Source organism: Loxodonta africana, chromosome 2, assembly GCF_030014295.1.
Source record: "Loxodonta africana isolate mLoxAfr1 chromosome 2, mLoxAfr1.hap2, whole genome shotgun sequence".
NCBI classification, from domain to species: Eukaryota; Metazoa; Chordata; class Mammalia; order Proboscidea; family Elephantidae; genus Loxodonta; species Loxodonta africana.
The window spans coordinates 2,441,049-3,017,764 of record NC_087343.1 but is presented as its reverse complement, the minus strand read 5'-3'; the positions used below and the strand labels follow the sequence as shown (position 1 = coordinate 3,017,764).

The 576,716-nt window shown below is 44.0% G+C and overlaps 1 protein-coding gene across 1 annotated transcript; it reads right to left on the bottom strand.

Moving 5' to 3' along the window:
• Positions 1-131,277: 131,277 nt before the first annotated feature.
• SEMA5A (semaphorin 5A) lies at positions 131,278-486,259 on the bottom strand. The gene is made up of 21 exons (XM_003407895.4): positions 486,069-486,259; positions 424,869-424,968; positions 396,893-396,938; positions 317,863-317,925; positions 306,692-306,790; positions 304,560-304,773; positions 289,464-289,749; positions 285,853-285,988; positions 279,792-279,996; positions 249,962-250,169; positions 231,878-231,995; positions 223,635-223,816; positions 221,121-221,264; positions 208,761-208,908; positions 166,358-166,583; positions 159,924-160,142; positions 153,661-153,831; positions 150,402-150,557; positions 148,393-148,440; positions 139,877-140,088; positions 131,278-138,992 (listed from the first exon to the last, which is right to left on the bottom strand). The coding sequence occupies exons 1-21, from the start codon at positions 486,187-486,189 to the stop codon at positions 138,873-138,875; spliced, it is 3,222 nt and encodes a 1,073-aa protein (XP_003407943.2). The 5' UTR covers positions 486,190-486,259; the 3' UTR covers positions 131,278-138,872.
• Between the last annotated feature and the right edge of the window lie 90,457 nt (positions 486,260-576,716).

Genomic DNA, 576,716 nt, shown 5'->3' with positions numbered 1-576,716 from the left:
TCTCAACTGGTGTCCCATCAGTCCCTGGTACCTTGTTTTTCAATAATGCCTCCAGTGCAGATTGGACCTCTTCCTTCAGTAATGTTGGTTCCTGATCATATGCTACCTCCTGAAATGTTTGAATGTTTAGCAATTCTTTTTGGTATAGTGACTCTGTGTATTCCTTCCATCTTCTTTTGATCTTCTTGCTTAGTTTAATATTTTCCCTGTATAATTCTTCAATACTGCAACTCGAGGCTTGAATTGTTTCTTCAGTTCTTTCAGCTTAAGAAATGCCGAGCCTGTTCTTCCCTTTTGGTTTTCTAACTCCAGATCTTTGCACATGTCATTATAATACTTTACTTTGTCTTTTCAAACCACTTTTAAAATCTTCTGTTCAGCTTGATGTCCTTGTTGTCATTCTACAACTTATCTGATCATTAGTGTTCACTGTGTCAAATCTATTATTGAAATAGTCTCTGAATTCAGATGGGATATACTCAAGGTCATATTTTGGCTCTGGTAGACTTGTTTTAATTTTCTTCAGCTTCAACTTGAACTTGCATGTGAGCAATTGATGGTCTGTTCCTTATTCGGCCCCTGGCCTTGTTCTGACTGATGATATTGAGCTTTTCCATGTCTCTTTCCACAGATGCAATCAGTTTGATTCCTGTGTATTCCATCTGGTGAAGTCCCTGTGTATAGTGACTATTTATGTTTTTGAAAAAAAGGCATTTACAGTGAGGAAGTCGTTGGTTTTGCAAAATTCTGTCATGTGATCTCCGGCATCGTTTCTATCACCAAGGCCATATTCTCCAACTATAGATCCTTTATCTTTGTTTCCAATCTCCCATTCCAATCACCAGTAATTATCAATACATACTGACTGCATTTTTGATCAATTTCAGACTGCAGAAGTTAGTAAAAATTTTCAGTTTTTTCGTATTTGGCCTTAGTGGTTGGTGCTTAAATTCGAATAATAGTCGTGTTAACTGGTCTTCCTTGTAAAAAAAAGACCTCCCTTGTAGGCGTATGGATATTATCCTAACAGCATTGTGGAATCCCTGGTGGCATAGTGGTTAAGTGCTATGGCTGCTAACCAAAGGGGTCAGCAGTTCGAATCCACCAGGCACTCCTTGGGAACTCTATGGGGCAGTTCTACTCTGTCCTATACGGTCACTATGAGTCAGAATCAACTCGATGGCACTGGGTTTGGTTTTGGTTTTAACAGCATTGTACTTCACAGTAGGTCTTGAAATGTTCTTTTAACAATGGAAGCAACGTCATTCCTCTTCAAGTTGTCATTCCTAGCATAGTAGACCATATGATTGTCTGATCCAAAATGGCCAGTAGCAGTCTATTTCAGCTTGCTAAAGCCTAGGACATCCATGTTCATGCTAGAGCTGCTAACCTAGTCTGGGTAAATGGAGATGAGAGAGAAAGGGCTTTATGGAGCAGCTGGGGTCCGAAATGACCACGGAAGGGAAGTTGAGATTCCATAGACAATTGGTGCAGCAAGCAGTGTTAGCTAGAAAGAACCCTGAGTGCGCAGTCATGGGGACAATAGATGGGGAGGGAAATCTGAGGGGAATCCTGATCCAATTTAAAGAAGCGTTTACCCTTTCAGTCAAAAAATTTCACTTCTACTCACTTAACAGAAGAAGTGCCAGAAGGCGCTCCCAGATGATCTCATTACAACACATTCCATCACAGCAAAAATTGGAAACAACTTAAATAGCTGTGCGTAAGAGATTGATTAAGAAACATTTTGTACATCCAAACCATGAAATATAATACCAGGCGTATGTAATAATAGATCTGTATGTAACAGAATTAAGCAAAAACTTAATAAACTTAGTAAAGAGCGTACAGAAGAGATGAGGCCTGAATACCTGGGAAGGTTGCTTGTTAGAGATTGTTACTTTCTCTGTGTGGACTCGAATTTTATTTCTTTATTTTCAGAAAAATGTATATTTTTATTTTGGAATAAAATAAGTGATGTGATCTTAAAAAAAAAGGAATATCAGTATATAAATATGAATTTTAGGTTGAAACTAGAAAACCTTCATGTAATGATAAAAATGGTCCATTTTCTCCCTGTGACTGTTTTCTAATTTTCTGTCTGCATTATACTGCTAAAGTGCATGAAAGATTTGTGGAATGCTGTTAGCTATGCTTAAGGAGTTACTTACATACTAAACCCTTGTTCTTAGCCAATTTTAACTTCTTGAAAAAAAAAATTAGCCTTTGGCCTAAAATTTCTCTAGCAGTTTTTTAGCCAATAATGAATTTTGTGTGGAAAGATGGGGGGGCAGGCGGGACCTTAGTTTCTTTTAGTTATTAATGTATAAATCAATGTGGTTTTTAATGTACTGGAAAAATAGGATTAAAATTTTTCAATTAAAAAAACCTGAAAATGTTTTCACTAAATTGTCTTCATCTTGGCATGATTGGAGACTGAATAAAAAAATCATGTTTTCTCTATTTGTACCTGCATCCAGGTGAACAAAAGTGAGTAGCGATAACCAAAGTATCACTGCCTTATGGTCATTCTGTTTGTTCATTAATTCTCATGGGAACCCACACATGTACAGAAGTATCTTCATGGAACCTGAATACGGTATAATCTTTTCTTATGCAAACACAATTCATTACATTTTTTTATTTTGGGCAGCAAACCAATACAGCCTTTCTTTTATTTCTCTCTCACTCTCTCATTTAATTTTATTTGGTCCTGAATAGGTAATATACACATATAGTACAAAATCCCAAAGTAATGAAAGAGCAAGCAATGAAAATTAAGTATCCTCTACTACCCATTCCCCAAGTTAACCTGCCCAGAGACAAATTGCTGAAACAAGTTTCAGTTGTATCCCTCCAGCAGTATTCGCTGCATCTTCGAGAATATGGATACATACAGGAGACTTCTCCCTTCTCAGGTATATATGTGCGTATTCTGCACTGCAGTCTTCAAGTTCAAAAGGCTTCTGCCAAGATGTCAGTTAAAAGAGAAGAACCAGTCATGTGTAACCAATCTGCTAGAGACTGACTTGTGTTTCATGAGTCAGCCTCAACCTGACACCACAATCAATGTTGTCGTTGCCTTAGAGTTTATTCTGAATAAAACGACTCTATTGACTTTCACCAAGCCTACCTGTTTACTCTGGAGGGAAAGGAGTTTGCAGTTACAGAGAACTGAATAGTCTTTTCTCTCATATTTATTCATCTGGTAAAATCTAGACAAGCTGTTCTCTGCATCTGTTCCCAACAGACTTTCTGTCATCTTCACCTACCTTCATCCAAGGCATTTCCTTTGCCTCTCTTCTGGACTCGACCTCCTGCATCCCATGCTCAGGAATTCCTTTTTGTTGGTTTACTCTTTCCTTTTGTTGGAGCACATCTTTCAGTAGTTTCTTCAGAAAAGGAAGGGGGGTAGGTAAGTTTTTTAGGTTTTACATCACCACAGATATCTTTATTCCACTTTGGCATTTGAATCATACATTTCTGGGTGTAGATTTTGTGATTAAAAACCATGTTTCTTTAGAATTTCAAGATTTGTTCCATTGATTTCCAGGATATGATGATTTTCTTGAGAATATAAAGCCTGGTTCCTTGTGCATGATTTTTCCTTCTCCTACTTCTACTCCGATACCTACTCCTCCTCTCTCTCCTTGTAGTATATGTTCTTTGATCCCAGTATTACTCATTATTCATCTCAAAATGACAAGCCTTGGTGTGAGTCTATTTTTGTAGGATAATATTAATCAGATTTCAATTGGAATTGCATCGATTCCTGGAGTCTTGTTTTTCACCAGTGCCTTCAGAGCAACTTGGACTTCTTCCTGCAGAAACATCAGTTCACAATCATATGCTACCTCCTGGAATGACTGAACATCAGTCACTTCTTTTTAGTACAGTGACTGTGTGTATTTCTTCCATCTTCTTTTGATGCTTCCTGCATCATTCAATTTCTTGCCCATAGAATCATTCAATATTGCAACTTGAGGCTTGAATTTTTCCTTCAGCTATTTCGGCTTGAGAGATGCCAAGTATTTTCTTCTGTTTTGATTTTCAACTCCACATTTCATTGTGATACTTTAGTTTGTTTTCTCTGGCTGCCCTTTGAAGTCTTCCATTCAGCTCTTTTATTTCATAATTTGTTCCATTTGCTTTAGCTACTGTATGCACAAGAGCAAGTTTCAGAGTCTCTTCTGAAGTCTGCTTTGGTTTTTTTCTTTCTTTTCTGTCTTTTTAATGACCTTTGCTTTCTTCATTTATGGTGTCTTTGATGTCACCCCACAACTCTTCTGGTCTTTGGTCATTTGTGGTCAATGCAAAAATATTATTCTTGATATAGTCTCTAAATTCGGGTGTGGTATATTCAAGTTCCCCCATGCATCTGTCAGTTTGTTGTACTGTGGGGACTTAATATTGCTGTGATAATGGAAGCAATGCCACCAGTATTCAAATATCAGCAGAGCCACCAGTGGCAGACAGGTTTCAGATGAGCTTCCAGACTAAGACAGACTAAGAAGAAGGGCTTATGGACCTAATTCTGAAAAGAGTTAGTTAGTGAAAACCTTATGAATAGCAATAGAACATTGTCTGATATTGTGTTAGAAGATGAGCCTCACAAATTGGAAGACATTCAAAGGTCAACTGGGGAAAAGCTGCCTCCTCAAAGTAGAGTCAGCTTTAATGATGTGGATAGAGTCAAGCTTTTGGGATCTTCATTTGCTGATGTGGCACTACTCAAAATGAGAAGAAACAGCTGTAAACATCCATTAACAACCAGCAAGCGGAATATACAAAGTAAGAATCAAGCAAAATTAATCATCAAAAATGAAATGGAATGCATAAACATCAATATCCTAGGCAATAAAGAGCTGAAATGGACTGCTATTGGCCATTTGGATTAGGACAATCATGTGGTTTACTATGCCAGGAATGACAACTTGAAAAGGAATGGTGTTGCCTTCATCAACAAAAAGAACAATTCAAAATCTATCCTGAAGTGCAACACTGCCAGTGATAGGGTAATATCCATAAGCCTACAAGGAAGATCAGTTAATACAACTATTATTCAAATATACAAACCAACCAATAAGGTCAAATATGAAGAAACTGAAGATTTTTACCACCTTCTGCAGCCTGAAATTGATCAATTATGCAATCAGGATGCACTGATAATTACTAGTGACTGGAACAGGAAAGTTAGAAACAAAGAAGGATCTGTAGTTGGAAAATATGGCCTTGGTGATAGAAATGATGCCAAAGATTGCATGGTAGAATTTTGCAAGACCAATGACTTCTTCATTGTAAATAACTTATTTGCTGAACCAAACGATTTCAAAGGAAATCTCCGGAAGACAAAATATATTATTATAATGACATGTGCAAAGATCTGGAGATAGAAAACCAAAAGGGAAGAACATGGTAGACTATTCTCAAGCTGAAAGAACTAAAGAAAAAATTCAAGCCTCAAGTTGCAATATTGAAGGATTCTATGGTGAAAAAAAGAAATGATGGGGGAAACATCAAAAGAAGATGGGAGGAATACGCAGAGTCACTATACCAAAAAGAAGTGGTCAACATTCAGCCACTTCAGGAGGTAGCATATGATCAAGAGCTGACGGTACTGAAAGACGAAGTCCAAGCTGCACTGAAGGGGCTGGCAAAAAATAAGGCTCCAGGAAATCAATGGAATACCAATTGAGATGTTTCAACAAAGAGATGCAGCCCTGGAGGTGCTCACTTGTCTCTGCCAAGAAATTTGGAAGAGAGCTACCTCAGCAACCTATTGAAAGAGATCCATATTTATGACTATCCCAAGAAAGATGATCCAACCAAATGTGGAAATTATCATACAATATCATTAATATGACATACAAGTAAAATTTTGCTAAGCATTATTCAAAATAGACTTCAGCAGTACATCAACAGGGAACTGTCAGAAATTCAAGCCAAACCGAGAAGTGAATGTGGAATGAGACATATCATTGCTGATGTCAGATGGATCCTGGCTAAAAGCAGAGAATACCAGAAGGATGTTTACCTGTGTTTTATTAACATGTAAAGGCATTGGACTGTGTGGATCACAACAAACTATGGATAACATTCCAAGAATGGGAATTTCAGAACACTTAATTGTGCTCACGGAGAACCTATACATAGATCAAGAGGTGGCCACTCGAGCAGAACAAGGGGACATTGTGTGGCTTAAAGCCAGGAAAGATGTGCTTTAGAATTGTATTCTTTCACCATACTTATTCAATCTGTATGGTGACCAAATAATCTGAGAAGCTGGACTATATGAAGAAGAATGTGGCATCAGGATTGGGGGAAGACTCATTAACAACCTGTGATATGCAGAAGACACAACCTTACCTGGAAAGTGAAGAGGACTTGAGGCATTTACTGATGAAGATCAAAGACCACAGCCTTCAGTATTGATTGCACCTCAACATCAAGAAAACAAAAATCCTCACAACTGGACCAATAAGCAACATCATGATAAACAAAGAAAAGATTGAAGCTGTCAAGGTTATCATTCTACTTGGATCCACAACCAGCACCCATGGAAGCTGCAGTCATGAAATCAAACAACATATTACATTGGAAAATCTGGTGCAAAAAACCTCTTTGAATTGTTGGAAAGCAAAGAAGTCACTCCGAGGACTAAGACACACCTGATCCAAGCCACAATATTTTCAGTCTCCTCATATGCATGTGAAAGCTGGATAATGAATAAAGAAGATGAAAGAAGAATTTATGTCTTCGAATTGTGGTACATTGAATATACCATGGACTTACCAAAAAAATGAACAAATCTGTCTTGGAAGAAGTACAACCAGAATGCTACTTAGAACTGAGGATGCTGAGACTACATCTCACTAATTTGGGCATGTTTTTTTTTATTAGGAGGTATCAACCCCTGGAGGAGGACGTCATGCTTGGTAAAGTACAGAGTCACTGAAAAAGAGGAAGACCCTCAATAAGATGGATTGACACAGTGGTTGCAACAATGGGCTTAAGCATAACAAGGATTGTGAGGATAGTGCAGGACTGGGCAATGTTTCATTTTGTTGTATATGGGGTTACCAACAACAATGACATATGCACATGAAAGGTGGACAATGGATAAGGAATACTGAGAAAGAATTGAAGTCTTGAAACTATGGTATTGGTGAAGAATACTGAATACAGCATGGACTTCCAGGAGAATGAACAAGGCTGTATTGTAATATGTACAATCAGAGTGCTCCTGTAATGATTAAGATTCTGTGTCAGCTTGGCTGGGCCATGATTCTCAGTGTTTTGGCAGTTGTATAATGTTGTGATCACTTCCCTGTTGAAATTTGATATGTGATCACCCCTATGATGGAATCTGCTGAGTGGTACCAGTAGGGGCGGGGCCTGTGGCAGCTCACCAGCCCCTCAGCCTACATCTCTCTTCCCTCTGCACCTACTTCCTCCCTGCTGGCCTTGCTGGGGGGCGTTTCTTGTTCTAGATCCTGCAGCTGGCACCTGCTCATCTGACCTCTGGTTCTTGGGACTTGAGCTAGCAGCTTGCCTGCCAATCTTGAGATTTGTCGATCTTCACAGCCTGTTACAGCCCTGCTCTCCAGCCTGCCAATCTTGGGTTCAACAGGCCCTGCAGCTATATAAATCAGCAGAAGTCTATAACAGCTCTGCTTACCAGCCTGCCGATCTTGGGTTTGCCAGTTCCTGGAGCTATGTGAGTCAGGAGAATTCTCTTTCCTACCTCATAGACTTGGGACATACAGCCTCTAAAAATCATGTGAGCCATTTACTTGATATAAAATCTCTCTATAGATAGATAGATAGATGATAGAGATTAGGTAGGTAGGTAGGTAGGTAGGTAGAGAGAGATGATAGACAGACAGACAGACAGACAGATAGATGATAGATAGATAGATGATAGATAGATAGATAGATAGATAGATAGATAGATAGATAGATAGATAGATAGATAGCTAGATAGATAGATAGATGATAGATAGATAGATAGATAGATAGATAGATAGATAGATAGATAGATAGATAGATAGATAGATAGATGATAGATAGATAGGCTTTACTAGTTTTGCTTCTTTAGAGAAACCAGCCTAAGACAGCTCCTTAGAAGCAAGGATGGTGAGACTACATCTCCCATACTTTGGACATGTTATCAGGAAGGATCAGTCCCTGGAGAAGGCCATCAGTCCCTGTGTCAGCAAAAAAGAGGAAGACCCTCAAGGAGATGGACTGACATAGTGCCTACAACAATGGGCTCAAGCATAATAATGACTGTGAGGATGACGCAGAACTGGGCAGCGTTTCCTTCTGTTGTACATAGGGTCACTATGAGGCAGAAACGACTCTATAGCACCTAACAACAATATATTCAAATTCATACTATGACTTTTATAGATTTAAGTTTCTTCAGCTTCAACTTGAACTTGCATTATAACAATTGCTGGTCTGTTCCAGAGTCAGCCCCTGGCCTTGTTCTAAGGACATTGAGCATGTCCACCATGTCTTTCAATGGATGTAATCAACCTGAGTCCTTTGTATTTCATCTGACAAGGTCCACTTATATAGTCATCGTTTATGTTGCTGAAAAAAGGTATTTGCAATGAAGAAGTCGTTGATCTTGCAAAATTCTATCAGTCGATCTCCAGCATCATTTCTATCACTAAGGCCTTGTTTTTCAACTACAGATCCTCCTTTGTTTCCAAATTTTGCATTTCAATCACCAGTAATTATCAATGCATCTTGATTACACGTTTGATCAATTCCAGACTGCAGAAGTTGGTAAAAATCTTTAACTTCTACACCTTTGGCATTAGTGGTTGGTGCATAAATTTGAACAAAAGTCGTATTAACTGGTTTTCTTTGTAGGTGTATGGATATTATCCTATCACCGACAGCATTGTACTTCAGGATAGATCTTGAAATGTTCTTTTTGACAATGAATGTGACACAATTCCTCTTTGATTTGTCATTCCTGGGATTGCAGACAATATGATTGTCCAAGTCAAAATGGCCAATACCAGTCCATTTCAGCTCACTAATGCCTGGAATATCTATCTTTAAGCATTCCATTTCATTTTTGACAACTTCCATTTTTCCTTGGTTCATACTTTATACATCCCAAACCAAACCAAACCAAATCAAACCCAGTGCCATCGAGTCAATTCCAACTCATAGTGACCTTATAGGACAAAGTAGAACTGCCTCATAGAGTTTCCAAGGAGTGCCTGGCAGATTCAAACTGCCAACCCTTTGGTTAGCAGCCATAGCACTTAACTACTATGCCACCAGTGTTTCCTTGTACATCCCACGTTCTAATTATTAATGAATATTTGTAGCTGTTTCTTTACATTTTCAGTCAAACCGCATCAGCAAATGAAGGTCCGGAAAGTTTTACTCTATCTACATCATAAAGGTCTACTCTACTTTGAGAACAGGCAGCTCTTCCCCAGTCAACTTTTGAGTGCCTTCCAGCTTGAGGGGCTCATCTTCCAGCACTATATCAGACAATGTTCCACTGCTATTCATAAGGTTTTTATTGAATCCTTTTTTTTTTTTTTTTGGAAGTAGAACACCAAGTCCTACTTCCTAGTCTACTTAGTCTCGAAGTTCCACAGAAACCTGTCCACTATGGGTGACTCTGCTGGTCTTTGTAATACCGGTGGTATAGCTTCCAGCATCACAACAACACACAAGTCACCACATTCAGACAAATCGACAAACACATTTTCACAAATGGACCAATAAACAACATCATAGTAAATACAGAAAATATTGAAGTTGTATAAGATTCAGTTTACTCAGATCAACAATCAATGTCCATGGAAGCAGCAATCAAGAAATCAAAGAATGTATTGCGTCGGGCCGATCTGCTACTGAAGATCTCTTTAAAGTGTTCAGAAACAAAGATGCAACTTTGAGCACTAAGGTGCGCCTGACCCAAGCCATGATGTCCCTACTGCTGCATATGCATCCAAAACTTACACAAGGAATAAGGAAGATCGAGGAAGAATTGGTGCATTTGAATTATGATGTTAGCGAAGAATATTGACTATATCATGGACGGCCAGAAAACCAACAAAACCGTCTTAGAAGAAGTGCAGCCAGAATGATTCTTAGAAGTGAGGATGGCGAGACTTCATCTCACTATGGACATGTTATCAGGAGAGACCAGTTCCTGGAGAAGGACATCATGTTTGGTAGAGGGTCAGCAAAAAAGGGAAAACCCTCAATGAGATGGATTGTCGCAGTGACTGCAACAATGGGCTCAAACATTGCAATGATGGTGAAGATGGCACAGGACTGGGCAATGCTTTTTTCTGTTGTACCTAAGGTCGCTGTGAGTCAAAACATACCTAAAAACAACATTTACCAAAACTTTCATTCATTCTTCCGTATTTTAGCCTCTTTGGCCCTGCATTCTGAGTTACCTGCTGATGCAGGTTTCTGAGCCATTTGAAAAATCTTTCAGGACAACTGAGTGGACTCTCAGCTTCTCTCACTGCCATCTTTGGGCATATACTTTCTATTCAAATCACAGCCAGATTTGGGGGTCCAGGTATCCTAGGCTAGTTCCTTACATCTGTTTCCAGCTTCTGAAGTTCCACTGCTATTCTTGCCTCTCTTATTCTCTCCATACTTGTGTTTTGTAACTCTTCACAGCTGGTCCTAGAGATGATTTATGAGGGAAGCAGATTTAATTATTAGAGCTTGAATTCCATCTGCTGACTTTTCCTGGATGCTGTGTGCAATCATCATTGTGAGTACAGAGTCAGTCTTTATTGTACGTGGCTCTGGAAAGCCAGAACGGTCACAGGAAATCCAGCCATGACTGCCACAGTTTATTCCTTATGGTTTTAAGGCAGAAAACAGCCTGAGCTTTTCAGAGCTATGTGTAAGGGAAAGAAGGGCATTGTATGTAGTAACGAAATAACATATCCAGAAGCAGCAGCACTCTGCATCTAAGTCCCTGCAATACCAAGAATGCTAAATGAATGTATCCTTTAATTTCTTACATATTAAGATTCACGATTCAAAACTAACCTATAAAATATACAAATCAAGTTAAAAGAGAATCATCTAATATCTCTGTGTCAGGAGGACAATTACTGGTAACTTTCCAGCTCTAAGGTATTCATGTTTTAAAACTTGAACTAGAGGAACATTTGAAGTGAGTATTTAATCCATTTTTTATTATCTAATTCAATTTCCCCTGAAAGTACAATTAGAGATTTATGAGGAAAGAATCAGAAATCATTAAAAAGTAAGCTGATATCAAATTTACTAATTTAAGGACGCTCAAGCTTTTAGCATTCTACCGTTTTTGTTGATTAAAACCCTTATTCTTTACTAATCCACACAAGCAAACCATTAAACCCTAGTTTCTCATTGCGAAGTGCATTTGAAAATCCTTATACATATCATTGGTTGATGTAAAGATGTAAATAAATCTAAAGAAGCTTCACTTTTAAAAGCTTTTTTATTAAATATCTATTTTTATATACCTATATGCCTATTGTAATAAAATAATGTATACCTATTGTATGTATGCCACTGAATCAATTCCTACTCTTAGTGACCCTATAGGACAGAGTGGAACTGCCCATAGGGTTTCCAAGGCTGTAATCTTTACGGAAGCAGACTGCCACATCTTTCTCCCACGGAGCAGCTGCTGGGTTCACACCACTGACTTTTCAGTTAGCAGCCAAACATTTAACCATTGCACTACCGGGGCTCCTTAACTATAATACCTATCTATATTTGACGATTTTTCTTGGACTTCCATTTCCAGCAATATGCACACTAAACACAATACAATTCGGTTCTGGATGAAACAAAATGAATACATTTTTAAATGTCTCCTGGATCTCCTGAATGTAAGGAATGTATCTAAAGAGCAAAAAGAAAGAAAATTTTCAGGGAAAACATATCTAACAAAATAAAATCTAGATTTGTCCTGGGAAAATGTCAGGTAATAGGAAAGTAAGCCTAGTACCTGTGAAAGGTGGAAACCTAAATGTGGGACCTTTCCTTTAAGCCTCATTACATTGCACCAAAAAACCAAAAACCGAGCCCATTGTAGGCCAGAATATTTTTAACAAACATCCATGTGTGTGAGGCAGGGACTTAAAACAAGGGACACTGGTCAATAAGATTTGAGGAGAAATGGCCTTCAATCTACGGCCTGTTTTATGAAAAGTGAGAGAGTTATGCTTTTTTTTTTTTTTGGCAAGTTACATAATGAAAATTAAAATTAATGTTTAGAATAGTATTTAGAATTAACCTGAACTCAGCATACATTGCTTGAATGCATTAAGCAACTATGAAACAGGCAAAGTGACTCAACTTATGCCCATGGTCCCCAAATACCCAGTGCTCCTGGGTTCCCAGCTCCTGGTACAGCTATGTGTAATTCTGTATCACATGTGGCTGGGTGAGGCCAAGGGACAGTCCCAAGAATCACCCTGAAATTCTCCAGGCTTCTCTGCTTCTAGAAGGGTGCATGTTCGGATTACATGGCCACAGCTTGGAGGATGCCCAGAGTGAACCAGGACATGGGCAAAAGTACTGTTAGATCACTGAGATTTGGGGGTCTGTCTGTCATAATGGCTAACATTGCTTATTCTAGTTGTTGCTGACTAATTATTGTTAAAAGAGCTGTGGTATCACAACAGTTAAGCACCCAGCTACTCACCAAAAGGTTGGTAGTTTGAACCCACCCAACAGCTCTGCAGGAGAAAGACATGACAATCTGCTCCTGTAAAGATTACAGCTTAGAGAAATTTATAGGGCAGTTGTACTCTGTCACATGGGGCCTCTATGAGTTGAGATCAACTCGACGGCACCTAACAACAAAAGCAATTATGGAGTCAGACCCTGATTCACGGTGACCCCACGCACAATGGAATCGGACTGTTGTGATCCATAGGATTTTCCTTGGCTGGTTTTCTGAAGTAAGTTGCCAGGCCTTTCTTCCTAGTCCATCTGAGTCTGAAAGCTCCAATGAAAACTGTTCGGCATCGTCGCAACACATAAGCCTCCAGTGACACGAGGTGCATTGGCTGAGAATTGAACCAGGGTCACCAGCACGGAAGGTGAGAATTCTACCTCTGAACGACCATTGTCCTCTAAAAAAACTCTAATACAAAACCTTACATTGTGTACTAAGAGTAAAGCCTGCCCCTGTTGCAACTACAAGCAAAAACATATCTAAAGGTTTCCTACCAGCCTGAAAAAGTACAAAGTGGTGCATTTTCAACTGGGTTTGTGCTATATGTATAAAATTTCCTTCAACAGAAAAAGTCTGCCTTTGTATTAGAAGTTAGAGAGTAGCTTTGCATAAACCTGCAGAGGCTAGTTCTTTAGTAGGACATGCATTATGGGGTGGATCTGACCCTGAGCCACCTTTCCAACGCCATTGCCAGCCCCCAGGACCTCCTGATCATGGTTCCCTCTTTCATGTGACTGACAGCATGCTGCTCCCCCACCTGGAATCTCCTATTCCTGCTTCTCCCACTCTACCCCTCCCACCCTCTCCCAGGAGTTCCACCAGGGCCCAACCTTAGGTGGATGCACCTCCCTAGCCCTGCACCCTGGAGCTCCAAGTCTGTGGTTGTCATCTCATTGGCCACTGGGCTGAAACCACCCTGCACCCTCACTGATGATAATGGACCACCAAACCTGTTGCTGTTGAGTCAATTCCAGCTGACCACGGGAAGAAGTAAATCGGAGAACATAACGGTGAGAAATCTTGGGGCTGATTAAGGGCAAGAGTGCACAGTGACTCACCGTCAGCTCTGGGAAGGGCAGAGAAGAAAGCAGGAGAGACGGGGCCTCTAGTGCACAAACAGGACCTACCCATGCACTGTGGTGCCCATGAAGTTTGCAGGCCCCAGAGTCAGGGCGTCCCGGGACCCACAGCCCCAAGACTACCATGGGGCACAGAGCACAGCGGGGGCTAAACCCAGGTCTGGGACATTCAATGTCCCAGTAGGTGCACCCAGGCCTGGTCCCTGGTCCTAGTTTGCAGTGGTCTCTCACTCAAGCATGGTCAGGCGTGGGACTTTCTCCTGCACACAGTTCAGGTGAGGAGTACTGTCCCTTCAGTGCAGGTCCTCTGGATGGACATGTGACCCTCCCTTCTGTCCCCCTCCCACAATGGGAAGTCAGTGTCCCAGGAAGAGGCTGGGCCAGGTGCATTGCAGGAGCTCGGTTGACATTCATCAACTGGTGGGACCCTCAGCCTACAGTGCTGCAGGAAGGGACCTGCCAAGGTACCTGTGCTCAAAGCTGGTGATGCTGAAACTGGTCCAGGTTCTGGGCTAGCGTTCTCAGGTTGACATGAAGGAGGATCCCACAGGATTGTTATGGGAGGACTTCCTCCTGTTTATGGTGTGGTGAGCAGCATTCTGGAGGCCTTCCAACCATACAGGGAGGGATTTCACCAATCATTCTCTGTATCCTGCTTGTATAAAAATACACCACATAAAATAAACCAAACCCAGTGCCATCAAGTTGATTCTGACTCATAGCGACCCTATAGGACAGAGTAGAACTGCCCATAGAGTCTCCAAGGAGTGCCTGGCAGATTTGAACTGCTGACCCTTTGGTTAGCAGCCACAGCACTTAACCACTACACCACCAGGGTTTCCACCACAAAAAATTCAAAAAAAAAAAATTTTTTTTTTTTTTATACCACATAAAATAGACCAGGGCAAATCACCTGTTGAAGAGTGACTTCACTTTCTAGATTAATTCGGCTCTCAATATATCCATGACCAAACAAAATCAGGTCTTCTTCACCTTTCCCCTGCTGGAATCATTATCTTGTTGCCATGACAACTTACACCACAAATTTGATGCCAGACTGCTGATAAAAATTAAAAAAAGAAAACAGAAGATCATCGTTACCTACAGGAGCTGGGATATAAGTTCTCAAAAGTACAAGTAAAGCAAAGGTAAACACCAACTCTGTAGCCAAAAGAAATAAAAACACAGCTGCCCTACTTACCACAATAGGGAAATGTATTAATGGTATCCCTAAATTGTTTGCATATATAATCATTACTGTTGCAAAAACAAGTGTTTGTGAATTACAACATAAAACAAAATTTTTTTTTTACTGTGAAGAAAGGAGGGATGTGCTCTTCATCTCAGGGGAGCTCACCCATTTGCTTCCTGATCCTGAATTGTTCCTGCTGCTTCCAAGTTGATCCTGATCCTGAGTTGTAGCCCGTTACTTCCCTAATAAACCACATAACTGAGTATAGTTTGTGAGTCCTGTGTAGCCATTGCAACACATTATCAAACCCAGCAGAGAAGTAGAGAGTACCGTGGGGGGATCTGCTGGTGTCGGAAATGGTGAAGAAGTTGGAGAGTGGAGATATATCTGAACTCCACTTCATAGGAACCAGTTTTTTGCTGACCCTGATTCTTATCTCTCATGAATGTAGAGGAGTCCTTACCCCTCATTACAGTTTCAGACCCACCCTACTCTGGTATGAACCCATTAACATAACAAATGAAAAATCCTATTTCCAAATAAGATCACAACCACGAGTTCTTAGAGCTGTCTGTTAAAAAATGCCCCAAAGTGGGGTGGCTTTAAACAACAGAAATTCATTCTCTCACAGTTCTGGATGCTGAGAATCTGAGACTAGGGTGCCAGTTGTGTTGATTCCTCTGAGGTTTGAGGGAGAATATGTTCCAGGCCAATCTCCTGGAATAGGGTAGCTCCAGACGTTCCTTGTCTTGAAGTTGTAGGATCAAATAGTGTTCTTTCTCTGTCTCCCTGTCTCTCTGTTATCTTCTCTTTTATTAGGATATTAGGACCCACGCTACTCCAGTATGAACTCATTTTAACCTGACTGATAACATCTTCAAAGACCTTATTTCCAGATAGGGTCACATTCACAGGTACAGAAACTAGGACTTAAATATATCTCCTTGGGGGATACAATTCAATTCATAACAGGTACAAATCTAAATATGTCCGACAGGGACTGCTTAAATAAATAGATTATATCCGTCAAATGTAGCTTTAACAAAATCATTTTGTACTGTATATCCACTTAAATAAACCCAAACCAGTTACTATCAAGTCAATTCTGACTCACAGTGATCCTACAGGACAGAGTAGAACTACTCCCATAGGGTTTCTGAAGCTGTAATCTTTACAGGAGCAGACTGGTGTATCTTTCTCCTGTGGAGCAGCTAGCGGGTTTGAAACACTGGCATTTCAGTTAGCAGCCGAGTATTCAACTACTACATCATCAGGGCTCCTTATACCATTTATATTTTGTGAACTTTAAAATCATGTGAATTTATCACACACAGAAAAATGAAACATAAGGCAACAAATCAGCACACTCCAAAAATTAGAATAGAGGAATATCTAGTTATGTTACAAAAGTACATTAATACTGGTTTCATTTTATTATAAAATACATTTCCTTTCAATATATAAGAGATACAAAACTCATTGCCGTTGTTGAGTAGATTCCAATTCATAGTGAAAGACTGTAAATATTTTTTTATTAATACTTACCTTCGTGTTAATTGGAATATGGGTAGTAAACACACTGAGGCTTATTGTGTTACAATTCCGACACTTCCCTTCCTAGAGCATTTTTTCTATTAGTATTATTACCCTGAGAAGTGGAAGCAATGAAAGAATCTCAGAAAATGAGTGAAATATGAGAGTTCCAATTACTCAACATCTTTGTCAACACTTGGTTTTCTCTGCTTTTTTTTTGGTTGTTTTGTCATTCTTGTAAGAATATGGTAATATCTTATTGTAGTTTTAATTTGCATTTCCCAAATACTAATTAGAGTCAAAAGACCAGACAAGTTGTGGAGTGACATCAAGGATATTATACATGAAGAAAGTAAGATCATTAAGAAGACAGAAAAGACTAAAATTGATGTCAGAAGAGAGTCTGAAACTTGCTCTTGAATGTCCAATAACAAAAGCAAAAAAAAGAAAGGATGAAGTAAAAGAGCTGAACAGAAGATTTCAAATGGCAGCCAGAGAAGACAAAGTAAGGCATTTTAATGACATGTGTAAAGACCTGAAGATAGAAAACCAAAAGGGAGGAACACACTTGGCATTTCTCAAGCTGAAAGAACTGAAGAAAAAATTCAAGACTAAAGTTGCAATATTGAGGGGCTCCACAGGGAAAGTATTAGACACAGGAAGCATAAAAAGAAGATGGAAGGAATATACAGAGTCACCGTACCAAGAAGAATTGGTGGACATTCAGCCATTTCAGGAGGTACCATATGAGTTCAAGCTGCACTGAAGACATTGGTGAAAAACAAGGCTCCAGGAATTGACAGGATACCAATTGAGGTATTTCAACAAACGGATGCAGCGCTGGATGTACTCACTCACCTATACCAAAAAAATTGGAAGACAGCTACCTGGCCAACTGACTGGAAGAGATCCATATTTATGCCTAGTCCCAAGAAAGTTGATCCAACAAATTCAGAGATTATCGAAAAATATCTTTAATATCACATGCAAGTAAAATTTTGCTGAAGATCATTCAAAAGTGGCTGCAGCAGTATATTGACAGGAAACTGCCAGAAATTCAAGCCAGATTCAGAAGAGGACATAGAACCAGGGATAAGAAGAAGAACCAGGGATACCATAGCTTATATCAGATGGATCCTTGCTGAAAGCAGAGAATAATGGAAAGATGTTTACCTGTGTTTTATTGACTATGCAAAGGCATTCTATCGTGTGGATAATAACAAACTATGGATAACATTGGGAAGAATGGGAATTCCAAGATACGTAATTGTGCTCCTGAGGAACCTGTACATAGATCAAGATGCAGTCGTTCAAACAGAGCAAGGGGATACTGCATAGTTTAAAGTCAGGAAACATGTGCATCAGGGTTGTATCCTTTCACCATACCTATTCAATCTGTATGCTGAGCGAATAATCCAAGAAGCTGGACTATATGAAGAAGAACAGGGCATGGGGATTGGAGGAAGACTTATTGATAACCTATGTTATGCAGATGACACAACCCTGCTTGCTGAAAGTGAAGAGGACTTGAAGAACCTACTGATGAGGATCAAAGGCCACAGCCTTCAGCATGGATTACAGCTCAACATAATGAAAACAAAAACCCTCACAACTGGACCAATGAGCAATATCATGATAAATGGAGAAAAGATTCAAGTTGTCAAGGATTTCATTTTACCTGGATCCACAATCAACATCTATGGAAGCAGCAGTAAAGCAACGAAGAGAGGCATTGCATTGTGCAAATCTGCTGACCTCTTTAAAGACCTCTTTAAAGTGTTGAAAAGCAAAGTTGTCACCTTGAAGACTAAAATGGGCCTGACTCAAGTCCTGGTGTTTTTAGCTGCCTCATATGCATGTAAAAGCTGAGCAATGAATAAGGAAGACTGAAGAATTGACGCCTTTGAATTGTGGTGTTGGTGAATAATATTGAATATACCATGGGCTGCCAAAAGAATGAACAAGACTGTCTTGGAAGAAGTACAACCAGAATGTTCATTAGACGCAAGGTTGGGAGACTACATCGGACATACTTTAGACATGTGATCAGGAGGGATCAGTCCCTGGAGAAGGACATCATGCTCGGTAAAGTAGAGGGTCAGCAAAAAAGAGAAAGATCCTCGATGAGCTGAATCAACATAGTGGCTGCAACAATGGGCTCAAGCATAACAGGGATTGTGAGGATGGCTCAGGATCAGGCAGTGTTTTGTTCTTTTGTGTATGGTGTCACTATGGGTTGGAATCAGCTTGATGGCACCTAACAAAGACAACAATTCGAGTCTCTGGGTGGTGCAGGTGGTTAAAGTGCTTGGCTGGTAACCAAAAGGTTGGTGGTCAGAGTTCACTCAGAAGTGCCTTGGAAGAAAGACCTGGTGATCTACTTCCAAAAAATCAGCCATTGAAAACCCTGTGGAGCACAGTTCTGCTCTGACACACATGGAGTTGTCACAAGTCTAAATCAGGTTGCCAGCAACTGGTATATGGTATATATGAGTTGGTATAGGACACGGTACTGAACTGGTGTTCATAGGATGGTAATGACATTATATCAAAAAACTTTGTTCATCTATTTTCTTTTTGTTGTTTTTGTTGGTTGGCTGGCTGGGCAGCTGGCCGGTCGGCCGGTCAGCCTGTCGGTTGATCGGTTGGTTGGTTGGTTGGTTTGCAATTTAGGAGTGATTTCCATGATCTGATTATCAATTCTTTATCAGTTACGTTTTGGAAATATTTTCTCCCAGTCTGTGATTGTTTTTGTTTTTCATTTTCATAAAAGTTTCTTTTTTAATTTTAATTTATCCCATGAATCATTTTTTATGGTTCATCTATAGTGTATCCTATCTAAGAAATACTTTTCTAACAAATTCACCATGATTTTCTCCTGTATTTTCCAAAAACTGTAATTTCAGATTTTACTTTTAGTTCTATGTTTCACTTTGAGTTAATTTTTGTATATGTTTCCAGGTATAATTTTTTTTGCCACACTTCTTTTCACTTTGTTTTATAGTGGTTGTTTTTGAGATTAGAATCAACATTGTTGATTCTTCACAGTCTACTTAGAATGCAAGGTGTATCACTTCACATAAAATGGAAAAATTTAGCATGGTAGAGTTCCATTTTATCACCTCTTAACCAATATTTATGCTACAGTTGACTTATGTGTCCCATAAGTTCCGAACGCAATATTATGGCATGAGTTGTTTTTAAAGTCATGTATTTTAAGGAAGAGAAACAATAGATATTTTTTATATCTATCACATTTTACCAATTTCGATGTATTCATTCTTTCCTAAATATTCAAGTTTTCATCTGATTTATTTTTCTGATGAATTCTCTTCATGATTTCTTGGAATGTAGCACTTCCGTTGACAACTTATTCATTGTTTTGAATGAGATGTCAGCTGTCTTTCATGTCTTTATTCTTCTTTCTGTTATGTGTCATTTTTCTCTGTATACTTTATCTTTGGTTTTCATTAATTTCACTATTTTGTGCCTGGGGTAGTCAATTTCTTTTTGTTTTTCCTACTCAGGGATTGCTAAATGTCTTGAATGTAAAAATCATATATTTTACCAAAATCTGTTATTATTTCCTCGATTTTATTTTCTGCTCCAGTCATTCCTTTCCTAATGGAACTGCAATCTCACAAGTTAGACTGATATTTTCCTACAGATCACTCAAGGGCAATTATCAATAATAATAATATATGGCTTATTGCAGTATGTATACTGCAATAAGCCATATATTATTATTTCTCTGAGACAATGGTATCTGTATGAACATATTTAAAATAGTCTCTTTATAGTTTCAGTATCTCTACGGAGATTTCTTCTCTGTTCATCCATTAAAAACATATTTTCTTTATATATTTGATTACAGTTATAACAGATGCTTAATATCTTTGTTCACTAATTCCAACATCTGGAGCATCTCAGGGTCATTTTCCTTTGACTGGTTATTCTCTATCTTATGGGTCACATTTTCCTCTTTTTTTTTTTTTTGGTTTATATCTGAATATTATGAATGTTAAGTTGCTGAAATTGGATTTTTTTTTTTTATCTTCTGAAGGGTTTTCTTTTTTCCTCCTTCTTCTTCTTCCTTTAGAAAGTTTTACCTAGGCTGAACTCAAACTCCAAACTCTGTCTCCCCTAACATTCCCAGAAGCAGAAATCTCTGTTCAGTTCTTTTAGGATTATCTGAGTTACTATGAGTCTGTCTATACATGCAAAATTGAAGGGACAACCAAAGATTTGAGCTGAGAATAGATAGAACTTGTAGCTCCTCTTTCATGGCTCTCTTCTTTGTTGAATTCCCTCCCTCACTTTCCAATTGTTTTGCCCCTTTTTACTCTGTCTTATGATTTCTCAACCAGTAACACTTCAAGTTTTATTAGAACTTTAGCCACTCTGCAGGCCAACTGGAGCAATAAGCTCCAAATTGGGAAACTCACCCAGCATCATTATCTTGCTGTAAACTTCAGCTCCCCTCCTATATGCTTTCAGTTGTTGTTGTTGTTGTTAGGTGCCGTCGAGTCGGTTCTGACTCATAGCGACCCCATGCACAACAGAACGAAACACTGCCTGGTCCTGCACCATCCTTACAATTGCTGTTATGCTTGAGCTCGTTGCAGCCACTGTGTCAATCCACCTCATTGAGGGTCTTCCTCTTTTCCGCTGATCCTGTACTCTGCCAAGCATGATGTCCTTCTCCAGGGACTCATCCCTCCTGACAACATGTCCAAAGTATGTAAGATGCAGTCTCGCTATCCTTGCCTCTAAGGAGCATTCTGGCCACACTTCTTCCAGGACAGATTTGTTTGTTCTTTTGGCAGTCCGTGGTATATTCAATATTCTTCACCAACACCACAATTCAAGGGTGTCAACTCTTCTTCGGTCTTCCTTATTCATTGTCCAGCTTTCACATGCATATGATGTGATTGAAAATACCATGGCTTGGGTCAGGCGCACCTTAGTCTTCAGAGTGACATCTTTGCTCTTCAACACTTTGAAGAGGTCCTTTGCAGCAGATTTGCCCAATGCAATGTGTCTTTTGATTTCTTGACTGCTGCTTCCATGGCTGTTGATTGTGGATCCAAGTAAAATGAAATCCTTGACAACTTCAGTCTTTTCTCCATTTATCATGATGTTGCTCATTGGTCCAGCTAGTTCCTTTAAATTCTTTTTATTTGCCCTCCCCTTACCACAGGGCTTATCATTATTACCTGTGGTACATTAAATTCAATATAAATTACTTTGCTATTACCTGAATTAGAAATCCTTATAGTGGATAATCTTTTGGAAATGAAATTCTACTATCAAGTGTGCTAAAAAGAGTTTGTTTCAGGAAAATTAGTAAGATAAGAGCAAGTTATTGATTGTTGCTGTTGTTGTATACTGTCAAATCAGTTCTGACTCATAGAGACTCTACATAACAAAGTAGAACTGCCCATAAGGTATCCTTCATTGCAATTAATTAGTAGCAAATAATGTAGGAACAGAGTAGCAAATAATGTAGGAGCAGAATGTAATGATAACTCTGTAACCAGCACTAATTTGTTTACCTAAATCTACTTGTGCAAAACATAACTAATGAACATTTCAAATGTGCTTTTAAAAAATCAGTTTGTATTCCTTAAAAGTGCATAACATGATGAGCTATTTCTGGGAAAAGATATGGAAACCAGAATAACAATGAAGGAAAGTATAAATTGAAGAAAAGAGAATTAAAGAAAACAATTTTACTTATTTCAGCTCTCTACTGAATATCTCATTTTGCATAAGCAGTCACATGGAAAATTAACTTAATACATGATTTAAAAATTGAAATGTTCATAATTGTTTTGTTCTTCACTGATTCCTAAAATACCTTATGATAATACAATTCATGGTTGTAACTATTATTACCATGCATAAGATGAAAAGAGATGTAATTTTCTTTGCCCTATCCAGAAACAAAATGGACTATTCTTAATCCTCCTAGGGCAGTTATTAGAAATATGTCTGCAGATTGTCAAAGTGTTTCTGCCTTGATATAATAATTATTCTTCTTCTCTACCATGACATAAGCTTTGAATTTGTTCAAATGGAGTCTAAATGTGAAAATGTCCAGATTTTTCCACATTCAACCAAGATAATACTTCAAGGTTTCTTAGTTTTATAGAACAGAAAGATTCCATTGTTTTTAGGGGATAAGTTCTTTTGACTATTAAAACTTAATTAATTCATACAGACACCATGGTCTCAGAGAAATAATATAATGGCATATTGTAGCATTTTTACTTATATATACTACAGTATGCCATAAATTATTATTTCTGAGAATAAGTATGGTGAACATTATTTCTTTAAAAATAGTGGGAGGACTATACCATGTTGTTTGGTACTCATGACAACGTTTCTAAGGCCCTGCAAAATCTTGACTCCCTAGCTAGATCAATGCTTCTCAACCTATCAGCTCCCACTAGAGTCCTAATTAAATCAAATTTTCTGAAGATGCACCTCAAACATCAATGTTTTAAAATTTCTCCTTCGTGACAATGTGCAGACAAGATTGACAATTTCTGATAAAGTTCACGTTATACACACACACACACTTTGTTCTTGTGAGATACTGTTGAGTTTGTTCCAACTCATAGCAATCCTATGTACAACAGAACAAAACACTGACCAGTCCTGCACCATTCTCAAAATCTTTCTTATGCCTGAGCCCATTGTTGCAGCCACTGTGTCAATCCATCTCCTTGAGGGTCTTCCACTCTTTCAATGACCCTATATTTTACTAAACATGATGTCCTTCTCCAGGAACTAGTCATGCCTGATAACATGCCCAAAGTATGTGAGATGAAGTCTCACCATCCTTGCCTTTAAGGAGCATTCTGGCTGTACTTCAAATAAGACAGATTTGTTGGTTCTTTTGGAAGTCGTAGCATATTCGATATTCTTCGCCAAAACCATAATACAAAGGTGTCAATTCTCCTTTGGTCTTCCTTATTCATTGTCCACTTTCGCATGCATATGTGGCAGTTGAACACAACGTAACTTGAGTCAGGCACACCTTACTCTTTAAAGTGATTTCTTTGCTTTTCATCACTTTGAAGAGAGCTTTTGCAGCAGATTTGCCCAATGCAATATGTCTTTTGATTTCTTACCTGCTGCTTCTGTGGGTGTTGATTGTGGATCCAAGTAAAATGAAATCCTTAACAACTTCAGTCTTTTCTCCGTTTATCATGGTGTTGCTAATTGGTCCAGTTGCGAGGATTTTTGTTTTCTTTTTGTTGAAGTGTAATCCATACTGAAGGCTGTGGTCCTTGATCTTCATCAGTAAGTACTTCAAGTCTTCCTTATTTTAAGCAAGCAAGGTTGTTTCATCCACATAACACATGTTATTAATGACTCTTCCTCCAATCCTGAGGCCACCTTCTTCTTCATATAATCCAGTTTCTCTCATTATTTGCTCAGCATACAGATTGAATAAGTACATTGAAATGATACAACCCTGAAGTACACCTTTCCTGACTTTAAACCATGCAGTATTCCCTTATTCTGTCCCAAGGACTACCTCTTGTTCTATGTACAGGTTCTTCACGAGCACTATTAATTATTCTGGAATTACCATTCTTCTCAATGTTATCATAATGTGTTATGATCCACACTGTCGAATGCCTTTGCATAGTCAATGAAAAACTGGTACACATTTTTCTGGTATTCTCTGCTTTCAGCCAGTATCCACCTGACATCAGCAATGATATCCCTTGTTCCATGTCCTCTTCTGAATCTGGCTTGAATTTCTGGCAGTTCCCTGTTAATGTACTGCTGTAACCACTTTTCAGTGCTCTTCAGACAAATTTTACTTGTGTATGATATTAATGATATTGTTTGATAATTTCTGCATTCTGTGAGATCAATTTTCTTTGGAATACACACAAATACAGATCTCTTCCAGTCGGTTGGTCAGGTAGCTGTCTTCCAAATTACTTGGCATAGGTAAATGAACACCTCCAGTGCTGCATCCATTTACTGAAACATCTCAATTGGTATTCTGTTAATTCTTGAGGCTTTGTTTTTTGCCAATGTCTTCAGTGCAGCTTGGACTTCTTCCTTCAGTAACATTTGTTCTTGATCATATGTTACCTCCTGAAAGGGTTAAACTTTGATCAATTCTTTTTGGCACAGTGGCTCTGTGTATTTCTTCCATCTTCTTTTGATACTTCCTGCATTGTTCAGTATTTTGCCCATAGAATCCTTCAATATTGCAACTGGAGGCTTCAATTTTTTTTTAGTTCTTTCAGCTTGAGAAATGTCAAGAGAGTTCTTCCCTTTTGGTGTTCTAACTCCAGGTCTTTGCACATGTCATTATAAAATTTTACTTTGCCTTCTCAGCCACCCCTTGAAATCTTCTGTTCAGCTCTTTTACTTCATTTTGTGCTTTCGCTTTAGCTACTCTATGTTCAAGAGCAAGTTTTCAGAGTCTTTTCTGACATCCATTTTGGTCTTTTTTTTTTTTTTTTTTCTTTCCTGTCTTTTTATGTCCTTAATGTCATTCCATAACTCATCTGGTTTTTGGTAATTAGTGTTCAGTGTGTTAAATCTATTCTTGAGAGGGTCTCTAAATTCAGGTGGGATATACTCACAGTCGTACTTTCACTCTCATGGAATTTTTCTAATTCTCTTCAGCTTCAAACTGAATTTGCATGTGAGCAATTGGTGGTCTGTTCCACAGTCAGCCTCTGGCCTTGTTCTGACTATGATACTGATCTTGTCCATTGTCTCTTTCCACAGACGCAGTCAATCTGATTCCTGTGTATTCCATCTGGTGAAGTCCACGTGTATAATCTGACTTTATATTTTTGAAAAAATGTATTTGCAATAAAGAAGTCATTGGTCTTGCAAAATTCTATCATACAATCTCCAACATCATTTCTATCACCAAGACCATATTTTCCAACTACTGATCCTTCTTCTTTGTTTCCAACTTTTGCATTCCCATCACCAGTAATCATCAATGCACCTTTACTGGATGTTTGATCAATTTCAGACTGCAAAAGTTAGTAAAAAAGTCTTTAATTTCTTCAACTTTGGCCTTAGTGGTTGGTGTGTAAATTTGAATAATAGTCATATTAACTCATCTTTCTTGTAGGCATGTGGATATTATCCTAGCACTGACAGCATTGTACTTCAGGATAGATCTTGAAATGTTCTTTTTGATGATGAATGCAAAGCCATTCCTTTTCAATTTGTCACTCCTGACTTAGTAGACCACAGGATTGTCTGATTCAAAATGGCCAATAACAGTCCATTTCAGCTCATTAATGCCTAGGATATCAATGTTTAAGTCATCAAGGTAGACTCTAGTTTGAGGAGTTAGCTCTTTTCCAGTCGTATTTTGAGTGCCTTCCAACCTGAGGGTTTCATCTTCCTGCAGCACATCAGACAATATTTCTCTGCTATTCATAAGATTTTCTCTGGTTATTTTTTTTTTTTTTCAGAAATAGACCGTTATGTTTTCCTTCCTAGTCTGCCTTAGTCTGGAAGCTCAGCTGAAACTTGTCCTCTACGGGTAACTCTGCTGGATTTTGAATACCGGTGACATAGTATCCAGTATCACTGCAACAAGCAAGCCCCATAGTACGACAAACGGACAGACATGTGGGGAATATAAATATATACATGAAGCTGAGGCACCAAGTAGTGGAGTAATTTGCCCGTGGTCACAGGACATGAAGGAGCTGAGACCAACCCAGGCAGTCTACTTCAGAGTCTGCCCTACACCTAGGGACACCTAAACACTTCTACTCTTACATGCAGCAATTCCTGTTGAAAAATAGCCCTTCTTGGAACAGCCATCCCAAGGATATCTCTCCTTTCTAAGACTTGTAGCTCCTGAGTTATTTTCTACTCTTATCTCTCAAGGTAACTAAGAGGAATTCTCTCCCCGTCCCCAAGGACAGTGTCCTCAGAATTTATGATCTCTCATTTGTATGTGTTGCTCTTTCTCTATCTACCATGTACACACAGTTCACCAGTAGGTCCTCAAAATACATTCTCTTGGCCAATATTGCCATGGAATATGTTTCAGGTCCCTGCCCATAACCCCTCAGCCCACTCAGAGCTTACCTACAGCTTTGGTGGAGAGGTTTCAAACACACCAAGGTACCATTTTTCACACACCCACATCCCTCCACCTAAGGGTCGTCCCTGGGTGCAGGGGTGTCTAGACATACAAAAGAGTCAGTGAAGGGAAGTTAATGTTTCCCAAACCAATCCTCAACCAATGAGGGGTGGAGAAGAGTGGATATGAAGCTCAGCTTCCTCAATCCTCAGTGGCAGAATCCTGGCTGTATTGATACACTTTCTTAGAGGTTTCTCTGTGAAGCCTGCCCTACTCTGTAGCCAACAGTGGTTACCCACTCATTCATGCATCCCTTGTTGGTTTTCTTCCCTCCTGTCTCCCTCATTGTGCTTTCTGGGGTCACCTTCAGATAAATAACATGTACCAAGTTCTTGATTCAGAGTCATCTTTTGGGGGAACCCAAACTAAGATGATAGCAGAGCACTCTCCTGGTTCCCCCCTTGAGTTCCTTGCTACTCCTTCTCTACCTTCTGTGAAAGCTCCACTTCTTCTGTCCATCACTTAAAGGTGGTATCCTCTGGACTCTTCGTGGACCCTATTCACATCTCACTTCCAGAGAGATCACATCTTTTTAAAATCCTAAATAACCGTCAATCTACTGATCATTCTTAAGTCATGAACTCTAGCACGCGTTTCTCCCTTCAGCTCCAAGTCCGTATTTTCAGTCCTATATTCCACAGTCTTTATCGTGCATCTATTTTGATATCAGCACTGTCTAGGCCATCAGTATAAGACCTACAAACACAAACCCTTAAACACGGTCACACATTCCTGTCAACAGACATAGAATACAGCAAGTAAATACATAGTGTAACTAGCAAGATTAACTATGATTGCAAAGGAAGTAAAGAAAAAATTGAGTCACATTCATGGGGGTGATTCCTAGGAGTGAAGTAGGCTTTAGCTGAGATGACCTAGAAAGGCCTTTCAGCAAAGCTGACATTTGAAATGAGACCTAAGCTTGCGTCTCTCCATTTAACTTCCCCTGTCATGTATCAGACTGTCTTCTAGAGAGCTCCACTTAGATGCCTACTATTGGAAATTAAGAACATCTAACACTAGATTTCCAATTTTTACCCAAACATCCTCCTCCTACAATATCTCCTCAGTCAAATCTATCATTCTAGTTTCTCTGTAAACCCAGCTCTTGGAGGTGTCCTTGACGTATCTCTGTCTCTTACCACATGTGATAAGTTAATTTTATGCATAAATATGGCTAGGCTATGGCTCCCAGTTGTTTGGCTAAACACTATTCTAGTTGCTGTTTCATAATGTAATCAGGGTGTGTTCTGCCTCTAGAATATAAATAGATATTATGGCAGAACTTCAGCTAGCACTCTTCCCATCACTTGATCTATGGATCTTGAGATGCAAGCCTGTGGGAATCACCTGTGTACCTGACCTACAGATTTGGGACTTGCCAGCCCCCACAATCTCATGAGCCAATTTCTTAAAGTAAATTAATCCCTCACTTACACATTTGTATTTAAAACAAATGGTTATGAGAAGAGTGTGGATTCAAGATATTTTCCGGATGCAAATTATAGAACTTTCTCTTTAGGTGGATGTGCTGTCAGGAGGGGCAAAGAAACCAAGGCAACTCCTTATTTGGAGCGATCGTCAAATGAGTGGGTGGGGATGGTGATTACTTGAAATGCAGAAGACTGGAGGAGCCCCTAATACTAATCCCTAGGTGAATGTTGGGTTTGCCAGGTTGACCAGAGGAGGACATAGTAGGAACATTTAAAAAGATGAGATTATCATTCTATGTTTACCACTCTTTGGTGAATAGACTACAAACTATGGAAATTCAACTTCATCGACTCTGCCACATCGGGAAAAGATGCTAAATTACATATAAGTAGCTTCTAAATCTCAGCTTAGGTTAAAAAAAAAAAAAAAGATAAGTTATTTATTTTCAAAGTTGTTGCCCACTGTGGCAGTCTATTAAGTGTCATGGGGCTGAGATTCTTGTCATCACCTTTGGACTTCAATAGGTCCTTGAACTCTTCAGATAAAAATGACCTTTTGAAATATCTCTCAAACACCAGAGCACACACAAAGAAAATTGACCAAGTAAGTGTTTGGTGTTGGATGGCCTGCTCTCATTCTGGTTACTTACCCAGAGTGTTGTAAGTAAAATGGGCAAGTACCTGCATGGTAGGACTGCAGAGATGCATCCGAATTCCCTCTGGAGTTCAAAAAGCTGCCCTGTAAAAGTCAGGGACTTCCTTTTGCTTCCAAGGAAATAAAATTTCATTTCGTGTGTACCTAGAGGCAGATGGGCTAGAGGAAAAAAAAGTGAATATGTGTAGGGTTGACTACGCTGGGTCAGGATTACTGGGATAAGCTTGAAGCTTAATAAAATCTAGCTCATATTCCAGGTACACAAATCCTTGGTGATTTCATTTTCACCATTCCAAGGAGTCTTAATCTCCTAGTGCTACTATAATAAAACTAGCACAAGTGGGTGGTTTTAAAGAACAGAAATTTATTTTCTCACAGTTTAGGAGGCTAGAAGTCTGAATTCAGAGCACCAGCTCAAGACGAAAGTTCTCTCTTTGTTGGCTGGGAGAAGATCCTTGTCTCAGCTTCTGTAGTCCTGGCATTTCTTGGTTCCTTGGCAATCGCCATATGGCATCTATCTTTCTCCCATTTGTGCTTTCTTCTCTCTGTGTCTAATCTGTTCTTTTTATATATTAAAAGTCTTAAGGTTTAAGATACACCCTACACTGATGTGGACTCATTAACAAAACAAAGGAAACTCTCTTCCCAGATGGGATTATATCCACAGGTATGTTGTTGTTGTGTGCCATCAATTCTGACTCATAGTGACCCTATAGGACAGAGTAGAGCTGCCCTATAGAGTTTCCAAAGAGCGGCTGGTGGATTTGAAGTGGCAACATTTTGGTTAGCAGTCAAGCTCCTAACCACTCTGTCACCAGGTCCCCATACATAACACCAAACTCACTGCCGTTGAGTCACTTCTGACTCATAGCAACATCAGGGTTCAGTACTTCCCTTTGTCCCCAGGGCATTGCTAAGGCACTGCTAGCAGGTCTGTCCCTCCCTTCCCAGCCCAGTTTATCCAGACTTAGTCTTCTATTCATTCCCCAAGGTTGGGTTCAAGTTTCATTCCTCAGGACAACTTTGGTGGCCTCACTAGAGCAGGTCGGGTCCTCCTACGTGAGACCCTACTCCCTCCACTGCCAAGGTTGGTCTTCATGTTGTGTTTTTATGGTCTGAGTAGTGAACTCACAGAGCCCAGGGGATGAGTCTTAGTCTCTGTCTCCCTGGTGCTTCAATAGTGGGACTTCGATGGATGCTTGGGGAAGCCTCTAATTAACAAACCCCAGTCCTTCCTGCATTCTGAGGAGGGGCAAGAGTTCACACCTTCAGGGTATGTGTTCCTTCCACACCAGCCCTGCATTCTCCAAGCATAAGAGAGCAATAGGCTTGGAGTGAGGGACCATCATGCTCTAAGGAGCACCCTCCATTTACCTCAGTGTATAATTGTACAAGGAGATGTTATTACACAACTCTGACTAGTAACAAATGGCTTGTAAGACACCTCTTGCCTGATTACAATTTATAGGTGTCCTACCAACCTTGAATACTTGGTGAAGCATATTGCACATACCTTGGACTGCCAGAACAATGAGCAAATCTGTCTTGAAAGAAGTACAGCCAGAATGCTCCTTAAAAGTGAGGATGGCAAGACTTCATATCACATACTTTGGGCATGTTATCAGGAGGGACCAGTCCCTGGAGAAAGGTATCATACTTGGTAAAGCACAGGGTCAGTGAAAAAGAGGAAGACCCTCGACCAGATGGATTTACATAGTGGCTGCAACAATGGGCTCAAACATAACAAGGATTGTGAGGATGGCGCGGGACCGGGCAGTGTTTCATTCTGTTGTACGTAGGGTCGTTATGAGTCAGACCTGATTGGGCGGCACCTAAAAACAACACCAAGCTGGAGGTAAACTCACAGTACCCTCAGATCAGGAAAGATAAAGTACTGCTGATCTCAAAGTATTCAGACTTCTGACATGGCACCTGGACTTCTCAACAAGTGGTCCAAGACCCCAACATGAAAGTTCTGCGTAGGTCTCCATAACTTTGGTGACAGAAATCATGGTGATTACTTCCATTACATGCTGTTGGCTACTTAGGATGAAGCCCACTCGCTGGGGAAGGGGCTGCACAGGGTGTGAACACCAGAGAGCAAACTTCCTGGGCATCTGGAAGACAAACTACCAGGGGGTTGACATTCATGCACTGGAGGGTGATGAGGAGAAGGAGGTGTGACAATGAAGGGGGTTAAGAATTTTGGTCTCAATTCCTTTGCCCCAAAGGGTGGTACATCACACCACAACCAGGTGCTGTGATAGCTCATGGAATAGACACCACAGAGGAAGCCAGTTTAATTAAAGAGGGAAGTCATCTATTACATTTTTAAAACATTTATTAACAGTATTTCAAGGAAGGGGAAAAGTAAGGTGGACACTGACCTTTTCTATTTGTTTTAAATAAAACATTATTATAACCTACTTTCCAGTAAAAGATTAAATAAATAAAATGTCTGTTGGAGTTGGCAGGTTGAATTTAACACTGGATGGAAATTTCAGGAACTATTGTATTATTGCCAGGGAATGAGAGGCTGGAGAAGTGCTGAGTCCAGTAGACCTTGAACAGCCCAGCAATCAAGGGAACCGCTGACTTTCTTACATAGAAACCAGAATTGCCATTTAACTCTGTCACAGATGAGGACATGTCTCTGTGAGACTCTGTGGAGCGTGCTGCCTGGTGCACATCATCTGTAAGTGCTCCATGCATGCATTCTACCGGGCTGCATTCTCTAGGTGCAACTGGACAAGAAGACTGGGAACTCTGCCAGATCCTCAGAAGCTCATGGCCTCTTGTAAAACCCCATGTGCATCTAAGGTCTCCCAGTTACCAAGCTGAGTGTCAAGGGAAAAGGGACAGTTTCAAAGATGGTCTAAAATAGTCTCCTTGTTTAACGCGGCTGCCTGACGGGTTTGTTTATCTCCAGCAGAACTAAAGCCTTTTCAGGGAATGCAATCACTGTTGATGAGCACAAAGTGGCATTGTAAGTAGGTTCAAGGCAGGACAGAAAACAATTATCCAACGGGAATCGCGGGAAGGAGACCTCAGTGGAAGTAGGGATGTGTTCATATTCTGGAGAAGGGTCGAGGTGCTGGCACTTGAAAACAGCAGGGTCAGATGCTCAATCTAAGAACTCAACCCAGGAGGGCCACTAACTGTGAGGCCTCAGACAATGGGGTTCAAGGCTTTGGAGGAAACTGCAGTTTGCTGCAGGCTGGACCGCCTACTCCCAGGGCTGTGCAGTGATGGGCACCAGGATGAGAGTGATGGCACACAGACTCTCAGAGGTGAGACCACCTGCACAGATGCTGCTTCACAGAACTGCTCTCAAAGGGTAAGTACGGCTGCTTGTGGAGCTGGATGAACAGGACGAGCCCGTGAAAGCGTCAGCCTACCCACTTCCACATACTTAAGAAGTTGTTTTCTTGTTGTTTGTTTCACTGGCCCTGGATATCTCAAGTATGCCATGTTCATAAATTGTGTGTTTCCAAGGACTCTATCTTGGGGGTAATTTAACAAATAAGAATAGACAAAGGCTCTTTGAACAAAACTTACTTGAAGGAGACGGTGCTTCACTGGGCCGATTAGTGACTGACAGCAGTGCCTGGCAGAGCTGAACCAGCCCGCAAAGAGATGGTGGAGAGATGGCAATGGAGAGGCCTGATGGCAGAGAGGTCTGCCCAGCAGAGAAGGCAGACACCTGGCAGAGAAGCTGCACCTGCTGATTGCTGGCTGAGGGCAGTGGTGCTGCCTGAGTTCAGAGTCTCAGGATTGTTCCAGCAGAGAGCTTGTCTTCTCCATGAGCCTTTTTGCTCTGAGAGCTGTCCTGGTTGGAAGCTTTCCTGAGCTGATAAAGGGAAGGATGTGCTCTCCATTTGGGGGAGCCTTCCAGACCTTGCCTGTGTGCTTCCTGATCCTGATCCTGAGGTGTTCCCAGTTACTTCCAAGTTGATCTTGGTCCTGAGTTATGTCTGTTACTTCTCTAATGAACCACATAGCTATGAGTATGGTCCGTGAGTTCCACGTGGCCATTGCAATGATTTATCAAGCCCAGGAGAGAAGTAGAGAGTGCCATGAAGGGAGCAGTTGGTTTCAGAGGTAATGGAGACGTAGAAAGGTGGAAACATACCTGACCTCTGCCTTGTAGGAGCCAACTTGATGCTGATTCTTACTCATAAAGTTATGCGTTTCACCTTCCATCTGGAATCTGTCCTCCTCAGACAGAACAGGGGTTTGGACTCACAGATCTCTACCTTCTGTGGCTTTCAGATGAGGGCATGTTTGATCATAACATAGTGTCAGAATATTGTTGCTATTGTTCACTCAACATTTGTTTATCCCTCAGGTGCCTTCTGAGGACTGATGCACACCTAACGCTGGGATTACAGAGATGACACACCAGGGCTCATTGCCTCCAGCGGTGCCTCATCATGAAGAAACAGAGACATGATTACCATAGATTATGATGCATTGAAGACAAAGTCTATTAGAAAACATGGCCTCTGTCAGATGCTTAACAATTTGACATCATTCGGGACCACTGCCATGAAAAATTTCCATCCACAAAGTGCTTGTACTAAGGGCTGGGTTGTGAGCTGTCTTCTCACAGCCCCTTCTGCCTAGTACCCCCAGGGGAATCGATAGTGTAGTTTATCTTATGAACAGACAAAATTAAAATCTTATTATCTTCCCTGTCACACTTGTACAGGCTACTAAACCCTGAGATAATTAGAGTGTCCAATTCAGAAATCAAGATGTCCAAATTTTATCCTCAAACCTAGGACTTTAACAAAAGCACAACACACACTTTATGACACTCAGCATTTCCCCAGCAGCTGTCATGTGGAACATCGTGTCCCATCATCTCAAAAGTGTGTGAGGTACATGGGTATTATCCCCACTTGACAAATGAGGGAACAGGCACTCCAGGAGCTTAGCGATCTTCTCAGATTTTCCCAGCTGGTAAATGGTATCGATTAATTCAAATCTAGTCTTTTAGGCTGAAATCCTGTTTGCTGAAACAAAGGACACCACCCCAGTTTGGCCTTCATTCAGTCAGTGGTTTCACTGAGGGCACATTATATTGGAGTGTGCACCATATTCCCAACAGAGCAGCTTCTTGGAGTAAAACAGCTGTCTACCCGTGGTGGGTTCTTTACTCTTATATCTGTAATTCACTGGCATCATGGCTTTTTCCTTGTGTGCCTGTGTCCACCTCTGGGTTTTCAGCTGTTCTCTGTGGGATGCTCTATGCCTGTTCCTGCTCCTGCTGTCAGAGGTGGCAGCTTTGTTCCCTGTAGGCTGTTCTGTTTCTAATGCTGTCCCAGTTGGCAGCTCTGCTCTCTGCTGGGCTGTTGTTTGTGAGTGTCCATGTGCGTGCCATTGTGTTTGTGAGGGTATGTGAGAATGTGAAGGTGTGAGTGTGCCCTTGTGTGTGAGTGTGGGGATTTAAGTATGGGTATGAGTGTGTGTATATCCATGTGTTTCTGAGTGTTCATGTGTGTGCGACTGAGATTGTATGTGAATGTGTGTTTCAGTGAGTGTGTGTGAGTGGGTTTTGTGTTTGTGTATGGGAGTGGTCGTGTTGTGTGAGAGTGTGAATGTGCTCTGTATTCTGGAAGACTGAAAGTTGCAGTAGAAAAGGGCATAGAGGAAGCCTCTTGGCACTTCCGCAAGGACTGTGACACGGATTTCTCCTGGTCCCTGCATGTGTGTCTGGCTGAAACTTCATGGTGCCCCCCAAAATCAAACCAAACCCATTGCAGCTGAGTCCATTCCAACTTATAGTGACCTTCTGGAACAGAGTAGAACTGCCCCATTCAATGCATCTTGATTGCATGTTCGATCAATTTCAGACTACAGCAGCTGATAAAAATCTTCTATTTCTTTATCTTTGGCCCTAGTGGTTGGTGCATATATTTGAAAGATAGTCGTATTAACTGGTCTTCCTTGTAGGTGTATGGATATTATCCTATCACTGACAGCATTGTACTTCAGGATAGACCTTGAAATGTTCTTTTTTGATGATGAATGCAACACCATTCCTCTTCAAGTTGTCATTCCCAGCATAGTAGACCATGTGATGGTCCAATTCAAAATGGCCAATACCTGTCCATTTCAATTCAGTAATGCCTGGGATATCAATGTTTATGCGTTCCATTTAATTTTTATGATTTCTAACTTTCCTAGATTCATACTTCGTACATTCCAGGTTCCGAATATTAACGGATGTTTGCAGCTCTTTCTTCTCATTTTGAGTTGTGCTGCATCAGCAAATGAAGGTCTCGAAAGCTTTACTCCATCCACATCATTAAGGTCAACTCTACTGTGAGGAGGCAGCTCTTCCCCAGTCATCTTTTGAGTGCCTTCCAACCTGGGGGGCTCATCTTCCAGTACTATATCAGACAAGGTTCTGCTGCTATTCTTAAGGTTTTCACTGGCTAATATTTTCAGAAGTAGATTGCCAGGCCCTTCTTCCTAGTCTGTCTTAGTCTGGAAGCTCAGCTGAAACCTGTCCTCCATGGGTGACCCTGCTGGTATCTGAATACTGGCGGCATAGCTTCCAGCATCGCAGCAACACATAAGCTCCCAGTACGACAAACTGACAGACACGTGGGGGATAGGAGGAGATGCTACTAGATCTTAATTCTCTTGTACAGCTGTTGGAGTGGGTTGATAGATCCAGCATTCAGTCATGTAACAGCACTGGCTACTGATTGGGCTATCCTTACAAACACATTGTTTTCTATGCATTAATACGGATTATAAAATTCAAAAGAATAGAATTCAAAAAGGACCTCATAATGTAAAACTAACATGTAAAATAACACAGCAAGGAATAATACCATAATGATACAGCAAGGCAAATATAAACAGAAAAATTATGATTATGAAGAAAATTGGAAAATATCGATAGTCAACATGGAAACAAACAATAGTAAAACTTGTTTTAAGTAAAGTCTAGACAATAAAATGGATCAGGCTTAGAACCCTATCCCCTTAGGCAACCAAGTGAAGATGTCTAAAAAAGGGAGAGTCAGCTTGTTCAAGAATATGGAGCCAGGTTGCCTAGTATAAAGAAATAAAATAACTATATCTTATTAGTATATAAAACAAGGCTACTTCAAATGAAAAAGAAAAATGGTATATACCCTGATTGCTAAAATAAAGCTATCTTAAAAGGCAATAAGCCTCTAAATAATGGTACAGGGTAAAGATTATACCAAGAAATAACAAACCTACTATAATAATCTCATGTGCTAGCATTAAAACAAGGGGCTTAGGACCACAGGGGAAAAAAAGAATATCAAAGAAAGGTACAATCCCCCAAAGTTGTAACCCAGTGATAATGAACTAATGGACAATTATAACAAAGAATGTTGTTGTTAGGTGCCATAGAGTTGGTTCCAACTCATAGCAACCCTATGTACAACAGATTGAAACACTGCCTGGTTCTGCACCATCCTTACAATCATTGTTGTGCTTGAGCCCATTGTTGTAGCCACTGTGTCAGTCTATGTCCTATAACAAAGAATAAGAGTCCACAAATGTCAGAAGAATGCATGAGCCCAAGATACAGGCCTGGTCCAGAGTGTTGGGATTGCAAACTCTCTACTCAGATGTCGTCTGCTTCTGTCCTCCAGTTCATCTGAACTTCAGTTTAAGTCTCTCAGTTGGCTGGACAGTCCACTTGGGAGTCAGAGGTTTCTTAAGTTAAGGCAAGTGAATCCAGTCTTTAACCCCCTACAATTTTGCAGCACAGGAAATTGTGAGCAATAAATGATAAGGGCCTTCCCATCGGGACTCAAGAGAGTCTTTTAACTGGTGCCTTCTCCAATAAACATAATCTCCTGGCTGTAGGGTTACCTCAGTAGCCTCTATAGGCTTTTCCTAGTCAACAGACTCCTTCATCAATGTGTCATATGTCTTTGCATAATACATGAGGGCTTGGCAGTGCTTCGTGAAACTGGCCTGAATAAAATTTGAGTCTGTCCAAGCTGACCAGTAAAGAAGGGATAAGGGTTGCCGTGTGATAATTTTATGGGGAGTCAGCTTGTATGAACCAAATGGTGCGGATCTTAAGCTCAGCAGCACCAGAGTTAGCACCTGGACCCAGGGTAGCTGTAGTTCATGAGACAATTTTTCCAATTCTCCCTTTAAGATCCCATTAGTCCTTTTGAATAAATTAGATGACTGGGGATGGTAAGGAAGATGCAGCTTCTAGAAGATGGGGAAACCTTGCAGAGGTCCTTCACAACTTTCCCCATGAAGTGTGTGCCCCAGTAACTACAAAGAATTTTAGGGTCACCCCAGGTGGGAATAATGTTTTCTAGAAACTTTTTAGCCACAAAAGTGTCAGTAGCACTCTCACTAGGAAAATCTTCCACCCAGTGTGAAAATCATTACCAAAACATACTAGTAGTCATTACAAGGGTGGAGTTGTATAAAATCAACTTGTCATTCTAACATGGCTCCAGCATACAGATTGAATAGGTATGGTGAAAGAATACAATGCTGATGTACATCTTTCCTGACTTTAAACCAATCAGTATCCCCTTGTTCTGTCCGAACAACTGCCTCTTGATCTATGTAAAGGCTCCTCATGAGCACAATTAAGTGTTCTGGAATTCCCATTCTTTGCAATGTTACCCAAAATTTGTTATGACCCACGCAGTCGAATGCTTTACATAGTCAATAAAACACAGGTAATCATCCTTCTGGTATTCTCTGCTTTCAGCCAGGATCCATTCAATCTGTATGCTGAGCAAATAATCTGAGAAGCTGGACTATATTAAGGAGAATGGGGCATCAGCATTGGAGGAAGACTCATCAACACCCTGCGTTATGCAGATGACACAACCTTGCTTGCTGAAAGTGAAAAGGACTTGAAGCACTTACTAATGAAGATCAAAGACCACAGCCTTCAGTATGGATTGCACCTCAACATAAAGAAAACAAAAATTTTCACAACTGGACCAATGAGCAACGTCGTGATAAACGGAGAAAAGATTGAAGTTGTCAAGGATTTCATTTTACTTGGATCCACAATCAACAGCCATGGGAGCAGCAGTCAAGAAATCAAAAGACACATTGCATTGGGTAAATCTGCTGCAAAGGACCTCTTCAAAGTGTTGAAGAGCGAAGATGTCACCTTGAAGACTAAGGTGCGCCTGACCCAAGTCATGGTATTTTCAATCACATCATATGCATGTGAAAGCTGGACAATGAATAAGGAAGACTGAAGAAGAATTGACGCCTTCGAATTACGGTGTTGGCGAAGAATATTGAATATACCACGGAATTCCAATTTGTCTTGGAAGAAGTACAACCAAAATGCTCCTTAGAAGCAAGGACGGCAAGACCGCCTCTTACATACTTTGGACATGTTGTTAGGAAGGATCAGTCCCTGGAGAAGGACATTATGCTTGGCAGAGTACCGGGTCAGCGGAAAAGAGGAAGACTCTCAATGAGGTGGATTGACACAGTGGCTGCAACAATGAGCTCAAGCATAACAAGAATTGTAAGGATGGCTCAGGACCGGACAGTGTTTCGTTCTGTTGTGCATGGGGTCGCTATGAGTCAGAACCGACTAGACGGCACCTAGCAACAACAACAACTAGCAAACCAAGACAAGGCATCAAAGGTGTGCCTTCCCTAAAGGATGTGACATTTTTTTCTATATTTTCTGTGAGGACTTCTTTCTCTTAAATAGTACAAAACACAGGGAGCTTGGTTTGCCAAGAATGAGATGACAGGTGTTGCAGCAGGTCAATCTTCCCCCACCGGGGGCAGCAGAGAGCACAGGAGCACGTGAGAGAAGGCAATGGGAGTTGTAGTTGACATTTACCCGTTCCCTTTAAACCTTCCCAACAATACAAGGATATGGGGTTATTATTCCTCCTGTCAGTCTGTCATACTGTGGTGGCTTGCATGTTGTGTGATGCTAGAAGCTATGCCATCAGTATTATTTCAAATACTAACAGGGTCACACATGGTGGACAGTTTTTAGCAGAGCTTACAGACTAGTATAGGCTAGGAAGAAAGGCCTGGAGATCTCCTTTCAAAAATCAACCAGTGAAAACCCTATGGATCACAACAGAACATTGTTTGATGTAACGCTGGAAGATGAGCCCCCTAGGTTGGAAGGCACTCAAAATACACAGCAACCTCAATAATTGTAAAGATGGTGCAGGACTGGGCAATGTTTTGTTCTGTGGTACATGAGGTCACCATGATTTGGAGCCAACACAATGACAACTAACAACAAGAAGGAAAAAATCGTGAGTGAGAAGTGACCTTTCCCTGAGTCACACAGAGAGTACACACTGGATTCAGAATTAGGTTCTTTCTGAAGACCCTGCGTTTCCCTGGCAAAGGAGGGGCCGGCTCACCCCAGGAACCTACACACCTACATGTGATATGAAGGTGGACGTGGGGACAGTTACTCTGCAGGCCCACACAGCTAGTGGTGGGGTCAAGTGTCTCCTTTGCTGGGATGTGCAAAACAGAGATTCCCTCCTTTCTGACAAGGCCTTCCTTCATCACTCCTCTCCTCAGCATCTTGGGGCCCCCAGAGGAACCAGAGCCAACAGTGGGTGCCCAGCTACTGTAGTTCAGAAGGACTTCATACACTTCTCATTTGGAGGAGAGGAGTGTTTGATGAACTGGCCCCTCAGGCCCACCCATCCTCCTGGTAAAGCGCCACCTTCCCCACCATATGCTGCGCCTCAGTCTTTGCCAGCACATCTCCTGGCCGGACAACTGCGTGTCTTTACTGCAAAGACACTTTTGTCCTTATTGAAAAGGAACAGAATCATTTCCTGAATTCAAAACTACAGAAAACAGGAAAGGAAATTGCCTGATTTAATAAAATTCATGTCAACATTTATCATAGAGCAGCTGAATTTATTCTGGGTGTTGCAAGAGAATGTGGTTATGGAAAAGTGAACTTTCTGGTTGAAATTATCTTCTGTACAGCATGCATTTGTTGGCAGTGATCAAAACCAAGAATATAATGGTTTGCAACCTGGCCAAATTCAGGAGTCCCAGTTCAGTAAGATGCAGTCAAGGTCTGCATTTCGGTTAGATATTATGCCCCCAAATGGCTTACAAACCAAAACAGACAAGCAATTTTTCATCCGTATATTGTTATTACTAAGCATTTATAATTGATTTCTTTATTTAAATGCATTTTAGTTGCAGATAATTGAGGAATACTTCTCATAGCTGAGGAAAAATAAAAATGACACAATTTGATATTATGGCATAAATGTTTTCACAGATTTTCTTGAATATTTTGATTTCAAAGAGATGGCATTTATAGCTTCATATAAATTCTGACTTTAAACCACTCAGTATCCTCTTGCTCTATCCCAACAGCTGCCTCTTGATCTATGTACAGATTCCTCATGAGCACAATTAAGTGTTCTGGAATTCCCATTCTTTCCAACTTTATCCATAATTTCTTACCATCCACAGAGTCGAATGCCTTTTCATAGTCAATAAAACACAGATAAACATCCTTCTGGTATTCTCTGCTTTCAGCCAGGATCCATCTGACATCACCAATGATACCCCTGGTTCCACATCCTCTTCTGAATCCAGCTTGAATTTTTGGCAGTTCCTTGTCGATATACTGCTGCTGCCACTTTTGAATGATCTTCAGCAAAATTTTGCTTGTGTGTGATAGTAATGATATTGTTCTATAATTTCCACGTTCAGTTGGATCACCTTTCTTGGGAATAGGCATAAATATGGATCTCTTCCAGTCAGTTGGCCAGGAAGCTGTCTTCCATATTTCTTGGCATAGATGAGTGAGCACCTCCAGCGCTACATCTATTTGTTGTAACATCTCAATTGATATTCCACCAACTCCTGGAGCCTTATTTTTTGCCAATGCCTTCAGAGCAGCTTGGACTTCTTCCTTCAGTACCATCGGTTCCTGATCATATGCTACGTCTTGAAATGGTTAAATGTTGACCAATTCTTTTTGGCATAATGACTCCGTGTATTCCTTCCATCTTCTTTTGATGCTTCCCCGCATCATTTATATTTTCCCCATGGAATCCTTCACTATTGCAACACGAGGCTAGAATTTTTTCTTCAGTTCTTTTAGCTTGAGAAACGCCGAGCGTGTTCTTCGCTTTTGGTTTTCTATCTCCAGGTCTTTGCACATGTCATTATAATATTTTACTTTGACTTCTTGAGCCACCTTTTGAAATCTTCTGTTCAGTTCTTCTACTTCGTCAATTCTTCCTTTTGCTTTAGCTGCTTGACATTTGAGAGGAAGTTTCAGAGTCTCCTCTGACATCACTTTTGTTCTTTTCTTTCTTTACTGTCTTCTCAATAACCTCTTGTTTTCTTCATGTATGATATCATTGATGTCATTCCACAACTCGTCTGGTCTTCTGTCATTAGTGTTCAACACATCAAATCTATTCCTGAGATGGTCTCTAAATTCAGGTGGGATATACTCAAGGTCGTATTTTGGTTCTCTTGGACTTGTTCTGATTTTCTTCAGTTTCAGCTTCAACTTGCATATGCGCAATTTATGGCCTGTTCTACATTTGGCTCCTGGCCTTGTTCTGATTGAGGATATTGAGGTTTTTCATTGTCTCTTTCCAGAGTAGTCAATTTGATTCCTGTGTATTCCATCTGGCGAGGTCCATGTGTATAGTGACCATGTTGGTGAAAAAAGGTATTTGCAATGAAGAACTCATTGGTCTTGTAAAATTCTATCATTCCATCTGGCGCTATTTCTATCACCAAGGCCAAAATTTCCAACTACTGATCCTTCTTCTTTGTTTCTGACTTTCTCATTCCAATCACCAGTAATCATCAACGCATCCTGATTGCATGTTCGATCAATTTCAGACTGCAGCAGCTGATAAAAATCTTCAATTTCTTCATCTTTGGCCTTAGTGGTTGGTGCATATATTTGAATAATAGTCGTATTAACTGGTGATACTGAGTGGTTTAAAGTCACTGAGTGGTTTAAAGTCAGGAAAGGTGTACATCGGGGTTGTACCCTTTCACCATACCTATTCAATCTGTCTGCTGAGCAAATAACCTGAGAAACTGGACTATATGAAGAAGAATGGGGCATCAGGATTGAAGGAAGACTCATTAACCATCTGCGTTATGCAGATGACACAACCTTTTTTTGCTGAAAGTTAAAAGGACTTCAAGCACTTACTAATGAAGATCAAAGACCACAGCCTTCAATAGGGATTACACCTCAACATAAAGAAAACAAAAATCCTCACAACTGAACCAATAAGGTACATCATGATAAACAGAGAAAAGATTGAAGTTGTCAAGGATTTCATTTTACTTGGATCCACAGTCAACACCTATGGAAGCAGCAGTTAAGAAATCAAAAGATGCATTGCATTGGGCAAATCTGCTGCAAAGGACCTCTTTCAAGTATTGAAAAGCAAAGATGTTACCTTGAAGACTAAGCTGTGCCTGATCCAAGCCATGGTATTTTCAACCACGCCATATGCATGTGAAAGCTGGACAATGAATAAGGAAGACTGAAGAAGAATTGATGCCTTTGAATTGTGGTGTTGGTGAAGAATATTGAATATACAATGGACTGCCAAAAGAACAAACAAATCTGTCTTGGAGGAAGTACAGCCAGAATGCTCCATAGAAGCAAGGATGGCAAGACTGCGTCTTACATACTCTGAACATGTTGTCAGGAGGGATCAGTCCCTGGGAAGGACATCATGCTTGGTAAAGTAGAGTGTCAGCAGAAAAGAGGAAGACTCTCAAAGAGATGGATTGACACAGTGGCTGCAAGAATAAGCTCAAGCATAACAATTGTAAGGATGGGGCAGGATGGGGCAGTGTTTTGTTCTGTTGTACATAGGGTCATTATGAGCTGGAACCAACTCAACCTAACAACAACAACAAAATAAATTCTGAATGCAAGTCAGCCATATGTGTGAGACTGGAGCTTATACACTTAAATATCAATCTAAGGTGTGCGATACCAGGTAACAGGAAGAACAGAGGAAGGTGTACCAAGGGGAGTAAAGCTGTGACACAGGAAACATGAAACACTTTCCATGGAAGTCATGCAGAAATCACGCTGAGTGCATTGGAGAAAGGAAAGAAGCAACCCTTGGATTTTCATGAAAAGGATGCAATAATAGCATACAAATTTGAGTATTTAGCATGCACCAGGCACGGCGCTGAGAGTTCTACTTGAATGTCTCATTTAATTTACAGGACTTCTCAAGGAAAGAAAGGCAGGGCTGAGCAACAGAGAGAAGCCGTGAGGTGGTGACCTGGTTTAATAGGGTGGTATCAAAAGCTACCACACTATGACTGGTGAGGAGCTTCTCTGCTTTCTGGGAAAATGTTCTGCTAAGTGAGAGTTTCTTGGAGGACAAGATGCATGAGTCCAAGAGTTTCTGTTATCCTGAACAACCTGCAAATTGTTGTTATTGTTGAGTCCCATCAAGTCTGTTTCAACTCATAGAGACCCCATGTACAACAGAACAAATTCTGCCAGGTCCTGTATTAGGACCTGTAAATTAGTAGGTGTGAAAATAAGGAATAAATGGGAAAAATGTATTCAGGAGGAGGGTGGGGGTTGAACAGGTCAAGGTCATAAAACCAAGCTGAAGACCCCTCTGCTGCACCCCATCAAATCCTGAAGTCCATCCAAACTCAAGAAGTTTCATCTCACTCATCTTCCGTCAGCCATTGCACTGGGTCAATGGTCAACTGAAGCAGAAGCTGAAGGGGAAAAAGAATTTCTTTAATTTAGGTCATAGAGTGTATCTGTGCACAGCAGTTGGAGCTTGTTCTGGGGACAGTTAAATGGTGCATGGCTCTATGTGTTTGCATCCTAGAGGGAACGGTGTACTGAAGATGGAATCACGATTGTGTCTTCAGTGATTTTGTTAATATTATAAACAATACAGAAAAAAACAGCAAAACAAACCCAGTGCAGGCTAGACAAAAAATAAAGCTGTGTCATTTGCTCACCTCATAATCCTACTTGTGTGACTTCCAAATACTCAGTCTTTGGGGCTCGCTTTCTTAGTCTACAATTTGTTGTTGTTGATTGCCGATTTTGACTCATAGTGTCCCCGTGTGACAGAGTAGAACCGCCCCATAGGGTTTCCTAGGCTATAATCTTTATGAGAGCAGATGGCTAGGTCTTTCTCCTGCAGAGCTGCTGGGTGAGTTCAAACTGCCAATTTTGCAGTTAGCAGCTGAGTGCTTAACCATTGTACTACCAGGTCTCCTTTCTGCGTTATTAACAAGCACTAAATTACCTCCCCTCCAGTGTTATCCACTCTCACAGGCCTCCATTTCAAGGAGCTTGGCGGGAAGGGAGGGTGCCCTCTCCCTGAGGTGCAGTGCTGAAGCCGTCTGCAATTCCTCCTCTTCACCATGATTGCCTCACAGTGAATGCTTCCATGTATGCCTCCTTTTCAGCTTGTCTAGCGATTGATTCTCTCTGGAATGCATCTTCGTTCACCCAGGCACATATAAAAATAACTTATAGTCTCCTCCATGGCATTAACAATGGGAACACCACTATTGCTTTTTGCTGATACCGAAGATACTACGTATCGGCAAATTGATGTGAAATACATTGACAGTAAAAACAACAGTGGTGGATTTTATGTCAGCTTCATGTGTCCTCGAAAGATCTTGGGATGTGGCCAAAGCACTAAATAATTAAGAATCAATTGACTCCAGGGAGATTAGTGATTTTCCACTTACCAGGAATCTCATAAATCCCCCTAAGGGATAGGAGAGGAAAGCTTCCCCAGTCCCCAAGAGCTCCAGTCCACAGCTTTGTTGAAACACTGAACCCTCTATGAGATGCCTTTCTGAGAAGACAGAACCGGTATATGAATTATCTTTGCTTCTCTGAGATGTTCCCAGACTGGTCAGAACCTACTGCTTGGAGCTGTTGGTGCCAAAGGTGTTTATTTTCTCCCTGAGCCCGTTACATTTATGTAGCTTTAAATGCTGGAAGAAAAACAGGGCATTTTAAGTAGCCTTGGTTCTATAAATAATATAAAATCATTCAGGAAATAAATCATTTTGTTTCCTCTCATAGTTCTCTCTGTCCTCTCCACTGAATAACACAATTATGAGGCGAAACCATGTATTTTGCTTTCTACTTCAGGCATAAATCTACTGAAGGCATAAATTAAGTTTATAAATCCCCTTTCCATAAGCCTAGAAAGTTTATATAAGCCTCCTGTCAGTCTCTTGTTTTGATTTTATCCACATAGCAATATTGTGGGGGAGGTAGAGTAAGTTATTGGCTCAATTTAACAGATGAGACAGAAAAGTTATGTGATTTCCTAAAGGTTTCAAAGCTTGGAAGTGGCAGAGTCAGATGCCAGGAGGTCTGGCCCCAGTGCCGGTATCCTCCACAGGAATATGGCCATCCTTACTGCCCACTGGCCCACATATTTGATGCTGGGGATGATTGTCAATTCTGCTGGGTTAAGAAATAGAGATACATAACAATAATGAGTTGATACAAATGATATCAGTACCCTCCTTTATTGTACTGCTCTACACCGACCTAACTATGCTCCTAGCCAGTTACCAGGGAATTTTCACTCTTCTAGTAGTTGCAGATTACCTTGTTGCCATCCAACCCTCCCAAAAACAACCAGAAATGCTGGACAAAATATCAGGAAACATCTGCCTGAAGGCTTTGCAGAACCAACAGGGGAGTAGAAGCCAAAATCGAAGAGAAATTCAGAAAAGGAAATTCACCGTAGGGCACCATTTTCCCTCTGAGCCATTTACAAACGAAAAAGCCAGTGTCCAATGGCTCAGAGGCCAATTAGGATGGTGAATCTGAGAGATGGGGAAGTGAGCAGAGTTTCCAGAAGCCTCATTCCCCTAAAACCAAAAAAAAACCAAACCCAGTGCCATCAAGTCGATTCCGACTCATAGCAACCCTATAGGACAGAGTAGAGCTGCCCCATAGAGTTTCCAAGGAGTGCCTGGTGGATTCAAACTGCCAGCCTTTCAGTTCACAGCTCGTGGATTCAAACTACCGACTCTTTGGTTAGCAGCCATAGCACTTAACCACTACACCACCAGGGTTCCTTCATTTCCCTAGAGAGACCAAAAACAAAGTTGAGGTCCCAGCTAGAAGGAAGATACTAGACAATTAGCCCAGGCACTCAGCGGGAACCCAGTAAGTAAGGGCAAACTGAAGTGCACCAACCCTCAAGCCCACCCTCTGGTCAGTGAATCCCTAATCAGATCCAATTGACTGCAGAGCCATTGGGCTGTGAACACTTAATTTACAAATACGTTAACGGTAAATTACCTGCCTGTAGGGAGTAAAAGTAGATCCTCCATATGAATGATAACACCATTAAAAGCCTCAAATGATCTTTACAGCTTTTAAAATATATGTATGGAATTAAGTATATTTTGTTTACGGTGTTGCAAATTATAGTGTTGGCCAAGAATACTGAATATACCATAAACTGCCAGAAGAAGGAACAAATCTATCTTGAAAGAAGTAAAGCCAAAATGCTCCATAGAAGCAAGGATGGCAAAACTTTGCCTTATGTACTTTGGACATGTTATCAGGAGGGACAGGTCCCTGGAGAAGGGTATCATGCTTGGTAAGGCAGAGGGTCAGTGAACTGATTTAAAATCTATTATATTTCTATATCATCAAAATAAAGAAATAAAAATAAAATTTAAAAACTAATATTATTTATAACATTATTAAAGCCATCAAATACCTGAGAATAAATCTAATACAATTTTTCTAAGAACTTTATATAGAAAAATGGGTAAGATTATTGAGAAAAATTAAAGAAGACAAATGGGGGTATATAACATTCATATATATAATGTAGAGGGTTAGTGAAAAAGAGAAAGGCCCTCAAGGAGATGGATTGTCACATGGCTACAACAATGGGCTCAAGAATAACAACAATTGTGAGAATGGTAAAGGACCAAGCAGTGTTTTATTCTATTGTACGTAGAGTTGCTATGAGTCAGAACCAACTCAAGGGTACCTAACAACAACAACAAATACGTGTGTGTGTGTGTATATATATATATATATATATATATATATATATATAACCCACTGCCATCAAGTCGATTCCGACTCATAGCGACCCTATAGGCCAGAGTAGAACTGCCCAGTAGAGTTTCCAAGAAGCGCCTGGCAGATTCGAACTGCTGACCTCTTGGTTAGCAGCCGTAGCACTTAACCACTATGCCACCAGGGTTTCCATATATATATATATCTCATTACTTTGGACATGTCATCAGGAAATACCAATCACTAGAAAGGACATCTGGTTTGGTAAAGTAGAGGGTCAACAAAAATGAGGGAAACCCTCAGTGAGATGGATTGACACAATCACCACAACGAACTCGAACATACCAGTGATTGTGAAGACTTTGCAATGTTTCCTTCTGTTATGCATAAGGTCAAGGAGCCCCCGTGGCACAATGGTTAAGGTGCTTGGCTGCTAACCAAAAGGTTGGTGGTCTGAACCCACAAGTGGCTCCACAGGAGAAAAGACCCGGTGATCTGCTTCCTAGACGATAACAGTCTAGGATGCCCTATGGAGAAGTTCCACTCGATCACATGGAGTCAGTACGAGTCAAAATGGACTTGACTGTACCTAACAACAACATACATAAGGTCACTATGAATAAGAGCTGACTTGACAGCACCTAACAACTACATACATCCGTTTAATGACTAGAACACTCAATATTTAAAGAGTCCTCTTTTCCCCAAACTGATTTTCAGATTAAAAGTAGTCCTCGTTAGGAATAGAGAGTGGAGAGAAGGAGTGTGCCATCTCATTAGGAGGACAGCAGCTAGAAGTACATAGCAAGGTGTGCATGAGTTTTTGTATGAGAGACTAACTTGATTTGTAAAATTTCACTTAAAGCACACACACACAAAAAAATACTTCAGGAAATCTCTGTGTGGAAATGGAAATGATAATTCTAAAATGTATATGGAAATGCAAAGGGTAAAGAACAGCCTAGATATAATGTTGAAGAAGAATAACAAATTTGAAGGATTTATTATAAGCTGGAAGCCAACACATGGATAGAGAGAGAGACCAACAGAATGAGATACAGTCTAGACACAGCCCCACACAGAAACGGACACCTAATTTATAGAGGAGCTGACACTGCTTCGCAGAGGAAGAATGACTATCTTCTGACTAAATTGTGCTGGGTCAACTTGATATTCATACTGAAACACCCAAACATTGATTCCAATTTCACACTATAGGAAAAAAATCAATTCTAAGTGATTTTAGCTCTAAATGATAAACATGAAAAACCGTTTCTATAGAATAGCATGTAACGGTATTTTTTGACCGTGAGGTAGCTCTGACTCATGGTGACTTCACGTATAACAAAGCGAAACACTGCCCGACCCTGCGCCATCTTCAGCATTGTTGGTATGTTTGAGTCCATTTTGTGGCTATTGTGTCAATTCACCTCTTAGAGTGTTTGTCTCATTTTCATTGACTCTTTACCGAACGTTATATCCCTTGGGGCAGGCAACATGTTTCTAAACAAAACATAAAAAGCTCTGACCATGAATGAGGATACGGATAAATTGGCTTACAATAAAATTGGAAAATTCTGATCAATACATGACACCATGAAAGCAATGAAAACAAAAGCCATTAAGTTAGAAAATATACTTTCAGATTTTTAAAAAACAAAATCCTACAAATCAATAAAAATTTGGTAGAAACCCAAAAGAAAAATAAGCAAAGGAATTTCGATAGGGAAATACAAAATTAAAACACAACATCATACCACTTTATTCCCACCAGGATAGTTATTATGCAAAGACTGACAATATCAAATGTTTGCAAGGATACGTAGTAAAGGGTAATCCACTGTTGATCAGTGCAAATTGGTACAGTCACTTAGGAAAATTGTTTGGAATTACCACTAAACTTAAGCATATGCGGGCCCTGTGATCAAGCAAGTTTACTCCTAGATTTATAGCCAACAGAAATGTGTACTATGCATACCAAAAACTATGCAGAAGAGCGTTACAGCAGCATTACGTGTAATAGAAAAACAGTAAAAACGACACACCTGGTCATCAACAGCAGAATGTCTCAGTAAATTATACATGCATAACTCACTATTCATTCCTACAGTAGAAGACTCTATGGTCATGAGGATGGACACACAAGGACATATCAACATATGAAAATGATTCTCGTAAACACATAAGAAGCTCTGAATGGTAAACACATACCCCATGCCTTTCCTTATAAAGGTTCAAAAATGGTCAAAGCTTAGCTTTGGAATTAGCAGTGCAGATAGTGTTTTCCAGCTCAGGGAAAAGAGGAAAGAGAGGAGCTCTGGTGGTGCGACAGTAAGTGCTTAGCTGCTAACCGAAAAGTTGGCAGTTCAAACCCCCTCCACCAGCAGCTCCATAGGAGAAAGGCCTAATGATCTGGTCCCCCAAAGATTACAGCCTAGAAAACCCTAAGTGGGGGTTCTACTTTGTAACACATGGGGTCACCATAAGTCAAAAATTGACTTGACAGCACCCAACAACAACAAAGTGATTGGGACGAACACAGGATGCTCTGTTTCTTGGTCAGTGTTTACATACCCCCCAAAACCAAACCCATTGCCATTAAGTCGATTCCAACTTATAGTGACCCTATAGGACAGAGTAGAACTGCTCTATAGGGTTTCCAAGGAGCAGCTGGTGGATTCAAACCACTGGCCTTTTGATTAGAAGCTGAGTTCTTAACCACTGCCCCACCAGGGCTTTGGTGTTTACATAGGTGTGTTCATTTTTTAGGTGGAACCTTTATGATTTCTTTTCTCCTCATAAGGTACACTTCACTTAAAAAGGAAGAAAATATGCCAGTAAAAATGAGCAAGTAATGAAATCAGTGGTCCCTGATGCCCAGACTAATATCTAGTGCCCTTTTCAAAAAGGGACCAGACTTTGCACCAAGCTTGAAACTATGCTGAACTGAAACACTTGCTTTTGAGAAGCTCACGCTGGCATGTCACCTGAGTTTTCCCAATGTTGGTATTGTACGTTCTACTGAGGTGTTGGAGGGAAGGACAGGGTGGGTGAGCAGCAGCAAGATCTTTGAGGGGCTGTATAAGCACAGCTTTTTTAGAGAAGTGACCTGTGACTCACTCCTCAACTCACTCGTGTCTCTATTTTCCAACGCAAAGTTGAAACTACTGTATGTAAGGCACCCAGGGAGGTCCCCAGTGAATGGTTTTATGTCAGCCTTCCAAACTTGATCCTTCTTTCACAATGCCATCCTGTTCTACCGAGCTGTTGGAGCCAGAAATCCAGCCAGGTGTGCCATGGGCTGGGAATCATGACGAGACATCACCTCTCATTTTATCATCCACTTTTTTTGAAATTCTGCTCTTTTTATGTGTGAATTAAATGCCATACAAACCTTTATACTATTTTGTCAATTATCAACAAAATGTTGTGTTTGTTTTTCATTCTTCAAGGAGTGTACAAGAGGGCTGTATTTGACATTATGGAGTGTCATGGATTGAATTGGGTCCCCCAAAATATCTGTCAACTTGGCTAGGCTATGATTCCCAGTATTGTGTGAATTGCCCACCGTTTTGTTATGTGATATGATTTTCCTATGTTTTATAAATCCTATCTCTATGATATTGATGAGATGGGATTATCAGCAGTTATGTTAATGAGGCAAGATTCATTCTACAAGATTGGATTATGTTTTAAGCCAATCTTTTTTGAGATATAAAAGAGAGAAGCGAGCAGAGAGACATGGGGACCTCATACTACCAAGAAATAAGTGCCAGAAGAATAGCTTACCCTTTGGACCCTGGTCCCAGCACTGAGAAGCTTCTCGACTGGAGAGGACTGATGACAAGGAACTTCCTCCAATACTAACAAAGAGTGAAAGCCTTCCTCTGGAGCTGGCACCCTGAATTTGGAAATTTGGCTTATTAGACTGTGAGAAAATAAATTTCTCTGTGTTAAAGCCATCCACTTGTGGTATTTCCGTTATAGCAGCACTAGATAACCAAGACATGGAGATATTTTTTGTTTTCCTTCATTTTGACCAACTTAGTGAGTGAGATGTGGTATTTTGAATTTTTGAAACTCTATAATGCTTGAATTCTTTTCCATTTAGATATTAGCCATTTGTGTTTTTCAGGATTTTCATGTTTATCTGTGGCTCATTTTCTTATTTTGTCACTTTCTTTTTGGTTGGTAAGCACTCTAAAAATTGATAGAACTCTTTTGAAAAATTCTGTTTACCAATGAGATGTACCCAAATTACACATTACATTGAGTCTACCTACATATAGATACACATACAAAAATATAATCAAATAAAAAGCAACTCAAGATATGGCAGAAAATTGCAATATTGTCATTAAGGAGATGTCAGTGTCATCATAGATCCAGCTTTTGGCATTGGGCAGAGACTAATTTGTTGTTGCGTGCCCTTGAGTCTATTCCTGCTCATATCAATACTACAGGACAGACTAGAACTGCCCCATAGGGTTTTCTAGGCTGTAATCTTTACAGGAGCGGATTGTCAGGGCTTTTTGCCCTCAGAGCCACAGGTAGGTTCAGAATGCTGACCTTTTGGTTAATAGCCAAGTGTTTAACTATTTTGCCACCAGAGGCTAATAGGACTCATGAGTTATGGACTTGCTCAAGCTGAAGAGAAACCTTGAGTGATTTACTGCTTCATCCTACAACAGACACTAAATTGCTTCTCAATGAAGCTCAAGTTATTGATTTCAGTGAACCTTCAAGGCAACAAGATTGTTGTCTTACTTTATGGTGAACCATGAAGCGCTGCCCCTTCCTCCCTTCTGTGGATCCATCACTTTGACGAGTGCCCTCTGCTCCTCCCCAGGGCTCTCTGGGGACAATATTGGATGGGGGCAGCCAGGAGTGAGCACATAGGCCCCCTCGTCCATTCCCTTCACCCTGCAAAGCCCGTGAACACCAGCATTTACACGTTTTGTACAATTATGTAGTTCAGCTGCTTACAAAGAATCATCATGTAGAAATCTGGACAAAACCAGAGCTTATTTCTTGGCTCTCTCCTTTACGGACGCTGCTGCCCTTGTCCAGGTCTCTCCGCCCTGGAAGGTGCAGTGGGCCCTGCTCGCTCCTGCCTTCTACCCCTCCACACAGCCCTCTGACAAATTTCCCTAAAACTTGGCTTTGGCCAGATCACTCTCCCATTATACATACTGAAGAAGAGCAGGTTTAAGGCACCCAGTTCAATGTCTGGCAGCTATTACATGAAGGGAACTTTAGTTCCTTTCCCAAATTTTTAAAAATAATCACAATTCATGGAATTCCCAGTCTACAGAGCAGGCTGAAGCACCTAAGTGTGCATTCCAAGACTTCCACACCCAGGTGGTCATGCCCATCCCTGTTGGGACATGCTGTCCTCCATGCTCCAGCTGAAGGACCCGGCACCCCCTGCCCTGAGCAGAGTCTGAATTCCTCAGGGCCTGGACCTCCCAGGATGCCCCTGGCCCCAGCCATGTCACCTGTCTTCTCTCCACCTCTGTCTCCAGCGCTGCTTCTCCTCCAGCCTGGAGGTCCCGAGGACCCCACCCTTGCAGCCTGATCTGAGAGACAGCTGAGCATTCCCAGGGTATGGAAACCTGGACTCAGTCCCCCCAGATCCTGAGCCGGCATTTCAGCAACGTCGCCAGGCCCATTGATGCTGATTCAAGCCCAAGAAAAGCTTTTAGTCTCCCCACCCTGGAGGTACACCTGGGCCCGACTTAGGACAGGTCTGGGCCCACCTCCCCACTCGCCTAGGGCTTCCCTTGGATCCTCCACGTCCACCTAGGCCTGCAGAGCTCCTCCTTCCCACAGTGTCTGCTGCTCCATTCCTGCTGGCCTTTATCTCCTCGTGTAGCCCTGCCTGTCCAAGACCCCAGGCTTCAGCTCACCTCCCTCCAGGTGAGTGATCAGCAAATGCAGCTTCACTCCAGCGTCTCCAGGGTCAGGGCCACCGTGACTGGCCACCCTGGAAAGAAGGAGCTCTCTCCTGTCCTTCCTGCCCGCTTCCACCCCGGCCCACACTGGCTTCTGTGGAGGCAGCAGCCAGGGAAAGTAGAAACCCCAGAGCTTAATCTCTGAAACTCATCTTCCTGTATCAAAAAATGGAACTTAAAAACAAAGTCTGAGCTTAAATTTGGAATTGTGATCATCCAGTGATGGAGAAAAGATTGAAGTTATCAAGGATTTCATTTTACTGGGATTCACAATCAACACCCATGGAAGCAGCAGTCAAGAAATCAAAAGATGCATTGCACTGGGAAAATTGACTGCAAGAGATCTTTTTAAAGTGTTAAAAAGCAAAGATGTCACCTTGAGGACTAAGGTGCGCCTGACCTAAACCATGATGTTTTCAATCGCCTCATATACATCTGAAAGCTGGACAATGAACAAGAAAGACCAAAGAAGAATTGATGCCTTTGAATTGTGGTGTTGGCAAAGAATATTGAATATACCTTGAACTGCAAAAAGAATGAACGAATCTGTCTTGGAAGAAGCACAAACAGAATGCTTCTTGGAAGCAAGGATGGCGAGACTGCATCTCACAATACTGACTTGACGGCACCTAACAACAACAGCGCTGGGTTTTTTTTGGAGAGGCAAATGATCCCCTCAATCCTTGGTTGGGGTTTGCAAAAGGAGGGGTGTCACTGTCATTTGCTCCCAAATGCCCCTACCATCAGCACAGACACTGAGGGGTGTACTTCTCTTAGAAGTCTACAGGGCACAGCCCAGCTCCTTGGGGTGCAGGCTGCTCCCAGCTGTCCACTCCAGCAGGAGCTTCCAGCCTCAGCACATGCTGGCTGTTATCCACATTTCGGGCTGGAGAAGGGAGTGGACTTGGGCTTCCTCTGTTTGCCTTACCAGGACTCCACCACATCCAAAGTCCAGATGGGCAACACGGCCCTAGAGGGATGAATGAGTATTCTTAGCCAGGCACTTATTATCCCTCAAAACAGACTTGTGTTAATGAAAAAGAAGAAAGAAAGGGACATTAGGTAGGCAGCAAGCAGAGATCTCCATGTGGCCTCCTTTCCTCACCCACGTTGAGAAAAATGGAGCCTGTTCCTTTGCAAAATATCACATTGCCTGTGCTACTAATTTAAATATATGAATACTGTTGTATTTTCTCTGTATGTGCATGTGTCAGATAATTTTGCAAATCTCCAACCTTTAAATTTAGTCAACGGCAACAACATAAGAAATGGCAGTTCTATTTTTTCAGACATGTCACACATGTAGCATTTCCAAAGTAAGACATCTATTTCATTTTCTATTTCTTTCATTCTTGATCCGGGATTATGCTTACTTTACCTCTGGACTAATGTCATCCTTTCAATGGCTCTAATTCCAGCTCTGTGTGTTTACTGAAAGGCTTAAACTTCTTAGAAGGTTGAGCTACAGTTTTAAATACATATCTCATCAAGTGCCAAAGCACAGGTCATCATAATTGAACAGCTTCCTTTTTGGTTTTTTCTGTGACTATTTTTAATTTTTGTTGTTCATTGACAATTTGTCTCTCCACAACCCTTAAGCTTGTTATTTTGCACGTCTTTCTTTTCCCTGAACAATGATTGTGTTTGTGATTTCAACAAAAAAAGAGGAAAAAGATCCTCCACTTTGCTGCTATACATCAACACCCGCGTTATGCAGATGACACAACCTTGCTTGCTGAAAGTGAAAAGGACTTGAAGCACTTAGTAATGAAGATCAAAGACCACAGCCTTCAGCATGGATGACACCTCAACACAAAGAAAACAAAAATCCTCACAACTGGACCAATAAGCAACATCATGATAAATGGAGAAAAGATTGAAGTTGTCAAGGATTTCTTTTTACTTGGATCCACAATCAACACTTATTGAAGCAGCAGTCAAGAAATCAAGACGCATTGCATTGGGCAAATCTGCTGCAAAAGACCTCTTTAAAGTGTTGAAGAGCAAAGGTGTCACCTTGAAGACTTAGGTGCACCTGACCCAAGACATGGTATTTTCAATCGCACCATATGCATGTGAAAGCTGGACAGTGAATAAGGAAGACCGAAAAAGAATTGACACCTTTGAATTGCGGTGTTGGTGAAGAATATTGAATATACTGTGGACTGCCAGAAGTATGAACAAACCTGTCTTGGAAGAAGTACAACCAGAATGCTCCTCAGAAACAAGGAAGGTGAGACTGCATCTTACATAATTTGGACATGTTGTCAAGAGGGATCAGTCCCTGGAGAAGGACATCATGCTTGGTAAAATACAACGTCAGCAGAAAAGAGGAAGACCCACAATGAGGTGGATTGACACAGTGGCTGCAACAATGAGCTCAAGCTTAACAACAATTGTGGGGATGGCGCAGGACCAGGCAGTGTTTAGTTCTGTTGTGTGTAGGGTCACTATGAGTCAGAGCTGACTGGACGGCACCTAACAACAACAACCTTGCTGCTATACATTTGTTATGGATTGAATCATGTGTCCCCAAGAGATATGTTGAAGTCCTAATCCCTGTACCTGTGAATGTGAGCTTGTTTGGGGAATAGGCTGTTTCTTTGAAGATATCATCAGTGAGTCATATCAGAGTAGGGTGAATCCTAGTCCTTCCTGAGTGGTGTCTTATAAAAAGGGGAACAGACATGGAGACAGAGTCACACAGGGACTCTCTCCTGAGTGGTATCTTACAAAGGGGGAACGGACACAGACAGTTACACAGGGGAGACAGCATGTGAGGATCAGTCTACAAGCCAAGGAACACCCAGAAATGCCCAGGACTACTGACAAGGGTAAGGGAGACCTGGTCGCCCAAATAGTTAACGTGCTCTACTGCTAACCAAAAGATCAGTGAGTCGAACCCACCGACAGCTCTGGGGAAGAAAAGACCTGGCAATCTGCTTCCATAAAGATTACAGCCAATGATGCTCTACAGGACAGTTCTACTCTGTCACGTGGGGCCGCTATGAACTAAACAGCAAAAAGAGCTGATAAGGAGGGATCCTCCCTTAGAGCCTACAGAGCACAGCCCTGGTGAAGCCCTGAATTCTGAGTTCTAGCCCCTAGAATGTGAGACAATAAATGTTTTTTTCCTTTAAAGCCACATGCTACAGCAGCAGTAGGAGACAAGGCAGAATTCTTCCTTCTCTGCCATCACACACCACTCTTAGAAAAGAAAAGGTACATGAGTGTAAAAATGAAAGGCAACAAACATGGCAAAAGATATCTTTGTCTGGTTCATATTGTTTTCAGGATTATAAATACTACTTAGATTGTCCAAAGGAAACCCTGGTGGTATAGTCTAGGTTAAGAGCTGTGCTGCTAACCAAAAAGTTGTCAGAATCCACCAGGTGTTCCTCGGAAACCCCATGGGGCTGTTCTACCCTGTCCTATAGGGTCACTATGAGTAGGAATGGACTCGATGGCAATGGGGTACAGGTAGATCATCTGACTGTAGAAGCTACTCCAATGAGTTTCTATGTGATTTTACACTTAGAACACTGATACATTTAGGTGACGATTTAAAATATTAAACATTTATAAAGACATATTCATAGAGATCAATTGCTATTGAATTCTTGTGAAGTCTGATTACCCAGATCAACTGAGGAGGAAATTTTGTAATTATGCAGTTACTGTCAAAAATGATAATTTACAGAATAGATAATTCAGGTTAAAATGGTTTCCATTTCCTGCCTCAATTATCAATGCTCACTAGTCCTTGCAATTTTCCTATAAAAGGACAAAGTAGAAAAACCATTCAGTGTAGCCTTTTGGCAATAGAGATAACTGCTAAGGAGGCTAGTTATTCCTAATTTTGGCATGAATCCAAAGTTTGTTAGAGACTTTCAGAGTCGTTTCTTCCATTTCCTCTAACATCAGGATAGGTAGGTATGTTTACTTTTTTTTTTTCTCCCATTCTCATTTCCTTTTGTAAAACTTGTAATCAAAGTAACCAGCGAAGCATGTTGAGGCTATTATATCAATAGAAACAAAAATTGTTATGGATTGAATCTGTCCCCCCCAAAAACACGTATGTCAGTCCTGGCCCCTGTAGCTGGGAATGTGATCCTGCTTGGGTGGTGGTGCCTAGTTGACAGGAGGATTGGGGGGTAAGCAGGAAGGAGGCGGTGTGTGTGCCGGCTGCAGTATGTATCGAAGGGACACAGAGCCCGTGGTGAAAGCTCACTCCCCCACGCTGCTTTTCTGTACATTTCCTGAGAGCCTGTATCACAACGACATCTGATTTCTCTATATGACACCATGGGGCCCCACAGAGACATGTGGTGATCACTTTAAACACAGAGCACTTCCGCCATCCACCCAGCTGCTGAGTTGTACTCCACACCGATGCTTCAGGACGTGCTGCAGGGGAGGGAGGGGAAGGTTCCTTGTCTGGGTATCTCATTTACTCTTTGATGCCCTGTGAAGCAGAGATCATTAATATACTTTACACACAGTATCCCAAGGACCATCCCCTGGCTGTGACTGGCGGAGAGCAGTCTAGGGATGGCTCTTACCAGAGGGCAGAGAGACAGAAGACAGAGGAACCCACAGTCAGTGTTCAAGCTGCTCAATTCAGCCGTGCCTGAAAGTGTCTTGATCTGTGATCCTCTTAGGCTTGTTTCAGTTGAGTTTCTGTGTGGGCGATAATCCTTTCAACAACATTCAACATGCATCTTCCCTCCAGGATTGCACGCGGACCACCAGCTGTCCGTACTCATTGAGGAGCCTTCTTTGTTTCATACAGGGGTCCTATAAGCTGCCCCCAGAATACGGAAGAATACAAGTGCATCTAATACAAATGTGCACAAATGTGGCAAAACACGGCTTCCCACTGTCAGAGAACTGCCCTGCAGGGAGCTGCAGAGCTAATTTTGGAGTCATGATTTGGAAAATGGATTTGTACTCTTTGTAGATGTAAAATCAACCTGTTATCTTTCTCTTCGAGGTATCTCCTCAGCATGGTGTTCTCTATCAATGCAAAGCAAATTTTGATATTTAGAGGGGCACTTGATATTCCCAGGTCATATTAAATTGGTTTTTCTCAGAAAAATAAACAGATTTCAATCTTTGACATACATATAATCTTTCATGTGGCATTCCTGATACAATCAGGTCAAATAGCTCTGATTCCATCCCACAACTGCTATACTGATAACACCCTAAAGCAATCTCTTTCTTCCTGGAGGAGCTGGGAGCCCTTGCATTTAGCTCACCATGACACTCCTTCACTCATTTCTACCCCACTGTGAGTGAGAGCTCAGCTTTCTCGGTGTGTCCTCTCACTTTAAAACACAATCTGTTAATTTTCTCTTTAGAAAATCCACTTAGAAACAAGTGTGACTCCTGGGACTCACCGACCACCAGCTGTCTGTTCACAAGAAAACTACCTAGTTATAGATGCAGCCATCTTCCATAAAAAAACTAACCCATTGTAATCTTCAGAAGCTAATTCAGTAGCATAAACTGGGGACAAGCGAATTTCCACATCTAGAAATAGAGGTCGAGTTCTTTTATTCCTTGACTAATGTCTCAGTCATCTCCAGACCAAAAATCCATTGCTGTCGAGTCAATTCTGACTCATAGCGACCCTAGTGCTGCCATAATAGAAATACCACAAGTGGATGGCTTTAACAAAGAGAAACTTATTTTCTTACAGTCTAGTAGGTTACAAATCCAAATTCAGGGTGTTGGCTCCAGGGGAAGGTTTTCTTTCTCTGCCAGCCCTCTCGTCAACGTTGCCCCCAATGAGGACCTTCTTCACACAGGGACCCTTGGTCTAAAGGACACGCTCTGCTCCTGGTGCTTCTTTCTTGGTGGTATGAGGTCCCCAACTCTCTGCCTGCTTTGCTTTCCTTTTATCTCTTGAGAGATAAAAGGTGGTGCAGGCTACACCCCAGGGAAACTCCTTTACCTTGGATCAGGGAGTTGACCTCAGTAAGGGTGCTGTTACAATCCCACCCTAATCCTCTCAACATAAAATTACAATCACAAAATGGAGGACAACCGGATATTACTGGGAATTATGGCCTAACCAAGTTGATACACACATTTTTGGGGGGATATAATTCAATCCACGACAACTAATTTTCCAAAATTATTCTCCTTATGTCCCAGAATCTTAAATCTAATGCAATGAGCCTCATCTCTCCTTCCCATACCTCTGTTTACAAGGAAAAGCAACATACAGCTTAAATTCTTTTTAACCAGTTGCCACCCCCATATATGTCAGAGTAAAGCTGAGCTCTGTTAGAAATAATCAAAACTCACTGAAATTTGAACATGAGGTTTATTCCGAGCAGTTATTCTATATGCATTTAGGGAGGCCCTTATGATTCCAGAAAAAGCAATTGGCTCTAATAAACTAGGAATGATGGGGCTTATAAAGAGAAGGGGAGGGAGAAATATTGGCTAATCTTCACATGATTGATTGAACCCTGCTTTCGCCCTTTACTGAGATCCACTGATATCAGGTTACTTCTGGCCTGTTGTTGTTAGGTGCTGTCTAGTTGTTTTCAACTCATAGTGATCCTGTGTACAACAGAATGAAATACTGCCCAGTCCTCTGCCATCCTCAAAATCTTTGTGATGCTTGAGCCCATTGTAGATGTAGGTGGATGGATAGCCACCATGTCAATCCATCTCATTGAGTGTCTTCTTCTTTTTCACTGGCCCTCTACTTTACCAAGACTGATGTTCTTCTTCAGGGACTGGTCCTTCCTGATAATATGTCCAAAGTGTGTGAGATGTAGTCTCAGCATCTTTGCTTCTAATGAGCATTTTGGTTGCACTTCTTCTAAGACAGACGTGTTCGTTATTCTGGCAGTCCATGGAATATTCAATAGTCTTCACCAACACCAAAATTCTAATGCATAAATTCTTCTTCAGTCTTCCTTATTCACCATCCAGCTTTCACATGCTTGGGTCAGGCGCACCTTAGTCCTGAAAGTGACATCTTTGCTTTTTAGCATTTTAAAGGGATCTTTTTTGCAGTAGATTTGTCAATGCAATGCGTTCTTTGATTTCTTGACTGCTGCTTCCATGGGTGTTGATTGTGGACCCAATCAAAATGAAATCCATGACAACTTCAATCTTTTCTCCATTTATCATGATGTGGCTTATTGGTCCAGTTGTGAGGATTTTTGTTTTCTTTATGATGAGGCATAATCCATACTGAAGGCTGTGGTCTTTGATCTTCCTCAGTAAGTGCTTCAAGCAAGTTTCAGCAAGCAAGGTTGTGTCATCACATAATGCAGGTTGTTAATGAGCCTCCCTCCAATCTTGATGCCTGGTTCTTCTTCACAGAGTCCAGCTTCTCAGATTATTTGCTCAGCACACACATTGAATAAGTATGGTGAAAAGATACAACCCTGACACACAGCTTTCCTGATTGAACCACACAGTATCCTATTGTTCTGTTCAAATGACTGCCTCTTGGTCTTAGTGTAGGTTCCTCGTGAGCACAATTAAGTGTTCTGGAATTCCCCTTATGATGCACACACCCAAATGCCTTTGCATAATAAATAAAACACAGGTAAACATCTTTCCAGTATTCTCCGCTTTCAGGCAGGATTCATCTAACATCATCAATGGTAACCCTGGTTCCAAGTCCTCTTCTGAATCTGGCTTGAGTTTCTGGCAGTTCCCTGCTGATGTACTGCTGTAACTGCTTTTGAATGACCCTCAGGAAAACTTCACTTTTGTGTGAAATTAATATTGTTCAATAACGTCTGCATTCTGTTAGATCTCCTTTCTTTGAAGTGGGTACAAATATGGATCTCTTCCAGTTGGTTGGCCAGGTAGCTGTCTGCCAAATTTTTGGCATAGATGAGTGAGCACCTCCAGAACTGCATTCATTCGTTGAAATATCTCAGTTGGTATTCCATCAATCCCTGGAACCTTGTTTTTCGCCAGTGCCTTCAGTGCAGCTTGGACCTCTTCCTTCAATACCACTGGTTCTTGATCATATTCTACCTCCTGAAAAGGCTGAATGTTGATCAGTTCTTTTGGTACACTGGCTCTGTGTCTTCCTTCCATCTTCTTTTAATGATTGCTGCGTCATTTAATGTTTTCCCCATAGAATCCTTCAATATTGCAACTCGAGGCTTAAATTTTTTCTTCAGCTCTTTCAGTTTAAGAAATGCTGATAGAACTGGCCTGGTTGCTAATAATTTGATGCTCCACCCACCTGTAGCCATGAGGCTTTTTTGATATTTAAATTAGGTTATGGTTTGACAACTATCCTATTCTAGCAAGATAAGACATTGACATTGCTATAGAGCAGTTTCTGGTAGGCTTTTGCAGTTTGGGTCTGCCTTTTTATGGTTAATATTTGGTTTCATAGAAAAGAAAAGCCTAAAAGTCAAAGTAAAAAAAAAAAAAAAAAAACTCATTGCCATCAAGTCTATTCCAACTCATAGTGACCCTATAGGACAGAGTAGAACTGCCCCATAGAGTTTCCAAGGAGCGCCTGGTGGATTTGAACTGCTAACCTTGTGGTTAGCAGCTGTAGCACTTAACTACTACACCACCAGGGTTTCAAAGTAAGATGTCTATTATTAATTTTCCTATTCTACAGCTCTAGAGGGTCTTCGATGCCTCATTTTGGGGGATTAGATTGAGTACCAAGCCTTTTTTCAGAGAGAGTTCTGGGTGGACTTGAGCCTACAAACTTTCAGTTAGCAGTGAGTCTGTTAACTGTTTGCACCATGCAGAGACCCTATGTTATTTTCTCAGAAGCATGACCACCTCTCATGGCCTCTCCTTCAGACCAGGGCGTCCTCTCTCCAGACCAGAGCGCCCTCTGCTGCTCTCAAAACCTCTCAAGGTGGAAAGTAACAGCTATCTACCAGGCCACAGTATTCTCACTGCTATCTAGCTCTGGGCTGGATCATTTAGAGCCACTTAAGTAAATTACTGCTGCAAATTATCAACATTACATTGACACCGTTAAAACCAAGGATTCAAACCACAGTTGGGGATTTGTTTTGGTTTCTCTTGTTTTCCTTTGGGCTTGGAGAGGTAGAAAAAAATTTTACATAGATTAAATGATAACCAACATGTTCTTCCACCTTCTTTCCCATGAGAGTGGGGGTTTCAGGTGGTGGTCAAGGATCAGAGGTCTGGAAGGTCAGTTTGATACAGTGAAGCAGCCTTATTCAGGGTGGAAAGTGTTGGGCTTGGGTGTCCTCTGGATCTTGTGCATCTGTGTTTCACCTGTGTGTGCTCAAGGGGTGTCAGGGAGCCCCCAGTGCACACTGACAGGTGGGGTAACCTCAGGGTTTGCCAAGAATAATAGCAGTAGAAATGTCATTGTGATGTCTCAAGCAGCTATGTTTGAAAAAGCAAGTAGGGTCCATGAAATTGCTAAAGTGTGGAAAAATAAGCATTACTTTTCATAAGAGAAAAGCCAAATGGCTAAGAGAAAAACTAAAATATTTTTGTGCCTTCAAAAATCTAAGAATTAAATAGCCCAAATTCAATAACCATAAAAATCCTGGAATAAATCACTGAAGAATCAATTTGTGTGCATTTCCAAAATCATAGGGGGATCTCCAAGAAACCCTGAGGGCTGTCTTAAAAGCTTGCAAGCAGGCATTTAAGTTATGACTATCAGTCTCTACTCATCAGGAAAAAAAGAGAATGAAGGAAATCAAAGACTCAAAGAAGAAACTAGTCCACAGGACAAATAAAGCTCACATGAACCAATTCCTCGTCTAGCCTGAGACCAGAAGAACTAGATGGTACCTTGCTACCATTATCAACTATTTTGACAAGGGACACAGTAGAAGGTACAGACAGAATGAGAGAAAAATATGAAACAAAACCCAAATTCCTAAGAAATGTCACACTTACTGGACCAATAGAGACTAGAGGGATCCCTAAGACTATTGCCCAACATTGAATTTAAGCCACCTGCAAATGGTCATCTTTCAGCCAAATAATAGATTGGCTTATAAAACAAACAATATCACCCATGAATACTTATTAATAATCAACTATATGAGACCATATCAATTTGACCATGTCAGTTTGTCATACTGTGGGGGCTTACATGTTGCTGTGATGCTGGAAGCTATGCCATTGGTATTCAGATACTAGCAGGGTCACCCATGGTGGGCAGGTTTCAGCTGAGCTTCCAGACTAACACAGACCAGGAAGAAGGACCTGGCAGTTTGTTTATGAAGAGAATTAGCCAGTGAAAACCTTAAGAATAGCAGCTAAATATTATCTGATATAGTGCCTGAAGATGAGCCCCCCAGGTTGAAAGACACTCCAAAGACGTCTGAGGAAGAGCTGACTCTTCAAAGTAGGGTCAAACTTAATGACATGGGTGGAGTCAACCATCGGGACTTTCATTTGCCGATGTGGCACGACTCAAAAGAGAGGAAACAGCTGCAAACATCCATTAATAATCAGAAACTGGAATGCATGAAGTATGAATCTAGGAAAATTGGAAATCATCAAAAATGAAATGGAATGCATAAAAATTGTTATCCTAGGCAGTAGTGACCTGAAACGGACTGGTATTAGGTATTTTGAATCGGACAATCATAGGGTCTACTATGCCAGGAATGACAACTTGCAAAGGAATGGCATTGTATTCATTGTCAAAAAGAACATTTCAAAATCTATTCTGAAGTTCAACTCTGTTAGTGATAAGATAATATGCACACACTTAGAAGGAAGACCAGTAAATATGACTTATTCAAATTTACGCACCGACCACTAAGGCCAAAGATGAAGAAACTTAAGATTTTTACCAACTTCTGCAGTCTGAAATTAATTGAACATGCAATCAGGATGCATTGATAATTACTGGTGACTGGAATGTGAAAGTTGGAAACAAAAAAGAAGGATAGGTAGTTGGAAAATATGGCCTTGGTGATAGAAATGATACTGGAGATCACATGATAGAATTTTGTAAGACCAATGACTTCTTCATTGCAAATACCTTTTTTCACCAACATAAATGGTGACTATACACATGGACCTCACCAAATGAAATATGCAGGAATCAAATCCAGATCTGTGGAAAGAGACAATGGAAAAGCTCAATATTATCAGTCAGAATAAGGCCAGGAGCCAACTGTGGAAAAGACTATCAACTGCAAGTTCAAGTAGAAACTGAAGAAAATTAGAACAAGTCAACAAAAGCCAAAATATGACCTTGGGTATATCCCACCTGAATCTGGAGACCATCTCAAAAATAGATTTGATGTGTAGAATACTAATGACCGAAGACCAGATGAGTTGTGGAATGACATCAAGGACATCATACATGAAGAAAGCCAGAGGTCATTAAAAAGAAAAGAAAGAAAGAAAGGACCAAAATGGATGTCAGAGGAGACTCTGAAACTTGCTCTTGAACATCAAGAAGCTAAAGCAAAAGGAAGAAATGATGAAGTAAAAGAACTGAACAGAAGATTTCAAAGGGCCTCTCGAGAAGGCAAAGTGAAGTATTATAATGACATGTGCAAAGAGCTGAAGACAGAAAACCAAAAGGGAAGACCACACTCAGCATTTTTCAAGCTGAAAGAATTGAAGAAAAATTTCTCAAATTTGCTCAAAAATGCCTCAAGTTGCTATATTGAAGGATTCTGTGGGGAAGATATTAAATAATGCAGGAAGCATCAAAAGAAGATGGAAGGAATACATAGAGTCATTATACCAAAAAGAATTGGTCAACATTTAACCATTTCAAGGGGTAACATATGATCAGGAACCAATGGTACTGAAGGAAGAAATCCAAGCTGCACTGAGTGCCTTGGCGAAAAACAAGGCTCCAGAAATTGAGAGAATATCAATTGAGGTGTTGCAACAAACAGATGCAGCACTGGAAGTACGCACTCCTCTATGCCAAGGAATTTGGAAGACAGCTACCTGGCCAACTGACTGGAAGAGATCCGTATTTATACCTATTCCCAAGAAAGGTGATCCAACCAAATGCAGAAATTAGCAAGCAGTATCATTAATATCACATGCAAGCAAAATTTTGCTGAAGATCATTCAAAAGCAGCTGCAGCTGTATATTGACAGGGAACTGACAGAAATTCAGGCTGGTTTCAGAAGAGGATGTGGAACCAGAGATATTGTTGCTGATGTCAAATGGAACTTGGCTGGAAGCAGAGAATACCAGAAAGGTGTTTACCTGTGTTTTATTGACTATGCAAAGGCATTTGACTGTGTGGATCATAAAAAGTTATGGATAAGATTGCGAAGAATGGGAATTCCAGAACACTTAATTGTGCTCATGAGGAACCTGTACATAGATCAAGAGGCACTTGTTTGTTTGGACAGAACAAGGGGATACTGAGTGGTTTAAAGTCAGGAAAGGTGTGCCTCAGGGATGTATCCTTTCACCAAATTTATCCCATCTGTATGCTGAGCAAATAATCCAAGAAGCTGGACTACATGAAGAAGAACTGGGCATCAAGATTGGAGGAAGACTTATTAAAAACCTGCATTATGCTGATTACATACCTTGTTTACAGAAAGTGATGAGGACTTAAAACACTTTCTGATGAAGATCAAAAACTACAGCCTTCAGCATGGATTGCACCTCAATATAAAGAAAACAAAAATCCTCACAACTGGACCAATAAGCATCATGATAAACAGAGAAAAGATTGAAATTGTCAAGGATTTTGTTTTACTTGGATCCACAATCAACACCCATGGAAGCAGCAGTTAAGAAATCAAAAGACACCCTCAATGAGATAGATTGACACAATGGCTGCATCAATGGGCTCAAACATAACAACAATTGTGAGGATGGTGCAGGACCGGGCAATGTTTTATTCTGTTGTACATAGGGTCGCAATGAGTTGCAACCAACTCAAAGGCACCTAACAACGATGCATAACCCTGAGTCCTCTGGTGACTTATTATACAATGACTGATTTTATACTTTAATGCAATGATTATTTTACTGTTATTATGATTCACAATATGTCTTGAATGCTACTCTCTGCCAGGCATGGGCATTTAACATTCATTATTTTAGTTAATCTCAGTTAATCTCATTATAAGGATCCCTGGTGACACTCCAAAATGTTGGTGGCTCAAACTCACCCAGTGGCTCCAAGGGAGAAAGACCTCACGATCTGCTTCTATAAAGATCACAGCCAAGGAAACCTTGTGGGACAGTTCTACCATGTCACATGGAGTCATTATGAGTTGAATTCAACTAGACAGCACCTAACAACAACAACAATGATCTCAATATAATAGTCGCAATAATGGACTCAGACATACCAACAATCTTGAGGATGGTGAAAGACTGGACAATGTTTTATTCTGTTATACATAAGGTTTCCATGAGTAGGAGCCAACTTGATGGCACTGAACAACAACAATCTCAGTCTGAAGCTGTAACAACTTATATTTTGTGAGGAAGGAACTACAGCTCACTCAGTTCACGTAACGTGTCCAACCCACAAGGAGCAAATGGTGGAGTCAGTGTCAGAGTAGAGCTGTTTGTTCCAAGCTCTGGACAACTACAGGTTTCTGCCTCCCAAATTCCCATTACTTATTATCCTAGGATTTAAAAATTGAGAAGTACCTCGAGACCAAGATATCACCTAGGTCTCTAATTGCACCCTCACTGGAGACTTTGCCTACGTTTTATTGTTTTTAGGTGCTGTCGAGTCAGTTTTTAACCACGGCGACCCTATTTACAACAGAACGAAATGCTGCCCAGTTCTGCGCCATCGTCACAATTGCTGTTATCCTTGAGCCCATTGTTGCAGCTACTGTGTCAATCCATCTCATTGAGGGTCTTGCTGTTTTTCACTGACACTTTACTTTACCAAGCATGATGTTCTTCTCCAGGGACTGATCCCTCCTGATAGCATGTCCAAAGTATGTGAGATGTAGTCTCTCCATTCTTGCTTCCAAGGAGCATTCTGGTTGTACTTCTTCCAAAACAGATTTCTTCATTCTTTTGGCAGTCCATGGTATAGTCAATACTCTTTGTGAACACCACATTTCAAAAGGTTCAATTCTTCTTCAGTCTTCCTTATTCACTGTCTAGCTTTCCCATGCATAGGAGGTGATTGAAAACACGATGACTTGGGTCAGGCACACCTTAGTCTTCGAGGTGACAGCGTTGGTTTTTTAACACTTTAAAGACATCTTTTGTAGCTGATTTGCCCAATGTAATGCATCTTTCTGTTTCTTGACTGCTGCTTCTATGGGTATTGACCTTGGGGTACCAGATCCGACAGCTGCTGCTCCTCCTCTTTCATGTAGCCACTGATCTTGGCTTGTAGGCAGAGCCCCTCTCCTGCCCAGGAGGAGTTCGCCAGCTCTGCAGTGGGGCTGCACCCCACACTCTTAACTGGATAGTTAAGGAAAATTCTCCCTTCGAAAGTGCCTTTCTCTCAAAACATGTAGATCAGCTTTTGTAGCAGGAGCTTAAGCTAAATGTACACACACACACACACAGCATGGTAGGCATTCAAACTCACTTTTGTAACATGCCATGCTGACCACAGAAAAGCTTTCTGGAGTCCAGATTACACTAAAGGGTAGGCGCCTGTAACTCTAGTTCTAATGTCTTCTGTAAAGTCAAGTGAGAAAAGTGTTCGGTTAAAAGTTTGCCCAGTCAGTGCACAACTGGTTAATAAAACTCAGAATTTGAGGCACTTTTGTGAAACTTCTAAATATGTGAATTCCAAATGAGTATTTTTTTCACAGGAGTAAAAAGAAAATATGGGAATGCAAATAAAAGTGGGACATGATACCGAGGAGTAGAAGAATAAACATTGGGCAATATGAATATTTCGATTATATGCATTTTTGTTGTCTTTACTGTCATAGAATTCTAAGCTTTCAGAGGTTAAAGTTCTTTGTTCTCATCTGCTGTGGAAAGTCAGCAGTTGTTACAAAATGAAAAATTAAGGATGCCAAAATGGAATTTCCCAATTATGCAAACTACTTCAACATTTGAATCTATTCTGCAGCATATTTACAGAGAAAAATTACAGAATCGTGCTTCTATAATTTATCATGGTTTAAAATTGTAAAATATCCTGAGGCTGCATCAAAGACGACTGGAAATTGTATTTTGATGGTGTTGGAGAGTATTAATGTGCAATGTAAACATGGGCCTAGGATTGGAATGTGCCGTGATCACCAGGCTACTTTACACTTTGTACTGTACCTACCCCTGGAATTATTGTTTCATAAGGAATAACTTTTTCAATTTGGATTTTGTTTTTTTTTTGTGTGTGTGTGCCTTAGATCAGCACAAAACATTATGTTGACTGCATGAATTCATACCAAATTTCCACTGTACATGGACAAGGAGATATAAAAAGATGTTAGGTTGTATTAGACTCAAGCTTTTAGTCCCTCTGGTCCAGTAATGAACGAGTTATATTTATGGAAATAATTCTTATCAGCCTTGTAGATAGAAAGTCCTGAGAAGATGGATAGGAAGTTTGGACAGACTCTACATTCACAGGAAGGATATGACATGGCACATATAATGTAAGAGAATGCTGGTCTCAGGAACTGCTTTGAGATAGGGTTGGCCAGGGAGGGGCACACACAGCTCTTCCAGAGAAGGTATATGAATGCTGAATTGGGGACATCTACCTGCATCCATGGGTAATAGTAGGGGAGAACTGGAAAGAACCTCATCTAGGTAGGGTAATCACTATTCCATTTGCCCAAGACATTGCCAGTTTACATCGGTGGTCTTGGTGTAATCATTAATACCACAATTTTAATGCTCAAAAATGCCCCAATTTGGATGAAAAATTATCATAAACACATTCTATACCATGTACCTAGCCAGCCATGACTCATTTTTAATCCCAAGCATTCCTTTCCTTATGTAAGTGTGAGTAGTAAATACAGAGATTTAATAAGTGAAGTGAATAGCATCCTACTATGAAATGGTAATTTTTAAAAATCTCTGAGATACAAAAGATGTATAGACCATGAGTTCTTAGCTACAGTCTTGGAAAACTGGTTGCTTCCATTCTTAGGTCATGTAATCAGCTTGTGGTGGCTGAATTCCAAATGACATAGAAACAGGGAGCAGACACTCAGAAGAAGGGAAGAGGATAGGTTGAGTTCTCATCTTTTAGAGCTCTTGCCTGAGGTCTGGCTTCAGTCAGGGCCACGCTGAGCAGCTAAAACTCAGAAACACAAGCTCTTACTAGCTGGAGATATCAGAGGACAGAGTTCAGGGTGAACATGACAGCTGGAAAGAGGAGGGAAATCATGACATTGAGAAAGCAGCAGGGAAGCCCCAAAATCTGAGTATAAGCTCTGCCCACATTTCTGACTGACCCCTGAACTGCCCATGTATAGAACAGGCTCCAAGTTAGCTAAGAGTAAAGGAACTGAACAGAGATTTTAGCTATTGCCCATTTCAAGGGAGACAGAGCACGGAGTTTGAGGTTAGCCAAACCAAAAACCTGCTAAAAATAAAGAACACTCTTCAGAGGTACCTAACATAATTAATGGTTTCCACAACATCTCGTGCATAATGTACAGGATACAATCCAAAATTACTCGACATTCAAAGAAATGGACACTACTACCCATACTCAAGAGAAAATGAAGTCAATGGAGACTTCATTTTCTAAAGCTTTTGGCAGAGAAAGTGAGAAGTGGAGAACACAGCTAGTACTGTGAATGCACTGGTATAAATCATCTGGCCAAAGCCTTCTACATCAGAACATGACATGAAAATTTTCCTGTTGTTCTACTACTTGACTTGGAGTCATTAAGAAATGTGTTATAACAACAAAACAAATAAAAACAGAAGAAATATTATGAATCTTCCCCGATCTTGTGTGGGCATGGGTTTATGGCTCATTACACAGACTTTTCAGTAAGAGGGAGGCTTTTAAAGTAGAGTGTACTTCTTAATGTTTTTTACTCTCCCCATGTCCTCTGGCATTATTTCTTGATCATTAGTAACTTATTCAACCTGTATTCTCAGAAAATAATCCAAGAAGCTGGTCTATATGAAGAGCTCAGGATCAGAACTGGAGGAAAACTCATTAACAATTTCTGATAAGTAGATGACACAATCTTACTTGCTGAATGCGAAGAGGACTTGAAACAGTTACTGGTGAAGACAAAAGGCCACAGCCTTCAGTATGGATTGCACCTCAACATAAAGAAAACAGAGAGGCAGGGCCAAGATGGTGGAATAGACAGACACTTCCACGGAGCCCTCTTACGACAAAGACCCCCAAAAATAAGTGAAACAGGTATATTTATGACAAGCTAGGAGCCTTGAACGTCAAAGGCAAAGTTAGAAAACAAACCAAGGGGTAGGGGGAGGAAGAGGTAGTTCAGAAGTGTGAAGGAGTTACCGGACCTGAATGGGCCCTCAGGCACCATTCCCTGCAGTGGCTGCGGTGGGCTGATACTAACGTTGGGCCACAGTTTCCTCAGGGAGAAGTGGCCAGCTGGAGAAGGAATAAATTCACAGTTGGGGGACATGATAATTTGCCAACTCCACTAACCAGGGGAGCTCAGAACAGAAGCAGCTCCTGTCCAGGCATAAACAGTCTGTGGACGTTGAGTAAGTACCTTTTCCCTCTGCATGGACCTGTGTGGGCCTATTTCAGGAGAATAGGTCTTTGTAGGCAGGCTACAACCATTTCAGCTGTGCGGTGTAGAGGTGGGTATTTGATGCTTGACACCGCTTTGCCTATTAAACAGGGTCCTCACCTACCCACATCAGGGGCATAAGGACTGGTGGCTCCTCTCAGGTCACCCAGACACCTGCAACAGGGGTCCAAGGATACCTCCCAGTCCTTACAACCAAAAACATTGGGTGCCCATGGTCCGTCTGCAGAACCCACCCACATGTATGCTCTAGGGAACAGGGACACGCTTTCCTCAGAGACACTTGGGGGATGATTCTCAGCCCCCTGCCTTGTTCAGACGGTGACCCCCTGCTACAACCAGATACCAATACCTACACCAATCACCCCTGCCCCTAACAGAGCCTGTAACACATTTGATGATCAGCTACCTGGATACCTGAGATGAATTCATACAAGAAAACTGAATGGACTCCTAGACTGATAGACCTGATAACAGCTCTAGGCATCTGGAGACAGGACGCCAGAGCTCCAAAGGAGAAAATAATCAAGCTAGCACACTCAAGCAACCCATTTGGGCATATGTAAACAAAACGAAGCAAGAAGTTACGATACCGAGTAAGCAAACAAAATAAACTAATACAATAACTTATAGATGGCTCAGAGGCAACAGTTAATATCAGGTCACATAAAGAAACAGACCATGATCGCTTCATCAAGCTCTCAAGCAGAGAACCAAAAGATCTTCTGGATGAAGGTGCCTTCCTGGAATTACCAGACGCAGAATACAAAAGATTAATATACAGAACGCTTCCAGACATCTGGAAGGAAATCAGACAATACTCAGAACAAGCCAAGGAACACAGAGATAACGTAGTTGGAGAAATTAAAAAGGTTATTCAGAAACATAATGAAAAATTTAATAAGCTGGAAAAATCCGTAAACAGCAATCAGAAATTCAGAAGATCAGCAATAAAATTACAGAATTAGACAACTCTATAGAAAGTCAAAGTCAAAGGAGCAGAACTGAGCAAGTGGAAGGCAGAATTTGTGAACTTGAAGACAAAGCACTTGGCACCAACATATTTGAAGAAAAATCAGACAAAAGATTTAAAAAAAATGAAGAAACCTTAAGAATCATGTGGGACTCTATCAAGAGAAATAACATAAAGAAAACAGAAATCCTCACAATTGAACCAATAAGCAACATCATGATAAATGGAGAAAAGATTGAAGTTGTCAAGGATTTCATTTAACTTGGATCCGAAGTCAACACCCATGGGAGCAGCAGTCAGGAAATCAAACAATATGCCGCACTGGGCAAATCTGCTGCAAAAGTCTTCTTTAAAGTGTTGAAAAGCAAAATATCACTTAGAGGACTAAGATGCACCTGCCTCAAGCCGTGGTATTTTCAATCACTTCATATACATGTGAAAGCTGAAAAATGAATAAGGAAGACCAAAAAAGAATTGATGCATTTGAATTATGGTGTTGGTGAAGAATATTGAATATACCGTGGACTGCCAGAAGAATGAACAGATCTGTTTTGGAAAAAGTACAACCAGAATGCTCCTTAGGAGTAAGGATGGCAAAACTCTGTCTCAAATACTTTGGACATGTTTTCAGGAGGGACCAGTCCCTAGAGAAAGATGTCATGCTTGGTAAAGTACAGGGTCAGTGAAAAAGAGGAAGCCCCTCAGTGAGATGGCTTGACACAGTGGCTGCAACAATGGGCTCAAGCATAACAATGACTGAGGGTGGCACAGGACTGGGCACCTTTTTGTTCTGTTGTACATACAGTCATTACAAGTAGGAACTGACTCAACAGCACCTAACAACAGCAAAAACAGTAACCGTGGCAGATTTCATTTTCCAAAGATCACCACATTAATATCTTCCATTCTCCATACTCATCTTACAATGTGATGAGTACTCTTTCCAGGAGAGGGAGGTAGGGGCTTATGCATGCTCCAAACAACAGAGTGTTCAGAGTGACACTGTGTGACTTACAAGGCCAGATCATAATATTTCACCTCTTTCTGCTCTCCTCTCCTCTCTGTTACCACTCCCCTACTCTACCCTCTTCTCCTCCCTCCTCTTCTGGTCTTCTCTCCCTCTCTCTATCTCCCTCTATTTCTATCTCCCTATCAAAAAGGCCCTGGTGACACAATCGTTAAGTGCTTGGCTGCTAACCACAATGTTGGTGTACAATTCCAACCATCATCTCTGTGGGAAAAAGACTAAGAAATCTGCTCCCGTAAAGATTATTGTTGTTAGACAGGGTTGAGTCAGTTCCGAATCATAGTGATCTTATGTAGAACAGAACAAAACACTGCCAGGTCTTGTGCCATCCTCACAATTGTTGTTATCCTTGAGCTCATTGTTGCAGTCACTGTGTCAATCCATCTCCTTGAGGGTCTTCCTCTTTTTCACTGACTCTCTACTTTCCCAGGCATGATGTCCTTCTTCAGGGACTGATCCCTCCTGATATCACACCCCAAGTATGTGAGACATAACCTTGCCATCCTTGCTTCAAAAGAGAATTCTGGCTGTACTTCTTCCAAGACAGATTTATTCTTTCTTTTGGCAGTCCATGGTATATTCAATATTCTTCAACTACACCATAATTCAAAGGTGTCTTTTTTATTCATTGCCAAGCTTTCACATGCATATGAGGTGATTGAAAACACCATGACTTGAGTCAGGTGCACCTTAGTCCTTAAAAGTGACAACTTTGTTTTTTAAAACTTTAAAGTGGTTTCTTGCAGCAAATTTTCCCAATGCAACGTGTCAATTCATTTCTTGACTGCTGCTTCCGTGGGTGTTGATTGTGGATCCAAGTAAAATGAAATCCTTGACAACTTCAATCTTTTCTCCGTTTATCATGATGTTGCTCATTGGTCCAGTTGTGAGGATTTGTGTTTTCCTTACGTTTAGGTGTAATCCATACTGAAGGCTGTGGTCTTTGATCTTCATCAGTAAGTGCTTCAAGTCCTCTTCACTTTCAGCAAGCAAGGTTGTGTCATCTCCATAATGCAGGTTGTTAATGAGTCTTCCTCCAATCCTGATGCCCCATTCTTCATATAGTCCGGCTTCTCAGATCATTTGCTCAGCATATATTGATTAAGTATGGAAAAAGGATACAACCCTGACACACACAGTTCCTGACTTTAAACCACGCAGTATCCCCCTTGTTCTGTTCAATACTGCCCCTTGATGTATGTACAGGTTCCTCATGTGCAAAGCTAAATGTTCTAGAATTCCCAGTCTTCAAAATATTATCCATAATCTGTGAAGATCCACACAGTTGAAGGCTTCTGCATAGTCCATAAAGCACAGGTAAACAACTTTCTGGTATTCTCTGCTTTCAGCCAGGATCCATCTGACATCAGCAATGATACCCCTGGTTCCACTTCCTCTTCTGAAACCAGCCTGAATTTCTGGCAGTTCTCTGTCGATGCACTGCTACAACTGCTTTTGAGGGATCTTCAGCAAAATTTACTTGGCTGTGACACTAATTATATTATTTGATAATTTCTGCATTTATTTGGATCACTTTTCGTGAAAATAGGCATGAATACGGATCTCTTCCAGTTGGTTGGCCAAGTAGCTCTCTCTAAGTTTCTTGGCATAGATGAGCTGGCACTTGCAGCGATGTATCTATTTGTTGAAACATCTCAACTGATATTCTATCAGTTCCTGGAGTCTTGTTTTTTGCCAACGCTTTCAGTACAGCTTGGACTTTTTCTTTCAGTACCATCAATTCCTGATCATACGCTACCTTCTGAAATGGTTGAACATCAACCAACTATTTTTGGTGTAGTAACTCTGAGTATTCTTTCCATCTTCTTTTGATGCTTCTTGCACCGTTTAATATTTTCCCCATAGAATCTTTCAATATTGCAACTTGAGGCTTGAATTATGGTCTTCACATAAAGATTACAGTCTAGAAAACCCTAAGGGATGGTTCTACTCTGTCACATGTGGTCTCCATGAGTCAAAAACAACTCAACAATGTCTAACAACAATAAGATCTCCCTATCTAGGTCCTGTTGCTTGGGCTATCTAGGTCCCTGGGTGGTGCAAATGGTTTGTGTCCTACTTCTAAGTGACTACTAAACGTTGGTGATTCAAACCCACCCTAGTGGTACCATGAAAGAAAGGTCTGGTGATCTCTTTCTGTAAAGATTACAGCCAAGAAAACCCTGTGGAGCACTTCTACTTTACAACACATGGTGTCACCATAAGTCTGAATAGACTCAACGGCAGCTTTTTTGTTGTTTTTTGTTTTACTCTCCCTATCTATATCTCCATCTCTCTCCCTCACTCTGTACGGTGGCCCTTGGAATCCAGCAAGGATGTTGTGAGGAAGCCCAAGCTAGATTACACAAAGAGGCCACCTTTGGTAGAACTGCAGCCCCAGCTGAAAGCCAGCATCAACCAGCAGACACACGGGTGAATGATTCTTCAAAGGACACCAGCCTTTGTGGCTTCCATAAGATATTTAGGAGCAGACACCAGTTGTCTCTGCTGTGCCCTGTTTTAATTCCAGGCCAGGAGGGTCCCCGATCATAATTAATGTTTGCTATATTTGGGGTATTTGTTAAGAAGCCTTAGAAACCACTCACAATTTATCTCTTTATAATTTGCTTAATGTTGATTATTTTGTCCTCCAGAGCTCAGGACAAGAATGTAATTTATTACTTTTCTTCCAAGACTTTCTTTTATTAGGGAATAATGTAAGTAAATATATCCCTGCTCAACTGATCTTTTTCTTTGGTGTCTTTTGACAATATGTATTGCTATTTAACTGTAAATAAATGGTAGCAAGCATCTCTATATCCAGAGCTTCTCGAGATAATTTCTCATTAAGATTTATTACATCTATTAGGTGCAGATGAGGTGGGAAGGGTATTTTTTTCTTACACAGGCTCTCTTATTTTCCCCACCTCCAAGGTGTAATTAGCCTCTGCTTTTGGATGTGAGCTTCGAAGGCACTTGACAAGTACACACTCACTGCAATAAGGCTACACTACCATTCACACACACAACCTTGTCTTCAAAATAAGTAAACCCCCAAAACCAAGTCCAAGAAAGTTCCACGTTAACCAGAAATTAGGATATGTGGAAAGTTAACTCCAGTCTGAATACATAAATCTGCTTTCTTATTTACATTATTTGAAAGTAGGTTTTTATATAAATTCTACAGTCACATAAAGACATATTACAGGCTGTTCTTTGGTTACTCTTATTTCCATGAATAAATTAGTACTACTGGAGTCATTTAGCATTTTGTCAGTGTGCCCTTTCTCCTGGAGCCAATATTAGCAATGCAGTTGTCTAAATGGCAACACAACCTGCAATCATGTAGGTTACTTCTCTACTGCAGCTGGGGGCTGTGTCTTCTTACCATGCCATTAGACCTGGATTTCTCTTTAACTATTGACTTCACATGTCAAGGAGATTTGATGTCTTCACTTGAGCTGTCAAGTATGCAAGTTCATAGACACAGATGTAAGATAGACACAGACATAAGATTTCAGAGTGGACTTCAGGGGGTATATTTTAGAGATGTGTTAAAGTGACAGTCCTTAAGGGTTCTGCTAAGGCCAATTTAACTTCACAGTGTCATAATTTACGTCACTGGTTGAACATCTGCGGGTGTCTAAATAGGGTGAGGAATCAAGGTGTCCTTGGTATCGGTGGAATTTGGACATTTAGTTCCCCAATTAGTGTGACGAAAAGTTTTTGGGAACGTCTACTAGCAACATGTCTATTGTGGATTTTTTTTTGTTATTTTCAATGTGCGTTCTTCCTGAGCAAGCCCTTCAGAGCTACCTGCCTCACTGTTACGTAGTTCTACCCTCAGTGATAAATGAACAAATATTTTCTTTAACTTTCTATACTGCATATTGTATCTTTTGCTGTCACTTTTCTTTATAGTCAATTAAACAAAAATCCAAGACTTAAAATATCAAGACTATATTCCATTTTACTTACACAACATCAAGACCCTGCCCACTGCTACTCACATCAATGGCTATTCGGTTCAGTGTTTCCCCAGCGTGCTGATATATGGCTGTTGAAAAACATCAAGCTGTATTTTGTGTACATTTAAGTTATGTGGATTTAGGGAATTTTATAATATAATTCCAGTACACCAAATGGTTCCTTATTAAAAGTGGGAAAGGCAAAATTTCCCCTATTAATTTATTTATTGACTTATTTATTTTATTTCTTTTAATCTAGCTTTCAGGGGAGAGCTTCTGGGTGCCATGGGCCATATTCGATGTGCTGGGTATAAAATGAGTAACATTAAAAATATTTTCTTTGCCAAAGAACAGAGTCTTAACGATGAAAAAAGTAGATATTAACAGAGAGAAAAGGACAATCTACAAGCTAAAACTACCTGGTGTTATCTCCCCTTCATCATATAGCTGTTTCATTTTTAAATTCTGGGGTAACGTTGGTCTTTGGCTCTAACACAATCAGTGTCTAAAGTGGAAATGAAATAAATATCACCATAGTGGTTTGGGGAAAAGATTTTTTATGGTTGAAAGTGGAAGACACCAAGTCATTATTTTAAAATTCAGCTCAAAGTTTAAAACCGTAAAAGTTTAAAAATGTTTTAAGTATGTTAAAACATACCCCCTGACTTACAGAACTAATTATATATTTACTTAAAAGTATTCTAATTTTAACTCTAAGCCTCTAGTTCCAATACTGATAGATTCTATGGGCAAAATACTGGAAGTATCAAAAGGAGATGGAAGGAATACAGAGTCACTTTACCAAAAAGAATTGGTCGATGTTCAACCATTTCAGAACATAGCTTGTGATCAAGAACCAATGGCACTGAAGGGAAAAGTCCAAGCTGCACGAAAGCATTGGCAAAAGACAAGGCTCCAGGAATTGATGGAATACCAACTAAGATGTTTCAATAAACAGATGCAGCGCTGGAAGCTTTCACTCGTCTATGCCAAGAAATTTGGAAGATAGCTTCCTGACCAACAGACTGCAAGAGATCCATACACATGCCAGTTCCAAAGAATGATGATCCAATAGAATGCGGAAATTATTGGACAATATCATTAATGGCACATGGAAGTAAAATTATGCTAAAGATAATTAAAAAATGGTTAAGCAGTACATCAACAAGGAACTGCCAGAAATTCAAGCCGAATTCAAAAGAGGATGTGGAATGAGGAATATCATTACTGATGTCATATGGATCTTGGCTACAAGCAGAGAATGAAAGAAAGATGTTTATTTGTGTTTTATTGACTATGCAAGGACATTCTAATGTGTGTATTTTAACAAATTATGGATAACATTTTGAAGAATGAGAATTCCAGAATTGTGCTCATGGGGAACCCGTCCTTAGACGAAGAGGTAGCCGTTTGAACAGAACAAGAGGATACTGTGTGGTTTAAAAGGAGGAAAGGTGTGTGTCAGGGTTGTATCCTTTCACCTAACTTATTTAATCTGTATGCTGCAACAATGGGCTCAAGTATAACAGGGATTGTGAGGATGGAGCTGGACCAGGCAGTGTTTCATTCCACTGTGCATAGGATTGCTATGCGTCGGAACGAACTCAATGGCGCTTAACAACAACAATGCCAAAAAGTCCTGGTGATCTACTTCTGAAAAATCAACCACTGAATACCCTATGGACACAGTTCTTTTCTGACACATATGGGGCTGTCATCAAGTCAAAGTTGACTCGATAGCAACTGTTCTTGTTTTGTTTTGTTTTAAGATGTGGGTTTTTCTCCTAACACTGCCCCTGAAAAATTGCGTGGCCTCTCCTGCCTTGGTTTCCACTGGGTGGAATGAGAAGGTTGTGACTGGATTAGTAGGTCCCTGAGTGGTGCAAATGGTCTGCACTCGACTACCATCCTAAAAGTTGGCAGTTCAAATCTGCCCAGTATCGACATGGGAGAAAGGCCTGGAAATCTGCTTCTGTAAAGATTACAGCCAAGAAGACACAATGGAGCAGTTCTACTTTGTAACACATGGGGTTGCCATGAGTTGGAATTGACTCAAGGGCAACAGGTTTAGTTTTGGGTTAACTGGATTAGCTCCAAGAGCTGTCCAAACTTTAGCAATTCGTTCATTCAAAACATTAGGGCAAACTCAGGTCTTCTTGAAATCTATAAGAGAGCCAAGCATTTCATAATATTGTAAAGGATGAACCTCTGTCTAAGGAGAGAGAGAAAATGAGATTTCCATAGCTGCAGCCAGGAGTTTCCTGTGATTGAGGGGTGAGTTGATGATTATAAATGATTGCATGACTATGAGAAAACACAGCATCTCCAATGTCTCAGCATTTCTGTTTTCTCCAAAGAATTTACAGAAGCCAAGGCCCATAGATTTTATTCTTACAGGAGACAAATGGTGAGACGCTCCCCAACGCAGTAAAATCTGAGGGGTTAAGTGGTTACTGGAAGAGACTAGTGAATGGGTTTTCTGGGCCTTTTTTATTTTATGAGGAGAAAGGTTTTCCATTACGATAAATTGTACTACACTGAAAGCCAGGAGAAAAACTGCAAGATGACAGAAATCAAAGAAGCATTATCAAAATTTGTTTATTGTAGACTTAGTCAGCTTAAGGCACAGAAATGTTTTACATTGATTTTGCTAGAGCTGTCACTCTTACTAATGATTATAAAATTTTTTGTCAACTATAATTTTGATTTTCTTTAAAATTACCAATTCTTAAAATGTGTATGTATAAACTATAAGTCCTATTAAATGTTAGATGAAGCCAATTTTTTGTAATATTCTTTTGTTTCCTTACCGATCCAGTAGATTGTAATGAAACCCACAAATAACCACAGAACAGTGCACTGAGAGGTGACAACATTTAAAAGCATCTCCTGGGGTGGGGCCAAGACTGCGAACCGGTCAGAAGCTTCTGCTAAACGCTCTCGCAACAAAGACCTGAAAAAAACAAGTGAATTGCTTACCTATACGACAATCTACAAGCCCTGAGCATCAAACGCAGAGTTAAGGAACTGGTCTGAGTGATGGGGGAGGGAGAGATGGTGCAGAAGCAGCGACAAGTTGCCAAGCCCACGCGGTACCTCAGCTCCAGTTCCTTGGAGCTGTTCTTTGGCACAACGGCGGCAGGGCTGATGGTAGTTTCCTGAGACATGGCAGTTTCAGCAAAAGAAGGCAAGCAAAGTGGTGCACCCCTGGCCCTGTGGCATGTCGACAGTGGGGTTGGCCACGGCATTTAGGAAGTGGCTCCTTCAGCAAAATGAAGCAAACGAACTGCTGGCACCCTGACACCCCGGTGTGACGGCCATGGGACTGGCTGTGCAGTTTAGGACAAAGCTGCTCAGTGAAAGAAGGCAAGCACTGGACACAGCCCTAACCCCCTGTGGCAATCTCATTGGGGACCCAGCCAGTGCACACAGGTTACACACGCCTCTGGAATCTGAGATAAAACAGTGCTCTCCACACAAGACAAGTGATTTTGTCTAATTTATCATGTGGCTCTAATAGTTCCTTCGTCTGAAAGCACTCTCTCCTATCTATCTAATCCCTCCCCTCTCTGCCCCAGCCAGCTTTATTAATAGTTGATTTCCCTGGACCTGAGATAGAACCTGCTGCACTCCCTCTGAGCCATTCTCCTGGCCTGGGAGAAGGAGCAAAACAACAAACGGGAAAAATACTTTCCCAGCTCCCCTAACCTGGAAGCTCAGAGCAGAGGCAGCTCCAGTCCAGGCATAAGCGATCCACAGACTTTGGCTGTCACCCTTACATGGATCCAGGTGGCTATTATAACGCACGGGCAAATCTGTTAGTCTGACTGTAATTGTTTCCACTGTGCGGTGGAGAGGCAGGTTTTGGAGGTCTGATACCGCTCTGCCTATTAAACAGAGCCCTCACCTACCCGCTGCAGGGACCTGAGGGCCAGAGGCTCCATCCACACCATCTAGCCACCCGCAAAAGGTGTCCAAGGATAGTGGTGCCTACCAGTCTTTACAGGTATAACCATTGAGTGCCCAAGGTACAGCTGCAGAGCCCACACCCAGAGCGCTCTAGAGAAAAGAGACGCTACTTTGTCACTGATGCTTGGAGGAAGGTTGTCAGCACCCTGCCTTCCTCAGACTGTGACCCCCTACTGCTACCAGAAACCGGTACCTACAACCATCACCACTGCTCCTCTTAGATAGTAGGTGAGAGCCTACACCACACACTAGGTGACTGACTATCAGGACACCTGAGCTGAATCTATACAAGAATAGTGAATGGACTCCTAGGCTCATATACCTGGTAACGGCTCTAGCCATCTGATAACAGGACATTAGTGCTTCAAAGGCTCGAATAATCAAGTTATCTCACTCTAGTAGCCTATTTGGGTATATCGAAACAAAACAAAGCAAGAAGTTAGGACACAGTGAGCCAACAAAAAATAAATTATTACAATAACTTATAGATGGCTCAGAGACAGCAGTCGATATCAAATCACATAAAGAAACAGACCGTGATTGCTTCTACAAACTCCCAAAACAGAAAATCAAGGACTCTCCCGGATGAAGATGTATTCCTGGAATTGCTAGATGTAGAATACAAAAGATTAATATACAGAATGCTTCAAGACACCAGGAACGAGATCAGGCAATACACAGAAAAAGCCAAGGAGCACACAGATACAGCAGTTGAAGAAATTAAAAAGATTATTCAAGAACATAATGACAAACTTAATAAGCTGCAAGAATCCATAGGGAGGGAGTTGGAGCCAAGATGGCGGAATGGACAGATGCTTCCGGCAAGCCCTCTTTACAACAAAGACCCGAAAAAAACAAGTGAAATGAGTATATTTGTGACAAGCTGGTAGCCCTGAGGTTCAAAGGCAAGCTTAGAAAATGAACTGAGGGGCAGGCAGGGAAGAGACCGTTCAGAAGCGTATAGGAGTTACTGGACCTGAATCACAGACAGCCCTCAGGCACCATTCCCGGAGCCGTGGCAGCGGCAGGGGGTACTAGCATTCGGCTGGAGTTTCCTCAGGGAGAAGCAGCCAGCCACACAGCCTACTCACACCTCCGGAACCAGAGAAGAAGGGTGCTCTCAGCAAAAGTTAAGTCCTTGAGAATATTTTACCACGCCCCCCACCCCCCACCCCCCACCCCCAAGCTGGCTTCAGTGGTTGAATTCCCTAAGCCTGAGATAGGCACTGTTGAGTACCTAGGGCCAAACTCCCGGCCTTGGGGAAGAAAAAAATTTGCAGTTAGGGGGAAAAAGATAATTTTCTAGCTCCACTAACAGGGGGAGCTCAGGACAGAAGCAGCTCCTGTCCAGGCATAAATGGCCCATGAACTTTGAGCTCCTTTGCCCTCTACATGGAGCTGTGTGGGCCTATTTCGGGAGAATAGGCCCTTGTTGGCAGAATCCAACTGTTTCATCGCTGCGGTGGAGAGGTGGGTGTTTGATGTTTGACATTGATTTGCCTGTTAAACAAGGTCTTCCTCTACCCACACCAGGGACCAAAGGACTGATAGCTCCACTCAGGTCACCCAGTCACCCGTGACAGGAGTCCAAGAATAACTGGTACCTTCCAGTGCTTACAACCAAAAACTTTGGGTCCCCACAGACCATCTGCAGAACCCACTCACCTGCACACTCTAGGGAACAGGGATGTACTTTTCTCAGAGATACTTGGGGGTTGGCTCTCAGCCCTTGCCTTGTTCAGAGGGTGACCCACTGCTGCAATCAGATACCGGTATATATGCCAATCACCCCTGCCCCTCTAAGACTGTAGGACAGAGCCTATAACACACACTTGATGATCAGCTACCTGGAAACCTGAGGTGAATTCATACAAGAAAACTGAATGGACTCCTAGACTGATATACCTGATAACAGCTCTAGCCATCTGGGGACAGGACGTCAGAGCTCCAAAGGTGAAAATAACTAAGCTAGCTCACTCAAGCAATCCATCTGGGTATATCAAAACAAAACAAAACAAGAAGCTACAACAGAGTAAGCAAGAATAAACTAACACAATAACTTATAGATGGCTCAGAGACAACAGTCAATATCAAGTCACATAAAGAAACAGACCATGATCACATCAACAAACTCTCAAAACAAAGAATCCAGGGATCTTCTAGATGAAAGTGCATTCCTGGAATTACCAGAGCCAGAATACAAAAGTTTAATATACAGAACCCTTCAAGACATCAGGAAGGAAATGAGGCAATATGCAGAACAAACCAAGGAAAACACAGATAAAGCAATTGAAGAAATTAGAAAGATTATTCAGGAACATAATGAAAAGTTTAATAGGCTGGAAAAATCCATAGGCAGACAGCAATCAGAAATTCAGAAGATTAAGAGCAAAATTACAGAGTTAGACAGCTCAATAGAAAGTCAGAGGAGCAGAACTGACTATGTAGAAGCCAGAATTTCTGAACTCAAAGATAAATCACATGGCACTAATATATGTGAAGAAAAATCAGATAAAAGAATTATAAAAAATGAAGAAACCTTATGAATCATGTGGGACTCTATCAAGAAAAATAACCTACGAGTGATTGGAGTTGCAGAACAGGGAGGGATAGCAGAAAATACAGAGAGAATTGTCAAAGATTTGTTGGCAGAAAACTTCCCTGATATCGTGAAAGATGAGAAGATATCTATCTAAGATGCTCATCAAACTCCACATAAACTAGATCTGAAAAGAAAGTCACCAAGGCATATGATAATCAAACTTGCCAAAACCAAAGATAAAGAGAGAATTTTAAGAGCAGCAGGGATAAGTGAAAATTCATCTACAAAGGAGAATCAATAAATAAGTTCAGACTACTCAGCAGAAACCATGCAGGCAAGATGGCAATGGGATGGCATATATAGAACATTGAAGGAGAAAAATTGCCAGCCAAGAATCATACATCCAGCAAAACTTTTCTCAAATATGAAGGTGAAATTAAGACATTTAGAGATAAACACAAGCCTAGGGAATTTGCAAAAATCAAACCAAAACTACAAGAAATACTAAAGGGAATTCTCTGGTTAGAAAATCAATAATATCAGATATCAACACAACACTAGAACACAGAACAGAGCAAACAGATATCAACTCAGATAGGGAAATCACAATAAATAAATAAATAATTAAAAAAATGCTCAAAACAGGGAATCAGTGATGTCATTATGTAAAAGACAACAATAATCAATAAAGAGGGACTAAATAAAATAGGCATAGATACTACATATGGAGAGGAAGACAAGGCGATATAGGGAGATACAAGGTAGGTTTAAACTTAGAAAAATGGATAAATATTAAGGTAACCAGAAGGAAGACTAACAATCCTACACTTCAAAATAAAAAACAAGATAAACGTAAAGACTTCAGCAAAAACAAATTCAACTACAATGAAAAAGAAGAACGCACAATTTACAAAGAAAAACTTCTCAGCACAAAAAAGTAAGTGGAAAAATGAAACTGTCAACAACACACAAAAAAAGACATCAAAATGACAGCACTGAACTCATACCTATCTATAATCACACTGAATGTAAATGGACTAAGTGCACCAATAAAGAGACAGAGTTGCAGAATGGATTAAAAAAAATCATGATCTGTCTATATGCTGCCTACAAAAGGCATACCTTAGACTCAGAGACATAAACAAACTAAAACTCAAAGGATGGAAAAAAAATATCAAGCAAACAACAATCAAAAAACAGCAGGAGTGGCAAAATTAATTTCCGACAAAGTAGATTTTAAAGTTAAATATACCACAAAGGATAAGGAAGGACACTATATAATGATTAAAGGGACAATATACCAGGAGGATATAACCATATTAAATATTTATGCACCCAATGACAGGGCTGCAAGATACATAAAACAAACTCTAACAGCATAGAAAAGTGAGATAGACAGCTCCACAATCATCCTAGGAGACTTCAACACACCACTTTTGGTAAAGGGCAGGACATCCAGTAAGAAGCTCAGTAAAGACATGGAAGATCTAAATGCCACAATCAACCTACCTGACCTCATAGACATATACAGAACACTCCACCCAACAGCAGTCAAGTATACTTTCTTTTCTAGGGCACATGGAACATTCTCTAGAACAGACCACATGTTAGGTCATAAAGCAAGCCTTAGCAGAATCCAAAACATTGAAATATTACAAGGCATCTTCTCTGACCATAAGGCCATAAATGTAGAAATCAAGAACAGAAAAAGCAGGGAAAAGAAATCAAATACTTGGAAACTGAACAATACCCTGCTCAGAAAAGACTGGGTTATAGAAGACATTAAGGATGGAATTAAAAGTATCTCTTGGTCCACATGGTTCATTTTTAAGTATTAACTTTGTGGATCTTCTCCACAAGTTTGTGAAAACAGACGAATGGTTGATATTATTCCAAATTTACCAATGAAGATGTAGTAAGCTCAAATTACCCAAGGGCATAGTCAGCTAACTGAGAAATCTGGCATTTGACTTCTTCCTGCTACACCAAGCCATTCTTATGATCCAGGGGAGAGAAAGACTGTTCTGTGCACCTCTCAAGGTTAGTAGTCAGGGGAAGTTTTGCTTAGGGTCAGGAAGAACAAGTATGAGTTTTCTTACAGAAGTTGAGGATGCTAAGCATTTGAGATGGAGGACAGGTCATGAGCCAAAGAACAGTCTCAGTGAAGAGTAAGGCAAGCTCAGTTTGCCAGAGTATGAGGCTCCTGCCTAGGAACATGGGGAGAGGAGGGTGGAAAGAAACCCCCATGAGGTGTACTAACACGGTGGCTGCAACAATGGACTTAAACGTACAATCATGAAGATGGTGCAGGACCAGGTAACTTTTTGTTCAGTATTACATAAGGTTGCCATGAGTTAGAGATGGCTCCACGACATGGGTTATGAATAAGGACTGCTAAAATTATGTTGAATTTTTACATAAAGTATTATCTTATCAAAAAGTCTTAGGACTGGTGGTTTAAAAAATATAATATTTTGTGTTCTTTAGACATGAGGTTCCAACTTATCCTAGAGTGACGGGGAAAAAAAATTTACTGGAAAACTTATTTCTGAATTAGCCATTTTTTTGTCCCTTAGAGAATTCCCGGTCTTGACGTCCCTCGAGGCTCAGAAAAGTAGAATGACAAATTGAGCTTTAAAACTGAAATGATTGAAACTACCAGATACCTTTGAAGTCTCAGGGTCTAAAATACCACCCTCAGCTTTCATGGCCTTCCACTATTCACCCTCAGGAATTTATATATTATCTCCCTCTGAACTGGCTACTGGCAGGCCCATTTCTTGAGAAATACCTCCACCAGTACTCAATTCCAGTATTCTACAAGCTGATCTAGCTAAAATGAATAACAGTATGTATACTCGGTTCTACTATCAACAAGTACAGGCTCCCTTCTTTGCCAATCATCTCATCAGGCCCTAAATGACCTAAAACTATATGATTTGATGATCTAAAGAAAAACCTTCTCTCAAAGACTTTGTCCAGTACTAAGGACCATGCCCAGTACTCATGATAACCAGAACAGCAGTGAAATTACCAAAAACTGATCTTGAATGCATGTTTCCTGACATCACCCATTCTCAAATGAAAAAATAAGAAAATTGTACCAATTAGAGATATTAAACTGAGGTTCTCCAAGAAATTCAAAAATCAAATGGTCCATGGAAGTTGCCTGTTAACATAAAACCCCCAGAACAAGCAGACAACTTGTGAAATGGACAGTTTTTGCCCAACACCATTAGGAAAAAATTCTTTATATTTCTGGAACTGCAGATTGTCACTTTTTTCTTTGTATAAGTTTTTTTTCTTTTAGTCATATTTTTAGCAGTTTAAGTTATGCACTTCTGAATGACCCCATCATATTCCCATAACTAATGATAACAACTTTCCTAAGTCTACATTTTACTGCACACAGTCACCACCTCAAATTTATAATTCAGATTTCACACACCGTTGCTAGAACAAAACAAAGAATTGCTGGACATAGTACCCCTTGCCATCACCTGAGAAAACTCAAATAATGGCCATCAATGCTATTAAGTCTATATCAAGGCTAGTCTGATGATTAATAAGCCTTAGTATGTGGTGGGTTTGTGTACACTGATAAATACTTGGGATAAGGTTGCTATAAACTTATGTAAAGGCCAGAGTACAACAGTACAACATAATTTTATCTAGCCCCAACCGTACTTTTCCTTTAATAGCTGGTTGCTCATGGTATTTCTTTTGAAGTGTTGTCATCGTTAGTTGCCATAAAGTCAAATCCAACTCATGGCAATCCCACGTGTTACAAAGTAGAAGTGCTTCACAGAGTATTCAAAGCTAGGGCCTTTCTGAAGCAGATCACCAGACCTGTCTTCTGAATCATCTTTGGGTGGGTTTGAACCACCAACGTTTTAGTTAGTACTCAAGTGCTTAGCTGTTTGTGCCTCCCAGGGACTCCAAATTAAATGCTACAAATAAAATCCCAAAAGAGACTCAAATTTTGAACCATGTTTATCTCTATAAAACAAGAGAAAGTTAAAAATGTTCAGATCTACAAAAAATGTAAAGATATGTTACACCAACTTTACCAATTATGATACCATTTGTAGCCAACACATAAAGAAGGAGATTACTCTTAAGCTCAAAGAAGGGAATACAAATAAACTTTAAATGTGAGATTGACACTTATTCATGACAACACCAATGGATAATATACTTAAATGTCCACTAATGTCGAACAAGCAAATCTGTCTTGGAAGAAGTATAGCCAGAATGCTCCTTAGAAGAGAGGATGGCGATACTTCGTCTTATGTGCTTTTGACATGGTATCAGGAGGGACTAGTCCCTGGAGAAGGACATCATGATTGGTAAGCAGAGGGTCATCGTAAAAAAGCAAGACTCTTAAAAATGGATTGCTACAGTGGCTGCAACAATGGGCTCACTCATAGCAACAGTGGTCAGAATGGCACAGGACCAGGCAGTGTTTTGTTTTATGTAGGGTTGCTATGAGTTGGAACTGACTTGACAGCATCTAACAACAACAATGTTAATTACATCTCTTGTTCACTTCCTGAATCCTCTTCCCTATGTGGGAATTAGGCTCTTCATTGTCAACTACGGACCAAGATTTATTGTTCTGTGGGGCTAGTCGATTGACTGTCCCAAGAGTATAACTCCTCCGTTATTCAATGGACTATTTCAACTTCTAATGAGACAAAAACAATAAAATCTTTCACAGCTGTATGTGAAGGAGCCCTGGTGGTAGGTGGTTAAACATTTGGCAGCTAACTGAAAGGTTGGTGGTTCGAACCCACCAGCCATTTGATAGTAGAAACGTGTGGCTGTCAGCTTCTGTAAAGATTACAGAATTGGAAACCCTATGGGGCAGTTCTACTCTGTCATATGCGGTCACTATGAGTTGGAATCAACTCCACGGCAACAGGTTTTGTGTTGGAGTATACGTGGTAACTGGTGGAATTAGCTTTCGGATTAAGGTTTATATATATTGTTATTGTTGTTAGGTGCCATTGAGTTGGTTACAACTCATAGCAATCCTATGTACAATAGAACTAAACAATACCCAGTCCTGTGCCATCCTCACAATCCCTGTTATGCTTGAGTCCATTGTTGCACCCACTGTATAAATCCATCTTGTTGAAGGTCTTCCTCTTTTTGATGACCCTCTACTTTACCAAGCATGATGGCCTTCTTCAGGGACTGATCCCTCTTGATAACATGTCCAAAGTATGTGAGACGTAGTCTTGCCAACTTTCCTACTAAGGAGCATTCTGGTTGTACTTTTTCCAAGACAGATTTGTTTGTTCTTTGGGTAGTCCATGGCATATTCAATATTCTTCACCAACACCACAATTTGGAGGTGTCAATTCTTCTGCAGCCTTCTCTTCATCATCCAACGTTCCCACGTATATGAGGTGATTGAAAACACCAAGGCTTGGGTTAGGCGCAGCTTAGTTTTCAGGGTGACATCTTTTTTTTTTTTTTTAATGTTTTAAAGAGGTCTTTTGCAGTAGATTTGCCCAATGCAATGCATCTTTTGATTTCTTGACTGCTGCTTCCATGGGTATTGATTGTGGATCCAAGCAAAATTAAATCTTGGAAAACTTCAACTTTTTTTTTTTTCCATTTATCATGATGTTGCTTATTGGTCCAGTTGTGAGGATTTTTGCTTTCTTTAAGTTGAGGTGTAATTCATACTGCAGGCTATGGTCTCTGATCTTCATCAGTAAGTGCCTCAAGTCCTCTTTACTTTCAGCAAGCAAGGTTGTGTCATTTGCCTAACCCAGGTTGTTAATGAGTTTTCTCCTTCTTCTTCATATCGTCCTGATGCCACCTTCTTCTTCATATCGTCCAGTTTCTTGGATTATTTGCTCAGCATATAGATTGAATAAGCATGGTGAAAGAATACAACCCCGATGCACACCTTTTCTGAATTTAAAGCATGCAGTATTCCCTTGTTCTGTTCAAATGACTGCCTCTTAATCCATGTACGTGTTCCTCATGAACACAACGAAGTGTTCTGGAATTCCCATTCTTCACAATGTTATCCTTAATTTGTTATGATCCACACAGTCGAATGCCTTTGCATAGTCAATAAAACATAGATAAACATCTTTCTGGAATTCTCTGCTTTCAACCAGAATTCATCTGATGTCAACAATTATATACTTGGCTCTATGTCCTCTTCTGAATCTAGCTTGAATTTCTGGCACTTCCCTGTTTATATACTCCTGTAGCTGCTTTTGAATGATCTTCAGCAAAATTTTACTTGTGTGTGATATTAATGATACCATTCGATAAGTTCCACATTTGGTTGGATCACCTTTCTTGGGATTAGGTGTAAATATGGATCTCTTCCAGTTGGTTGGTCAGGTAGCTGTCTTCCAAATTTCTTGGCATAGATGAGTGTTTACACATAGGGAAACGAAGAAATTGAGGTTGGTACCAAAAAATGCACTCCTTGCTCTGGTTTGATTTGTAAATAATTCAGCCCATGACCTTGGTGCACAACAAACCAGTTTAAATTCCTTCCCAGTTAGTTATGACTACAAAAGTAGATTTAGTAAGTGGATTCAGTGTTTTCCGTTGTTCAAATCTGAGCCATGTTTCTGGAGAAACTTTCTAGTCCCCTCCTATGATTCTTTTAGTTATTTTTGTTTCTTACATTCTTTTGGTATTTGTTGCTTTAATCTTTTGTATGAGTCTGTTGTTTAGGTCATTTGAGTCTTAAATGCTTCTTTGCAACCATTGCCTCTATAGATGGGTCAATAAATGATTCAAAGACAAACGCAGAGTGAAATATCAACACTCAAATGATAAACCAGACTTGTGCAAACAAACCCTCTACTCTGAGGAGAATCCACAACTTTGGCTGAAACTTTGGGTGAGAGAATGACCAAAAAGGGACATTCTGAGTAAGAGTTATCTCACTCTCAGGAAGAGATAGATTGTCCTATAACCACGACAAAAAGTAACCATCAGAACCAGTTTTAATGGTTCTAATGGATCAATTACATCCATGGAAGCAGCAGTCAAGACATCAAATGACATATTGTCCCTGGGACAATCTGTTGCAAAAGACCTCTTTAAAGTTTTGAAAAGCAAAGATGCAACTTTATTGACTAAGGTGCACCTGACCCAGGCCATAGTGTTTTCTATCACCCATACACATGCAAAAACTGGAAAAAGGAAGACAGGAGAAGAATTGACACATTTGAACTGTGGTGTTGATAAAGAGCACTGAATATACTGTGGACTACCAGAAGAACAAACAAATCAGTCTTAGAAGAATATAACCAGAGTGCTCATTAGAAGCAAGGATGGTGATACTTTGTCTTCCTTGCTTTGGACACATCACCAGGAAAGACTAATTGCTAGAAAAGGACATCATGTCTGGTAAAGCAGAGGGTCAGTGAAAACTAGGGAACATTCCATGAGATGGATTCACACAATAGCCAGAACAATAGACTTGAACATGCCAGTGATCATGAGGATGACACAGGACTGGGCAACATTTCATTCTGTTATACATAAGGTTGCCATGAGTTGGAGTTTAGGAGGCTAGAAGTCCAAATTCAGAGCACCAGCTCTAGTGGAAGGCTTTCTCTCTCTCTCTCAGCTCTCTCAGTCCTTGTCTCTTCAGCTTCTGTTTCTTGGTTCCTGGGAGATCTCCATGTGGGTTGGCATCTGTCTTCCCCCATCTCTGCTTGCTTAATCTTCACCTTTTATATCTTGTAAGAGAATGACTCAAGAAACATCTTACACTAATCCTGCCTCGTTAACATTACAAAGACAACCCATTCCCAAATGGGATTATGACCATAGGCATATCGGTTAGGATTTACAATACATATTCTGGGGGGACACAATTCTATCCATAACAGCATTCTTCTGAAACTTCACCAGCTGGCAAGAGAAAAAAAAAATCAGAAGTTACCCTTGTGAAAGTCAACCAGTCAGCAACATGTACACAGCAGTAACAATGGTTACTCAGCCAAAAATAACAAATGTCTAAATCTTCTGACTCTCAAATTTCCCCAATCTCTTTACTCTGAAATTCTCAAAATCCTATATACGATCATCTCCTTGTTCTGCGGGGAGAAACTGTTCCTGTAGGCATACCTCTCCTGGGCTTAACCATACAATCATTAACTTTATTGGTTGGTAGCCTCTTTCTTAGAAAATCTAATAAAAGATTTCAATGATTAATTTAAGGTTTTATTAGGAAGGTGTGTTTGTTTGTTTTCTTTTAAAGACAGTAGAGAACTTTCCCAGTTGATAGATCAATCAAATCATCTGAATTTCATAAAAGGAAAACCTTTGGCTATTAAGGAAAAAAAAAGAGATAAAGATTTTATTACAGAAGGTTTAGAAGCATGTTCCTGGGTTTTCATTAATACAAACCAAACAGCAAATATTTCTCAGAACAGTCCTATCTTCAGGGAATATTCAGGCTAAAGTGATGCCAGCCCTAAGTCCTTCCTGATATCTTGATCTGTTTTCTTCACCTATATAAATATTGTGAACTCAGCCTACCTCCATTTTCGGCTTTGCCTGAGTTTATAGGAGAGAAAAAGTAAATAGTAAGCCTTTCATATAAGGAATGCTATACATACGATTTTCACTGGCTAATTCTTTTCAGAAGTAGCCCACTGGGTCCTTCTTCCTAGACTGTCTTAGTCTGGAAGCTCAGTTGAAACCTGTCCACCATGGGTGACCCTGCTGGTATTTGAATACCGGTAGCATACCTTCCAGCATCACAGCAACACACAAACTCCCACAGTATGACAAACTGACAGACACTTGTGAATAGCAGAGAAACATTGTCTGATATGGTGCCAGAAGATGAGCCCCTCAGATCGAAAGGCACTCAAAAGACAATTAGGGAAGAGCTGCCTCCTAAAAGTAGAGTGAACCTTAATGAAATGGGTGAAGTCAAGCTTTCAGGACTTTCAGTTGCGGATGCGGCAGGACTCAAACAAAGAAGAAAGACATGCAAGTATCCATTAATAATTAGAACCTGGAATGTATGAAGAATGAACCTAGGAAAATTGTCAAAAATGAAATGGAACACATAAAGATACATATACTAGGCATGAGTGAGCTGAAATGGACTGGTATTGGTCATTTCGAATAGGACAATCATATGATCTAGTATGCAGGGAACGACAAATTGAAGAGGAATGGCATTGCATTCATTGTCAAAAACAGCATTTCAAGATAGATCCTGAAGTACAAAAATAGGATAATATTCATACACCTGCAAGGAAGACCAGTTAATACAACTATTATTCAAATTTATGCACCAATCACTAAGGCCAAAGATAAGGAAATTGAAGATTTTTACCAAAATCTGTGGTCTGAAATTGATCGAACATGTAATCAGGATGCACTGCTAATTACTGATGATTGGAACGTAAAAGTTGGAAACAAAGAAGAAGGACCGGTAGTTGGAAAACACAGCCTTGGTGATAGAGATCACATTGCGTGATAGAATTTACCAAGACCAATGACTTATTCCTTGTAAATATCTTTTTTTTCACCAACATAAATGGCAACTATGCACACGGACTTCACAAGATAGAACACACAGGAATCAAATCGACCACATCTATGGAAAATCTCAATATCATCAGTCAGAACAAGGCCAGGGGCCAAATGAGGATCAGACCATCAATGACTCATATGCAAGTTCAAGCTGAAACTGAAGAAAATCAGAACAAGTCCACCTGAGCCAAAGTACGACCTTGAGTATATCCCACCGGAATCTAGAGACCATCTCAAGAATAGATTTCACACATTGAACACTAATGACCGAAGATGAGACGAGTTCTGGAATGACTTCAAGGACATCATATATGAAGAAAACAAAAGGTCATTAAAAAGACAGGAGAGAAAGAAAAGACCTAAATGGGTGTCAGAAGAGACTCTGAAACTTGCACTTGAATGTCCAGTAGCTAAAACAAAAGGAAAAAATGATGAAGTGAAAGAGCTGAACAGAAGATTTCAAAGGGCAGCTCAAGAAGACAAAGTAAAGTATTATGATGACATGTGCAATGCAGGAGGTAACATATAATCAGGAGCCAATGGTACTGAAGGAAGAAGTCTAAGCTGCACTGAAGGCATTGGCGAAAAACAAGGTTCCGGGAACTGACAGAATAACAACTGAGATGTTTCAACAAATGGATGCAGTCCTGGAAGTGCTCACTTGTCTATGCCAAGAAATTTGGAAGACAGCTACCTGGCCATTGACTGGAAGAGATCCATATTTATGCCTGTTTTCAAGAAAGGCAATCTAACCAAATGCAGAAATTATTGAACAATGTCATTAATATCACATACAAGCAAAATTTTGCAGAAGATCATTCAAAATCAGCTGCAGCACTATATAGGCAGGAAACTGCAGAGAAATTCAAGCCAGATTTGGAAGATGTAGAACCAAGGATACCATTGCTGATGTCAGATGGATCTTGGCTGAAAGCAGAGAATATCAGAAAGACATTTACCTGTGTTTTATTGACTATGCAAAGTCATTTGGCAACATGGATAATAACAAATTTATGGATAACATTGTGAAGAATGAAAATTCCAGAACACTTAATTGTGCTCTTGAGGAATCTGTACATGGATCAAGAGGCAGTTGTTCAGAAAGAACAAGAGGATACTGTGTGGTTTAAAGTCAGGAAAGGTGTGCATCAGGGTTGTATCCCTTTACCATACTTATTCAATCTGTATGCTGAGCAAATAATCCAATAAGTTAGACTATATGAAGAAAAACGTGGCATCAGGATTGGGGGAAGACTAATCAACAACCTGCGTTATGCAGATGACACAACCGTGCTTGCTGAAATGAAGAGGACTTGAAGCACTTACTGATGAAGATCGAAGACCACAGTCTTTAGTGTAAATTACAACTCATCATAAAGAAAACAAAAGTCCTCACAACTGGACCAATGAGCAACATCATGATAAAGCGAGAAAAGATTGAGGCTGTCAAGGATTTCATTTTCCTTGGATCCACAATCAAAACCTATGGAAGCAACAGTCAGGAAATCAAGACTCATTGCATTGGGCAAATCGGCTGCAAAAGGGCTCTTTAAAATTTTGAAAAGCAAAGATGTCACCTTGAGGACTAAGGTGTGCCTAACTCAAGCCGTGGTGCTTTCAATTATCTCATATGCATGGGAAAGCTGGACAATGAATAAGGAAGACTGAAGAAGAATTGACGTCTTTGAATAGTGGTGTTGGAGAAGAATATTGAATATACGGTGAACTGCCAAAGGAATGAACAAATCTGTCTTGGAAGAAGTACAACGAGAATCCTCCTTAGAAGCAAGGATGGTGAGGCTATTTCTCACTTACTTTGGACATGTTATCAGGAGGGATCAGTCTCTGGAGAAGTACATCATGCCTGGTAAAGTAGAGGGTCAGCAAAAAGAAGATGACCCTTAACATCATGGATTGACACAGTGGCTGCAACAATGGGCTCAAGCATAGCAACAATTGTGAGGATGGTTCAGGACTGGGCAGTGTTTTGTTCTGTTGTGCTTAGGAATCGGAACCAACTTGAGGGCACCTAACAACAACAACATAAGGCAATAATCACATATAATATGGTATGTTATGTTACAGATATTTTATCCTAGAATAGCAAACTCTGTTGAAAAAAAATTAATTTTCTCCCATGGTAGTGGAAGAATTGAGAATCGTTCAGCTGAAGTACAAACCAAGACACGTTAATGCACTATTTCCTCTAAGTAAGTGTAATATGGTCTTGAACATGAAACATTTCCATAAGTGTTATACAATTTTAATTATGGCCACTTTTATCCGATCTTTAAATGATTCATAATAACTGATTATGTGATATAAGCACCACTGAAATGACTTTTTCTATACTGGCATAATTTAAGAGACAGTAAATGCACTTAATAATTTGAAATGTTTCTTTAATACCCTAGTTCACATGTTTGTTGCTAATAAGCTCTTTTGAAATTTCATTACTCCTTAGGGAATATGCTCAATTATAGTTTTTTCATCAAACTTTTGGTCATGATAGTTTTGTTGTTGTTGTTAAGTGCCTCAAGTCAGTTCTGTCTCATAGCAACTCTGTGTACGAGAGAATGAAATGCTGCCCAGCCCTGAGCCATCCTCACAATCTTTGCTGTTTGAGCTCATTGCTGCAGCCACTGTATCAATCCATCTTGTCAAGGGTCTTCTTCCTTTTTGCTGATCCTCTGCATTGCCAGGCATGATGTCCTTCTCCAGAGTTTGGTTGCTCCTGATAAGATGCCGAAAGTACATCAAAGTCTCGCCATCCACGCTTCCAAGTACCATTCTGGTTGTACTTCTTTCAAGACAGATTTGTTTGTTCTTCTGACATTCCATGGTGTATCCAATATTTTTCACCAACATCGTAATTCAGATTTATCATTTCTTCTTTGGTCTTCCTTATTTATTGTCCAGCTTTCACATGCATATAAGGCAATTGAAAATACCATGGCTTGGGTCAGGTGCGCCTTAATTCCCAAAGTGATATCTTTGCTTTTTAACACTTTAAAGAGGTTTTTTTCCAGCAGATTTGCCCGACGCAATATGCCCTTTGATTTCTTGACCAATACTTCCATGGGTGTAGATTGTGGATTCACATAAAAGGAAATCCCTGACAACTTCAGTCTTTTCTCCATTTATCATGATGTTGCTTATTGGCCCAGTTGTGAGGATTTTTGTTTTCTATATGGTGAAGTACAATCCATACTGAAGGCTGTGGTCTTTGATCTTCACCAGTAAGTGCTTCCAGTCCTCTTCACTTTCAGCAAGCAACGTTGCGTCATCTACATAACGCAGGTTCTTAATGCGTCTTCCTCCAATCCTGATGCCCCATTCTTTTTCATATAGTCCACCTTCTTGGATTATTTGCTCAGCATAAAGATTGAATAGGTATGGTGAAAGGATACAACCCTGATGCACACCTTTCCTGACTTAAATCAGCATCCCCTTGTTCTGTCCAAACAACTGCTTCTTGATCTATGTAAAAGTTTCTCATGAGCACAATTAAGCATTCTGGATTTTCCATTCTTCAAAATATTATCCATAATTTGTTATGATGCACACAGTAGAAAGGCTGTCCATAGTCAATAAAACACAGGTAAACATCCTTCTGGTATTCTCTGCTTTCAGCCAGGATCCATCTGACATCAGCAATGATATCCCTGGTTTCACATCCTCTTCTGAAATCAGGCTGAATTCCTGGCAGTTCCCTGTCAATATGCTGCAGCCATTTTTGAATGATCTTCAGCAAAATTTTGCTTGTGTGTGATATTAATGATATTGTTCTATAACTTCCACATTCGGTTGGATCACCTTTCTTGGGAATAGGCATAAATATGGATCTCTTCCAGTCAGTTGGCCAGAAAGCTGTCTTCCATATTTCTTGGCATAGATGGGTGAGCACCTCCAGCGCTGCATCTGTTTGTTGAAACATCTCAATTGATATTCCATCAATTCCTGGAGCCTTGTTTTTTGCCAATGCCTTCAGAGCAGCTTGGACTTCTTCCTTCAGTACCATCAGTTCCTGATCATATGCTACCTCTTGAAACGGTTGAACATCGACTAATTCTTTTTGGTATAATGACTCTGTGTATTCCTTCCATCTTCTTTTGATGCTACCCGCATCGTTTAATATTTTCCCCATAGAATCCTTCACTATTGCAACTCAAGGCTTGAATTTTTTCTTCAGTTCTTTCAGCTTGAGAAACTCCGAGCGCATTCTTCCCTTTTGGCTTTCTATCTCCAGGTCTTTGCACATGTCATTATAATACTTTACTTTGTCTTCTTGAGCCACCCTTTGAAATCTTCTGTTCAGTTCTTTTTTTCATCATTTGTTCCTTTTGCTTTAGCTGCTTGATGTTCGTGAGCAAGTTTCAGAGTCTCCTCTGACATCCATCTTGGTCTTTTCTTTCTTTCCTGTCTTTTTGATGACCTCTTACTTTCTTCATGTATGATGTCCTTGATGTCGTTCTACAGCTTGTCTGGCCTCCGGTCACTAGCGTTCAATGCGTCCAATCTATTCTTGAGATGGTCTTTAAATTCAGGCGGGATATACTCAAGGTCATACTTTGGCTCTTGTGGACTTGCTCTGATTTTCTTCAGTTTCAGCTTGAACTTGCATATGAGCAATTGATGGTCTGTTCCACAGTCAGCCTCTGGCCTTGTTCTGACAGATGATATTGAGTTTTTTCATCCTCTCTTTCCACAGATGTAGTCAGTTTGATTTCTGTGTGTTCCATCTGGCGAGGTCCATGTGTATTATCACTGTTTACGTTCGTGAAAGAAGGTATTTGCAATGACGAAGTCGTTGGTCTTGCGAAATTCTATCATTCTATCCAGCATAGTTTCTATCACCAGGGCCATATTTTCCAACTACTGATCCTTCTTTGTTTGCAACTTTCACATTCCAATCCATTAGCTTCAGCTACTCGATGTTGAAGAGCAAGTTTCAGGGTCTCTTCTGACATTCATTTTGGTCTTTTATTTCTTTCATGCCTTTTTAAATTATCTATTGTTTTCTTCTTGTATGATATCCTTGATGTCATCTCGTAGTATTTTCTAATGTCCCTAGTAATTTCTCCTTTGATCCATTTGTTGTTTAAAAATATGTCACTTAATTTCATGTATTTTTAATTTTTCCTGTTTTCTTTCTGTTGTTGATTTCTAGCTTTATTAATCGTGGTCACAGAAGATACGTCATATGATTTGAGTCTATTTACATTTATTGAGGCTTGTTTTGTGACTTAACATACGGTCTATCCCACAGAATGCTCCAGTGTGCTTAAGAAGAATGTGTGTTCTGCAGCTGTGTGGTGGAGTGTTCTGTACATATAGGGTATGTCTGGTTGTTTTACAGTGTTATTCAAGTTGTCTATTTCCTTCCTGATATTCTGTTTAGAGGTTCCCTTCATTATTGAAACTGGTGTATTAAAATTTCCAATTATTATTTTAGAACTATTTCTCCTTTCAATTCTGTCAATTTTTGCTTTATATAGTTTAGGTTTCTGTTTTTTTGTGTGTATATAATTACAATTGTTATATATCCTTTAACAGTGATTTTATCAGTATACAGTATCCTTCCTTGTCTTTTGTAACAATTTTTTTACTTTAAATCTATTTTGTCTGATATTAGCAGAGCCTCCTCAACTCTTTTTTGGTTACTATTTTTTGGAATATTGTTTTCCATTCTTTCACTTTCATTTGATTATGTGTTTTGGTCTAGAATGAGTTACTTCTCAGCAGCATATACTAGGATTATGTTTTTATATCCAACTTGTCAATTTCTGTCTGTTAATTGTGATTTTAATTAATGTTTACTTAAAATGATTGCTGATAATAAGGGACTTACTTCTACTGTTTTGCTAATTTTTTTCTCTATATGTCTCCTTTCCTTTTTGCCTCTCAATTGCTCCAATACTGCCCTGTTTTGTGGTTGATTGATTTTTTTCTAGTGTGCCATTTTGGGAGACTCATACTAAGCAGTAAAAATTATTCTCATTTTAAAGATGAGAAATTGTGGGTTCTAGAGGATGTGAAAAGCATCCTATGTCTCTCTACAGCTTCTGGTGGCTGCTGGAAATTCTTGGTTCCCTGACTTGTAAATGGATCACTCCAATCTCTGCTTCCATCTTCATATTACCTTCTTCTCTGTGTGTCGTGTGTCTCTCTGTTTCCTGCCCTCTTATACAAATAGGAACAATTTCACCTGAAGATCCTTAACTAACTTCATCTGCAATGGCCCTGTTCCAAAATAAGGTCACATTCTGCGGTTCAGAGTGAATAAGAATTTTGAAGGGTCACTATTCAACACACATGAATTCTGTAAAGCAACAATTTATGAATCCAAGTCCATTTTCCTTGCTTTCAACTCTATAAGTTTTTCTAAGTAACTTACGTATGGCCTCTCAGTCTTTGGTCTCTCGGCCCTTTCTTCCTTTCCCAGAGAACCTCAAAACCTCTTTATCATGCATTCCCTTACCTGGGCATGTCTTCAGACACATTCACTTTCTAAAGTGGCATTTTTATCAAAAAAATTTTCTCCCAACAAATTCAGTGTGATGTTCCGCTCATTGTGATTGTCAGTGAATGCTAATTTGCAGAAGAAATAACAGTTAACACTTATCTAGAGCCAGTTCTTTTTAAGTTAACTCATTTAATTCTCATTAGTAACCCCATAATTGGTAAAATTATAAACCCATTTTATGAGATGAGAAATTATATATAATCAGGTAATTATTCCCATTGTAATGAATCAGATTGGCTTGGCTTAGCCTGGGTCAATCACCACCAAGAAGAATGGAATGGCCTCATTTGGTTTGGCTGAATCAAGATCCATTCCAGCTACCAGGCCAATGAAAATCCATGCTGCCACTGGCTGGTGCAGGAGTAGAATTAACACTGAGAAATAAACTCAAACATGGAAGTGGCAAGTGTAAGGGCACAGTGGTCAGGAATATCAACTGCGGGGCAGATCCTGGCTCCCTTGCTCACTAACCATGTGACTTCGGGTAAATTACTTCAGCTCTCTGTGCCTTAGTTTCCTCATCTGACAGTGAAGGTGATGATGGAGCTTTGGTGAGAGAGTTAAATTAGCTTAAAAAAACCCATTGCCATCGAGTCGATTCTCATAGCGACCGTATAGGACAGAGTAGAAATGCCCCATAGAGTTTCCAAGGAGTGCCTGGTGGATTTGAACTGTCAACCCTTTAGTTAGCGTCCATCAGAGTTTCCTAAATTAGCTTAGGTAAGTTAATATTGAAGAAGCAACTTACAGCCTTAAACACAGTAATCCCCAAACTATATTTTATTCACCGAACGTTTATATAACATTTACTGTCTCTGTATGTTAAAGGTTGAAGGAGAGATATAGCTTCAGGCTGGTAATAAAGTTTCTCAATTTTTACACTTCAGGAGTCTACAATATTTCCCAGAGAGGGGGGAAGTGAAAATAAAAGTCAGGACAAGACAGCTTGGGAAAACGGTGATGCGTGAATCTAAAGACTAACAACAAAGTGTAACTTCCGTGGACATGGACCTCCCCTCAACAAAAGAACCATCAACAGCCCCAGGGTGGTCAGGCTGAAGTCAGGAGACATGGGGAGAACATGTGACATCATGAAGACGAAGCAGCCCAGGTGGGACAGACAACAGACAACACAAAAGCTGGTCCCTGTGCAGTGCGAGGGCTGAAGTTCCGAGGACAGAAGCAGAGACTTGCCACTTGAGATTTGAAGGACACAAGGAGGCAGAGACCATGTGACAAGCGGAGTTTGGCACCTGTTTTGGGAGAAGTGTGGCCAGAGTGTTCCTTGGAAGCGAGGACGGCAAGACTTCGTCTCATGTGCTTTGGACATGTTATCAGGAGGGACTAGTCCCTGGAGGACATCACACTTGGTAAGGTAGAGCGTTGGTGAAAAAGGGGAAGACCCTCAAAGAGATGGATTGACACAGTGGCTCCAACAATGGGTTCAAGTATAGCAATGATTGTGAGGATGCCGCAGGACTGGGCAATGTTTTGTTCTGTTGTACACAGGGTCGCTAAGAGTTGAAACCGATTCAACCACACCAAACAACCACCACCACCATAGGAAAATGTTAAGTTCCACAAAGAAGACAGCAAACCATGTGAAGATTGTACCAGGAAAAGAGGGGCAGGAAGCCTAGGCTTATTGATTTTTCTAGTGGAGAATCAGCTAAAAATAATAAATCTGCTCCCATAAAGATTACACCCAAGAAAACGCTATGGGGCCATTCTATTCTGTCACACGGGGTCACTATGAGTTGAACAGGCTCAACGGCATACAACACCAACAACATCCCGTTATGTGGAATAACTGTTGATTCATTCACTCTTTAATGGACATATCAATTACATGCAGTTTGGAGAAATTATAAACAGAACTGCTATAAACATTTGTGTACAATTAGTGCAAATGTAAATTTCATTTCTCTAGGGGTGTGATTGCTTGGTCATCTGGAAAAGTATCTATGAAACTTGACAAGAAAGTGCTGAACTGTTTCCCAGAGTTGTTGCACCATTTCATGTTCCCATATTACTATGGCCATTCCAGGGTTAGATATGGGTCTGCTGATTTCTGGTCCAAAGATCTTTCTTCAAAATTACCTCCTCCCAAATTACTAAATATGCATGCTCAGTCTGCACGTCTATTTTAATCCAATATTTTAATATAACTCTACTAGATAAATGTTGTAAATCGAGGCCTTCACATTTGTCCTTAGTTTAATGTACGTCCACGCTAGGGGCATAGCCGTCTTCTCCCTGCGAGCTGTGATTAGCGTCAGTGCTATCTTGCCTAAGTTAGAGGAATGTCAGTCACATTTACAAAAACAAGACATAAAAGTAGATGCGCGAAGGCTGCCCAGCTCCCAGTGAGTGGAAACATGGTGGAGCTTGCTAAGGTTGCTATAAGGTCCTATAAGTTGGAATTGACTCGACGGCAACAGGTTTTCTGGTTTGGTTATGCTGTTGGCGGAAGGAGCCCTGGTGGTGCAGTGGTTAAAGCAATCGGCTGCTTATCAAAAGGTCAGTGTTTCAAAACCACCAGCAGCATCACAGGAGAACGACGTCTGCTTCTGTAGAGATGTACAGCCTGTCTATGGGGTTGCACTGAGTCAGAACCAACTCGATGGCAGTGTTTTCTTTTCCTAGTGCTGTTGTTAGCTGTTGTCGTGTTGGCCCTCAACTCATGGTGACCCCATGCGCAACAGAGGCAGATTATTGTGGTCCATAGGGTTTTCACTGGCTAATTTTCAGAAGCAGATCACCAGGCCTTTCTTCCGAGTCTGTCCCAGTCTGGAATCTCCACTGAAACCTGTTCAGTATCACAGCGACAGGGAAGCCTCCACTGGCAGATGGGCGGCGGCTGTGCATGGCAGAGAATACAGACAACCCTCACCTCCGCGAAACCCATCAAACACGTCGCCGTAGAGTTGACTCTGACTCACGGCCACCCTTGTAAGGGTTACTAATTGAAGTTTCTAAGCCTCAAATCATGGCTTCAAGCTTTAGAATGTTTTTCTCCCTGAAGGTACTTAAAATCCCTTATCTCCTTACAGAATATTGAAAATTTATATGTTTTTCATTTCTAATCAGTGCATAATGTCTAAGAAGCCAAGAGTGATGTTCACAGGGGCTTGACCTCAAAGAGTTCTAAGCCACACCATACAGTTTCTGTCTCTTCCAAAAATGACAGCTATTTTCTGTAAAGTACTTTCATTTTTCTTTGCGAACATTTGGAAAAACATATATCGTGTAAGTTCAAGGTCTTCTTATGAATAGGAACCATTTTTAACATCATTAATTCCTGATGCTACAATTGAGGAAACTTGCCGAAAAACAAAACAAAGCAAAATACAAAAAAACGAACCCATTGCTGTCAACCCAATTCTGACTCAAAAAAAATTCCCTATACGGCAGAGTAAAACTGCCCCATAGGGTTTCCAAGGAGTGGATGGTGGATTCAGACTCCCGACTTTTTGGTTAGCAACCAAGCTCCTTAACCACTACACCAAGTCTTGAAAAATGCTATAGCTATTAAAAAAAAAAAAAAAAAAGTGTAACTAATATGAAGAATGTATTTCTACAGAATTATAGAAACATTTTACGTGCTGTCTCGGTACTGGTTAGGGTAAGTAACTGCTTTAATAAATAGATCTCAAATTGCATAATGGCTTCAACACCAAGCTTTGCTCATATAAATCCTTCAGATAAGTGAGGGGAGGAGCAACATTGACACAAGCAGCAATGTGGGCGGAAACCCAGGTTGGAAGGGCTTCTGTCTTAGTCGGCGTGTGGCCTTCCAGCATTCACTGAGCATGTCCACCCAGCACACGAACAGAGGGGGAGAGGCTCCCACCAGAAGGGACATGGGTGGCTCAGGTTCCGTTGTCCAGAGTCAGCCCCCTGGGGACACTAGCAGTGGGAGAAGCGCTGGCTGTGCAGCCACCTCGTGGGAGGAAGTCTAAGCTGGGGATGGGGCCGCAGCCATCCTGGGTGGACAGTAAGCTTTCTTTGACAAACCGTTCTTTGAAGACTTTGTCATTTGTTCTATTGACTTGGAGGATACCCTGGGAGGTTCAGATATGGCCCTCGGTCTGTTCCTCTCCGTTTTTCCCAATGTCTAACCCTTCTCTCTCCATTAAATCTCGGCAGTGTAGTACACGCTGGCACCCAGCGGTGCTTTTGAACATTGCTGCTTCCCTTATTCTCTCTATTCTCACTTTCGGTCTTAGATAAATGTGACAACATTCATTTGTCATGACTCTTCTATTTTGTATTTCATATATGTGAGGTAAACTCCCTGGTGGCACAAATGGTTTGTGCTTGGCTGTTAACTTAAAGGTTGGAAGTTCAAACCCACCCAATGGCACCACAGAAGAAAGAGATGGTGATCGGCTTCCTTAAAGATCACAGCCAAGAAATCTTACGGAGCAGTTCTACTCTGTAAGACACAGGGTCGGACTCGATGGCACAAGACCACGGCAACAACAATCCGTGGCGTATTTTGGCTAATTTTCTCAGTTCTGTTTTCTAATTACTGTCAGTAATATCTAATTTACAATTCACCTCTTTAAATTTTTTCCCCAGTGATCATAGTCTATTTCATAATTCTGCTTGTTTCTCTGCACCTCTTTTTCCATGCATCATGCCCTATACAGATTCTCTTCTTCTCTTTATCTTTTTGAACTTCTCAAACATACATATTTTCAAATCTTTCCCTAAGAGGTGAAATAGCTCCAAAGTGGAAACAATAGACTTATACATCCTGCCCTTCCTTCTCTAATGCTACTGTCATCGATTGGGTATTTTTGGTAGAACTTTCTGGATAGTAAAGAGTTAGGCAACACAATTCTGTCATATGTGCCTATATATATTTATTTCTTTAGAGTTACTCATTGAGTCTGAGTACAGTGGCCTCCAGGGGCACTGGGTCTTAGCTCTACAATACACTAGTCACAGTACTCTACACATCTTACCCTAAAAGGGAAAATCCAATATATTATAGCAAATATGATAACCACCCTCTCAAAGAAGACAAAACCTGGCAATATTCACTTTAATGAATCCTTTTGTGAGTTCCATGAGTTAGCTTTCTTTTTAGCTTCAGGCTGTCAAAATTTTGTAAATAGCAATGCCCAGGTCGGGCATGATGAATGCAGGACTGCGACTTGCCCTGGGTTTTTTTCCTAAATCTCTCTCTCCTTTGTTTCTGAGAATCTAATTCTTTTCTTTCCATCAGTACCATTAAACCTGGGCAAGGCGTGTGAGCGGTCACCCCTAGGGGTACTAGAAACAGATCCCAAGGGTGTGTGGGTTGGGTAGCATCTCGTTCTCTCATAAAGAATGGCCTTCACAAGCCCACAGTCACCGTGCAGTCCCACAATAGAGGTACTGTTGCCTAGCTCCCATTTTTACTTCATTACATCGTTGAAACTTGTTTTCGGAAAAGTTTCCGGAAAATAGCCTGGCAAAGTTCTAAAGCTAACAGCCCTGGTTTTATGATAAAAAAAAGACACTTGGCTGTTTCCTAAGCACTGAGAGCTCTCTCCTACACCCTGGTCTTTCGCCTTAGCGATCTGGCATTTGCAAATTGCCAACAACAGAGCCGAAAGTGCCAGTCCTTTGACCAAGAGATTTTTCATTCTCTCAACACCTATCGTCTTCTTTCTTGCACTCCATAATTCAGAGCCCTTGTCCCGGAGTTGTGCTGTATTTATTGTCTAAGAGCAGACCATCACTTTTCTTCCCGAAGCAGCAATTTGATGTGGAGGATTAGACTAGTGCTAGCAGCCACTCATCTATGGGTAATAAGACAGAAAGAACAGAACTGCCCTGTCCACGCCACCCACACACAGCCAGGACTCTGCACAATGTTCACCTTCCTCCTCAAAAGCCATAAAAGGCATATAGACACACACGCACAAATAGTCGACTCTGAGAGCCATCTGTATATCTGGCCCTGGCCTCTGTTCTCGCTCTGGCTGATGTGAGTGTCCAGGCTAAGGCACCTCCCGCCATCCTCCACCTCACCACCCCTCTCTGCTGACCCGGCGCCTCAGCTGTCCTGAAAGCGTGGACCCTTGGCGTCTCCTCCCTGATCAGCTTGCCCCCAGCTTAGGGGCACCAGGTCTCATCCCAGCAGACTCAGGACGCTTGGGCCCCCACGACTTCCTGCACTGGCAGAGAGCACGGGACCTGTGCCATCCTGGCCACACTAGACATGGAACTCCGCATTCTCGTGGCTTCTTCCTGCTGAAAAGTACAAGCACTGCTGTAGCAATAGGACTCATGTCCCAGCCTTAGCCCGAAAGGGAGAGATGAGAAGGAAAATAGTCATGGATAGCTGGGAAAGGAAATGCAAACTAAGTTATTTCAACAGTACTGTTCCCCTTATGCTCTCCTTCAAAGCAACCGTGAAGCCCCTTTCTATGCACGGCATCAGGGGTCTGATCCTAAAATTCCACCCTATTCTCCCCAACCCACCCTCCTTTTAAAGTAACCTCATCCCTGAGGGTCCTGGCATCTACCCGAGGCCTGCTTAGATGGCCGAGGCTGGACTGGAACCAGCTCTGCTGCCCAGGTTGGGGGTGCCGCCTCCGCACCACCTGGGACGGATCCTCGAGCAGGGCCTGCACACGGCGGTCCTCAGGAGAGAATGGCATACATCGGGGAGCCTCCGTGCACTCAACCTTGGCAGGTCCCGGATTTCTAGTCTTTTCTTTTGTTGGTGGCTCTCCCATGGGACTGACTCACAATAGGCAAAAACACGTTTGCATTTATTGTTGTTTTCTGTGAGATTTTCTTTCCATCGCTCTCAAACACCAGACTCTGGCAAATGCTACTTTGTATCTATGATTAAAAAAAAATTTATTGCCATTAGCCCAACTCTGACTCCTAGCGACCCCATGTGGTCAGAGTAGAGCTGCTCTCCATAGGCTTTGCAATGGTTGCTTTTTGGAATAGATTGCCAGATCTTTCTTCCGCAGCACTGCTCAGTAGACTTGAACTGCCAACCTTTCAATTAGTTGCCAAGAGCCAACCGTTCGCACCACCCAGGGACATCTATGTTGGTGAATGCAATCAAAATCCTCCCAGCTGCCATCGAGTCGATTCTGACTCATGGTGCCCTATGTGTGTCAGAGTAGAACTGAGCTCCATAATGTTTTCAAGGCTGTGACCTTTCTTAAGTAGATCACCAGGCCTTTCTTCTGAGGTGTCTGTCGGTGCAGTGAGCCTCCAACCTGCTTGTTAGCAGCATCTGCACCACCCAGGGACTCACTTTTAGAGCCTTACTGTGAACAGAACTCGTGACCTTCGGCTCTGGCTCACTTCACTTTTGATACATTCTCCTCTACCTGGATCCCCTTCCTGTCTTCCCAGGAAAACATTGCTGGGAAATTCTAGGATCTGTACTGTCTGAATTTTGGCATACTTTACTAACTTTCCCGTTCCTAATTTCCATAAAGCTTTTGAAAACAGAAAGCACTGAACAATCAAACTAAGACTGAATGAGACAGCTCATGCCCTGGTCAGACAGTAGTTGTCTGCTTCTCTTCCCACAGCCTTGGTTGGATGATGACCTTGGTCTCCATTTTCTGAAGGGACTTTCCATCATAATCTCTTTTGCCAAAAGAAAAACAGATGAGAAGCAACAAAACAGAAAAATGACAAGTGACCTGCCTTATAAAGGCTCTTTTCTTTCTCTGAGTATCTCAAAGGCAGAGAACCCAAGTTATTGAGCAATCTTGACTTATTGAGTACAGAGAATCTACCTTTTCTGTAATTCGTGGACAAATTTAAGTAACTTCCACCCTGTTTAAAGAATACGTGGCAACAATGAGAATATTGCCTTAGAGGTGGAGAAAGCCTCTGTCCAAAGAGCCGTGAGGATATTCTGTGTTTGAGCAGGGCCGTTGTCATAACGTGAGGGTAGGGATGGCTTTGCCTTGGCATGTTTCTCTGTATTTCCCCAGAACAGAGCAATGGAGAATCTGTCTCCCTTCCTATGGCACCTCGTAATGACTAGTCACAACTCGCTTGTGTTTGGCTGAACCCTTAAACAACCCCCAGTGTATACTCCAAAGAACTTGAGGCACTGTTTCCCTGTGACGGACACGCCTCTGTCCTGATAGTCACTCAGTCTGAAAGCACATCTTTCCTCTTCAAATGCTGTGGATTTTCATTTTTCTTTTTAATCGTACCACATGTCATTTGCCATAAGGAGTGTTTGATGAAATATTTCTTCTCTAAATATTACTGCTGCCAACTGCCTGTCAGTGTGTCATACTGTGGTGGTTTGCATGTTGCCGTGATGCTGGAGGCTATGCCACTGGTGTTTCAAATACCAGCCAAGTCATCAATGGAGGACAGGTTTCAGCAAATCTTCTAGACTAAGACAGACTAGGAAGAAAGTCCTGCTGATCTACTTCTGAAAATTAGTCAATGGCAACCTTACAGATCACAACAGAACACTGCCTGATACAACACTGGAAGATGAGCCCCCAGGTTGGAAGGCACTCAAAATACCCGGGGGCCACAACAACGGATTCAGGCATGTCGGTGATTACGACAGTGGTTCAGGACTGGACAACTTTTCGTTCTGTTGGACCCAAGGGCGTTATGAGTCAGAGTCAACTTGACAGCAGCTAATAGTGAATATTACTTACATTATGCTCAGCCTTGTGGTAATAGCAGTAATACAAAGAATGGTCATTTATTGGACGTAAGTTCCTATGTGGCCAGGCTCCTCCTTTATATGTGTGAACTCAATGAGTCATGCACGAGAATCTGGGTGATTATAGATGCTGTAATCATCCTCTTGTTACAGGTCAGAAACCAAGGCAGAGAGAGGCAGTGGATATGCCCAAGGTTGCCCAGCCTTTGCTTCCTCTCTGTCATCACCATCTCCAGGGTCTCAGGCCCTTTGGGAAGGAGTCACGTCCAGAGCTGTCTTGGTCAGTTTGCCTTCCCTTGTCCAGCACAAGCCTGGTACAAGTGGTACAGAGGTGGAGAGCCTCGGAGCTAATGAGGTGAAGCTTCAGGGGCCCTAGGCACTGTTGGATGGCTGTGGGCATTTTTGGAATCTCCTAAGGGGAAATTGATGTGGGATACATTTAGTTAGGGTTGTTGTTGTTGCTAGTTGCTGTTGAATGGGGTCTGACTCATGGTGACATGATATATAACAGAATGAAACATTGCTCGGTCCTCCGCCATTTTCAGGGTTTTTGATATATTTGAACACATTGTTATAGATTTGGTGTCAATCCATCTCACTAAAGGTTTCCCTCATTTTTCCTGACCCTGGTGGTAGAGTGGTTAAGTGCTCTGCTGCTAACTGAAAGGTCTGTGGTTCAAACCCACCGGCTGCTCCTTGGGATAAAGATGTGGCAGTCTGCTTCTGTAAAGATTTACACGAATCCCTTCACACTGACAACCAATGCCAGCACATGGATGACACAGAGCATGGAAACCGTATGGAGAAGATCTACTCTGTCCTATAGGGTCACTAGGAGTCAGAATTGACTCGACAGCAATGCATTTTGGTTTTGCTGCTTTACCAAGCATGAGATCCTTTCTAGGGATTAGTCTTTCCTGGTGATGTGTACAAAGTAAGCTTCTCATGAGCATTAGGTTTTGAGAAATGTATTTATGTAGTGTGCAGTCAGTTCAATATACAGTGAAGGTGTCATAGGTCATTCTGTTGTGGACGTGGCTTCCAGAGGGACTCGACCACACTCTGCAGCGTCATGTCATCCATGTGCTGACAGTGGATATCAGAGCCAAGGAGGGTCCCACAGTACGTAGTCCCAGGGTATGTGAGGGGTGGAGGGGAAGAAATGTATGAAGGCATGAAGCCAGAAGCTAGCCTGTGGAAGTGACTGTCTAATCTCTCAGCTTATGCATGAATGAAGTTGATAGAAGCATTCAAAACTTGACAAAAAAATAAAAATATAAAAACTTACATGTGGTTACAAATGACAAGGGGTTATCCATAAAAATCAATGAATTATGATTAAAATTGTTCTGATTTCTCAAAATAGGAAATGCTTTTTCGAAAATGATTACCGTGTTTTATGCAAATAACGTACACCTTTTATGTTTGCCAACCACATCTTCCCCCCCAAGGTATTTTTGTAAGTTCTTGTTGTTGTTGTTAGGTGCTGTTGAGTTGGTTCCGACTCACAGCAACCTTATACACAAGAGAATGAAACACTGCCTGGTCCTGAGCCATTTTCACAATCTTTGTAATGCTTGAGCTCATTCTTACAGCCACTGTGTCAATCCACCTCCTTGAGGGTCTTCCTCTTTTCTGCTGACCCTGTACTCTGTCAAGCATGATGTCCTTCTCCAGAGACTGATCCCGCCTGACAACATGTCCAAAGTATATAAGACTCAGCCTCGCCATCTTTGCCTCTAAGAACATTCTGGCTGTACTTCTTCTAAGATAGATTTGCTCGTTCTTTTGGCAGTCCATGGTATATTCAATATTCTTCACCAACACCACAATTCAAAGGTGTCAATTCTTCTTCGGTCTTCCTTATTCATTTTCCAGCTTTCATATGCATATGATGTGATTGAAAATACCATGGCTTGGGTCAGGTGCACCTTAGTCTTCAGGGTGACATCTTTGCTCTTCAACACTTTGAAGAGGTCCTTTGCAGCAGATTTGCCCGATGCAATGCGTCTTTTGATTTCTTGACTGCTGTTTCCATGGCTGTTGATTGTGAATATAAGTAAAATAAAATCCTTGACAACTTCAATCTCTTCTCTGTTTATCATGATGCTGCTCATCGGTCCAGTTGTGAGGATTTTTGTTTTCTTTATGTTGAGGTGCAATCCATACTGAAGGCTCTGGTCTTTGATCTTCATTATCATCAGCCCAATATCATCAGTCAGAACAAGGCCAGGGGCTGAGTGTGGAGCAGACAGTCAATTGCTCATATGTAAGTTCACGCTGAAACTGAAGAAAATCAGAGCAAGTCCACGAGAGCCAAAATATGACCTTGAGTATATCCCACCTGACTTTAGAGACCATCTCAAGAATAGAGTAGACATATTGTACACTAGGTGACCGAAGACCAGATGGGTTGTGGAATGACATCATACATGAAGAAAGCAAGAGGTCATTGAAAAGAAAGAAAAGACTAAGATGGATGTCAGAGGAGACTCTGACACTTGCTTTTGAACGTCAAGCTGCTAAAGCAAAAGGAAGAATTGATGATGTAAAAGAACTGAACAGAAGATTTCAAAGGGCATCTCGAGAAGACAAAGTAAAGTATTATAATGACATGTGCAAAGACCTGGAGACAGAAAACCAAAAGGGAAGAACACACTCGGTGTTTCTCAAGCTGAAAGAACTGAAGAAAAAATTCAAGCCTCGAGTTGCAATAGTGAAGGATTCTATGGGGAAAATATTAAACGATGTAGGTAGCATCAAAAGAAGATGGAAGGAATACACAGAGTCATTATACCAAATAGAATTAGTCAGTGTTCAACCATTTCAAGAAGTAGCATATGATCAGGAATTGATGATACTGAAGGAAGAAGTCCAAGCTGCTCTGAAGGCATTGGTGAGAAACAAGGCTCCAGGAATTGATGGAATATCAACTGAGATGTTTCAACAAACAGATGCAGCGCTGGAGGTAGCCACTCGTCTATGCCAAGAAATATGGAAGACAGCTTCCTGGCCAACTGACTGGAAGAGATCCATATTTATGCCTATTCCCAAGAAAGGTGATCCAACCGAATGTAGAAATTATAGAACAATATCATTAATATCACCCAAAGGAAAATTTTGCTGAAGATCATTCAAAAACGGCTGAAGCAGTGTATCGACAGGGAACTGCCAGAAATTCAGGCCGGTTTCAGAAGAGGACATGGAACCAGGGATATCATTGCTGATGTCAGATGGATCCTGGCTGAAAGCAGAGAATACCAGAAGGATGTTTACCTGTGTTTTATTGACTATGCAAAGGCATTCGACTGTGTGGATCATAAGAAACTATGGATAACATTGTGAAGAATGGGAATTCCAGAACACTTAATTGTGCTCGTGAGGAACCTTTACATAGATCAAGAGGCAGTTGTTTAGACAGAACAAGGAGATACTGATTGGTTTAAAGTCAGGAAAGGTGCGCATCAGGATTGTATTCTTTCGCTATACCTATTTAATCTGTATGCTGAGCAAATAATCTGAGAAGCTGGACTATATGAAGAAGAACGGGGCATCAGGATTGGAGGAAGACTCATTAACAATGTGTGTTATGCACATGACACAACCTTGCTTGCTGAAAATGATGAAGACTTGAAAAAATTAAGATTTTTATAAGTGCATTATGCTAATCTCTTTACAGCAACACGTACAAATAAATTGGCAAAGCAGTGCACACAAAAATATCTCAAAGGGGGAGGGGGAGGTGGCAAACAAACATAGAAGGTGCATGTTATTTGTATAAAACTACGGTCTTCAATCCAAGAGTTTGTCATGAGAGATATGAGGAGGGACTATCGTAGAGTCTTGTGTGGTGACTGACAAAAGTTCTCTTATTTTTCTTGAATTTATTGGATATGTTGTTTCTATCAGATTTTTTAAACTTGAATTTAAATTTGAGGGTTTCCCTCATTTTTACTGTGCCTGGTGCTTCAGGAAAAAAAAAAAACAACTTTTTTTTCTTTTTTGGTGCTTCAGTGGTTAAGCGCTTGGCTGCTAGCCAGAAGGTCTGTGGTTAAAACCCACCAGCCACTCCATGGGAGAAAGACGTGGCAGCCTGCTTCTGTAAAGATTTCCAGGATCCCCCCACCCTTGTATCCTTTACTAAATAAATATTTACTTCCATACCTAATTTTGTAGTATTAATTCCTTTTTTTTAAGTAACCAATTGAGGTAGGTGGGGCCAAGATGGTGGACTAGACAGACTCTTCCGGCAAGCCCTCTTACAAAAAAGACCCCCAAAAACAAGCAAAATAATTATATTTGTGACAAGCTAGGAGCCCTGAACATCAAAGACAAAGTCAGAAAACAGACTGAGGGGGAGGGGGAGGGAGAGACGGTTCAGAAGCAGAGAGGAATTACCAGACCTGAATTGCCAGGAGCTCTCAGGCACCATTCCCTGGAGCAGCTGTGATGGGCTGATACCAGCATTCAGCCACAGTTTCCTCAGGGAGAAGCAGCCAGCCACACAGCCTACTTATACATCCAGAAGCCCAGAAAAATGGTGCTCTCAGCAAAAGCTAAGTACTTGTGCATATTTTAATGTGCCCCCTCCCCCTCAAGCTGGCTTCAGTGGCTGCTGATTTCCTTGAGCCTGAGATAGGCACTCATGAGCACCTAGAGCCATCTTCCTGGCCTTGGAGAAGGAAGAAATTCTCAATTGGTGGAAAAGTTAATTTGTCAGCTCCACTAACCTGGGGAGCTCAGGACAGAAGTGGCTTCTGTCCAGGCATAAATGGTCCGTGGACTTTGAATAGCTTTCCCCCCTGCATGGACCTGTTTGGGACTATTTCAAGAGAACAGGCCTTGTTGGCAGACTACAACTGTTTCAGCTGTGTGGTGGAGAGGTGGGCGTTTGATGATTGACACTGCTTTGCCTATTAAACAGGGTCCTCACCTACCCACACCAGGAGCATAAGGACTGGTGGCTCCACTAAGGTCACCCAGCCACCCGCAGCAGTGATCCAAGGATAACTGGTACCTCCTAGTCCTTACGATGAAAAACACTGGGTGCCCGTGATCCATCTACAGAACCCACCTACGTGTACACTCTAGGGAAGAGTGACATGCTTTCCTCAGAGATACCTGGGGGATGATTCTCAGCCCCTGCCTTGTTCAGAGTGTGATCCCCTGCTGCAACCAGGTACCACTACCTACACCAATATTCCTGCCCCTCTAAGACTGTAGGAAAGAACTTCTACCACACACTTGATAATCAGCTACCTGGACACCTGAGCTGAATCCATACAAGAAAAGTGTACGGACTCCTAGACTGATATACCTGATAACATCTCTAGCCATCTCGGGACAGGACGTCAGAGCTTCAAAAGCGAAATATCAGCTAGCTCAGTCCAGCAACCCATTTGGGCATGACAAAAAAAAAAAAAAAAAGCAAGAAGCTAGGATACAGTAAGCAAACATAAAATAAACTAATACAGTAACTTATAGATGGCTCAGAGACAACAAATATCAAATCACATAAAGATGGACCATGATCACTTCAACAAGCTCTCAAAACAAAGAATCAAGGAATCTTCTAGATGAAAGTGCATTCCTGGAATTACCAGATGCAGTGTACAAAAGATTAGCATACAGAACTCTTCAAGACATCAGGAAGGAGACAGGCAATATGCAGAAAAAGCCAAGGAACACACAGGTAAAGCAGTTGAAGAAATTAAAAAGTTTTTCAGGAACATAATGAACAATTAAATAAGCTGGAAGAATCCATAGACAGCAATCAGAAATTCAGAAGATTAACAATAAAATTACAGAATTAGGCAATTCAATAGAAAGCCAGAGAAGCAGAATTGAGCAAGTGGAAGACAGAATTGGTGGATTTGAAGAAAAAGCACTTGGCACCAATATACTTGAAGAAAAATCAGATAAAATAATTTTTTAAAAAATGAAGAAACCTTAAGTATCATGTGGGACTCTATCAAGAGAAACAACCTACGAGTGATTAGAGTACCAGAACAGGGAGAGATAACAGAAAATACAGAGAGAATTGTTGAAGATTTATTGGCAGAAAACTTCCCTCATATTGTGAAAGATGAGAAGATATCTATCCAAGATGCTCACTGAACTCCACATAAGGTAGATGTTAAAAGAAAGTCACCAAGACATATTATAATCAAACTTGCCAAAACCAAAGAAAAAGAGAGAATTTTAAGAGCAGCAAGGGATAAATGAAAAGTGACCTAAAAAGGAGAGTCAATAAGAATAAGCTCGGACTACTGGGCAGAAACGATGCAGGCAAGAAGGCAATGGGATGACTTATATAAAGCACCAAAGGAAAAAAATTGCCAGCCAAGAATCACATATCCAGTAAAACTGTCTCTCAAATATAAAGGTGAAATTAGGACATTTCCAGATAAATAGAAGTTTAGGAATTTGTAAAAACCAAACTAAAACCTCAAGAAATACTAAAGGGAGTTCTTTGGTTAGAAGATCAATAATATCAGGTATAAACCCAAGACTAGAACACTGGACAGAACAATCAGATGTCAACCCAAACAGGGAAATCACAAAAACAAATCAAGATAAAAAACACTCAAAACAGGGAAACAGCTATGTTATTATGTAAAAGACATAAAACATTAAAACAATAAGGGGTACTAAGAAATATAGTCATAGAACTTTCATATGGAGAGGAAGACAAGGCGATACAAAGACATAAAAGTTAGTTTTATATTTAGAAAAACAGGGGTAAATATTAAGGTAACCACAAAGGAGACAAACTACCCTACACATGAAAATAAAATGCAAGAAAAATAGAGATGCAGCAGAATAAAAATCAACAACAACGAGCAAGAGGAAAAGACAATATATAAAGATACTCTACTCAGCACAAAAATTTAAGTGAGAAAAAGAAACTGTCAACAACACCCAAAAAAAGACATCAAAATGACAGCAGAAAATTCATACCTATCCATAATTACGCTGAATGTAAATGGACTAAATGCACCAATAAAGAGACAGAGAGTGGCAGAATGGATTAAAATACACTATTCCTCTGTATACTGCCTACAAGAGACACACCTTAGACTTAGAGACACAAACAAACTAAAACTCAAAGGATAGAAAAAAGTATATTAAGCAAACATCAATCAAAAGACAGCAGGAGTGGCAATATTAATTTCTGACAAAATACACTTTAAATTTAAATCCACCACAAAGGCTAAGGAAGGACACTATATAATGATTAAAGGGACAATATACCAGGAGGATATAACCATATTAAATATTTATGCACCCAGTGACAGGGCTGCAAAATACATAAAACAAACTCCAACAGCATTGGAAAGTGAGATAGACAGCTCCACAAATATAGTAGGAGACTTCAACACACCACTTTTGGTGAAGGACAGGATCCCCAGAAAGATGCTCAGTAAAGACACGAAAGATCTAAATGCCACAATGAAACAACTTGACCTCATAGACATATACAGAACACTCCACCCAACAGCTGCCATGTATACTTTCTTTTCTAGTGCACATGGAACATTCTCTAGAATAGACCACATATTAGGTATAAAGCAAGCCTTAGCAGAATCCAAAACATCGAAATATTAAGAAGCATCTTCTCTGACCATAAGGCCATAAAAGTAGAAATCAATAACAGAAAAAGCAGGGAAAAGAAATCAAACACTTGGAAACTGAACAATAGTCTGCTCAAAAAAGACTGGGTTATAGAAGACCTTAAGGATGGAATAAAGAAATTCATAAAATCCAATGAGAATGAAAACACTTCCTATCAAAACCTTTGGGACACAGCTAAAGCAGGGCTCTGAAGTCAATTTATATCAATAAATGCACACATACAAAAAGAAGAAAGGGCCAAAATCAAAGAATTATCCCTACAACTTGAACAAATAGAAAGAAAGCATCAAAAGGAACCCTCAGGCACCAGAAGAAAGCAAATAATAAGTATTAGAGCAGAACTAAATGAAATACAAAACAGAAAAACAACTGAAAGAATTAACAAGACAAAAAGCTGGTTTTTCAAAAAAATCAACAAAATTGATAAACCACTGGCCAAACTGACAAAAGAAAAACAGAAGAGGAAGCAAATAAACCAAATAAGAAATGAGATGGGCAATATCACAATAGACCCCACTGAAATTAAAAGAATCATATCAGATTACTGTGAAAAATCGTATTCTAACAAATTAGAAAACCTAGAAGAAATGGATGAATTCCTAGAAACACACTACCTACCCAAACTAACACAAACAGAATTAGAACAACTAAATAGACCTATAACAAAAGAAGAGATTGAAAAGGTAATCAAAAAAACTCCGAACAACAACAAAAAAAGCCATTACCCGGATGGCTTCACCACACAGTTCTACCAAACTTTCAGAGAAGAGTTAACACCACTACTACTAAAGGTATTTCAGACCATAGAAAAGGAAGGAATACTCCCAAACTCATTTTATGAAGCCAGCATTTCCCTGATACCAAATCCAGGGAAACACGCCACAAAAAAAGAAAATTACAGACCTATATCCCTCGTGAACGTACATGCAAAAATCCTCAACAAAATTCTAGCCAATAGAATCCAACAGCATATCAAAAAAATAATTCACCATGACTAAGTGGGATTCATACCAGGTATGTAGGAATGGTTTAATATTAGAAAAACAATTAATGTAATCCACCACATAAATAGAACAAAAGACAAGAATCACATGATTTTATCAACTGATGCAGAAAAGGCATTTGACAAAGTTGAACACCCATTCGTGATAAAACCTCTCAGCAAAACAGGAACAGAAGGAAAATTCCTCAACATAATAAAGGGCATTTATACAAAGCCAACAGCTAACATTATCCTAAATGGAGAGAGCCTGAAAGCATTCCGCTTGAGATCAAGAACCAGACAAGGATGCCCTTTTTCACCACTCTTATTCAACATTGTGCTGGAGGTCCTAAGCAGAGCAATTATGCTAGATAAAGAAATAAAGGGCATTCAGATTTGGCAAGGAAGAAGTCAAAGTATCTCTATTTGCAGATGACACGATCTTATACACAGAAAACCCTAAAGAATCCTCAAGAAAACTACTGAAACTAATAGAAGAGTTTAGCAGAGTATCAGGATATAAGAAGAACATACAAAAATCAGGTGGATTCTTCTACACCAATAAAAAGAACATCAAAGAGGAAATTACCAAATCAATACCATTTACAGTAGCCCACAAGAAGATAAAATACTTAGAAATAAATCTTACCAGAGATGTAAAAGGCTTATACAGAGAAAACTATAAGACACTCCTACAAGAAAGCAAAAGAGTCCTATATAAATGGAAAAATATACCTTGCTCATGGACAGGAGGACTTAACATTGCAAAAATTCTATTTTACCAAAAACCATCTATAGATACAATGCAATTCTGATCCAAATTCCAACGGCATTTTTTAATGAGATGGAGAAACAAATCACCAACTTCATATGAAAGGGAAAGAGGCCCCGAATAAGTAAAGCCTTACTGAAAAAGAAGAACAAAGTGGGAGGCCTCACTGTACCTAGTTTTAGAACCTATTATACCACCACAGTAGTCAAAACAGCCTGGTAGTGGTAGAACAACAGATACATAGACCAATGGAACAGAATTGAGAATCCAGACATAAATCCATCCACACATGAGCAGCTGATATTTGACAAAGGCCCAAAGTCAGTTAAATGGGGAAAAGACAGCCTTTTTAACAAATGGTGCTACCGTAACTGGATATCCATCTGCAAAAAAATGAAACAAGACCCATACCTCATACCATGCACAAAAATGAACTCAAAATGGATCAAAAACCTAAATATAAAACAATAAAGATCATGGAAGAAAAAATGGCGACAACGTTAGGCGCCCTAATACATGGCATAAACAGTATACAGAACATTACTAACAATGCAGAAAAGAAACTAGATAACTGGAAGCCCCTAAAAATCAAACACCTATGCTCATCCAAAGACTTCACCAAAACAGTAAAAAGATTACCTACAGACTGGGAAAAAGTTTTTAGGTATAACATTTCCGATCAGCGCCTGATCTCTAACATCTACACGATACTGCAAAAACTCTATAACGAAAAGACAAATAATGCAATTAAAAAATGGGCTAAAGATATGAACAGACACTTCACTAAAGAAGACATTCATGTAGCTAACAGATACATGAGGAAATGTTCATGATCATTAGCAGAGAAATGCAAATCAAAACTACAATGAGATTTCATCTCACTCCAACAAGGCTGGCATTAATCCAAAAAACACAAAATAATCACTGTTGGAGAGCTTGTGGAGATACTGTAACACTTATACAGTGCTGGTGGGAATGTAAAATGGTACAACCACTTTGGAAATCGATTTGGCACTTCCTTGAAAAGCTAGAAATACAACTACCATAAGATCCAGCAGTCCAACTCCTCGGAATATACCCTAGAGAAATAAGAGCCTTTACACGAACAGATATATGCACACCCATGTTTATTGCAGCGCTGTTTACAACAGCAAAAACATGGAAGCAACCAAGGTGCCCATCAACAGATGAATGGATAAATAAATTGTGGTATATTCACACAATGGAATACTACGCATCGATAAAGAACGTTGAGGAATCTGTGAAACATTTCTCAACATGGAGGAACCTGGAAGGCATTATGCTAAGTGAAATTAGTCAGTTGCAAAAGGACAAATATTGTATAAGACCACTATTATAAGAACTCGAGAAATTGTTTAAACAGAGAAGAAAATAATCTTTGATGGCTACAAGAAGGGGGTGAGAGAGAGGTACTCACTAATTAGATAGTAGATAAGAACTATTTTAGGTGAAGGGAAAGACAACACACAGTACAGGAGAGATGTGCACAACTGGACTAAACCAAAAGCAAAGAAGTTTTCTGAATAAACTGAATGCTTCAAAGGCCAGTGTAGCAGGGGCGAGGGTTTGGGGACCACAGTCTCAGGGGACATCTAAGCCAATTAGTATAATAAAATGTATTAAGAAAACATTCTGCATCCCACTTTGAGGAGTGGCATCTGGGGTCTTAATCGCTAGCAAGCAGCCATCTAAGATGCATGAATTGGTCTCAACCCACCTGGAGCAAAGGAGGATGAAGAACACCAAAGACGTAAGGTAATTATGAGCCCAACAGACAGAAAGGGCCACGTAAACCAGAGACTATATCAGCCTGAGACCAGAAGAACTAGATGGTGCCCGGCTACAACTGATGACTGCCCTGACAGGGAACACAACAGAGAACCCCTGAGGGAGCAGGAGAACAGTGGGATGCAGACCCCAAATTCATGTAAAAAGACCAGATTTAATGGTCTGGCTGAGACTAGAAGGACCCTGGTGTTCATGGGTCCAGACCTACTGTTAGCCCAAGACAGGAACTATTCCCAAAGCCAACTCTTCAGACAGGGATTGGACTGGACAATGGGATAGAAAATGATACTGGTGAAAAATGAGCTTTTTGGATCAAGTGGACACATGAGACTATGTTGGCATCTCCTATCTGGAGGGAGATGAGAGGGCAGAGGGGGCCAGAATCTGCCCGAATGGACACGAAAAAAAAGAGTGGAGGGAAAGAGTGTGCTGTCTCATTAGGGGGAGAGCAATTAGGAGTATATAGCAAGGTGTGTATAAATTTTTCTGTGGGACTGAATTGATTTGTAAACTTTCACTGAAGCACAATAAAAATCCGTGTAAAGAACATGAAGAACATTCGACCACATACTTCTCACGTGACCCTGAGTAACATATTTTGCCCCTTATAAGCCTGTTTCTTTATCTGTAAAATGAGATTGTGGCTGAGCAAAGTCTTGAAATATTAACTAAAAAAAGAAACCAGTTGAAACCAGTTGCTACTGAGTAGACTCTGATTCATGACGATCTCACGTGTGTCAGAGCAGAACTGTGCTCCATAGGGTTTCGATGGCTGATTTTTTGGAAGTAGATTGCCAGACCTTTCTTCTGAGGCACCTCTGGGTGGATTCGAACACCCATGAGGACTAATGGGAAGGAGAAGGGCCGAGTGCTCCTGAGGGGACTTGCCCTCTCTCTGTCTTTATGCTTCCTCATGCAGCATTTGTCTCCCTTTCGCTCTTGAGCCCGGAGGGTCTGCTTCTCCACCTGTGTGTCTGATTGTGTGTGCCTCTCTGTCTGTCTCTTTCTGACTCTGTCTTTCCATTTCTCTCTCTCTCTCTTCATCTCTCTTACCGTCTCTGTCTATATATACATATATATATATATATATATATATATATATATATATATATATATATATATATATATATATATATACACATATATACCAAAAAAAAAACAAAAAACTGTTGCTCTGGAGTCTATTCCGACTCACAGTGACCCTACAGGACAGAGTAGAGATGCCCCACGGGGTTTCCAAGGAGCTGCTGGTGGATTCAAACTGCTGACCTTTTGGTTAGCAGCCAAGCTCTTAACCACTGTGCCAGCAGGGCTCCTTTCTCTCTGTATGTGTGTGTGTGTGTAAATTATATGATTTTGGAAAAAATATATGATTATGTAAAGCAAAAGCTTGGGAAAAAATGTTTCAGAATATGTGATCTTACTTATCTCGAACTCGTAAAACGTGAAATATTCCTCAGGCATGAATGCGTTTCAAGGAGCAGAAATCGCTGTCAGCACAGGGGACACCTCACGCCCCTCTGGGCATCCCACAGTGGAGAACCCTGACCACCTTGTGATAACATCCCCAGGGTCTCTTTCTTGTCTTAAGTGCGCCGTCAACTTCCTGAGCACAGGGAATTGTATCTTTCCCTCTTTCTGTCACCTCTGACTCCCAGATTAATAAAAGTTGTGGATTTGAGCTGACTCTGTCTGCCACTCCCTGGCGCACCCCAAGCTGGGAGCAGCGAGCTTTCGGCTCTCAAATCACATTTTCACGACGAGTTGATTCTTGCACGCGCATCTGCATTTCTACCGCTCCAGGCATATCTGATCCCAAACACGCTTAAATTCTAAGGACAAACTTGAAGTTAAAAAAAAAAAAAAAAAAACTCCAAATGCTTTAGAACTACTGTTTATATACTAGGAAAAAGCCAACAACTGTTTTAACATCTTTCTAGAACTGGCAGACGAATTTTCTTAGCAGTTTTCTACCAGGAATTGATATTTGAAACCTTAGATAAAATCAATGAAGCTGTGTTTTCCGTAGCTTGGCTCAGTTACCAAAGAGGGAACCAAAGTGAGAGATATTTAAATTTGATAAGTGGGCTTCTTCCTTTGACTTAGCTAATCAATTACTGCTAAGCGTACAATATTGTCAATCACCGCTAAGTGTACACTATTGTGTAATTACTGAATTCAGGTATTGTTTAAAGTATGAAATCATCGAGGCTTATATTGTCTCTTAGAACTCTGAAAATGTACGCTCAAAGTCTTCAGAACACAACCACCTCACTTAAAATGTAAGTGACTGCAAACCCTGTAGAAATGTGTCATAATGTCAACCTTGAGCTGGATATTATTTTATCTTGGGTTCATTATTAAAAAAAATGTGTATTTTCTTTAGGAAAACAGATTTAAATCATCTTAGCTTATTTTTATCATTATTAAAAATACACACACACACACACACACACACACACACACATTGCCATTGATTCCAATTCATAGGGTCCCTATAGGACAGAGTAGAACTGCCCCATATGGTTTCCAAGGAACGCCTGGTGGATTTGAACTGCTGGCCTTTGTGATTAGCAGGGGTAGCTCTTAACCACTACGCCACCAGGATTTCCTTTATCATTATGTTATAGAATAATTTAATACTTTGAACATCTTAGGGAAAAAAAATGATGTAGAATTCCATAGTCTTACTTTGGGAACCCAGGTACGATCTCATTTTGCTCATTTCCACATGTCGTGTTACATCCGGGGAAGTTTTGGGGCCTTCACCACCAATTAGAAAAATAAAGTAATTTACCTTTTGCATGAAAGCAGCTCAGAAGTAGGTATTACACTTTTCAGACAGAAAATGAGAATGACTGAGATTCCGCATTGCACTGAACAAGATAAAACGACCGTCCTGGGGGCTGATCTGACTCCCTCATGTTTCTTCTCCACCAGCCCCCTGGTGGTACAGTGGTTAAGTGCTCAGTGGCTAACCAAAAGGTTGGCGGTTTGAGCCTTCCATGTGAGCCGCAGGAGAAAAGTCCTGGCCATGTGCTCCTGTAAAGATTACAGACTTGGAAACTCCATGGGGTCGCTGTGAATCAAAATCGACTGGATGGCAAAGGTGGCTCCCTCAGCAGTGGGAACAAAGGAAGGAGGATCAGGGAGCATCTTGCAACCACCATTTCACTTCTCTCCCGACCCAGGTCATGTCCTCTCTGATACCTGCTGTCTCCTTAGCCCGCCGCTCTACAGAAACCTCGAGAAATCCCTCGCCCTTCCCTGAGGGCTCCCTCAGCCTGTACCTTCACTGACCCCAGGGCTCACCTGGAGGCCCTTTTTCCCCATCTTGAAGGGAGAGTTCCTTCCTCCTGGTTCCCCAAGAATGTTTCCCAGCTTCTTTCCCACCCCTCTCTGTGGTTGCCAGTGCTCCAGGGCAGCACCTCACTCTCTCTACATCACCGAAGTTCACCCTCAGTTCACTCCCCTTCTTGTCTGGAGACCACCCTGCGTTCCACCTCCACTTCATTGCCTCCAGGACCAGAGTTCCCAGCTCCTCCACATTTATGTCTCATCAACACCTTGGTGCAAGGCCCCTCAACTCCAGCAATATCACCTCCGGGTAAGACTGTCTCCAAATGGTGTGGTCACGCCCCAGTGGTGTCATTGTCCAGGACAGCTCTACCCTGAAAGGTCAAGGTCTCTGCTGACAATCCCTCCCTGGACCTCTCCCCGTGTGGCATGTCCACTCTCGACTCCCACAGCTGATGCCTTCACATTCTGCAGCATTCGCCCTCTCTGGATGTACCTGTCTCCATTCACCACCTGCCCCTCAACTCACCTCCACTGCATGCTCTGAAAGTCTGCATCTGCCTCCCTCACCTGCGTTCCACGCCAGGACTGACAGGCCTCTCCTCCCCTGCCCTGCCCTGCTCCTCATCTACCCTCAGCTGCAGGGAATTCCTGTGATCCGGCCTCCCTTCTCTTCCCCCAGGGCTTCACGTTCTCTCTTCAGTTTTATCTTCTTCACGTTGTTAATTATCGTCTGTACGCTGGTAACACCCGAAGCTAGACTGCACGTCCTTAGCTGATCAGAGTTTTATCGGGTCGGTATTTGAAGGCAACACATCCTCTCGTTATGATTTCAAGATTTTGTTATTTGCCTTATTTTTAGTAGCTTTACTAGAATATGCGAAGGCTGGTTTTCTTTGTTTTTGTACTGCTTGGGGCTCAAAGGATTTCAGTAGTTTTAGAAAATATTTTACTAGTTTTATAAAATCCTTGGCCATTGTAACTCCAAACACCACTTCTCCCCATTCTTTTTCTCTCCTCTCCTTCCATATCTCCACTACAAGTACGTGAGATGGATTTAATGCAACATGTCTCCGAAGATCTATTTTGTATCCTGTGTTCTTTTTTCCCCTCTGTTTCGGTCTGCATGGCTTCTACTGGCTGTCTTCTACTTTACCAATTGCATCTTCCCAAGTCGAATCTACTGATAAGGCCATTTATTAAGTTCATAATTTCTGATGTATCTTTCAGTTCTAGAATTTCCATTTATTTATATACATTCTAGCTTTTTGTATAATTGTTGGGAGATAGTTCTCCACAGGACTCTCATATTTCTGGACATCTTTTGAAAGAGGCACTGGCCGCTGCTTATTTCATGCTATATTTTCAAGGATGATTATATAACAAACGGCCTTGGAAGCTACAGTGTCTTCCACTGTAGCAAAGGGCAGGCATGTTCACTGCACATTAGAAAAGCTCAGGGTTTCAAAGCCCAGGGTTTCTCTCCTACGATGCAACCCACTGTGTGTGCACGTGTTCTGTGGCTCTCTTCAGGCTTCCCTGTGGGAATTGGGGCTCTGGTACAAAAACGCAGATATTCTGGCTCCTGTTATTGTTGTAATAACATATCCTTTGTCTCTGACCCAGAAGCCTTATGTATTCAATTAAAGCCCATGAAACCGTCTCAGGCTAATTTGTTAATTTGTAAGAAGGATAAAAATCTCAGACCTTTCAAATTCCTTACAGAAATCTCTTATTTGTTTTCATACGTATATTGTTATGTGGTTGTTGTTACGTGCTGTCAAGTTGGGTTTTGACTCACAGCGATCCCATGTGACAGAGCAGAATTGTCCAGTAGGGTTTTTTTATCCTGTAATCTTTACGGGAACCGAGTGCCAGGTCTTTCTCCTGCAGAGCCACTGGGTGGGTTCAAACTGCCAACTTTTCAGTTAGCAGCTGAGTGCTTAATCATTGCGCCACCAGGGCTCCTTATATACATTTGTCATGGTTACTTAAGGTCCATGTCTAATAAATCTAAATGTGGGTAACCTATATATCGGTTTCTACTATCCATTTTTTTATTATTATTTATTCTTGTCATGTGGCAGGGCTTTTTTTTTAATGGAATATCATACATTGTGTATGAAAAATTACAGAGGCTCCAGATATTCCTACGTTTCTTAAGAGAGGTTTACTTTTGTCCTGGCAGGCAGTTGGAGTATGGGAAGATAATTTGCTCCAAATAAGGATTAGGATGATTACAACAAGTTCGAATGAGGATGTGGAGAAATTGAAACCCTCGTTCATTTGCTGATGCAGTGTAAGATGGTGCAGCCCCTTTGAAAGTTTAACAGTCTTTTAAAAAGTTAAGCATAGAGTCCCCATACAACTCAGCAACTGCACTCTAGATGCCTACTCAAAAAAATTAACAATATATGTCCGTGTAGAAACTTGTACCCAAATGTTCATAGCAGCATTTGGAACATAGCAGCATTTGGAACAACCCAAATATCTATCCACTGATGTATGGATAATGAAAACGGTCCATCCATACAATGGAGTGCCATTCAGTCATAAAAAGGAATTTAGTGATGATACAAACTACAACATGAATGAACCTTGAGAACATTATACTGAGCAAAAGAGGCTGGTCACAAAAGGCCACATGTTGTATAATTCTATTTATAAGAAATGTCCAGAATAGGCAAATTCATACAGACAAATAACAGATTAGTGGTTGGGCGTGGGGAGGGGGGAAGGGGCTGGAGGTAGCAGGGGATGCGGAGTGACTGCGAATGGGTACTGGCTTTCCTTTTGGGGTAACGAAAATATCCTGGAGTCAGATGGTGATGATGATTACACAGTCTTATGAATACATTAAAAACAATTGAATTGTACACTTTAATATGGTGAATTAGAAAGATTTCATGTGAAAAAACACAAGACGTTCAGGTTGGAATCACGGGTGTTTGTTAGGATTCCCAGGAGCTATGCACCACATTGAGTTGGTGGTTTGTTGAGGCGGTAGGCCTCATGGGGGAGACCTTGTGTGCTCCATGGGAGAACAGACACAGATCAGAGGGCCTGACCTCATCAAAGACCCCCTATTCCCTAGGTAGAGCTGGCAATATTGAATGGACCATGTTGTCTTGGTCCTTGAATGTCTTGGTGGTAATCAGTGTTACCCAAGGACTAATGCCAGTGATGTCCCCCGCTTCCCAATGGCTTTGTCTTCTTCACACCATGGACACTTTGCACCATCTTAGGACAGGGATTAGGGTACTCTGAAAGTAACTGAGGTTTGGTTTTCTATCAGGTAAGGCTGAGTTTTAACTTATTCAAGGAGAATAAAAAATGAGATATGTCTTGTATATCTGAGTTTGTTGACTGAGAGTCTTACCTTACACCTCTTCACTAGACACTGAGTTGGCTTTCTTGGAAAATTCTGAAAGAGGTATAAAAAAATTGTTTTTAATGATCTTCTGTTACAGTTATGGCTATTAGTACTGAAAAAAACAAACAATTGGGACTGGAGGAATTAATTTTTGTCCCTGTCATTGCTTGGAACAAATTGCCAGGTAGGTCAATTTGCTGTCAACCAGTTTGATTCAAATTAAATTATATTTAAGCAAATCATGTTCCATCTATTTCCTCTTATACCTTCACTTTTCCCAATGTGCCCTTTGCCCCTGTGTCCTCACATTTACCCCTGCCATCTTGATGCGTCTACTCCCTAGTCCTGTCTCTGGTAGGTTTAATTTAGTCACCTCACGGGGGTTGACACTCCTCCTCCTTTTGAACGGCTTAGATGCCTGGGTTATAATAGCCAGAGGGAAAGACCTTACACCGTCCCACAGAAAGCCTTGTGGAATAAGCAGAGTTACTTGGCCCAACGCTTGTTTTCCTGGTGTGTATATTCTTTAGGCCTTGGCTACCCTGCCCCACATTCTGGCCATCATTCCCAGAGACAGAAATTAGTTTACGCACCTTCTGTCCTTCTCCAGGTGATCTTTAGCATATTGTGCAAAGCCAATTCCAGCCCTACACGTCATCAATTTAGGCTCCATTTCAGAATTTTTGAATGATGAAATGTATGTGTATTTAAATGTGAAATATTTGCTACCATTAGACAACTGCATTTCTGAACTTCTGTTACACTTCCGCCATCTTATCTGAGATAATTCTTCTAATATGAAAACATGATACACTATTGAGGTCTTTTCTCAAGAGTTAAGTGGCAGAAGAAAAGCTTAAACATTCAGAAAGAGTCCTCGAGAAGAAACTAGCTTTTCATATGAAACATCCGAGCTCCAGGTTTTTGACATGTTGCTGGATTCCATTTCTCAAACTCGCTTTTTCCCAGAGGAGACACAAAATAGTTATTCTGAAAAAATGCTGCCATTTACATCCCCTGAGCAGGTTGCTTTAGAAGCACACAAAACTAGGGCTCTGCAGGTAAGAATTAAGCAGAAATCTTATCCACTTTTCCATAAAGAATCCATCATTTCTGTCCTCAGAAATGAGGCATAGTTTGAAGCTTACCCATTTTCATGGGTCAGCCTCTCCAGTCACAGATCTATAACGCATTTAATTGTAAAAAGTTCCAATCCTGGTTAGCGATTGCTGCTTCCAGAATATACCGCTTGCCTCCCAGGCAGCCATGAATTCACCCCCGGGTCTCCTATCAACCTTATCCTACTCCATCCAGGGCTCCTAGGCTCTGCAACCATTACCATTAATTTGAAAATTGGTTCACCTACAACTTCAGAGTCTAAAGATTAAAAAATGGTCTGTACTACTTCCATGAAGAGATGTGAATCCTTGAGTGATGATAATAGCTACTACCACCATTTATTGGGAACCTACTATGCATCAAACACTGAACCAAGCACTAAAGGAATATTTTTCAATTTTATCATCATAGACGTTTGCCTAGATGTTACTGCTCTATTTAGATGATAAGGAAATCGAGGGCCAGGGAGCGGATGTAAGGAGGAGATGTGGTTGAACCATTTAGCACTTTCTGGATCCCCAGCCTTGGTCAATTCCATGTTTTTTTGGATGAAGCCCTTGTCCTCTCTCCCTTCTCCATGTGTTTTCCTCTGAAGCTGCAAGCTGCTGTTAGTCGCCGTTGAGTCAGCGCCACCTCATGGTTACCCCAAGTACAACAGAACAAGACAGCTCCCGGTCCTGCACCGCCTCCACCATCATCGGTGTGTTTGAGTTCACTATTGTGGCTGCTTTGTCAATCCATCTCATTGAGGGTTTCCCTCGCTTTCTCCTACCTTCTACTGTATCAACAATGACATCCTTTTCTAGTGATTCATCTTTCCTGAGGACATGTGCAAAGTAAGTGAGGTGAAGTATCACCAGCCCCACTGCAGGCTAGGTGGAAGCTGTGGAAGCTGCAGGTTAGGTGAAAAGAAATGCCTCTCAATAGAGCAAAATTTCCTTTCATGAGCAGATTAGATGTTCAAGCAAAACACAGCAAAATCTTTCTAATTTACCTTAACTTTGCAATCTTTGTGAAATGTCTGATTTGATACAAAAAACTTTCCAAAAAAAATAATGGTTTAACCATTTTCAAGTACAGGCAAGAGCACTGCTTACAGAAAGAGAATGACAAGCCTTGCCTGGATGTCCTGTTCTGAAAACCTTGTTAGATTTGAGCATAGTGATGTTCAGTTGTAACAGGTTTGTGTCTGTCTGTGTGCTACCTGCTGCTGAGGATAGCTGGCTGGCCTTTGCTTTAAGTGGGATGAGCATTTCCTGCTTATAGGATTAATTGGAGTCCCTGAGTGGTGCAAATGATGAATGCGTTCAGTTGGCAACAGAAAGGTTGGAGGTTGGAGTCTATCCACGGATGCTTGGGAGGAAAGGTCTTGGTGGCAACTGTTTTTTTAAGGAATTAATTGGCTTAAAATGCCACATTTCAATTATCCAAACTTAGACTACATGGAACATGCATTGAGATCATTGCCAGGATTTGAGAAAAGGTAACATCCAGTGGGGACACCCTCCTTTTCTTCTGAGAAATGCCTTCAAACCCTATATCCCGTGATGGATTTTGGAAAGGATCTCAGGAAAGGGAACACTGGGAATGGATTTTTTTTTCCCCTTGGGATTGGGGAGGGTGCTGAATGTGAGATATAAGGCTGCTGGGTGGGAAGGGGAAATAAATGGAAGCAAAAGAAATACTCACATTTTCCCTTGCTTCATTTTCTAGCTTGAAATTAAATTTGGGGCCACCAGGTGATCTTCTGTCTCAGGTAGTTGACGATCTCTGGGGAGGTCAGAATACATGCATGAGCATCTTCCCTAAGCTCATGCATGTATTCTGAGGAGAAAGACATTTAAAAAGCAGGGACCGTGACATCCATTTTGCCCCACCTCTTAGCACAATGGTGGAACACTGTAGGCTTCCCCCACTATGTGTGAATGTCTTATTCAAGTCTTGTTTATCTTTAGACTACCTCTAGATTCTAGACTAGAATGGAAAAGCCTCCTCACTGTGGAATCAGGACAGGTCTCTAAGCAGAGTAAGTCGGATGAATTATGGTACTTTCTAAAGAGTCTGTATGTTCACTTAGTTTTTCCAGGAACAGGGAGCACTGCAGAAACAGAGGCTGGAAAGGAAAGCTCTCTTGTGGGGAGGTGCCAATCTGGGTTGAAACCAGGCTCTGCCCCTCACTTGCTTGTCATGGCCTTCTTTGTAAAATAAGGGGATTTAGCGACTTTACCTCAAGGTAACGTCAGTCTCAAAAGCCCCAGTGACAGGATATCGAGAATGGTTGCACAACTCGAAAGAATATAATCAACGTCACTGAATTGTACATGTAGGAATTGTTGAGATGGTCCATGTTTTGTGATGTATGTTTTCACAATAACAATAATTATAAAAGCTCCAGTTGTTCACACACACACAATTTTCAGGACTTGTACTTAGAAAGGAAATAGAGAAAGGAGGTAGATGTGTTAGGATGGTCGAGAAGGATGGTGTGTTCTGTGGCGCTGGGTGAAGGAGGCCCTGTGAGCTGTGGTTTTTCCGTGAATCTACTCAGAACGGATGCCCGTTCACCCTCCTGTCTCCTGAGGGGGATTTTTCTGGGGAGATGTTGGTGCTGCCCCATTCTCTTCTCAGGGTGAGCGAGGCCTGGCCACCAGGGGCCACATGATCTCAGGAGAGGGCACACAGAGAACATGCAATAGGCATCTTCTAGCAGGAAACAGGAAGTGACCCAGAGGGATTCTGTGGTTGAGGAGGCCAATGGAAGAGTAAGAGAACTGTGGGCAGGTACTTGCAAGGTACTAGGATGTCGAAGTCTTCTCCACTCTCCACTTGCTAAGGAAAGATGGTCCATGGAAAGAAAACCACCAGCTCAGAGCCATCATTGCCATAAACAAGTAGCCATCAACAAAGGCCATCCCTAACACCTGACCGATAAGATCAAGCCACATACATCTAGATTAAAAGCCACAATTCAGCAAGGCTTTCTGTGCACTGTGGTAAGACCAGTTTCATAATGTTATAATCTGTTTTCTCAACTACAGATGAGAATACACACCGTTCTTGTGGATTGTACAAGAAGCAATTTCACAAAGGACTCTTTTAACTTTATTTCCTCTGTGATTCTTTTACAAGCTACAATCCAAAAATCCCTGCACCTCCAGAACCATGTTCATCTAACGTGCCCTTTGGGTTTCCAGTGCTAGTTCTGGCTGTGATCGCAGGGGTGAGGCCAGAGCTCTGGAAGCTTCCACAGGACACGGATGCCAAGCGGAGTAATGACAGAAGAGCAATTTCAGACTCACCTTCTGTTTGATTTTATAGGCAAACCCATAACCACTGTAAAAAAAAAAGTAAATTTAACCAAGTATAATTCCAGAAAAGGAGTACTGTTTCAGATATTTTAAGGATGATTTCCTCTTATATAAATAAATGTCTACAGTTGTGCAATGAATACACACTCAATCATTCCTATTCCTCACAAGCTGGGTTCCAGGAGATCCTTTACATAGGAATCACATTATATATTCCAAGTAGGTTCAGAAAGATATTTTAAACTGTACTTCAGCTTTTATTTTGTTAAGAACAAGTGAAGTAGATGCTAAGAAGAGGACCTAGATATAGGAGCACTGTGAGACCATCTAAATGTTTTTTGTTTTTAAATTTTTGGCCTCCATACAAAGAGGGCCCTTTGGCTTTTTCTGTGGAAGAAAGGCCTGAGGAACTGCTTTTGTAAAGATTACAGCCAAGAAAATTCTATATATACACAATCTACTGCTGTCGAGTCAATTCCGACCCATAGCGACCCTATAGGACAGAGTAGAACTGCCCGTATGGTTTCCAAGGAGCACCTGGTGGATTCAAACTGCCGACCTTTTGGTTAGCAACCATAGCGCTTTACCACTACACCACCAGGGTTTTATATATATATGTATATATATGTTCTTTACCGATCCTTTATCGATCCATCTAATCATTAGGACAGAAGTATTGCTCTTACTCAGTAGAGTGGCTTCCCTGGATCAGGTGTCTTCTAGTTGTCTGTGCTCGTGTGTTCATGAAACCACCATCAACTCCACAGGAGAAAGATGTGGCAGTCCCCTTCTGTAGAGATTTACAGCCTTGGAGAAGCTGTGGGGTTGCTGAGTCGGAATCCACTCTGCGGCAGTGGATTTGTGTTCATGCTGACTCGCAGTCAGCAGTTCATTCTAGGAAAACCTGGTTTTATGCATCAAGGAATAGAATGTGGTGTGCTGGAGAGAGGATGAGGATGATACAACCAAAAGAAACAAGCAGCTTATATACCAGATCCTAATTAACTGTAAATGGAAAAACCAACTGGCCTTCCTTTCCACGTACGCCCCATTGCACATGGAAATGCACCTCAAAGTTGTTCAGGACAACCCAGACTTCGTCACGTGCCTGGCCCTTCCGGTCCCGGCCTCCACGTGGGAGGCTGTCTGTGGTCTAACTCTGACCGCCGCAATCCTGGAGGTTGAACTGGGCTCCGAAGCAGCGAGACACCTCAATGCATCAGGAAGACGGGTCTTTGAGGCCATGCAAAAAAGAAACCAATAACATGTTCCTAAATGGTAGGGTTTATTTCAATGCTCACGTACAATCAAATGAGACAAACTATTTACATAGAACATAAGTACAAAAAATATAATACAATTTATACTGTACATAATCAGGACTTTATCTTTGCCCCTAAAAACGTTAGCAGATAGAGATGAGGGAGGAGTATTACTAAAGGAAACATTGCTGAGTGTTCCTCAGGATCACGCTATGAATTTTTCGTTTACAAAAGCTGGATGGGTCTGGCAATAGAGACTGGTGAGACAGCAGGCAGGGTGAGTGGACACCGCTTTCACTTCCATTACATCGGCCACATTTATCACATATTTGTGAGACTCAGAGCTGAGGCTCGAGCAGGTGTGGGCGGTTTCCTCGCTGCCCTTCTCTGAACTTCCATAACTGGTCCCATGTCACAGTTAATGAGCACCTGCCTGGGCTGCCACCTCAGGGTCTTAAGCTGATTTTTAAAGACAATGTACCTGTCAGGTGTCATTAAGCAACAAGCTGAGATACAGGCCTTGGTAGCTCTCAGGGGAGCCTTGAAGACTGTCACACTGATGGAAAGATAAAACTGCGGACGACTGGAAACTTATATTTCAAATGTCAAACGAGGTTTAGAATGGCTGTGACTGTCGGGATGTGTGTACTGACAGAACGCACAGCGAGTTCAATGACCCAGTGAGGGAACACCCAGCAACCCACGGAGTCCCAAACAGGTACCAGAACTCCATCTGCTCATTAAGATGACAGAAAAGGCAGAGCCATCTCCAGCAGCTCCACTGGAATTCATATAGACTGCATGTAAAAGGTGGGGTGAGGTCAGTAACTTCCTGCAAGTTTGCCAAGGGCTGACATCGCTACGGAGATATTCAGTGACAACATGAAACAATGCCAAATCAGTTTATTTTGTAACACAAAATAGGCAACAGCAAATTAACAGAGAACGAGGAATTCAACACTCCATAGCATCTTCAGGAGTCACATCAAGTGGTGTAGCTCACAAGTTTTTTCATATACTTTTGAAGAATCCTATACTGGACAAAGTTTATACACTTTCTCTGCAGAGGTCAGTATTTCAGCAATGGGTCTAGATGTCTGGATTTAGGTCTACCCTGGGCTTTCACTCAGATTGCAGAAGTTCAAGTCTGGTATTGGACAAGTCATGGTATAAGGGACAAGAAATCAGCTTTAGTAGAAAAACACTGCTTTCCTAACCCAAATGAAGAGTGACATCCTTTGTGAACTTAACAAACAGTGTTGACTTTGATGTTCTAGGTGGTTTTTGCTGGACCACTGACTGTGTCTGCCAGCTGCCACCAGCCTGCCTCTAGTTGTTCTTTATCTGTGGATTCGCCTGAAGAAAAACAGTGACAAAACTTCTGAGTTCCACAGATTCCTATTATAGGGCAAGCCCCCTGTGTGTTTAGGAAGATGGGAAACTTAAGTGAAGTCAGTTTCTGGAAGGCTGAGCCTGGGTTAGCCTAAATCCTGAACACACCCTTGCATCAATTCTGGTGCTGCATCCAGGGGACCAACCTCATACCTGGCCGCGATGTCTTTCTTGGTCATGTTTTACTCCTGAGTTTAAAGGGGCAAGTAAGAGTGGTCTTCTTTACAGTATACCCAGTCAAGTCTCTGCTTTTAATTGGAACTAATAACATTTGGAAATGATAATTCATCATCTTAAGCAAGGCACTGGCAACTTTTATGGGAAATTAAGTGGCCCGTACTTGTAGCGAGGGCGGCTCATGATGCTCTTCTTGGCGGCATGATGTGAGGGTAGCTTGGATCTTCCCAGCCCCAGGTGCCCACTCCCAGCGTGTGAGTCTCTATCCAACATTTGAACTGGGTTAAGTTGTTCTAAGTGTTGGGCAGCATTAAATTGCCAAAAAGCCAAGCAAGTACGGAATCACGTTTGAACTACTGGCCTCAGATTTCTGCTACACAAAGAGAGATGAAATAAATTTGGTTGCCTGATGAACATTTTAGTTTAAGAAATAACAGTAATTTTCCACCTCTACTTTTCTCCTTTCAGGCCTGAAATTGTCTTTGGCCAATTATCTTTATCATGTCAATGTGGTATAACATGTTTGTTTGAGCAAGAATTGATATCGACTAGATTGTGAATAATAAGCTTGACTGCTTTCTATGGCAGAACTAATGTGATCTTTACTAAGATGATAGGAGATGGCTTTTACCAGGAACCATGCAATTTGCGTCAGGCTCTGAATTAGGTTTTTATAATGCTCTAAGTCCCTTCGCAAGAAGCCCTGGTGGTGCAGTGGTTATGCACTTAGCTGCTAACTGGAAGGTTGGTGGTTCGAACCCACCAGCCACTCCATGGGAGAAAAGCCTGGCAATCTGCTCCAGTAAAGATTACAGTCTAGAAAGCCCTATGGGACAGTTCTGCTCTGATCTATAGGGTCACTATATGTTGGAATCAACTGGGTGGTATACAACAAGTCACTTTGTAGTGCGAACTATATTTTCAAAAGAGGAAGGATTTCCATTCCTGATGCTTCTCTACGTGGTATGCACCAGATTTCTACTAATGAACTATACGACCAATGAAGAAAACTTCGATCCATTTGCTGAAAAGAGTATATAAAGCATCTTTGATATAAGTCAACGAAAAATGGGTATGGAATACTGTCATTTTAGAAATTACCACCAAGATTTAACATTGCATCTTGTTCATTATTTTGCAACATCCAAAAGAGAAAAGAAGGATCAGAGCAAAAATTCTTTTGTTTTATAGATTTAAAACAGATAACCAGAATGCTTTCAGTGTTTACAGTTATGAAACATTCTTAAATCTATTATTAATGACCTCAACAGATGAAAACCGAAGAAATCAATTCCAAAATGGCATTTGGGCTCCAGATACTTTACCTTACATGGCAATGCCTTGTGCAATATTTCATGTTCTCTTTATGCATTTCTGAGGTCAAAGTGAATATGGCTCCATTTCCTCCCATGTCACACCCACTGGCCAGAGCTAAGGGCTTGGACAACTTTCTGGGTCTGCCATAGATTACTCACTGTGGTGAATCAAATATTGGCTATGTCTTGCCAGCAGGAATCACCAGGTCCAGGAAGTAATGCAGACGTTTGACCGAATGCATGTGGTGGGCGTGGCCAGTGCAGTCATCTTAATAAGGCTGGTGAACGGTTTGCCCATGAGTTCAAGGTCACCATTTTAGTAATCTACACTCTTGGACATTGGTTATTGGAGCTGTGGGACGTGAAGCATGAGCCCCTAGAAGAGGAAAACTGCCTTAGGGCAGGCACAGTTGACTGCATCTATCCGTGATAACTGTTGCCTGTTGTTAGGTACCTCAGAGCCATCTTTTGAGACAGAAATGTTGGATTCACATATAAGCAATGGATTTACCCCCAAAATGCATGCATGAAAAATTCCAATGAAGCGTCAAAATGCCCTGGGGCTAAAGAGAGTGGACAGCCTTCCTGCAGAGTGAGGTGGGGAGGGGTTGGGCAGTGTTGGGGAGATGTTCATGGTTTATTCTAGAAGAAAATATTGTAAAGGATCCTAAGGGTGATTGTAATTCAAACGCAAACAATGCTGCGTGTTCAGGGTGCACCAAAGGAAGTGTCCAGACCAAATGATTAGCAGCATGCAGGCTTGATGTATTATCATTAAAATTCCCTCTGGGTGTTCAGTTACACTCTGGTCCCCTGAAGTGGCCACATGGGGACAGCAGATCTCTTGCGCTGACCTTTGTCCACACCTTTGAGGCCTGACCCACTTGTTCTGCCAAAGAATCCAGAGAAGGCACACGTCGCCATAGGCTTTGACCCCCCTAGTTTTCATCCCTTTGCAGATAAGAACACCCTCAGCTAAAACTCCTGCACCTGTGCAGTGGGCCCTGGAAGAGTTCGAGGATCACACCCCCCCCCACTAGGTCCTTCCATACACTGGGCTCGGAGTGACTGCCCTGCCTTTCCACTGTCACCCTGTTCATCTGACCTCCCCGTGGTTACTTCTCTTGTCTTTGTCATCACTCCATGAGCCAATGGGGCCAGACCCTGGTTCACCCAGCCACATGGACTGGCCCTTTCTGGGTATGGAAGTTTCTCTACTGCCGGGTCCCTTCATACCCTTTCACTGTCTTCTTCAATTCCGTTAGCATCTGACATACACACACCCCAAACCCTCATTCCCTACGATGTGAATGCTAATTCTAATCACAATCTACTTGGATAGTCTTAGGGACACATCCCTAAAGGAGGGGGAAATTCAGATGCCTCGAGCAAGGAGTAAATGGCAGTAGCAGAGAAATATCATTACAATGAAATGGGCAGTTTTGGAAGGAAATGCCCATGAGTCCGGTGACTGTAGCGGAGCCAGATCAGGTTTGCCAGGCTCGTATCACTCGGGGTGACAAAACCCTCCATCAACACTGCCTGTCTCCACTGCTGTCTGAGAAGGCTTATATACTGTGCCATGTGTGGGATTTCTGTGCTTTTTCCTTCCTGTACAACGCTAGTGCACTGTAGGATATTAGATGGTGACTAGTCTAGTCCAGGGAGGACCCTGAGCAATACCAGGAGTTACTTTCAGAGAATATAAATGTGAGACAAGAGCCAGCTTTCCAGTAAAAACCGGCAGAGTTCAACAGCATCTAGAATATCCCTAGGAGTTAAATGTCATTTGACATCGGGTTCCTTAGAGGGGTTAAAATACTCGATGCATCTCAAAAGTATTAGTCTTTAATTGTGCTTCTTTTACCAAAAAGAAAAAAAAAGGAAAAGTGGAAGAAAAGAAAGATAAAGAGAGAATGTAAAGTCATACAGAAATTGGAAATGTGGCAAGGGTTCCCCTACAAGGCTTTGGTGGGAACCTGGGAGACACTGCTGGATTAGCCCGCAACACGAGGGTCTGTGTCAAAAGGAGAGATATGGGTAATGTTAAGCATACACGTACATGCACAACACCTCTACACCAACAGAAAAAAAGGCACCACTTCACAGCTGGTTCAAATACTTAACGTATACTCGTTGCTGCTCAGTTGGTTCTGACTCACAGTGACCCGAGAGGACAGAGTAGAACCGCCCCATAGGGTTTCCAAGGCTCTAAGGCTGTAATCTTTATGAAAACAGGCCGCCACATCTTTCTCGTGCAGAGCAGCTGGTGGGTTCAAACTGCCAACCTTTTGGTTAGCAGCCGATTGATTAACCACTTCGCCACCGGGGCTCCTTACTTAAAGCCAAAATTATTCTAAACCAATTGTGGTTCTGTTAAATTAAAAAAAGAAAGAAAGGAAAAGAGGGAAGAAGGAAGGAGGGAGGGAGGGAGGGAGGGAGGAAGGAAGGAAGGGAGAGAGCAGCCAGAACAAATGAATAAACTATGACTTTAATTAATGAGAGAGAGAGAGAGAAAGAAGGAGGAGGACGAAGAGGAAAAAGAGAAGAATTTCCTTTTAAAAGAATGCAAGGAAGAAAACTGAGGGGAATTTTGGTGAAGACAGCCTCGAAAATTTGTATCATGGACAAGGGGATTCTGTGGTGGCATGTTTTCCCTAGCCATTGTGTAGAAGTGATGAATAGACCAGCTGGGATGCCATTTAGAGAGACTTTCCCATCAAGTCCGGGGAAATATTAACATCCTCGTTCCTAGGGGAAATAAAATCACCTTTTAAGCTTAGACAGTATCTGGGAGGGACAGGGAGGAGAAAACAGCTCTTACAGGGAGTGATGAGATGAGTTGTTGCGTCCAGGGAAAATCTAGCCCTGGAACAAGCAGGAACCCTCAGGTGAATTCCACCACTGTGTGTGATGTAGACTCAGCACAGATGAAGCAGCCTCACACTCTGGACAAGAACGTGGAGATGCAGCCTGGCTCTCCTCTGGGAGGACCCTGGGCGCTATCATTTCCACTTACTGGGCCTCCTGGAGCTCACCAGCCATTTTGTAATTTTGATACAAGCTCATTCCTGAAATTTGGGTATATAAGGATATTTTGAACTCAACAACTCTCACTACTAAAATAAGATTTTTTCAACATTTTCTGAATTTGTTTCTTTAAATTGTTTAGGATAGAAATTAAGATGTATGTATACCTCTTTAGTACCCATCCTGTATATTTCCCTTTATCAATACCAGCATGTTTTAACATCTACCCGTGCCTTAAAACATCCATGTCACAATGCCCAGAGGTATCAGACGAACATTTCCAATGTTATTCTTACTTTCAGTAATTATCCAACTGGCTGTCTTATGTTATATACCAGATGTGGGTACTCTATCATTTCTTTTTTTCCCCTCTGAGTATCCCCACAAATGGTATTAAAACACTCAGAGATGCTTATCAGTGGGCTACGCTCAGAGCCACAGGGATCACTGAGAAGCTCACTTTCAGCTGCCCTACTTCTCAAAGGTGCACCCTGAAATGCACTCGCCTCCACACAGAGAGAAACAGGTGGGTGGGTGGATGGCAGGGCGTCCACGAGAAGGCACCAGAGCTACGGGCTGCCCATCACCTCTTCCCCTGCTGGGAGGCGGAAACAACAGCTTGGTGCTCGGGTAGCACTTCATAAGCACAGGGATGGGCCACAGGAAGCCAAGGTCACCCACCAGCAATGCTCTGGATTCAGTCCCATCAGGGAGATGGAAAATAAAAAGTTGCTTTTCATTACATTTCCGTTTTCCCCATATTTTCCACAACACCGAGAATAAAATGTTGCTTCCAATGCTATTTCAGTACTTTCAATATTTCCCCTAATTGGTGTCATAAATGTTCAAGATTTTTCCTTGTGGGGGAGCGAAGGTGTGGTGTCTACTCAAGTCCCGCAAGAGAAGGAAATAAACATCAGTACAGACTTGCTCCTCAGGGCATTACCACAGGCCAGACAGGTGGGTGTCTGGGTCAACAGCTCTAGAATGGGTGAGATCCAGAAGTCAGGATACAGCTGGTCGACCAGCAGCCTGGAGAACACTTTGTTCTCATTGGGCTGTGCCTGTACTCTTACTGTCACCTCCCCCAGTGACAACATGGTGACCATAATAAGACCAAGGGCTGGGGTTCTCACATACCACTGTCATCTCTGCAGATGTCAGCCAGGTCGAACCCCTTGGCTTCCTCGGCAAGAATCATTCCAAGCCCAAACACATGAGTTGCTTCCAGAATTCCATAGTATGATTCAGATGAGGACCACGGGGGACCCACGGGAAAAACTCTATGGCCGCATTTACTTTCTTCATTTTATCAAATACTGTGGGCCTACCTATGCCTCCTTGTTGAGCAGGTGGATAAAGTGCCTATTTTCTTGAATTAAAACATCATGAACATATATGGTGCATTTACGAAAAAGCTCAAGGAAACAATCAGCTTGTTAGAGAAACGGGCTGCATGTAATCAAACATTTCACACTGTGGCACGCTCAACAGTGATCAAGAGCTTAGATCACATTTTCATGATGTTACATTTCAATTTTGGTTGCTGTAAAGAGATACGCATTTTTGGCAGCAATGGGATGCGCATGGCTTGAAATGCACTTGACATGTCTCCACACTTCGCCTCTGCAGCCACAGGAGCATGGGCAGTCGGGGGCACAGGCCTTGAGGAATGGGGGGGTCACAAGAGGCCAAAAACAGAGGGGTGATTAGTACTCATCATAGTTATTGAGATCTGTAAAGTAGGTGTTAGAATAGGTCTTTCCAGTGAGGTGCGGGTTGAAGTATTTGTTTCTTTCCTCTAGGATCAAGTTGTTTTTGTTAAATGCCTGTGAAAAATAAACAAATAAATAAAAATACTCATTAAGTAGCATTTCAGAGAGGGCAGCATTTGGAGACTATTATGCTGAACTTGCACTCTCGCCTAAAAAAGAAACCCATGGCTGTCACGTTGATCCTAACTCAAAGTAACCCTATAGGACAGAGCAGAACTGCCCCACAGGGTTTCCAAGGTGGATTCAAACTGCTAACCTTTTGGTTAGCAGCCAAGCTCTTAACCACTGTCCCACCAAGGCTCCTCAGCCCCTGTTATTTAGAAATGTGTTTGCTCACTTCTTCCTTCCCAGGTCATCTGTTGCGCTGAGGACTTGCCTAATAACTACACTGGGGTTGGCAGTGTCCCACTTCTCCCAGTCTATTTTTGAATTTGAACTTTAGGCAGGAATTTTCCGAGAGAAGCAGAGGGTGTAAAAAACCAAAACCCAACTCTCCAGAAAAACCTAACACTGTAATTAATAACTTAAAATTAACGGATCCTTCAGTTATCCCAGATAGCCAAGTAGATGTTTTAGTAGCTCTCTGATTACTATGGACAGATAACCAAGACCTTGGCCTGGAGTTCTCTGATGGAAAACTTCTCTTTGTATTCAGAAGGCACATCTGAGGCTGAGCTGGCCATTAGCCAATGACTCAATATTTTCCAGCATTTTCTCTGTTGCTGTCTTCTTTTTTAACCTACATCTCCAATATGAGATGTCATCTTTTCACAGGCAAAACAAAGCCAACAAAGGTAGTTATCATGAAAGGGACCCTTTTCCCTGTCCCCACCCTGTCTGCCCTGCCACCTCCACCACCTCGGAGCTCAGCTAACACCCCCAGGGCCCACCTGTGTGCTGTGCACACCTGGCTACAGCCATCCCTGCCGATACCTCACCTTGATGGCTTCCACAGAGTCATACTTGTCCAACTTGTTGATATGGTTGGTGACGCTGGTGTTGAGAGGGGCTGGCGAGACGGGGTGGATGACGGTGGCATCGTGGGCCTGCTGCTGGTAGCGCTGGCAGTAGGTATAGACGAGCAACGTGAGCAGGCAGCCGAGGATGGAGCTGCTCAGCCCCACAGCTATCATGTGGAACATGTTGAACTCTGGGAAGACAGGGCCAAGGGTAATGCTACACTTGGAAAGAACACAGTACCCAAGAGCACATACGCTTCGATGGAAGAAGAAGACAAAGTGAACATCTCCAAACCCATTCCAAAATTAAAGAAATCCTAGTACCTTCCCTTGAAATGCCGTGACCACCAAGAAGCTTCTCTACAGTGAGAGCAATGCATTTAATTTAAGGCTTATATCGATCAGGACCAGTTTTTGGATATGACTTAAACCTTAATACATTAGCAATACACTATTATCAGAAGGGACCAAAATGTGGAGAAGGACATCATGCTTGGTAAAGTAGAGGGTTGGTGAAAAAGAGGAAGACCCTCAATGAGATGGATTGATACAGTGGCTGCAACAATGGGCTCAGCATAACAATTGTGAGGATGGTGGAGGACTGGGCAGTGTTTTGTTCTGTTGTACTCAGAGTCACTATGACTCAACGGCACCTAATAACAACAACAACAACAAACTTTACTGTGGTAAAATATATGTAACGAAAATAGCCATTTTAACCATTTTAAGTGTTCAATTCAGTGATATTAATTACATCACCACACTCCATTTCCAAAGTTTTTCATCACCCCAAACAGCAGCTCAACTCCTCATCAGCAATAACTCCCTCCAATATATCTTTTATCATGAACCTGTACACATTGAACAACAGTAGAATGTGTAAATGTCCCCAGCCACACAATTGCCTTTCCTAGAGGCAAAGACTGCAGCCACTATCTCCTGTCACCTTCTAGAGATATTCTGCACACATATGACCATAGATCTGCTGAGGGAGTGTAGTGTGTCTATGTGTGTGTGCATGTGAGTGCATGCGTGTGCACATGAATGTTATTCTGCACACCACTTGTTTTCATATGCATTACATTTTGGAAATCTTCTAAAGAAAATGGCTTACTCCAAAGAAATAAACAATATGTCTTAAAGGCATAAAATAGGATCCTTTAAGTGGCCATGAAATGCTCGCTTTTTCATGTTGTTTTCCCATTTAGTGGCACCTGCCCTGATCCTCTGGGTTATTTTCCTTGAGTTATGAATATAAACCAGTCGAGAAATCCAGCTGACATGGACTTATGTCTCTAAAATAGGACTGGCCTGTGTGGCACAAGATAACCCAACATGACCTGTGTGAGGAACCACAGCAAAGAAACAGATGTTCATCTCATGGTGGTAACTCTGTCACGCCTTCCGGAAACAACAGTAGCATTGGGAGCTTGCTCAGGAAGCCAGGCTTGCTGGGAACCAGGCAGAGCAGAACGGGACCTTGTCTCTACATGTTGGCCGCCATGGCTGCTGGGTGCATTCCACCTGCACAGAATCTACCCCCAGGGCCTCCTACCCCCCCCCGCCATGGTGTCCCCTCCAGGCAGCACCATGGGTACAGTGCCACCAGGATGCTGGGGACTGTGCCACCCCCACCTGGCTGCCTAGCAGGACTTCAGGGCTCTCAGGGCTGAGAAGGAGCAGGGGTCCGTCCCTATACCCAGCCCAGAGTATTTGCCCTCTGTCCCCAGTCTCCACCATGGGGACCCCCAGTCTCCACCATGGGGACACTGAAAGTCCCCTTCACCGTGTGCTGTGATCGCTGTGTCCAGGACTCGAGGATCACCTCACAGATGGGGCTAGGATAATTGGAGTTTGGGTTCCTCATTAACCACTCAGAGAGAGAGACCAGGCCCTGGACTCTCGGGCCCTGCCTCATCCTCCTGGACTCACCACAGCCCTAGAGGTGGCCCAGGGTCCGAGCAAGGTCCCACTCTGTGCAGAGTATGAGCATCCCTTGACTGTCATCAAACGTGGAGTTTCACCCTCCCAGCTCTGCTCCTGGGCACCCCCGTTCTAGGGACTGGAGCCCGAGGTGTGCATGCTGTGCAGAATGGCTGCTTTCTCTGTGGTCCACCATCAGCCGTACTGGCAAGCTCCAAATGCATTCCCATTCCAAATGAACATGCAACTCCTAACGGAGGCAACTGGGGTGTGCGGCACTAAGGGCTGGGTAATCCAGGTGGATGTTGCTAGAACATTCTGCAGGTAATGATGGACTTCTTGACAACCACCTCATTTTTCCACGTCCAGTTTATTTGCTCACTGGTTTCATACAGGAAGAGAATCTCATAAAGCTTTTCTGTTTTTTTGAGGAAGCCTCTAGGACCACAGAGTCCCCAGCCTGTAGCAGTTTGAAAAGCATTCGGGGCAGCTGCTCAGCCTCTGGAATCTTTACTGGGACACCGACACTGTGTCTAAGATGGACCAGTATCTCACCTGTCGTTCTTTCTCTACTTTAGCGCTAGCACTACCCAGGGTCAGTGCCACGGGCCTATAAAATAATCTCTGCTCGTTTCGCTACCACATACCAAAGACACATGGTGCTTCCACATGCAGATGCTGTGTCCTTAGTCACAGGGATCATTCCTGCAGGTGCCCCAGGAGGGGGTCCAGCTGATGTCTTTGTGATGATTATATCCTCTTTATGTCTCATGCAGGTAAAAATAGCTCTCTAAGTGGAGAATCCCAGTGTGTCTGTCAGTTTGTCTTACTGTGGTGGCTTGCATATTGCTGTGTTGCCGGAAGCTATGCCACTGGTATTCAGATACCAGCAGGGTGACCCATGGAGGACAGGTTTCAGCTGAGCTTCCAGACTAAGATAGACTAGGAAGAAGGACCCAACAGTCTACTTCTGAAAACCAATTAGTCAGTGAAAACCTTGTGAACAGTAGTGGAACATTGTCTGATATAGTGCTGGAAGATGAGCCCCCCAGGTTAGAAGGCACTCAAAAGACAACTGAGAAAGAGCTGCCTCCTCAAAGTAGAGTAAACCTTAATGACGTGGATGCAGTAAAGCTTTCGGGACCTTCATTTGCTGATGTGGCACGACTCAAAATGAGAAGAAACAACTGAAAACATCCATTAATAATCGGAACCTGGAATGTACAAAGTATGAATCTAGGAAAATTGGGAATTGTCAAAAATGAAATGGAACGCATAAACATCAATATCCTAGGCATTAGTGAACTGAAATGGAATGGTATTGGCCATTTTGAATTGGACAATCATATAGTCTCCTATGCCAGGAATGAAAACTTGAAGAGGAATGGTGTTATGGTGTTGCATTCATCATCAAAAAGAACATTTGAACATTTATCCTGAAGTACAATGCTGTCAGTGACAGGATAATATCCATAAGCCTAGAGGAAAGACCAGTTAATACCACTATTATTCAAATTTTCGCACCAACCACTAAGGCCAAAGGTGAAGAAACTGAACACTGTTATCAGCTTCTGCAGTCTGAAATTGATCGAATGTACAGTCAGGAGGCATTGATAATTACTAGTGGCTGGAATGTGAAAGTTGGAAACAAAGAAGAAGGATCGGTAGTTGCAAAATATGGCCTTGGTGACAGAAACAATGCCAGAGATAGAATGATAGAATTTTGCAAGACCAACGACTTCTTCTTTGCAAATATCTTTTTTCAGCAACATAAACGGTGAGTATATACATGTATCTCACCAAATGGAATACACAGTAATCAAACTGACTCTATCTGTGGAAAAAGACAATGGAAAAGCTCAATATCATCAGTCAGAACAGTCAGAACATCAGGGGACAACTGCGGAAAAGACCTACAATTGCTCATATGCAAGTTTAAGTTGAAACTGAAGAAAAAATCAGAGCAAGTCCACGAGAGCCAAAGTACGACCTTGAGTATATCCCACCTGAATTTAGAGACCACCTCAAGAATAGATTTGCCATGTTGAACACTAATGACCAAAGACCAGATGAGTTGTAGAATGACATCAAGGCCATATTCATGAAGAAAGCAAGAGGTCACTGAAAGACAAGAAAGAAAAGACAAAGATAGATGTCAGAGAAGACTCTGAAACTTGCTTTTGAATGTCGAGCAGCTAAAGCAAAAGGAAGAAATGATGAAGTAAAAGAACTGAACAGAAGATCTCAAAGGGAAGCTAGAGAAGACAAAATATTATAATGACATGTGCAAAGGGCCAGAGATAGAAAACCAAAAAGAAGACCACGCTCAGTGTTTCTCAGGCTGAAAGAACTGAAGAAAAAATTCAAGCCTCAAGTTACAATAGTGAAGCATCCTATGTGGAAAATATTAAATGATGAAGGAAGCATCAAAAGAAGATGGAAGGAATACACAGAGTCATTATGTCAAAAAACGTTAGTCAACGCTCAGCCATTTCAAGAGGTGGCATATGATCAGGAACCGATAGTACTGAAGGAAGAAGTCCAAGCTGCTCTGAAGGCATTGGCGAAAAACAAGGCCCCAGGAATTGATGGAATATCGAGAAGTTTCAACAAACGGATGCAGAGCTAGAAGTGCTCACTCATCTATGCCAAGAAATTTGGAAGACAGCTACCTGGCCAAACAACTGGAAGAGATCCATATTTATGCCTATTCCCAAGAAAGGTGATCCAACTAAATGCAGAAATTATAGAACAATATCATTAATATCACAAGCAAGCAAAATTTTGCTGAAGACCTTTCAAAAGCAGCTGTACCAGTATATCAACAGGGAACTGCCAGAAATTCAGGCCAGATTCAGAAGAGGACGAAGAACCAGGGATATCATTGCTGATGTCAGATGGACCCTGGGTAAAAGCAGAGAATACCAGAAGGATGTTTACCTGTGTTTTATTGACTATGCAAAGACATTTGACTGTGTGGATCATAACAACTTATGGATAACATTGCAGAGAACAGGAATTCCGGAACACTTAATTGTGCTCATGAGGAATCTATACATAGATGAAGAGGCAGTTGTTTAGACAGAACAAGGGGATACTGAGTGGTTTAAAGTCAGGAAAGAAATGCGTCAGGGTTGTATCCTTTCACCATACTTACTCAATCTGTATGCTGAGCAAATAATCTGAGAAGCTAGACTATATGAAGAACACTGCATCAGGACTGGAGGAAGACTCATTAACAACCTGCATTATGCAGATGACACAACCTTACTTGCTGAAAGTGAAGAAGACATGAAGCACTTACTGATGAAGATCAAAGACCACAGTCTTCAGTATGGATTACGCTTCAATATAAAGAAAACAAAAACCCTCACAACTGGACCAATAAGCCACATCATGATAAATGGAGAAAAGATTGAAGTTGTCACGGATTTCATTTTACCTGAATCCACAATCAACAGCCACAGAAACAGCAATCAAGAAATCAAGAGATGCAATGCATTGGGCAAATCTGCTGCAAATGACCTCTTTAAAGTGTTGAAAAGCAAAGATGTCACCTTGAAGACTAAGGTGCACCTGACCAAAGCCATGATATTTTCAATTGCATCATATGCATGTGAAAGCTGGACAATGAATAAGGAAGACCGAAGAGGAATTGACGCCTTTGAATTGTGGTGTTGGCAAAGAATACTGAATGTACCATGGACTGCCTAAAGAATGAACAAGTCTGTCTTTGAAGATGTACAACGAGAATGCTCCTTAGAAGCAAGTATAGTGAGACTGAGTCTTACATACTTTGGACATGTTGTCAGGAGGGATCAGTCAATGGAGAAGGACATCATGTTTGGCAGAGTACAGGGTCAGCGGAAAAGAGGAAGACACTCATTGAGGTGGATTGACACAGTGGCTGCAACACTGGGCTCAAGTATAACAATGATTGTAAGGATGGTGCAGGACTCGGCAGTGCTTCATTCATAGGGTTGCTATGAGTTGGAACTGGCTGGAGGGCACCTACGAACAACAATAAGTTGAGAAATTTCAGTAGGGGCATGTTTTTGTGCCGACTAAATTTGCTCAGGGTGGCTCTTTTCCTTTGGATATGATTTTTTGCTGTTGTTCTGGTCAGTAAAACTAGATTAGAGAACAACTGCCCAGTTGGTTGATTAGTTGACTTTCTGTGCAGAGTCTGTTGATATTTCAACAAACATAAGATTCCTGCACACCCAAACCATCCTTGCGAGGTAACTTTTTACCCATCAGCCCCAAAAGAAGATCCAGCTGCTCATCTACCCATCTATGTTCACATGTCAGTGTCGGCCGCCAGGAGATCCATAGACTCAGTTCTGAATGTCGTAACTAAAGTTTCTGTAAGGTGGTCAATGGCTTTACAAGGCTTGCTTCTTGGTTGTACAGCTGTTGACACAGTAGTTCATTCACACAGAAGTAGCACTTTGGGATGGGGATGGATTCTACACTTTGTTATCCTGGGTATTCAAGGCCCGGGGTGGACCCCACAAATTTGAGGGCAAACAGGGGAAGGTGGTCTGTGAACCTTGGGCAAGCCAGGGTCATCTCTGCCAAGGCACCAGATGGTGACCCAGCTGTGCCTGGTCCCCCTTAGGATGGAAGTGTCCCTGTGAGCACTGCTCCACCCCTGACCTGGGCTGGGAGGGAGAAGCTGGGGCCTGGCATTGTTCAAGAAGGTCACCTGATCAGGACTGCCATGGGCTGTGTCCCCCTGGATGTCGTCCTGTGGCCCTGATGATCAGTCCTCACTCCCTGCAGTGTTGGGTTAAAGCATTTCTCAGATCAAACTGTGGGATCCAAACCTGGCCCCACTCCTAATGACCTCTGGGATCACCACAGTGATCTCACCTCTCTGGGCTTCACAGCTTCCTTCTGTGAAGCACAGATTACAATACACGGCTGCCTCCCTTTCTGCGTTCCCTATCCAGACTCTCCAAGCCATGACGCCCTATCTCTCAGGGGACTGCAACATGGTCTGGCCAGGCCATTTCCCTGAAGGACCTGGAGGGCACCACAAGGAGCACCCTTATCTTCACTGCGGCCTGACTCAAGGGGGATCATTGAAAAGCCTGGTTTCCGAGAGCTGCCTCCAACTCGGGGTGTTCCGTGACACACAGCACAGCACACGCTTCACATTAGCCATCAGTGATATGAGAAATGCGGACCTCCCAAGCTCTCCTGCATCTGTGTAGGCATCTGTGGTCCCTGCACTGCAGTGCCTCGTGAGGACCTAATACGGCGCTCCTGTCTACGGCCTTTAATACAATGTCTGACACACAGTGACTTGTATAAAAACACTAAGGGGGACTTTGTGTGCTGCTATGATGCTGGTTTTCCAAATGCCAGCTGGGTCACCCATGGTGGATGGGTTTCAGCAGAGCTTCCAGATTAAGACAAAGAAGAGAAGACCTGGTGATGTACTTCTGAGAATTAGCCAAAGGAAACCCTATGGAGCGCAACAGAACATTGTCCAGCATATTTTGCATACATCATCTGGAAGGATCACTCTCTGGAGGAGGACATCGTGTTTGATGAAGTACCAAAAAACCAAACCCGTTGTCATTGAGTCAATTCTGACTCATAGCGACCCTGTAAGACAGAGCGGGACTGCCACATACAGTTTCCAAGGAGCACCTGGTAGATTTAAACTGCTGACCTTTTGGTTGGCAGCAGTAGCACTTAACCACTACGCCACCAGGGTTTCCTTGGTGAAGTACGAAAATGAGGAAAATCCTCAGTGAGATGGCACTCAAACATGCTGGTGATTACGAAGATGATACAAGACCAGGCAAAATTTCCTTCTGTTGTAACTAAGGTCACCACAAGTTGGAGTAGACCGGACAGCGCTCATCCATCGACCTATCCACCCATCCCAGCAATCTAGAGAGTCGAGGCTAACTGCATGAGCTTGCAGTATAAATATACTGTAAATATAAACAAACTGCTTGAATTCTATTTTGCTCATGGGAAATCTAACGGTCACTAATATCAAGATCACAGGTTCATGAAGCTTAGCCTGCATCAGAATCACCTGGAGGACTCTGTAAACCACAAACTACTGGACTACCCTCCCAGAAGTTTTGATTCTGTAGACCAGGGGAGAGGGCCTGAGCCTGCATTTCTACCAGTCCCAGGTGATGCTGGCGATGCTGGTCTAGGGATCCCGTGTTGAGAACCACTGGTCCAGATGTCAAACACTGACCACTAACATTTATACGACAATGACATAAGGTGTCTGGGATCCAGGAGTTTCTCCAGTTTGTCATTCTTGGCCAACAGCAGGAACATCACATAAAAGTCATTGTTTGGGAGGCACTGAGTATCTGTTAATGGTGATAGAAAATTTAGCAACGGATGTTGACGATGGTTGCACAACATGATCAATGTAATCGATGTCACTGAACTGTACACTGAAAACTTGTGAATTGGAAAATGTTGTATTATATATCTTTTTACCACAATAAGAAATTAATTAGAACATATGGAAAGAAAATGATGGAAAACATCAGAAACCGATGAGAAGTTAGTCAAAAGGAAGCACTCACCTCCACACCTTTTCTCTTCCACGCTACGGGATCTGGCCACAGACACTTCTGAGAAAACAAACACCCAACCACAATGAGTACATGGTGCTGGGGAAGAAGATCGCATCAGTGCTTCACTCGAGAAAAAAATGTATGATTTTGATTTTCACATGAGTCAAGTTTCCGGAAGTCTGAAGTATTTTAAACCCTGATATTCATTTTTTTTTTTTTAACCAGCCTGAGATATAGCTAGTCGAGGCCACCTTGATTGGGAAGGGGTGAAATTCACAAACATAGAAATACAATTCCACAGTCCCCTTGGCTGAGCCCAGGCCACTGGCTTCAACCTAAGGCCAGGCTGTGTGTGGATTTTCTGCAACGATGCCATCTGCCTGCTGAGAAACCTGTTCAGGGCTTGCCTGTGGTGTTCCTGCCCAGATTCTTTGTTTTGTCAAAGCTAGTGTGGCCCAACCCCTGTAGAGGGACCAAGTCACGAGAGCTCAAAGGAAGCTGCCACAACAAACACGGTCACCATTCGGGAGCCCCTCCCTGCTCTCCAATGTACCACATGTCAAATCTACAAGTAAGATGCCAGTAAGAGCATGCATCTCCTGTTTGAACCCCCAAGGAGAAACACCATCCTGGGAGTCCAAACATTTGGCTCTGTCCTGTACTGATGTTTCATTACATTGTTGTTGTTAGGTGCCGTCGAGTCGACTCTGACTCACAGCGACCCCATGCACAACAGAACGAAACACTGCCCGGTCCTGAGCCATCCTCACAATCATTGTTATGCTTGAGCTTATTGTCACAGCCACTGTGTCAATCTACCTCATTGAGAGTCTTCCTCTTGTTTCATTACAAAGAAAGAATTAAAAATAGGTCCATGGTTAAAAAGAAAAACAAAGCACAGCACGTATTCCTAGAGTTCTATACCATACATGATCAGATGTCTTAAAAGTCTAAAGCTAATAATTTTCTCTAAAATATTAAATTTTCTACAAATAGACAAAAACAGAGCAAACTTGGCTCATAGGGTTAAGCCCTGTTATTGCTTGGTAACAAATTGGTGTTTGCTTTGGCACACATGGGCAACTGATTTATGGGAAAAGCACCTTGCCCACAGTGAGCATGCAATAGGTGATCCGCTATCACTAATACTTAGAACTGATTTTACTCTGGAAAGTCTGTGGCATGAGGGCCAATCAACTGCTTCCCCAAGATGACCATGGTGACTATTTTGGGTCGAATTGTGTTCCCAACGTATGTTGAAGTCCTCACCTCCATTTGGAAACGGAGTCTTTCTTTGAAGACTTTTTCAGTTAACAAAGTCATAGGAGAGTAGGGTGGGTCCTAGTCCTAATCCCTTCTGAGAGTGGCATCTTACAAAAGAGCAGGGCAGACAGAAATGGGGTCATACACAGGCAGAAGACAGCAGGAGACGATGTAGGCAGATGCACCTATCATCAGCGGAGGAACACCAAGGATCGCGGGTGGCCACCTGAGCTGGGAGAGAGGCAGGAGTAGTTCTTCTCTCAGAGACTCAGGATGAGACCCTGATTTGGACTTCTGGCCTCCAGGACTGTGAGAAAATGTATTTCTGTTCTTTAAAGCCACCCACTTTGTGGTATTTTAGGAAAGTAGGACAAGGGGTCTCCATTTTCCCCAATATGTTAAAGCTGCAGAGAAACAGAGAAGGGCCCTTTTTCTGTGCAGACACACACCCAGCACTGCCAGAGCATTGAACCCAATAATAAAATAACCCCTCAAATTTTTTTCATTCTTTCAAGCAAAATTTTGACTGAATTAGTCAATAAATTACAGAGGACATTATGCTTGAAAAAAACCTTAAGCTAATGAATGAAATTCAAGTCTAAACCTGCTGTTATATGAAACCATGAGTTGACAGAATATGGCTTTGTTTCACCAAATAAGGCCTCAGAGGACTGATAACTCTGACCTACGAATCATGTTCTCTCCCGGGTGTTGGAAATGACTTTATTCACATTGACAAACACGTCTGCCCTTACCTGGAATGAAGTTAGAATCAAAAGCGCATGGCCGGCTTTCCGTGGAGTTTCCGGAACACTGGCCACCCACAGGGAAGAGAAGGATGCACTGGCGGGTGCGGACCTGGACTCCAGACGCATCGCATTCGGACCAGTCCGACCACTCTGACCAGCTCTCTGCAGTGACCAGGCGGGGAAGAGGGGGCAGAACCGATCCGTTAATATCAATCAACCTGCAAACTCCAGCAAGGTCAACATGCTATTCTAGGTTTCAGATGATGGTTTTAAAGGTTCTGCATATAAACAAATGCATGGAGTCGTGTCTCCTGACCAGTCCAGTAAATACAAGTGAGAATGAATCAAAGTGTACGTAGATCCTAATAAAAACGAGGTTAAAATAAATTTTCTAAAATCCACAATTTTTATCTATGAAGTAATCAAATTTAGACATTCAAGGGGCTGATTTGTGAGGTCCACTTTTGCACAGACCATCACTTTGGGGCAGAAATATCAACACAGACATTTCCCTCCCTGGTGGCATGGTGGTTAAGTGCTTAGCTGCAAAATGAAAGGTCGGTGGTTCGAACACACCAGCAGCCCTGCAGGAGAAAAGGTCTGGTGATCTGCTCCTGTAAAGATTTACAACCTAGGAAACCCTGTGGGAGCAGTTCTACTCTGTCACATGGGGTCACTATGAGTTGGAAAAGGAGCCCTGGTGGTACAGTGGGTAAGTGTTTAGCTGCTAACCAGAAGGCTGGCAGTTCAAACCCATCAGCTGCTCTGCGGGAGAAAGACATGGCAGTCTGCTTCCTTAAAGGTTACAGCCTTGGAAACCCTACGAGGCAGTTCCACCCTGTTCTACAGGGTCACTGGGCCCTGGTGGTTCAGGTCAAGAGCTACGGCTGCTGACCAAAAGGTTGGCAGTTTGAATCCACCAGCAGCTACCTGGAAACCCTCCTGGGCAGTTCTGCTCTGACCTATAGGGTTGCTAAGCATTGGAATTGACTTGATGGCACACAACAACTACAATGTCTGCACGCTAAGGCAGAGTAGCCACCAGCCCTTAGATACTTTCCTGAGAAATTCTCACAGGCCTTGAGGCTCAAGTAGGAAAAACACTCACGTTTTGAGAAAGCAAAACACATGTGTTAATGAGAAAGTGCTCCCCCCGACTCCACACAAGGAACAGAAGTTTCAAGTTACCACAAACGTTCTCCTTCTGTTATAAAAACAATTCCGGAGAGTCAGTTCACCAAAGCCAAACTCTACATGGGTTAGAAGTCATTTTTCCCCATGGGGACTGTTGTTGAGGGTCATAAGGTCAACACACAAGCCTTGGGTATCCTGGGTCAAGGCAAGAAGATGAATAATGCAAAGTAACTTTGCCCTCAAGTGTCAGATTTGCTAGGATTTAAATCTACTTAGGAGCCCTGGTGGCACAGTGGTTAAGTGCTCAGCTGCAAACAAAAAGGTCTATGGTTCAAACCCACCAGCCGCTCTGTGGGAGACAGATGTGGCAGCCTGCTTCTGTAAAGATTACAGCCTAGAAAACCCTATGGGGCAGCTCTACTCCACCCTTAGGGTCGCTATGAGACAGAATCAACTCAACAGCAGTGGGTTTTTTGGTTTATGTCTATAAATGTTTGAAAAGAAAGGAATCATACTCATATTTAAGTTTGGAAGTTTAAAAAAAGGACTGTCAGTATTATTCATAAAATATTAGTAACCAACATTTTTAAAAGGTTTTCTTCTTCGCAGTTCCCATTTTTCCCCTTGTTATACTTAAGCATCATTTTTGTAGTGCAGCCACTACTTAAAACTGATCTTGTGCCTCGATCTGCGTGAACGGTTACACTTTTTCCTTAGAAATGTGTACAGCGCCAATTTCCAAAGTGACTGTGACACTTGGTTCCAAGGCAGTTTTCTATGTCACTGGAACTTTCTGGAAACATCTGCAAGAGCAAACTAAAAAAAAGTATGTGTTTCAAAAGCACCTTTGGGCTGAATTGGGGCCTCGAGTTCTCCTTGTAGAGGGAAATCCCTTCACGAAAGGGGCCTGCAGGTGTGCTGATAAAAGCAGGGGAGAAGGGGAATACCAGACCACACATTCCTCTTCACGGCCAGCTTGGGGGAGAAGAGCCCAATGAGATGAAAAGAATGGTGGGGCCTCCCAACAACCAAGGGAACCTGCCAAGTCTCCAGGTGCTGAAAGAAGACGTCTGGTCGTCCCGGCAGGTTGCCAATGCTGAGCAGTGAAATGGGCATAGGCAATCCCCCAGGCAGACCTCAGACCTGGGGGACCATCCGATAGCTAGTCCCTTCCCCAGCCCTTCTCTCCCCTTGGCACAACAAGGGCCCACTGAGTAACTGTTGTTGTTAGGTGCTGTGAGTTGGGGCCAGGGAAGAAGTGCCCCATAGAATTTTCTAGTCTGTAATCTTTATAGGAGCAGATTGCCAGGTTTTTTCTCCCACAGAGCTGCTGGTGGGTTCCAACTGCCAACCTTTTGGTTAGCAGCTGAGTGCTTAACCACTGCACCACCAGGGCTCCTGGTGGTCATTAGTGACTAATTATCAAGGCCAATTCCCCTTCTAACTGGGGAATTTGGATTTTATAATAAAATGTGATATATACTCTCCTGCTAGTGGGATAAAGAACCTGAACCCTCATGCTGAGCCTGCGGCATTGTGACAACTACTGTCTTCTACAACTATGGGGTGTGAAGTCACATCAAGAGTATTATGGACTGAATTGTGTCCCCCCAAAACAGGCTAAGTTCTGGCGCTGTATCTATGAATATGATCCTGTTTGGACACAGATGTTTTCTTTTGTTATGTTAATGAGGTTATACCAGAGTAGGGTGGGTCCTAAACCTAATCTCTTCTGAGTGGTCTGTTATAAAGGGAAGAACAGACACAGAAAGACAGACACAGGGTAAGACAGATGCCATGTGACAATGGAGGTAGAAGCATCTACAAGCCCAGGAAGCCATGATTGCTGGTGGCTCCCAGAAGCTGAGAGAGGCAAAGAAGAGCCTCCCTGTAGAGCTGGTGCACTGAATTTGGACTTTTAGCCTCCTAAGCTATGAGAAAATGTATCTCTGTTTTTTAAAGCCACTCACTTGTGGAATTTCTGTTATACCAGTGTAGGAAACTAAGAGGATAACAGTCAGGTAGATCTGCTCTCCCCTTGCAGAGCTTACTGTAACGTGGCACATCACTGTTACCTAGTGAGTTGAGGAAAGAGGAGTGTGTGGGATGGCCCGAGGCCACATGCACTCACCGGGGCAGGGCTGTGTGTTGCAGAGTGCCTCCTCTGTGTGCAGCCCCAGGCAGATGTCCCCTCCGTAGGCTGGGGCTGGATTTGAGCAGGAGCGCGTCCGCATGTAGTGTCCACCACCACACGTTGTCGAGCACTTGGACCAGGAGGACCAGCAGGACCACAGACCATCCACTGGGGAGGGACACAAAGTCACAGGGTTTCAGGTCCCAATCCCATCAATGTGATATCATTATACAGAGTCACATCATTTCAGATCCCAAGCCGCCAATGTAATGTCTACACAGAGTCACACTATTTCAGATCCCAAACCCCTAATGTAATGCCTCTACATAGAGTCACATCGTTTCAGATCCCAAACCTGCCAATGTTATGTCTCTACACAGTCACATCGTTTCAGATTCCAAACTCGCCAATGTGACGTCTCTACATAGTCACACTATTTCAGATCCCAAACCCCAATGTGATGCCTCTACATACAGTCTAACTATTTCAGATCCCAAACCTGCCATTGTGACGCCATTATACAGTCACACTGTTTCTGATCCCAAACCTGGCAATGTGACATCATTATACAGAGTCACACTGTTTCAGATCCCAAACCCGCCAATGTGATGTCATTATACAGAGTCACACTGTTTCAGATCCCAAACCTGCCAATGTAATGTCTCTACACAGAGTCACACTATTTCAGATACCAAACCCCCAAGTAATGCCTCTACAGAGTCTCACCGTTTCAGATCCCAAACTTGCCAATGTGACGTCATTTTACAGAGTTACACTGTTTCAGGTCCCAAACCTGCCAATGTGATGTAATTTTACAGATCACACTGTTTCAGATCCTAAACCTGCAAATGTGACATCTCTACACAGTCACACTGTTTCAGATCCCTAACTCACCAATGTGACATCTCTACAGTCACACTGTTTCAGATCCTAAACCTGCAAATGTGACGTCTCTACACAGTCACACTGTTTCAGATCCCTCCCTAACCCGCCAATGTGACGCCTCTACACAGTCACACTGTTTCAGATCCTAAACCTGCAAATGTGACATCTCTACAGTCACACTGTTTCAGATCCCTAAACCGCCAGTTACGTCTCTACAGAGTCACACTGTTTCAGATCCTAAACCTGCAAATGTGATCTCTCTACAGTCACACTGTTTCAGATCCTTAACCCGCCAATGTGACGTCTCTACAGAGTCACACTGTTTCAGACCCCTAACCCGCCAATGTGACGTCTCTAGAGTCACACTGTTTCAGACCCCTAACCCGCCAATGTGACATCTCTACAGAGTCACGCTGTTTCAGATCCTAAACCCGCAAATGTGACGTCTCTACAGTCACACTGTTTCAGATCCTAAACCCGCAAATGTGATGTCTCTTCAGAGTCACACTGTTTCAGATCCCTAAACCACCAATGTGACGTCTCTACAGAGTCACACTGTTTCAGATCCCTAACCTGCCAATGTGACCTCCCTACAGAGTCACAGTGTTTCAGATCCCTAACTCGCCAATGTGACATCTCTACAGTCACACCGTTTCAGATCCTAAACTTGCAAATGTGACATCTCTACACAGTCACACTGTTTCAGATTCTAAACCTGCAAATGTGACATCTCTACAGTCACACTGTTTCAGATCCCTAACCCGCCAATGTGACATCTCTACACAGTCACACTGTTTCAGATCCTAAACCCGCAAATGTGACATCTCTACACAGCCACACTGTTTCACATTCTAAACCCACCAATGTGACGTCTCTACAGAGTCACTGTTTCAGATCCCTAACCCGCCAATGTGACGTCTCTAAAGAGTCACACTGTTCAGATCCCTAACCCGCCAATGTGACGTCTGTACAGAGTCACGGTGTTTCAGATCCCTAACCTGCCAATGTGACGTCTCTACACAGTCACACTGTTTCAGATCCTAAACCTGCAAACGTAACATCTCTATACAGTCACACTGTTTCAGATCCTAAACCTGCAAATGTGATGTCTCTACACAGTCACACTATTTCAAATTCTAAACCTGTGAATGTGATATCTCTATACAGAGTCACACCATTTCAGATCCTAAACTCGTGAATGTGGCATCTTTACCCAGAGTCACACTGTTTCAGATCCCAAACCCGTGAATGTGATATGTCTACACAGTCACACTGTTTCAGATCCAAAACCTCAATGTGATGTCATTATACAGAGTCGTACCATTTCAGATCCCAAAACTGCCCAATCTCCAGGCAGGACTGCATTACAAGAATGCACCAGTGCCCGTAACAGCAAAGGTGTTGACCAGCCACAGGGAGGGCTTGGTTTTCCTCTTGAGGAGGGGTCCACTTTTCAGACACTAGAAATAAGTGGGCCCAGGCACACAGAGGTGAGGCAGCAGAGTGTAGGGTGGAGCTGGAACCTAAAGCTTGGCTACCTGTATGCAGAGCCAGGTTACAACACAGAGCTAGGGCATCTTAAGTTATCTACTGCAGCTGTAACAAAAATGCCACAAGTGGATGGCTTTAACAAACAGGAATTTATTTCTCACAGTTAGGAGCCTAGAAGTCAGAATTCAGGGTGCCAGCTCTAAGGGACGTTTCTCTCTGTCTGCTCTGAAGGAAGGTTCTTGCCTCTTCTGAGTTTCTGCTCCTGAGTAGTCTTCATGTGCTTGGTATCTCTCTTCCCTGTCTCTGCTAACTTGCTTGTTTGTTTAATCTCTTTTATATCTCAAAAGAGACTGACTCAAGACACACCCTACACTAATCTGGTCTCATTACCATAACAAAGACAACCTCTTCCCAAATGGGATTATAACCACAGGCATAGAGGTTAGGATTTATAACATATTTTAGGGGGACACAATTCAATCCATAATTTAGGGTTTCATATAACAGCTCTGCCATTGCATAGAATCTCCTCATAGCTAGGATCACCAACTAATTTATCCTGAGAATGGTAGATGAACAAATACACTAGACTGAATGCAAATTTCAAAGCAATTCATTACAGAAAATTATACTTGACCAAATGAAAGCTACGGATTAGGCAGCTCCATAGAAAAAGACAAAAATTCTTCTTCTAGACATTCTAGCTGAATGCCCCAACCCCTACAGTAAAACAAAAACAATGGCAATAACAGAAAGTACGACTGTTAGCAACCTAAAGAGCAAGGAAAGCTCAGACAACTCACACCTGCATGTCGGGAATCTCGTACGTGGTCCGTGAGGTGGTCCTGCATCGGACACCCCCTTGGGACATGGGCAGATTTGGTATTGGTTCCCTGGAGTACACACAGGTCTGCTGAGGGGTAGCCCTGCTCCTGGCTCCTGAAGGATCCCCTGCGATATGGATTGAATTGTGTCCCCCAAAAATGACATGTTGAAGTCCTAACCCCGGTATCTGTGAATGTGACCCTGTTTGGGAATAGGGTCTTTGAAGATGTCATCAGTTATTAAAATGAGGTCATACTGGAGTAGGATCAGCTCTAATCCTATAGGAGTGCTGTCCTGCTAAGAGAAGACACACACACACACACACACACACACACAGAGGGAGGGGAGGGGAGGGGGAGGGGAGGGGGAGGGAGTGAGCCAGCAGGTGAAGACAGAAGAAGGCACAGCCACAAGCACAGGAATGCCAGGAACTCTTGGAACTGCCAGGAGCTGGGAGAGACACATGGAGCAGTTCCTCTCTCAGAGCCCCAGGAGGGAGGAATCCATGCGGCCGACACCCTGACTTGGACTCCAGCCTCCAGAACTGTGAGACAATACATTTCTGTTCTTTAAAGCCACCCACTCTGTGGTACTTTGTTCCACAGCTCTGGGATACTAAGACACTTAACAGAAAGTTCCTGGTCCCACCTCCTGTCCCCCTCTCCTTCAGGACACATCATTGTCTCACCCTCTTCTAGGTCATTTGTAGTTTACAGAGCAGAACGGGGACGCCAGGATTTCAGGATAAGGAAGTACAGAGTGCCCCGGGCACGCTGTAGTGTCTAGGAGATGCTCTCTGTACAAAACACCCCTGTTCTCATTTCTCATCCCGATTCTAAGAGTCGGACCCTCCATTTTATCCACACTCAGTACACTTTCTCCCTTGAAGTTTCATTTTTCTCTTAACAAAGGGGAACCATGTTAGTTAAATCTGATTAAAGGAGTTTGTTTCCTGCGTTAGATTTTATGGGGTTGAAATAAAACTCTGAGGATGCTTTCACGTTATTTGAATATTGCCTAGCAACAAAGAAGCCTCTGTTGGTTCTGGAGTCCTCAGAGCTGAATCCAGCGTTAAATGAGACAGACAAGGGCTGAAAGAGAAAGGCCAAGCTAGTTCTCAATGATGGAGTTAATTAGATTAGTGAAGAAAGATAGAAGTTAGATAAAAACCAGAGGGTGAAAAAAAATGATCATTTCTGCACGGGCTCGACTTGAAACCCTTGATGCAGTTCATTACACGCATTACAATGTGGGGATCAGATTTCTCATTAATCAGGTGAAAGGGTCTTTACATTCATATAGTTTCTTAAGACTTATTTTTATATTTAATCACATGATAGAATTCTGTTTCAATAAAATGCAGTGCCCAGGTTTGAAGGTGTCCATAATTAAAAAAAAAAAACAAAAAACAGGGCTAATGACGAGTCAATTCTCAAGAAGAGTGCCTACACGAGGGAAAGTTGCCCAATAAGCTGGGCCTCCCACTGGGCAGTCCATTTGGCATCCACAGCCCTGGGGGCTTCCAACCCCTTCTTGCTGAGTCCCAGCCTGTCTCAGGTTTTGGAATGCTCTAGAAGGCGACAGAGGATTGACATCTGCACCCCTCAGCCCGGGCACTTGCCGACTCACAAGTGGGAAGTGGTGTTGGCCACTCTCAATTCCCAACACCCGATGGAAAACGAGGGCAGAGCTATTTCGAGATACTACGGTTATGCACACAGGGTCCTGGTCTGACCACCAAATCAGACGGTATGAAAACAACAGGCAGAGCATTTCAGTGGAGTGTCTCTGAGATGGGCTGTGACTCTATGCACTCTGGGACCCGCAACATCCCAGCATCTGTGAGGAATGTACATGTTCTACCAAGGCAGCGAGGAAATCTGTCTGCAGTCTGTGGAGGGTGCATGAGGGTCCCCCCATTCCCACGGCTCCCTCCTTCCTCCTATTTATAGGATGGACCCTAATGTAATGATGCAACCACTGGCCCCTCTCAGCCCCTGGGGGAGGATGCTCCACTCTCTCTACTGGGGGCTGTGGGAAAGAACCCACTCTTTGACCTCTCTCAGCTCTTCGGCATCAGCCTGTCCGGGAAGGCTGGGTAGTCAGAGGAGGAGTCCCCTGAGGCTGGAGGAATTCAGCAGAGGCATCCTAGGAGGAGCAGCATAGCCATCGGAGCGGGAACATTACAGGAACAAATCTGTCCTGGAAGAAGTACAGCCAGAATGCTCCTTAGATGTGAGGATGATGGGACTTCATCTCACCTACTTTGGACATGTTATCAGGAGGGACCAGTCCCTGGAGGAGGACATTATGCTTGGTAAAGCAGAAGGTCAGCAGAAAAGAGGAAGACCCTCAACGAGATGGACTGACACATGGCTGCGGAAGGCAGACTCACTGAGGGCGCACAGATGTCAGCCTTTTCCACAAGGAATCAGAGCTGAAGACCGGCCTGAAAAGAGGGTTGCACGGAGGGTCGTCACACATGGGGAATGACTCAGGGCTTGGCCGCAGGTCGGCTGCACTGAGGGAGGCACGAGGACGCCTCCATTATCCTTGTTTTCTCCTTTTTAACCACATTGGGTACTATGGATTGAATTGTGACCCCACAAGTTATGTGTTGGATTCCTGGCATTTGTACCTGTGAGTGTGATCCTGTTTGGAAATAGGGTTCTTCTGTTGTTACGTTAATGAGGTCATACCTGGGTAGGGTGGATCCTAAACCTAATCACTTCTGAGTTCTAAAAAGAACAGAACAGTCCCAGACACACACAGGTGCCATGTGAGGAACGCCAAGGAATTAATTCGCAGGACTACTGACAAGGGAGCACCTCCTCCTAGAGGCGGTACCCTGAACTTGACTTCTACTTCCTGAACTGTGAGACATGTTTCTGTTCTTCACAGCCACCACTTGTGGTGTTTCTGTTACAGCAGCACTAGGTAACTGAGACACTGAGTCAATCCAACGGTTTACAACATCACTGAGATAGTTATTAAGAGCACAGCACAGGGATCGCCAGGCTCCTGGCCCCCACACCTTCCCAGGTGCTCTCTGCACTCACCTGGGCAGGGCAGGACATTGCACTCCTGGTACTCCAGGGAGGGCCCCAGGCACGGCAGCCCCCCATACTTGGGCTCGGGGTTGTTGCACATCCGTTTCCGGTTCCGGATGCCACGGCTGCAGTCGCGGCTGCACTGGGACCAGGATGTCCAGGCCGACCAGGCGCCGTTGACCGTGTGGGCAGAGTACCTTCCCGCTCTCAGGAAGTCCCCAGAAAGGCCTGCGAGGACAGGGCGAGAACACAAATCCGTTAGGAGCTGCTGGGCAGACCGTTTGCCACGCTGACTTCCCTTTGTGTCTCCTGCCTGCTTTGTTTCTACAACCACACTCTCAAGTTCAGTGAACACTTTTTACATTTCAGAAGGAAAGAAAAACACAGTTGAGTGACAGAGTCCTGTAACTCTGCAGCCACTGGTAAACAAAGGTGCACACGTGGCAGAGTCATTACAAATAATCTGTCTCCTGCTACTAGTAGTTCACTTATCGTTCTGAGAAACCTTTCCTTACAAAGAAAATATAATCTCAGTACTACCCTTGGGAATTCTACAACAAACAAGCAAAAATCCCAGAACCTACAAATGTGTTCTGAAATACAGGTGGAATTTAGCAGCCCTTATACACTGTAATGGTGAGTGTCTGGGTGGTGCAAATGGTTATCGAGCTTGGCTGCTAACCAGAAGGCTGAAGGTTCAAGTTCACCCAGAGCACCTTGTGAGAAAGGCCTGGTGATTGCCTCCTGAAAAATCATCCATGAAAACCCTCTGAAGCATAGTTATACTCTGACATCCATGGGGTTATCATGAGTCAGAGCTGGCTCGACAATAACTGGTTACACACAATGAAGAAGTGTTCAGCGTTAAAGCTGTCCATCTGGATAACTGGAAACACGACCTGGACCTTTTCTAAACCTGTTCCTTCATCTTTCAAACTTTACAAAGTGAGTTAGCCTGGTGAAGGTGCTGGGCTAATGGCTGCCGAGTAGCAGCCATGGACGCTGGGATCTCCTCCAGAACCACAATGGACTGAGCCATTGCCCCAGAACCCAATGCGTCCCCAAAGACCCATGAAGCCCAGGGCACACGTCTGAACAAAATGTGCCTCCCTGGGAACGAGCCTAGGAGTAGAAGCAGCAGTAGCAGCAGTTGGAGAAGGAGCTGTCCTCGTGGGAGTAACAGTTAACCAGCTTTGAGGGCCTACCATGGGCCGGATTCTGTCCTGCAGGGTTGCTGTGAGTCGGGATCGATCGGATGGCAACGGGTTTGGTTTGGTTTTTACAGAATTAAGTCTCGTTTTGTGTGATCGGAGGCAAACAGTCCATTGCATTTTCAAGATATCAACACCAAACGTGTGCATGGTGTGGGGACTGGCCATTAGGACACATGAAGGCTCAAGTCCTTTTTCATGTGGCCCTGATACTCCATTAGAGGGAATGTAGGGTATTTCTTATAAACGTGTATTGAATTTTTCCTTAGTTTCTACAGTCGTCGTTGTTAGCTGCTGCCCAATTGGTTCGGACTCACTGCAACCCCGTGTGTACAGAGCAGAACAGCTCCACAGGATTTTCAAGGCTGTGACCTTCTGGAAGCAGGTCACCAGGGCTTTGTTCCAAGGCATCTCTGGGTGGGTTTGAACCACCAACCTTTTGGCTTCTAGTTGAGCACTTAACTGTTGGTGCCACTCATTACTAACCTTACACAAAACTTTGTTTTGGTTTTGTAAGTATCTGAGAATGGAAGGAATAAAAGAATACATGTTCAGAAGGTAGAATAAAGTTAGTGTACAGAGAATTAGTATCACTCATTTTCTTTTTTTAAACCGATGTCAAAAGAAACCAGATATTGTAGAACCTGCTTTGAAATAAGGAAATTAGTTGGTGAACTGCAGATAGGGTTGCCAGATTTAGTAAATAAAAACACAGAACACCCAGTTAAATCTGAATTTCAGATAAAAAACAAATAACGTTTTTAGTACAAGTATGTCTCAAGTATTGCATGGGACATACTTATACTAAAAAAAAAAAAGGTCTGGGTCAAACTCGTTCCCCCCTGCCAAAAAAAATTCTGAAAAAAATCAGAAATTCAAATTTAACTAGGCATCTTATATTTTTCTGGCAACCCTAACTAGCAATCACACAGGTGGGTCTTCAGTTATTTATCTCTGGACATTTTATGATGTATCTTTCCTTCGTACAGGCCACTCTAACTGGAGCAAGGAGTCAGGGAGATTGTAAGAGTGGGTGTCCTTCTCTCTTGATTCCGATGCGGTCTTCTCTATCAGTGCTGGTTCTCCTGCAGTATCAAATGGTAAATCAAAGGGCATAAGACACGGCTACCAAATTTCTCTTCAGTTTCAGATTAAAGTTAGTTTATTAAAAAAAACCCAGCCTGAACCGACCAGTTGCCATTGAGTCAGTTCTGACTCCTGGCAACCTCACGTGTGTCACAGCAGAACCGTGCTTCACAGGTCCTTCAGTGACTGACATTTTGGAAGTATATTGTCACGGCTTCCTTCCAAGGTGCCTCTGGGTGGACTTGAAGCGTCAGCCTTTCAGTCAGCAGCTGAATGTGTTATTGTTTGCACCACCTAGGGACTACGGAGTTATATTAATATAACAAAGTTATATTACAGCAGCCTTCAGACACTGCTTGGCAACCTGACATTCACCACTGGCCATTCTTAGCTAGTGCCTGAAGCTAGATCATTAAGGTACTACCCTGATTTCTACCGCGCGATTATTACAGCAAATAAGTAACAGTGAGTGCCATATGTTCTCAGTTCCAATTTTAAAAGAGTAGAGACAGAGAAAACATACTATGTGGCAGAAAATGTTAGAGTTGAAAAAAAAAATTCTTTTCAGAAATTCTCCCCTTAAGTGAGAGAAAGCTTAACATGACAGAAAACCCCTCACGGGCTTGCTTTATCCGAGATGCCTTTTCTGTGACGGGTGTCTGTCAGCATTCGCTGAGGGGGTGGGTGGGCTTCAGGGAGAAAACTGCCACTCCTCAAAGGAGGCCCAATAAAGAGTAGACTTGCCCTGAGATGACACTCAGATTTCCACCAGTCTTACAAATACAAACCAAAGGCTTTAACTGTGGCTGACAGGGGGAGTCTGAATGGAGAGGAGCTTATATAGAGCAGATCAAGCAATCTTTTCTAAAGGCTTTAAAAAAAATCAAAACATATACATTCTCTAAAAAATATAGAGATGCCTAAGTCAGATACCTAAACAAAAACCGTTAACACTAGATATTTAAGACCTCTGATTCAGAGGCAAGTGGGGACATTTTTCCTCTCCTCTCTTTCCAGAACTCCAAATACTTGTATTTTATAGATTTGGGTATTGCCTCAAAGTCCCTGAGGCAATGTTCTTTGCTTCCCTCCTTCCTTCCTTCCTGCTTTCCTTATGTCTTCTTTCTGTTCTTCAAACTGGATAATTTCTACTGATCTATTTTCAAGTTCAAGAAGCCCTGGTGGCACAACGGTTACGCACTTGGCTATAAACTGAAAAGTCGGTAGTTCAAACCCACCAGTGGCTCCATGGCAGAAAAGATCTCCTTATCTGCTCCTATGAAGATTACAGGCTAGAATCCCACTGGGAAGGTCTACTCTGTTCTGTGAAGTCCCTATGAGCTGGCATTGACTCAACGGCACACAATAACACCAAAAACAACAACATTTTCAAGTTCACTGACTCTTTTCTTCTGCTATCTCTAATTTGCTGCTAGGACCGCCTGGTGAATTCTACTTATTTCATTTATTATAGTTTTCACTTTTAAAATTTGGTTCTTTTTTTATGGTTTCTATCAATGGGTTGACACAATAGCCACAAGACAATGGACCCAAACATACCAACAATCGTGAAGATGGTGGAGGACCGGGCAACAAACACTTTTATGTTATGATAAGGTTGCCAGGAGTTGGAACCGATTCACTGACAACCATATTTCTTTGTTGAGATGGACGTCTTTATCATGACTGCAAGCATACAAAACAGAGTCAAAATAGCTTCTTTAAAATCCTTGTCTGATAATTTTGACTTCTGAGCCATCTTGGGTTGGCCTACCTTGTTTGTCTTCTTTTGAGTATGAAGCATGTATTTTTTGTTACCTATATATTGTTATATTAAAAAAAAAAAAAAAAATTTTTTTTTTTTTATATATTGTTACCTATATACTGGTGGCATAGTGCTTAAGAGCTGCGGCTGCTAACCAAAAGTTTGGCGGTTCGAATCCATCAGGCGCTCCTTGGAAACTCTGTGGGGCAGTTCTACTCTGTCCTATAGGGTCTCTATCAGTCAGAATCTACTCAGAATGAATTTGGTTTTATATATTGAAATATTTTTTATTATATCCTCACATTGTGAATTATATGCTGTTGTAGAGATTCTGGATCCCTGGTAGCGCTCTGGTTAAGAAATTGGCTGTTAACCAAAAGGTCGGCAGTTCGAACTCATCCAGCAGCTCCATGGAAGAAAGGTGTGGCAGTCTGGTTCCATAAAGATTATAGCCTTGGACACCCTAAGGGCAGTTCTACTCTGTCCTATAGGGTCGCTATGAGTTGGAATCCACTTGACGGCAATGGGTTTGGTTTGGTTTAGAAGTAGGTGGTCTTATTGCTGTAAATTTCTAACTTATTTCTTACACTAAACTCTTATTTGTAACCTTGGTGGCCCTTCTCATCAGCTCGATATGTTTCTTTCAGATCCTGAGGTTTGAGGTGCTCTCCAGTCTGTTGGAAGAAGATGGACATCTGCCACAAATCAAATACGTAACCACAATGGTGGCGTCAGTGCTGAGGTAATGGTGGAAAAGGGCGTGAACCCCGAGGAGGGTCGCGTGCTTTGAGTCAGCAGAGGAAGGAAGACGCTGCGTATTAACAATTAAGTGGCCCCTGCATTATCTTCATGATGTGAGGAGACTTGGCTTTGATTTTCAAGCAACATCACCTCTGGTACAAAGGTACTATGTGGGTTTTCACTGCCTTTCTCCAGGACACTGAGTGAGTAGCTGGAGACCAACAACGGGAGTGTAGATAAATTCACAATTCCTGCTTGTCTTAACTCTTGCTTATAGTCTTACTGCATAGCTGGTTAAAAAAAAAAAATTGCCTCAAACTAAATTTTCCAATGTTTTTTGTCAAAGCTTTTAGTGACCCAGTTTACCTTTAATACAGATGCAGCAAAAAAGCAAGAACTAAGATAAAAAGATTGTGTGCTTTCTTTGTGTTGGACAGGATTCCAAAGTTTTCACCTGTGCCATTCCTTTCATCTACAGCTTTTATGGTCCTCGTTTCACAGACGGAACTCCAGGCATGGAGAGGTAAAGTACCTTGCCTGAGGCCACACAGCCAGCAGGGCGATCCAGGCAGCCTGACTCTGGACCCCGAGACCCTAGACTTCCTGAGGTACTGACCCAGGGGTACAGCAGAGACAGAGGGGCAATGTCTCAACCTATACTGTTTCTGGTTACCAACTCCTTTTAACTAAGGTGGGTTTGGTTTATTTGGATTAATTAAGATTTCCTCTCGTAACACCCTTCACTAAAGCAGACCCTTTTATTGGTGTAAACACAGAAATGGGTGCCTCTGTCTGGGTTGCTGTCATTGTTGTTAGGTGCTGTTCAGTTGGTACTGACTCACAGGGACCCTATGTACATCAGAATGAAGCACTGCCCGGTCCTGTGCCTTCCTCGCATGAGCCCAGTGCTGCAGCCACTGCTTCAATCCATCTCATTGAGGGTCTTCCTCTTCTTCACTGACCTTCTACTTTACCAAGCATGACGTCTTTCTCCAGGGACTGATCCCTCCTGATAACATGTCCAAAGTATGTGAGACAAAGTCTCTCCATCCTTCCTTTCAAGGAGCATTTTGTCCACTTCAGAGATAAATAAACAAAAAAACATTTGCTGCTGAGCTGACTCTGACTCATGGTGACCCCGTGCGTGTCAGAGTAGAACTGTGCTCCGCAGGGTTTTCAGGGGGTGATTTTTGGGGAGCAGATCACCAGGACTTTATTCTGAGATGCCTCTGAGTAAACTCGCACCTCCAACCTTTCGGTTAGTAGCTTAGTGCATTCATTATTTGCACTACTCAGGGTCTCCAGGGATAAACAAAGGAAAAGCTCATTTGCAGCTTACACTTTAGTGCCAGAAGGGCTGTGGAAGATTACTGAATGTATTTTCTGATATTAAGTAAAGCTCACACAAACTATTCTGGACCTATCATGTTCCTGTAATTTTGGGGGTAGAATTCATAGGGCCATCTCCTTGCGTAACTAAAGGTCTACAGGAAGGGTGATCATCGTTATAAAGATGGCTGAGCAGTAGTGTATCAGAAGGAAAATGCCCCCTCGATCTTCTGTGAGATAGGAGGTGAGATCACAGGCTCCTGTGGCAGGGGCTGGCGGCCACCACTCAGCCCTGCGCCACGCCCACTCACCGTCCGTGGAGCAGCCGCTGGTCCCGTCACTGGAGCAGTAGCGCATCTCGATTCTCTGCCGGCCCACTTCCAGCAGGTTCGGATCAGGCAGGCGGGCTTTGCAGGTGTACCGGAACCGCTGCTCATAGTGGCCGCCATTGTCGGAGATGTTGACGGGTGTCCAGGGTGTCCAGGGTGTTGTCTTCTTCAGCTCAGGGCAGGGGTTGGTGTTGCAGGGCTGGTACTCCTGGGAAGAGAATGCAGGGAACTTGCTTGTCACAGATATCCACAGCCCAGTCCTGCAGGGCTGCCTTCCATGAGACCTCAGGGCTGAGAATCACCAGCTGCTACACGCTTAAACATGTAAGTGGACACAAGCCTGTGTCCACCCTGGAATGAATGGATACACAAAATGTGGTCCATCCATACAGTACAATATCACACAGCCACAGAGAGAAATGAAGTCCTACTAATACATGCCACAACATGGATGAACCTCGAAACCATTCTGCTGAGTGAAATAAGCCAATCACAAATGGACAGGCATTGTATGAAATCTCTAAAATAGGCAAATACATAGAGCCTAAAGTGTATCAGTGGTTACCCGGGGCAGGGGGAGGGGTAAATGATTGCTTAGGGGTACAGAGTTGGTATGTGGGGTGATGAATTACCCTTGTAAACAGTTAGTGGTGATGGCTGCGCAACATGGCGAATGTAATTAACATCAAGGATTGTACACTAATAACAACAACAACAAAAAAACTCAAAAAACCAAACCAAAAAGAAAACCCAGTTTTTATACTGATTACATGTTGGAGTTGAGTGAGATAAAATAGAATTAAAAAAAAAAAAAAACAGGCCAAGTGTCAGGGGCATCTGTGTGCTGCTGAGATGGCTGACTGGGACAGTATACCCTGGTGTCCCTTCCTTACAGTCAAGGTTGAGGAAGAACAAGCTCATTTGATCTAAGTCTCCAACATCTTCTGTTCTTATGTCCATTACTCCCTCATAGTGCAAAGCTTAACTCTTTAGTTACTATTGGTTTAACTGTATACCAGCCACTTTTTATGCCTCTGGACCTCATCAAAACCAAAACCAAACCCACTGGCATTGAGTCGATTCTGACTCATAGCAACCCTATAGGACAGGAGCAGAACCGCCAGGTTGGATTTTCAAGGAGTGGCTGGTGGACTTGAACTACTGACCTTTTGGTTAGCAGCCAAGCCCTTAACCACTGTGCCACCAGGCTCCAAGAGAAATAGGATTCTTAATATTATGGTGGAAAGTATTAGATAAGAATAGTTCTTAGATAAGAATAATATTATGATAATATTAAGGTGGAAAGTATTAGATAAGAATAGTTCTTGAACAATGTCATACAGTCCCCCAAACATGTTTCCACTGTATCCCCATCTCAGTCAACAGTGATAAAACCTTCCACCAAACATTTAATCCAGAAACCTGGGAGGTATCCTTGTTGGTTCTCCCTTACTTATATGCCAAGTCCTATAGATAAAAAAATATATATATAGATATGGACTCCTAATTATGTCTTGCCACTACCCATCTTTTAGCTTGTCATACTGCGGGGGTGTGCATGTTGCTGTGATGCTGGAAGCTACACCACCGGTATTTCAAATACTAGCAGGGTCATCCATGGTGAACAGGTTTTGGCAGAGCTTCCAGTAAGACAGACTAGGATGAAAAGCCTGGTGACAGTCTTCCCAAAATTAGCCACGGAAAACCCTATCTATCACAACAGAATATTGTTCGATACAGTGCTAGAAGATAAGCCCCCTTGGTTGGAAAGTACTCAAAACACACCGTGGCCTCAAGAATGGACTCGAGCATACCCATGATCATGAAGATGCCACAGGACTAGACGATGCTTCATTCTGTTATACATAAGGTCTCCATGAACTGGAGCTGACCCGTGGCATCTAACAGTAAGAACAGTGAGTCTCGTGGTCATTCTCTCCTCTCTGTCTTGACTGCCTTCTTCCTAATTAAGGCCACCATCTCTTCTGGCCTGTGGTACAGAATCATGACAAGCACTCACTGAAGCTGAATTGTCTGTATAATTCAGCCTTCCCCCACCCAGTGCCATTGAGTCAATTCCGACTCATAGCGACCCCATAGGACAGAGTAGAACTGCCCCATAGAGTTTCCAAGGAGCGTCTGGCGGACTAGAACTGCCGACCTTTTGGTTAGCAGCCATAGCACTTAACCGTGTGTGTATGTGTGCTTTATGTAGACATAAACCTACAGAGGAGGGGCCCTGTTGGCACAGCAGTTAAGTGCTTGGCTGCTAACTGAAAGGCTGGCGGTTTGAACCCACCTGGCAGCTCCGCGGGAAAAAAGACCCGGCAATGTACTCCCATAAGGATTATATCTGTATATCTAGGAAATCCTATGGGGCAGTTTTACTCTATAACAAATGGGGTCACTATGAGTCGGAATCGACTCAATGTCACCTAGTGACAACAAGAGATATAAAGATATCTGTATATATACAACGTTCCAAACTACGTGGCTCATCTTCTAGGGCTATATTGGACAATATTCTGTTGCAATCCACAGAGTTTTTATTGGCTCATTTTTGGAAATAGATGGCCAGCCTTTCCCCCTAGACTGTCTTAGTCTGAAAGCTCCACTGAAATCATGGATGGCCTTGGTGAGATTTGAAATACCAAAGCCATAGCTTCCAGCATCATTGGCGAGGAATACTGAATATACTGTAGACTGCCAGAAGAATGAATAGTCTTAGAAGATATACAACCAGAATGTTCCTCAGATGTAAGGATGGCGAGATTTCAACTAACTTACTTTAGATATGTCACCAGAAACACCAATTCCTAGAAAAGAACATCATGTTTAGTAAAGTAGCGCGTCGGTAAAAATGAGTGAAACTCTCAGTGAGACGGACTGACACAGTGGCTGCAACAATGGGCTCGAGCACAGCAATGGTCATGAAAATGGCGTAGAATCGGGCAACATTTTGTTCTGTTATACATAAGGTCGCCATGAATCGGAGCTGACTCAACGGCAACGAACATCGACAACAATATATACAACCGTAAGAAAAACAAGATTTAAGTAAAGAAATACTCTCTATAATCATGGGGTTTTGATGTGGTACTTCTGGTCCCACTTATGTGGCTAAAGTGGCTTAATTTCTTGGCAAGACGATGTAAAATCAATCTACAATAATGAAGTGATAATGGAAAATTCAGTCATTCAGTTATAAAGACAGAGGCTAAATTCAGGCCCCTAACAGACACATGACGAAATGCTCGTGATCATTAGCCACTAGAGAAATGCAAACCAAAACTACATGAGATACCATCTTACTCCGACATTATTGGCACTAAAAAAAAAAAAAACAGAAAACAAACGTTGGAGAGGCTGTAGGCAGAATGGAAGTCTTATGCACTGCTGGTGGGAATGTAAAATGGTACAATCACTATAGAAAGCAATACGGTGCCTTCTTAAAAAGCTAGAAATAGAAATACCATGTGATCCAGCAATCCCACCCCTACGAATACATCCTAGAGAAGAGCCCTCACACGAATAGACATACGCACACCTATGTTCACTGCAGCATTGTTCACAATAGGAAAAAGATGGAATCGACCTAGATGTGCATCAACAGATGAATGCATAAACCAACTATGGTATATACACAATGGAATACTACGCAATGGTAAAGAACGATGATGAATCTGTGACATAGTTCACAACACGGATGACTCTGGAAGGCATTACACTCAGTGAAATAAATCAATCACAAAAGGACAAATATTGCATGAGACCACTTCTATAAAAACCCAAGAAAAGGTTTATACACAGAAAGAAACAAGCTTCAACGGCTACGAGGAAGGTGAAAGGTAGGGAGGAGAAATCACTAACTAAATAGTAGACAAGTTAACTTTGGTGAAGGGAAAGACAACACACGATACAGGGGAAGGCAGCACAATTTGACCAGCAAAGTCATAGAAGCTTTATAGACATCGCCAAAGACCTCAGCGGACCGAGTTACTGGGGCTGAGGGCTGGGGACCATGGTCTTGGGACACATCTGGATGAACTGGCATAACATAGTTCATAAAGAAAATGTTCTACATCTGACTTTGGTGAGCAGCATCTGGGGTCTTAGAAGCTTGTGAGCTGCCTTCTAAGATACATCTATTGGTCCCATCCAGTCCGGAGCAAAGGAGAATGAAGAAAACCAAAGAGACAAAACACTAGTCGAAAGGAGTAATGAACCACAGCTCCAACCAGCCTGAGCCCAGAAGAACTTGCTGGTGCCCTGCTACCGCCACGGACCGCTCTAACAGGGATCTAAAAAGAAAAAAAAGAGGGTTCTGGACAGAGCAGGGCAAAATTTAGAAGAAAATTCAAATTCACAAAAAGACCAGACTTACTTGTCAGACAGAGACTGGAGGAACCCCTGAGACTATGGCCCCCAGAACCCTGCTAACTCAGAACTGAAGCCACTCCCAAAGTCCACCTTTCACCCAAAGATTAGACAGGCCTACAGAACAAACAATAATGTATGTGGACAATGTGCTTCTTAGTTCAATCAAGTATACAAGGCCTAATGGGAAACACCTGCCCTAAAGCAAAGATGAGAAGGCAGGAAGGGGCAGGAAAACAGGATGAAAGGACACGGGGAACCTGGGGTGTATACGGAAAGGGAGAGGGTGCCGACACACGGATGGGATTGCAAACAATGTCACAAAACAATTTGTGTATATATATAAACATAAAATATATACAAACACATACACACACACATATATGTAAAACATTAAAACTACTGCTCAGCAGCATAAAGCCCGTTGTTGCCGTTTAGTAAATTCCAACTCATAGCGACCCTATAGGAAGGATTACACCTGTCCCACAGGGTTCACGAGGCTGGAATCTTTACAAATGCAGAATGCCACATCTTTCTCCGGAGGAGCAGCTGGTGGGTGTGACCTTTCAGTTAGCAGCCATGTGCGGTAACCACTGCATCACCACACCTCCTTGTAGTAAAGATTTTGCAAAGCTGGTGATTAATCTATGTTTGATATATTGACATTTATTTTATAGATAAATCCATTTCTAAAAAAATTAAGTTTGAGCTTTTGAGAAATATACTGAGAGGAATGTGAGTCTCACGGGGTTGACATGCCAACTTGATTTCAGCTGCTAATTGACTGTAAGGAATTTTAAATACCATTTTCCTCTCTTAGATCATTGTGATGCCATTTTTTCTCTAATTCTGCTTTCAGTAACTAAAGAAACAGGACAAAACAGAGATGTAGCATCTTCTTCTATCTGCTTATTGAATCAGTAAAATTCCCAAACGTCTTACAAAGACCCGACCTTGGTGACGCTGGATGCACTACTCAGTGTTCTCCTGGATTTCATCAGGGATGCAGACCTGCGTGTCCTTGGGTGTCCTGTCCACTGGTAGCTTTGGAAGCAACGGGTCTGTTTTCCATCACAGTCCCTGCACCCCGTTCCTTGAGGATAATGCAGCTGAAGAGTACTTTGGCAGTAAACACACACACATATGCTGTGCTAGGTAGAATTCTAAGATGGCCCCAGACTGGCACCCCCTGGTGGACACGCCTGGTATAGCCCTCTCCCCTTGAGTGTGGCGGGTCCTGTGAGGATGCAGGGATGGTCACTGGCCTGATTAGGTTATGTCATGTAAGACTACATCCAAAACAACTAGAGAAAGCTCCTGACAACTTAGAGGAAGTTACCTGCCGTCTTAGTGTCCTGGGGCTACTATAATGAAACACCACAAAGTGGGTGCCTTAAAGAACAGAACAGAGGTGTATTGTTTCACAGTTCTGGAGGCTGGGAGTATGAATTCAGGGTGTCTGCAGGGCCATGCTCCCTCCATCAGCTTTAGGGGAAGATCCTCCCTCGTCTCCTCCAGTTTCTGGGAGCTCTGCTGTTTGTTGGTGTTACTTGGCTCGTCAATGAGTCTGCATATGGAGTGTGTCTTCCTTGCCGTGTGTGACTCTGTCTGTTCTCCCCTTTATATGACACCACTCAGAAGAGAACAGGATGAAGACCTCCTCTATTCTGGTTTGACTTAATTGATCAGATCTTCAGAGGAAAACCCTGCTTCCCCAAACGAGGCCACATTCACAGGTACAGGGGTTAGAAATTCAACAAATGGTTTGTTGTTGTTGCTGTTAGGTGCCATAGAGTCGGTTCTGACTCATAGCGACCCCATGCACAACAGAACAAAACGCTGCCCGGTCCTGAGCCATCCTCACAATCGTTGTTATGCTTAAGCTCATTGTTGCAGCCACTGTGTCAATCCACCTCATTGACGGTCTTCCTCTTTTCCGCTGACCCTGTACTCTGCCAAGCACGATGATCCCTCCTGAAAACATGTGAGAATATGAGACACAGTCTCACCATCGCTGCTTCTAAGCAGCATTCTGGTTGTAGTTTTTCTAAGACAGATTTGTTCATTCTTTTGGCAGTCCATGGTATATTCAATATTCTTTGCCACCACCACAATTCAAAGGCATCAATTCTTCTTCAGTCTTCCTTATTCATTGTCCAGCTTTCACACACATATCATGTGATTGAAAATACCATGGCTTGGGTTGGACGCACCTTAGTCTTCAAGGTGACATCTTCACTTTTCAACACTTTAAAGAGGTCCTTTGCAGCAGATTTACCCAATGCAACGTGTCTTTTGATTTCTTGACTGCTGCTTCCATGGCTGTTGATTATGGATTCAAGTAAAATAAAATCCTTGACAACTTCGATCTTCTCCGTTTATCATGATGTTGCTCATTGGTCCAGTTGTGAGGATTTTTGTTTTCTTTGTGTTGCAGTCCAATCCACACTGAAGGTTGTGGTCTTTGATCTTCATTAGTGCTTTAAGTCCTCTTCACTTTCAGCAAGCAAGGTTGTGTCATCCGCATAAGGCAGGTTGTTAATGAGTCTTCCTCCAATTCTGATGTCCCGTTCTTCTTCATATAGTCCAGCTTCTCGTATTATTTGCTCAGCATACAGATTGAATAGGTATGGTGAAAGAATACAACTCTGAGGCACACCTTTCCTGACTTTAAACCAATCAGTATCCCCTTGTTCTGTCCGAACAACTGCCTCTTGATCTATGTAAAGGTTCCTCATGAGCACAATTAAGTGTTCTGGAATTCCCATTCTTCAAAATGTTATCCATAATTTGTTTTGATCCACACAGTAGAAAAGCTTTGCATAGTCAATAAAACACAGGTAAACATCCTTCTGGTATTCTCTGCTTTCAGCCAGGATCCATCTGACATCAGCAGTGATATCCCTGGTTCCAATTCCTCTTCAACTTGAAGAGGAATGGTGTTGCATTCATCGTCAAAAAGAACGTTTCAAGATCTATTCTGAAGTATAACGCTGTCAGTGATAGGATAATATCCATAAGCCTACAAGGAAGACCAGTTAATATAACTATTATTCAAATTTACACACCAACCACTAAGGCCAAAGATGAATAAATAGAAGTTTTTATCAGCTGCTGCAGTCTGAAATTGATCAAACATGCAATGAAGATGCATTGATAATTGCTGGCGATTGGAACGCGAAAGTTGGAAACAAAGAAGAAGGATCAGTAGTTGGAAAACATGGGCTTGGTGATAGAAACAATGCTGAAGACTGAATGACAGAATTTTGCAAGACCAACGACTTCTTCATTGCAAATACCTTCTTTCACCAACATAAATGGTGACTATACACATGGACCTCGCCAGATGGAACACACAGAAATCAAATTGACTACATCTGTGGAAAGAGATGATGGAAAAGCTCAATATCATCAGTCAGAACAAGGCCAGGTGCTGACTGTGGAACAGACCATCAATTGCTCATATGCAAGTTCAAGCTGAAACCAAAGAAAATCAGAGCAAGTCCATGAGAGCCAAAATATGACCTTGAGTACATCCCACCTGAATTTAGAGACCATCTCAAGAATAGATTTGACACACTGAACACTAGTGACTGCAGACCAGACGAGTTGTAGAATGACATCAAGGCCATGATACATGAAGAAAGCAAGAGGTCATTGAAAAGACAAGAAAGAAAGGAAAGACCAAGATGGATGTCAGAGGAGACTCTGAAAGTTGCTCTCGAACATCAAACAGCTAAAGCAAAAGGAAGAATTGATGAAGTAAAAGAACTGAACTGAAGATTTCAAAGGGCGGCTCAAGAAGACAGAGTGAAGTATTATAATGACACGTGCAAAGAGCTGGAGATGGAAAACCAAAAGAGAAGAACACAATCAGCGTTTCTCAAGCTGAAAGAACTGAAGAAAAAATTCAAGCCTCGAGCTGCATTAGTGAAGGATTCTATGGTGGAAAATATTAAACAATGCAGGAAGCATCAAAAGAAGATGAAAGGAATACACAGAGTCATTGTACCAAAAAGAAATAGTCGATGTTCAACTATTTCAAGAGGTGGCATATGATCAGGAACCAATGGTACTGAAGGAAGAAGTCCAAGCTGCTTTGAAGGCACTGGCGAAAAACAAGGCTCCAGGAATTGATGGAATATCAATTGAGATGTTTCAAGAAACAGTTGCAGCGCTGGAGGTGCTCACCCGTCTATGCCAAGAAATATGGAAGACAGCTTCCTGGCCAACTGACTGGAAGAGATCCATATTTATGCCTATTCCCAAGAAAGGTGATCCAACCGAATGTGGAAATTATAGAACAGTATCATTAATATCAGACGCAAGCAAAATTTTGCTGAAGATCATTCAAAAATGGCTGCAGCAGTATATCGACAGGGAACTGCCAGGAATTCAGGCCAGTTTCAGAAGAGGATATGGAAACATATGGTTTGGGGGATGAAATTCAATCCATAACACCTGCCGTGTTGTGAGGGCACCACGTGGCTACGACTGAGGGTAACATCTAAGAGCTGAGAGAGACCTCTGCCCTGTAGAACAGTGACAGGGACTTTGGTGCTACAACCTCAAGGAACTGGATTCTGGCAAGAAGCAGTGAGTTTGGAAGAGAATGCCAAGGCTCAGGAGAGATCACAGTTCCAGCCAATGCACGAATTCAGCCTTTTGAGACACTGAGCAGAGGAAGCAGTCCACTCGGGCCCAGACTTCCAAACCACAGGACAGTGAGAAAACAAAGATTGCTTCAAGCCACTGAATTTGTGGTTATTTGTTACGTAGCCGTACAACATTAGCACACACAGATATGTAACTATATATTCATTTGTGTACATAAAAAGCAATCTATTGTATGACTCTGTTTTCCTTCCAATACTCTTGTGATGGTTAATGTTATGTGTCAACTTGGCTAAGCTGTAACTCTCAGTGGTTCGGCAGACACTGGACTAGGTACTCTTCCATTTGTGATATAATCACTTTCCATGATATGATCCTATTAAGCAGCCAATCAATTAAAAGAGGAATTTTCTTGGGAGTCATCTTAGTTATCTAGTGCTGCTATAACAGAAATACCATAAGTGGATGGCTTTAAAAAGCAGAAATTTATTCTTTCATAGTTTAGAAGGCTAGAAGTTCGAATTCAGGGCACCACCTTAGAGGAAGGCTTTCCCTCTCTGTTGGCTCTGGGGGAAGGTCCTTGTCATCAATCTTCCCTTGGATCTAGGATTTTCTCAGCACAGAGATGCCAGGTCCAAAGGAGGTACTCCACTCCTGCCTGGATCTACTTTCTTGGTGTTAGGAAGTCCCTCTCCTTTCTGCTCACGTCTCTCTTTTGTATCTCAAAAGAGACTGGCTCAAATTACAACCTAATCCTGTAGATTGAGTCCCACCTCATTAACATAACCGCCTCTAATCCTGCTTCATTAACATCATAGAGGTTAGGATTTATAATGCATAGTATAATCACATCATATCACAAGATGGTGGACAACCACACAATATTGGGAATCATGGACTAACCAAGCTGACACACATTTCGGGGGGACATATTCAATCTACACCAGGGGTGTTCTGGCAGAGCTCTCTCTCGACCCTGCACTCTTCTTGTCTCCTGACCTCCGGTTCTTAGGGCGTAAGCCTGCAGAACTCTCTGACCCGCTGCCTGACCTGCAGGTTCTGGGTTCCTCAGCCCCTGCAATCCTGTGAGCCAGCAGAGGTCTTCAACCTGTCGCCTGATCCGCAGATTTGGGACTTGCCAGACCCCAAAACTGCGTGAGCCATTTCCTTAAATTTCTAAAATATATATATATATATATATATATATATATATTTTATATATTTGTATGCTTCACTGGTTTTGCTGTTCTAGAAAACCCAGACTAAGACAGCTCCTAAGGATTCAAATAAAGCTGAACCTTTTTTTCTCTTGCCTCCTTTGCCCGTATAGCCTGGTCACCTAGCGATAAGGAACTTTCTTTCATGGAAAACTCATTATCCTCTTGCTATGATTCTCCTCCAATTCTTTGTTACAAGACGGTTTTAGTTAAAATTGTTCAAAAACCGAAAGACCATTATAAGTTATTGATGACATGTAGGAAATTCAAGGTGTTGGTCTGAGTCCCTCAGGTTATCTAGCAGTATCAGGTTCAAAAATACCTGTTGCCATCAAGTTGATTCCAACTCATGGAGACCCCATGTGCTTCAAAGTAGAACTGCTCCAAGGGTTTTCTTGGCTATAATCTTACAGGAGCAGCTTGCCAGGCCTTTCTTCCATGGAACCGTTGGGTGAATTTGAACTGCCAACTTACTGGTCAGCAGTTGACAGCAAATCATTTGTGCTACCAGGGACCTCAGGTTCAGGTTAGTTGTTACGATTCATACTTTTTTATGGCTCAGGATGCTACTCTGAATTAATCTCTCTGAATTCAGCTTCACAGAATATTGATGAAATAATCATTTCTTGACCATAGGTTTATACTTTATTACTTTATAGGCTTTTAGTCCTGTATGTCTGAGTGAAATGTGTTGGGTAAGTGCCTGTTGCTTTAAGGGCATAACAGTTTAAAATGGCAGCATAGTCATTCCATAAAAGAGCTTCTCCCAAGTTGAGTCTCCGTGGGATGGAAATGGGCCTCCGGTGCTCAGGGTTAAACAACGTTACGTGGGCATCTTTCAGTGATCAGAGCTCGTCCTGGGGGCCCTCCGTCTCAGACCCTCTTGCAGAACCACAACCGAGTAGAAGGCACGTTAGCAAATGCTGCAGAGATGGGAAGGAATAGTGGGGGAATCCCACAACAAAGTCCTCAGAAGAACAGAGCGGTTTCATATCACTGCTTCCCCAGCCAATTTCTTTGAAAACTGAGAATAGTGCTATGATGGATTGAATCTTCCAAAAGGTATGTTGAATTTCTAACCCCTGCGGTGCTGAATGTGACATTTAGGGAAATAAAGCTGGATTAGGCTGGGTCCTAACCCTAATCCCTCTGAGCCTTGTCTCATAAAAAAGAAGGACCGACACACAGAAAGAGTCACACACAGGGAGAAGCCAGGATGTGAATGAAGACCCATCTACAAACCTACAAATGCCAAGAGACGCCCAGAAGCTGGAGGAGGCAAGGAGGGAGTTTATTCAAAAGCAGGTGTTTGCTTCTTAGTGTGAAGGCGTCCGCTCATTTTCAAGTTGGAGGCTCTGCGTGAGAACCACAGAGCCCACCAGGGCCTGCCCAGGGCGCCACTTCTTCAGTTCCTTGGAGAAAGCTTTAAACCTCCTGCCTTAGTCTTCTTGTTCGTAAAACGGGGCTATTATGAAACAAAACATGACGACGTGGGAGCACTGAACAAGATAACGTGTTTACAGTGATTAGCATTTATTGACTGGAAACCGTAATAGGAGATGAGCAGCTCCCCCTAAAACATTCCATTGACAGTGGAGATCCCTCAATACGTGAACTAGCTACAGCCCGCCAGGCGGGTGGGGCCTCCCAAAGAAGCCACCAGGGGACACCTGGCATCTCAACCTGCCCAGGTGTGTATGGCATCTTTGGTCTGCACAGAGGACTGGAAGCAAAATTGGATGCAAAGCATGAAAATGCAGAAATTCTCCAAAGCTGGACACTGCCAACTTGAGACGTCATTCTCTCTCGTAGGAAAACACAGATGGTCATGATGGTCCTTGATCATCCTCCTACACCCAAAACCAAACCAAACCAAACCCATTGTCACAGTGTTGATTCCAACTCATAGCGACCCTACAGAACAGAGTAGAACTGCCCCATAGACCTTCTGGTTAGCAGTCAAAGCACTTAATCACTACACCACCAGGCTTTCCTCTTACACCAGCAGAATACATTCATCTAAGTGGTAAAAAAAAACAAACCAAACCCACTGCCGTCGTGGTACAGGGGTTTAAATTTACTTGCATTCAAGTTCCTGTGCACCATTCCATGTCCATCTAAATTCTAAATCTGCTCTCATTTGAGTTCACTGGAAGTTGACTTTTTATCAGCTCACATTCCTTAAATATTTAGTTAAGATAGGAGTAGGGACTTTTAGTTCATCTAAACCCTTACAGCATGTGTGATATATGTGGAACATTACTGCTAAGGCCAAAGGCTGTCTACCACCTCACCATTATAAATACTTGGAACTCTGGGGACTTTCTCAGCTCTCTGTGCTGCGATCCCATCATTTAACAGACCTGCTAAAAGAATGTATGTATGTTTTATCAACACCTTTTCCTTATAAATTAAATCCCAAGGAATTGTACTTTTGGGTTTTTTTTTTTTTTTTTTTACTGCCAATTTACTTAGGGAATTATTTTCCTCTTAAATAAAGATCTTTGAATAACATTCATTTTATAAATAAGGTTGCTTGGTTACATTCCTATTACCTCATGAATGTTTTCTACCATAACTTACGGGTAATGACAAAAATATCTTAATTCAAACATTCATGGATTTGAAATTAAAAGTCAAAGTAATATTGTGTAAATGGCATTTTCCATTAAAAATATATTTGTGAAAGCAGAAGTATCGTGATATCTATCCACCCACTCATCCACCATCTATCTTTCAGTAATCACTGTTGGCACATGAGCACCATGCGTAAGACACTGGGTTACGCCCTCAGCCCTCAGCCCTCAGGATCTCAGATACTGGTGGTGAGAGTAAGACCCAGGAAGTTCAAGGAGAACATAGGAAAGGGCCAATACCCCCCTCCCCCCAAACCACAACTAAAACCAAACCAGTTGCGGACAAATCAATTCTGACTCAGGGGGACTCTATGTGCGCACAACTGCTCCATAGGGATTTCAGTGGCCATCCCCTTTTGGAAGCAGATTGCCAGGCCGTTCTTCTGAGGCAACTGTGGGTGGGTGTGAGCTTTCAACCTGTCACTTAGTAGCTGAGCACTTAACGGCTTGGGGCACGCGAGGGCTTGTAAAAGCCCCACCGGCTACATATTATGGGAGCTCAGGTGCAGGAGGACGTAGTAATTGACATTCTGGTCAACGTCATGGACCATACGGCCGAGGATTCTGTGTCTGACAGATGGATGAGATCCATACAAGGGAAGTTTATCCTTCTCTAATTTTTTTTTTTTTTTATCACAGTGCCAGAGGTGGGGCTGTTAGTTGCCTTTAGCAATCATTTCTAAACGACTGGATAAGCTGGTACGCTGGTGCAACCTCAGCTGCCTTAAGAAAAGTTTAAAGCCCTGATCACTGAAAACAAAAGCCATGCTGGTGAGAGTACTGAGTGCCTTCTCAAGAGAGCTTAGTGCCTGTCCTGATTTTTTTCTTAATAAAGACATAAGAATCTTTGTGCCTCAGTATATAAATGTGCAAAACGTGTGCAGAGAGTCCTGTAGTGACCCCTGTGAAGAGTGAAGAACGAGGGAGGCCTGCCCAGGACATCTGGTCACCTAGTGACGGCCAAGGTTATTCCTGGCTGGCGACCTTGGGGGCCCCTAGCCCCCCTCATTCTTCCCTGGCCTTCCCTCTCGAAGCTGGGACACTGTTAACAAGAAGTCTTCAACTTCCCAGCAAAAGGGAAGTATTTTCAATCTGAAGACAAAGGCCTTGTGCTTTCTTGGGAGAATCACCATGTAAATGTGGTCGTGCAAATAGATGATGGCTTTCCTACGATCCTTCCAGAATGAACTGCTGCAGACGTGAATAACCTTGAAGATGGATAATGACAATGGCTGGACAACACGGTAAACCTCACTGACGTCACTGATAGCACACATGAAGAATGTTGAAAAGGCAAAAGATTTGGCACATACATTATGTGCCACAAAAATAAATAAAACATAAATTTAGAAAGTTAATATCCTGTCTAAGTGAAGCGATGAGATCCTAACAAGAGTTTGTATATGACCACTGCTGATGGATTTATTGCTAAGATATATAATCTTCTCTCTGAAACTTAATTGAATGGTTTATTTACATCTTAGGTTTATAATTAAATTTGACTATTACTGACAATATTACTGAGGCTTTAATTTTTTTTTTTCTTTTGGCCATAGCTGAAACACATTTCTACACGTTCCCTGCCTCTGAGGTGATTTTCTAGCCTAAGCTTCAGCGTGTCAGGCCACAGCTCAGCTGCTTCCTGTGGCGCCCACCTGGGTCCCCTCTACTTCCGTCTGTGTGATGGTCTGGAAAACAGATGATTTAGCTTGTTGCCCGACTCATGGCAACCCTATGCACGAAGAAAGTAAACACTGCCCGGTCCTGTGCCATCCCCATAATCGATTGTGGTTTGGACTATTGTGACTGGACTGTTGTGAAAATAGCTGGCTGAATTTCAGGAGGCAGGTCACCAGGCCTTTCTTCCCAGTCTGTCTTAGCCTAGGAGCTCTGCTGAAACTGGCCCAGCATCATGGCAACATGCAAGCCTTCACGGACAGGCGGGAGGTGCCTCAGATAAAGTACTGCGACAGGCACTGTGCCAGGCTCGTTACTGTTCACCGAGGAGTCCTTGCCACAGGTTATGGGACTGCAGACTCCACAGCACTCACCTACGTCCTAAAAGTGACCCTGGCTCTGGTTACCTTTGTTTATGTAGCTTTGTGCACACAAACAAGGACTGCGTTGGAATTCAAGCCCTCTAGATGTTTAAATCAAACTTACAAGTTAAAGCTAGACCTTAACCATTTATAAACTTTAAAATACTTAACATATAACAATAATAAAAGTCAGCATGTTTATCTAGAAGTTTCCTATACAATAAATGAGTAACTGTCGTCCAAATCAATGCTTTGAGGCCGCCCCACAGCATGGGTTTTCATCTGCTTAAACATGACTTGGAGCCCTGGTGGCACAGTGGTTAAGTGATATAGCTGCTAATGAAAAGGTCGGCAGTTCAAACCCACCAGCCACTCCTTGGAAACCCTATGGGGCAGTTCTGATCTGTCCTCTAGGGTGGCTATGAGTGGGAATCAACTCAATAGCAATGGGTTTGGTTTTTTGGTAAATATAACTTGAAAATTATCCTGCTGTAAAATCCTAAAACATAAGATGGTGATGAAGTAATCACACTAAAATCCACGTTTTTAGTCAGATATCTTTCTCGTGATGCATGTTTATCTATTGCTTCGTTTTAGCTCTATAAACCTTTTCCCTTATCTTCATTCCATGTCCAGCTTTTCCATACAGCAATTAAGGAACTTACCTAGGAGGTCACTAACTCAGAAGTGTACAGACGTTATCTAGGCCTACCAATGCAGCTACAAACCTCTGGCTCTAGACTGTTTCTTCTTTAATGAGGTGAAGGTGTTTCTTATTCAGAGCCATCCTCCAGCCTACACGATAACGCCCCGGTTAAAATGTTTAGAGTTCTGTGCTGTGGGTGACATTTTGATTTATTTTTCTCTTCTGGGAAATATTACGGAGTTCAGCAAGAGTTATTGGCTGCTTTTTACTTTACTTTCTGTTCATCCGGGGGAAAAACATTCTAGGGAGGCTGCATAAAAATGAATGTCCTTCCCAAATAGGACTGAAAAATAAAAAAATAAAACCAAACCTGTTGCTGTCAATTCCGACTCAGTGACCCTACAGGGCAGAACAGAGCTGCCCCACAGGGTTTCCAAGGAGCAGCTGGTGGATCCCAAATGCTGACCTTTCAGTTAACACTGTGCCACCAGGGCTCCAACAGGACTGAAGTGCTTCCAAATTGTTTAATTTCCCTACAAATATAAGTAAATGGAATAAACAACATGAGACAGGTCAGGGGCTCTACATTTCCCCGCACACTGTGAAAAGGACACTTTACCTTCTTGTTTTTGAACATTCGTTCCTCAGTATTATAGGGTATCCGGCCTAGTTAAGGACCCACCCCATGAATGTTCTGAGCCATGTTAGGACAAAACACGACAAACTGTCAGGGGAGTGAGATGTGGTGTTTGTGAAAACAGGATTTACAGAGGCAGGCAGGAATGACAACATTTACATCAAAAGCTTAGATTTGTGTATAAAAAAAGGAATTCTGCAAATGTATAATCAAAATCATATGGGCAGAGGCTCTACTACAAGAGATTCCACATGGTGGTGGAGGTCTGTGGCTGCTCTCCAAGGGTGCCAGGCTCATTACCGCTCACTGCACGTCTGTGGCCCCGTGTCACCCGCAGGATATACCCACAGCGCTGAGCTTCCTGACCGCCTGAACAACCGCATCGCCCAGCCCTTCCCACCCTCCTGGGCCGTGCACTAGCCACCTGGCACCAGCGGGATGTTGTTGTGTGCTGTCAAGTTGATTCCAACGCATAGCGACCCCATGTGACATAGCAGAATGGCCTCGGAGGGTTTTCTAGGCTGCAATCTTTATGGAAGCTGATCACCAGGTCTTTCTCCCGTGAACCCACTGCAAACCTTCTGGGTAGCAGCCAAGCACGTGACCACTGGGGCATCAAGGCTCTTTGATGTCATCTCAAAGACCCACAAACACACGCCTTTGCAGAAGGTGCTGCTTTTCTTTCTTGGAATACCCTATTACACTGAATTTACAATACTGCTGCACCCCAAAACACAAGTGGCTGAGGAGGCGACACCCCAGGGCCTGTTTGCACCTCTGTCTCTCCTGAAGAGAGTGGCGCCGAGTTCTCAGGGTTCTGTTTCTCACCTGCACTGACACCTGTGCTCTATCACTCAGCAGTCATCATACCTTGGAGCACCTCCGCGCTCAGACATGGCACCAATGTGGTCCACACACCATAAAACAAGCCACAGGCACTTGGAAAATATCTGTTACGGACTGAATTGTGTCCCCCAAGAATATGTACCGAAATCCTGGTTGTATGCTGTTATGTTCAATCATGTAATTAAATGTTAGCTGCTGTTAAGTTGACCCCCGACTCATGGTGACCACATGCACAATGGGATGAAATGCTGCCCAGTCCTGTGCCATTCCCATGATTTTTGGGGATCGGACCATTGTGATCCATAGCATTTTCACTGGCTGATTTTCGGAAGTAGATTGCCAGGCCTTTCTTCCTAGTCCATCTTAGTTTGGAAGCCCCACAGTTTGACTCTACCCAGAGATGTCTCAGAAGAAAGGTCTGGCAATCTATGTTCAAAAATCCAGCCACTGAAAACCCAATGGAGCGCAGTTCTATTCTGACTCACATGGGGTCACCAGGAGTTGGAACTGACAACAACTGGTTTATGAGCTCGAGGGTGACACCCAGACAATGAGGGCAGGAGATACCATGAGAAGGTCACACAAGACCTGTGCATCCAAGGAAAAGTTATGCTAAATTCCGTCACTAGGCCAGGAGCATGGAATTTCATCTCCTCAGCAGCCCCAGGAGCTGTGCTTTGCAAAGCAGAATGTCAACTAAAGGAGTAAGAAGTATTTGCATTCTGAGTTTAACATGCAGGCTAAGAGATTCCTCTGTTTCAATGAGTCCCAAGGCACATGGGAAAGCGAAAAAACAGACTAGAGACCCTCAGGCAAACCCTCTTCTGTGGTGCAAACAGGGAGGGCTACCAGGGGACATGACAAGCACCCAGCACCCTCCTTCCCATCAGGGCCAGAGGCAAGCTGCCCCAGTCATCCCACTTGAAACCCCAGAGCCTCAGGCCAAGTCCAGCACCAGCTGGTGAAGGGGGTGGAAGATGCAGGCTTGGTCTTCCCTACCTCAACCTGCCCCTATTGTTGAAGCAAACTGCTGGGATCGCCGTTTATATTAAAGCCCTACTGAGCACTGGTCTTCCTAGGTCTCAGTATCACCCACCCACCCAAAAGGCATCTGCTAAATGATGACCCGGTGCTTTCTGGAGAAACCCGTGCCATGTACCAGTAACCAGTTGCCATCAAGTTGATTCTGACTCACGGTGATGTAACCGTGTGTCATGGCGGCCTCCCATGTGTCAGAGTAGAACTGTGCTCCACAGGGTTTTCGGTGGTTGATTTTTCAGGAGTGGATTGCCAGGCCTTTCTTCCGAGGCATCTCTAGACAGACTCAAACCTCCAACCTTTCAGTTGGCAGCTGAGTGCCTTAACCATTTGCACCAGCAGGGACTCCATATAGAAGGGTCTTAAAGTTAGGGGCTTCCTCCTCCTGTTCCTTGAACACCTGTAGCTTGTATTCAATTATGGCTCCTTCTACCCAACATCAACATTATTTGCCTTCATGATTTTTTTCTCCTCTCATAGAGAGAGCTCCTTGAGGTCAAGGATAGATCAAGGTTAACCACATTCATATTCTACCCAGCCTACACCAAGCCGCGGCTCCTACTCCTAGTCTGAGACTTGTTTGTTGAGGGATGCATGGGGCTGGGCTAGGCCTAGCTTGATGAGCATGAAGTGTAAGGAATATAAACAACACATGATTAACATGGCGGGAAGTGATGGTCTGGAAAGCGCTCTGGGCCAGTACATTTAAAGTGTTATTTACAAGGAAAAGCTCAAATATTGAAATCCACGGCACTTTAGAATATTAAATTCAGATTTTCTTTCCTAATTAGGTGTTTGCATTAGTCATATGTATTCAAGTCTTGCCTATGGAGGCCTGATAAGGTCTTGGAAGGTCACTGCCAAGTGCAATCCAATATCAAAACCAATTTTAATTAATTTTGTACACGATTACTGCAGGCACAGTGGTTTTCAGTGCTAAATGTGTATAATTTGGAGCAGCCTTGTGAAGCTAATAAGAATGAATTTGAGAATAAGAACAAGAAATGAAATGTTCATAATCAAGTATGGGAAGAAAAAAAGTTAACTAAAGGCAGCTCCATCGGGGTGTGAAGAATCCCTAATAAGGTGCTGTGAAATGAGTTCCTTTATGCAGCCTTTTGCCTTGGTCCTTTGGAAACACAGCTTGAGACATTTTCCCCCTAAGCCCTGAGAAGTTACCTTTTCTTTGTTTTCTGCCACAGAATGTTTGTTACTTTTGTCCAGGTTGATTGACATTTCCTGGGTAAGCTGTAAACAACTTGTGGTTTGATACTTTTTATCTGGTCCTAGAGGGCATGCAGCCTTTCCTGTGACTGGTATGTATCTTGCAGGGATTGGCCAATATACTATGCAAATGAGGTGAATTACACCCCCACCATGCCTACTATGCAAACGAAGTATCTATGGCCTACCAAGAGGGGAACAGTCAGGTTTTGGCCCCCACTGGGAGGGACCATGCCTTAAAGTGGAAAGGGAGTTGTGTATACATATATGCAGCTAGCCCCGCAGAGGTTTTAGAGACAGAAAGAAACAGGAAGAAAGCATAAAGAAGCAGCAGAGAGAGAGGAGACAAGGATCTTTCTAAAAGAGTTGTAACAAGGTCAAGGGCTGTAACGCTCAAGACAGTGAGAGGCCTGGAAGGGGCTCAGTGGTAGAGCTGGCAGTGACAGACAGTGAGAGATGGCAGGGCCAAGAGGAGCCAGTCCTGAGGGGTCTGAGGGAGCCTGTGGTGAGGGAGCTGAGGGGAGCCTGTCCTGAGGGGTCTGAGGGGAGCCTGTGGTGAGGGAGCTGAGGGGAGCCTGTCCTGAGGGGTCTGAGGGGAGCCTGTGGTGAGGGGGCTGAGGGGAGCCTGTCCTGAGGGGTCTGAGGGGAGCCTGACCTGAGGGTGCTGAGGGGAGCCTGTCCTGAGGGGTCTGAGGGGAGCCTGTGGTGAGGGAGCTGAGGGGAGCCTGTCCTGAGGGGTCTGAGGGGAGCCTGTCCTGAGGGGGCCGAGGGGAGCCTGTCCTGAGGGGCTGAGAGGAGCCTGACCTGAGGGGGCCGAGGGGAGCTTGTCCTGAGGGGGCCGAGGGGAGCCTGTCCTGAGGGGGCCGAGGGGAGCCTGTCCTGAGGGGCTGAGAGGAGCCTGACTTGAGGGGGCCGAGGGGAGCCTGTCCTGAGGGGCTGAGAGAAACCCGTCCTGAGGGTCTGAGGGGAGCCTGTCCTGAGGGGCTGAGAGGAGCCTGTCCTGAGGGGGCCGAGGGGAACCCGTCCTGAGGGGCTGAGAGAAACCCATCCTGAGCCTGTCCTGAGGGGGCCGAGGGGAGCCAGTCCTGAGGGGGCCGAGGGGAGCCTGTCCTGAGGGGGCCGAGGGGAGCCTGTCCTGAGGGGGCCGAGGGGAGCCTGTCCTGAGGGGGCCGAGGGGAGCCTGTCCTGAGGGGCCGAGGGGAGCCTGTCCTGAGGGGGCCGAGGGGAGCCTGTCCTGAGGGGGCCGAGGGGAGCCTGTCCTGAGGGGCCGAGGGGAGCCTGACCTGAGGGGGCCGAGGGGAGCCTGTCCTGAGGGGGCCGAGGGGAGCCTGTCCTGAGGGGGCCGAGGGGAGCCTGTCCTGAGGGGGCCGAGGGGAGCCTGTCCTGAGGGGGCCGAGGGGAGCCTGTCCTGAGGGGGCCGAGGGGAGCCTGTCCTGAGGGGCTGAGAGGAGCCTGACCTGAGGGGGCTGAGGGGAGCCTGTCCTGAGGGGGCCGAGGGGAGCCTGTCCTGAGGGGCTGAGAGGAGCCTGACCTGAGGGGGCCGAGGGGAGCCTGTCCTGAGGGGCTGAGAGAAACCCGTCCTGAGGGTCTGAGGGGAGCCTGTCCTGAGGGGCTGAGAGGAGCCTGTCCTGAGGGGGCCGAGGGGAACCTGTCCTGAGGGGCTGAGAGAAACCCATCCTGAGCCTGTCCTGAGGGGGCCGAGGGGAGCCTGTCCTGAGGGGGCCGAGGGGAGCCTGTCCTGAGGGGGCCGAGGGGAGCCTGTCCTGAGGGGCTGAGAGGAGCCTGACCTGAGGGGGCCGAGGGGAGCTTGTCCTGAGGGGGCCGAGGGGAGCCAGTCCTCAGTGGAACTGAGAAGAGATGAGAGAGCTGTCCGGCACTGAAGAAGGGAGACTTTGTCTACAAGCTTCCTGATCCTGATCCTGAACTGTAGCCTCTTGGTTCTGATCCCAAGTTGTAACCTGTTCCTTAATAAACCACTTAACTGTAAGTATGGTCTGCAAGGTCTGAGTCACCATTGCAGTGGATTATCAAACCTAGAAGAGAATTAGTATCGTGAGAGGGATAGCTGGTGTCAGAATTGGTAACCAGGTTGGAGAGTGGAGGTATGTCTGACCTCCACTTCATGGGAATCAGCTTTGGGCTGATCCTGGTCATTCTCACCCGTGAAGTTAGACAAGTTCTAACACTGCTATTATTATTTCACTGTTTCTTAGATTTTATAGGAGAACTCTTTCATTATAAAAGACAGTAAGAAAGAACCAAAGAGTATGCAAGAATACTGTAACGCACGAAGAATAACCACTTCATTCAAAATATGTTGACAATATTTCCCCAAACCGCCATCCTCTTTAAAAAAATTGATATATACATTTAACACTATGTTCATTTGTTCACTGTCCAACACTTGTCTAGGTGTTGATAACACATGAATGAAAAAAATAGATATTGTCCCTGAATTTAAGATCTTATATATTTTTTGGGGGGGTATGAAGTTTAAAATATATATTCACCTCCTATTAGTATTAGTATTCCTCTTCAAAACCAAACTAACCCCAAGTTATTACAACACCCATTTCTGTAGGACACTAAACTTTAATTTTTCAAATTTAGAAGCACCTGCTGAGGTTAAAAAATTATGGTAAGAAAGACGTAACTAAAAATGATTGTTTAAAAGTAGTTTACATCAGGATAATGACTATACACACCCCACACAAGCACACACTGAGACACACACACGTGCACACATAGCAATATGTATATATCTATGTTTACCTTACTTCTTTTGAGTAGTAAAATCAACACGAATTTTTTTTCTCTGCAAAAAAAATTTTAAAATATAAAATTGCATTTAAAAATCATTTAAAATGTAAGTTACATGTTTGAAAACATTGACGGAGATATAGTATGGAAATATCTAAAGAAAGCTGAGGTAGCTATATTAAACTCAAAATGGAATTTAAAGAAAACATTTCATCAACAAAGAAGAAATCAAGCAATCTATATGATAAAGGGGTAAAGTCACTAAGAAGATAAAGCAATTCTAATTCTAGATGCACCCATTAACACAGCTTCAAAATCTAAAAAAGCAAAAATTTACAGAACCAAAAGGAGAAATAGAAACATCCACAATCGTTGTTGTTGTTGTTAGGTGCCAGTCAGTTCCGACTCATAGCGAGCCCGCGTACCACAGAATGAAACACTGCCTGGTCCTGCGCCATCCTCACAATCATTGTTATGCTTGAGCCCACTGTTGCAGCCACTGTGCCAATCCACCTCATTGAGAGTCTTCCTCTTTTCTGCTGACCCTGTACTCTGCCAAGCATGATGTCCTTCTCCAGGGACTGATCCCTCCTGACAACATGTCCAAAGTATGTAAGACGCAGTCTCGCCATCCTTGCTTCTAAGAAGCTTTCTGGCTGTACTTCTTCCAAGACAGTTTGTTAGTTCTTTTGGCAGTCTGTGGTATAGTCAATATTCTTCGCCAATACCTCAAGTCAAAGGTGTCAATCCTTCTTCAGTCTTCCTTATTCACTGTCCAGCTTTCACATTCATATGATGAGACTGAAAATACCATGGCTTGTGTCAGGCGCACCTTAGTCTTCAAGGTGGTATCTTTGCTTTTCAACGCTTTAAAGAGGTCCTTTGCAGCACATTTGGCCAATGCAATGCGTCTTTTGATTTCTTGACTGCTGCCTCCGTGGGTGTTGCTTGTGGATCTGAGTAAAATCCTTGACAACTCCATTTATCATCATGATGTTTATTGGTCCAGTTGTGAGGATTTTTGTTTTCTTTATGTTGAGGTGTAGTCTGTACTGAAGTCTGTGGTCTTTGATCTTCATCAGTAAGTCCTCTGCACTTTCAGTAAGCGGTCATAGTGGGGGATATTAACAATAATAACTAGTCTCCATAACTGATAAAATAAGCAGCCGCAAATCAGTAAGAATATAAAGACCTGAACATAATGCTCTACTGCTCAGAAACATATCTTCCTGGGCTTTTTGAGTGATGTATTCATGCCCTTGCAAGAAGATGAAGCAATTAAGAGCCTAGCTCTGTCTTATCAGGTTTCCTGGGAATAGGATGTCCAGAAGAAGACGCACATGCACATGCATCACCTAAGGCTTGTATTCTAGCCACGTGAATTATATATTTTTCCTCCTCTGCTAAAAAGTAAGTTCCTTGAAGCTATGCATTTTATTGAGCCCATCTGCATGTCTTCCACATGAACAGTCTAGGAGCCTCCCAGCATAGGAACTTCGGATTCAAAGGACATGCTCTGCTTCCAACATTGCTTTCTTAGTGGTATGAGGTCCCCATGTGTCTCTGCTCGCCTCTCCCCCCATATCCAAAAAGAGACTAACCCAAGACACACCCCAATCCTGTAGACTGAGTCCTGTGTCACCAACATAACTGCCTCCAATCCTGCCCCATAAACAACACAGAGGCAGGACCTACAACACATAGGAAAATCACATCAGATGACAAAGCGGTAAACGATCACACAACACTGGGAATCACGGCCCAGCCAAGTCGACACACATTCCCAGGGGTCACAATTCAATCCACAACAGGTACCATCTGTGGTCTCAGGCATCCATGGGGGTCTCGGAACGTATCCCCCACAGATAAGGGGAACCCCTGTATATGAACCCTAGGGGGCAGTTCTGCTCTGTCCTCTAGGGTACTATGAGCTGGAATGGACTCAACGACAGTGGGTTTGGTGTTTGGTACTGTATAAGAAAGACCTGAAAATTCTGCAGCGTGTAGGATGGCAGGCTTGAATCAGTAATTGAACTCACTGAGAATTTCCTTTTCTTCCGCATGTGGAACTATTTAAAAATTAATAGTATCTTAGAAGATCACAGCAAGCATTAGAAAAATTAATTATCAGAGGTGACGTGTGTAACGGGTCAGTTCCTTCCCTCCCCTTCACTTCCAGACGTCAAAGCCTTATCACTAAACCCTATCAGAAGCCGTGAGAAGATATGAGGAAGAAATAAATTAAATAAGCTTCATAATGAAAGCTGCCTGGTGAATATCAGAGGGCTCCTTTTTGATGTCTGGGTTCCATCTGTTTGTCCCGGCTATTTCTGTCTCTGTCTTCAATTTTGAGGGCTCGTGGTTCGTGTCCTTCTGGTTTCATATGCGAAGTCACAGCTTCCTCCTTTCTGCCACAGCGATTTCTCTCTCCCACACGATGACACTAGAGTTCTTTTGAAGATGGCCTTCTAATAGCCCCAGATGGTTCACTGCATGGGGTTAGGACAGACTGGAGTAAAAAAAAAAAAGCTGCTGAAAATGTTCCCCATTGGGACAGCAGTAAAAAGCCTAATAAGAGGGTGGGGAATGTTCCTTCTCACACAGCGTGGCTTAAAAACAAGGCAAGAACACTGCGTGCCGTGAGCCAATTCTACCTTTGAGAGTTTTCACCGCAACCTCTAGTCCATTAAAATCAGAGCCTCGTGTGATTCTGAAGTCACGTCGACCCAGAAAAAATATACCGTGGAGTGAAATGAAGAAAATGAAATGTTCTAAGAGGGTCAGGTATCACGGGAATATCACTGAACCCCAGAGCAAAACAATAAGCATTGTTTTCACTGATATCTCAAGGCTTCTTAGCGTAACCATGCATTTTTAAGGGGAAACACTAATGAAAAATCTAAATATGGCAGAAGCTGCTTGTATTCTTTCTTGCAATCTCATAGAAGAGTTCTGAACCAGGCCATAGGAGGAGTCCCTTGGTGGTGCAAGCAGTTAACACGCTTGGCTACTAACTGAGAAGTTGGAGATTTGAGTCCACCCAGAGGAGCCTCAGAAGAAAGGCCTGGCAATCTACTGCTAAAAAAACCAGCCACTGGAAACACTGTGGAGCGCAGTGCTACTCTGACATACATGGGATCACAATGAGAGTCAACTTGATGGCAACCAGTTAAAGGGACAGTCCATGGGAAAAGAGAAACCAGGGCATCTGTGAAAAATATTCAGTGTTTTAAAACCGTTTTTTTATGTTCCAACATCTGTTCCTCCTTCTTTAGTTAATTACAAGTTCCTTTGAAAATTATTATGTATGTGAATTGTTTTAACATCAGAAATTATACATGCTCAATAATAGCATGGAAGCTATACAGATGAAATAATAAAAAAAAAAAAAATGAGAACCGCAAATCTTAAGCAAAACACAAATTAAAAGAGATTGTTGATATAATTAAACATTTATGTTACTTCTCCAAAAGAATGAACTCCTGTCAAGAGCCAAAACTGATGAAAATTACAGTGGTCAAAACTTACTTTTATATCTTCTAGCTGAATCTGTATACTTGTAAACTCTCCCTACAACATACCCCATCTTTGTTAATCGAAAATCAGTATTAAAGGTAGTGCGAACAGTTAATCGTCTGACTACCAGACAGAAGGTTGGTCGTTCGAACCTATCCAGGAATGTCTTGGAAGAAAGGCCTGGCAATCTGCTTTCAAAAGACCACAGCCTTGAAAACCTACGGCGCACAGTTCTGCTCTGACACACGGTGTCTTCATGAATTGGAACTGACTTGGCAGCAACTAATGACAACACTAAGGAAGTAATATTAAATATCGATATTAAAGGAAACCCTCCATGAGATGGATTGGAATGGTGGCTGAAACAACGGACTCAAACATATCAACAATTGTGAGGATGGCACAGGACTGGGGAGCGTTCGTTCTGTAGTACATGTGGTTACCATGAGTCTGAGCCAACTTTGTGGCAACTAACAACAACAGCAACATTAAAGGTGTATTGTCTATGACAGCACCGACAAAGAAAGATCAGCCAAGGAAGGAACCAGTACGAGGAGTGTTCTGCTTTAAGCTTCACAAGTGAAGACTCTTTCCTGAGTTGTAAGCAGGGACCCTGCTTCTTTTATTCACCCTAGTATCCGCAGAGCCCATCCCAGGGTGGATGTTTAATACTTATTAATTAAGTGCTGTTGCTGTTGTTAGGTGCCATCCAGTCGGTTCCAACTCATAGTGACCCTACAGGACAGAGGAGACCTGCCCCATAGGGGTTCCAATGAGCGGCTGGTAGATTCGAACTGCCAACCTTTTGGTTAGCACCCGAGCTCTTAGCCACTGCACCACCAGGGCTCCACTAATAAAATGGAATGAAAATGGATAACAAAACAAGGCGCTCAGATTCTAGCCACAGAAGTGTGAGCTCAGACAAGCAACTATGAAGACTGTGACGTGTACAGGTTTTGCAAACCTGAGTAAACCAAATGAGGACTATACCCCCACCAGCACAATCGATTAAAGTAGATGACAAAGGCATTCGGTCAGAGTGACATCTTCCAGCGTCTTAGTCTCCTGGGGCTTCCAGAATAGAAACAAGTGAGTGGCTTTAAAGAACAAAAATTTATTATCTCACAGTTCAGGAGGCTAGAAGTCCAAATTCGGGCCACTGGCTCTAGAGGAAGGTCCTTCTTTTTCTATTTCAGCTTCTAGTAGCTGCCAATCCTTGGCGTTCCTGGGCCTGTAGATGTGACTGTCTCCGCTGTCCGTCTTCCCCTGTGTATGTCTTTGTGTCTGTTCTGCACTTTTTATAACTCACAGGTGGTTAAGACTAGGACCCACCCTACTTGGACAGGACCTCATTAAAATCACAAAAGACAAATGAATTCTTAAACAGGGACATATTTACAGGTATGGGGTTAGGATTTCAACACATATTCAATTCATAATACCCCCCCTCCTTTTTTTTTTTGATTGTCAATTTATTTGATTTTTGGAGAGGGTTTTAGAAATGAGGCACTATGTTGGCCTCTACAATGTGGCTCCCACAAGCCTCGTCCATACTTGGGTGAGCACAGTTACTATTCAGGTTAACTACAGGTCTCAGATGGGGACAGCAGGGCGGGCAGAAGGCTATTCTCACCTAGTCATAGCCCAGCTGCCACAAGGCATGGAAAATTCTTCTGGAACCATGGCCACAGCCTGGAGCAGCATGCCAGGTGCAACTATGATTTTAAAAAAGTAGAGGGAGACTGAATCCACCCAAAGATGCAAACACAGGTGCTCATGGCTGGTACCACAAACTGCATGCCAGGATGTGAAGTCCACAGCTCCATGTGAGAGGGACACCATCGCTCAGAGCCCACCACTGAAGAGTCAGCCTGGCCAGATGACCTACTCACTATAAATATATGTGAACCAGCAACATCACTCCAGGAGAATATTCCCTTTTATCTGCAGTGGCAAGTACCTGGTACAACCAGAGGTATATAAGGTATACTTCAGAAATGGATGAAATACCAGAGCTCAAATTGGAGGGAACATTAAATTCACAAAGTGGGCCACTGCACATTCTCTGTATAATTCATGATTAGCCCAGAACTATCTGCAGGACTACAACAAAATCGTTCTTGTTGTTAGGGGCCATGAAGTAGATTTTGACTCACAGTGACACTATGCACGACAGAACGAAACAATGCCCGGTCCTGTGCCATTCTCACAATTGTTGCAACCACTGTGTCAATCCATCTAATTGAGGGTCTTCCTCTTTCTCACTGACCCCCTACTTTACCAAGCGTGATGCCCTTCTCCAGGGACTAATTCCTCCTGATAACATGTCCAAAGTACATGAAATGAAGTCTCACCATCCTTGCTTTCAAGGAGCATTCTGGCTATACTTCTTCTGAGACAGACATGTTCGTTCTTCTGGCAGTCCAACACTATAATTCAAATGTATCAATCCTTCTTCGGTCTTCCTTATTTGTTGTCCAGCTTTCCCATGTGCACGAGGCAACTGAAAATATCATGGCTTCAGTCAGGCGCACCTTAGTCCTCAAAGGGACATCTTTTCTTTTCAATACATTAAAGAGGTCTTTTGCAGATTTTCCCAGTGCAATACTGATGTCTATAAAGCAAGCCTCAATAAATTTAAAAAGATTGACATTATAAGTATTTTTTCTGACCAAGGTGAAGTGAAATTACAAATTAGTAACACAAAGAAAGCTGGAAAATACACAAGTATACAGAAATTAAATAACACACCATTAAACAGTCAATGGGTCAAGGAAGAAACCAGAAAATACTTAAAGTCAAATAAAAATGAAAGCACAATATACCAAAACTTATGGGATGTAGTGAAGAAAATCCTCAGAGGGAAATTTATAGCAATTAATGCCTACTTGAAAAAAGAGGTAAGATATCAAATCAGTATGTTAACTCTCCAACTTGAGGAATTAAAAAAAAGAACAAACTAATCCTAAAGCTACCAGAGGAAGGAAACAACGAAGATCAGAGATAAATGAAGTAGAGAATAGAAAATCAAAAGAAAGAATCCACAAAACCAGAAGTTGGTTCTTTGAAAAGATGGATAAAATTGATGAACCTTTAGCAAGACTGACAAAGAAAAAAAGAGAAAAGATGCAAATAACCAAAATAAGGAATAAACCTGGAGACATTACAACCTATGCAGTAGAAATAAAAAGAATTAGAATACTATGAACAGCTGTACACAAACAAATAAATGCAGCAGTCGAGAAATCAAATGACTTATTGAATTGGACAAATCTGTTCCAAAAGACCTTTAAAAGCAAAGATACCACTTTGAGGACTAAGGTGTGGCTGACCCAAGCCATGGTATTTTCAGTCACCTCATATGCATGTGAAAGGTGGACAATGAATAAGGAAGACCTAAGAAGAATTGACGTCTTTGAATTACAGTGTTGGCAAAGAATATTGAATGTAGGTTCGCTATGAGTTTGAATTGACTCGAGGGCAACAGGTTTGGTTTGTCTCTTCTCTTTTATTTTTTTGGTATGGACTGCCAGAAGAATGAAGAAGTCTGTCGTAGAAGAAATACAGCCTGGGCACTCCTTAGAAGTGAGGGTGGCAAGACTTTGTTTCACGTTCTTAGGATGTGTTATCAGGAAGTTTCAGTTGCTGGAGAAGGACATTATACTTGGTAAGGTAGAGGGTCAATGAAAAAGGAGGAAAACCGTCAATGAGATGGATTGACACAGTGGCTGCAACAATGGGCTCAAACATAGCAACAATTATGAGGATGGTGCAGAACTGGGCAGTGTTGTGTTCTGTTGTACACAGAGTGGCTATGAGTCAGAACCGACTTGTCAGCACCCAACAACAACAATACACCAACAAACTTGGTAACTTATACCAAATAGACAAATTCTTAGAAGCACACAACTTGCCTAAACTGACTCCTGATGAAATAGAAAATCTCAACACACCCATAACAAGTGAAGAGATTGAATAAATGTTCTAAAACCTCCCAACAACAACAGAAAGTCCTGGACCAGATGGCTTCATTGGGGAATTCTTCCAAACATTTAGAGAAGAATGGATACCAGTCCTTTTCAAACTCTTCCAAAAGGTAGAGAAGAAAAATATTCCTTAATTCTTTCTGTGAAGCCAGCATTACCTTGATACTACAGCCAAACAAAGGCACCAAAGAAAAGAAAACTAGAGGTCAAAATTCCTCTTACGACTATAGATGCAAAAATTTGTAACAAAATACTAACAGAATCCAACGCATATTAAGAGTCATACACTGCAGTGCAATGGTTTATCTTATACACAGTCTTTCTGGCCCTGGCTTTGTAGCTCTGTCAAGATGATTTGCTAGGCCACAATCTTGCATAAGGATTATTTAGTCTACCATGCAAATAGGTTGTATAAAAACACCCAGTAGGATTAAGTGACCTTGTGAGAATTAGTCAATTAGTATGCAAGTTAAGTGACTGTGGTCTACAGAGGGGATTGGTCAGTTTGTGGTCCTTGTGGGAGGACCATGCCTTGAAATTGACAAGGAGTAGGCTTACATTCGAGCCAATTCCACAGAGGTTGAGGGGGACCTCACTACCATCAACAAGAGCCCGGAGCAGAGCGCATCTTTAGACCTGGGGTCTCTGAGCTGGGAACCTCCTAGACATAGGAGAAAGAGAGCTATAACACTGGAGATGACGAGACACAGCATGAGATGGCATGAGATGAAGATACGAAGTGGCAACCACAGTAGAGCTTGATGGCAAAGAAATGGTGGTAGCAGTACGAGTAATGAGAATGAGGAGACTGGTGTGACTGGCTGTAGTGGGCTTGCTGATCCATGGAGTGAGAGGAAGCTGAATGCCTTTCAGACAGAAGGCTTGCTGATAGAGGGGGGTGCATTCAGGCACTTGTCAGTGGACCTGAAAGAGGTGTAACCCTTGACCAAGGAGGGCAGAGGCCAAAAAGACGCTGAGGGCTATCTTGGTTGGAAGCTACCCTGATTGAAGAACTGTATCCTGTTACTTCCAAAGTTGACCCTGGCCCCAGGTTGTAGCCTGTTACTCCCCCAATAAGCCACATATTGTTGGTATGGTCTGGAGTTCTGTGGCCATTGCAATGAATTATGGAACCCAGCAGAGAAGATGAGAGTGCTGAGGGGATGACAGCTGGTGTCAGAAATGATAAAAAGGTTGGCGAGAGGAGGTATGTCCAACCTCCACCTCACAGGAATCAGCTTTGGGCTGATCCTGATTCTCTTTCCTCCTTGTGAATGCGGGTGAAGTGTGACGCTAGTAGATTACATACACCATGACCAAATGGGATTTATTACAGGAATTCAAGGATGGTTCAACATTAGAAAATCAATAAATGTAATGTACACATCAACAGAACCAAAAAAAGAAACACACGATCGTTTCAATCAACACAGAAAAAGCATTTGAAAAAATTCAACAGGTTTTCTTAAGAAAAGGACTCAACAAGATAGGAATGGACAGTAAGTTCCTCAATATGATTAAAGGTCTCTATGAAAAACCAACAGCCAATACTAAATGGAGAAAGATTGAGAGCTTGCCCCTTAAAATCGAGAACAAGACAAGGGTGTCTGCTCTCACTACTCCTACTTAATATTGTATTGGAGGCCCTAGCCTGAGCAATAATGCAAGAAAATGACATAAAAGTCACCCAAATTGGAAAGGAAGAAGCAAAATTATTGCTATTTACAGATGACATGATCCTGTATATAGAAAATCTCAAAGAATCTACTAAAAAGCTTCTAGAGCTAAAAGAAGTTAGCGAAGTTGAAAGGTACAAGGTCAGCACAAAAATAAGTTGTATTTCTATACACCAGCAATGAGAAATCTGAGAAGGAAATTAAGAAAACAATTCCATTTACAATAGCATGTAAAATAATAAAATACCTAGGAATAAACTTAACCTGGCATGTGAAAGACTTTTACAATGAAAGTCATAAAAAACTGCTGAAAGAAACTAAAGACTTAAGTAAATAGACACCCCATGTTCACAGATTGAGGGACTCAATATAGTTTAGATGTCAATACTACCCAAAGCGATCTATAGATTTAATGCAATCCTGATCAAAATTTCAACAACCACCTTTATAGAAATGGAAAAACCAATTCTCAATTTTATATGGAAAGGCAAGAAGTCCTGAATAGCTAAAGCAATTCTGAAGAAGAACGAAGTAGGACTTACACTCCTTGAATTCAAAACATACTATACAGCTAGAGTAATCCAAAGAGTCTGGTACTTATATACCAGTAGACACAGAGACCAACAGAACAGAAATGATAGTCGAGAAATAAACCTGTGTCCGGCCATGAAGTTTTCAACTGCCTCATATACATGTGAAAGCTGGACAATGAATAAAGAAGACTGAAGAAGAATTGACACCTTCGAATTGTGGTGTTAGCAAAGAATGTTGAATATACCATGGACTGCCAAAATAATGTACAAATCTGTCTTGGAAGAAGTACAACCAGAATGTCCTTGGAAGCAAGGATGGCAAGACCATGTCTCACATACTTCGGACATGTTATCAGGAGAGATCGGTCCCTGGAGAAGGACATCATGCTTGGAAAAGTAGAGGGCCAGCAAAAATGAGGAAGACCCTGAATAAGATGGATTAACACAGTGGCTGCAACAATGAGTTCAAGCATAACAATGATTCTAAGGATGGTGCAGGACGGGGAGTGTTTTGTTCTGCTATGAATAGGGTCCCTGTGAGTTGGGACTGACTGGATGGCACCTAACAACAACAACATCAGTGGTCAACCAATTTTCAACAAGTGTGCTGTTATGGATTGAACTGTGTCCCCCAAAAATGTGTGTCAACTTAGCTAGCTATGATTCCCAGTACCGTGTGGCTGTCCTTCATTTTGTGATCTGATGTAATTATCCTATGTGTTGTAAATCCTTACCTCTGTGATGTTAATGAGGCAGTTATGTTAATGAGACAAGCAGAATCTATACGATTATGTTGTACCTTGAATCAGTCTGTTTTGAGATATAAAAGAGCGAAGCAAGCAGAGAAGAGAGGAACCTCATTACCACGAGGATGTAAGAGCCAGGAGTGGAGCCTATCCTTTGGATCTGGGGTTCCTGCACTGAGAAACTCCTAGACCAGGAGAAGACTGATGACAAGGACCTTCCCTAAGAGCTGATAGAGGGAGAAAGTCTTCCTCTAAGGTGGTGCCCTGAATTTGGACTTCTAGACTCCTAAACTGTGAGAGAATAAATTTCTGTTTGTTATAGCCATCCACTTGTGGTATTTCTGTTATAGCAGCACTAGATAGGAATCCTAGAGCTATGACCACTAAGCAAAAGGTTGGCAGTTCAAATTCACTAGCTGCTTCTTGGAAACCCTATAGGACAGTTCTACTCTGTCCTATAGGGTTGCTATGATTTGGAATCGACTCAACACAAGTGTCCATCAACAAATGAATGGATAAACAAAATGCGGTCCATCTATACAACGGAATACTACTCAGCCATAAAGAGAAACGAAGTCCTAATACATGCTACGATGTGGATGGACCTAAAAGACAGAGGTCTGCCGGGAGGCGCATAAGGAAAAGAATAGTCTCTAAAATTTTTAAAAGTAACATCTATCAAGGCTTTGCGCTTAAAAAGCCAGAATGAATTACTTATTTTTTAACAGTTACATGTCTGGCATCTTTTCAAACAGACTTGGGTTCTTTCAGTCAAGTAAGTGTTATACCTATAAAGAAATCTGTTCTATAAAGGGTTTTTTAACTCACCACCATTTAGTGAAAGTTATTACGATTGAGAATACTGGTATTATGTTTCTGTAAGTAAATTTTAGATATTTTAATGTCAAGTATCGGAGAATCTTTATCATGTATAAAGGAAATATCTGTGTGTGGGAGGTCACTTGTCAGTTTAATAGCAGAAAACCACTATTCAGGAAAGCTTCTATCAATTCGCTTTGCAATCACTGTATTTTAATTTTTGTAAGCAGAAAAAAATATTTTTCTGTAAAGCAAAAGAAGTCTGTAGAACTTCTTTCAATAGTATAAATAAAACATTTTTTTGAAATACTCCAAATTTATGGCACCAATTGCAACCTTGGAGATTGTAGATGATTATTTATATGTCCTGGAGGCAAACTCTGGATGGATTAATTCCTATAATCCATCATTTTTCTTTTCTCTCCATCTGTGTCATGCATCATTTTTTACACTTGATTGCAGAAATGTCAGTGCTAAATTTCAGGAAACTTCCATTTTTGTGGCCATGCTCTATGCTGCCTAATTATACGTCCCGATATTAACTTTTCAAAACACTCAAGCCTCTTTTAACAAAATGTGGATTTTTTTTTTTTAATCTGACAATCCTTCATATCTCTAAGCTCTTCACTGAGACATCTCCCAAGAACAGAAAGCCAATTCTGCATCCCACCTTATGAAGATGCAATATCAAGTTTCACCTGGCAGACCAACCATTAATCATTGCCCTGGCAGAGGGAAATCTGGGAATATAGGTGAATGCATGCAGAGGCCACGGCGTGATGGAGCACGCCCACTGTGGCCTCCTTGAGGAAGGTCAACATCTCCTGTTTAGCTTTCACAGTCACCAAACAGATGACAATCCTTAGATCGGCTCCATCAGATACACTGCAACAACAACAGCATTGCTAAGGAAGAACCTGTCTTGCAATATCAGATGCTGCGTGCTATTTGCGCCACTTGTCTGCCAGATTTTCGTGCTGTAGTGGCTCGTGTGTTTCTGTGATGCTGGAAGCTGTGCCACTGGTACTTCAAGTACCAGCAGGGCCAAACATGGTGGACGGGTTTCGGCAGAGCTTCCAGATGAAGACAGAGTAGGAAGAAAGGCCTAGTGATCTAACTCTGCATGTCAACCAATGAAAATACCATGGATCACAACAGAGCATTCTCTGATATAGTGCTAGAAGATGGGTCCCTAGGTTGGAAGGCACTCAAGATACATGGTGGCCACAACAATGGACTCAACAATTCCAACAACTGTGAATATGGCGCAGGACCGGGTGGCGTTTTGTTCTGTTGTCCATGGGGCCGTCATAAGAGGGAGCTGACTCAATGGTAACTAACAATAACAACAAATGCTATTTGAGGTGCATCTTCCATTGAAGGGTCCCTATTCAGTTAATATCAGAGCCACTGACTCAGGAGGGCGCATTTTGAACAAGCCTGTCTACCTGTTTCTTGTCATTTTTTTCTTTAATTGACTATGTAAAGGCATTCGACTGTGTGGATCATAACAAATTATGGATAACATCGATGTCTTAGGCTGGGTTCTCTAGAAAAACAAAACAAAAACAAAACCACTGAAGCGTGTGTGGGGGGGTGTGCGTATACATATATATGTATATATATATAGAGAGAGAGAGATTTATATCAAGGGAACGGTTCACACAGTTTTAGAGGCTGGAATGTTCCAATTTCACAGGTAAGGATGGAGGCGTCCCTTGACTCACACAGCTGCAAGGGCTGGAGAACCCAAGATCGGCAGGTCAGACAACAGGCCTCTGATTCACAGACTGCAGAGGCTGACAAATCCCAAGATCGGCAGGTAAGCTGGCATGCCCATGGCTCACAGAATGTGGAGATTGACTAATGCCAAGATCAGCAGGTAAGTTGCTAGTTCAAGCCCCAAGAACCAGAGGCCAAATGAACAGCAGCCAGCTACAGAATTCAGAGCCAGCAAAACCCCACAAGCTTTGACAAAAAGTCCACCTCACTGGAGCCCTGGCGGTGTAGTGGTTAAGAGCTCAGCTGGTAATCAGAAGGTCGGCAGTTCGAATCTCCCATCCACTCCTTGGAAACCCTATAGGGCAGTTCTATTCTGTCCCTGTAGGGTTGCTATGAGTCAGAATAGACTCGATGGCAATGGATTTTTTTTGGATATTGGATGCAGGCCACAACCCCAAGGAAACTCCCTTTCAACCGATTGACTACTCATAGTGGATCCCATCATGGAAGTGATTACATCATTACATACCATGGAAACCCTGGTGGCGTAGTGGTTAAGTGCTACGGCTGCTAACCAAAGAGTCAGCAGTTCAAATCCGCCAGGTGCTCCTTGGAAACTCTATGGGGCAGTTCTGTCCTATAGGGTCACTGTGAGTCGGAATTGACTCAGCGGCACTGGGTTTCACTGGGTTTATGCCTGTCATACTATATCATAAGTGCCAGACCACTGAGAATCATGGCCCAACCAGTTGACACACAACCTTAATGATCACAATTTTGAAGAAAGGGAATTCCAGACCACTTAGTTGTGCTCATGAGGAACCTGTACTTAGACTAAGAGGCAGCTGTTCGAACAGAACAAGGGAATACTGCCTGGTTAAAATCAAGAAAAGTGTTTGTTAGGGTTGTATCCTTTCACCATACTTATTCAATCTGTACGCTGAGCAAATAATTCGAGAAGTTGGACTATATGAAGAAGAATGTGGCATCAGGATTGGGGGAAGACTCATTAACAACTCGTATTATGCAGATGACACATCTTGCTTGCTGAAAGTGAAGAGGACTTGAAGCACTTACTGATGAAGATCAAAGACCACAGCCTTCAGTATGGACTGCACCTCAACATAAAGAAAACAAAAATCCTCACAACTGGACCAATGAGCAACATCATGATAAACAGAGAAAAGACTGAAGTTGTTAAAGATTTCATTTTACTTGGATCCACAATCAACAGCTCTGGAAGCAGCTGTCAAGAAATCAAAAGATGCATTGCATTGGGCAAATCTGCTGCAAAAGACCTTTTTAAAGTGTTGAAAAGCAAAGATGTCACCTTGAAGACCTGACCCAAAAAAAGCCATGGTGTTTTCAATCAACTCCTGTGTGTAAGAAAGCTGGACAATGAATAAAGAAGACCGAAGAACAATTTACGTCTTCAAACTGTGGTGTTGGCAAAGAATATTGAATATACCATGGGCTGCCAAAAGAAAGAACAAATCTGTTCGTTGGAAGAAGTACAACCAAAATGCTCTTTAGAAGCAAGGATGGCAAGACGATGTCTCATATACTTTGGACTTGTTATCAGGTGAGATCAGTCCCTGGAGAAGGACATCATGCTTGGTAAAGTAGAAGGTCAGTGAAAAAGAGGAAGACCGTCAGATGGATTGACACAGTGGCTGCAACAATGGGCTCAAGCATTTCAGTGATTGTGAGGACAGCGCAGGACCAGGCAGTGTTTCATTCTGTTGTACACACGGTCACTGTGAGTCGGAAATGATTTGACAACATCTAACAACAACAACATGGTGACCCCATCTGTGCAGAGGAGAACTGCTCTGTAGGGTTTTCAACGTCTGTGACCTTTCACAAGCAGACCTGAGGTACCTCTGGGTAGGCTTTCCGTTAGTAGTTGAGTGTTTAACTGTATGAGTCACCCAGGACTACCTTTCTCTGTCTTTTCTGTGTATATATGTATTCATCTACTCATCCACCTACCCATTCATCCATCTACCCATCTATATCTAAAATCTTCAACTACGTAAGTTCATGAAACTCTTGAAGGCCCTGTAGCGTAGTTGGAAGGGGCCCGCCCTCCCTGCTTGCCCTGCCAGTGTCTTCTTTTTCTTTTTTATTGTGGTTTAAGTGAAAGTTTACAAATCAAGTCAGTCTCTCATACAAAAATTTATACACACCTTGCTATATACTCCTAATTGCTCTCCCCATAATGAGACAGTACACTCCTTCCTTCCACGCTGTCTTTTCGTGTCCATTCGGCCAGCTTCTGACTCCCTCTGTCCTCCCATCCCCCTTCAGACAGGAGATGCCAACATAGTTTCATGTGTCTACTTGATCCAAGAAGCTCACTCTTCACCAGTATCATTTTCTATCCCATTGTCCAGTCCAATCCCTGTCTGAAGAGTTGGCTTTGGGAATGGTTCCTGTCTTGGGCTAACAGAAAGTCTAGGGACCATGACCACCGGGGTCCTTCTAGTCTCAGTCAGACCATTACGTCTGGACTTTTTACAAGAATTTGGGGTCTGCATCCCACTGCTCTCCTGCTCCTTCAGGGGTTCTCTGTTGTGTTACCTATCAGAATAGTCATCAGTTGTAGCCAGGCACCATCTAGTTCTTCTGGTCTCAGGCTGATGTAGTCTCTGGTTTATGTGGCCCTTTCTGTCTCTTGGGCTCATAATTACCTTGCATCTTTGGTGTACTTCATTCTCCTTTGGTCCAGGTGGGTTGAGACCAATTGATGTATCTTAGAGGGCCGCTTGCTAGCGTTTAAGACCCCAGACGCCACTCTCCAAAGTGGGATGCAGAATGTTATCTTAATAGATTTTATTATGCCAATTGACTTAGATATCCCCTGAAACCATGGTCCCTAAACCCCTGCCCCTGCTACACTAGCCTTCAAAGTGTTCAGTTTATTCAGGAGACTTCTTTGCTTTTGGTTTAATCCAGTTGTGTTAACCTCTCCGGTACTGTGTGTTTTCCTTCCCTTCACCTAAAATATTCTTGTCTACTGCCTAACTGGTGAAAACCCCTTTCCCTCCCTTCCTCCCCCCCTTGTAACCTTCAAAGAATATTTTCTTCTCTGTTTAAACTATTTCTTATAATAGTTCTTATAATAGTGGTCTTATATAATATTTATCCTTTTGCAACTGACTAATTTCACTCAGCATAATGCCTTCCAGATTCCTCCATGTTATGAAACCTTCCATGGATTCATCATTGTTCTCAGTGTCTTCTTTTGTTCTGTGAGGAGGTGTCATTCCAGCTCCCTGTGGGACATGATTAAGTGACAGCCTTGGAATCTTGGACCGCAACTCAGTGAACGTGCAATTCACTTCCAACCAAATGTCTTATTTGCAAGAACGTGTTTTTGAATAGCTTTTTGAAATCTTGCAAAATAACTTTTGAAATAAAATCTTAAACTATCAAACAGTTTTTGCATCATTGAATTGCTCAAAATTAGAGAAACAGTATCAGTGTCAGAAGCTGGGGTCTGAAAAATTTCTTGAAATACAATTTGTCTAAGTGTCCTTTAAAATATCACCAATTTAAGAACGTAATTGGTTTCTATTTTTCCAAGTACAAAAATAAAAAGTAAGTGGCTTGGAGTTTTTAAAAGCCTTAAGTTTGATTCTGAACCCTAATTCTAAAAAAGAGCAGTGATATTAAGCCAGAAGAAGGCTTTTTAAAAAATGAAGGCTGTGTGAACCTAAAGAATGTTTTGGTTTTACTAGTGTGGTCCTTAGTAATTGAGCTAGCTCGTATGTTACTGGCCTGAGGCAAGCTGAGCTTTCTCAGAAAGACGACTGCAGACGAAACAAATGTACAATGCGCCTGTTTGGGCTTTTTAATCAATCAGGTAGTGAGGGTGTGGAATATTAGTGCTAGTAGGCTAATCTCACAATTCTCGTCCCTGTATTTCCCAAGGAGGCCACAGCATCCTGGATTTTTTATGAACCTTGGAGTCAGAAGACCTAGGCCGAGTGCTTGGCCTTGCCACCTGGAGGGCTTCAGGTACAGAGCTGGGTTTCTCTGGGGCTCGATTTTCCCATGTGAAAAACCAGGATTCCATGAGATAGCGTTTCCCAAAGCATCCTGCAAACCTTACTGAGCTAACAAAAACGAGGTAGTTGGAGGAGTCTCTGGGTGGTGCAAATGGTTAACTACCAGCTGGAAGGTTGGCAGTTCAAACCCACCCAGGGGCACCTAGGAAGAAAGGCCTGGAGATCTGTTTCCAAGAGGTCACAGCCTTAAAAACCCTATGCAGTGGTTCTACTCTGCCCACACAGGGTCACCATGAGTCAGAATCTACTTGACAACAACTAACAATAACTGGCTCAAAAATGAAGTACTTTGTAATACTGTCATTGTTTTATGCTTCATAATCTATTTAAACTTCTAACTGCCAGGTTTCCCTTTCTCCTAAATTTATCCACAGTGTCATTATTTTGACCCAAAATAATTGTAGGGCATCAATCCACTTTGATTCTTTCACGTAGAGTCCCCTGGGCAACGTGTATTGATTTTAATGTCCTTCCTCTTGGCCCTCAAGACTTCTGTGCTCTGGGTCCTTCTGTATCCAGGAAGCAAATATCTATCCCATCTCCCTGTTGATACCTTTAATCATTGCTTTAGGTCAACTATTTCATACTGGGTGTGATACTTCAAGAAGGAACACAGTGTTGGCAATATGAAATCTGTTCCTGTTCTTGAAACACCCTTGCTCTATCTGGTGCAGCCTTATAGCTCTGCTGTTTAACACAGCTGCTAGATCTTTGAGCAAATTTTGGCTCACATTACATTGAGAAGTAATGCTACTTAGACAACATTTTACATCTTTTTCCCTTTTGTGTGTTGCAATTTTCAACAATGAATTAAGATCCACGTTGCAAGTTTATCTTCAATTGATTTCTGTGCTCGTGATACTACACTAAATGGTACTCACATGTTGGCTGTAATTATATGATTGTGATGTTCTGAAAATCAAGGCTGCTAATGACTGAGAGGGAGCCCTGGTGGCACAGTGGTTATGAGCTACAGCTGCTAACCAAAAGGCGGGCAGTTCGAATACACCAGCCACTCCTTGGAAACACTATGGGGCAGTTCTACTCTGTCCTACAGGGTCGCTATGAGTTGGAATTGACTCGACAGCAATGAGTTTAATGAGTGAGAGAAGTCTTAGAGAAAGATGTAAGCTCTTCTTCCTTTGAAGACACACTTTGTACTAAAGAAGAGTGAGGAAAAGTCAGGTCTTATCGTTTATTACTCAACATTGAGCAGAGAAATTTGGCAAATAGCACCATGTCAGTAAAAGCACTGTGTTTTGAGGACCAGTCCTCTAGTCCTGGCCCTGCCACTCAAGAGCACTTAGAACATGTAGCATGCACATGCACACAGACACACACACAGTGACTATATGAGAAATATGCTGTACTCTTTCCTTAAAATAATTTTTTTCTTTCATCAGGGTGTTTTTAAATGTAATTACTGAAGTTAATTTATAACAGAAATTTGTGTGAAATGTTTTCTGAGCTCCTGGTCCTGTAAGAAGATCAGTGTAGTCTGGCCCCTCCCCATGGATTCCCAGTAGATGCAGCACGCCTCTACACACAGCTGCAAATCCCTGTCCTCAGACGCCAAGCCACCAGACCCAGAGGAGACAGACGTCAGCAAAGCATGGTCATTACGCTTGAACTGCTCTCCTAGAACGTGTGGATGTTCACAGATTCACCTTCCACATTTACAAAAATAACTTAGTCTGAGCATCTGAAAAGTCAATCAATGGAGCATATACCCTGCTCGGGAAGATTTCTCTTTGCCCAAAGTTAACTGTCTCTATCAACAATGACAGATTCTACTGAAGCTATTTTAACATCCTTGCCAGTGTGAAGGGGAAGAAATCTTGTCGCAAATCCCAGTAACAAACATCTCCTTGGGTCATGTGCAATATGTGACAAAAAACCTCATATTCCTCTTCCTGACTCTGTATTTCCCAAGGCTAGCTGGGCTGTACGGTTTTTGCAGCTGTTACAGACTGAATGGTGTCCCCCCAATATATGTGTTGTAAATCCTGACCCCTATACCTGTGCTTATAATCCCATTTGGTTGTCTTTGTTAAATTAATGACACAGTATTAGTGTAGGGTGTGTTTTAGGTCAATCTCTTTCGGGATATAAAAGGCAGATGAAGCAAGCAGAGATGGGGAAAGAGAGATGCCACACCACGTGAAGAACACCAAGGAACCGAGGAACAGAAGCTGGAAAGAGACAAGGACCTTCGTCCAGAGCCGACAGACAGAAAAAGCTTTCCTCTAGAGCTGGTGCCCTGAATTCGGACTTCTAGCCTCTTGAAGCATGAAAAAATAAACTTCTGGTACAGCAGCTCTAGATGACTAAGACAGCATCTCATGAAAGAGGCTTTACAGCAGTAAAAATCCCCACTGCTCAGCCTCACAACCCGGGGCTGAAAGGCTGACTCGAGATCTGAGGAAGGAGGCCAGCAGGACCTTCTCATGCTGGACTCCTCCCCCTAGAGCACTCTCCTCTGTCTCTCTGCCACCCCCTCTCTATTGTGCTCAGCACTGTAGGGACGGGGATGTGGGGAAAGTCCACTGGCTGGATATTCTCAGAGACAAATAGGGAGAGGATACGGGACTTTGAAAAGTACTTGCAGGGCTGAGTTTTTTTCTGAGGGTCAAAGTGTTAAAAGAAATATGACCTGCTAAGGCAGAAGAAAAGCAAAGCCATACATTGTCTTTTCTCCCCTCTGACATGTTACCAACTCACTCTGACGAGGGCTCCACCCGTTTCTCAGTCTTGAGAGTCTCAAGTTCACTCTGCATTCTCTGCCTTGGCGTGACCTGGCACAGAGGCCTTCCAGGGACTAGAGCGAAGCAGGCTGAAGTTGTTGTCATAGCTCAGAATTCAGAGCTGTAAAACCCCTGGGGCACTTCACCCCATGTGTGAAGAGTTAGTTCAAGACAATACCATCCAGTATTGTCTCTAGACGTTCTCATCAGCCAGATAAATCCACGTGATTCACAGCACAGAGTGTTTACATAGCATGCAACGTCTTGGCATGCCGTGTTTACAGAGCATTTACAAATTTTGCAAAGCATCTTGCACCTGTGAGAATCTAACATTTTCACCAGAATACCTAGTGTGTTCAGAGCACCTAGTGTGCAGAGCACCTAGTGTGTGCAGAACACCTAGTAAGGTACAGAGCATCCAGTGTGTACGCATGTTGTGTGTGCAGAGCACTGAGTGTGTGCAGAACACCCAGTGTGTGCTGACTCTGGAATCACAGCTCTGCACCGTGCTGTGGAGTGAGGAGGAAGCTACTCACCACGTTACAGCCTGCACAGTCTGGCCCATTCTCGCAGGTCCTGTGGCGAGCTTGAATGCCGCCCCCACACTGGGCCGTGCACCGTTCCCAAGGACCCCAGCCTGTCCAGAATACGTGTGGGGGGCACAGCAAATGTTCATTGCAGTATCTGTGATGAGGAAACCAAGAGGAAACAGAAACTGCTTAATGCAATGTGAGGCCACCGACCTTCCCGCTCCATCGCTTCACAGATGCTGAACACATGGGCATGCTCTGTGTGGGGGCTCTGTGTTCTGAGTGGTGGCACAGGAGAGGAGGCAGATGTGACATTGGCCATGCGCGTGTACACAGACAATGGGATGCACAGAAGACAATGAGGAAAATACTAAACTCACAATGCAGGATGGATCTTCCTGTGCAGCCAGTTAAAGGAGAAACAAACAAAACAAAACCCTTCAATAGACACCCAGAAATGACGGCATATAGAAAGACATCCCTACTGATCACGGGTCTCGTAGACATGTACATTAACAGATCAAGTGGCCTACAGATACACAACCAGCAAGGCGTTATTTGGAATTCATTTCTCTTCCTTGAATCGAATATGTCTTGGAGTTCTCTTAGCATAAGTTAAAGAAAAGTTAAAGCATGATTTTAGCATGGAGCATTTAGCTATATATGGCTTAGGTTCCTGCATTTTTATATTTTCTTGTGGGCTGTCAGAATGCTTTGAAAAAAACCTTAATTTGAAAGACCACAAGTTATACAAAAAGAGCCAATTTCCCATTTACAAATATTAGTCCTATTTCTCCATGATTAAATATACTCTGTACCTCTACATAGATACCAGATTGCCAATTTTTAGTCAAATATCCAAGGCTGCTTGCCCACATGATCAGTGAAAGCTCCTTTCAGTTTTTAATAATACAAATGAAATGAAGAAGAAAACAACAATAACGACAAGGAGAAAACAGCCTGCCATTCTACTGTTTGTAGCCATAGGGGCTGAGGGCTGATCTGAACAAAGTCAAATTTACTGGGACACCTTTGCTGATTGACAGGACAATTTAGATTCAATAAAAGCCAAAACCAAACCTGCTGCTGTCGAGTCGATTCCAACTCGTAGCGACCCTGTAAGACAGAGTAGAACTGCCCCCATAGAGTTTCTAAGGAGCACCTGGTGGATTCAAACTGCCAACCTTTTGGTTAGCAGCCATAGCCCTTAACCACTATGCCACCAGGGTTTCCTTAGATTCAATAGTCTCCTACTAAGCACTAACTTGAGAACATGGGAACAAATCTTTTTCTCATGTCTCAGGCCATCCTCCCTCGGAAAGAAGAGGTGGAGGTGTCCAGCTGCTCAGTGGAGTCAGTCCCCTTTAATGCCATCATGACCAACCCACGCTCAACCCTCAGCACACAGACAAGGGGAACTGGAAAGAGCTCTTCCCAGGTGCAGGGTCCACAATCTGAGACAGACACAAGGCCAGGGCTGCAGGACAGAAAACACTACCCGGCCACACAATGTTTCATTACACTGCACCTTACACAAGCCAAGGAAATGAGTTTCTGGAGTAGAAAATAAGGGCAAATTGTTACCGAAACCAGTAAAAGTAATTTGGGGGGTGTAGTTTCCTGACAAGGAGCCCCGGTGGTACAGTGGTTAAGCACCTGACTATTAACCAAAAGGTCAGCTGTTCGAACCCTCCAGCCGCTCCCAGGAGAAAGATGTGGCAGTCTGCTTCTGTAAAGATTTACAGCCTTGGGAACCCTATGTGGTAGTTCTGCTCTGTCCTGTAGGGTCACTAGGAGTCAGAATCAACTGGATGGCAATGGGTGGGGTGGAGTTTCCTGACAACAAAAGTGTCCATCATTTTTCCATCAAGCTGGGAAAACTTCCAGGAGAATGGGGGTGCTTCAGGAGCAGGTACAAGGATGAATGTAAAAGCAATGCCAAGATGAAGGGTGTCGATATGGTGAGGCATCTGGAGTGTCTGGTGGCATCTTGGAAAAGGATGGAAGGTAGAAACAGGAAGAAGAGAATACAAAAGGTGACAGTAAGTGGGACAACAGCTTTATGGAACAGAGTAAAAGAGCTTGAACTTTATTAGGAATCAAGGAGGTCCCACAGAGTTCCGGGGACACAACAGCACCGTTGGAGTTAGATTGTGAAGAGTCCCCTCCACTGGGGGTTGGGGGGTCATCTCGCTGGTAGCCCAGAGCCCACCGAGATTGAAGGAGGCCCCATGTCGTAGGGAGCGGCTGAGCCCAGAGACAGGTGAGGTCACCTGCAGGAGGAAGTGATAAACACAAGCCTGACCAGAGAACTTTCCACTGGTGGAAAGGAATTTTGCCCCAGGGTGGAATATGCCCAAAGGCTCACCCATATTTGATTGAGATGATTCAAAAGATGAGATTTTAGGCTCGGAGTTGATTTAAAATTTTTTGAGAGGATGTGATGGGGTAAATGTGTTTTGCATGTGGAAAGGACATGGATTTTGGGGGTCAGTGGGTGGAATGTTAAGGATTGAACTGTGTTCTCCAAAAATACATGTTGGAAATCCTAACTCCTATACCCGTGGATGTAATCCCCTTTTGAGAGTGGGTTTTCTTTGTTATGTTAATGAGGCCACATGAGGGTAAAGCTGGTGTGGCTTAATCCAATCACCTTTGAGATATAAAAGGAGCAGATTAAACAGAGAAGGAGCACAAAGGGGGAAGATAACTGCCACATGAAGATCACCAACGAAAAGAAGCAGAAAAGAGACTAGTACTTCCCCCCAGAGCTGACGGAGAGAGAGAGCCTTCCCCTAGAGCTGGAGTCCTGAATTTCAACTTTCGGCCTCCTCGACTATGGCAAAGGAGCTCTGGTGGCAGAATCATTAAGCGGTCCGCTGTTAACCAAGAGGACAGTGTTTTGAACCCACCAGTGTCTCTGTAGTATACAAGACTTGGCAATCTGCTCCCGTAAAGATTACAGCCTAGGAATCCCTATGGAGTAGTTCTACTTGTCCTAGATGGTCGCTATGAGTCAGAATCGACTTGACAGTACACAACAACAACAATAAACTACAAGAAAATAAATTTCAATTTGTTAAAGCTACCCACTTGTGGTATTTGTTATAGCAGCACTAGATAACCAACAGGGAATTTGGTGGCACCAATCCAAGGCAGAGAGATTCCAAGCTAGATAAGTATGATGGTAAGTAAGAGGGAGGAAGGGATCTTCACGGGGTTTGGAGATATGACAACAGTGTGAATGTATAGAATAAAAAAACAGACAAACAGTAGAGTCAAAAGTCCACATATCAGTGTGCAAGTCGGGGAGAGACGGTTGCTGTGTCATGGTGGAAGACGTCTCCAGAGATCCAGGAACCAACCAGGCAAATGGTTTCTCCAAACTTCCACGTTAAGAGCAGCTGTGGAATGGTTAAGGTCTCTGGGTGGTACAAGCGATTTATGCTCGTGGTGGTTTGAGCCCACCCAGTGTTTTGACCCATGAAAGAAAGGCTTGGAAATTTGCTTCCACAAAGATTACAGACAAGAAAATCCTATGGGGCAGTTCTACTCTGTCACATGCAGAAGCCATGAGTCAGAATCAACTCCATGGCAATAGGTTTTTGGCATGGAACGGTATAGTCAACACTCCTCTTCATTTTTCCAATTTCTAAGATAAAAGAAACATTGGACTTCCTTCTTAAGGTAGCAGATATACTCTCCCACTGCCTCAGCTCTGGGAGTGGAGGGCGAGTGACACGCTCTTCTATAACCAGGAAAAAGAAGGTGCACTTTTAATTAAAAGAGCATGGCCTCTGAAGAGATGCCAAAACAAAACTGAGAAAACGGTCTGAAAAAGTTTGACCTGTGGATGTACACGCAAACATGTAGACCTATAGTAAATAAGCCATACTGATGGCTCAGTAAATATTAACACATATATAGGTGCATGGAGTCTTCCAGGAGGAAACTGGCATTTACTTTGGAAATGCATTGAGAAAAAGTGGTCAAGAAAAGTCAGAACATCTGAACTCTCCACATTTCACTCAAATGTCCTGGGTGGTCTCCAGTGTCATCACTAGGCTGGTGTCACCCAGTGTGACAACTCATGGTGTCACTCTGCACAAGGACCTCCTCCCGAACCAGGCCATACAGGGTCCGCAGAAACGTTTATCACCAGTTTCAGTCACAGAATGACATGTGATATATATAGTTGTAAGTTGCTTAAATGTCATATGTCTTAGATTAGATGAATGCTAACAGCAGAATCGTTTTGTAAAATCTTTCTACATTGAGTTACATTATTAATAACTGAACATACGCCTTTTTTGATTTTTCTCCTTCTCCTTGAATTACTACTTCACTCTCAAAAAGTTATCGATATACATTCACAAATGCTAATTACCACAACATTGTAGCTAAAACCCCAAAAAAACTGACAAAATCAGTGACTAAAAACAACGGCAGCAGTGAAAACAACAGCACGTGCTTGTAGCGAGTGCAGATGAAACCACATGGTTTGAAGCGTCATCGTAATTGGGTAATTATGACAGCTGTGACCAGAGCACATTAGAAGGTTCAAAAAGTAAATTAGCATAGGGTTTTGGCCTTGTAGATACATTGATACATGTAAGCTGGGCTTATGAAAAAGTGTATTTGTTATTATAACTAACTACAAGGATGTTTTTATAAAAAATAATAAATTTCTTCTAAAACACTGCACAAGATTTTATAGACAGTCATTGTGGGGTCACCCTCTCTGGCAGGGTCACTTGGAACAGTCCTCACCCCCCTGCGCCACCCTAGCGATGCCACTGTAGGTTGGACAAGGACAGTAGGCTATGTGCCGTTTCCATGCTGACTCACACACATTTAAAGAGTATGAACTTTCCAGACGCCTTGACACTAATTTCAGTTGGAAAAAAACGGGAGGAGGCAGTAAGGGCAAAAGAAAATCTTAGAAAAAATGTTTATAAAACTCTTGACATTTAATAAAAAGCACAGCAGTTGAGCGACGTTTCCCCGGAGCAAAACAGACCACAGCACATGAGAACCTTCGCCTATTTGCCTAGAGAAGGCCACCTCTGAAAACACTCAGCATGTTTTCATAGCTTTGTCGTTAAAGATCTACTGCAGGTAATGCAGAGAACTACACATGGTGTGGAACTTCCAACCAGTTTTAATAAATGGTCTGTGTGGCTGGATCTCAAGGCTGCTGCCCCATTTTTTCACTTTTTCCTTCAAGTTCCTTTCCGTCCAGCCACCACTGTGTGGCTGGCTGTGAAGCAAGCGCACCAGGGCCTGTGAAGGGTCTCCAACAATCCACGACACCTAACAACAACAATGTGGCCCAGAACTGCTCATTCTCATTTTACATTTAAAGGCTAGTGACCCAGCATTGCTTCTCTGTAAATGATCCCTTCCCCTCCCCCACCCCCAATCGACAGTCTGTGAAAAGGAGTGCCTTTCCTAATCCCACATAGACTAGATTCTCAACCCTCTGAGTGCTATAAACCGTGTTTGGTTCTGCCTGGCTGTAGGCTAGCTCCTCGCTAAACCCATCATCAGGGCCCTCTTAGAGTCCCTCACTTCTCGGCTCCCAATAAGGCACGGCTATCCGAGAATAATTAAATCTTTTATGGTACCAGAGAAACTCTGCTGCCATTAACCCTTTTGTGCCTGGCGGTCCATATAGCAATCATGAATTTTTTCAGCCTCTGGGGTTTACTGGGAAGCTGCTGTACCGGTGACAGTGCACACTGCCACAAGGCGGGGGCCTTTATGGCTGTCTGAAACCAAAGGAACGGGCCTGTGTCACAAATTACTGTTTTCACAGGGTATTGCATGAGGTGTCTGAATTTTTGGTAGGAAAAATAGAGATTTGAAATTTTTTATTTGTTACACATCTGTAGCAATAGATCCTGGTGGGAACTCTGGGGTATAATTAGTGGTACTTCATATGTACCACTAAATGCTTAGGGTAGGCTTGTGGGAGATCCATACTACCTACCAAAAACTCAGACACACTCACTGATTCAGCATGCTTCCATTAATGAAAACACATGGTATCAACAAAAATTCAAAGCAGAAAATAACAGAGTCACCAAGAGGTTAAGTCTACCATGTTTTTAGTTTTTACCCCAAGAGGAAGCTAAGAACCCATTAGGACTGAATAATAACTTCCAAAGTGTATCACATCAACTCATCACAGGATGAAACAAACATGCTTACAAAGATAAAGAATAATCATATAATAAATAAAGTCATATTTGTTCTTGGGATGCTTAACCTCGACACTGTGGCAGACAGACTCCAGAGGGGGAAAGGTGGGGGCTGTCATTCTAACTCCTGGTACTCAAACCTGAGCAATCCCCTCCCCTTGGCAGAAATCCAAAAGGTCCCTAAAAACCAAAAACAGACAAACCCATTGCCATTGAGTCGATTCTGACTCACAGCGACCCTACAGGACAGAGTAGAAGTGCCCCGTAGGGTTTCCAAGGAGCAGCTGGTGGATTCAAACTGCCAACCTTTTGGTCAGCAGCTGTAGTTCGCCATGGCTCTTAACCACTGCGCCACCAGGGCTCCAAAAGATCCCTAGGTGGTGAAAATGGTTTGCACTTGCGTTCAACAACTAACCTAAAGATTGGTGGTTGGAACCTCCTCAGTGGCAAGGTAGAAAAAAGCCGTGGTGATCTGCTTCTGAAGGGTCAGAGCCATTAAAACCAACCGGTGCACAGTTCTACTATGTATAACACATGGGTTTGCCATGAGTCAGAATCAACTAAATGGCAACAGGTTTGGCTGAAACCCATGGAAGATCCATGATGTTTTCCCGAAAGTTATTTTAGCAAAAATACCACGTGCTTGGAGTGAAAGGGACAGAGACAATAAAATTGAAAGGAGGTTGATGGACCTCAAACTCTACTGGCAGGAAGCAGACTGATAAAGCTACCCAGCTGCAAACACACGCTACCTTTCATGAAAATGGAATGAAGCTTCAGGAAGTGGAACAAAGAGCCAGAGGACAGAGCTGAGGACCACAGGGAATTATGCTCAGGCCTCAAAACCTCATCACTTCTCTCCCAGTACTTGTCTGGCTGGACTTCAGAATTTGTACGGGGCAGTGATTTCTCTCCATCTTAAATCTTCCACCATTTTGAACAGAAACATCTTTGGCTGTCATTCTTTGCCTGTCCTTTCACTGCAGACTGGGTGTGCTCGGGGCAGACAGGAGTCCCTGCATGGTGCAAATGGGTTAAGCACTCCACTGCTAACTAAGAGGTTGGAGATGCGGGTCCACCCAGAGGCTCCTGGGAACAAGGCCCTGGCAATTTGCTTCAGAAAAATCAGCCACTGAAAACCCTATAAAACATTTCATTCTGACACACGAGTAGGGGTCAACTCAGCAGCCATGGGTTTGTTGTTGTTGCTGCTGTTATTATTGGGCAGATAACATGCTCGCTGATAACCAAAAGGTTGGCGGTTCAAGTCTACTCATAGTGACTCTCATGGATTGAATTGTTTCCCCAAAAAATATGTTTGTCAGCTTGGCTAGGCCATAATTCCCAGTACTGTGTGATTATCCACCATTTTGTCATCTGATGTGATTTTCCTGTAGGTTGTAAATCCTATCACTGTGATGTTAATGAGATGGTAAGTGGCAGTTGTGTTGATGAGATCTACAAGATTAGATTGTGTCTTAAGACAATCTCTTTTGAGATATAAAAGAGAGAAGGGAGCCAAGAGACATGGGAACCTCCTACCACCAAGAAAGAAGCACCTGGAGCAGAATGCGACCTTTGGATCCAGGATCCCTGTGCTGAGAAGCTCCTCGACCAGGGAAAGTTGATGACAAGGACCTTCCTCCAGAGCCAGCAGAGAAGAGAAACCATTCTCTGAAGGTGATGTCCTGAATTTAGACTTGTAGCCGACTAGACTGTGAGAAAATAAACTTGTCTTTGTTAAAGCCATCCACTTGTGGTATTTCTGCTATAGCAGCACTGGATGACTAAGACAGTGACTGTATGTACAACAGAACGAAACGCTGCCTGGTCCTGTGCCGTCCTCACAATCGCTGTTATGTCTGAGCTCATTGTTGTCACCACTGTGTCAATCCATCTTGTTGAGGGTCTTCCTCTTTTTTGCTGATCCTCTAATTTACCAAGCATGATGTCCTTCTCCAGGGACTGGTCCCTCCTGATGACACGTCCAAAGTATGTGATGCCATCCTCGCATCTAAGGAACATTCCGGCTGCACTTCTTCTAAGACAGATTTGTTTGTTTTTCTGGCAGTCCATGGTATTTTTTTTTTTTTTTCACATGAAAAAGTACTAGCATAGCACACAGGAAAATATCTTGTGGAGGGAAGGCTTAGGCTGGCAAAATAAAAATTTACAACACGCACATTATTTGCATAAAAATATGGTAGATCTCACTCGTGTGTGTGTATAATTGGTTCTAAGATAGGTGCTAATATTTGCACTGTGTTCACAATTACACACTTCTATTTCCTCCTCCTGGTCGGTGGCCTCCTCCATAAGCGGTGCTTCTACTCAGCTTCTGTTACTCAAGAAAACTTACTTGAGGAATTTTTAGAACAGAAGAATGAAGTGTTCACATCTTCTAAAGTATATGCAAAAAGTAAGTTAGATAATTTCTTTATTCATTACTTAAAAAAGAAAAAGTGACTATATCTGAGATTTTTTGTTGCAACAAAGCTTCCACTGAATTACCTGACACTCTGGAGAATTTGTTTCAAATGAAAGTTGACTACTTTTTATCCCAGTTTTACTTAGGTGCTTTTTTGGGAGAATTGGCTCATTCACTTGTGGCCGCCCAGGAGTGCTGCAGGGTCGATGGTGTTCATGATACGCGAGGTGATTTTATTAAGGACTCTGCTCCCTCAGCCCTGGTTCTCCTGGACCCTCCCGTGGAGACCAGGGCTCCTTTAACCTTGACTACAGCTCTCAGATGTCTCCATCCTCACCATCAGGATGGCTTTTCCTTTTTATCACTCATCTGGAGAAATCTCCTGCAGAAACATCCTGCAAAGAAATCTAGAAACTTTTGCGTGTGAACACTGACAAAGAGACATCATGCATTTGGTTTCTCTAGCTTTCGTCAACCTCTTGTTAGCCCCCTAGGAAGGGTGCTCCACAGGGAGGCACTGATTGTATAAAAATCTCCCACGGCCCCTGTTCTTCGGCCCGTCTCCTTGGCTCCTATTTATTATTTAATCCAACACTTCCTCCATTGAGAAAAAGATCTTCTAACCCAAACAAACGCTTCACATGTCAAAAAGAAGCTTTATAAACGTAAGTCTACCAAGTATGCCAACAACCCTGATCTTTTCCTAAAGAGGCAGCTTTCCCCACAATCAAACACGGACACAGAACATGCACATATAGTCATGGCATTAGGCAGCTGCTTCCTACCTGTGTGCACACCTGGGGAAGGTGCTAACAGGTGTTAGGTGTGCGGAAGTGTCCTAGTTCGAGGCATGGCTTTGAGCAGATGAAGGTGGCTTTGCCTGAGTGATCCTCATTATGTGAGACTTTACAGCATTTTAAAACTTCCAACCAGTCTTCAGTCTTACAAGGCTTGGAAATGGCAGGGAGATGACTCTGCCATAACTGGCTTTCCCATTATCAACTCGTGTTAAATTGAAAATGACAGACCAGCCCAGAACCATCTCAAGGGACTCCTTCGAACATGACAATCCTGTTTTGTAAAGTCATCTTTCATTCTCTGTTAGCTAAAGGGATGAAGTCTTGATTGCGACTTGGGAGTACAGTGGAGAAAGAAAGAGATGGTCCCCCTGGGTCTCTGTGGGTCGTGATATAGTAGCAAACTATATAGTAAGCCTGCGTCTGTGTACCTAAATATGAATCACACAGAAAACAACTGCATATAGTTTGCATAAGAGCCTCCCACTGAACCTACGTCACCTGACACAAGCCTTGAAAAGCAGAGCTGCCACGGAGTCGACTCCGACTCGCGACGACGCCGTGAGCGCCAGCACAGAACTGAGCCCCACAGGGTTCTCAGTGGCTGCAATCTCTCAGAAGTAGATCACCAGGCCTTTCTCGTGAGGCACCTCTGGAAGGACTCAGACTGTTCGCGCCGCCAGGGATTCTGATAGCAGCCTCACTGCAATTTAAGAAGCTCTGAAAGCTATTTTCTCTTCCATGGATCAATAAAACAAGAAGTATAGGTCAGTATGGCGGAATAAGAATCTCATGTTGTGGCTGACGTTGTTAGGTGCCATCAAGTCGGCTCTGACTCGTGGCCGCCTTATGTACCCAACAAGGAAACATTGCCCAGTCCTGTGCCATCTTCATGATGTTGCTGACGTTGTTAGGTGCCATCAAGTCGGCTCTGACTCGTGGCCGCCTTATGCACACGACAAGAAAACATCGCCCAGTCCTGTGCCGTCTTCGTGTTGTTCCTGACGTTGTTAGGTGCCATCAAGTCGGCTCTGACGCGTGGCCGCCTTATGTACACGACAAGAAAACATCGCCCAGTCCTGTGCCGTCTTCGTGTTGTTCCTGACGTTGTTAGGTGACATCAAGTCGGCTCTGACTCGTGGCCGCCTTATGTACACGACAAGGAAACATTGCCCAGTCCTGTGCCATCTTCGTGTTGTTCCTGACGTTGTTAGGTGCCATCAAGTCGGCTCTGACTCGTGGCCGCCTTATGTACACGACAAGGAAACATTGCCCAGTCCTGTGCCATCTTCGTGTTGTTGCTGACGTTGTTAGGTGCCATCAAGTCGGCTCTGACTCGTGGCCGCCTTATGCACACGACAAGGAAACATTGCCCAGTCCTGTGCCATCTTCGTGTTGTTGCTGATGTTGTTAGGTGCCATCAAGTCGGCTCTGACTCGTGGCCGCCTTATGCACACGACAAGGAAACACTGCCCAGTCCTGTGCCGTCTTCATGATTGTTGGTATGTTTGAGTCCATTATTGTGGCCACTGTGTCAAGTCATCTCACTGATGGCTTCCCTTTTTCACTGACCCTACTTGGGTTTTCTCCCAATAATCATAAACTGGAATGAGCTTTAAATACGTAAGAAAGATGCAATAAATCAAAACTGTAGGTTTTATGAGGCTGCAGCCTGATGTCCAATGCTACAAAAAGCAGCCGGTAAATCCGAAGCTGAGCTGGAATGTCGCCACGCCATGCGGAAAGCTCGGAACACGCGCAGAGAAGCAGCCCCAGCTGGGTTGTACCGCAGCTTCCTGAGGGTACCTGGTGACATGCAGCTTCCTGAGGGCACCTGGGGACAGACTGGCGCCAGTTACCCCACAGGTACTGGGAACAGACTGGCGCCAGTTACCCTACAGGTACTGGGAACAGACTGGCGCCTGTTACCCCACAGGTACTGGGGACAGACTGGCGCCTGTTACCCTACAGGTACTGGGAACAGACTGGCGCCAGTTCCCCCACAGGTGCTGGGAACAGACTGGCGCCTGTTACCCCACAGGTACTGGGAACAGACTGGCGCCTGTTACCCCACAGGTACTGGGAACAGACTGGCGCCTGTTACCCCACAGGTACTGGGAACAGACTGGCGCCTGTTACCCCACAGGTACTGGGAACAGACTGGCGCCTGTTACCCCACAGGTACTGGGAACAGACTGGCGCCTGTTACCCTACAGGTACTGGGAACAGACTGGCGCCAGTTACCCTACAGGTACCTGGGGACAGACTGGCGCCAGTTCCCCCACAGGTACTGGGAACAGACTGGCGCCTGTAACCCCACAGGTACTGGGAACAGACTGGCGCCAGTTACCCCACAGGTACTGGGAACAGACTGGCGCCAGTTACCCCACAGGTACTGGGAACAGACTGGCGCCAGTTACCCCACAGGTACTGGGGACAGACTGGCGCCAGTTACCCTACAGGTACTGGGGACAGACTGGCGCCAGCTACCCTACAGGTACAATCAGATCCCGGATGTGCTCTCCCAGGCGCATTAGCTGCTGATTTACTTCTGATGGAAACTTCCCTCGTCTGACCGATTGCACCTGGACCAACAGCACTAGGAATGGGAAGCTTTGAGCCTGGTCCAGGTGGACAGGCTAGAACTGCCTTCCCAGTGGGCCTCACTCTCCTGGGCCTCCAGGGAGCCGGAGGGCAGGGCATGCGGACCCTGGAGCTGGGCTGTTGGGAATCACCCACCTGCGCAGAGGATGCAGGTACCGTGGGCCAGGTGACACTCAATGGGAGGTTCTAGTCAAAGGTAAAGGATGTCAGACAAAGACGAGGACACTTCAGGTGGACGGAAAGGAATGTCACAGATGAACTAAGCTAGACCCGAAACAGCTGCTGGAGCGGGCACGCAGATGGGGAGGCAGGTGGGGCAGCAGGCGGCACCTACCTCTCCTCGCGGTTCTGCCCCACGCACACCCGGCCACCGTGGCGCGGCGTGGGGTTGCTGCAGGACCGCTGGCGCACCTGGAAGCCAATTCCGCAGGTGGTGCTGCAGGGGGACCAGGAGGTCCAGGGGGTCCAGCCTCCATTCCTGGGGGAGCAAGAGGGCACGCCGTCAGCACTAGCTCCACAGTCCGTCCCTCACTCACCCTGAGTTCCAGTGTTCCCATGTGGGCTGCCTGGTGTGGGGCAGGATGGGTGTGGGGAGCCCACGGGCCAAGCCATGAGGGGCTCAGTGGCTTTGCACTTTTCTTCCAGGTGTCTGATTTTACAGTCAAGATGGGAAGTTTGAGAATGATGTTTCTAAATGCATTGTAAATAACTTAAGATGGGCTATAATAGAAACTGCTAAGAAACAAAGGAAGAATAAGTGATGTGATTTCATGGAAGAACATTTAGAGACAAATCCTTAAACCTCTCAAGTTAACGGTTCTGTCTGACGTGCACTGTATCTGCTATCAGCTATGACAAAGGCACATTCTAGAACCTACACGCGATGCTGCCTTTAAAACATGGTGAACGCCAGTGCAAAGTTCTCTGGACGGCATCCACACGGATAAATAGTGCTGCAGTGTTCAAAGCTTTAAAACAAACTCTATTAGCAATGAGGAAAGGACATTTACGTCCAGATCTTTGACCCATTCCCTTGCAAACTGACAAAAGCATAAAGAACATAAATAAGGAGTGAAAATTTCATGTCTCTATACATTAATGTTGTATTATAAAACCACTAAAGTGACAGCTAGAAAAATCTTTTTTGGTTTAAAAGTATGTTGTTTTCTTAAAATGCCTGATCCAGAATATTTATGATTTAAATATCTTCCTAGAAGTTTGGTCAAATACTATTTGAAAAAAGAACCACAGGTTATTTAAAATACTTGAAGTGCTAAAGTATCTGTTAAATCCATTTTAAACTTCTGGGCAGACCATCCAATGCACGCCCGTTTTTTCCACTTCAGAAATCACAAGCATTTCCATGGATATCTGTTAGTCTCATCCATAGGGTTTAGATTTCCATGGGGGAAAAAAAAATCCACTCATTAATTTGCATTTTTACTTTTATACATTCTTTTAAAACCTGTAGTTCCATAGCTATGCCCTTGACGCTGGGTATAAACAAAAAGCAGAATGAATAATTTCTAAAATAATTTCAAATAAAAATTCTCCCGAGAAAATTCTATGTATATTTCATTTCATCTCCTTTATTTTCTGAGAGTAATGATATAATAAAAATATACAGTGATCACTTAATGTGTGACATTATAATAAAGCTGTTTTATCATAACAAACTAAATAACCACAAAATAAGATCCTTCAAAGCTTCCCATCAATTAGCTAATATCTTGCATTCTGCTACCTGTGTTTAAAAGTATCCAAGTAATTTATTGAATTTCATTTAAAAAAAAAAACTTAAAAATTAACTTCAACATAAATAAAGCAGCATTTCACTGTCGAAGTTTCTTTATATATGAACAAAAGTGTAATGTTAAAAAGATAAAAAATACTGCTTCCAAAACTGTCTGGATATGCTTGTCTAAATCTTTTACTAAACATGGCATTTTATGGTATGTTCTGTTTGCAAGATACGGAGCATGTTGTATACAGGGAGATAGATAATTCCCTAAACCCAGTCTTTCTCTCTCATCATCTCTCTCTCTCTCTCCTTGTCACTCAGAGAGGGGTTCTGATTAGTTCTTTTGGTCTGTAGAACCCTAAGAGAACTGACTTACAAGGACAGGCCATGAGATGGTTTTGTACGTGTGCCCAAATTTGGCCTGAGACTTGCTTTCTTTCATTATCCCACACCACCTAACGGCCAGGTCAGAAGGGAGAAGCCTACAGCTCTCAGCTGTTTCTAACCATCAGATGTCACTGATGTTGTCAAAAAGAAAGTGACAATTTGAAGAGTGAACTGGTTTAGGTCACTTTGGGACAAACATAATGCTTTAGCAATGAGGGACTGTTAACTATATATTTCACAAAGGGGTTTTAACATAGACCTTTCCTTACACAAGCCAATGATACATTGCCAATTAGAAATGTTTCTCCCAGTCCAATGACGAACGTATGACTAGGTTTAGAATTAGAATCTAATCAATATTTGAAGATCTCCTTTCACAGGTGGTGTGATTTTTAGCAGGTAAGCTCCCTGTGGAAGGAAACCCTGGTGGCATAGTGGTCAAGAGCTACATCTGGTAACCAAAAGATAAGCAGTTCAAACTCACCAGGTGCTCCTTGGAAAACCAATGGGGGAGTTCTACTCTGTCCTTTAGGGTTGCTATGAGTCAGAACTGACTCAACGGCAATGGGTTTTTGGTTTTAAGCTCCCTGTACCTCCCTCTAGAAAAGGAAAGGCCCATGTGATGTTTGGCTCCCCAGGCTTCTCCATGTCTAGGGTGAACACCTGGGCATGTCACCTGGGCACCCTGCAGGGGTCAGCTGGGAACTTTGCGGGACACACCTGGAGCAGTTGGTGATCTCCACACTGGGGCCAGTGCATGGCCAGCCGCCGCATTGTGGGGCCGGGCTGTCACAGGAGCGGGTCCGGCAGAGGCAGGAGCCCACAGCACTGCCATCTGTGTGTGTGCACGGCGTCCACGGGGACCACGGGCTGAACTGCCCATCCACGGTGAGGTTCCTGGTCTGGGAGCAGATGCACAGCAGCACGTCAGGAAGGGCCACAGGGAGAGAGAACAGGCGAAGGGTCTCTCACAAGACAGCGGAATGTGTTTGCAATGTTTTGTTATCACTTTCAGGAAAGGATGTAAGAGAAGTATTTCAGCGTACAAGCAGCAGAGGTCACTGGAAGAGATGATAATGGATGGGGAGGAGGAGGAGGTGAAGGAGAGGGAGAAAGAGCAAGAGGACAAAGAGGAGGAGGAGGAAAGAGAAGGAGGAGAAGGACAAGAAAGAGGAGGAGGAGGACCAGGAAGGAGAGAAGGGCCCTAATGACCTGGCGATCAAGCAGCATTGTCCCCTCACGTGGGCAATCCAAGGAGAGCACAGAGTACCACACTCTGCAGGACATGAACGCGGGCTTCATGTTTTGGCCAGGCGGCGGAGGGTGGGGGGCATCAAATGAGTTTGATGGGCAGTGTTTTCAGTTGGTTCAATTAAATTTCAGAGCCTAGGAACCTGCGAACTTCAGGAAAGCACACAGATCATCAGGCGAGGGCACTCTGAGTTGCCTTTAACCACCAGCTGCAGAATCTGCCTGGAACACAGACCCACGAGTGAGGGTGCAGGTTCTGCTGCTTTACTTTTCCAGTTAATTTATATATAATTTGTAACTTAACAATTTATATGTTGTTCTTAGGTGCCATCGAATCGGTTCCAACTCATATCAACCCTATGTACAAGAAAATGAAACACTGCCTGGTCTTCGCCATCCTCATCAGCGTTGCTATGCTTGAGCCCATTGTTGCAGCCACTGTGTCAATCCAACTCACTGAGGATCGTCTTCTTTTTCATTGACCCTAACTAAGCATGATGTCCTTCTCTGGGAACTGGTCCCTCCTGGTAACATGTCCAAAGTATATGAGAGGAAGTCTTGCCATGCTCATTTCCAAGGAGCATTCTGGCTGTACTTTTCCCAAGACAGATTTCTTTGTTCTTCTGGCCAGACCAAAAAACCAAACCTGCTGTCCAGTCAATTCCAATTCATAGCATTTCTACAGGGCAGGCCCTGCCTCACAGGGTTCTTCTGGCTGTCCATGGTATACTCAATATTCTTCACCAACACCATAATTCAAAGGCATCAATTCTCCGTTGGACTTCCTTATTCATTGTCCAGCTTTCACATGCATACAAGACAACTGAAAATACCACGGATTGGGTCAAGTGCACCTTAGTCCTCAAAGTGACACTGCTGCTGTTTAACAGTTTAAAGAGGTCTTTTGCAGCAGTATTTGCCCAATGCAATATGCCATTTGATTCCTTGACTGCTGTTTCCATGGGCGTTGACTGTGGATCCAAGTGAAATGAAATCCTTGACAACTTCAATCTTTTCTCCATTTAGCATGATGTTGCTTGCTGGTCCAGTTGTGAGGATTTTCATTTTCTTTATGTTGAGGTGCAATTCATACTGAAGGCTGTGGTCTTTGATCTTCATCAGTAAGTGCTTCCAGTCCTCTTCACTTTCAGCAAGCAAGGTTGTGTCGTCTGCATAATGCAGGTTGTTAATGAGTCTTCCTCCAATCCTGATACCCCGTTCTTCTTCATATAGTCCAGCTTCTCATATTATTTGTTCAGCATATAGATTAAATAGGTATGGTGAAAGAATACAACCCTGATGCACACCGTTCCTGACTTTAAACCAATCAGTATCCCCTTGTTCTGTCCGAGCAACTGCCTCTTGATCTGTGTAAAGGTTCCTCATGAGCACAATTAAGTGTTCTGGAATTCCCATTTTTCACAGTGTTATCCATAATTTGTTAATGATCCACACAGTCAAATGCCTTTGCATGGTCAATAAAACACAGGTAAACATCCTTCTGGTATTCTCTGTTTTCAGCCAGGATCCATCTGACATCAGCAATGATATCCCTGGTTCCACGTCCTCTTCTGGATGCAGCTTGAATTTCTGGCAGTTCCCTGTTGATGTACTGCTGCAGCCATTTTTAATTAATCTTCAGCAAAATTTTACTTGTATGTGATATTAATGATATTGTTCGATAATTTCCACATTCTTTTGGATCACCTTTCTTTGGAATGGGCACAATTATGGGTCTCTTCCAGTCATTTGGCCAGGTAGATGTCTTCCAAATTTCCTGGCATAGATGAGTGAGGGCTTTCAGCATTGCATCCATTTGTTGAAACATCTCAATTGGTATTCCGTCAATTCCTGAAGTCTCGTTTTTCACCAAAGCCTTCAGTGAGTTCTTGATCATATGCTACCTCCTGATATGGTTGAATGTCGACCAATTCTTTTTGGTGCATAGACTCTGTGTATTCCTTCCATCTTCTTTTGATGCCTCCTGCATTGTTCAATATTTTCCCCATAGAATCCTTCAATATTGCAATTTAATATATCCACTTGTCTGTCAGTTTGTCATACTGTGCTGGCTTGCGTGTTGCTGTGATGCTGGAAGGTAAGCCACTGGTATATCAAATATCAACAGCGGCACCCATGGTGGACAGCTTTCAGCAAAGCTTCCAGAGTAAGACAGGCTGGAAGAAGGACCTGGTGATCTACTTCTAAAAAAATTGGCCAGTGAAAATCTTATGAATAATTTATATATTTATATAAAGTACTTTATACAAATATATATATAAACATAAAAATTTATATTTTCTTAGTTTTCCTTATGCAGACATCAGAAATAAATCCATCCAGATGAAATCTCTTCAGCTTTGCTACCTTGTGGGTTTCTGCCGATGGTATGTGCTTTATCATATTAAACGTTAAATATTAAACCATAGCATAACATGTCGTTTTTGTAGTTTAGTGCATGCCAGTTAGTGTGCCGAGGGCTGTTGTACGTGTATCAACTTCTCGTATCTTTACAACATCCCTGCTATCTAGATTCTGTTTTACAGATGACAGGATAGAGGGTCAGATAGGGTACGTGGTTTGCCCAAAGTCACACAGTCCACAGAAGATCCAAGAATCAGCCCGGAATAGCTGAGTCTGAAGCCCATGAATGTTCCCGGCCACTTCATTCTATACTAGGGTTTTTCCATCCTTCTTTGGTGACAGTCTCAAGGAAATCAGCTTCATATAAGTTTACCCTCAGTTTATGTAAAAGCAAGGTTCTCTTCACCTAGGAGATAAAGCATCTCCCACAGCTACAGGAGATCAGATTTTGGTAGTGAACCTAAGCCATGACACCATGTTCCATGCATCCGTATTCAGTTCTATAATTCCCACTGGCCGAGGGTGTGTTTCATCTGGCGAGCACAGCGCCCTGGACCACAAGTTTAGACTCATTGCTGTACACTGTCACTTCACTAGGGCTACACTGGGGTCTTATGTATTTCACTTGGACATTTATTTCACAAGTTAAAAGACTGTCCATTTATTTTCAAAGTTTCACGGGAGTAGCTTTTGCTAGAGGATATTGAACATGTGGGACAGGAAGACCTGGCTCTCATTACGACATGCATTCAAACCACCGCTAAGCCTAGCTCTATAAACAGAGTACAGGGAGGAAAGAGGGCAGCTCCCAAGAGAACTAAGGCTAAGCCAGGCTGCCGCGTGGCCTCTGGTAGTGCGGGTGAGCAGGGGCACTTTAGTTAACGCCTCCGAGTCTCAGCTCTTCTACCTATAAACTGGAAGCGGTGGTGTCCATCACTGGGGTCTCTGTGAACGTTGAATGAGAACCCACTGAACGATGTCTAACATGGCCCTGAGCACATGGCACACACTCATGACTGGACATTCTTCCCTTCTCCTTCTCTGACGGTGGATTCCATCACAAGGCTCAGGAATGAGGTCTCCCTGCTCTTTGGCTATTATATGCAGGGTGATCACTGGGCCTCTGGGCCACCTACCAGCCACTGCTCTGGGGAGATGTTGAGAGCTGGCACCATCCTGTAGGTCAGCGAGTACATCAGAAACACTGGATTGAAGTGCTGTTTCTTTCCTGTTGTAGTTTTAGAGCCCCTCGTCCTCCAGAGTTTGGTCTGTGCTGTTGCCAGCACTAAATGGAGTGCTTTGGACTCGGCCACAAATAACACCTCTTCACACCAAACCAGCTGCTGTAGAGTGGACGCTGACTCCCGGCGACTCCACGAGTGTCAGAGCAAAACTGGGCTCCACAGGGTTTTCAACAGCTAATTTTTCGCGAGCAAATCATCAGGCTTTTCTTCCCAAAGTGGACTTGAACCTCCAACCTTCCGGTCAGACCCTGAGCACTTTCTTTGTTTGCACCTCCCAGGGCCTCCATTCATTCTACAGTGCCCTTTAAGCAGTATCTGAGGGAAGAATCCTGTTGTTGCGGGGGCCTTGGGTGTTTATCTGGCCTGAGTGTTTCGCTAGTGATTTCACGCTGTATTTTGGAAGAGGAGCTCATTATATGTTATGTGGTTCTAGTAATCACGCTCCCACAGACAACAGGGATGGTACCGTGCAGGAATAAGGCCCAGGTAGGCTCTTAAGACAATACTATCCTTGTGAAACAATGTTACAAGCTTTGCGGGCATATGTACTATCCAAATCATGCCAGTTAGCTCAATTTAGATCTTGCTCAGGCACTTCACACCCCTTAAACTGAGAGCAATGCCCTCCAGTCCAATTTTATAAGCAAACAGAACATGAATCAATATGTCCGCAAACTGCTGCCTTCTCTCTGGGACCACACAAGCCCATACCATTTTTAAACAGGGACCTTGGAGAGGAGACAGAGTCTTCTGTAAGCCCCTAAGTCCCTGGGAAGGTTTCTGGGGTTCTCGTCTCTGGCCTGAAGCGTCTCGGGAGCAGAGCATCTCACCCACAGATGGAGGCTGAGCTCACCGTCACCACCATCGCTGGAGCAGAGCATCTCACCCACAGATGGAGGCTGAGCTCACCATCACCAACATCGCTGGGACTCCTTGAGCTCACGGTAACAGGCCTTCCTCTTTCACTGTTCAACACGAGCTTTTACAGGCGATACGTGATGCTTTGGTCTTACTCAAAAATCCCTTGGCTTATAAAGCTTGAGTTCCTTTGCACTAAAGATATACAGGCAAGGACAGAAAAATATTTAACTGATTACAAGTTGACTTTTAAAATTTTTTTGGTATTTTAACATCTTTGAATTCAGTTGGCAGCACGCCAGCATGTTTTGTTTTTCCCTTGTTGTTGTTGTTTTTAGTCGCTGCTGAGTTGGCTCTGACTTACGGCGACCCCATGGACGACAGAACGGAATGCTGCCAGGTCCTGTGCCACCTTCACAATCGCTGGTGTGCTGGATGCCAACCTAAGGGGCTCATCTTCCAGCACTAGATCAGGCAACATTCTGTATGATCCACAGGGTTTTCACGGGCTAATTTCTGGACGCAGGTCACCAGGCCTTGCTTCTTAGTCTGTCTTAGTACATGAAACAATTGTCTATTTCATAACTAATGGCATCTCAGATTTGAGGAAATACAGCAGATTTGGCCAAAAAAAAAAAAATCAAGCCTTTCTTCCATTTTAGTCAAAAGCAAAAAACATAGAAGCAAGTTATATTTTAAAAACCTGTTTAGACTGCTCTGTATTAAAGTCAGTACATTTCATCCAGCCCATCTTTTTCTAAGAGACAGATCTTTAGAAAGAGATGTATGATAAAAATAATAATAGTTGTCTGCTTTCTATACGGTAGCTTACATGAATCAGAACAGAATATATGGTTTTCTTTTATGTGTTTTGTTCACAGGGACATAAGTTTGTTGTTGGAAGTTCTGCATATTTTTATCAAAAGTGTATCTTGATAATATGACAAATTACACTGGGTGAGAGAATATAGATAGTTCAATAAAATGAAATCACCTTGTGTCAGAAAAACAGATCCTGCTTTGTGCAGTTTACGAGACATTGGTGGTTCAGTGTAGAATCCCACCTTCTGTGCAGGAGACCCAGGTTCGATTCCCAGCCAACACACCTCACGTACAGTCACCGCCCATCTGTCAGTGGAGGCTTGCATGTTGCTGTGGTGCTGGGCAGGTTTCAGGGGAGCTTTCACACAAAGGCAGACTAGGAAGAAAAGCCTGGTGATCTACTTCTGAAAATCAGCCAGTGAAGATGATCCGGTCCACAACTGATGATGGGGCTGGGGCAGGACCGGCAGCATTTTGCTCTGTTGTGGGTGCAGTTGCCATAAATGGGGGGCTGACTGGACAGCAGCTACAACAATAGCCACGGTGTGTGTTTCACTGGCAGTAAGTCAAAGACCACGTGTCAGTTCTTAGTAAGCATAATGGCTGTATCTCGAAAGCACAGATGTGGGATGCGGCAGTGCCAACCCCAGGCAGGACCACAGGACCCTCTGACAACACTAGGCTTTAGAGCAGAGACTGTCACTGCAGCAGCAAATGTTCACTTGAGTGACAACACTCTGGGCACTTCAAACATATATTGCATCATCTCCATTTTTTTACTGCAGAAACATCCAACACATGGATTTGTCATAAACCCAGCGGGTGGGTGTGTGTCCCCTTTCCATAAGCAGTGTCCCTGAGACATAAACTAAAACAACCCCGGACCCAGACTGGCACTCCTACTGCGTGCGACAAACTGCCACCATCTTCTGCCCTTTCCATCATTCAAGGCCAAGGGCAAGGGTCTGAAGAAGATCTGCTGATTCCTCTAAAGGGCACGTCGCTACTTTAGGGCTACAGTTTGGATATGACACTGTATACTTTTCTAGCTGCAAAGAATTTGAGGTGAACAGCTTTCTGCTCTTCGTGTGTCACTGAGCAATGAGAAGAGACTTGGCACAAACATGGCTGTTTTTCTAACCAATTTCAAGACGCACCACAAAGAAGTTTCCTTCTAAAATCAGAGATCTGGAGTTCAGTAGAGGAAGGACCAACAGCCGACCCCTGCCCAGCTGTGCACTGCCTGACCAGTGATACTGAAGGTACTGTCATGAAAGACCTCTCGATCTGTCCCAATATTAGGGACATGATACTGGTTTTAACATCATAGCTTTCTCCGTTTCCTGCTGCCTGGCCTTCCTGCTTAGACTGTGAAGGGTGGGCTACTGCAAGGTCATGGTTTAGATCCTGGGGAGAGCAAGTTCCTTGATTAGAGACCAAGTGGCTCTGCTACGATGCCTCGGGCAGCCCTACTGTATTGTGAGACAGCAATGACATACAATAGTGAACGTGTTGCTTCTCTCTGCACCTCTGTTTTGCAGAAATACCAAAGACCTGGCCGTCACAGGGGCCAACAGTCACGTGCCCGCAAAGTGATTTGGTGACTTTTCAAAAAGTGGAAGCTAGTAGTTGTGACTTGTGTTTTCTAAGAGCAGAGGGGTTTGGAGTTACTGGATTAAGGATTCTGAAGACATAAAAAACTGTTTTTTTTTTTTTTATGAGTGAGGACCCAAACAGATTACCAATGGGAACTTTGGAATCTGCTTTTCTTGGATTCAGAGAGTGTGGATCGGAAAGTAGGGGCCTCCTCCTCTTTCCCCAGGGCTCAGTGGGGGAATGGGCATTGGGCCATTGCCCACAGACTTCCCGTGACCCTGAGCAGTGCCCCATAAGGCTGTCAGTGGTGATTCCTTCAGTTTATTCTTTTAAAAGCTCTACTTATCTCAGGGCTTGGGATTATAACCCCCAAGGGGAATTCGTGGGTGTAAATCCCTCTTATTAACGCTGCAAAGGGTGGGAGAGTTCACCCCAAGCTCTGGAGACAAAGGCCCAAGAATGAAACAGACAAAGGCCCAAGAATGTGACACTCCATCATCAAGACAGACGTGTCTCCCCCTAAGACACTGCTCTTCCAAACAGACCGAAACTTCACGAGCAGCTCCTTGCATGGTGCAAGCGAGAGCTCAGAGCTGAAGGGGTTTAGAGCACAGAAGGACATACAGCCAGGCTCACCGTGACTCACGGGAAAGTGTGGGGCACAGCACAGCGGGCTAGGGTAGCAGGAGAGATAAGTCCCAGTGAGAAGGTCTTGGGGCCTGCGGTGGGCACTTATAGGGCACACGGAGATGAAAGGCTCACCGTGAGTCATGGGAAAGCATGGGGCACAGCGCAGCAAGATGGGGTAGCAGGGCAGCGGGCACTTACAGGACACGCAGAGATGGTCTGCTCCCACTGCACCATGCTCAGGCTCTCCTCAAGGCTCATGCACTTCTTCAGCGCCACGTCCCAGCCACAGTACGGGTCCTGGGCCCCGATGCAGGCACTGCAAACACACACCACAGAGTCAGAGGGAAGAAGACCTACCTATTCCACACCCAGCTTTTGCACACCATTCTATACCTACTTCTATTTGAAGGAGGCCTGGTATCCAAAAGGTCAGAGGTTTGGACCCACCCAATGACTCCACAGGAAGAAAGATCTGGCAATGTGCTTCCATAAAGATTACAGTCTTAGAAACCCTATGGGACAGTTTTAATCTGACTCATAAGGTTGCTATGAGTTATAATAGGCTCAACTGCATTCAACAGCAACAACCTCTACTTACCATTATCTGATAGATATCTTCCTCCACGTGTCTGTTGGATTGTTGTACTGTGGGGGTTTGCATGCTGCTGTGATACTGGAAGCTATGCCACTGGTATTGAGATACCAGGAGGGTCACCCATGGAGGACAGGTTTCAGCTGAGCTTCTAGACTCAGACAGACTAGGAAGAAGGACCTAACAGTCTACTTCTGAAAAGCATTAGCCAGTGAAAACCTCATGAATAGCAGTGGAACATTGTCTGATATAGTGCTGGAAGATGAGCCCCCCAGGTTGGAAGGCACTCAAAAGATGACAGGGGAAGAGCTGCCTCCTCAAAGTAGAGTCAACCTTAATGATGTGGATAGAGAAAAGCTTTCAGGACCTTCATTTGCTGATGTGGCACGACTCAAAATGAGAAGAAACAGCTACAAACATCCATTAATAATCGGAACCTGGAATGTACAAAGTATGAATCTAGGAAAATTGGAAATCATAAAAAATGAAATGGAAAGCATAAACATCAATATCCTAGGCATTAGTGAGCTGAAATGGACTGGTATTGGTCATTTTGAATCAGAAGATCATATAGTCTACCATGCTGGGAATGATAATAAAAGAATGATGTTGCATTCACCATCAAAAAGAACATTTCAAGATTAATCCTGAAGTACAACGCTGTCAGTATTAGGATAATATCCATATGCCTACAAGGAAGACCGGTTAATATGACTATTATTCAAATTTATACACCAACCACTAAGGCCAAAGATGAATAAACAGAAGTTTTTATCAGCTGCTGCAGTCTGAAATTGATTGAACATGCAATCAGGATGCATTGATAATCACTGGTGATGGGAATGCAAAAGCCGGAAACAAAGAAGAAGGATCAGCAGTGAGAAAATACGGCCTTGGTGATAGAAACAATGCTGGAGATGGAATGATAGAATTTTGCAAGACCAACAACTTCTTCATTGCAAATACCTTCTCTCACCAACATAAATGGCGACTGTACACATGGACCTCGCCAGATGGAATACACAGAAATCAAACTGACTACATCTGCGGAAAGAGATGATGGAAAAGCTCAATATCATCAGTCAGAACAAGGCCAGGGGCTGACTGTGGAACAGACCATCAATTGCTCATATGCACGTTCAAGCTGAAACTGAAGAAAATCAGAGCAAGTCCACGAGAGCCAAAATATAACCTTGAGTATATCCCGCCTGAATTTAGAAACCATCTCAAGAATAGATTTGATGCACTGAACACTAATGACCGAAGGCCAGACGAGTTGTGGAATGACATCAAGGCCATGATACATGAAGAAAGCAAGAGGCCATTGAAAAGACAGGAAAGAAAGAAAAGACCAAGATGAATGTCAGAGAAGACTCTGAAACTTGCTCATGAACATCGAGCAGCTAAAGAAAAAGGAAGAAATGATGAAGCAAAAGAACTGAACAGAAGATTTTAAAGGGTGTCTCGAGAAGACAAAGTATTATAATGACATGTGCAAAGACCTGGAGATAGAAAACCAAAAGGGAAGAATATGCTCGGCGTTTCTCAAGCTGAGAGAACTGAAGAGAATATTCAAGCTTCGAGTTGCAATAGTGAAGGATTCCATGGGGAAAATATTAAACGATGCAGGAAGCATCAAAAGAAGATGAAAAGAATACACAGAGTCATTATACCAAAAAGAATTAGTCAATGTTCAACCATTTCAAGAGGTAGCATATGATCAGGAACCGATGGTACTGAAGGAAGGAGTCTAAGCTGCTGTGAAGGCATTGGTGAAAAACAAGGCTCCAGGAATTGATGAAATATCAATTGAGATGTTTCAACAAATGGATGCAGCGCTGGAGGTGCTCACTTGTCTATGCCACGAAATATGGAAGATGGTTTCCTAGCAAACTGACTGGAAGGGATTCATATTTATGCCTATTTGCAAGAAAGGTGATTCAACCGAATGTGGAAATTATAGAACAATATCATTAATATCACATGCAAGCAAAATTTTGCTGAAGACCATTAAAAAAACAGCTGCAGCAGTATATCGACAGGGAACTGCCAGAAATTCAGCCTGGCTTCAGAAGAGGACATGGAACCTGGGATATGATTGCTGATGTCAGATGGATCCTGGCTGAAAGCAGAGAATACCAGAAGGATGTTTACCTGTGTTTTATTGACTGTGTGGGTCATAACAAACTATGGATAACACTGCGAAGAATGGGAATTCCAGAACACTTAATTGTGCTCATGAGGAACCTTTACATAGATCAAGAGGCAGTTTTTCGGACAGAACAAGGGGATACTGATTAGTTTAAAGTCACGAAAGGTGTGCGTCAGGGTTGTATTCTTTCACCGTACCTATTTAATCTGTATGCTGAGCAAATAATACGAGAAGCTGTACTGTATGAAGAACGGGGCATCAGGATTGGAAGAAGACTCATTAACAACCTGCATTATGCAGATGACACAGCCTTGCTTGCTGAAAGTGAAGAGGACTTGAAGCACTTACTAATGAAGATCAAAGACCACAGCCTTCAGTATGGATTGCACCTCAACATAAACAAAAATCCTCACAACTGTACCAATGAACAACTTCAAGATAAACGGAGGTAAGACTGAAGTTGTTAAGGATTTCATTTTGCTTGGATCCACAATCAACAGCCATGGAAGCAGCAGTCAAGAAATCAAACAACACATTTCACCGGGTAAATCTGCTGCAAGGATCTCTTTAAAGTGTTGAAGAGCAAAGATGTCACCATGAAGACTAAGGTGCGCCTGACCCAAGCCATGGTATTTTCAATCGCATCATATGTATGTGAAAGCTGGACAGTGAATGAGGAAGACCGAAGAAGAGTTGACACGTTTGAATTGTGGTGTTGGCGAAGAATATTGAATATGCCAAGGACTGCCAAAGGAACAAACAAGTCTGTCTTGGAAGAAGTACAACCAGAATGCTCTTTAGAAGCAAGGATGGCGAGACTATGTCTCACATGCTTTGGACATGTTATCAGGAGGGACCAGTCCCTGGAGAAGGACATCAGGCTGGGCAAAGTACAGGGTCAGCGGAAAAATGGAAAACCCTCAACGAGGTGGATTGACACAGCGGCTGCAACAATGAGCTCAGGAATAACAACAACTGAAAGGATGGCGCAGGACCAGGTAGTGTTTCCTTCTGCTGTGCATATGGTCGCTATGAGTTGGAACTGACTCGACGGCCCCTAACAACAACAACAACAACAACAATAGATATCTTTAATTTTTGTGCATAATCTTCCTATTTCCTTTAAGTTTCCATGCACAGGTTCCATATGAGCAGAATTAAGTGTTTTGGAATTCCCATTCTTCAAAATATTATCCATAATTTGTTATGATTCACACAGCTGAATGCCTTTGCATAGCCAATAATTGAGAAAGAGACGAATATAACTACACAGATTTTCTTGTCGCCTCTGTATTGTGTGCAGTTATCTCAATCCATGGTGGTTGCTATGGGAACAGACACAGATACAAGAACCAAAGTGGAAGCCACAGACACTGCTGAGGAGCAATACTTGCACTTTAAACAACTTCCCCCAAACTGTGCAAAAGCCACATTTCAAACAGCCATATTTACTTCTACTACAATCACGACTGTAGTGGTAGCTATCAGGTTGCCTGTCCATGAATTACAGTTCCCTTACTTCCAGAAGAGTGAACAAATGAGTCTTAGAAAAAATACAACCAGAGTGATCCTCAGAAACAAGGATGGCAAGACTTTCCATCTCGCTTATTCTGGACAAGTCATTAGGAAAGACTGTTCTTCTGGTAGTGCATGGTATATTCAATATTATTCACCGACATGATAATTCAAAGGCATCAACTCTTCTTCGTCTGTTGCATCTGTTTGTTGAAGCATCTAACTTGGTATTACATCAATTCCTGGAGTCTTGTTTTTTGCCAATGTCTTCAGTGCAGCTTGGACTTCTTCGGTAGCACTGGTTCGTGATAATACGCTACCTCCTTAAAAGCAAGGGTGGTGAGATTTTATCTCATGTCCCTGAAGAAGAACATCATGCTTGGTAAGGCAGAGGGTCACCGAAAAAGAGGAAGACCCTCAACGAGATGGACTGACACAGTGGCTGCTGCAACAAGCTTAAACACAGCAACGATTGTGAGGATGGCGCAGCACCAGGCAGTGTTTCGTTCTGTTGCGCATAGGGTTGCTATGAGTCGGAACTGATTTGACATCACCTAACTACACCAGGAAACACCAATTGCCAGAAAAGGACATCATCATGTTTGGCAAAGTAGAGGGTCAGCTAAAATGAGGGAAACCCTCAATGAGATGGATTGACACAACAGCCACAGCAATTGATTCAAACATACAACGATTATGGAGATGGCACAGGACTAGGCAACATTTTGTTCTGTTGTCCACAGGGTTTCCATGAATCGGAGCCTACTCAACATCAACTTAACCACAATGACAACCCCAAAGAAGGCTGAGGTGTCTTATTCCCAAGCACCACATTGCCATATACTTCAGAATCGATTCTTTTACTTTAAGAGTTGCATTATCTTTCTAGAAATACGACTGAGAAATATTCCAAGAAGTAGACAGTAACATTCCCGAGGAACGCATCGGAAGACATCCACAAGTGCTTCCAGATGTAAATCTAACCAAAACATATACTTTCTTGGGTTTTTTCTTCTGCAAAACTGGAATGACACTGCCCAACTCCCAGGGCTGTTTTGAGGGTTAAATTATATCGTATACAAATAAGAATAATAAATTTCTTCACATGGGGAAGAATACAGCCATTTTAATTAATCTTTAAATGGAATTACAGATTACTACATGCCATAGACTTCTGGAGTGTGTGAAAATATTTAGCACGGAAAATGCTAATTCTGCGAATGTCACGGGCTTTTTATTTAATAAGGCAATGTCAAACACACGATGTATTTCATTAACTGGTGTAACGCATTTTGGTTATACATTTAGATGAATTAGTAAAGATTCTTTTGACTTCTGGTGTGCGAGGGGCAGTGGCATGCTAAAGACACAAAGAAGAACACAAATGACTTTCCAGTCTAGAGAGGGAGGAAGAACTCATTCATGAATGTTGCTTAACCACACAACATGCAAAAACCATACAACATGCAAAAACCATACCAGCTGCCAAGGAGTCAACTCTGACTCGTGGCAGCCCCATGGGTCTTACAGTACAACTGTGCTCTGCAGGGTTTTCAACCACTGATTTTCAGAAGTAGGTTGTCAGGCCTTTCTTCGAGGTGCTTTTGGGTGGATTCAAACCTCCATACCTTCCGGTTAGCAGTTGATCACCTTAACCATTTGCGCTACTCAGACTCCAATGATACACATAACGAGAAACAAATATTAACCAAGAATCCCAGACAATTGGTCCTATCAGAGTCGAAGGAGAGAGAGGTGACTCAGGAGGGGTTCCACGAAGAGGTGAGGGCTCAGGTAGCTTTCGAAGGAAGATTAGCATTTCTCTGAGTCAGGAGAACATCTCTGGCCGTGATGACCCCAGGAAGGACCGCACGAAGGTCATGTGACCATACCATGATCGGGGAGGTGAGCACAGCCATGTGGCTGGCTTTAGAGAAGTGTGACAATGTGAATAGAATGTTGGGGTGTTCCTTAAGCAACAGAAATGTGGCCGCGGTGTACAGGATGTGCCAGATAGTGAAACCTACTAGGGGTTCGATTTACAAACCCCACAAAGAGCTGAGGTGCAACCACAACTGTAATAACATCATTTTAAGGTGGATAAACAAAGACAGGATCACTAGTGAAAGACACTTGTCTATGCTCACCCTGAATATTCTGCTAAAGGCTTTTAATAATTCATGTTACATGCTATGCAGTATAGATGGAGTTCATGAAATACAGTTTCAATTAGTGACTAGATTTGGATATATTAAAAAGTCTATTCACTATTGTCTTATCATTAAGTGACAATGATTTTAAAATACATTGACCAATTTTCACATTTCAATTTGCTCTTAATATTAAGTTTAAATAATTGATATGTACTATAAATAATAATAAATGACTGGTTTTTAGTTAAAATCTTAGTAGGTGGATATAACCTTCAATGTTTCCTGAAAAACCTGTTCTAAAACTGAGTAAGATTGATATGAACTTTACAGTGAAGCACTTTGGGCAAAATTAATACAAAAAAGAAAAAATAAGGGAAAGAGTGGAGGGCATTTAAAGTAAGTAAACCAAGCGTGTGTTCTGGAATCTAGTGATTTCAGTTGGCTTGGGGTCCCAGTCTTGGTATGTGACCCAGTGCAGACAGCCCAGTGTGACCCATTCATCATGTACAGATTCCTGAGCTGCTTGTCTTGGATCCCCAGGGAACCCCGATCATCTGTCATAATCACAGTCATCTCTTCGTGAACTGCTTTCTAGAACATACAAGCTTGCTGGAGAGGCCAAATCTGCCCCCAGGATGAAGATCTCCAAGGAAGGTAAACTCGGCTCCAGTGAGTTTGCTACACAGAACCAGAACCAGAACAAAGGTGGGCCCAGGGAAGACCAGTGGCCAGTGTGAGCCCTTCACAGGTGAAAGTGGATGAATCCATCATGGAAGTCAAGAGCAGAGAAAGCCACGTCCGTGTGCAGACTCAGCAGGAGGAGACTCCCTGGTCATGTCATGCAGGAAAGTGCCCTCACAGAGAATACTGGTGTCTCATATTCTCTGTTCTATCCAAAGAGAGGTAATTATAAATACCTCCCATAGTTCACTCTTCTCCCCAGACAACAAAGGATAAAAATGAAGACACAATCTCGGACTGGTGTCATACGTCTTTAAAGGAAACTTACCCATGAAAGAGGTTTAGTGGACAGAATCTCAGGGGAGTGTTGAGGGTCAACACGTCAACAGGTGCATGGGGCAAGGGTGTCCAGGAATCTACTTTAATCCTTACACAAAGGCTTACAGAACAGTAAGTGCAGAGGAAAGGTTGTATTACCCCGTTTCATTATAATTCACCCAACTTAACAGTCTTCCCACAACTTAGTGGATGAGGCTTCAGGTCGAGGAGTCCTCCCTGGCGCAGGACCCACCCAGATGTCACCTGAGGCCAACTTTCCAGAAATCGTCATGGCAGGTGTGTTCTCCACTTGAATCTGAATCTCAGGTGTCCTCCCTCAGCAAAGGTAAGCCCTTGGCTCTCCTCACACCTGGCCCTGTCTGGCCTCCATCCACGCCTGAATCTCAGCCCCTCCATGTTAGTTAGACACAAGGTCACTTGATCTAGGCATGACTGAACATCCGCTCAAAGGCGCTCCGGCCAATCAGACAGGGCATGCTCACCCCACCTACACATGCACACAATGTGCTCACGGCAGTGTCACACAAACTGGCAGAAGACTTGTTTGTCCAGACAGACCGAAGCCCAGTGACAACCTACTAGAAGGAGCGGAATTCACCCAAGGGACCCTGGACAGTACAGCTAACATAGCATCTCTCAGACAGTGAGAAGATGTTTAAAGGCAGAAAAGCAAATTCTTGACAAATCCACTTGCCTTCGGTTTATCCAGAACCAGTTATCATAGTTCTTATTATTGTTAGGTGCCATCAAGTCGGTTCTAACCCACAGTGACTCTATGTGCAACAGAACAAAACACTGCCCAGTCCTGTGCCATTCTCACAATTGTTGTTATGCACGAGCCCACTGTTGCAGCCACTGTGTCAATCTATCTTGTTGAGGGTCTTCCTCTTTTTCACTGACCCTGTAGTTTACCAAGCATGACATCCTCCAGGGACTGGTCCCTCCTGATAACATGGCCAAAGTATGTGAGACATAGTCTTGCCATCCTTGCTTCTAAGGAACATTCTGGTTGTACTTCTTCCAAGGCAGATTTGTTCCTTCTTTTGGCAGTCCATGGTATACCCAATATTCTTCTCCAACACCACAATTCAAAGTTCTTCTCCGGTCTTCCTTATTCATTGTCCAACTTTCACATGCATGGGAGTTCTCATAGAGTCGACTCCAACTCATGGTGACCTCATGTGGGATAGAGTAGAACAATGCTCCATAGGGTTTTCAATGCTAATTTTTCAGAAGTAGATCTCCAGGCCTTTTTTACAAGGCACCTCTGGGTAGAATCAAATTACAACCTTTTGGTTAGCAGCTGAATGTGTTGAACATTTGCACCATCCAGGCATTTTTTAGTTGATCCAGTGTTGATGTGAAATGTACCTGAGCTATGTTAAAAAAAAAAAAAAAGGCAAAACACACGTACAAGAGCAGTTCAGCTTTTTTCTCTCTTCTTTCTCTGTTTTTGACTTCCATCTGGGACAGAAGTCTATTTTGAAGCCCAGCCTTCAGCTGAATGTGCGGAGTGAATAAAGAGTACCCACAACAATGCCACTCAGAGGCCCCTCTACACAGGGCTGTGCGAGTAGGAATAGAAGTAACCAGCTGGTACTCGATTCCCATCACATACCAGACCCGCTGCACAGTCTCTGTCTCTCGGCCTCTTGTAACACACTCGGGTGGAACACGCATGGGTGCAAAGAGATTCAAAGACGCTGCATCACTTGCTCATACCTACACACCAAGCCAAAGTCCCAGCCAGGACCCAGTAGAATGTAGGGCTGTCAACCCTTCTGAATACGTGCTGTTTCTCAGACACGTTGTTGTTAGGTGCTGTCGAGTGGATTCCAACTATAGCAGCGCTATGCAAACAGAAGGAAACACTGCCTGGTCCTGCGCCATCCTCACCATCGTTGCTATGCTTGAGCCCATTGTCACAGCCACTGTGTCAATCCATCTCGTTGAGGGCCTCCCTCTTTTTCACTGACCCTCTACTCTATCAAACATGATGTCCTTCTCCAGGGACTGGTCCCTCCTGATAACATGTCTAAAGAACGTGAGATGAAGTCTCGCGATCCTTGTTGTCTGTACTTCTAAGACAGATGTGTTCATTCTTCTGGCAGTCCACGGTATATTCAATATTCTTCACCAACACCATAATTCAAAGGCATCAATTCTTCCTCAGTCTTCCTTATTCGTTGTCCAGCTTTCGAATGCATATGAGGCGATTGAAAACACCATGGCTTGGGTCAGGTGCACCTTGAAGAGACATCTTTGCTTTTTACCACTGTAAAGAGGTCCTTTGCAGCAGGTTCACCCAATGCGACGCGTCATATGATCTCAGACACATGGAAATGACTGTTTCCTTAAGATTCACTCCATTCCTGTGGACTCCACTGCCAACAAACTCGCAGGGAAAGTCAGTATATGACCGAGTCCAAGGTGCCATGCTCAGGACGACTGCACTGTGGAGTCTGGAGTCGAGAAAACTGCTGTGCCCTGAGCTTTACAGAGATTTAAATCCAGGAGCTCAAAAGCAGGAGGCCTGTGAAGTAGATATTAAATAGTAAAATCTTGCCATTATGAGTTCTATTAGTTCTGTTTTTCAACTGAAATACAAAAGGTTGATAATGACACCTATTTTCAAGCTTTGTGCAAGTGACGGTTTAGAATACAGATTGCCATTTAGGGAACAGGAATACAATCTCTCAGGAAACAGATCAGAAAGCTGAACCCGAAATTGTTGGCTGGCTGGTGCACAGTTAAAGAAAGAATGACAAGAAGCTATGCTAGAGGATTTGGCCTATGGAATACTTTCAGTACAATTTCTTGTTCTTATAAGCTTAATCCCTATTGTAACAAAAGTATGATTATAATAAAATACCTGGCCAAAAAAAGAGAACAATGAAAGGCACCCATAGTCCCAAACAGAGGCCTAGGGCAGGGTTGAGCATTGCAGAAGGCTGGGAAGAGGGAAAGTTGGAAAGAATGGTACTGGGTGTCCCCACAAGATGGCGCTCATATGTTTTCTTCTATTGTCTCCTTGGATCAAAATTCATAATGTTTACATCATTGCCAGAGGGGAATTTACCAATAAGATTAAACTTCTTTACTTCATGAGACTCTCTAAGGCCCTGTGACTGGCCCTGGCAATTTCGTGTTCATTATTTAGTATTCTTTTCCTTAGCAAGGATCCCTCCCAAATTGTGTAAGCTTCAGACCCCACAAACCTACTTCTGCCCAATTATCAACAGCAAACAGCAGTATGGCTCATGTTTGCTAACTCATGCCCTGCCTCCTATGCCATCACGAGGATGCCTTTTCCACCCCTGCTAGGGTTGTTGGTGTCACCTTGCCACATGGTCCCTGTGGTAATGTGCTCTTCACAGTTGTAACTAGCATGTCAGGGTATGTACTCTCAGTCTTTTTCCTCTTCTATTTTTTAAGTTACTGTAACGATGGCATCTGTATAATGTGGAGTTGCTTTCTTCAATTAATATTATATCATAATATGTGTTCATAATCATTTATTGGTGCGATGGTTAATGTTATGTATCACCTGGGCTAGGGTGTGATTCTCAGTGCTTTGGCAGACACTGGACTGGGTACTCTTCTATAATGTGATATAATGTAATCACCTTCCACATTGTGATCTGATGCAATCAGCCAATCACTTGAAAGAGGAGTTCTCTTGGGAGTACAGTCTGCCTCCAGAGCATAAATGGATGTTCCAGCAAAGATTTCTCTTGACCCTGCACTCTTCTTGGTGGCTGACATCCGGTTCCTAGGACATAAGCCTGCAGAGGCCTCCAGCCTGCCACCTGACCTGTAGATTTTAGATTCGCCAGCCCCCTCAATTGCATGAGCCATTTCCCTTTAGTAAATTTCTCCATACATATATATGTATACATACACACACACACACACGCAAACACATCTCATTGGTTTTACTCCTCTAGAGAACCCAGGCTAAGACAAAGGGCCTCAGGATAACCCATTGAGTGAATAATCCACAGAGTGAATGTATCATAACACGCAGATGAATTCCCTATTAGAAATTTAAGATTTGGACACTGGTTCTGATTTTGATATAGCTTAAAAAATAATTGGGCAGGAACGTCAAGCTGGGAGATCAGCTCCTAGTGTAGTCCAGGATCAGACTTTAATGATACATTGATTTGGAGATTAAGTTGATTCTAAGCTATTTCTAAATCTCCTTAGCTTGAATCCACAAAGGATATTCAGGACATCTTATTTATTCCAGAATTTCACATTAGACTCTGAGCCCCAGGAGGCAGGCAGTGCTGCCCATCTGTCACTGTACACCCAGGGCCTGGCTTGGTGCTAGGCATGGATGAAGTTCAGTAAATACATGATGAATGAGTTCACTAAAGAGAGGCTGTGGTCTTTGAGAGGGTCGACCAAAGCCAATGCAAATGAAAGTTCAAGACACTGAGATCTGAAAAATATAAATTCATATGGAGGGGAGATTTACAGTGTTTGTAAAATGGGTGCCGTCAAAACACCCTTCTCAATGTTGATGCCCATCATAACTGGACATCCAAGGATGCTGTCTTAGTTTTCTAGGGCTTCTGTAACAGAACCACCTCAAGTAGCTGGCTTTTAAGATAGAAATTTATCTCCTCACAGTTCTGGGGACTAAAAGTCCAAATCAGGGTCTTGACTCCTTCTGTGGGCATCTCTCCTAGTTCCTGGTGTCTGCCCTCAGTCCCTGTGTCCCTGGTGTCCATCTTCCCCTGTGTGTCTCTGTGTCTAGTCTGCTCTTTTTATAACTCAGCGTGATTAGGTTTAGGACCCACCCTATTCTGATACAACCACATTAACATAACAAAAGAAAACTCTATTCCCAAACAAGGTCATATTTACAGGTACGGGGGTTAGGATCTCAACACATATTTGGGGGGACACAATTCAATCCACAACAGATGTCCTGCTGGAGATGAACCATGTGGGAATCCCAGCACTTCTCTCTAAGCTTTGTGTGTTTCTCCCACTGGGAGGATGCTGTCCTTCAAGAATACTTAATAAAGTGCCAATCTATTAACTCTACCATTTAAAACTTCGCCCTTTCAGATAGTAAAGGCTCTGAAGTTACCTAATTTCCATACTAATTTTCTCAATGAGGTGTTAATTTCATTGACCTAATGGCACTATTAGAGGCCAACTAAAAGAAAAAAAAAAATTTTTTTTTTTTTTTTTAGGTGCCTGTTCACTCAAATGGAGCCAAAACCTTTTTTTTTTTTTTTCTCTTAATGGTTTCATTTACCCCTCCAGTTTTGTAAAGCAAAATTTGAAAGCCATGACTCTTCCGCTTTCTATTTAGGCCGAGATTCTTCCAGTTCTCAGCTTTTCTCTCCACAATGCGTCCTGAGCACTTCTTGGCTTTCAGGTGTGTCTTCAATTGGTGTCTACAGACTGTAGCCAGGTCTGTCCTCCTCCTTGTAAGACACCACTCACAAGGGATTAGGGCCCACTCAATCCAGTATGACCTTGTTAACTGATAACATCTTCGAAGACCCTATATCCAAACAAGGTCACAGGTACAAGGGTTAGGACTTCAACATATCTTTTTGGGCGATATCATTCAACCCATAAAACCCACCATTGCATTGCCAATGCCCAGCAATGCCATGTCAATGAACACGCTCTACCGGACCCACCGCAGAGAAGAACAAAGGCCGTGGTGTGCACAAAGCAGCATTGAGAGGTGATGCTCACGTCACTGTGATGGTCATTGCTTCTTGTCGCACGATGGGGCGAAGGGCTGGGCCAGAACGTTCATTTGCTCATCTTGACAGGAGGTGGTGTTTATTGATAATGACAGCTAAGAATCATGGGCAGCGCAATGCCCCAGGGGCTGATGAAGGGTTATCATTAGTCTCTGTAATTCTTACACCTAATACCCGACAAGGTAGGAATTTATGCCCACTTTTTAGATGACAAAACTGAGTTATTGAGAGGTTGTCATTGCCTACAGAGCTCATGCAGCCCCATATACCATTCCATCCACTCCTCACCAAGTATGATTGGAATTAAAAAGGAAGGGAGGCTAGCTCGGAGAGGCTAGAAACTTACCCAGCTCACCCACTTAGAAAGAGATGACGTTAGAATTCAGACAGACTCACCTGACCACAGAGCCCGCAGGTATGAAAGCAGCTTTCTCCTTGTGTGGAACTGGTGTCATAACGTGTAATGGTTTTTCAGAGTCTATAGTTTTTTGTTTCTGGTTTTAGGTAACTGCAGTCACTTTGCAGGTAGGAAAACAATGAAATTTCACTTGCTCAAATTTGAGATTTTTGAAATGTTGCTCCAGGTATTTTGTAAAGTAACATTCAGAAATATCATAAATTCAGAAATATCAGAAATATCTAGAGCTGTTGTAACAGAAATACCACAAATAGGTGGCTTTTAAAAATGGAAATTTATTGTCCTACAGCTTTGGAGGCTGAAAGTTCCTAGCAGGGCTTCAGCCCTAGAAGAAGTCCCTCCTTGTTGGTAGCCCCCAGTGTTCCTAAGCTTTTAGATGGGTACTCCCCCATGGCCTCGCCCCCCTGTGTGTCTGTGTCTGTTCACCCTTTTCATATCACTCAGATGGGATTAGGTTCAGGACCCACCCTACTCCTGTGTGCCATCATTAACACAACAAAGGAGAACTTCTTATTCCCAGAGCCCCATCCATAGGAAAAGGGGTTAGAATTTCAACATATGCTTTGGGGAGGCAAATTCAATCCATGTTGTTGTTGTTGTTAGGTGCCATCAAATCAGTTCTGACTCAGTGACCCTATGAAAAACAGAACAAAATACTGCCTAATCCTGCGCCATCCTCACAATTGTTATGCTTGAGTCCGTTGCTGCAGACAGTGTGTCAATCCATCTCCTTGAGGGTCTTCCTCTTTTTTGCTGACTCTGTAGTTTACCAAGCATGATGTCCATCTCCAGGAACTGGTCCCTCCTGATAACATGTCCAAAGTATGTGAGACATAGTCTTGCCATCCTTGTTTCTAATAAGCATTCTGGCTGTACTTCCAAGAACGAATTTTTTGTTCTTCTGGCAGTTCATGGTATTTTCAGTATTCTTCGCCAACAGCATAATTCAACGGGATCAATTCTTCTTAGGTCTTCCTTATTCATTGTCCAGCTTTCCACACATGTATGAGGCAGCTGAAAACACCATGGCTTTGGGTCAGGTGCACCTTAGTCCTTAAAGTGACATCTTTGCTTTTTAATACTTTAAATAGGTCTTTAGAAGCAGATTTGCCCAGTGCAATATGTCTTTTGATTTATTGACTGCTGCTTCCATGAGTGTTGATTGTGGATACAAGGAAAACGAAATCCTTGACAACATCAATCTTTTCTCCATTTAACATGATGTTGCTCATTGGTCCAGTTGTGAGGACTTTTGTTTTCTTTATGTTGAGGTATAATCCATACTGAAGGCTGTGGTCTTTGGTTTTCATCAGTAAGTGCTTCAAGTCCTCTTCACTTTCAGCAAGCAAGGTCATGTCATGTGAATAACGCAGGTTGTTAATGAGTCTTCCTCCAATCCTGATGCCCCGTTCTTCTTCAATCCATAGCACTGACTAATATTGGGAGACCAAGGGTGAAACAGTGCTGGAGCCATTTCTCTGAGTGTGATGCCCGCGTTGTTCTAGAAGCCACAGTGTGAACGCAAAATCCAAGGTGGGCCCTAGAGTCATGTGCTGCAGGCTTTGAACCCTGGTTTCCCATCTCGAGCTGTGACCTTGGCGGGGTCCCTAAAATCTCATCTGAAAAGTGGAGGTGACATTCTTTTTAAACTCTCAGAGCTGCTATGAAGATTAAGGGAAACCGTGACAAGGTCTAGTGCAGCGCCAAACGCATAGGAGAAACTTGTGAAAGCCCAGGAATTGTTGTCACCTGTAAATATTTTAACAGGCATCAAACTGTGCCTTGCCTTGGGGGAGAAGATATTCAAAAACTAAATAAATAAAAAGTGAAAACTTGATTTTGAAGGAGACACAAGTAATGTAGTTAAGTTCAAATTATCTTATCACTTTAAAATTCATTTATAAAATTTATTCCCAGTTATAAATAACCTTATTGATATGTTACTATGGAAACAATAATTAGCAAAAAAATTATTAGTCAATTTTTATTCAGTTCCTATTCACTACAGTACTTTTGGCATATTTCTGGAAAATCATAATTGTTTTGGTCAAATAAAATGCCATCATTTCTCATAATTAATTTAAAAAACCTAGACATGCAAATATTAGGCTTTTTTAGAAAGGATTCTTTTCTCTAACCAGTTGCTGTCAGGTCAGCTCTGACTCATGGCACCCCCATGTTTGTCAGAGTAGAACTGTGCTTCATAGGATTTGCTGTGGCTGGTTTTTCAGAAGTTGATCACCAGGCTTTTCTTCCAAGGCACCTCTGGGTAGACTCGAATCTCCAACCTTTTGAATAGCAACCCAGTGCGTTTCACCCTTTGTACCACAAAGGGACTCCATGCTTTTCTGTAGCTAGTGTTAATTAGTGAGGTTTTCCTGCCTTTCTACAGGAGAATAAGTAAGAAATACATTGGAAAGAATCCGTAGTGATTCTTGGGTTGAACACTCTCTTTGCTCAGATAGCATATTTAAGGGTCTGACACAAATGAGCCCACTCCGTGTGTGGCCACACAGAAGACAGCAATGTCTCCATTTATAATAAGCTAGAGCTCTGGCTGCTTTCTCTGAGCATGTGGACAAGCAAACAGCAGGGAGATTCAGCTCTGGATAGAATGCGATACTCTTGTCCTCCCAAGAACCAGTCAAAACAGACAAGGGGCTTGTTCTTGAACAGAGAGAGGACACTGTGGGCTCCTCCCACTTCGATGCCTGGCACTGGTGGCCCCTGCAGACTCACTGTTGGGCTTGAAGGGCAGCTGCATGAGATGGGAGCTGGCAAGACGCCTCCTGTTAGGGACTGAACTGTGTCCCCAAAAGATGTGCTGCAGTCCTAACCTCAATACCTGTGAAAGGGACCTTGTTTGGAAACAGGATCTTTGACGATGTTACCAGTTAACATGAGGTCATACTGGAGTAGGGTGGGTCCTAATCCAATCTAAGTGGCATCTTATAAACGAGGAGAAAAGGCTTAGAGACATCCATGGGAGAAGGATGGCCATGGCACGATGGAGGCAGACACAGCTGTAAACCAAGGGACATCAGGGGTTGCCAGGACCCACCAGAAGCCAGGAGAGAGGCAGGGAGAAGATTCTTCCTCAGAGCCCCAAAAGGAATGAACATGGCCAACACTCTAATCTTGGACTCCCAGCCTCCAGAACTGTGAGAAAATAAATTCCTGTTTTTCAAAGACACCCACTTTGTGACATTTTTGTTCTGGTAGCCCTGGGAAGCTAAGACATGTCTTTTTGCTGGTCTGAAGCAGGGCTCTAGCTCTGAAATTGCACTTACAGAAAGCTATTGAAACTCAGGCTCCCTGAAGCAAAGAGACATGAAAAGGGCAAATTTTCTCATTTTCACGAGCCACACACTCCCGCTCTGCCCCAGAAACACCCTAAACACAGCACACTGCCTGAGTCTCCCCTTATGTTACCCTGTGCCTGCCCCCAAAGGAGTCATGGTTAGAACTCAGAGCTCCAAGGACACTGGCTGGAGCTGGAAGACTGAGCCCATCCAGCTGCTTCCACACTGTGATGAGCCTGTGGGCAAGACTTCAGCCCACTCTGTGCCCTGAGCTGTCTGCAACAGGGTGAACAGTTCCTGCTCTAGACTAGTACCGCTGAGAACACAAATCAGACAGAACTCAAACAGCCATGGTCACAGGAAATGGCGTCCTATAAAAGAAGCCCATTCCTAACCATCACTTGTTATTAATTCACATCTTGACAGTCTGCTGCGAGCAAGTGGGAGGCTACTCCTCGAGTCCCGTGATACCAAAAGAGGCATCATGTCTTAGACATCATTGCCTAGAATCACCCTGGAGGGAGGAGTCCCTCAGTGGTGCAAGCGGCTAACACACTTGGCTAATAACCAAAAGGTTGGAGGTTTGAGTTGTGATAGCAAACCTCTAAAACTGAGGTACGTGGCATAATTAAATGGCTGACTTGAGGTCTGAATCAAAACTCCATTTTGTTCCAAGCTCCTGAATTCCTGAGAATGTAGCCTTGACTTCTTCCCATTCATATGCATGTGGCCTTGGACCTCTGGCTGGATGGGATCAGATGACCCTGGCCCCTATGGATCATCTTGTTTAACAAACCTGGCTCTTGCCCCAAGCCACTCCTAGTAAATAAGGGTGGAGGTCAGAAATGTGATTGTAAGAGAAGGGGTTTACTCAAGATGTTCCAGGAAGAAGGTAGTTGCTGATGATATACCTATCCTGCGACCACATGACCATCACACACGCCCCTTCCCTGTCCTTCTATAAAGCACTAGTTCTCCCTCCATGCTTGGGGCACATGGCAGATTCCTCTCTGCCCTGTGTTTCTTCAATTTGCAAATTGTATTACCATCAATAAATCTCTTTGCTCTTAACTTTTACTTATTTAACTTTACTTATTCTTAGAGACTACTCAGAGGAGGCTCAGATGAAAGGCCTGGGGAACTTCATCCAAAAAACCAGCTATTAAAAACCCTGTGGAGCACAGTTCTGCACTGACACACATGGGGCACCACAATGTGGGGTCAACTTGATGCCAACTGGCCTTCTCAGCTCAGTGTCTGGTTCTGGGCCTCCCATGGGGTTGAGGTCCTGAGTCACTCAATCACAGCAGCCTCACAGCACTCGGGGTGGGTGCCTCACCAGGCAAGGCTCGTCCATCCTGCGGGATCACTGCCCCGCCGCCGGCCACCTACCTGCGTGTTTTGTGGAAGTGGCATCTCTTTAGCGGGATCTTGGCCACGTGCTCACGCAGGCCCACGAATAAGACGCTCCGGCTGTGCAGGATCCGGAGGCTGCGCACGGGCTCCGTCCGCCGCTCGGGGAACAGCTCCACCTCCTCCAGCAGGCAGCTGCCCGCGGCTGGGCCAAGGGGTGCCCGCACCTTCTTTATGGTGCCGTGATCTGGAAGGCAGCAAGCAGCGGACAGGACAGTGAGTGCCACAGCCAGGCTCAGAGACCCACGGCTCTGAGTCGAAGGGGCTAGGTTTACAACCCGCCCTTCTCAGACATGACCTCACTGACATAACGAGAGACAACTCCATTTCCAAACAGGGTCACACCCATGGTCTAGGGCTTCACCACATGTTTCTGGGAGACACGATTCAATTCATGATGACACACAAATGTTTTGTTATTCTTGCTTTCACGAGTGACTAACAGTCATAATTATACAGCAAATTTTACTTCAAGGAGATAAATTCTGAAACACAAAACAAGGATTTACCTGTTGCCATCGAGTTGATTCCAACTCATAGTGATCCTATGGGACAGAATAGAACTGTCCCACAGGGTTTCCAAGGCTGTAATCTTTATGGAAGCAGACTGCCACATCTTCTTCCCGTGGAGCACCTTGTGGGCTCAAAGTGCAGACCTTTCAGTTAGCTGCCAAGTGCTTAACCATTGTGCCACCAGGGATCCTTAAAATAATGATTAGGAATATATTTTTCCTTGGAATAGACTAAAACAAGCCAACAAAAAGGAGGTCTGAGTGGCCCTGCATGCTAGAGTGGGGGCAGGCACAAGAAGGGGCATGTCCGCAGCCAGAGCACTGATATGACAGGGCTCCATTAAGCAGAGACTGCATCTGGGGCATTGGAGCAGATACTTAAACCCCTGCCAGCCAGCAGATGGCTGGGAGGTGGTGGCCGGTGGTCCATGCCCATCGATGTCCAGCGGTGCTCTCTGCTGGTCACTCAGCAAGCGTAAGACTGAAGGGCTTGTTCTGCGAGAAGGTGTGGTGAGGTCATTTGTTTCAGCAGCAGAAATGGGAGTTCAGCCCATAAAATGGACCCAGAAATCAAGTGTCTACTGAACAGGAAAAGGGCACAGACGGACCCCACGCAGGCCTCAGGGCACTTTGCTATTGCTGTTTGATAACAGTTGTCACATCTGGAATTACAAATGCTCTTGTTTTGTAAGCTCTAGGAGGGTAGGCGCACCATGTCGGTGTTGTTCTGAGAAGTGCAGGTGCCCCGTGGATCATGGAGATCGGGTGCTTAATAAGCACATGTAATGTTCAAGACTCACCAACAGTTAATGCACTCGGCTGTTAATGGAAAGGTTGGCAGTTTGAGTCCACTCAGAGGTACTTGGAAGAAAGGCCTGGCAATCTATACGCAAAAGGTCACAGCCATTGAACACCCTGTGGAGCACAGTTCTACTGTGAAATACAAGGGGTCGCCAAGAGTCAAGGTCAACTCAAGAGCAGCTGGTGGTGGTAGTGGATGAGAGACTGGAAGTGTGAGTGAGTGATGAATGAATGCAGGATTGAACGCACATCTGCAGCAGGGATGTCATGTGTGTCACTGATTTATTTGCAGAAACAAGTCCTGATTGGTAAGACAAGAGTCTCGTGCAAAGGTGAGGCATAATCCACGTAGCTCCCTAATTCCCCAATATGGATGGACTTCACCCCAAAGTGTCATAAACAACATATCCAGGAAGAAAATTATTTTAATTGGCTCCATCCAATAAAACATTAATTCAGACAATTGGCCATAGGGAATAAAACCACACACACCTTCTACATAGCTGAGTATCAACACTCTAAGCAAAGTCAGTAGCAGGAAAATAGACATCAGAAACATGTAAAATGTCAATCCTTCTTTAAAATCTTGAGGTCAGTAAGAAAAGGAACTGGCACTTCCTATCAATAGCAGCTCAACTCTGCAGGGAAAGAGGAGGACACCTGGGATCATTCAAGGGAGCAGGGTGGTCCAAACTGGCTCTACTTTGGCAAAACCTGTCATAGTATCTGCTTCCACATGAACATGTCAACTGCAATTATGTTATGGACACAATTTGTGTGTCACTTAGAAGCAAGGACGGCAAGACTTCAACCTGATTATTTTGGACACATCACCAGGAAAGACCAAACACTGCAAAGGAAAAGATATTATGGCTGGTAAAGCAGAGGGTCTGCAAAAATGAACAAAACCCTCAATGAGATGGACAGACAGAACAGCTTCAATAATGGACTTGAACATAACAACGATCATGAAGACGGCCCAGGGCTGAGCAATGTTTCGTTGTTATACAGAAGGTTACCATGAGCTGGACCTGAATCAATGGCAACAAACAACAACAACGTATTTGTAGTTTATCTCTGAAATTGAAAACTATGGACACTCATCATGAAAGACAAAGAGCTACCATTGGAGTAATCAAAGCTGAGAGCATAGCTGCTATTCGAAAGGCACAAATAATTATAGTTACTTGAGAATATCATTAAATATTGTACTGAATCATTTATATCTGCCTTGTCTTTGTCTTAGAAGTAAAGTAAGCATAGGGTTGCAGGATTAAACACAGGATGCACAATTAGATTTGAATTCAGATAAACAATGATTTTTTTTTTTTAGTATTATTACTATGTCTGTCAGTTTGTCGTACTGTAGGGGCTTGGATGTTGCTGTGACGCTAGAAAGTATGCCACCGGTACTCAGATACCAGCAGGGCCACCTACTGAGGACAGGTTTCAGCTGAGCTTCCAGACTAAAGACAGACTAGGAAGAAGGACCCAGAAGTCTACTTCTGAAAAGTATTAGCCAGTGAAAACCTTATGAATAGCAGCAGAACACTGTGTGATATAGTGCTGGAAGATGAGCCCCCAATGATGGAAGGCACTCAAAAGACGACTGGGGAAGAGCTGCCTCCTCAAAGTAGAGTTGACCTTAATGACGTGGATGGAGTCAAGCTTTCGGGACCTTCATTTGCTGATGTGGCACGACTCAAAATGAGAAGAAACAACTGCAAACATCCATTAATAATCAGAACCTGGAATGTACGAAGTATGAATCTAGGAAAATTAGAAACTGTCAAAAATGAAATGGAAAGCATAAACATCAATATCCTAGGCATTAGTGAACTGAAATGGACTGGTATTGGCCATTTTGAATCGGACAATCATCTAGTCTACTATGCTGGGAATGATAGCTTGAAGAGGAATGGTGTTGAATTCATGGTCAAAAAGAACGTTTCAAGATCTATCCTGAAGTACAACGCTGTCAGTGATAGGATAATATCCATACGCCTACAAGGAAAACCAGTTAATACCACTATTATTCAAATATATGCACCACCCACTAGGGCCAAAGATTAAGAAATGGAAGATTTTTATCAGCTGCTGCAGTCTGAAATTGATCAAACATGCAATGAAGATGCATTGATAATTACTGGTGATTGGAATGTGAAAGTTGGAAACAAAGCAGAAGGATCAGTAGCTAGAAAATATGGCCTTGGTGATAGAAACAATGCTGGGGATCGAATGACAGAATTTTGCAAGATCAACGACTTCTTCATTTTAAATACCTTCTTTCACCAACATAAACGGCAATTATATACATGGGCCTTGCCAGATGGAACACATGGGAATCAAATTGACTACATCTGTGGAAACAGACGATGGAAAAGCTTGATATCATCAGTCAGAACAAGGCCAGGGGCCGACTGTGGAACAGACCATCAATTGCTCATATGCAACTTCAAGGTGAAACTGAAGAAAATCAGAGCAAGTCCACGAGAGCCAAAATATGACCTTGAGTATATCCCAACTGATTTTGGAGACCATCTCAAGAACAGATTTGATGGATTGAACACTGGTGAACTAAGACCGGACGAGTTGTGGAAGGACATCAAGGACATCATAAATGAAGAAAGCAAGAGATCATTGAAAAGACGGAAAAGAAAGAAAAGACCAAGATGGATGTCAGAGGAGACTCTAAAACTTGCTCTCGAACGTTGAGCAGCTAAAAGGAAAAAATGATGAAGTAAAAGAACTGAACAGAAGATTTCAAGGGGCTTCTCAAGAAGACAAAGTATTATAAAGACATGTGCAAAGAGCTGGAAATGGAAAACCAAAAGGGAAGAACATGCTCGGTGTTTCTCAAGCTGGCAGAGCTGAAGAAAAAATTCAAGCCTTGAGTTGCAATAGTGAAGGATTCTATGAGGAAAACATTAAATGATGCAGGAAGCATCAAAAGAAGATGGAAGGAATACACAGAGTCATTATGCCAAAAAGAATTAGTCAGTGTCCAACCATTTCAAGAGGTAGCATATGATCAGGAACTGACGGTACTGAAGGAAGAAGTCCAAGCTGCTCTGAAGGCATTGGTGAAAAACAAGTCTCCAGGAATTGACGGAATATAAATTGAGATGTTTCAACAAATGGATGTGGTGCTAGAGGTGCTCACTCGTCTATGCTAAGAAATATGGAAGACAGCTTCCTGGCCAACTGACTGGAAGAGATCCACATTTATGCCTATTTCCAAGAAAGGTGAACAAACCAAATGGGGAAATTATAGAACAATATCATTAATATCACACACAAGCAAAATTTTGCTGAAGATCATTCAAAAACAGCTGCAGCAGCATATCGACAGGGAACTGCCAGAAATTCAGGCCAGTTTCAGAAGAGGATGTGGAATCAGGGATATCATTGCTGATGTCAGATGGATCCTGGCTGAAAGCAGAGAATACCAGAAGGATGTTTACCTGCGTTTTATTGACTATGCAAAGGCATTCGACTGTGTGGATCATAACAAATTATGGATAACATTGTGAAGAACGTGAATTCCAGAACACTTAATTGTGCTCATGAGGAACCTTTACATAGATGAAGAGGCAGTTGTTCAGACAGAACAAGGAGATACTGATAGGTTTAAAGTCAGGAAAGGTGTGTGGCAGGGTTGTATTCTTTCACCACGCATATTCAATCTGTATGCTGAGCAAAGAATCCAAGAAGCTGGACTATATGAAGAATGGGGCTTCAGGACTGGAGGAAGGCTCATTAACAACTTGCGTTATGCAGATGACACAACCTGGCTTGCTGAAAGTGAAAAGGACTTGAAGCACTTACTAATGAAGATCAAAGACCACAGCCTTCAGTATGGATTGCACCTCAACATAAAGAAAACAAAAATCTTCACAACTGGACCAACGAGCAACATCATGACAAAAGGAGAAAGGTTGAAGTTGTCAAGGACTTCATTTTACTTGGATCCACAATCAACAGCCATGGAAGCAGCAGTCAAGAAATCAAAAGACGCGTTGCATTGGGTAAATCTGCTGCAAAGGCCCTCTTTAAAGTGTTGAAGAGCAAAGAAGTCACCTTGAAGACTAAGGTGTGCCTGACCCAAGCACTGGTATGTTCACTCGCAGCGTATGCATGTGAAAGCTTGACAGTGAATGAGGAAGACCGAAGAAGAGTTGACACCTTTGAACTGTGGTGTTGGCTAAGAATATTGAATGTACCATGGACTGCCAGAAGAATGAACAAATATGTCTTGGAAGAAGTACAGCCAGAATGCTCGTTAGAAGCAAGGATGGCAAGACTGCGTCTTACATACTTTGGACATGTTATCAGGAGGGATCAGTCTCTGGAGAAGGGCATCATGTTTGGCAGAGTACAGGGTCGGCGGAAAAGAGGAAGACTCTCAACAAGGTGGATTGACATAGTGGCTGCAACAACGGGCTCAAGCATAACAACGATTGTGAGGATGGTGCAGGACCAGGCAGTGTTTCATTCTGTTCTGCATTGGGGTCGCTATGAATCGGACTGATTCGACGGCACCTAACAACATGTCCTATATGTCAGTATTATTCACGGTTTATCTGAAATTCAGCTGTAACTGGGCATCCTGTATTTTATCTGCTCGATCTGGCAGCCCTATTATATCCACATCTCATTTAATCATCTCAGAAACCTAGTAAAGATGTAACCGATGCATGCATGATATTGTCATTTTACAGATGAGGGCATCGAGTTTCGAGAATAGAAAGGAACGGATAGATATTTTCTCTAGCTGTACTTTCAAAGTCCTGTAATGGGGTAAAATGTGTAATGACTTTTCACTTCGATGTTAATGAACAGGATAAAAGACTAACAAGAAATCCCAAAGAAAACATTCATTAAAAAGCAATTGTTGGGGATGCCAGTGATACAGAGGAAGATGTAATTTTACTTAAATTTTCTGCATTCTTTTTATTGCATGAGGTCTTCTGGATGTAATAAAACTTAACCAATGGCAGGAACAAGAAAGAAACCAGCATTCTCATCCATTGGAAGCTGCCCCTGCTGCCCAGCCAGAGGGCAGGTGGCTCATGGTGTTGCCTTCTGAAGGCGGTTGTCCTCTGGTAGCAGGGATGGAATCCTGTCTGCATGTGTAATGCTGACCTGAGTACACTATTGGCAGACAATAGAGCCTGACGTGCCACCTTCCCATTTCCATACACCCACTGCTCAACAGCAAGATACATGGTGAGAGAGTCAAACAACTGTCTGTGGAGGAGCAGAAATTCTGTGTAGGTGGGAAAAGTCAGTATTTCTGGGAATCAGAGAAGGAGACTACGCACTGCCTTACAAAGAAGGACCAGCCAGCTCACCGTCCTCAGAACCCTAGTCTAGCCCTCACCCAGGGCAAAGGTGTCTGCTTGCCGATGACAAGGGGAGAGCTCTCCTGGCCAGGAATCACGAGGCTGTGGTCCCAGCGATTTGTAAGGTTGATTTTTGATGGTAACTGATGAAGTCCTGGAGACCAGAAGGAAAACTGATGGTAGGAGGAAAATGCAGAGGGAAAACTGGATTACTATAAAACAGTAATGTCTCTGGGTGTTTCAAATGGCTAACATGCTTGGGTGCTCACAGAAAGGTTGAAGGTTTGAATCTACCCAGAGGCACCCTGGAAGAAAGGTCTGGCAATCTACTACTGAAAAATCAACCATTGAAAACCCTATGGAGTACATTCTACCCTGACACACATGGGATCACCAGGAGTTCACAGTTTTTTTTTTTCCCATATCAATCAAGCCCTCATTTCTGATTTTTAGTAGCATTCGTGTTTTGAAACTATGAAAAAGATCATATGCAATCCCTACAAAAGTGCAATAGTTAAGGAGTTGCTAAAAAGGTCAGTGAACTAAACAGGGTATTAAATAGCAGTTGTTACAAAAAATAAAGATTAATCTACAACCTTGGAAACTCTAAATCTACAACTTACAGACGTGTAATTATCACAGAATTTGCTACGCAGACAACTGATGTATAAGTGGTGCCAAGCCCGGGATGATCTGACTTCCCTGTCAGGCTTTGGGTTCTCATTATCATGAGCTCAGGAAGCAAACAGGAGAATAAACTTATGAAAAGGGGAGCACTTAAGGTGATAAAAGATTTGTTTAAACAAAAACTTACAATAAAAATAAGACTTTAAATCAGTATATGCTACACGCAGTGTAAGCTCTAATGTACATAATTCGATTAAAAAAAAATTAGCAGGGGTTAAATTCACCATGTTTTTGGTTGTGGGGGGGAAGTAGCTGATTTTTTTCTAATTTGCAACCTTCAGTTTACTAACATGGATTTAACAGTTTGAACAAGAAGCTATTTTGCATCTTGAAGTTACTGCCAGGTTCTGTTGAGTCAGATCTGACTCACTGCGACCCTATGTACATCCTCATGCCCGGTCCTGTGCCATCCTCACAATAACTTGACAGTGATGGTCAACTGAAACGAAGCCAAGCGTAACCATCTCTCATTTGGAATTCCAATATGCCTCATAGTAGGATCGGGACCCTGAGTCAACAGTGGGAAAAATAAGAAATAGATTTTGTTACCCACATAATTTGTTCACAGAAAGTTTAAAACTAGACTATAAATTCTTTTCTGTTTTATCCCTGATATTATGACTCAATATCTAACACAAAGGCATTATAAATTATATGTTAGATACAATTTTTTTTTTTTTTTTTACTTCGAATGATCATAAGACTATTTCTTTTTCAAATATTTTCATTTATTTCAGTTAATCTCCTGCATATATGGTTCTGGTAGAGACAAGGATGGCGGAAAAAAAGGGTTGCCACTGAGTCAACTCTGACTTATGGTGATCGCATGTGATCCAAAGGGCTTCAAGGGTTGATTTTTTTTGGAAGTAGATCACCAGGCTTTTCTTTGAAGTGCCTGGGGGTGGACTTGAATCACCAAACTCTGGGTTAGCAGTTGAGTACATTAACTGTGTGTACTACCCAGGGACTCCGGAAAAGTGGAAGGGGCATATAGCACATGTAACATTTTACAAAATTGATGGATTTTGATAAGCACCATAAATTAACTCATATAGAAGGTTCTGCTGTTCACAACCTTTCTGCTAATGTGTCTGCTGATCTAAATGGGCTCTCCAGAATGAACTTTCAAGCATGTGAGGAAAAGGTTTCCAATCATAATGAATTTCTTTTCTCAGGCATTTCTACAAATTTTTGTCCCATGAAAATTTCAAGGAAGGAAGGAGAGGGGGATGGAAGAAAAAAGATGGGGAGAGAAACTGGGTAATCCAATAGGACATTTACTATCTTTATTTCTCAGCAAGATAGACTGACACAGTGGCTGCAGCAACGGGCTCAGGCATCACAACGATTGTGAGGATGGCGTAGGACCAGCCAGTGTTTTGTCCTATTGTACTGTAAGTCGGTTGTACTATGAGGTCACTGTAAGTCGGAACTGACTCAATGGCACCTAACAAAAACAACATGATTAAAAATAATAATTTTCAATTTTTTACACTTCTGTATGATCAGGCAACCTTCTCTAATTCACTAAAGTTTGACTCATGGAGCAATTAATGCTTAAACAATACTTAAAGTGAAAGTCATTATGCCCGATGTGGACACTGGCTTAAATCCTGATAAACTCAAGAACCCTGGGCAATGAAAAAACACCGAGAGAGAGATGAATTCTTCCAATTAACAGCAGCCTGAAGCACTTCTAAACCACAGAATACAGTAGTATTTTCTCTAGGGCTCACCAAGAAACACTGAAGGTGGGGGTTTTAAAAGATTTGACATGCTTTATATTTTTTGTTTCATAAGAAAGGAAAATTAGTTGTACCAGGAAACTAAGACAGAACTAATTAAGAAAATGTGATATAAACATGGCAGGATCATTGCAAAGGCAAACAGTCACCATCAAGTGCAGCTAACCCTGACGCATGTCAACCCCATGAGTGTCAGAGCAGAACTGTGCTCCATATAGTTTTCAATGGCTGATTTTTCAGAAATAGTTAACCAGGCCTTTCTTCCGATGGGCCTCAAGGGTAGCCTCGAACCTCCAACTTTTCTGTCAGTGTCTGAGCACATGAACTGTTTGCATCACCCAGGGCCTTCAGGGTTAAATTTATTACCTTGACTACATTCTCCTTTTATTGCTTCTCCGGCTTTTATCATCTTTTATGGGAGTGTTTATGTTTTCTGTGTGGTGAATCCGCGGGGAAATTAAACCTGTGAATGAGACTATAGGCCTCTGACACTGGGCACCTATGCCAGGGCCTGGAGCTTCACTGCAGACAGGAGGCCGCGAACACAGGAGGCTCAATTATCATATTTCCAGCTGTGCTTTTGTTGTTATTTGATTTCTCACTGCTACATCCGAGAGCCAGTTTCAGCATCTGGCTCATCAACCCAGAGTCAGGGCAGGTAAAAGAAAACTGTTTATATTTAAGCTTCCCTTTCTGTTCCAAGCATCATCAGTGAAAAACCAGAAACCAAACCCGCTGCAGTCGAGTCAATTCCAACTCACAGGGACCCTATCATCAGTGAGGTGATGATGAAATGCCTTGTCAGGCTCGCTGGGCATCGCACTGCCATGGCAACAGGCCATCATGCAAAGTTCATCAATTCAGCTGGTTGTTCTTCAAAAGTAGCAGACAGCTGATACGTTACAAAAGTTCTTTCTTTTAGCGTGTAATTAAGTAAATTAATTAAATTCGTGCTGGACTGTGAGGTTAGCATTACATTTTACAGAGTAACGGAAAATTAAGAAAACAGGCCTACTTCTCTAGTGTATGCCTGAAAGGCAGAAGGAGAATTAAGACAAGAACACAGGCCTGCTTCTCTAGCTAATGTCTGAAAGGGAGATTGCCATGAACTCAGTTCCCAGATCCAGCTGTTAGCATAAATACGCCGCTGTTATTGTTGCTGGCTTAGGGACAGTTCCTGAGTTCTGAGACCTTGTTAGCTACCATCAAGTTCTTACTGACAACAGAACGACACGTTGCCCGGTCCTGCGACTCATCCCCGTGATCGCTGGCACGTTTGAGTCCATCCTTGTGCCCACTGCGGCATCTCACCGAGGGTCTGCCTCGCCTGTGCTGGCCCTCTGCTTCACAAACCCGATGCCCTCCTCTAGCAACGGGTCCCCCTGATAACACTGCAGTGAACTGCGGAGCCCAGAGGGGAGAATGAAGAGAGCTGGGGGAGAGGGAGTGTCTGGTGGCCAAGGCGGAGTGGTACAGCGGCTTGGAGAATATGGAACTCTGGGATACATTTAACCTTTGCCTCACAGGGACCAGCTTTGCACTGATTCTTATTTATGAAATTATTTGTTTATGGACTCATGGTGACCCCATCTGTGCAGAGCAGAATTGCTCCACAGCGTTTTCAAGGCTGTGACTTTTCAAAAGCAGGTCACCAGGCTTTTTTGTAAAGTGCTTCTGGGTGAATTTGAACAGCCAGCCTTTTGGTTAGTAGCTGAGTGCTTAACAGTTTGCACCACCCAGGGCCTCCGATGGAGTCCAGAGATATTAAAAAGTGCCAACATTGTATAATAGTAAAAATTCCAGTTGAATGAAAAACCTTACACCATAACTCAAAGCAGCACCCCACTCTGAAAAGGGCTCCTTAAAGACCCAATTTGCAAAGGACAAGTCAAGGCCGCTGTGGGTAAAACACTTTCACTTTGAACCAGTGTTCTTTTGGTAAGGATATTGTGGCGTTTCAGCAATTAATTAAATGATCATATCAACGAGGAGCTAAATAAAGCTCCCAGTCCTGCTAATTAATCTTAGAGATTACTTTCAATGTTAAGAGTGAGGATGCTTTTCTTTCCAAATTCATTAACGATATCTGGGTATTCAAAAATTAATTACTGGATTTTTTTTTTTTAATCTTTGGCATAAATACATGAAAACCGAGGCCCACAAAACCTCTAAGCTAGCTTTTGGGGTGAAAACCAACTTCTACAGCACTCAACCCAGATCACTTGCAGGGAGTCCTCATCACAGGCAGCAACCCTCAATATTTTAACTTTGTGTCATAACAATGCTTAACACATATTTTCTAGTGAAAGAAGTCTTTTTTCTTGAGCAAATTTTCCTTTCCTCCTTTCAATTCAATTTAAATTCCTCAAATATAAAATGCTGCATATTTAATCAGTTTCCGCTATACTCGGTGGGAGCTCAGAAGTTAGACTAATAATAGGTTGTAAGAACTGTGCTTTTGACCATCGTTTTAATTTCAAAACGGTTTAATATTTTCAAATACTTAAGCTTTTGTAACCTTCAGAAATCCAAAAAGTGGTGACAGTTATTCATTGGTGGTTCAGTAGTTAAGAGCTACAGCTGCTAACCAAAAGGTTGGCAGTTCAAGTCCACCAGGTGCTCCTTGGAAACTCTATGGGGCAGTTCTACTCTGCCCTACAAGGTTGCTATGACTTGCAATTGACTCGATGGCAACTTTTTTTTCCACAACCAAAAGAAGCTAATTCAAAGTAAACGGAGTGACAGGGAGAGGACTGAACTAAGGCTCCTGCTTGCCTCTTGGATGGACACTGGACTGTGCCAACAATGCCACCACAATGAATCACACAGACAGACTAGGAGGGCAAAAGCAGCAACAATTTGAAGTTGACTCATTACGGTATCTAAGCCCTATTAAAGCAAATACACAGCCATTGGGTAACTACGAGAGGCAGAGCTTTGAAGATGTCAAGACTTCATTCCACTTGGATCAACGATCAACACTCATGGAAGCGGCAGTCAAGAAGTCAAAGGATCTACCTCATTAGGAAAACCTGCTGTAGAATATCTCTTTTAATTGTGACCCAGTTATTTCTTCCTTTTAATTTCTGGTTGATTCTATGTGTCTTCAGTAATGTTGTGCATGCTGAATCACTGTGTCTGAATTTTTGGTCGGTTGAGAACATGGTTTGTGTTTTATGCCCCATTTCACAAACTGTATCCTTGGATTCCAGAAGTACATATGTGTACCCCTGGTGAACATAAATTATAACCCCAAAGTTCAGATGTACATGTGTACCAAATAAAAAATTTCAAAATTCATGTTTTTTCTACCAAAAATTCAAAGATTCAGCAACACTTCATATAATATCCTGTAAAAACAGTAATTTGTGGCATATGCCTGTTTTTCTCTGTTTCAAACTGTTATATAGGGCCCTGTCTGCCCGAGGCATATGCTGCCAGTGGGACTGCAGCTTCCCACTGAACCCTGGAGGTACAAAAATTAAGTGGTAGCTATATATACCGCCAATCCTGAAAGGGTTGAAGTGTTAAAAAGCAAAGATGTCACTCTGATCACAAAGTTGCGCCTGACCCATGCAATGATATTTTCAATCACCTCGTATGCACGTGAAAGCTGGACAATGAAAAAGGAAGATGGAAGAACTGACACTTTCAAATTGTGGTATTGGCAAAGAATACTGAGTATACCATGGACTGCCAGAATGAACAAATCTATCGTGGAAGTACAGCCAGAATGCTCTTTAGAAGTGAGGATGGTAAGACTTTGGCTTTTTTTTTTTAATTGTATTTTAGATGAAGGTTTACAGAACTAGCTTCTCATTAAACAGTTAGTACACATATTGTTTTGTGACACTGGCTGCCAACCCCACAACATGTCAACACTCTCCCCTTTTCAACCTTGGGTTTCCTATTACCAGCTTTCCTGTCCCCTTCTGCCTTCTAGTCCTTGCTGCTGGGCTGGTGTGCCCCTTTAGTCTTGTTTTGTTTTATGGGCCTGTCTAATCTTTGGGTGAAGGGTGAACTTCAGGAGTGACTACATTACTGAGCTGAAAGAGTGTCCAGGGGCCATACTCTCAGGGTTTCTCCAGCTCTGCCAGGCCAGCAAGTCTGGTCTTTCTTTTTGAGTTAGAATTTTGTTGTACATTTTTCTCCAGCTCTGTCCAGGACCCTATTGTGATCCCTGTCAGAGCAGTCAATGGTGATAGCCAGGCACCATCTAGTTGTACTGGACTCAGTCTGGTGGAGGCCATGGTAGCTGTGGTCCATTAGTCCTTTGGACTAATCTTTCCCTTGTGTCTTTAGTTTTCTTCATTCTCCCTTGCTCCCAAAGAGGTGAGACCAGTGGACTATCTCAGATGGCTGCTCACAAGCATTTAAGATGCCAGACACTACTCACCAAAGTAGAATGTAGAACATTTCTTTACGCATAGCGACCCTATAGGACAGAGTAGAACTGCCCCATAGAGTTTTCAAGGAGCACCTGGCGGATTCGAACTGTGGACCTTTGGGTTAGCAGCTATAGCACTTAACCACTACGCCATGTTATGCCAATTGAGCTAGATGTTTTCCGAGACCGTGGTCCCCAAAGCCCTAGGCCTGGTAATTCAGTGCCTCATGGAGTTTGGATGTGTCTATAGAGCTTCTATTGACCTTGCCTTGTACAAGTTATGCTGGCTTCCCCAGTATTGTGTATTTTCACCAAACTGACCACTTATCTATTGTCTATTTAGTGTTTTCCATCCCCATCCCTTCCCTACCTCATAACCATCAAAGATTGTTTCTTTTTGTGACTCACTTACTTTGGACACATCATCAGGAAAGACCAACTGCTTGAAAAGGATACCACGTTTGGTAAAGGAAAGATGCGGGAAACCCTCCATGAGATTAATTGACATAACAGCCTCAACAATGGGTTCAAATATATCAGCGACCATGGAGATGGTGCAGGACCGGGCAACGTTTCCTTCTGTTATATATAGGTCACCATGATTCAGAGCTGTACTGATGGCAACTAACAACGCTATCTCTCCGGAGGCCTGTTAATCTGCAGAACTGAGTTCTGGGTACAGGTTATAGACAATGAAGTGAGATAACAAGAAACACAAGATGACTGTTCATTCATTTAAAACGTTCTTCTATGTGCAGTTGAAACAATGGAAAACAACGGCAAACGATCCTTTCCCAGCTTGTTCTAGGTGCTCATGTGGGTAGGTTTTCTTCCTGACGTTTCTAACCTGAATATTTGCAGAGTCTATTTCTGGGGGAGCAGCATTTGTATTTTCTCCCATTAGACATTTTCTGCAATAAGCGCCTTGACTTTGCCTTCGCTGATAAGTGAGCATTCATCTTTGATTATAACACAGGGAGTACCAGCAGCGTTCCCACATGAAGCTGGTTCCTGAGAAGCTTCAGAAGCTGGTCTTCATTCATCCTGCCCCTGAGCAAGGTCCTGGTCACCAAGCATCTCTAGGAGACGTAGGCCTGAGCCTTCTGCCAGGTGACCTTAATCTGCCCCCTTGCTCTCACAGATTTCTACGGGTACATGGACTTTGATTTTAACACCCAGCCCAAATACCACATTGTTTTTGTTTTTGTTGCCATAGTCAATTCTGAATATTAGTGACCATATAGGACAGGGTAGAACTGCCCCATAGGGTTTCCAAGGCTATAATCTTTATGAGAGCGGGTTGCCAAGTTTCCTCCTGCCCCTACAGTTACTCTGTGGGTTCAAACCATTGACCCTTCAGTTAGTAGCCATGTGCTTAACCATTGTGCCAGCAGGGTTCCTTTATTTTATTTATTTATTTTAATATGTCTTTCTTAAACTAAATGTAAACCCATTACCATCGAGTTGCTTCCAACTCACAGCGACCCTATAGGACAGAGTAGAACTCCCCCAAATGGTTTCCTAGGCTGAAATCTTTATGGGAGCAGATTGCCAGGACTTTTCTCCCTCTGAGTAGCTGGTGGGCTCCAACTGCTGACACTTTGTTTAGCAGTCAAATGCTTAACCATCGTGCCACCACAGCTCCTTTATTTTATATATTCAGTTTAATATATTATACTGAATGTAAAGCCACTGCCATTCAGTTGATTCCAACTCACAGGGACCTTACAGGACAGAGTAGAACTGCCCCCACAGGGTTTTCTTGGCTGTAATTTTTACGGAAGCAGACTGCCACATCTTTTTCCACAGAGTGGGCAGTGGGTTTGAACTGCCAATCTTTCAGTTAGCAGCTGAGCACTTAAATGCTGTGCCACCAGGGCTATTTTACATCACATTAGGACTTTGGAACCGAGCTTGGAGGCAAGGGAAAAGACCACACACAGATACGCGTCACATTTAATCATTCAGCAGACAGGGTTCGTTTGGCCATTGGGCACTTTGTTTCTAAATGTTAATCAGCGTTTTTGGTCCCAGCTTTGGTATCCATGAATACCTCAGGAGAACTCATCTTGAATTTTAGCTCATATGAGGGTAATTCACATAAGTTAAAACATGTGGCTTGTCTCACTCAACACTCATAAAACCGTTAGCCTCGTAGTGGCAGAACTTAAATTTGTTCCTTTAAAAAATTTTTTGTTTTACTTTTTTAGTCAGTATGTTTTCACTATGGAGAAAATGGGAAAAACAAAAAATAAAAAAATCCATAATCTTACTATCTAAATCAAACACTGGTAGCATTTCTTCCTTCGAACGTTCAATTTAAGAAATGCTCATCAGACTCTATAACGGACATGGTTGTGTTCAGTCTGTACACTTAGCTCGTGCTACAGTGACTCCCAGAGTTAAAAACAAAATGCATAAAAGCACTTTAAGACATGCCAGTGTTTTGCATGGAGAGGAAGCATTAGCAAGGGTTAGTAATCATTGTAAAATGTGTTTTACTGCAGCAATGGAAGGAATGAGCAGGGATGGAGGAGCCATTTAATCAGATGTCTGTATTACCTGTGGAGACCTGTGGTCATAAGATGAACAAGGAAAACCCTTTCATAACTTCACTTGGAAACTCATCATCAGATTAGCAGACAAGTGTGTCTTCTCAGAACTGAATTACCCGGCACAAACTATTTGCTATAAAATCTTACACACGTACCTAAACTATCCACGTCAGTAACTGTGCCTCTGTGTGAGGCTTGCCTCACTAACTTCTCATGTGGAGACTTAGACCTGGCAAAACAAGAGCACCCAGGGCGCTGGGATTGTGTTGGGGTGACTTCACTGAAACCTCTCTGGAGGCAGGACATCGTCACTTCACACAGAAATAATAATGCACTAACTAGATTTTTGTATAAGCAAGAGGACAGTAGGCTTGGTAACAGGAGACGATTGTGCTTAAATTCCAGTCATTGCATCAAAGACAACCAAAAATGTGAATTGGGAGGCATTTTTATGAAAGGAAGAAGTATGAGACACAACCGGCATTTCCACAGCCCAGAACAAGATGTTTTACAACCAGGGGCGACTTGTAATCAACGGTGATCGTGTGAATCATGGAAAGGTAAGGTTGGAGGCTTACAGGGTGTCTCAGCCTCCCGGTGCGGCTGTAACAGAAACACCGTAAGTGGGTGGCTTATAGGAACAGAAATTTATTCTCTCACAGTTCTGGAGGCAAGAAGATCAAATCAGGGTCTTGATGGTGTGGACCCCTTCCTTGTCTGGAGCCCTGGGCGTTCTTTGGTTCCTTGGATTGAAGACAATCTCCACCTGGCTCCTGTCTCTCCGAGTCTGCTCTTTGTGTAGCTCAGAAAGGACTAGGTGTAGGACTCACCCTAAGCTAGTATGGCCTCAGTAACATAATAAAGAAATCCTATTTCCAAAAAGGATCACATCCACAGGTACAGGGTTAGGATTCCCACACTTTTTTTTTTTTTTTTTTGGTCTTTCAGGGTAGGGTGCACAATTTAATCCATAAACATGGATTTAAAACAAAGAAAGATACAGAAGAAAACAAGGCAAGGAGAAAATATTAAAATTGGCCACTCCATGAAGATGGGAGTTAATTACAACTCCTTTTGAATAAACAGGGATTTTTATTTACCAGTTAATAACATACAACTTCATACTATTTTTGTGGTTTTGGAATTAGGCATAAGCTACTGAAATTATTCAGAGAACATGTTTAAAGACAAACCACATTAAAACGCAAAAAGTAACGTTCCTATATTGAATCGAACAACACAATTAGTTGTTCTTATACCATTTTAAGTGGTTTGGCATATATTAAATTGTTTTCAATGGTTCACTTTTCCTTTTAATTGGGCCCGACATAAAATAATACTAAAAACCTGTTGTGTTCATCCAGTGTCTGGGAGGCAGGAGAAATCCAGGCTACACTTTAAATTTGGCTGTCAGGCCAGACAGATGCAAGGTGGAAAAGGTACTCCAATAATTACTGCTACCGTTTCATGCAATCGTCATTAAATTTAAAATTCATTAAATTTCATCAAATAAGCACTCAAACTACCCAATTTTCCCATTTCAGCTGGGGAACTCCTTATGTAAATGAGCACATATAGGTAAGTCTGAATTAGGTTTGGATTTACAACCAGTGAGAAGGACAGAATTTGAAGTGATAGCAAAGAATCTTTCCAAAGTGAGAATTTTCACAATTTAATGCTTGCTCTTGGCACTTGACTGTTACAAATTTCTAACAAATATTAAGGGAAATAATTGGTATTAGGAACAACAGGTCCATGGGTGGCACAAACGGTTTCCACCACATTACTAACCTGAAGTTTTGTTGACAGTTCAAACCCACCCAGCGGTGCTGTGGAAGAAAGGCCCAGTGGTCTGCTCCCATAAGATCACAGCCCAGAAAAGCCTGTGGAGCCGTTCTACTCTGCAACACACGGGGTCGTCAGGAGTCAGAATCGACTGGATGGCAACGGGCCTGGGTTGGCTTTGTTTCTGATTAATAACAGCAACGGCCAGTGGATCATTTAACTTTGGGGACCCCAAAGAGTCTCAGCGGGTAATGCGATAATTTCCTCCCGAGTCTCCTGTATTCAGTCAAGGGAGTGTCAGGGCTGGTCCCTCACACAGCAGCCTAATCTCTCTCTCTTTAGGACAGAAGCTGAATGCCTGGGTGCTGCAAGAAAAAGTACCGTAGGGAGATGAGAAAGCAGACGGAGTCTTGGGATTTGGAGATCGTTGCCAACTGTAACTCTTGAAGGTTAGAGTGGGAAGTCATGCTGATTTCTTACATTTTTTTATAGTCTATTTTACTGACTTATTTTGTTGCTGAGAACATACACAGGAGAATATACACCAAACCAACAATTTCTACATGTACAATTCAGTGACACTGACTATATTATCCAAGTTGTGCAAACTTTCTTGCATCATTTTTTAGTTGTTCCTCCCCCATTAATATAAACACACTGCCCTAACTGTCTGGAAACCCTGGAGGCGTAGTGGTTAAGAGCTACAGCTGTTAACCAAAACGTCGGCAGTTCAAATCCACCAGGCAGTTCTACTCTGTCATATAGGGTCGCCATGAGTAGAACTGATTTGACAGCAATGGGTTCACCCTAAGTGTCCTTTCTAACCTTTTTAGTTGCTGTCGTCAGTTTGATCACATGCAGATAGTTCTTAAAAAAGCGCAATGTTCAAGACAGATATTCTTTACTAGTTAAAACTGTTGTTCAATTTTAAGAAGACTTCAGAGGATATTTTTGGTTTAAGGTTTAAAGATTATCACAGGGCAATAGTTTCAGGAGTTTATCCAGTCTCCATGGCTCCAGAAAGTCTGGAATCTGTGACAATTTGAAATTATGTTCTACATTTTCCCTCTTTTGATCAGGATTCTTCTATAGAATCTTTGACCAAAATGTTTAGTAACAGTAGCCGGGCACCATCCAGTACTTCTGGTCTCACGGCAAAGGAAGCAGTTGTTCATGGAAGCAATTAGCCACACATCCCATATCCTCCTCCTCTTCCTGACTCTTCTTCCTCTGTTGCTCCAAGCAAATAGAGACCAATTGTTAATACTAAGTAGTAGCAAGAAACAATTAAACTTCCCAAGTTCTCTATTTAGAATCTGCTGAGAAGGGAGGAGCGGGAGGGCAGCATAGAGTCTCTGGTTACATTCTCCTTGGTGCTCATGGATAAAGCTCGGTGGAAAACAACAAGTGGGAGTCCTGGCCCCCATCCACACTGGCACCTTCTCCCCGCCTCCCCATGCTGCTCCTAACCCCTCATGCCCTCGGACCCTCCCCATTGAGTGGTTCCTTGCTCTTGCTCCCCCATTCCTCCTCTGTGAGGTGATTCCCATGTGCACCTGAAAACGTCACACAAGCAGACTCGTGGGGTCTCACCTGCACTGCAAACAGTCACTGTGGCACCTTCCAACAGGCAAGGTAATGACAGGTGGGTTCCTGCTCTACTTGCTCCTCTTGAAGACCGTTAACCATGATGGGTCCCGTTTGCTACCCTCGGAATAGTTTCTCTCATCGCTCTTCCTGCCTCCCTAGGGTTTGTTTTTTCCCATAAGACAGTCCCCCACCCACCACAGGAACAAACCATCCCCTCCTTCTCCAGCTCACTGCCCTCCTGGCCCTTGGAGTTGTGCCCCGTTTACTGACACGGCTCCCAAGCCAGGGCTCCCCCATCCCTGGGCGTCTCAGCATGGGCTCGGGGTCTGCATCTCAGAGGACCAGGAGAGGCCAGATGGAGAAGCTCTTCTCTGAGGCGGGGAGGGAAGAGGTGCTGACAGACAGAGACAGATCACCTTCGCTGAGTGCGCGAGGGCAACCACACGTGTGCTTCCCGTGACAGGTGCAACAACATCTGCACTGGCACTCTGTATTTACGGTCTCACAGTCCTGGAGGCTGCAAGTGCAAATCATGGTGTGTGCTGTGTTGATTCCTTCTGAGGCTCTGAGAGAGAAACTTCTCCACGTTTCTCTCCCGGCTTCCGGTGATGGCTGGTGATCCTCTGCTGATTAAGGTGCACCTGCCTCCACCATCTCATGGTGTTCTTCTCTCCCTGTGCATCTCTCTCCTTGTCTCTTCCCTTCTTTCATAAGGCAGCACTTGAATGGGATTAGCACTCTCCCTACCCCAATATAGGAGCCCTGGTGGAGCAGCGGTTAAGAGCTCAGCTGCTAACCAAAAGATCTGCAGTTCGAATCTGGCAGCCGTTCGTTGGAAACCCTGTTGGGGCAGTTCTGCTCTGTCCTATAGGACCACTACGAGTCAGAATTGACTCGACAGCAATGGGTTTTTTGGTGGCACGAAGGAGGAGCCCTGATGGTACACAGTAGTTAAGAGCTCAGCTGCTAACCAAAAGATCAGCAGTTTGAATCCACCAACTACTCTTCGGAAACTCTACGGGGCGGTTCTACTCTGTTCTATACGGTTGCTAGAAGTCGCAATTGACTCAACGACAATGGGTCAGGTGGAACAAAGGTTCAGCCCTCAGCTGTTAACTGAAAGCTTGGCAATTCAAACCCACCCAGTGGCTCCATGGGAAACAGACCTAAAGTGCTCTGCTTCTGTAAAGATTACAGCCGAGAAAACACCGTGGGACAGTTCTACTCTATCACATGGGGTAGTTTGAAGTCAGAATCGACTCGACAGCACTGAACGACCACAGCTACTCCAGTACGACCTCATGCTAACTGATAACATCTTCCAAGACTTTATTTTCAAACGAGGTTACTTTCACAGTTACGGCATAAGACTTTGATATACCTTTTTGGGGAAAGTGTTTCAATGCCTGAGTGTGTCCCTAGGTAAAGTCCTTCCTTGACCCTGCATTTGGCTCCGTATGTTCCAGGCTTCTGCCTGGCTTCTGTAGAGTTGAATTCCAGGTCTCCATCTCCCCACCTCCTGCGTACCCCTTCTCTCCCCTGTATGTCCCAAGGCCACCAGAAATCCAAACATAATGGACACCTTTCTGACCTCCACTTGCCTGACTTTAGGCACACTTAATTTTCTTCAAAAAGCTGGACAATGAATAAGGAAGATCAAAGAATTGACACCTTTTAATTACAGTGTTGGTGAAGAATATTGAATATACCAGTGACTGCCAGAAGAACAAATAAATCTGTCTTGGAAGAAGTACAGCCAGGATGCTCCTAAAAAGCAAAGATGGCGAGACTATGTCTCACACACTTTGGACATGTTATCAGGAGGCACCAGTCCCTGGAGAAGGACATCATGCTTGGTAAAGTAGAGGGTCAGTGAAAAAGAAGAAGACCCTCAATGAGATGGATTGACACAGTGGCTACAACAATGGGCTCAAGCACAACGATTGTGAGGATGGCACGGGACTGGACAGTGTTGTACATGGGGTCACTACAAATCAGAACCAACATGAGGACACCTAACAAAAACAACAATAATTTTCCTCTAATTTTTATAGATTTTGCTCTACTGGAATTCTGGTAATGTTCCACCGTTTCATTTTGTTTTGTTTTCTTCCTTCTTTTCATTCTCAAAGCTTCTCCATCCTGCGTTTGACTGAATTTAACTTAACCCCTGACTTACTCCTGTCGACTAAGTCATTACATTTGTTTAAAACAAAACAAAACAAAAATCAGTTGCCATTGAGTCGATTCCAACTCATGGAACCCCATGTACTACAGAGGACAACTGCTCCATGGGGTTTTCTTGGCTGTATTTTTTTTTTTTAATTGTTTTGATTTTTGGTAAAAATATACCCAGTATACCCAGCAAAGGATACACTGTTTCAGCAAATTCTACACTGCTTATTCTTTACGTTCTGAAACCATTCTCGCTATCCTTTTCCAAAGCATTCCACCACCACCAAGGCAGTCACTGCCCCCTCAGCTTCTCATCTGACCTTTCAAGACGCTCTTGTTGATTCGATCCCACGTAGACAAATCTTTGAGACAGCACACTGCTCAAGGCGGACAACTTTACTGATTAGGCTAAACTGTTGTTTGGTTCACAGCAGACTTGCAGGAAAAGGAAGTTTGGGTTTGAGGTTTAAGGTTTAAAGATCATCTCAGGGCAATAGTTCTAGGTGTTCCTCCAGCTGGCTGTAATATTTGTGGAAGCAGATCACCAGGCCTTTTTTCTGTGGGATTGCTGGGTAGCAGCTGAGAGCAACCATTTGACCACCCAATGACCCAGCCTGCCTAAAACGAGGTACCGGGTCTTTATTGCCTGGATTATCAGTGTGTGGGGTGCCTGCCTGATCCTTTTATTCCTGAGTACAACACTCTGGAGTCACATGTTCACGTTTCTCAGAATGTTTTGGAGCGTATTTCAGTCTTTGCAGCCAGAGGGTTTTCTGAGAACCCCTGTTTTTTCTGCTTGTAGTCCTCTGACCCTGCAAATGAATGTCTGAATTTCTTTATCCTTGGAATTTAAAAACTGGACTTGGCTATCTCTAATGATTAATTATTCAGAATCATTATTTCTCAAAAGTAGCGTGCTTTGAAACTTGCAGACTCAATTCTTTATTTCAGAGAACCACCCTTCAGTTCCGCCTCTGGGAGTCTTGCTGCCCCATCTTCTGGGTTCTTTGGTTCGGAGAAGGTAAGATGGTTCGAATGCTGCCTGGTCTGATGGGTCCTTCACATCTACTGTCTCTTTCCTTCTTAGTCCTGCGTTTGTTACTGCCATACTGCAAACATTTTGTTACTAACTTAGGTTTCAGCTCTGTTTCCATTCCCATGATACATGTAATTTAATTATTATCTCTGCAGTGGAAGAGAGGAACCAAGTTGTCTCCATCTGCTACATATTCCCTTATCTCTGCAAACTCTCCTTTCATACCTTTTTTTTTCTTTCATCATCTCAACTTCAGTTACTGATTTTATTTATGGTATCCTTTTTCTTTTTTTTCCTTCCCTATAGAGCAAAGGGGCTTTGTAGCTTTCTGTTCCCCGCTGCCTAGGTTACCTAGTGCTGCTGTAACAGAAATACCACAAGTGGGTGCCCGTAACAAAGAGAAATTTACTTTCTCACAGTTTAGGAGGCTAGAAGTCCAAATTCAGGGTGCCAGCTCCAGGGGAAGTCTTTCTTTCTTTGTCGGCTCTGGGGAAAGGTCCTGGTCATCTATCTTCCCTTGGTCTAGGAGCTTCTCAGGGCAGGGACCCTGGGTCCAAAGGACATGCTCAGCTCCTGGCTTTTCTTTCTTGGTGGTCTTGAGGTCCCTCTCCTCTCTCCTCACTTCTCTCTTCTATATCTCAAAAGAGATTGACTCAAGATACAACCTAATCCTATAGATTGTGTCCTGCCTCGTAACATAACTGCCTCTAATCCTGCCTCATTAATACCATAGAGGTAGGATTTACAACACATAGGATAATTATATCAGATCATAAAATGGAGGACAACCACACAACAGTGGGAATCACAGCCTAGGCAAGTTGACATACATTTTGAAGGGACACAATTCAATCCATAATACTTGGTGATATATTCTACTCACTTTTCTGTTGCCTGTAGTTTATATAATGGAAAAGCTGGACCAAGCTCTAGGGCTCCAACGCTCTTAACCTGACCTGGCTGCTCTCATCCAGGGATCAGCTTGACTTACTCCATGTGAGTTCTCTCCCAGACAGCCCCTCCCCCACCCCATGGTGGCAAGATGGTGGCTGCAGTCTGCACCGTCTTGGGTCCAGATGGGGGGAGGGGAAGAGCAGCCCCACCCAGGGGACACATCCCCTCTTGGCTCTGATTGGCCATGTGGGCTTCTATCCCTAAATCAATCCCTGTAGCTGAGGGCTTGCAATATGCTGATAATCGCTTTGGCCTGGGTCACAGATCCACCTGGAGAGAAGTTTCTCAAAAGGACCCCAGGGCATAGTCAGGAGCCAGAGCATAGTCAGGAGAGAGGATCCTTGGCTGACAGATACAGAAAAAACTCACTAACTCTTGTAACAAAGGGTTTGCAGTTCTGAGATGCTTCCCCTGGCGCTCGGCTGCTAACAGAAAGGCGGGCAGTTCTCACTCACCCAGTGGCTCTGGGGCAGAAAAGACCTGGTGATCTGCTTCTGTCAAGATTTCAGCCTTGGAAACCCTATGGAGCAGCTGTACTTTGTCCTATGGGGTTGCTATGTGTAGGAAAGGACTCAAGGGTACACGACAACAACGAGATGTCTCCATGTGCGTCTGAGTACGCAAAGATGTGTCGCGTCAGTGTGAGACAGTAAACGTCCACACAGGGACCCGCTCCCCCTGCATGGGTACTCGTCCTGCTCACCCAAGGACTTCTAGTTTTAATCAACTCTCAACCAACTCTGTGGTTCACTGGAGCGCTCTCCACCTTCCTGCTTGCCGGGGTGAGGTGAGAAGGGGACATGAGGGAGGGAGGTGGGAGGTAGGGGGTGGGGCCTTGAGGTGGACAACAGGGTGAGGAAGTACACAGGCGGTTAGCAGGAAGCTGGAGGGAAAGACAGAAACCACCTTATGGCAGTCCTGGCCAGATCTACTGTCCAAGTTCCCTGGGGTTATTATAACAAAATACCACACAGCGTGAGGCTCTGAGGAACAGGAATTCCTTCTCCCACAGTGCTGGAGGCTGGGAGTCCAGGTTCAGGGTGTCGGCAGGGCCATGGTATCTCCGAGGCTCTAGGGGAAGATCCTTCCTCATCTCCTGGCTTCTGAAGCCCCAGGAGAGCTTGGCGACCCAGGGCTTGTGGCAGCATCGTCACGTGGCGTCTGTCTCCCCCCACGTGACTCTGTCTCCCTGACTGCTCTCCCCTTTTACGGTTTGAACCACCAACCTGTCCGCTGGTAGTGGAGCGCTTCACTGATTGTAACACCTGGTCATGTGTAAACCGCCTGTGCCACCCAGAGACTTCCAAACAGACTTAAACACCAGCTACATGTCCAGCTTCTCCAGTGTGCCAGCCAGTCCCAAGTCCCTGCACCTGACCAGGAGCTGGCACCCACCTCTGGGACCCCACATGCCCACAGCTATTTCCTGCTGGACACTCAGCCCACTGCACACTCCTCTTCCCGTTCCACAAACAACCCAACCTGGGAGAAATGGGAACTGCAGAGGAGCCCGATGTAGGGCATGCCCATCAATAACCACCAATTTGAATCAGCAACCGCCTGATGATGCGTACCACGTAACTTCAGTGTGTGAACAGGCAGTGGACGGAAACAAGCAGACCAGGTCTGTGGAAGAGCAGAGTGAACCTCTGTATCTGCCAAGTGGCATGTGATACGTCGTTTTCATACTCAGACCTGCGAGGCTGGGTGGGTCAGACTCCAGGCTCCCTGCCGCCGGCCTGAGCTGACCCGTCCCCACGGCACACAGAGGAGGCAGCTGGCACTGTTCACCGCAGACTTTTCTAGAGGGTCACGCTGCTTAAAAAGCAATAGATGTTCACTCTAATTTCCTCTCAGAGTCTATAATTTACCTAGGTTGGTGTCTCGACTCGATTTATGTTCTGTTCAAACATACTGTCTGGGATAAAAATTCTCAACGATTTCTCCCCGTGTAGGCATGTTTTAAGTAGCGGTAGAGCCAGTTGCTCTGCAAAATTACAGTAGAAGCAGATTTCATTAGAAATCACCCAAAGCCCACTACACAGCCCTGAAGCATCGCAGAAGCCAATGTCACCATCTCGTGCCTCAGTCGTGGGTGGGTCAGGGGCCTGGGCTCACCCAGGACCAGCCCGTCCTTCCCCAGTACCCTCCCCTCCAGGGGCTGATGGAACACCACAAGTCTGAGAACTCCAAGGAGATGGCTGTTTTTTTGGCCTCATACAGAGTATTTGTGGTGACAAACCAGGCACCCACTTGGAAAGGTCCAGTCTGTGCATCCCATAACCTCCCCCATGCCAGGCCCCTGTGGGCATGAAGATAAAGATGAGGGATGGAGACCAGCACCTGGTAAGCAGGGCCACACTGCAGCTATGGCTGTCTACCTTCTCCTAAAGCAAACAGATGGACAGAAGCTCCTCCTTAGCCCCACCCACTCCACTTACCTCCTCACTCCTCTGCTCCCAGCCTCACTTCTGGAAACAGCACTGATGATCGGGAGCAGTTCTCCTTGCCTCCTTCCAGGGCTTTCCCCTCTCCCGCCACTCCTCCTACAGAGGGGCTGCTCAAAACTTTGGGGCCTCCCTTGTCAATGCCATGGTCACATCTCCTCCTTGTCTCCCCAGCCTCTCAACAGCTCTGCCCACACTGGCCACCCCAGCAACACAGCATGTCCGCCATGTCCCTCGTCATCACCTGGCAGCTCCTTCCTTGGACAGCTCTCAGCTTACATTTTGCCTCCTCAGGGGAACCACCCCACCACCCAGGCCAGGCATCTCCTGCTCTCATGGCCACATGGCTCTGCTTGTATTCTTTCTACTTGTATCTCCTGTTACACCGTCAGCTTGTTCATCACTTGCCTCCCCCGGTTAGAACCTGAGCTCCCCGACAGCAGAGCATTGCCAGTCTGTTCACCACAGGCTGTGGATCAAACTGTGTCCTCCAAAAAATATGAGCAGATTCTGGGGGACATGAGCCTGGAGGTGAGGTAAGCAACCAGGGGGATTCGAGTAGACATCACCACACCAGGGAGCCCAAGTGGCAACTGGGAGATTTTCAGTGTGTGTGTGTGTGTGTGTGTGTGTGTGAAGAGTCAGACAGACATGACGGCTGGAGGACCGCTCCGCATCCCTGTGTATGGTCCTCATGTGAGACCTAGACAGATACTTTGGATAGAAAATAGAGATATGAGGGCATGGAGAAGTGAAATTCAAGCCTACACAGATGGTATACAAGCAGGCAAAGGAAAGGGCCTGTTTTGTGCCCCTTGAGAACAAGGTCTCTGACCAGGCTTTCCAGGCACCGGGTTCTGGTGGTGGGAAAGGCAATGATGCGCAATTGGGGGACATCAGCACAACATGACCAAGGGAAATGAGGACAGTGAGGGGCACCCAGAATAAAGACAACTACAGTAAATGCTATAACATATACATAGCTCTGCAAAAACAGTCATAACCCACCCAAACTTTGTGAGTGGTTACACAGGGAGATATGTATGCTATATAGGTCAGGGAGGATATATGGGAGTACATGCATGTCGATATATATGTATAGTTGTGGGCATTTGTATGCACATATTTGTATGTGCTTCATATATATTCATATATAATAGAGCACATGGGGGCATGGTTATGGAAAATTCTTAGACAAAACCAAACACCTTGTGGGACTGAGTTACTGGGCCTGAAGGCTCAGGACCAGTCTCAGGGGACATCTAGGTCGATTGGCATAATGTAGTTCATAATGTTCTACATCCTAGTTCGGTAAGTAGCATCCAGAGTCTTAAAAGCTTGTCAGCAGCCATCTAAGATACAACTATTGGTCTCTTCCCATCTGGAGCAAAGGAGAGTGAAGGAAACCAAAGACTCCAGGAAGCAATTAGCCCACAGGACTAATGGCCTATACAAACCACAGCCTCCTGTAGCCTGAGACCAGAAGAACTAGATAGTGTTCAGCTACCACTACTGACCGTTCTGACCAGGGACACAATGGAACGTCCCAGATAGAATGGAATAAAAATGTAGGCGGGGGGGGGAGGGGGACTCAAATTCATAAAAAAAAGACCAGACTTACTGGACTGATTGAGACTGGAGGAACCCCTGAGACTATCGCCCTATGACAACCTTTTAATCTGGAGCTGAAGCCACTCCCAGAGGCCACCTTTCAGCCAAATAATAGATTGGCCTATAAAATAAACAAGAACACCCATGAGGAATGTGCTCCATAAAACAATCAACTATATGAGACCAAATGGGGCTATATTTACCCAAAAGGAAAGATGAGAAGGCAAGGAGGGCGGGGAAACAGGTGGGATGGAAACAGGTAAGACAGGGCGGAATGGGCAGAGTGCTGACATATTGCAGGGACAGCAAACACTGTCACAGAACAATCTGAGTACGAATTGTTGAATGCGAAACTAATGTGCTGTGTAAAATTTCACCTAAAATACAATAAAATGTTTTAAAAAAAAATGTCTAGAAGTCCTAACCCTGTGCCTGTGAACATGATCTTGTTTGAAAATAGGATCTGTCTGGGCAGAAGTTATCAGGTAAGAAAGTCATAGTGGAGTAGGTCAGGTCCTAAACCTAATCCCATCTGATATTTTATAAAATCGTGGGACAGATAGAGAGACAGTCACACAGTGGGCAGACGCCACACGAAGATGCATCTACAGCATCCAAGGATCACAAGGACTGTCAACAGAAACCAGAGGCTGGGGGAGAGGCACGGAGAAGTTCCTCTCCCAGAGCTCCCAGAAGGAATTGACACGGCTGACACCCTGATTCTGACTCCCAACCTCCACAACCGTGAGACCATAGATCTCTGTCGTTTGAAACTACCTACTTATTGGTACTTTATGACGGCAGCTAAGACACCATCTTACCCCCCAGTGCTCAGAATAAATTTGATAAATTGTAAAATTTCAATAAATATTTGAAGACTTGACGAATAAAATAAACCAACTGAAAAATCATACACCCACTCCTTACTTACTGACATGGTTAGGTTCCAAAGACCAGGTCATTATGCAAAAATCAGTATTATGCAAAAAGGGAAGAAAACCACATTAGATCACAAAATGGAGGATGGCTACATCATTACATAAGTGCCAAATTACATCATTACATAACTGCCAGACCACTGGGAAGAATGGTCCAGCCAAGTCAACATACGACTTTAACCACCACAGTCGGGGTTACTCTTGCCTCGAACCTCAGTGTTCGTTACTACCGGGCACACATCGTTAATGCACGAAACAGCCATAGGAGATTAATTTAATATTGTTGTAAAGGTGAAACGTCAGGTAACAAGACAGTCGGTAAGCGAGGGGTAGGTATAATTTGGTGAAGCATTCAGCTGCTAACCAAAAGCTCTGCAGTTTGAGTCTACCAGCCACCCCTTGGAAACCCTATGGGGCAGTTCTACTCTGTCCTATACGGTTGCTCTGAGTCAGAACTGACTCGATGGCAATGGGTTCGGTTTTTTGGAATGGGAGGTATAATTACAAAATGAGAAGCTCTATCAAGGCCAGGTGTAAGATATTTAAAAAAAAACAAAAACAAAAACCAATAAGTGCTATGGGAATTGTGTTCCCTGAGAAAGTGCCACTGGACGAAGAATGAGGGGAGGGGGTAATTCCAGCGTTCAGGGTGAAGGGGAAGACCAGAAGGCAGGAGGAGTCTGGGCCAGAGTGCAGACAAAGGTGGTCACTGGGGCTGGCCTTACACCTGGAGCTGTCTGTGGAATGTGCTGTGCGTGACACTCTAGTCTGCTGACAACTTGATGAGTGTCATTGCCTACATTGTCTGTAAAACACGCTGTTATTTTTGCCCAAGGAAACATTCCTAAGAGTGCTTGTCTGTACTGTCCTACAACAGGAACGTGTTGCTGTGAGCACTGTTTGTGAACAACCCGAGAAAACATGACCACCTCAGGATAACACCTCCCTCACAAGGCCCCATAACAAAGCCTGCTATGGTCTTGCCCTATCCAAGTCAAAACGCTCTAGCCAAGAAAGGACTTATTTATGAATAGTTCAGGAGCAACAGCTAGGAAAATGGTGTCTTTCCAATTGAAATTATGACTTAGGTTGTGGGAAAACAGAGTGACATTAGTATATCCAAAAAGACAAACAGGATGACAAAGGTAAGAGAACGCAGTGGGCTTGGCTGGTTCTTGACCAGAGCCTGAAACGACACGGCATGTTTACAATTTAACTCCTTGCAGAAGGGCAGCTCCTACCTGTGGCCAGGTACATGATGTGGACGAGCAGGTCCCTGCCCTGCACCACATCCACGGCAACGTGGGACAAGCGGCTGTTGTCCTCCATGAAGGCAGGGACTGCAGTCACAGGCTGTACCACCTCATGCATCAGGATGAACTTCTGGGCATCCTGCAGGTTCCTCTCGGTCAGGTTCACGTACAGACCCTGGTCCACGGTGCCACACTGCAAGGGGAGAGAGACAGGGTCACAGAAACACCCACCGCAACACCCACTGCCACGTGGGCAGCCCAGCCAGAGGACGACCGGAGACTGAATGATCCACACGCATCCTGAAGTGCACACAAGGCTTTGCTTCCTATTGTCCCCAGCTCCCCAACCTGGGAGTCCCTCTCATTTCAGACTTGAGTCCATCATACTTGGAGAGTCTCCAATTCACCCTAAGAGAAATGACCAGAAGTAAAAACAATACAGAGAGTGGAAGTCGTGGCTACTTTGATGTGAACAGCACAGGCACTCCTCAGCTTATGTGAAGTCACTTGGGAGCCATCTGGCAAGGTGCCTGCTAATAAACCAGACATGCAGATTGAAAGTGCAGCGATCAAGAATACTACACGGATTCACAGTCAGGCACTGCATAACATCTGTTCGGGCACATACGGCTGCTTATACGTCTCTGGTCTCGTAAAGCTTTGCTAAGCATACCAGGCAGTCTCCGGGTTACAAGTGAGACCCATTCCTCAGTCTGCCTTTAACTCACATTTGTAGGTAAGTCAGAACAGGTACACAAGGTTCTGAATTCGTGTGAGTTAGTCAGGTGTTTGTCTCAGAATATAGTATGTATTTTACCTTTCTGTGCATATAAAACACTTAAGAAACACTTCCAAACCACACACTGTTTCATGAGTGTCACAAAGTAGTGCCTGCGTTTGTTATTAGGATCCATTGTATTTATCTCAAATGTAAATATAATCAGCTTTATGGCAGTCAGTTCTTCAGTAAGAATTGTCTGAATGTTGGATGTTCTTAACCGGGGGGACTGCCTGTAACAGGGTGTTAACATAACTTTCAAATCACACACAAAATAATCAAACCCAGGGTTGTCGAGTCGATTCCGACTCATAGCGACCCTATAGGACACAGTAGAACTGCCCCATAGAGTTTCCAAGGAGCGCCTAGCAGATTCAAACTGCCGACCGTTTGGTTAGCAGGCGTAGCACTTAACCACTACGCCACCAGGGTTTCCGTTCAAATCACACAAGGTCCTATCTCACAGAACGTGCTGTAGATGTTATGTGATGCATGAATGTATTTCTCTTCCTGCTGGAGCGATGGGCTTATAAGTGAAACACGGACCCCTTGGAGAGAGAAGTATGCCATTTTAATCTGCAAACCCGTTAAACCACTGTAATATCACTCATGTGTGCTGTAATAAAAGTATACTGGCCTCTTTGTACTGGGACTCCAAGTTACATGAACTGTGAAGCATATTTAGAGTCTGCAGATCTGAGAAAGGGAATGGCAAATTTGCAGGAAAAGAGGGAAAGAGACAGAAGAAAGGAGGAGGGAGAGAGAGCAGGAAAAAGAAATGATGAAAAAGGAAAGATGCAAAGGAAAAGACGGGGAAGTACGGAAAACAGGAATTCTCTGACGGAGGAAATATCATGAAGACGAATCTGGAATATCAGGGAAAATCAGGCCTGAAGGCTGCTGAGGATGCGGTTCAGAGCTGTGCTGTGGCGAGGCTGGTGGGCTTCAGGGAGGTCCATCTCTGGCAAAGAGAGAAGAAAGAGGCCAAGAGAAGAAAGTAAAGCTTTCTCATGGTGGAGGATGGAATCAGACAACCCCGCCAACTTTCCTATTTCTTTTCCTAAGCTTTAAATCCTGGTACAAATGGTGACTGACGCTCGGCAGAGCTTCTTCAAAGCAGGTGTGACGGAAGTGAATTTCCCTGCCCGCAGCAGCTGAAAGCACCATTTATAACGTGTTGTTTCTAATAGTGGTTGGTTCATTACAGGTTAGAGGTGCACAAGTGTGAGAATGGAAATTGCTTTCTTAAAGAGGTGATATTTCTGTAGCCTTCTGGAAAACGCCCTACATGTTGTAAAATGACTGGCAGATTATAGAACTGCAGAATCTTGAGCTAAACGGATTTTACAGTCTAGCCTGGCGCTCCACTGAAAGTCATGTCCAGGGGCATCCCTGTGACTCCTGCATGGTGTCAGGGCAGTGTTCTACCTGAGCTCCATCACCTGGGAGGCAGGTGGCCCAGGGGAGGCGCTGCCTCTCAGCCTCTGCCTCTTCACCCGGAAAACGGCTACACAAATACTCTGTGTCCTTCACAGGCTGAGTGAGACCACTGAAAAATCATGAGAGAGGGGCTGGAAGTAACCAGAAGACTTTGTGCATACCCAGGTCAGCCAGGACAACACGCCTGGCACAGAGAAGCCCTTCAGCAAACCGCCAATGCATCTGGTCTGCAGCAGGGCAGCCCTTGTCCAACTCTTACCCAGTGAGCAGTGAATGAGCAAATAATGGAAGCGAAGGATCAATGAATGAAGACATGAGCAGCTGCTCTGGGGAGAGGCTGTGCTAGGGGGTTTCACCTATCTTCTTTAATAGGGAGGCTTGACGACAGGGGTACCACATGTCCGAATGTTTGAAAAAGTGGCAGTTAGCTCTCCTGGGCTTAGTCTGGAGTCCCTGGGTGGTACTGAAAGGTTAGAGGTTCAAGACCATCCAGAGGCACCTTGGAAGAAAGGCCTGACAACCTGCTTCTGAAAAATCAGCCACTGAACACCGTATGGAGCACAGACCTACTCTGACCAAGGTGGGGACCCACGAGTCAGAGTCGAGTCGCTGGCATCAGGTTCGGTTTTGGGCTTGGTCTGGGTCCGTCCAGGCAGTTTCTTGTCCTGAGAGTGGCGTTCAGTGTCGATTCTTCCTGAATTCAATGGCACAAGTGACAGCTCCGCCTGCCGGGGGGAGTTTGTGCCTGGGTTTTGTTTCACATATGAAGTATTTTTTAAAAAACGGATGTCAGGAAAATAAGGAGGCATAGCGTGACAGAGAGACCCTGTCTCTGTGCTTGAAGAACCGGGAGATGTAGCGGGGGGCAAGTGATAAATACAAGGAAGAGCTTACTGTCATTTTGGTTCTCGTTTTCCGATTGTGATTTTCATGTAGTATCTTAAAAAAGTACGTGATGTCCTGCTAAACCACGCTTCTTCCTCCTCAACCTGAACGCCTTTTGATACCTCTGATGAATCAGCAGCTTCTGGTGCAGAAGTGGGTCCCTGGATGGTGCAAACGGTTTACGCTCGACTACTGACTGGAAAGGTTAGCGGTTCAAACCCACCCAGTGGCAAAACGGAGGAAAGCCCTGGGGATCTGCTTCCATAAAGCTTACAGCCAAGGAAACCCTCCGGAACCCTCCGGAACACATCGGGTCGCGTGCGCTGGAACTGGGAACACACCGGGTCGCGTGCGCTGGAACTGGGAACACATCGGGTCGCGTGAGCTGGAACTGACTGGGTGGCAGTGGGTTTAGCTTTTTGTTTTTTAGTGCATTTTAAGTGCTGCATAAAATACCACATGTAAGTAGGACAAACAAGAATAAGGAAAGGAAACTCAGCCCTTCCTCCCGGCTGGTTATAGCAAACCTACAGGACTTCACACGTCTGATGGAGGAATCCTTAGTTCAAAACCTGTTCCTTCAATATGCAGTCAAGATGGTCTCAAGCCCATAAATGAGGGTAGATATCAAATACCAAAGACACTGAGCCAAGTGATAGGACTCAGTGCATATTTTACACAGAATTAACCCACCAGGAGTCCATACACAGAGCCACCATAGACCATAACTTCCGGTCTTGGCAAATCTTAAATTCTACCCAAAGTAGGCAAGCTCAGAAAAGCCAACTTCCTGCCCCAAAGGCCTCATTTCTGCGGTTGCACTCACCACACGGTATGGTCCTGCCTCAGGTCATAAACTCGCGTGGGCGCTCAGGGCGACACCTGCCTTCGACAAGGAGGGGTTTGCGGTGGACTACAAACATCTGCTGCTGTCTCCATTCTGACTCATGGTGACCCCAAGTGTGCAGAGCAGATCTGCTCCAGAGGGTTTTCAATGGCTGAATTTTTGGAAGTACATTGCTAGGCCTTTCTTCCGAGGCAACTCTGGGTGGATTCGAACTGTCAACCTTTCTGTTAGTAGCAAAGCGCTTAACTGTTTGTGTCACCCAGGGATCCTTTAAAAAATACAATATAAATATAGTAAATACCTATGTTAATTAAAATTAGTTCTTCAAGGTTTTACAAAGAAATCTTTTTAAAGGGAAAAGTAAAGCTGACCTCTAGGGTTTTACAAAAGTCCTCATAAAAGGGTACATTTCACCCTTTTTTGATGTAGAGATACAGCAAGTGGACTCTCTCTTCAGCTAATAGTGACACAAATTCTTCTGCCATCAAGCCAGGTTAGGACTTTCCTGCTCATTTCCCACTGGGCTCAGTAAGTGTGGGGGCTCAGGAAGTGCGGGTGGATGCGGACGCCCACTCTGCAGGGCTGCCCCGGGGAGAAATGAAGACAGAGTACATACAGCACCCACACAGCGCGTGACGCGCTGGAGGCAGGCATCAACACCCTAAAGGGCCGTCTTCCTCAAACACCTTACACAGTAAGCAAAGCGTACAATCGGTGCTACGCGGCCTGCTCCTACCACGTCCCGTTGTACTCCCTCCCCCATCCTGCAGCTGAGATGGAAGACGCTAGATAACCTACCCAGGGACAGCGCTCAACGATAAAGACGACTCGTAAACCAGCCAACTTGGCCCCAATCCTGTACTCCTACAGAAATTAAAATAAGTAAAAAAATAACTCCCCAAAGCAATTAGAATTTAACCTTCCCTGGAGTCCCTGGGTGCTGCTAAATGAAAGGTTGGTAGTTCAAGTCCACCCAGAGGCTCCTTAGAAGAAAGGCCTGGAGATCTACTTCCAAAAAATCAGTTACTGAAAACCCTATGCAACGCAACTCTACCCTGACACACAGGTTGGAGATGACTCGACATTGACTGGTCTGGTTTGTCCAGTTAAAATGTAAAATAATTTAACACTCTCCATCCCAGTTTTCTCGGAGGTACAGGGTTTTCTGCATTGGAGAAGTAAACTGTATCTGAAATCTGGGTACAGGCCCTCGTTCCATCACTGACTAGTTAAGGGATCCTGTGGGTTAAGGGTCACTTAGTGGGAAGGGAGGTGGCTTTGCTTGGGGGCCATGTGCTGGAACCCCAGTTGTGCCACTTGGCTGCTGTGTTGGCCCTGAGGCTGCATCCTTCTCTCCAGGAGGAGACAGCCTGGCTCATACCAGAGCTGCTGCCAGCGTGACAGATACTATGGGAAGCATCTCATGTGTGTCTCGAACTCAGTGCTGCTAAAAAACTCTGCCCACAAGGATAACAATCACATGAATTTTCTTGCAGAAAGAAGACCTCAAGGCAAGCCTGCTGGTCGACCCCTCGTGAGCAAACCTCATCGTCTCGTGGGTTCCAGCTCCTTCTGGACGTGGCAGCTGGGAACAGATGCTTGCAAAGCCCTGCAGAGCTGGAACACTCTGGAATTTAGTGATTTATGGATGAATGCCATCCACCCATCCATCAACCCCCCACCAACTGCCCCCATCACGCCTGGTCATCCAACAGGAAATCACGCCACACCAGGCAACTAGCATTCTAATTCTGATTGTGCGTCTCCATCGCTCTGCACCAGTCCCCATTCATTGAACCCCATTCATTAGGGATCACAGAGTCCACCATCATTAGCACTAATTGAAGCCTAGTTCCCAAACCTGCTGAGAAAGCTGGTCTTTTCCAGGCCAGTCTCCAGCGTCACAGTGGACAAAGGCGTCCTGTCCACCCCGGCGTCTCCAGGGACAAAAGGCTAGCCCTATTTACATTAGCAGGGCTGAATGCAGGGGCCTGGGCCGGAGGATGGCAGGGTCAGGCTGCGCTGGGTACACTGGGATCTGAGTTTCCCCAGCTTGTCTACACAGGGCTTGGAATTCTGCCCTCTGCCCCTGAGCCTACCTGGAAGTTGGGGTTGGGGTTGGGATACGGCAGCCAGGCAGAGCGCGAGTTCTCCTGGTACTTGAAGGGCCCGTTGAAGGCCTGTGAGATGGCGCTGAGGTTGAAGATGCACACGGCCGAGGCGGCGATGCTGTTCCTGGGGGCAGAGGGAGAGAGGAGGAGGCTGTCAGAGCCTGCAGCAAGGCTGCGGCCACGTGGACCCCCACTGGCCCAGCTGCGTGCTGACAGCACTGTCCAGAGACCCTGGGGAGCTCAGCCTCCTAACAGCCCCTAGAGCGTAAAGTCCAAGCAGCATTCCTGTGATTCCTTTGTAGGGGGAACGAACACTTGAATACAGAAATGGAAAGATTTGGCAGTTTTGTCCCTGGCTTCCTGCCAGGCAAATTCCTGCAGCTGCAAAGAGCGAGGCAGGGGGTGTGAGGAGCCCTGTGAGTGGAACAAACTGTGCTCAACAACTAAAGGCTGCAGATTTAAACCCCCCCAGCGGTGCTAAGGAATAAAGGCCTGGCAATCTGCTCCCATAAAGATTACAGCCAAGAAAACCCTATGGAGCCGTTCTATTCTTCCACACATAGGGTCACCATGAGTTGGAATCAACTTGAGGGCAATGGACTTTTTTTCTTTCCTTGGTTTTGTGTCCCACCTCTTGAATTCTGCACGAAACAGACTTATCAGTGTGCTGTGGCTCCTCTCCCACCCATTTACTGGAAAGGGAAAGGGAAATCTGGAAGGTTGGTCTCTGCCTGCATAGACATCGCACGCTGGTGACTTCTCACCATGACAGCCACTCGTGACACAAAACAAATAGTCTGGAATCCTCGGAAACCTATCTTCATAACTCTCTGAATTGACCATTCATGTCCTGGAATGGCTCAGACACGGTGCTTCTGTGACTTGTGAGATTCTTCTTAGCCCAGAGCCTGTGGAATGAGCAGCTGGCTTAGCCAGGCTCCCACTGTGTGTAACACTGATGTCAGCAGAGCGGCAGTGTGCTCATCTCATACGGCTCACGCTATTTCTTCCCTAAACCTCTGTTTATTTGGAAATGTCCTAATTTCACCTTCATATTTGAGAGACAGTTTTGCTGGATATATGATTCTTGGCTGGCAATTTTTCTCCAAAGCTTTATGTAAGTCATCCCATTGCCTCCTTGCCTGCACAGTTTCTGCCAAGTAGTCCGAGCTTATTCTTATTGACTCTCCTTTGCAGGTGACTTTTCCTTATCCCTAGCTGCTCTTAAAATTCTTTATCTCTGGTTTTGGCAAGTTTGCTTATAATATGTCTTGATGGCTTTCTTTTAACATCTACCTTACGTGGAGTTTGATGAGCATCTTGGATAATTCCTCATCTTTCACGATATCAGGGAAGTTTTCTGACAACAAACCTTCAACAATTCTCTGTATTTTCTGTTATCCCTCCCTGTTCTGGTACTCTAATCACTTGTAGGTTATTTCTCTTGGTAAGAGTCCTACATAGTTTTAAGTTTTCTTCATTTTTAAAAAATTCTTTTATCTGATTTTTCTCCAAATATATTGGTGCCAAGTGCTTTACCTTCAACTTCACCAATTCTGCCTCCGGTTGCTCAATTCTGCTCCTCTGACTTTCTACTGAGTTGTCTAATTCTGTCACTTTATTATTAACCTTCTGAATTTCTGATTGCTGTCTCTCTATGGATTCTTGCAGGTTATTAAATTTTTCATTATGTTCTTGAATAACCTTTTTTAATTTCTTCAACTACTTTATCTGTGTGTTCCTTGGTTTGTTCTGTGTATTGTTTGTTTTCCTTCCCAATTTCATTCCTAATGTCTTAAAGAGTTCTGTATATTAACCTTTTGAATTCTGCATCCGGTAATTCCAGGAAGGTACCTTCATCAAGAAGGTCTGTTGATTCTGAGATGAAGGTGGACTAGGAGAAAGGTCTGACAATCTACTGCCAAAAACTTGCCAGTGAAAACCCTATAGATCAAAACGGTCTGATCCGCAGCCCATCATGGGGTTGGCACAGGACTGGGCAGGATTTGTCCCGTTGTACATGGGGTCACCACGAGTCAGGGGCCGACTTCACGGCAGTCAACAACAACAAAAGCAGAGCAAATATCGCAGACTGACTAGCCACCCTGGATTCCCTGACACTGAGAGGCTTCTTGGGACACAGGATGTTCCTTGGTGCTAAAAACAGGATATTCTTAAACAAACCAAGACATTGGTCACCTCCTCCACCAGCTGACCCACCCAGATCAGGACCTTTTACTTTGGTTACAAATATTTAGTTTTGTCCAAACTGTTAGGCTGTCAGAGCAGAGATCTGAAGGGCGATCTACACCAGAACCCGTGGCATCCTAAGTCCCGTGGAGTCATCATCAGCCTGGCCAGTGTTGGGGGAGGTGCAGCTCGGCTTTCTTCATTTCTGGGGTGTGTGCGATCTTGCTGAGGCTCATCACAGCCCCACAGCTAAGCGGGAGAGTCACTGTGGGGTCAGCCCAAAGCCGAGTAAGTGAGAGAACAGGAAACAGCATGTGTTTCACCTGGCCGCAAGTGTCCACAGCTCTGAAGTCAAGAGTGCCCGCCCACGTGGAACACAAAACACTATGTAAGCTTTTCAAAACTACTTTAAAAGTGTAACTGCCATTTTACAAATAAGCGCCCAAGTCAGCCGCCTTCTAGGAGACTGGTTTAGAATGCAGCTACAGTGAAGTGAGAACACGGTGCGTAGTGTCCATCCAGCCTATTCCACATGGGGACGGGTCGGGGGGACTCACGGCATCTCAGGGATAGACTTTTGAGACAACCCTCCTTTCATTCCACACCAATGCTTGACTGTGTACAGAAAAAAAATGCATCTAATCTGCACTAAACCAAACCAAACCAAACCCAGTGCCATCAAGTCGATTCCGACTCATAGCGACCCTATATGCACCAGCATGTCCAAAAATGCCTGGAACACACAGGCCACTCATGAAGCAATAGTTTATAACAGACTAATTCAATACTATTATCACGTAAGGGGCCCTGGTGGCTTGGTGGTTAAGAGCTCGGCTGCTAACCAAAATGTTGGCAGTTCAAATCCACCAGCTACTCCCTGGGAACCCTAAAGGCAGATCTACTCTGTCCTACAGGATCACCGTAAGTCAGAATCAACTCGATGGCAATGGCTTTGGTTTCTTTGGTGGGTCAAGAGGGAGCTCTGGCAATGCAACGGTTAAGTGCTTGGCTGCTAACAGAAAGTTTGGAGGTTTGAACCCACCCAGCAGCTCCAGGGGAGAAAGACCTAGGAAACCCTATGCGGCAGGTCTACTCTGACCTATAGGGTCACTATGAGTTGGAATCAACTTGATGGCAACGTATTACATTACGTACATTACATACGCACAGACGAAATCTTTTCTGATTAGCGTTCTCTTCCTAACACCAGTCTTGGAAATCATGTGTCTCTGGGTAACATTTAAATCATATTGAAAAAAGTCCTCCCCCGCTTTTTTTCTGGCTGCTAGCCCAGTAAATAAAGAAAGATTTGCTTTAAAACAACTTTAAAACCTCAAAGGTCAGCGACCACAGGGTGCACTGCAGATGGACTAGTGGAGCGGCAGGAAGGGACGCTTTGGGCTACGCACACGTTGGTGGTGAAGATGCCGTAGAGGAGGTCCAGCTCGGGCAGGAGGAAGGTGCTCTGCAGCTCGTTGTAGTAGAACGGGACCTCGCCGGGGCGCGAGCAGTTGAGACGTGCCTTCATGAACGTGGTCCAGGTGTCCTCCAGAAGGAAGCGGCCCCCGAGGTCGTTCTTGCAGACCCGGGCTGCACGGGAGAACACCGTTTTCCCACAGTCATGTTCCACAGCATTTTCTCGGAAAAAGAAGTAGGTGAAATTCCCGATGTCGTAAGATGACACAAAGTTCGGTTCTAAGAAAAAGACAAGAGAAGAAATAGCTCAACAGCCATATGATTTTCCTTTTGTGCCTTGCCACTTGGCCTTCCTTCCAAGGGGATGTGGCTTTCTTATACACACACACACATAGAGGAAACCATTGCCATCGAGTCAATTCTGACTCTCATCGACCTCACATGTGCAGAGTACAACTGCTCCATAGAGTTTCAAATGGCTGCAACCTTTCAGAAGCAGATCGCTAGGCCTTTTTTCCAAGGTGCCTCTGGGTAGATTCGAACCACCAACATTTCAGCTAGTAGTCGAGTGCTTAACTGTTGGTGCCACCCAGGGACTCCTTGCTTTAGACAATGCCTGGTTTTTATTGGACAAATGGGAGGCCCCATGAGAAGCTTAATGATGCTCTCTGCTGAGAAACTCAGTGCTGCAGTACGTTCTAACTTATGGGGAATTGCTTCAGCATCCTGAGTGTAATCAGTGCTCAAGTTAGCCCAGCCCTGATCCCACGGAAGGTGCGCAGCAGAGGTGCTCAAGTTACCTCGGCCCTGATACCACAGAAAGTGCGCAGTGGAGGTGCTCAAGTTAGCCCGGCCCTGACCCCACAGAAGGTGCGCAGCAGAGATTTACCGGGCGTTTTGAGACAAAACTGCTTTCTGCCCACGCTCTTACAGAACCACCAGACAGAAAGGGAGAAAATAAGTACAATGATGATATGCGACTCAGAACACATCGCATCAGTATGTCTGTAAGACACCAAAATTCCTTTGTCATAGTTGATGTGCTTTAGGAAATGACTTTAGAGAGGTTTTTCCTTGTGAAACCTGAAACGATACACCTTTCTGTAAGGCTGGTGCCCCGAACGAGCTTCACAATTCCCATGGCATGGTGATGACGGTACAGTGAGGGGCCTTCCTGGTCTGGTTTCTGGGTGACTGGGGGTCCACTTAGAGGAGAGATGAGGTTTGGGATGGAGGCACTACCTAGCAGCATCCTCGTTCTGTAATTATCTTAAAAATGGGAAGACAGAGCTGAGCACATTCTGGCAGTGCCCGTTCTTAACCACCAAGCTCAGCAGGAATTACTTGGACCGTCAGCGGCGTTTTCTGTGAGGCATTTATTTCAAGCAGCGTCTTCCTAACATGCTGCTGAGCAGTGAAGAGGTCTGAGCCCATCGATGACAGCAGCATGCCCTTTCAGACACAAAAACAGATGTTTACTGTTTACAACTCCTATAAGCAGGTTTGACTCTTACTCGGCTCTCTGTCTCCAAGAGCTAGCCATTCAATCAGCCAGCATCTGAGTTTTAACAGATGCAATTAGGATAATTAGGGAAATAACCTTTGGTGGTCAAAATTAATGGAAGGATACAGACACCAACTGTATTCACAAAGACACATGTCTGGGGACAACTGGCTTTAAACCTGTGGTTATAATCCCATTTAGGAACAGGTTAAAAAAAAATTTTTTTTTTTTTTTTTTGGTTAAGTTAAGGATACAGTATTAGTGTAGGGTGTGTCTTGAGTTGATCTCTCTTGAGATATAAAAGGAGCAGATTAAGCAAGGAATCCAGGAAGCAGAGACAGGGGAAGAGAGATGCCAAGGCATATGAAGATCGCCCAGGAGCAGACAAGGACTTTCTCCCAGAGCCCACAGAGAAAGAACATCTTCACCTAGGGCTAGCACCTTGAATTCAGACTTCTAGGCTCCTGAACAGTGACAAAATAAATTTCCGTTGGTTAAAGCCATCCATTTGTATTTATGTCATAGTAGCACTAGGTAACTAAGACAGGTAGGTACTGTTATTCTCCCAATTTCACAGATAAGGAGGCTAAAGCCTAGAGGCTTAGTAGTAACTTGTCCAAGCTCACACAAGAATTAATGGGAGGGGGGAGGCATTTACTGAACCAGATAGTCCAACTGCAGAGCCTACATCCACCATTACACTAAACTGAAAAACAATGGTGCACAAACATAACAATAAATTATGCTAATGATATTCAAGACTAGGGTTGGGATTTCTGGGCAACACTTTGGAACTCAAATGGCAAGCTCCTGGTTAGGGAGTCACCACACTGCACTGAGAATGGTGAGAAGGTTTACTCGGGAGAAGCTGAGAACGGTTTTAAAACTGACCAGAGTTGAAGAAAATGCTCAGATGACATGATAACCTACAGCTATAAGAGACATCAGGAGCGATACAGAAAGAAGTAAAAAGTGGGAAGAAGGAGCCAACAGTTGTTGCTGTTGTTGTTAGGTGGCATCGAGTCGGTTCCGACTCATAGCGACCCAATGCACAACAGAACGAAACACTGCCCTGTCCTGCGCCATCCTTACAATCATTGTTATGCTTGAGCTCATTGTTGCAGCCACTGTGTCAGTCCACCTCCTTGAGGGACTTCCTCTTTTCTGCTGACCCTGTACTCTGCCAAGCATGATGTCTTTCTCGAGGGACTGATCCTTCCTGACAACATGTCCAAAGTATGTAAGACGCAGTCTCGCCATCCTTGCATCTAAGGAGCATTCTGGCCACACTTCTTCCAAGGCAGATTTGTTCGTTCTTTTGGCAGTCCGTGGTATATTCAATATTCTTCTCCAACACCACAATTCAAAGGCGTCAACTCTTCTTTGGTCTTCCTTATTCATTGTCCAGCTTTCACATGCATATGATGTGATTGAAAATACCATGACTTGGGTCAGGCGCACCTTAGTCTTCAGGGTGACATCTTTGTTCTTCAACACTTTGAAGAGGTCCTTTGCAGCAGATTTGCCCACTGCAATGGAGTCTTTTGATGTCTTGACTGCTGCTTCCATGCCTGTTGATTGTGGATCCAAGTCAAATGAAATCCTTGACAACTTCAGTCTTTTCTCCATTTATCATGATGTTGCTCATTGGTCCATATCTGAGGATTTTTGTTTTTTTTTATGTTGAGGCGTAATCCACACTAAGACTGTGGTCTTTGATCTTCACTAGTAAGTGCTTCAAGTCCTCTTCACTTTCAGCAAGCAAGGTTCTGTCATCTGCATAACACAGGTTGTTAATGAGTCTTCCTCCAATCTTGATGCCCCATTCTTCTTCATATAGTTCAGCTTCTTGTATTATTTTTTCAGCATACAGATTAAATAGGTATGGTGAAAGAATACAACCCTGACACACACCTTTCCTGACTTTCAACCAATCAGTATCCCCTTGTTCTGTCCAAACAACTGCCTCTTGATCTATGTAAAGGTTCCTCATGAGCACAATTAAGTATTCTGGAATTCCCATTCTTCGCAGTGTTATCCATAGTTTGTTATGATCCACACAGTCGAATGCCTTTGCATAGTCAATAAAACACAGGTAAACATCCTTCTGGTATTCTCTGCTTTCAGCCAGGATCCATCTGACATCAGCAATGATATCACTGATTCCATGTCCTCTTCTGAAACTGGCCTGAATTTCTGGCAGTTCCCTGTCGATATACTGCTGCAGCCGCTTTTGAATGATCTTCAGCAAAATTTTGCTTGCGTGCAATATTAACGATATTGTTCTATAATTTCCACATTTGGTTGGATCACCTTTCTTGGGAATAGGCATAAATGTGGATCTCTTCCAGTCAGTTGGCCAGGAAGCTGTCTTCCATATTTCTTGGCATAGACGAGTGAGCACCTCCAGCGCTGCATCTGTTTGTTGAAACATCTCAATTGATATTGCATCAATTCCTGGAGCCTCGTTTTTCACCAATGCCTTCAGAGTAGCTTGGACTTCTTCCTTCAGTACCATCGGTTCCTGATTATATGCCACCTCTTGAAATCGTTGAATATCGACTAATTCTTTTTGGTATAATGACTCTGTGTATTCCTTCCATCTTCTTTTGATGCTTCCTGCGTCGTTTAATATTTTCCCCATGGAATCCTTCACTATTGCAACTCAAGGCTTGAATTTTTTCTTCAGTTCTTTCAGCTTGAGAAATGCCGAGCGGGTTCTTCCCTTTTGGTTTTCCATCTCCAGCTCTTTGCACATGTCATTATAATACTTTACTTTGTCTTCTCGAGAGGCCCTTTGAAATCTTCTGTTCAGTTCTTTTACTTCATCAATTCTTCCTTTTGCTTTAGCTGCTCGACACTCAAGAGCAAGTTTCAGAGTCTCCTCTGACATCCATCTTGGTCTTTTCTTTCTTTCCTCTCTTTTCAGTGATCTCTTGCTTTCTTCATGGATGATGTCCATGATAGATGAGCCAACAGTACAAGGTCTTATTAAACATGATTACTGTCAGGAAGTGTTTGTCTCAGCTCCAGAGATGGTGTTTCCACTGGTGCCCACCATGTTCTCAGTGTGCCAACGATTGGCTATCAGGGAGTCTCTTCCATGCTCACTCTCCGCTATGAAATGTTGAAGATAGATATCTTAGGCATAAGTGAGCTGAAATTGACTGGTATTGGCCATTTTGAATCAGATAATCATAGTCTACCATGCTGAGGATGACAAATTGAGGAGGAACAGTGTCACATTCGTTGTCAAAAAGAACATTTCATGATCCATCCTGAAGTACAATGCTGTGAGTGATACAATAATACTCATATGCCTACAAGGAAGACCAGTTAATACTATTATTGAAATTTACGCACCAACCACTAATGTTAAAGATAAAGAAATTCAAGATTTTTTTTACCAACATCTCCATTCTGAAATGATCAAACATGCAATCAAGATGCATTGATAATTACTGGTGATTGGAATGTAAAAGGTGGAAACAAAGAAGAAGGATCTGTGATTGGAAAATATGGCCTTGAAGACAGAAATGGTGCTGGAGATCTCATGATAGAACTTTGCAAGATCAAAGAACTATTTATCAGAAATAGTCTTTTTTAACAACATATATGTCAACTATACACACGGGCCTTACCAGATGGAATACACAGGAATCAAACTGACTACATTTGTGGAAAGAGACGATGGAAAAGTTCAATATCATCAATCAGAACAAGGCCAGGGGCTGACTGTGGAACAAACCATCAATTGCTCATATGCAAGTTTAAGTTTAAGAAAATTAAAACAAGTCCACAAGAGCCAAAGTACAGCCTTGAGTATATCCTGCCAGAATTTAGAGACCGTCTCAGGAACAGGTTTGACCCACTGAGCACTGATGACCAAAGACCAGACGAGTTGTAGGATGACATCAGGGAAAGCATACATGAAGACAGAAAAAAAAAAAAAAAAAAGACCTAAATGGATGTCAAAAGAGACTCTGCAGCTTGTTCTTGAACATGAAGTAGCTGAAGTAAGTAGAAGAAATGATGAAGTAAAAGGGCTGAACAGAAGATTTCAAAGGGCAACTCGAGAAGACAAAGTAAAGCATTACGACGAAATGTGAAAAGACCTGGAGTTAGAAAACCAAAAGGAAAGAATACACTCAGCATTTCTCAAGCTGAAAGAACTGGAGAAAAACTTCCAGCCTCAAATTGCAATACTGAAGTATTCTAAGGGCAAAATCCTGAATAACGCAGGAAGCATCAGACGATGATGGAAGAGGATGGAAGGAATACACAGTCACTGCAGCCAAATGAACCGATGGATATTCAGTCATTTCAGGAGGTCGCATACGATCACGAGCCGATGACACTGAAGGAAGAAGTGTAAGCTGCACTGAGGGCACTGGTGAAGAACAAGGACACAGGAATTGATGCACTACCAAGTGAGAAGTTTCAACAAAAGGATGAAACCTTGAAAGCTCTCACCTGCCTGTGCCAAGAAAACTGGAAGACAGCTATCTGGCCAACCGACTGGTAAGGATCCATATTTGTGCCCATTCCAAAGAAAGGTGGTCCAGCATAATGTGGAAATTACTGAACAATATCATTAATATCACACACAAGTAAAATTTTGCTGAACGTGGTTCAAAAATGGTTACAGCAGTGTATCACGAGGGAACTGCCAGAAATTCAAGGCAGATTCAGAAGAGAACAGGGAATGAGAAACATCATTGCTGAAGTCAGACGGTTCTTGGCTGAAAGCAGAGAATACCAGAAAGATGTTTAAATGTGTTTTATTGACTATGCAAAGGCATTTGACTGTGTGGATTATAACAAATTATGGATAATATTGAGAAGGATGGGAATTCCAGAACATTTAATTGTGCTCATGAGGAACTCGTACTTAGACCAAGAGGCAGCCGTTCGAACAGAACAAGGGGATACGGAGTGGTTTAAAATCAGGAAAGGTGTGTGTAAGGGTTGTATTCTTTCAGCATACTTATTCAATCCGTATGCTGAGCAAGTAATCTGAGAAGCTGGACTATATGAAGAAGAACATGGCATCAGGATTAGAGGAAGACTCATCAACAACCTGCGATATGTAGAAGATACAACCTTGCTTGAGGAAAGCAAAGAGGACTTGAAGCACTTACTTAATGTAGATCAAACACTAAAACCTTCAGCATGGATTACACCTCAACATAAAAGAAACAAAAATCCTCCCGAACGGATCAATAAGCCACATCATGATAAATGGAGAAAACATTGAAGCTGTAAAGGATTTCGTTTTGCTTGGATACACCATCAACGCCCACAGAAGCGGCAGTCAAGAAATCAAAAGATATATTGCATTGCGCAAATCTGCTGCAAAAGATCTCTTTAAAGTGTTAAAAAGCAAAGATATCACTTTAAGGACTGAGGTGTCCCTGACCCAAGCCATGGTGTTTTCAATCGCCTCATATGTATGCCAAAGCTAGACAATGAATAAAGAAGATCGAAGAAGAATTGATGCCTTTGAATTATGGTGTTGGCAAAGAATACTGACTATACCATGGACTGCCAAAAAAGTGAACAAGTCCTTCTTGGAGGGAGTATGGCCAGAATGTTCCTTAGAAGCAAGGATGGTGAGACTTTGTCTCATGTACTTTGGACATGTTATCAGGAGCAACCAGTCCCTGGAGAAGGTCATCATATTTGGTAAAGTAGTGGGTCAGTGAAAAAGAGGAAGGCTCCACAAGATGGATTGACACAGTGCCTTAAACGATAGGCTCAAACACCACAGTAATTGTGAGGATGGCACAGGACAGGGCAGCGTTTGTTCTTTTGTGCCTGGGGTCACTATGAGTCGGAACCTACTCGACGGCACCTAACAACAACAACACTCTTACGGAAGCAGATCACCGGGCCTTTCTCCAGTGGTGTTGCTGGGTGGATTTGAACTGCTGACCTTTAGGTTAATAGTCCAGTGCAAACTCTTTGTGTCTTCCGGGAATCTCATAAGGTAAGAAGGAAGTCGGTCTCAAGTGAACTGCCATGAGGTTATGACAGTAGCCTTGGGGATGGAGGGTGCAGTGGTGGTCACCCTACAATCCCCTTGACAGGCTAACAGGTCCCCAGAGGAGAGCAAGAGGGTTACTAAGCACGATCAAGCTCATGTCATGCCAATGCTGGGTTTAGTCCCTTTGTTGTTGTTGTGAATTGTTATCCAGTTGATTTTGACTCATGGCAACCCACGTGTGCAGGGTAGAGCTGCTCCATAGGGTTTTCATGGCTGTGACCTTTCGGAAGCAGATCACCAGGCCTGTCTTCCAAGGTGCCTTTGGGTAAGTTCAAACCAGCAACCTTCTGGCTAGTAGTCGAGCCCTTAATCGTTTGTGCTGCCCATTGAGGTTTCATTTTTTCCAGGTTTCCACTGAGGTCTTACACTACTCGCAAGCTCGAGATTCTTGCAGAACTCATGGACTCAATTTGCAGGATTTAATTTGGAAATGCCACTTTTCCCTTTGTGATCTTATCCTTTGCCCTACTGGATGCCACTTCCTTGAAGTCAAATTTTACAGCTTCTTCATTTTAAGCACCATCCATTAAACATTCAACCCTCTGCCTTACAGTAATCATTTAATAGGTGTTATTAGTGATTAATATTTTAATGGAATAACGCTGTTAAGATGTTTCTCTAAACATGACAATTAGTTTTAAGAGTGATTTTGGCACACAGGGGAAATCCGATCTTGAAACTTATATTCATAGTAAACACATAACTCAATGTTCCAGGTCCCTCGAGAAAGTTATCCAATCAACTGCACTGCCTTTGATAACCGGCGGGATTAGATGATGAAATGACAGTGGGCAATGGAGACACGTGAGATCATGAAAGGAAGGTTTCCAAGTCAGCGTCAAACATACAAATACATTTAATTCTGTGTTACGGCTGTCGTTACTCTTGCAGCTGACCTGATCAGGCAACCACACGCACAACAAAATGAAATGCTGCCTGGTCCTGAGCCCTCCCCATGATGGATTGGGGACTGGATGGCTGTGATCCATAGGGCTTTCGTTGTCCGCTTTTCTGAAGTAGGTCTCCAGGCCTCTCTCCCTAGTCCATCTCGGTCTGGAAGCCCCACTGAAACCTGAGCATTGCAGCAACATGCAAGCCTCCACTGACAGGTGGGTGGTGGCTGCACGTGAGGTGCGTGGGCCGGGAGCCAAACTGGGTCTCCTGTGCGGAAAATGACAATTCCACCCGGACACACTACCGCCTCTACTGTTAGGACTAGCAGGACATTTTACTGTTGTTGGACAACACCATTCATATTTCTGTCATTCAGGAAGTGTGCTTAATGTTCCCTCACTCAACTGTCACTTCAGCTTCAACCATGGCTCAGGTGCTGAGTCAGAGGCTAAGCTTACAGACCCGCACGCCATCCCTGCCCTGGAGGAACTCACAAACTAGTGGGGGAAACACGTAAACCATCCATCCAGTCATTCATTGACTCCAAACTATGTACTGGCTGGTGGGCAGGTCTACAGGCAACTACAAATTAAAAATGAGAGATTTTAATTCTCTCTGACAAGAGTAAGGAAGAGATCCTCCCCCATACACACACGCACACACACACACTCACGCTTTTCTCTCAGCATTCACTTTAGAAAACTTAAAATGTAAGGTCCTTCTCCATCTCTTTGAAAACCACGTACATCACAGACGTTTCCCCCAGGCCCTGGGAGCCATCTTCTGAAATGTGATCCTCAAGGAGACTACACCCTTATCTCCCAGGTTCCTAAGAGGTCTGCATAAGTCCAGGTACCCTGCCTTAAAGATAACACACAATTTGCAATTTCCACTTGAGCCGGTTGCCCTCTAGTCCCCTGGGACTCAAGGCGACCCCACGTTGTCGGAGTGGAAGAGCGCTCCATGGGGTTTCCAGTGACTGATTTTTCTGAAGCAGATCACCGGACTTTTCTTCCAGGCACCTCTGGGTGGTTTCAAATTGCCAACTTTTGGGTTAGTAGGTAAGGACTTAACTGTTTCAGCAACCCAGGTACTCCTTTGTCTTGAAAACATGACTGTAATGGGTTGTAGCCACTTAGCTGTATAAAAATAGAGGGTTAGACTTCTTTCTGTCTTTGCATTCTCTTTAGCAGATTACATGGGCTGCATCACATTCTGGTTTAATCTTAAACCCAAAAAACCAAATCCATTCCCGTTGAGTAGATTCTGACTCACAGCAACCCTACAGGACAGAGTAGCACTGCCCCATAGAGCTGGTAGATTTGAACTGCCGACCTTTTGGTGAGCAGCTGTAGCACCTAACCACTACGCGCCGCCAGGGTTTCCGGTTTAATCTTACTCAAGTATAAAACTTTTCTTTCCCTCTTATTTTGTGGAGCAGGTTGCTGGTTTGAGGGTAGGTTTTGTTTTTATTTATGTTTCCCCAGCACAGGTGGGCTGGGCATTTGGGTGGGAAGGTACCCAGCACAGCACTGGCGCAGGGCTGGAACGGTGGTTCTTGTCACTTCCTGATTCTGCCCTGGAACAGTCAGCTAAGACAGCAATGAGGAGGGCCCGCTGCAGTGAACAGGCAAACCGTCCTCCACATGATGAGCTGGAAACCTGGGAACCCCAAGGCTAAAACCTCCTGACCAAGGTTCACCGGCATCTCTCTTGACGAGACAATTTTCTTTTCTCAGCATGAAGAGGTTGGAAAAAACTAGAAAATGTCCAAGATTAAGAAGCGGGTTCTGTTTATCACAATTTGTGAGCAGCTGTTAGCTGAGTGTTAGCCCCAGAGGCCCTGCCCAGTTGTACCAGCATTGGGCAGTGGTGGGTGTGGTCCCAAGTAAGCCTGGGGCCTGGATGTGCAGCAGGACAGGAAGGATAAGAAGACCAGGTGCTACCAGCAGGGCTGGGCAAGGGGTGGGGGTAGGAGGAGGAAAAGAAGAGGAGAGAAGGAAGGGGCAGCAGGTGGTACGCCAGGTGGCCCAGGGGAGGCTCCTCAATGCCATCAGGGAAAGGACAGAGGAAGCTGCAGGTGTCGGGAAATCAGGCACCAGAGCCCAGAACGTTCACTCACCAGCATCCATCAACTGGCTACCACATCAGACCCCCCCTCCATCTGTCACTGTGCTGTACTGTGGTGGCCTCTATGTGGCTGTGATGCTGGAAGCTATACTGCCAGTATTTCAAACACCAACAGGGTCACCCATGGTGGACAAGTTTTAGCAGAGCTTCCTAAGATAGACTAGGAAGAAAGGCCTGGCAATCTACCTCCAAAAATCACTGAATGAAAACCTTAAGGCTCACAATAGAACATCATCTAATACAGCGCTGGAAGATGAGCCTTACAGGTTAGGAAGGCACCCAAAACACACAGGGGCCACGACAACGGACTGCAGCACACCAACAGCTGTGAAGATGGCACAGGACCTTTCAGCACTTAATTGTTTCTTTCCGTTGTATGTACAATGGAAAGGCCAACCTAGAGCAACTAAGAACAGGTCAGATACTATACGGACTGCGGGGCTCACAAAGATCACCTCCATCTGCAGAGTGCTTACTGAGTACCCGACACAAACGTTCATTATCTTCTCACTGTCTCACTTCATTTTCTGAAACAACTGGCCAGGCGGTTGTCTCCAGTTTGCACGTGCAGAAACAAGACTCAGAGACAAACCGATGTCCCAAAGGACTGAGTACCAATTCAGCCTCTGATGTGCTAGCCTCCAAAGCCTCTCCCTTCCATCACTACAAATCACACCGCCTCTAACACCCGCTGGCGCACCCCTAACCCTTGGGGTCTGCGATGCAGCAGCAGAGGAGATGGGAATACAGACAAGAGAGCCGAGGGATGAGGATCTGTGTTTGCAGCCACCCTTCTCCCCACAGGGCACCTCTCTCCAGCCCCCTGGCCTGTCAGGGGTGACAGCAAAGGGGAGGTTGGGGGCTGGGGCAGGGAGGTGGGCAGGAGAATTCAAGGTGGCAAGAACTGAGAAAAGTGTGTCTGTTGGAGAGCTGATGGCGCGCAGGTGTGGGAGAAGGGAGGTCCCGGCATCCAGGCTCTGCAGGAACGGAGCAGAGCTGGTAGGGCCAGAGGCCAGCACCTTCAGGATGGGGGATCAATCAGAGCAAGACCAGGGCGGGGCAGCTGTGAAGCTGCACCACTTACAGCAGGAAGCACCACAGGGCACGTGGTGGGGCAGGGAAAAATGCTCACTCGAAAGGGCTTGGGACCTGGGTCAGGGCTCTCTCCTCCCTGCCCCTGGGTGAGCAACTTCTTGGTGTCGCCAGAAGGGAGGAGAGACATGCTGCCCCCAGAGAGAAGTAGGACTTGGTGCTGGCCGAGAGAGGCTGTGGCCATTGTATGATAGCGTATACAAACCACGACACAACCTGGGAATCAAGCACATTCGGGTCTTGGTTCAACATTAACCGTGGCCTACCTGCCACACCTCCTGTATGCACTGGGCGGTTCTTCTACCGTCTTTACCGCACCACCTGTCACCCACATGGGACAGACCCTGCTCAGAGAGCGAGACCAGACCATCTGACTAGCTGGTGGGTGCCTCAGTAACATGTAAGGAAGCAGTGACTGTCAGTCATGCCAGGGCCTCAACTGTTTTTTCAGGGGACTCTGTCACCTTTGGAAAGACCGTACACCTAATATTTTTCACTTTGCTTTTGGAAGACTCTAATTATGGTGCCTTTGGTTGGTGAGTGTTGTTCTTTTTTTTAAGTGGAGATTTTGCTTGGCATGTAAAGTTAATACATACATAGAAAGAGCAACTTACAGCTACAAAATTTAAAGTTTTGGGGCCAAAAAAAGGTTCCATAGGAGTCAATGGGCTCACGGAAACCAGTTAAACAGAAGTAGTCCTCATGGGAGAAATTAAGTCAATGCTTTCATTCGTCAAAACCATTCAAATTGCCCTTTGGAACAAATACGAGTAAATCAACTTAATTGACGAAGAAACTTAACGAGAGCATTCTCTTTTCTACAAGGGAGCCCTTCAGAGGCAAACCACAATGACCAACTTGACTACATTCTTTGGAAAAAGACTTGTGCTGTGCATACACACACACACACACACACACACACGAGTAATGGTCTGAACCAATGGTTCTCAACCAGGGAGGATCTGTTCTCCAGGTGCCATCTGTCTATGTTTGGAGACATTCTGGTTGTCACACTGAGGGAAGGGTCTGCTAAGGTCATCCAGTGGGTGCTGTTGTTGTTAGGTGCCATTGAGTGGGTTCCTACTCATAGCGACCCTATGTACAACAGAACGAAACACTGCCCTGTCCTGTGCCATCCTTACAATCATTGTTATGCTTGAGCCCATTGTTGCAGCCACTGTGTTAATCCATCTCGTTGAGGGTCTTCCTCTTTTTAGCTGACTGTCTACTTTACCAAACATCCGGAGGGCAGATGCTGCTAAACATCCTACAGTGTACAGAACAGCACCCCCCGCACAAAGAATGATCTGGTCCACACTTCAACGTGCTGAGCTTGAGGCCCTCTGTTGTTGTGTTGTCGTCTGCCATCGAGTCAATTCCGATTCACAATGAGGCACTCTAGCGTCCACAATCAGTCTGTTCTTGGCAAAAGACCACTAGATGTTTGTAGAACTTGAAAGCTCTTAATAGTAAATTTCACAAAAACCAACTCAAGATGATATCTATGTGCAAACTATCAAATAAATGCTTGAGGGAACGGATTCTATATCAGAATAGATGTATGTGTGTGAGTGTGTGTGTGTGTGTGCATATGTGCACACGTGTGTATAGTCATACTAAGAGAAGGACACAGTTATGGATTGAATTGTATTCCCCATAAATAGATATTAGAACCCTAAGCCCCGTACCTGTGGATGGGATCCTGTTTGGAAACAGGGTTTCCTTTGTTACGTTAATTAGATCATACCGAGGAGTAGGGTGGGTTCTAAATCTAATCCCTCCTGAGTTACAAAATGGCCAGGACACAGACACACACACAGGGTAAGACAGATGCCATGTGAGGATCCTCTACAAGCCAAGGAACCAAGGAACACCAGGGCTCCCAACAAGGAAGGAACTGACACGCAGAGACCCTGATCTGGACTTTCAACCTCTAGGACTGTGAGAACATGTATTTCTGTTGTGTAATGTCCCCCACTTGGGGTATTTCTGACACAGCAGCATCAGGGGACTAAGGCAAACTAGCACACACACAGGGGCTGCGATTCAGCTGCACCCATCCGTACAACCACACAAGTGTACACAGCCAACATCCATTATGGAGGTAGCTCCACTGTCTGATTGCTTAGTGAGCAGGTGACCAAGGTCAGGCCCAAGATTGAAGGTAAGTTTCTGGGACAGGTTTCTTCAGGAAAAGGGACCCAAAGAATGTGGCTCTCTGCCAATGGAGATTGTAATATTTGGATGCAATAGCTGGAATCTCAGCAGTCATTTTGCATTCATGAGTTGGGGGGACCAGAACAAATACCAGCTGCTGTCCAGTTGATTCTAACTCATAGTGATCACATATGTTGCGGAGAATTTCTCCACAGGGTTTTCAAGGCTGCGACCTTTTGGAAGCCAACACCTTTCTTCCAAGGTGTCTCTGGGTGGTTTCAAGCTGCCAATCTTTAGTTAACAGCTAATCACCTAACCATTTGTACCACCCAGGGAGTCCACGGTGAGGACCAACCTGATAAATTGTGAATGCCAGAGAGAAAGATGGACAGGGACTAAGTCCTTATTCAGTCTGCTGAGCCACTGACCTAGCTGGCTCTGAAGACCAGCCCAAACTTCTAGTTATACGATGCTTTTTTTCTTACTGGCGAGCTACCTGGAGTCACCTGTAGCCAAATGCATTCTGTTACAGAGTGTCTGGAAATTTCATAAAACTGATAATTACCCTTTTTCAGATGTATAATATAGAAGATAAGAAAGAATGGGCATCAGTCTACAAATATCCTTGACACAACTTGAAATTACCTGTACTTCGAAGAGTAAATAAAAAAAAAAAAAGCTTACCTCTGACAAATGGTCATATAAACATTAATGCTAATATCATAGACAGCCTGAAGAATAAACAAATAAGCCTAAGAAGAAATACAACCAGAATGCTGCTTAGACATAAAGATGGCAAAACTTCCACTTGCTTACTTTGGACACGTCATCAGGAAAGAGCAATCACTAGAAAAGGATACCATGAGTGGTAAAGCAGAGGATCAGTGAATACGATGGAGACCCTGAGTACCACGAGTTGACACGATAACCACCAAGACGGACTCAAGCGTACCAGCAGTCGTTAAGACGGCACAGGGCTGGGCAGTGTTTCCTTCTGCTGTTCTAAAGTCGCCTGGAGTCAGAGCTGACTCAAGCGGAACTAACAAGTATCACGTTCAATGATTTCTCATCCAGATTGCTGGGAATACCACCTCTATCCCTGGTACTAGAGAGCAGGGTGATGCCCTTCAACACGGCACATTTTGATTTCTTTAATAAACGAGGACTTTGTTTTCCTTTGTAAACTGTGTCAGTTTCGTCTTGAGCACCGATCACCAGACGTCACAGATGAGCGAGCTGGTTCACGGGGAGTGGGGCCAGGCTTACCGTTGAGCCACTTGGAGTTGTACTGCGCCGTGCGGAGAGGAGGCAGGACTCCCAGGCTCCGGTAGATGGCAGGGTCACGTCCCGGGAAGTCCATGGCAGTGGCGGCGTAGAGCTCCCCACCAGCCGTGAGCAGCGCCGTGGAGTTGTGCTGGGGGCTGTAGGGACAGCGGGCCATGCCACTGATCTGATCGTGGATCTCGGTCAGGTTGCTCAGCTGTGGATAAGGACCAGAGGAGAGCCCAGTCATCCCCAGGAAACCCTGTGATGGCGCAATGGATGGCACCCACCAGCACTGCAAGTGTGCAGGACACTCTCTGGGACTCAGTGAGAGATGGCCAACATCCACTTCTAATGCTGATGGAAACAGCAGGTGTGGCACAGCAGGGGACCCGGTGCTCTCTCTCTCTCTCCCTCTCTTTCCTTGTCTACGTCTCTCTGTGTCTTTCTCTGGCTTTCTCTCCCTCTATGTTTCTCTCTCTCTCTCTGTTTCTCTCTGTCCCTCTTCTCTATGTGTGTATCTGTCTGTCCTGCTCTCTCATCCCATTAAAATTCCTGAGCCCCATGCTATCAGATACTCATAAAACAGTATGTAGGATTATTATAAAAAAAATACATGGCTTCAATTTATAATGCACGGGCACTGAAGAGTTTTCCGCTTTCATAAAGAAACCAACTTCAATATTCATAGAAATATAAATCACAAAAAAGATTTATGTACATTCTCCTCTATTTCAGAGAACAGAAATACCATAAATGGCCCCAAACCATATGTTTCTGGGTAAGGACATGTGGATATTCAGCACCAGGCGGCTCAAACTTCCGAGACTGCTCTTTAGTTGTCAGAAAGACCACCTGGTGTCTTGGCATGCCCTGACGTGAACCCAGCTTCCCGATGCGACCAGTCAGTGACCAAGCCCAGCTCCTTGGGTGGTGAGGAATTTCCACTCTCTGTCCTTCTCGCTCACCCCGAGAGGCCATAGGGCAGACGGGCCGGGAGGTAAACGTGGAGATACTCACACTTGCGTTCAACCCCAGTTCTACCATTAGATGTGAAATGCCAGGTAAGTTACTTAAACTATGCCTCAGCATCTTCCTTTTAAAAACGGGGCCCCAAATAGTGACTGCCTCGTGGGTGGAGGACCGAGTGGTTGAGTCGATATACAGCCTCAGAACAGGGCCCGGACAGTAGGAGCTCTCTGTGGACACCCATTCTGACCCTCATCATTGCCCTCTTCCTTCTAATGCTGTTGTTGGGTGCTGTCGAGTCAGTGCTGACTCACAGCGACCCTATAGCAACCCAGTGTCACCGAACAGAACTGCCCCATAGGTTCTCCTAAGTTGAAATCTTTATAGGAGCAGATCACCAGGTCTTTTCTCCCACAGTGGGCTGGTGGGTTCACATCACCAACCTTTCAGTTAGCAGCCGAGCACTTAACCATTGAGCCACCAGGGTTCCTTTTATTTCTAATAATTGAATGTTGATTAGAAACTAATTAATAGTAAAAGCTGATAATAAATTAAGGCTTTGACAGAAGTTGTGTATCCAGAAAATTAACATAATATTTCTTCATTATGTTCACTAAGGAAAATTAAATTAATATCACAAATTAGGGTGCTGACACTCGCCGTGATGGCCCTGCCACTCCACAGACATAATACGTGGACGCCGGAAATTACTCTGTCATTACGGACAGCTTAAAGAAAAGAAAGAGCACCAGTTACGGTTACACTCTTTCTTTAGATTTTTTTTTTTACATGTTTTTCTTATCCAATTTGTAGATTACAGGCCATTTTAATACTTAGTAGTATCCCTACAATAAAAAGTCAAATAAGATAAAAGATATTTACGATAATTTTTAGGGTCACTGCTGGGAAGAAATGCTAGAAGTAGCATAGAAAACATATTTAGATTTAATTATACAAGCTCTAACCATTTCTACTTTTTCAGATAATTGACAGTCGTGACTAAAAATAAATACTAAATCAAATATTTATTTAATTTGCCAAGAGGTGTGTTTTGAGTTGCAGAGTGGCTCGCTGGTGTAGGGAGGCTTATTTTAAACCAGTGTTTCAGTACAGTGGTCAGCCTTTCCTGGTGCCACAAGCTGTGGGAACTCAAGACAGGGCCGTACCGTGCGGTTGGTGCAGACAGGCGTGAAGGCGTTGGTCCCGCAGGTGAACAGCCGGTCACCACCCACCAGAAGCACTCGGATGTAGTTCTGACATTCCTCCTGGAAAATCACAAGAAACACACTAAGGGGCTCAGAGCACAGGAGGGGTGGTGACTGATCAATACATTGTCGACTAATAAACATAATAGTAACCGAACATTAAACAATCAAAAAAAACCTCTCAGGCACTGACAGACAAAATAACGACAACAAAATTTTTAGAGAAACTGACTTCCTGTAAAGGCAGATGTGCTCAATAGAGAATACTCATGAAGGTAAATTTATGTTCATTTATGTTCTCAAAGCGCGCGTCTTCTTTTGACAAAAGGGATTTCATTTTTAATTGTATCTGATAATACTGCAAACTTTACGTTGCCTTTGGAAGGTTGTTACGGATTAAACTGTGTCCCTCCAAAATGTGTGTTGTAAATTCTAACCCTGTACCTGGAGATGTAATCGCATTTGGAAATCTTCATTATTGTGCTAATGAGGCCGTATCAGTGTGGGGTACGTCTTAAACCAATCACTGTATCAACAGTTAGCATCATGGGAGCAGTTAGGTGCAGACAAGCAAGCAGAGATGGGGATCGATAGCTGCCTGCCACACGAAGCTCGCCAAGGACCACGGAACAGATGCCGAAAGAGCAAGGACTTCTCCCAGAGCCAACAGAGAGAGGGCCTTTCCCTAGAGCCAGTGCCCTGAATGTGAACTTCTAGCCTCCCGAACCATGAGACAATAAACGCCCGCTTGCTAAAGCCACCCACTTGTGGTCTGTCTGTTATAGTAGCACTAGATAACAAGACACCTGTATCGGAAAATAAATAAGAGGAGCCTGTTAGATGCTGGTCCTGACATCATATCTTAGAAAACTTCCTGAAGATTCTGAAAAAAACATGGCAAATACTTTTCCTCACTCAAGCGCTGTCCTGGGTGAGGCCGCCTATGGAGCTGGCGCACCTTTCACTTTACGGCCCCAAATGTAGTGTTTGATGCCAGCAAGGGTCTATGACTATGTGTGATTCCTTGAAGGACAAGTAAAACATTAGGAGGGAAAGGGATAAGGAATACTTTGGGATGAAACCACAAGCTGAGGTTGAACGCGACCCAGAAAGGAATGTACTGTGTGACCACAAGCGTTCCGGAACATCGGGGGTCTGGTCACATAGTGTCCGGACGTTTGCACTTCAAGACCTTCATCCACGCAGTAGGCGCTGCTGATTAGCTGTGCTTGGTCGGTGCCGTACCAGGAGGGTGACAGCGGTGGTTCGGCGGTAGGATCCTCATCTTCCAGGCAGGGCGCCCTGGCTCCATCCCCGGCCAGCGCACCTCACGTGAGCGCTGCCATCACCCGTCTGTCAGTGGAGGCTTGTGCGTTGCTGTGACGCAGAACAGGCTTCAGCAGAGATTCCAGACTACGACAGCTTAGGGAGAAAGGCCTGGCGAGCTACTTCAGAAAATCAGCCAATGACAACTCCAGGGATCACGATGGCCCAATCTGTAAATGATCATGGGAGTGGGGCGGGACTGGGCAGTACTTCCTTCTATTGTTCATGGGGTCACCAGGAGTCAGGGACTGGCTGGACAGCAACACCATCAGCATGCTGGAAGTCACTAGAAGGCCCTGAGGGAAAATTAAAACCCAAGGCCATAACAATCATTACAGAGGTGTCCACATGCTGCAGGACAGAAGCAGAGACAAAAGGGCATGTTACTCAGCTCGGGCAGGGGGCAGGGCTAGGAGCCCTGATGGCGCAGTGGTTAAAACGCTCGGCTACTAACCTGCCAAAAGGTGGGTGACCAGCCACTCCTTGAGAGAAAGATGTAGTCTGCTTCCGTAAAGATTTACAGCCTTAGGAACCCTGTGGGGCGGTTCTCCTCTTTCCTATAGGGTCACTATGAGTCATAATTGACTCAACAGCAGTGGGTTTGGTTTTGGCTTTTTTTGTGGGGGAAGCAGGCAAGGAGTGGCTTCCCAGAGGGGGCACAGGTGACACCGGTAGGGCTTACTAAGCAAGGGGCTGGCATTTGGGCAGGAGGATGGCTGCGCCCAGGCATCAGGCTGCAGAAACTATGACAATCTCACTATGTAGAAGACCTAACCCACAGGCTCAGGGCAGACGCCGCCAGGCACGCCCACTCTGAGCCTGTGTCTCCCCGAGGGTAAGGGGTTCTTACAGGGCTTTGCTGCACTCCGAGCTGAGTTGATCCCATGCTTGTTTTGGAAGCATTTCTTGGGGTCTCTGTGGAGTATGGGGCAGGGAGACAGTGCCAAAGCCACTTCTACCAACCCAACCCTCAGCACCTGCAAACCCACAGGAGCGGCCATTGATCAACAGCTGGCTGTGGAGGGGCTGCGTGAGGACACACATCCCAGACCAAACCAAAAAAAAAAAAAAAACCAAACCCGTTGCTGTCAAGTCGATTCCGACTCATAGTGACCCCATAGGACAGAGTAGAACTGAGCCATAGAGTTTCCAAGGACTCGAACTGCCAACCTTCTGGTTAGCAGCTGTAGCTCTTAACCACTACACCACCAGGGTTTCCTGTCCCAGACCAATTGGCCTGAATTCACTGGTGTGTGATACTCTCCTCAATGACAGGGAGCTCCCCTCCCTGAAAATGCGGACTCGCTGTAACTCAGCCTGTGAGCAGACGGGCTGTGCAGCCTAAGGAGCTGAGCTGCTGGAGTCTGCATTCTGAGGGCGACGGCCAATAATGCCTGGGCTGGGCAATTCTCCCAACACTGCTACTAGCAGTGGCAGTAATGAGTGCCCATTTGCTGCTACTCTGAAGACACCTGAACTGAAGTTACAACACACACACACACACACACAAAGAGGTATCCTGCTAAGAAGAACTCCGGGAGGAACACAGGACTGCGTGAACAGCAGGCAGGACAGGGAGACTGAGGGAGGGACAGCAGGCAGGGAGGCTGTCCTGTCCTGTTTATACAACTGCAGAAAGAACAGAGTCGTTCTAAAGGGACAGAACAAAACCAAGGACTTAAAAAAGTCAGAGTAGCCCTGTCCAGGCTGCGGGGAACAGGCAGAAGCACAGAGGGGGCCATGGCAGAAATCCTGCATCAGAGAGCCGGGCAGCGCATGGTGTTTGCAAAGAAAGGACCCAGATGAACAGGCACAGCTCTGGGAAGACACTGTCATGGAGAACACAGGGCTGAGGGGGTTTGGTGGGTGAAAGGATGAAGCAGGCATAATGACAACTCTACACTGTAGAACTGGGATGGAAAACCACAAACAGTGGAGAGGGCGGAGGCTGTGCTTGTTTTTGTTGCTCTATTTAGAAATTTTTATGAACTAGACAAGATAAAGAAAGCAAAAATCCCCACTACTAGACCAGAAAGCAACCTCATGATAAAACAAGAAAAGATTGAAGTTGTCAAGTATTTCATTTTACTTGGATCCACAATCAACACCCACGGAAGCAGCAGTCAAGAAATCAAAAGGCACATTGCATTGGGTAAATCTGCTGCAAAAGACCTCTTTAAAGTGTTGAAAAGCAAAGATGTCACTTTAGGGACTAAGGTGCGCCTGACCCAAGCCATGGTGTTTTAAATTGCCTCATATGCATGTGAAAGCTGGACGATGAATACAGAAGACAGAAGAATTGATGCCCTTGATCTGTGGTGTGGGCAAGGAATCCTGAATATACCACAGACCACGAGAAGAATGAACAAATTTGTCTTGGAAGAAGTACAGCCAGAATGCTCCTTAAAAGCAAGGATGGCAAGACTTTGTCTCACGTACTTTGAACACGTTATCAGGAGGGACCAGTCCCTGGAGAAGGACATCATTCTTGGTAAGGTAGAGGGTCAGTGAAGATGAGGAAGACTCTCAACAAGATGGATTGACACTGTGGCTTAAACAATGGGTTAAAACATGACAGCAATTGTGAGGATGGCAAAGGACCAGGCAGTGTTTTGTTCTGTTCTACATAGGGTTGCTATGAGTCGGAACAAACTCAATGGCACCTAACAACAACAAAAACAGGCAAGATGTAGAAGTGTTTTTGTTGCTGTTATCGTCTCCCCACTCCCCAAATCAAGAGTCTTCCACAAGGTGTACGTTTGCTAGTGGTAGGACATGACTAGGAACAACAGGGCCGAGGTCAAGTTATCCCGTGTGTGAAAAGGTATGACCTCAAGGTTGAGTTCCACAGACCTGGTAACAAGAAAGCCAGCGCCTGGACCAGTTATAGAATGGACAGTGATTCAGAGAACCACTCGGGGGTTCACCTTAATCCCCCAAATGAAGAGCAGAGTGAAGATAAGACAATAGGAATGAGCACCTCTAAAGACCTATCACAACTCTGTGAAGTCTGGTGAGCAGGCCAGGCAGATGGTGATCGGGACACACAAGAGTGAGCAGAGGGTCAGGGCAAACGCTACAGGGAGACTAGAAAGAAATCATGGACACAAGTAAATGAGGAAGGGGAAATTACTGCAGTGGGAACAGAGAATGAGAAAGCACAGCTTGATACCCAGGACCACACGGAACTTGGCTGCTCTCTGCCTGTGAAGGGCATGCACCTGCTGTCACCGATGGGGCCCAAGTCAGTGTGAGCACAGGGAAGGAAGGGAAGAAGCAAGGGTGGTTGGTAGGGGTTGAGCTGTGCCCCCACAAGATCCATCTAAATCCTAACCCCCAGACCTGAGAATGTGACTGTATTTGGAGGTAAGATTCCTGCAGACGTTACCCATTCACATGAGGTCATGCTGGAGTAGGGGTCTGATCCTATACGGCTGGTTTCCTGATTAGTAGAAAAGAGACACAGAGTCAGAGGGAAGACATCAAGTGAAGGCGGAAAGAGATTGGGAGTGCTGCTGCCACTTGCCAAGGAACACCTGAAGCCACCAGAAACCAGAGGGACAAAAATGATCCTCCCTGAGAGAATATGGAGGGAGTGCAGCCCTGCTGATGCCCTTAATTTGGACTTCTGACCTCCAGAACCCCGAGAGAATGAATGTGCATTGCTTTAAGCCACGAGGTTGGTGGTACTCTATTACGGCAGTCACAGGAAACCACTGCTGGTAAGAATCAGGGCACTCAGCAGTGGGTGGGGGCCCAGCCCCACGAACACTGGAGTTGCTGGGGGGTAAGGGAGAGTTAAGGAGGGTGGTGCTCTAGCCAAGCAGGACGGCAGACTGGGGGACAGTTCAAGGGGGTGTCCCCAAGGAGCCCAGGACAGCAGGCCAGTGGACAGTGTGTGGGGGGTGTTCCCAGGATGCCCAAGTCAGCAGGCCAGGGGACAGTGTGGAGGGGGTGAGGGGCCTGGGTGTCATCAGGGAGGCCAGATCGAGAGAGCTCACTCCTTGTCTCCTAGAAGAGAGAGCTCTGGGTGGGTGAGTGGGTGGGGTTTATGTTTCCTGTCACTGTCAGGAACCTTCCTTGCCCTCTGACCCTGGGGCTCAGCCAGGCCGGCCCTGCTCTCCCTGCCTCCCAGGTCCCCATGCTTCTTCCCACAAATGCTCCAACTGGTTCTGAACATAGACTGGGTGAGAACCCTAAACACACGCATACATTTTAAATAACCACTTGTTTTTCTTTTCTGTTGCAGAGACCTTAGGGCAAGTTCAGACAAAAAATACAAAAACAAAGAATTGAAAGAAAGTGAAGGGATTTGGCTTTGGGCAGAAGATAAATTTAGGAATCACGGAGCCAAAGTTACAGGTGAAAGGAAATTGCAGAGAGGCCAAGGATCCGAAATCAGTAATTTCCTCCTGAGAGTAATTCTAAGGCTCTGATTCTCCCAAAGAAAAAAGCAAAAAATGAACAAAACAAACCAGACCTTTGAGTCAACCCTAACTCGTGGTAGCGCCCTATGTGTCAGAGTACGACTGTGCTCCACAGGGTTTGCAGTGGCTGGTTTTCCAGAGGTAGATCACCAGGCTTTCCTCCTGAGGCACCTCTGGGTGGACTCAAACCTCCAACCTTCTAGTTGGCAGCCGAAAGCATCAGCGGTTTGTGCCACCAAGGACTCCTCTCTCCTAGAAAGTCTACAAGTAAGCCACTTTGTAGAGGAAAGAACAGTACACAGAGCCCTGGACTCTGATCAAAACTCTTCCATTTACCAGCGAGATCATACTGGGAGCTTAGTGGGCTTGAAAAGACTGAAATGAGATCATGAAGAAGAAATGTTTGAAAATTACAAAGTGTAATGTAAGCATAAGGCAGCCCTTTCACTCCCTCGAAAATCAGTTGTTTCTTCTGTAAAGTTCTTAAATGTCATGGGGGCAGACGGGGGCGTGGAGGCAGATACCATAACCCTCAACAGAGTAAGGAGCTCTTGTTAGGTCATAAGAGAATCGACTCTTTGTGTTTAAGATAATATTTGTGTAATGGTTTTTAAATAGTTCTACAAGTTGATTTCTACACAGCTATTTCCAAAAGAACTAAATATAACATCTTATTTTAACAAGTTCCTGGGTCCACAAGAACAGGTTTTTTTCCTTTAATCTGTATGTTTAAGCCATTGCAGACTGCGTCACCGCTCTCTCTCCAAAGTGAGCTGAACATTCTATAAAAACGGTTTACATCAGATGGAATTCAAACCTCACCAACAAGTGGCAGTCTCAGCAACTACTTTCCCTTCAAAAGAGGCCAAAAACCAGAGATTTGGATAGATTTTTCCGACCCTGAGCCCCCGGAAAGGTCCCTGGGTAGCACAAACGGTTTGGGCTCAACTACTAACAGAAAGGTTAGCAGTTCAAATAGACCCAGCAGTGCTGCCGAAGAACGCCCTGGTGATCTGCTTCTCTAAAGACTAGCCAAGAAAAAACCGACGTCAGAGCAGCTGTACTCTGCATTGCATGAATCAGAACCAACTTGATGGCACGGGGTTAGGCATTGGATCCCCTGAATTGCAGTTTTGACAGACATCCCACGAAATGGTACCTGGCCAGGTCCCAGCCATCCCAGGCAGCCAGGGGGTCTCTCTTCTCTATCTGCCCAGCTTTGCAGCCCACTAAGTGATGTCCTTTTCAGGGAAGAATGGGCATTGGCAGCACCACCCCTGCAGGCCCCGCCTCCCTCCATGCTGCATTAGATGGAGCGGCAAAGAACACTTTTCTTAGGGCTGGAAAAACCGAGTTCATGTAAAATGGTTGACATTTTTCGCATTTTTGAAATGTTAGAGTTTGTATTAGTCTTTTATTTCAGGGAGAAGAGAACCTTTGTAATTTTGGGTAAGTTCTCATGACACTACAGTGTAAGCAAAAACATGAAATAGTTGGAGTTTCATTTCTAAACTCATGGCTGCACTCCACAGCCCTAAACGCTATTTTTATAGATGGTCCATTTTAGCCGCCCATGGGAGCAGCCCTGGGCAAATCTGCTGCAAAAGACCTCTTTAAAGTGTTGAAAAGCAAAGATGTCACTTTGAAGACTAAGGTGCACTTGACCCAAGCCATGGTGTTTTCTAATGCCTCATATGCACACAGAAGCTGGACAATACATAAGGAAGACCAAAGGAAAACTGATGCCTTTGGATTATGGTGTTGGCGAAGAATATTGAATATACCACGAACTGCCAAAAGAACGAACAAGTCACCCTTGGGGAAGTATAGTCAGAATGCTCCTCAATAGCAAGGATGGGGAGACTCTGGCTCACTTACTTTGGGCATGTCATCAGGAAAGACCAACCGTGAGAAAAGGACATCGTGGTTGGTAAAGCAGAGTGTCAGCAATAAAGAGCAAGCCCCTCAATGAGATGAAAGGACACAGTGGCTGCAACAATGGGTTTGAACATCACAGTGGTTGTGAGGATGGCGCAGGGCTGGACGACATGTTGTCCTGTCATACACAAGACCATCATGAGTGAGAGCCGACACAAGGCGACTAACAACAACAACATCAACAGTATTTTAGTCAAATTGACTCTCTGAAGGGTTATCTGACTGGCACCCCTGGGAACTGTCAGTGAGATGGGGGTTGTCACGGTCACCTGAATTCTGAGTTGGGGAATGAGGGGTAGCCGCCTCCTCCTTCCAATGGGGGCTGCCATTTACCTTCCTTGGGTCAGCTGGTCACCCATCTCATGGTTACTGTGTCGGTTACTGTCTTAGGCTCCTGGTGCTGCCATGAGAAAATATCACCAGGTGGGTGGCTTTAAAGAACAGGCACTTATCATCTCACAGTTTGGAGGCCAGAAGTCCAAATCAGGGCATCAGCTCTAGGGGAGGGTTCTTGCCTGCCAGTGGCCCAGAGGGCATCTTGGTGTCCTTTGGCTTGAGGTGGTTCCTCACATGGCGTCTTCCCCTGTCTGTGTGTCTGAGTCTGTTGTCCCCTTTGTAGGACGCCACTCACAGAGGTTAGGTTTAGGACCCACCCTATTCTGGCCTGATCTCATTAACATAACAAAAGTAAAGCCTCTATCCAAACAGGGCCACAGGTACAGGGGTCAGGACTTCAGTACATATTCTGGGGGGACACAGCTCGAATCCGTAACTGTTACCATTTTAAGAAAGCATCAGAGGCGATGAATGAAGAGAAGGGTCTAGAGGCGGAGGACACAGAGCCTTGGTGTCCCTCTGCAGCCGTGGACCAGCCCTGCCAACATTTCCGCGTAAACGTACCACATCACTCTACACGGAACCTCTGCTCACACAGCTCTGCTACATACAACAAACTCTATTTCAAGAGCAGTTCGTTGTTGTTGTTGTTAGCTGCTGAGTCAGTGCCCGACTCATGGAGACACCAAGCACAACAGAACAAAACGCTGCCCAATTCTGCGCCATCCCTGTGACTGGCCGCAGACTGGGCAGCTGCGATCCACAGGACTTTCCCCGGCTGACTTTCAGAAGCAGGTTACCAGGCCTTTCTTCCTAGTCTGCGTTAGTCTACAGGCTCCCCTGAGACCTGCTCAGCATCACAGCAACATGCAAACCTCCACCGACAGGCGAGTGGTGGCCGCACATGAGGGGCGCTGGCCAGGAAAGACCTGGGTCTCTCACGTCGAAGGTGAGAATTCTTCCACTGAAACCAGCAGAGCTTGTTTCACGCTGTATGTGGATCGACCAGTACACTCAACGCAGCCTGAAAGAGCACGTGATTTCTCTTCCTCAGGGTGTGGTGCTCAAATTCGTCTTCATCTGTCTTAACACACTCGTCTTAAAAATGCTCCATCCACAAAGGTAGTTTGAATCTATTTGTAATTACTAGGACTGGCCATTATTCTTGGCCCAGGAAAACCGAAATCCGAGGAAGCTTCAGGGTATGAGTTATTTGACAACACTTGTTCCACTCATTTTCGTCCTGTGTGTGCGGGAAGCCCAGTTTAGCAACAATCTGCCTCTTCCGTGAATCAAGGGCACGTGAGCTGTTTGTTTTTCCTATTTCTTCCCTGGTTCCTTACTTCACTTCTGACCATCAAACAACCAGTGATCACCACATAAGGCAAAGTGTGGGCCGGTCCTGACTCAGCAGAAGCAACTTTTCACCCCCAGGAGCAATAATCTACTAGTAACTGGTTACCACACAGATTCTTTTAAAATTATAGACTCATAGAATATTAGCAGAATATTACTAAAATGTATTTCATTCACATTTACTACAGTATTCCTTCAAATAAAATTCTGATGATCATTTATTTGAAGAAAAGGCAGTCGCAAATACTAACGGTTTTCCGTTGTGTAGACAGTGATCATGGCTTTTTCTATCAGCTCTAGGTTAACTAGGAGGAGGGTTTAGAGAAACAAGATTGGGCGCTGAAGTCAGAAACACTTTGTTCTGCTTATTCTCTGAGCCTGGGAATCCTCACTGAGGGAACAGTAATACCTACTTGAAGGGTTGTCTTGTGGACTGGGTTAATGCATTATGCAGGAGCCTGGTTCTTAATAGGGATTTAATAAAATCAAGGTTGGTGAGACTTTGGACAGGTTATCAGGAGGGACCAGTCCCTGGAGAGTGACATCATGATTGGTAAGGTAGAGGGTCAGCAAAAAAGAGGAAGACCCTCAATGAGATGGACTGACATAGTAGCTGCAATGATGGGCTCAAGCATAACAACGATTGTGAGGATGGCACAGGCCTGGGCAGTGTTTCGTTCTGTTGTACATGGGGTCACTGCAAGTGAGAACTGTCTGGATGGCACCTAACAGCAACCACGTCATCACTGTCATTGTTGCTATTTTACTGTTATATTACTCTATGCTATATAAATCTTCACTGTAATGCACCTGGCCTTTAACACTCTCGCACAAGCATTCAGAACTAGGTTTCCCATGTAGTGTTCATGTGAAGCTCTATGCCGGTGCTCTTCAGATTATAGTAACCGTGCTGGTCGCCTGGGGACCTTGTGAATGCTAGTTCCGATTCTGTGGGTCCGGGTGGGCCTGGGAGTGAGCATGGCTAACCAGCCCTGGCAGACGGGCTGCTGGCTCTGGATCACACTTGGATAGGGGGACCTCTTTGCTTCTCTCTGTGTGTGCACTGTCTTCTGCAGTCTGAGGTGTAGCTCACCGCTGGAAACGGCCACGATCCAATAAATGAAGGAGATGGCTGAGCACGTGAGACACAGATGAGCCCACGTATCAGCTGCAGCAGGATGTCCTAACATGACCAAGTATAACTTCCCCACTTCCTCAGGAGGCAATGAATGAAGCCTCTTCCTGAAGGAGCCAACTGTATAAAACTGCATGAAAACAGGGTCAAGACACGCATCTCCAATCTTTGCTATAAACCTCGCTTTCCCTAGGAACTCAGGCACAGAGAACCTCGTATGCGGGAAGAGCGAGAGCTCACAAGATATGTGAAGGTAAACTGCCAAGAGAAAATCTCAAATTTTCTGATATGATAATTTTATTTACCATAGAGGTACTTTAGGAAGGTACCTAAGGGGTATCATTGGGGGAAATTAAAATATTATTTTTAAAACTCAGGCCTCTTTTTTTTTTTTCCAAATGAGATCATATCCAATTGATTTCATATCTTTGTCTAGTAAAAAAATAATGGCAAACTGGATCTGAACTTCTCATGTTCTAAACCCTTCTTGGAAACCAATTGATCATGGTGGTTAATTTTAAGGACATTTTGAATCTTGCTTTTTTTTTTCACTATACTTGACACTGTAACCAGGAAGAGCCTTCATATCACACTTTCCGTATAGTGCCCCGTACCTTAGACTTGCCCTTGCTGTAGCAGGCCTTCTTGGTAGCTTCATCACACTCCCACTCGACAGCCTGTAGGAAACACCAAATAATAGCAGTCGTTATGGATTTGAGTGAATCAAGGGGAAAAGATAAATAAGGCACCAGGTAATCAGATTAGAAGATGTGGGCCCAGCAAGGCACCAGCGATTTGATATTAATGTAGAATTTATACCCCATTCATGAACGTTCAACCGTACGGGCTTATACCCAGCTTTAAAATGGAGGTGTTTTAAAGGGATCGCCCCCTGAATGTTGGCTTTTAAATGATAACCATGTGATACTTAGGCCTCTCTTGTTAGCTGCTGACGAGTTGGCCCCAACTCATGGCGACCCCACGCACAATGGAATGAAACGCTGCCTGGTCCTGCGCCGTCACCGTGATCAGACCACTGTGAGCCATGGGATTTCTCTTCATCGGCTGATTTTCACAGAAGTACATCGCCAGGCCTTTCTTCCTAGTCTGTATAACCTGAAAGCTCGACTGAAACCCGTTCAGTGTCATAGTAATGCTCAAGCCTCCCCTGACAGACAGGTGGTTGGCTATGCACGAGGTGCACTGCTGGGAGTCGAACCTGGGTCTCCCGAATGGAAGATGCGAATTCTACCACCGAACCACCACTGAGCCCTGACACTTAGATCTAATTACTGCCAAGGAGAAACGCACAGTGCGCTGGGGACTGCTGTACTGGCTGCAGACGCTATCGCTGCAATGAAGTCAGAGAACGGCTACTTACACACAGCGCTTAAGCCAAAAACCAAACCCCTTGCCGTTGAGTTGATCCCGACTCATAGCGACCCTATAGGACAGAATAGAACTGCCCCATAGAGTTTCTAAGGAGCGCCTGGTAGATTCGAACTGCCGACCTTTTTGGTTAGCAGCTGTAGCAATTAACCACCGCACCACCAGGGTTTCCACAGTGCTTAGAGGGTGCTTGAAACTGGCCTGGAGACAGAATGATGGAGATATTCATCTAAACCTCTAAATTTTCAGACTGTGCAAATTATAAATATTCATAGATAATGTGGGGTCGCTACGAGTCGGAATCGACTCGAGGGCACTGGGGTTTAATGAAGAATGATTTTGAATATCTGTACTCCCAGAATACATATATAAATGATGACTAGCCAATTAATAAACAGCTCAAGCAAACTGTATCTTCTACCCCCAACCAATACCAGTATTTTCCCTACTGTTGTGTTGTGTGTGCCATCGATTCTGACTCGTAGTGACCCCAGGTGACAGAACAGGGTTTTCTAGGCTGTAATCTTTATGAAGATCACCAGGTCTTTCTCCCCAGGAGATGCTGGCTGGGTCTGCACTGTCAACCTTTCAGTAATGAAAGGCTTAACCCCTGAACAACCAGGCTCTGCCTAATTATTTAGCATCACAATTTTCAATTGTTTCTTCTCAAACTTGCCAAAGATATGCCGGCCAATCTGATCTGCATTCTCTCGTGGTGTGCGATGCTCACTCACAAACAGAATCAGAGGCAGGATCTGATTAGTTAACAGACAAAGCTGACTTCAGAGTAAGAATCAGCCTGTATTAACGCCGATATCCTGCAGATGTTAACTGTCTGTACACTGAGATTTTGAATGCATTTCTTTAAAACAATTTTAAGTACTCAAGTTACTTTTCTTCTCTACTATCATACGGTGTGGACTTTCCTAGGGTAAGAATACTTTCTCCAACTCTGATAGTGACATAGTCAAGAACGGTAATCACTAGGACCAGTCTCGTCTGTCATACTATTAGAGCTGGGTTTCCGAAGAATCGGGGATATATACTAGCTAAATCAGTATAAAAAAATTAGGTGAGAGGCAATATTTTTGTTAATTTAGATTAAGTCAAATAATAAGCTCAACCAAAATAAACTCATGCCAAATAATATGAAGTAGAATAACGGCTTAACTCTTATTTCTAGTATGAAGATTCTTTTGTGTGTGTGTGTATTCTCCTAAATTTAGGAGAATAACAAAGTCTGGTTAGCATCGTTATCTAGTATCTGCTTTCCTCCAAAGAATGTTACATAACAGAGATTAAAACATGAAACAGAGTCTTATGTAACTTATCTTACTTGGCAAATACAAGTCCATAAGAGAAGAATTCCAGAGAGAAACACTGAAGTGCCTTTCAAACAAAAACAATACTCATAACTGTTTTCCCTTGTGCAGACTCAGAGATTTTTGTCATTGTTGATGTCAACATCTGATAAGAGCATTTTGAAATTCTCTCTGCCGTGTTTTCCTGATCATAATGCATGATGGCAAGAATTCAATCCCGGGTAGCCCAGCATCTGATATAAACACATAACTTGAATTTCAGAGCACGATGACAAATACTTTTCTGAAATGTGATGACACCTCCAGTGAGGAGATGAGAGCTTAATACAGAGTTGCGTAAGGATCTATCCCCATGAAGTAGAGTCAAAATAAATGCACTGCTGTCTTTCTGATTTGACATTTAGGATCATCCTCTCGTATACCTCTCTATGAAAGCTCACTCTGATTTTATTTAAATAAAGACTGTTATACTGTGACATATTTTTTTAGCAATGTTACTTTATGAGCAAGAGGAATTAAAGTTATTCCTCACAGGGAAGAATCAGTGCTACACAGTTACTAGGAAAACTCTAGAAGGACATGCTTAGACAAACAGAGATGCGCGGTGGTGCTCCTTGGTCTAGTGATCTTGTTGGAAGTTAAACAGTCACATTCTCTTCAGTAAACATAAGAGCTGTGAGGAGCAAGGTTGGCCTCGGGACTGTGGAAGAGAATATTTATCAAATGCCATCAAAATTGTCTGGATCCTGCTGTAGAAGTGGCAAACAAACAGCTTTACAAGTCTACCTAGGGCCAAAGCAGCCTTTGCTCTTTCAAGATAAATATTGGCCCAGGATTGGAAGAAAAAAGAAATAGAAAAATGAATGTGAGAGTTTTCAAAAATAGTTGATTATTTTATCCAATACAGCAAGGAATGGCAATCGCTCACACAAGTTTATTAGAACAGCAAAAAATAGGGCAAATCTTACAGATTTTTTCAAAAGACAGTTATTAAAAGCCACAAAGTTACCTTCTTGAGGTTATTTTTATTACAGTATCAGCAACTCCCTAATAATATTCAAATTCAGAGTTAATTAAAGACCATAACTGCATAGCTTTTCTGTTGGTTCATTTTCTACCTAAACAGAAGAGGGGATAAAAAGAAATTAAGAATGGAGAGGAAGTGTCCATTGATGAAGATGGTGGAGTGAACCATTGGATATAGGCAAATTTTAAAACAGAACAGACTGTGGAAAAGCGACTTTCTCAATGGCCTAGAACTGGGCGTTTCAGATGATTGCAGAGTGTCTTTCTGCTCACTCACTTAATCAGACCCCATCCACTTGACTCACTTGTCGGGTTTGGAAAACCCACTTCTATTGGACATACACATCAGTGGGACTCGCACTGTCCTGTACCAGACATTTCTCAGGGTGGTACCTTTTCTATTCGAGATTAGATTATTTCTTAACTGGGCCCAAACCTCCTTTATTCTGCTAGATCCATTCTATTTAAGTACCTTTAAAAAAATTTCATTTTATTTTGGTGAAAGTATACACAGCCAAAGGTTCACCGCTTCAACAATTTCTACACGTACAATTCAGTGACTGATTATGTTCTTGAAGTTGTGTTACATTCTCACTATCCTCTTCCAAATTTCCCCACCATCATCATCTTAACCTCACTGCCCCCTAAGCCTCCCATCTGCTCTTCTGCGTTGCCACTGTCAATTTGATCTCACATAGACAATTCTTTAAAGGACCACAATGATCAAAGAAGATGTACTTCATTAATTAGGATAAGCTTTTTTTTTTTTTTTTTTTAGTTTATGGGATAGTTTTGGTTTAAAGTTTAAAGATTATCTCAGGGCAATAGTTTTGGGGGTTCATTCAGCCTCAATGGCTGCAGAAAGTCTGGACTCCATTGATAATTAATCTTCAGTCTATTCTCAATGGAGATTTTTTGTCATTCTCTCATGTATCAAAATTTTGGAACAAATCCCAGTACTGATTTGAGAAGTCATTTCTCTGCTTGACTTCAATTTCCTTTCTAAGACATTTGTCACCAACCAAAACCTATCTTAATGGTAGTTAAAACAAATACTAAGGCATTCTACTACTGAGTCTCTTTTTTTATGTTTAATTTTCATCATCTTTAGTCTTTTTCTAGTGCATCGTAGTCCCACTGATTAAAGGAATCTTAACTCTCCACTGCAGTCAGCATCTAGTCTTCACTATCTGTCTTACCAGCAGACAGGCAGAAATGATTCGTAGCTATCTGGATAGTCAACGAGTTTGAAACACCAGCATTTTAAAAGACACAGAATTCCTGTTTGTGGTGCAGTTTCCTCTCCTGTAAATGGATACAAATAACATGTTATATTCAGCAGCTTCCAGGATCTTTGTCTTGTGGACATGCTTTCATTCTCCATTGATTTAATCAATATTCGTTAAGTTTCTACCAAGTGCACGATACTCTGCTGGGTCATGATTGATGGGAGGACAAACCGGTATACGGACAGGATTTGCATACACGTGGTAGTAATTTATGATAAAGTGTGTCCTCCTTCATCACGCTAAGTCTGAGAATGCAAGAGTGGTTACTTTCACAGTTACAGTAGCTCAGTTATTCAAGACCACTCAAGGCAATACGCTGGAGCTCACAAAATCACCAAATATCCAGAAGCAACAGCCCTCCAAGCAGATCCGAAAGGAGACCAAGCCGGCTTACAGGAAACCCTGGTGATATAACCAGGCACCGCTGTCTTCATGACACAGCACACCCCCCACCACCCTGCCCACACCTGCCCAGGTGATGATAAATAGAGCTGCGATGGCGGGAGTGAATCAGATGTGAGAGAAGAGAAAGACTGGCTCTTTTTATGTGCATGTTACATACACAAAAATCCACAGTTCTCTAAAGTATATAAACAAAGCTGTGTATTATCACATTCCACAGAGAGAGGAGTTAGGCAGGGACCAGCAAAGGCAGGCATTTGCCATAAAAACGAAGAGAACATTCCAGGCAGATGGACCATCGCTTTTTCAGCAGATGGCTTTGCTAATTAGACACTGGCAGAAGATAACAGTGAAAAAAGTAGTTTAATTACACGGTGCCAAAATATAACAACTACCTGAGGGCTTTTTCTTTTTTCTTTTTTTTAACATGTTTGCATTCATATTCTTACATTGTGAATTTCTGGTGACACACTGGAGCATTTTAAATTCTCTTGGTGATTACAAACGCATTGCCAGGGAATGAGAGACCATAGCTTTATTCAAACAGAAGCAAAACGCAGACGTATCGGAACATGAGAGAACTATGGTTTTCATGTGACTTGAACACAGTGTTGACCTAGCTCTCCCCGACATGAGCATCCCTGCTAGTTACCTCCCAAGGCCACCTGCAAGAGGTTGAAGACGTGTGTCACCAAGGAGACTGAGGGGAAGGGAGTCGGAATGGTGTGTGTTGGAAGACACAAAGGGGTGACTATTTCAGTCACTTCAGAAGGATCTGTCCAACATGCCTTTCTTCTTACTGGACATGAAGTGTATTTTTTGCCTTTAAATGTTAATTTGCACTACACTTGCATTTCCATCCATGATAAATATAAAAACCAGTGGCTGTCAGTCAAGTCTAACTCAAGGCGACCCCATGCGTGTCAGAGTACAACTGTGCTCCACACAGATGTTTTCCGTGTACGATTCAGTGACACTGATTACACTCATCATGCTGTACGACCACCATCGTATCCTCTTCCCAAAGACTCCACCACCATGAACAGAAAATCAGTGCCTCCCAAGCAATGTCTGTAGGGTTTTCAGTGGCTGATTTTCTGGAAGTAGACTGCCTCTGGGGAGATCTGAACCCACAGCCTTTCAGTTAGAAGCTGAGCATGATAATGCTTTGTACCACACGGGGACTCCATGTCAAATATACACAAGTTCAACTGATTCCCACCAGTGACCTCGGAATCAGAGGGTCGGACAAGGATTTAAGTCACATCATCCGCCTCCACGAACGGCTCTTGAGCTGCATTCTACTGGCATCATCCCAATTTAGGAGACACAACATAATCACCCCCATTTCTATAAAAATATAATCTTTTTAAGTAAATCCACTCTACTAAAGTCCAAATTTTTCTTCCACATAATAATACCAAATCAAACTTACTTTCATAACTACCCCGGGCTCTTCTCAATTTGTTAAATGTTCACTGGACATCATTTTCCTTCAGAGTAAAAAGGACGACATAAGAGTTTGGGAGTGATGACTGATAATGCATAAAAGAGGATGCTCAGTTCACTATAAATCAGCCAACAAATGTTGGGCAAAATAATGATAATAATTTATTGAAATTTTGCACTGTGCTAACCATAGAGGAATGACATCAAAAACATCATACATGAAGAAAGCAAAAGGTCATTAATTTAAAAAGACAGGAAAAAAGAAAAGACTAAAATGGGTATCAGAAGAGACTCCAAAACTTGCTCTTGAATGTAGCTAAAGTGAATGGAAGAAATGAAGTAAAAGAGCTGAACAGAAGATTTCAAAGGGTGGCTTGAGAAGATAAAGTATTATAATGAAATTGTGCAAAGACTTGGAGTTAGAAACCCAAAAAGGAAGAACATGCTCAGATTTTTCTCAAACTGAAAGAACTTTAATTTTGAAGGATTCTAAGGGCAAGATATTGAACGAAACAGGAAGCATTAAAAGATGGAAGGAATACACAGAGTAACTATACAAAAAAAAAAAAAAAAAAAAAACTGGCCAATGTTCAACCATTTAAGGAGGTAGCAGATGATCAGGAACCCATGGTACTGAAGGAAAAAGTCCAAGCTGTACTGAAGGGATTGGTGAAAAACAAGGCTCCAGGAACTGATGGAATATCAACTGAGATGTTTGAACAAATGGATGCAGCACTGGAGGTGCTTGTTTGTCTTATGTCAAGAAATTTGGAAGACATCTACCTGGCCAACCAACTGGAAGAGATCCATATCTGTGCCTACTCCAAAGAAAGGTGATCTAACAGAATGTGGAAATTAAAAACAATGTCCTTAAGATAACACACAAGTAAAAGTATGGTGAAGGTAAATCAAAAATGGACACATCAGTACATCAACAGGAAACTGCCAGAAATTCAAGCCGGATTCAGAAGAGAACCTGGAATGAGGATGTCATTGCTGATGTCAGATGGATCCTGACTGCAAGCAGAGAATACCAGAAATACGTCTAGCTGCATTTTATCGACTATACAAAGACATTCGACTATGTGGGTCACAGCCAATTATGGATAACAGTGCAAAGAATGGGAATTCCCAAACACTTAATTGTGCTCATGAGGAACCTGTACATAGACCAAGAGGCAGTCATCTGAACAGGACAAGTGAATACTGTGTGGTTTAAAATCAGGAAAGGCGTGTGTGAGGGTTGTATCCTTTCACCATACTTAAGCAATCTGTACATTGTTGTTGTAAGGTGCCAACTCATAGCAACCCTATGCACAACAGAACAAAACACTGCCTGGTCCTGCACCATCCTCACAATCATTGCTATGTTTGAGTCCATTGTTGCTGCCACTGTGTCAATCCGTCTAGTTGAGGGTCTTCCTCTTTTTTGCTGATTCTCTCCTTTATCAAGCACAAAGTCCTTCTTTAGGGACTGATCCTTCCTGATAACATGTCCAAAGTATGTGAGATGTAGTCTCACCATCCTTGCTTCTAAGGAGCATTCTGGGTGTAATTCTTCCAGGACAGATTTGTTCATTCGTCTGCAAGTCTGCAGTATACAATATTCTTTGCCAACACCACAATTCAAAGGTGTCAACTCTTCTTTGGACTTCCTTATTCACTGTCCAGGTTTCAAATGCATATGAGGCAACTGAAAACACCATGGCTTGGGTCAGGCGCACCTTAGTCCTCAAAGTGACATCTTTGCTTTTCAACACTTTAAAGAGGTCTTTTGAAAGTTTGCCCAATGCAATGTGTCTTTTGATTTCTTGACTGCTGCTTCTATGGCCCTTGATTGTGGATCCAAGTAAAATGAAATCCTTGACAACTTCAATATTTTCCCTGCTTATCATGATGTTGCTAATTAGTCCAGCTGTGAGAAGTCTTGTTTTCTTTATGTTGTGGTATAATCCATACTGAAGGCTGTGGTCTTAGATCTTCATCAGTAAGTACTTCAAGTTCTCTTGTCTTTCAGCAAGCAAGGTTATGTCATCTGCATAATGCAGGTTGTCAATGAGTCTTCCTCCAATTATGATGCCCTGTTCTTCTTCATACAGTCCAGCTTCTTGGATTATTTGCTCAGCATACAGACTGAATAGATACGGTGAAACGATACAACCCTGACGTACAACTCTCCTGACTTTAAATCACACAGTATGCTAAGCATATAAACTGAGAATCTGGACTGTAAGAAGAAGAACAGGGCATCAGAATTGGAGGAAGACTCATTAAAAACCTGCGTTATACAGATGACACAACCTTGCTTGCTGAAAGACAAGAGAAATTGAAGCACTTACTGATAAGGATCGAAGGCCACAGCCTTCAGTATGGATTACACCTCAACATAAAGAAAACAAAAACCCTCAGAACTGGACCAATCACCAACATTATGATAAATGCAGAAAATATTAATGTTGTCATGAATTTCAATTTACTTGGATCCACAATCAAGGGCCATGGAAGGAGCAGTCAAGAAATGAAACGACATTATCACGTTGGACAGATTTGCTGCAAAAGACTTCTTTAAACTGTTAAAAAGGCAGAGATGTCACTTTGAGGACTAATGTGTGCCTGGCCCAAGCCATGGTATTTTCAATAGCCTCATCTGAATGTGAAAACTGGGCAGTGAATAAGGAAGACCGAAGAATAATTGATGCATTTAAATTATAGAGTTGGTGAAGAATATTGAATATACTATGGACTGCCAGAAGAACAAACAAACCTGTCTTGGGAGAAGTACAGCCAGAATGCTCTTTAGAAGTGAGGATGGCGAGACTTCACCTCACAAACTTTAGACGTGTTATCAAAAGTGACCAGTCCCTGGAGAAGGACATCATGCTTGGCCAAGTAGAGGGCCAGAGAAAAAGAGGAAGCCCCGCAATGAGATGGATTGGCACAGTGGCTGCAGCAATGGGCTGAAACATAGCAATGGATTGTGAGGATGGCGCAGGGCTGGGCAGTGTTTTGTTCTGTTGTACGTGGGGTTGCTGTGAATTGGAACGTACTCGACTGCACCTACCACCAGCAAGCATAGAGCTTAGTACTTTACATAGATTTGCTTCATGCAAGTCTCTCAATAACTTTACACAAGAGGTACTGTTACTCTCTTTTTTGGAATGAGGAGGTCCCTTGGTGGCACAAATGGTTTGCAATTGACTAAAGGGTAATGGTTCAAATCTACCCACTGGCACTAAGGAAAAAATGCCTGGAAATCTGCTTCCATAAAGATTGCTGTTGTTAGGTGCCATTGAGTCGATTTTGACTCATGAAGACCCCATGTGACAAAGTACATCTGCCCCATGAGTTTTCTTGCCTTTAATCTTCACGGAAGCAGATTGCCAGGTCCTCCTCCCATGGAGCACCTGGGTGGGTTGGAACCGTCTACCTTTTGATAAGTTGCAGAGCATTGAACCACTGGGCCCCCAGGGCTCCTTTCTATAATGATTACAACCAAGAAAAGCACAGGGAGCACAGCTCTACTCTGTAACGCATGGGTTGCCATGAGTCAGAATCGACTTGAAAGCAGCAGATTTGGTTGTAAATGAGAACTTTGGGTAAACAACTTACTAAAGGCCATAAAACTAGTAAGTGGGGTGCCAAGACTCAAATTTTGCCGCTGACATTCAAACCTGGGCTCCGAACCTCTCTGCTCTCACTGAAATGGTCAAAGTAAGCGCCCTAGTCGCCTGACGCCACAGGCTACTCCTTTTCTCCATCATTTAGACAAACGCACACTATGAGCACAGGACTCCTGCGCACGTCTACCTCCAGAGCTGTTCACACTCACTAAATACTAATTAGTCATAAAAGCATCGATTCCCTTGCCATGAAGAGCATTTATTTTTAAAGCTTCTAAGTCATTCACTGTCCTAATATAGATTTTAAAGGAACGTGATTCATCTAATGAAACTCTATGGCTAGGGTATGATAGAAGAAGTTTGGTTTTGTAACATTAAAGCAAACGTTGCTGTCGCGTCGATTCTGACTCATGGTGACCCCATATAACAGAGCTGAGCAACTCCAGAGGGTTTCCAAGGTTATAATCTTTATGGGAGCAAATCATCGGGTCTTTTCTTCAGCCAAGTGGCTGGTGGGTTTAAATCACCAATGTTTAGGGTAGAAGATGGGTGTAAACCATTTGTACCACCCAGGGACCTTTTTGTAACATTACCCCACTGCCATCAAGTCGATTCCAACTCATAGCCACCCCACAGGGTTTCCAAGGCTGTAAATCTCCACAGAAGCAGAATGCCACATCTTTCTCCCACGGAGCCAATGGTGGTTTCAAACCGTTGATCCTTTGGTTAGCAGTTGAGTGGCTTAACTGCTGTACCACCAAGGCTCCTTTCTTTATAACATTAGACACCTTGAATATGGGAACACAGTCTGTTGTTGACACTGAAACAATGCTGCACTTTTGTGATGAACTCAGGGTTCTACCATTGAGGGCCCCAGCCTTCTAGGGCCCGTCACTGCTCTGTGTGATATAAAAGCTGAAGCTGCCTCGAAGGTTCGGATTGTCCTGTCACCCATTTTTGTCTGACTTGTTGCCCCTGTCCCCTTTGCAGACTCTGCTCCAGGTGACCTGAGGTCCTCAGTGTGGTCCTCAAACATTCCAGATGGCTGTGCACCAGCTGGTAGCTCTCCCTGGAATACCCCTCCCCAGATACCCACCTTGTTAATGCCTGCTCCTCCCTCATGTCTTTGTTTAGGGGCATCTTTCCACTGGGACCTACATAACCATGTGTGTAAAACTGCAGCCACCTCCCCAGTCCCTGCCAGCTTTCCTGACCCCCCTTACCTTGTTCTTCTTTCCCCCATAACTCTTATCTTTGTCTAATGTATAAACCCCAAAAACCCACTGCCATCCAGTCAATACTAACAGAACCCTACAGAAGAGAGTAGAACTGCCCCATAGGTGGATTCAAACTGCCGAGCTTTTTGGTTAGCAGCCAAGCTCTTAACCACTGTGCTGCCAGGGCCCAGTCACCTACTGTATGTTATCATTTATTTATGCATTATGCCTGTTGCTCTTTAGCCTTCTCTTCCCATTAGGAGACGAATGAGTTACGGGCAGCATCTTGGCCCCTTGCCTCACTGATGTATCCCTAGCATCTGGAACAATGCCTAGCACACAACAGTCACTCAACATACACTTGCTGAATAAATGAAAGAATATAGGATGGCCCATATCCATAGCCTTGGGAGTGGGATCTGGGATGTGGAATGGGCGTGTGAGGTTGTGGAGCCCTTGAGATGGTCAGGGGAATCTACCCTGAGCTGCACTTCCGTGGTGACCACCCCCCAGTGATTCCTCTTCAGAGCATTTCACTTCACCCAGATGATGGGAAGAGGAACGTGACACCGCCGCTCTGGGAAGAGGGATTTTCCTGTGTTTGCAGCAAGCAGCACACCCATTTCTTTAAATAAATTCTTATCCACAATCTCAAATAAAAGATAAAAGCTCTATTATATTAAAGGCATCTTATCAGTGTAAATCTGTAACCCAATATCATTAGGACAGTTGTGAGACCATGTGACCAGAGGATAGTGTTCTCAGTATCCAATTATCTCGTATTTGTTTTGTTTGCATACTTTTGAAAATATAACACTGACTCGTATAAAGAAAGTTATAAATGGTACATTTAAGACAAAATAAAAAGGCCATCTCTGAATCTCAGTTAATTAGATGTGTAATCTCAGTGGCTACAAACGCTTTATTCCACATTCTACAATAAACCAGGTAATAAACGAGAAGTGAATTCACTGGTGCTTGTCAAGACTTTAAAATTTGGTAATATGGCACACATTGGGGCACACGATTTTTTTAAATATTAGAATAAAAACACGTGTAACGTTTGGAATCCCTGAAGTAGCTTTAGAATCCTGGGGTTCCAGGCAACACGTTGAGAAGTCACATTTCAAGGAAGCAAACATGACTAGACCTAGGAACAGAGAAAGACAAAGCAGTTGAGGCCTTCTCCTGAACACGGGTGAGCCGGCTGCCATCATTTGGTGAAAAGAGTACATCAAAAGGGGGCCCACGTCACAGGGCATGAAAACCTGGCATATAATTCACAGTGGCAACTTTCGGCCACTGAGTGACCAAACAACTGCTACACTTCAAAAGTCACCATTATTAAAGGCATATGAGAGGCTGGGGCGAGGAAGAGCTATTGGCTAAAGAATTTAAAGAAATGCTTCTCATGGGTCCAAAAGGGACTGGTTTGAAAAATGACATACTGTCCAATTTGTAAGCCTAAATTTAGCAGGGGGGAAAAAAAATCCAATACTGGAGGAATGACAATTTTTATAGGTAAATTTCCTAAAATATTAGCATATGAAGAACCCAATTCAAAGTCAACCAGGCATAGAATAAAAGGGATAGCTTCAGAGGAAATTGACTGTTCAGGGCTAGCTTGCCTGATTTAATAGTTCTCAAATGCATTTTGGGAAAAACCATTGTTTCTAATGCTGTATTTTCTCTCTTCTGAAACATATCCTTTATCGCATAAACGATGCTATCCAGATACCACACTATCTGTGATGCTCAACAGAAATTGTGATGTTCTCTAGAAATGAATGAGATAATACCTCTCACTCAAATTAAAATGAGATGTTTTACTGATGAAATCTTCATTCCACACATGTAGAGATAGCCCAAAAGGAATAAGGTGATTATAGTAGTTCCATGAAAAATATCAGACTGAGCCGAGCTTTTTAAGACTATTTGGAAACTTTACACGACACTGAGATGGAGGTGTTGCAAATTAAAAAAAAAGAAAAAAAAACTGCAAGTTGCAGCACATTTTCATGAGATGCTTAATACGACTTTGACCAAGCAAAGGGATAAATAATTTGACATAATGAAGTCTGTCCGGGAAATGCCTTCATGAGGTGGGTGTATCCTCAGCACCTGTAACGATGACTCGCACACAATGAGAACTCAATACACAGCTGTGGAATAAATGAATGCAAATAGCATGTTTGTGGTGTGGCTGTTACCACAGCTCTCTTATACTATTCACGATATCCAAGAAACGGAAGCAGTCCAAGTGGCCGTCAACAGAGGAATGGACAAACAAGAAGTGGTAACGCCACACAATGAAATATTACTCATTCATAAAGAGAAATGAAGTCCTCACACATGCTACAAAATGGGCGAACTTTGAAAACATCATGCTGAGTGGGATAAGTCAGACGCAAAAGGACAAATATTGTATGACCCCACTTACGCGAATTATCTAGAATAGTCAAATGTATAGAGATAAAACTTTATCAGTGGTTACCAAAGGGCAGGGGAATAGGGATGGGAAGTCCTAGCTGAACCGTACTGAGTTTCTTCTTGGGGTGATGAAAACCCCTAGGAAATGGATAGTGGAGATGGTGGCACACCATGGCGAACGTAGCTAAGGGCACTGAATTACACATGGGAAGAATACTAAAACGGCAAATGTTTTTATACTCACCACAATTTTTTAAAAAAAGCTCTCTTACTGCTGAACATTGCACTGTAGTGCCATCAGAAGAAATAAAGAATAACCATCTCAGCCCTGATACAGGAGTGAGTTTCCCAGCCATAGGACGCGATTTCACCTGGGCAAATACCAGTTAGAGGGTTCGAAGGGACTGCCCATCACAAGTAATATGAAAATCCAAGGTCTTCGTTTTGAGGGAATATGAAGCAGATGCAGAAAAAGACTGGCAATTACAGCGTGAATGCAAAGGAAGATTCAGAAATCCTGCAATTCTCTATTTGGCTTAGAAATTTTAATTTATTAGCATGAATAAGAATTTTCATATTTTCAAGAAGAATATTCCATTTGTGATTTTGTGTGTTAGATTTAGAATGTAAAGTCACCTGTATTGGGATCAACAGTTTGGGCCCTCTTTATGGTATATCCCAGCTAAACCCTAATAAAGATCTCCCACACGATCTGTCACCTTAACAGCCATATAGATGTCAATCTATGGACTTTGGTTTTGGCTTTTCAATGAATCTCACCTACTTTTCCGATGAAAACAAACAGCACTTCCTGCCTGATTACTTTTCTGCGCAGTTCTGAGATAGAATTAGAGTCACGGGTGTCCTTCTAAAGCCCAGGCTGTAAATGTTTCCTGGGGAATGAGTCTACGCTGGCTGAACAACTCAGAAATTATTACTGGTGTTATCAGAGCAGCTTCCTGAGACGCACCCCGCCACCACACTGGCTGACTGCTTCCAGCTTGTGGAAGTACTCATCTATCTGCCCAATGTCAAGATACACTGAAATCCCTTCTTACGTGCCTTATTCAGCATTATTTCCATAATTTTTCGCTTTCAGCGAAGGGAAATGAACATTAAAATTTGTTTCCTCATGTACACTTGAGCAACCGTATTTCTCCCTTATTATAAATAAAATGTATAACAAACGATAACTGTTTTGCTCAGGAAACATACTATGCCTAGTATTAGAATGTTAAATCAGAACTTAACAAGCATTACTAACAGATTCATTTCCCAGCTAATATTCAACCTTCTCAGAATTTTGGGAATATCTGCTTGATCTTATTAAAACAAATAATTTAGCACTGAACAGCAATTGTGTGATTTTGTCATTTAGTTATTCAAATATTTTGTCTCTCTTCATAGTATCGTCAGTTACTTACATGCCAGGAGAAATCATAAAACATTATCATCACTATCCCTAAAATATTTGATAAGGAAGAGCTTTGTCAAGAAAAAAAAGGTCCAAACAAGTTTCAAGCGTGAGAATAAGGGTTGGTGATTTGTTGATATCTATAATTCTGTGATTGAAAACGGGACGTCCTGTTATAATTCCATAATAAATTGGGGTGCACACCACTCAGTCTCCCCTCCCCCATGCATCTTCAGTGGCCCTTTTCCTATGCGCTGAGCCAGGATTGGCAATTAACTGCCAAGCACTGCAGCTTTACCCACTCTCCTATAACGGAACTGCGATTGCAGTATGTAGTAGCCGCCTGCTGCGCGTGTGGAGAGGGGACGTCAGGGTAGGCTGGATGACCATCTCCCGCAGTATGTAGTAGCTGCCTGCTGCGTGTGTGGAGAGGGGACGTCAGGGTAGGCTGGATGATCATCTCCCCTACTCCTGGAAACCCTTCTGACATGGATGGACACAACGGCCACAAGGGACTCAAACGCACCAGCAACAGTGAAGACGGCGCGGGGCTGGGCAACAGCCTGTTCTGTTGAACGCAAGGTTGCTGTGAGTCAGAGCAGGCTGGATGGCAACTAACAACTGCTTCTCTTGGGAACCTTCACAGGGTAAGGAAGGACTTTGTAGATGTGATTAAATTAAGGCTACTTAAATGGGGAGATTATACTGGATAATCTCTAATGAGTCCTGGTGGTGCAGTGGTTAAGTGCTCAGCTGCTACCAGAAAGGGCACCAGCAGCTCGGAGGGAGAAAGTTGTGGCAGTCTGGTCCCATAAAGATTACAGCCTTGAAAACCATATGGGGCAGTCCTCCTGTCATCCGGGGTCGCTATGAGTCAGAATCGACTCGACATCAGTGGGTTTGTTTGTGGTTTTTTTTTTGGTAAGGGAAACCCCAGGTTGCACAGACAATTAAGAGCTCAACTACTAGTCAAAAGGTTGGTGGTTCAAATCCACCCAAAGTCACCTTGGAGGAAATGCCTGGCGATCTACTTCCAAAAACGAGCCATTGAAAGCCCTACGCTGTTGTTGTCAGGTGCTGTCGAGTCAGTTCCGACTCATAACGACCCTACGCACAGCAGAACGAACCACTGCCCGGTCCTGCGCCATCCTTACAATCACTGTTATGCTTGAGCCCACTGTTGCAGCCACTGTGTCGATCCACCTCGTTGAGGGTCTTCCTCTTTTCCGCTGACCCTGTACTTTGCCAAGCATGATGTCCTTCTCCAGGGACTGATCCCTCCTGACAACATGTCCAAAGTGTGAAAGACGCAGTCTCGCCGTCCTTGCCTCTAAGGAGCATTCTGGCTGCACTTCTTCCAAGACAGATTTGTTCGTTCTTTTGGCAGTCTATGGTATATTCAAAATTCTTCGCCAACACCACAATTCAAAGGCGTCAAGTCTTCTTCGGTCTTCCTTATTCATCATCCAGCTTTCGCATGCATATGATGTGATTGAAAATACCATGGCTTGGGTCAGGTGCACCTTAGTCTTCAAGGTGACATCTTTGCTCTTCAACACTTTGAAGAGATCCTTTGCAGCAGATTTGCCCAATGCAACGCGTCTCTTGATTTCTTGACTGCTGTTTCCATGGCTGTTGATCGTGGATCCAAGTAAAATGAAATCCTTGACAACTTCAATCTTTTCTCCGTTTATCATGATTTCGCTTATTGGTCCAGTTATGAAGATTTTTGTTTTCTTTATGTTGAGGTGTAATCCATACTGAAGGCTGTGGTCTTTGATCTTCATTAGTAAGTGCTTCAAGTCCTCTTCACTTTCAGCAAGCAAGGTTGTGTCATCTGCATAACACAGGTTGTTAATGAGTCTTCCTCCAACCCTGATGCCCCGTTCTTCCTCATAAAGTCCAGCTTCTCGGATTATTTGTTCAGCATACAGATTAAATAGGTATGGTGAAAGAATACAGCCCTGATGCACACCTTTCCTGATTTGAAACCAATCAGTATCCCTTTGTTCTGTCCGAACAACTGCCTCTTGATCCATGTAAAGGTTCCTCATCAGCACAATTAAGTGTTCTGGAATTCCCATTCTTCGCAGTGTTATCCATAGTTTATGATCCACACAGTCGAATGCCTTTGCATAGTCAATAAAACACAGGGAAACACCCTTCTGGTATTCTCTGCTTTCAGCCAGGATCCATCTGACATCAGCAATGTTATCCCTGGCTCCACGTCCTCTTCTGAAACCGGCCTGGATTTCTGGCAGTTCCCTGTCGATATACTGCTGCAGCCATTTTTGAATGATCTTCAGCAAAATTTTGCTTGCATGTGATATTAACGATATTGTTCTATAATTTCCACATTTGGTTGGATCACCTTTCTTGGGAATAGGCATAAATATGGATCTCTTCCAGTCAGTTGGTCAGGAAGCTGTCTTCCATATTTCTTGGCATAGAGGAGTGAGCACCTCCGGCGCTGCATCTGTTCGTTGAAACATCTCAGTTGATATTCCATCAATTTCTGGAGCCCTGTTTTTCGCCAATGCCTTCAGAGCAGCTTGGGCTTCTTCCTTCAGTACCATCGGTTCCTGATCATATGCCACCTCTTGAAATGGTTGAATATCGACTAATTCTTTTTGGTATAATGACTCTGTATTCCTTTCATCTTCTTTTGATGTTTCCTTCATCATTTAATACTTTCCCCATGGAATCCTTCACTATTGCAACTTGAGGCTTGAATTTTTTCTTCAGTTCTTTCAGCTTGAGAAATGCCAAGTGTGTTCTTCCCTTTTGGTTTTCCATCTCCAGATCTTTGCACATGTCATTATAATACTTTACTTTGTTTTCTCAAGAGGCCCTTTGAAATCTTCTGTTCAGTTCTTTTACTTCATCAATTCTTCCTTTTGCTTTAGCTGCTCGACACTCAAGAGCAAGTTTCAGAGTCTCCTCTGACATCCATCTTAGTCTTTTCTTTCTTTCCTGTCTTTTCAGTGACCTCTTGCTTTCTTCATGGATGATGTCCTTGATGTCATTCCACAACTCGTCTTGTCTGTGGTCACCAGTGTTCAATGCATCAAACCTATTCTTCAGATGGTCTCTAAATTCAGGTGGGATATACTCAAGGTCATATTTTGGCTCTCGTGGATTTGCTCTGATTTTCTTCAGTTTCAGCTTTAACTTGCATATGAGCGAGTGATGGTCTATTCCACAGTCGGCCTCTGGCCTTGTTCTGACTGATGATACCAAGCTTTTTCATCGTCTCTTTCCACAGATGTAGTCTATTTGATTTCTGTGTGTTCCATCTGGTGAGGTCCATGTGTACAGTCGCCGTTTATGTTGGTGAAAGAAGGTATTTGCAATGAAGAAGTCGTTGGTCCTGCAAAACTCTATCATTCGATCTCTGGCATTGTTTCTATCACCAAGGCCATGTTTTCCAACTTCTGATCCTTCTTCTTGGTTTCCAACTTTTGCATTCCAATCACCAGTAATTATCAATGCATCTTGATTGCATGTTCGATCAATTTCAGACTGTAGGAGCTGATAAAAATCTTCTATTTCTTCATCTTTGGCCCTAGTGGTTGGTGTGTAAATTTGAATAATAGTCGTATTAACTGGTCTTCCTTATAGGCGTATGGATATTATCCTATCACTGACAGCGCTGTACTTCAGGATAGATTTTGAAATGCTCTTTTTGACGATGAATGCAACACCATTCCTCTCCAAGTTGTCATTCCCAGCAGAGTAGACTAGATGATTGTCCGATTCAAAATGGCCAATACCAGTCATTTCAGCTCAGTAATACCTAGGATACCGATGTTTATGTGTTCCATTTCATTTTTGATGATTTCCAATTTTCCTAGATTCATACTTCGTACATTCCAGGTTCTAATTATTAATGGATGTTTGCAGCTGTTTCTTCCCATTTTGAGTCGTGCCACATCAGCAAATGAAGGTCCTGAAAGCTTTACTCCATCCACGTCATTAAGGTCGACTGTACTTTGAGGAGGCAGCTCTTCCCCAGTCATCTTTTGAGTGCCTTCCAACCTGGGGGGCTCATCTTCCAGCACTATATCACACAGTGTTCTGCTGCTATTCATGAGGTTTTCACTGGCTAATGCTTTTCAGAAGTGGACTGCCGGGTCCTTCTTCCTAGTCTGTCTTAGTCCAGAAGCTGAGGTGAATCCTGTCCTCTGTGGGTGGCCCTGCTGGTATCTGAGTACTGGTGGTATAGCTTCCAGCATCACAGCAACACCCAAGCCCCCACAGAACGACAAAATGACAGACACACGTGGGGGCTGAAATCCCTGTGGTGCAGTTTTACTCTGACACACACAGGGTCTTGCTATGAGGCAGAGCCGACTCCACGGCAACTAAGAGCACCAGCCTGAATTATCCAGGAGACCCCTACATGCAGTCACATGTATCCTGATAAGAGGGCGACAGAGGGAGGTTTAACCCAGACAACGACGTGAAGGCCCGGTGAAGGCGGGGGCAGATCGTGGGGTGATGCAGTCACAGGCATGGAACGCCTGGGGTGTCCAGAACCTGGAAGAGGCAGGAATGCACCCTGCCCTCGAGCCTCTGGAGGAAGCATGCCCTGCTGACCTTGACGTCAGCCCCATCAAACTCATTTTGAACTTCTGGCCTCCAGACTGTGAAACGGTACATTTCTGTTGTTGCAAGCTACTAAGTCGGTGGCACTTTGTCGCAGCAGCTACAGGGAACTCATACAGGTTTATATAAACATGAGTTACATCCACACTTGTAGGTTACATCCATACTCATACACTCACACACACCATTTCAACGTCACCGGGTGGGTGAATCCCCCTACGTGTTTCTGCCAAACATCTGAGCTGGTTCCCAAAAACAGCAAGGACATGTCCTTGATGTCCACGGGCTCTCAATGAGGCCGTGCGGTGACCTGGGCACTGGGGAGGGACACCTGATCAGCTGGGGCTGGGGACCAAGGGAGCTCCCCCGGTTGGGCAGGGCCTGACCTGGGTCATGAAGGTTGATGGTGGGTGAGTGAACGGAGGGGGGTGACCATGAGAAGCAAATGCTTCAGAGTGTGCAAACCCTGGAAGGGGAAGGACATGCATATTAGGAGAGGGACTAGAAGGTTGCAGGTGCGGGGATGGAGGGGCCGTGGGTTTATGAGTCTGCGGGCAAGTCCCTGGTGGCACAAACAGTTTGAGCTCAACTGCTAATCTAAAGGTGGGTGGCTTGAACCCACCCAATGGTGATTGGAAGAAAGGTCTGGCAATCTGCTTCTGTAAAGATTACAGCCAAGAAAACCCTATGGAGCAGCCCTACTCTGTAACACATAATGTTGTCATGAACCATGTTATGAATTGGATTCTGTCCCCCCAAAATGTGGGTCAACTTGGTGAACTGTGTTCCCCAAAAATGTGTGTCCACTTGGCTAGGACATGATCCCCAGTACTGTGTGGATGTCTCCATTTTGTGATCTGATGTAATTTTCCTATGTGTTATATATCCTAACCTCTATGATGTTAATGAGGCAGGATTGGAGGCGGGTGTGTTAATGAGGTAAGACTACAGGATTGGGTTGTATCTTGAGTCAATCTCTTTTGAGATATAAAAGCGAGAAGCAAGCAGAGAGGAGAGAGACCTCATTACCACCAAGAAGGAAGAGCCAGAGGTGGAGCACATTCTTTAGACCCAGGGTCCCTGCTCTAAGAAGCTCCTAGACCAGGGGAAGATTGATGACAAGGACCTACCCCCCGAAAGCCTCTCCCTGGAGCTGGCACCCTGAATTCAGACTTCTATCTTCCTTAACTGTGAGAGGATAAATTTCTCCTTGTTAAAGCCATCCACTTATATTTCTGTTACAGCAGCACTAGATAACCAGAACAAGTCAGAACAGACTGTATAGCAACAGGTTTGGTTTTGGTTTGGTGGGGTTCAGGATGGGCCTCGCACACCATGCCACAGAGATCAGATTTTTTCAAGCATTGAAGAAAAGCCATGGGTCAGATTTTAGGCAAGATATTGGGGCAGCAGGATCAGTAATAGAGAAGAGCTCTCTGGGAGTGTGATCAGGTCTGGAAGTCAGAGTGGGGTTGGGGTGAGCACTGGGGGGCGTGTGCTGCATGCAACCTATGGGTGGATGTTGGGAATCTGAAACGAACAGGGACTTTGGCAAAGCAGGAGAGGGGACAGGAGCTAGCTACACAGTAATGTGAGGGACAATGCCGGGTGAAAGGGTAGATGCCTGAGAGACAAAAAGTCACACACCTGACTTGATGAGCAGGTGTGGCGTCTTAGTTTCCTCATAAAGCTGTAACAAAAAATACCACAAGCGAGCAGCCTTACAGAGCAGATATTTATTCTTACAGTTCTGGAGGTAGAAGTCAGAATTCAGGCGTAGGCTTCATGGGAGGGTCCTTCTTTGTCATGCTCCCTGTCCAGTCCAAACGGAAAAACCAAATCCATTGCCCTCAAGTTGAATGCGACTCATAGCGACCCTATAGGAAGAGACGAACTGTCCCACAGGGTTTCCAAGGAGCACCTGGGAGATTGGAATTGCCAACCTTTTGGTCAGCAGCCAAGCTCTAAACCCCGTGCCACGCATCTGTCTCCATGGTCACATAGCCTCTCTCCTGTGTATGGCTCTGCTCCCTCATCTGTCTTTCCCTTTTTATAAGACACTACTTAGAGGGATTAGGTTTAGGACCCACCCTACTACATATGGAAACAATGGTGGTGTAGTGGTTAAGAGCTACAGCTCCTAACCAAAAGGTTGGCAGTTCAAATCCACCAGGCGCCCCTTGGAAATCCTATGGGGCAGTTCTACCCTGTCCTATAGGGTTGCTATGAGTCGGGATTGATTCAGGGGCAATGGGTTTGGTCTTATTTTGGTTTACTATGCATGACCCCATTAACGTAACAAGAGAAAACCCCTACTTCCAAACGGGGTCACATTTACAACCACAGGAGTAAGGACTTCAACACAGCTTTTCAGGGGACACAATTCAACCCATTAACAGGTGGGCAGGGGCTATTTAATTCTGTGTAGCCCATAATATGAAAACAAACCCCCAAACACTAAACACCCCATTGTCTTGGTTTAGACTGCCATCCTCTATATGGACTGCCTTCTTCCTGCCCCCACCAGTAACTCCAGCCCTAGAAGAGTAAAGCTGCCTTTACAGTCCCCTTTGAAGAAAACCATAACAGGACAGTAAACCTACTTCCAAAATATCCAAACAGTTGTTTTAAGAAACCAAATTCCTATGATTTTTTGACTATCATCCTTTTGAATCGAACATACTTTAGTTCTTTGTAATAAATTCTTTCTAAAAACAAATGAAAACAGCCCAACAAGTACACTTACTCATCAGGTGAAGGGAACATCCAAAATGACAGGCTTTCAGAGCCATTCAGTGCAGGAAGCGCTCTTTCCTAGTCACGTGACAATGATTTATTTCCCGGGATTCTGGATCCCCAGTCACACAAATGAGATGATATAAAAGAACAATGCCATAAACAGAAATGAGAAATGAGGGGACATTTATAACTCTTGACTTATAGGACACTGAGCAAAGCTAAAGAAGTTGAACTGTTTAAGTAAAAAAGAATAAGAAAAATGGAACGGCAAAATAAGTTTTTCACATTTATCAATCTTACATTTCTGTTGTTTTTTCTCATACGCAAAAAAACCCAGTGCTGTTGAGTCGATTCCAACTCATAACGACCCTCTAGGACAGAGTAGAACTGCCCCATAGAGTTTCCAAGGAGCGCCAGGCGGATTTGAACTGCCGACCCTTTGGTTAGCAGCTGTAGCACTTAACCACTATGCTACCAGGGTTTCCTATTTTCACACAGGTAGAAAAATTCTGAATATACCCTGTTATGAAGTTAATATTTATTCCGCCTCCAACCTAGAAGAGGGAAGGAGTCTTTGCCATAAACAACTGTTATGGATAGAATTTTGTGTCCCCCAAGATATGTGTTGAAATCCTACGAGTCGGAATCAGCTCGGCAGCAATGGGTTTGGTCTGGATTTTTCTGGAACCTGTCAATATGGCCCTGTTATGTTAACGAGGTCATATCCGGACAGGGTGGGTTCTAAACCTAATCACTCCGTGGTAATAAAAAGAACAGAAGATGCACGGAGACTCACACTGGGGGACAAGCAGGCAGACCGCAGAGACAGCACGCCAAGGTCTGCTGCAGCTACAGGAAGCCGGAGTGACAGGGAAGGGCCCCCCTCTAGGGCTGGAGCCCTGAATTTGGACTTCCAGCCTCCCGACCTATGATAAAATAAGCTGCTGTTCTTTAAAGCCACCCACTTCTGGCATTTTTGTTACAGCGGCACAAGGAGACCAGGACGCCATCTGGCTTCAGAATTCTCAATACAGCTTTAGGTGCACTTGGGTCTCACTCAGGAGCCCTGGGGGTGCAGTGGTTAAGAGCTTAGCTGCTAACCAGAAGGTCTGCGGTTTGAACCCACCAACCACTCCATGGGACGAAGGTGTGCCAGTCTCCTTCTGTAAAGATTTACAGCCTTGGAAACCCTATGGGGCTCCTGTGGGGTTGCTATGACATGGAATCCATTTGACTGCAATAAGTTTGGTTTTTGGTGAGTTTGTGTCTAAATTGCAATTCTCAATACCAACATAGGATATTTAGTGCCGGTATGAGGAAGATGGAAGGTGTGACTCGGATCTCTCAAGTGCCGACTTTGATGGTAACCCTGCACTGCCCAGCCTTTTGATCAGCAGACCCCATACGTGAGTGTGCCCTGCTGAAGGCCCTCCACCAGTCGGGAGCTGGCAGGCTCCAAGGGTGGCTGGCACTTAGGGGTGAGAGACACCAATAGAAAACAGATCAGAGAACGTGGGACAGCAAACCAGCGCAAACAGCCGCCAGCAGCACTTACAGGGGCGAGTCCAGAGAGATCAGAGGCGAGGATGCCCAGCTCTGGGAGGCAGGAGGCCGGTGCCCTCTGCCCACTGCAGCTGGCTCTACTCTCACCTTCTGGGACACGGCACTGTTACTACACTCAACCTACTCAGCAGGTGGGAATGGGTGAGATAACTTGCCAACGGCCATAGAGCTAAGTGGACACCCTCTGATCTATATAAATAAATGAGTTTCATCTGGCTCCAATCTTTATGCCCTTAGCCCTGTGCTATGCACCCCCTTCAGTGACTGGGTCACTGGGACCTCCCAGACTCCTCATTCTTCCTTGCCTTTCCATAAACCAAAAATTCGAACCCACTGGTGACGAATCAATTCTGACTCACAGAGACCCTATTGGACAGAGTAGAACTGCCCCATAGGGTTTCCAAGGCTGTAATCTTATGGAAGCAGACTGCCACATCTTTCTCCCACAGAGCAGCTCGTGGGTTCAAACCACCGACCTTTTGGTTAGCAGCCAAGCACTTTAACCACTGCACCACCAGGGCCTTTCCATAGAACTATATAGGGTCGCTATGAGTTGGAATTGACTCAACGGCAACGGGTTGATTGAAACACCTGGTTTGTGTCACTGAAGTTGTCAGAGGAAGGGTGCTGCTCTCTGTGAGAAGCCCTGGGAAAACAGAATGATTATAGCTGAAGGGGTGCGGCTCCTCCATGTCTCGGTTACTGAGATTTCCAGTAAGATCCTTAGAGTTTCAGTGCTGATTCCTCACAGGCTCATTGTTTGGAAGTTTCTGCTGGCCCAGCCCTCGCCCCAGCTTCTAAAGGGCGTGGACAAGATACAGGTAATCTTAACTGAGAAGAGTCTATCCTTCTGCAGTTCTGCATAATTAACCCAAACCCACTTGGAATAAAACCACATCAAAGGGCAAGAGGCAAGACGAAGAGCTTGCATGCATGTCTGTGTGGACAAGCACGTATATTATCTCATTTTCTGAAACATTTCATCTGGGAATTGGTGGTTTAGTGGTAGAATACTTTCATTCCATGCGGGAGACCCAGGTTCGATTCCCGGCCAACGCACCTCATGTAAAGCCACCACCCATCTGTCCGCGGAGACTATGGTGCTGAACAGGCTTCAACAGAGCTTCCAGACTAAGATGGACTAGTAAGAAAGGTCCGGCAATCTCCTTTCGAAACATCCACCACTGAAAGCCCTGTGGAGCACAGTCCTACGCTATCACACATGGGGGTGCCGTGAGTCAGAGCTGACTCCGTGAGAACTGGTAGAAATGCAACTGTTGCTCCCTGGGCCACCGCACAGGTTACGGACAAGCACTGCGCTTTTTGATTTAGTGTTTTCTGGGACAACCATGTTGTAAAACAGCTCTAATATTTCTGGAATAAGTCCTTCCAACACTGTTACCTGCCTCATTTCCTTGGGGCTACAGGTCTGATTGGACTGAATAATTGAGAGAGCTGTTTTTCTTTTATCTTTGTTTCTCCAAATACGTTCATTTCTGCATTGCCCTGCAGGCTCCTGTGTTCGTTCTTGCTCAGAGACAGCTGATTTAACGCGTTATGACCACGGATAATTAGGTCTCCTGACTGTTTTCTCAGGATTACTGTGGCTGTGGAAACTCTAGCCACACACACGTACATTCAAGTCAAAATTACTAAATATTTAATTGCTTTTTAATTTAGAACTGGTTTCTGGGTTTGGAATCTGTCTCTGCCTTCAACATCCCCATCATTCTATTTGCATTTCCAAGGACGCGATGGGTCTATTTATAACCACTTTGACTGGTCTACCTTCCATGGCATTATGACAACCGTCACTGACGCTTTGCTACGTTTGTATTCATACTGATGCGCGACCAGCTAATCTGACCAACGCATGATGCTTAATTACCCAATTTTAGTTGAATCTTAAAAAAGAGGGGGTCACAAGTTCAAGTGTGCCCCCAGGAGCTGAGTCTCGCCTTCTCAGACATAGGACCCTGGCCGCTTCCAGGAGAACTGGCCCCAGGCATCTCTTCCGATCTCCGCTTTTCCTTTAATACTGAGGCTCAGGAGAAAAGAAACTCTTAGCTGGAGGAAATGGTATCTGCATTACCGCATCATCAGTGGTGAAAATCATTACTGCATACTAGTCCTAAGATGGAAAAGTTAAGTTGTTCCCCCCGTCCAAACACATTCAGGACATTTGTTGAAGCTTGTCTGTGGTTTAATATTAATAAACTCGCATATATGAAATACGGCTAGAAACCCTGCGATGCACTGATATAATCACGCTGATTGGTTCCATGCCAAGGGAACACCAGGAAGCAGACTGTGAACGAGTCAGTCAAGATCCTACACAGTCCAGTTGAGCCTGTAGGCTAATTTAAGTCATATTTACTAACCACCTATTAGTAAATAGGACAGGGAGCCCCTGGGTGGTGCAGATGGCTAACGTGCTCAGCTGCTAACCAAAAGGTTGGAGGTTCAAGTTCACCCACAGGCACATTGGAAGAAAGGACTGGCCATCTACTTCTGAAAACCCTATGGAGCTGAGTTCTATTCCGACACACGTGGTGTCACTTTGAGTCGGAGTCAACTTGACAGCAACTGGTGGTTATCACAAGACAGAGTTTGGAATAAATACAACATAATCCTCTGTAAAGCCTCCTGCCTTTTGGAAGCTCTCTGTTTAACAAAGATGGCAGCGAAGTGAGTGACTGATGCAGCGAGCGCAGCGTATGAGGTGGATGTAATAAAGTAAGAGGACAGTGGAAGGAACACATTGGGTAGGGAGGAGGGGGTGCCACACACAGCTACTCAGGCGAGAAGCCGTCTGAGAAGGGAAGGGGGAACAACGCAGGCTCTTCCAGAAGATGGAAGGGTAGAAGCTTCTGGAAACCCGTACTAGCGTGGACAAAGGCTGTGAGGAGAGAAAAGGCATCTCATGGTCAGAGAACTGCTCGCATTTGTCTGGCTGAGGTCCGCGAGGAATGGAGGGAGTCCGTGAGCCTGAAGCTGGCTAGTGGGAAACGGCCAGACCGTGAAGTCTCCTATGGGATGTGGTTTGAAATGGGATTTTCTTACATCTAAGAATTTTAAGCAGTAAAGTAACAGGATAGTTTACACTTATTGAGACACTTGCCATGTGCCCCAGGCCCTGTGCTGAGCGCTTTACACATGAGAAATCATCAACCACCATCTGAGGCAGGGGAAACTGAGGCACAGGGCATTCCAAACCACCGCCTACAGTCAGAAAGCAAGTGGAGAAACTGAACCCAAAGATGACCAGATGTCTGTTAGTTTAGATCAGTTATCTGTTTAGGAAGGTAACTTAAGGAAAAAGGATTGAACTTGTGACAGAAGAGAAAACAATAAAGGACGTCAGCTAGAGACGGTCCAAGGAGACGAGACATGGAGGCTGAGTGCAGGAAACCGGAAGGAGGTGGGCCGTGGAGGCTGAGTGCAGGAAACCGGAAGGAGGTGGGCCGTGGAGGCTGAGTGCAGGAAACCGGAAGGAGGTGGGCCGTGGAGGCTGAGTGCAGGAAACCGGAAGGAGGTGGGCCGTGGAGGCTGAGTGCAGGAAACCGGAAGGAGGTGGGACAGACGCTGGGCGGAACGGCGGTGCCGTTCACCGAGACCACCAAGCCCGCCGCCATCCAGGTGGCCCTGACTCACGAGACGTCCCCGCGCGTCAGGGCAGAGCTGGGCTCCGCAGGGTTTTCAACGGCTGATTTTCTGGAAGTAGGTCACCAGGCCTTTCTTCTGAGGCATCTCTGCGTGGACTTGAACCTCCAAGTTTTCTGTTAGCTAGCAGCCGAGCAAGATGTCTCCACCACCCAGGGACTCCACTAGCCAAGACAATCAAAGGATGTGCAATGCTTCGGACAGAAGGTCTTGTTCACCACAGAGGTGGTGGTGCAAAAAGTATTCTATTGTTCAGGAAAAAAGTTGGGTTGGAGGTGAAGACACAACACTGCTGACCTTGATCCTTGTATTCTCCTTTGCCTGGGATCAAGAAGGATATCTGATCCAAGGGTGACTCAGATGGCTGGTTGGTTTGGGCCTTGTTTTGTTCTTACTAGGGAAGGGAACGGAACAGGAGGTCACTCCCGACAGCCCATGATGCCATAAACCTGCATTTTGTGTGGCGGTCCCGCATTCTGGGTCCAGGCTGTTTTCCTGGCAATGTCACCGCTGTGACTGTGGCTAACCAAAGACCCTTGTGTGAAAGAACCTTGTTCAGAGTGGGAGAGGACCTACTGTAAAAAGGGCCTGGGGGTGGTGTCTGACCTCCTCTAACTTCACAAGGCAGAAGGAGAACCAAGATCAACAGCCCAAGGCTGACCCCATGAAGCAGGAGTCAGACCTGCCCCCTCTCTCCACCATCATTACCATTTTGACACCAACCGTCCCTAGCACAGCACTCTGCTTCTCTGCTGGGGTCGATAATTCATTGCAATGGCCGCATAGAACTCATAGACATACTCACGGTTATGGGGTTTATTATAAGGGAAGTAACAGTTAAAATTCATCTTTGTGTCTTTGGAGCTAATCATTCCTTGCCTGTTCCTAGGTCCTAAAACTCCTCCTCATGCTAGCAGGCAGTAGCCAGATGAGTCAACCACCCTTATCCCTTAAGATTAAGGAAGCTGCTACAGCTCAAGGGGGGTTTGTAACCTGACCCTATGAATGCCAGTAAATTTCCATTAGTCCTTAAACTGGCCCGAGCCAGATCTGGCCCGCCCCCACATGCAGAAGGGCCAGATGTGACCACCAATTGACATCAACAGAGGGCACAGCAATAGGTGGAATGAATCAGAAGGACAATCAGCGCTCGGACCCTATTCCGAAGCGAGAGGTCCAACGAGAACCATGTCACCTCCTGTTTTCTGGCAGCCTTCTAAAATTTTCCCTGCCCAGTGCATCTGTGGCCACTATCTTGCTGCCCAAATCACATACAAGCCCTGGTTCCCCATAGCTCAGGGAGCTGTATCTGAGGAGCTTCCTCCCGGCTCCTTGCTCGGCACATTGAAATAAGGTTACTTTCTCTTCCTCAAAGACCAGTGTCCAGATAACTGGCAAGTCTGAGGGTGCTGGACAGAAGCCACCACCCAGGGTTTGGTAACACACTGGCAGCCAGCAAGTATGGCCGGTACCCAGGGCAAAAAGGGCAAGGTTTTTACCTGCTGGGGAATTCCCGGTTGGTACAAACGGTTAACGAGCACAGCTACTAACGGAAAGGCTGGATGTTCGAGTCCATCCAGAGGCACTTTGGAAGAAAGGCCTGGCTGTCTGCTTTGGACAAATCCGCCATGGAAAACCCCATGGAGCACAGTTCCACTCTGACACACATGGGTCGCCCTGAATCAGGATGGACTCAATGGCACCTGTGTTTTGTTTTTTTTTTCCTGCTGAGATTCACACTAGCCAAGGAGGAACCCTGGGGAGATAAGCCATCGGCTACCACGTCCCTAAAATGAAACTGAAATACCCATGCCGATTTGGAAAGAACCTCAAGAGAAGTTATCAGTCCACTGTCTTTCCTTCAGATGGGTCCTCACAATGCTGGTTTGGGGCATAATTCTGCATACTCATTTAAATCCTTAAAAGGCTCCAAGGACCGACATTTTACTATGCAGTAAAACTCCTGGTGTTTGAGTTAAGCATGGTATTAATCCAGCTTGCTCAGTCTTGGGCGTGGTTTTACAGTACCTAACGAAGACAGACAGCTTAGCAGGAATGCTGCCCATCCAGGAGGAGCCAGAAGCTTCCAGGCACCTGTCTGTCCCTCTTCTCCACTGCAGGCTCCAGGGCCACATCACAAACCACACTAGGTTATCTGTAAAAGGCAGTTGAGGCCCTGCTCTCCTAGCCTTGGCCTATCGGGGGCACATACACTGGGCTGCACGGCGGCTACTGATCTAGTCAAGTCTGTTCCTCTCCCTTCCCTGAGCTGCCCTCAGCGGACACTGGATGGAATAAACAGCAATGGCCTCAAAGGTCAGGGCGGGACTCGGATGAACTCACATATGGCATTTTAGTACAGTGCCTGCACACAGTAAGTCCTCAAAATTGTTACCCATTTATAGTTATGTAAAGAGAAAACCATCTCTAAACCCATTTTAATCTTTCAACTGTCTGACTTTAATTTGGAAGTACGGCTCTAATGGAGGGGAGAAAGGTAAACTCTTCCAGGCCCAAGTTTGCTTTCAATATTCTGAAAGGTACACAGTAACAAATATCCCACATCTTCACTAGAAATTGTTCTTTGCTTTGGGGGAGAATTAAAAATAAATTTTCAAATAAATGCCTACAGAATTCCAAATTATTTGAAAACCTAAATCCAGTCCAACCAAACCAAACCCACTGCTGTCGAGTCGATTCCGACTCATAGCGACCCTATAGGACAGAGTAGAACTGCCCCATAGAGTTTCCAAGGAGCACCTGGCGGATTTGAACTGCCGACCTCTTGGTTAGAAGCTGTAGTATTTAACCACTACACCACCAGGGTTTTCAAATCCAGTCAGTAGGAAAAAAGGATACAGATATCTTCTAAAAAAATCTTTTCAGAATATGAAGTTGCTTACTGCATTATCTGGAGAAAGCTGGAACAGGGCTGTGAATTAAGGAATTTTTTGAAAATGTGTTATCAATGAAAGGAACAAAATGGCCACATGTTTTTGTACTCTGCCCCCACCCCAGGTCACAGAAGTCATTGGAACCTGTTGCAGATAGAATTGTGTCCCCACAAAAGATCTACTGAAGTCTTAATCCCTGCATCTGTGAACGTGGCCCTATTTGGAAATAGGGTTTTTATTTTGTCATGTTAATGAGCAAATGACCAAACAATATCATTAATATCACACTCAAGTAAAATTTTGCTGAAGATCATTCAAAAGCAGTTGAAGCACTACGTCTACAGGGAACTGCCAGAAATTCAAACCAGATTCAGGAGAGGACATGGAACCAGGGATATCATTGCTGATATCAGGTGGATCTTGGCTAAAAGCAGAGGATACCAAAAAGATGTTTACCTGTGTTTTATTGACTATGCAGAGACATTCAACTGTGTGGATAATAACAAGTTGTGGATAACATTGTGAAGAATGGGAATTCCAGACACTTAATTTGTGCTCATGTGGAACCTGTACATAGACCAAGAGGCAGTCATTTGAATAGAAAAGGAGATACTGTGTGGCTTAAAGTCAGGAAAGGTGTGCATCAGGGTTGCATCTTTTCATCATACCTGTTCAACCTGTATGCTGAGCAAATAATCCAAGAAGCTGGACTATATGAAGGGGAACAAGGCATCAGAATTGGAGGAAGACTCATTAACAACCTGTGTTATGCAGATGACTGAACCTTGCTTGCTGAAAGTGAAGAGGACTTGAAGTACTTACTGATGAAGATCAAAGACCACAGCCTTCAGTACGGATCATACCTCAACATAAAGAAAACAAAAATCCTCACAACTGGACCAATAAGCAACATCATGATAAATGCAAAAAAGACTGAAGTTGTCACGGATTTCGTTTTACTTGGATTCACAATCAACACCCATGGAAGCAGCAGTCAGGCAACCAAAGGATGTATTGCATTGGGCAAATCTGCTACAAAAGACCTCTTTAAAGTGTTAAAAAGCGAAGATGTCACTTTGAGGACTAAAGTGTGCCTGACCCAAGCCATGGTATTTTTAGTTGCCTCATACGCGTGTAAAAGCTGGACAATGAATAAGGAAGACTGAAGAAGAATTGATACCTTTGAGTTGTGGTGCTGGAGAAGAATATTGAATATATCGCGGACTGCCAAAAGCATGAACAAGCCTGTCTTGGGAGAAATACAGCCAGAGCGCTTCTTGGAAGCGAGGATGGTGAGCATACTTTGGACATGTTATCAAGAGGGATCAGTTCCTGGAGAAGGACACCGTGCTTGGTAAAGTAGAGGGTCATCGAAAAAGAGGAAGATCCTCAATGAGATGGATTGCCACAGTGGCTGCAACAATGGGCTCAAGCATAACCACAATTGTGAGGATGGCGGAGGACCAGGCAGTGTTTTGTTCTGTTGTACATGGGGTCACTATGTGTAGGAACTGACTCGACGGCACCTAACAACAACAACGAGGCCCTAAGAGTAGGGTGGGTCTTAAAACTAACCACTTTCAAGTGATGGGTTATAAAGGGGGGAAACAAAGTCACACAACAGGGAGGAGAGGCCATTTGAAAATCCAAGTACCACCAAAAAGTGCCAGCAGGTACTAGAAGCTAGGAGAAAGGCACAGAACAGCTCCTTTCTCAAAGTCTCGGAAGGAATCAACACAGCCAACACCCTCATCTCAGACTCCCAGCCTCCAGAACTGTGAGAGAATAAACTCCGGTTCTTTAAAACCACCTACTTGTGGTATTTTGCTGTGACAGCCCCTAGAAAACTAGAGAAAGGCCTCTTATAAATCTACTGTTTAGGCTTCACCTATATACTCCACCACGTGGTTATGCTGTGGAAACCAAGTTCTTCTCACTGATGACACCTGGATTCCAACCACAGGAGCCACTAGAAGGGAGACGGGTCCCTAGCCTAGGTTTCACCTCTTTCTCCTGGGTATTTCTCAGCCGTCTCCTCCTAGTAGAAACCAATTTCAGTGCTATGATCTATGTCCAAACACACAACAATGTCATCCCTCCCTACACGGCTTGCAGAGATTGACAAGAAGTACATCTAGCTGGTAAAACTATCTTTGTTTTTGCTGCCATTAAATTAATTGAGGATTGGGAACCACAATAACAGCAATGTGTCTAGTCTCTCTTTAGCAAATACGGGTCTGTAATAAAACACACAAACACATTCAAATCCAAGTCTACTTTCGGCAATTAGGTCGTAAATTTGAAGAGAATAAAATGTACCATTAAAATAGATCACATTAGCTTTAATTGTAGATCGATTATTTCCTGCTTAAGCGCACGTTGCATTGCCCCGCACAAAGAAGTGGACTGTGGAGAGGGGAGAAAGACGAGAGAGAAGCCTGAGCAGTGAAGCTGGAGAAGGTGGGGAGGGAGGGGAAGTGGTACACCACGAGGGAAAGAGGACGGCAAGAACTCAGAAGAAGACAGCGAGCGTTAAAGCACCTGGCCTCCAAGCAAGTAACCATGTTTTTCTTTAATAAATTTTCAGAGCAAATGACAGGACAATGCATCAAACACTTGAAATTAAAATGTGACCAAGTGTTTCTTGTTAGTTGCCTGGGAGTCGATTCTGACTCCATGGGACCCCATGTGTACAGAGTAGAGCTGCTCCAAAAGGTTTTCAAGGCTGTGACCTTTCAAAGCGGATCACCAGGCGGTTCTTGTAACAGGCCTCTGGGTGGGTACAAGCCGCTAACCTTTCAGCTAGTACCCGAGCACTTAACCATTTGCAGCACCTAAGGACTTTTGACCGTTTTTTTAGGAGCCATATTATAAGGAAATGAGGTCAACACTGATGTCCAATAGTAGGAAATGCCCCAAGGTCCTCGGCGTTGAGTTTCCAGGTTGATTGGAAGTGAAGTGTCTACATACTGACTGCGCCCTCGGCCCACCGAGCTCCCTGTAGGTAACACAAAGTGTCTCCTTGATGGACTCTGGACATCAAGTATAGGAACACAGAAGACGAAGCACATGTCCGGTTTAGAATGCTACATAACACATTTGAGAACAGAGAAAGCTATCTTCCCCCCACAGTGACAAACATGTTGTTCTTAGCTGTCACTGAGTTCACTCTGACTCATGGTGACTCCATGCATAACAGAACAAAATGCTGCCCGGTCCAGTACCAGCTCCATAATTTCTGGTCGGATCAAATCCACTGTTGTGACCACTGTGTATTTTGAGTGTCTTCCAGCCTCGGAGGCTCATCCTCCAGCATTATATTAGGTAATATTTTGTTGTGATTCACAGACTTGGTTTTTGCATGTGGATCGCCAGGCTTTTCTTCCTAGTCTACTTTAGACTGAAAGCTCTGTTGACACCCGTCCACCATGGGTGACCCTGCTGGTATTTGAAATATTGGTGCCATAGATTCCAGCATCACAGCAACATGCAAGACACCACTGGACAACCAACTGACAGAAGAGAGGAATAATGAACACGGCTCTTGAATAACAAGAAAAACGCTCGTCATTATCAAATACATGATCCAATCCAGAGCTCTGTTTCCTTGAGGGGCAGGTAGGACGTGGTAAGTGGGGGGGTGGAGTGGGGCCCAGAATGAAGAATCTTTGCCTACTAAGTAAATGATCCTTTATTTCAAGCCCCAAGGAGGGGACTGAAGGCTGTCTTTGATCTGAGAGCCCTCTGACCTTGGATTCTCACTGCAATGCATGTACACTGTAACATTTAGGAGTGAAAGCAAGGACAACATCCCTGCGTGAGCTAAGGACTGGACCAGAGTACAGAGGGCTGCTGTTTCCCCAAGTTGGGGCGTTTTCTCTTTCTGTTTCAGGCATTGTATCCCGGGTTCTGTAAAACCAAGTCCAACTGAACTGCCCACCTAGCCCTGTTGAGGCCACCACAGGATGAGCTTCTGCCACACAGCAGGTCTGGGGTTATCCCAGGGGCTGGCGAGCACTGGGGCCCCACCTTGCTGTCCTTGGAACATCCAAGGCAGCTGGTGCTGGTGTCCCCATGCTGGGGTCTGGCATCTGGCGAATGCTGGGAAGGGAACAGCAGTATTTGCGGAGGAAGACCACAGAGGAACTGTCCAGTTGGAGCATTCCTCACCCCTCAGCACCCTCCTTAGCCTCCCCTACACCATCTCCCCCACCTCAAAAACGTCCATTCATCCCACATTCCCCAAAGTCCTGGAACAAAAGGTGTTGTCAGGCTGGAGTCCCCGCAGCTGTGCCTCCAGACACTGGTGCCCTGTGTCTGCCCAAGGGCATTTTAGGATAATAGGATGGTTCAGGTCTCTGAATATCAGCTAATGTTTCCCAAGGAGAGAGGAGGCTTGTCCTTAGTTTTGTGTTTGGTCTTGCTGTTTCAGGTAAGAAGAGATGTCAAAGTTAACCAGGGGACAGCTAAAGACAAGAGAGTCTCCGTACTTTCCAAGCACCTGTCAGTAGAGAGTATTGGCAAACCTGTTTCTAGACGCTATTCATCAAGAGGAAGGGTGGACACAGATGATGGGGGGAGGGGGTTCTGTTATATGGGACCATCTCTGCAGACCTCATAAATGGCTGAATTTAACACATTTTAAAAATGACTCCGGATGTAACAATGCATTTCTTGTTTACTAAGTTAGTAGTGCTTAGTATAATTTGAGGCTAAAATGGGGACTTTTATCAGGTTCCTTAAGATGGTATTCCCAAACAACAAACCAAAAAAAACAAATCTATTGCCGTCAGCAAGTTGATTCGGGCTCATAGCAACCCTACAGGACAGGGAAGGGCTGCTTCATAGGTTTTCCAAGGCTGGAATCTTTATGGAAGCAGACCGCCACAGCTTTTTCCTGCAGTGCTGCTCGTGAGTTTGAACCATCGACCTTTCTGTTAGCTGTTGTGTACTTAACCACTGCACCACCAGGGCTCCTCTGCGATGGTATTAGAGAACAAAAATTTTTTCTTATGGGTTCCCCTTTTAAACAACTTTTTCCACCTCCATCAAAAAGAATGTTGTTGTTGTTAGTTGTTCTTGTTGTTAGTTGTTGTGGTTGTTCGTTCGTTCTGTTGTTTGTTGTTCGTTCTTTGTTGTTCTTGTTGTTTATTGTTAGTTGTTGTTTGTTCTTTGTTGTTAGTTGTTGGTGGTGCTTGCTGTTGTTGTTAGTTGTTATTTGCCTGGAGTCAGCTCCATCTCACGACCACCCATGCACAACAGAATGAAGCATTACACAGTCCTGCACCACTTGGTATATTCGTGCGTTGCAGCCCGTTGTTGTAGTCACTGTGTTTTGAGTGCCTTCTAACCTAGGGTGCTCAGCTTCCAGGTCTATATCAGACAACGTTCTGTTGTGATCCATGGGGTTCTCACTGGCTGGGTTTTGGAAGGAGATCCCTAGTCCTTCTTCCTAGCCTGTCTTAGTCCAGAAGCTCTGCTGAAACCTGTCTACCCTGGGGTGGCCCTACTGGTATTTGAAATACCAGTGACACAGCTTCCAGCATCACAGCAACACGTAAGCCCCTACAGCAGGACAGACTGATGGACAGTGGTGACATGCAATGAAATGATGGCAAACCTCCTCATTTATGGAGGCAGTTAGCAGTGTTAGGCATGATTGGGTAAGGGTAACTTATTTCCCCAGGAGCGATGAAGGTAGCTGACCCAGCCACTGTCCCCCAAAGTCCAGCTTCCTTTTAGACAGACCCCATGCAGCTCATCACGGTATCCTAGTCCAGGCTTCTGGACACATTAACACAGAGCCAACCATATTACACCAACACTCACATGACAGGTTTGGACGGCTGGACATTTGAATAACACATAAGATACCAAACACCTTACTGAGTGCAGAATCAAGGATAGAGGCTTTAACTACATTGGCTATTTAATTCTCAGAAAACTCCTCAAAAATGGCATTTTAGGGATCAGGAGCCTAAGGCTCAGGGAGAGCATGCAACTGGCTCAAGTTCTACCTGTCTGGAAGGCAGCAGGGTCAAGGCCAATTGCTAAATCTCTGGTTGAAAGCCCGAGGACTCACCCACAGCCCTGTCCACACCACAGACAGGAGGATGAGGCCATGCCAACTCCCAGCGGCCCCACGTGTGTCAGAGTAGAACTGTGCTCCACAGCGTTTTCAATGGCTGATTTTTTTGACATAGATCACCAGGCCTTTTTTCTACGGCGCCTCTGGGTAGACTCAAACCTACAACCTTTCGGTTATTAGCCAAGCATGTTACCTGTTTGCACCACCCAGGGACTCTGAGGCTCTTACCTGACTAGAATTTTAAGAAATACTGGATTTTTATTTGGTTTAGAAATGAAGAGGTAGGGCTGAGAATAGACCATATTTCACAGACGCTTCGCTTTGGCAGAGGCCCACAGACATCACACCCCACCTACATCCTGTCTACAAAAAGCCGCCAACCATCCCTCCTTCTGCGTGAAGATCCCAGTTGGTGGGAAACATCAATTTCCCGTGACAGTCCATGGCATCTCTGCACCCCTTGACTTTTAGGAAGTTTTTTCTTAAGCCGAGACGACATCCATCAACCCGTAGCTTTTACCCATTAGTTCTGGTTCTATGCCTCAGAGAGACGGAGATAAATTCCTAACCTTCTTCCACATTATTGTTCTCTTCTTGTGTAAGGACCCCTGAATCTCCTGCTGGGACTGCTCTCGAGACCAGGGTCCCAAGCTCCTCTTCTCATTTCTCAGATAACACAGCACTGGGTCCACTAACCCTTCTGGCCCCATTTCTCCTCCTTTCTGATTGGCTATAACTGAAAAGCATAGAATCTAGAACACACAAATGTCTAGAGACCAAAGGTTACTAGTGGTGACCAGGGGTGGGGGACGCAGTCATTAATTAGGAAGCAGCAGGTTATTGTTTATGGCGATGGAAAAGTTGGCAACAATTATTGGTGAGGGTTGCACAGCACGATTAATGTAACTAATATCACCACATTACATACACGAAATACATGGAATTGGCAAATATTGTATTTATATATATATTACAATAAAAAAAATGTAGAATTCATCTACAATAGTTAAAGACGAAACGGCAGTTGTCAGGTTTGCTTCAAGTAACCCGGGGCTGGGGTGGAGCTGGAGAAGTGGGCAGGGGAAAGGCTGAAATGATTTAGGCCAATTTGGTTGATTTTTTTTTAAACCAGCTGCTGGGTACACAGGGTTTCATTATATCATTCTCTTTTGCCTATGTTTGAAATTTTCCATAATATTTTTTTTAAAGTAGCATCAAAATACAGAGTGATGCTTCAGACACAGTATGATCAGTATGAAGAAGAGCCAGGGTACCACGTACTGTCTCACAGCGTCATGCCCCGAATAAGGCAAAACCACTGCTCTCCTTAAAAAACCACTGCTCTCCGTATCTGTTCATTTGTGCTACCGACAGCGCCTACGTTATTTCCCATTCTTGATCAACGTGGTTGTTTCTTATTGTTGTTTTTTGTGGTGGTAGATATTTAGCCTGAGTTGTCGTCGTTGCTGCCGCTGAGCTGCCCCCCAACTCACAGTAACCCCATGTACCACGAACAAAACGCTGTCCCGTCCTGTCCCCATGATCAGGTGCAGATCAGACCACTGCGATCCAGGATTTTCATCAGCTGATTTGTGGAAGTGGTTCTTTCCAGTTCTTCTTAGTCTGGAAGCTTCACTGCACCCTTTCAGTGTCACAGCAACACAGCAGCTTCCACGGTCAGCTGGGTGGCGGCTGTGCAGGAGATGCGCCGGCCGGGAACTGTGGGCCTTGTTATTTAGCCTCGATAATGTTACACTGGTAAAACTGTTAAGGACTGATGGCCCCTAGAACAGTCGATCAACGCTTTCGCTCAGCGCTCTCCACAACTAGTTGTAGCACATCCTTTAAATTGTAATCTGAATCCCTGATAAAAATACTAAGACCGGCTGGGGTTGGAAGCCTAGAGAACGAACTCTCAAACATCTCCTGTGTGTGCGAGGCCAGCTCTCCAGCCAGCAGGCAGGACTGTACAGTGACAAGACCACCCATTTATCCAGCAAGACTCAGAAGGTGGGGCCCTGGGACTCCTAGGAAAGGGAATTGTATGGATTGAATTGTGCCCCCAAAATAAATGTTGAAATCCTAGCCCCTGCACCAAAGAATGTGACTTCATTGGGTGACAGGGTTTTTCTTTGCAGATGTTATCAGTTAACAAGGTCATACAGAGTTAAAAAATAAAAAATAAAAAAAAAAGGACGGGTCCTAATCCTAATAGCTTCTGAGTGGTGTCTAATAAAAGGAGGGGAAACTTGGAAAAAGAGCCACATGCACAGTGGGGTGGGCGGATGCCATGTGAGGACCTGTCTACCAGCCAGGGAACGCCAAAAACATGGTGCCACCGAAATACGGAAGGCTCTCTCCTGGAGTGAACAGAGAGTGGGTGTGGTCTGCCAACGCCCTGAATTCGGACTTCCAGCCCCAGAACTGTGAGACAGTACATTGGTTCTTTAAAGCTACACACATGGTATTTTGTATGGCAGCCCTAGGAAAACTCACAGAAACGCAAAGCTTATTTCTTTTATCCTTTTTTGCCACAAAGTTCAGAATTTTGCAGTGCATGGCGGCGTGAAGACCCTTGATGAAGACGGAACGAAACTTATCACCTTTTCAAATATCACTGTCCCCAGGGCGGCAGCGCTGCACTGGAGGGAGGACACATTGAATCCAAAAGTGAGAGAAAGATATAATTGGATGCTAATAAAGGATGTGGTTTCCTTCCACGGTGGCAAATTTCATTTACATCACACTTTATAATTAATCACCTCCTTCAACACTTCAGCAGATTGCTGTGATTTATCATGAATTTTTAAAAATGCTACCTTGTATAGAGATAATTCATCAGTGCCAAATGTTTGATTTGTAATTGCTTAATAGCTTGGGGATAAATTATATTCCTCTCTGTTCTAAACAGAGTGACTCATTTTCAAAATATGCATATTGCTATTTGTTTTAGCAGTGATGACAATCTCAAGATAAATAAGCTAGTAAGGCTTACGACATTTACATCCTACAATTTTCTTCTGGGCTACCAAGCAAATTCTTTTTTTCTTCTACCTTGTAAGATCTTTTGATTAAGTAATTACCAGAAATGCATTCTCCTGAGATGTCATTTAACAGGCCCAGGGGAGGGTGCTGCACTCAGGGAAGAACCACCTGGAGGAGAGCTGAGTACCTCTGCCTCCCAGGTCCTCACATGAACAAAACATTTAGAAGACTACTTTCCCATAATCACAGACACCTGAGAGGCAGGTAGGGAAGACAAGATCACCGGGAGGATACTGAGAAAAAAAAAAAAAAAAACCCACTGCCTTAAGTCGATTCCCACTCATAGCGACCCTATAGGACAGAGTAGAACTGCCTGCCCAGTAGGGTATCCAAGGCTGTAAATCTTTACAGAAGCAGGTAACTACCCAGGTAGGTAATATATGAGAGAAAGCATAATACTATCTCCTGTAGACATGGAAAAGAGCTCTGGTGGCACAGTGGTTAAAGTGCTCGGCTACTACAGTTCAGCAGTTTGAACCCACCAGCTGCTCCTTGGTGGGTCTCTGGTTTATGTGGCCTTCTGCTTCCATAAAGGTTTGCAGCCTTGGCAAAGACGTTTCCTGAATAAACTGAACCCTTCAAAGGCCAGTATAGCAGGGGTGGGGGTTTAGGGACCGTGGTTTCAGGAGACATCTAAGTCAAGCATAATAAAATCTATTAAGAATACATTCTGCATCCCACCCTGGAGAGTGGCGTCTGGGGTCTTAAACACTAGCAAGTGGCCATCTAAGATGCATCAATTGGTCTCAACCCACCTGGATCAAAGGAGAATGAAGAACACCAAAGACACAAGGTAATTATGAGCCCAAGAGACAAAAATGGCCACATAAACCAGAGACTACATCAGCCTGAGACCAGAACTAGATGGTGCCCGGGTACAACTGATGACTGTCCTGACAGGGAACACAACAGAGAACCCCTGAGGGAGCAGGAAAGCAGTGGGATGCAGACCCCAAATTGTTGTAAAAAGACCAGACTTAATGGACTCCAGAGGTCATGGTCCCCAGACCTTCTGTTAGCCCAAGACAGGAACCATTCCCAAATCCAACTCTTCAGACAGGGATTGGACTGGACTATGGGATAGAAAATGATACTAGTGAGGAGTGAGCTTCTTGAATCAAGTAGACACATGAGACTACCTGGGCAGCTCCTGTCTGGAGGGGAGATGAGAGGGCGGGGCGGGGGGTCAGAAGCTGGCTGAATGGACACGAAAATAGAGAGTAGAGAGAAGGAGTGTGCTGTCTCATTAGGGCGAGAGAAACTAGGAGTATATAGCAAGGTGTATATAAATTTTTGTATGAGAGGCTGACTTGATTTGTAAACGTTCACTTAATGCACAAATAAAGCTTGACTTGTAAATGTTCACTTAACGCACAATAAAAAATAATAAAAAAAGAGATTTGCAGCCTTGGAAACCCTATGGGGCAGTTGTACTCTGTCCTGCAGGTTTGCCATGAGTCGGAATGGACTCCATGCCAGTGGGTTTGGTTTGGGGGGCGGGCAGGGAAGCAATGAAAATAAATATTAACGGTAACAACCTATTATGCTTGGGGGTGTGGCTCTTCTCTGGCTCAGTGAAGACACTGAAGACGGCTGTAGGATTGACAGAGAAATGCAAGAATAGCGTCTGTGTTTTGGATTTGTTTTTATTATCTACGGAAGCTTAAGGAACTGGCCCAGGCTGTTTAAATTAGTTTGATCACCTGAAATACACCTTCCCCCCAAAAGAGTCCTAAGTGCCAAAACGTGGTGATTTAGATTCAAAACAGATAACGTACGTATTACTCTTAATCACAGTCAAATAGGAGCCCGGGTGGCACAGTGGTTAAGCATTGGGCTGCTAACCCAAAGGCAGGTGGTCCGATTCCACTCAGCAGCTCTGCAGGAGAAAAGACCTTGCAGTTTGCTTCCTGAAAGATTACAGCTTAGAAAACCCTATGGGGTAGGTCTACTCTGTCATACTGGGTTGCTGTGAGATGAAATCAACTCAACACCACACAACAACAAAACTAAAAATAGAATAGAAACATTCTAATTACACTGATTCGTGTAACAGTAGAAACAGAGACACAAAATACAGAACATGCCATTTTCTTTGTAAAGAGTGATCAGGAGAAGATTTCTATAAATTTCTGTGGCTGGTGCAGTTAAGCACTTGACTACTAGACAAAAGGTTGGCAGTTCCCACCCACTCAGAGGCACCTTGGAAGCAGGTATGGTGATCTGTTTCTGAAAGGTCACTGCCAGAAAACCCTATGGAGCACAGTTTACTCCGCACTCACTCACGGGGCCGCTGTGAGTCCGAAGCTACTTGACAGCACCTAACGACAACAGTATAAATTTCTGTAAGACTGCACTTCATATACTCTCTACTTCTTGTTGTTGTCGTTGTTAGGTGCTGTCAAGTCAGCTCCAACTCATACCAACCCTATGTACAACAGAACAAAACACTGCCTGGTCCTGTGCCATCACAATCATTGTTATGTGTGAGGCCATCGTTGCAGCCACTGTGTCATTCCATCACATTGAGAGTCTTCCTCTTTTTCACTGACCCTGCACTTTACCAAGCATGATGTCATCTTCCAGGGACTGATCCTGACAACATGCCCAAAGCCTGTGAGACGTAGTCTCGCCATCCTTGCTTCTAAGGAGCATTCTGTTTGCACTTCTTCCAAGAGAGATTTGTTTGTTCTTTTGGTAGTCCATGGTATATTCAATATTCTTTGCCAACACCACAGTTCAAAGGTGTTAGTTCTTCTTCAGTCTTCCTTATTCACTCACTGTCCAGCTTTCACATGCATATGAGTCAACTGAAAACACCATGAGTTGGGTCAGACTCACCTTAGTCTTCAAGGCAACATCTTTGGTTTTCAATACTTTAAAAAGGTCTTTTGCAGCAGATTTGGCAATGCAACGTATCTTTTGATTTCTTGACTGCTGCTTCCATGGGTATTGATTGTGGATCCAAGTAAAATAAAATACTTGACAACTTCAACCTTTTCTCCTTTTATCATGATGTTGCTTATTGGTCCAGTTGTGAGGGCCTTAGTTTTCTTTATAATCCATACTGAAGGCTGTTGTCTTTGATCTTCATTAGTAAGGGCTTCAAGTCCTCCTCATTTTCAGCAAGCAGGGTTGTGCCATCTGCATAAGGTAGGTTGTTAATGAGTCTTCCTCCAATCCTGATGCCCCATTCTTCTTCATATAGTCCAGCTTCTTGGATTATCTGCTCAGCATACAGATTGAATAGGTATGGTGAAAAGATACAACCCTGACGCATACCTTTCCTGATTAAACCATGCAGTATCTTCTTGTTCTGTTCAAATGACTGCCCCTTGATCTATGTACAGGTCTCTGACAAACACAAGTGTTCTGGAATTCCCATTCTTCACAATGTTATCCATAATTTGTTATGATCCACACAGTCGAATGCCTTTGCATAGTCAATAAAACACAAGTAAACATCCTTCTGGTGTTCTCTGCTTTCAGCCAGGATCCATCTGACATCAGCAATAATATCCCTGGTTTCACATCCTCTTCTGAAACCGGCCTGAATTTCTGGCAGTTCCCTGTTGATATATTGCTACAGCCTCTTTTAAATGATCTTCAGCAAAATTTTACTTGTGTGTGATATAAATGAAATTGCGCAATAATTTCCACATTCAGTTGGATCACCTTTCTTGGAAATAGGCATAAATATGCATCTCTTCCAGTCAGTTGGCCAAGTAACTATGTTCCAAATTTCTTGGCATAAACGAGCGAGCACCTCCAGCGCTGCATCCATTTGTTGAAACACCTCAGTTGGTATTCAGTCAACTCCTGGAGCCTTGTTTTTCGCCAATGCCGTCAGTGCAGCTTGGACTTCTTTCTTCAGTAACATCAGTTCCGGCTTATATGCTACCTCCTGAAACAGCTGAATGTCGACCAAGCCTTTTTGGAAATGTTACTCTGTGTATTCCTTCCATCTTCTTTTGATGCTTCCTGCGTCATTTAACATTGTCCCCGTAGAATCTTTCAATATTGCAACTCAGGGCTTGAATTTTTTCTTCAGCTCTTTCAGACTGAGAAATGCTGAGCGTGTTTTTCCCTTTTGATTCTTCTTTTACTTCTTCTTACACAGCATTAAAAAAAAAAAAAATACATGTGCAAAAAATACACATTAGTTCTAAGGGTCTTTTCTGACTCAGGAAACCAGTGCGACTGAATGCCATGTGAGAATGGCTGTCAAACCTCCTTCCAGTAACTGTGGCAAAGAGCTCACCCAGCAGGCCCGGCGGATCTCCTCAGAAAGATCTGCCTGCAAGGGGCTTTGGCTGATGTATAAGAACGTGGATTTCAGGAGAGTTCACACTGTTCCCTAAGTGATGAGAATGGCTTACTGCACCCAACTGTACAAACAATGTGGTTTATGTCTGGAATTCTGGTACATGCCAGGCAAGTGTGCCCACGTGACTGGCCCCCAATAAAAATGCTGGGCATCAAGTCTCTGATGAGCTTCCCTGGTTCATACCACTTCACACATATTGTCATATCTCATTGCTGGGCGAATTAAATGTGTCCCGCATGGCTCCATGTGTGCCCTGCCTGACTCCATGGGGAGAGGCTCTGAAGTGTATGCCTGGTTTTCCCTGGACTTTGCTCCACATGCCTTCTCCATGGACTGGCTTTGATATGTCCTGTGGCTGTAATAAAATCACAGCCATAAGTACAAACTGAGTCCTGGGAGTCCTCCTCGTGAATCTTCAAACCTGGGCGTGGTCTTGCGAACCCCCGTCACATTAGCATTACGTGTGTATGTGGAAGTGAAAGTTTTCAGAAATAGATGGCCATCAACTTGAGCAGAAAGTTTTCATATGTCACCCTGAACGAACAGCAAATCTATCTAGACTCTGGCCAGGAAATAAAATGTGGAAGATTCTGGTCACTGTGAAAGTCATCACTGGTGCTCCACAGGGTTTTCAGTGGCTGATTTTTTCAGGAGCAGATCACCACGCCTTTCTTCCAAAGCGCCTCTGGGTGCTTAGAACCTCCAACTTTTCAGTTTGCAGCCACGAGATTAACTGTTTCAGGGGCTCCATTTGAAGTATTTGGGAATAGATGGACCATTCATCCAAAACAGCACAGGATCCGCTGATCTTGTCCAATGGGTAATAGAGAAGCAAAGACAAGAAACATAGGTCAGAGTCAGAGAAGGAAGCAGAGATCGGAGTGATGTGACTTCTGGCTTTGAAGATGGAAAGGGTCCCACGTCCAGGAATGGGAACAGCCTCTAGCATGGCTTGAGTCACATGCCCTTAGTCCTCAACTGATTAAGAACCTTAATTATAACCACAAAATGCCTTTACCATTGCCATATAACCAACCTAACCATGGACGTGAAATACCATCATATTCATAGGTTCCTTGCTCGGTAAAGGGTACAGTGGAAAAGAGGAAGACTCTCAGCGAGCTCTGTTGGCACAGTGGCTGCAACAATGGGGTCAAGCATAACAATGATTCTAAGGATGGCGCAGGACCAGGCAGTGTTTCGCTCTGTTGTGCATAGGGTAGCTATGAGTCAGAACTAACTCTATGCCACCTAACAACAACAACATTCATAGGTTCTGCTCACACTCAAGGACAGGGGATTATACCAGGGCACAGAATCTTGCAGTCCATCTCAAAAGTTTGCCTTCCACACTGGTTAACTGGGCAAACAAGGTGCTTTACCAGCTTGCCTCTACTTGCTTATCATTAATCAGTGCCCCAACATGGAAGAGTCACTAACTTGTGTGCACTGCCATGGACATGACAGTTATACAGGCCACGTGTGAAGGTAGACATGTGTCACTTTCTCCAGTGACCTCCTCAAGCTGTTCTCCCAGGCCTCATTCATGCCTCAAAGGCTGCTCAAACTTGACCTCATTCCCATGGTCATGTTGTTAGGTGCCGCTGAGTCGGTTCCGACTCATAGCAACCCTATATACAACAGAAGGAAACACTGCCTGGTCTGTGCTATCCTCACAATCATTGCTATGTTTGAGCCCATTGTTGCAGCCACTGTGTCAGCCCATCTCAATGAGGGTCTTCCTCTTTTTCAATGGCCCTCTGACAAGCATGATGTCTTCCTCCAGGGAATGGTCTCTCCTGATAACACATTCAAAGTATGTGAGACGAAGTCTTCCCATTTCTAAGGAGCATACTGGTTATACTGCTGCCAACACAGATTTTTTCATTCTCTTGACAGTCCATGGTATATTCCATATTCTTCACCAACACCGTAATTCAAAGGCATCAACCCCTCTTCCGTCTTTCCTACTCACTGTCCAACTTTTGCATGCATATGAGGCGATTGAAAATGCCATGGCTTGGGTCAGGTGCACTTTAATTCTTAAAGTGACATCTTTACTTCTTAACACTTTAAGGAGGTCTTTTGCAGGGGATTTGCCCAATGCCATGTGTCATTTGATTTTTTGACTCCTGCTTCCATGGGCATTGACTGTGGATCCAAGTAAAATGAAATTCTTCCCAACATCAATCTTTTTTCCGTTTATCATGATGTTGCTCATTGGTCCAATTGTGAGGATTTTTGTTTCCGTTATGTTGAGGTGTAATCCATACTGAAGGCTGTGGTCTTTGATCTTCATCAGCAAGTGCTTCAAGTCCTCTTCACTGTCAGAAAGCAAGGTTGTGTCATCTGGATATCGCAGGTTGTTAATGAGTCTTACTCCAACCCTGATCCCTTGTTCTTCTTCATATAGTCCATCTTCTCGGATTATTTGCTCAGCATATAGATTGAATAAGTATGGTGAAAGGATACAACCCTGACTCACACCTTTCCTGACTTTAAACCAATTAATACCCCCTTGTTCTCTTCGAAGGACAGCCTCTTAGTCTACGTACAGGTTCCTCATGAGCACGATTAAGTGTTCTGGAATTCTCATTCTTCTCAACATTATCCATAATTTGTTATGATCCACACAGTTGAATGCCTTTGCATGGTCAATAAAACACAGGCAAACATCCTTCTGGAATTCTCCACTTCCAGCCAGGATCCATCTGACATCAGCAATGACAATCCTCATTCCACATCTTCTTCTGAATCCGGCTTGAATTTCTGGCAGTTCCCTGTTGATATATTGCTGCAGCCGCTTTTAAATGATTTCAGCAAAATTTTACTTGCGTGTGGTTGTGATATTAATGATATTGTTTGATAATTTCTGCATTCAGTTGGATCACCTTTCTTGGGAATAGGCATAAACATGGATCTCTTCCAGTCAGTTGGCCAGGTAGCTGTCTTTCAAATTTCTTCCCATAGATGAGTGAGCCCATGGTCACAGTACATGGAATCAATTAACATGCACCTCCATGCATACAATCCACAGTTTTACTAAAAAATACATATTTTGTCTGAGCCAGATTTGTTCCCCTGGGTGAATACTCCAATTCCAAAGGAAAGCAGAGTGTAATGAATATCTAGCACTGTAGTAATTTCCTGTAGACCATAAGACAGTAGCTAATACAGAATTCCGAAAGAAACTCATAGAGACAAGGGGAAAACCAAAGACCTTCATTTTCACAATGTAAACTCAAACCCAGATTTGCCTGCCTGAAGAATATCCACATAGACACATCCTGAATGAATTATGTAGAGACTGCGATCGCGGGGGAGTTAACAATGAGGCAGCGAACAGGGAAAGACGAGAACATAATTACTTCCATTCCTTTTTATGACGGATTGGACTGATTGAAAGTCCATACTATTCGGCAATTACTTTTAACCACCACCAGTGATGGACATTCTTCCTTTTATCTTCTAGTTCTAGAACTTCCTTGGGTTAAAACTTCGAGGGAATCATAAGGAGAATGGACTCCATGACTATGGGCTAATATGAACTAGGGAGCTTTCCTGTATAATTAGGGACAGCCCTGGTATTTGTTCCCGCAGCTTTCAGCTGGAAGAAGCCTGCCCCTATGAAAACGATGAGATTTAATAAGCAGTCCACCATGCAGTGCTCCCACACGTTGCTTCAATGACCTTTTATTCTTGTGTCGGGGGTGGGAGGGGTCAGTCTTCTCAGCCAGACCCAGCTCAGGGAATGTGGTAATAGCACAGGAAGGAGCACCCTGGCCCGCAGACACACTCAGCCAGTCGGGGGCGGCAGGCCCTGCAGACAGCCTGCTCATCCTTCCAGCCTATTAATAACGGGACAGCAGGGGAAGGAAGAAGAAACATCTGCAGAGGGTGGAACGTTCCTCACACCCGAGGCTGGGTCAGCCCCCCTGTAATGAGAAAGACACATTTACATCATTCTACAGACTCCTTTTCCCTCCAGCTCCTCTGTCCAGGATGCCTACCACTGTAACCAGGATTTCCAACGTTTATTGTTGGAAAACACTCCTGCCCACAAAATGCTTGCACTTCAGGGTGCAGCACTGGATTCTGCAAACCCTGGTATTCTCTATGAATACATCCTCGGTCTGGTGCTGAAGGGAGGTGAGCTGCCGTCACCAGACTGTGAACCTGCCAGGACAGGGGCCACTGTGAGTCAGCACAAAAGGCCATAAATGCCAGGTCGCGTCCTCCCCAAGAAAGCATGGGACTCGCGGCAAGCTCCTTATTTAGTTTCTCAGCACCTATCTTAGTGTGCTGGGGCTGCCACAACAAAAACCACAGAGTGTGTGGTTTCTAAGAAACAGGAATTTATTCTCTCACAGTCCAGGGACTAGAGGGCCAAACTAGGGTGTCGGCCACGTTGACCGTTTCTGCAGCCTCAGGGGGAACCGCTCCATGCCTCTCTCCCAGCTTCTGGTGGCCGCTGGCTGCCAGCGCTATGTCTGTTCTCCCCTTTGTAAGACACCACTCGGATGGGATGAGGAAAAAGACCCACCCTACGTCGGTGTGATTTCACTGAAGACTTCTTCAGAGAAAGACCCTGTCGACTGTGCCTGACAACAACAGACATCAGCATACTCTGGAAAATACCACCTGTAGCAATACTTGCTAGTGTTAATTAAATATCTGTTAAGTGGTTTTAAATTCATCAAAACTATCAAATACTTTGTTTAGGCATCACACAGCATTAAATATTATTCAGTTCAAATACAGCAACTCATTGCCGTTGAGTCCATTCCGACTCATAGCGACCCTACAGGACAGAGCAGAACTGCCCCATAGAGTTTCCAAGGAACGCCTGGTGGATTCAAACTGCTGACCTTTTGGTTAGCCGCCCTAGCTCTTAACCACTGCACCAACAGGGTTCTCCTCAAATACAGTAGGCAGTTATGAAACCTAGGTTGTTTAAAAGAACTATAATACATATAAGCAATTATGCAATTCTTACAGCTGAATAATTCTTCATATACTGTAACTATTTAAAAAACAAACCCATTGCCATTGAGTTAATTCCAACTCACAGTGACCCTGTAGGACAGAGAAGAATTTGCTCCATAGGGTTTCCAAGAAGCACCCGTTAGATTTGAACTGCTGATCTTCGGTTAGCAGCCAAGCTTATAACCACTGTGCCACCAGGGCTCCATAACTGTTTTAGGGTCATATAACTAAGAGTTTTTCCTAAATATAACTTAAATGTCAAAGATTTTATAATTTTACCCATTGTAAACTTATAATTTATATGCTTTAGAAATTCTCTCCTTTTGAAAGACATTATATTTTTTCTCTAATATTGTACCATGGAATTGGCAAACCATTTCCAGCAGGCCAAATCCAATCCATGACTTATTTTTATAAGTAAAGTTTTATTGGAACACAGCCATCTCTCTTCATTTACATATTGTCCCTGGTTGTTTTTGCACCATAATTGCAGAGTTGAATGCCTGTGACAGAGATCACATGCCACTACGAACTGAATTGTGTCCTGCAAAAATATGTTAGAAGTCCTAACCCCTGTGCCTGCAAACGTGACTTTGTCTGAAAATAGGGCCTCTGAAGATGTAATCAGTTAATGAGGTCATACTGAAGTAGCATAGGTCCTAATTCTATCTGAGTGGTGTCCCACGAAGGAGAACAGACACGGAGTCAGACAGACAGCAGGACGCCATGTGACAGTGAAGGCGGATGCAGCTATAAGCCGAGAAACGCGGAGAACCAGTAGCTGTCACCAGAAGCTGGGAGAGAGGCCTGGAACAGATTCTCCACCAGTCTCAGAAGGAATCAACACAGCTGACACCGTGATTTGGTGTCCAGCCTCCAGAACCAGGAGACAGCACATTTGTGTTGTTAGAAGCACCCACCTTGTGGTATTTTGTTACTGCAGCCCTAACTCACTCAGACAGGAACAGTGTGAGATGACTAGAACCCTAAAGACAGCATGTGCTGGAGGGCTGTGTAGTCCAAGTCCCGGAGAAGAGTCGACCCTGGGTCATGGACCAGTCAGCTCAAGGTGTGGCGGGCCCAGGGAACCCAGCCTGACCTTAGCCACTCTCTCCTGAAAACCTTGTCTGGGCCTCCTCCACTGACCTCCTCCCACTGAACACCCACAGGCCAAGGAGGGATGGACGCCATGCGTGCAGAGCCCCCAGCGCAGGTCCAGTGGAGCAGGGGAAAGGTGCACCACGAGGGGCTGCAGACGAGACCCAGCAAGAGCGTCTTCTCCCAGGGATGACGGAGCAGGAGGAAGTAAATGTGAAACTGCTCTCAGTAGTGTATTCGGGTAAGCAGGTACAGTCTCAGAAACGAAATGCATTTTGTAACATCAGGATAAGACTAAGGTGATTCAGTTTTTCAACACTAAACTAAAAACAGATTTACCAAAACCAGCTGCAAAATAGTCACAATAAGACTACAATTAAAAAGACAGTAAAAAGGTTGGTGGTTTGTACCCACCCAGAGGTCCCTCAAAGAAATACTTGGCAATCTGCTTCTAAAAAAATCAGCCATGGAAAACCCTGAGGAGCACAGTCCTACTCGGACACACACAGGGTCGCCATGTGTCTAAATTCACTGTACAGCAATGGTTTTTTGTTGTTTTTAGTTAATACACAAGTTCTAAACTAGATTGAATTCCTATAACATAATATTTGAAAAAAAAATAGAAACGAGGATACAAAACAAATGAAAAGCAATAAAACATTTTAATTTAGTTCTCTAAAGACCTCATTCTCTAAAAGGTAATTTAATTTTTTTTTTTCCTGGAAAGAGAATCCTAGCTGTAGTGATATTTTAGTCAATTGTTTAAGTTTACAAGAGACAATTTTGCAGTCTTCACAACACATCTTTACTAAGACTCTACCAAATAGACTCCAAAATGTTTTGCTCATACACCCACATAACATTTTCGACATTTACTCTCAATCAATGCATATTTCTTCATTTATATATTATATGCACATTAAATGGTACACATTCATTTATCTTAAATTACAATTTGCATATTTAAATGCTATTTTATATTTTAACTGACCAACATTTTTTCACCTTGGTTTAACACTTTATGACCCAGAAATTAAAAACTCCATTTCAGAAGTGTTTCTAAGTTTAGGTTATTTTGATACTTGGTTTAAACAACCGAAGTGGACGCCTCACACAGGTAGCTGAATCCAATTGCATCATCGGCTGTTCTTACTGAATTTCTGATAGCCTATTTCCTCTATCCAATCCGCCAATTAATTTTTTTTCTTTAATTGAAAATTGCCTAGTACATTCCCATCCTCACTGGTGTCAAAATCTTGCGCTTGAAAACCAATCAGAAAGTTTTAAAAATGAGCTCAAAACACACTGAATCCCTCCAATTGGAAGTTTTTAATCAGATTAAAGAGAAAATATATATATATATATATATATATATATATATATATATACACATAAGAACTTCTGAAACATAATTTTCTAAATGTATTAATATGACAGTTATTATAGTGACATAGTATATCATATCCAGAAACAAAATCATATAAAGATTGTCTTAGTCATCTAGTGCTGCTATAACAGAAATACCACAAGTAGATGGCTTTAACAAAGAGAAATTTATTTTCTCACAGTCTAGTAGGCTAGAAGTCCAAATTTAGGGTGTTAGTTCCAGGAGAAGGCTTTCTCTGTCTGTCAGCTCTGAAGAAAGGTCCTTGTTATCAATCTTCTCCTGGACTAGGAGCTTCTCCTCACAGGACCCCCAGGTTCAAAGGACGCTCTATTCCCAGCACTGCCTTCTTGGTGGTATGAGGTCCCCAACTCTCTGCTAGCTTCCCTTTCATCTCTTGTAAGATAAAAGGTGGTGCAGGCCACACCCCAGGGAAACTCCCTTTATATTGGATCAGGGATGTGACCTTAGTAAGGGTATTACGTCCCACCCTAATCCTCTTTAACCACAGGCAGAGGTTATGATTCATAAAAAAGGAAAATCACAAAATGGAAGACAATCACAAAATACTGAGAATCATGGCCTAACCAAGTTAACACATATTCTGGGGGACACAATTCAATCCATGACAAAGGTGGAGACATTTTTAAGCGTCTGATCAAAAAATGACTTTTCCATACCATGATTTTCTTCTGAAAATCAGAAACTGTCTCAATCTTTCTTGAAATGATAGTGACAGATATCCATTCAGAGCTCACTGGGCAGGTCATATCCAAAGTGCATCACCTATATTCACTCAGCAAGCGTCACGGAAGCCTAAGACAGTACTGTTACCGCCCCGACCGGGAAAGCAAGACACTACCACGCTCTCTCCTTCACCCTCGCAGTTACTAATACAGAAGCTGTGGGATAGAACAGCAGACCAACTTTGCTAAATTTCCTTAAAACCAAACGGAGTTTACAGAAAGATGAACTGCTACAGAATTCCTTCAAAGCTTCAACAATCGGTTTTCACGGTGCTTTGTTAAACAAAAGCTGATATGGAAAATAATATTTGTTTGAAAATAAACACTCAGTTCCTAAGTAAAACAAAAGGCATCAAAGCATGATAGCATCTGGGTAATTCCCCAAGGAACGTATGGAAATGCTTGGAGACATCTTTGGTTGGCACAACTGGCAGGAGATCCTGCTGGCATGTAGTGGGTGGAGACCAGGCATGCTGCTCAACAACCTCTAATACACAGAACAGCCGCTTACAACCAAGAGTTACTTTGCTCCAAATGCCAAATAACTGAATTCTTTCGGGGACATCTAGGTCAATTGGGATAACATACTTTATAAAGAAAATGTTCTACATCCTACTTTAGTGAGTAGCATCTGGGGTCCTAAAAGCTTCCCAGCGGCCATCTAAGATACAACTATCCCATCAGGAACAAAGGAGAATGAAGAAAACCTAACCCCATTAGAAAACCTAAGACACAAGGAAAATGCTAGGCCAAAGGACTAAATGACCACATGAACCACACCCTCTACCAACATGAATCCAGAAGAACTAGATGGTACAAGGCTACCAACACCAACTACTCTGACAGGGATCACAAGAGGGTCCCAGACAAAGAGGAAGAAAGATGTAGAACAAAATTCAGATTCGTATAAAAAGGTCAGACTTCTTAGTCTGACACAAACTAGAGGAACCTCTGAGACTATGGCCCCAGACACCCTGCTAACTCAGAACTGAAGCCACTCCCAAAGTACACCTTTCAGCCAAAGATTGTTGTTGTTGTTAGGTGCCATCAAGTCGGTTCCAACTCCGCAATCCTACGTACTACAGAACGAAACACTGCCCGATTGTGCACCACTCTCACAATCATTGTTATGCTCAGGCCCATTGTTGCAGCCACTGTGTCAACCCATCTCACTGACAGTCTTCCTCTTTTTCACTGACCCTTTACTTTACCAAGCATGATGTCCTTCTGCAGGGACTGATCCCTCCTGACATGTCCAAAGTAAGTGAGACAAAGTCTTGCCATCCTTGCTTTTAAGGAGTATTCTGGCTGTACTTCTTCCAAACCAGATTTGTTCATTCTTTTGGCAGTCCACGGTATGTTCAATATTCTTTGCCAATACCATAACCCTATAAGCCAAAGATTAGACAGGCCTATGAAACAATAACACATGTGAGGAACGTACTTACTGGTTCAATGAAATATACAAGACCCAATGTGCAACACTCGCACAAAAGCCAGACAAGAAAGCAGGAAGAGACAGAAAAACTGGACAAATGGACACAGGGAACCCAGGGTGTAAAGGGAGAAAGCGCTGTGGGGATAACAACTGATGTCACAGAAAAATATGTCTGCAAATCTTTGAATGAGAAGTTAACTTGAGCTATAAGCTTTCACCTAAAGTATGATAAAATTTAAAAATAAAAAATAACTGAGTGATGGACTTGAGAAAGCCTTGCAAAGAAGGTAGTCAGTGCTGCGTTCCTGGCCACCCACACCCTTGCCTTCCCTCCTGCGGCACTGTTTTCTATCACATTTTGGCAATTAATCACAGAGTGTGGCATGACAGTTCTACCACTCTATTAATTTTTCAGGAGCAGAAATCTCATCACGTCAACTAGAACATAAGCTTCCAGCAAGGTCCTCTCCTCTCCCAGCGGAATGCGGTGCAAACGGCCACTGCCTGGTATCTATTGTCAGTGTGATTTACCTTATAATTTATACATCTCGGGTACTTGAAATGAAGAACTCAAACAAATCCAGGTAATTGCTTCCTCCTGAGAAATGTCTTCATTAAGGGTTTAAGAAGACATCATCCCATCTCCCCCTCCAGAGGCATTTGGAAAGCAAACTTTGTCAAGTTTTAAATTGCAGGATATTTGAGGGATAATGCTGCTGCTGTCAGATGCATCCCAGCTGAAAGCAGAGAATACCAGAAAGATGTTACCTGTGTTTTATCAACTACACAAAGGCACTCGACTGCGTGGATCGTAACGAATTATGGATAACATCGTAAAGAACAGGAGTTCCCGAACACTTAATTGTGCTCATGAGGAACCCGTACATAGACCAAGAGGCAGCTGTTCGAGCAGAACAAGGGAATACTGTGTGGTTTAAAGTCAAGAAGAGCGTGAGTCAGGGTTGTATCATTTCTAAGTAGAACAAGCAGAAAAGGTCGTTTCTCTCTGTTATCAATTAACAGTGCTTATCAATCAATACAGCAAAAAAACGATTACCATGGAGTCGATTCTGACTCACGGCGACACCGTGTGTGTCAGAGCAGAACTGGACTCGATAGGGTTTTCGATGACTGGTTTCTCTGGAAGCAGATTGCCAGGCCTTTCATTCCAGGCACCTCAGGGTGCACTCAAACTTCCGACCTTTCAGCGAGCTGCCCAGCACACTAACTGTTTGCACCACCCAGGGATTCCAAAATAAATTATTATCATTTAAAGGGTGTGAATAATAATTAAGGGCTTAAAACTACAAATGCTGCCATTTTGGTTTAAGAAGGGGTGTATATATTAAAAAAAAAGGGGGGGTATATAATTGGGACGAGGAAATAAAGAATTGAATTCCACCTGAGTAAAGGAAAAGGGTCTGATAACATCAGCTACTTTAGAGGGCGAGGCACAAGGTTACTGGTGTATTAAACATGTAACTAAATATGCTATGCATCGGAACTGGCTCAACCGGGATGGTTTTTGTTTTTGTTTTTGTTTTGGCTCTGTACCTCCATTTACAGGCTGGTCATGTTTTTGAGGTTGGCCTATAAATCTTCAAATATACTGGCTACATTCACATGGCTTACACAATGCCACATTCTCTGTAACTATGAAACTCACACTTTCCATTAAAATAGAAGAGCCTCTGTGCTCTATTTGAAAAATTATAATTTCCACACATTTATTTATTATCAATTAATGAGCTTTTCGGGGGGGGAGATGTAATCCCACTCAGAAAACTATGAAAATTTGTTGTTGTTAGGTCCCTTGAAGTTGGTTCCGACTCATAGCTACACTACATACAACAGAACAAAACACTGCCCGGTCCTACACCACCCTCACCATCACTGGTATGCTTGAGACCATTGTTGCAGCCACTGTGTCAATTCACCTTACTGAGGGTCTTCCTCTTTTTGATGATCCTCTACAAAGCATGATGTCTCTCTCCAGGGACAAGTTCCCCCTGGTAACATGTCCAACATACTTCAGATGAATTCTCACCATCCTCATTTATAAGGAACATGTTGGCTGTACCTCTTCAGATTTGTTAATTCTTCTGGCAGTCCATGTTGTTGTTCTTAGGTGCTGTTCAGTCGGTTCCAACTCATAGCGGCCCTATGCACAAGAGAACGAAACACTGCCTGGTCCTACGCCACCCTTACAATCTTTGTTATGCTTGAGCCCATTCCTGCAGCCACTGTATCAATCTACTTTGTTGAGGGTCTTCCTCTTTTCCACTGAACCTGTATTTTACCAAGCATGATGTCGTTCTCCAGGGACTGATCCCTCCTGACAACATGTCCAAAGTATGTAAGACGCAGTCTCGCCATCCTTGCTTCTAAGGAGCATTCTGGTTGTACTTCTTCTAAGACAGATTTGTTCGTTCTTTTGGCAGTCTGTGGTATATTCAATAGTCTTCGCCAACACAATTCAAATACATCAATTCTTCTCTGATATCCTTATTCATTGTCCAGTTTTCACATGCATATGAGGAAATTGAGAATACTATGGCTCGGGTGGGGTACACCTTAGTCCTCAACGTGACCTTTTTGCTTTTTAACACTTTAAAGAGATCTTTTGAGCAAATCTGCCTAAAGCAACGCATCGTTTGATTTCTTGACTGATCCTTCCATTGGCATTAAGTATGGATCCAAGTAAAATAAAATTCTTGACAACTTCAGGCTTTTCTTCTCCATTTATCATGATGTTGCTTATTGTGAGGACTTTTGTTTTCTTTATGTTGAGGTGTAATCCATACTGAAGGCTGTGGTCTTTGATCTTCATCAGTAAGTGCTTCAAGTCCTCTTCACTTTCAGCTCAGCAAGCAAGGTTGTGTCATCTGTACATTCTCGGTTGTTAATAAGTCTTCCTCCAATCCTGATGCCCTGTTCTTCTTCACAGAGTCCAGGTTCTACGAATACATGCTCAGCATACAGACTGAACAGGTCTGCTGAAAGGATACGACCCTAATGCACACCTTTCCTGACTTTCAACCATGTAGTGTCCCTCTTCTGTTCGAAGGACTTCCTCTTGGTCTAAGTACAAGTTCCACATGAGCACGATTAAGTCTTCTGAATTTTCCATTCTTCACAATGTTATCCATAATTTGTTATGATTCACACAGTCAAATGCCTTTGCATAGTTATAAAACACAGGTAATATCCTTCTGGAATTCTCTGCTTTCTGCAAGGATCCACCTGACATCAGCAATGATATCCCTCATTCCATGTTCTCTTCTGAATCCACCTTGAATCAGCAGTTCCCTGTAGATATGCTGCTACAACTATTTTTGAAAGATCTTCAGCAAAATTTTACTTGCATGTGGTATTAATGACGTTGTTCGATAATTTCCACATTCCATTGGATCATCTCTCTTTCGAACAGGCACAAATATGGATATCTTCCAGTCAGTTAGCCAGGTTGCTGTCTTCCAAATTTCTTGGCATGGACGAGTGAACACTTCCAGCAATGCATCCATTTGCTGAAACATCTCCGTTGGTATTCTGTCAGTTCCTGGAGCCTTGCTTGCTTTTCTCCAATGCCTTCAGTGCAGCTTGGACTTCTTTCTTCAGCACCATCGGTTCTTGATCATATGCTACTTCCTAAAATGTTTGAACGCTAACCAATTCTTTTTGGTACAGTGACTCTGTGTATTCCTTCCATTTTCTTTTAATGCTTCCTGTGTTGTTCAATTTTTCGTCCATGGAATCCTTCAATGTTGCAACTAGATGCTTGAATATTTTTATTCAGTTCTTTCAGCTTGAGAAATGCCAAGAGTGTTCTTCTGCTGTGGTTTCCTACCTCCAGGTCTTTGCACATTTCGTTATAATACTGTACTTTGTCTTCTTGAGTTGCCCTTTGAGACCTTCTGTTCAGCTCTTTCACTTATTCAGTTCTTCTGCTCACTTTAGCTACTCTACATTCAGGAGCAAGTTTCCGAGTCTCTTCTGACATTCACTTCGCTCTTTTGGTGGGGGGGGCCTGCGTGTCTTTTTTTTTTTCTGTGTTTTTAATGATCTTTTCCTTTCCTTGTGTATGATGTCCTTGATATCATCCCACAATTCATCTGGTCTTAGCCATTAGTGTTCAGTGCATCAAATCTATTCTTGAGATGGTCTCCAAATTCGGGTGGTACATATGCAAGGTCGCACTTTGGCTCACACGGACTTGTTTTAATTTTCTTCAGTTTCAACTCGAGCTTGCATATGAGCAATTGATAGTCTAATTATCTGACTGATAATATCAAGCTTCTCCATTGTCTCTTCCCACAGATGGAGTGGATTTGATTCCTGTGTATTCCATCTGGCAAGGTCCACGTGTATAATCACTGTTCATGCTCTCGAAAAAAGGTAATTCCACTGAAGAAGTAATTGGTCTTACAGAATTCTACCATGAGATCTCCAGCATCATTTCTATCACAAAGGCCATATTTTCCAACTACTGACCCTTCTTTGTTTCCAACTTTCACATTCCAATCACCAGTAATTACCAACACATCCTGATTGCATATTTGATGAATTTCAGACTGCAGAAGTTGGTAAAAAAAAAAATAATAATAATAATTTCTTCATTTTTGGCATTAGTGGTTAGTGTACAAATTTGAATTCGTGCTACCTTGTAGGTGTATGGATATTATTCCATCACTGACAGCATTGTATTTCAGCATAGATCTTGAAATATTCTTTTTAATCATGAATACGACACCATTTCTCTTCAATTTGTTATTATCAGTGTTGTAGACCATATGATTGTGTGTTTCAAAATGACCAATACCAGTCCATTTCAGCACACTAATGCCCAGGATATCGATCTTCAAGCATTCCATTTCAAGGGATTAATACTTTGTACATTCCATGTTCCAATTATTAATGGATGTTTGCAGCTGTTTCTTCTCATTTTGAGTTGTGTCACATCAGCAAATAACAGTTTTGAAAGCTTCACTCCATCCACCTCATTAAGGTGCACTCAACCCTGAGGAGGCAGCTCTTCCCTAGTTGTACTCTGAGTGCCTTCCAACCTGAGAGGGCTCATCTTCTGACACTATAGCAGACTATGTCCAGCTGGTATTAACAAGGTTTTCACTGGCCAATTTTTTCAGAACTAGACCAGGTCCTTCTTCCCAGTCTGTCTTAGTCTGAAAGCTCCCCTGAAACCTGTTCACGAGGGGTGACTCTGCTAGTATTTGAAATTCCAGGGGTGCAATTTCCAGCATCACAGCAACACACGAGCCACCACAGTACAACAAACTGGCAGAAGAGTGGCAGCATGAAAAATCAGGGACCTGCAATTTAACTCACAGTCTAATAAAAAGTGAGTAAGTAAATGAATAAAATGAACAGCTTCACGGGAGAATGACCTGGTGATCTGCTCCCATAAAGATCACAGCGTAGAAAATCCTATGGGGCAGTTGGACTCTGTCACATGGGATTGCTAGAGTTGAAAATCAACTCAACGATGCCTAAAAACAACAGCAATGCTACAATAAGTCACATGAAATCACCTCACTGAAAATTTATTTACCGCACACCTGCCATACAAACTAGAGGGTTTATTAAAATTAAATTACCTGTTTCTGCTAATATCCGCTTTACTTGGAGGATATAGTATCTTTTTAGGTTTACTGGTCCCGGGTCAAGCATCTTCCTTTTTGTATAAATCCTCATTACGTCATTGGCCATAAGCAACGGCGTTCAAGATTTAATATACATACATACATATATATATATTTGTTTCCATCATGTGTCAAAGTGGTAAAGGCCATTTCATTTACATTTTCCTTGGGAGAACAAAGCCTATTACTAAAATGATAGCTTTATTCAAAACTGTGATACTGATGAAAAGGCCATCTATGTAAAATCTCTATTTAAAAGGGTAGGAAAGTTACAAATTCTTTTCTGATGAAAAGAACACATTCACCTTATAATAAGGTGTGATTCCATCTTAAGTGTGTTATAATGTCTACATTCCATCAACTTTATACTCAAGCTCCATTTAGCTACTTGCTTTTATTCTCTAATTATAACAGGGAATCTGCATTTCAGACAGTCTTGGACCAAATTTGCATATAGGACATCCTATAACAAGTTATCTGATCCAGAAGTAATGCTACGTGATTTTTAAACGTCAGGATTAGTTTATGAAATAGTTCCTTATGTGATACTTCATCTTTTTTTTTTTTTAATTTCAGAATTATTACAGACAGTAAGAATACTGGGCACTGAAAGCTTGTAAGTGGGAGACAGGTATCGTCTATGAGTTAAGACGTTATATTCCAGACTGAGCTCAGAAAAAAAAAAAAGGAGGGGAGGATAAGAGCACTCTTCTTGTGCTTTAACAGAGCTAGGGAGAAGGGTGGCAGCACCTCCTTCTGAAATATAATGGAAGCCATCAATGATGGGGAGAGAACAGAGGCACAGCTCACAGTCCGAGAAAGTTCCAAAATGAGAAAATCAAAGGTTCGGGGAAAGGGTTGAAAAACAACAGGGGATATGGCTGCTTTAGAAAACGCAGTAACAGCTGAAGGCTGAAAAGTCACAAATTAACTTAAAAACAAAAACATACTTGTTTCTATTCCCACATAATCAACTGAAATAGTCCACCAGGAGGGGAATAGACGTGCACACACATGCACAGGTCCAGGGTGGAGGAGTATCCGGTTATGGCCGCAGGTGACAAATAGCCATCTAGTCATCAAAATGATGCTGATGGTTAGGATGACAGACAGCATCACCTTCCAATCTCTCATCTTTCAAGTTTTTGAAAGGTGTTATCCCAAAGAAACAAAAGCATATAAATAATAAAAACATTTCACATATACTAATTTTTTAGGGCTATACTGATGGGTTGGATTTTTAAAGCTTTTATACATTAGGTCTGTTCTCTGTTCCGCATAGAGTTTTCAACAAGGGGTTTGAAGGAAAACACCTGCAGACGACGGATTAAGGCTATTTTTCGAGACTGATGGCAGTCAGTATTTTTCAGCACTAAACAGAGAGAGTGCTGTCTTTGCTGAAGAAGGATGGTTGAGATGGTCCCGTTGTTGTATGATTTTTGTGTATCATTAGCATGGTGGTTTAGTGATGGGCTATCACTGCTATAAGCTCTGGTCACTGTTGAATGGAAGCCATTAGCCAACATGAATACTCCCTTTATGGGGCTTTTAGGAGCGGGGGGTCACTCTGCCTCACCATTTGGACAGGCTTCATAAACCAAGCCCGCGTGAACCCACCACTGCCCGCACAGAAGTGAGTCAGATGTGGCACGAACTTGGTACAAGCATTGATGGTGAGCTTTGTTGCTCAGAGGAAGAGGCACCCACACCACTGGACATTGAATCACAGGCTCTTAACGCTAAAAGGGCCTCAGCAACCATCTACCTGGCCACCTTGTGGGGGTGGGGGTAGAGATTACACCAGGAGGCGGGAGAGATGACGAAGAAACCGCCTGATACCAAGGGAATGAGAAAAATAATACGGGCCAGGATTTGAGTAGGGCCAGGCTGTACACAGAGGAAGGGAGTCCCTGGGTGCAAATGGTTAAGCGCTTGACTGCTTCCCAAAAGGTTGGAGGTTCAAATCCACCCGGGTGCACCTCAGAAGAAAGTCCTGAGTATCTACTTCTGGAAACTCGGCCACTAAGAACCCTGTGGAACACACTTCTCCCCTGACACACACGGGATCACCGCGAGTCGGGGTTGACTTGACGGCAACGGGTTTTGGTAGACAGAGGCCTTGGGGTCCGAGCAGCAGGAAGAGCAAACAGAGACCCAGGTGGGGGTTTGAGTGCAGTCGGAAGGCAAACCCAGGACGTAGGCCAGTTGGGAAAGGACCGTGAATTTTTATGAGCTTCCCCTTTCTGATCAGGCGCTGGTATAACATGGAGGGGCGAGCAGAATGGGCAGAAGAGCCCACCGGTGACCCAAAGGCAGCCTCGGCAGGAGCGGGCTCAGGTGCTAGCTCTAAGCACGTTGTCAGCTGCGGGCCAACTGGCTCCAGCTCACGGCCACCCCATGCACAACGGGACTGGACAGGTGTGACCCATCCCCATGCACCATGGGACTGGACAGGTGTGACCCATCCCCATGCACAACGGGACTGGACAGGTGTGACCCATACCCATGCACAACGGGACTGGACAGGTGTGACCCATAGGGTTTCCCTGGCTGACTCTTGGGGGTAGACCACCAGGGCCTTTCTTCCTAGTCTGTCTTAGTCTGGAAGCTCCTGAAGCCTGTTCAGCATCACCTTGCAGCTTAGCCTCAGGCAAACTCTCATCACTTGAAATCACCTGTCACTTGAACAAGACTTGGGAAAGACACCATAAATAGGTAACAAACACCTTTATCTCCCCTCCCAACCGAAACTGCAAAAGTCAAAGAGTAATCAGAGGGAAAACCCGGCACTGATTATACCAGCAGCAGACACGAGACTGCTCCATTCCGCCTTCTGCTTTTAGGGGGCTGGGCCACGGACGCTCACGTGGAGCAGGGTCTCAGCCGAAATACAGCAGGACCCAGCTCAAAACAGACCCGGGGAGGGAGGCCAGTGTCACCTTGGGGTATTATTATTATCACAGCACAGAAATGACATCCAGACGTACATAAGAAGGAAGAACACGGACTCCTCTCCGCTCTTCTCCCCAACTTCCAGAGGCACTCCAGGAGACAGCACCCCATACCTGCCCCAGAGGCTTGGGGGCACTGTAACACCTGGGGCTCAGCAGGACAGCCCAGCCGTGCCCACCAGTGTGGTCCCTCAGGAGGCACGTTCCAGAATGTCACGAAGATGGGCATGAACACAAATACGCTCTCTGACATCATCAACCTCATGTTGCTGTTGTTATTAGGTGCTCTGGAGGCGATTCCGACTCACAGCGACTCCAGGTGACACAGAAAAACCGCCCCAGAGGGTTTCCTAGGCTGAAATCTTTACAGGGGCAGGTGGCCAGGTCTTTCTCACGTGGAGTCACTGGTGGGTTCCAACTATCAACCTTTGGTTAGCAAGTGAGCACTTAACCACTGTGCCACCAGGGCTCCTATCAACCTCCTATAATATAAATAAGAAAAACAACTTCATGTCAAACTTAAAGGACATCTAAGTATCATATTTCTTCACAAAACATAAAAAAAAGAAAACCACCACCACTGAGTTGATTCTGACTATAGTGACGCTATAGGGCAGAGTTGAACTGCTCCACAGGGTTTCCAAGGAGCGACTCCTGCATTTGAATTGCTGACCTTCAAGTTAGCAGCCCAGCTCTTAACCACTGTGCCACCAGGGCGCCACAATGCGTATAAGCTCCTAAAAGATACCACCAAAAAAAAAAACTAAACACGTAGATCATTGAAGTTGTTTATTTTTTAAACTATTTAATAAGAATCAGAAGAAACAAATAAGAACAATCATTAAGAACAACTAGAAAATTTAACAAATCCTATAGTTTTAAAAAGAACACATGTGAAAATGTAAACTTGCTTATAGTTTGATTCTCAAAGACACACAAAGAGGAAAATCTGAACATTTACCAAGCAAAATATATCTCAAACATTTATCTCACATAAAAGAGACAAAGGAAAATTGTGGTCCTTATGTTCTACGCATGCTTGTTTTCATTTTTTTGGACTCCAACAATTGCTCAAACTCATGCCAGGTCTGTTTTATATTAGGAGTACAGTCTTCTTGTCTGCTTACTATTCATCTTTGTTTTCCAATGTTGTTGTTGTTGTTACATGCCACCCAGTCAGTTCAGACTTACAGAATAAAACACTGCCCAGTCCCACACCATCCTAACAATCCTAGCTATGTTTGCGTCCATTACTGCAGTCAATATGCCAATCCATCTCGTTAAGGGTTTCCCTCTTTTCCAATCTCTACCTCACCAAGCATGATGTACTTCACCAGGGACTAGTCCCTCCTAATAACATTTTCAAAGTGTGTGAGATGAAGTCTTACCATCCTAGCTTCAAAGGAGAATTCTGGTTGTACTTCTTCCAGGACAGATTTATTCATTCTCCTGGCAGACCATGGTATATTCAGTGTTCTTCACCAACACCACAATTCAAAGGTGTCAATTCTTGCTTGTCTTCCTTATTCATTGTCCAGCTTTCACATGAATATGAGGCAACAGAAAATACCATGGCTTGGGTCAGGCGCTCCTTAGTCTTCAAGGTGACATCTTCGCTTTTCAACACTTTAAAGAGGTCTGTTGCAGCAGATCTGCCAAATGCAATATGTCTCTTCATTTTTTGACTCATGCTTCCATGGGTGTTGATTGTGGATCCAAGTACAATGAAATCCTTGACAACTTCAATCGTTTCTCCATTTATCATGATGTTGTTTATTGATCCAGTTGTAAAGATTTTTGTTTTCTTCATGTTGAGGTGTAATCCATACTGAAGGTTATGGTCTTTGATCTTTATCAGTAAGTGCTTCAAGTCCTCTAAACTTTCAGCAACCAAGGTTGTGTCATCTGCATAACACAGGTTGTTAACGAGTCCTCCTCCAATCCTGATGCGCCGTTCTTCTTCATATAGTCTAGGTTCTCGGATTATTTGCTCAGCACATAGATTGAATAGGTATGGTGAAAGGATACAACCCTGACTCACATCTTTCCTGACTTTAAACCACACAGTATCCCCTTGTTCTATGGAAACAACTGCCTCTTGATATACGGAGAGATTCATCATGAACACAATTAAGGGTTCTGGAATTCCCATTCTTATTATCCATAATTTGTTATGATCCACACACTCGAATGTCTTTGCACAGTCAATAAAACAGAGGTAAACACCCTTCTAGTATTCTCTGCTTTCAGCCAGGATACATCTGACTTCAGCAGTGATATCCCTGGTTCCATGTTCTCTTCTGAATCTTGCCTGAATTTCTAGCAGTTTCCTTTAGATATACTGCCACAGCCACTTTTGAATGATCTTCAGTAAAATTTTGCTTGCACATGATATTATTGATATTGTTGGATAATTTCCCCATATGATTGGATCACCTTTCTTGGGAATAGGCATAAATACTGATTTCTTCCAGTCAGTTGGCCAGGAAGCTGTCTTCCATATTTCCTGGCATAGACGAGTGGGCACCTCCAGCGCTGCGTGTGTTTGTTGAAACATTTCAATTGATATTCCGTCAATTCCTGGAGACTTGTTTTTCACCAACGACTTCTGTGCAACTTGGGCATCTTCCTTCAGTACCATCGGTTCCTGATCATATGCTACTTCCTGAAATGGTTGAACGTTGACTAACTCTTTGTGGTATAATGACTCTGTGTATTCCTTCCATCTTCTTTTGATGCTTCCTGCGTCGTTTAATATTTTTCCCATAGAATCCTTCACTACTACAACTCGGGACTTGAATTTTTTCTTCAGTTCTTTCAGCGTGAGAAACACCAAGCACGTTCTTCCCTTTTGGTTTTCTATCTCCAGCTCTTTGCACATGTCATTATAATAGTTTACTTTGTCTTCTCGAGCCACCTATTGAAATCTTCTGTTTGGTTCCTTTATTCAACAATTCTTCCTTTTGCTTTGGGTGCTAGACGTTCATGAGCAAGCTTCAGAGTCTCCTCTGACATCCATCCTGGTCTTTTCTTTCTTTCCTGTCTTTTCAGTGACCTCTTGCTTTCTTCATGGATGATGTCCTTGATGTCATTCCACAACTTGTCTGGTCTTCGGTCGCTAGTGCTCAATGCGTCAAATCTATTCTTCAGATGGTCTCTAAGTTCAGGTGGGATATACTCAAGGTCATATTTTGGCTCTCGTGGACTTGCCCTGATTTTCTTCAGTTTCAGCTTGAACTTGCATATGAGCAATTGATGGTCTGTTCCACAGTTGGCCCTTGGCCTTGTTCTGACTGATGATATTGAGCTTTTCCATTGTCTCTTTTCACAGATGTAGTTGACTTGATTCCTGTGTGCTCCATCTGGTGAGGTCCATGTGTAAAGTTGCTGTTTACGTTGGTAAAAAAAAGGTATTTGCAATGAAGAAGTCGTTGGTCTTGTAAAATTCTATCATTCGATCTCCGGCATTGTTTCTATCACCAAGGCCATGTTTTCCAACTACTGATCCTTCTTCTTTGTTTCCAACTTTCACATTCTAATCACCAGTGCGTCTTGATTGCATGTTCGATCTATTTCAGACTGCAGAAGCTGATAAAAATCTTCAATTTCTTCATTTTTGCCCTTAGTGCTTGGTGTGTAAATTTGAATAATAGTCGTAGTAACTGTTCTTCCTTGTAGGCATATGGATATTATCCTATCACTTACAGTACTGTACTTCAAGACATATCTTTAAATGTTCTTTTTTGAGAATGAATGCAACAGCATTCTTCTTCAAGTTGTCATTCCTAGCATAGTAGACTACATGACTGTCCAATTCAAAATGGCCAATACCAGTCCATTTCAGTTCATTAATGCCTAGGATATTGATGTTTATGCATTCCATTTCATTTTTGACGATTTCCAATTTTCCTAGAATAAATTGGAAATCATCAAAATTCCAGGCATTAGTGAGCTGAAATGGACTGGTATTGGTCATTTGGAATCGGACAATCATATGGTCTACCATGCTGGAAATAACAACTCATCAAAAATAACATTTCAAGATGTATTGATAATTACTGGAGAGTAGAATGCAAAAGGTAGAAACAAAGAATGATCATAGTTGGAAAACATGGCCCTGGTGATAGAAACAATGCCAGAAATCAGCATAGAATTTTCAAGACCAATAACTTCTTCAGTGCAAATACCTTTTTCAACAACATAAACAGCAACTATGCACATGGACCTCATCAGGTGGAATACACAGGAATCAAATCGCCTATATGAGTGGAAAGAGACGATGGAAAAGCTCAGGACTATCAGTCAGAATGAGAGGAAGACCTTAAGATGGCATAGGACCAGGAGTGTTTCATACTGTTGTACATAAGGTCGCTATGTGTAGGAACAGACTTGATGGCACCTAACAACAATATATATTTGGAGCCCTGGTTGCACAACGGGTAAGCCTTCAGCTGTTAATCTAAAGGTTGGCAGTTCTAATCCACCAGGCACTCCTTGGAAACCCTATAGGGCAGTTCTACTCTGTCACATGGTGTTCCCATGAGTCAAAATTGACTGGAAGTCACCCAGCAACAACAAGTACAACACAACAGAATGTATTCAATAACTAAGTATGTGTTACATTTTTCTCTTAAAGAACAACAATGCACTTCACTCGTTGGTGATGGGGACCAGAGCCAATTCAATCAGGGTCTAGAACATCAGAGCAAGCCTATGTAAGACCCCTGAAAACACTAGCAACTGTGGTTGGTGGCAACCCTGCTCCCTAAGCACAGTGTGCCCTTCCCTGGCTGCTGTAAATGAGGGCGGAGACTGGCTCAGAGCTTCCCCTTCTTTGTGGAATTGCTCTTGGCTGATGAGAGCCCTTCACCAGGAGGTTACGATTCACTGCCCCAATCCTGCCAGCCCATAGCTAATGACACAAGGACAAATGGGAATAGGGTATGAACAATTAGCCCCCAACCTCAAAGGTGACCACTGTGGTTCTGTTCACAGTCCAGGAATCCCCATGAGCTCAGGCTGAGGCTGAACCCTGCTGTGAGCACATCCTCGCCTGGTTTCTTTCTCCTCTCTACTCCTCACTCCCACCTCCTGAGAACTTGCCTCCATACATCACACCCATACAAACCCCTGATGGTGCCTCTAGGGGCCCACCTACAACAGTCATAAAGCAGCACTGTAAATGACCATCCTATGCAGTGTAAGCTGGTCACCACACATAGGCAGCACGGCACCCAGTATAAATGAGCACAGTGAAGTTGTTCATAGGTCAGTGGTTTAGAAACTGTCCTCTTGAAGTAGAAAAAACCTTTGTGAAGTCGAGCATGAGCACCCTCAGGCGGTCCACCAGTTCATTAGAATTTGCATTCTCATGTAAGTCCCTGGCAGGGAGCTACTACCTTCTACCACCACTATAAAACCTCTGACCTCCCCACTGTGGGGTGTGGAGGTATGCTTTGGTCCTGCAGCCACCCAGGACTTCCCTTGGTATGTATGTCTCCCTAATAAACTCCTCAACACACTGGAGTTACCTACCTCTTCCTTAGGTCTCTTATCACCCTCCATTTTTGGAGGCAAGTTTCATGTTACTGGTCCATGCCTGGATACCTCTGAAGTTCAAATCCCAGCTATACCACATGCCAGTGGGATATCTTGGGCAAATCACATAAAATCTCTACTATAACAAAATACCACAAACTGGGAGACTTATAAGAACAGAAACGTATGGTATCACAGTTCTGGAGGCCAGGGTGTCAGTAGGGCACGCCCTCTGCCAGCTCTTTGGGAAAATCTTTCCCGGTTCTCCTGCCTTCTAGAAGTCCCGGGCGTTCCTTGGCTTGCAGCTGCAGCATAACTCCATCATCTGGCCCTCCTCCCCGTCTCTGTGTGCCTCTTCTCTTTTGTAAGCACAGCACTCAGATGGGATCAGGACCCACCCTACTCAGTATGATCTCCTGTGATCTTAAGTGATGTTGCTGTCGTTGTCAGCTGCCTTCAAGTCAGCCCCCAACTCATAGCAACCCTAGGCACCATGGAACAAACACTGCTCAACCCTGAGCCATCCCCGTGATTGGCTGTGATCTATAGTTTTCGCTGAATGATCTTCAGAAGTAGATCGCTAGGCCTTTCCTCCCTGTCCATCTTAGTCGGGAAGTTCCACTGAAACCTGTTCAGCATCTTAACAACACCCAAGCCTACACTGACAGAGGGGTGGTGGCTACACATGAGGTGCGTCGGCCTGGAATCGAAGCCAGGTCTCTTGCACAGAAGGTGGGAATTCCACCACTGAACCATCTCATGAACTTAACTGATAGCGTCTTCAAGAACCCTGTTTCCAAACAAGGTCATGTTCACAGGTACCAGGGGTTAGCACTTCAACATATCTTTTGTGGGAACACCATTCATAGCACTCTCTAAGCTTAACTCCTCCTCTGCAAAACACTGAAAATAACTCCCAGACCTCAGTGCAGCTGGGAGAACAAAGTGCAAAGGTGTACTCTACCGGCTGAGCCCAGAGTCAGGACACAGGAAATGTTGTCTGCTCTTATTGTTGTTGTTATCATCGTTTTATGAGAAATTAGAGCACTGAAGCTACATCACACAAGCCTAATGCCAAATTTCCAATTAGCAAGGAGAATTTTTCTCAAAGAGGCTGGGATTCGGGCACCACTTGGGCAATGCCAGAGAGAGAAAAGACATAGAAGGAGGTACACACATTAATGTTTTAGAAGTGCAGGACCTTTGGGGATCATACAATCTGCTCCCCTTCCTGGCGCTCCTTCCCAACACTGACAGTGGAGAAAGCTGAGGTCCAGAGAGGTTAAGTGGTTTAGCCAAAGTATCACAGCGTGTTATTTACAGAACTTTAGAAGTACTAAGTAAAGTGGTGTGTGAGGTAGAAAATGAGAATAAGAGAAGAGTCAGGTGTATTCCTGGGGTAGTCCTGTTTGCAGCACAGCCTCTTGTGCACCCCTGGATAGTGTTGTTTGCAGCACAGGCTCTTGTGTACTCCTGGGGTAGTCCTGTTTGCAGCAGTCTCTTGTGTACTCCTGGGGCAGTCCTGTTTGCAACACAGTCTCTTGTGCACTCCTGGGGTAATCCTGTTTGCAGCAGTCTCCTGTGCACTCCTGGGGTAGTCTTGTTTGCAGCACAGACTCTTGTGTACTCCTGGGGTAGTCCTCTTTGCAGCACAGGCTCTTGTGCACTCCTGGGGTAGTCCTGTCTGCAGCACAGACTCTTGTGTACTCCTGGGGTAGTCCTGTTTGCAGCACAGGCTCTTGTGCACTCCTGGGGTAGTCCTGTTTGCAGCACAGACTCTTGTGTACTCCTGGGGTAGTCCTGTCTGCAGCACAGGCTCTTGTGTACTCCTGGGGTAGTCCTGTCTGCAGCACAGGCTCTTGTGTACTCCTGGGGTAGTCCTGTCTGCAGCACAGGCTCTTGTGTACTCCTGGGGTAGTCCTGTCTGCAGCACAGGCTCTTGTGTACTCCTGGGGTAGTCCTGTCTGCAGCACAGACTCTTGTGTACTCCTGGGGTAGTCCTGTCTGCAGCACAGGCTCTTGTGTACTCCTGGGGTAGTCCTGTCTGCAGCACAGGCTCTTGTGTACTCCTGGGGTAGTCCTGTTTGCAGCACAGGCTCTTGTGTACTCCTGGGGTAGTCCTGTCTGCAGCACAGGCTCTTGTGCACTCCTGGGGTAGTCCTGTCTGCAGCACAGGCTCTTGTGCACTCCTGGGGTAGTCCTGTCTGCAGCACAGGCTCTTGTGCACTCCTGGGGTAGTCCTGTTTGCAGCACAGGCTCTTGTGTACTCCTGGGGTAGTCCTGTTTGCAGCACAGGCTCTTGTGCACTCCTGGGGTAGTCCTGTTTGCAGCACAGTGTCTTGTCCTGCGGTAGTCTTGTTTGCAGCACAGTCCAGGAGAAAATGCTCATGCCCACTAATGCCAGAAGTCTCTGCTTCTTGCTGGGTACACAGCCAAAGGCATGTCCCCCAGCCCCCCTGAAGTAGGGTGAGGTCAAGTGCCTGAGTGACGACTGGTGGTGCTGGGGCAGGAGTATGGAGACCACAAATCTCCATGCTGGCCCAGTACACTGTGGGTTGAAGATGGCTACACAATGAATCAGAACAGTCTGGGGTTTTGAGGGGTGGCATCGCACGGAGCTCCAGAGTGAGAACAAGCTTTTACGTGTGTTTAGCCACTGGGCCTGAGGGGTTGTTCATTAACAGCAGCTAACTCACTTTGGGACCAGGCAGTGTTTCGCTTGGTTGTACATGGGGTCTCTATAAGTTGGAACTGACTTGATGGTACCTAACAGCAATAACAACAACCCACCTTGACTAGCACTCTGAAACTAGGCACTTATAAGATCATAGTCTTGGATCTAATAAGGTATACATACCAAAACCCAGGTGATAGCTGTTGAGTCAACTCCAATTCATGGAGAACCCATGTGTGTCACAGTAGAACTGTGCTCCACAGGGTTTTCAACAGCTTGTTATTTCAAAGTAGATTGCCAGGCCTTCCTTCCAAGGGACTCCTGGGTGGACTTGAACCTCCAACCTTTTGGTTAGCAGTGAGCACATTAACGGTTTGTACCACCCAGGGACTCCACTTGGTGCCATAACAGGTGGCGAGCATTTTCCTAAAGGGCTAGACAGGCTTTGTGGGCCAGACAGCCTCTGCTGCAGCTGGTCAACTGCGACTCCGTTCCTATAAAACCTTATTAACTGTGGCTCACAGACCAGCGCTATACAAACAGACAAGTCGCTGATATTCCACAAAGTCTGCCATGGTCCACAGGTCTCAGATTGCCAACCCCAGACGGGCTTTAATGAAGAGAATTTTTAAGAGCCCTTCCACTTCTAAAACACTGTGATTTTAAAAGCACATGATAAAGAAAGGCAAAAAAAAAAAGTTCAGAATCATGATTTTTGAAGACCGAAAGGGAGATAAACATAACATAAAACACAATTTTAAAAGTGAACCATTGTGAATCTTATTTGAATAGTTATTCTAAAGTATTAATTAATACGCCATTCTTCAAATTACGCGGTAGACTTCCAACAAAGGGCAGTTATACAACAGTGTTATGACCCATTAGCGAAGGTATTGGTATTAGAAATTGAATTTATTTTTAAATTTAATTTCATATGAATAAAAGGAAGCAATTTAAACTCAAGAATTCCAGCAGCTTCTTTAGAAATAGCCACAAAGGATTCATATATGTGCTTGGTTATATAAATGGAGAAATCTAAAGAGAAAAATTTCTCTAGCATGCGAAAGACCTTCAATCACGTAATCTTAATATCACAAACTGGAAAACGGCCTCTTCAAAGCACATGGGAGCTGGGGTCACACTGATCTAAAACCCCGGGCCCATGTGGGGTCGGATCGCGCTGTGTATTTGAAGATGTTTAGCAGCATCCCTGGTCTCTACCTACTAAATGCCAGCAGCACCTTTGCCTCTCCACCCTCAAGCTGTGACAACCGAAAAGTCTCCAGATGTTGCCAAATGTCCTCAGGGTGTAAAAGTGCCCCCCCCCCCCCGCGGTGAGAGTTACTCACCTCCACGCTGACTGGAGTTGAAACTCAATTTCCCATTCCCTGGTATGTATGTATTAAAGAAATGAAAATCTACCTTAGCTTTCAAGAGAGTTCTCTAGTGCTAGTGATCCTATCATCAGAGAAGAGGTAACGGTTTTCATCTGGAAACCACAGAGACAGGTGGCAAACTGGAATGCAGATTTCCCGTTTCCTGCTTACTCCAGCAGCTGTGAGCAAGAAAACAGGCCGCTTCCTCAGTAACAAAACAAAATATAGATTTTCAGCTATTTCCCAACACAGCCTCAGAGAGACAGTGAGGTTAAATGAGGGGAGCGCCTCTGTGTTCCTTAGATGCTGCTTGGTGAGACGACCCCAGACCATGTGCCATTTACTCCCAGATGGGAGAATGTTGTCGATTAGTCTTGAGGGCAGCCGTGTTTTTTACATTACCCAAAAAGCTTTGTTCTTGTAAAATAACAGCAGTGATAAAACAAGAAGAAAAGCGATGCTGAAGATCTGAGTCTGTTCTGACATGAACTCGGAAAGACGCGTCACTGTAAGGAAGTACAGCGTCTTCTACCCCCACGCCTGGAAATGACTGGGTTCCCACGGGTGATGCTGGAATTCCAGCACACCGCGAGCTGCGAGGACGTGTGTCACAGGCCCCGAGTGCAAAGGTGCCTTAGAAATGCTACCCCCGAATCGTGGATTCTCCAGTCATTTATGAAAAACAAGTTATAATTTCTTAAACTAAAAGCAACTCTAGGGTTTTTCCTTTAATGCATTAAAGTCTGCGTGTTTGAAAATCATAACAAATAGTCCACACACGGCAATCTGCCTTCATAGCGTGTTAACACGTGAATGTTATGGTGATGTCAAGAAATTTACTTCAAACAAATAGTGTTTACTTGGGGGAATAGTAATTCTACCCCCATCTCTGCTGCCGACGGAACGCCACTAGGCACATCTCAAGCTCACTGTTGCTGGGTGCCATCGCGTTGGCTCTAAGTCATTGTGATCTAAGGACCTAATGAACACTGCCTGGTAGTGAGCCACCCCCGGGCCCTCGGGATGTTCGAGTTCTTTGTTGCAGCTGTCTTGTCAGTCCATCTCATGCACGGTTTCCCTCGTTTTGGATGAGCCTCCCTCCCCTGTACCAACTATGATGCCCTTTTCCAAAGCAGCCTTGATACCAGCACAGCAGCACTTTGCTAGTCATGGTGTGCATTCCTTTTTGTTGCCCTTGCAAACAGTCATTTAAATTAAAATCGAAAATTCACAGAAATCAACAAGACCTCTTTTTGAGGCTTGTAAAGAGAAAACAGCCTGCCCTGAGGAACTGCGAGCTTTCTCTCTCTGCACTAAGTAAACAGTTGTCTACACGGCAGATAACACCACCATGGAATGTGGAAGAGGAGAAAGCGGCTACTCCCCGCCAAGGCAACAGTGGGGTGTGACATTTGTCCTTAGGGTGGTTTTCGGGAATGGAATCACCGTGCAGAAAGCAACTTTGCCTTTTGTTCCCAGTTCTTTCAAGCTGTACCAAAATCTGAGGCTAATAAATGGGGGCTGACCAAACCAAAAAAGGAGCCCTAGTGGTGCAGTGGTTATGCGCTCAGTTGCTAACCCACCAGCCGCCCTGCAGAGGAAAGATCTGGTAATCTGCTCCTTTAAAGATTACGGCCTTAGAAACCCTGTGCGGAGCGGGTTCTACTCTGTCCTACAGGGTCACTAAGAGTTGGATTTGACTCGATGACAATGGGTTTGGTTTGGTTTTGGTTTGGCCAGACCAAGAGAGCCCACCTGGGGGCTACAGCTGACTAAGCCTCAGGAGGCATGATGCAATCTGGTTGGTGACCGTGCATGGGACAGGGTGGTGTATCCCTCTTTGTGACATGGAAGCCCCGTGCTGAGGCCCCTCCCATACCTCACCCTGTCTATCTCTTCATTTGTATCCTTTTCAGTTGTAATAAATCTGTACCCATATGTATGGTATACGCTCTACGAATCCTGTGAGTTGTTCTAGTGAATTAACAAACCCACAGGGGCAGTGAGAGCCAGCAGGGGCTTGGCGTCTTGTCTGTTTGGCAGTCTGAACGAAGGTGTCTTTCTAACTTGTGAGCTCTGACCTAGCTCTGGGTGGCCAGGGTCAGAGAAATGCAACATGGGAAGCTGCCCTAAAAGGTGTTCTTCTACCTCGTGAGCTCTGACCCACCTCTGGGTACCTGGTGACGAGGATGGAAAAGTGGGAAGGTAAGGACTGGATCCATCCCCACACTTCAGGCGCTGGGTTCACACTGATCCTTACCAAACAATTAGCAACAAAGGTGAGAGTTGCCCACTGTGCCCCTTGCTTAGTGCAGCTGTGTCTGAACGCCATTGCTCAGAAGTCATGGTTTTCCTCCTTGATCCTGTAACAGTCGACTCAGCTCTCGCCTGGTGGTGATGTTGGTGGGCCCTTCAATAAGAGCACTTCATGTCATCAAGAAACTAAACCTGTTCTCCACAAGGCAATCATGGAAATGAGAAGCCCCTCAACTCTAGTTTACACGTAATAATGGCAAACACACTCGCCGATTTGGGACTTCAATTTACCACACTAAAAATACAGTAAAATAACACGTATCTTCTAAATTTCTTTGCCAACTTGCCCTCCCCCTCAAAGTATTTTCATAAGCACCTCTATGCCAATTACCTTATACAAGTTGCTGTAAAAAATTAGCACAGCACGATTATGAAAATACCTCTCAGTAGGAGGGCATGGTTGGCAAAGAAAAGTAGGTACACATTAATTGTGTAAAAATACAGTACTTTGCAATAATGTCAAGCAAAGTTGCAAGAATAGCACATTTAATTCTCAAACACCCTTAACACGGTTTCCCTGTTAACTTGTTATCACATTTGCTTTATCTTTTTCTCTGCACGTGGTATGTGCAGAGCCCGTGTGTCTTATACATTGTATATATATTGTGTGTATGTGTCTGTATACACTGTATAGACATCGTATGTATATCCGTAAACACTGTGTATATATCATGTACATTGTATATACATTGGGTATATATCTGTATACATTATAATTTTGTTAATCATTTGAGAATAAATTGCAGAAATTATATGCTTTACCCTCAAATATTTCAGTATTTCCAAAAAGAAGAACATTCTCTTACATAACCATAGCCCCTGGGTAGTGCAAAAAGTTAACGGCTTCGGTGCTAATGGAAAGGATGGTGCTCCAGTAGACCCAGAGTCGTCTGGGAAGAAAAACCCTAGTGATCCACTTCCTAAAACTCAGCCACTGAACTCCTGTGGAGCATAGTTCTACTCTGACACACGTGGGGTCACCAGGAGTCGGGGTCAACTTGACAGCAACTTCTTCGGGAAGTCCTGAGCCACAGACTTTAAGATTCAGCCATTGAACACAGAAACAACAGGCTTTTAGAACAAACAGGAAGACAAATTATTTTCTAAGAGCTCTGAAATAGGTACACATTTGGGCCCATTTTCTTGGCAGTTATCAAAATCAGGAAATTAGCATTAATACATCTCTACTCTTGATTCCGACTCGATGGCACTGGGTCTGGGACTCTCTTATCAACAGACCTTATTCAAATTTTGCCAGTTGTTCCAATAACGACCTTTATAGCAAGATTTTGTTTTGTTTTGTTTTGTTTTCTGTTTCAAGATGCAATTTGGGATCAAAGCACTGGACTTGACTGGAGTATCTGTTTCTCCTTTATTATTATTTCTCCTTCACTCCTTTTGTGCCTCTCATGGCTCTGTAGTGTTTGAAGACTAGAGTTCAGATGTTTCTAGAATGTCCCTCAGTTTTGGTTTGTCTGATGGCTCTTATGACTGGATTTGTTATACTTTTTGGATGGAATGTCACGGAAGTCTTGGCATCCAACCAAGAATCTGGTGATCACTCTTTGTACCACTATAGGTAACAGTACCACCAACTAACGGGCTATTGTGGTATTTGCCAGATTTCTTCACGCTCAGGTTGGTATTATTTTTCTTGTAATTAACAAGGGTTTTGTAGGCAGCTACTTTGAAGCTAGATAAATACCCTAGTTGTCATCAAATTCTTGCCTATAAATTTTGGCACCCATTGATAATTTTTTACCTGATTGATGATGCAATGGTTGCCAAATGATAATGGTCTAATTATATCATTCCTTCTATATCATCCAGCATTTAATAGTAAGATAGATATGTGTCCTTTTTCCCCATTTGTTTATTAATTCATTTGTTTTTTGCGTTACTATAGTCTCATGAGGAGCCCTGATAGTGCAGTGGTTAAAGTGCTCAGCTGCCAACCAAAAGGGACAAGGATGTGGCAGTCTGCTTCTGTAAAGATTCAAACCACCCAGTGCCGTCGAGATGATTCTGACTCATAGCGACCCTGTCGGACAGAGTAGAAGTGCCCCATAGAGATTCCAGGGAGCGCCTGGTGAATTCGAACTGCTGACCCTTTGGTTAGCAGCCGCAGCACTTAACCACTGTGCCACCAGGGTTTCACAGCCTAGAAATCCCTATGAGGCAATTCTACCCTACCCCATAGGGTCACTGTGATTTGGAATCAACTCAGAGACAAGTTTGTTATATATATATATATATATATATATATATATATATATATATACACACATATATATGTATTATGTATTCTCAAATTTTATTTTATTCAATGGGCTATAATCTCCTGTTATCATTATCTGCTTTGACAAATTATCCCAGATTTTGTCCGTAAGTCCCCTCCTAGTTCTCACTGACATGCCCCCACCTTTCTGTAAGCACTTCCTTACTTTCTGGCACACAAGATCTTCAGCCTTATCTGGTACTTTCCCAACTATTTAGAAACCAGTATCTGTGTACTAAGCGTGCTCATTGCGACTGGAGTGGCATGGCTTCTAGACCCTCTCAGCAGACAGAGCTAGGAAATAAATGGACGTGCATGTGTAAGTACAGGTGTGCACACACATATGTAAGTGCTCATGCGTGTACTCATGTACACATCCCATTTTTCTGAGCACATACACCGTGCCAAGAGGTATACAACACCCTGAGATTCAAAAAGAGCGAAATATACAGCCCCCTTCTTTTCTAAAAGCTGTATTTTTGATAACAGATTGCTTTAAGTCAGCTTTAAAATGGTATTTTGGTTAAACTGCTGGTCATTCTGACCCCTTACCACACATTCATAATTTTACCAACAACTGCTCATGGACAGATGTCAGTCTTGTACTCAGTTCCAGTGAAGAGACAATTCATTGCCACGTGTGATGAAGCTACTGAGATCATAATTTACCGCTGCTATTATTATTACTACTGTTAAAAACAATAAGAAATGATAAGCATTTGTTGAAAAATCGATACACTTTGTCTCTTCTATGTGCCTTTATCTAATTTTCACCATGATAGTGTTAAGTCGGTTGGTGTTTCATGACCATTTTACAGATGAGGAAACTGATATTTACAGGGAGTCATGGTTGGCTGGATCCCACGTGGGGCTCTGTCTGCCTTCAAGGCCCTTGCTTTGCACTGTATTAGCTCTGCTTAAGGGGACTATTTTTAAGGCCCTGGTGAATCAAAGGTAGATCAACATCAAACCCTAGCTCTGAAGTTTCCTGAACATTCACAAATAACAATATCATAAGACCAATAAAATAATACAAATGTGTCTCCAATCTCTTCTTAAAGCCCTAGTATAAGAGGTAAAATTACACTGAGTTTTTCTTAATGGAAATGGAAAACATGGCAACAGATATGGGTAATGGTTGCACAACACGATTAATGTAACCAATGTCACTGAACTGTACACGTAAAAAATGTTCAATTTGCAAACACTGTGTAACATATTTTTTTACCACCAAAAAAAAAATTGGATGAGGAACTTTTTCCACAGGACACACATCCTGAGGATCCTGGCATGGCCTATGGAGAGTTCCAGAACCCTGTTGAGGGACACTGTGGGTCATAACCTCCCTTCCCAGGAGACCCTTCCTAGACCCTTCCTATCAGACATTTCTTGGATACTGGAGGGCTAAAGTGGGTTCTGGGGTCTCAGATCTGCCCAAAAACAAACTCTCTACCCAATCCTGAGAATCACAGCCCCCTTCTCCCCACAACCTGCAATAAGGGGAGTAGGTAAATCTCATTTCATCTACCATCATTACTCTTTGCTTTAAAGAACAAACAAATCAGACTTAGAAGAGATACAACCAGAATGGCCCTTAGAAGTGAGGATGGCAAGACTTTCACTCACTTACTTTGGATACATCATCAGGAAAGCCCAGTCATTAGAAAAGGACATCATGGTTGGTAAAGCAGAGGGTCAGTGAAGATGAGGGAACCCTCCATGGGACGGACTGTCACAACAGCCACAACAATGGACTCAGACATGCCAACAATCATGAAGGTGGTGCAGGACCGAGCGACGTTTCATTCGGTTATACACAAGGGTGCCATGAGTCAGAGCCAACTGGATAGCAAATAACAACCACAACTGTAAGGCTTTTTACCTGTACGTGCACATTTAATTATAGGTGATAAACAGAAAAACAAAGATGCTTTTCAAACAGACTGATTGTACCAGAACCTAACCACCAAATCCATCAAACTAATCAATGGTCACTTTAACTGGGGAGAAAGGGGCACACCCAGACACTGGGAAATGGCCTTGAATTGTCTACCGTCTGACGAGGAGTAGAACCAAGATGATACCTGTGAAGGAAGAGGGGCCACACAGGAGACAAGCCTAATGGGGAACTAAAGCAGAGGACGCCTCACATCAGAGGGCAGCCAGAAGTCCCATGGCCGTATCCACTGAGGACACAGTCCAGCTCAGCCAGGGGTCCCGTGGCCATATCCACTGAGGACACAGCCCAGCTCAGCCAGAAGTCCCATGGCCGTATCCACTGAGGACACAGCCCAGCTCAGCCAGGGGTCCCGTGGCCGTATTCACTGAGGACACAGCCCAGCTCAGCCAGAAGTCCCATGGCCGTATCCACTGAGGACACAGCCTAGCTCGGCCAGGGGTCCCGTGGCCATATCCACTGAGGACACAGCCCAGCTCAGCCAGAAGTCCCATGGCCGTATCCACTGAGGACACAGCCCAGCTCAGCCAGGGGTCCCGTGGCCGTATTCACTGAGGACACAGCCCAGCTCAGCCAGAAGTCCCATGGCCGTATCCACTGAGGACACAGCCCAGCTCGGCCAGGGGTCCCGTGGCTGTATTCACTGAGGACACAGCCCAGCTTGGCCTGGATCAACGCCTTTATATTGTGTCTCCATCCACTCAAACAGGAGTTAATTGGAAGTGAAAACAAAAGCTTGAGAGAAGCAAACTGCACCTACTTGAATCAGAGAGAGGTCCTCAAGCTGCAACCTGAAGAGGTAGTTCCTACAAAAGACAAAAAGAGAGAGTTTTATTTTAATAGATCCAAAAAATAACAGGTCATAAAAATCAAGAGAACTACAACAAAAACACAGAGATTTTTGTTTCGAATGTATCCTCCTGCTAAGAACATGTGGAGCACAGTTTTCCTCGTTGCTCCAAGAACAAGCAGCATTCAAGTGTCAACAGGCACAAGTCTGAGACTGGCGAGGAAGCTAAGGAATAAGGGGGGTGTGTGTGCATGTGTGTATCTGTGAGCATGACTACAGTGAATCTGTGTTATTAGTACACTCTTTTGATCTACATGGAATAGGCAAAAGGACCTGGGCATTCAATTCTGAAACTGAGTTTAAGTTTGACAATATAAAACCATTGTTCGTGAGTCTTCATTCTGCTGATCACCTACATCCCCTGCGTTTTATAATTAAAACAAGGTGAAGCTTTGAATTAAATAGAAGTCTGAGAGTGCAGTCCTCCATCTTGTTGGATGGGTAAGTTTGGAAGAGTCACCGCTGGCTGCCCAGCTGTGAAACCGGAAATCAGAGAAAAGGAAACTCAATTTTGAACAATGAAGGGAGAGAACCCTGAGAAGTGTGATCAAGATCGGCAGAGCACCAGAAAGCATGTCACAACTACTGACATTAGCTTGGGGCTACACTGCTGTCCCCCATGTGTCTGTCAGTTTGTCGTACTAGGGGGGGCTCGTGTGTTGCTGTGATGCTAGAGGCTGTGCCACTGCAGGGTCACCCATGGTGGACAGGTTCCAGCTGAGCTTCCAGACTAGACAGGCTAGGAAGAAGGTCCTGTCGGTCTACCTCTGAAAAGAATTAGCCAGTGAAAACCTTATGAATAGCAGCGGAACGTTGTCTAATATAGTGCCGGAAGATGAGCCCCTCAGGTTGGAAGGCACTCAAAAGATGAGTAGGGGAAAGCTGCCTCCTCAAAGTAGAGCCGACCTTTCGGGGCCTTCATTTGCTGATGTGGCCCTCTCAGAAGCGAGGATGGCGAGACTTCATCTCACATACTTGGGACATGTTATCAGGATTCCAACTCATAGCGACCCCCTATGACAGAGCAGAACTGCCCCACAGAGTTTCCTAGGCTGTAATCTTTAAGAACATAGATTGCCAGGTCTTTTCTCCCGCAGAGCCACTGGGTGGGTTCAAACCTCCAACCTTTCCTTTAGCAGCCAAACACTTAACCATTGCACCACCTGGCTCCTTTCCTAATTTTACCTGCATTTTATACACAAGAATGCACACATGTGCACACACGTACACACACACACACATGCACACACACCCAATAACAGTTCTCACGGTACAAGTATCCCATGTTGTCACCGTCCATTCACAGGTGCATTTATTTATAAATCATTTTAAGAAAGGCTCACATCTTAGTATCGCCAATGACAAGGTTGTGCTTCTAGGCAATCAGTTCTCAGTCCTGGGGCTGGTATATGGCTGTCGCTGGCTTCACCCCGCAATTAACGTGTTTCACACAAATTCCTCCTGAAAGTGCATGTCCCCACTTATTTCAAGGGTGCCTCACTTTCATGTACAAAACAAGGCAGGTGAACTATACGATCTGTCAGTATGTTTAAAGAATGCAAATTCCTCAGACAGTGGCCCTGTCTACACATAAACAACGCCCGGGACACTTGTATAAATAGGTGACCATCTAGTGAAAGAATCCGTACCACGTCAAGTGCCAATAAATTCCTGACAGATGCTTCCCAGTTGTTCCTATTTTTGCAATCAAATACCTTATTCCAAAATAATCAAATATAAAATATGTAAAGTAATTCCTTATTAGTGTAAATTTATTTAATAAGTACTTACGTATGATAAAAAGAAAAAACCAAACCCATTGCTGTTGAGTCGATTCCAACTCATGGACACCTGTTTACCACAGAGTCAGCTGGTGAGACTGACTTCAACACTGTAACTACAGCTATCAAGACTATCTCACACAATGTCAACCTCCACGTAAGCTCTCTCCGCACGCTGGTTGGCTTCTCACACAATGTCAACCTCCACGTAAGCTCTCTCCGCACGCTGGTTGGCTTCTCACACAATGTCAACCTCCACGTAAGCTCTCTCCGCACGCTGGTTGGCTTCTCACACAATGTCAACCTCCACGTAAGCTCTCTCCGCACGCTGGTTGGCTTCTCACACAATGTCAACCTCCACGTAAGCTCTCTCCGCACGCTGGTTGGCTTCTCACACAATGTCAACCTCCACGTAAGCTCTCTCCGCACGCTGGCTGGCTTCTCACACAATGTCAACCTCCACGTAAGCTCTCTCCGCACGCTGGCTGGCTTCTCACACAATGTCAACCTCCACGTAAGCTCTCTCCGCACGCTGGCTGGCTTCTCACACAATGTCAACCTCCACGTAAGCTCTCTCCGCACGCTGGCTGGCTTCTCACACAATGTCAACCTCCACGTAAGCTCTCTCCGCACGCTGGCTGGCTTCTCACACAATGTCAACCTCCACGTAAGCTCTCTCCGCACGCTGGCTGGCTTCTCACACAATGTCAACCTCCACGTAAGCTCTCTCCGCACGCTGGCTGGCTTCTCACACAATGTCAACCTCCACGTAAGCTCTCCCCGCACGCTGGCTGGCTTCTCACACAACGTCAACCTCCACGTAAGCTCTCTCCGCACGCTGGTTGGCTTCTCACACAATGTCAACCTCCACGTTAAGCTCTCTCCGCACGCTGGTTGGCTGGTTGGCTGGCTCCCTTCCTTGTTTCTGTGTGTATTTGTCTTCAGTGGCACAATGTTGGAAGATAATTTCAAATATCTTTCTAATAAATGAATGTCACCTGTGCAAAACCCAGGTAGGTAGGTTAGTGCCTTCCTGGATGCTTCTGTCTGAAAACTTTGTAACAGGCAGTCCCTGACTCGAGACGGGTTCCGCTCCAGCGACTCCACCCTAAGTCAGTGCTGCCGTAAGTTGGACACCTATTTTGTTTTCTTGTTTTCATTACCATTGCCTTTTATTATTTTTTTTTATAAATCAAGTGTTTCTTTGTCTTCAGGGTTTGGCATGAGGATGATAACACCAGCAAATCACGTGCAACTCGGTATGCAGTGTATGTTACTAACAGTAAAATGTATCCAAAAGAAGACCACGGTGAGTGCGGTTCACGGCAACTCGAACATGTCGTAAGTCAGAGACTACCTATGTTATATATTTTAGTCGTCATTTTATCTATTACAATTTTCAAGTATTTTCAGAGACAAAACTTAAACAAAACCTTTCTGGAACCCTTTAATCACTTCTCAGGAACCTAAGAATTTGTCAAAACACAGAGTGGATTCCAACCCCTCCCTGTGCTCAAAATACTTGGTTTCAAGTGCAACTCCAAGTGCATTTCTGTTGTAGGAGAAATTCCACTCCAGCCAGCAACAAGAGGGAGCTGAAATCTCCCAAGACAGCTTGATCCATCACAGTTTGGGTCGATGACCTATGAAGCAAAAGGTTACAGAGAGAAAGATAATCTTCTAAGGGGAATAAAAAATTGATATTCCCAGCTGCTGGGCCACTCGCACACCAAAGTAAGATCTATGATTCCTGCATGTGACGGTTCCCCAGGGCATCGCTGAGGATGCCACCACTTCATCTTGCAACTGTGAGAAGCACCGAGGAGGAAAAACAACCTATGTGAGGTTCATGGGTAAGGCCACCAACCTTTCCAACAAGGAGGCAGTGCCTCTGGCTCCCAGCCAGTCAGGAATGCGAACCAAATGTCTCACATCAGGTCGGCTTCACTAACAGGGCAACACTGGGAGCAACCCAGAGCCTGTATGGGGTCTCGTTAATCTTCATAACACCCAGGTGTGAATAGGTAGCAATAGGGAATATTGCCATTCTTTGGGGAGAAATGCAGCCGTGCAAGAGGTTAAGAAATTAGATTCTCAGAGTGCATTAGCTGCACAGCTTAGGGGCGCTGTTCCAGGCTTCTCATTTTTCTCCTCTTGTGACAGAAAGCTCATCAAACTGTACAGGTTCAGTTTTATGGCTGTAGGAAATGAAAATACAAGTGTTTCTTTCCTTGGTATGGGCCTATTTTTTTAAATGTCTTGGAATAAAGTGTCAAATTGCACATTCAAATATAAGAACCGTATTACCTTTGACCAAGCCAGTTTTGGTGGAGTTGATTCTGACTCACGGTGGCCCCACGTATGTCAGAGTAGAACTGTGCTCCTTAGGGTTTTCATTGGGTGATCACCAGCCTTTGTTCCAAGGCACCTCTGGGTGAACTCGAACTTCCAACCTTTTGGTTAGCAGCCAAGCATGTTAACCCTTTGTACCACCCCGACCAAAAGGCCAACCGCCGTCAAGTTGCTTCCAACTCATGGTGACCCCATGCATTGCAGAGTAGAACCACAATCCATAGGGTTTTCAATGGCTCATTTTTCAGAAATAAATCACCAGGCCTTTCTTCCAAGGTCCCTCTGGGTAGATTCCAACTTCTAACCTTCCAGTTAGCGGTCGAGCACGTTCACAACTTGCACCACCCAGGGACTCCTTGTTACATGTAGGAGTAATAACACATGAGTGGTACACAGATACAATAAAACAAAAAACCTGTGCTGTTCAGTTGATTCCAACTCATGGTGGCCCCATGTGTGTCACGATAGATCTGTGCTCCATAGGACTTTGAATAGCTGATTTTTCGGAAGTACCTCACAAGGCATTTCTTCCGAGACATCTCTGGGTGAATGTGAACCTCCAACCTTTCGGTTAGTAGCTGTGCAGGTAACCGCCTGCACCACTCAGGACTCCAATATGTGAGTAACAGTATGTGAGGAGCACATGGATAAAAAAGACTGAATGATTCAAATCACAAAGCACTAAAACTGGCAGACACAAACTGACAATTTTGAAGCCCACCCATCTTTCCCCACCAGACTTGAGGGTACAGTTTTTCTGTCTTCACCAGAGACTTTCTTCCTTATTGACTCTAGGATTGAATAACTCATTCTACAGAGCATCACGTCCCCCAGTGGCCTATCAGCCATAAATCACTAAGCACAACACAATCTTCTCTCAGGGAGCAGTGCGGGCCACAATAGAGGAAGCTCATTTGTGTCTCCACATAAAGGGATAAAATTCAGCCTGCACTGAAGGAAAGGTGGAGCCATCATGAGCATATTAACTAAATGACCCATTTTATCTAGAGACAATATAAAACATAACTCTGACCTCCATTAATTATGAAAGACACAGGTATTTTAAAATGACACTGTCTTAGAATAACTCAACTGGTCTCTGATGAATACGACAATAAAATCAAAGGAAAGAATTCCAAGTGCATATTGAACGTGTAGGTTACAGGCTTGGTTATAATGAGAAGTAGAAGCCAGAATAAGTAAGAAAGGGAGGCTTGTGCTTTGCATTAAGAGAAAATGAAAACAGAGAAGCAAGCAACCCTATGAAAACTTTTTAGCTTGGTTGCTGTCGCTGTGGTTTAATAAAAGTTTAGACAAAAGCTGATCATGAGGCGACCTGAAGACCGTACATACGCCACATGTAAATTAGCACCATTTGGCTAAGTCTGAGATCAGCCAATGAAGGGAAAAGTTGGCTTCTCCATACCTAAGCCAGCTTCATCTTCTCTACAGTGTCTCTTCACAGCCAGGTTCTGGCCTAACTGTTGCCAATATTCAGATGGCACAGAGCTTGAAATAGAGACATTCCCTGTGATACCTAGACATGGTGGCTGGTAAAGCAAAGGGTCAGCAAAAACGAAGGAAAACCTCAATGAGATGGACTGACACAACAGCCCCAACAATGGGCTCAAACCTACCAACAATCATGAAGGTGGCACAGGACCAGGCAACGTTTTGTTCTGTTGTACGTGGGATCGCCATGAATTGCGGCCAACTCGATGGCAACTAATAAATGATGTCTATTATGGATTGACTTGTGTCCCCCCAAAATATGCACCAAGTATGTCCTGCCTGTGGGGGTAGGAATCCAGGGTGGCACAAACAGTTAAGCACTCATCTACTAGCATAAAGGCTGGCGATATGAACCCTCCCAGATGTGCCTCAGAGGAAAGGCTTGCCATCTGCTTCCGAAGATCACAGGCCTGAAACCTCTATGGAGGAGTTCTGCTCTGCAAACACAGGGTCAAAGTGAGTCAGAACAGACTCGAAGTCAACCAACAACAACAACCTGTGGGTGTAATCCTGTTTGGAAACAGGTTTTTCTTTTGTTATGTTAATTAGGTCAAAGCAGGGCAGGGTGGGCCCTATACCTAATCACTTCTGAGTTGTAAAAGGAGCTGAATAGACACAGACACACACACACACACAGAGGAAGACATCATAAGAGACAGACACACATGGAGGATTCACCTACAAGCCCAGGAACGCCAAGGACCACCAGCAACTACCGGAAGTTGGGACAGACAACAAAGGACCTCCCCCTATAAACATACCCTGAATTTGGACATCTAGCTTCCTGAACTGTGAAACAGTAAATTCCTGTTGTCTAAAACCACCCACCTGCGGTATGTCTTAGGTATCTAGGGATGCTGTAACAGAAATACCACAAGTGGATGGCTTTAACAAACAGAAATTTATTCTCTCACAATCTAGGATGCTAGAAGTCCAAATTCAGGGTGTCAGCTCCAGGGGAAGGCTTTCGGTGTCTGTAGGTTCTGGGGGAAGGTCCTTGTTATCAATCCTCCCCAGTCAAGGGGCTTCTCAGCACAGGGACCCCGGTTTCAAAGGACGCACATTCCTGGCTTTCCTTGCTTTGTGGGTAATGAGGTTCCCATGTCTCTCTGCTTGCTTCTCTCGTTTATATCTTAAAAGACATTAACTTAAAACAAAACCTGATCTTGTAGATTGAGCCCTGCCTCACTGATATTTTAACTGCCTCTCATCTTGTCTCATTAACATCATAGAGGTTAGGATTTACGACACACAGGAAAATCACATCAGATGACAAAATAGTGGACAAACACACAATACTGGGAATCATGCCCTAGCCAAGTTGACACACATTTTGGGGGACACAATTCAACCCATGACACGGTATTTTTTTGCTATAAGATCCACAGGAAACTAAGATAATACCCTAAATTTTCAAGTGCAATGATGAACTTGAAGATGAAAACCAAATTCATGGCTTTGAAGCTAAGGAAAAGTAGTAACAACATCCTTTAAAGCACAGAGTGCTTTCATAAGAACTATTTTAATTCTCTGAATATAAATATTTAGCATTTCAACCTTACCAATAACTTTAAAGAGTGTGAACACTTAATTTAATCATGTAAACAGCTCCTGTAGTTCACCGACCTGTGTACAGTTGCTATTTCCAGGACATTTCATTATTCTCCTTGACTCTCAGCAAATTCTAGAAGCCATTATTTTTCTGTGTGTGCCTAAGCATTCTAAAAACTATCTCTTTCATGTTTTTTTTTTACACAGGCATTAGAGAGATTAAATAAATTTTAAAATTACCAAGCTATTTGAAACAGATCACATTTTTTTGAATGTTGGATGCAGTTTTAATTTTTTTTAGTTTGTTGCTATATTTTTGAATGTGGTGATCAATGTAGAGGGTGCCTATGCTGTCGTTTAAGCTCCTCAGTCAGAATTTCCCCACACAACCCCAAAATAGTAAAGATATGTTTTGTGGGACATGACATTTTAAAGCAATTCTGATTATTTTTTCTCTCCATATGTGTCTAGTATTCACTCTCCCAGAACCATATTAGCTTATTCCAGACCCTAACCCAAAAAGAACCCTGGTGGCACAGTGGTTGAGCGTTCAGCTGCTACCCGAGAGGTCAGCAATCAGGAGAAGGTTGTGGCAGTCTGCTTCCAGAAAGATGTAAAACTCGATTACTGTCAAGTCAATTCTGATGGGTCACAGCAACCCAATAGGACAGGGTAGAACTGTCCCATAGGGTTTCTAAGGAGCAGCTGGTGGATTCAAATTTTTGACCTTGGAAACTCTGTGAGGCAGTTCCACTCTGTTCTATAGGATGACTATGAGTTGGAATTGACTCGACAGCAATGAGTTTGTTTCTTGTTTGTTTGTTTGTTTGTGTTATCCCAAAATGTGTATTTTAAACCCCTTAAAGTTTTTGGAGTTGAGGAAGGATATCGAATATACCATGGACTGCCAGAAAAGAGAACACATCTGTCTTGGAATAAGTACAGCCAGAATGCTCCTTAGAAGTGAGGGTGGTGAGACTTCACGTCACATACTTTAACATGTTGTCAGGAGGGCCCAGTCCCTGCAGAAGGACATCATGCTTGGTGAAGTAGAGGGTCAGCAAAAGAGAGGAAGGCCCTCAACGAGATGGACTGACACAGTGGCTGCAACGATGGTTCAGGCACAGCAATGATTGTGAGGACGGCACAGGGCGAGGCGGTGTTATTGTCCTGTCGCACATGGTGTTGCTATGACTCGGAACCATCTCCACACCTAACCACAACACCTGCTGTCAATTTGTCCTACTGTGGTGAGTAGGCCATTCGTTGGAAAAGGACATCATGGTTGGTTACGTGGAGGGTCAGCAAACGCAAGGGAGGCTCCTGGTGGGACAGACTGACTCATTGACCGAGACGATGGACTCAAACACAGCACCTGTCACGAGGAAGCACAGGACTGGGCAAGGTTTCCTTCTGTTGTTCACAGGGTCATCAGGAATTGGAGCCGACTCAGTGGCAGCCAACAACAAAGGTCTTGGTCATCATAAATAAATGGGAGGATTCATCACATCCACGACCTTACTGCTCTAATATTAGTCTTCGTGTTAATTACCAAAGTCGTGGATGAAGAGCCCCTCTTTATTTAGCAAGTAAAATAAAATAATAAAGGTGGGTTTTAGTGGACTGTAGTAATTGAGACCAGTGCTGCTTATAACTCTCACAGATACGAAACCAGAGCAATAGTTAGGGGAAAAGCTACTCATTAATATTGTTAATAACCTCACTGATAATTTAAGTTTTATTAAGCTTTAAATATTACCTGCAAATCTGAGTGCCTTGAGGATAACACATGGTGAGTGACTGCTCTATTTTAGCTCCTGACTTCTGCTCTCACGGGCCCACTGGGTGTCTGAACTGATCTGTTCTTCAGTTAACAGATATCATCTTTCATTTAAAAAAATACCATCTCAATATCACTAGGATTCTTTTAACCTGCACTGTCCTGGGAATATTCACTTGTAAGGTTTTCTCCATATACAATTATTTTTTCTGGTTTGTCTTCAGAGTGAGTACAATCTGGGAATTTTTTCATGTGTCTTCAAATAATCCAAGAATCACAGCTCAGTCTCCCATATGTTCAACCCCAACTAACACCATTATGGCCAGCCAGGCTCCCAAACCTTGCTTAAGTCCCCTTTGACCCTCTGTCCCTTCAATTAGCCTCATTCACTGTCAAATCAGCTCTGAAAGAAGAAAGACTCAACTCCCACAATCAACACTTAAATTCCAGTTCTCTCCACCTATCATCAGATGCACAGCCCCCAACCGCTGTCTCTCCTCCAACGTCTCCAAATTCTAGCACCTTCTGCACCCAATATGGCTGGATCATCTTCCTAAAGCAATTCTGAGCATGGGATCTCAGAAATCCCTGGGGCTCCTCAATGCCTGCAGCCTGGGGCAGTTGGGTCAATTCTGGCTCATAGTGACCCTACAGCAGTAGAGGTTCTCAAATCTGCCAAGCCAGCAGGTTACCGGGGGTTTGTTTATGACAAAAGTTCTGGCCCTGCTCCCCCAGAGTCTAGTTCAGATGATCTGGGTCCAGTCCTGGGCATCTGCATTCTCCAAAGTCCTCTTGGGGGACATGGAGCCCTGGTGGCACAGTGGTTAAGCATTTGGCTGCTAATCAAAAGGTCGGCACTAAGAATCCACCAGCTGTTCCTGGAAACCTTATGGGGCAGTTCTCCTCTGTCCTATAGGGTCATTATGAGGGTCATCAACTCGACAACAACGGGTTTGGTTTTGGGGGTTAGAATCACTGGTCTAGAGGATTACCCAAGCTCAGTGTTAGGGACTGAATTGTGTCCCACAAAAACATGTGCTATAAATCCTAACCTCTATCCATGTGGATGTAATCCCATCTTTGTTGTATTAAAGAGGCTGTATAATTTTTTTTTTTTTTTTATCAGTACAGGGTGTGTCTGAGGCCAATGGCTTCTGAGTATAAAAGAGTAGATTGGGCACCGAACCAGCAAGTACAGGAGGGGAAGACAGATGCCAAGCCACGTGAAGATCACCAAGGAATCGAGGAATGCCAGGGACTAGGGAAGCTGAAGGAGACAAAGTCCTTCCCCAGAACTAACAGAGAGGGCCTTCCCCTAGAGCCAGTACCCTGAATTCGGACTTCTGCCCTCCTGAACTGTGAGAAAATAAACTTCCGTTCCTTAAAGCCACCCACTTGAGGTATTCCTGTTATGGCAGCACTAGGTAACTAAGACACTCCCCAGCTATCTGACCCCATCAAACATACCCAGTGAACATGAAGATGGCGCAGGACATCTACTACAGGTAAGGGTACCATGAGCTGACACCGACTGGACAACCAGTAACAACAACAATCATTGTGGCCTCACCTACCATCACCTTCTTGTCCTCACCAGCAGGTCCCTTAGAGCAGGGCTCTTCCCAGTCTCATGGTGACCCCTCAGGCAGGAAGGAGCTCTCCTGACGCCCAAGCCCTCAGTAGAGTCCAAGGTGCAAATGGACACACATCTCCCAACATGGCCTGTTTGCTCACTCACTGCATCATGTTCCTCTGCTCCTGGGATTTCCTGGTCCTTCACTCAGGCCTTGGTTGGGGACTGTAATTGCCTGAGTCCCTGTCACAGGGGCCAGGAGTCAGCGAACTTTATCTTAAAGGATAAATAGCAAATGTTTCACCTTTGCATCCTCCCTGGGGATTACTCATCTCTGCCCTGGTAGCTTGAAATTATCCAAAGACAATTCATAAAGTAGTGTGTGTGGCAGTGTTCCAATAAAACTTTATTTACAAAGACCTGAGGCCAGCCCCTAGCACATGGAGGAGAAGGCTTCTCTGGGCAAAGAATGTGCTTCATCTTTGTTTTTCCAACAGCTGAGACACTTCCTACCATAAAGCAGGTTCAGTAAATATTTCATGAATAAAGTCGTGAAAGAATAGCCACATGAAGGAATAAATTCTGACGGACCCCATGTGGGGCTGGCTAGGAGAAAAGCTCTCAGCTCTCAAACGTATTTTCTTTCTGACTCCATTTACTCAACAGTCATAGTCAATTTACAACTTGTGTCCAAATGTGGGGGGAAAGCAGAGAAAAGGCTTTAAGTAAAAGGATTCCCAGTCTGGCCCAGGGCCAGAATGCGGCCCTCAGGCAGACACTTAATCATTTACTGACTCTGTTTATAAACAAAAGACAAGCCTGGTCCTTCCTAGCCCCCTGACCCATGGGGGAGTTTTGAAAAGAATCATAACAAAGGCTATTTTGCTAATGAACATCATAACCTACTTCCCTTTAAAATCCCACGTTCATTAACTGGGCATAATTTTGAAATGCTATGGAATGAAAACCATCAATCTATATCTGGTTACAGAAACACTCTAAGATTTTAACACGTTCACGTGCGTGCACACACACACACTCACATGCCCGCGCCAAATAAAGAAATTGATTGATGTTTACCATACTCCTTTGCTGGCTCATTTGTGGAATTAGGCGAAAAGGAAGACTACATACAGTTGTGAGGTGCTTTGGTGGCACAACAATAGAATTCTCGCCCTCCACGCAGGAGACCCAGGTTGTTACTGGCCAGTGCACCTCATGCACTCTCACCACCTGTCTGTCGCTGGAGGCTTGAGTGTTGCTGTGATACCCAACAGGTCTCACCAGAGCTTCCAGACTAAGACAGAGTAGGAAGAAAAGCTTGGCAATCTACTTCTGAAAATCAGCCAATGAAAACCCTATGGATCACAAGGGTCTGACCCACAACCAATCATGGGGATGTGGGTTAGATGGAGTTTCATGCTGTTGTGCATTGGGTCACTCGTGACTGCAACTAACAACAATATATTTGTTGCTGCTGTTGTTAGGTGCCACAGAGTAGATTCCTACTCATTGACTCCATGCACAACAGAACGAAATACCACCTGGTCCTGCGCCATCCTCACAATCATTGCTGTGCTTGCGCTCACTGTTGTACTCGCTGTGTCAATCCATCTCGTTGAGGGTCTTCCTCTTTTTCACTGACCCTCCACTTTACCAAGCATGATGTCCTTCTCCACGGGCTGATCCCTCCTGACAACACCTCCAAAGTATGTGAAACATAGTCTCGCCATCCTTACTTGTAAGTAGCATTCTAGTTGTACTTCCTCCCTCTTGGCAGTCCACGATATATTCAATATTCTTTGCCAACACCACAATCCAAAGGTGACAATTCTTCTTCGGTCTTGCTTATTCATTGTCCAGCTTTCGCATGCATATGAGGTGACAGAAAACACCATGGCTTGGGTCAGACTCACCTTAGTTCTAAAAGCGACATCTTTGCATTTCAACACTTTAAAGAGGTCTTTTGTAGCCAATTTGCCCAATGCAATGCGTCTTTTGATTTCCTGATTGCTGCTTCCATGGGAGTTGATTGTGGATCCAAGTAAAATGAAATCCTTGACAACCTCAATCTTTTCTCCATTCATCATGATGTTGCTTATTGGTCTAGTTGTGGGGATTTCTGGGTTTTTTTATGATGACACCTAATCCATACTGAAAGCTGTGCTCTTTAATCTTCATCAGTAAGTACTTAAGTCCTCTTCACTTTCAGCAAGCAAGGTTGTGTCATCTACTTAACACAGGCTGTTAATGAGTTTTCCTCCAATCCTGATGCCCCATTCTTCTTCATATCATCCAGATTCTTGGACTATTTGCTCAGCATACAGATTGAATAGGTATGGTGAAAAGATGCACAACTCTTACTCACACCTTTCCTCACTTCCAAACATGCAGTATCCTCCCGTTCTGCTCAAAGGACTGCCTCTTGATCCATGTAAAGGTTCCTCAAGGGCACAATTAAGTGTTCTGGAGTTCCCATTCTTGGCTATATTGTCCATAATTTGTTATGATCCACATAGTCCAATGCCTTTGCATAGTCAATAAAATACAAGTAAACATCTTTCTGGCATTCTCTGCTTTCAGCCAGGATCCATCTGACATCACCAATGATATTCCTGGTTCCACATCCTCTTCTGAATCCAGCTTGAATTTCTGGCAGTTCCCTGTTGATATACTGCTGCAGCTACTTTTGAATGATCTTCAGCAAAATTTTGCTTGCATGTGATATTATTGATATTGTTCAATAATTTCTGCATTCGGCTGGATAGCCTTTCTTAGGAATAGGCATACATATGAATCTCTTCCAGTTGGTTAGCCAGGTAGCTGTCTTCCAAATTTCTTGGCATAGAGAAGTAAACACTTCCAGTGCTACACCTGTTTGTTGAAACATCTCAATTGGTATTCTGTCATTTCCTGGAGCCTTGTTTTTTGTCAATGCCCTCAGTGCAGCTTGAACCTCTTCCTTCAGTACCATCAGTACCTGATCATATGGTACCTCTTGAAATGGATGAACATCGACCGTTTCTTTTTGGTATAGTGACTCTGCGTATTCCTTCTAGCTTCTTTTGATGCTTCCTGCGTCGTTTAATATTTTCCCCATAGTATCCTTCAGTATTCCAACTCAGGGCTTGAATTTTTTATTCAATTCTTTCAGCTTGAGAAATGCTAAGCGTGCTCTCCCCTTTCGGTTTTCTATCTCCAGGACTTTGCACATGTCATCATAATACCTTACTTTGTCTTCTCGAGCTGCCCTTTGAAATCTTCTGTTCAGCTCTATTATTTCATCATTTTTTCCTTTTGTTTTACCTATTCGATGTTCAAAAGTAAGTTTCAGAGTCTCCTCTGACATCCATTTCGGTCTTTTCTTTCTCTCTTGTTTTTTTAATGGCCTCTTGCTTTCTTCATGTATGATGTCTTTGATGTCATTCCACAACTTGTCTGATCTTATTTCGTTAGGGTTCGATGTGTCATATCTGTTCTTCAGATGGTCTCTAAATTCAGGTGTGAAATACTCGAGGCTGTACCTTGTCACTCATTGACTGATTCTAATTTTCTTCAGTTTCAACTTGAACTTGCACATGAACAATTGATGGTCTGATCCACAGTCAGCCCCTGGCCTTGTTCAGACTGACAATATTGAGCTTTTCCATCTTTTTTCCATAGATATAGTCGATTTGACTCCTGTGTATTCCATCTGGTGAGATCCATGTGTATAGTAGCCATTTATGTTGGTGAAGAAAGGTATTTGCTATGAAGAAATCATTGGTCTTGCAAAATTCGATCATGGGATCTCTGGCATTGTTTCTTTCACCAAGGCCGTATTTTCCAACTATGGATCCTACTCCTTTGTTTCCAACTTTTGCATTCCAATCACCAGTAATTATAAGTGCATCCTGATTGCATGTTCGGTCAATTTCGGACTGCAGAAGTTGGTAAAAAAAATCTTCAAATTCTTCATCTTTGGCCTTAGTGGCTGGTGTATAAATTTGAATAACAGTTGTATTAACTGGTCTTCCTTGTAGGTGTATGGATATTACCCTATCACTGACAGCATCGTACTTCAGGATAGGTCTTGAAATGTTCTTTTTGATGATGAATATAAAGCCATTCCTCTTCAAGCTGTCATTCCTGGCATAGTAGACCATACCATCGTTTGATTCAAAATGACCAATACCTGTCCATTTCAGCTCGCTAATGCCTAGGATATGAAGTTTATGCATTCCATTTCATTTTTGATGATTTCTAATTTTCCTAGATTCATACTTCGTACATTCCAAGTTCTGATTATTAATGGATGCTTGCAACTGTTTCTTCTCATTTTGAGTCATGCCACATCAGCATATGAATGTCCCGAAAACTTGACTCCATCCCCTTCATTAAGGTCGACTCTACTGTGAGGAGGCAGCTCATCCCCAGTAGCGTTTTGAGTGCCTTCCAACCTGAGGGGCTCATCTTCCAGCACTATATCAGACAGTGTTCATAAGATTTTCACTGGCGAATTCTTTTCAGACATAGACCACCGGGTCCTTCTTCCTAGTCTGGAAGCTCAGCTGAAATCTGTCCGCACGGGGTAACCCTGTTGGTATCTGAATACCAGTGGCACAGCTTCCAGCATTACAGCAACACACAAGCCCCCAGAGTACAACAAACCGACAGCCATGTGGGGGACAATATATTTATACCAACTCACATAACTACATTAATAATAACTGGGAACCCTAGTGGCAAAGTGTTTAAACGTTCAGCTGCTAATCAAAAGGTCAACAGTTCAAATCCACCAGGTGCTCCTTGGCCTTTGGGGCAGCTCTAATTTGTCCTATAGGGTCGCAAGAGTTGGAATCGACTCGATGGCAACGGGTTTCCTTTCATTTTTGGGGTTTTAAATAATAACTGTCATACTAGGCGCAGCTTCTTCCCACTTGTCTTAGTCATCTAGTGCTGCCGTAACAGAAATACCATAAGCGGATGGCTTTAACAAAGAAAAATTTATTTCCTCACAGTAAGGTAGGCTAAACATCCAAATTCAGGGTGTCAGCTCCAGGGGAAGGCTTTCTCTCTCTGTCGGCTCTAGAAGAAAGTCCTTGTCCTCAATCTTCCCCTGGTTGAGGAGCTTCTCAGGTGCAGGGACCTCGGGTCCAAAGGATGCGCTCTGCTCCCGGTGCTGCTTTCTTGGTGGTATGAGGTCCCCCACTCTTTGCTTTCTCCCCTTTTATCTTGAGAGATAAAAGATGGTGCAGGCCATACCCCAGGAAACTCCCTTTCCCTTGGATCAGGGAGGTGACCTGAGTAAGGGTGGTGTTACAGTCCTACCCTAACCCTCTCAACATAAAATTACAATCACAAAGTGGAGCACAACCACAGAATGCTGGGACTCATGGCCTAACCAAGTTGACACACACATTTTTGCAGGGACGTAATTCAACCCGTGACACCCTCAAGCACAGAAGAAAGTACAGAGATGATGTATTTACAATAGAAGACACACAGGAAAAAGCAGCCTCTCCGCAGAACATGCAGAAGCCTGTCTGATAAGAGCACGAGACACGGGCCACGGTCTAACTCTCTGAGCTAGCAGAACTGTGAGTGGGGCAGACAGACCTTAACGTTGAACAAATGCCTGGGAGTGCACACTGGCATTTGGCAAATATTGGGCAGAATGTAACAAAGCTAGCATGCAAATAGGGGACTTCTTACATCGCTTAGGTCAATTAACAAACAGGCCAATTGGAAGAAAGGACAGAACTCATAGAAGGAAGAGGGCGGTGTTATTGATGTTGTTAGTTGCCACTGAGTGGATTCTGACTCACGGCGACCCCATGTGTGCAGAGTAGAACTGTGCGGCATAGGGTTTTCAAGGCTGTGACCTTTGAGAAACAGGTTGCTGGGCCTGTCTTCCTAGGCACCCCTGGATGGGTTCAAGCCTCTGCCAACCTAGAATGTTTAGCCTTTCGTACGACCCAGGGATCCACTATGAGGAAGAGGAAGAAAGAGAATCTTAAGAGAAAGGGCACACACCTTTGAATCAAGTGTCAGCAATGTGAAGGAAAAGTACAGAGAAGGGAAGATATGCAAACCATAACGTGTAGGTTTAAAAAAAATTAGTGGTGAACAGGATTAAAAGGACGAATGGGGACGAATGACAAGCTCCTTCTCTCTTCTCTCACAGAGACTTTCCCTAAGTCACAATTAACGTGAGCACAACATAAAGATGGCCACCCCTGGCTTTCTCCAGTGATGGAGTGACTCCCAACTGCTGATTTCATTCCACTCATTGTGAAGCTAAACTCAAATAGATCCCTTGGAAAGCAGAAACAAGTTGTGAGTATTGGACATAGAATTGCTGATCTCATTTAAAAAAAAAAAAAGTTTCCCATTTACAGGTAGTCCTCGGGTTCTGAAGTCTGTCTTAAAGTCGAATTTGCATGTAAGTTGAAACAGGTATGGTTCATATCCACCACCAGTTAGTCAAATGTTTGTCTTAGTGTACTGTGTATATAGTATATAGTATACCCTTCTGTCAACTCAACGGCACTGGGGTTTATACTTTTCTGTGCATAGAAACCATTACAGAAACACTTTCAGACACACTAAAAAAATGTCTTTAACATAATAACGGTTTGATGCTCGACGCACAGTAGCGCCGGAACCATTGCCTGTACCTTGAATTTTTAATATACCAGGCTTTACGGGGGTTGGCTTGTAACTACAGGTTGTACCTAAGTTAGGCCTTGGTAACCCGGGGGGCTGTCTGTAATTACACACTGTGTCCGGCAGATTCATCTTACGGTAGAGCCTGGAAGTAAAGATGGAGCACTATAACCACCGAAAATCATGGAATTCTACTGGCCAATGTACACTCCGGGTCCCCGTTGAGAAACAACAGCAGAAACATTTAGAAAGGAGTCCCTCGCTCTCACTAAGGAGAAGCTGCCTGTTCGTTCATTCAACGATATCGCATAAGACTGTGTGCTGTGAACACCAAGGGCAAGTTCTGCACCAGCACACCAGAGGCCAAGTCCATCTCGCTTTCTCAAGTCGTGTAGGTTCGGAAAACGAGCAAAACAGACTGGTATGGACTGAATTGTGTTCACTCCTAAAACACTCGCTTTTGAGCAGATTAGGGATAGAGAGAAGCAACCACAGATAGAGGGGAGACAGATGCCACGTAGAGATCACCAGGAAACCAAAGAGCTCTGGGGCTAGTGAAGGTGAGAAAACGACTTCCCCCAGAGCCGTCAGAGACAGCCTTCCCCCAGAGCCGGTGCCATAATCCAGACTTCTAGGCTCCTGAACTGTGAGAAAGTAAACGTATTTGGTAAAACCACCTGCCTGGTATTTCTGTTACAGCAGCACTAGAGACTAAGACAAGAATGGTTCAAAAGAACATCCAATAAAATGTTTCAACACGTCAGGTCTCTTGTGACTGTAAAAAAGACCAAGCTTTGCCTTGGAGGTACTCCGGCCTTAGTTTTGGGTTTTAGAGATAAACATACCATTCGGAAACCTACGCTGTATGATTTGTACACACACGGATAAAGAACAGGCTTCTGAACCAGAGACATCGTCTACCAACTGTAATGGCAAGTCAGAGGTTATACAAGAAGCGTGCCGTGATGGGCTCTCACCAATGGCCAGGTGTGCAAGGGTCAGGTATGCAAGGGCCAGGTGTGCAAGGAGCCTCAAGCAGCTCCTTTGCTCTTTGCCTTGGTGTCTTTATACATTTCCCATTAATGATGTAATTTTTATAGAATTAGGATCAAAATTTCCAAGGACAAAAACATTACCAAAAACAAATTAACAAGCTTGTTGCTGCTGAGTCAATTCCAACTCATGGCGACCCCATGTGTTATAGAGCAGAACTGTGCTCCATAAGATTTTCCGGCTGTATGAAATGGTTAAGTACTTGGCTGCTAACTGAGTGGGTGGCAGTTCAAACTCACTCAGCAGCTCTGTGGGATCCTGACAATCTGCTCCCATAAAGATTACAGCGTAGAAAACCCCACGGGGCAGTTCTACTCTGTTACACAGGGTCACCATGAGTTGAAATTGACTTGATGGCACCTAACAATAACAAATCTTTATGGAAGCAAATCACCAGGCCTTTCTTGGGAGGCACTGCTGAGTGGATTCGAACCACTATCCTTTTGGTTAGTTTAAAAAAAAAAAAACCAAACCCAGTGCCTTCGAGTCGATTCCAACTCATAGTGACCCTGTAGGACAGAGTAGAACTGCCCCACCGAGCTTCCAAGGAGCGCCTGGTGGGTTCAAACTGCCGACTCTTTGGTTAGCAGCTGTAGCACTTTAGTAGACAAGCATAAACCATTTGCACCAAGTTATTACAGTTGGCATCAAAGACTGTTCATAAGAAACAGTTACAGACCTGTGGGCGTCAGTCCCACCACCTGAGTCATGGGCAGATGGCTGGGCCTTGAGGACTCCCAGGTGCCTGTATGACAGCTCCCAGGTAAACATTCTCACTAAAACATCACAGGGAGGTCACATGCTGGTGGGCAAGACTAAGACCTCAATTTATATGCTTATATTATGTAGAAACTTCCTAAAGCAGAGAAGATAATCAAAAATCAAGCAGTAGAAAGAAAATAAATGTGAGACCAGGAAACAAAATACTGAATCAAATTTCTGTTTTAGAAAGCCAAATTTAAGCCAAGTACCTAACTGGCCAGGAAAAGTACCCCAACGTCCGCCATCTGGTTTGTTTGAAACACTGAAACATTGATGAGAAACACTCGCCAGGACCACTGGGCGTCTTTGGACACATATCCGTGAAAGCCCTGATCGGTGGTCGAACATGCATTCTGTGGGACCCAGCCTGTGTGAGGTTAAGCCAGCTCCATCCAGTGCCACGTGGAATAACGTCTGAGCCCAGGCTATCAGGCACATCGGCGACGCGGTGTGAGATCACCTATCACCCTGAGGGTGAGCTGAAACACTACACAAACTCATTCTGAAGACAAAAACACAATTGCCCCCCCTGACGCCTGCTGTGACCCTTCTATCTACAGTGAGTCTCGTACTTGCATCACGCTGTGGACTATTATTGTCCTTACTCTTAGAATTATCTTCAAGAAAAGCTACAAACCACTGCATAGTCTTTCGTTTTGAATTTTCTTTTTTAAAAAAAAAAAAACATAGGAAATGCTTTCAATAGGTTTTATCACAAAGATGTACACAAACTAGTCATAAAATATTATCATCCCAAGAGTATAAGTTATATACCCGTTGCCGACAAATCAATTCCGGCTCAGAGTGACCCTATAAGACAGAGGAGAACTGCCCCCATAGGGTTTCCAAGGAGTGGCTGTTGGATTCGAACTGCCGAACTGCTAGCCTTTTGGTTAGCAGCTGTAGTTCTTAACCACTGCACCACCACGGATCCTTAAGACAGACATATATATATACAAAACCACAAATCGTCTACAGTGAAACGTCCCTTTTGCAGGCACTCAGCGCCTTTATTGAATAACGTGAAGGATCTTTAGCTGAGTTCAATTTCAGGAACATGAAGTATCACAGGTGTAAACTGAAGCCATCAACAAACCGCTTTACAATGCCTACTGCTACCTAGGAGAAACTGAAAGAGATGCTCACTACCATTTTCCACAGCTCATATTTTTCAACTATTACCAATTTCTAGAATACATACCTGTTCTCTACCCTTCTCTTGCTAGGCCAAACCCTCCCAAACAGGAATCTGAGGGCTGGGATATTATTTATTTATTTATAATTTTTATTGTGCTTCAAGTGAAAGTTTACAAATCAAGTCAGTCTCTCACACAAAAACCCATATACACCTTGCTACACACTCCCAATTACACTTCCCCGAATGAGACAGCCCGCTCTCTCCCTCCACTCTCTCTTTTCGTGTCCATTTCACCAGCTTATAACCCCCTCCGCCACCCTCTCATCTCCCCTCCAGGCAGGAGATGCTAGCATCGTCTCAAGTGTCCACCTGATCCAAGAAGCTCACTCCTCACCGGCATCCCTCTCCAACCCATTGTCCAGTCTAATCCATGTCTGACGAGTTGGCTTCGGGAATGGTTCCTGTCCTGGGCCAACAGAAGGTGTGGGGACCGTGACCACCAGGATCCTTCTAGTCTCAGTCAGACCATTAAGTGTGGTCTTATGAGAATTTGGAGTCTACATCCCACTGCTCTCCTGCTCGCTCAGGGGTTCTCTGTTGTGTTCCCTGTCAGGGCAGTCATCGGTTGTAGCCGGGCACCATCTAGTTCTTCTGGTCTCAGGATGATGTGGTCTCTGGTTCATGTGGCCCTTTCTGTCTCTTGGGCTCATAATTACCTTGTGTCCTTGGTGTTCTTCATTCTCCTTTGATCCAGGTGGGTTGAGACCAACTGATGCATATTAGATGGCTGCATGCTAGCCTTTAAGACTCCAGGCGCCACTCTTCAAAGTGGGATGCAGAATGTTTTCTTAATAGATTTTATTATGCCAGTTGACTTAGATGTCCCCTGTAACCATGGTCCCCAGACCCCTGCCCCTGCTATGCTGGCCTTTGAAGCATTGAGTTTATTCAGGAAACTTCCTTGCTTTTGGTTTAGTCCAATTGTGCTGACCTCCCCTGTATTGTCTGCTGTCTTTGCCTTCACCTGAAGTAGTTCTTATCTGTCATTGTTGTTGTTAGATGCCGTCGAGCCCGTTCCAACTCATAGCGACCCTATGCACAACAGAACAAAACACTGCCTGGTCCTGCGCCATCCTTACAATCGTCGTTATGCTTGAACTCATTGTTGCAGCCACTGTGCCAATCCACCTTGTTGAGGGTCTTCCTCTTTTCCACTGACCCTGTACTCTGCCAAGCATGATGTCCTCCAGGGACTGATCCCTGCTGACAACATGTCCAAAGTATGTAAGATACAGTCTCGCCATCCTTGCATCTAAGGAGCATTCTGGCCACACTTCTTCCAAGACAGATTTGTTTGTTCTTTTGGCAGCCCATGGTATATTAAATATTCTTTGCCAATACCACAATTAAAAGGTGTCAGCTCTTCTTCAGTCTTCTTTATTCACTGTCCAGCTTTCACATGCATATGATGTGATTGAAAATACCATGGCTTGGGTCAGGCACACCTTAGTCTTCAGGGTGACATCTTTGCTCTTCAACACTTTGAAGAGGTCCTTTGCAGCAGATTTGCCCAACGCAACGCGTCTTTTGATTTCTTGACTGCTGCTTCCATGGCTGTTGATTGTGGATCCAAGTAAAATGAAATCCTTGACAACTTCAATCTTTTCTCCATTTATGCTGATGAAGTTCTTACCTATTATCTAATTATTGAATGTCCCTCTCTCAGCCTCCCTCCCTCCTCCCTCTCGTAACCACAAAAGAATGTTTTCTTCTCAGTTTAAACTATTTCTCAAGTTCTTATAATAGTGGTCTTATTACAATATTTGTCCTTTTGCAACTGACTAATTTCACTCAGCATAATGCCTTCCAGGTTCCTCCATGTTATGAAATGTTTCACAGATTCCTCACTGCTCCTTATCGATGCGTAGTATTCCATTGTGTGAACATTCCATAATTTATTTATCCATTCATCCGTTGATGGGCACCTTGGTTGCTTCCATCTTTTTGCTCTTGTAAACAGTGCTGCAAAAAACATGGGTGTGCATATATCTGTTCATGTAAAGGCTCTTATTTCTCTAGGATATATTCCAAGGAGTGGGATTGCTGGATCATATGGTAGTTCTATTTCTAGCTTTGTAAGGAAGCACCAAATTGACTTCCAAAGTGGTTGTACCATTTGACATTCCCACCAGCAGTGTAGAAGTGTTCCAAACTCTCTACAGCCTCTCCAACATTTATTATTTTGTGTTTTTTGGATTAATGCCAGCCCTACTGGAGTGAGATGAAATCTCATTGTAGTTTTGATCTGCATTTCTCTAATGGCTAATGATCGTGAACATTTCCTCATATATCTCTTAGCTACCTGAACGTCTTCTTTAGTGAAGTGTCTATTCATATCTTTTGCCCATTTTTTAATTGGGTTATTTGTCTTTTTGCAGTTTCATGTCGATTTTAGAGATCAGGTGCTGATCAGAAATGTCACAGCTAAAAACTTTTTCCCACTCTGTAGGTAGTCTTTTTACTCTTTTGTTGAAGTCTTTGGATGAGCATAGGTGTTTGATTTTTAGGAGCTCCCAGTTATCTAGTTTTGGGGCTGGGTTATTTTTAACGTTGTATAAGTGGTTCTCACTCCCTCTCATACTTTCTGAGCCTCTACTTCCACCATATTTCCTAGGTGGAATTCCTACTATCCTCCCTCAGTGGCATTTGCCCAAAATATACAAACACACATACCCTGAAACACACACATGTCGTCACCGCTTCACTAATGTTGCATGCTGACCACGTGTCTGAGACTGGGATGGTCATCTCCTATGGACTATTCCATTTAATTCTCACAATAGCTGAAAGGGGCAGAAGCCATCCTACTAATTTTAAAGGTGAGAAAGGTAAGATGCAAAAGCTGGCTGGAGGTCACCCAACTATCGAGTCCAGCCCTCCCACTCTTTGCTTTATTAATTTATTGTCTGCAACTTACCTTTTGTTGTTCTAGAAGGGAAAACACAGCCCATGTTCTCAAGGTGCCAGATGTTTGGGATATATTTATGCTAAAAAATGATTCATTTTCTATCTGAAATTTGGTGGCAACGATGGTTCTCACCTTCCACGTGGGGGACCCGAAGACCCTGGTTTGATTCCTGGCCAACGCACCTCATACGTAGCCACCACCCACCTGCCAGTGGAGGCTTGTGTGTTGCTATGATGCTGAACAGGTTTCGCTGGAGCTTCCAGGTGAAAGACACACTAGGAAGAAAGGCCTGGTTATCTGGTTCCAAAAATCAGCCAATGAAAACCCTATGGAGCACAATGGTCCAATCCACAAACAGTGATGAGGATGTGCGGGACCGGGTGGCATTTTGGTCCACTGTGCATGGGGTCACCATGAGTCAGGGGCCAACGTGAGGGCAGCTAACATCAACAATCTGAAATTCAATTTTATAGGGTGGCCTGTAGTTTTATTTGCTAAAGCTGGTGGTCATATGCACTCCCGGCCACTGTACCATACCACACACTTGGTGACTCAGCAGCTGGCCTTGTATCTCCTGGGTGACTCAGAGGCTATGGTGATATACAGCAGGATGGAAGTCTTCAGGGAAGGCAGTGTGCCATAGAGACAGTCCCCAGATGCTGTCTGGCCAGGATGGGACCACGACACAGCTTTTGGCAATGACCAACCTGCTCAGTGGATCCTCACATTCCACAGGAGAAGTGTCTGCCATTGGCCAAAGCCCAGCCCCCACAAGGTTGCATGGTGGTCTATCCACATGAGAGCCATCACCTCTACGGGTGACGGGAGACACTGGAGAAGAGATTCCCAGGGCACCTTTCCCCCATGCCTTAGAGGTGAACAAGGGAGGCAGAGTCCCTCTGGCGAGTCCAGGGTTCTCCTTACTGTTGATCAGGGTCAGAGCTCATTGTCCATAAAAGGGAGCTTCTTACGACATGGCGTAGTGGTTAAGTGCTATGGCTGCTAACCAAAAGGTCTACAGTTTGAAGCCACCAGGCGCTCCTTGGAAACTCTATGGGGCAGTTCCACTCTGTTACAGGGTCGCTATGAGTCGGAATCAACTCGATGGCAGCGGGTTGGTTTGGTCTTACGACGTGTAGAACCTGCCACTCCCTCCTGCCCTTGCTCAGATGTAGGTATCTGGAATAAATGGCTACATCCGGCTCCTTTCCCCCAAATGTCTTCACACAAGTATGTCGTTGTTGTTAACTGCCATCCAGTTGGCTTCAGCTCATGGCAACCTCGCGCACAATGGGATGAAATGCGCCCAGTCGTGCACCATCTTCATCACTGTTAGTATGCTTGAGTCTATTGCTGTCGCTTTTGTGTCAGTCCATCTAATGGAGGGTTTCTCCTGTTTTGCTGATCCTCTCCTTTACCAACCACGATGTCCTTTTCTAGCCATTGTTCTTGCCTGATGATGGGTTCAAAGTAAGTGAGCTAAAGTCTCACCATCCTACCTTCTAGGGAGAATTCTGGTGGTATTTCTTCCAAGATTGATTTCTTCATTCTTCTGGCAGCCCATAATATATTCAATATTCTTTGCCAACACCATAATTCAAATGGTGTTGATGATTCAATCAATTCCTTTTTCATGGACCAGCTTTTGCGTGCATTTGAAGCGACTGAAAATAACATGGCTTGGGTGAGGAGCACATTAGTCCTCAAAATGGCATCTTTGCTTTTTAACACTGTAAAGAAGTCTTTTGCAGCCAATTTGCCCAATCCATCCTTTGATTCCTTGCTGGTACTTCCATGGACACTGATCGTTGATAAGAGTAAAATGAAATCCTTGATGATACACATTTATAGGGACATGTATGCAAGCCTTCTTTCCACAGACGTAGTTTACATCTGTGGAAAGAGACAGTGGAAAAGCTCAATATCATCAGTCAGAACAAGGCCAGGAGCTGACTGTGGAACAGACCATCAATTGCTCACATGCAAGTTCAAGTTGAAACTGAAGAAAATCAGAGCAAGCCCACAAGAGTCAAAGTACGACCCAAGCCATAGCATTTTCAATCACATCATATCATGTGAAAGCTGGACAATTAATAAGGAAGACCGAAGAAGAATTGTCACCTTTGAATTGTGGTACTGGCGAAGAATATTGAATATACCATGGACTGCCAAAAGAACAAACAAATCTGTCTTGGAAGAAGTACAACCAGAACGCTCCTTAGAAGTAAGGATGGAGAAACCGCATCTTACATACTTTGGACATGTCAGGAAGGATCAGTCCCTGGAGAAGGACATCATGCTTGGTTAAGCACAGGGTCAGCAGAAAAGAGGAAAACCCTCAAGGAGATGGACTGGTACAATGGCTGCAACAATGGGCTCAAGCATAACAATGGTTGTAAGGATGGTGCAGAACTGGGCAGTGTTTCTTTCTGTGGTACATAGGGTTGCTGAGTTGGAACCGACTTGATAGCACCTAACAACAACATATACAAGCTCTGGTGGCATAGCGGTTAGATGCTACGGCTGCTAACCAGAAGGTCAGCAGTTCAGATCCACCACACACTCCTTGAAAACTCTATGGGGCAGTTCTACTCTGTCTTATACAGTCACTATGAGTCGGAATTGACTCGACAGCAATGGGTTTGGTTTTTTTTTTTTGGTTTTTACATACAAGCCAAGTATTGGGAATAAGCATGCTGAATCAACAGATATCTCTACACCTATATCCCATAGGGGATGACACCTATCAATAAATAATGCAAAACCAGGCAATAGTACAACAATAAAGGCAGGTACCAGGTATGCTACGGGACCACTCCAACAGGGATGGGGCAGCTTGGGGCCACAGGGGACCCTAAGCTGGGGCATTATATATAAGTAGGAGTTTACCAAGCAGAAACCTTGGGATGGGGATGGGGGTTGGCAGCCACCAAATCCCAGAGGCAAGATGGTGTACATTTTCTACTTGTGGACAATGCAAATAATTTCACCTGCTGAACTATGTGAGAATAACAAAGCTGCAGGGCCATAAAGGGGCTTGGTGGCCTCACCAACAAGCCAGAGCATATCCCATGGGAGCTGTGGAAGTGGGCATTTTACAGAGGTGACTTGGCCATGGCACATAGGAGGGGAAGGACTGGAGGCAGGAGAACCAGCTACAAACCCCTGTAGTACACAGCCCATGCTGCGAGCCTTGAAACTGGTGGGAGTAGCATCAGTAGCCCTGCAGGTATTCCCGATGGCCTGAGGTCAAGAGAAGCATGGCAAGTAGTGCTTGTCCACCCACACTCACTGTCTGTTCACAGGCATCCAAAGAGGCCTTGTGGTCAGCAGTCAAGCTCTTAACCACTGCGCCACTGGGGCTCCATGTATCTATACAGTGTGTATACGGGTACATAAGTATATCTATCTATATCTTATCCTCAAGACATGCTGATGCTGTAGGCAGCTCGAATGCAGGGCTATACATCTTTTCTAAGTAATAGCGAATATGGGGGAAAACCCAAATCTGTTGTGATTGGGGTCTAGGGGCCACATCTTCCAACAGAAATGCCAAGTGTTGAGCTGGATCCAAGAGTACACACATCCTTGACAGACAGGGCTGGAGACAGTAATGCTCTTGAATTCCCAACTTATTGGCAAATGGCCTGATCGAAGTCACAGAGACACATAATGCTGGGGATTCAATTGTGACCACAAAATTATACTGAAGTTCTAACCACTGCACCTGTGAATGTTATGTTAATGAGTCCATACCAGAGTAGGGTGGGTCCTAAACCTAATCCCTTTTGAGTGGTGTCTTCTCAAAAGAGCAGAATAGACACACAGGGGAAGACAGACACCACGTGAAGACCCGTCTATAAGCAATGGAACACCAAGGATCAATCGCCAACAGACACCAGACGCTGAGAGAGGCCATAAAGGGAAGTGACATGGTCAAGACCCTGACTTGTACTTTTAGCCTCCAGAACTGTGAGAAAATAAAATTCTGTTCTATATAGCCACTCCCTTGTGATCTTTTGTTATGGCTGCCAGAGGAAACTAAGATAGGTAGCAACAGGCTGATGCAGGCCAGAGACCCCTGACCACTAGAATTCTACTCAAGAATCTCATGAGAAGTTAAGAACTTGGGGTGTGGAGTGAGACTGCCGAGGCTTGAAACCTGAGCCCATCTCTTAGTAGATAAATGTCATGGGCAGCATATGTAACCACTCTTGGCCTCAGTTCCCTCATCTATACAACAGGGGTGTTGACAGTCCCTATCTCTTAGGCTTGATGAGATAATTCATGTCAGAACAGGTCCTAGCATGTGGCAAGGGCCCACTAAACGCTTGCTATAAGTAGCAAACTAAAACAAACAAAACCAGTTGCCATCCAGTCAACTTCAACTCATGGCGGCCCCATGTATGTCAAAGTAGAACTGTGCTCACTTGGGTTTTCAACGGCCAATTTTTCAGAAGCAGATCACCAGGCCTTTCTCAACAGCAACAGGGTTTCTTCCAAGGCGCCTCTGGGTGGACTCAAACCTCCAACCATTTGGTTAGCAGCCGAGCACGCTCTGTTTGCGCCACCGAGGGACTCCCTGTAAGTAGCAGCCATCATCATTATTAGCGGTAGAAGACCTATGGCACTGTTACATGGTACCTCCCTCTTTGAAGAAGACATATTACCCAGCAATCACGGACCACACAGAGCAGCTCATGTTTAACTACAGAGACGTCAAATGAAGTAGAAAATATCTGCAATGGCAAAATAGAAGGTATCTCACCTTGCTCCTACAACAAGTTCTTTCTGTCCTGGGTCAAATGTTAACTGCGAGAAATCCACAGCATCCTTCACTCTGAACTCCCGTAACCAGGGGGCAATTTCTAAACAGAAAAAGAAAAGAAAAGAAAGATAAGAATGCACAATTTTTCTCCCCTTTGGGGACCACGTCAGGTAGCGAGCATGACATTGCAGAAGGGATTTGAACCCTCACACAGTACCATTGTTTTGGGGCAGCTGGGGGTTCTACCAGGATGTCACATGATTCGCAGTGACCCCGGTGCACAATGGAGAGGGCAGCCCCTGCCAAGGAGTACGCCTGGTGTCAGAGGCCACTGGTGGTCTCCAGGCCAAGGTCCGCTCTCCTTTTGGCTCTGGCTGGGCAGAAAACAAGCGGGCATTCACAGGACTCATCAGAGAGCACAGACCGCCAGCAGTCCCACTCCTGTTCAACTGGTGGGCAACAGCTGTTGTTGCTGATGTTGGGTGCACTTGAGTGAATCCTAACTCATGGGGACCCCATGTGACAGAGTGCAACTGCCCTATAGGGTTTCCTAGGCTGTAATTTTTATGTGAGCAGGTCTTTCTTCAGCCAAGTGGCTGCATGGGTTCAAACTGCCAACCTTTTGGTTAGCAGCTGAAGGCTTAACTCTTGTACCACCAGGGCTCCATGCGAAAAGCTGAAGACTTTGGAGGCTCACCAGAGCCATGCTCGGGAGCGAGGACAGAGGACATGACCAACATGTGCCTGCTTTCAAAGTGGACGGTCCACCTCCTGCCCTGTGGATCTCTATTCTGGCCAGATGCTTACACTTGCTAAAGACACACAGGCCTTTCCAGATGACAAACCCAAGTTACTTCCTGGCCGAATGCACATGTCTTTCCCTAAGAAGCACAGGAAACAGAGACTCTTCAGAGGCAGGTTTTTGTAGACACCCTGAAGTTCTGTCAGACACCTCCATACAGAGTCAGGCTCTTAGAAACGAGCAAGAGAGGCTGCCCCATCTTTGCAACTTTCCTTAGCTCATTCCTGGTGCCAAAAAACTATTTCCCGAGTTGCCTGTCAGTCATGGGACAGGTTACTGAGACAGAAGCCCGAAGGTGCTGTATTCCTTACTTGGCTTCCCCCCCACAGTGTTGTCCTGCAAAAGCATTTCCTTTGCCGGGCTCTCCTGCCCCAGCTTTGCATTTGAGTCTTGCTTTTGCTTGGTGGTTATATGTAAACCCCGCTGCGCCTGCGTAGTATGATTAAGGGTGTTGCTAACGTAACTTGTATGAACTCTCTACTTGTAAAACCCTTTAAAAGTAACCTGCCTGCCCAGCCTTGATGAGCAGTCTCGGCAGCAGTAAGCACTGACTGACTCCTTGTACAACGAAATAAGGGCACCTCTTGGTTCTCTCACCTCGGTCTCTCATTTACTGGTCAGTGAGTCATGCCACGTAAGAACCCAGGGTTTCCACCCGGCAACATTACCGTGATCCCCGACAGTGAACGGTGTGGTCTGACGCCTTTTTCCCTTGGACTTAGTATTTTGAGGTACATCAGAGAGAGTGAACAGAGGCCGACAACAAAGTCAGTGTTTCGGGGGAAAAGTATGCAGCAGCAGGAATCCTCTCTTCCAGCAACTGTTCATGCTGGAAACAGGCCTGATGTGGGCTTCCGTTCACGCCCCTGGTGCGCCCCGGAGAAGCCGGTTTCCCGGGGTGAACAAGACACGTTATTTTCAAGGAACAAGTCTGTATAATAAATGTGTCACTTCTCTACTATCAGTTACTGGGGAAAAATGACATCAACTAAAATTTGTTTCTACTTATAGGAAACCAGGACTCAGTGATACACATAGGCCTGTATTTGGTTTTTAGAATCTCAATGTACATGACATTTTAATTCTTTTCAGTATATTATGTAAACTTCATTTTATAAGCAAGTCAATTAAAAAAAAAAGAATTTAAACAAAGTATGTACAAGCCACTGGAGATATAAAAAGCTATTAATAAATGGTCCTTCCAGGGTTTATAATTCGGTTAGGGGGTACCACTCTTTAAACATGGCGTCTATCAATTAAACAGGGGTCCTCTGCCTCCTGCCATCCCCACGTGTGTCAGAGCAGAACTGTGTTCCTTACGGAATTCAATGGCTGATTTTTCAGTAGATCACCAGGCCTTTCTTCCAAAGTGCCTCTGAGTGGACTCAAACCTCCAAATATCTGGTTAGCCGCCAAGAGCATTAACCATTTGCACAACCCAGGGACTCCATCTATAAACACCAGGTGTTTGTCCCTGAACAGTATAAACAGGTAATGCACTTGGCTGCTAACCAAAAAGTTGCTGGTTCACGTCCACCACCAAGAGGTGCCTTGGAAGACAGGCCTGGTGATCCTTTTGAAGAGTCAGCCATTGAAAACCCTAGGAGCATAGAGCTCTACTCTGACACACGTTGGGTCTCCATGCATCAGAGGACAACTGGGATATATATATATATGTAGCTATAAGGAGCCCCAGTGACACAGTGGTTAAGCATTCAAAGGGTCAGTGGCTCAAGTCTACCAGCTGCTCCAAGGGAGAAAGATGTGGCAAACTGTTCCTGTAAATATTTACACCTTGGAAACCCTATGGGGCAGTTCTACTGTGTCCTAGAGGGTCACTATGATTCAAAATTGACTTGACAGCAGGGGGTTGTATCTCCATAACCATAATCCTCTAAACAGAACTCCTGTCTGGGATATAGAGACTCAAATGAGATTTGAGCAGGACATGAACACTGGCTTCCTGGGGCCCAACAAATGAAGCTACAAGACTTGTCCAAAAAAAAAAAAAAACACATCACCATCGAGTTGATTCCAATTCATAGCAACCCCGTAGAAAAGTCACAACCAATGAACAGGAAAGGGGAAATCCCAAGTCCCCCGAGTCCTTTGCCCATTGAAGTTTCTCCCCATCACACAATATATAAGATATACTGTGGAAAACATATGTGTGTGTGTATGTGTATGAGTCCCTGGGTACAAATGGATACAGCTGGGCTATCATCCAAAAGGCTGGTGGATCAAACTCATTCAGAGATACTTCAGGAATAAGGCCTGAGGTCATAGCCTTGAAATCTTATGCAGCAGTTCTACTCTGCACACATGAGATTACAATGAGTTGGAATTGGCCTGATGGCAGCTAACAAAAACTATGTGTATATACATACATATATACATGTGTACATACATACATACATATATACATGTGTATATATATGGAGCCCTGCTGGCATAGTGGTTAAGAGCTCGGCTGCTAACCAAAAGATCGATAGTTTGAATCCACCAGTCGCTCCATGGAAACCCTATAGGGCAGTTCTCGTCTGTCCTATAGGGTCGCTATGAGTTGGAATCGACTTGACGGCAACAGGGGATACGCATATGTACACACACATACAGGTAGTCCCCAACGTATGATAGGCTTCCTTTCCGACAACTCCGTCGTAAGCTGGTTCTGACATTAAATCAATTACCTCTTTTTGTTGTTAGTTTTTATTATTATTGCCTTTTATTATCAGTGTCTTTATAAATTTGATTTTATTTGTCTTTGGGGGTTGGAAACATTACATATAAATCTACAGTGAACATCTGAGAATGATAACATCAGCAAACTACGGGCTGCAACACTGTATGTAGTGCATATTACTAACGATAAGATGTTCAAAAATAAAAAAAAAAACAGATGGTCATAAGTGCGCCTGACCTAAGCCATGGTATTTTCAATCACCTTATATGCATGCTAAGGTGGACAATGAATACAGAAGATGGAAGAAGGATTGAAGCCTTTGCATTATGGTCTTGGGGAAGAATACTGAATACACCATGGACTGCCAGAAGAACCAACAAATCTGTCTTGAAGAAGTACAGCCAGAGTTCTCCTTAGAAGCAAGGAGGGCAAAACTTCATCTTACATACTTTGGAAATGTTATCAGGAGGGACCAGTTCCTGGAGAAGGACACCATGCTTGATAAAGTAGAGGGTCAGCAAAAGACAGGAAGTCTCTCAAAGAGACGGACTGACACGTGGCTGCAACGGCTCAAGCATGACAACGATCATGAGGATGATGGAAGACTTAGTGGTGTTCCGCGCTGTTGTATGTAGGGTTGCTAGGAGTCGGAACTGACGAGACGGCACCTAGCAACAACAAAAACAGGTACGGGTACAAATAATTTCATTCAAATATACATAAAACCTGTTGCCATCAAGTCATTTCCAACTCAAAGCAACCCCACAGGACAGAGTAGAACTATACAGTAGGGTTTCAACAGCTGTAATCTTTAATCGACGGCACTGGGTTTTTTTAATCTTTACAGAAGCAGACGGCGACATCTTTCTCCAGCGCAGCAGCTGGTGGGTTCAAACTGCCAACTAACCACTGCACTACCAGGGCTACTTATTAAAAAAAAAAAACTAACCAAACTCATTGTCATAGAGTCGATTCTGACTTATAGTGACCCCACAGGACAGAGTAGAGCTGCCCCATAGGGTTTCCAAGGACCTGCTGGCAGATTTGAACTGCTGACCTTTTGGTTAGCAGCCATAGCACTTAATCACTGTACCACCAGGGCTTCAGGCTCCTTATAGACATATATAAATGTGTGCATATACGAATGATTAAATAGATGGTAACGAAGGAAAAAGTCCAAGTTGTACCGAAGACACTGGAGAAAAAACAAGGCTCCAGGAATTGACCCAATGCCAACTGAGACGTTTTCCCAAACAGATGTGGCCTTGGAGGTGCTCGCTTATCTATACCCAGAAATTTGGGAGACAGCTGCATGGCCAACTAACTGGAAGAGATCCATATTTATGCCCATTCCAAAGAAAGGTGATTCAACAGAACAAAGAAATTATCAAACAACATCAGTAATATTACACACAAACAAAATTTTGCTGAAGATGATTCAAAAGCAGCTGCAGCAGTACCTCAGCAGGGAATTGCCACAAATTCAAAGCAGAGAGTAAGCAAAAAAGAGGAAGACCCTCAAGGAGATGGACTGACACAGCGGCTGCAACAACGGGCTCAAGCCTAACCACGATTTTGAGGATGCCACAAGACACGGCAGTGTTTTCTTTTGTTTACCTACGGTCCTCATGAGTTGGAACTGACTCAACAGCACTTAACAACAACAACATATGCATGTGAAAGCTGGACAATGAATAAGGAAGACCGAAGACGAGCTGACACCTTTGAATTATGGTGTTGGCAAAGAATATTGACTATACTATGGACTGCCAGAAGAATGAAAAAATCTGTCTTGGAAGAAGTGCAGCCAGAATGCTCCTTAGAAGCAAGGACGGCAAGACTTCGTTCCACATACTTTGGACCTGTTATCAGGAGGGACCAGTCCCTTTAGAATGGTGTCATGCTTGGCAAAGAGGAGGATCAGCAAAAAAGAGGAAGACCATCAACAAGATGGGTCGACACGTTGGCTGCAACAATGGGCTCAAGCATAACGACTATTTTGAGAGTGGCACGGGACTGGGCATTGTTTGGTTCTGTTGCACACAGGGTTGCTATGAGTTGGAACTGACTCGATGGCACCTAACAACAATAAAAACATTAAAGACTAGAGTAGAAGGAAAAAATTGTTCTCACAAAAAAAATGCTACAGGAAATAATGAAAATGTCTCAATTATCTGATTTTTTTTTTCTTTAAAATCAAACAAAAATTTAACAATAGCCATTCAGAGAAATTAAAACATTCTTATAACAGTAAAAGCAAGGTGGACACAACACAACAGGAAAGCATACAGTGTCTTTAATCTACATTTTTTGTAAACATGACATATAATACACAGTACTTTTAAAATGCAAACGGTGCTCCTCAATAGCCTTTTTATCTCTAATGACAGGATCTTAAAATGAGCCAGGTTTTCTATCCAGTATTTTCATTGCACTGACATACAGTATTTTAATCCATTTTTCACATGTTCATTGTAGGAAAAACCTCACAAACTGTAAGTTTTGCAAAATACCTGTACTCGGAAGTCGGGTTCCTCCAAAGCTCACAGCATCATCCTGGAAAGCCTGCGTGGGGTTTCTAAGAAACTCAGAAGCTGTGATCATTCACCTTTATCTAATGTGCTCTTGATTCGGGGCTTCTTTATTCAAACACAACTTGAAAACCACAAGTCTCATTTTCAGCTATACTTTACAGCCCCAAGTCCATGATCTAATAAATATCCGCAACATAAATACACATTAAATAATTGCCTCAAATCTGTTAAATTATAGGACAGAAGCCACACACCATGCCATGGACTGCAGAAGCAGACAGCCTGCACGGGGGTGGTCTTTGTTACTGTTGTTAGTTGCCCTCAAGTCGGCTGTGACTCATGGTGACCTATGACAACAGAAGGAAATCTTGCCTGGTCCTACGCCATCTTCACCATCATTCCTGTTTTCAGTCCACTATTGTGGCTATTTTGTTAATCCATCTCATTGGGCGTTTCCTTTATTTTCGCTGATCCTCTACTTTACTAACCATTATATCCTTTTCTAGCAACCGGTCTTTCCTGATAATGTGTCCAAAGTAAGCGAATCAATGTTTTGCCATCCTCGCTTCTAGGAAGAATTCTCGTTTCATTTTCTTCTGAGACTGATTTGTTCATTCTTTTGGCAGTCCATGCTATAGTCAATATTACTCCCCAACACATCAATTCTGCTTCTGTCTTCCTGTTTCATTGTCTAGCTTTTGCATGCATACGAGGAAATTAAAAATACCATGGTTTAAAAGCAAAGAAGTTTACCGAATAAACTGAATGCTTTGAAGGCCAGCATAGCAGGGGCGGGGGCTTGGGACCATGGTTTCAGGGGACATCTAAGTCAAATGGAATAATAAAATCTATTAAGAAAACATCCCACTTTGGAGAGTGGCATCCAGGGTCTTAAATGCTCGCAAGTGGCCATCTAAGATGCAACAATTGATCTCAACCTACTTGGAGCAAAGGAGAATGAAGAACACCAAAGACACAAGGTAATTATGAGCCCAAGAGACAGAAAGGGCCACATAAATCAGAGACTACATCAGCCTGAGACCAAAAGAACTAGATGGTACCTGGCTACAATGGATGACTGCCCTGACAGGGAACACAACAGAGAACCCCTGAGGGAGCAGGAGAGCAGTGGGATGCAGACCCCAAATTGCTGTAAAAAGACCAGACTTAATGGACTCCAGAGGTCATGGTCCCCAGACCTTCTGTTAGCCCAAGACAGGAACCATTCCCCCACGCCAACTCTTCAGAGAGGGATTGGACTGGACTATGGCATAGAAAGCGATACTGGTGATGAGTGAGCACCTTGGATCAAGTAGACACAGGAGGCTATGTGGGCAGCTCCTGTCTGGAGAGGAGATGAGAGGGCAGAGGGGGTCAGAAGCTGGCTGAATGGATACAAAAACAGAGAGTGGAGGGAAGGAATGTGCTGTGTCATTAGAGGGAAAGCAAATAGAAGTATATAGCAAGGTGTATATAAGTTTTTGTACGAGAGACTGACTTGGTTTGTAAATTTTCACTTAAAGCACAACAAAGGAAAAGAAAAAAAAAATACCATGGTTTAAGTCAGATGCACCTTAGTCATCAAAGTGACATTTTTTTATTTTAACACTTTAAAGAGGTCTTTTGCAGCAGATCTGCCCAATGGAATGTGCTGTCTGACTGCTGCTTTCATGGGTGTTCATTGCTGATCCACGTAGAGTAAAATCCTTGACAACTTCAATATTTCCTCTGTTTTTCATGTTGTTGTTGATCAGTGCAGTTGTGAGGATTTTTGTTTTCTTTAGGTTGAGGTGTAATCCATACTGAAGGCTGTGGCCTTTGATCTTCATCAGTAAGCGTTTCAAATCATCTACTCTTAGGGCAGATAAAGTTGTTGTCATCAGCATATCGCATACTGGTAATGTGGCTTCCTCCAATTCTGATTCCAAGTTCTTCTTCATATAGTTCAGCCTTTCAGCTTATGTGCTCAGAACACAGACTGAATAAGTACAGTGAAAGGATACAACCCTGACACACACCCTTCCTGATTTTAAACCATGCAATATCCCCTTGTTCTGTTCGAACTACTGCCTCTTGGTCTATGTACTGGTTCCACATGAGCACAATTCAGTGTTCTGGAATTCCCATCCTTCATAACAGTATGCATAAATCGTTAAAATCCACGTAACTGAATGCCTTATCAAATAAAAGTGTTCATTTACCTCAATAAAACACAGGTAAACATCTTTCTGGTATTCTCTGCTTTCAACCAAGATCCATCTGACATCAGCAGTGATGATCCTTATTCCATGTCCTCTTCTGAACCTGGCCTGAATTTCTGGCAGTTCCCTCTCAATGAACGGCTACAGTTGTTTTTGGATTATCTTTGGCAGAATTTTGTTACCATGTGATATTAATGACACTGTTCAATAATTTATATATTCCTTTGGATTTCTTTTCTTGGTTGTGGCTGGTGAATAGAGGCTGCTCAGTGCAAACGGGGCCATGGCTTCAGCTAGGTCGGATTCTTTTATGACTTTTGGGCATATCCTTTCTCAAAATCAGGAAATTGCAGGATAATATGAGACAACTAAATAAATGTGCTTAATGTTTGTCTTGGGTATGTACACTAAGAGAAATTTTAGGGAACAAAACATTGCTGGAATCATCTGGCATCCCCGGCCCAACTGAAAGGTCCTGCATTTCTGCATCCAGGGCTTTGGTTCAGGACCTCTGCTCCAACCTCGAGTTTTCCCTCATTGCATGACTTTCTGGCCCTGCCACAAAGACGTGCTACCTTCTGGGGCCTCACAGCTGGTGTGAAGGTGGGTTCTACCGATTCTGCTGAAGCCCTGATGAGCCAGTCGAGGTTGATTTCAGACACATCTGGTATAAATGAGACACTGATGGGAAGTGGTCCATAAACCAGGCTCAAAATCAGCCCGGAGGGCTGCTGTGGCTTTCCTTTTTCTAACTTTAAGATCATGGCCACCTCCCATTTCATTAAACCATCTGTCACAGTCACTCCTGGTAAAGACAAGCTAAGGACCATTCTGATCCACAGCTGGTTTTTATTGCCGGATAACTCACACAAGAAGCAATTTCTACCCATCCATCAAGACAGATGGATTTTTTTTTTTTTCTCTCATTTAAAAGATTTTTCAAATTCACACGTAAAGGAGGCAAGACCATCAAACTCCTCAGCTGTGGCCAGCCTGTCCCCAGGCTGTAGCCAGCCTGTCCCCAGGCTGTGAAGCTAGTGTCCATGTTGCCCTGCCTTACACTCTGTGCCTTGTAAGCACCCTGCATTACCTTTAGGAAACCTTCCCAGTGCCAAAGGGGCTCCATTTTGCCTGATGACCTGCAGCATATGACTGTAGGCAATAAAATCTAATTGCAAATCTTATTGTTGTGCCAGAGGACATGAAAGAGTCATTTCCTTTAGATTTATAACTTTAGAATTACAAATGATGTTAATATGACTGAAGTTCTAAAAACGAGCAACTTCTGTTCATTGGGCATCTAGATTATTCCAGGAGTGGCAGAAGGCGCTTGTTGTGTAACTAGGAGGCCAACAGCCAAAATAGAGCCACTGGCCACCAGGTAACTGCACAGGTTGCAGAGAATGGCTTGAGGTGTCTTTGAGCCTTACTAGGATACTTAATTTGAAAACGTACCCAACACTTAGTTCTGCCACATATTCAAGAGCTGCCAGAGCTCCGGTTTCATAATATCCATCATTTGTTTGAGCTAGCAGATTTTTCTCACTCATTCTCCCTCACAAATTACGCTCAGTTTCTTCTCTGTCTCTTAACTCTTGGCAAATCGTACATTCTTATTTAAGCCGCTACCTCTACAGACTTCAGGATTCAGGAGAAGGTTGTGTGAGAACTCAGGGGAGAAGCCAGGGTCATGCATGAAAGTCCTTGCTTGAAGACAGGTCAAATACATCCCAAGGTGGCCATTTTGCAGAAGTATAGCTTCTATCGAAGCCCTGGTGGTGTAGTGGTTAAGAGCTCGGCTGATAACCAAAAATCCAGCAGTTCAAATTCACCAGCCAGTCCTTGGAAACCATATAGGGCAGTTCTACTCTGTCCTATAGGGTCACTATGAGTCGAAATTGACTCAGTGGAAACGGGTTTACAGGGTTATAACTTCTACTTACACGTCAGAACTAAAACAAAGTTTTTTTTAAGACAAACACAAATTCTTCCAGAAGCTTTAGGGTTGTAACATTAGGGGTAGCCAAAACAATGGACTCAAACATACCAGTGATCATGAAGACAGTGCAGGACTGGGCAGCGTTTCGTTCGTTATACATAAGGTCACCATGAGTTGGAGTCGAGTAAACAGCAACTGACAAGAACACTAAAAATATTTTCACAGCACAGTTATTCACTTATACAGTGAACTGACACTTACTGAGTCCCTGCTACATGGCAGAACCTACTGCAGGTGCTGGCTGGGATACGACATCAGACGAAGCAAAGCTCCACCGCCAAGGCATTTATGATTCAGCCAAGAAGGTGAGATATACATGCAGGAGTGCTGAATTGAAGAAGAGTTATACTAACTGGGCCCTAGGAAGAGCACTAAAGATGAGAGATTCTCAAAGGCAGCAACGTTCTAAGGAAATATAATGAGAGTCCCGCTTGTAACGTCTAATTTTCCTGTAGCCACATTATACAATGTTAAGAAACATGCAAAAATAATTTAAAACGATGTCGTTGTTTTTGCTTTCAGTTGCCATCGAGCATTTTCTGGTCCTGCGCCATCTGCATGATCATCAATGTGTTTGACTCCACTGTTGTACGTATTGTGTCAATCCACCTCATTGAGGGTTTCCCTCATTTTTGCTGACCCTCTTATTTAAGTCAATATGCCCAAAATACCATCATTTCAAAGTGCTATAAAAATTTAAAAAATTACCAATGAGCTATTTTCATTGTGTGAGAGTCCTAAGTCTTTGAAATCTGTGTGTATTTCACACTGACAGCCCAGCTCAGTTTGGACTGCCCACATTACCAAGTGCTCAATGCCAAACGTGGCCAGTAGCTACCAACTGGATAACACATACCTAAGTTATTAAGAACAGGGCTTCTTCCATAACACAGAGGTTGTGTCCCATCACATCCATGACTGAAAAACTAGCTAGCTCTGAATCTTCGCAGAGCCAACTGCTATAGGGTCCACTGCAAATGAACGGAGACTGACCCCACACAACTCTCCCCCACCCACCAAATACATTACTGAAAAGTAAGAGGGACGGCCCTCGGAGTTAGCTAATGGGTTTCAATCTACAGCCCTCTACTACTTTCTCTCCATTCTCCCCAGGACCACATGGTTTAGGGTGATTTTCACCTGTTTCATGATTTTACCACGAGGAAGTCCTGATTATATCTTCAACGACATCCTGAACGCCAGGCAGCTTACCTGGCATCAATTTTATGACTACACGCAATTTCATATATACCACAGTCTACCAGCCAAGAGTCTCAGAGCCCAGCCAAATCCGGGAAAGCCACAAACAACCATCCAAAACTAACCGAAAAGGTAACCAACCCTCTTTGACAGAAGTCTATTAATCAAGTGAGAGGTTGTGTCGTAAAGGGTTAACTCTACAGGTACAGGTGCTCAAACCATGCACACAGAAGACATCTTCTCTTGCCCGGCTCCTAACAGGTAATCTCAAGGCCTTGGAGTACCTTGCCTGAAAAAAGTATCTTTGTTGACGTGGGGAGCTTGGCCCAGGTTGACAACGTGGTTTATGGTGGGGACATTGGGCCATGCTGTTTCAGTTTATCCTCTAGAGGAGCTGGTGAATGAGCAACTACTGTCAGCCCTGTGGGTACCCCACGCTTATGTGACCAACCCCCAATTAAAACGCTGGACACCAAGGCTCAGGTGAGCTTCCCTGGTTTGCAATACTCCATAGGTGTTGTCACACATCATTCCTGGAGGAATGAAGCATTGTCGTCTATCTCCACTGGGAAGGGACAACTGGAAACTTGTGCCTGGCCTCTCCTGGACTCCACCCCATGCCCCTTTTCCCCTTTGCTGATTTTACTCTGCATTGTTTGACTGTAAAAATCTTAACCATGTGTAAAACAAGACGAAGCTTTATAAGTCCTCCTAGGAAATCCCTGAACCTGAGGCTGGATGTGGGGACATCCAACTCAGTACACATCTCCTTTGTGAGGATAATCACAGTAAATGAAATTGTAAAACCCATCAAATACAGACACATTTGTTTGGATGAGTCAAAACACATAGAAATGGCTGTCTCACTTAACTAGGGGCTTAAAGAAGATCCCCTTAAATAACACCAAGATCTATCAGATGGCCAGCCTATACCGTTACCAAAAAACAAGTCTTCCATAGGGTCAAGTTTGACGACTTCTTTCTATGAGTTGTAGCCAGAAACCAGGCAAATGTCGTTCATAATATAATTAGTTCATTTCATTCTGATCTCTCTTCACATACCTTACAGGCTTTTATTTTCTTTTCAAAATGGTATAAGAAGTTTCTCAATTTAGGAATTTTGCCTTTAGACTCTTCCATAGGAACCAACAAGCCAGCAACAGATGGACAAACATTAGCAGACGTTCTATTGTGTTGCTCGTTATTCTACTGAGTAATTAACACTGATATTCAATGAAGGAAGAAAGCCAAAATTCAATCTGCTTTTGATAAATACTTCGGAGGGCTGGAAAAAGAAGAGTCAGATCCAGTGTCAGGCGTGTCCCAAGTCCCCTTGTGAAATCCACGCATCCAGATGGAGAAACATTCTTGGTTTAGGGTTTCCCTTTGAGTCACCAGACATGTGAATGCGCCAGCAGCCTTTGGAGGCCAAGTCAATCTCAAGAAGCAAAGCTGTGCTCTGCTTACACCAGCTTGCTCTGCCTCCAAGGTTATGCACCAGCGCAAAATGCCCTCAGGTCCCTCTCAAACCCACCTGCTATCCACACCGCTCCTGCTGTTCACCAGCAGACCCTTAGTCTTGCAACAACCAACTGTGAAAGGAACTCATTCTCACCTCCTGCTTTGCTAGCACATTTCTATCCTTCTGAATCAGCTTCCCTCCTGCTCCCCATGTATTCAAACACTAAGAAATTTGTCAGACTGGGAGTACCTTCAGAGTTGGAAGTAAGTTTTTTAATATTTGCATTGTAACACACAAAGGCCTTGAATGACTGTGTGTTGAATATAATGCTGAACATTAAAAGGTATAATACAGTCCCAGATTCTACCTGTATCCTTCTTTAATGGCCCTCGTTAACCATTCTCCATCCCTCTGGTCCACTGGATAGTGTCCGTGTAATGTGTGTGTGTGTGTGTGTGTGTGTGTGTGTGTGTGTGTGTGTGTGACTGTGTGTGGGGAGCCCCTGGGTGGCACAAACGGTTAAGCACTCCACCACTAGCCAATAGGTTAGCGGTTCAAATCCACTCAGATGTACCCCAGGAGACAGGCCTGGTCATCTGCTTCCGAGAGGTCACAGCCTTGAAAACCCCATGGGGCAATTCTACTGTGCACATATGGGTCACCACGAATAGGAATCTACTCAAAGGCAACTGAGGAAAATACTTTATATAATATATATGAATGACTTACTGTACACATTATATACAAAACAGCAGAAGCACTGTATCAACGGGGAACTGTCAGAAATTCAAGCCAGATTCAGAAGAGGACATGGAACCAGGGATATCACTGCTGATGTTGGATGGATCTTAGATGAAAGCAGAGAATACCAGAAATATGTTTAACCAAAGCGAAACCAAACCCAGCGCCATCGAGTCGATTCCGACTCATAGCGACCCTATAGGACAGAGTAGAACTGCCCCATAGAGTTTCCAAGGAGCGCCTGGTGGATTCGAACTGCCGACCCTTTGGTTGGCAGCCGTAGCACTTAACCACTACGCCACCAGGGTTTCCTAGAAATATGTTTAGCTGTGTTTTATTCATCTCATACTCATAGCAACCCTATAAGACAGAGTAGAACTGCCCCACAGTTTCCAAGGAGCACCTGGCAGATTTGAACTACCGACCTCATTGTTAGCAGCCGTGGCACTTAACCACTACGCAACTAGGGTTTCCCTGAGTCAGAATCGACTCGACGGCACTGGGTTTTTTTTTGTTTGTTTGTTTGTTTGTTTGGTGTGTTTTATTGACTATGCAGAGGCGTTTGACTGTGTGGATCATAACAAATTGTGGATGACATTGTGAAGAATGGAAATTCTTAATTGTGCTCATGCTGAACCTATACACAGACCAAGAGGCAATTGTTTGTACAGAGCAAGGGCATACAGTGTGGTTTAAAATCAGGAAAGGTGTGCATCACGGTTGGATCCTTTCACCATACTTATTCAATCTGTATGCTGAGCAAATAATCTGAGAAGCTGGATTACAGAAGAAGAATGCGACATCAAGATTGAAGGAAGACTCATCAACACCCTGCGTTATACAGATGACACAACTTTGCTTGCTGAAAATGAAGTGGACTTGAAGCATTTACTGATGAAGATCAAATACTACAGCTTTCGGTATGGATTACATCTCAAATATAGAAAACAAATATCCTTACAACTGGACCAATAAGCAATATCATGATAAACGGAGAAAAGATTGAAGTCATCATGGATTTCATTTTACTTGCATCCACAATTAATACCCATGGAAGCAGCAGTCAAGAAATCAAAACACATATCACATTGGGCAAATCTGCTGCTAAAGACCTCTTTAAGCTGTTCAAAAGCCAAGATGTCACTTTGAAGACTAAGGTGTGCCTCACCCAAGCCATGGTATTTTCAGTCGCCTCGAATGTGCAAAAGCTGAACAATGAATAAGGAAGAATGAAGAAAAATTGATAGCTTTGAATTACAGTGTTGGCGAAGAATACTGAATATAACATGGACTACCAGAAGAACGAACAAACCTGTCTTGGAAGAAGTAAAGCCAGAATGTTTCTTAGAAATGAGGACGGCCAGACTTTGTCTCACATACTTTGAACATATTATCAGGAGGGACCAGTCCCTGGAGAAGTACACCATACTTGGTAGAGGGTCGGTGAAAAAGAGGAAGACCCTCAACAAGATGGACTGATGGTGGCTGCAATAATGGGCTCAATCATAGCAATGACTGTGAGGATGACGCAGGACAGGCCGGCATTTCGTTCTGTTGTACACAGGGTAGTTATGAGTTGAAACCAATTCGACAGCACCTAACAACAACAACATACATTATGTATCAAATTATAGATTACATGATATATATATTATATTTTGTATACACGTTATATGTAAATGTAATATATAAAATATCATAATAATATATTTTGACTGGTGATTACGTTCCAGTAGCATTTTATGAACTATATTTTATCATTCTTCTGTTTTACATGCAAACATGTTTATACCCAAATACAGCTGTGAATTTAATAAGAGAAGCCATCGTTAATACGGATAAAAGTAAACCATTAATGTGTAGGCTGTGGAACAAAGATCGGCAATCCATGGCCCACCAGCACCTTTTTTGTAAATAAAGTTTTATTGGAACACAGCCATGCTGTTTTGTACTACAGCAGCAGAGCTGAATGCAGACCATCTGGGCTGTAAGGTCTAAAATATTTATGATCTGGCCCTTCTCAGTAAAAAACGTGTTGCCTCCTGCGCTAGAAGATCAGAGAGTAAGAGCCCAATAAATATGTGTATGGCAGATAATAAAACACACTAGGTATAGTTTTCTAGTAACACAAAAAAATTAAGCAATCTTAGAGCAAGGAGAGACTTGGAGAACGTCTACTCAAATCCTCACTTTATCGAGGGGAGATCTGGAACCACAGGAAGGCAGGGAGTTGCCAAAGATCATCCCCATAGACTAGCCAAGAAAGAGCCCTGATCGCAGGCCCCACACGATTTACCTCATGCCACATGGCATCAGTAAGCAGTCGAATATCCACAGTATTTTTATCCCATTCGTTTTATACAGCCTTTACCATTTTTAAAATAAAATAAGAAAAGCATGCAGAAAGCCACGGCCCTCTCCACGGAGAAAAGGCGAATGTTCTACTTGCTGAGACACAGTCCTCTTGGAACCCCGCTAATCACTATACTTCCATTTCCCACAAGAGAAAAGACAAGCTGTACGGAATCCCTACCAGGCCATGTTAGCTAATGTTACCTAAGGTTCCAGGAAGTCACACACCTCACTCCCAGGTTGGCGTTGGTAGTCGAACACTTTAACCCAAGATGTGAGACTAAGAGAAAGCCCATGTTTTAAAAAAAAGAAACAAACGCCGACATGTATGCTTTCTGGGTTTTCATTTTCATCAGAGGTGCACTCCTGCTGTGGCCCAGCTCCCCCAGGAGAGCCCCCACTCTGCACCTTCAAATCACCCACATTCACCAAGACGGGTGCACAAGGGTATACAGTCAGAGGCGATATTAGGAACAAATGGTATCTCTCCTTTGGTGCTGTCCCTTTCTGTTAATTTTGGCGATACTTTTTCTTTCATTGTGAGGTACTCACCTGATTCAAACCATGAGAGTAGCTGTATGATTCCTGCCCTGTCCCCCAGAGGGCAACAAAGCCATTGTGTGGACAACTGAGTGTATCAATTGCATTGTTGAGTTCCTTGGAGAGGGCTGTGAATCCAATCGCACCTTCCTACTAACTTTGTTTTCAATTTTTCTTGACGATTTCATACACTCCTTTTCTGACTCACACCAAGCCACTTCAGGGACCTTTCCCTCCCTGCGCCTAATATTAAGGACAGTCGTCATGGTCAATGCTAACCACTGGCTTGACCCAACGAATGGATCCTCCCTGAAGCCTTCACTACCAGGTGTGTGGCGGCTCTCTGTCCATTCAGAGCCCTTACCCAATCCATCACCATCTGTGCCAGGCCCTGCTCTGGGGACTGGGACTGGAGGCCCTGTGGGCGGTAAAAGGAGAAGGGCCCTCCTCTCACAAAATAGAGCAAACAGTAACTGCCAGGGTGAAAACAACGATGGCACTTTAGAGTTGGCTCGGGTAGCTTTATACATCGTTTTCAGGGAAGGCCATTGTGTAGGGGTGACATTTAGGCTGAGTCCTGAACAGGGACAAGTGGCCACAAAGAGATGGAGAAGAAGGGCATTCCAGGAGAGGGGCTGCCTGGGGAAAGGCTAGAGATAGGGCCAGCAACAGGACCAAGGCAGGAGAGTGGAGGAGGGGAGGGAGAGGTGGGGAGGGGAGGGAGGGGGAGAAGGGAGGGAAGGGCAGGGGGAGGAGGGGAGGGAGGGGGAGGAAGGAAGGAAGGGGAGGGAAAGGGAGAGAGAGAAGGGGAGGGGAAGGAAGGGAGGGGGAAGGTAAGGATGGAAGGGGAGGGACCAGGAGGGGCAGGGCAGGGGGAGAAAGGGAGAGGTATAGGCAGGAGAAAGGGGAGCAGGCCAGTTCCTGTCAAGTCTTGCAGCTCAAGGTAAAGAATGCATTTTATTCTAACAGAGTGGTTGGCAAGCTCTTGCTCTAAGTCCCAGATAGTAAATATTTCAGGCTTTGCAGGCCATGTGGTTGCTGTCAAAACCACTCAGCTCCGCTGTTGTAGCCACAGACAAACAGAGAGAATGGGCATGGCTGGCTCTAGTAAAACGATAGTTACAAACACAGGCCATGTGTGGCTGGCCCACGGCTGGGGGAGGGCAGGGAAAGCCACTCTGCATTTTTCAGAGGTCACCTGCCTCGGTGGGGAGAACAGCCTGTGGGGACAGAGGGCAGGATACCGGATGGCACCTGGCAGTCCAGTGGAGAAGGAGGGAAGCAGCACTTCTAGGATGGGTTCTGAGATAATCATTTGGGATATGAGGACACATGAGGATCAAGAACACCAAGTTTTCCCCTGTTGCTGTGTGCTGCCAAGTCAATGCCAACTCATAGCGACCCCATTGGACAGAGTAGAACTGCCCCATACAGTTTCCAAGGCTGCTTGCACAGTGGTTAAAGCACTAGACTGCTAACCACAAGGTCAGCAGTTCGAGCCCACCAGCCGCTCTAGGAGAGAAAGATGTGGCATTCTGTTCTTGTAAAGATTTACAGCCTTGGAAAACCTATAGGGCTGCTATGAGTCAGAACGACTCAACGGCAAGTGGGTAATCTTTAAAGGAGCAAACTGCCACATCTTTCCCCTGCAGAGCCGATGGTGGCTTCGAACCACAGACCTTTCAGTTAGCAGCTAAGCGCTTAACCATTGCACCGCTAGGGCTCCTTAAGACTTCCACTAGAGCAACTCAATCAATGGGGCAGTTTCTGAGATGGGGGAGATGAGAGGAAAATGACTTGGAGAACAACCAGCGGTTCTGTCCTGGACACCTCAGTGGACACGCCCAACAAGAAGTCCCCACGAAGATACGAGAAGGCAAGTGCAGCACAGGGCTTTAGCTCAGGAGAGGCTAACTGGAGAAGAAACTTGGCAGCCATCAACACATACAGGGCATTTAAAGCTACGGCACAAGCTGAGATGACCAAGGTAGGCAGACAGAACGAGGAGAAGAGGGTCCCACACTGAGAGTCAACAAAGACAACTTCACCGGAAGTTTAGCAGAGGCACAGAGGAATGCATGAAAGCATTGATGAAAAAGCCCCATATCTTTGTTGTTGTTAGGTGCCATCGAGACCTGTGCCACTTTCATGATCGTTGGCATGTTTGAGTCCATCATGGCCACTGCGTCAATCCATCTTATGAAGGGTTTCTCCTGTTTTTGCTGACCCTCTACTTTACCAACCATGGTGTCCTTTTCTAGTGATTGGCCTTTACTGATGACATCTCTAAAGTACGCAACCAAAGCCTCACCACCCTCGCTTCTAAAGAGCATTCTGGTTCTATTTCTGCTTAGGCTGATTTGTTTGTTCTTCTGACCAACCCAAAAACCAAACCCATCGCTGTCGAGTCAGTTCCAACTCATTGTGACTCTACAGGACAGAGTAGAAAAAAGCCTCACCACCCTCGCTTCTAAAGAGCATTCTGGTTCTATTTCTGCTTAGGCTGATTTGTTTGTTCTTCTGACCAACCCAAAAACCAAATGCATTGCTGTCTAGTCAATTCCAACTCATTGTGACTCTACAGGACAGAGTAGAACTGCCCCATAGGGTTTCCAAGCTGCGCCTGGTGGATCTGAACCATTGACCTTTTGGTTAGCAGCTGTAGCTCTTAACCACTAAGCCACCAGGGTTTCTTCTGGCAGTCCATGGTATAATCAATATTTCTCTCCAACAATACAATTTGAATGCCCCAGTTCTTCCATCTTCTTCATTCATTGTCCAGCTTTCACATGGCTATGAAGTGACTGAAAAGACCATGGCTTGGGTCAAAAAAAAAAAAAAAAAATTTTTTTTTTTTTTGGTCAGGCACACCTTAATTATCAAAGTGACATCTTTGCTTTTTACAACTTTCAAGAGATCTTTTGCAGCAGATTTGTGTTCGATTTCTTGTCTGTTGCTTCTGGTGACATTGACTGTTGATCCAATTGAATGAAATCCATGCTAACTTCAATTTCTCTCCATACTCTTTTCAGTGGGTTCACTCTATCTCTCTTCACTATCTACACCTCCTCCAACTCACTGATCCAAAAATTGACCTGAATATTTAACCCCATCCCTGAGGCCCATAAGTCATTGATTTTTCGTATGAGATCTCACATCTCTCCCAAATGGTGCTGCTTCTCATGCCATGAATCCTAACCTGTTTTCCCCCAATTCTTTTCCCCAGGAGTGACAGTATACTGGCCCAGTTAAGGCCCCAGCTTTCACTAAAGACACATTTCTTCTCTGTGGGCTCCTTTGAGTGTCAGGGGCTCCATTGGTCATAATGACACAGGTAACAAGCTAGCCTCCTTTGTGAAACCAGTTACTATATACATTTGTTCTGATTTAGTTCTGCCTTCTGCTCAACCCATTTTACGTGCCTGGGCAGGAGAGAGAGAGAGCCCGTGTGCATGTAAGTGTGTGTGTTTGGGTGTGTGTATAGGTTTAGTTCCACCTGTCAGAGCCTCAGGGTATGGAATATAACAGATATGATAACTACATATTTTTTATGCTTTTAAGAAAAGGATGAAGGAGGTGGAGTGGCCAGGCTTGTAGACAACTTGGATTCCAAATCAAACCAGAAAAAAAAAAAAAAAAAAAAAGACTGCACATAGTTACAAGAAACTGCAAGTAGAAAAGAACCCCCACTGAGTTCAAAGGGACTTCTGCTTAATCAGACAGATAAAATTTTTTTTAGCCTCAGGAACCTACTTGGTGTGTGAGGAAATCTTGCCATAGGATGGAATTAGGCACTAAAGCCAGCAAGTGTTTGTATTATGTTCTTCTGTCTTTGCAACTAGTTTTCAAGGAAATGTGCTGTGCAAAACAGACACTGAAGGAAATCAGACCCTCGAATTAATAGGATCAGGAAAAGTGGCTTCATATTAAGAGCAAGATTTCCAGTGGCCTACCCAATAAAGGGGTCATTGTCAAGTCCTTCTTTCCGGCTTCTGGAGAGACGCCTGCTTTGTCACCTGCCAAGAAAGCTCTCATGCACTTGATAAGACCTCCCCTGGCCTGCTGGACACATTCAACGAGCCTAACATCCAGGGGAAGCCCCAAAGGACAGGGGGCAAAGGGAGGCAGAGGTGGGTGAGACGCAGGCATCTTCTCTTTTGAAGCCTGCTCTCCTTCCTGGCTGGGGGATTCAAGCAGCTCAGCTTCCTACCTGAAGGTCAAGAGTGTGGCCAAAATCCCATCTCATTAATTATAACTGTTGGCAAGCCATTAAAAATCTCATTTCATTTTACCATTCACCCTCCTTTTAACTGACTTTTCATAATTATAATTCTATTTTTGATATACTAGACCTATTAAATTTAATGCCATGCAGACATTTCAGAACTCCTGAAGAAGAGGGGGGCTGAGCGAGCTGCGTCCATGAACACGCGTGGAGCCCTGCTTTGGAACACGGAAGGGGGAATGGCAGTACTGGCATTCTATTTCCACGTTCAGGGAAAGAAAAGCCAAGTTAATTGCAAGTGGTCACTACAGTAACACTGGGCCGCCCTTCTAAAAGGCTATAATTAGCAAAAACTGTTTCCACAAACGGACGGCTCAGGACTCACCAAACCCATGACTCCAGCTGTGTTCATCTATTTTTTCCCCCACCAGTTATAAACATTTCTATTTTCGTTCTTCCCAAAACATAAACATGACTATAGTAAAGACGCCCTGACGATATCTTTATAAACTCTGGGGATACAGATAAACTGCTGTTTATGCCAACATTCACCGGGCAGCTGGAAGGTGAAAAGTCAGAGGTGGGACACTTCTCACCCTCCCAGTGATCTGTGCTAAAGGGAGGCTCACACAGAGCAACCTGATGCTTAGTGTAAAGACGAGGGGAAATTTGGATCTTCCATGTTTTAACAAATAGGCAGAAATTACCTGGCTACTTGTGCGTGTAGCACGTCGTCGTTAGCTGCCATCGCGTCAGCTCCACCCTATGTGTAACAGAACAAAACACTGCTCGGTCCTACGCCATTCTTCACAATGGGTGGTGCGTTTGAGTCCACCGTTGTGGGTATTGTGTCAATCCATCCTATTGAGGGTTTCCCTCGTTTTTGCTGACCCCCTGGCTTTACCAACCATGATGTACATCAAACATGTTGGTGAAGAATACTCCGTGGTCTGCCAGAATGAGCAACTAATCAGTCTGAAAAGAAATACAACCAGAATGTTCCTTAGAAGTAAGGATGTCAAGACTTGGGCTCGCTTACTTCGGACACATCATGAGGAAAAGCCAAGGGCTAGAAAAGGACATCATGTCCTGTAGTATGGCATTCATGGATATTTGTGGATTAAATTCTAAGCCGATGTTTTTTAACTAAAGTTATTTGGACAGGAATTATGAGCAGGGCCCTTTCCAGGACATAAAGTCAACTAAAACAAGAGGGGTTCACTGGGTTTTAATCAAACTGGACTGAAGACAGTGGACCCTCCGGGCACATATAATAATGACACCGTCCCCTCATCCAATCTCCAAATCCTGTTGCTTCTACTTCCTTAACATGCTCCTCTCTGTTCCCACTGCCATGGCCGTGGTTTTGGATGCTGGCGTCTCTCACTACACCTTTGCACAGCTACAATGTCAACAGTCTCCTCCTTGGTGACCTGGCTGACCAGTGTCACCCTCTCTTGGCTCTCCACTAGAACCCTTAAGATGAAATCTCAACAAGCCAACCTCATCTCTCCTCATCTCCACGCCCTTCCCATCACCATCCATTGTGCACCTTGGGTTCTAATTGTGCAAGGATGATCCAGAGGTGCCCCTGCCTTTAATCCTCTGGCATCTGCTACTGGTTCTCACTCAGCTGTGATGGCAGTGCCTCTAGAAGGCTACTGTGCACCCCTTAGATGAGGTGAAGGGGCCTTCTGTGTGCACATGGCCAGGCAGCCCCATGACACGTGCCTCCTGTGTGCATGTGCCCTGTCAGCCCCATGACATGATGTTCAACATGCTGATTGACATGCATGCCTTCCTGCTACAAGGTGCAGTGCCACGCCCTCCTCACATTCCCCACAAAGCAGGCACTCACCGAAAACACACACAATGGGTGGGTGGGTGGACGGGCGGACGGGCGGACGGGCGGACGGGCGGGCGGGCGGACGGGCGGGCGGGCGGGTGGGCGGGCGGACGAGTGGGTGTCAGTTCACTGAACAGAATAAACACTGACCACATAAATGAATGGACAGACATTGATCTGTAAGTGCCCTCTCTGTGATGGGAGAAGTGAACCTGCAAAACAAGATGGAGCTTGGGGTATCAGCCTGGAGTTCTCCAAAGGAGCATGCAGTGCTCTTTGCCTGTGTGGTATGATCAATACAACTGGGATCTAAAAAAAGGAGTCTCTTGTTTTGGGCCCCTGAGGAACATGATAAGAAATTTTTGCCTCAGAAGTTTTGATTCAAGGAGTAAAACATTGGTTTAGGGGTTCACAGCCCTCTTGTAAAGGTGGCACCCCACAAGGCCATGGGTGGTCCTGATAACCTGAAAAGGGCAAGGGCATGAGTGTTGATTAGGGGTCTGCATGCCCCCTCGAAGAACCCCTGATGGCTCAACTGTTAAGCTTCTTTCTGTCCCAAAACCAAAAGGTTGATGGTTCAAACCCATCAGTGGCTCCTCAGGAGAAAACCTTCTGTAAAGACTGCAGCCCAGAAAACCTTATGAGGCAGTTCTCTGTCACATGGGGTTGCTATGAGCCAGAATTGACTCAATAGCACACAATAACAACAACACTGCCCTCCCACCTAGGCCCACAGACCCTGGGCACCAGCACCCACGCAGACGAGGACACACAGCCACGGTAGGAGAGCCATCACACCATGGCTAAGGGCTGTGGAGTCTTAGAGCTTGGTTTTGCTTCTAGTCCCTGTTCTGCTCACTGATGAGGACACACAGCCACGGTAGGAGAGCCACCACACCATGGCTAAGGGCTGTGGAGTCTTAGAGCTTGGTTTTGCTTCTAGTCCCTGTTCTGCTCACTGATGAGGACACACAGCCATGGTAGGAGGGCTACCATACCACGGCTAAGGGTTGTGGAGTCTTTGAGCCTGGTTTTGCTTCTAGTCCCTGTTCTGCTCCATATAGTCCATGGGCTCTTGAGTTACTTAACTCATCTTTGTCTATTTCCTGAGCTACAGAAAAGAGGACAAGGTCACCTCATGTTGTTGTTGTTGTTGTCAGTTGCCAATGAGCCAACCATGACTCATGGCGACTTTACATACAACAGAGTGAAGCGGTGCCCACTACTGCACCATCCTTATGATCACTGGTATGTTTGAGGCCCTCTTGTGGCTATTGTGTCAATCCATCTCATTTAGGGTTTGCCTCAATTTCACTGACTCTCTACTTCACCAAACATGATGTCTTTTTCTAGCAACTGGTCTTTCCTGATGAGGTGTCCAAAGTAAGGAGGCTGAACTCTTGCCATACTTGCTTCTAAGGGGCATTCTGGTTGTATTTCTTCTTAGACTGATCTGTTCACTATTCTGACAGTCCACAGCACAATTCGAACGTGTCAATTCTTCTGTCTTCCTTTTTCATTGTGCAACTTTCACATGCAAATGAGGCAATTGAAAATACCATGGCTTGGGTCAGGCACAGCTTAGTCATCAGAGTGTCATCTTTGCTTTTTTAAGATAGGCTAGGAAGACTAAGGTGTGCCTGACCCAAGCCATGGTATTTTCAATCACATCATATGCATGTGCAAGCTGGACAGTGAATAAGGTAGACTGAAGAAGAACTGCTGCCTTTGAATTGTGGTGTTGGCAAAGAATGTTGAATATACCACTGACTGCCAAAAGAGCGAACAAATCTGTCTTAGAAAAAGTACAACCAGAATGCTCCTTAGAAGCAAGGATGGCAAGGCTGTGTCTTACATACTTTGGACATGTTGTCAGGAGGGATCAGTCCCTGGAGAAGGACATCACGCTTGGCAGAGTACAGGGTCAGTGGAAAAGAGGAAGACCCTCAACGAGGTGGGTTGACACAATGGCTGTAACAATAAGCTGAAGCATAACAAGGATTGTAAGGATGGCTCAGGACCGGGCGGTATCTCGTCCTGTGGTACACAGACAGGGTCGCGATGAGTCAGAACTGACTCGACAACACCTAACAACAACAACCTGAGCAATATTATTTCAGATGATGCTGAAAATAATAAAATTGCAATGAAAATCACACCAATAATAATATGTACTGAGTGCGTACAGTATAGCCTTCTGAGCCTTCGCTGAGGAGCCCAGCAGGTATTTTACATACCTACCCCTGAATCTTTGTAAAAGCCCTGAAGGCTGATGTTACTCATATAATTCACGCATAAAAATCAGAACTCAGAGAGAAAAGTCAAAGAAGAGCAAGAAACACATGTGATGAGAACTTATTTTTTTCTTTTATAATCATCTCTTTGTTATCAGTCTATGATTCATCTTTGGACGCATAAACTTCTATTTTTTTCATATGTTGGAGAGAATATACTCTCTAGAAACAGAAGATCAAACATGTGGTCATTCCTTCCACTCACATCTCTGCAGTATTTGTTTTGAGAGTAATAATGAAAAAGATAGGGATCACGTCCTTTAAAGACCAAGCCCATACAGGATCCCTGTCTGTCTTTCCTCCATTGAGAAGAAAGAATGTTTAGAAAGGAAGGAGGGAGAATTACCAAGATCTCCATGGTGACATCTGCTCTTTTTTTTTTTCTGTGATATAGGACTGAGTGACAGAGTCCATGGGTGGCACAAAGGGCTCACGTGCTCAGCTGCTAATCAAAAGGTTGGAGGTTTGAGGCTACCCACAGAGCCTCGGAAGAAAGGCCAGGCAATCTAGTTCTAAAAAATCAGCTATCAAAAACCCTATGGAGGAGGCGGAGCAAAGATGGAGTAACAGACAGACCCTACAGCAAGCCCTCCTTAAAACAAACACCCAAAAAAACAAGTGAAACAAGTATATTCCTGACAAGCTGAGAGCCCTGAGCATCAAAGGCAAGCTTAGACAATGAACTGAGGGGCAGGGGGAGGAAGAGACCATTCAGAAGTGGAGAGGAGTTACTGCACCTGAATCGCGGGGAGCCCTCAGGCACCATTCCCGGAGTGTCGACGGCGGGGGCAGCGGACTGCTACTAGCATTCTGCCGCAGTTTCCTCAGGGAGAAGCAGCCAGCCACACAGCCTACTCACACCTCTGGAACCTGAGGAGAAGGGCCCTCTCAGCAAAACCTAAGTACTTGCGCATATTTTACTGCACCCCCCCCCCACCCCTAAGCCGGCTTCAACAGCTGAATCCCTTCCCTGAGGTAGACCCTGGTGAGCAACTAGACCCATCCTCCAGCCTTGGGGAAGGAAAAAATTGGCAACTGGGGGGGAAAAAATAATTTGCTGGCTCCATTAACCGGGGGAGCTCAGGATAGAAGCAGCTCCTGTCCAGGCATAAACCGTCCGTGGACCTTGAGCATCTTTCCCTTCTGCATGGACCTGTGTGGGCCTATTTCGGGAGAACAGGCCCTTGTTGGCAAACTCCAACCATTTCAGCTGTGCGGTAGAGAGGTGGGTGTTTGACGTTTGACATTGCTTTGCCTATTAAACAAGGTCCTCACCTACCCACATCAAGGACCTAAGGACTGGTAGCTCCACTCAGGTCACCCAGCCACCCACGACAGGGGTCCAAAGATAACTGGTACCTCCCAGTCCTTACAACCAAAAATTCTCGGTGCCTGTGGTCGCTCTGCAGAACCCACCCACAAGCATGCTCTAGGGAACACAGCCGCGTTTTCCTCAGAGACCCTTGGGGGTCAGTTCTCAGGCCCATGCCTAGTTCAGAGCGTGACCCCCTGCTGCAATCAGATACCAGTATATACGCCAATCACCGCTGCCCCTCTAAGACTGTAGGACAGAGCCTGTACCACACACTTGATGATCAGCTACCTGGAAACCTGAGTTGAATTCATACAAGAAAACTGAATGCAATCCTAGACTGATATATCTGATAACAGCTCTAGCCAGCTGGGAACAGGACACCAGAGCTCCAAAGGGGAAAATAATCAAGCTAGCTCACTCAAGCAACCCATAGGGGTATACCAAAACAAAACAGAGCAAGCAGCTATGACAGAGTAAGTGAGTATAAACTAATAAATAACTTACAGATGGCTCAGAGACAACAGTCAATATCAAGTCACATAAAGAAACAGACCATGATCACCTCAACAAACTCTCAAAACAAAGAAGCCAGGGGTCTTCCACATGAAAGTGCATTTCTGGAATTACCAGATGCAGAATACAGAAGTTTAATATACAGAACCCTTCAAGACATCAGGAAGGAAATGAGGCAATATGCAGAACAAGCCAAGGAACACAAAGATAAAGCAACTGAAGATATTAGAAAGATTATTCAGGAACATAATGAAAAGTTTAATAAGCTGGAAAAATCTATAGACAGCAATCAGAAATTCAGAAGATTAACAATAAAATTACAGAATTAGACAACATAATAGAAAGTCACAGGAGCAGAATTGAGCAAGTAGAAGCTACAATTTCTGAACTCGCAGATAAATCACTTGGCACTAATATATTTGAAGAAAAAGCAGATAAAAGAATTTCAAAAAATGAAGAAACCTTAAGAATCATGTGGGACTCTATCAAGAGAAATACCCTACGAGTGATTGGAGTACCAGGACAGGGAGGGATAACAGAAAATACAGAGAGAATAATTGAATATTTGTTGGCAGAAAACTTCTCTGATATTATAAAAGATGAGAAGACATCTACCCAAGATGCTCATCAAACTCCACACAAGGTAGATGTTAAAAGAAAGTCACCAAGACATATTATAATCAAACTTGCTAAAACCAAAGATAAAGAGAGAATTATAAGAGCAGTGAGGGATAAATGAAAAGTCACCTACAAAGGAGAGCCAATAAGAATAAGCTCGGACTACTCAGCAGAAACCACGCAGGCAAGAAGGCAATGGGATGACATATTTAAAAAACTGAAGGAAAAAAATTGCCTGCCAAGAATCATGTATCCAGGTGCAAAACTGTCTCTTAAATTTGAAGGTGAAATTAAGACATTTTCAGATAAATAGAAGTTGAGGGAATTCGTAAAAACCAAACCAAAACTACAAGAAATACTAAAGGGAGTTCTTTGGTTAGAAAAGCAATAATATCACGTATGAACCCAAGACTAGAACACTGGGCAGAGCAACCAGAAGTCAACCCAGACAAGGAAATCCAAAAAAACAAAGCAAGATTATAGAAATAAATTTAAAAAAACATAGTAACAGCAATGGTATTATATAAAAGAAGACAACATTAAAATAATAAAGAGGGACTAAGAAATGTAATCATACACCTTCCATATGGAGAGGAAGATACGGCAATACAAAGAAATAAAAGTTAGTTTTAAATTTAGAAAAATAGGGGTAAATATTAAGGTAGCCACAAAGGAGACAAACTATCCTACTCATCAAAATAAATACAAGGGAAAAATACAGACTCAGCAGAAACAAAATCAACAACAACAAATACGAGGAAAGGACAATATATAAAGAAAATCTACTCAGCACATAAAATCAAGTGGGAAAAAGAAACTGCCAACAACACACAAAAACAGACATCGAAATGACTAAATTCATACCTCTCCATAATTACCCTGAATGTAAATGGACTAAATGCACCAATAAAGAGACAGAGAGTGGCAGAATGGATTAAAAAACAAGATCCGTCTATACGCTGCCTACAAGAGACACACCTTAGACTTAGAGACACAAACAAACTAAAACTCAAAGGATGGAAAAAAATATATCAAGCAAACAACAATTTAAAAAGAGCAGGAGTGGTAATATTAATTACTGACAAAATAGACTTTAAAGTGAAATCCATCAGAAAGGATAAGGAAGGACACTATATAATGACTAAAGGGACAATACACTAGGAAGATATAACCATATTAAGTATTTATGCACCCAATGACAGGGCTGCAACACACATAAAACAAACTCTATCAGCATTGAAAAGTGAGATAGACAGCTCCACAATATAGTAGGTGACTTCAACACACCACTTTCGGTGAAGGACAGGACATCCAGAAAGAAGCTCGACAGAGACACAGAAGATTGAAATGCCACAATCAACCAACTTGACCTCGTAAATATATACGGAACACTCCACCCAACAGCAACCAAGTATACTTTCTTTTCTAGTGCACATGGAACATTCTCTAGAATAGACCACATACTAGGTCATAAAGCAAGCCTTAGCAGAATCCAAAACATTGAAATATTACAAAGAATCTTCTCCAACCATAAGGCCATAAAAGTGGAAATCAAGAACAGGAAAAGCAGGGAAAAGAAATCAAACACTTGGAAACTGAATAATACCGTGCTCCAAAAAGACTGAATTATAGAAGACATTAAGGATGGAATAAAGAAATTCAGAGAATCCAATGAGAATAAAAACGCTTCCTATCAGAACTTTTGGGACACGGCGAAAACGGTGCTCAGAGGCCAATTTATATCAATAAATGCACACATCCAAAAAGAAGAAAAGACCGAAATCAAAGAATTATGCCTACAACTTGAATAAATAGAAAGAGAGCAACAAAAGAAACCCACAGGCACCAGGAGAAAGCAAATAATAAAAATTTGAGCTGAACTAAATGAAATAGGAAACAGAAAAACAACTGAAAGAATTAACAAGACAAAAAGCTGGTTTTTAAAAAAATCAACAAAACTGAGAAACCACCAGCCAAACTGACAAAAGAAAAACAAGAGAGGAAGCAAATAACCTGAATAAGAAATGAGTTGGGCGATATTACAACAGATCCAACTGAAATTAAAAGAATCCTATCAGATTACTAGGAAAAACTGTACTAAAATTTTAAAACCTAGAAGAAATGGATGAATTCCTAGAAACATACCACCTACCTAAACTAACACAGACAGAGGTAGAACAACTAAATAGACCAATAACAAAAAAAGAGATTGAAAAGGTAATCAAAAAACTCTCAACAACAACAACAAAAAAAAGCCCTGGTCAGGACCGCTTCACTGCAGAATTCTACCAAACTTTCAGAGAAGAGTGAACACCACTACTACTAAAGGTATTTCAGAGCATAGAAAAGAACGGAATACTACCAAACTCATTCTATGAAGCCAGCATATCCCTGACACCAAAACCAGGTAAAGACACCACAAGAAAGGAAAATTATAGACCTATATCCCTCACAAATGTAGATGCAAAAATCCTCAACAAAATTCTAGCCAAGAGAATTCAACAACATATCAAAAAAATAATCCACCATGACCAAATGGGATTCATACCAGGTATGCAGGGATGGTTCAACATTAGAAAAACAATTAATGTAATCCACCACATAAATAAAACACAAGAATCATATGATTTTATCAATTGATGCAGAAAAGGCATTTGACAAAGTTCAACACCCATTCATGATAAAGACTCTCACCAAAATAGGAACAGAAGGAAAATTCCTCAACATATTAAAGGGCATTTATACAAAGCCAACAGACAACATCACCCTAAATGGAGAGAGCCTGAAAACATTCCCATTGAGATCGGGAACGAGACAAGGATGCCCTTTATCACCACTCTTATTCAACATTGTGCTAGAGGTCCTAGCCAGAGCAATTAGTCTAGATAAATAAATAAAGGGCATCCAGATCGGCAAGGAAGAAGTCAAAGTATTTCTATTTACAGATGACATGATCTTATATACAGATAACCCTAAGGAATCCTCCAGCAAACTACTGAAACTAATGGAAGAGTCCAGCAGAGTATCAGGATACAAGATAAACGTACAAAAATCAGTCGGATTCCTCTACACCAACAAAAAGAACATCGAAGAGGAAATCACCAAATCAATGCCATTTACAGTAGCTCCCAAAAAGAGAAAATACTTAGGAATAAATCTTACCAGACATGTAAAAGACTTGTACAAAGAAAACTACAAAACACTTCTGCAAGAAACCAAAAGAGGCTTACATAAGTGGAAGAACATACCTTGCTCGTGGATAGGAAGACTGAACATTATTAAAATGTCTATTCTACCAAAAGGGTCAATACATTTACTGCAATTCTGATCCAAATTCCAACGACATTCTTCAGTGAGATGGAGAAACAAATCACCAACTTCATATGGAAGGGAAAGAGGCCCCGGGTAAATAAGGCATGACGGAAAAAGAACAAAGTAGGAGGGCTTACTTTTCCTGATTTTAGAAGCTATTATACTACCACAGTAGACAAAACAACCTGGTACTGGTACAACAACAGACACATGGACCAATGCAAGAGAATTGAGAATCCAGACATAAATCCATCCACATATGAGCAGCTGATATTTGACAAAGGCCCCAAAACAGTTAAATGGGGGAAAAGACAGTCTTTTTAACAAATGGTGCTGGCATAACTGGATATCCATCTGCAAGAAAATGAAACAAGACCCATACCTCACTCCATGCACAAAAACTAACTCAAAATGGATCAAAGACCTAAATATAAAATCTAAAACGATAAAGATCATGGAAGAAAAAATAGGGACAACTTCAGGAGCCCTAATACATGGCATAAACAGTATACAAAACATTATAAAGAATGTAGAAGAAAAACTAGATAACTGGGAGCTCCTAAAAATCAAACACCTATGCTCATCCAAAGACTTCAACAAAAGAGTGAAAAGACTACCTACAGAGTGGGAAAAAGTTTTCAGCTCTGACACTTCTGATCAGCGCCTGGTCTCTAAAATCGACATGAAACTGCAAAAAGACAAATAACCCAATTAAAAAATGGGCAAAAGATATGAATAGACACTTCACTAAAGAAGACGTTCAGGTAGCTAAGAGATATATGAGGAAATGTTCACGATCATTAGCCATTAGAGAAATGCAGATCAAAACTACAATGAGATTTCATCTTACTCCAACAAGGCTGGCATTAATCCAAAAAACACAAAATAATAAATGTTGGAGAGGCTGTGGAGAGATTGCAACACTTCTACACTGCTGCTGGGAATGTCAAATGGTACAACCACTTTGGAAGTCGATTTGGTGCTTCCTTAAAAAGCTAGAAATAGAACTACCATATGATCCAGCAATCCCACTCCTCGGAATATATCCTAGAGAAATAAGAGTCTTTACACAAACAGATATATGCACACTCATGTTTACTGCAGCACTGTTTACAAGAGCAAAAAGATGGAAGCAGCCAAGGTGCCCATCAACGGATGAATGGATAAATAAATTGTGGTATATTCACAGAATGGAATACTACGCATCAATAAAGAACAGTGAGGAATCTGTGAAACATTTCATAACATGGAGGAACCTGGAAGGCATTATGCTGAGTGAAATTAGTCAGTTGCAAAAGGACAAATATTGTATAAGACCACTATTATAAAAAAAAATTTTTTTTTTAAATAGTTTAAACTGAGAAGAAAACATTCTTTCGTGGTTACAAGAGCAGGGAGGGAGGGAGGGTGGGCATTCGCTAATTAGATAGTAGATAAGAACTACTTTAGGTGAAGAGAAAGACAGCACACGATACAGGGGAGGTCAGCACAATTGGACTAAACCAAAAGCAGTTTCCTGAATAAACTCAATGCTTCGAAGGCCAGCATAGCAGGGGCAGGGGTCTGGAAACCATGGTTACTGGGGACATCTAAGTCAATTGGCATAATAAAATCTATTAAGAAAACATTCTGCATCCCACTTTGAAGAGCAGCATCTGGGGTCTTAAACGCTAGCGAGCAGCCATCTAAGATGCATCAATTGGTCTCAACCCACCTGGATCAAAGGAGAATGAAGAACACCAAGGACACAAGGTGATTACGAGCCCAAGAGACAGAAAGGGCCACATGAACCAGAGACCACGTCATCCTGAGACCAGAAGAACTAGATGGTGCCCGGCTACAACCGATGACTGCCCTGACAGGGAACACAAGAGAGAACCCCTGAGGGAGCAGGAGAGCAGTGGGATGCAGACCCCAAATTCTCATAAAAATACCAGACTTAATGGTCTGACTGAGACTGGAAGGACCCCGGTGGTCATGGCCCCCAGACCTTCTGTTGGCCCAGGACAGGAACCATTCCCGAAGCCAACTCTTCAGACATGGATTAGACTGGACAATGGGTTGGAGAGGGATGCTGGTGAGGAGTGAGCTTCTTGGATCAGGTGGACACTTGAGACTATGTTGGCATCTCCTCCCTGGAGGGGAGATCAGGGGGTGGAGAGGGTTAGAAGCTGGCGAAATGGACACAAAAAGAGAGAGTGGAGGGAGAGGGCAGACTGTCTCATTCAGGGGAGAGTAATTGGGAGTGTGTAGCAAGGTGTGTATGGGCTTTTGTGTGAGAGACTGACTTGATTTGTATTATAAAAAAAAAAAAAACCCTGTGGAATATGATTCTACTCAGACACATGCGGGGTTGCCATGAGTCAGAGTCAGCTTGAGGGCGATGGGTTTTTCTTTGTCTTTTTCATTTTTGTAGGACTGAGATATATATGTAGTTTACATGGTATGAGTTCTCGATAAATACCGAATTGAATTCCTTACTTTCAGTGTTCGCCCAGGAATTCAAATATGGATAGACAGATGCACTACATTCTCTAAGATCTCCTGGAAATTCTGCCCCGGCTCCCAAGGGTCTCCTGTTTCATCTGCCCACCAGGGGGAGTTTTGTGGCTACACTTTGGACCTCTAGAATTTCAGCTCCCATCTGTGAATGCCCTACTCCTATGCACTGATCTCTTGTTCTGCCCGGTTAGATTCCACTCACATCGCTCTTTTAACGTGTTAAAGCCAGTTTGGGTCAGCGTATCATGTGGATCTGGGGGTGTGATTCTGTCAGTGGTTGTGTCAACTGACTCTCACTTAGAGCCGTTCATTGTTTCACTGGTGTGAACCCCTTACCCAGAGCTCATCTTCATTGGGAATGGTTTCCACAAGAGCCCAAGAACCGTGAACTAGAGAGGCATCGCTACGGGCAGACACCAGAAGGTACCAATCCATTCAAAGATGTGGTGTTTGCCTCAATTCCTTGGCCTGGGGCTACTCCCTCACAAGGATCTACCTGCTTGAGTCCCACACAGGAATTCATAGAGCAGGGTTGTGTTCCAGTTTTTCCTCTGCGAGTCTGCTTCCGCCACGGCCAGCTTCCTTCCCTCTATCTAGGGGGCTGGAGTACAGGTTTTTAAACTTCTATTTCCCAGCAGGACTGTTCTTCGGGGCTTCTAACTTGATACAGCATATTAAGTTCCTTCTCTCCCTGCTTCTCCTTCCCTGAGCAGATTTTAAAATTCCAGGCCCTAAGGCCTTTCATGGCTCGGTGGCTGGTGCAAATGGTTAAGTGCTCAGCTGCTTACTGAAAGGTTGGAAGGTTCAATTCCACCCAGAGGCACCTCAGAAGAAAGGCTGGTGATCTACTTCCAAAAGGTCACAGCCATGGAAACCAAAGGAGCACAGCTCTGCTGTGACACAAAAGGGGTCCAGAAGTCAGTCAACCGGTCAGCAGGAGGTGGTGGAGGTGAGATGCTTTCAGGCGTGGTTCCCACTGAGACTGCAGATCTCAGTCCTCCTTTTGGCTTCTGCTCCCTGGGGCTTCTCCTTTCTTGCCTCTGGAGCAGCTCTGTATTTTTCAAGGCCGTTATATAGGAATGAGAACATCTTTCATCAGCTCAGTCCACTACTTGGCTGGAAATCTTACGTAAGAACTGTCTTCCTTATTTATGGTTTCACATCAATTTCTCCAAAACTAGGAGTCTACTCCAAATGGACAGCTGAATAAAACCCTAACATTTCCATGCTAATAAATAGACATTTTAAATCTTAAGAGAAAAGATACACGGCTTAAGTCCCTACTTTCTATTTTACATCTATCTTTTAAAAACAGAACCTAGATCTACTACTAAATCAAATTATTATTTAACCTGTAATCATAGGCAAAGTTAGAACTGCTGGTTCAGTGGTAGAATTCCCACCCTCCACGTGGAAGACCAAGACTCGATTCCTGGCCAACGCACCTCATGTGCGGCCACCACCCATCTTTCAGTCGAGGCTTTCCACTTGGGAGCTGACCCCACAGCATACAAAAACAACAACATAATTATATCCAGAAAAGAAAACATAAAAAATCCAAGTGAACAGAAGTGAACCTACCTGCCGATGTTTTTTGGGTCCAGCCCACATAAGTGTGTATGCTCCCATCTTAGATAAATACCAACTGTGAGAGGATTTCAGTGGAGAGAAGCCGAGCTTAAAGCAGAACTCCTTGCTCTTCAAAAGCCATGAGTCAGTTTGTTGTGCGCAAAAACCTGCAAAGGCTCAGAGGAGAAATGGCAGGCTGCCGGGAAACTACCCCCTACCCCACCTGGCACCTAGGGGCATTCTGGGATTTCTCCTGACTGCTTCCTCGTCTTGGTGTTTGTGTGAGCTTCTCATTTCGAGTTTTTTTTTCCCCCCTATCATTACAAAAACACAATTAAAGAGTCCAGGGCTATACTGTCCATTTTATATGAGCTTCTTCTTGTTAGGTGCCACCAAGTCAATTCCGATTCATAGGGACCCCATGCGGCAGAGTTGTTGAATAGGAAAATTGGTAACAGACATCTCACTTTGATTTTGAGGTTTTTCTTATTCACGAAACCAAATATTAACCATAAAAAGTCTGACCCAAACCATAAAAGCGTGCCAGAAACTGCCCTATGGCAATGTACATTTGCCTTATCCTGCTAGAGAGTTATCAAGCCACTGCCTCCTAATTTAAGTCTCAAAAAGCCTCACGGATGGGGTGGGTGGTGGGCAAATTAGCAGCTGCCAGACCAGCAATAAGCTGTTATCAGCGGGTCTCGGTAGAGGGGACCTGCGCGGTTCAGTCCGTCAGTGGCTGGTCTGCATTTCTCCCTCCTCTTCTCTTTAGAAGCCCCATTGTACCCAGCTTCTTCCAGCCGTTTGCTTTTTCTGGAATCAAAACAGCCTCCCTATATGCATATAGAGTAATTCCTCAGAAAAAACCTCATGTTCAAATTTTTGTGAGTTTTAGTTATTTTTAACAGAGTAGAATTCCCCATAGGGTTTTCTTGGCTGTAATCTTTATGGGAACTGTTCGCCAGGTCCTTCTCCCGCAGAGCCACTGGGTGGGTTCAAACCGCGAACATTTCAGGTAGCAGCTGAGTGCTAAACCAGTGCTCTACCAGGGCTCCTTTTCATCTGAGTAACCCTCTGAAATGCAGAACCTTCCATGGGCTCTTATAACCACTTGAGGTTTCTGTGGCCCTTGTTTTGTTTGTGTGGCTAAGTGGTCAGAGGTGTTTGGTCTCACGCTATAAAAGACACAAGTCCTTCTAATCTATGCAGGATCAAATAAAGCACACAGGAAATCATTGCAAAGGGGTGACATCATCTTTTCTCTTTTACTCCATCCGAAGATAGTTCCTGTCCAATCCATGTGCACTGGCCGTTAATGTCCCACAGATGATAGAAAGCAAGCAAGCAGGAGGCAGATGTGGCCACGAGCTGAGTCTGTGCTTAAAAACAGAGCAGGCTGCCACCCCCACCTACCACAGCAGAAAAGGGGGTCACACTTGGACACCAGGGCAGGAGGAGGTCACGAGCAAACTGTGGGATGTGAGAAGTTCTAATTAGGTCACATGGCGGGTTGCTGAAAAGTCACCGCAGCACCAGCAAATATTCCTGCTTGGCTTGAAGTTACAGCACAAGAGAATTAAGCATCCTTGGGGAGCTGTCCCTCTCTGGCTTGGAGTGTGAAATCCTGGTGATATCAAGTAAAGCTCCGTGTGGGCATGGACACAGAGGAAATGCGAGCCTCTGAGGCTTACAAACATGCCACAGGCTGAATGGTATCCAACTCTACTTTTTCCCCACTACATCCCCAAGAGATTCAGAGCTGCAAAGGGTTAGCTGCAGAAAAACAATTTTTTTTTTAAGTTCATGCAGTGGGATGGCTGAATTAAAAAAATAAAATAAGCATCTCAAGCGGCCAGAAAGAAACAGAGCTTCTGGGAGCAGGCCAGGGAGGAGGCAGGATACAGCAGGAGAAACACAGCATTTTGGTGGTGGCTTAAAAAAAGGTTGCTAAAAACGCCCGGGGTGTTCAAGTTTGGCTCAGAGGAAGAGGAAGTCTTAAATAAGAAGGGTAATGGTGAACACATGCAAACTTCAGTATGATCTCCTCTCTCTTCTTTCACTGCTGTGTAAGTTCAACCTTCTCGTGGCAGGCAGCTTGAACAACCAACTATACAAATTTATTATTTCCATATGTTCTCCCCTTCTTTTCCTAAATTCCAAACACTGCCCTCAAGAGCCTTCAAAAGTGGAATTAAATCAGAGAAGACACAGAACGATTTTGTGCGCACACCTTGGAGACTGAAGAATTTACAGCTTGTAAATAAATGGTGGAATAATGCATTTGGCCCTTCATACAAACGGGTTTTATAGCCTGGCATACAGTCCCGAATACGTATCTACATTAGTCAGGCTTTACAGATCAATTTTTTTTTTTTTCAATAGAAAATTTTCATTGTGGGAGGGTCATGTGTATTCACAAAGAAAATCCTAATAGAGTTTTTAAACTTTCCCAGTGGGAGACAGCTTGCTTTTGTTATGGCCCTGGAGGGACAAAAAAAGCTTTGTTAAGAGTTTCAAATGAACAGGTTATCAACATCAACCAGTAGATCATCAGACCAAATATGTCGTTGATGTTAGCTGCCTCCAGGTCAGCCCCTGACTCGAGGGACCCCATGTACAAAGGAGTGTAAGGTTTCCTGGTCCTACAACGTCCCCATGGTCGATTTCGGATCAGACCCTTGTGACCCATGAGGTTTTCACGGGCTGATTGTCAGGAGTATATCACTAGGCCTTTCTTCCCAATCCATCATCATCTGGAAACCCAATGCTGTCGACTCTGACTCATACTGACCATATAGGGCAGAGCAGGGTTTCCAAAGCAGTATTCTTTTTTTGTTTGTTTTCTCATTTTTTTAACTTTATTGTGCTTCAGGTGAAAGTTTACATCACAAGTTATTTTTTCATTCAAAAATTTACACACAAATTGTTTTGTGACATTGGTTGCAATCCCTAAAAAGTGTCAGCACTCTCCCCCATTCCTTTCCACTGTTGGTTCCCCGAGTCCATTCTTCTAGTTTTCCTGTCCCCTCCTGCCTTCTCGTCATTGATTTAAGGCAGGTTATGCCCATTTGGTCCTGTATACTTCATTGAACTAAGAAACACCTTTCTCAAGTGTGTTACTGTTTATTTTATAGGCCTTCTAATCTTTGGCTCCCCCAAGTGCCTGTCAGTTTGTTGTACTGGGGGGGGGCCTGCATGTTGCTGTGATGCTGGAGGCTATACCACCAGTATTCAAATACCAGCAGGGTCACTCATGGCAGACAGGCTTCAGCTGAGCTTCCAGACTAAGACAGACTAGGAAGAAGGACCTGACAGGCTACTTCTGAACACATTTAGCCAGTGAAAGCCTTATGAATAGCAGTAGAACATTGTCTGATATAGTGCCAGAAGATGAGCCCCCCCAGGATGGAAGGTACTCACAAGGCAACCGGGGAAGAACTGCCTCTTCAAACCAGAGTCGACCTTAATGACATGGATGGAGTCAAGCTGCTGATGTGGCATGACTCAAAATGAGAAGAAACAGCTGCAAAAATGCATTAACAATCAAAAGGTAGAATATAGGAAGTATGAATCCAGGAAAACTGGAAGTCATCAAAAATGAAATGGAATGCTTAAACATTGATACCCTAGACATTAGTGAGCTAAAATGGGCTGGTATTGGCCAATCCGAATTGGACAATCATAAGGTCTACTATGCCAGGAAAAACAACTTGAAGAGGAACGGCGTTGTATTCATCGTCAAAAAGAACATTTCAAGAAATATCCTGAAGTACAACACTGTCAGTGATAGGATAATATACGTCTACAAGGAAGACCAGTTAACAGGACTATTATTCAAATTTACGCACCAACCACTAAGGCCAAGGATGAAGAAATTGAAGATTTTTACCAACTTCTACAGTCTGAAATTGATCAAACATGCCATCAGGATGCATGGAAAATTACTGGTGATTGGAATGTGAAAGGTGGAAACAAAGAAGAAGGGTCAGTAGTTGGGAAATATAGCCTTGGTGATAGAAACAATGCCAGAGATTGCATGATTTTGCAAGACCAACGGCTTCTTCATTGCAAAAACCTTTTTTCACCAACATAAACGGCGACTATACACATGGACCTCACTAGACAGAATACATAGTAATTAATAAGACTACGTTCGTGGGGAGAGATGATGGAAAAGCTCGATATCATCAGTTAGAATGAGGCCAGGGGCTGACTGGCCTTCAATTGCTCATATGCAAGTTCAAAGCGAAACTGAAGAAAATTAGAATAAGTCAACGAGGGCCAAAGTACAACTTCAAGTATATCCCACCTGAATTTGGAGACCATCTCAAGAATAGATTTGACGTGTTGAACACTAATGACCAAAGACCAGATGAGTTGTAGAATGACATGAAGGACACAATACATGAAGAAACCAAGAGGTCATTAAAAAGACAGGAAAGAAAAGACCAAATGGATGTCAGAAGAGACTCTGAAACTTGCTTTTGAACGTCGAGTAGCTAAAGTAAAAGGAAGAAATGATGAAGCAAGAGTTAAACGGAAAATTTCAAGGGCAGCTTGAGAAGACAAAGTATTATAATGACGCATTCAAAGAACTGGAGATGGAAGACAAAAAGGGAAAACCATGCTCTGCATTTCTCAAGCTGTAAGAACTGAAGAAAAAATTCAAGCCTCAAGTTGCAATACTGAAGGATTCTATGGGGAAAATATTAAACCACTCAGGAAGCATCAAAAGAAGATGGAAGGAATACAGAGAGTCACTGTACCAAAAAGAATTGGTCAACGTTCAATCTTTTCAGGAGGTACCATATAAGCAGGAACCAATGGTACTGAAGGAAGAAATCTAAGCTCCACTGAAGGCACTGGCTAAAAACAAGGCTCCAGGAATTGAGGGAATACCAATTGAGATTATAATCATAACAATCATGATGACAATGACACTGTAATATTGATTATCATGTGCAAAAAAACCAAACAAAACTGTCTTGGAAGAAGTACAACCAGAATGCTCCTTAGAAATAAGGATGGAGAGACTATGTCTCACATACTTTGGACATGTTGTCAGGAAGGATCAGTCCCTGGAGAAGGGCATCATGCTTGGTAAAGCAGAGGGTCATCGAAAAAGAAGGAGACTTTCAATGGGATGGATTGACACAGCGGCTGCAACAACGGGCTCAAGCATAACAGAGATTGTGAGGATGGCGCAGGACTGGGCAGTGTTTCACTCTGTTGTGCATAGGGTTGCTATGAGTCAGAATCAACTTGATAGCACCTAACAACAACAACAATCTTTGGCCAAAAGGTAGACTATGGGAGCGGTTTCAGTTTTCAGTTAGCAGGGTGTCCAGTGGCCATAGCCTCGGGGGTTCCTCCAGCCTCTGTCAGACCAGTAAGTCTGGTCTTTCTTTTTTGTGTGAAATTGAATTCTGTTCTACATTTTTTTCCTGCTCTGTCCGGGATTCTCTACTGTGATCCCAGACAGAGCTGGTGGTGGTGGGAGCCAGGCACCACCTAGTTCTTCTGGGCCCAAGGCTGTATTCTTTACGGAAGTACATATGTACGGAAACTCCAGTGAAACCTGTTCAGCATCACAGCATCACGCGAGCCTCCAGTGACAGGACCACGGTGGCTGTGCATGCGGTGCGTGGTCAGAAATCGAACCCTGGTGTCCTATATGAACAGCGGGAATTCTACCACTAAGCCGTCACTGCCCCCTATAAGGTCAGATTAAAACTATGGGAAGGCTAAATTCTTCTATGCCAGCTTTTATATTGTGTCATTACAATCTCCACAATTTTATGACATTAATACAGAGGTCTCCAGGCTGTGGAAAACGCCACTGCCTCAAGCGGCTTGCTTGGCACACCCCAGAGCTGTACATTAGAATCCTGTTTCCTTTGCTTGGCAAGCCCCGTAACTTTACAATAAAATCCTGGTTTTCCTCTCCTTACCTACTGCCCCAAAACTAGAGGAAACTGGCGGAAACTGGTGTAAGTGAGGTGCTGACATTCAGGATAGCCTTTCAGACCTCATACACAGTAACTTTCCCACCTCTGGGTGGAGTTTAACTGCCATTTTCTGAACGTGCATTGCATGAAGTTATATGTAAACCCCACTATGCCTGTGTGGCATGATTAAGAATGCTGCTGATATGACTTCCTTAAAGGTAAACTTCCCCCTTGCCCTCGCTAAGCAGCCTCGGTGGCAGCAGCCCCAACTGTTTCCTTTCCTTGCAGAACAAAATAAAAGCACCTTTCTACTATCCCACCTCAGTATCTCCTTTATTGGCTGGCATGAGTCACACCAAACAGAATCTGGAGTTTCCACCTGGCAACAACATAAGTTCTTTGAAGGCATACCTGGCCATTATCAAAGAGAGTCAAATATCTATTGTCCATCAAGGGGCATTAAAAGGCACCAAGAGAGCTTTCTTTTCTCCCAACCTTTTTTTGGATCACCTTTTGAATTTTAGATCATTGAACAATATCCCTTTTAAAAGATGAGAAATTAGAAAAATAAGGATTTTTTGCCCTCCTCCTTGGTATCTCAGATTTGGTTAGGGATTAAGCTGTTTCTTGCCAAGAGAATATCTGACCAATTACTCAATCAAGAACATATTGAACACTCATTGTTCAGAAAAGCCGATCTGTGAAGCCGGAGATAAAGAAACACTGTACACTCTGAGCACCACTGGGGTTTTAGAATCTAAAAGGAGAGACAGACCTATTCCATAAAGCATATATAAGGACACATGTTTATGAATATTCATGGACAGGATACACAAAAAATACATAGAATCAACTATACCACCGAAAGGACAGGGTTAGCTGCCCAAGAGTTCCGCTTTGCTAACAAAACACAATTTTGTTAAGCAACTAAGCAAACAAACAAAACCAGTTACTGCCAAATCAACTACAACTCCTGGCAATCCCACATGTGCAGAGCAGAGCTGCCCCGTTGGGTTTTCAAGGCTGCGAACGTTTGGAAGCAGATCGCCAGACCTGTCCTCCAAGGTGCCTCTGGGTGGGTAAGAGCTGTCCATCTTCCCATTAGCATTCAAGTGCTTAACGATGTATGCCACCCAGGGTCTCCATTAAGCAGCCAGTATTTCACAAATAAAGACACTGGTGCTCCAACAGAGCTTGGCAGGAGACTCTCTTGGTCCTGCCTTTATTTAAAACTTTGACAGTTTATTTATCATGGATTTTCTGCATTAATATTGATTTTGCAAAAATATTGTGTTAAAATAGTATTTGTCTAGATTACTGAGATAAAAAAAAACAAACCCACTGCCATTATGTTGATTCCAACTCACAGCGACCATATAGGACAGAGTAGAACTGCCCCACAGGGCTTCCAAGGAGCAGCTGGTGGATTCGAACTGCCAAACTTTTGGACAGCAGCTGAGCTCTTAATCACTGCACCAACAGTGCTTCAATATATAATACTTACATATACAATACTCACACGTACACATACATAACACACATATGTAATATAAAACACACACACATAGTATAAAAAATTATTATTATTATTTTTTATAGTATAGTACTCACATGTAGTGGCTAAGACCTACGGCTGCTAACCAAAGGCCAGCAGTTCAAATCCACCTGGCGCTCCTCAGAAACTCTATGGGGCAGTTCTGCTCTGTCCTATAGGGTTGCTATGAGTCAGAATCGACTCGACGGCAACGAGTTTGTTTCTTTTTTTTTTTTTTTTTTCACACGCATATAATACATGCACATCCACATGTACAATATAGTACACACACATAACACACATATGTAATACACACATATAACATATATAATACACAATACACATATAACATATAATACATATATACAATACACACACATAATACACACAAATATAACAAACATGTAATACACACATATATAATATGCACACATCCACATGTATAACACACACAACAAACACATAATACGTACATATATGATACACAGACATATAATACACACACATATATAATACGCACACGTCCACATGTATAATACACACACATATTTAACATATAATACACATATATATAATACATACATATGTAATACGCACACGTCCACATGTATAAAACACACATATATAACATATAATACACATATATAATACGTACATATATAATACGCACACGTCCATACCATATAATACACACACATATAACACATAATACACACATATATAATACGTACATATGTAATACGCACACGTCGACATGTATAACACACACGTATAACATATAATACACACATAATACGTACATATATAATACGCACACATCCACATGTATAATACACACACATATATAACATATAATACACATATATATAATACATACATATGTAATACGCACACGTTCACATGTATAACACACATGTATAACATATATAATACACACACATATATAACATATAATACACATATATATAATATGTACATATGTAATATGCACACGTCCACATGTATAACACACAGACGTATAACATATATAATACACACATATATAACATATAATACACATATATAATACATACATATGTAATAAGCACACGTCCACATGTATAACACACATGTATAACATATATAATACACATATATAATACACACATATATAACACGTACATATGTAATACGCACACATCCACATGTATAACACACACATGTATAACATATATAATACACACATATATAACATATAATACACATATATAATACGTACATATGTAATACGCACACGTCCACATATATAACATATATAATACACACACATATATAACATATAATACACATGTATAATATGTACATATGTAATACGCACACGTCCACGTGTATAACACACACACACATCTAACCAACGACAGAGAGTGGGTCCTCGCTGAGGAGCTCCTGAACCGGCCTGGACTACCTAACTCTTCACTTGTCGGCGTCGAGGTGACTCCACGCCCAATGTGATCAGACTCCTGTGATCCACAGGGTTTTCACTGGCTGTTTTTCAGAAGCAGGTCACCAGGTATTTCTTCCTAGTCTCAGTCTGGAAGCTCTGCTAAAACCTCTTCAGCATCAGAGCAACACGCAAGCCTTCACTGGCAGGCGGACGGGTGGTGGCTGTAAGTGAGGTGCATTGGCCAGGAATCAAACTTGGGTCTCCCACATGGGAGGTGAGAACTCAGCCACTGAACTACAACTGTTCCCTTCTGGTTGTTATTGTTGTTACGTGCTGTCGAGTCAGTTCCAACTCACATGACCCCATTTACAACAGAATGACACCGCCCGGTCCTGCTCCATCTTCCCAATTGTTGCTATATTTCAGTCCATTGTTGCAGCCACTGTGTCAATTCATCTCCTTGCGGGTCTTCCTCTTTTTTGCTGACCCTCTACTTTACCAAGCATGATGTCCTTCTACAGGGACTGGACCCTTCTGATAATATGTCCAAAGTATGTGACAATTTTTGTTAGGAAATTATAAATCTTCTTATGATTTAAGTCACTGTTAAGTTTGCTCTCTGTTACTTCCAAGCAAAATATTCCTAACTGGTATAACTGCTTAATAACAGCCAGAAAGCTTTCAGAGTGAGATTGCCGAAGCATCCCTGTGTCCATGACTAAAAATACGGTAACACTTCACCTCTGAATCATTTACTTGTAGGCTTTGAGAAAAAGTGATGTCTGAAATGGAATGTGACTCTAATCTCTTTATATGGTAATCAACTGTGTAAATGTTTGCAAATGAAAAGATGAAACCATCACTCATAGAAAAGACATTAATTTTCCTACCAAATATTTGTGATGAAAAAAATGTTGTCTATGTTAACAATGTCAATAGAAATGTCAATTTCTATTTTGTTCTTACAATACAGAATTTCATTTCGTTCTTGTCTGAGGGGATAAGAGAGAAAGGGGTTTTCTTAAAGAGAAAAAGAATGTCTTAAATGTCCCTGGAGCTACGTATGCTTAATTTAAAAAGCAAGAGAATCATCGGTGTGGTGGTAAATTTTGTTATGATAGTCCAATAGCCTCGTTTTTTATTTAAAGAAACAGAGACCAGAAGTAAAGACAGTAAGTGATTTCCTTAGATAAAAGTAGGATCACCTAAAGACAGATGAGCTTAGAAATGAACAAGAAAGGCTGCAAGCATAGCAACCAAAGGTACTTAATGTTTATCACTTCCTCCCTAGGATTTTAATAGCTGCTTACACGGCACTGGGGTTTGGGAATTCTAAAGACGTCACTGACGACTGAGGTGCGCCTGGCCCAACTTATGGCATTTTCAATTGCTTCACGTGCCTGTGAATGCTGGACAATGAATAAGGAAGACTAAAGAAGAACTGATGCCTTTGAATTACAGTGTTGGCAAAGAATATCGAAAATACCATGGTCGCTATGAGTCGGAATCGACTCGACGGCAGCAGGTTTGGTTTGGTTTTTGGTGCCAGAAGAATGAATAAATCTGTCTTGGAAGAAGTACAGCCAGAATGTTCCTTGGAAGCAAAGATGGAGAGACTTTGTCTCACGTACTTTGGACATGTTATCAGGAGGGATCAGTCCCTGGAGAAGGACATCATGTTTGGTAAAGTAGAGGGTCAGCAAAAAGAGGAAGACCCTCAAGGAGCTGAACTGACACAGTGACAACAACAATGAGCTGAAGCATAACAATGATTGTGAGAATGGCACAGGACGGGGCAGTGTTTCATTCTGTTGCATACAGCACCGCTATGAGTCAGAACCAATTCCATGCCACCTAACAACAACGACAATAATTCTGGAAGCATTGTTATCAATTAAAAAGTAACCTACAAGTTCATGAGCGATACTGGTCTGTAGTTTTATTTTTTGGAAGTTAGTTGTCTGATTTAGGTTCCAGGGTAACGACCTCTTAAGTGAAGGTTTCCATCCCCTTCTATTCTCTAATACAGTTGGCATAGAATTAGTATCCTTTTTTCCTCAAATATATGACAAAGTTCATGACTGAAGCCACCTGGCTTTGAAGTTTTCTTGATGGAAAGCCTTTTAATCACACATTTAATTCCTTTTAATAATATAGAATTAGGTTATCTGTTTCTTCTTAAGCAAGCTTTGCTAGAGTATATCTTTCAAAAATTTTGCCCATTTCACCTGCTGTTGCCTTGCGCAATCAAGTCAATTCTGATTCATGGCAACCTCGTGAGTAGAAGTGAGTAGAACAACTCCACAGAAGTTTTCTTGGCTGTAATCTTTTGGAAGCGAATCACCAGGCCTTTTTTTGCACCATGCCACTAAGTGAGTTCAAGCCGCCAACCCTGTGGTTACCAAACCGTTTGTGCCACTCAGGGACTTAAGTTATCAAATTTATCAGCATAAAGTTGTTCATCATCTTCCATTATTATCCTTTTCATGTCTGTATGTTCTGTAGTGATGTCTTCTCTTTCATCCTTATATTGCCAAATTACATTCCCTCTTTTTGCTGATCAATCTGGCTTGAAGTTTACTGATTTTATTAGTCTTTACTAAAATCTAGGTTTTAGTTTCAATGGTCTTCATTACATTTTTCTCCCATTTCCCATTTCACTGATATATGCTCTTACCATGATTTTTTCCCCTTCCTTCTGTTTACCATGGATTCAATTTGCTTTTCTTTGCCTATTTTACTAAGGGTGACCCTAAATTCATTGATACCATTTCTGGTTTCTAATTTAAGCAAGTAATGCTATAAATTTCCCCATAAATTTAAATTTAGTGGGATCCCACAAATTTAGACAAGTTGTGCTTTTATTTTCACTCACATGAAAATGTTTTTAAATTTCCTTTATGGTGTGTTTGTTTACCCACGGATTATTTAGAATTATGTTGAGCGTTTTTTATTGACTTCTCTTTTGATTCTGATGTGGTCACAGGTCATATTTGACATGATTTCTGTCCTTTTAAATGTATTGGGGCTTATTTTATGCTGGTCTGTCTTCATATCTGTACATATTGTATGCACTCGCTATTGTTGGGTAGAGTGTTCTATAAATGTCAACTGGATCAAGTTGATTGGTAGTGTTGTACTTGTCTTCTAAATTCTTACTAATTTTCATCTACTTCTATCAAATACAAGGAACCCTGGTGGCACAGAGGTTAATGCAATCGACTGCTAACCGAAAGGTCCACAGTTTGAAACCACCAGCTGCTCCACTGGAGAAAGATGTGGCAGTCTGCTTCTGTAGAAATTTACAGCCTCGGAAACCCTATGGGGTCACTATGAGTCAGAATCAACTTGAAAGCAGTTGGTTTGGGCTCTATCAATTACTGAATGGAAAGTGCTGAAAATCTCCAACTTTAATTTGTCAAATTGTGTTCTACCGTGCAGACCCCAAATTCTCATAAAAAGACCAGACTTACTGGTCTGACTGAGACTAGAGGAATCCCGGCGGTCATGGTCCCCAAACCTTCTGTTGGCCCAGGACAGGAACCATTCCTGAAGACAACTCAGCAGACATGGAAGGGACTGGACAATGGGTTGGAGAGAGAAGCTGATGAAGAGTGAGCTACTTGTATCAGGTGGACACTTGAGACTGTGTTGGCATCTCCTGTCTGGAGGGGAGATGGGAGGGTAGAGAGGGTTAGAAACTGGCCAAATGGTCACGAAAGGAGAGACTGGAAGAAGGGAGCGGGCTGACTCATTAGGGGGAGAGTAAATGGGAGTATGTAGTAAGGTGTATATAAGCTTATATGTGACAGGCTGACTTGATTTGTAAACTTTCACTTAAAGCACAATAAAAATTATTTAAAAAAAAATTGTGCCCTACCAGTTTTTTAATTTATTTTGAGGCTCAATTATTATGTGCATACACAGTGAATATTGTGCTATTGACAAATTTATCATTACTAATGTCCCTCTTTATCCCGGTAATATTCTTTGCTCAGCATTGTCCAATATTCATATATCCACTTTATCCTCTTTTTAATTTATATTTACAATTATATTTTTTCTATTCTTCTGTTTTTAACCAATTTGTGCCTTAATATTCAAAATTGTTTCCTTGTTACAAGTATACAGTGCATCGCCTTTTAAAATTCAATCTGACAATCTTCACCTTCTAATTAGAGTGTTTAGGTCATTTAGACTTAATGTAATCACTAACACTGTTGTGTTTAAATCAAACATCCGGCCACCTCGCCATCCCAAACTCAGGTCTCCATCTCCTAAATCAGAAAGCCCACTGGACTGTGTTTGGTTCTCCTTCCCTGTGCCCTGCCCTGGAAACCACCTCCAATGAGCAGAGGCAACCTTGGGGCTCAGCTTCTCTGTTTCCTTTCCCTAAATGACTGCAAGGCTGCTCTGCCTGCTACCTGTTGTCTATTGTCTGAACACTACAGACTCTTGCTTTTGTCTGGTTTCCTTGCTGTTTAAATTGGAGGATAAATAAAACTCCGCTTTTCCATCATGGCCAGATGCTGAAGTTCTCTATATCATGTTCAACTTAAAAAAAAAAAAACCTGTTTACCAGATCTTGGATCAACAAGAGATAACTGTGAAGGGAGTTCTCTGACAATCTGTATACAATTCCCAAAATTTGTAACAGATGTTACGGCTAAAACCCCAACAGTGAAAGAAGAGTTCTCACATTCATATATTTTGCTTTAGTTTGCATCTGTATTCACAAAGCCAATTAATGTGGGTTTTAAATTTATGCCTTCATCCATGGATTCAGCATCAAAGATCTTCTTTCCCCACCATGAAATGGAGGATTATTGTTTCCAGGCTAGGGCTTTACAATTATCTTCGCAGATAGCCTTTGTTTGGTAGGACTGACGCTTTGCAATTAAGAAATAAACAGTAAATGTGAATGAATCACGCTTTGTATTATTCCAGTCCACTTTTTAAATTTTAGAAAATGTTTAAATCTGGCTTAAACTGTCCAAGCAATGGTTTGATATTGTCAGTTAAACCCCAAAATGAGAAATTCCCAGCACACATTTGTGCCATATACAGTAACTAACATTAAAACTGAAAAAAGCAAAGATAACACTTCGATGGGATGACTACAGTGCACCTCAAGCCATGGTGTTTTCAATACCCTCATGTGCATCTGAACTCTGGACAATGAAAAAAGAGGAGAAGAAGAACTGATGCATTGGAATTGTATTGTCAGTGGCGAATACTGACTATACCATGGACTACCAAAGAACAAAAAAAAATCAGTCTTAGAAGAATACAATCAGAATGTTCTTTAGAAGCAAAAATGGAGAGACTCTGACTTGCTTACTTTGGACATGTCATTAGGAAAGACCAAGTACTAGAAAATGACATCATGGCTGGTAAAATGGAGGGTCAAGGAAAATAAGAGAAACGCTCAATGAGATGGGTTGACACCATAGCCACAACGGACACAAACATAACAACGATCGTGAAGATGGCACAGGGTCAGGCAGTGTTTCATCCTGTTATCCATAAGGTCACCATGAGTCAGAGCTAACTTGAGGGCAACTAATAACAAAACAACTGACATTAAAACCTAGACAAAAAATCACGAATAAAGACTAAAAATTCAGATTTCACGTTCTCTTAATCACCGACGGTTCCTTAGATTACAGTGCCTCATAGGGTTTTCTCAAGTGTTCATAGACGTGACATACAACATCATTTTAGCTCAGAGCTAGCTATTACTGTTGTTAAGTGTAATGATCTCCGGCATTATAGGTGTTTGTACTTTCACATAAAAACAAACACACAAATTCACATTTCACCTACTCAAAAGTCTTACAAAGGCAGCATTATCATCCCCGTTTTTTGAAGTGGAAATGAAGGCGCACAATTATTAAATAACTTTCCCAAGTTCACACAGCTCCTAAGTCACAGAATACAAACCCAACATCTCCTCTTCAACAGCTGGTTGATAGCGCCCTCAGTTAAGTGGGACAGACCAACTTCTGAGATTTCTTGTTCCATCTACAGTAAGCTCTGTGAAATACCATTTCTTAAAGATGACACAGGACAGTTCGTTCTTTGGCCATCATTCAGGCGATATTCATTTTCAAAATGTGTGGTTTGTTCTAAGATGACCTGGGACACCTGACAAATACCACCAATTCTTATTATTCACAATAATTATATTCTATCAAACCACCGCAAATGCCAAATTAGTGAATACAGAACCACTCCTCCAGGGGAAATACAGGGTTAGGTTCCTGTGAGCCTCTGGTCACAATATTTTCATCAACTGATCAATACGTAAACTTGTTTTGCATGTGTTTCTGTTTAAATGCACTTTACTCAATCTGTATTGTTGATTAATCAGTACTGAACTCACAGCCAACGTCACTATAACTGCCTGAATAGAAGGGTATCTAACATACATGTTTTCTCTGTAAGGCACATCACAGCCTCCTTGTGCTTAGGAAACCTAGACAGCACTTCAGCACTGTGCTGGGGGCTATTTTAAACAGCGAAATCACCAACACAAAGCACAAAAATAAGAAAAAACGTGCCACTAAGTGGACCAACATGCAACACCTCATGATAAACAGAGAAAAGATTGAAGTTGTCAAGGATTTCATTTAACTTGGATCCACAATCAACTCCCATGGAGTAGGAGTCAAGAAATCAAAAGACACATTGCCTTGGGCAAACCTGCTGCAAAGGACCTCTTTAAAGTATTGAAAAGCAAAGATGTCACCTTGAAGACTAAGGTGCGCCTGACCCAAGCCATGGTATTTTCAATTGCCTCATATGCATGTGAAAGCTGGACAATGAATAAGGAAGACCGAAGAAGAACTGATGCTTTTGAATTGTGGTGTTGGCAAAGAATATTGAATATACCATGGACTGACAAAAGAACAAACAAATCTGTCTTGGAAGAAGTACAACCAGAATGCTCCTTAGAAGCAAGGATGGCAAGACTACGTCTTACATACTTTGGATGTGTTATCAGGAGGGATCAGTCCCTGGAGAAGGACATCATGGTTGGCAGAGTACAGGGTCAGTGGAAAAGAGGAAGACCCTCAACGAGGTGGATTGACACAGTGGCTGCAACAATGGGCTCAAGCCTGAAAACAATTGTGAGGATGGCTCAGGACCGGGCAGTGTTTCATATTGTTGTATACAGGGTCACTATGAGTCGGAACTGACTGGACGGCACCTAACAACAACAACAAATGGACCCTGAAAAGGACCCCTGTTTACAGTATGAGAGCTGAAACAAGAAGGCAGAGTGTTGCCTTGTTCAGCCTCAGCTGGGAATGGGCGCATCAGATGAGTCAAATTTTTCACTGCTCTGTGCATTGAGGTGAACAACCATGAAAGCACCACATGTATTTATTTGGGGTTATAAATAAATTTCAGCAAGTAGGCAAATTCTCAACTATGCAATCTCTGAATAATGAAAATCAACTGCCTTCATCCACCAGATGGTCCTAGGATTGGAGACTTGGGCCCTGAGTGCCTCAGTACACCTCTCCTGCTGGTACATTAACATCAGCCCATTTCCTGGTGCTCAGAGCCATCTCTGCACTTTAGCCAGCTAGGATCTGCTGAGGGCACACTCCCTCCACTTGGCATACAGGATATCTTGGCCCATCCCTTCTCCATCTTTTTCACTGTGTCCTTCTTATCCCCAAACCTCCTGGTGCTTCATTGTGCCAGGTTCACCTGCCGGACCTCTTCTCCTCTTCCACACTCACTCCCCTGGAGATCTCCTTGGGGCTCACTGCTTTAAATGCCTTCCATATCCCGCTGACTCACTCACTGCCCTGAGCTCCAGACTTGTAGGTATAACTGACCACTGGACATCAACACTGGGCTCAAAGAAGCATCCCAACTTAGTATCTCCAAAACTGAGCTCCTACACGCCTCCCAAAAGGCTGCCACATTCAGTAATGGCACCTCCGCTCTTCCAGTCACTCCAACCAGATGGCTGAGAGCTGTTCTTGTCCTTCTTCTCCCCCAGCACGCATACAAGCTGAAAGGAACCATATCCAGGATGTGACCACTGCTCCCGTGTCCACTGCTAACACCATCCCCTCCAGCCTGGACCACCAACCAGCTCCAAGCTGGTCTCCTGCCTTGACTCATTGCCGTTAAATTGATTCCAACTCATAGCAGCCCTGTAAGACAGAGGAGAATAACCCAGAGGGTTTCCTGGGCTGTAATCTTTACAGAAGCAGCATGCCCCATCTTTTTCCCATGGAATGGTTGATGGATGCAAACTGCTGACCTTTCACTCAGCAGCCAAGAGCTTCCCCACTGCACCACCAGAGCTCCTGCCCTGTCCTACATCCCCCGCAGTTCAGTCAATCACCAGCACGGTACCCACAGTGATCGTGTACCAAAGCATAAGTTAGATCTCATCACTCCTCTGCTCAAAACTTCCCGATGGCTTCTAGTCACACTCAAAAGACAAGCCAAAATCCTGAAAGGCCCTGCAGGACCTGACCCCATCACCCCTCTGACCTCAGATCCCATTACTCTCCCCCAGACTCACTCCAGTCTGCTTGTCCTGGTCTCCCTTTGTTCCTCACCCCTGGTGAGCACAATCCTGCCCCAGGGTATTTGCACATGCTCTTTTTGGCCTGGAAGGCTCTTCCCCCAGTTATTCATGTGGCTTCTTCCCTTACTGCCTTTAAGTCTTGGCTCAATGAGCCAGGGTTCAGTCAGAAAAATAGAAAATACCCTAAGAAGTTCAAATAGAGACCACTGAATATAGGAAATTGGTTGTAAAGGTGTTGTAAGAATGGAAAAAAATCAAAACAAAGAAGGACAGGGCCTCGAAGAGCCAAAGGAAGAAGGCCTGGTGCACAGAGGCGAGGCATGGCTAACAAGCTGGGCTGGAGCCATGAACTTGTCCACACGCTGCTCTTTCTGGCCTCGCTGACTCAAGTGAGAGTTCCCAACCAGCAATGCCCGCTCCCTGAGGTCGGAATCACCCTCTCCTCCCATGCTCCCAGGGCGTAAGCATGACCTCCACTGTCTCTCCAGCCTCCTCATCTCCTGCCAGCCTTGCCCATCAGCGTAGCCTAGCAGGATCCCAGGGCCTAGGAATTATACTATGCGACTCCCTGACCAGCAGTACCGGGCAACGTGGTGCCAATACTTTGCCCCTGTGATTGTGACATTATATTATGCAAAACATTCACTCATGCTGTGACAGTAAAAGTCAAGCTGTTTATTAAGCAAAGAACTTTTTAAGCACCTATAAGACCATGTCTCCTCCCCAAGCGAACTCACTGGAGGATGGCTTACAGCTCCTTAGGGAACCAGTCACCTGCGGTTTATGTAAATTTTGACTTCTCCCAAGAAAAGTGTTGACTTCAAGACAATTTTGACAGTTACCACCGTCTTGCTATGCTTTAATCAGGTTCATATGAAAACAGTATACTTGAAATCAATTTCCCACAATCGGACTATTCTTAATTTAAGTGACTTTTCTCATATTCCTGTGGGAAGGTAGGTGCTAACCATGCTGCAGTGCACGTTTACGGAGGTGTGAAAGCAGAGGGCGGGGAGAAATGCTGAAGCCATTCAGCTCGAGGGCTCTGTTCAGCATGCTGCTGTGGGACACACATGCAGTCACGAGATGAGTGTGCAGTCATGAGACATACAGGGACAAGCATGCAGTCGTAGGACACACACGCCACCACGAGGCCCGTATGCATTCATGCGGGTAGACGCAGCCACGGGACGTGCACGGAGCCATGGGTCACGGATGGATGCACTGCAGGACCGGCTGTCCCGGCCCCTCCAGGGCCCCCATCCCTGCCTTCTCAGGGGCTGCGGTCTGTTGAGCCTTGGGAGGTCTGCAGCTGCCCAGGTTTTGTCTCCTCCAGCTCCAGGGAGCAGTGCCCAGATCCTGTGCAAAGCCACGGGAGGGGAAGACCAGACTGGAAAATGGGTAGACACGGCAGTCAGTGGAAGTAAACAGCGGACAGGGCAAGGGAGCCCCTCGGAGGTGGAGGGGGCTGAGACTTCAGCAATTCAACGTGAAGGAGAGCCAATACAGAATTACAGAAAGCATCACACACCTCTATTGTCAGCATTTAACAAATCAAAGCTTTTAATGGAGCACGTACACACAGACACATGCACGGTGGGAATGCCACTGTACTATTGAGAAGGTAAGGCGTAGGCACAGAGCCCAAGTTTAGAACCCCACACTGGACACATTCAGTCATGGCTCTTTTAATTGCAGGCACACTGGCAGCTGCTTAAACGACTTCCCAGCCCAGTCCCAACAAAGGGTCCAGCCTGGAAGACCCACATCACTGCCCTCAGAGGCCCTCCCCAAGCTCTGCGGCAAGTTGTACACGGCTCTACACAGCTCTCCCATCTGCTCCAAAACAACCCAGTGTCCCATTGTCAAGGACCCACAAGTAGGGAGGCATTCTACAAGGGCACCAAGGACTGAGGGGGAAAGACGGCAGGCTGCTGGGAGTGGAGATCCATCGCACCCGCCTGATCCTGCAGGGGTCTCCCCGGGCATCACCCCTAAATGCTGCTAGCTAAGACCAAAGGAAGGCCTCCAGTGGGGTCATGATCCTAAGGCTCGACGGCAAGAAGGCCTCAGTGTGGGAGCCTGCCCACTGGCAGCCTATCTGTGCATAGTGTGGATCCACTTCCCATAAACCAGCTCATATAATGGGAGGCCCTTCTCTAGGTAGCAGGCATGCTGGGTAAACTTTAATCAATAAACAAACAAAAGCAGGGTACGGCACTCTCGCCTTAAGTAGACATTAAGCATTTAGAACTAATTTCGGAGATGGTTATGAGACTCGGCAAGCATGCTGAGAAACGCGCTGCTTTGAAGGGTCACTATTTCCTTCTTGTTACTGAAGCAGACATTTAAGCAAATAACAAGGATGCAAGTGTGAGCAGGGCGTCTATAACGGGTCAGAGCGTTCCAGTAGCCGTTGTACCACCAGGGATAAATACTCCAGAACAGGCAGTAGGGGGAGTAAGCCTGCAAACACAGGAAGCTGTGGGAGCATGTTCAGCAATGAATTCCGAGAGGCAAGGGGAGCCCGCAGTGGCCAGTATTTTACTGAGGGTGGGAGGAACGGTCCTGCCAGCATCTTCTGCCTGGTCAGGTAAACCAAATCGAGACTTCGGCAGAACATGCTTAGGTGTGTGGAGATGTTACCCTGGTGGTAGTCCAGGTCACCGGCAAGCTCTTGCAAAGACTGCCTCCAGTTTTAGACTGAAATCATGGAATTTTCAATATGCATGGAAATCCGCATTTAAAAAGGTGAGATGATTCAAGTCTTCTTCCTTTATTTCTTGCTTACTGGTGCTCCACCCTACTATGAGAGTCGTGCCTTACAAACAACGTGTCCGCAGAGCATGAAGGCAGCCACCTGTTCGGCTGTAATGGGAACACTTGAAGGACCACCAACTGAGCCAAACACCCCCCATGAACGATTCACGTGGTTCTGATCTACATTCTCATCCTTCTCCAGAGAAAGCACTTCCTTCCTAAAGCCCCCGTACTGTGGCCAGGGGCCTGCCCACACCTTCAGACCAACATGGCGGTGCTCAGAACTCCCTCACCTCCGGCCACCCACCCACTAACTTTTCTGCATCCTGGGTGCCTTGGCCTCCTTCCCCCAGGCTCCCTGGAGGTGGGGCAGGCTTCCTGCGAGCTAATCCCCCTCTGCACCCAGTGTCCCGTTGCCTTCTACAGCCCCAGGAACTCTGCCTAAGCGATGCTCTCACTTCCTCTTCAGTCACCTGGCTCCTCCCATACCACGGCAGGATGAGTAGCTCACGTCCTCCCAAAAGCCATGCTCTGTCCTCAAGTCCCTGGCTGGCTGAGACAACACTTCTCTCCTATACTTAATTCTTCACCACACTTCTCTCCTCTACCATCCACCGTCTGGTTTCCGGCCCAGTCACTGCCCTGAAACTGTCTAGGCAAACACCATGGATGCCAGGATTTCTGGGGGGGGGGGGGGGCTGCCCTAACAAAAGCCACTGAAGGCAGGTGGATTTAAAGGTCAGAATTTCATTGTCTCCTAGTTCTGGGGCCCGGAAGTTCAATCAGGGTATCAGCTACGTCAGTTCCTTCTGGGGCTGAGAGAAGAGCTGTTCCGTGCCTCTCTCCAGCTTCTGGTGGCTCCAGGCGTTTCTTGGCTTACGGGGAGGATCCTTCCTGGCCTCTTCTCGTTTCTGGCATGGCCGGCAATCCTTGGTGTTCCTTTGCTTGTAGAAAAATCACTCCAGTCTCTGCCTCCATCTTCACAAGCAGCGGCATCACTGGGGTTGGTGTCACCCACCCCATGGACCTCTTCCGACACCAGACCATACGGAATCCTTAGAAATGTTTATTATCAATTTTAATCACAGAACAATATGTGGTAAATATAGTTGTAAACTGCTTAAATGTAATGTTTCTTAGATTATATGAATAGTAACAACAACTGTTTTGTAAAATCTTTCCACATTGGATTACAACATTGTTAGTTACACCATTATTAGCAACCAAGCAGAAGCCTTTTTTTATTTTCCTCCTCCTTTTTTTTTTCCTTTAATTATTACTTCATTTCAAAAAACTTATTGACATAGGTTCAGAAATACTACTGACCACAATGTTGTAGCTAAAACACCAGAGAATGTGACAAAATCCGTGACTATAAAAACCTGCAGCAACAAAAACAACAGCCCACGCTGTAAAGCATGTGATTTACCACGCGATCTGACGTGTCACTGTAACTGGGTGATGATGACAGCTCTGACCGGAGCACATTAGAAGGTCCAAAAAGTAAATCAGTGTACACTATTAGCCTTGTGTGCACCCTCCACACCCCCACAGTGACGCTGCTGGTCACAGGTCCATCATCCCTCTGTGTGTCTCTCTGTGCTTCTTCTTGTTTGTAAGGACATGAGATGGGATTAGGGCCCACCTTGCTCCAGCATGACCTCATGGGAACTTAACTGATAGGTGTTTCTTCAAAGAGCCTATTTCCAAATGAGTTCACGTTCACAGATACAAGGGTCAGGGCTTCAACATGTCTCCTTGGGGGACAAAATTCAATTTCTATCAGTGACCATCCAGGTGGCTCAGGTTTTCCAGGACGTAAGACTTTCAATTCCTAAATTGGAAGTATGCAGGCAAACCAGGCTCAGGTAGGTCCCCTACCTTCTGGCCCAACCACACCTGCCTTGGGCTCTCTGCACCGTCAGATACCCTGACAGCCACCTCTCTCTGGGGAAACCCTCCTTTTCTGTCCTCATGATACCTGCTCTCAACTAGACTATTCCATCTTATGGCCCGTAGGTCTTCAGCTCTGTGGGTCTCATCATTCGCTCCCTCACCCCTGCAGGCCTCTTCCTTCTTTACTCCAGGTGAAATCAACATCCAGGAACCTGGGGGCCACACTCAGGCCTCCTCCCCCATCTTGCCCTTCATCCATTAAATCCTCAATCATACTTTCTTCAAGCTTCTAATATCCACAGCTTCTCTACATTTCTGCTCCCCGATGTCAGCCCCTCAGCATTGCTCCTTTGATCCCAGCGGCTGCCTCAGGTCGGGCTCTCCTCCACGCCTTTCAATGCCCTTCCTTAAGGGATCCCCACTAACCACTGCAGCCGCACCCCCTCTTCCTCCTCACCGGTGACTTAACCCGAGACTACAGGACTCAACGTGCAGACCTATGCCACCACCCCGCTCGCTGTGCTCCTCTCCTGAACCTCTCCCTTCCATGGATTTCTCAAGCAAGCTCTAACAACCATGTGGGACTCGGCCCTGGCATTCCTCATCCTAGAAACCAGGCAGCCCGCTGTGGATACCCTTCCCCAGGGGCCTGTGGCACCCAGCACGGATGCCTGCTGTGGGGCCTTGGCAAGCACAAAGCAATGGTCCTTCTGGTTTACCGAGTTTAACACACTCTAAACGTCCTCAAAGGGACAAGGATTTTCGCTTCTATCTCATCAATATTTAGCACAGAGCCTAGTACACAACAGGTACCGAGTCAATGTTTGCTGGGTAGTCACCCAAAATCAAAAACATGCAAACTGAAAATAACTGAGATGCGGTTTATGCACCGTGGGACTAGCACTGATCACGACACCCAACAATGCACCCCAGTGGAAAGGTGGGAAGAAGGCACACACGGGCATCCAGGCAATGAGGATGCAAACTGGCACAACCTTTGTGGGGGGGGTCGGGATATCCAGCCCAACCCCACTTGCACTTACCCTTTGACCAAGCAATCCCAGGGTTGGGAAGCCACACCAGTGGGACCCTTGAAAACTATTCAGAGATGTTAGTAGGAGGCACTATTTATTGCAGCAGGATCTGTGACTGCAAATGGCAGGAAGCAACCTAACCATGTCTCCACAGGGCACTGCTGAATACATGACAGTCTGTCTATGTACTGTAGAGCTTGTGGCTCTAAAAAGGAGTGACTAAAATCTCTATATACTGCTAGGGAGTCTCCTGTGTTGCCATTAAGAAAAATGCGCTAGGTGGAAAAGGGTCTGTACAAATGCCACGATTATGGATTGAGCTGTGTCTCCCAAAAAGATATGGGGAAGTCCTAATCCCGGTACCTGTGAACGTGACCTTTTTGGAAATAGGGTCTTTGAAAATGTTATAAGTTAAGGAAGTCATACTACAGTAGGATGGCTCCTAATCCTACTGCCTTCTGAGCGGCGTCTTATAAAAGACAAGGACAGATATAGAAATAGTCACACCTAGGGAAAGACAGCATGAAGACCCATCTACAAGCCACAGAGCATCCAGTGATGCCAGAAGCTGGGAGACACAGGGAGGACTTTCCCCCAGAGCCTTCAGAAAGAGCATATTCCTGCTGACAGCCCAAATTCAGGCTCCCAGCCTCCAGAAGTATATAATAAATTGCTGTCCTTTAAAGACAGACACTTTGCGGTAATGTTATGGCATCTTAGGAAACTGAGGCAGTCAGTCACTCTAAGAAATGAAGGGAGGAGTGCATATTTACGTGTATAGGCACAGATTGCTTCACTTAAGGAAGCCTGGTGGAGCAACCATTAAACACTTGGCTACTAACCAAAACATCAGCAGTTCAAGCCCGTCACTGGTTTCACGGGAGAAAAGACCTGGCGATCTGCTCCTGTAAAGTTTACAGCCTGGGAAACACAACGGGGCAATTCTACTCTGTCACATGAGGTCGCCATAAGTCAAAATCTATTCCACAGCACCTAACAATAAATTGCTTAATTTATACTAATGAAGAAGCATGAACCATAAGCTCTAAGAAAAAGCTAAATGTGGAAAGAAAGCATGGGGTGAAGAAAACCAGGAGAAGCTAGATTTCTCCAAACATCCCATGTTTCATTGACTTGACTTGGAAACAGTACATAGTAATATAAATGTAAACCCTAAAAATCTCTAAAAATCAAAAGCAAAATGAGGTAAATTAAGCTAAGTGGGTTTCGAGGTGGTGGCAAAACCACACACAAGGAAATAATTTCAAGTGATTTCAAACCAGTAATTTTGTTTTAATTCCCTAGTGAAATACATACCCCAAGGACTAAGAGAAGAGAAAGAAACCATCAGGAAGTGTTTACAGTAATCAAAGACGACCAGGGCTGCAAGGAACTGCCCTTCTGAAAGGACTCCGTGGGCACTGAAGAGGCAAAGGAGTAATTAGGGGGGCCCTGTGGCACTCTGGATTCTGCTCCCAGGAGAAAAAGACACAGACCAAGGGAGAGATTAAGAAATCCCCTGGGGCCTAGCAATGAACTGACGGGTCAGGAGGAGCTTACCGTGTGTTGTAGTTTGAAAAATATTTGTTCTATGTCCGTCCCCTGAGAAGGCCCAACCAAGGCCCTCCATGAGCACCTCTCATGCCCAGACCAGCCAGGGTGGCTGACGCTGGGGTCTACAGAAGGAAGTGGACCAGAGGAGCCTGGGACACCTTGCTATCCCAAAGGGTAAGGATCCTCTCAAAGACGGCCGGGCTGTTGTCAAAAGAACTCAGGAGCCAAACTCATGAAGCCCCCTCGGGCCGGAAACGAGACCATTTCAGCATCTCTGAAAATAAAACTGAAATGAACTCAAAGACATGGCCTATCTTTAAATCCACGTGTCAGTGATGATTCTCGTAATCAAAGTACAATAAAATGAATAAATAAACAAACTCTTCCTGGTCTCCTTTGATGATGGTTTATTTAAAGAAAAAAAAAAACTGGTAGGAGGGGGGAAAGCGTTTATTCTGCCTTTCCTATATGAGTTGTACCCCTAGAATATTCCAACAGTGGATGAAGGAAGTTACTTTATATATGAGTATTCCAGCTAAAAGGAGACCTGGTGGCGCAGTGGTTAGGCGCTTGACTGTGAACCAAAATGCCGGTGGTTCAAATCCACTGGTGGCTGTGTGTGAGAAAGATGTGGCAATCTGTTTCTGTAAAGATTACAGCCTAGAAAACCCTATGGGGCAGTTCTACTCTGTCACGTGGGGTCACCATGGGTTAGAGTCGACTTGACAGCAATGAACAATAGCGCAATGAATCAGGAGGTTTAGGCGGTGACCATGGGCGACGGCTAAGACACAGACATCGTCTGCCTCCCACGGGTGTATTCCATATGATCCATGATATAGTCCAGCCCGAGAGCTCCATACTTGAATCTAATCAGCCTCTGGATATTGCAAGGAATTTACGGGAAATATTCAAGACAGAAAGACATTTCAGTGGGATGTAATTGGCAAAATCCAGATGGTGGGAAACTCTACAGGACAAACAACTCAGTTTCTTTAAAAAATAATTTGCAGAAAGTTTGGCAAGGGATACTGGTGATGGTTGTACGACATGACTGATGTCATCACGTCACTGAATTGTACATTCAAAAAATGTCAAACTAGGGAATTTTGTGTTATATATGTTTTTTTCACAATAAAATGTTTTTAAAAAATAGTAATTTGAAGAGAAACAAACCCAACCTGAAATATTAAATATTAAAATAATTAATAAATTAATGATTAATAAATATTAAAAGTCTTTCAGAAGCAGATCACTAGGACTCTCTTCAGAAGAGTCTATGGGTGGACTCCAACCTCTAACCTTTTGGTCATCAGTCAACGCTTAATCATTTGCACCACCCAGGGACTCCACCTTTGGGGTCACCATGAGCTGGAATCAACTTGATGGCAAACCCCTTGCCATCACGTGGATTTTGACTCGTAGAGACCCTATAGGACAGGGTAGAACTGCCCCATAGGGTTTCTAAAGCTATGAATATTTATGGAAGCTGACTGCCACATCTTCCTCCCTTGGAGCGCTGGTGCGTTTGAACTGCTGACCTTTCGGTTAGCAATCAAGTGCTTAACCACTGTAGCCCCAAGTGGGTCCCCACCAATGATCACTTTGGGGATGTGAACTTCTTGCTTTGAAGGGTTTCTTATTTTCACCCCTATTTTAAACCGTTTCTGAAAACAAGAGTCACAGAATGACGGAGAGGTGGCTGTGTCTCTGAGTGCCACCTCCGTCACCAAGCACGGAGTCTGCGTTACGGGCTCTGCCGCCCAGCTTGCTGGCCTCTTACCTTCATAGGAGACGACCGGGTGCTCCGCCCGCTGGCACTGAGAAGGCTCCCGCGCCGGCTGGCCGAGCCTCCACATGCCCAGGCTGGAGACCAGCCAGGCGATGAAGCCGGGGCCCCTCATGGCACACAGGAGGCCTTGACTCCAGGCAGGTATCCTCTAACCAGAAGCTCGTCTTCCCGTCATCTGTTGAAACTGCCTAAAACACACAGAAGAGAAGGCTTGGGTTAACCTGAGCTCAGGGGCTGGGGGGCGACCTTTTTGGTAACACACCGTCACTAACTTTTAGGAGATGAGGCGTTGGTGGTTCAGGGGTAGAATTCTCGCCTTCTGTGTGGGAAATCCAGTTCGATTCCCAGCCAGTACACCTCATGCGTACCCACCACCCGTCTGTCAGCAGAGGTGTATGTGTTGCTATGGTGCTGAACAGGTTTCAGCGGAGCTCCCAGACTAAGACAGACTGGGAAGGAAGGCCTGGTGACCTACTTCTAAAAATCAGCCAGGGAGAAGCCCCTGTGGATCCCACAGTCTAATCTACAACCAGTCACAGGGATGGTGCAGGAGTGGGCCAGGTTTTCTGCTGTGTGTGGGGTCACCACGAGACGGGGGCCAGCTCCACGGCAGTCAGCGACAGTGCTTGGTAGAGACCGGTGAGAGCTTAGACAAACACGCCTATTCCTAGGTGAGACTTCAGATCGTGCATGTTTCAATACAGACTTTGATGTCTCCCAACAATCTCACGAGATGGTGCACTTAATATAAAACGAGACGTGCTGTTTTAACTGTCGTCAGAGTCTCTCCTAAGGAATGAATATTGACAACACTCTGTGGCCATTGATTGGTTTTTCCTTACCTGCCCCCGCAGTTACTATGAAAACAAAAGGTACGACAACGCCCATTTTTAGAAAAGGAGCCGCAGTCTGCAAACCCAGAATAAACACAGAAATGTATTTCTTAACCTCCTGACTCAAGACAGGAGATTCCATCAAATTATGAATCTTCAGGAAGACTAACACCTGTTGCAGGTGACGTCAACGTCACTGAGGTCTGTTCAGAGCAAGGAGGTGCGGCACACCCCCGCTTCCAGTCCGCTCGGGGAGGCTGTGAAGGGACAGTCACAGCCCCCGTCAAAGTAAATCGGCGATGATCAAATGATACAGTAAAGGTCATGAACGCCGTGACAGTCACTCAGCAAGCACCAGCTCTGTGCCAGAATGGCGCACAGCACTCACGTCCGGAGCAGCACCCCGACACACGGGCACTCCCCAAACAATACTCCGACTCAAAGAATGGGGGACAGTCCTGTCTGGACCTGAGGCAGAACGCAAACCAACCTGCAGAGAGAGAGAGAGAGAGAGAGAGTGTGTGTGTGTGTGTGTGTGTGTGTGTGAGGCCCACAACAACACAGAATCCCTGCTGTGAGCTCTGTGGCAAGTTGCCCAGGCCACCCGGCCACTGGGCCTGCCCTGCATCTAATCACGGCCCTCGCATCTGTGCCTGCAGAATGAAAGTGGAGGAAAACGATGCTGATGCCTGGGACACACTTCCCTGGGATTTGGAAAGTGGCAGTTACAGAAGGGAGAGATGCCATCTCAAGTAGGGGGGCAGCTAAAAGGGGGACTTGAGGAAATCAAATCACACGTGACATGTCAGGAAGCACACTGAAGGTCAACAGGTGACTTCCAAGGGCTTGTAATTTTCAGACTATACCTGTTCCCTCTCCTCCTAGAATAAAGGCATCCAAAGAGCGCTCACGCCAGGTGCCAGGGAAGGGCTTCACAGCTTCACCTGGAGATGTGGCTTTTCCGGGCATCCCCTGTAAAGCTAACTTCACAAGTCTCTGACTCTAAAAAGCTCAGCTCAAAATAGCGGGTCCCTCCTTCCTGGGCTCTGCAATTCCAACTTCCACTGAGTTCTGGATAACGCGGCGGCGGGGGCAGAGGGACAGGTTTATCCCATACTTTTTAGTGTCTAATCTCAGCCCAGGGGCAGTGGTGGCTCAGGGGTAGAATCCTCTCCTTCCATGCAGGAGACCCAGGTTCAACTCTCAGCCGTCGCACATCGCGCACAGCCACCACTCATCTGCCAGTGGAGGCCTGTGTGTTGCTAGGATACTGAACTATGACAGACTAGGAAGAAAAGCCTGGCAATCTACATCTGAAAATCAGCCACTGGAAACCCTATGGATCACCTCGTTCCACTGTGCATGGTGTCACCGTGAATCTCACCACTACTGCCACTGTGAGCCAAACAACTTTTCTGGGACCGCCCTGTGCACTGTAGGGTGTTCAGCAGCAGCCTGGCCTCCGCCCACTAGATGCCAGTAGCAACCCCAATTACTGACAACCAAAAGTGTCTCCAAAAACCAAAAAACCAAACCCACTGCTGTCGAGTCAGTTCCGACTCATGGCGACCCTACAGGACAGAGCGGAACTTCCCCCTAGGGTTTCCAAGGAGCGGCTGGTGGATGAGCACGGCTGACCTTCTTGGTTAGCAGCAAAGCTCTTAACCACTGCACTACCAGGGCTCCAAAATGTCTCCAGACGTCCCCGAATCACCCTCGGTGGAGAACCCCTGATTTGCATGCATCGAAACATCTTCCTGTGTTTAAAAATTAAGAGCGATATCACCACTCGGAAGGTTACTCGAGGTGGCTTAGGTACATCGCCCAGATGAATTTGCATTGCGGTATCTCAGCAGCATTTCAGTAAAAACGAAAGCCACGTTCATAAACTATTTACTACATTTGGGAAATCCATTGTGAAAGAATTTTCGAGGAATGAGTTTCAATAAAGGTGGTTCTAATTTTATCCCACCACCTCTGGATAATTAAAAACAGATCAGGTGAATTAACACTAAACAAACGACCCTTCCCAACATGAAGATTTATTACTGCAGAATTGAAGGCCAATTTGGGCTGCAAAATACGGGCTTTTGTGTCACCTCTGGCTGAATCTCCCTGAAGCCAAGAGACCTACATTTCCATATGTGGGAGGGGCCCTGCATCCCTCGGCTCTAAATAAACACGGCTGAGTATACCGGTGTTTGTGCGATAAATACCATTTCCTACTCACACCCACACTGCAACTGAATAGGCTCTGGGGAACAGAAAATAACTGTTGCTTTTAGCAAAAAAAAAAAAAAAAATACCGTCAAATAAAAATGCGATCAAAAGAATGAAGTCTTACATAAGAAGTTTTGCTTAGGGAACGAAGTCTAACCAGTGATTAATAGAAACAAATTCAAAATATGTTTGCTGTCATCGGCTGCCGTTGAGTCAGCTCCAACTCACGGCCACCCCACGGACAGCAGAACAAAACGCCTCCCAGTTCTGTGCCACCTTCAAGATTGTCGGTACGCTCAGGGCCCTTGTTGTGACCACTGTGTATTCTGAGTGCCTTCCAAGCGAGGAGGCTCATCTTCCAGCACTATGTCGGACAATACTTTGTTGATATCCATACGGTTTTCATTGGCTGATTTTCGGAAGTGGATCACGAGGCCTTTCTTCCTAGTCTGTCTGTCACAGTCTGGAAGCACCATTGAAACCTGTCCACCGTGCGTGACCCTGCTGGTGTTTGAAATACCAATGGCATAGCTTCCAGCATCACAGCATCATGCCAGCCCCCACAGATAGGTGGTGGGTAAATAGCCTGCCATAGTCAGACTTCTCAGGATGCTTCTGCGGCTTCCAGAGGACACACAGTCCTGGATCAAGACCCTCCCCCGCCACTCCATCCGCCACTACTCCCACAGGCACAGGCAGCCCCTCTGCCTCTCCCTACTCCACTGTGACCTTGTTACCTGATAACACCTTTAAAGACCCTATTTTCAAACAAGTCACTCGTATAGGGGTTAAGACTTCAACAGATCTTTTGGGGGGCCGCCATTCAACCCGTAACATGGATTTCCTTTACCCATCTGGTCATACTGAAAGGTGCCTTCTGTGGGCAGGGAACAGCACTTTAAGACCTGGGCAAAGAGGAAGACCACAGTTTAGAACTTCAGGGTCCCAAGGTACAGCAGTCCAGCAAGGGGAAGCTATCTTTGGACAGCTATAAAACGGAAGTAGGAGCGAAATCTCAAGAAAACACAGATGAAGGAGAAATGCCCTCAGCATGGGGGAAGAAGAAGGAGCTCTGTCTTCTGAAAGGGTACAGGGTAGAGTGTCACAGAACCAGGAGCAAAGGACCCAGGAGAGTCCAAGTCCACGGCGTGTTTAGATGTAGAAGAAACATGCGGAATGAACCCAGGCTCTCTTCTTGCAGAAGTACCAGCTACTCACAGCACTGAACAGGAAATGCAATTAAATGATCAATAAAACAGTACCACTTAAGGTAACGCACAGTGTTCTAGTAAATAGAATGAGCTAATCCTTTTAAAACCAATAGCTGAACATTTTAGTCTTTGGGAAATAATGTGAAATGAAAGCTTCTGTTATTGCGCTGAGTCTACAAAGGGAATTTAGATGTCCCCCAAACACGGCGTCTTCAATTTTTAGGTACTTTTTTAAAAAAATTAGATCCTTTTTGTATTATTTTTACCCGTGAACCTTGACTGCCAAATTTTAGCCAAAAGGGGTTTACCAAGATGAATTAGGGAAACATTTCAGGCATTTGTGAATGAAAACAGGGACACCCTTAAGTCCTAAGCATCGCTGGTGGTCACTTCTACATAATTGAAGAAGAAGCTGGCGGGGCAGGGGGCGGATTATCCAATAGGCGAGGCGAGCACCGTGCCTACCTTGCTTCACATTTTTTTTTTTTTTTTACCGCATCAAAGATTCTGTTTCTAGGAATGGCTGGCATCTGTCTCCCTCCCAACCCCACAGCACCTTCCTACAGAATCAAACCTTCTTTTCAAACTCACAAGCCCTGACAGGGGCGGGTGACCCAGTGAGCAAGGAAAACACGGGCACGTGAAATTGCGCACTGCAGATTAGTAAGTAAGCACAAGTCAGCCCGTGCTTACCTTGCTTATTGGGTAATCCACCCCTGGAAGTTGGTTTTAGTATTTCCGTCAAATCCGAACTCAGAGGAGATAGGATTTCGTGGCTATATAAAATGACCTCATGACATAAAATAGAAAAGAGCAAACATTAAACCCTTTTATACAGTTCAATCGTGGTTCAACTCCAGTGACCTTACTTTATGTCTCTCTTCAATGGCGACCGTTACCGGACTTTTGCTTCATCTCCTTGTTTAGCTCCAGATTGCCTGGAGGAACTATAAAAGTAAATGAAGTCCATTACATAAAATTATTATTTACACAAAGGCAATATTAATTTTATCTGTCAGCAGGTTTTAAAACGAACTGAAAGTTCATTCGATCTACTTCTGCGTGAGCGAAGCCAGCAAGAGCCCTTTCTCGGAAAAGACGGAATAAAAGAACTTAAATAATGGGGGCTTCGAGGCAATGTAACTCTACAGGCAAAATCTAAAGGATTTATCTGGAGTCATTTCCTCGGGCAGGAAACCCGCATGGACACGGTAAAATAATCAAGTTATAAATGATTCCTGGGGTGTGAAAATTAGTGCTCCCAGCTCCCATCTGTTTTTCATTAAGACAGCTCAACTTTCTCCCTCGTCCATGAGAGGGGGCAACTTCCGTGCCAACATCCAGAAGCAACAGGAGCACAACAGGGCAGCACTGAGCACGTGTGCCCACTTGCCTCTTCTCTTGAATATCTCCAGAGCCCTCTCTTCTGAGGCCCATGGCACCTGCACCTCTTTGTGTTTCCACAACACCCCAGGCTCTCATTCTCAGTCTCCTTAAATGAAGGCACGCTCCAATCTCTCCAGAATGTTCATTTCTTCTCAGTCAACACTCTCAGTGGCATCTCTCTTCAAACTCACTTCGTTGTTGTTGTTAGATTCTACCACGTCGACTCAGACTCACAGAGACCCCATGTACAGCAGAACAAAATGTTGCCCAGTCCTGTGCCATCTTCATAATTGCTGGTACGCTCGAGTCCACTGTAGCGGTCACTGTGTATTTTCAGTACCTTCCAATCTAGGGGACTCGTTTTCCAGCACTGTATCACACAGTGTTCGGTTGTGATCCATAGAGATTTCATTGGCTGATTTTCAAAACAGATTGGCAGGCCTTTCTTGCTAGTCTGTCTTTGCCTGGCAGCTCCGCTGAAACCTGTCCACCATGGGTGACCCTGCTGGTATATGAAATACCAGTGGCACAGTTTCCAGCATCGCAGCAACATGCAAGCCACCACAGTAGGATACACTGAGAGATGGAGGGTGTAGGATTTTACGTATCTTCTAAAAATTGGTGACTCCCAGCTCGATAACAACCTCCCAGGCATAATCCAGACCCATACATTAAAACAGACGTCTCCACATAATAAGCCCAAGGCCCATCGGTTGCAGTACATCTGAAGGTGACCTCACTACGGGTCTTCCTCCACTGTCTGCTCCGGGCCTATTTCCTTTCCAGGCTGATGACAGTGCTGTTTACGCCAACACCCAAGGCGTCATCCCAGTGCTTGTCCCTTATTCCCCTCCCTTGTGTTCCTAAATCTCATCCTTTATATGTCACCGTTGTTCTCATTGTTAGGTGCCGTCAAGTCGATTTCAACTCATAACAACCCCATGTGACAGAGTGGAACTGCCCCGTAGGATTCCCTAGACTGTAATTTTATGGGAGCAGATTGCCAGGTTATTATGCATTGAACTGTGTCCCCCAAAAGTATGTGTCAGCTTGGCCAGGCCATGATTGTCAGTATTGTGTAATTATCCTCCATTGTGTGATCTGATGTAATTATCCTGTGTGTTGTAAATTCCAACTTCTATGACGCTAATGAGGCAGGATTAGAGGTAGTTATGTTAATGAAACAGGATTCAATCCATGGGATTAGATCATACCTTGAGTCACTCTCTTTTGAGATATAAAAGAGATTCAACAGGCAAGCAGAGAGGGGGACCTCCTACCACCAACAAAAAAGAACTGGGAGCAGAGTGTGTCCTTTGGACCCGGAGTCCCTGCACTGAGAACCTCCTAGGTCAAGGGAAGATTGGTGACAAGGACCTTCCCCCAGAGCTGACAGAGAAAGCCTTCCCTTAGAGCTGGTATCCTGAATTTGGACTTCTAGACTCCTAAACTGTGTTGTTGTTAGGTGCCTTCAAGTCAGTTCTGACTCATAGCAACCCTATGTGCAACAGAACGAAACACTGCCCAGTCCTGCACCATCCTCACAATTATTATGCTTAGGCCCATTGTTGCAGCCACTGTGTCAATCCATTTCGTTGAGGGTTTTCCTCTGTTTCACTGACCTAAACTGTGAGAGAATACACTTCTGTCTGTTGAAGACACCTACCTGTGGTATTTACAGCAGCACTAGGTAATCAAGGCACAGATCTTGGAGCGTCTGATGGTTTTGACCCACTGACAGTTCGGTTATGAGCCAAGCACTTAACCACCGCACCAACCAGGGCTCCTGCACTGTCGCTATGTCCGGACAACTCTTCCCTTACCCATGTCTGGACCCACACCCTCCTGCCAATCCTAACTGGCCCTCTGCTTCTCACGTCTGCAATCTCAGCTGCATCTCCCACAGGGTTCCTCTGAGAAGCCCTCTCTGATGTGTTTGCCCTTCACCCATCCCCGCCTGGCCCCACTGACCAGCACCAATGTGTCCACCCTGAGCTGCATCACCATCTGTCTGTCCCATTCAAACAAGGCCGCAGACCCTCGACCTCTGGTAGTACCTAGCGTAAGGCAGACAAACAACTGACGCCTGTGCAGTGAGAGAATGGACAAAAATAACGCAAATTCTCAGACACTCCTTTACCACGTTTATGCCTCCATTATAACACAGTCCACGTTCCCTTTTTGTCTAGGACACTGCCATTCATTGCCACGGATGCTTCACTCCATGACTAAAATTAGCTTAACATCTGGTCCAAAGACAAGGATTCCCATGGTTTTGAGAAACGTCCTTTCTAAATGTCATAATTTTCCAATTAATGGTCAAAGGGATGGCAGGATTACTATAAACAGACAGGCTAAAAAGAGGTGTTCTCTTGGACCTGGAAGCAGACCGAAGAAATAACTGAGTGTAGAAACCCAAGGGGGCCCGGAGGAGGGGCTCTGGCACGCCGTTACTCACGGAGCCACTTGAAATGCCAAAGGGCAGGACAGAGGATTCCAGGACTCGCAGCAGATCAATTTATTAAAGTCATCATTCTAGGCTGAAAACATAAGTAGCCTGAAATCTTTTCAGAGAGATTTACAGATCATAGGCAGCTAATACATTTAGGAAAACTAGGTGACTTCATGAAAAAGTCTCTCCGTGTTTTCAGGTTTTAGTTGGAGTGGCACCAGGTATGACATCCGATGGCAGTGTTTGCATCAGGCATCTCAGTGTTTTTATTTCAGTCCATTCAAGTCTGCCACAATGTGTGGCCCAAAAACCAGAACAAAAAGACTCAACAGCACTAGTTTTGGGTCAATGTATTAAAAACAAAGGAGCCCTGGTGGCACAACGGTTAAGCACTCAGCTTCAGGTTGAAGGTTTCAACCCACCCAGTGGCTCCGCAGAAGAGAGACCTGGCAATCTGCTCTCTGAAGATTACAGCCTAGAAAATGCTATGGGGCAGTTCTACTCTGTCACATGGGGTCGCTACGAGTCAGAATTGACTCAATGGCACCTAACAAGAAGAATGTTGTTGTTAAAAACAAGAATCAGAAGTCAACATTACAATAAAAATTACAGAAACATATAATATCAAAGTTCCTACTGATGAGAGAATAACAAAACATAAGAAATTTCGAAGTGGAGTATGTGGAATACTCGCACATCTCTGCTTTTCCTGAAATTAACCCGCACCATGAGCATCACCGTTCCTCTCACAGATGTGGATACCACGACTCCAGGAGGCCCCACAGCTCAGTGGAAGAAGGAAGACCTTCAGTGGGTCAGCCCCCGGCTCCAAGCCCAGGGTCATCTTGCTGAAGACACCTCCCTGCCTGCACCTTGTTTCTGTGATCGCCTTTGCACTGGGGCTTAGAAGCCAAGCTGGGTACAAGGTCGGGGGCAAAGGAAATAAACAGAAGATCTAATTCTGTCTCTGCCTACCAATTTCCTGACCATGGGTTCCCTGGAAAAGAAACTTCAGTAAGTCACTTGTACAGCATCACTCGTCCATCCTGGACCCAGAGATCTCACTGGCCAAGTCAAAGCTGGAAGAACACCCAACCCTGGACAACTCTGCAAGGCCTCCTCAGTGCCGGGGACCCCAGGGCCTGGTCTGCACCCTCCTGAGCCCACCATCCATGCCCAGGCCCGTGACGTCGAGATCATCTCCGGGCTGGGAATATAAGCCCATCTCAACCCAACATGTCCTGAAACCCAAACTTTCACTCTTCTTCACTTCTCCTGGGCTACAGAGAATTCCCTCCAGCCTCCCGGGGACAGAACAAAGCACTGGTCCCTTCCCCAAATCTGCTTCCGGCCGAGTTCCTATCATAGCTGGGGAATCCTGATTCCTCTATTCACCCACATGTACTCTAACTCATCACCAAGTCCTGTCACTCTTCCCCACCTCGCTCACCTCCACGCTTCCCGAGACTTCCATCTCACCTGGACTCAGCCAAGCCCCTCTGTCTTCTCCCCAAAGGCCCTCCTTCTATGCTACAGCCAGGCTCATCTTGGCCAAGAGCTAATCACACTAAGTAATCTTTCCTTTTTTTTTTTTTTTTGTCTCTGCTTAAAGCCTTCTAATTGTTCCCTTTGCAATCTCCCAAAAATGCCATCCCGCTGACTCCAACCAGCAAGCGCTTGGGTGGTCTGACCCCGCTCGGCACCCTTGCCCACCACCCCTCCAGCTCCCGCTCTCCGGCTCACCACACTGCACCCACGCCCACACACTCAGCCTCCCTGGTCTTTGTGCCCTCCAAGCCCATTCCTTCAGGGCAGCACTGGCTGCACTGCAGGCCCAGAGGGCTCTTTCCTCCTCACTCAGCTGTTATCAAAAGTCAAGTCCTTAGAAAAGCCTTCCCAGACCTGCCCTGCTAACGTACCACCTCATACTCTCTACCAGATTCTATCATTTCCTCCTCTTCACTCGCTGACAAATACTGAAAAACTCCTTAAACAAGATAAACATAGAACCACGACATGACCCAGCAAGCCCCCTCCTATGTATATGCCCAGGAGAATTAAAACAGGGACTCAAGCAGAAACCTGTACACCAATGTTCACTGCAGCACTATTCGCAACAGCCAACAGGTGGAAACGGCCCAAGTGTCCATCCACAGGTGAGTGGAAAAACACAACGTGCTCCATCCGTACAATGGGATAGTACTCAGCCCCCGAGAGAAACTAAGTTCTGATACACGCTTCCACATGGATGAACCTTTAAAACACTCTGCTGAGTGAAATAAACCAGTCACAGAAAGACAAGAATTATGTGATGCCCCTTATATTAAATGTCTAGAAAAGGCAAATATATAGAAAACAGAGTAGAGGTTACCAGGGGCTTGGGGGAGATAGGTGTGGTGAGTTTTGTTTAATAGGTACAGAGTTTCTGTCTGGGGTGATGAAAAAATTTTGGAAATAAATAGTGGTGTTGGTTGTACAAAAAGAGAAAATGTGAAATTACACAGCTGGAATATCTGCTTATGTGCCATTTAACCCACCAGTACATAAAAACCAGAGGTCTTTGTCTTCTGCACTCGGCGTCCCTGGGACCTAGAGCAGAATGTGACACATACAAACATCATGAGCTGACTGACCCGGAGCCAGTGGGGATGGGAGGAGGATGGTCTCACCCACGTGGCAGAGACACGACCAAGAAGCCTGTCCACACGATTTTTGGCCCTGAGTGGCTGTTTATGGCAAGTTTCACTACTATCCACGGAAAACGACAGGTTAGCTCGTGAGGCATCAGTCTGTTAGTTGAGACTTCTTACTACCACGTCAACAAAGATCATGAGCTAGCTGCCACAAAGACATCTAAGGACCAGTACTCCATGGGTCCTGTGGAGTGCAGGCTTCTGAGAACACGCGACGTATATTCTTCTGTTCATCAGCCAGAAGTGTGGGCAGGTCATTTAGGGCACGACAATGAAGTTCTCGTTGGCTGAAGAATGAAACCTGGACAATGAATGCAGAAGACTGAAGAAGAACTGATGCCTTTGAATTATGCTGTTCGTGAAGAATCCTGAATATACTACGGGCTGCCAGAAGAACAAACAAATCTGCCTTGGAAGAAGTATAGCCAGAATGTTCATTAGAAGCGAGAATGGCGAGACTTCATCTCACGTACTTTGGACATGTTATCAGGAAAAACCAATCACTGCAGAAAGACATAATGCTTGGTAAAATAGAAGGTCAGCAAAAAAGGAGAAGACCCTAAACAGGATGGATTGACACGGTGGCTGCAGAAATGGGCTCACACACAGCGATAATCATGAACATGGTGCAGAACCAGGCAACATTCTGTTCTGTTGCCCATGAAGTCGCCATTAGTCGGGCCACCTAACGACAACATGGCTGAAGAGTAATCTCCCAGGGTTTTATATTCTGTATTTCAAAATATTCAAAGTTAGATGATGGTGGATATGTTAATGAAAATACCAAAATGAACAATTCCTAAGCATAAACTCAGAAGAAAAATGGCGGGTTGAATCAATTTTGCAAGGTGTTCCCAAGTAACAACGATGGGGTTGGGCCCTGAAGCAGGTTTCTGGGTGCTCTTTTCATAGCACAAAGGTTAAGAACCATCCAGGTGGGCTCCAGCCTACATGGCCCCAGGAACCTGCCCTGCCTGCCAACACTGGACTGGGGGGACAGCACTCCCTATACATTATAACTTGGGCCAGGGAACCTGGCTCCACCACCAACCTTATGCCTCAGTTTCCATCATCTGTAGTAAAGAGATACAAACCATAGCTTAAAATTAAAAGAGTTCATTTGAAAGAACTACCCTAGCAACTGTTGTTAGCTGCCACTGAGTCAGCCCGGACTCAGCCCCGACTAGTGGTGACTCTTATGTACAATGGAACAAAACATTGCCCGGTCCTTTACCATCCTCATCATCAGTTTCAGATAGGACTTGGTTGACTCACAGGGTTTTGACTGGCTGATTTTCAGAAGTACATCTCCAGGCCTTCGTTTTGTGGCCTCCGTAGATGGACTTGAACCTCCAATCTTTTGGTTAGCAGCCAAATGTGTTTACTGTTTGTGCCACCCAGATTTGTATATATGCTTGCACACACACATTTGTAATTTGATAAAGCTATGAGTTGGGTTTTTTATGAGTCAGAATCGACCTGACAGCGGTGGGTTTGGTTTTTGGTTTGATTATATAAAAAGCAAGGACATGAAAACACAAACTTCAAGCTCACGTTAATGTGGAAATGAATGTACGGAGGTCGTCCTCTACTTCATTCATCAACCACTGCTTGACCCCATGGTCACACCACCTAGTCAAATCAGAACCCTCACTGATCCTCTGCAGACCTGACGAGTTCCTGCCTCCACCTCCTACACGTCCATGTAAGAACCTCATCCATCTATCTACTGAGGCCCAGATCCAACTAGCCCCTCCATCAGTGGTAGCCAGTGACCAATGTGGAGCAAGGGCTGCTCCTCCCAGCCTCCACAGGACACGGAGGTACCCGTGGACCTCAGCACACAATGCCACAAAGCCGCGCCCCCATTCCTTACGGTAGCCCTCAATGCTCACCTAGTTCCTTGCACATAGAAAGTTCTGAGTGTTTGCTGAATGAGTGAATCAACAAAACAGCCAATCAATCAGTAACAAACGGTGGGAAGAAGCCAGGCAACAATGGGCACAGATTTTGAAACCTATGTGTGTTCTAAAAGCATGGGAATCCACAAACAAACTGGAAATAAGAAGAACCACGCTCTCTACAGTGAAACAATTTAAATTCTCAGGCCAGAATTTATCGAGAAGGGAGGTAACATTACCTATCCAAAATGAGGAGACTAAAGTGGTAAGTAACGAGCTGAAATAAATGATGGCATAGCTACACTAACAAATATTACGCAGCTTGTAAACCAATGGAGTAAAACTCTACACGCTGGCACGTCAGTGCAACAATGGTGTCAAGTGAAAACATCAAAGTGCAGAAATTTATCGATCTGAAGAAGGATAGATAAATTTCTATACTTTGGGAGAGAGAGAAGCCGTGATGACACAATGGTTAAGCGCTTGGTTACTAACTGAAAGGTTGGTGGTTAGAACCCACCCATCAGTTCTGAGGGAGAAAAAAGACCTGGTGATCTGCTTCCATAAAGATTACAGCCAAGAAAAGCCTGTGAGACTGGAGCCTCAACATACATGTTTAGATTCAGTTCAGGTCTGTCTTAGAAAATAAATACAAACCAAAAAAAAAACCATTGCGTTGAGTCGATCCCAACTCATAGCAACCCTACAGGACAGGGTAGAACTGCCCTGTAGTGTTTCCAAGCAGCATCTGGTGGATTCGAACTGCCAACTTTTTGGTTAGCAGCCATAGCTCTTTACCACCATGCCACCAAAAACCAAAACCAAACCCACTGCCGTCGAGTTGATTCTGACTCACGGTGACCCTATAGGACAGAGTAGAACTCCCCATAGAATTTCCCAGGAGCCCCTGGCGGATTCAAACTGTTGACCTCTTGGTTAGCAGCCGTAGCACTTCACCACTACGCCATCAGGGTTTCCAAAATAAATATAATTGAATAGAAAAAAAAAAAAAAGAACAGTTGTCGTTGGGCAGAAGAAGAGACAGTAAGGCAGGTTTGAAGAAGGGATGGCCAGAAGGTTGACACATTGATAGAGCAGAGGCCAACTTTTCTGGAATGTTCTCTGAACAGAATGGAAATTCCCCGTGTTCTCCTTTAGCTTCAGAAGAGCACAGTTCTATGGAGAACACGTCACACAAGGATTTCAACAGAGAGTCAATGCTAGACATTCTAGAACAGAAACCCTACTCTTTTATGTACTAGATTCATTCCACTCTGGACGAAAACAATCTTCACTCTCATCTAAGGAAATGAAATTGGCTTAACCAGGCTTGCCTAATACGTGATATATGCAAAGCTCTCAGCTGACACTCAGAAGGCCTCTTGTCACACGGGCAGCAACAAAAAAATATATTTCCATTCTGACAAGGCCACGCTGCATTTTTGTCTTCAAAGTCGCCCCTAGCTTACTAAATGGCACAAGCCTGTGATTTATATCTCATTATAGGGAAGTTGTTGCTGATGTAGTCCATTGCCACAGAATCACCTCCAACGTGTGGAAATTCCGTGCACAACAAGAGCAAACGTTGACGGGTCCTGAGCCATCTTCACGATCGCTGGTATGCTCAAGTCCACTGTTGCGGCTACTGTGTACTTTGAGTGCCTTCCAACCTAGGGGGCTCATCTTCCAGCACCAAAGCTGACAATCTTCTGTTGTAATCCATAGGATTTTCACTGGCTGACTTTCAGAAGTAGAACACCAGGCCTTTCTTCCAAGCCTGGCTTAGTCTGGAAGCTACGCCAAAACCTGCCCACCATGGGCAACCCTCCTTTTAGTTGAGATACTGGTGGCATCACAGTAAGTGTAGTGCAGGAAATTCAACTTGGCACAGCATATTAATGAAGGCACTCACGCACATATATGCGTGCACACTCACACGTGTGCATACTCAATGTGTACTCATGTGTATGAACACACACAAACATTCTCATGTTGAAATATATAAACATCCTTATGCTTCGTAAAGCAGAAGGTCAGCAAAAAAGAGGAAGACCTTCAATGAGACTGACATAGTGGCTGCAACAGTGGGCTCAAACGTAGCAATGGCTGTAAGGACGGCACAGGACTGGGCAGTGTCTCCTTCTGTTGTTCGTAGGGTGGCTATGAGTCAGAGCTGACTTGACGGCACCTAACAACAGGGGTCTGAGCTCCAGTGCAAATCCCAGCTCAGTCACTTGCTGGCGGTGTGTCCTGTTTTCATCTCCAAATGGGATAATCTCTCTGCCTTTTTCATAAGGTTTGTTAAGATTTAATGATTTAGTCAATGAAAAACACTTAGAACAACGCCAGGCACATGGAAAACGCTCAGTAACAGGCATGACAACGTGGATCTTTGTCGTTATTATTAACATCTGGAGAAAAAGATGCCCCAGCATTAGAATGTTCTGGGAAACATGCTTCTATATAGTTTTTTAAAGCATTTGTGAGGTTGTTTTTTCAAGTTTAGGTCCCTGGATGGCATGGACAGTTAAGCACTCAGCTACTACAAATGTTGGAGGTTCAAATCCACCCAGGGGTACTGAACGAAAGGCCTGGTGACCTACTTCCACGAAGCCCTATGGAAAACAGTTCCACTCTTACACACGAGGGGACACCATGAGGCAGAGTTGACGCAATGGCGACTACTAGGGGTTTTATTGTTTGGCTTGCGAGTATACTGTGAATGGACATGTATGCTTTTATCACCAGAAAAAAAACTGTCATGTACTCTTTGGCTAAGAAAATGCTACAAAGAAGAATCAAGATGAATTGGGGACTTAAGCTCCCTGTGGGGCTCATTTCTGTCCCCAGAGGAAGGAAGAAGCTCTATCTAAAAAGTCCAGTCTCTTTAATGCGTTACATGTGATCATGCTTGAAGACAGCAACAAGAACATGGAGGATAGTGTCCAAGGCAAACTTTTACTATTCTTAAGAGGACCAGCATCTTCTATCTCACCAGGGCTTGATCGCCATTCAAAAAGCCTCTCTCACTACCACCCTTAGATACTCTAAACCTTGAACTGAAACTACCCCCGATGTCACCTTTTAACTAAGTAACAGATTAACACAAAAAGTAAAGAATGTCACCCTTGAGTCACTCCTTAAAAAATTAACTGCTGTTGTTAAAACCAAAAACCTACTGCCACTGAGTTGATTCCAACTCATAGCAACCCTATACAACAGAGTAGAACTGCCCTATAGGGTTTCCGAGGAACAGCTGGTGAATTCAAACTGCCAGCCTTTTGGAGTTGTTGTTAGGCACCGTCAAGTGGGTTCCAACTCATCACAACCCCATGTACAACAGAACGAAACACTGTCTGGTCCTGCACCATCCTCATACTCATTGTTATGCTTGAGCTCATTGTTGCAGCCACTGTCTCAATCCACCTTGTTGAGGGTCTTCCTCTTTTCCACTGACCCTGTACTCTGCCAAGCATGATGTCCTTCTCCAGGGACTGATCCCACCTGACAACATGTCCAAAGTATGAAAGACGCAGTCTCGCCATCCTTGCTTCTAAGAAAATTCTGGCTGTACTTCCTCCAAGACAGATTTGTTCGTTCTTTTGGCAGTCCATGGTATATTCAATATTCTTAGCCAACACCACAATTCAAAGGCATCAATTCTTCTTCAGTCTTCCTTATTCGTTGTCCAGCTTTCACATGCTTATGATGTGATTGAAAATACCATGGCTTGGGTCAGGCGCACCTTAGTTTTCAAGGTGACATCTTTGCTCTTCAACACTTTAAAGAGTTGAAGCAGATTTGCCCAATGCAACGCGTCTTTTGATTTCTTGACTGCTGCTTCCATGGCTGTTGATTGTGGATCCAAGTAAAATTAAATCCTTGACAACTTCAAATGGTCAATAGTTACTCTAACACACGGGTGAGGAGATTAAAGGGATGGTGAGATGAAGTTAATGGGAATGGAACAACTAGAATAGAAACAATGAGAATGTTGATACAACGTGAAGAATGTAACCAACAACACTGAACAATATGTGTAGATGCTGTTGAATGGGAACCTGTTTTGTTGGATGTACATTCACAAAAAATAGAATATATATGTTAAAAAAAAAAAAGCATCTCTCTACCTCAAGAGCCCTAGGTGTTCACGATAGAGTGGGCATCTGGGAGGTCCCGTTCTATAACCCTACAGAGAAAAATGAAATAGAGCTAGCTGAGATAGCAACTTGGCTAGAGGAAATTTCACACGGCCAAAGACTTTACTCACAGTAACTAAAGATTATTTAGATTTCTTATCTAAGTAGCACATTGACCAGTCAATAACCTGTGGACCGAAGCAAGGGCAGGAAAAAAAAAAAGTTTTCAAGAAAAACAATATGATATTCAGAAGCCCAGAAAAAAATATGAGAACAGCAAGGCATCCAACGCCACGTGAAATGAAGCGTGTTGGCGGGGGTCATCCATAACTTCCTAAATGCAAGGCAGAGCTGATGCAAGTGCTCAGAAACCCCACAGCTAAAGCCTTAATTCATTTTGTGAGTCTCACCCATGCCTCATACTGAAGATAAAATACAATGAGACCGTAACGCTTCAAAGGTGTGGTTTGTGTGCAATATTTGTTTTCCAGCAGCTAATGGTGATTTTCCTAGATTAGAACTCGAAGGTTACAGGAAAAGGCGAAACTGCCACCATGAAAAAAAACATTTCCAAAGGAGACGACAGTCACGGTGGAGTCAGGAAGCATCCAGCATTGTTTAGAAAGGCAAAGGACGGTGATTCGGACGGGCCCTCCAGGTCAGAAGTCTCCTCCATCGGCCAAAATCACCCACGAAGGTTTCCATGTTCTGTGCAGTGACCTGGGAAACGGTGGTAAGAGCTAATGGAGTATAAGAATCACAGACATGAGTTCAATCCAGGCAAGTCAATGTTCTAGCCCAAGATCATCACCAGGCTAGACCCCAGCAGTGCCTGGACTTGACTCAAAAACTACTACAGAATCCAGTGTCACCAACGGTATAAAGACTGACCGGCTTAGACAGCCTGGCAATTTACAGCCGGCACAACTAGAGAAGCAAACTCATTTTCAAATTTTGTAGAAGCGTGGGCTGCGTTTCCAAAAGGCTGGCAGTTGGAACCCACCCAGGAAAAAACCTGGTGAGCTGCTCCCACAAAGATTGTTGCCGTTGTGCTCTTAGGTGCTGTGTAGTTGGTTCTAACTCACAGCTTCCCTGTGTACAACAGAGCAAGACATTGCTCGGTGCTTCACCGTCCTCACAGTAGTGGGTATATGTGAGGCCTCTGTTGCAGCCACTGAGTCAGTTCATCTCACTGAGGGTCTTCCTCCTTTTTTGATGGCCTCCTACTTTACCAAGCATGATGTCCTTCTCCTGATAACATGTCCAAAGCATGTGAGACAAAGCCTCACCATCCTTACTTCCCATGAGCATTCTGGCTGTACTCCTTCCAAGACAGATTTGTTCAATCCTTTGGCAGTCCATTCAATATTCTTCACTGACATCACAATTCAGAGGCATCAGTTCTTTTTTCGGATCTCCTTATACATTGTCCAGCTTTCCGAGGCATATGAGGCGATTGAACACACCACGGTTTGGGTCGGATGCACCTTAGTCCTCAAAGTGACATCTTTGCTTTTGAACACTTTAAAGAGGTCTTTTGTAGCAGATTTGCCCAGTGTAGTATGTTGTTTTTTGACTGCTCCTTCCATGGGTGTTGATGTTGATCCAAACAGAGGAGGAAGGAGAGAGCACTTCATATATCAGGCCAGGTTGTCATCAGCCTGCCGTAGACAGATGGGTGGGGGGTGGGGTGGGGCATGATCTACCAGTGAACATAAAGTGCAAAAGAGCCGCACGAACACCAGTGTAAAATTGACCTTCTTAGTCTATCGTTTGAGCCCTGAGCACATTTTTTTTTTGACTAAACGCATCACAGTTACCCAGAGAGCCAGTTACCACATACATATTCATGAAGCAACAGACTCTACAATTACTCTAAACGCCTTAAATTATTTATAATCATAAATTACTTTATAATGTACATTATCTATCATTATAAATTACTTTATAATTTATATTAGTCACATTCTATTATTTGATTAATAATTTTGTTGGTGGAAACTGGCTTCCAGCCCAAGAACTCACTCTTGTCCCCAAAAGAAACACCACGTGCCCACGCTGACAACCTATGGCTGCTCTGTACCCACTTCTTTGACCAACCATATTCAAAAGAAGTTTCTATTCTTTTCCCAGTGTTTTCTCAGCATTAAAGCATTTGAGGCATGTTCAGGCTGTCCCCAGGTTACACAGGAGTCACCGGGATGTTCAATGGAGCGCCGGGCTAGCCCATAAAATGCATTTAACTCCAACTAAAAAAAACCCAAACCCACTGCTGTTGAGTCAATTCTGACTCAAAGCGACCCTACAGGACAGAGCAGAACTGCCCCATAGAGTTTCCAAGGAGCACCTGGTGGATTCGAACTGCCAACCTCTTGGTTAGCAGCCGTAGCTCTTAACCACTATGCCACCAGGGTTAATTTAACTCCAAGATTCCGCAATTCTATAACCGGCCAGTCATTTTACAACATGTACGGAATTTTCCAGAAGGCTACAAAAATATCATCTCTTTAAGAAAGCAATTTCCATTCTCACATTTGCACTCTGCTAACCTGTTGTAAAACCAAGCACTATTAGAAATGAATGACACGTTATAAATGGTGCTTTCAGCTGCCACGGGCAGGGAAATTCATTTCCATCGCACCTGTTTTGATGAAGCTCTGCTGAGCATCAGGCACCATTTGTACCAGGATTTAAAGCTTAGGAAAAGAAATAGGAAAGTTGGCGGGGTTGTCTGATTCCATCCTCCACCATGAGAAAGCTTTACTTTCTTCCCTTGGCCTCTTTCTTCTCTCTTTGCCAGAGATGGACCTCCCTGAAGCCCACCAGCCTCGCCACAGCACAGCTCTGAACCGCATCCTCAGCAGCCTTCAGGCCTGATTTTCCCCGATATTCCAGATTCGTCTTCACGATATTTCCTCCATCAGAGAACCCCTCTTTTCCTTACTTCGCCGTCTTCTCCTTTGCATCTTTCCTCTTTTCTTTTTCCTCTTCTCCTTCCCTCTCCTCATCTCTCTCCCTCTTTTCCTACAAATTTGCCATGTTCCTTCTCAGATTTATGCTTTACAGTTCCTCTAACTTGGAATACCATTACAATGCAAAGAGACCAGTACGATTTTTTTATAGCCCATGTGAGTGATGTTTATCGTTGTTAGGTGCTGTCAAGTCGGTTCCGACTCATAGCGAACCTACATACAACGGAATGAAACACTGTCGAGTGATATTACAATAGTTATTAAATATGCTTTGCAGATTAAAATGTCCTACTTCTGTCTTCATGGAATCCATGTTTCTCTTATAAGCCCCCATTGCTCCAAAGGGAAGAGTAATATAGTCACATATCACCTAATGTCCATGATACGTTCTGTGAAATAGGATGTTGTGTGATTTGAGCATTGTGCGAACACCATATTACAGACAATCCCTGGGTTACAAACATCCAACTTGCGGACACCTTATACTTAAGAATGGACTGCTCTAAAGTCTATTATGTTAAAAATTTGAGTTAAATACAATGTTTTGTAATAATGAAGGCACTTGCCACTTCGTAACACTCATAAAAACACTGCGTGGTTTGGAAGTATTTAAGTATTTTATATGCATAGAAAGGTAAGATATATACTATATACTAAAACGGAAACCCTGGAGGGGTAGTAGTTAAGATCTATGGCTGCTAGCCAAAAGGTCAGCAGTTCAAATCTATCAGGTGCTCCTTGGAAACTCTACGGGGCAGTTCTACTCCGTCCTGTGGGGTGATTATGAGTTGAAATCGACTCGACAGCAACAGGTTTGGTTTGGTTTTCCATATACTAAAACAAACATTTGACTTGAAAAACCAGACCAAACCCATTGCCATTGGGTTAATTCCAACTCATAGTGACCCTAAATAAGAATCGTATGAACCTGTTCGACTTGCCTACAAATTCGACTTAAAGACAGACTTAGGAATGGATCTCATTGGTTACCCAGGGACTGCCTGTAACTAAAATGGTGAGGGTTTTCCAGTGCAGGTCATTCTCCAAAGAGAAGAGCAAGGAGGAAGATCACATAGGCCTGAAGACAGAAGGGCAGAGCTTAGCCCTTTTATCTCGACCTCGTACAATGACCAACCCTATGATATGTTACTGCACAGAGCACTAAGTTCCAGCAAGGATGAAGGACCCAGAGCCATCTGTCCACCAATGGGGTGTGTCCACACTGACTGGTAGACAGGCTCCCCCAGAGACCACCGGCCATGTCACCTCTGTGTAATGACAAGGACAGCAGGCTGTGTGGTTCTCTCTCAGCTCCCACATGGCACAATCACCCTTTCCCCGCCGCTCGCATAGTGTGAGGTTCAGCATGGGGGAGCTGCCAAAGCACCGTCTTGGATCACGAAACCAGAATGTTCTCCCCAAATCACAATTCTATAAAGCTTGGCAGGCTTCTCCACACAAATTACTCCTTGACAACTGGGCAAGGTTCTCATCCTAAGGGGATTTTCCAGACAAGATTCCTGTCCTATGGGAATCTCCTAAGGAATTTCAGTGGTGAGGACCAGCCCAGGGCTGCTCCCTACGCACAGCACAGCCCTAACAAACAGCTGCGTTCTCCTGGCTGCACCTCTACATCCACACCAGCGACTTGGGCAGGCCAGCGCCGTCTTCAGCAAGCTCATAAATCAGACTCAGACTTGTCCCAATGAGGGACCCCTGTGACTTGCCGCAGATGGGTTCTCCGCACTGGTCTGTGAGGGAGAATACTGTCTTTATTGGCCATAACCACGCACTAATGACAAGCAGCTCTACACACGTGTGCATATGCACACACATGCACACCACCGCACATACACACGTTCAGACACACTCGCACACACACATGCTTACACACACCATCACATACATATATACACATCCATGTACACGCACATATGCATATACTCACAGACATACACATGCATACATACATCACACCCATACACACAAAGACACACACAAGTGCACACACACACCATCACATACACACATCCACACATATGTGCGTACATACATCATCATACCTACACACACATGCACAGACGTCATCACTAACACACACCTTCACATACATGCATGCTCACACATTCAGACACACACACACCACCACTCACATGTATGCATACACACACATATTCAGACACACACACGCATGCAGACACACACACCATCAATCACACGTATGCAGACACACACACACCATCACAAGCACGTATGCAGACACATACATACCACCAATCACATGGATGCATACACACATATGCAGACACACACACGTATGCAGACACACACACCATCACAAGCACGTATGCAGACACACACACACCATCACAAGCACGTATGCAGACACACACACCATCACAAGCACATATGCATATACACATACACAAACACACACGCATACACAAACTCAGACACACGCCATCACTACATGCACACACACAGACACATACATGCCATCACACATGTATGCATACACACATACACACATTCAGACACACACACAGACACGCACACACACACAAGACTCAGATGTCAGATGTCTAAATCATACTCTTCTGGTCCACTCTATTTTCTCAATAAACCAGTTGCCATCAAGCTGGCCCCCACTCATGCCTGCGCCACATATGTCAGAGCAGAACTACGCTCCGTAGGCTTCCGACAGTTAGTTTTAAGAAGTAGATCACCAGACCTTTCTTCCGCAGTGCCTCTGGGTGGATCTGAACTCCCAGCCTTTCAATTAGCAGCCAAATGCATTAGCTGTGTGCACCAAACCAACCCATAAAGAAGGATCTATAAAACATGCATGTATTCTTACAATGAACACAAGTCGGCTTGGCCATGAGGAGAGCTAATTACATCCACTGTAATCATCCAACCTCAGGGCTGGGCAGCTGTGACAACTTACTCTCCAGCCACACGTCTCTCCGGGTTTCTTATAATCTCACCATCCCTTTGAGAAAAGGCTCTGCCACTCCCAGAGGACTATTCCCAGGTCCTTGGAGCTGAGCTGCTTCTGGGATCAGATGGATCCGAGTTAGACTCTGCCTCACTTCCCACTGTGTGACATAGGAACAGGCCCTGCCTTTGCCAGCTCTCTTTCCTATATGAAAATACTAGGACCAGATGCCTCTCAGGTTTCAGTGAGGACACAACATACTAACATTTTTCAACATTCCCAAAACTTGGCCAGGCAAGTAGGAAGTATCCTCTAGATGGCGCCTATGGACACCCTTCGCACCGTCCCAGGCTATGTCCTTGTTGGAGCCTCCCAATGGCTTCCCCAGGATGCTGTCAGTTTGTCATTTTAGGGGCTTGGGTGTTGCTGTGATACTGAGCTATGCCACCGGTATGCAAATACCAGCAGGGTCACCCATGGTAGACAGGTTTCAGCTGAGCTTCCAGACTGAGATGGACTAGCAAGAAGGATCCAGCAGTCTACTTCTAAAAAGAATTAGCCAGTGAAAACCTTATGAATAGCAGCAGAACACTATCTGATGTAGTGCAGGAAGATGAGCCCCTCAGGTTGGAAGGCGCTCAAAATACTACTGGGGAAGAGCTGCCTCCTCAAACTGGAGTCAATCTTGAAGACACGGATGGAGTCAAGCTTTCAGGGCCTTCATTTGCTGAAGTGGCACGACCGAAAATGAGAAGAAAGAGTTGCAAATATCCATTAATAATCAGAACCTGGAATACATAAAGTATGAATCTAGGAAATCATGAAAAATGAAATGGAACTCATAAAGATCGATATCCTAGGCATTAGTGAGCTGAAATCGACTGGTATGGGTCATTTTGAATCGGACAATCATATGGTCTACTATGACAGGAATGACAACTTGAAGACAAATGACCTCGCATTCATCGTCAAAAAGAACAATTCGAGATCTATCCTGAAATACAGAAACCCTGGTGGCATGGTGCCTAATACCTATGGCTGCTAACCAAAAAGTTGGCAGAATCCACCAGGCACTCCTTGGAAGCCCTATGGGGCAGTTCTACTCTGTCTCACAGGGTGACTATGAGTCAGAATCAACTCAACGGCAATGGGGCTTTGATTTGGTTTTGGTATCCTGAAGTACAACGCTGTCAGTGACAGGATAATACCCACAGATCTACAAGGAAGACCAGTTAATACGACTATTATTCAAATTTACACACCAATCACTAAGGCCAAAGAGGAAAACATTGAAGATTTTTACCAACTTCTGCCATCTGAAACTGATCGAATATGCAATCAGGAAGCATTGATAATTACTGGTGATGGGAATGCGAAAGTTGGAAACAAAGGAGGATTGGTAGTTAGACAATATAGCTTTGGTAACAGAAACCATGCCGGAGATCCCATGATTGAATTGGGCAAGATCAAGGACTTCTTCATTGCAAATACCTTTTTTCACCAACATGGACCACAAAGAATGCAAGAGGTCATTAAAAAGATAGGAGAGAAATAAAAGATATTAATGGATGCCAGAAGAGACTCTGAAACTTGCTCTTGAATGTCAAGCAGCTAAAGCAAAAGGAAAAAATGATGAAGTAAAAGAACTGAACAAAAGATTTCAAAGGAAAGCTTGAGAAGACGAAGTAAAGCATTATGATGACATGTGCAGATACCCAGAAACAGAAAACCAAAACGAAAGAACATGTTCGGCATTCCTCAGACTGAACGAACTGAAGGAAAAATTCAAGCCTCGAGCTGCAACAGTGAAGGATGCTACGGGGAAAATATTAAGTGACGCAGGAAGCATCAAAAGAAGATGGAAGGAATACAGAGAGTCACTATACCAAAAAGAATTGGTCGACGTGCAACCATTTCAGGGGTTAAGATACGATCAGGAACCAACGGTACCGGAGGAAGAAGTCCAAGCTGCACTGAAGGCATCGGCAAAAAACAAAGCTCTGGAAACCGACAAAATACCAATTGAGATGTTTCAACAAATGGATACAGCACTGGAAGTGCTCACTCATCTATGCCCAGAAATTTGGAAGACAGCTACCTGGCCAACCAACTGGAAGAGATCCATATTTATGCCTATTCCCAAGAAAGGTGACTCAACCGAATGTGGAAATTATCAAACAGTATCATTAATGTCACAGGCAAGCAAAATTTTGCTGAAGATCACCAAAAAGCAGCTGCAGCAGCATATTGACAAGGAACTGCCAGAAATTCCAGCAGGATTTAGAAGAGAACGTGGAACCAGGGATATCATTGCTGATGTCAGATGGATCCTGGCTGAAAGCAGAGAATACCAGAAGGATGTTTACCTGTGTTTTATTGACTATGCTAAGGCATTCAACTGCACCGATCACACCAAATTATGGATAACACTGCAGAGAATGGGAATTCCAGAACACTTAATTGTGCTCCACGAGGAATCTGTACATGGATCAAGAGGTAGACGTTTGAACAGAACAAGGGGATGCTGCTTGGTTTAAAGTCGTGCATCAGGGTAGTATCCTTTCACCACATCAATTCAATCTGTATGCTGAGCAAGTAACTCAAGAACCTGGACTATATGAAGAAGAATGGGGCATCAAGATTCGATGAAGACTCATTAACAGCTTGCATTATGCAGATGACACAATCTTGGTTGCTGAAATTGAAGAGAACTTGAAGCACTTACTGATGAAGATCAAAGACCACAGCCTTCAGTATGGATTACACCTCAGCGTAAAGAAAACAAAAATCCTTACAACTGGACCAATAAGCAACATCATGATAAACGGAGAAAAGATTGAGATTGTCAAGGATATCATTGTATTTGGATCCACAATCAACACCCATGGAAGCAGCAGTCAAGAAATCAAAAGATACATTAAAAAACAAACCAAACCCACTGCCATCGAGTCGATTCCGACTCACAGGACCCTATAGGACAGAGTAGAACTGCCCCATAGAGTTTCCAAGGAGCGCCTGGCGGATTTGAACTGCCGACCTCTTTGTCAGCAGCTGTAGCACTTAACCGCTATGCCACAAGGGTTTCCAAAAGACACATTACATTGGGAAAATCAGCTGCAAGAGATCTCATCAAAGTGTTAAAAAGCAAAGATGTCACCTTGAGGACTAAGGTGCACCTGACTCGAGCCATAGTGTATTCAGTCGCTTCATATTCAGGAAAAAGCTGGACAATGAGTAAGGAAGACTGAAAAAGAATTGACACCTTTGAATTGTAGTGTTGGAGAATATTGAATATACCGTGGACTGCCAAAAGGACAAACAAATCTGTCTTGGAGGAAGGACAACCAGAATATTCTTTAGAAGCAAGGACGGCAAGACTACATCTCACATACTCTGGACATGTTATTAGGTGGGACCAGTCCCTGGAGAAGGACATCATGCTTGGTAAAGTAGAGGGTCAGAGAAAAAGAGGAAGACCCTCAATGAGATGGATTGACACAGTGGCTGCAACAATGGTTTCAAGCACAGCAAACCGTGAGGACATGTTTCTTTCTGTTGTGCACAGGGTTGCTATGAGTCTGAGCCGACTGGACAGCCCCTAAGGACAACAGCAACAACAATGGCTTCCCTGGCTGTGGCTCTTTTTCTCCCATCCACCCTCTACAGAGCATCAACATCTCCTTTCTCTTCTCCACAGTCCACGAGTGTGGCCAACAAGGTGTAGCTCAATCTCCCCCCAAACTCCTCTTTCCACCTCATTCCCACCAGGCACCATGGTGTCGCATTCCTACGACACCAAAACGTTCAAGCCTTCACACATCTCAGTTCTTTATGCTCAGAATGTCTCTTCCAAATGCACACTCCTACCGTCCCCTCCTATCCTGGGAAGGCTCACCTCCGATGCATCCATGAAAGCTTTGCTGTGTCCCCACTCCCATCCCCCACAAGGTGTTCCTCCTTCCACCTAGCAATGGAAACCTGTTGTATACACCTTCGGTTATTCTCCTTACAAAGTGAAGTAATTACTTATAAACTCAATTCCCCCGATGCAATGCTAGGCCACGGGCAGAGACATTCTTATCAGTACAGCTTCTTGTCACTACAGAAAGCTTAGGTCTCAAACACTGTGAGGACTTAACCAGTGTTTAAGGGACACACAGGAAGCACAGGCAGGAGCTGGGAACCCCAGTGCTCCATCTGACTGCATGAGTTTAAGCCCACGTGTTGCTCCTTGCTGGCTGAGTGACTCCTGGGAGTTACTAAACCTCTGTAAGGTTCAACTGCCTCATGCAGGAAACGAGGACATTAATTGTGCCTGCAGGAGGGCTGCAGTGAAGGTGACAACAGTGAATTATCTGCACGCTTCCTCCCCCACTGACTGGTACAAGGCGATGGGCACGTACGCGCGGCCACATGACGATGAAAACTGCCACCCTAAGTACATCTCGTGAAGGAGCCCCGACAGTGCAGTGGTTCAGCGCTCAGCTGCTAATCAAAAGGCTGGCGGTTCAAACCCACCCAGCCACTCTGTGGGAGGAAGACCTGGCGATCTGTTGCCATAAGGATTACAGCCTCGGAAACCCTATGGGGCAGTTCTATTCTGTCACATGGGGTCGCAATGAGTTGGACCTCAACTCAACGGTACCCAACAACAATTTTATCTCCTGGGGTCTTTTACAAATGGACCAGTCCTCCTTGCTGACTTCTCCTTGTCAGTCCTCAGGGACTTAAGCCTTCAAAACAAACAACAAAATGGAAAAAGAGACGCACAGTGCACACACAGCTCTCCTTTCACTGTCTGAGCTGATCAGAAGCAGGGGGTACCTTTACCAAAACAAAACCAAATCCACTGCCATCGAGCCAATTTCAACTCTGTGGGACAGAGCAGAACTGCCCCATACGGTCTCCAAGGCTGTAAATCTTTACAGAGGCAGACTACCACATCTTTCTCCCACAGAGCGGCTGGTAGATTCGAACCTTCAACCTCCCAGTTAGCAGCTGAGTGCTTTAACCACTGCGCCTCCAGGGATCCTCTGCAGTACTTTTAACTGGGTATAAAACCAGCTGCTGTTGGGTGGACCCCGCCTTAAGTCGGCCCCGAGTGTGTCAGAGGAGAGCTGTGCTCCACAGGGTTTTAACTGGGTATAAAACCAGCTGCCGTTGGGTGGACCCTGCCTTAAGTCGACCCCGAGTGTGTCAGAGGAGAGCTGTGTTCCACAGGGTTTTCCACGGCTGACTTTTTTTTGGAAGTAAATCACCAGGCCTTTCTTCTGAGGTGCCTCTGGGTGGTCTCAAATTCCAAACCTTTTGGTTAGCAGTCAAAGGTGTTAACAATTTTCAGCACCCAGGACCCCCTGACTGGGTATAAAGCTACACGGTGTTTACATCCAAAGGCAGGCTCAGCGTTCCACTGTGAATAATCTTCAGGAGACGTAGATATGACTCCTGTGTCAATTTCCCATCTCTGAAACCCAGGGCTGGAACACTTCCCCACCCATGATGACACATGTTTTCATTAGCTGCCTGCTGTGAGGTTAAACTAAGCAGAATACAGCAATGAGATTTTCTAATCAAAGTCATAAAGACAAGTGGTTACAGCTAGCCCTATCCATTAAATAAATGTTAAAGAGAAAAACAGAACCCGAATTGCAGCCTGGTTGCCCATGACCTTCTGATGCATCATCATAAATCTCTCAGCCAAGGCTAAACCAACCACTTACAGGACCTGGTAGCATAGCTCAAGTTTCTAATGCTACATTATGAGACTCCTTATTTAATCAGAATATTTAGAAATGTATGTTTTTGATGCTGAGCGATTAGAAAGTCCCTCTAATAATGGCTCATTCCAGTTTCCCATATGAACACGTAATTTGAAGAATGGTTTCCCTTTCTTGTGGGCAGAAACAATGATTAGACAAATCTCTGAAAGCTAGCTCTTGAGATTACAGGAAGGAAACAGCTACAATGAGTGAACACTGAGACCTTTCAGGTAGACCATCACAGGTAACTTCCAAAGGTTAGTGTAAACAAGACACCGCCCTTAAAACCCACAGGCCATGAGCCATGGCAGTCTCCCACCTCCTGAACGGGGACTGGATTCCAAAACGGATTATCCGGCCACCCAAAGAAAAGGTGAATTTAAGGCAACCAGCTCTCCCAGCATGCTCCCTCGCCCAGTTTAATGAAGAGACATGTGGCTTGGACGCAGCTGCTAGAATTACAGAATGTTAAGCAAGATCTTCATTACATTATTCCACCACGAAACAACAGGCCCCAGCAGTGACTGCACGAATATTCTCGGAGACCGTGTTTGTACACGTCAGGAAACAAGGCAAGGTTCTTCACTCACTCTGCCAGGACGCTTGTGTGGGTGGAAAGTGCTAGGAAGACCATTCCAAACTGTCCACAGTCGCCACCACGCACACTGCCACCACAAAGAAGAGCAGATTTCACAAAGCAGTTACACGACGGGGGCCAGAGAGCATGCTTCAGTGCCACGGAACAAGGACGGCACCGCTTAGCAAATGAAATGACCACAGTGAAGATGTCTAAGCCCAGCCTCCACCTGACCCCTTTCAAAGTGCTGGGCAGAAACCTTGACTCTGGGGAGTCCTTCACCCCTCCATCCTCACCCGCCTGACGTTTTTCCACTCTGCAGATAGCACAGGATCACAGGCCTTGCAGAACGGCTTCAGTGATGAAGAGGAAAGGACCCTTCCTCAGTCATCCATGTCTCCCCTAGCCCCCAGTGGCTTCCCGTTGCCAGCCCCGAGAGTCAGCTGAACCAGCCCAGGGGCCCTGCAGATCCTTTAGAGCTGGGTGGTGGGTCTCCAGCACAGAGTCATTTGGGATAGAGAGGGGAGTGTTATGTCCCTCCTCCTCCGTGCCCACCCCTCAGCAGCCGGGGGCCTCACCCCTCAGCACTGGACCCTGCAATGTGCACTGGTCGCAGCTCCATGGAAACTCTCCTTAGACATGAAGCCACACTGTCCACCGCTTCTTACCCACACCAGCCTTTCCACCTCGTGAATGTCTACACTCCCAAAACTTTCCCCAGCTCGTCCCTTGGCCTGGATGTCCCCTCCACGTCAACTCTCAGGGTACCAACCTTTAGGTAAAGCTAAAAACACATTAAACCAAAAACACAAAACCCATTGCCATCAAGTTTATTCTGACTCACAGTGACCCTGTGTATAACAGAACAAAACACTGCCCTTTCCTGCGCCACCCTCACAATCGTTGCTATGTTTGAGCCCATTGTTGCAGCCACTGTGTCAATCTATCTCCTTGAGGGTCTTCCTCTTTTTCCATGACCCTCTACTCTTCCAAGCATGATGGCCTTCTCCAGGGGCTAGTCCCTCCTGATAACGTGTCCAAAGTACATGAGACAAAGCCTCGCCACCCTAGCTTCTAAAGGAGCATTCTGGCTATACTCCCTCCAAGATAGGTAAATCTGGAAACACATTAAACCAGAAACACCAAACCCATTATCGTCAGGTCAGTTCTGACTCATGGCGACCCCATGTGTTACAAAGTAGAACCGCTCCATAGGGTTTTCTTGGCTGCGATCTTTAAGGTTACAAATTCTAAGTAATTTACCTTCATAATAACCAAGGAGAGGGTATTGTCCTTTAACAGATCAGGAAACTGAGGTCCAGGGAAGGTCAGAAAGGTGCCCAGGGCCGCAGTGGGTCACTCCAGGGGTGTGTGTTGACGTCCAGAACCCTCCCGCTCTGTGCCCTGAAAACTGAAAACAGCCCCAAGACAGATTTTTCTCTTCCGTCTACTCGTTAAATTAATGACAGCTGAAGGGACCTCGAAACCAGTTGCCCACTGATTTTCAAAAGCCTTGAGCCCAGTCCCCTCCTTCCCAGACAGGGCACTTTGAAGAAAACCTGGAACCATTTTAAACACAGCTTAAAAACTACTGGTTTTAGTTTAATTCCTCTCTCCACAGACCTGACAACTGAGGCCCCAAGGAGGGGGAGTCACCCCCCGGAGGTCCACTGAGCTTGCTGGAGGCGGAGCTGAAATTAGAGCCTGAAATCCTGATGCCACGCACCCTTGGGCTGGGCGGCTAAAGGCCAGATGGGCTGTCTCCATAAAGGGCAGGTCAATACCCATCAGCCAAGGAGAGGTGATGGCAACTCACCAGAAAAGCCAGAGGCTGGTCGTTCAGCAGACATGCCCACCTCTCTCTAGGGCCAGGTCTAGCATCCCACCGGGGTGCCTGGCCTTGAGCACACCTCTCATCTAAAGACCCCCCCCATCTCTTGGGGTGCCTCAGCAACAGTGTGACTAGGAGTCCAGTGATCTGCAGAGCAACACCCAAACCCTAGGTCCGTTCTATCCGGCAGCCCCAGGGGCCACGGAGCCCCACTCTCAGCCCCACCCACACCTGTGAAGGGGCTTTACCTGAGGAGCTAGGAGACAGGGCTGCTAGGTGGCGCCTCGGCCTCTGCAGCTGGCTTCCAGGCTGACCGCGCACCTCCTGGGGACTAAGGAAAAGCTCCTTCCTCTCCCCAGGAGGTGTTGAGAAGTAAATAGAAGCACCTGGCGGAGCAATGAAAGCACCTAGAGGTGAGGCTTTCTGTGGGGGCCACGTCACCAGGCTGGCTCATGTCCCCGTCCTGCTGCCACCCGAAGCCAGAGGCTCCAGGTAGAGAAAGAGACTCGGAAAGTCCCCGAGGCTCAGCAGCCGCACGAGGCCCCCACGTGCTCTCTCTCACGTGAAGGTAAAGCTTCCCCCTGCAGCCTTTACTCAGGACTTCTGGTTTTCTTTCCCCGTCCAATATCCAGGCACGATGCAATCTTAATAACAAGTTGTATGTGTCTTCCTATGAAAATAACTAGGCATGAAAAAATCCCTTTTAGCTTTTGTTTTATCATGAGGGTTTCTCCTTCTTTGACACAGTTAATTAAAAGTTAATCGTAGAAGTTTTATTGTCCAGTCTCTTCAGCTTGTCTTTATTATGTAACAGAAAGTGTGTAGATACAGGTGAGAAGGCAACGCCACCTACAACAGGACAAAACCCTCCTAGGTCCAGACCATTAACAAAGCAAAAAGGTGAAAATAACAGTGCACTCCAGAAAGATGCTACGATCTTGTCCAAATGTGTCGCTAATTAATTTTCTTTGATGCTTCAAGGCTCTGGGGGAGGCGGGCCTTTCATGACTTCCCCTTTCAAAGCATCCTGTTCTGTTTTCGGGGACTCCCGCAACCCCGACTTCCCTGGGATTCTCTATCAATCTCCCCAGGACGTCGGTTTTCATTCCGTTTGTCTTTCATCTTGTAAAGCATCCAAGCTACTGTTCCCTCAGATTATAAATAAGTAAACAAAACAATCTGCAAGGAGAGAAGAGACACACAAGATGCCACCTTTCCACGGCAGAGCGCTGCTGCCTACCTTAAAAAAAAAAAAAAAAAACCTTACACCGTATTTATTCTTGACAATTTCCATCTGGACTTTTTTTTTTTCCCAAAGACTTTTCTCTTTTCTCCTGTGACGATTTGAAAAACTGTGTATGCTGTGTGACCATAAATAAAACAGCTTACGGCACCACTCCAAAAGTTATTCTCGACCCTCTCACATAACAAGCAGGTCGCTCAAACCCAGATGAAAGAAATGGGGTCAGAGGGCCGCCCCCACGGGAAGACACAAGGCACGTCTCCAGTGTGCTGTCCGCTCTGCCACTGACCGTGCGGGGGCTACAGGTATAACTGCCTCCTGATGACTTCTGGAGGGGCACAAACGGTGAAGCACTGGGCTACTAGTGGAAAGGTTGGTGATTCCAACCCACCCAGAGGAGCCGAGGAACAAAGGCCTGGTGATCTGCTTCTGGAACGTCACAACCCTGAAAACCATACACAGCAGTTCTACCCTGACACACACGGGGTCGCCGTGAGTCAGAGCCGACTCCACGGCGACAAGCAACAATAACAACAACCGATCATACCACGTAGCTCAGCCATTGGGCTAAAGCAGGCATATGGAGGAAAAAAAAAACCCAGCCCACTGCTGTCAAGTTGATTCCAACTCACAGCGACCCTGTAGGACAGCGCAGAGCCGCCCCACAGAGTCTGAGGGCGGCTGGTGGATCTGAACCGCCGACCACGTGCCCACAGCCTGAGTGATGCTCGTGGTTGCCATGTCCTTATCGCGCCTCACCCACCGTCTAGAGGCTGGCTCATCACCTTCCCATGAAACTGTGCTGGTCAGTCACCACGGAGACTCCATGGCGCAAACGTTTAACACACTCAGGAGCTAACAGAAAGGCTGGAGTTCAAGTCCGCCCCGAGGTGCCTCAGAAGAAAGGCCTCGTAATCTATTTCCCCAAAAAGTCAGCCATTGATAATCCTACGGAGCACAGTTCTCCTCTGAGACACACAGGGTCACCACGAGCGCAGTGGACTGGTCTGGTCCCTGGTCTGCCGACAGGGAAGGGATAGAGGAAGGGGAAAATAAAAGTAAGCCTTTCATCCACCAAACACAAAACAGACGCTAAAAATGTCCTGGTCATCAGGAAATGCCACGACTGGGGACGTGGGGAGGATAATGGAAGCTAACTGAGGCCAAATAATGTTTCCACTCTCAGGTACCGGCGCCTTCTTTCAGAAGCAAGATGAGGGTCTCAGCTAGACCCAAGGGGGTGGTCCCTCTAACTGAATGACCCTGATCCCTACAAGGATGCCGCGGTCTCTCCCAGAAGTGGCAGCAGAAAATCTCCTCGTGGGTTCCAGGTGTCCCTTCCTTCACGACCCGCCCCCCTTGTGCTTGTTCCCCACTGTGCGTCTGTCAGTTTGTCATCCTGTGGGAGCTTGTGTGCTGCTGTGATGCTGGAAGCTACGGTACCAGTATTCACAAACCAGCAGGGTCACCCATGATGGACGAGTTTCAGCTGAGCTTCCAGACTAAGGCAGACCAGGAAGAGGGGCTTGGTCATCTACTCCAAAAAAACTGGTCAGTGAAAGCCTTACAGGTAGCAGCAGAACACTGTCTGACACAGTGCCAGAAGGTGAGCCCCTCGGGTTGGAAGGCACTCAAAAGACACATTGCACTGGGCAAATCTGCTGCAAAAGACCTCTTTAAAGGGCTAAAAAGCAAAGAGGTCATTTTGAGAACTAAGGTGCACCTGACCCAAGCCATGGTATTTTCGATTGCCTCATATGCATTCAGAAGCTGGATAATGAAAAAGGAAGACTGAAGAAGAATTGACACCTTTGAATTATGGTGTTGGTGAAGAGTACTGAATATACCATGGACTGCCAGAAGAATGAACACATCTGTCTTGGGAGAACTACAACCAGAATGCTCCTCAGAAGTGAGGATGGCAAGACTTTGTCTCATGTACTTTGGACATGTTATTAGGAAGGATCAGACCCTGGAGAGGGACATTGTCTTAGCTACCTAGACCTGCTATAACAAAAATACCACAAGTGGGTGGCTTTAACAAAGAGAAATTTATTTTCTCACAGGCTAGGAGGCTAGATGTTCAAGTTCAGGGTGTCAGCTCCAGAGGAAGGTCCTTGTTATCAATCTTCCCCTGGTCTAGGAGCTTCTCCTCGCAGGAACCTCAGGTCCAAAGGACACACTCTGCTCCAGGTGCTGCTTTCTTGGTGGTAGGAGATCCCCAACTCTCTGCTCACTTCCCTGTTCTTTTATCTCTTGTAAGATAAAAGGTGGTGCAGGCCGTACCCCAGAGAAACTCCCTCTACTCTGGATCAGGGATGTGACCTGAGTAAAGGTGTTACATCCCACCCTAATTCTCTTTAACATAATCTCATCTTGTCTCATTAATCATAGGCAGAGATTAGGATTTACAACACATAGGAAAATTACATCAGATGACAAAATGGTAGCCAGTCACACGATATTGAGAATCATGGCCTAGCCAAGTTTACACATATTTTGGGGGGACACTATCAAATCCACGATAGACATCATGCTTGGTAAAGCAGAGAGTCAGCGAAAAAGAGGAAGACCCTCGGCGAGATGGACTGACACAGCGGCTGCAACGATGGGCAGGCACAGCAATGGCTGTGAGGACGGCGCAGGACTGGGCAGCGTTTCGTTCTGTCGTATAGAGGGCTGCTGTGTGTGATTCAGTGGCACTTAACAACACTTAAGTAATTAACTAGTTACTTAATTGACAATTAACTTATCAAATGCTAGAGAATCATTTCCAGGAAAACACAGTGCAGCCCACCACCCCCTCCCTCCCTTTGGACCTCAACGACTTGTCTCTGGAATGGTGGCTCAGCGGAGTCAGACTTGCAGATCAGGGGTGCAGACACAACAGAGAGCCGAGAAGGACTCTCACTGTGACTCCTCCACCACCTTACCCTTTCCTACACTCACGGGTCCCCATTTTCATTACTTCCTCATATGAAGAGACCTTATCACTGTCTCAAAGCAACATGCTGGCTAGTGGATACTGACTAGTTGAGCACAAACGCCTGCCCCACAGGGTCTTCTAGGCTGTCATCTTTATGGGAGCAGATGGACAGGACTTTCTTCTGTGGCGCCATTGGGCGGGTTTGAACTACCGATCTTTTGGTTGGTGGCCAAGCACTTAACCACTGCACCACCAGGGCAGGGCTCCGTCCACAATGTCTACCGTTCTACATAACCACCCAGGTGAAAGCAACATGGAATGAGTATTCGGGGGTAGAACAGAATCTGTATCCCACCTGGGGCAGGGTTATGAACTGAACTGTGTCCCCCAAAGTATGCGTTGAAGTACTAACCCCATACCTGTAAATATGACCCTGTGTGGAAATAGGGGTTTTCTTTTGTTATGTTAGTGAGGTCATACCAGAATAGGGTGTGTTCTCTACCTAATCACACCTGAGTTACAACAAGAGCAGAATAAACACGGGACACACACAGGGAGGAAGACAGGCAACAAGGAACGCCAAGGAATGCCAAGGTACACCAGGACTGCCGGCAGACACCAGACTAGGAGAGAAGCCCCAGAAGGAGTGGACACCACCGAGACCCCGGTTTGGACTTCAGCCTCCAGAGCTGTGAGAGAATAACTCCTGTTCTCTGAAGCCACCTGCCTGTGGCGTTTGTTACAGCAGCGCTAGGTAACTAAGATGGAAGACAAGGTCGGGCAGGCAGGTGCGCAGCTCCCAGGAGTCAGGGTGAAGGGAACTTTTGGAATGAGGGGCAGATCCTCAGGAGAATCAAAAACTAAAATTACCCAACGACAGGACAGTGGGCAAAAACGTCTCCCAACTGTTGGCGGAGTGCCCTGGGGAAGGAGGAAGAGCGTTACGTAAACACAGAGCACGTACGACAGCGAAAGCAGAAGTGGACAGTAGGTATGTGGCGGGCCTGGCTGGAAATAAGGACGCTGGGGAGAGAAGGTCAGAGGCTCAGCTGGCTTCTGAGCCTCGGAAGATATAGAAAGTTCAGGCACAGGGCACTCAAGACTGAACTGGCACGCCCACAGTGCAGGGCCAGGTGGAGCCAGGATTCACAGCTTTGGGCTGACATACACTGACACACTGGGGCAGGGCCTTCTGGTACGTTCTGTGAGACTTCATAACGGAGGGATCTGAGCCTTAAAATAGCATGCATGGACTGTAAAGAGGCAGGCGGCCAGCTGGGGCAGGTGACTGAAGGGAGGCACGGAGAGGCCAGCAGAGGAGGTAACAACGAACGCTTGGAATTGCTGCGTAAAGCGGAGAAATTAAATCGCTGAGTGTGTCCACGCTCCTGAGTATCCAGTTACAGGACACGGAAGGCAAGTGAAGCTGATATTATTTCACAATGTTTACGTTAGGCGTGGGTAACAAAGGCTTCATACACTTAATAAAATTCAGATTACACAGCCTTAATGATTTACACATTTCTGAAACTTTTTTGTTTCCTGAGTTTCACCAACAGCCTAGCACTTACGAAGTTCATCCACCACCTCCAGCTGCCATCGCATGGACCCCGACTCCAACTCGTGGCAACCCCACGTGCGTCAGAGTAGAACTGTGCTCCATAGGGTCTTCAGTGGCTGAGTTTTCAGATGCGGGTAGCCAGGCCTTTCTTCCAAGGTACTTCTGGGTGGACTCCAACCTCCATCCTTTCCATTAACAGCAAGCCCGTGAACCACTGCAATCAAGGTGTATACCAAAATTGGCACGTAAAATTTCTGTAAAGTATGTGAAACTCATCTGAAGAAACTGGGAGAGGATATGTCCTTACTTTTTTCTGCCTAGGAGGATCTATTCATAATTTCATGTGCTGTCGTACGAGTCGCTATGAGTCAGAACTGACGCGATGGCAGTGGGTTTTTGTCTTTCTTACTTGGGAGAGAGCTGAAGGGACACCCAGCTCTCTCCTCATGTGAAATGAAAATTTATTATGTAATTACACTAGGAAAACACATATTACATGCATAAACGGACATTCTTATCATCATCATACTTCATTTTAATAATATTTGAGACGTTAAAGGAGACCATCAAACAAAATTAATTTCATTTATGGTAAGTGAAGCATAAGACGTGGAAAACCACTCGGCTGCCTTCAAGATCTAGTAATGCACTACACAGAAGAAAAAATTACTTTCATCCCAGATGAGTTTTTCTCTAAGTCTTTCTGCTGGTAACTACCCAATGCATTCTCTCTAAAAGGACGTAAATTAAAAAATATCTCTCTGATTAGAGCTTGTAACGCAGATCCCCACACGAGGCCTGCTCCAGTGCTCTGCATACCACGGGTCCTGCATAAATATTAACTGACAGAAATGAGTCTGTTCTCAAAGGTTTCTGAGTCACTGTGTGATGGATGCTTCCACTTCCTACCAACCGTAACATGGAAACACTGGGACCATTTTTTACTAGAAATCTTCATGCAAATACAACAAGAAACTCATCCAGGAACCTTAACAATAGCTGCCAGATCTACTCATCGGAGGAAAACATCAAACTGAGGTATCACCCCACCGAGAGAAGCAAATCATCGGCCATTTTTCCCAGGATCAGGGCACGGGGTTTTGGGGTTAGCAGATACGGGAATGAATCTCAGCTTAATGATTCTACTTGGGAAAGTCCCGTAACTTCTGTGTCTCGGTTTTATCAATGAAATATTGACGTATCAATTAGATGGGGCTAAGGGGGGATAGGAGCCCCTTACCTGGCAGGGGTCCTGTTGTGACTGGGAGAGCGAGCCTGGGAACTCCCCTAGGGCAAAGCCTGGCATGTAGCGGGCCCTCTACAAGCCTTACACCCTGCATAGGTGGTTGCTCTATAAATACTACATCCTTTTATAGACGGGTCTCGGTTTTGCGTGATTCATCACCACCCGAAACTCAGCCTACTTGACACAACGGAAAGAGGAGGTCTGATCATCACCAAGCAGGACAGATCTTGAAGCAGATCCAAGACAGCTGACCCAGATCAATCCGAGAGTTGTATTTTTCAAACGGCAAGCCAACCACTGCCAAACACTCCCTACAAGCAGTTATTTTTAAGATACTGCTCTAGAAGCACAGCTTTCTTTCAGCGCAGAAAGCTTCATTACAGAAAGGAAGAAGACCTCTAGCCAGTGGAGAAGCTTTGCATGACAGGAGGAATTTAACCGCTCAGTGTCCGGGGTCCCTCCATTGTAAGGTGGTGCTCTCCTACAGAATAAAGTGACCTTGATCGTTGAAAACAGGCACCAGTGAGATACGCTGGGCCTTGAAGACGTAAACTGACACCAAGAGGCGAACAGGAACCTAAACACTATGGCACATTGCAGAGGGCTAATAATAGCCAAAGACAACCTGGAGGAACTTAATTTAACTTCATTCATGTGTCGGAGGATGAAAAATTTGCCTTCCCTCTAACGCTGACACCATTAAAACCATCAGTACTTTGATAGTTTTTTTTTCACTCTCGAATTTTCTTTCTCAGTTGGCAAAGTAAGCGTCAGAAAGCAATAAAGAGGAGTCCTTTCAGATGGCTGGTGTAAGCAAATTGGGTGGAAATTGCCTTTAAAGAAAATGGAAAATGTATGTCCTAGAAGCAGTGCTGAACACCCACCAAATCATGACTACCAGCTGTGTCGCTGTGGCTCGCTCGCTGGTCTATGGCCTCACTCCACTCAGAGTTCCCCAGGCCCACATCACGTTCTGCAGTGCCAGGTCCGGCCTCAGATCTTCAATTCAGCTGAAAGACACAGACTGCAACCCTCTGCTGCTGGACAACCCTCCTCAGCGTGACACACTGAGAAAGGTGAGCAGCAAAGAAAGCGACTTCTCTCAAAGGCAGCTTTAAGCTGCACTCACGCAGCTCAGTAAACTCCATGGGCTTCAGGAGGTAACACCAAAGGACTCTGGCTGGCCTTGTCGTTCCAAGCACACATTGGGCACTAAAGCCTGTGCTGGTTTGAGGAGATGCCTGCTAAAAGAAGGGAGGCAGACGAAATGACGGCAGTGTGTCCCCACATATAACTTGACTCTTAATGCTCTTCCCTTAGGAAAACTTACTCTCTTTTTAATAGTTTATTTTAGATCTTTGCTAACACAGACCAATTCAACAATGTCTGCATGTACAATTCCGTGGCACCGATTACATTCAAGTTGTGCAACTATTCTCATCCTCGTTTTCTGAATTATTCCTCCCCTGTTAACACTGGTGGCGCAGTGGTTAAGAGCTCGGGGGCTAACCAGAAGGTCAGCAGTTCAAATCCACCAGCCGCTCCTTGGAAACCCTATGGGGCGGTTCTATTCTGTCCTATAGGGTCGCTGTGAGTCGCAATCAACTCAACGGCAACAGGTTTTATTAACATGAACTCACTGCCCTCTAAGTTTCCTACCTGTGAAAAACTTACTCTTAATTTCTTCAAACTATCATTGGGGTAATGGATTTGTTCCACTCATTCACTATAAAATTCCCTAGTACGTAACATTAGAAAATTAGATTTGTGGAAGTCAGAAAAAAGAAGGGCTAACTCCGGAGAGTCTTCCATTCACTCTAACCAATTTCTGATCTAGCGACAGGATGGACCCCAACCAAAGTCATTATTCAGCAAACTGCAGGCCCCATGCTTCCCAGCAATGACAACCAGGAGGAGCCGAGCCTCCTGGGGCAGGAAGACCAGAAGTCTTCACGGAGGGTCTGACCTGCCCCACTCCCACTCCACAGCTACCACCCCCGTGTACTGGGTACAAGGTATTGGTGTAAAGTGAGGGATACTGTCAGAGGTGAGATGAATTTCACAGAACATCAACTCCAACACCTGGCCTTCAGAGATTTATGGTGGACAAGCCCAGATTTTGCATCCCTGCCCTGGCAACATTTGACAGTGTCTGGAGACAATTTTGTTTACCACAACTGGCATCCAGTGGATAAAAATTAATGTGGTGTAAAACCTAAAATTACGGCCCAATATCCTATGCTGCCTTGGCACCCGGGAGAGCCTCAAACGGCCTAACCACAAGTCTCCCTCTCACTCTGCTCCCAGGGATAAGGTCCCCCTTATCCCTCCTTATCACGGGGACTAGGCATACTTCCTTCTTACCCTGACTAACAGGCTTCAGTCCCTACCAGCCTGTAAAATTATTCAGACAAGCCATCACATTCTCCTGTGGGAGTCAGAGGGCACCCAACCCTCTTGTTACTACAAAGCCTGCCTCCCTCCCACCCTGCTTGTTCACTCTGCTCCCAATCTGTCCCGTGTGGCCCTGTGGGGTCTGTGTCCTCCTCTGCTGGCTGTGAGCACAGGTGGCAAATAAGCTGCTGTCACCCCATTTGTCCGGTGTTGGATGCCATGTGTTCGACCATCCCCAGACCCTACCTCACCAACAGGGTGAAGAGGAGGCGACAAAAACAGCCAGGGATCCTGATAACAGCAAAGCCAAACCAGTTGCCGTTGATTTGATTACAACTCACGGCAACTGCACAGCACGGCCCCCACACGTAGGAATTATCCAACCCAAATATCAGAAGTGCCAAGATGAAACACTCTGCTTAAGGAAAATAAATAAATAAACAAAACTCAATTTAGGTAGTACACACCCTGTAAGAAGACAGAAAATGGTAAAACCTTTCCTCAGTGACTAAAACAGGAAGTCTGGAAGAGTCGTTGGACGGCTTCCTAATTATCTTTTATATCCTATACAGATTCTCTTTTATCCTGCCACGCAAAAAACAAGAGAGGCAACTTAGAGCCGATGTTTCTACTCTCGGCTGTATTAAGATACAGCTTCTTTTACGTTTTACCCGTAAGAAGTTTCACTAGAATAAATAAAATCAGTTGGACACAATTCATGGACAATTGTTTTTCAAAGAGGATTTTTTTCACATCATAAGCTGCAGCTTCTAATTAAATATGATGTCCTGTTGGACTGTGTATGCAGAATACAGTTACCATTCCCACTCAGGCACAGCAGCTGGTTTGCTAAAACTTTTCTTTTTAATTTCTCACATAAATTTACATTTATTTAAGCCTTAAACAGAAACCTAGCTTGTGCATTTTTCTTCTCAACTACCCGTATCATCTGATAGTAGTAGAGACAAAGCCCAGTTTTTCCTTGTCACAGCCTGTAATTTGCTAAATAGGGACTGACTATCACTTCTTATAGTTTTCAAAGTTAAGGGGAGCAAGAATGATCATGAAGGTTCAATTCAGCTGATCCCGTGACTGCATCCCTCTCTCCCGAGACTTTTCCACTTCCTTCTCTGCCTTCATCTTTATCACAACGGATCCTCAGATGTGTGCGCCCCTTGCCTCTCCACCATTCTATCTGACACCTTGGTATTATTTATTAAATCCCTCTTATGTGTGAAAGCTAGACAATGAAAAGAGAATACAGGAGAAGAATTGATGCATTTGAATTGTGGCGTTGGCGAAGAATATTGAATATACCATGGACTGCTGGAAGAACGAACAAGTCTGTCTTAGAGGAAGTACAGCCAGAGTGCTCCTTGGAAGTGTAGATGGTGAGACAATTGCTTGCTTACTTTGGACACGTCATCAGGAAAGACCAATCACTAGAAAAGGACATCACGGTTGATAAAGCAGAGGGTCAGTGAAAATGAGGGAAACCCTCAGTGAGATGGATTGATACAATAGCTTCGACAATGGACTCAAACATACCAACAATCGTGAAGACGGTGCAGGACCGCAGAACACTTCATTTTGTTGTACACAGGCTTCTATGAGGCAGAACGACTCGACAGCACCTAACAGCAACATAGGTGAGACAGTGCAAAATGAAACCACCCACTTCATTTTCCAGTTTCTTTGCTTCGGGGTGGGGGGGCAGCATTCAGTCCCATCCCATGATTATGAGACCTCCTCTAGATCACAATCAACACCTGACCATTCTCTCAAAATTCTTCCCACCCACCAGGATACCTTATCCTACGCACCTGACAACCACCCTCCATACTTCACAAACATGGAGGGCCAACTAGACGGTAAGCTCCTTACATCTAGGAACTCTGACATGTGTATTTACACACCAGAGAGTAATGAAATACACTCAAAATGTTCTTGTTGTGGCCCTGTACAGTGGTTACACACTTGGCTGCTAACCAAAAGGTTGGCCGTTCAAACCCGCCAGCCTCTCTGAGGGAGAAAGAGGTGGCAGTCTGTTTCCATAAAGATTTACAGCCTTAGAAACCCTATGGGGCAGTTCTACTCTGTCCTATAGGGTCACTATGAGTTGGGATCATCTCCATGGCAGTGGGTTTTTGGGTGGATGAGAACAAGACAAGGGCGGAAATGTGCCTAGAGACACCTGTTGGTGCTAAGAGGGGTTCAGGACGGTAACAGGCATCTTAACATTTAGAACATGCTACGAATTGAGTTGTGTCCCCTAGGAACGATACACTGAACTGCTAACCCCTGGAACCTGTGAAGGTGAGCTTCTTTTGAAATAGGGTTTTTGTGTTTAATAAAAGAGCCCAGAAGTTCTTCCAAAAATGGAACAGAGAACCTGCTAAAATGTAGGAAACGCCCACCTTTGTCATTGACTTTCGTGTATGTGCCATTTAAGTCAGTTATTTTTGTCCTCCCTCCATGCCCCCCACCCAACTGTCCTTCTTTGAAGTGACAGTAGCAGCATTTTCCAACACAGTGGTGGGGGGGTTGCATTACGTTTCATTTTTCCACTTACGCAGCCCCCCTGACTAAGGCGCTAGGCATTTACCATTACAACTGACCTTGACTACAGTATTTTTTCTTACACGTACACATGTGGAAGAGAAAAACGTGATGCAGGGTGCATCTGTGACTTGCCCAAAGTTGTTGTAATGGATTGAATTATATTCCACAAAAAAAGTTATGTTGAAGTCCTCACCCCCAAATGTGACCTTATTGGAAACAGGGTCTTTGAAGATGTTGCCAGTTAGCACAAGGTCTTACTAGAGTATTGTGGGTCCTAATCTCGTCCGAGCAGAGTCTTCAGAAAGGGGAGAACAGGCTAGGAGGGTCAACTAGAAGTCGGATGTCACGTGACATGGTGGAAGATGGAAGCCAAGGGCTGTCGGGAGCTACCAAAAGCTCCAGCAAGGCAAGGAACAGTGCCTCCCTCTTCAACAGGGCAGACAACCTGATTTGGACTCTAAGCTCCAGAACTGAGACAATAAATTTCTGTTCTTTAAAGCCACCCCATTTGTGGTGTTTTGTTATAGTAACACAAGGAAACTGAGACAGTTAATCAAGTGCTAGAGACAAGGGGAAATATTAAATATCTCCCATCAGTTGCCTGAGGGCAGATTTAGGGCTTTCTAATCCACTGTTGGAGCTGGTTCATCTTCTAAGAAAGGATCTTCAAAGGAGAATGAAAGTTATCAGAAGGGAATCTGAAACATGACTCCTGCCACAAGGAAGAAATGGTCGGTGGGGGGGTGGGGTCCGGGAGAGCCAGCATCTCAAGCCCTTCAGAGAAACAGGAAAGCTTTCTGACAATCTTACTTGGAGTCACACCTCAGCTTCGTCCAGAACAATACAGGTAGAATTCATAGTCCCAGATTTCCAACTCTTCGTATTTTACAAGCTCACTGCCTGCTGCAGGGCCATCTCGTAGAACCGCTTCTCCCCTTCCCCCATACCAGTGTTTACAGTCTCGTCTGTGCCTTTCTAGATCTTTCTCCATGCTCATGTAATCACACACAGACATGTGTATACAGATTTCAGGGCTGGGGATCTTTTGTGTTTTTTAAAATGGGATCTACTTTTCTCATTTAATATCATGTAAATTTCTCCAGGTCGGCTGAGTATAATTTAATCTTTACATGGCTACATCATATTTCAGGGCATTCTTATATAGTCTATTGATATGCATTCAATACGTGGGATGATTATATTGAGGAAGGGCACTAAAAACAACGCCGCTAAAACGCCCTGTACCGTACCCTTATTCACTGTACACTGGTGTTTTTATTTCTACCACATAACCCTGTACATAATGTACACTGGTGTTTTTATTTCTAAAATCTATATTCCCTTATATGTTATATACTAGTGTTTATATTTGTACGATCTGTATTCCCAGGAGTGGTACTGCTGGGTCTAAGAGTTTTTGTATTTTTTATAGAGAATGCCAGCCAGGCTGCTTTCTGGAAAACGTAAACAATTCACACTTCCATCAGTAACGGGTGAGAATCCCCTTTTACCAGCATCTTTCCCAGCACTACGTGTGTGTTATTTGTTCTTATTGTTGTTGTAGGCTAGGAAAAAAAAACGGTATTTCATTTGTACCATCCTAACAGTACTGGGTAGAACATCTTTTCATCTAAAAGAAAAAAAAATTTACTTATTGAAAATCAGAATCTACTCTTCTGTGATTTGCCTATTCACATCGCTTTTTTTGTGGGCTGTTGGAATTTTTCTTATCAACTTCTAAGAGCTCCTGGTACATCGGCGATATTAACCTTATGTCTTTCATATGAATTGCAAATATGTTCTCAATCTAACACTTAACTTGTTAGATCGTTAAATCAACTTTTAGCATGGGTTTTTTTTTCATGTCAACCAAACTACACCGTAGCCCTTTTGTTGCCAAAAAGGGGGAGGTCTCAGCAAAGACTCCCAGGCTGTAACTGCTAAGCTTAAGATAAAAAATCCATTGAAATATAAACGTGGAGAAAATCCAGGATAAATAAAACAGCATGTAAAAGAATGCATTCTTCGTGGTTGGCACAGATGTGGTCCTAGCCCTCCCCTGGCTTGTAAGAATCGATCCCATGGAAGGTCAGTGGGGAGCTGGTCTGACGCTTTGGCGTGGACATTACTGAGCGTTGCTGTCTGTAGTTCATAAATCTGGGCAAAGCATCAGGGTTGAGAGTTTCCACTACAAATACCGCTCTGCGCTGTTGAGGGAAGAATCCTCAGCCAGAGCACAGATGCACCCCTGCGCAGAGATGACGAGCTCAGCTCAGAAACCAGCTACAGAATCCACAGAAGGGGGTCCTCAAAGGGTTACAGGGAAGGTGTACGTATAACACAGGGTTAGTCTGGATGGGGTACTGACCTGCTTCTTTGGAACTGATGTGGGGCGTCAACGTTCTTCTTGACTTCACAGAGAAAGAAACAAGGAGTCGCCTTCACCATCTCTGACCTTGGGGGGGGTCACTGTCCCCAGCTCTGTCCTTGGTGGTCACTGTCACCAGCTCTGTCACTGAGGGTCACTGTCCCCAGCTCTGACCTTGGGGGTTACTGTCCCCAGCTCTGTCCTTGGAGGTCACTGTCCCCAGCTCTGTCACTTGGGGGGGGTCACTGTCACTAACTTCCTTGAGGCCTACTGTCACCCAGCTCAGTCATCACCCAGAGTTTTGATAGTGGTCAAGTCATAGGATTTTTTTTATTGTGGTTGTTAATCAATTGAATTACATCCTCCAAAAATTTATGTGGAAGCCCCAACCCCTCGTAACTATGAACATGACCTTGTTTGGAAATAAAAACCAACCAAACCCACGGCTGTTGAGTTGATTCTGACTCATAGCGACCCCAAAGGACAGAGTAGAACTGCCCCATAAGGTTTCCAAGGCTATAAATCTTTACGGAAGTAGACTGCCACATCTTTCTCCCAGGGAGTGGCTGATGGATTCAAACCACTGACCTTCTGGTTAACAGCCGAGTGCTTTAACCGCTGTGCCACTACAGCTCCTTAGTTTGGAAAGAAGGTCTTTGAAGATGTTATCAGTTAAATGTTAACATGAGGTCATACTGGAGTAGGGTGGATCCTAACCCCATCTGGGTGCTGTCCTTATAAAAGGGGTGAGACACAGAGGGAGGATGCCCTGCGCAGATGGCCTTATGCTGCAGCTGCGAGCCAAAGAAGACCAACCGGGGGCCCCCACAGCTGCGGAGAGGCATGGACGAGATCGTCCCTCAGAGCCTCAGCTGCGAGCCAGGGAAGACTGGGGTCCACCACAGCCAGGGAGAGGCATGGACGAGATCGCCCCTCAGAGCCTTAAAGGAATCAGCACACCTGCTACCCTGGACTGGGCTCCTGGCCTCCAGAAGGTGAGACGACACATTTCTGTTCTTTAAAGCTGCCACTTTGGGCACTTTGCTCTGCCGGCCTAGAACACTGGGGCAGTGGCAGAGAGGGGAAGTGTGTGTTTATCATCTGCCTGAGGCCCAGACACTTCCAGCAACCGTCTCTGCAGGGCTGAATTTGTATCAGACCATTATAGGTACACACCCTACAGAGGATATTCTATGGCATTTCTAACCCCAAAAAGAGAGGAATAAAAGTAGTCCTAAAGAGTCTAACAGGATCGATCCTCTTTTTCCTCAGCTGACCCCATCTGAAAGCCTGAATCAACTGCAAAACCATGCTCTGACGCGGTCACAGGTGGTGTGTTCTCTGGGCCTCAGGGACAATGGGAAAGCAGCCATTAGACGCTCTGATCAGTCCAGGCAAACCCCCCCTTTCTATTTTACAGCCTCCAGTTTTAGTGAGTGTCACCACTGTCCCCAATAGAAGGGGCACCATGCTCCATGTATAACCTGAGACCTGAAGGCCGTGCAGAGAGGTCAAGGAACTTCAACCACCCGGGTGACTGCACTCAGGCCCTGGGTCTAACATTTGACCCCCTGTTGGCTCGTTCCAGAAGCATTCTTTAGATGTGTCTCTCTCAATCTCTAAAAGTAACACAATTTTTTACATCTTTTTGTATCACCTACGAATCACATTCTATAACAGCGTGTTACCAATGGAACGATCCAGTGGAAAAAAATTACATACTGTTTAGTTCAGCTCATCTGTTTTAACGAGTGCTTGATCATCCTAACAGATCAGACGTGTCCTTTCCACACACACACCTCTGCGTGGATTCTGGAAGCTACGGCCCATCCCTCCTCATCACCCAGTCCTACATCCTGGCTACAGGAGAACACAGCTGCCGCCGGGCATCTTAATGGCCAGTGCCAAAACTTATTTTCACTAATAATGAGGAACGAGAACCTCCAACTTCATGTTAATAGGCCAGATGCATTTCTCTCTAACAGAAAACTAGAGGTCCGTGCTGCTGATAAAATGTGGGGACATCCTGAGCAGGGTTGCTTTGATCCTCTTACAAAAGGGGCTAGCAATCAAAGTGGGGTTAACTGGGTCAAACTCCCATGGGCTCACTAGCCACGTTCCTAACTGCTGCATTAGATAAACAGCAGGTAACAAGGTCTCTATACTGGACATCACACATTCACAGAGACTCATTTGGTCAACACGTCAATCTGCTGCAGCCAAAAGGATACAGAAAACATGAAACACACTGGCAGAAAACACTCAGCAGATTCAGAGCCTGAACCGTCTAGCCCAAGGTCCCTGGGGAAATATATAATCACAGAGAGAGCACAGTACAGGGAAAAAAACAGTGGGTCAAATTTTTACTGTCAGAAAGAAGGATTTTGGTAACAAGTAAAAAGGCCTATCTCGCCCCATGCCTCTCAAGACTCAATTGGGATAGACTGCCTTTGAGAACAATGGGCACCTGGACTGATGGCTTGGAGAAAAGATGAAAGAAATGCCGAAAAAGAACGAAAATCAAATACTTCATTTTAAGAGCCTGACCTTATGCCCATAACCAGAAAGGCACTTGATGTCAGTGGAGGATTGAATGAAACTCCCAAGAAGAGAATTGCCTTTGGGGCTTTGTGTCACTTTTAAGATCACTTCTGAAGTATTAAAAAATAGTATACCAAATGAAATCTTGGGCAGAGCTTTCCCACAAATGCCGAAATCCTTCCCCAAGATGCCAGTGCCCAGGGTTCTGTCTGAGACACCCTCATCTCCCCCAGACACTGTCCTGGGTGACCTCATCCATGCAGTCAATAAGGTAAGGACTTCCAAACATATCTCTGTGGTTATTAACTGCTGTCAGGTCGGTTCTGACTCATGTCAACCAAAGAGAACAGAACTAGCCATTGCCGGGTCCTGTGCCATCTTCATGGTCGTTGGTATGGCTGCGTCCACTCTTTTGACTATTGTGTCAATCCAGCTCATGGAGGGTTTTCCTCATTTTCACTGACCCTCTACTTTATCAACCATGATGTCCTTGTCTAGCAATTTGTCTTTCCTGATGACCTGACCAAAGTAAGTCAGCCAAAGTCATGCCGCCCTTGCTTCTAAGCAGCATTCTGGCAGTACTTCCTCCAAGACAGATTCGTTCATTCTTCTGGCAGTCCACAGTATATTCAATACTCTTCGCCACACCACAGTACAAATGCATCAATTCTTCTGTCTTCCTTTTTCATCGTCCTGGTTTCACATGCATCTTATTAGGCAATTGAAAAGGATCTTTGCTTTTTAAAGCTTTAAAGCAGTCTTTTGCATAAATTTTCCCAATGCAATATGTCGTTCAATTTCTTGACTGCTGCTTCCATGGATGATATTATCTCCAGATCCAATCATTCCCCACAGTCCAGATGCACATATACAACTTCCTACTCTCTCCACTTGGATGAGAAACTAAAGTCTTCACACTCAAAATCAACATGGCCCTCAGAGAACTCATATTTTACTCCCAACACCCACACTCTCCAGGGCTTCCCTGTCTCAGTCAATGGGACAACCACCTACCCATCTGTTTAAGCCTCAAACCTATCATTTTCTCTTACTTTGTCATCTCCTCCTAAACATGCCCAATCCATCAGAGAAACATTGTCTCAACTTCTAAAAATATGTCCAACACATCCACTGTTCTCCATCTCCTCCACCACCACCCAATCCCTGCTGCCACCCTGCCTTGCACGGCCACCTGTAATGGCCTTCTAGCTGGTCTCCCTGCTTCCCCTTTTGCTAACCTACAATCTGTTCTCCCCACAATGGCCAGAGTGACAACTCAAAGCTGCAGACAAGCCCGGTCCACCACTGCTTCTCCAAGGGCTTCCCAGTGCCGCCAGTTATCATCTACATCACGTTCAGCGGACCAAGCCCTCCGTGCTCTCACTGGTGTCCACAGTGGCTGTCTGGATTCATTCCAGGGAGACTCGCCCACCACTCTACAGTCCCCCATTCACTCTCTACCACACGACCCTACCACTATGGGATGCTGCCTTAATCATCTAGTGCTGTTATAACAGAAATACCACAAGTGGATGGCTTTAACAAAGAGAAGTTTATTTCCTCACAGTAAAGCAGGCTAAAAGTCCAAATTCAGGGTGTCAGCTCCAGGGGAAGGCTTCCTCTCTCTGTTGGCTCTGGAGAAGATCTTTGCCATCAATCTTCCCCTGGACTAGGAGCCTCTTCGTGCAGGAACCCTGGGTTCAAAAGACGCGCTCTGCTCCCAGTGCTATTCTCTTGGTGATATGAGGTCCCCAACTCTCTGCTTGCTTCCATTTCCGTTTATCTCTTGTAAGATAAAAAGTGGTACAGGCCACATCCCAGGAAAATTCCCTTTACATTGGATCAGGGATGTTCCCTGAGTAAGGTTGTCTGTTACATCCCACCCTAATCCTCTGTAACCAGAGGCAGAGATTATGATTTGTAACACATAGGAAAACCGCAAAATGGAGGACTACCACACAATACTGGGAATCATGGCCTAACCAAGCTGACACGTATTCTGGGGGGACACAATTCAATCTGTGACAAATGCCTGTCTTATTTACTGTGAAAGTCACTCTGGTTTATAGCCAGGTTCTCCCACCTTGAATGTGTGCTCCACGAGAGCCTGAGCAGGTCGAATGGGTTGCCAGGAAACTCCCAGTGCCTGACGCAGAGCCTCCCATGCAGTGCGGCATGTGACTTGGGAATGTCCACACTCCATGCTGGGGGAACTGGCCTGGCTTCCAGGAAAGGGCAACAGCTCCTGCAAATCAGGAAGCCTTCACAGATCATGCCCTCATGGCCAGAAACGGTAGTTTTAGGTTTACCTGACCATTTCAGAGTTTCTCAAATATCATTTTTTTGTGGAGGGGGAGGCAAGTAGAGGTTATTTATCATTGTCACTCTGCTGACCACTTTCAAGGCAAGTAGTTAGTGTGCTGTGCCGGTAATAGAAACACGATTTCCAATCAGACATTCGTCAGAATGCCCGCCAGACCTTGGTGACCACCGTGGCAGGAAGAGAGGCCTCGGAGTCCCCATGTGTTTACACAGATGTCTGCCGCGAGGCTCTTGTTCAAGATCAACCACTTGTTTTCGGCAAGAAATTACACAGTGAGGGTGGGTTCCAACCCTCAAAATATTTGCTGGCTCAGTGATTTAAAGCACAGATACGATTTTCAGAAACCCATGGCAGCTTTATTTTGCGGTAATATTTAAAAATAGGTGGGTTCTATTGAATCATAGTTCTGTTTAGTAATCTTCTGCCTGGGGGCTCCCTCGGTGACCTCTGGAGAATAAATGGGGTGAAAGGCACCCTGGACTAAAAAGTGGATTATTCTTCACTGGGCTGGGCCAGCCAGGTGCCTTCATAGTGATGCTGGCAAGTTTCTCAACCATGCCTCAGTTTAGTCATCTCTAAAGTGGGAATGATAATACTGTCATCCACTTTGTACAGTCGTTGAGAAGATTAAATGATGTATGTAAAGCAATGAGTCCAGTGTCTACAATGCAGTGAGTGTTCAAATAATCTGGGCCATGATTACGAACAGTTGTTGCTGCTGTTGTTGTTGTTGTTGTTGTTGTTGTTGTTGTTGTTGTTGTTGTTGTGTGCCATCGAGTCCATTCCAACTTACAGCAACTCTATGTACAACAGGAAGAAACACTGCCTGGTCCTGTGCCATCCTCAAAATTGTTATGTTTGAGTCCACTGTTGCAGACACTGTGTCAATCCATCTTCTTGAGAGTCTTCCTCTTTTTGCTGACCCTCTCCCTTACCAAGTATGATGTCCTTCTCCAGGGACTGATCTCTCCTGATAACATGTACAAAGTATGTGAGACAAAGTCTCGCCATCTTTGCTTCTAAGGAGCATTCTGGCTGTATTTCTCCCAAGACAGATTTGTTCCTCCTTCTGGCACCCCACAGTATATTCAATGTTCTTCACCAACATCATAACCCAAAGGCATCAAGTCTCCGTCAGTCTGCCTTATTTATTGTCCAGCTTTCACATGCGTATGAGGCGACTAAAATACCATGGCCTGGGTCAGGTGCACCTTAGTCCTTAAAGTGACATCTTTGCTTTTGAACACTTTAAAATGGTCTTTTGCAGCAGATTTACCCAAGGCAATGCGTTTTCTGACGTCTTGACTGCTGCTTCCATGGGTGTTGATTGTGGATCCAAGTAAAGTGAAATCCTTGACAACTTCAATCTTTTCTCTGTTTATCATGATGTTGCTCATTGGTCCAGTTGTGAGGATTTTTGTTTTGTTTATGTTGAGGTGCAATCCATACTGAAGGCTGTGGTCTTTGATCTTCATCAGTAAGAGCTTCAAGTCCTCTTCACTTTCAGCAAGCAAGGTTGTGTCATCTGCATAACGCAGGTTGTTAATGAGTCTTCCTCCAGTCCCTATGCCACATTCTTCTTCCTATAGTCCAGCTTCTCCGATTATCTGCTCAGCATACAGATTGAATAAGCACGGCAAAAGAATACAACCCTGAGGTATGCCTTGTCAAAACCATGTCATAGACACCTTAAATCTATCATAACCCAGTGAGAAGCCTAGTGAAGCACATTGTTATGAAGCTCCTAGGGCCATTAGAGTAAGTTACATGTTACAAAGTTTAAGTCCGAATCACTTCATTAAAAAACAAAACATAAAGAATGCTCACTGCACACCAGAGCCTTAAGTACTGGGAAGAGGAGTGCAATCAACCAGGGGCCTGGAGTCGGGCTTCTGTGTCTAATCTGCTGTTTTTATAACTCAGAAATGATTAGGTTTAGGACACATGCTACACTGATATGGCCTCGTTAACACAACAAAGAAAACCCTATTCCCCAATGGAATTACATCCACAGGAATTGGGGTTAGGATTCCAACTCATATTTTGCTGTTGTTATGTGCCCTAGAGTCAATTCTGACTCATAGTGACCCCGTATGACAGAGTAGAACTGCCCCATAGGGTTTCCTAGGCTATAATCTTTAGGGGAGGAGATCACCAGGTCTTTTCTCCCAGGGAGCCGCTGGCAGGTTCGAATTGCTGAACTTTCAATTAGTAGGTAAGTGTTTTAACCATTGTGCCACCAGGGATCCTTAGCTCATATTTTAGGGGAACACAGTTCAATCCATAACAGAGGACAAGCAGTGAATCAAAAAGGCAGCTAAATATACAATTGTAGAGTTCAGGGGAGCTGGGGACCCACATGGGGGAATAGTCAGCTTGTAAATGGAACCTAAAGTGAAGGCTGTCTGAGATTTCCAAGATGGCAGAAATGGCAGATAAAGAGAAAGGGTCCAGGTGCTGAGCCTCATGGGACTTCCATGGTGGGAGGGCAGGGAGATGAGTGAGTGCAAATGGTTGAGGCTGAGAAGGAATGGCCAGAGATGCAGGGGTGTAACCAGGGGCATGTGCTGTCATCCTGAAACCAAATGCAGAAAGAGCATCAAGGAGGCAGGAAGGGCAGCTGATCCACCAAGTAAGGTGATGTCTCAACCACAGGATCTACGAACATGGTGGCAGTGGGTGAGCTCGGCGAGTGACAGGGTGAATGCTCCAATCACAGCAGGTCTAAGATGAAATGGAAAGACAGGAGTTGAGGACAACAAATACAGGAAGGTCTCTGAGGTGCAGTGAATTACTTGATATGCCCTTCTAGCCATGGTCTTGTAACTGTCACCCACGTAATTGGGCGGGGCTGTGTGATAGGGTAATTGTGGCCCACCAAATGGATTGGTCAGTTTTGCCATCCCACTGGGTTTGAAATGAGTCACCCCAGAGGCAGAAGAGAGAAGAGCCCACTACCATTAAGGAAGAAGAGACCCACAGGAGATGGCGCAGTGGGCTTCCCAGCACACGGATCAAGACAGCTGAGTGCATGGAGACAGAGACTGAGGGCCATAGAGAAGTCTACACCTGACCCACGAATTTGGGACTTGCCAGCCTCCACAACTACATGAGCCATTTCCTTTATAGGGCGTGAGTTCTGTGAGAGGTTGCAGCAAATTAGGGAACCTAAGGACAGAGGTAGGGTGCTGAGGGGAGAGGGAGTAGCTGATGTTGGAGATGATGGGGAGGTACAGCAGCTTGGGAAAGTGGGACACTGGGGACGCCTTTAACCTCCACCTCATAGGAATAACCTTGATGGTCCTCCTTATGGAAGAAATTATTCATTTAGTCTCTTATGGAGTTTTGCTGTAAAGTGAGGGAGAAAAGTGGAGGGAAAATTAGGGACAACAGGCCTTTTTTGTAAAGATGGTAGATGTTTGCATTTCTCTTGAAAAGATACAGCAGGGAGGGGAAAATAAAAACCAGTGATACCGGAACGAAAGGGAAGACCTGCTGAAGCATGTCTTAAGTAGTAAGGAAGGAAGGAGACCTACATTAGCCAAGCTTGGGCCCCAGGCTCATCCCATGATCATCCAGCCTGGCCAGCTTGGGGCAGGTGCCTCACCTTCACCAGTCGTGGCAACAAGGAGGTAGCCTGCCATGGAAGGAGTTGAACCATTCTCAAAAGCATGGGGCCTCTGAGCTATGAGCAGGGCAGTCACCCCAATTTATGTCTACTTTGAGAAAGCATCTAAGATATGGCAAACAACTTAGATCCACCCACTAAATCCTCGGCTCAGGAATGTGGGGCTGGCTCACTATTCTGGGACACCGTTATGAAAATACGGTGGCCTTGGCTTCCCGGAATCTCCCAAACATATTTCCAACCTTTGCTTTTCCTGCCTTGGTTTAACCATCAGTGGTCATGGGGCAGAGATTTCAGCAGAAGTGGATGAAGCAAAACCACGGCGATGGCTTTGTGGACCAGGAGGCTGAGGAGACACAGACATGCACAGAACCCACACAAAAATCCCAGGGAACACAGCGTGAGCTGATTAGGTTTTCCACTCTGCAGCTATGGAGGATAGTCATCTGAAGACGAGAAAACAAAGGAAATCCCAAGCCCCATGAAACCCAAGCAGCCAAGCAGGGGTCATGTTTGCACCCTCAGGAAAATTCTGCTCAGAAAAGTTCTGCCAAAAACAATCTTAAACACCACTTAATCAGGGCACAGCCTCCCAACATGCATACGCAAGCCTTCAATCCAAGCAACCGACCCCACACGCTTCTGTCACTCCTGTGGGTGTCGCAGAACGAGCAGCACACAGTACTGTTCCCAGCCGCACTTAAACACGAAACCAAGGGGCGAAGACAGATTCCCAACTTCGCCACCTGTCTACGGTTCACAAATATTTACAGTTGTTGTAAAGCCAGTGACCTGAGGACAACAACATGAATGACACACTCACCTAATCAAAAGAGAAAGAAGACCAAAATCCCAAACAGAAGAGAACAGAGAACAGAAATCAAAGTTCTCCGAGTCCCGTGACAGGCATTCTGGTGCATTCTGACATGGATGATGGAAGCAGGCAAGCTCCTGTCAGTGGACTCAGGTAATGCCCGTGAAACGCATGCGACAAACCAACGGGATCTGTGGGCCTTCCCTGTGGGCCCCGCAGAGATTTCCACCAGGCTGACTGGACAATGGGACAAGAGGGGCATCCACAGCTCAAGCATTCCTGACGTTATGCGGGATGACAGGGTAAGCCTCTGTCCCACAGTGCAGCCACTCAGCATGTTGAAGCAAGCGGCGCACTCTGCATCGATAATACACACAGCAATAAGCTGCGAGCACCATTAAAAAAATTCACATCAGCACAGCCTCACATCAGCAACGGCAGCAGCAGCAGCTCAGAAAGCACACTTCTGGAGACTACCCCTGTTTACTCTCTGTCTCCAGAGCCTCAGTCTGGTTTACAAACACCTCTTCATCTGTGACCGCTACTGCTACGTCCTCTCACGCTTCTCATCTTACCAAGAAATCTAGAAAACCAAGAAAACTAAAGGCTTAAAGCTGAGCTGTGGCTGGATCTGTACGAAGTCAGGTTAATGTCCATCTCAGCAATCGAGCTTCATGCAGTCTCTTAAAACTTGTAAACTTAAGGAACTATTCTTGCAGGCACATAATAACAAATGAATATTTCAGGGAAGGACATGTTGGCCAATCTGTGCACATGCGATTTGGACAGCATTGCCTCGGCCTTTCGTACACACTGTTGTTGTTGTTGTTACTTGTGGGCAAGCTGGCTCTGACTCACGGCAACCTTGTATGATAGAACGAAACGCTGCCTGGCCCTGCGCCATCTTCCTGGTCACTGGAGTGTCTGGGCTCATTGCTGTGACTATTGTGTCAGACCAGCTCATGGAGGGTTTCCCTCTTTTCCATCGACCCCCTGCTTTACCAAACACGGTGTCCTTCTCTAACAACTGGTCTTCCTGATGACGTGTCCAAAGTAAGTGAGATGACATCTCACCACCCACACTTCTGGAAATCATGCTGGTTGTATTTCTTCTAAGACTAATGCGTTCATTCTTCTATATTCTTCACAAACATCACAGGTTGAAGGCGTCAATTGTTCTTCTGTCTTCCCTTTTCACTGCCCAACTTTTATCTGCGTATATATAAGGCAATGTACCATTTAACACAAACACCAAAAGTTAGATACAAGGATAAGGCCAGAGGCAAAGCACTGTGACTTTAACTTGATAGTGTTCAACATGGTAGAAAAGGTTTTGTTAAATAAATAACACTAAAATACTTGTTAGAATAACAGGCAAAAACTTCAGAATATCTCAAGATGGAAATTTACACACCCCATCGATGAAAAAAAGAAAAAATAAAAGGATGAAAGAATTTCAGTACTTTGGCGATTGTTGTGTGGCTGTAGACTAGGTCTCTCTTTGTAGGACAAAGCAATGTGACATTGAGGTCTTCTCCCACTTGTACAAATATTTTAATTGTCTGAACATCCTCATTAAATTCAAATTGGTCATTTTTCGTTTCTCTTTGGCCACCATTTTTCAAGATAACCAGTAGAGACTAAAATAAGCCTTAAGATGTCAGAAGTATCCTTTTGTGGATAAAAAGTAAAATAAAAATAAAAAATACTACAGTCGATGTGTTAGCAAGGGGTCTCAACAAGTTTTCTCATGGCTTAAGTATTTTAATTCTGTTCAAACTTGACTTTCTAACCATCTCTCTTTGCTCACAAAGAGGTGGATTTGACACTACACACCTCGGTGCACCATAATGAGCAGACAGCCTGAGATAATAGCATGCTTGCCCTACTACATATAAGCAGCAGGCAGAAGGGCACAGAATGAAAATGTCACACTTGGAAACTGTGTGCAAACCAGAATAAGAAATACTATCAGAACTTATTTTGTAAATAACCTATACAATGTAGGTTAACAAAATACACCAAGAGAATAATATTTATCAGGCATTGGGCAAATTTGCTGCAAAGGACCAATTTCAAGTGTTAAAAAGCAAAATGTTACTTTGAGGACTAAGGTGCGCCGTGATATTTTCAATCACCTCATATGCATACAAAAGCTGGATGATGAATAAGGAAGACCAAAGAACTGATGCCTATGAATTATGATACTGGTGAAGAATACTGAATATTGAATATACCATGGACTGCCAGAAGAACAAGCAAATCTGTCTTGGAAAAAGTACAGCCAGAGTGCTCCTTGGAAGCTAGGACTTTGTCCCACGTACTTTGGACATGTTGTCAGGAGGGATCAGTCCCTAGAGAAGGACATCATGCTTGGTAAAGTAGAGAAACAACAAAAAAGAGGAGGACCCTCAGCAAGATGGGTTGACACAGTGGCTCCAAGAATGGGCTCAAGCATTAACAACGATTGTGAGGATGGCGCAGGACCGGGCAGTGTTTTATTCTGTTTTACACAGGGTCTCTACGAGTCGGAACCTACTCAATTGCACCTAACAAAAACAACAACACTTTAAAGAGTCCCTGTGGTGCAAACAACTAACACTTTCGGGCTGCTAACCAAAGGTAGGAGGTTTGAGTCCACTCAGGGGCGTGTTGGAAAGAAAGGCATGGTGATGCACTTCCAAAAAATCAGGCATTGAAAACCCTACAGAGCACAGTTCTGCTCTGATGCTCACGGGATCACCGTGAGTCGAAGCTGACTCGCCAGCAACTGGTTCCTGGTTACTTTGGGCAAAGTTGTAATCTAGCCGCTGGTACTTCGACTAATGCACTCAGCATACAGACTAAGACAAGCACTGGAACGACAAATGCTCTTATTCAAAGGCATTTTTTGCGTTTATGGAAGACTTCATTAAAAGTTGTTCATGATTAAATTCTGATCATTCAAGTGAAATTTTTCTGAGGGTCTCAGACCTATGGTTCGCTGAGACACTTGTACTCTCTCCACCGTGGGATTCATGAGCACAGCCAGGGTCCTGTAGATCAAGCCTCAGCAAACTACAGCCTGAAGCCAAATCCAGACTGCTGCCTGTCTTCATAAACAAGGTTTTATTGGAGCACAGCCATGCTCATCCGTTCACATACTGTCTGTGGTTACCTTCATGCCACAACAGCAGAGGTGAGTCACTGCGACATTGCTATCTGGTTCTTTACAGAATGTTTGATGACTCTTGATTTAGACCGGTGTTTGAGAAATGGATTTCTTAATATTTATTGTGATGTCTTCTTTAAGGGCCTGAGAATTTCTAGTTATTCTTTTTTTTTTTTTTCTTTTTTTGAAGGGCCATCCCTAGTACTGAGAGGCAATACTGTGTTAGGGTCTAGAACATAGAGTCTAGACCCAGACAGCTTAGACTTAAATCCCAGCTCTACCTCCGATTAGTTGAGGATTTAAGGCAGAATACTTAATCTTTTTGTGTCTCAGTTTCCTCACCTTTAAAATAGAGAACATAACAGTACCTACTATGTGGACTATATTATATACTTTAGTATTACACTACACTAACAGCTCATCAGTCATTATATGATAAGAATAACGTTAGCTAGCATACATTCTTACTGGGCACCAGGCCCTGTGCTAAGTGGTGGTATGTACTCAATTCCCATAATAGCCCTTTTAGCTGTTAAAAAAAAAAACATTTTTTTGTGTGTGTGGTTTTTTTAACAGCTAAAAGGGCTATTATGGGAATTGAGTACATACCACTTAGCACAGGACCTGGTGCTCAGTAAGAATGTATGTTAGCTAACGTTATTCTTATCATATAATGAATGATGACAATCACACACCCAAAACAACCCAACACACTCTTAATGTATCTTTAAGTTCCCTCTGGCTTTTGGGTGCTGGGGCACCCCATGGAGGAGAGAACACAGGTCTGAGACCCATAAGTGCTGGTGTACATCATGATTAAGTCCCTACTTATCTACGTGAACCTGAATCAACACGGACCTCAACGAGACACAAAATACCCACTGCCGTCGAGTCGATTCCAACTCATAGTAACCCTATAGGACAGAGCAGAACTGCCCCATGGAGTTTCCAAGGAGCACCTCGCAGATTCGAACTGCCAACCTTTTGGTTGGCAGCTGTAGCACTTAACCACTATGCCACCAGGGTTTCCGAGACACAAAATACGGGGTGTCAATTTCTCCTTCTGTGACATGGAATGGCTACACAAGAGAACCCTCAGTCTCTTTCAACCTAGAAAGTCTGTATGTCCGCAGGTCCCAGGCATACAATCCAATTAGCCACTTTACTTTTTGAAGATACAGCAGACTGTGAACTTGTAATCCCAGAGTTGGAAGGGTCATCAATGATACAAAAATATCTCTTCATCATCTATAATGAGCAAGGCACTTAGTGAGGCTGAAATAAGTGTACTATATTTTTACTCACAGAAGTAGATCGCCAGGCCTGTCAGGTGCCTCTGGGTGGGTTCAAACTGCTAACCTCTCAGCTAGTGGTCAAGAACTTAACCATTTGCACCACCCAGGGTTTTTAGGAACAAAATAAACCTGGAGCAGAGCACAGAAGTAACTGCAGTAGAAATAAAACTGAAACCAAGTAGGACACTTCACTGTAGGCCCAAAGATGCTGTGACTCAATGGCACCTTTTGGGTCTTTGAGACCCCTGAGTGATCTAACAGTAAGTTTAGTATAACATGGTTTTTTCATAAAAAGATGCATCTTAAATAAATCCTATTAAGAAAACATTCTGCATCCCACTTTGAAGTGTGGCATCTGGGGTCTTAAATGCTAACAAGCAGCCATCTAAGATGCATCAATTGGTCTCAACCCACCTGGAGCAAAGGAGAATGAAGAACACCAAGGTCACACGACAACTATGAGCCCAAGAGACAGAAAGGGCCACATAAACCAGAGACTTACATCACCCTGAGACCAGAAGAACTAGATGGTACCCGGCCACAACCGATGACTGCCCTGACAGGGAGCACAACAGAGAACCCCTGAGGGAGCAGGAGATCAGTGGGATGCAGACCCCAAATTCTCATAAAAAGACCAGACTTAACGGAATGACTGAGACTAGAAGAATCCCGGCGGTCATGGTCCCCAAACCTTCTATTGGCCCAGGACAGGAACCCTTCCCGAAGACTACTCATTAGACATGGAAGGGACTGGACAATGGGTTGGAGAGAGATGCTGACGAAGAGTGAGCTACTTGTATCAGGTGGACACTTGAGACTGTGTTGGCATCTCCTGTCTGGAGGGGGGATAGGAGGGTAGAGAGGGTTGGAAGCTGGCAAAATTGTCACGAAAGGATAGACTGGAAGGAGGGAGTGGGCTGACTCATTACGGGGATAGTAAATGGGAGTATGCGGTAAGGTATGTATAAGTTTATACGTGAGAGACTGACTTGATTTGTAAACTTTCACGTAAAGCACAATAAAAATTATTTAAAAAAAAAAAAAAAAAAGATGCAACTTTCTGAAAGCTTGCTCACTTACGGCCTATTCTACCAGTAGAGACAAGTGAAGCTCACGAGCTAACCAAGTTCAATCTACAAAACTTCTGGCTTCTTCACCTCCCATTCAGGTTCCTACTTACCAAGTCTGATACTCGCAGTTGGACCAACAAGCATCGTGATAAATGGAGAGAAAACTGAAGCTGTCAAGGATTTCATTTTATTTGGATCCACAATCAATAGAACAGAGTAGAACTGCTCCGTAGGGTTTCCAAGGGGCGGCTAGTGGATTTGAACTGCCGACCTTTTGGTTAGCAGCCATAGTATGCTGTAGCTCTTAAGCACTGCACCACCAGGGTCCCCATCACCCCCACAGAAGGAGCAATCAAGAAATTAAAGGACTTATTACATTGGGCAAATCTGCTGTAAAATATCCCTTTGAAGCGTTAAAAACCAAAGATGTCACCTTGAGGACTATGGTGGGCCTGACCCAAGCCATGGTATTTTCAATGGTTTCATATACCTGTGACTTGCCTTTGGAAAGAAGGAGGCAAAGATGCAAATCTTGAGGCCACCAGAGGGGCAGGGACTCCCACAGGTAAGAAGGCTTGCTCAGCCACGGAAAATTTCCTAAGGGCAGCTAATTCCTTCCTTCACAGCACCAATAACGGCTCCACAGTGTGTGGCTGCAAATACAACCACTGGAGCTTTTTATTAAACAGCCTGTTGGAATACGTGGGCCTCCCCTCTTGAGCCCTAAAGTGCAGGTTTACAGTAATTACCGCTCACACTCCTTGTATGTGTTTATTTCTTAATCCAACTTCCAATAAGAAAGGTGGACAGAGCCGCGGGTCCCTGCGGTGTATATCCAATAATCTCTATCGTCTCCCACAGCTCAGAATTACACGAAAGGTAGGGCTGATGATAGGTCTGGGGGCCAGAGCCTTCCTACCACAGCCCCCCCAGGGGCCGTCAGTGAGCTGACCTGCCCTCAGCTAGGACACCAGAGAGCACCATCTGCAGGACAGTACATTCACTACAGCAGCAGAGGGGGCAGACCACCCCTACCTGTCAGCATTTTGTAAGGTGATGGCCTGTGTGTTGCTGTGATGCTGGAGGCTGTATTACTGGTATTTCAAATACCAGCACGGTCACCCATGTCTTACTCAGGAGTAAGACAAACTAGGAAGAAAGGTCTGGCAATCTACTTCTAAAAGTTAGTCAGTGAAAACCTTGTAGATCACCACAGAATATTGTCCGATATAGAGCCCCCTAGATGAAGGCATTCAAAATACACGGTGGCCACAGTAACAGACTCGAGCACACCAGGATCGTGAAGGTAGCACGGGACCAGGCAGCGTTGTGTTCTGTCAGGACGGGGTTGCCGTGAGTCAGAGCTGACTCAATAGCAGCTCACAACCAACACTCAGAGTCAGAAACGGGCTGAGCACCAGACTCTGCAGCAGAAGAAGGTGCCCGGCAGGGCAGCCCGCAGCCAAATGCAGGCCGACCCCAGACCTCAGAGTCGAGGCTTTCCCAGGGAGATGCTCCCCTCAACTGACAGACACCCAACACAAAGCCCTGTGGCTCGAGGAAGACAATTCTCTCTAGAAATCGGGAGTCTCTGGGGGTGCAAGACGTTAATGCGCTTGGCTGCTGAGAGGTGGGAGGTTCAAGTCCACCCAAGAGCACCTCAGAAGAAAGGCTTGGTGATCTACTTCTGAAAATAAGCCACTGAAAACCCTGTACAGCACAGTTCTACTGCGACACACGTGGGGCCACCTACGAGTTGGAGTCGACTCAACAGCACCTGGAAGTTGATGTCTGAAGTGGAAAGCAACCCTGGAGGCAGGATGCAGGGACCAGAAAGGTGTTTACTTTGCCTGTGTTTACATCAGCAGTGAAAAGCGCTTTGCCCACCCAGCACAGGTGCCCCAGCGACCGGCTGGACGCCTCCAACCCTGAGGTTCAGCCAGGCGGTGGGAGCCCCTGCTTTCTGTGGGAGGCGCCCAGTTCACAGAACACCCCACGAGCCAAGGAGCAGAGCCCCAGGCAGAAACCACAGCAAACCAGCAACTTCGAACAGGTACAAGCTGAAGGCAAAGACAATGGTCCCTCCACGTCCCTGAAATGTTTTCTAGAAAAGAAAGAAGAAGTAAAAACGTGAAGAAACTACAGACCCACAGAGGCTGTCCCGGACTTAAGGCTGGGATATCTGTAAGCCCACTCTACCTATACAGTAAGAAACTGTTTACATTTTACTGGAACCCAAGGTGATGCAAATGTTTACTGCACTCAGCTGCTAACCAACAGGCTAGAAGTTTGAGTCCACCCAGAGCAACTCAGAAGAAAAGTCTGGCAGTCTACTTCCAGAAGATCAGGCATCGCAAAGCCTGCAGAACACAGTTCTATCTGGTACACGTGGGGGCGCCAGGAGTCGCAGTCAAAGCCACAGCAACTGGGTGTTTTTTAACAAACTTCAGACGTGTCATCAGGAGGGACCAGTCCCTGAAGGACATCATGCTTGGTAAAGTAGAGGGTCAGCGAAAAATAGGAAGACCTTCAACGAGATAGATTGACACAGTGGCTGCAACAATGGGCTCGAGCGTGACAGTGATTGTGAGGACGGTGCAGGACCAGGCAGTGTTTTCTTCTGCTGTACGTGGGGTTGCCGTGAGGGTGAACCAACTCAACAGCCCCTAACAGTGACGACAACAGCCTGTCCTCATAGTAAACTGTAGCCATGGGCGTAACAGCTTTCCTGAGCTCTGTTAAGTCCTAGGAAATCACCTGAAATGCACATAACAGTGGTCTTGGGGAACCTCAAGCACAGGAGAGGACTGGCGAGGGAAGAACCAAGTCAAGGCCATCAGAAAAGTATGAAACATGGATGGAATTCGTGACCAGAGGGAGGGGAGGGACGCACAGGGGCAACCTGGAGCAGAAGCTCAGGCTCCGAAGCTGAAAGTCCATGCTGCCGGGGGCTCCCGTCTAGGGATCTGGCTTTCCTTCCACTGGGGCCTTGGTACCTGAGTGCCCAGGGACGCAGTTCTTAACCCGAAAATCAGCGTTTGAACCCAGGAGCTGCAAATGGCACGTCACTTTGGAATTACTCAACAAAAGCCTCGTGTAATCCTAGAAATACATTATATATTAAAGCATATTTTAATATATTTTAAATGACAGGGTTATAAATCACACTCAATTTTTACAAAACATGAGCTGTATAGGAACGAACGTCCTTGAATTAATACACAAACGTGGACAATGAAAAACGAGATTTCCTTGCTAGGAATTAACACACAAAATTAGTCAAGGGCATTCTTGCCCTGGTCTCTTGCCTGCAACTCGATGGATTGGTTGAAAGAACCCACAGCTCGGTGAGAGAGGGCCGAAGAAAGCCAGCTTGCTCTCGCTGCTTGCCCCCTTTAGGACCCTGTCCTGACCTTGCAGTCACTTCTGTCATTCATTCACAATAGCTGGGCCCACACTGGGCAGTGGGGTGAGGATGCTGCTGGAAGAAACGAGGCAGCCTTGTGCGGGCCAGGGGTCGCCAGAGTCACTGAATGCTCAGTATTCCAGCAGAGAAAGGGAAGGGTCAGCAAGAGGAAGAGAGAGGCATGAGGCAGAGGTGAGCAAGGAGAAGGGTGAGGGAAGGCTGCAGGGAGAGAGAAGGAGGTGGGCAGAGACACACACAGCAGCTCACAAGGCCAACCGATGCCTCTGGATACTGGGGTCAGCTGTGGGGACAGAAATGAGCACACCAGTGACAGGGCTCCAGGAAAGAGGGGCCACTTCTGGGCTTGTCACTAGTGAAGCCTCTGCCCTCAGCTGTTCCTCGATCCTGCTGGAAACTAGCAAAGTTCTGGCCCTCAAGAACACAGTGTGAATGGGGAACACAGTGGGGACGAAGCTGGAGATGACGAAGAGAAGATTCAGTACAGGGCGGCAGCTCCATGAGGCCCCCACCCTGCCCACCCCACCATGCCCCTCAGAACCCCCAATGCAAGCCTGCCCACCGTTTCACAGCACCTGGAGTCAAATGAAAACCTTTGCATTTTCCTAAAGACACATCTATTGACTCGCTCAATATGGCCAACTACATTTGGCCTCACTTGAAGTCATCATGTTTGAACGCGGAGAGCGAAATCAGGAAGAGGGGTGCTACAGAGCCCAACGGTTGTCATTTCTGGAGGTTCTCCTGCCCCGGCCGGCCAGCTAGGGAAGCTCTGAGTTTGCAGACAGGTCTGAATGGTGCAGCAGCTTCCAAGGGGAAGATGCATGTGTGAACAGCTGTGGCTTCGGGGAGATCTGACACAAAAAAAACAAGCTGCAACAAGTGTACCCGCAAAAGACAATACCAAGTATCAGGCCGTGGGAGTCGTTACAGCTACACAATGACATCATATACCCAGAAGCAACAGATGCCTGCCTTCCGGGCCACATCAGCACGCAGGACCGATCAGCCCCTAGCTTGGTAGCGCGTGCATCGCAGAGCAAGGTCACACACCACCTTAGGCAGAAGGGCGTGCACCCTCAAACTCACCTGTAGGGACAGCTTTTCCCAATCAGAAACAATCATGTCGGTAAACAGCTGATGAGTTTCTGTGTAAATACTGACACACACTGATCAAGACCATTTAATAAAGAACCTCTCTGATAATGATCTCACGTGCCTTTAAAAAGACAAGGGGGAGACGACGTTTCTCCTCTGGTCTCTGGCTGTCTTGGGGCCAAAACAAGAAGCCCCAGCAACCAGTCCAGAGATGCCAGAGGGCAGTACGTCCTCATGAGGACAAACCCCATGCCTCAGTCACTTGAGGGTGAAAACCAGGCAGAGACAAATCCCACCTCCCCAAACAGAACAGCAGGTGCCTCCAAAGTTGGGCCCAACTTCACTCCAGATGAGCCCAAGACCCCCTCTCCACCAGAGAGGGGTCGCCAGGAAATGGGACGGTTCAGAAATAGTAAACACAGCTGAGACGGAGAGAAAAAGGAAGCCAGAAACTGGGGACTTTGCTTCTCAAAGCACTGACTAATCCTAACAACACCGGGGAAGGAAGAAGCCCAACCGTTTCTGCAATGAGTCTCCAAGCGGATTATCCTCCAGTGAGTACTTAAAGCCGGTTGCAATCAGGGACCCATGTAAACCAGCTGGGGGAAAAAAAGGTTGCTGCCAAGTGAATTCTGACTCACGGTGACCCCGTGTGTGTCAGAGCAGGACTGTCCACCACAGGGTTTGCAATGGCCCATTATTTGGACGTAGATCACCAGGCCTTTCTTCCGAGGTACCTCTGGGTGAACTCAAACGGTCAACCTTCAGGTTAACAGCCAAGCGTAGTCACCCTTTGCACCACCCAGAGGCTCCTTTCTTTGCATGTATTTATTACCTCAGTAACAGGAATGAAGCTGAGTGAACACGTCCTGCTCCATCCCCTCCAACGAGACAGTGAAATGTTTTCTGAGCTGCAAAGAGGTCAAGGGGCAGAGGGAGAGAAAGCAAGGGGCCAAAATGATTTCTTTATTAAAGCAAACAAGCTGCCAAAAACTAAGCAACAGCTCAAAGTGAGCAGTTTCTAAAACGGGCTCTCTAAGCCCACCAGGGTCCCGGACAGTGAGCACTTTCTTATTCCTGCCCCTGAAATCATTTTTCAAAGGGCAGCCTCTCTTTTCATGCAGGCAACTGGAAATCCCTGCACAAGTGGTTAATTTGCAAGGGCAACTGGCCACTCAGCTTTCATTTTGACAGCAAAATTAGCCCTCCTTTGTAGATGGAAATCTCCAAAACCCAGAGAGAGAAGGGTGTCTGAGGCCCTTTGAGAAACGTGGCCTCTCAATTCCAACTTCCTCAGAAAACCACATCTAAATGTACGCTGTCCCTGACCCACACAAAGAAGAATCAACGATCACCGTTTAATGCTAAGAAAAAATTACCTAACTCTGCTGACAATCTGTCTAGCCCATTCAGTGACTATGAGATTATCGCAGGGCTGAAATGAAGCTTAAAAACAAAAACAAAAACAACAGTTACTGTTGCGGAGTCCGTTCCAAGTCCTGGCAACCCAGTGTGTGTCAGAGCAGAGATGTGCTTCGCTGGGTTTCCAACGGACAAGTTTTCGGGAGTAGATCACCAACGTTTGTCAGTAGCCAAGTGTTTAACTGTTTGTTGCCCAGGGACTGTAAAACGAAAGTAGCTCTTGTTGGGTGCCACTGAATCAGTTCCAACTCATGGCGACCCTCTGTACAACAGAACCAAACACTGCCCGGTCCTGCGCCATCCTCACCAGTGCTGCTGTGTCGGAGCCCATCGTTGCAGCCACGTGTCAATCCATCTCACTGAGGGTCCTCCTCATTTTCACTGATCCCCTATGTTATCAAGCATGATGTCCTTCTCTAGGGACTGGTCCCTCCTGATAACATGTCCAAAGTTTGCTGAGACAAAGTCTCGCCATCCTCTCCTCTAGGAAGGAACACAGGCTGGTTCTCTCTCTGACAGTCCATGGCATATTCAATACTCTTCGCCAACACCACAATTCAAAGGCGTCAATTCTTCTGGGGTCTTATTCATTGTCCAGCTTTCACATGCATATGATGTGATTGAAAATACCCTGGCTTGGGTCAGGCGCACCTTAGTCTTCAAGGTGACATCTTTGCTCTTCAAGACTTTAAAAAGGTCTTTTGCAGCCAATCTGCCCAATGCAATGTGTCGTTTGATTTCTTGACTGCTGCTCCCATGGATGTTGATTGTGGATCCAAGTAAAATGAAATCCTTGACAACTTCAATCTTTTCTCTGTCTATCATGATGTTGCTTACTGGTCCAGTTGTGAGGATTTTTGTTTTCTTTATGTTGAGGTGTAATCCATACTGAAATCTGTAGTTTTTACCTTCATCAGTAAGTGCTTCAAGTCCTCTTCACTTTCAGCAAGCAAGGTTGTTAACGAGTCTTCCCCCAATCCTGATGTCCCGTTCTTCTTCATATAGTCCAGCTGCTTGGATTATTTGTTCAGCATACAGATTGAATAGGTATGGTGAAAGAATACAACCCTGATGCACACCTTTCCTGACTTTAAACCACGCAGTATCCCCTTGTTCTGTTCGAAGGACTGCGTCTTGATCTAAGCACAGGTTCTTCATAAGCCCAATTTAGTGTTCTGGAATTCCCACTCTTCACAGTGTTATCCATCGTTTGTTACGATCCACACAGTCGAATGCCTTTGCATAGTCAATGAAACACAGGTAAACGTCTTTCTGGTAGCAAAACAAAAGTAGCAAACTGTAAATAGGGGAATGCTTTCTTTGCTAAAGCAGAAAAGACGGGCCTGGGTTCTCACATCCGTCCTTTTCTATATAGGCAAAGGAGGCTGTCTACCATAGAACAAACCCACTGCTGACACAGAAGGCGCCCCAGAATGAAGCTGAGCTAAGACGGACAGAGGTTTGATGCTTAGGGGTGAAGGAGGAAGGCAGCTCATGCGTCTCTGCGGAGACCGCTGGCTGACTATGAAACTCCCAGAAACTGGTGAGACGGTGGTGGTGTGTGTGCCGTCTAGGCACAGGTTACCCAATAAGCAAGGTAAGCACAGACTTACTTGTGCTTGCTTACTAATCTGTAGTGACCAATTTCACATGGGCTATTGGTCAGGACAGATCAGTGAGTAAACACAAGTCAGCCCATGTTTACCTCGCTTACTTGGTAATCTGTCCCTGTCAGGGACTGTAAATTTGAAAAGAGGCTTTGATTTTGTAGGAAGGTGCTATGGGGTTGGGAGAAAGACAGATGCTTGCCATATCCAGTAGTGGCATCTCTGATGTGTTGAAAAAAATGTGAGATTGTTCACTACAGATGATGTGGTAAACAAGGTAAACCCGCCTATTGGATAATCCGTCCCTGCTGCCACCAGGTCTATTCTGACTCGCAGCAACCCTCCAGGACAGAGTAGAGCTGCCCCGCGGGGTTTCCGAGGCTTTTTTAATCTTTACAGGGGCAGATCACCAGGTCTTTTCTCCTGTGCGACCACTAGCTGGGTTCAAACCACCGACCTTTTGATTAGCAGCTGAGCGCTTAACTACTGTGCCACCAGGGCCCTTTAATGAAATGGTAACCAGTTAAATCAATCCGAAACTTTTCCTAAAAAAGAACAGGTTGCAGTCTTTTAGAAGTCTGCCTCCTCCCGATCAGCCAGAGAAGTGGAGAGCTGTTCAGAAAGGGGGATGAGGCACAGCGCAAGCCTGCAAGGCCCCGGGCTGGGCCACTCCTGCGTTCTCCCTGCCGTGGCTTGTCTGCATCCCGGGCCTCTGCACGCCTGCGGTCCGGGTACACGGTGATCCGGGACTTGCACATCGGCAGTTCTTGTTTTCTAACGGACTCTGCCTCAGAGACGGCCTCCAGCGCTTCCCCAGCTAGAATTCATCCAATCTATCGAGTTATTCTCATCTTCACCTGTCAGTTTTTTATGTAGTATCTTTTTCTTTCCTTCCTTCCTTCCTTCCATTCTCCCTCCTCTCTCCGTCTCCCTCCCTTCCTCTCTTCCTTTCTTTCTCTTTTAATCTTAACTTTTCAAAGTGATTTTATTACCAATTTTACTTTATCCTTTGTAAAACAGAAATACGTTTTTTTAGTCTTTTTCTTTTAATAGCTCTCTCTGCTCCCCTCCCCTGGTCGATTCCAACTCACATCGCCCCATGTGTTGCACAGTAGAACTGCTCCACAGGGTATTCTGGGCTGTAATCTTTATAGAAGCAGGTTGCCAGGCCTTTCTTCCACAGTGCCGCTGGGTGGATTTGAACTGCCAACATTAGTTAGTAGACAAGCACCACCCAGGGCCCTCCCCTGTAGCCCCTGGTGACCTCTAACCTACTTTCTGTCTCTATTCATTTGCCTGCTCTGGATATTTCCCACAACTGGATCATTCAATATTTGCTTTTTGTGTCTGGCTTATTTCACTCAGCAGAATGTTTTCAAGGGTCATCAAATAGCAGGTATCAGGACTCCACTTTATGGCTGGGTAATATTCCATTAAGAAGCGCTAGTGGTGCAGTGGTTAGGGTGCTTGTCTGCTAATCAAAAGGTCGGTGCTTCAAACCCATGAGCCGCTCGCTCCTCGGGAGAAAGATGGGGCAGTCTGCTTCCATAAAGATTACAGGGCAGTCTGCTTCCATAAAGATTACGGGGCAGTTCTTCTCTACTCTGTCCTATAAGGCCACTCCCAGTTGGAATGGCCCAACGGCAATGGGTTTGGGTTTTTTTTTTTTTTTTTTTTGGGTAACATTCTATTGTCTGACTCACCACGTTTGTCTGTCCGATCGTCTGTTGATGGACACTTGTGTTGTTCCCACTTCTGGCTGTGGTGACTAGCACTGTGATGAGCCGTGGTACACAGGTGTTACTTGTTTTACATGGTATATGATGATCTGGGCCATAAAAATTAAGTCCTGGCTTAGAAGACAAACCATGATGTTTTCTGGCTGAAGCCAGAATGTCCACCTCTCAGAGAACATGAGGAACAAACGACTTTTAAATCCTTCTGGAGGCAGTCCCACTGACCTGCTGGGTTCTTGGCTGTCAGCAGCCACCACGGCCTGAGAATGGAGACGCGTGAGTGTGTGCAGCCACCGTGGCCTGAACATAGAGATGCGTGTGCGTCTGCAGCCACCACGGCGTCACGAAGGAGGTACGTGTGTGTCCGGGTTTTGTGTTACGACTGCAAAGTGCAGGTCCCACTGACCTATGGGATCCTTGGCTGTCAGTGGCCACCATGCCCTGATGAAGGAGGTCCGTGTGCATCTGGGTTTGCACCACGGCTTTGCAGAGTGCAGGCAAACTACTCAGGGACAGGGCCATTCCGCCCAAGCACCGTTTCACGTGTTTGAGACAACAGAGGGCTGAGCACTAACTGCAGCTCTGGGTGTGTTGCATAACCACAAACCTAACTCCGCTCCATGTGTTATCCCCTCACTATCAATCAGTGATAAAAATAAGAAACGAGCTAGTACACAACGGGCCAGATGGCGTCCTATCTTGCTATGAGCAGCGCTGTGTTTGGAGTGTGTGTGTGTGTGTAGGAATAAAAACATTTTACTTTATTTTCTGCATTTGGCAGTGAGTCGTGTCATCCACTCCAGCACATGCTGTACTGAACCTCCCTCCTGAGTGAAGGAACAGCACAGCTTCACCAGCTCTAAAAACAACCGCAGCCCTGCCTGTGATCAGTCACCACACCTCAGCCCATTCTGCAGCTCCATCAGAGGTCTCTGTCATCACAAGGGACTCCCAAAATGGTGCCAGAGGCCGGAGTCCCGATGCCAACCTCCAACAGAAATGGCCCCTCTGCAAGCCAAGGGTTTCTTCAATGTTCTTGGCAGCACACCCTCAGAAAATGCAGCCAGGAGTTGGACCTGATGGCGCCTATCTCCTATGTCCTTCTCTCCTTCCTCCCCTGAGCCATTGTATCAAACCCAAAAACCGAACCCACTGCCATCGAGTCAATTCTGACTCATAGCGACCGCATAAGACAGAGGGTTTCTAAGGAGCAGCTGGTGGATTTGAACTGCCAACCTTTTGGTCAGCAGCCACTAGCATGCTGTAGCTCTTAACCACTGCATCACCAGGGCCTAGCTATTGCATGGTGGACCTCAAACATCAAACTGGGAGAGCAGCAATACGTATTTCTAGAAATTTCTGGGCTTACCTCATATTCACAAAGTCATAGTTAATTGCTGTCACAGGCAGGTGGAGCTCATCCTATTGAACAAAGTGTGAGGTGCGGGCCCTGTTTCACAAAACGGTGTCCCGTTATTCACACCTGACAAGCTCTGCTAACAAAGGTGGTAACTAGGTGAAGTACTCGGAGCAACACGTGGCACAGGGAAAGCCCGGGACCCTGACTCATGGCGACCCCACGTGGCTCCGAGCACAGCTGTGTTTCATAGGGTTTGCAATGGCTGATTTTTCAGAAGTAGATTGCCAGGCCTTTCTTCCGAGGTGCCTCTGGGTGAACTCAAACCTCCAACCTTTCTGTTAGCAGCCGAATGCATTCACTGTTTGCACCAGCCAGGGACCCTGAGCAACGGAAAAGAAGGAAGGCACAGGAGATAGTCCTGTACTGCTTTCCCAATATTAGTTAAAAACACAAAAAAAGCAAGCAAAGCAATTCCTAAGTGTCACAAGATAAAAAGGCCCAAAGCCCTCATGTCTGGCTCCCCGATGGCCTCAGGCTCCCCACCACCCCAGCTTCTCCCTTTTATTGCCATCTTAAAGACTCCAGTTATGTCCCTGGAGCAGAACTGGCCTCCTTGTAAACTACTTTCCTCGCTTCAGCATCTAAAAATAAAAATAGGGTATCTCTTCCCACCTCCACCTGTCTGCTGTTGTTTGTCCACCACAGAAATGGTCCTTATTAACAGAACACAAAAGTACCCACGTGCGAGTTTCAAATTCAGGAAGAGACTGCAGCTTCTCTCATGATCACAAAAGTCGGCCCCACAGAAGTGCCCACACAGGAAACGAGAACAAATGGCAAGAGGGCAGACCCCACTGCAGAGTTACGGATGGGGCTCGGCCACCACAAGCTCTTACTCCACCTGCGTCAAGGGGGGTGTCATGGGTTGAATCCTGTCCTCCCAAAAATATCTGTCAACTTGGCCAGGTCATGATTCCCAGTATTGTACGATTGCCTACCATTCTGCCATCTGATGTGATTTCCCTGTGTGTTGTAAATCCTACCACTATGGTGTAATGAGATGGATGAGTGGCAGTTATACTGACGAGATCTACAAAATTACTGTCTTAAGCCAATCTCTTTTGAGATAAAAGACAGAAGCGAGCAGGCAGACAGGGGGACCTCAAACCACCAAGAAAGCAGCACTGGGAGCAGAGCACGTCCTTTGGACCTGAAGTTCCCACGCTGAGAAGCTCCCAGACCAAAGGAAGACTGATGACAAGGAACTTTCCCTGAGCCAACAAAGAGCGAAAAAGCCTTCCCCTGGAGTCGGCACCCTGAATTTGGACTTGTAGCCTACAGGACTGTGAGGGAATGGACTTCTCTTTGTGAAAGTCATCCACTTGAGGCATTTCTGTTACAGCAGCACTGGAGACCAAGTCAGTGGGCTTCCCCCACCCACACCCCGAGGCTGCGGTTCTCACAGGCCAGCCACACCAAGTGGGGTTCCCGGTTAGTCAGCATCCTGCCAGCTTATTTCTAGAGAAAGAATCAAGACTGGCAGGCCGTGTGCCCAAAGAACAGGCCAGACAGGAAAATGCTTCCAAACTAGGATAGAGCGATCCCACAATAAGAAATCATGAGAGAGAGAAAAAAAAAGACTATTCCATCTGGTGTTGGAGCCAAAGCGGGCTCTGACAATCCCCGCTCTTCCAGAACCCAGCTGCTAAAATAAGGGCAGTGCTTGGAAGCTGACTGAGAACTTCCAGTAGACCTGGGGCAACATGGAAGGTGGGATTCGGCACCACTGGAATCCTGAACTGGACAGCAGAGAGATGGGTGGTATCTGACGGGGACTCCCAAAAGACCCTTGGAGTGGGGGCTGCAGGAGGCACAGCATCTTGGGGGCCTCAAACCACAAAGCAGGGAGGGGAGGGAGTACCCCAGGGAATTTGGAGGTGACCCAGAGGAAGGGCTTCCAGAGATTCAGGCTGTGCCCCCAAAGAGCAGCAGCAGCCAGCACTGGGTTTCCTAGAAGCCTGCGGTTCAGGACTTTGGGGCATGCACCCCAAGTGAAGGAAATCTTTCTGGGTTTCTACTCACCACTAAGCTCTGTGCCCCCAGGTGGACAAGCAGCCTCTGTACAGGCCCAGCCAGGTGGCCGTGTGTCTGCATCCCTGCTGCTTTCCCGGGAGGGCTAAGCTCTCCAGCCACTGTCAGCTGAGCACAGGCTCTGGGCCAGGTGAGCAGCAGGGACTGGCAGGGAGAAGGGAAAGAGGGGCAACTGGAGGCAAAGAACAAAACAGCAGCAAAGAAGAGAATGAAAACTGGACCTTTCAGGGAGAAAGCAGGGAGGCAGGAAATGGGAGTGTGTGTGTGAGCAGGAAAGACACAATTAAGAATACCTGGGACCCAGGCGGTAACTCAGAGCAGGTGTCCCCCCGTGTCCCAGCCTCTCCTGCCTCCACCCCCAGCAAACCAGACAAAGACGCTAGGGAGCCTGAGGAGGCCTGAGTGGGCCCAGCTGCAATAACAAAGACAGGAGGCCGGAAAAAACAAGGCTTCCGAAAGTAAACACCGCCATTCAAAGGGAGGTGGAAACCCAGCACTGGAGGAACAGCTCGAAGCTCTGGGCCTGCCAGACCTTGTCTTTTAAAACCATCTGGAAACTGCCACTCTGTGAGCTGTTTCAGGGACAACCCAGAGCACAGCCTGATCCAGAGGAAAGGATCCAAAGCCCCCCCGCCCCCCGCCCCGTTCTGGTCCGCAAAGGAGCTGAGCTCACCTTCGACCTTCCCCTGAAAACCTCCTTCTTCCTGAGTACACCTCGGAGCCCCCAGGACGCCCCAAGCTCCTAGAGTGTTAATACTGTTACCCCAAGTTTTCTGAACGGATCTCAGCAAGTCAGCTCAAATACGCCCTATTCCAGCGCCTGGGAAATAACCGGTCTGTCTGTGTCGAGAGCCCGCGCCCCCAAGCGCAGGGTGCACCAGGCTCCCGAGTTACTTCAGGACGTGGAGAACACAGCACTCCCAGTGGCGCCTGGCAAGCAGCTTTGCAAGGAGACCCTCTCTTCTTTGTAGGGTTTCCCAAAAGGTAACCGCCGAGAAGAAAACGAAAACAAAAAACAGTCACCACCACTCATGGTGACCCCACGTGTCGGAACAGAACCGCGCGTCACGGGTTCGAGGGCTGACTTTTCAGGAGATCGCCAGGCCTTTCTTCGGAGGCACCTCTGGGTGGACTCGAACCTCCAACCTTTTGTTAGCGGACGAGCACATTAACCGTTTGCACCACCCAGGGACTCTGACACCAGGGTGACCCCAGTTCAAACCCAGCCACCACTCCCTGGCGACACAGCCTAGACGAGTGGTTTACCTTTTCTGAGTTCATTCTTCTGTAAAGTAAGGATAAGAACAGTAACCACTTTGCAGGAAAATTATGAGGTTTCAAAAATAACACAGCCAGGTTCCTGGCTCAGAGCTGTTCAGTAAACTTTCCACACTGTGATCATCATCACGACACGCGGACTCACCTCCGCCCAAGGGCGACTGTCAGGAATAAATCCACTCTTAGCAGCCTGCATCTGTAACTTGACCTTTCAGGCCTCATTGCTTATGGATTCAACTGTGGCCCCCAAAAAGATCTGTTGAAGTCCTAACCCCTGTACCTGTGTGACCTTGTTTGATGAAATAGGCTCTTTCCATGAAGATGTTATCAGTTAGGTCATGCTGTTGTTGCTGTCGTTAGGTGTCATCAAGTCGGTTCCGACTCACAGCAATCCTATTAGATAGACTAGAACTGCCCCATAGGGTTTCCAAGGAACGGCTGGTGGATTTGAACGGCCGACCTTTTGGTTAGCAGCCATAGCTCTTTACCACTACACCAGGAATTCAGTTAGTTCATACGGAACTAAAAAACAAACCAAACCCATTGCCATCAAGTTGATTCTGACTCATAGCAACCCTGTAGGACTGAGTAGGACTGCCCCATATGGTTTCCAAGGAGCACCTGGTAGATTTGAACTGCTGACTTTTTGGTTAGCATCCATAGCTTTTAACCACTACACCACCAGGGTTTCCATATGGGACTAGGATGAGCCCTAATTCTAGTCCCTTCTGAATGGTGTCTTATGAAAGAGGAGAACAGGCTTGGAGACGGAGTCACACAGGGGACGGCAGGTGCCATGATACAATGGAGCAGCAAAGAATGCCAAGGACTGCCAGCATCCACCAGAAGAAGACTGAATATACCACAGACTGCCAGAAGAATAAATAAATCTGTCCTGGAAGAAGTACAACCAGAATGCTCCTTAGAAGTGAGGATGGCGACACTTAATCTCACGTACTTCGGACGCATTATCGGGGGGACCAGTCCCTGGAGAAGGACATCATGCTTGGTAAAGTAGAGGGTCAGCGAAAAAGAGGGAGACCCTCAACGGGATGGACTGACCCAGTGGCTGCAGGAAGTGGGCTCACGCATGGCAACGATTGTGAGAATGGTGCAGGACCAGGCAGTGTTTGGTTCTGTCGTACACAGGGTCGCTATGAGTTGGAACCAACTCGATGGCACCTGACAACAACAACAACAACAAAGCCTTGCCTAGTTCTGAAAGATCGCAGCCAATGAAAACCCTGTAGAGAGCAGTTCTACTCTGACACACAGGATTCAAGGTTGACGGCAACTAGTTTGGTTTGGTTTTTGGTATTTTGCAGAAGTTCTACAGATAGAAAGATCTCAGGCAAATAAGAGAAATAAAGCATCATAATATCAAAACAACACCGTCTGATCATTAGTTACTAACCGCGGATAGTTCACTTGATGTTTATAAAGTGCCGCATCAATTATCGTCAAAGTGTTATTTTCAAAATCCTGAGAGTTCATATGAACCAACCCTGAGACAACTCCCGAGGAGATTTTTATTTTCAGGTTAGTAATAGTATGAAGAAGAATTCCACTGTTTGACCAAGCGTGATCAAGGTACTGCTGCATTGTGTGATATTAACAGCTCACGGGTTAAAATATCTTTTGATAAATACACAGGAATATATGTTGATACAACCACGAATGTGGACTTACATATTTCACCTGGAACAAAACGGTTTGTATTTAGGTCTCATCTCCATGAATTATAGTTGCTGTTGTCAGTTACCATTGCCTTAATTCCGGTTCATGGCAACCCCATGTGTGCACAGTAGGGTTTTCAAGACTGTGGCCTTTTGGAAGCAGATTGCCAGGCCTGTCTTCCAAGATACCTCTGGGCGGGTTCACATCGCCAACCTTGTGGCTAATAGTCCAGTGCGTAACCGTCTGCACGACCGAGGGACTCCATGACATATCTGGGCTAGGCAGATGCACAGAGACAGAAAGCAGGTTAGTGTTCACCCGGAGCTGGGGGCGGGGAGAGCAAGCAGTGATGGCTTAAGAGGTACAGAGCATCTCTTTGGGGTGATAAAGAAGTTTGGCAACTAAATAGTGGTGATGGTTGTGAATATCATTAATGTCACTGAACTGTACACTGAAAATGGCTACAAAGGCAAATTTTGTTATATGTATTTTACCACAATAAAAAGAAAACAGTTCATATTTAAGCAAAGACCCTGAAACATCTATCTCAACACATCCTACAGTATCAATATAACCCCCCAAACACGAAACAGTCTACATAAGTAAGGATTTTTTTTTTTTTAAAGCATGTTTATGAGTTAAACATAAGGGGTACATTTAAATACATAATTTCCATCTGTTCTTGGAGATTCTAAAAATGCACAATAAAACACAGCGAGCTAGAGGTCCCAGGGGAAAACGTGACTACTTATACAAGCAGTAGGCTGTGAGGCACAGCCCCACTGTAAGGGGGAGGAGGAGGAATGCCTTCCTCATCTTGGTGTGTCTGTCCATTTGAAACTGGGCCATGTATGTTCCAATTTTATATTTCCTAGCTCCCAGAAATTATGGAATTCCTGGTCTCATGGAATTCCTTCTCCTCCTGGCATTGATAGTGGACAACACAAGCAAATGAAAATAAACCCTATATAAAAGTACTGTGTTCCTCTACTGATAAGAAACTATGATAGCCTTTGGCATTATGCTTCAAACAATTTCAGCTTCTTTGTTGCCTTAAGACTGAAATTTGGTTAATTCGTCTATGACCTGTTTTGTTATCACTATGAAGAGCAAGCTGCCAACTGTACCTCTACGTTCTGTTTTAGATTTCCCTACACCTTGCTCAGGTAGTAGCCTATGGCTTCTCGTCAGACGTCATCTAAAGATGCCTAAGAAAACTGACCACAGACATTCTCACTGTAATCCATGTCACTCTCCTTGTCATGGGCTTCTCCGTCTATAACCATACACTTAGCATCAAAATGTCCCAGCCCAGAACTGAGGTTTAAAAGCTCCCGTGTGAAGACCAGACGTCCCTGGGTGGTGCAAACAGTTTGCACTCCTCTACTAACCTGAAGGTTGGTGGTTCGAATCCACCGAGCAGAACCATGGAAGAAAGAGCTGGCGAGCTACCTCTGTAAAGATCACAACCAAGAAAACCCTATGGAGCAGTTCTGCTCTGTAACACACGGGGTCGCCATGAGTCGGAACCGACGCGACAGCAACACGTACGGTAGTAGGTGTGAAGAGCAGATGAAGGCCTGTTTTGGCAAAACAAAAGAGAAGGGTTTCTGACAGGAAAGCTGAATCCCAGGTATTATCCAAACTTGGTTCATATACAGAATGCTCACTGAATCTTCTAGACTATCCCAGAGGCAGAAGAGAGCCAGCTGTCACCACCCAGGATGAAGCAAATGTAACGACCAAGCGCTGGCTTAGCTGATACCACCTGGGAACTTCTACAGCAGCAGCTGCTGGCTACCTGAAATCCTCAGCCGAGACCTATTACTACTAATGGCCCAGGTAAGACGAGGTCCTTAATGGGAAACTGAAAAATCATTCTTTGCCGCCCAATAATGGTGGATTGGACAGTGGGATGGTAAGGGGAACTATCTAAGGGTCCATAGTCACCTGGTTTTCACATCAGATGCCAACCTGGTCATAAATCCCTGCTCAGAAACACTACCTGCAGTGTGGACAGCTCCAGCACACCCTGCTACCTCCCTTGCCTGAAGAATGCACCTGAGAAAGTGGTAGAACTAGAGATACTTATTGCACAAAGATGTCACTTGGAGGGCTAAGGTGTACCTGACCCAAGCCACGGTATTTTCAATCGCCTGACATGTGTACAAAAGCTAGACAATGAATAAGGAAGACAGAAGGAGAATTGATGCCTTTGAATTATGGTGTTGGCAAAGAATACGGACTATACCATGGACTGCCAGAAAAACAAACAAATCTGTCTTGGAAGAAGTGCAGCCAGAGTGCTCCTTAGAAGCGAGGAAGGTGAGACTTCGACTAGCTTACCTTGGACACATCATCAGGAAAGGCCAATCGCTAGAAAAAGAACATCATGTTTGGTAAAGTAGAGGGTCAGTGAAAAAGGAAATTCTCAAGGAGATGGACTGACACAGTGGCTGCTACAATGGGCTCAAACGTACCAATGATCGTCAAGATGGCGCAGAACAGGGCAGTGTTTTGTTCTGTTATACGTAAGGCCGCCAGGAGTGGGAACCAACTCAACTGCAACTACAACAACAACGACACAACCGCACAGGGAGGAGACAGCGCTAGAATCAGCCTGAGACCACCTAGGAAGAAGCAGGCAACCAATTCCTTTTTAATTTACAAACAATGAGTGCATGCACCTACACACAGGCACGCTTTCCCCAAATGCTGGGTGTCTCCCCTTCCAGGTGCCTGGGAAGGGACTTGCACTCTGTCCTGTAACATCTGAGTTAGCCTTGGTGACCAGGCAACCAAATAACCAGGGGCCAAAGAGACGCTGGGACAACGACACCATAAAAGATACAACATAGGAATGTCTGTTATCCTCTTCATAGTCCCATCGCTACTAAGGCTACTGGCAATGGATTGAACTGTGTACCCAAAAACGTACGTTGAAGTCCTAACACCTGTACCTGTGGATGTGATCCTGCTGGAAACAGGGTTTTTCTTTCGGCAGTGGGTGTTCTGGATGTCAATAAGGCCATACTGGAGGAGGTGGGTCTTCAACCTAATCCCTTCTGAGTGGTGTCTTATAAAAGAGAAGACAGATACAGAGGTAGGATCACAGACACATGGGAAGCTAGACATCACATGAAGATACACCAACAAGCAGCCAAGAAACACCAAGAAAACTGGGCTACCAACAACCAGGGCTACTGACAAAAAAGGGGAGATCTCCCACCCCAGAGCTGATATCCCGATTTGAACTTCTAGCCTCCACAACTGTGAGACAATAGATTACTGTTCTTTAGTGCCACCCACTTGGCATCTCTGTTTTGGCAGCACTAGAAGACTCAAACATTTCTGTTGCTACCTACAATCTTGGCTTACGGAGATGAAGATGCCATGACCAGTCAACTTCAAACCCAAACTTCCCTGCTCTCCTCCTGGAAGCAACTGTACCCTGTATCTAAACTAAATGTCAGGGCGGTCTTCCCAAAATCACCTCTTGGAAAATAAGGAAGCACCTTATATCTGAGACGTCACAAAGACACATATCATGGGGAACTCTAATTTATTTAGAACAAGAAAGTTCTATTTGGAAAGACATTGCCCGAAAAATGAAGACCAAATCTTCACGTTTCTGATACAACTAGCACCTGGTAAAAGTTCCCTGAGACACCTAAGGGAGGGAGGGGGAGATTCCGCGATGCTCTGCGTTTGAACAAGTTGCTGTAATCTGAAGGAGGCACGACCCTGCATGAACTCTTGATGTTACCTAGCTAAGTAAAATTGTTAGTAGCCTTTTGGCAGGTGCAAAAGGGGATCAGGACAACAACATTAATAATTAAGTTTCTGTTTTTGTTTTTTTGTCTTTCATAACATAGCCATATACAATCATTCTTTAAAGAAAGGTCCTTTACTCTAGACATAAAATAAACACAGTAGAATCGCTGCAAAAATAAAATAGCCAGAACCTAAACCACACAAGAACGCTGTGGCTAAATTCAGACTCTTGTTTTGCCTGGGAAATGACAGGTTCTGCAGGTGTCCTGGCCGCTGAAGCCCCCGTGGCCTGCACCTTCCTCTGCCACCATCCTCGCGCAGGGACACTCAGGCTCCAGAATGGTGACGTGTGTTTAATATTCAGGCAGCCGAGTCCACCAGACTGCTCCAAGCCAACAGACATAGCCATCGAACTGAATGTGAACTCCACATCTCCTGTTATGGTATGAATTTTGTCCCCAAAACTATTTGTTGGATACCTAACCCCCATACCTGTAGTTGATCAGTCATTTCTCAAATGGAAAGAACTGAAGAAAAAATGCAAGCCTCGAGTTGCAATATTGAAGGATTCTACTGGGAAAATACTAAACATCAAAAGAAGATGGAAAGAATACAGTCACTGTAAAAAAAAAAAAGAATTGGTTGACATTCAACCATTTCAGGAGGTAGCATATGATCAAGAACCGATGGTACTGAGGGAAGAAGTCCAAGCTGCACTGAAGAAAAAAAAAAATTTTTTTTTTTTTTTTTTGCACTGGCAAAAAACAAAGCTCTAAGAATTGACAGAATATTAGTTGAGATCTTTCAACAATGGATGCAGCACTAGAAGTGCTCACTCATCTATGCCAAGAAATCTGGAAGACAGCTACCTGGCCAACTGACTGGAAGAGATCCATATTTATGCTCGTTCCAAAGAAAGGTGAGCCAACCAAATGTGGATATTATCACACAATTTCATTAACATCACAAGCAAGTAAAATTTTGCTGAAGATCTTTCAAAAGTGGCTGTAGCAGTACATCGAGAGGCAACTGCCAGAAATTCAAGCTGGATCCACAAAAGGACATGGAACCAGGGATGTCATTGCTGATGTCAGATAGACGCTGGCTGAAAGCAGAGAATACCAGAAAGATGTTTACCTGTGTTTTATTGACTGTTCAAGGACATTCGACTGTGTGGATCATAACAAATTATGGGTAACACTGTGAAGAATGGGAATTTCAGAACACTTAATTGTGCTCACGAGGAACTTGTACTTAGACCAAAAGGCAGTCGTTCAAACAGAACAACGACATACTGCGTAGTCTAAAGTCAGGAAAGGGGTGCTTCAGGTTGTATCTTTTCGCCATATGTCTTCAATCTGTATGCTGAGCAAATAATCCGAGAAGCTGGACTACATGAAGAACGGGGCATCAGCATTAGAGGAAGACTCATTAACAACCTGCGTTATGCAGATGACACAACCTTGCTTGCTGAAAGTGAAGAGGACTTGAAGCACTTACTGATGAAGATCAAAGACCACAGCCTTCAGTATGGATTGCACCTCAACATAAAGAAAACAAAAATCCTCACAACTGGACCAATGAGCAACATCATGATAAACGGAGAAAAGGTTGAAGTCGTCAAGGATTTCATTTTACTTGGATCCACAATCAACACCCATGGAAGCAGCAGTCAAGAAATCAGAGGGCGCACTGCAGTGGGCAAATCTGCTGCAAAAGACCTCTTTAAAGTGTTAAAAAAAAAAAAAAAAAAGGCAAAAATGTCGCTTTGAGAACTAAGGTGCTCCTGACCTGAGCCATGTTTTTTTTCAATCTCCTCATATGCACGAGAAAGCTGGACAATGAATAAGGAAGACTAAAGAAGAATTGATGCCTTTGAATTACGGTGTTGGTGAATATTGAATATACCATGGACCGCCAAAAGAACGAACCAATCTGTCTTAGAAGTACAGACAGAATGCTCCTTAGAAGAGAGGATGGTGAGACTTTGTTATCAGAAGGGATAGGTCCCTAGAGAAGGACATCATGCTTGGTAAAGTAGAGGGTCAGTGAAAACAAGGAAGACCCTCAAATGAGGTGGACTGACGCAGTGGCTTCAACAATGGGCTCAAGCATAACAACTGTGAGGATTGCAAAGGACCAGGCAGTGTTTTGTTCTGTTGTGCATAGGGTCACTATGAACTGACTCCAGGGAACCTAACAACAATAACATACCTGTAGATGTAATCCTATTTAGGAATGGGTTTTCTTTGTTATGTTAATGGAGCCATATCAGTGCAGGGTGTGTCCTAAACCTAGTCACTTCTGAGTTATACAAAGAGCAGATCAGACACAGAACAGAGCACATATAGGAAAAGACAGATGCCACATGAGGATAGCCAAGGAAACCAGGAAGGCCAGGGCTACAGAAGCTGGAAGAGACAAGGACCTTCTCCCAGAGCTGACAGAGAATGAGCCTTCCCCTAGAACCAGTGTCCTGAAGTCAGACTTCCAGCCTCCTGAACTGTGAGAAAATGAACTTCTGTTCTTTAAAGCCACCACTTGCGGTATTTGTTTCAGTAGTACTAGGAGACTAAGACAAGGCCCCACTCTAAATCAGAGACCACCTCATCTGAAGACCCTTCACTAACTAGTGAAGATCCCATTCCCAAATGTAGCCGCATTCTGAGGTTCTGGGTGGGCACTACTCAACGCAGTGTTTAAGAGCTCAGCTGCTAACCAAAATGTTGGCAGTTCACATCTACTAGATGCTCCTTGGAAACCCTATGGGGCAGTTCTACTGTGTCCTATAGGAGCACTATGAGTTGGAATTGACTCCAGAGCTACAGGTATACCTACTATTCCCAAACGGGCAGCCAAGTCTCAGCTTAACAAGTTCCCCAGGTGACGCATATGAAACCTTTGGCCTACCTGTGAGCCAGCATTTGAGAACTTCTTAATTTTCAGGCCAAAGCCAGAGTCTTACATAAAATATAGTAACCCCCACAAGGGCCAAAATCTCTGGATTTTCCCAGAAGAGTTTCCATTTATCATCAATCTTGACACCACTGAGAGAAACATATTCATCAAAATAAGAAACATTTCCCCGTCTGGAGCAAGGGAGAATGAAGAAAACCATAGACACAAGGGAAAGATAAGTCCAAATGACTAATGAACACAAGTACCAGAGCCTCCACCAGTCTGAGTTCAGCACACCTAGATGTGCCCGGTTACCACCACAGGCAGTAATCACAATAGAGGGTCCCAGACAGAGCTGGAGAAAAATGTAGAACAAAATTCTAACTCACAAAAAAGACCAGATATACTGCTCTGATAGAGAATGAAGAAACCCCCGAGAGTATGGCTCCCAGATACTCTTTTAACTCATTACTGAAGTCACTCCTGAGGTTCACCCTTCAGCCAAAGATTAGACAGGCCCATAAAACAAACAATAATACACGTAGCTCAACCATGTATACAAGACTAAATGGGCACACCAGCCCAGGGGTAAGGACAAAAAAGCAGGAAGGGACAGGAAAGCTGAATGAATGTTAATGGGGAACCCAAGGTCGAGAAGGGGAGAGTGCTGACACACACGTCACAGCGCTGGCAACCAATGTCACAGAACAGTATTGTATTAATTGTTTAATGAGAAACTAAGACACTCTGTAAACCTTCACCTAAAGCACAACTAAAGAAAAAAAAAAAAAGTGTTAAGCACTCAAGAAGTGGCCGGCTACACTTAACTGCAGCCAATCACAGCCCTTTAGCCCGGCTGCCTTGGAGATCTTTAATCACTTCACACTGTTCTGGGTCCTTGGGCAAAGAATCGTTCACTGCCTGGAGGGTCCAGGTAACGTCTGAGCAGGTTCTAGGAGCACAGTTGCCCGTTAAAGACTTTGTCTTACCTGCTCTTTGCTTTCTCCCAAATAGTTAAGTTTCAAGGAAAAGAAGTCAATGATTGCTGAGTAGTTCCTGGCTCTTCCCTTAACATCCATACCTCTGTTGCTACCAGTAGGAATCCAGTTGATGGCAACAGGTTTGGTTTTTGTTTTTTGTTTGTTTCTTTCTTTCTTTTTTTTTTCAGCATGGCTTGTGTATTTTCTTCTCTTACCTTCATTTCATTTTTAAACTAATTACTTTAAAATGAAGGCTAAATAAAGTTTCCCTTAGACTTAAAAAGAAAAAAAAATAAGACTATGGCTGATTTTTACTTTATCTTGAGGGTAATGGGGGGCGGCGAGGCCTGAAAGCTGGGGGTGCAATGACCTAACTGCAGAGTACAATGGTCCGCTGGGCACCAGGGCCAGGTGGGGATCACTTAAGAACTGGGGTTAAACCAGTAGGAGTAAGAGGAGTCATGAGGCCAGGCAGTGGTTGAAGAGAATGGGAAAGAAGGCCTAGATTATTTTGGGGGGTGGGAGGAGGGCTGTGTGAGATTTATGAGATTTGTTGTTCCTGTTAGGTGCCATCCAGTGGGTTCCAACTCAGTGACCCTATGTACCACAGAAAAAAAAACTGCCCAGTCCTGCACCATCCTCACAATCGTTATGCTTGAGCCCATTGTTGCAGCCACTGTGTCAATCCACCTTGTTGAGGGTCTTCCCCTTTTCCGCTGACCCTGTGCTCTGCCAACATGATGTCGTTCTCCAGAGACTGATCTCTCCTGATGACATGTCCAAAGTATGTAAGACGCAGTGTCGCCATCCTTGCTTCTGAGGATCATTCTGGCTGTACTTCTTCCAAGACGGATTTGTTTGTCCTTTTGGCACTCCATGGTATATTAAATATTCTTTGCCAACACCACAATTCAAAGGCATCAATTCTTCTTCCGTCTTCCTTATTCATCGTCCAGCTTTCGCGTGCATAGGAGGCGACTGAAAATACCATGGCTTGGGTCAGGGGCACCTTAGTCTTCAGGGTGACATCTTTGCTTTTCAATACTTTAAAGAGGTCCTTTGCAGCAGATTTGCCCAATGCAATGCATCTTTTGATTTCTTGACTGCTGCTTCCATGGGAGTTGATTGTGGATCCAAGTAAAATGAAATCCTTGACAACTTCAATCTTTTCTCAATTTATCGTGATGTTGCTCATTGGTCCAGTTGTGAGGATTTTTGTTTTCTTTATTTGAGGTGTAATCCATACTGAAGGCTGTGGTCTTTGATCTTCATTAGTAAGTGCTTCAAGGCCTTTACACTTTCAGCAAGCAAGGTTGTGTCATCTGCATAATGCAGGCTGTTAATGAGTCTTCTTCCAATGCTGATGCCCCATTCTTCTTCACATAGTCCATCTTATCGGATTATGAGATTTGGTGGCTGACTATTAGAATTTAGACTGATTCTGCGGTTTCTCACAGGAAACTAGGTATATGTGTTTACAAACACAAGGAACCTCACTGAATGAGGACAACCTGCTCTCATGTTTCTATGAAGTTAATACTTACAACATTTATCATAAATATTTCATGGCTAATGATCTGTGATGGGTTTCACCCGATCAACTGGCTGTTTTTTCTCATTCCTCCTCTTTCTACTCAGTATCAATAACTGGAAGCCACTCCCAATGAATATTTCTAGAATACTCCCCAAGCTCATGGCTGGTGCGGGGGGAGGTCCTGTGTTTTCAAACTGTGCGTCTCAGATTTACCACGCGTGGGCACATGAGAGGGAAAGGAGCATGAGATTTAGTGACAACACACGGGGATGAGTCTCGTTATTTTTCACGACCATGAAAAGACAACAGGCAGAGGCATTCCCATACATGATGCTCCAATTCAAGCTTTCTCCCCAGATGCCAAGTTTCAGCCCTTTTTACTTCATGAGACATTTAAACCAAAGGACCTGGGTGCCAACAGCAGGGAAGTGAGTTGCATGAACTGTTCTCAACGGATAACGCTTTACTGATTCCTGGGTTATGACTCCACATACTTTCCACTTCCACAGGTGGGAGCTTTAGGGCGTTCGCTGGAGGACCCTCAGGTTCTGTTTGGCCATGCCACTTTGCAGACCTCCACGGCTGGCCAACGGGACATACATGGAAAAAGCTTTGCCATTTCCTGGCACAGACTACAGGTTTGTAAGCATGGGTGCCTTTCCATTTGGCAGAATTTGGTAAATAAGCCCTAAGAGCCCCGAAGCCTGAATCAAGTCACAGCAGGTCGCAGGGGCTCTGTGCCTACAGGTAGAGCCAGGGTGGGCTGAGCAGTCCCAGCAGGCCTCAGCCAGTCGGGCTCGGTGAGGTCTGGCATCCTGCCTGCAGGAGGCTGGTCGCTCCTTCAGGATTACTAAATGCTACAAATCAGGGAACAGTCAGACGGAAGTTTTACAGGTTTATTAATAATAACACCATCCAGGGCACTAGAACTTCAGAGCCCTAGTGCTAACAAAGTGGACCTAGTATTTCCAACACCCCCATGAGCTAAGTAAGGAGTCTTATCACCCCCATTTTGTGGAGAGCAGAGAGAGGTAGGAAGTGTTGCTCAGGGCAACAGGAAGACCTGCGATGCTCACATCTCGGGAGCACCAAGTCCAGACGGGAGCAGTGCCCCATCACTGACTCACGCTGCTGAGACACGGCAAGGGCGAGTCCTCCACAGAGTCTCTCATTATTCAGAAATGAACTTATAATTAGGTTGTATATAAAACAAAAAAGTAGACATTGTTTTTTTGTTGCAGCTTTAATAACAGTGAATGACAGTCATTGACCGAATTAGAAACGTCGACGAGAGGCTGAGTGGACACCTCCGTCACTGCAGCACAGACGGTGGTTTTCAGAAACCTCACCCGGACCTGGACCAGCTTTCCTGGGGCTCCCCCGACCAGGGCTCCTGCCTTCCACTGTTTTCCCTGGTAACCTGAAAAGACCAGGTAGGGGCACATAACACCCCTCGGCATTTTTTCAATCCTCTTTTAAATAAATTGCCATGTTTTTATGAATATCCATTCATTGTTAGGAAAGTTTGTAAAATACATAAAAGTAAAAAGAAAATAGGAGTAGTGATCGTTCAGGGTGGATTAAGTGATGTCTGATAATATTTGAGTGTGTGTTCTGCCCATGAATTTCTTATGCATGCATATACATTTCTATTACCTAAAATCAGCACTGTCCTCGTTGTTGTTACTATCGAGTCAGCTCTAACTCATGGAGACCTTAGGTAACACGGAAGGAAACGCTGCGCAGTCCTGCACCACCTTCGTGACCGCTGGTGTGTTTGAGTCCATTGCCGTGGCTCCCGTGTCCACGGTTTAAACGGCTGTGCAGCGTTCCATCACCTGGTGGTAGCCACTCACTTAGCCAGCCTCCAGGTACTGAACATGTTGGTAGTTTCCAACTGCTACTGTCATGACACCATGATCAACAGTCGTTCTCATAAAACTTTATGAATCTTTCTGAGTATTTTCTAAGGGTAAATTTGTAGCAGACAAGCCGCCACGTCAACGGCTCGTCTCTGTAAACCTTTTCATGCAACACACCACACTGTGCTTCGGAAATGCTGCATGAGTTTCCACTGTCACCTGCGTCAGGGGTGAATTTTCTTGAGCCCTCCAGAATCCCTATGCTGGTGGGACTATGGAGTGACAACGGGATGTCAGTCATGGTGAGGGGCTTGGTACGAAGCCACGTTTACAGGCAAACAAGAATTTAGTTAGCCACAGTGTTTATCTGGGGGGCCAGTGAGGGCTACCAGGGCAGAGAGCTGAGAAACCTCAAGTTTCCCGTCCCCACAAAAGCCACCACCATTTATTACTCAGCTATTAAAATAGTCCGTGTGTAACAAAGGGGCCCACTTTACACGAGAGGTTCAGTAACACTGCCCGAGGTGGGCCGTTGCAAGCGGGGCACCAGATGCCAGGCCTGGGCTGTCCCTCCACCCCACAGGAATGCATGCAGGAATCCTAAGAGTGCCACTGCGCACAGCAGGGAAGACACCAGGCTCCTTCTGTTCACAGCAGTTTGCCCTCTTCTTCCAAACAACAGAAAAGTTGGCAGAAAAGTTCCAATTGCAAATCCAAAGCCATCTCCACCTGCCATGAGCCCCTCCTGGGCCTACACAGGGCGAGTGCTTGGTGAGAATTCTGGCGATCTGGGTGGGCACTCTTCTGTGGCCCCTGAGGCAGGAATGGCTGAGAAGCGACCTTACCCAGTGGCATTCCCCTGGGGGCATTTCCCTGGTGGCATTTCTCTGGCAGCACAGTTAGAGAGTTCTAGAAGCAGTAAGGAAACCCTGGTGGTGTAGTGGTTAAGTGCTACGGCTGCTAGCCAAAAGGTCAGCAGTTCAAATTCAGCGGGCACTCCTTGGAAACTCTACGGGGCACTTCTACTCTGTCCTATAGAGTCGCTATGAGTCAGAATTGACTCCACAGCAATGGGAGTGGGGTTTTTTTGGTTTGTTTTTGTTTTTTGGTTTAGAAGCAGTAATTTCCATTACCCAGCAGTGTCTGCCTCAAAAGAACTGAGTAGCAGCATTGTACCCTGGTGAAGAGCTTCAACTCTGCTTGTTGTAGCTGCCGTCAAGGCAGCCCTGGGTCAGGGTGACCCATGCACAATGGTCCTGAGCCGCCCCGTGATCGGCTGCAGACTGGACTGTGGTGACCCACAGGGTTTTCACCGGCTGATTTTCAGAGGTCAATAGCCAGGAGTTTCTTCCTAGTCTGTCTTAGTGTGGAAACAGCAGAAATCTCTTCAGCATTATCGCAGCACACAAGCTTCCACTAACGGATGGGCGGGGGCTGTGCACGAGGTGCACTGGCCAAGAACCGAACCGGGTCTCCTGCACCAAGGCGAGAATTCTGCCACTCTGGGGAGGAAGACAGCTAGTTTCCATGACCAACTCTGCCTGGCCTGACTGTGTGACCATCTCTGCCTGGCGTGACTGTGTGACCATCTCTGCCTGGCATGACTGTGTGACCATCTCTGCCTGGCGTGACTGTGTGACCATCTCTGCCTGGCGTGACTGTGTGACCAACTCTGCCTGGCGTGACTGTGTGACCAACTCTGCCTAGCATGACTGTGTAGCCTTGAGTAACTACTATGCTCTGTGAGCCCACTGTGCCGTGAACACTATCCTCTGTGAGCCCACTGTGCAAAAGAAAGGTCGTCCTAGCACCTATCAGCCATGAACACTAATGAGATACGGTACCTGTGTCAGGGTAACAATACCCAGCACATAAAAACAAAACACCAATGGCAGGCGCCATGACAATCATGAGGCATGCTCACCTGTCTCCCAAGGGTTCTTCCTCCCTGACCTAGGAGGTTCCACCTCCCAGCTCTCTCACACTGGCCACAGTCATGTGGTTTCTCTGGCCAACCATTATGGATGGAATGGCGTCCCCCAAAAAGATATACTGAAATCCTAACCCCTGTGCCTGTGAACACGACTTTGTTTGGAAATGGAGGTTTTCTTTTGTTATCAGTTAAGTTAAATAAAGTCATGCTAGAGCAGAAAAAAAACAAACACAAAAAACAGCCGCTGCCGTCGAGTCGATCCCGACTGATAGCAATCCTATAGGACAGAGCAGAGCTGCCCCATAGGGTTTCCAAGGAGCAGCCTGTGGAGTAGAGAGGCCCTAGCCCCATCTGACCAGTGTCCTGTGAAAGCGGAGAACAAAGGGAAGACAGACAGCACTGGAAGGTGCATCCACAAGCCAAGGACACCCAGAGACGCCGGGGACCACCAGGATCTGAACCAGACAAGGGAAGTGCTCCGCGCAAGTCTTCAGAGAGAGAACATGGGCTGCTGACATGCTGAAATGGACTTCTAACTGTGAGGCAATAAAGTTCTGTTCTTTAAAGCCCCCAATCGAGGTGCTTTGTTACAGCAGCCAGAGGAGACGGAGGCACAGGTGAACGTAATCGGAGTGATGGAAGTGTTTCCAAGCAGGTGCCGGAGAGATCACGTTCTCTTCCTCCCCCATCACGAACGTCAGTTCCTCCAACGGGTGAGAGCCCCTTGGCCGCCATCCCAGTGAGGAGAACACAGAGCAGAGCATCCGCCCACTGCAGAGGCGCTGGGAGTGAGAATGAAAACCAGACGCTCGTTGTTGGAAGCGCTGAGGTCTGGGCTCCTACGTTACTGTAACGAGCCTACCAGGTCAACGCAGGCGGCATTACCATTACATAGTAACAGCTCCTCAGTCTAGTTCAATGCAGCTGGAACCCAAGGATCTTTCTCTTGGCCGGAAGCATCAACAATAATGAGAAGGACTTTCCTAGGGCAGGAAACCAGGGAGAATCAGGGTCCCCAGGCAGAGGAAGGCTCAAGGCTGGAACCTTGCTCTGGAGCCCATGAAACTGACATTGTCTTCTCCCAGATAAAGCGGGGGCCTCGAGGAGGCTAAGCTTCAGTCAGGACCCCAGGGCCCACCCCCTCACATCCTTGAATCATTGGGTAAGTTTCACAAGCAGGGCAACAGAGTGAGGATAACTGGGTGGTCGGTTTCTGCAGGACCCCATACCCATGCCACCGCCCTGCGGCACTGCCCAGCAGGTGCCTGGAAGAGGCCGAGTCAGGGCAACAGCAGAGATACAACGTATTTGCTCCTCCCAAGCACACATGAACACCTTCCAGAAGTCAAGGACCGAGTCAATCAGTGGGGCATGGTCTCTCCCCACCCACCCATCACCCACAAGGACAACTGGAAATGCTTCAGTGCTGAGGTAATGAGAACGGGACCACTGGATTTGCAACTAGACAGGACTTTGGAAGAGTCAAGGCGATTGTTGCCAAAGTACCTCGGCTTCGGTTCCATCAGAAAAATTAGCAAGAGAGGTTTTTCCCTTTTTGTTTCTTTAATATCCAAAATGTGCACCATAACTAAGTTGTGTGAGTTTGTGTGTATTATACTGAATAACTGTTACAGCAACAGTCTTCTCAGTCAGTAAGTCTGTCTGCATCATCCATACCAAGATTCATTGAACACCTAGCTGAAGGCAACAGTTACAAGTCAAGACATTGGTTTAAAGTTAAATACTCTGCTACACATTTTTATTTCTGTTTTCCCTTTGATTGAAGAACGCAGCCATGGAGGAGGCGTGCAACAATCTGCTACTCCCAGCAGACTGTCAGGGTGTTCTTTGCCACACGAGATCTGTGATGGAGACTTTTAAGAATGGGATTATACACCCTTTAATGCATACATGAAGAGCTAACAGTCTTT

Bases quoted from the DNA above. Each gene is read 5' to 3' on its own strand.
- SEMA5A (XM_003407895.4), bottom strand. From the start codon at position 486,189: ATGAGGGGCCCCGGCTTCATCGCCTGGCTGGTCTCCAGCCTGGGCATG. The intron at 317,926-396,892 runs GTAGGTGCAGTT...TGTTTCCTACAG, and splicing joins AGGACCTCTCTCTGATTCAA to GCTGTCGAGTGGGAGTGTGA. The intron at 306,791-317,862 runs GTACGGGGCACT...GTGATTTTCCAG, and splicing joins ACAGCAAGGGCAAGTCTAAG to GAGGAATGTCAGAACTACAT.